Source organism: Drosophila gunungcola, unplaced genomic scaffold, assembly GCF_025200985.1.
Source record: "Drosophila gunungcola strain Sukarami unplaced genomic scaffold, Dgunungcola_SK_2 000019F, whole genome shotgun sequence".
Lineage (NCBI taxonomy): Eukaryota > Metazoa > Arthropoda > Insecta > Diptera > Drosophilidae > Drosophila > Drosophila gunungcola.
In genome coordinates this window covers 259,301-831,578 of record NW_026453201.1, presented here as the reverse complement: position 1 = coordinate 831,578, position 572,278 = coordinate 259,301, and the positions used below count along the sequence as shown (strand labels likewise).

At 38.8% G+C, this 572,278-nt stretch overlaps 3 protein-coding genes and 4 long non-coding RNA genes across 31 annotated transcripts; 4 read left to right on the top strand and 3 right to left on the bottom strand.

The window, feature by feature from the left end:
- Window positions 1-63,378: 63,378 nt before the first annotated feature.
- Window positions 63,379-65,049, bottom strand: LOC128263820 (uncharacterized). Its single transcript, XM_052999076.1, has 2 exons — window positions 64,981-65,049; window positions 63,379-64,588 (listed from the first exon to the last, which is right to left on the bottom strand). Exon 2 carries the CDS (start codon window positions 64,573-64,575, stop codon window positions 63,379-63,381), a length of 1,197 nt encoding a protein of 398 aa, XP_052855036.1. The 5' UTR covers window positions 64,576-64,588; window positions 64,981-65,049.
- Window positions 65,050-100,045: 34,996 nt separating this feature from the next.
- LOC128263826 (uncharacterized) lies at window positions 100,046-557,617 on the bottom strand. Of its 24 annotated transcripts, none has more exons than XM_052999086.1 (11): window positions 557,405-557,617; window positions 557,088-557,295; window positions 556,970-557,032; window positions 556,524-556,900; window positions 414,740-414,910; window positions 410,462-413,973; window positions 375,944-376,554; window positions 299,470-299,664; window positions 247,351-247,574; window positions 242,800-242,934; window positions 144,928-146,527 (listed from the first exon to the last, which is right to left on the bottom strand). In XM_052999086.1, exons 4-11 carry the CDS (start codon window positions 556,573-556,575, stop codon window positions 145,212-145,214), a joined length of 6,216 nt encoding a protein of 2,071 aa, XP_052855046.1. In that variant the 5' UTR covers window positions 556,576-556,900; window positions 556,970-557,032; window positions 557,088-557,295; window positions 557,405-557,617; the 3' UTR covers window positions 144,928-145,211. The 24 variants fall into 24 exon arrangements, with proteins under 24 accessions (XP_052855053.1, XP_052855055.1, XP_052855050.1 ...); XM_052999084.1 differs by having other exon boundaries at window positions 556,537-556,900; XM_052999082.1 differs by lacking the exons at window positions 556,524-556,900; window positions 556,970-557,032; window positions 557,088-557,295; window positions 557,405-557,617 and adding exons at window positions 490,807-491,097; window positions 547,892-548,094; window positions 548,171-548,397 and having other exon boundaries at window positions 144,929-146,527.
- Window positions 222,654-223,985, bottom strand: LOC128263830 (uncharacterized). The gene is made up of 2 exons (XR_008268530.1): window positions 223,222-223,985; window positions 222,654-223,165 (listed from the first exon to the last, which is right to left on the bottom strand). It is a non-coding gene; the product is annotated as an uncharacterized LOC128263830 (long non-coding RNA).
- Window positions 316,375-317,685, top strand: LOC128263831 (uncharacterized). Its single transcript, XR_008268531.1, has 5 exons — window positions 316,375-316,618; window positions 316,938-316,959; window positions 317,062-317,134; window positions 317,342-317,450; window positions 317,550-317,685. It is a non-coding gene; the product is annotated as an uncharacterized LOC128263831 (long non-coding RNA).
- Window positions 421,140-423,284, top strand: LOC128263829 (uncharacterized). 2 transcript variants are annotated; one of them, XM_052999108.1, is made up of 7 exons: window positions 421,140-421,411; window positions 421,931-422,055; window positions 422,128-422,292; window positions 422,373-422,521; window positions 422,591-422,657; window positions 422,882-423,005; window positions 423,073-423,284. In XM_052999108.1, exons 2-7 carry the CDS (start codon window positions 421,972-421,974, stop codon window positions 423,087-423,089), a joined length of 606 nt encoding a protein of 201 aa, XP_052855068.1. In that variant the 5' UTR covers window positions 421,140-421,411; window positions 421,931-421,971; the 3' UTR covers window positions 423,090-423,284. The 2 variants fall into 2 exon arrangements, with proteins under 2 accessions (XP_052855068.1, XP_052855067.1); XM_052999107.1 differs by lacking the exon at window positions 421,140-421,411 and having other exon boundaries at window positions 421,570-422,055.
- On the top strand, window positions 427,505-447,712 carry LOC128263833 (uncharacterized). The gene is made up of 2 exons (XR_008268533.1): window positions 427,505-427,563; window positions 447,596-447,712. It is a non-coding gene; the product is annotated as an uncharacterized LOC128263833 (long non-coding RNA).
- LOC128263832 (uncharacterized) lies at window positions 476,786-477,632 on the top strand. Its single transcript, XR_008268532.1, has 3 exons — window positions 476,786-476,815; window positions 476,873-476,936; window positions 476,993-477,632. It is a non-coding gene; the product is annotated as an uncharacterized LOC128263832 (long non-coding RNA).
- Window positions 557,618-572,278: the final 14,661 nt, after the last annotated feature.

Here is a 572,278-nt window from a genome sequence, read left to right as displayed (position 1 = left end):
ACTTCCAAGGGAGCAACTTTAAGAGAACGTAGCGATAAAAGCGGGCGTTGTTGTTGTTCATCCATCAGCTGAACATAAAGTTTAGCAGAGAGCTCAACTAACAAACGCACTTTCAGAGTCTCATCAATTCCAGAACAGCTATACAAAGCGTAAGGTAAAAATTCCAGATAGTGTTGTAGTTGTAGCATCATTGCAGAGAGCTCGAATCCGGAGAGCGGACAAAGAGCATTGACATTAAGACTATGACTTAGGAGAGCCTCGCTCAAAGCGGACGTTGGAAGCTGAAGCCGAGAATTTTGTGGGGCTGTCGTGAGCGTATGGAAATAATAGAGCACGTCTCGGAAGAGCACGCAATCCGTAGTAGGAATGGAACCCGATGTTTGGCGAGGGTCGAAGAAAACGAACAACGAGAGCTCCAGCTGGTGTTGTTGGATATTTGTCGGTGGATAGAGCGCAAAGAATTTAAAATTTGGGAGAATAAAGGCAATAGGCAAGCCCAGCCTTTGTTGTTGGGAGCACAAACCCAGTAGGTGAAATAGGAGTATGATCAGTGTGCGACTCAAAAATTGTTTCCTCAACAATTGGTCTGTTCCTGTTGATGAATCTGTTGACTTTTACTGCTTCTGGCCAAAATTCATCGCAAAACACAGATTGATAGTATTTTTCAGGCACTCCCAGCTTAAAATTGATGAACTTCAATGCTGATATATCTGCATCTTTTTTAATTAAAGTTTTGCAAATAATACGGTCAGTTATTATCAGCAACAAGTTCGCACAACGTCTCTGGTTTGGTGCTTACTGCAAATTTGCCAATATGCAGAAATTTGTTGCTTGGTAGAACTTCGAATTGGTCACATCTAGGGGCTAAACCAACAATGCGTCCCTTGTTCCTATGATTATTTTTGTGATTCCTTTTGGGGGCAGCTGCTGGAGCGGTGGATACCAGAACAGCTTGCTTAGCATGATGGGATGAAGCCTGGTTCGCTTGATGGGAAGTAGAAGGAGTTGGTGCTGCAGGTTTCACCAATTTTTTGCGCTGACTGACATTATTGTTGCCAATAGCAGGAACGGGAAAAGCATTATTAAACTTTGAATTTAAGTCCATGTATAGATTTCTTAGCTCCCGAATCTCTTCCATAAGTTCTCCGATTTTTGGGTGAGAATCGTTACTCACAACACAATCGTCACATTGCCAGAGAAGGTTCGGCATATTAATTAGTTATTTAATTGCCTCTTCGGGCAAATCAACACAGTCTATGTGAAATGTGCGGCGACAGACCGACGAACAACGGACCGCCTCGAAGCTACGTAGCTGCGTAGCAGTAACCTCGGAATTGCATTCGGTGCAAAGAGACATAGTAAAAAACCACCGATCACAATGAAAGCTGGCTGATGACTGAATTGCCTCATCGACATAAGTGATCAGATGTAAATCGCTTGGTTGGGTCTCGCAGTGCGCAACTGCACCTGCGTGGAGCTCTCAAGCGCATGTGGTCTCCGCAGATAGTCGGCAGAAAGTGACTCCTGGTGTTCTGGAGCAATTCTGGAACGCATACATTTCCACATTGCATTCTGCTATTATATTATCCACTTACCTGAGCATCACATTATTATGTGCCAAAGGGAACATTGTAATCTTCTTACATGCTAATTTAATTTTTGGGAATTTAATAACGAAGTGCAATATGTTAACAGACTGGACTCTACGGACATAATATCTTTTATGGGAGTGTCGGTGGGCTCCTCCATCCAAATACTTTATATTTACTTTATATTTACTTTAGCAAGCGAGACTGCCATCATTAAATTTTGAAGTTCCATTGTTAACATTCGATTTTTGGAGAGCAATGTTTCATATAAATGGCCAGTGTCCACTTGTGAACCCTTTGCCACTTTCAGGATTTGATTTACGGTTGACGTTAATTCATTATTTTAATTTATATTATGGTATTTATTTCTATTTGTCTATTGTTTGAATTAATTAATTGTGTTTCTGTAAATGTAATTCTTTCTAAGTCCCCGGCGTCCGGAGTTCCTGCTACGACTTTTAACATTGATTCTAAAAAGTCTAAAATCCTTGCTACTCTGTGGTGCACGCCTAACGAGTCGAGCAGGTCGCGGAGGTGAGCTGTGTCCACATTCAAAAGTTTTCTCATTTGTGACTGGGGGAACATATCGCTCATATTTTCTGTTTCTTCTACTACGCGCCTGTACTCTGAAAGGTTCGCTGAATGCCTAAGCCTTTAGGAACTATTACATCTGCAAGCTCATCAAGTAATGACTCTTTGCAGGTGAAGCTGATCGCATGCCGTCTCTTGTTTCCAAAGAGGACAAAGCTGCGTTTTAGCGGAAAGCGTGCTTCCTCCAGAGTTATCTGGTTCTGAAAGCAATTCAAGGGCTTATCCGTTGCCTCAATTGTGTGGGTCGGGAGAGTTCGCTGTGTATAGTAGCTAAGCACGATTCATCTTTGATTTTTGCGTTCGGATTGGATTCCGAAACTGCAAAAGTTAATGGTTGGTGGTCGGTAAGATATTTATATCATTGACCGCGTATAAGTATTGCCGTAGTTTGGCCAATGCCCAAATTATGGCCAACAATTCTCTTTCATTGGTGGCATAATTTACCTCCCTGTCTTTCAATGTTCTTGAGATCATTGTAATAGGGCGTCCTTCTTGGGACAGCACTGCACCAATGCCATAGGCCGAGGCATCTGTCGTTAGATCAAGTGCCTTTTTGTAATCAGGGTATCTCAGCATCACATCTTCAGATGCCAAGATATTTCGCAGCTCCTGAAACGCCTTTTGCTGCGCTTCAGAGAACTGAACTGGAATGTTCCGTGACCTGTGTCTGCTAACAGTTCCATTTTCCCCTTTTAGGATATCAGAAATAGGTTTTGCTATAGCTGCAAAATCGTTTATAAAACATCTATAAAAGCTCGCCAGGCCGAGGAACGACCTGACTTGGGATACTTGGATTCTGGCCGCATTTTTCAGACCAAAAAGGAGCCTTCGAAATTCGTTTACCGAAAAGAAGTTTTCTGCGAGCATGATCTGGTGATAGCCCGACTTAAGATCCAAATTGTGAAATATTTGGCCTTGTCTAAGTTCCCCAAGGTTCGCTTTTTGTCTACTACCCATATTGGATGTGTAAGGAGACGTTGATTTTTGTATTATGACGTTACTCAACAGATTTTGTATTTCTTGTTGATAATGTCGGCAGCCCCCATAGGGTAAGGATACAATTTTGCATAAATGGGGTCTTCTTTTTCTGTCCTAATTGTAGCTACCACTGATGTGTTATAGGGTAGTGCTTCATCTGGACTTCTGAATGTATTCCAGGTTACGTTCACTCAAGCGGTGAAGGTAGGGGAGGCTCAGAGTATTTTGATTGATGGTGATGTTCAGTGAGGGTGAGCTTGCCACCCCTGGAGTCCTCTTCTGGGCGGAGTTTTGGTTCAAAACCAGGGTTTCGTTTACTGTGACGCGTTGATTAAACGTGACGAGATGCGTCTTGTATATCCACACGCTTGTTCCGTTGTCTACTCGTACTTGCGCTGATTATTGATTATGATAATTCCCTCATCGACATAAGTGATCGGATGTAAATCGCTTGGTTGGGTCTCGCAGTGCGCAACTGCACCTGCGTGGAGCTCTCGGGCACATGTGGTCTCCGCTGATAGTCGGAAAAAAGTAACTCCTGGTGTTGTGGAGCAATTCTGGATCGCATACATTTCCACATTGCATTCTGCTATTATATTATCCACTAACCTTAGCATCACATTAATATGTGCTTCTGGGAACATTGTAATCTTCTTACATGCTAATTTAATTTTTGGGAATTTAATAATGAAGTGCAATATGTTAACAGACTGGACGCTACGGACATAATATCTTTTATAGGAGTGTCGGTGGGCTCCTCCATCCAAATACTTTTTATTTCTGCGTGATCCTTAATTCATTAATTTGACTTTGTATTCTGGTATTAATTTCATTTGTCTATTGTTTGAATTGATTAATTGTGTTTCTGTAAATTTAATTCTTTCTAAATCCCCAGCGTCCGGAGTTCCTGCTACGACTTCTAACATTGATCCTAAAAAGTCTAAACTCCTGGCTACTCTGTGGTGCACGCCTAACGAGTCGAGCAGGTCGCGGAGGTGACTGTGTCCACATTCAAAGTTTTCTCATTTGTGACTGGGGGAACATATCGCTCATATTTTCTGTTTCTTCTACTACGCGCCTGTACTCTGAAAGGTTCGCTGAATGCCTAACGGATGCGAAATCCTCCCACACTAGTATTCGACCGTCAAGAATGGGGATGTACTTGGCTTGTAAATAGTCGGTGATGTGCGCCGACGCCATGGTTAAGGAGAAAATGATTGGGATGATTTTGAACCTGTGGAATGAATTCGGAGCTATATTTTTGTTCATGACAAGGTTGCCCACTACCAACGGAAATTAACCTAACCTTAAAAGTATTCTATCAGCTATGCTTACAGCTAGTAAAAATTTGTGCCAAGTGGAAAAAAAGGAAAAAAAAAGGTAAAAACTTTATTTTATTTGATGTTGTCTTTGTGGACCACCCTCCCCTTGATGAGGACCGCGGTCCCCAGGCTTTCTCCGCACACAGTGGATTGAGTTTATTGCCAAGTCTTCGGTTTGACTTAACCAAGACTTTCTCGCCGACCTCGAATACATTGTTTTTCGGGAGACATTTTCCCTGGCCCTAAGTGTGTCCTGGGCCCTTATGATCCTATTTTTTACTACGACTGGTCGTTTGTTGATGACCGAATGAATCGACTTGTTATATTTGGTGGCGGCCAACAAAATTACTTTCACAGTTCCGACAGGGTGCTGTGGAAGCGTTTGAGACGCTATGGAGGGGTGGTGCGTTTGCAGTGCTAACACCAAAATGGCTCTCGAGCATAGTTGAGATTGTGTGAGAATTTAATTATGGTTCATTATCGCAATATACTACCTTAGCAATAGGGAAAAAATTCATTAGTTGTAATATGGCCGGTTTAAGGCCCTCAATTGTTCTAGATTGGACATGCTGCATGACGGCGAACTTTGAAAATTTGTCAATGCAGGTGAGGAATTATTTTTATCCGTAAAAAATGTCAATATAAAGCATTTCTCCTACGTGAGAGGAGGTCGGCGTCTCGCCGAGCTCATGTTTTGGGTGCCTTTTGCTGCGCTTCAGAGAACTGAACTGGAATGTTCCGTGACCTGTGTTTGCTAACAGTTCCATTTTCCCCTTTTAAGATATCAGAAATAGGTTTTGCTATAGCTGCAAAATCGTTTATAAAACATCTAAAAGCTCGCTCGACCTGACTTGGAATACAGATTTTAGTTCCGGAAAGTCTTTAATGGCCCTGACCTTTTCTGGATCAGTCGTTGCGCCATCACTGGTCACTATGAACTCTAAAAAACTCACACTTTTTTTTAAGAAGAGCGACGTTTCTACTGACACCCTCATGTTTGCTTCGTAAAGGTTCTTTAGAACCCAATCTACATGTGTGACGTGGGATTGTAATTTCAGTAAGATGATCACATCATCCACATATACGTAGCAAAATTTGCCGATTTGTCTCGCAATCGGACATTGTTTTTTCGATAAGTTGCGAAAGTCAATTACTAGTCGCATGTTCTTATTGCCCGCTTCATCAGTTCCCTTTTTGACTACTACCCATATTGGGTTGTTGTAAGATGACGTTGATTTTTGTATTATGCCGTTACTCAACAGATTTTGTATTTCTTGTTGACAATGTCGGGAGCCCCCATAGGGTAAGGATACAATTTTCGTTTTTCTGTCCTAATTGTAGCTACCACTGATGTGTTATAGGGTAGGGCTTCGTCTGGACTTCTGAATGTATTCCAGGTTACGTTCACTCAAGCGGTGAAGGTAGGGGAGGCTCAGGGTATTTTGATTGATGGTGATGTTCAGTGAGGCTGAGCTTACCACCCCCCGGAGTCCTCTTCTGGGCGGAGTTTTTATTTTCAAAACCAGGGTTTCGTTAACTTTGACAGCGCTGATTAAACGTGACGAGGTGCGTCCCGTGTATCCAGACGCTTGTTCCGTTGTCTACTCGTACTTGCGCTGATTGATAATTGATTATGATAATTTATTTATTTATTTATTCGCCAACGGTATTCATTCCTTAAGTGGCTACTTATATATTTAACATTATTCTTACGAACTAACATGAAAAAAGTAATCAATCAATTTATGTTTAAGATCAGACTGGCTAGAAAAATAATTAAGTCGCATGTTAGTTAGAAGTTTATTGCAAGAATATAGCGCTTTGAAATAATCGATATATCGATATAATTGATATTGTCCCAGCCGTCTGATATTCTGAATTGATGAAAATTTAGCAGCAATATACTGAATTTCGGTCAGCTGTTCTATACTGAAAATTTTCAGCAGGCACTGCTGAATCTAGTCAAAAAATCATTAGTAGCCAATATAACAAATTCTACTTATTTCAGAGGCAGTGATGGAAACTGACCTACAATACTGTCGAACTACTCTGGTGAATCAACTGCTTGGCACTAGAGGTGCAAACTTTTCACAAGTAGTGTTCGGGACCAAAGTTGCCAAAGTCGATGAAAAAGGTCCCAACACAACATGTTTTGCACAATAAGTACATTAAATTAAGGGGTAATAAGAACAAAAATACTTTTAAACTTAACTTAGATAATTTACACTTCTTACAATATAAAAGCAAACCGAAAAGCGCTTGCTAAAAATAAGTCCCAAAATAATAGCCTGATTCCATTGGCGCATTAAAACGCATTTAGCCTAATGCGCATTTATTTACACAGGGAATCCCATAAGGCTAAATGCCGCATTTAAAATAAATGCGATTTTTAAATGCGATTAAAACCATTCGCCCCGAACATTTTTAGAAAAAATACCGGGTAAATACCGATGTTGAACGATATTTTGTTCGTGCCACCACTACAACAGCTGTGTTCTATATGCAAGGTTGGCGCAATTTCTGATGTCTTTTGAATATAAAATCTATTTTGTATAAAAATGACTGAAACCTAGAGCGCACGCTGCAAATTCTGCTCGCAGTACCACAATGCATTACTGCTGGATCTCTGGCATGAAATAAGTCCCACATATACGAGGATCCTTGCCCTTTATAGAAACTGTGGTGGTCTACATTGCAAACCCGTCATAACAAACGCAATCAGCTTCTCTCCCTTGTCGTTCAAGTTGGCAAATGCCTCGGTCGCATTATGGTCCTGCTGAGCATTTCAGAGTTTAGTAAACTCACTCATGTTCATTAATTTTGATTAATTTCTTTTGGATTTGCCAAAATGCTAAAGTAAACAAACCCAGATCAGCTGCTCGTGCCACTCACATGTCGGAGTAGCATTAACTAAATGCTAATGCGCCAATGGAATCAGGCACATTTAAAAAGTCCACTAATGCGGCAATGGAATCAGGCTATAAGTCATACAATGATATAAAATTCGTACCAAAACTAGAACAGGAGCGGAGGATTTGCAAATTGAGGTGCCATCACAAAATAATTTTTAAAAAGTCAAATATGTTACTATTAACCCCATCTGTTATGCAACAATGTTAACATTTTTAAGTGGTTATAATTTTTTATGATTTGTTGAATCCAGTACTTAAATGTGTGTTAAAATGAACTAAATCCGGTTTCTAATTTTTTTCCAGGAATAAAATATGCAAAAATAAGAAATATTTTCCGACTTTGTTTTGGAATAACTATATATTTTAAAAACCCTTAAAATTGTATTTTAGTTGGTTAAAAAGATCAATCTCTTAAAAGATATTCAGCTTTATTTCGGCTTCCTAGCTGTACAGGAAAAGAAATGACAGATTTTTGGCCAAAAAATTAGATTGCTGGCCCACTGTGAAATGGATGTAGTGGTTAAACTTGGTTTATTAAAAATAAACAACAAATATAAGTTATATAAAATGGTTGGCGAATAAATAAATAAATAAATTCCACCGAGGGGTCATTGGCAAAATAGTCTGTTTTTTTCCAGCTAGCAATTTCCTTCCTTCGGTCCTTAAGACGAGTTTAGTGAACCAGGCGCCATCTATTGGAGTGTGATGGCGGCGGGTAAGCAAAATTAACGGATATAAGGCCAAATTAAAAAAATTTTTTTTGAAGACGCTCAATCCTGTTAACATGATATGCTGCCGTGGGACTCCATAGAAAGACAGCATATTTACTTTTGACGGACGTATGCCGAACATAGTGCTTACTTTGTGTACGGTTCAAATTGAGTGATATTCGCCTCACAAACCCAAGCTTGGCATAAGAGTTGGGAATAATATTATTTATATATTTGGCAAAGTTAAATTTGCTATCGAATAATATTCCAAGGGCCAATGATTCCTCTTGTTGTGACAAACCCTGCATATATAATATATACGATATTGGGACAGTAAGCAGGCTTTTGCTGTACCTGACATTTGTTTAAGCACCAACCATACAACAACCATTTCATACAACGCATTTGGACACAAAAAAACGGACCGCGGAAGGTCCCCCGTGCTCACAGCAGCAGGTCCATGCACTTCGTGTGCGTTCGGGTTTTTTGCTCTCTCATTCTTATTCTCATTTTTATGCTCGCGCACTCATTGCACGAGTTCAGTCGATCAGTCGCAGAGAGGCGCTTTTGAAGAAGGCTGCCCTGAGCTTGAATTCGTCTTTGTATGTATGCGTGATCATGCATTCTCATACATGGGAGCATGTGTGCGTTTATTTCATTTCGGCGCATCAAGAATATTTTGTCTTTTGCCACTTTTCAACCTTGGTACCCTAAGAATATGGGCGTATTTACTATTGGGTTATGATATAAATATGAATATTTTATGTTGTAATATATTTTTTAATATTTCAGCATACATTTTATTTTTGTTTACAAATTCAAATAAGTGGTAGCAGTTAATGTTTTACATATATGTATGTATTCGAATTTATAGAATTCAGTCCACTGAGATGGGAACAAGGCATATCGCAGTCGTGTCTGTTGAAACCACCGACTGCTCTTCGGTGGTTGAGAAAACTTCAAACTAAATCAGCTCTTGTGGATGTTTGCGAGCGGTTGGTGCCTGCATACCCTACCGACGATTGCTTTTAAGGGGAGTGGGCTTTTAGGACACTTGTTTTAAGTGTTATGTTTAGTGATCTTTGGTTGATTTATTTTTTAATGATTCGCAGTGTAACTTTAATTGTCTTTAAACAAGTAATAAATAATAAAATACTTTTTACATTTTTGTAAACGTAAATGGAACAAATATAAAAATCCGCATTTTTAAATGATAATAATTTTAGATTTTAATTGTACCAATATCTTGGATTATAACAAATTGTTTAAAGACAGTTAATATATATTTGTTCCATTTACACTGTTCCAACACTGTTTAAATTTAAGTCGGATTGTATTAACTTTGCGTCAGCTGGTGATCGAACGGATCTAAAAAGTTTAATATTGTCAGCATTGAGGAGGTATTCTGATTTTTTTTAAGGAATAGCAAATATCGTGGATGTAAATAAAGAAAAGAGACAAGAAAAGGGACAAGGCCGGCTAGCCAGTCCATCTCATGGTGGGGTTCTTCCCAGCCCTCAGTCCGCACAACAGCCCAGCTGATCGGCCATCTCAGTCCGTCGAAATCATAACAAGACAAAATGAAAACAAAAACAAGAAAGGAAGCGAACTTCGGCTGGCCCTTGCAGCTTTTGCGAAAATTAAATATTCTTGAAAACATTAAAATTATGATTTTTTGCGTATATGTTTAAAAACATTGAAGCTATGATGATTTGCAGCTTAAGTATTCGATAGTTCCTGTGGTAGCTATATGATATCGTTTTCCCATTTTAAAAAAGTTACATCAAAAATAAAAATTTTTTATATATTTTTATTATTTCCATGGAAGCTATATGATATAGTCGTCCGATTTTAATGAAATTTAAACCGTAATTATGAATATTTAATATTACTTTATGTCGAAGAACTAAAAAAAAAATTAAAAAACAGCAAAGTTATCATTTTCTTGTATTTATTTTTCCGATTGTTCCTATGGGAGCTATATGATATAGTCGTCCGATTTTATATTTAACCATTACTATATGTCGAAGAACCTAAAAAAAAATTAAAAAACAGCAAAGTTATAATTTTTTTTAATTTATTTTTTCGATTGTTCTAATGGGAGCTATATGATATAGTCGTCCGATTTTGTTGAAATGTAAACCGTAATTCCGAAATATTTAACCATTGCTATATGTTGAAGAACTAAAAAGAATTAAACAAGAAAGGAAGCAAACTTCGGCGTGCCGAAGTTCATATACCCTTGCAGCTATTTTAAAAACTTAATACTCTTGAAAACGTTAAAACTATGATTTACTTGCGTGTATGTTTAAAAACATTGAAGCTATGATGATTTTCTGCTTAATTTTTAGATAGTTCCTATGCAAGCTATACGATTGTTCCTATGGGAGCTAAATGCTATAGTCGTCCGATTTTGATGAAATTTAAAACGTAATTCTGAAATATTTAACCAATACTATGTTTTGAAGCACTAAAAAAAAAATTAAAAAAAAAACAAAGTTATAATTTTTTTGTATTTATTTTTATGGGAGCTATATGCTATAGTCGTCCGATTAATTTAAATTTTAAACGTAATTCTGAAATATTTAACCCTTACTATATCTGGAAGCACTAAAAAAAATTTAAAAAACACCAAAGTTATAATTTTTTTTATTTATTTTAATGATTGTTCCTATGGGAGCTATATGCTATAGTCGTCCGATTTTGATAAAATTTAAATCGTAATTCTGAAATAATTAACCATTACAATGTGTCGAAGAACTAAAAAATAAATTAAAAAATAGAAAAGTTATAATTTTTTTAAATTTATTTTTCCGATTGTTCCTATGGGAGCTATATGCTATAGTCGTCCGATCCGGCTCGTTCCGACTTATATACTACCTGCAATAGAAAGACAACTTTTGGGAAAGTTTCATGCAGATAGCTTTAAAACTGAGAGACTAGTTTGCGTAGAAACGGACGGACATGGCTAGATCGACTCACCTAGTGATGCTGATCAAAAATATATATGCTTTATAGGGTCGGAGATGTCTCCTTCACTGCGTTGCAAACTTCTGACTAAAATTATAATACCCTCTGCAAGGGTATAAAAACAGCAAAGTTATAATTTTTTTAAATTTATTTTTCCGATTGTTCCTATGGGAGCTATATGATATAGTCGTCCGATCCGTCTCGTTCCGACTTATATACTACCTGCAATAGAAAGACAACTTTTGGGAAAGTTTCATGGAGATAGCTTTAAAACTCAGAGACTAGTTTGCGTAGAAACGGACGGACAGACTGACAGACGGACATGTCTAGAACGACTCTCCTAGTGATTCTAATCAAGAATATAAATTAGTTATTATAGGTTTATTGCAGTTAGTCCCTCGCTGCAGTCCCGTTGTTGATCGCCGGTTTGGTCGATTTACGTTGGTATGAGGATGGTCGTTCTGCGTAGCTCTTGTGGTAGGTGGACGGTCGTCCGGTACACGTTGATACGGGGATGGTGATTCCTTGTATCTCCTGTAGATAGGTGGCCGGGTGGCCGACTTTCAGCTTTCGTCCACTGAAGAGTTATGACGATTACGCTGGAAGGGTAACTGCCCTCCGTTCACTACCGGCCTAGAGACTCAGTCAGTGTTCAAATAATAAATTGTTTAACGGCGGTTGCCGGAGTTTGTTTTACGAGCGATGTGCTCTTTATTGGATTCAAATCAGAACTGAACTTAAGGGATTGACTTAAAGCTAACAGAGGCTCGCATCGGCTACGAAAAATATGCAGTGTTTGCCGTCTGCGCACGAGCATCCGGCTCATTGCATGGTCAGCAATTTGGCCTGAGCGAAGTTTTTTACGTAAACTGTGGTCAACGACTTTGGTTCGGCTGGCCACAGTTAACTACTCCCCCTTCTAAGTTAAGGCCGCCCTCGGCCGATCCTAATTCTGCAATTACTTCTCTTATTTGAATTGCGGATCTTTTTGCTCTACTAAGTCGCTGGTAAGTGAGGCCAATGCAGATGAGCGCGCAGCATATTGCTCCTGCAATAGTTGCTGCGATATGCATTTGGTTGTTGTCGATCTCATTTCTGAACTCCTTGATAAACTCCAAGTTTCGTTCACTCAAGCGGTGAAGGTACGGGAGGCTGAGAACATCTTGGTTGGCAGTAATGTTTAGTAGGGGGGAGCTTGCTGCCCCCGGAGTTCTCTTCTAGGCGTTAGCGTGGTTGATGAAGAGGGTTTCGTTTATCACGGCCTTTTCGTCGAAGGTGATGAGGTGTGTGCCATGTATCCAGACTTCTGTCCCATTGTCCACCCGAACCTTGGCTGACCTGTCGTTGATGATTATGATCCCTTCCTCCACGTATGTGATTGGGTGTAGGTCGCTCTGTTGTGTTCGGCAATGCGCCACCCCACCTGCATGCAGTTGTTTGGCGCATGAACTCTCTGACGCCAAACGGCAGAATGTGGCTCCCGGTGTCATGGAGCAGTTTTTAATGGCGTGAATTTCTCCGCCGCATTCCGCTATGATGTTGTCTAGGCAGCATTGTCTCACTATGGGCGACTGAAAAAATGGTTAACTTTTTACATGTTAATTTTATTTTTAGGAAATTTTATGATGAAGTGTAAAACGTTAACGGACTGTAGAATCTTCATGGACGAAACGGAAAAAAAGATCCCCTATGGGAGTGTTGGTGGGTTCCTCCAGCCAAACTGATTTTAAGTCTTCGTGGTCTAAAATTCGGACTGACAATATTAATTTTTGCAAGGGTTATTGCAAGCAATAAATTCTGTTATTCTATCATCAGCATTCTGTTTCTAGCAAGTAGCGTCTCATATAAGTGTCCAGTATCTACTTGTGATTTTTTGGCAGATCTCAGAATTTGATTAACGGTAGAGGTTAGCTGATTAATTTGATTTTGAATTTTAGTGTTTATTTGAATTTGCCTATTACTTGACTCAACTAACTTCATTTCGGTAAATCTGATTTTTTCTAAATCGCCGGCGTCCGGTGTCCCTGCTACGACCTTTAGCACTGATCCTAAGAAATCTAAACTCCAATAGTTCATTAGCTGCAACAGTGCTGGTTTCAGGTCCTCAATTGTTCTAGAGGGAATGGGTTGCACGACTGCGAACTTTGAGAACTTTTCGATGCACGTCAGGAAGTATTTCTTGTCCGTTGAAAAGATATAAATGTGTAACATCTCCCCTGCATGGGACGGGATTGGTGACTCGCCGATTTCCTGTTTTTTGGGGTGCCTATCATATTTGGCCCTCGCGCAGGTCTTGCAGTTTTGGACAACTTCGTTGGCTAATTTAGTCATTTTAGGAAAATAATATTCGGAGAGCACCTGCTTGACATTCTCCTGTGCCGATCTGTGTGCCCTATTGTGCTCGGCAGTAATGATTTCCCGTCTCTCCGCAATTGCAAAAACGTCTGTCACTCGGTTTTTGCAATGCCAGAATTTGGTGGCTGGGAATTGCCGGACCAATTTATCCTGTATCATTGCTAGCGTATGCAGATCGCAATGTATGGCATTTACGCCTGTTACCGCCCCAGTACAGCAATTTGAAATTTAATTCTTAATAATTCTTTTCTACAAAATTATCAATGAAAAGAACGATACATTTTAACATCAATCGATGTGCATCCAGGAAGAGAGGCAACTATCGAAAACCAATTGCAGCACGAGCCTCGAAAAGAGAAGAAGATTTTTTAAAGCTTTTTTATAATCCAGAATATATTTTAAATATAAATAAATTAACCATCGTTTCAACTAAAATGCTGTTAGAAGCTTAATGGCCGGCTGTAACATTCTTTAAAAAATCTTACTATACGTGTATTGAACGACTAAGTTCCGCGTGTGCAAGAGAAATTACTCTATAGTGAAAAGAAGATAAACTAAAATACTATATGCGTATCGAACAATTAAGTTCCGCGTATACAAATAAAATCATTAACTTGCTACTGATATAGTGACTCCTAGTTGGTTGCGTATATATATATATATATACATACATATATAAGAAAGGTACAGTTCCGCACCAGCAAAGGGAAAAGACACAGCGCAGTTGTACTCGTATACATACAAAATTCCCATATACCGATGCGAATCTTAACTGCGTAGATAAGAGCAAGACAGTTCAGCAGAAAAGAATTTTGAACACATCACGCCGTCTAGATGTGTATCGTTTTCGTGATAAAACTAACTGAAACAAACTGACCACTAAAGCTGTGAGTAGGGGCATAGCGCTCGAAAGTGAATTTCGCTCAACAAGTCAAAGAAAAGATTAAAATTGAATTGACTTTTGAATCAACTACAAGAATACGAAAATGTTCAATCGCGATTACGATAATACCATATGTGGCTTTTGCAAAAAAGATCGAACCGGTAACGACATTATTTGGGTGCAATGTGAAACTAGCAAGACTTGGTACCATTTTGCTTGCGTGCGCGATGAAAGTGACGATAACCTTAAAGGCTGGGCCTGCCCTATTTTCAAGCAAATTACATCCAACAACGCTTTTAAAGATGTAGACACCACCAATAAGGAACCGCAAGGTGCAGCCGCACAGGGCCTAGAAGTTAGCTCATTGGCTCCTAAAAAACAATTAAAAGGTTATCCGGATCCGATGCAGATCGTGGAAAACAACTTGCAGCAAATCAACGTAGCTGAAGTTGAGATCGACAAAACTAGTTTGAATTATTCAAAGGCCCCAATCATCAACACATCCACTAATGTTCTTATGTTACAGATGCTAGAGGAAAAGCGGGAAGCTGATCAAAAATATATCCAGCAAAAGTATGAAATACTTGCACAGCAGTGTGGCGCGAACATGACGTGACACATACCAATATGGGTCCAACCAGCGCTCAGCTATCAGCACGCCAAATACTTCAAGCAGACTTACCACCCTTTAACGGAAATCCAGACGAGTGGCCAACCTTTATAAGCGATTTTGAGAACAGCACCTCTGTGGCTGGCTTCTCGAATGTGGAAAACATGTTACGCCTCCAAAGATGTCTGAAAGGAAAGGCGTACGACCTAGTGACGGACAAGCTTTTGTTGCCAACAATGGTCCCCGAGGTCATAAGCACATTAAAGACGTTTTTCGGCCGCCCTGATCAAATTTTGGATCGCCTAATCGACAAAGCAAGGAGAATATCCGTAACGCCCTGGCAGTTCGCAACATCTGCGCTACGATGGAAGCATGCAAACTCGACGCTCACATCAACAACCCAGTGCTTGTAAAGGAGTTAGTTGACAAGCTCCCAAATCAATATAAATTGACTTGGGCAATGCACCCAAAAGACGGATCTATTGGAAACGTAAAGGCTTTTAGTGATTGGTTATACAAGATCGCCGAAGCAGCCTCCACCGTGGTTTCAACGCCGTACTCAAAACCAAATAACGTACACACTCACACCAGCTACAACACCGGACGGCCCCAACACATCGAATCGGATGAACACAGCTCTGAGAACACGCCTTGCTTCAAATGCTAAAGTACACAGCATAAAGTCGCACAGTGTGAAGGGTTTTGTAATCTCCCCTATGAGGAAAAGCAGCTAATTGTTCGTGACAATCGACTTTGCTTTAAGTGCCTTAAAGTCCACGGAAGAAGATGCTTCTCAACTAGGCCGTGTGGGATTGGAGGATGTGAATCAAGACATCACCCTCTGCTCCATAAAGGTAGCCAGACTAACAATGTCGTTGCATCTCACCAAGCCAAGTCCCCTGACGGACAGCAATATTTTCGAATTGTGCCCATAAAAGTTTATTGCAGCAATGTTATCATTGACACTTTCGCCTTTTTAGACGAGGGATCTTCGGTGACACTCATAGACGAATCATTCTTCAAGCGCTTTAACTTACGCGGCACTCTTGACCCAATATGTATGCAGTGGACTAATAAAACCACCAGAATGGAAAGGATCTCTGTGCGCTTTAATATTCGAATCTCAGGAACAGACGACAAAAAGTCATACTGGCTAAAAACCGTTCACACAGTCAAAAATTTGGGCCTACCAAGACAAACTGTCAACGTAAGTGAGTTAACCGCCAAATACCCGCACCTAAATGGAATACCCTTAAAGTTATATTCAAGTGCTGAACCAATGCTTCTGACTGGAACAAATAATTGGAGGCTTGCTGTTCCTCGAAAATTACGAGAAGGAAAGTGGAACGATCCCATTGCGTCGAAGTGTATACTCGGTTGGGGACTACAAGGCAACGCCAAGACCGCATTCTCTATGCACCACTGTCAATGTAATTGGGAAGAAATCGATAAAACCGTTAAAGAGAGCTTTAATGTTGACTCTGTTACTCCAAGGACTCTTCGTTCCATCGATGACGAAAAGGCCCTACAAATATTAGATAGTACTTGCACAAAAGTTGGTGGCCACTATCAAGTTGGTCTCCTATGGCGTCACACCAACCCCATTTTACCAGAAAGCTATAATAGCGCAATGAAGAGATTGGACTGTCTGAAATCAAAAATATCCCGGGAACCTGATTTGTATGACAAGATTGAGCTACAGATCAACAATTTACTTGAGAAGGGTTACGCAGTCGAGATGTCTAGCGCCGAAATGACTATAAAGCATGTGCGCGTTTGGTACCTTCCGATATTTATCACTCACAACCCAAATAAACCAGAAAAGGTTAGGCTTGTATGGGATGCAGCAGCTAAATCTCACGGAAAGTCACTGAACGATTTCATGGTCACAGGTCCTGACCTTTTGCATCCCCTCACTGAAGTTTTAATGGCGTTCCATGCATTGCTCATTACGTACGAGATAAGAACGCGAAGGAGTATAAACTGAAGAGTCCTCGAGCCTTTGAAGCTATTACTGAAGCACACTATGTCGACGACTACATAGACAGTCTGGCCGACGAAACAGAAGCAATCAAGGTTTCTTTAGAGGTTCGGGACATACACGCCGCAGAAGGCTTCAATATAAGGAATTGGGCATCTAACTCCCCCGGCAAAGGAGCTCGGAGATGCAGAGAAAGTCCTTGGTATGTTTTGGGAACCGAAAACTGACATGTTTAAATATTTTTTCAAATTTACACGAATGAAAAGAAACATCCTTTCCGAAGAAGCGATGCCAACCAAACGAGAGGCCCTACAAGTGTTGATGTCTATATTTGACCCATTGGGATTCTTATCCTGTTTCACCATAGGCCTAAAAATTCTGCTACAAGAAATTTGGCGCACGACGTCTTACCGGCACCTCAGCTTTTATTTTGGGAAAAATGGAAGGGCTTGCTTTCCCAAGCCGCAACAGTTCAGGTCCACGACATTACTCGCCATTACTCCATATCGCAGACTTCACCGAACAACACACCTTTGTGGATGCCAGCGAGTTCGGATATGCAGCCGTCTGCTATTTTCGTATAAGAAAAGGAGATGACATCACTATATCATTGGTCGCAGCAAAAAGCAAAGTGGCACCTCTTAAGCCGCTTTCCATACCCCGAATGGAACTACTTGCCGCTTTGACTGGCGCGCGCTTATCTCAGAAAGTCCGTAACACACGTAACATAAAGGCCGATGAACACATATATTGGACGGACTCAAGGACTGTTATTTCATGGCTGACAATGGATCCGCGAAATTTTTACGCCTTTGTCATGCACCGTGTTGGAGAAATCATGGAGACTACGAATGCCAGTCAATGGCATTGGGTTTCAACGAAGCTAAATGTAGCAGATATGGCCACGAAATTCACATCCAAGCCCAATCCTGAAGAATGGGTAAATGGGCCACACTTTCTCCGACAGTCAAGGGACCAATGGCCCAAACAACCCGATGTATGCAACTTTCCAAATGTTAAATGTGACGAGATCCGAAGAACTGTATTGGTAATGAGAAGGACCAGCGTAAAAGCGATACCGTTAAACGTTGAGTGTTTTTCAGATTGGAAGCGCTTGTACAGGGCAACCGCTACTTTCTTATTAGACGTAGGAATTCTTCAAGCTAGATGCAAAGCTGAAAAAATAACAAGACACCTTTCGATTGAGCAACTAACGTCGGCAAAAAACATTCTTTTCAGGAAAGCGCAGCCGGATGGCTTCAAAACAGAACTTGACACCCTTCAATCAAGCCAAAACATAACAAAACCAAGCGCGTTAATCGGCTTCAACGTATACATTGATGATGCGGGCATAATGCGTACTCAAGGGCGGGCGGATTCTATAAATCAAAACAGGGACCAGATCGTACTGCCAAAGCATAACCACATCACACATCTTGTAGTAAAGGACTTTCACGAGAAAAACCACCATATGCTTCACGAGGGCACCATTAATCTGATACGAAGTATGTACTTTATCCCTCAGTTGCGAATCGTATACAAATTGGTTCGAAAATCGTTTCAAATATGCAAGAATAATTCTGCAATCCCGGAACCACCACAGATGGCGTTACTCCTTCCAGCCAGAATTGCTAGTTTCGAAAGGCCATTACTGGTAACTGTAGGCCGACATAAGGAGAAGCGCTGGGGCGTTATTTTTACATGCCTCACTCTACGTGCCGTCCATATAGAAATAGCCTATAGCCTTGACACTAGCTCATGTGAAATGTGCCTAACTAACTTTATGTCCCGCCGCGGGACACCAAGGGAAATATTTTCGGACAATGGCACAAATTTTAGAGCAACAGAGAAGATCGTCAAGGAGGAGCTAAAGAACATTGACTTCGAGAAACTTGTACGACCAGATCAGATGGCGCTTCAATCCACCAGCCGCTCCGCACATGGGCGGAGCCTGGGAGCGCCTAATTCGTTCCATTCAACTGGTTATAAAGTCAATTTCTCCGAACTCCAACTACAACGACGAAAGCCTAAGGAATGCATTATTAAGTGCAGAATACGTAATTAACTCCCGCCCTTTGACCTTTGTATCATTAGAGGCAGAAGACGATGACTCATTGACGCCTAACCATTTACTGTTGGGATCGGCAAATGGCTACAAACCAACAGTCACAACTGAGTTGAACCCAAGACAACGCTGGTGCCAGGCTCAAGAATTAGCTGATCTATTCTGGAAAAGGTGGGTGAAGGAGTATATGCCAATTGTCACTAGGCGGTCCAAATGGTTCCCAAAACGATCCCCGTTGGCCGTTGGAGGAACCTAGGAACCTTTGGCTCAAGGGACGTATTACAGAAGTAACCACAGCTAAAGATGGTCAGGTCTGATCTGCTACAATAAAAACTCAACATGGAATTATGGTCCGGCCAGCAACAAAAATAGCTGTACTAGACGTTTTACCGAAATCAAAGTAAACCCTTGTAGCTGTTTACGTAGGGGGAATGTTACCGCCCCAGTACAGCAATTTGAAATTTAATTCTTATTAATTATTTTCTACAAAATGATCGATGGAAAGAACGATACATTTTAACATCAATCGATGTGCATCCAGGAAGAGAGGCAACTATCGAAAACCAATTGCAGCACGAGCCTCGAGAAGAGAAGAAGATTTTTTAAAGCTTTTTTATAATCCAGAATATATTTTAAATATAAATAAATTAACCATCGTTTCAACTAAAATGCTGTTAGAAGCTTCGTTTTAATGGCCGGCTGTAACAACGCCCTTGGGGACTATGGTGTCCGCGAGTTCCTCAAGCAGAGACTCCATGCACGTGAAGTCAATGTTGTGCCGTCTCTTATTTCCAAAGAGCACGAAGCTGCTCTTCCTCCAGAGTTATCTGGTTCTGAAAGCAATTCAACAGCGAGACTTCACTGTGGATAGTGGCCGCACACGAATAAGCTTCTTCCGCCTCCACAACGTTAAGTTTCTGTCTGGAGAGGGCATCCGCGACGAGATTCTCCTTGCCGGGCTTATAAAACATTTTAGCGCCGGACTCGTCGATGCGAGCTTTCCATCGTTTGATTTTCGCATTCGGATTGGATTCCGATACTGCGAATGTTAATGTTTATATCTTTTACTGCATATAGGTAAATAGTTTCGCAGCTTGGCCAGTGCGCAAATTATGGCTAAGAGTTCCCTCTCGTTTGTGGCGTAGTTGATCTCCCTGTCTTTTAATGTCCTTGAGATCATTGTTATTGGACGACCCTCTTGGGACAATACTGCGCCAATGCCATAGCCGGAGGCATCTGTCGTTAGATCAAACGCCTTTTTGTAGTCGGGGTATCTTAGCATCACGTCGTCAGACGCCAAGATATTTCGTAGTTTCTGGAACGCTTGTTGTTGCGCCTCAGAAAACTGAACCGGAATGTTTCGTGACCTTTGTCTACTAACTGTTCCGTTTTCCCCCTTCAAGATGTCCGATATAGGCTTCGCTATTGCTGCAAAGTCCTTAATGAAACATCGATAATAGCTGGCTAGGCCTAGAAATGATCGTACCTCAAAAACACTTTTGGGTTCCGGAAATTCTTTTATAGCCTTTACCTTTTCTGGGTCTGTTGTGGCACCTTTACAAGTGACTATAAACCCAAGGAAGCTTACACTTTTCTTAAAAAAGCTAGATTTTTCTCCCGATACTCTCATGTTCGCATCGTACAGGCTCTAAGAACCCAATCTACGTGCTTGATATGAGAGTTTTCATCTTTTGAAAAAATGATTACGTCGTCAACGTAAACATAGCAGAACTTGCCGATCTGTTCCCGTAGGATGTCGTCGATGGCCCTCTGAAAAACGCTGCCTGCATTTTTGAGGCCAAACGGTAATCTGCGGAATTCATATTTTCCCCCCATTTACTGAGAAAGAAGTTTTTTTTTGTCGCGTTCCGCGAGTATGATTTGGTGATAGCCAGACTTGAGGTCCAGCGTTAGGAAATATTTAGCATTAGCTAGGTTGCCTAATATCATGCTTATATTTCGCATGGGATATTTGTCGGACACGGTTCTTTCGTTTAATTTGCGAAAGTCAATAACTAGTCGCATTTTTCGGTTTCCAAGCTCATCGGTCCCTTTTTTATCCACAACCCATATCGGATTGTTGTAAGGGGATACCGACTTCTGAATTATCCCATTTTTAAGCAGATCCTCAATCTCTTTGTTGACGAAATCCGCTGCTCCCATGAGGTACGGGTATAACTTCGCGTATATGGGCTCCTCACTAACCGTTCTGATGGTAGCTACCACCGGTGTGTTGTAAGGTAAAGCCTCATTAGGGTCTGCAAAAGCCCTTTTCCTGGTCTTTAGCATTTCTAAGAACGCGTTTTTTTGCGAATGGCGGTGCATCTGAGCAATCCACGTTGGTAAAGTTTACGTCAGAGCACGTATGGAAATCAATCTGCTCTACTTCAGTGCCCCATTTTAGGTGGCCGGAAGCTAGGCAGAGTGACGCCCCTGCCTGTTTTAATAGGTCGAGGCCGATTATTCCATCAAAGGTAGTCAAGTCTGGTAGTATGAAAAAGGTGGCCTTAAGATTGAATATTGAGACGAAGCATTTATTCGTGATAGTTGTACCCCCATGAATTGAATGAATGGTAAATGGGGAGTCTACTGGGCGAACGCCTTTTAATCCTTTGTGAGGTCGGATGAAATTTTTTCGATGCGCCCGTGTCGATAAGGAATCTCATGTTAGTCCCCGCTACTCTTCGTCTGATGACGGGCAGCAGTGGATCTTGCCCTAAAAAATTTATTATATCAGAGTCATACTCTGAGATGGCGTCATCATCGATTTTGGCCGCTGCGCTGGAAGCTGCGGCGGTGTATTTTTCTTCAGTTTCGCCCGCGCTCTGCGCGACTTGGTTAACTCTCTGCTTTTTAATGGGGCCTGAACGATCGGACACGGCCGGCTCTTGCGCCTTTGGATATTGTTTTTTATCCCTATCCTCCTGGCTTCTTGCAAATGAGGCCGCGATGAATACTCGAAGAGCATCATCCCGGAATTTTTCACACAGGAATTCGGCCGCCGAAGCGTCGTGCGACATGGTGGCCTTGTTTGTGAGGAGGGTCAGTTTTTTCTCCACCTCGTCATAATATTGCAGCAGTGAAAGATTTCCCTGCCTGAGGGTGCCCATCTCCTGCTCTATGACATGCATTGAGTATTGGGGTTGAGGCGTGGAGCTGCCCCTCACTCTCGGACTCTGAGTCGCTTGAGAATTGTTTATTGTTTCTATATTCGAAAAACGGATTACTCATGGGCAGTTGGATCTGGTCGCAGAGAGATTCGCGCGCATAAGCCAAAGCGCTGCACAACAAAGACAAAGTCGAAAGACTTTGAGGTCGAATTTCCTTTTGATACGCGGGACAATAAAAACACCAACAATGTCTGCAGGGTGACAGAATGTGCGGCCGCTGCACAAAATTATATTAAGTATACAGTGAGAAGAAACGAAAAAAACCTCTGAGATGGCCGGCGAAATAGCGATGAGCCGTTACACAGGAAGAAAAATTATGGGGCATAATTTTAACTAATAAATTTATTATGTTGTTAAAAAATTTCGCATTGAAAATTTTAGCTTTTGTATTTTGTTTGTTTAAGATAACTAACCTAATAACTGTTAAATTATAAATTAGAAAATTATGAATACTGAGATTTTCCAAAAAAACTCACTTCACACTCGTTATTTATATATTTTAAATTCTTTCGCTTTGTTGCTGTAGGGGACAGAATTCAATGCTTGTCCTCCCTGACACTTTGCAGTTACATACATTTTTTTTGAAGACATAAAAGTTTTGGCCGAAGGGCCCACTGACATGCTTGGTGAATTGAGTGTTCGTTTTTTCCAAAAAATTGTTTTATTTATCCAGTGGGAATCTAGTAACCACTTAGTTGAGCGCTAATTAGTTATTATAGGTTTATTGCAGTTAGTCCCTCGCTGCAGTCCCGTTGTTGATCGCCGGTTTGGTCGATTTACGTTGGTATGAGGATGGTGGTTCTGCGTAGCTCTTGTAGGTAGGTGGACGGTCGTCCGGTTTACGTTGATACGGGGGTGGTGATTCTTTGTATCTCTTGTAGGTAGGTGGCCGGTTGGCCGACGGTCAGCTTTCGTCCACTGTAGAGTTATGACGATTACGCTGGAAGGGTAACTGCCCTCCGTTCACTACCGGCCTAGAGACTCAGTCAGTGTTCAAATAATAAATTGTTTAACGGCGGTTGCCGGAGTTTGTTTTACGAGCGATGTGCTCTTTATTGGATTCAAATCAGAACTGAACTTAAGTGATTGACTTAAAGCTAACAGAGGCTCGCAGCGGCCACGCAAATATGCAGTGTTTGCCGTCTGCGCACGAGCATCCGGCTCATTGCATGGTCAGCAATTTGGCCGGAGCGCAGTTGTTTACGTAAACTGTGGTCAACGACTTTGGTTCGGCTGGCCACAGTTAACTTATATATACTTTATAGGGTCGGAGATGTCTCCTTCACTGCGTTGCAAACTTCTGACTGAAATTATATTACCCTCTGCACGGGTATAATAAAATGTAAACAAAAATAAAATAAATAATGTTACAAATTGGACGTTACTAGAACAAATTGGAGTATAGGTGATGTACTCCGACACCCCCACCCTACCTGAGATCTGGCATACATCCTTCGCCAAATCTTCCTTCCGCTGGCTTCCGTCAGCCTACTCCAGGGTCAGTCTCATTTCCCCTCCCCATAGACGAACACTTAGCACATCATCTTCACGTTACAATTTATTAATCTTCATTTCTTGCATTAAATATCTTCAGTTAATTTATTGTCATTTATTTGTTTCCCCTTGCTACAGTTGCGATGCCAAATTCATTTGAATTTTGGTCACACGATTACGAACATATAAATATTGATTAATTCATAACTATACAATTAAATTACTCTACCTATTTGGAGCTAGGGGTTAAATATTGAGATTATTTTATCTCGAGATTTGTAAAGTTATTTATATGAGATTTTTTTTCTCTACATTCGCATATAGTTGTGTATGTGATTTACTTTACTCGTTATTTTACATATCAACTGTTGCGAGACCTCCGAAAATTTACATAAGGTTTTGTTTTGTTTATGTAAATGTATATTCTTTTCTTTCTTTAATTCTAATTATATCAAATTTTATCTTTTACTTATAGGTACTGCATATAATATTTAGAAATGGTATATATGGATAATGGATATGAATCGGTAAAACAGAAGCTTGCCTAATTTTTGTCTGAAGCCTGTAGACACCACAGAATGCCTTTAATATCGTTGTGAGTTTTAGAGGTAGCAAATCCTTCTTCTGAATCGTCGAAAAATAAAAAAAAAAAATGGGCAGCAAAGGGTTACGCTGTTCTAATGCGGCCAGTTTCAGAGAATTCGCAGACGGTGACTAAGTGTGGACTAACTCACGCACGTATGAGTTAAAATCCATAGAGTTAGAAAACAGCTTTGCAAATACTTGCTTATGCAGAACCTGGTTTGGGAACAGTTTAAGCAACAGATATGAAGATCCCACGAGCTCCCAAACGCTAGCTATCCTAAAAGCATTGTCAAGGGCCGGCAGCAATGATACTGACAAGTACATCCGTTGTAAGAGTTCGATGTCATCAAATCCAAAGAGTGCGCAGAACTCACGAAACGCAGGTGCTTAAAAGTCCTAGTTCGGAATATTTACGTTCCTAACTGCACGTTTTTAGCCGATATTTGGCCAATGTTTTTTCGGTGCTAAGTCTTGGCGATCTTTTTTCTGTGAACCAGTGGCGTAGTCGAAAGAGACGGGAGGCTTAGGAGATTAACGCTCCCCCAGACAGCAAATTGAATACAGAGTAGATATAAGCCATTATTTAAAAGTTCAGAAAACATTTAACCACTGTGGATATCGATATGTCGATTTTTTTTTTTACTATATTTTCTCAAATACCAAACTGATTTCATTTTAAACAGAATCTGTTATCGATACGATATTAAATAATAATGTTCTAATGTTGTGCAACTAATAATTTTGCCAACCAGTCGGATCCCCACCGCTGGGCCCCATTTTACTTTTTTCCTGCCTGCGAAGAATAACACCATGGAGTTTATGGCAAACTTATTATTGCACGCATTATAAAGCTACCTGTATTTCTTCGTGAAAACAACATACCTCAGCTGGGGTTTCTCCATGTAGACATGGAAATTCTTTCGGGATCCCCTCAACTGTTCAATATTCTCCTGTCAAATATCGATGAGCATTTTAAACGTCCACCTTAGCTTGCTACTGGACGTTGATGTATAATCGACTATAATATTAAATTCAACTAATTATTATAAATTTATGCAACCTGTTGCATAAATTGTTCTTTGTCAGTATTGTTTACGTTTTCATAGTAAGTGCTGAATTTTTTACTCCCAAAGGAAGAATTAAGAGTCGAGCCGAAAAAAAACATGGATTAACTACCGCATGAATAAAGTCCGTAAATTTCGTATTAGAATTTTCCTAAAATATTCCACCTCTGCTGTTCCTTTCTTTTGCTGTTTTATCCAGTAGATTTAGTATATATTGATCCAATCACTAAATAACTGTCATTTTAAATTAATATTTAGAGTATTTATTAAGGGAACCATGAGAAGACGGTGAAAAAGTGAATCTACAATTCACACTGCCACCGCCTACCGTCTACCGTCAATGTCGTCTTGCTCCGAGTGCTCAAAACAAAGTGAAATTCAAAAGACGGTGGCAGCGTGATTTTGAGTTTCACTTTTACATCGTCTTCCCTTCGTTCCCCCGAAAAATACTGAATTTCGAATTGGCAGTTAAAGAGGTTGCGCTCATATGAAAGGTAAACCAGGCGATGGTCCAGTCCCACAGAGCCCATCCTAGCGAAACGGTTGGGATTTTTAATGGATGGTAGACTTTTAACGCCGTGGATTAGTTGTTAAATGGTTATCTGAACTTTTAAATAATGGCATATATAAACTATGTATTCAAATTGCTGTCTGGGCGAGTGTTAACCCCCAAATCCCCACTTTTCGACCACACCTCTGGTTAACAGGAACAAAGATGGCCGCCATGTCAATTCACATTCTTTCGCACCGAGAATTAAGAGTTGCACCAAAAAAACATCGGCTAATAGGGTATTTCCACAGAGATCCATCCACCTTCCACCATTTGTTGAAGGGTGCATCCCACCATCCGGATGGTGAAAGGTGGATGAATCTCTGTGGAAATACCCTATTATTGACAGAAAGTTTCATTAAAATGATAACCACAGTTTCTGAGAAAATCGTCTAATAGCGTCTGCACACCGACGGTTAAAAGAATTGTAGCGAAAAAGTTGATGCCAGGCATACGCTAAACCTAAAAAGAAGTAGAAAAGAACACAAAATTAAATTTCCCGCCAACAAAATGGGTGTTAACGCAAAACTAAATACAGATTTGATATTCTCAAGTGGAAAGTTTTTTTTTCTGCTAACGATTTATCCATGATGATGTTGTCCTATGATGTATGATATGGTGACCACCCATTCCAATCATTTCTGCTAGATTTCCCCATAAATATGAGTGTTTTTCCGCACTTATTGTACAGGGTGGCCCACGAAAGATTTGCGTTTTAAAATCGCTATAACACCACTTCGTTTATATGGCTGTTTCAGCTGGCTTTACATTAGCCCATTCGGACGACCCAATTTTTAAACACAGTTTCGATGGTATGGCCCTCAATGGCCCTGATGGCAATTTCAATCTCGTGCTTTTGGTGGTTGGCGTAACACTTATCCTTGACGGCACCCCACAAAAAATAGTCCAATGGGGTCCAATCGCAGCTGCGAGGCGGCCGTTTCGGCTGATTATGCGATTTTCGAACGTACCGCGCAAAAGATCGATTGCGACGTTGGCTGTGTAGCGCCGTCCTTCTTCTTCCATTCGGGGAAAGAAAAAGTCTTCCAACATGCCGCGATAGCGGACACCATTAACTGTTACGGCGGCTCCTTCCTCGAGTTCAAAGAAAAACGGCCCAAGGATGCCACAGTCACTTGTTATGGATGCATTGGCTTCTCCAAGACGACGTGTGGATTTTCAGAACCCCAAATGCGACAGTTTTGCTTATTAACATAACCACCGAGGTGGAAATGGGCCTCATCAGAAAAAACGATTTTTCGGTTAAAATGGTGATTTTCGACTAAGCGCTGCTGAGCCCATTCCGCCCATTAATTTTACACATTCACTTTGTGATATGCCTTTATTCCTGTGTGTGACATTTAACTATTTTGCACCCTCAGTGCACCGCAATCTTTTTTCAATTTTTAATGAAACTTATCTTAAACTTAAACTGCACATGGTTCATATAGGCTGCCCTGGTTTAACGCTCGTGAGCTGCAATCAATTCCAGTATTGGTAAACGTGGGTGTAGGGGTGAGATTGGTTGCTTCTTTAATTTTGAATAGGAGGAAACCGATTCCTACGTAGGAATGCGAAAATAAATAAATCCGATATAATATTGGGTTTTGGCGCGACGTTTATTAGAACTTGTATATAGGAACTAACATAAGCTTTACTTGTTTAGAGCGGCGAATAAAGAAGAAAGCACTGGCAGAAAACACAAACGCCTACTTGGCGTGAACAGTTGGCATGCTTGATATCACTTGTGAGGATATCCAATCAGCTATCCTTGACTTTAATGATTCTAATAACCCAGATATTGATGGAATTTCATAATTTTTTCTTAAACATTGCATATCTATGTGGGATTTGGTTTTGATTTTATTTATTTGATAATAGTAGATGATAGTAGAAATGATAACAGTTGCGTTGTATACAAGATTGTCCCTTGACGCGGGCTCTTGTCGTCACTCATCGTCGTTCTCGTATTCTTCTTATGACTTCTTGATCTCTCTTTGAACTTGCAATTCCTTTAAATCTTATATTCTTTGCAGCTGCTGATATAAACTCGTTGCAAATGGAATGCGCTTACACACACATTCCCACATCTGTTCTATCCGCGACGCTGAAAATATTTGTTTCCAAATCTCTATCAAAATGTCTTCAACAACATTATCTTTGACTTTCAAAACGCACGGTCTGTGCACCCCGAATTTTTATTTGTTTCCGTAATATCATTTACCATAATTGTTGTTGAGCGGTTTTTTAATCTATAAACTTTAATATTCCGTTCGCTTCGCGAATGTTTAGTTAAAAATACTAACAAAACTTTTTAAACATTTGTTTTTTTCTGTTTTGTGATTTTGCAATGTTTTCTTTGTGCTTTGTCCGCCCACGCTGTAGTGTTGTTTTTGTTGTTGGGCTGTGCATGCAAGCCCATGCGCTACGCTCCCGCTCTCTTGCTCTTACGTTCTTTCTCTCTCAAAAGTTCTAAGCGTTCAGTTTCTGCGCTCTTGCGGTACTTTTACTGCTCGCTTACAAATTTTTATTTTTTTTTTCTGGTACAGTGGTCTGATTATAAAAAAAAATGGAAAAAAATTAATAATAATAATAAGGGAAGATCAGTTAAGTATGACTTGCTGGCTGTGTGAAAATATGGTGCGCTGTATTCACAGGTCAGACAAGTGATGAACTTTACAAGGGGCCCAACCTGCATTACTGTTGTGACGCCTGTATTGAGGTTGTAAACGAGATGAAAGCTGCCAAAGGGGAATACCTCGCAGCCCATATCAGACGGACAGCAGAACGGATCAGCAGCCGATCGCAGCGACACCTCGTAACCCAAACAAGTACGTTACCTATACCGCCACAAGGGAATGTTGTGTCTGGACTACCGGGCCAAGTTGGTTCTGCAGAAACTCAGTCTGCACTTCCAAAACCTCTTTCTGTGGTTCCCCTACTCAAATATCTTCTGATGTGCTGTCGCACGGGCGCGGCCTGAGATGGTCCTCGTCGGCCGCACTGGCAAGGGTGGTCTTCCTTAATGAGCCCACACGTAGGTGCGAGGGAAACAATATATGGTATGTGTGTGTGGCTTAGGGTGGTCCTCTTCAGCCTCAATGGTGAAACGCTGGTCTTCTCAGAGATGCCCACTCGTAGGCGCGGGGGAAGCGGTCGCTTTTGGGAGCGCCCGCTATAGTTGAATGACGGCTAGCAGCTTGTGATTGCCTCTCGAAGATGCGGGGGGAATGCGTTAGCACCCGCATGTGAGGGTAGGCGGCTGGAAACTGCTACTTAGAATTTACTTCCGTAAACGCGGTAGGAAAGAGATTGTTGCTGGTCACACCTGCTGAAGCCCGCTCGGAAGTGCGGGGGCAGGAGGTGGCCTTAACTTCGTTGTCGTATGTGGAGATCGGGGATCCCTCGCCGCAGTCAGAGCCGGATGGCTATCCCTTCACAGTTGCTGATTAGGATGCTGATTAGGAGGTGACTGCCCCCTTCGCCAGCTGGCCTAGAGACTCAGTCAGTGCAAAATAATAAAGAGATGTTTAACGGCTGTTGCCGGAGTTTGTTTTATGAGCGATGTGCTCTTTATTGAATCTAAATCAGAACTGAACTTAAAGCTAACAAAAAATGAAATTCATAGCGCCCACGCAAATGTGCAGTGCTTGCCGGCTATGCACGAGCATCCGGTCAAATGCCGCGTCAGCTGTTTTGGCCGCTGCTGGGCTTCGGACATTCGGTCATTGCCTTCGTCCGGTTAGCTACTTAGTTAACTACTCAAGATTGAGGTCGCCCTCGGCTGACCCTATTTCAGCAATCACCCTTCTTAGTTGGACCGCAGATCTTCTGGCACCGGTGATTGTAGGTTTGTAGGTTTGCCCGACACAAATCAACGCGCAACATATTACTCCTGTAATTAGCGCTACCATGTGTGTCTAATTGGTGTTGATTTTATCTCCGAACTTCTGTATTCCAGGTTACGTTCACTCAAGCGGTGAAGGTAGGGGAGGCTCAGAGTATTTTGATTGATGGTGAGGCTGAGCTTGCCACCCCGGAGTTGGGCGGAGTTTTGGTTCAAAGCCAGGGTTTCGTTTACTGTGACGCGCTGATTAAACGTGACGAGATGCGTCCCGTTTATCCAGACGCTTGTTTCGTTGTCTACTCGTACTTGCGCTGATTGATCATTGATTATGATATTTCCCTCATCGACATAAGTGATCGGATGTAAATCGCTTGATTGGGTCTCTCAGTGCGCAACTGCACCTGCGTGGACCTCTCGGGCGCATGTGGTCTCCGCTGATAGTCGGCAGAAAGTGACTCCTGGTGTTCTGGAGCAATTCTGGATCGCATACATTTCCCAATTGCATTCTGCTATTATACTATCCACTAACCTTAGCATCACATTATTATGTGCTACCGGGAACATTGTAATATTCTTACATGCTAATTTAATTTTTGGGAATTTAGTAATGAAGTGCAATATGTTAACACACTGGAGAATTTTCACGGACGCTACGGACATCATATCTTTTATAGAAGTGTCGGTGGGCTCCTTCATCCAAATAATTTCTAGGACTGCGTGATCTAATATGTTTGGGCTGACTATATTTACTTTAGCAAGCGAGACTGACATCATTAAGTTTTGAAGTTTCATTGTTAACATTCGATTTCTGGAGAGCAATGTTTCATATAAATGGCCAGTGTCCACTTGTAAACCCTTTGCCACTTTCAGGATTTGATTTACGGTTGACGTTAATTCATTAATTTGACTTTGTATTCTGGTATTTATTTCTATTTGTCTATTGTTTGACTTGATTAATTGTGTTTCTGTAAATTTAATTCTTTCTAAATCCCCAGCGTCCGGAGTTCCTGCTACGACTTTTAACATTGATCCTAAAAAGTCTTAACTCCTGGCTACTCTGTGGTGCACGCCTAACGAGTCGAGCAGGTCGCGGAGGTGAGCTGTGTCTCCGCACACAGTGGTGTGAGTTTATTGCCAAGTCTTTGGTTTGACTTAACCAAGACTTTCTCGCCGACCTCGAATAGCCTGTTTTGTCGGGAGACATCTTCCCTGGCCCTAAGTATGTCCTGGGTCCTTATGATCCTATTTCTTACTTCCGTTTGCGGATCGTCCGAATGCACCTCCACCACGTCGACTGGTCGTTTGTTGATGATCGAATGAATCGACTTGTTATATTTGGTGGCGGCCAACAAAATTACTTCCACAGTATCAGTTAAACTTTTGTCGATTTTCAAACAATGTGCGAGTTCCGAAAGGGTGTTGTGGAAGCGCTCCACTCTTCCTTTTGAGACGCTATGGAGGGGTGGTGCGTTTGCAGTGCTAACACCAGAATGGTTCGCGAGCATAGTTGAGATTGTGTGCGAATTTAATTATGGTTCATTATCGCAATAGACTACCTTAGCCCTAGGGAAAAAAGTCATTAGTTGTAATATGGCCGGTTTAAGGCCCTCAATTGTCCTTGAGTGGACGCGCTGCATGAAGGCGAATTTTGAAAATTTGTCAATGCAGGTGAGGAATTATTTTTTATCCGTAAAAAAAATGTTAATATAAAGCATTTCTCCTACGTGAGAGGAGGTCGGCGTCTCGCCGAGCTCATGTTTTGGGTGCCTTTTGCTGCGCTTCAGAGAACTGAACTATTGCTATAGCTGCAAAATCGTTTATAAAACATCTATAAAAGCTCGCTCGATCTGACTTGGAATACAGATTTTAGTTCCGGAAAGTCTTTAATGGCCCTGACTTTTTCTGGATCAGTCGTTGCGCCATCACTGGTCACTATGAACTCTGAAAAACTCACACTTTTTTTAAGAAGCGCGACGTTTATACTGACACCCTCATGTTTGCTTCGTAAAGGTTCTTTAGAACCCAATCTACATGTGTGACGTGGGATTGTCAATTTTCTGAAAAGATGATCACATCATCCACATATACGTAGCAAAATTTGCCGATTTGTTCTCGCAAAATCGTTGATTGTCCTCTATAATATGCTGGCCGCCATTTTCAGACCAAAAGGGAGCCTTCGAAATTCATATTTTCCCCCGTTTACCGAAAATAAGTTTTCTGCGAGCATGATCTGGTGATAACCCGACTTAAGATCCAAAGTTGTGAAATATTTGGCCTTGCCTAAGTTCCCCAATATCGTAGAGATATTTGGCATGGGGTACTAGTCGGACATTGTTTTTTCGATAAGTTTGCGAAAGTCAATTACTAGTCGCATGTTCTTATTGCCCTCTTCATCAGTTCCCTTTTTGTCTACTACCCATATTGGGTTGTTGTAAGATGACGTTGATTTTTGTATTATGCCGTTACTCAACAGATTTTGTATTTCTTGTTGACAATGTCGGCAGCCCCCATAGGGTAAGGATACAATTTTGCATAAATGGGGTCTTCTTTTTCTGTCCTTATTGTAGCTACCACTGATGTGTTATAGGGTAGTGCTTCATCTGGACTTCTGAATGTATTCCAGGTTACGTTCACTCAAGCGGTGAAGGTAGGGGAGGCTCAGAGTATTTTGATTGATGGTGATGTTCAGTGAGGGTGAGCTTGCCACCCCTGGAGTCCTCTTCTGGGCGGAGTTTTTTTTTTCAAAACCAGGGTTTCGTTAACTTTGACGCGCTGATTAAACGTGACGAGGTGCGTCCCGTGTTTCCAGACGCTTGTTCCGTTGTCTACTCGTACTTGCGCTGATTGATAATTGATTATGATAATTTATTTATTTATTTATTCGCCAACGGTATTCATTCCTTAACTGGCTACTTATATATTTAACATTATTCTTACGAACTAACATTGAAAAAAGTAATCAATCAATTTATGTTTAAGATCAGACTGGCTAGAAAAATAATTAAGTCGCATGTTAGTTGGAAGTTTATTGCACTCACACAAGGCTCTATAAAGTGGCTTGTTTTGGGAGTAATTAGTCCTGCGTAACTCAACAATAAAGGGAGCAAAATCTCGGAGGTGCCTGGCAGGAGCATTAAAGCCAACTTTTGAAAGAAGTTTTGGACAGTCAATGATTCCGGCCACCAGGTCGGCGATGAAACAGATGGATATGATTGTTCTGCGATTGGCAAGTGTGGGAAGGTGAAAGAGGAGACACTGCTGCTGATAAGGGGGGAAGGGTTCAGAAATTCTTAAGGGTAAGAGAGCGAATTTTAGAAAGTTTTTCTGTAGCCTTGATATTCTATTTATGTGGATATTGGCTGAGGGATTCCAGATAAAAGCCGCGTACTCTATTTTAGAGCGCACAAATGTTGAATAGAGCGCAAGCCTCGTATAGGGATCCATGAAAAGCACTGAGTTCCGCTTTACAAACCCAAACATAGCGAACGCTTTAGGCATGATATAATCAAAGTGTGCTGAGAAATTAAATTTGGAATCAAACATTACAACCATTCTTATTGAACATTTAAGGGCTGCCCTGCAATGCTATATGTGGTTATAAGGTTGTATACGCATTTACTGTAGCTAACATAAAAGCATTTATTAATGGCGGGACCATGAACTCAAGAAATCTAAGTCTAACTGCAGTGATAGTGAGTCTGCTGGAGTTTCGACTCTCTAAAAATTTTTAAATCGTTTGCATAGAGGAGACATTCTGAAGAGATATTGATTTGTACATCATTTATAAAAATAATGAAAAGCAGGGGTCCCAAAGCGCTCCCCTGCGGAAGGCCAAATAAGGTTCCCAAACCAAAACCATGTTGACAGTTGCTTTTGTATCTTTTTAGAAGAAACGAAAGTTTGTAGGCAACAATACGCTCAAAAAGCTTAGAAATATTACTTATTTTAGCAATAGGGCGATAATTGGCAATGTTTTTCTTGGGCCCGGATTTTAGAATTGGAGTCACATATGCAACCTTCCATCTATCAGCAAAGTGTCCACTCAAAAGTGATAGATTAAAAATAATTTTCAAGGGTACACATAGCTCTTCAATAATAGCAGAGGGAACTGAAGAAACTTTTTTTTTGGATCTGACAAACCTCCAAAAAGATTTGGGGTTAAGTTTCAGCCCGCTCTCGACGTCTGCTATGTACTGATGGTAAAGAAATTTATTTAAAAACTCAAAATCACGTTTGTGTTGCAGGTGCCTATTCCAATCACTCGGATCACGCGATACTAAAAATTTTTTATAAAACTTAATGCGAAGATTTTTCAGCTTTTTTAGGTCTTTTGTATACCAAGGCAGCTTGAATGAATTTTGCACTTTTTCTTGTGCATTATTTTTAATTATGTTTAAAAGAACATCTAAAAAGTGACCATAACACAACTTCAAACTAACATGCGAAAGAATTGATTGCCAGTCAACTGAGGAAATACCGCTTCTGATTGAACGAAGGCAGCTTTCAGTGAAAATGAACTGGAAAAATTATCCGCTGAAAGTCTAATTTTAGTAGCAACGGCCTATGATGAACATTGCAATTGCTGACAGGTAAATTACATTCAACTAAGGAAAAATTTATATCGGGACTAAGAAATACTAAATCTAAGAGCTTATATAAATCATTGAATACATTATGAACTTGTATTAAGCCCATACTGAATAGATCGTCGATGAAAACAACCTCATGTGGCTGATGCAAATTACTTGGCAGTAAGGAATGAGCGTCAGGGTTCTTCGTCCAGGTAAGAGATGACAGGTTAAAATCACCAATAACGCATAGATGCTGTTGGTCCAGTACATTATCATAGATATTGGTCACGTTCTCCAGATGAGCCTTGGAAAGAGAATAGGTACTCTTCGGCGGTATATAAGATGCCACAATAAGTAGCGTATTCACTGGTCCAATAACAGAAACCGCCACTTGATCCAGAAGGGTGTCTTCATTGAGAAGACCAATAGTTAAACATCTCATGCTAGGACGAGCAGCCACAATAACGCCTCCTCCTCTAGCGCATTGTGTTTTTGTACCATCTGTCCTTGCGATAGCCTTGATACAAGTTGAAATCGAAGTACTCGTTAGTGTAAAAGTTCATGTTGAGCCAGGTTTCTATTAGGACTATGACATCAAAGTTGCCTTGGGATGTAGCAAGATATACTTGTTCCGCTTTTGTCCGCATTCCAGAGATATTTTGGAAATAGATTTTAAGTGGGTATGTGCGTAAAATGGAATGATTGTAAATCCTTGGGGTCGCCACCAGCTGATTTGCGTTGTTCATGCTAATGCATTCCAGTGGATGCGGAGTAACAGCACCTACCGATCCTAATGTTTTTATTCCGCTGATCGCCCTTAGTAACGACGTAACTTTGATCCATTGCTTATCTTCAGAATTAAATGCGTTACATTCGCAAAATATATTAGAGTTTTTGAAAAAAGAGAAGCCAGAATTTAAGAGCGATGGCTCTAAACTGAAAGCGGCCACTTCCAAGGGAGCAACTTTAAGAGAACGTAGCGATAAAAGCGGGCGATGTTGTTGTTCATCCATCAGCTGAACATAAAGTTTAGCAGAGAGCTGAACTAACTAACGCACTTTCAGAGTCTCATCAATTCCAGAACAGCTATACAAAGCGTGTGGTAAAAATTCCAGATAGTGTTGTAGTTGTAGCATCATTGCAGAGAGCTCGAATCCGGAGAGCGGACAAAGAGCATTGACATTAAGACTATGACTTAGGAGAGCCTCGCTCAAAGCGGACGTTGGAAGCTGAAGCCGAGAATTTTGTGGGGCTGTCGTGAGCGTATGGAAATAATAGAGCACGTCTCGGAAGAGCACGCAATCCGTAGTAGGAATGGAACCCGATGTTTGGCGAGGGTCGAAGAAAACGAACAACGAGAGCTCCAGCTGGTGTTGTTGGATATTTGTCGGTGGATAGAGCGCAAAGAATTTAAAATTTGGGAGAATAAAGGCAATAGGCAAGCCCAGCCTTTGTTGTTGGGAGCACAAACCCAGTAGGTGAAATAGGAGTATGATCAGTGTGCGACTCAAAAATTGTTTCCTCAACAATTGGTCTGTTCCTGTTGATGAATCTGTTGACTTTTACTGCTTCTGGCCAAAATTCATCGCAAAACACAGATTGATAGTATTTTTCAGGCACTCCCAGCTTAAAATTGATGAACTTCAATGCTGATATATCTGCATCTTTTTTAATTAAAGTTTTGCAAATAATACGGTCAGTTATTATCAGCAACAAGTTCGCACAACGTCTCTGGTTTGGTGCTTACTGCAAATTTGCCAATATGCAGAAATTTGTTGCTTGGTAGAACTTCGAATTGGTCACATCTAGGGGCTAAACCAACAATGCGTCCCTTGTTCCTATGATTATTTTTGTGATTCCTTTTGGGGGCAGCTGCTGGAGCGGTGGATACCAGGAACAGCTTGCTTAGCATGATGGGATGAAGCCTGGTTCGCTTGATGGGAAGTAGAAGGAGTTGGTGCTGCAGGTTTCACCAATTTTTTGCGCTGACTGACATTATTGTTGCCAATAGCAGGAACGGGAAAAGCATTATTAAACTTTGAATTTAAGTCCATGTATAGATTTCTTAGCTCCCGAATCTCTTCCATAAGTTCTCCGATTTTAGAGTGAGAATCGTTACTCACAACACAATCGTCACATTGCCAGAGAAGGTTCGGCATATTAATTAGTTATTTAATTGCCTCTTCGGGCAAATCAACACAGTCTATGTGAAATGTGCGGCGACAGACCGACGAACAACGGACCGCCTCGAAGCTACGTAGCTGCGTAGCAGTAACCTCGGAATTGCATTCGGTGCAAAGAGACATAGTAAAAAACCACCGATCACAATGAAAGCTGGCTGATGACTGAATTGCCTCATCGACATAAGTGATCAGATGTAAATCGCTTGGTTGGGTCTCGCAGTGCGCAACTGCACCTGCGTGGAGCTCTCAAGCGCATGTGGTCTCCGCAGATAGTCGGCAGAAAGTGACTCCTGGTGTTCTGGAGCAATTCTGGAACGCATACATTTCCACATTGCATTCTGCTATTATATTATCCACTTACCTGAGCATCACATTATTATGTGCCAAAGGGAACATTGTAATCTTCTTACATGCTAATTTAATTTTTGGGAATTTAATAACGAAGTGCAATATGTTAACAGACTGGACTCTACGGACATAATATCTTTTATGGGAGTGTCGGTGGGCTCCTCCATCCAAATACTTTATATTTACTTTATATTTACTTTAGCAAGCGAAACTGCCATCATTAAATTTTGAAGTTCCATTGTTAACATTCGATTTTTGGAGAGCAATGTTTCATATAAATGGCCAGTGTCCACTTGTGAACCCTTTGCCACTTTCAGGATTTGATTTACGGTTGACGTTAATTCATTATTTTAATTTATATTATGGTATTTATTTCTATTTGTCTATTGTTTGAATTAATTAATTGTGTTTCTGTAAATTTAATTCTTTCTAAGTCCCCGGCGTCCGGAGTTCCTGCTACGACTTTTAACATTGATTCTAAAAAGTCTAAAATCCTTGCTACTCTGTGGTGCACGCCTAACGAGTCGAGCAGGTCGCGGAGGTGAGCTGTGTCCACATTCAAAAGTTTTCTCATTTGTGACTGGGGGAACATATCGCTCATATTTTCTGTTTCTTCTACTACGCGCCTGTACTCTGAAAGGTTCGCTGAATGCCTAAGCCTTTAGGAACTATTACATCTGCAAGCTCATCAAGTAATGACTCTTTGCAGGTGAAGCTGATCGCATGCCGTCTCTTGTTTCCAAAGAGGACAAAGCTGCGTTTTAGCGGAAAGCGTGCTTCCTCCAGAGTTATCTGGTTCTTAAAGCCATTCAAGGGCTTATCCGTTGCCTCAATTGTGTGGGTCAGGGAGAGTTCGCTGTGTATAGTAGCTAAGCACGATTCATCTTTTGATTTTTGCGTTCGGATTGGATTCCGAAACTGCAAAAGTTAATGGTTGGTGGTCGGTAAAGATATTTATATCATTGACCGCGTATAAGTATTGCCGTAGTTTGGCCAATGCCCAAATTATGGCCAACAATTCTCTTTCATTGGTGGCATAATTTACCTCCCTGTCTTTCAATGTTCTTGAGATCATTGTAATAGGGCGTCCTTCTTGGGACAGCACTGCACCAATGCCATAGGCCGAGGCATCTGTCGTTAGATCAAGTGCCTTTTTGTAATCAGGGTATCTCAGCATCACATCTTCAGATGCCAAGATATTTCGCAGCTCCTGAAACACCTTTTGCTGCGCTTCAGAGAACTGAACTGGAATGTTCCGTGACCTGTGTCTGCTAACAGTTCCATTTTCCCCTTTTAGGATATCAGAAATAGGTTTTGCTATAGCTGCAAAATCGTTTATAAAACATCTATAAAAGCTCGCCAGGCCGAGGAACGACCTGACTTGGGATACTTGGATTCTGGCCGCATTTTTCAGACCAAAAAGGAGCCTTCGAAATTCGTTTACCGAAAAGAAGTTTTCTGCGAGCATGATCTGGTGATAGCCCGACTTAAGATCCAAAATTGTGAAATATTTGGCCTTGTCTAAGTTCCCCAATATCATAGAGATATTTGGCATGGGGTACTTGTCGGACATTGTTTTTCCGTTAAGTTTGCGAAAGTCGCATGTTCTTAGTGCCCTCTTCATCAGTTCGCTTTTTGTCTACTACCCATATTGGATTGTTGTAAGGAGACGTTGATTTTTGTATTATGACGTTACTCAACAGATTTTGTATTTCTTGTTGATAATGTCGGCAGCCCCCATAGGGTAAGGATACAATTTTGCATAAATGGGGTCTTCTTTTTCTGTCCTAATTGTAGCTACCACTGATGTGTTATAGGGTAGTGCTTCATCTGGACTTCTGAATGTATTCCAGGTTACGTTCACTCAAGCGGTGAAGGTAGGGGAGGCTCAGAGTATTTTGATTGATGGTGATGTTCAGTGAGGGTGAGCTTGCCACCCCTGGAGTCCTCTTCTGGGCGGAGTTTTGGTTCAAAACCAGGGTTTCGTTTACTGTGACGCGTTGATTAAACGTGACGAGATGCGTCTTGTATATCCACACGCTTGTTCCGTTGTCTACTCGTACTTGCGCTGATTATTGATTATGATAATTCCCTCATCGACATAAGTGATCGGATGTAAATCGCTTGGTTGGGTCTCGCAGTGCGCAACTGCACCTGCGTGGAGCTCTCGGGCACATGTGGTCTCCGCTGATAGTCGGAAAAAAGTAACTCCTGGTGTTGTGGAGCAATTCTGGATCGCATACATTTCCACATTGCATTCTGCTATTATATTATCCACTAACCTTAGCATCACATTAATATGTGCTTCTGGGAACATTGTAATCTTCTTACATGCTAATTTAATTTTTGGGAATTTAATAATGAAGTGCAATATGTTAACAGACTGGACGCTACGGACATAATATCTTTTATAGGAGTGTCGGTGGGCTCCTCCATCCAAATACTTTTTATTTCTGCGTGATCCTTAATTCATTAATTTGACTTTGTATTCTGGTATTAATTTCATTTGTCTATTGTTTGAATTGATTAATTGTGTTTCTGTAAATTTAATTCTTTCTAAATCCCCAGCGTCCGGAGTTCCTGCTACGACTTCTAAAATTGATCCTAAAAAGTCTAAACTCCTGGCTACTCTGTGGTGCACGCCTAACGAGTCGAGCAGGTCGCGGAGGTGACTGTGTCCACATTCAAAAGTTTTCTCATTTGTGACTGGGGGAACATATCGCTCATATTTTCTGTTTCTTCTACTACGCGCCTGTACTCTGAAAGGTTCGCTGAATGCCTAACGGATGCGAAATCCTCCCACACTAGTATTCGACCGTCAAGAATGGGGATGTACTTGGCTTGTAAATAGTCGGTGATGTGCGCCGACGCCATGGTTAAGGAGAAAATGATTGGGATGATTTTGAACCTGTGGAATGAATTCGGAGCTATATTTTTGTTCATGACAAGGTTGCCCACTACCAACGGAAATTAACCTAACCTTAAAAGTATTCTATCAGCTATGCTTACAGCTAGTAAAAATTTGTGCCAAGTGGAAAAAAAGGAAAAAAAAAGGTAAAAACTTTATTTTATTTGATGTTGTCTTTGTGGACCACCCTCCCCTTGATGAGGACCGCGGTCCCCAGGCTTTCTCCGCACACAGTGGATTGAGTTTATTGCCAAGTCTTCGGTTTGACTTAACCAAGACTTTCTCGCCGACCTCGAATACATTGTTTTGTCGGGAGACATTTTCCCTGGCCCTAAGTGTGTCCAGGGCCCTTATGATCCTATTTTTTACTACGACTGGTCGTTTGTTGATGACCGAATGAATCGACTTGTTATATTTGGTGGCGGCCAACAAAATTACTTTCACAGTTCCGACAGGGTGCTGTGGAAGCGTTTGAGACGCTATGGAGGGGTGGTGCGTTTGCAGTGCTAACACCAAAATGGCTCTCGAGCATAGTTGAGATTGTGTGAGAATTTAATTATGGTTCATTATCGCAATATACTACCTTAGCAATAGGGAAAAAATTCATTAGTTGTAATATGGCCGGTTTAAGGCCCTCAATTGTTCTTGATTGGACATGCTGCATGACGGCGAACTTTGAAAATTTGTCAATGCAGGTGAGGAATTATTTTTTATCCGTAAAAAAAATGTCAATATAAAGCATTTCTCCTACGTGAGAGGAGGTCGGCGTCTCGCCGAGCTCATGTTTTGGGTGCCTTTTGCTGCGCTTCAGAGAACTGAACTGGAATGTTCCGTGACCTGTGTTTGCTAACAGTTCCATTTTCCCCTTTTAAGATATCAGAAATAGGTTTTGCTATAGCTGCAAAATCGTTTATAAAACATCTATAAAAGCTCGCTCGACCTGACTTGGAATACAGATTTTAGTTCCGGAAAGTCTTTAATGGCCCTGACCTTTTCTGGATCAGTCGTTGCGCCATCACTGGTCACTATGAACTCTAAAAAACTCACACTTTTTTTAAGAAGCGCGACGTTTCTACTGACACCCTCATGTTTGCTTCGTAAAGGTTCTTTAGAACCCAATCTACATGTGTGACGTGGGATTGTTAATTTTCAGTAAAGATGATCACATCATCCACATATACGTAGCAAAATTTGCCGATTTGTTCTCGCAATCGGACATTGTTTTTTCGATAAGTTTGCGAAAGTCAATTACTAGTCGCATGTTCTTATTGCCCTCTTCATCAGTTCCCTTTTTGACTACTACCCATATTGGGTTGTTGTAAGATGACGTTGATTTTTGTATTATGCCGTTACTCAACAGATTTTGTATTTCTTGTTGACAATGTCGGGAGCCCCCATAGGGTAAGGATACAATTTTGCATAAATGGGGTCTTCGTTTTCTGTCCTAATTGTAGCTACCACTGATGTGTTATAGGGTAGTGCTTCGTCTGGACTTCTGAATGTATTCCAGGTTACGTTCACTCAAGCGGTGAAGGTAGGGGAGGCTTAGGGTATTTTGATTGATGGTGATGTTCAGTGAGGCTGAGCTTACCACCCCCGGAGTCCTCTTCTGGGCGGAGTTTTTTTTTTCAAAACCAGGGTTTCGTTAACTTTGACGCGCTGATTAAACGTGACGAGGTGCGTCCCGTGTATCCAGACGCTTGTTCCGTTGTCTACTCGTACTTGCGCTGATTGATAATTGATTATGATAATTTATTTATTTATTTATTCGCCAACGGTATTCATTCCTTAACTGGCTACTTATATATTTAACATTATTCTTACGAACTAACATTGAAAAAAGTAATCAATCAATTTATGTTTAAGATCAAAGAGGAGACACTGCTGCTGATAAGGGGGGAAGGGTTCAGAAATTCTTAAGGGTAAGAGAGCGAATTTTAGAAAGTTTTTCTGTAGCCTTGATATTCTATTTATGTGGATATTGGCTAAGGGATTCCAGATAAAAGCCGCGTACTCTATTTTAGAGCGCACAAATGTTGAATAGAGCGCAAGCCTCGTATAGGGATCCATGAAAAGCACTGAGTTCCGCTTTACAAACCCAAACATAGCGAACGCTTTAGGCATGATATAATCAAAGTGTGCTGAGAAATTAAATTTGGAATCAAACATTACAACCATTCTTATTGAACATTTAAGGGCTGCCCTGCAATGCTATATGTGGTTATAAGGTTGTATACGCATTTACTGTAGCTAACATAAAAGCATTTATTAATGGCGGGACCATGAACTCAAGAAATCTAAGTCTAACTGCAGTGATAGTGAGTCTGCTGGAGTTTCGACTCTCTAAAAATTTTTAAATCGTTTGCATAGAGGAGACATTCTGAAGAGATATTGATTTGTACATCATTTATAAAAATAATGAAAAGCAGGGGTCCCAAAGCGCTCCCCTGCGGAAGGCCAAATAAGGTTCCCAAACCAAAACCATGTTGACAGTTGCTTTTGTATCTTTTTAGAAGAAACGAAAGTTTGTAGGCAACAATACGCTCAAAAAGCTTAGAAATATTACTTATTTTAGCAATAGGGCGATAATTGGCAATGTTTTTCTTGGGCCCGGATTTTAGAATTGGAGTCACGTATGCAACCTTCCATCTATCAGCAAAGTGTCCACTCAAAAGTGATAGATTAAAAATAATTTTCAAGGGTACACATAGCTCTTCAATAATAGCAGAGGGAACTGAAGAAACTTTTTTTTTGGATCTGACAAACCTCCAAAAAGATTTGGGGTTAAGTTTCAGCCCGCTCTCGACGTCTGCTATGTACTGATGGTAAAGAAATTTATTTAAAAACTCAAAATCACGTTTGTGTTGCAGGTGCCTATTCCAATCACTCGGATCACGCGATACTAAAAATTTTTTATAAAACTTAATGCGAAGATTTTTCAGCTTTTTTAGGTCTTTTGTATACCAAGGCAGCTTGAATGAATTTTGCACTTTTTCTTGTGCATTATTTTTAATTATGTTTAAAAGAACATCTAAAAAGTGACCATAACACAACTTCAAACTAACATGCGAAAGAATTGATTGCCAGTCAACTGAGGAAATACCGCTTCTGATTGAACGAAGGCAGCTTTCAGTGAAAATGAACTGGAAAAATTATCCGCTGAAGGCGCAAGACTATAAAAGTCTAATTTTAGTAGCAACGGCCTATGATGAACATTGCAATTGCTGACAGGTAAATTACATTCAAGTAAGGAAAAATTTATATCGGGACTAAGAAATACTAAATCTAAGAGCTTATATAAATCATTGAATACATTATGAACTTGTATTAAGCCCATACTGAATAGATCGTCGATGAAAACAACCTCATGTGGCTGATGCAAATTACTTGGCAGTAAGGAATGAGCGTCAGGGTTCTTCGTCCAGGTAAGGGATGACAGGTTAAAATCACCAATAACGCATAGATGCTGTTGGTCCAGTACATTATCATAGATATTGGTCACGTTCTCCAGATGAGCCTTGGAAAGAGAATAGGTACTCTTCGGCGGTATATAAGATGCCACAATAAGTAGCGTATTCACTGGTCCAATAACAGAAACCGCCACTTGATCCAGAAGGGTGTCTTCATTGAGAAGACCAATAGTTAAACATCTCATGCTAGGACGAGCAGCCACAATAACGCCTCCTCCTCTAGCGCATTGTGTTTTTGTACCATCTGTCCTTGCGATAGCCTTGATACAAGTTGAAATCGAAGTACTCGTTAGTGTAAAAGTTCATGTTGAGCCAGGTTTCTATTAGGACTATGACATCAAAGTTGCCTTGGGATGTAGCAAGATATACTTGTTCCGCTTTTGTCCGCATTCCAGAGATATTTTGGAAATAGATTTTAAGTGGGTATGTGCGTAAAATGGAATGATTGTAAATCCTTGGGGTCGCCACCAGCTGATTTGCGTTGTTCATGCTAATGCATTCCAGTGGATGCGGAGTAACAGCACCTACCGATCCTAATGTTTTTATTCCGCTGATCGCCCTTAGTAACGACGTAACTTTGATCCATTGCTTATCTTCAGAATTAAATGCGTTACATTCGCAAAATATATTAGAGTTTTTGAAAAAAGAGAAGCCAGAATTTAAGAGCGATGGCTCTAAACTGAAAGCGGCCACTTCCAAGGGAGCAACTTTAAGAGAACGTAGCGATAAAAGCGGGCGATGTTGTTGTTCATCCATCAGCTGAACATAAAGTTTAGCAGAGAGCTGAACTAACAAACGCACTTTCAGAGTCTCATCAATTCCAGAACAGCTATACAAAGCGTGTGGTAAAAATTCCAGATAGTGTTGTAGTTGTAGCATCATTGCAGAGAGCTCGAATCCGGAGAGCGGACAAAGAGCATTGACATTAAGACTATGACTTAGGAGAGCCTCGCTCAAAGCGGACGTTGGAAGCTGAAGCCGAGAATTTTGTGGGGCTGTCGTGAGCGTATGGAAATAATAGAGCACGTCTCGGAAGAGCACGCAATCCGTAGTAGGAATGGAACCCGATGTTTGGCGAGGGTCGAAGAAAACGAACAACGAGAGCTCCAGCTGGTGTTGTTGGATATTTGTCGGTGGATAGAGCGCAAAGAATTTAAAATTTGGGAGAATAAAGGCAATAGGCAAGCCCAGCCTTTGTTGTTGCGAGCACAAACCCAGTAGGTGAAATAGGAGTATGATCAGTGTGCGACTCAAAAATTGTTTCCTCAACAATTGGTCTGTTCCTGTTGATGAATCTGTTGACTTTTACTGCTTCTGGCCAAAATTCATCGCAAAACACAGATTGATAGTATTTTTCAGGCACTCCCAGCTTAAAATTGATGAACTTCAATGCTGATATATCTGCATCTTTTTTAATTAAAGTTTTGCAAATAATACGGTCAGTTATTATCAGCAACAAGTTCGCACAACGTCTCTGGTTTGGTGCTTACTGCAAATTTGCCAATATGCAGAAATTTGTTGCTTGGTAGAACTTCGAATTGGTCACATCTAGGGGCTAAACCAACAATGCGTCCCTTGTTCCTATGATTATTTTTGTGATTCCTTTTGGGGGCAGCTGCTGGAGCGGTGGATACCAGAACAGCTTGCTTAGCATGATGGGATGAAGCCTGGTTCGCTTGATGGGAAGTAGAAGGAGTTGGTGCTGCAGGTTTCACCAATTTTTTGCGCTGACTGACATTATTGTTGCCAATAGCAGGAACGGGAAAAGCATTATTAAACTTTGAATTTAAGTCCATGTATAGATTTCTTAGCTCCCGAATCTCTTCCATAAGTTCTCCGATTTTAGAGTGAGAATCGTTACTCACAACACAATCGTCACATTGCCAGAGAAGGTTCGGCATATTAATTAGTTATTTAATTGCCTCTTCGGGCAAATCAACACAGTCTATGTGAAATGTGCGGCGACAGACCGACGAACAACGGACCGCCTCGAAGCTACGTAGCTGCGTAGCAGTAACCTCGGAATTGCATTCGGTGCAAAGAGACATAGTAAAAAACCACCGATCACAATGAAAGCTGGCTGATGACTGAATTGCCTCATCGACATAAGTGATCAGATGTAAATCGCTTGGTTGGGTCTCGCAGTGCGCAACTGCACCTGCGTGGAGCTCTCAAGCGCATGTGGTCTCCGCAGATAGTCGGCAGAAAGTGACTCCTGGTGTTCTGGAGCAATTCTGGAACGCATACATTTCCACATTGCATTCTGCTATTATATTATCCACTTACCTGAGCATCACATTATTATGTGCCAAAGGGAACATTGTAATCTTCTTACATGCTAATTTAATTTTTGGGAATTTAATAACGAAGTGCAATATGTTAACAGACTGGACTCTACGGACATAATATCTTTTATGGGAGTGTCGGTGGGCTCCTCCATCCAAATACTTTATATTTACTTTATATTTACTTTAGCAAGCGAAACTGCCATCATTAAATTTTGAAGTTCCATTGTTAACATTCGATTTTTGGAGAGCAATGTTTCATATAAATGGCCAGTGTCCACTTGTGAACCCTTTGCCACTTTCAGGATTTGATTTACGGTTGACGTTAATTCATTATTTTAATTTATATTATGGTATTTATTTCTATTTGTCTATTGTTTGAATTAATTAATTGTGTTTCTGTAAATTTAATTCTTTCTAAGTCCCCGGCGTCCGGAGTTCCTGCTACGACTTTTAACATTGATTCTAAAAAGTCTAAAATCCTTGCTACTCTGTGGTGCACGCCTAACGAGTCGAGCAGGTCGCGGAGGTGAGCTGTGTCCACATTCAAAAGTTTTCTCATTTGTGACTGGGGGAACATATCGCTCATATTTTCTGTTTCTTCTACTACGCGCCTGTACTCTGAAAGGTTCGCTGAATGCCTAAGCCTTTAGGAACTATTACATCTGCAAGCTCATCAAGTAATGACTCTTTGCAGGTGAAGCTGATCGCATGCCGTCTCTTGTTTCCAAAGAGGACAAAGCTGCGTTTTAGCGGAAAGCGTGCTTCCTCCAGAGTTATCTGGTTCTTAAAGCCATTCAAGGGCTTATCCGTTGCCTCAATTGTGTGGGTCAGGGAGAGTTCGCTGTGTATAGTAGCTAAGCACGATTCAGGGTCTTGTTCCCCCATGACACTGAGTTGTTGCCGAGAAAGTGGGTCGGCAACAAGATTTTCTTTACTTAGCTTGTAAAAAATGCGCGCCCCGGACTCGTCAATGCGCGCCTTCCACCTTTTGATTTTTGCGTTCGGATTGGATTCCGAAACTGCAAAAGTTAATGGTTGGTGGTCGGTAAATATATTTATATCCTTGACCGCGTATAAGTATTGCCGTAGTTTGGCCAATGCCCAAATTATGGCCAATATTTCTCTTTCATTGGTGGCATAATTTACCTCCCTGTCTTTCAATGTTCTTGAGATCATTGTAATAGGGCGTCCTTCTTGGGACAGCACTGCACCAATGCCATAGGCCGAGGCATCTGTCGTTAGATCAAATGCCTTCTTGTAATCAGGGTATCTCAGCATCATATCTTCAGATGCCAAGATATTTCGCAGCTCCTGAAACGCCTTTTGCTGCGCTTCAGAGAACTGAACTGGAATGTTCCGTGACCTGTGTCTGCTAACACAAAATAAATATTTAAGTGAGGGGTGCACTTACATTTTATTTATTGTGGTTTCTTCTTCAAAGATAACATTTTTCATCCAAGAATGTAAGCAAAAATTTTTATTGTTGAGCGCCAATTAATCTTAGTTGATGGGCGCGGCCTGAGATGGTCCTCGTCGGACGCACTGGCAAGGATGGTCTTCCTTAATGAGCCCACACGTAGGTGCGAGGGAAACAATATATGGTATGTGTGTGTGGCTTAGGGTGGTCCTCTTCAGCCACATTGGTGAAATGCTGGTCTTCTTAGAGATACCCACTCGTAGGCGCGGGGAAGCGGTCGCTGCTGGGAGCGCCCGCTATAGTTGAATGACGTCTTGTAGCTTCTGATTGCTTCTCGTTGATGCGGGGGGAATGCGTTAGCACCCGCACGTGGGGGTAGGCGGCTGGAAACTGCTACTTGGAATTGCCTCCCGTAAACGCGGGAGGAACGTGATTGTTGCTGGTCACACCTGTTGAAGCCCGCTCGGAAGTGCGGGGGGAGGAGGTGGGCTGTACTTCGTTGTCGTATGTGGAGTTCGGGGATCCCTCCCCGCAGTCAGAGCCGGATGGCTATCCCTTCACAGTTGCTGATTAGGATGACTTACGTTGGGAGGTGACTGCCCTCTTCGCCTGCTGGCCTAGAGACTCAGTCAGTGCAAAATAATAAAGAGATGTTTAACGGCTGTTGCCGGAGTTTGTTTTATGAGCGATGTGCTCTTTATTGAATCTAAATCAGAACTGAACTTAAAGCTAACAAAAAATGAAATTCATAGCGCCCACGCAAATGTGCAGTGCTTGCCGGCTATGCACGAGCATCCGGTCAAATGCCGCGTCAGCGGTTTTGGCCGCTGCTGGGCTTCGGACATTCGGTCATTGCCTCCGTCTGGTTAGCTACTTAGGTAACTTATACAAGGTAAAATCAAGCAGATCCCTCAAGAAACTAGTCTCTAACCTCATTTTTTCCTATCAGAATACAAGAGGCTTGCGTAGCAAACATACTAATTGTATTCTGATAGCTTTTCCTTTGCTTCCCATATTATTGTGCTTACAAAAACCTTGTTAATGTCGGAGATTCTTAGCTCCGAAGTTTTTCCAGGTAAGTTCATAAGTTATAGGCTTGACCGTCCTTTTAGACGGGGAGGCGGAGTACTAATTGCCGTGGACTTCAACCTCACGTCAGAAGAAATAAAGTTATCCTTTCCTTTTTTTATTTATATAACATGCTCTTGTGATCCGCCATCGTCTGAACTTTCGGAATACTTTAATCACCTTTCCGCTATCAAATCAGACTCTTTGCAAAATAGATCAGCTGGTAGTTCTGTGTGTTTTGAATTTGCCTGGAGTTCGTGGTCCACAGAGGAAAAATCGATTGTCTTATTAACTAAAGAATGCTTTATTGATGGGTTGCTTGACTTATCTTTATCCCAGGTAATCCTTGTTCGACATTCACTTAGTCGCTTACTAGGTCTGTGCCTTGTAACAAATCCCGAAGGCATGTTTATGAGCAGAGTAGCACCACTTACGCATCCTAAAGATCCATTTCGTTCTTCTTTCGATGTGACAATCGACGTGGGTTCATTACATAGCGATGTTGCGACAGAAAATCTGAGCCAAAATCATTTTATATCTGTCTTTGATTGGTCCCATCTTTACTCATGCAATACAATGGCTGATGCCCTTAATATTTTATATTCTTCAATAATATCTATTTTTATTTCTTGTGTTTTGTTGTACTATCCGTCTATCCCTAATAAATTACATTGGTCGGCTGTTCCAAAACTTTTTGAAAATATTATGACTCCACATATGCAGCCCTTTTGTAAACCAATTATTCTTCCGTGTAAGACTTCATTTGTGATAAAGGGCTTCAAAAGTAATCTTCAAAAAGACGTCATTCACATTGACTTTAGTAAAGCATTTGACTCTGTAAATCTCTTACTTTAGTTTCGTAAACTCGACCTGTTATTATTTTCAGAGGATCTACTGAAATGAATCATAAGTTATCTGCTACAATGTGCGTACTGCCAAGAATATGGCCATACAAGGTCATAATGTAAGCTGCGCCCGGTGTGTGTAGTTTGTGGAGAGCTTCATGACTCAGCACACTGCCCAGCGAGCAAAGATGACTGCAACTCGAAAAAGAGCGGCAACTGGGGTGGCAATTACACTTTTATTTACAGAGGTTGTCCAGTTTATAAGGAGCTTAAAAGTCGCATCCATCAGAGAGGAAATACTGCCCGCACTCAAAAAAAAAAAAAACTTACAGCTTCCAGATCAAACCCTGAAGTCTTCTTCTCGACTGCAGCCAGATCCTCTCTAGGACCTATAAGCTCTGACAAAAAGGTGAGATTCGCAAGCGTATTAAACTCAGGACTGGCTATCCCTGTCTCAAAAAGTTCATTTCTTCAAAAGCATTTCAAGAACCGAACACGGCAGCATCAACCGCCCAAGCAGCCAAAAAGTAATTTTGATATGCAGCCTGCAACAAAGCCTTACGGAGTTTATGTCGATTATGCGCATAACTAAACAAGATTTAGTGCGATACCAAAATCTATTGATTCAAATGCTGGATTCACAACAATCCAAATAATGACTTCTCTACGGATATCTTCGTGAAACGCTAACGGCGTTTCACAGCATAAAGTTAAATTAGCTCAATTCCTACTGGACAACCATATCGACGGAATTGTGTTTTAGAAACACACCTTAATAACAAATAAAATTTGCTAAAAACTACGTACAGGCCACAACTAAATAGTGGCAACCAACTTATCCTAGCTGCCGCATACTACCCCCCTCGCTTCACTATAGCTGAAGATGAGTTTATGCAGTTTTTCAACTCACTAGGAGTCTATTTCATAGCAGCAGGAGATTTCAATGCCAAACACTCACACTGGGGATTTCGTCTAGTGACTCCAAAAGGAAAGCAGCTATATAATACAATTATGAAAGCCAAGAACAAGCTCGACTATGTTTCTTCTGGCAGACCAACATACTAGGCGGCAGACCCAAAGAAACTACCCGATTTAATAGACTTTCGCCTGTCCTGTTTATTCTACTCCGACAACCAGGACCATTGGAACAATCGTTTAAATTGACTTCTCAGAAAACCAATTGGGTTGAGTACAGGAAATATGTTAGCTCATACATTGAGCTAAGTTCTCATCTCAACGATGAAGCCTACGTAGACATCTTTGTTAATACACAGCTGTCTGTTCTCGTTTCTGCTGCTCGAGTTTCAACACTTCAAACTACAAACACACAATACAACCAAAAGAAGAGAAATCTACGAGCTTGTCCTCGTAAAGCGACGCTTACGTCAAAAGTGGCAATTTCACAGATCGCCATCTGCTAGGCAAAGCTTAAGACATGCCTCACGTCAACTCACTAAAGCTTTAGAACAAGAAGAAGCATATGTCCAGCGCACACTCACTATGGAAAGCTCACCCAACTCTAAGCTCACCGAAATAAACTGTAATACCTATAAGAAATACCACAGGCTGGGCGCGAATCGATGCAGATCTCTATCCAGCACGTTTGCCAACCACCTTAAAAATGTCCAACCAAATCCTACCACTTGTGCGTTCTCTTTGCTGACTTTACCATATGAGCCTCGATTACATCATCAAAAATCATTTGTTGTGTCCAAATTCGTTGTATCAAATGACCAGTCTATATTTTGTATGGTTAGTGCTAATAATTATATTGTCAGAACTAACCGCGATTGGTTGGTCCCTTTGTTTATTCAATTTGTTTATTCTAGAGGTCATCTTTTTCTCTAAAATAGAGTGTTTTGGTGTTCGTAAAGTTTTTGTAAATAGTCATGTTCTGTATTGTATTCGATTTCTTTATTGAACACATGTGTTCTTCCCGAAAATAACTCAAAATGTGTGTATTTGATCGCTTAGTGTATAGCGTTGTTGTAAGTAGTTTGGGTTTCAAACAGTATTTCCTCGTGATCACATTCCAGCTTTTTAAACTTCCTGTTTGCTAGAATGATTCTGTAAATTTCTGTGAGGGATGAGTGCAATCTTTCTACGGGTGAATTACTTGTTGATTGCTGGAATGATGTTATATGAGTAATTACGTCATATTGTTTGCAGAAGTCCACAAAAAGTTTTCATAAAAATTCGGCGACCTGATCGAATACTAGTTTTGCTGGTATGCCCACAACGCAGAAATAATTTCTCAGAGATTTCACCATTTAGTGGTCTATCGGACGTACTTATGGGGTCTGAATTGGATAGTTGATTTTCTACACAACTGGAAATGCAAATCGTCTATATTGTTACACGACTTAAGGCATCGGCCACTACGTTTTGGAATCCTTTTTTGTAAACTACTTTAAATTCTACAAATTCTAAGAGTTGGAGTTTCCATCTAACCTATTTTGAATTTGGTTCCTTAAAGTTCATCAACAAGGTTAAAGGGGTGTGGTCAGTAACTATCTTGAATTTTTGACCAAACAGATAAAAACGAAAATATTTCTTTCTCAACAGTATAGTAATTTTCTTCTCGTTCATTAAGTGTTCTGCTGGCAAATGATACCGGTCTGTCGGACCCCAATGTTCCTTGCGACAGAACCGCTCCTAGCGCCACATTACTGACATACGTGGTTAATATAAAAGGTTTTTTGAAATCCGGGTATCTTAGTAAAGGGTCATTACAAAGCAATGTTTTACATGTCTCAAATGATTTTTTGAATTCTTCGGTTAACCATACCGGGGCCTTCCCTTTTAGGTGTTGCGTCATGGGTCTGGTTATTTTTGCAAAATCCTGAATAAACTCTCTATAGTAGCCAAAAAGGCCCTGAAAAGATTTTTTCTCCTTTGTTGTCCATCACTCATTGGAAAGTTGCCGGAGCGTTTGTACGACCGCATACGAATAAACTCGTAATGTCCTCCTTGTGCCGTGAAGGCTGTCTTTGACGTGTCTTTAGGTTCCATTTCAATTTGATGGTAGCCACTAGCTAGATCTTGAGCTGTGAAATATTTAGCTCTACCAATTCTGTCAAGGACATCCATCATTAATATTTGGCATGGGGTATCTGTACTTTACGGTTTTTTCATTAAATTTTCTAAAATTCACGACCATTCTACATTTCTTTATTTTGAAAGCGTCTGGTTTTTTTGGAACTAAAAACCCTGGAGCGCTCGAAGGCGAATGACAATGCTTTATGATGTTTTGATCCAGTAACTTGTTTATTTGTTTTTGAATCTCAGTTGATTCTGTGGGGCTGAATCTAAACGGTCTTCAGAATACGGGCTTGTCATCCGTATTCTTTATTTCATGGTTTGCTTGATTTTAAAGTTTGTCACCTTCTCGAAATACTAAATTTGGGAACTTATTGCAGAGTTGAGACAGTTGTTGTTTTTCTTCCTTATTTAAATGTTCTTTTCGAATGGTATCAAAGCCAAAAGTACGCTGGTCGTAATTGTAATTGACGTTATTGGGCATAACATCCATAAGGGTAAAATCGTCCTTAATAAATTTGTTTACCTCCAACCTCGAATCTAAATAGAACTTTTTGGGTGTACTAGAAAAAGTATTGATTTCGATCAAGCTGAAATTATTATGTGAGTATAGATTCCTGCCGTTATGAGTAAATCCTGATCTATTTGAATGCGGTCACACAAAAATGGCCCAACCTTAATGCTTACTGGAACTTTGATTAACGACTTCGACTCTTCTTAGATTTCATATATCTCTGAAGAAGGATTTTGTTTAAGAAGTAAAGGTATTTTATTGGTTGGGGTAGTGAAAGTAAGATGTGGGATATTGATTACTGCCGGGAGTCGCGTTAGGATGAATAATTGTTTAAGTCGATTAGCAGAAAAGGAAATTTTCTCTGATCATTAAATTTATCAAAGATGGGTAATATTATCATGTGTAGGATCGGGTGTTCTTGTAAAACGGACGTGATTGAGATTAAACTTTCCAATGTGATCTTTTTCTAGTCCGAAAATAATTTAGGGTGGATGAAAGAGCCCTCTGCGCAAGTGTGTACCAGAAATTTTAGGTTATGGTTCTTTTGAAATGATAGTTCGATATATGGTAAATTGGCGTTCAATTGAAATTTACTTAGGAATCCTGTTTGCGTTTTGAGGCTCTTTATTGAAAATTTTCCTCTTCATTAAAATTATGTAGCGTCTCTGTCTCGCCTGTCTAACTCTTTGCCTCGATGTTGAGCACGTAAAGCCGTGCGGAGTCATCAAGAAAACAAGATCGCTTCGTCGAGACGTTCGGGACTTAGATTTAAAGTCTCCGAATTGAGACACAGGTAGCTGAGGTCCTTACGGCATCACACGGCTAAGTCCAGGCGCTTTGTCACAACTTCTGTCGCGATTTGAGCCTGGCATTCCACCCGGCGTGTCCGGCAGAGTTGAACAAATAGAGTCCTTCGACAAAAAACCGTGGGCTCAGAAGGAAAGTTGTCTAGAACTATCTGCCTGCCTACAAGGACTGCATTGGCGAACTCCGGTGTATGCCTGATCGTCCTGCAGGAACTGTACAAGGTCCTGGTGCGACTAGCCCGGAAGGACGCGCGTTTGTTCAGCTGGTGTCTCGAAAGGCGTATGCGTTGAGAGCACAGCGGTCCACCGCTAGAGTCCCAGAACGGCAGCTTACCGAGCCGCCAACAAGGAGCGGAGCCTGTCTACAAGGACTGGATTGGCGAACTCCGGCGTACGCCTGATCGTCCTGCAGGAACTGTACAAGGTCCTGGTGCGACTAGCCCGGAAGGTCGCGCGGTTGTTCAGCTGGTGTCTCGAAAGGCGTATGCGTTGAGAGCACAGCGGTCCACCTCTAGAGTCCCAGAACGGCAGCTTAACGAGTCGCCAATAAGGAGCAGAACCGGTCGAGATACCTGGAGGCAGAACAAGGACGACGAGGACCCCAGGACGACGAACAACGAGCGTCGGGCGAGCAGCGTATACTTTGAATTTCTAAGCCTGCGGCAGAGAGGGTAGGCTGGAAGCGTTCGTCTAGAACTTGGCGTTTGACCCAGGGACTGCGTTGGCGGCTTCCGGCGTACGCCTGAACCGTCAGGTAGAAACTGAGCCGACGTCCGGTGCGACTGCGGCTGCGGCTGCGAGAGGCGTACGCCTTGAGAGAACAGTGCCTGTTCACCCTAGTCTGGGAACGGTGACGCATCCCTAATCCTGTAACCCCGCCGAGCCAAGGGCAGCAGAAGACATCGCAAGCCAAACCGGCGAGGGAGACACCATTTCCGGCGAGGGAGACACCACTTCGCAGCCAGCACGATCCAGCGAGACGTTCAACGTGGGAAGGAGACGACGGCAGAACATAGTTCTACATAATCAATACACCATCCGGCCGAGGGTCAAGTCGGCGAATAAAAGATCACTGCGTACTCCCAATCTTTCTGTGCGTTTTCACTGGTCAACAGGGCGGTCACGTATATATAAATTTGGTGGGACGAACACTTACATCTTCTGAGCTAGCCGCACGACATTCGTAGCGAGCAGATAACAAAGAAAATCAGTTCGTTACATCTAGCGCCCAACGTGATTGTCCTGACAGTGAAGCAGTAAACAGAAATGGGGAAAAATTGGATCTATCTCCTCTAGAAAGAGGATTTCCCAAAGTTGGCAGCCAAGCTTGGCATCATCCTTGTGGGCAAGTCGGGCGACATGCGAAAAGCCCTTTCAGAGTATGTTACGAAGACACAAAACGACCCAGGAATGACGGAAATTTGGGCTGAGCTGGAGGAATTGTACGACAAACCAGGCTCAAGCGACAAGTTGCAAGTCCCAGACGCCGAACAACTCATAGCTGACCGGGGCGTGGAGAGCATGAAGGAGGCAGAAAGATCCAGGGGCCCAAGCCAAGAAAGACGAACAGAACAGCAAAGGCCTAGCGCACCAGACTATGCAAAAGTCGCAAAGCAAGTCAGGGAATGGTCGTTCAAGTTTGACGGCACGGAGAAACCACTGGAGTTTCTGGAACAAGTGGAATGGTCAGCAAACACATACGGTTCGAACCTGAACCTCATTCCCCTAGCCATGCCTGAATTGCTGCAAGGCAAAGCCCTAAAATGGTTTATATCAAACAACATACACTGAAGGACATGGGGAGAGTTCAGCGACAGTGTTCAAACGTATTTCCTGCCAAGGGGTTTCTTCTCAAAGCTCGCAGATCACGTCAAACAAAGAAAACAGGGCTTTAGAGAGTCGTTCAAGGACTATATGGTTGACATGCAGACCATGATGAGACCACTCGGCTACTCCCCAAAGGAAACACTAGAGCAGATAAAGGAAAACTGCTCGCCGGACCTGAGGATTTCCCTGAGATAGACGATCTAGAGTCTCTAATGGTGCTGGCTGACGAGTATGACGAACTCGAGAAAGAGCGAGAAGCATTTATTCAAGAAAACAAAAGCAACAGCAACAGAAGCAGGCGGACACCAAGCACCCATTGACGGTCCAAGCCAATGGACTCCAAACACCTACAACCACCAGAGCACGTTATTGAGGCCACCCAATACCAATCAGAGACCACCCAGCGCAGCACCAAGAGCCCACAGGTCACAGACACACATTGTGAACCCACACGAAGCTTGTAGACGGTGTGGCGGTCACGGACATTGGGCAAGAGGATGCCAAAACCAGCGGCTGCTTTTCTGCTGGACTTGCGGCAAGGTGGGGGCTAGGACTCTCTGCTGCCAGAGATCGGGAAATGGCCCGCGATCCCAGCCGCAGAGAGGCGAGCAGGGGTCGCAAGGTGTTGTCTCTACAAACTAACTGGCAAATTAATCGAAGAAGAGCAGCATTTATCCGCAGCGGTACAGATTGGCAGAACCTCACACAAAGCAACAATCGACACCGGAGCAACAGCGAGCTTTATAAGCGGATATACTGGTTGCTTATGGAAAGATTACAAGAACGAGAAGGCAAGTTAGGTTGGCAGATGGCAGGTGCAGCGGAATAAACACGCAGCTCGATGTGGAGATCGAATTCGGCATTAAGCGATTGCCCATGAGCCTGCTGATCCTACCAGGAGTGGTAGACTCGCTGGTGCTGGGATGGAATTTCCTCACAGGAGTCGGCGCCAAAATAAGGTGTGCCGGACATACAGTGGTGATCCCAGAAAGAAGAAGGCACAACGGGTGGTTGGAGGAAAAATTGTCCGTGGCAGTGGTGCAAACCACCTCTGAGGAATGCGATGTTGAAAAATTCCCAGAGCATGAGCTCGCGGAATTTCGAACAATGAGTGGAACATCCAACATAGCCGAGCACCGAATCGCCATGAAGGACGACAAACCAATCAAACAGAGATACTACCCGAAAAATCCAATGGTTCAAGGGGAAATCAATGCGAAAGTCGACGAGTTACTGACGAAGGGATGCATAGAACACTCGAGAAGTCCGTACAGCTCCCCGATTGTCATGGTGAAGAAAAAGACAGGGCAGTGGAGGCTTTGTGTCGACTTTAGACAGATCAATGCCAAATCCATCAATCCATATTGGACCAGTTGAGGGAGGCGAGATTCATAAGCAGTCTGGATTTAAAAGATGGATACTGGCAAATTCCTCTGGAAGAAAGAAGCAGGCCATTCACGGCATTCACAGTGCCAGGAAAGGGGCTGTTCCAGTGGAAAGTAATGCCATTTGGCTTACAAATGGCCTCGCCGCCTCGGCGACTTTCCAGAGAGCACTGAACCAGGTTATTGGACCGGAGATGTCACCACACGCGTTTGCATACCAAGACGACATCATCGTGATCGGACACATACTGGAAGAACACAGAAGGAACCTGATAGAAGTTTTCCGACGCCTTAAACAGGCAAACCTGAGGATAAATCCCGAAAAATGTCATTTCTTCAGAAGCGAACTGCTTTACCTGGGACACCGCGTTACGAACCAAGGAATCGGCACTGATCCCGAAAAAGTAGCAGCCATAGCCGAGCTGGAACCACCCACAACCATCCGGGAACTGCGCCAATACAGGCGATTCGTACCCGATCTATTGCGGAAAGGCACGAAATGGACATGGACTGCAGAGCACCAGCAAGCATTCGAGGAGGTGAAATCAAGGCTAGTGGCCGATCCTGTGCTGGCATGCCCAGATTTAGATTAACCATTCGTTCTACAGACAGACGCAAGCGATTATGGTATAGGGGCAGTCCTGACGCAGGAAACTGAAAGCGGCGAAAAGATCATTACATATTCAAGCCAGACCCTGAATGGCGCGGAAAAGAACTATTCAACCAGCGAAAAGGAATGCCTGGCAATCGTGTGGGCCATCCGGAAGCTCCAACCATACTTGGAAGGATACCACTTCAAAGTGGTGACGGACCATATGGCGCTTAAATGGTTGAACAGCATCGAAAGTCCCTCAGGAAGAATAGCGAGGTGGGCCCTGGAGCTGCAGCAGTATGATTTTGAAATATTATACAGGAAGGGGCAGCTTAACGTGGTCGCTGATGCACTGTCAAGACAGCCTCTGCCAGAAGCCGTTAGGCTAGCCAAGGAAACTCCGTGGGACTCGGATATGTGTGAGAAGATTAACACACAGCCACAAAAGTTTCCGGACTACCTCATGGAGGAAGGCGCATTATACAGGCATATCCCGCACAGAGCAGGCAGCGAAGACGTGGCAGCATGGAAGCTCTGTGTCCCACGTGGGCTGAGGGATACCTGAAGGAAAATCACAACTCACCAGCCGCTGGACACGTGGGAAGTCGAAAAACGACGGACCATTGCCAAGATCAAAGCAAGGTAACCAGATGCTGCTAGTGCTGATAGATAGATTTTCAAAGTGGACAGAATTGGTGCCACTACGAGCAGCAACGGCAGAAAGAGTCATCGCTAGGTTCGGAGTCCCGAAGGTGGTAATAACGGACAATGGAGTTCAGTTTGCCAGCCGCGCATTCAAAAAATTCCTCAGCGAAATGGGCATTAAGCAACAATTCACAGCACCATATACACCGTAGGAGAACCCGACGGAAAGAGCAAACCGAACAGTTAAAACCATGATAGCGCAGTTTGCGGGACAGAACCAGAGGGATTGGGACGAGAAGTGGCCGGAGATTATGTTAGCGGCAAACTCAAGTACGTCGGAATCAACAGGGTACTCCCCGTGTTTCCTCACGCAGGCTCGGGAGCCTCGACTGCCCAGCGCCCTGTACGACAGGGAAACCATCGGCACAGGAAAGCAGACGGAAACGCCTGAAGATAAGGCCAATAAGATGAAGGAAATCTTCCAAATTGTGCGCCGGAACATGGAGAAAGCTGCTCAGGACCAAGCCAGGCATTACAATCTTCAAAGAAGGCAATGGAATCCAACAATAGGGGACACGGTCTGGGCGAAGGAGCACCATTTGTCAAAGGCAGCCGAAGGTTTCGCGGCAAAGTTAGTAATAGACTTCGTCTCACCAGTCATTTGTAGGGTCCGCCACAAGGATACGCAAAGAGAGCGAACCGTCCACGTCAGTGAGCTTAAGCGACAAACACAAGAACTCGGTACAGACAAGCAAGGACAACACGAGCATGCAACGACAAAAAGTGCGGACTATAGCGTCGGGCATATGCCAGAGTCTTTATAGAACGCAGGATAACACGAGCATGAAAGGACAAAAGGGTGCGGACTATAGCGTCGGGCATAGGCCAGAGTCTATATAGAACGCAGGATGATACGAGCATGCAACGAAAAAAAAAAGGCGGACCATAGCGTCGGGCAAATACCAGAGTCTATATAGAACGCAGGACAACACAAGCAGGCAACAACAACAAGCAGTGCGGACTATAGCGTCGGGCATATGCCCGAGTCTATATAGAACGCAGGATAACACGAGCATGCAAGGACAAAAGGGTGCGGTCTATAGCGTCGGGCATAGGCCAGAGTCTATATAGAACGCAGGATGATACGAGCAGTGCAACAAAAAAAAAAGGCGGACTATAGCGTCGGGCTAATATCAGAGTCTATATAGAACGCAGGACAACACAAGCAGACAACAACAACAAGTAGTGCGGACTATAGCGTAGGGCATATGCCAGAGTCTGTATAGAACGCAGGAAACAAGGAGGTACAGTGACCCAGACCACGAGGCAAACTGATTCTGCGTCGGGCATAAAGCCAGAGTCATCAGTAAGGCGCCGCATGGAATAAGGTGATGCACATGTTGGGTACCGTAGCGTCGGTAGAGTCTATACGGCACACAAACTATGTGTGAACAGGAGCTCGTACGGTAGCGTCGTTAGACTCTATACGGCAGAAACAAGACTGAAGCCAACGTCGACCGAAGTAGAGGGAGAGACGGCACAGCAAAGCTGAACCGTAAAACCCAAGCGGCGACGAACTCGCACGGGGAAGGGCGACATGAGAGAAGCAACGGTATCGCAAGGGAACACCCGAAGAAGGAATGCCCGAGAGAAATAACGGGAGGGTCATAAGGAATGACCAAGAACCGAGTCATCGTCAGGAGAGCCGCCAGCATGAGAAGCCAATTCGAAAAAGAAAGTCAAGATGAGTACACGCGTTACTAGAGCCGAGGCCCGCAGGAGGATGGCTGCCGAGGACTTGGCAGGATCCGGATCGGGGCAAGGACGGTCGGAGGACAGGCCTGTCGTCCGGCCCCTCCGAACCCCGCTACGGACCCCACGGAACCGACGACGGTCGGAGGCATCATCGCCGGAGCCCACCGTCAGCTCCGACAGTGACGTGGAGATGGTGGACGATCCGACGGTGGAGGCCAGGACGTGGCGGCTGCGTCATGCCGCGGGGCCCAAAGGGAATATTCCCCATAGCTCGGAAAGCAGGGTCCACCAGGACTCTGCGGCCGGCGACCATGCGGCCGAGGCCCGCAGAACAGCGGCCGTAATAGCGGAGTACCGCCGCCGGCATGAGCGGAGGCAGCAAGAGGCGCTCAAGGAGGCCCGCCAGCGCGAAGAGCAGGACGCTCGGGCAAAATGGGAGGCGGCGCTGAAGACTGCCGAAGAGGAGGAGCGCCTGATATGGGGCGACCCAATCCTCCTCGAGGAAGTGCCGCCCCAGGCGGAGGGGACCCCCGAGGTTCCCCCGACCCCGAGGTACATCGCGGAGCCGAGGGAAAGTGCAGCGGACCCAGCGGAGGAGGAGTACAACCCCCATCCCCACCCACATGGACGCCGGCACGCCCACCCACCCCGAGATATTGCCCCGAGTGGGCGGAGGCGGAACAAGAGGAGGAGCAGCGGCAGCAGGAGGGGTCTCCGGGTTACGTCCGGATGGACATCCCGGTGGCCCACGTCAGCCACACGTTAAGCTCCTTGGAGGCGAAAGGACGCGTGTGGAGGCAGCACGCCGTCACATGGACGTGGCCCGACGAAGCCACTGCAGCAATAGAGGAGGAAGGCACCCGAGTGTGGGAAGAACCCCGGGGAAACAGTCGCGATCCACGGTTGTGGAGGACCGCAGTCCCACGGGCCCCCACCGGAGTCGTGATGCCGACGCCGACCCCAACCCCATCCCAACTGGCCTCTCCAGAGGTAGTCGCCGCTCAGCAGGAAAGGGTTGAGCAGGTAGGCCTTCCCGCCGAGGACGTGGTGGAGAAGGGGCCGTGGGTATGGCCGGACCCAATGGCACCCCCGAGGCCGAGCCTAAAGCGGCAGTATTCCGCGCCGGAGAAAACGCATCACACTCTTCGTCGGGTCCAGAGCGCTGAAAAGGAGAAAAGAACAGAGAGAAAGGAGAAAAGGAGAAATTAGAAAACTTACCCGGAGAAAATGTCCTCATCTGTCCAAAGGGATGGGGGCGTTTCGATTCATGGCCGATTGGCGCTACACAATAGCGTCGATCGGTAGGCACAAAATACTGGAAATATCGGCACAAGGAGTCACACTGTGGAACATCGATACATCGGGTGGCAACGCCACGTTGGGTCACGGAACCGATAACAACTGGAGACCGATCGATTTGGCGGATAGTGACCATACAACAGAGAGTCACACGAGAGAATATCGATAACACCGATAACGACTGGAGCCCGATCGGCACGACGTAGAGTGACCATCCGACGGAAAAGACAAATCATGGAGATCGAGAAAGTCATCGGGGGAAACGTCTGGGGCGGGAATTCAAATGTCTACTGGGGAAACGTCTGGTGCGGGAATTCAAGAGTATATTGGGGAAACGTTTGGGCGGGAATTTAAAGTCTACGGGGGAAACGTCTGGGGCGGGAGATTCAAAATCTGGAAGGAGGATCGGCGCTGTGGAACTCAAGAAGGAGCTGTGAGCGTCGTGGGAGCCGTCTGGGGGAGCGAGTCGACTAGAAAACTACAAGCAAACGAGGACAAGTGCGAGGAGAAGACACGTCGAGGGAAGGATGTCAGAATGGGGAGTATACCAAGGCAGAGAGAACAGCGAGTCTCTTTTTCATTCCCGAAGTAAGGGGAGAATGTGAGGAGTTGAATAACTCCCCACAAGTTAAAAAGCAAGCAGAGTAAGCGCATGTAAGCAGTGGCCTATCAGTTACCAGTTACGCGGCGAATTCGCCTGTAGTAACGGTAGTGCGGCGAGAGAGAGTCGTGCATAGAGCACCAGACAAGGACAAGGAGAGTCCGAGAGGGACAGCAATAGAAGAGAGCGGCAAAGGGCCGTGGGCAGAGGGAAGTAACGGGACGGCACCGAACTTTGGACCCTGATATTGGTGCCGTGCGCAGAGGGCGAAAGGTCGAAGGGTAAAATCATGGACTTTGGACCAGGAGGCAAGAAGACGCCGATAACTAGCGGTAAACGGAGGCCTATATAAACCGGCCGAGCGCAGGAAGCTGGATCAGTCGATTTCTACCAAGTCAACAAGAAACAGTCATCAAGTGAACCAGTAACCAGTGAAACAACGTGAAGGAGCAAGTAAAGCCGTGCGGAGTCATCAAGGAAACAAGATCGCTACGTCGAGACGTTCGGGACTTAAATCTAAAGTCTCCGAATTGAGACACTGGTAGCTGAGGTCCTTACGGCATCACACGGCTAAGTCCAGGCGCTTTGTCACAACTTCTGTCGCGATTTGAGCTTGGCATCCCACCCGGCGTGTCTGGCAGAGTTGAACAAATAGAGTCCTTCGACAAAGAAGGCGTATGCGTTGAGAGTACAGCGGTCCACCGCTAGAGTCCCAGAACGGCAGCTTACCGAGTCGCCAACAAAGAGCGGAGCCTGCCTACAAGGACTGCATTGGCGAACTCCGGCGTATGCCTGTGCGTTTTCACTGGTCAACAGGGCGGTCACGTATATATAAATTTGGTGGGACGAACACTTACATCTTCTGAGCTAGCCGCACGACATTCGTAGCGAGCAGATAACAAAGAAAATCAGTTCGTTACAGTTTCCCCTAAGTCCCGCAAGGAATGTCGTCATGCAAGTCTGGGATACCACTCTTTGTCTAACTCTTACTGCTAGTGGTTCTGTCTCTTCTGTGTAAATTAGTCTGAACAGTGCTAGTTTGATCTTTGTGATCTGGTCATATGAATTTTGTATCGACAGTTGTTTCTGTCTTAAGTTATTTAATTCCATCATTAATCTCTCTTCATCCCTTCTATCTCTACAATGCACAGTGGATCCGCTTGTATGGAAGAGCGGCCAAAAATACTAATAATGGTCATAACGTGCTGAAATTTATAACAATAATTTAGCAAATTTGTCTAAACATATAGCAACAAAAATCGGACTTATCGATCGGCTATATCCTATAGCTCCCATAGGAACAATCGATACCGAATTATAAAAACATATTTGTTTAATCTAATTTATTACGATTTTGGTATGGAAGATATTTTTCGTAGTTATACATATTCTTAAAAAACTAAAATAAAAATCAACAAACAAAATATAAATGAAACAAAAATTATAAAGCATCGTCAAGTAATTCGTAGACAGATGTAAGCAAACTCGACCTATCTTTTTAGGAAGTTGTCTCTGTCCTGTTAAAAATGGATCTGAACGCAATAATAAATAGTTCATGACATCTGTGTTTGTTAAAGTACGAGATACTTTCCGACTGTGTTGAAGTCTACATTTTTTTAGTTCCTTGTTATTGGACTCTGCTGCTTCCTCTGAAAGCTCTCCTATCGACACTAATGCATACTCTATTACAGCTGAACCATGAATTAAGACCTTATGGACGGTAGCCGGTAAATAGTACCATGGATATGCAGCTATAAGATATTTGGCTGTATCCAGCGCGTAATTTTCAAATTTCTCCACATTAATTTTGAATCCCGATGCCATGGCTTGCAATAATGTTGCACATCTGTGAATCAAAGATGCATCGATTCCTGTTATTTCGGAGCTCAAATCTGCATTACAAAAGAATTTCCTTGCGATATTTCCGTCGTTTGAAGATCCTCTACCTCCGTCTCTAGGTTTGTCCACTAGTATTCCCATTTTTTCGCGAAATTCCTCCTGAATGTGTTTCTTCCTGTTCAATACTTGCATCTTCTTTTCTTCATCGCGTACTTGCCACATTTGACCTCTAGCTTATATGAAATATGTAAAAAATATTCAAAGAAGCGTATATAAGAATGTAGTGGAGATAAGCCAAATTCCTAAAATCTTGGGCGAACTTCTTTACTCAAACATTTTTGTATATTGTTCATTTCTGTTGGCTTTGCTCCACATATATAACACGTTGCCGAGGATGATTCGCTGATTGCGTTGCACACCTTTCCATCAACCATTGTAAGATGCAAGCTATGGGTAATAACAACTTTTTTATTAAAGACGCTTAATTCTTTTGGCTTTAATTGTTTAATTTTTGCGTCAAAATATTCTGCTTCGTCTTTCGACACTTTCGCGGTCTCTTTCTTAAATTGAAATCTTATTGGTCGACAGTAACGAGTCGATGATGGCCGGGGGTTTTTCCAAATTATTGTGTTATCTATTTGAGTAACCAGTTGGAGAGGTACATAGGATGTTACAAATAAGCTTCTGTCGTCCAAATCACCGTTTGAAAACTTTTGCTTATACTCGCTATGGCCTGTACTTCCATCGAAGCCCCATTTTCCAATTAAAGTTAAATTCGTAACTATATTTTCAGGCATAGTTTCAATGATGTTGTTTTGAAGCTCTATTATACTAGATGCCGTATTGTCTAGTAAGCTTTGTAGTTCGACTTCCGCACGAGATTCGTCTATATAAATACCATCAGGGTATCTTATTTTTTTGAGACTTAGTAATCTTTGGTAACTGGGAAAAAATTCAAAGGATATTTTGGTATTTACAAAGTTTCTTATCAGCAAATATTGGTGCTTCGTCATGGAGGTCTCCATTAAAAGCGAAATAACTTCCATGGGATCTGCCGGCAGGAAATTTTGATTTCGATCATCATTACGTAGAGAAGAAACAGCGGATTCATCTATTTTAATGAGCTGACCTACACGTCGTCGCTTTGTTCTCTCTGAAGCCTCCTCAAATTCAAGTTTAGGACGGCCCCGATGAGCACTTTCCTCTATTTGATTTGATTTGCAATAGGGGCGTTTTATTGAAATTGATTCTTTTGTATTAAGCCATCCAGATTGATATTTAATAACTGCAGATTTTGTCCGTTTGTAATTTTTCCAAAAAGTTACAATTGTTTTGCAGAGGTTCTCAATTTTATTGGATATTTCGCTCAACTCTGGAATAATGTAGCCGTTGTTTTCAATATCCGCTTGCACATCGGAAATCAATTTCCTCATTTTTTCGGCGTTGGTTCCATTACCTGTGCACCACATATTAAAATATGCAGACGTGGAAAAACACATTTTTGCGATGCACCTATCAAAATCCAAAATCAAAATTTAAATAATAATTTACAAATTAATATTTTTGCAAAAACACAAACCACTAAAGACGAAGACAAAGCAACAGCGCAAAAGCGCAACAGCACAATAAGCAAAGACTCACCTTTAACTGCTTTAGTAATATTAGTAGAAAACACACATCGGCAAATTTCGGCAGCTAATTTTAAAATATTTAGTAACCTAAAATAAGACGATCACAAAAACATACAAACCAAGTTCTGGGTTTTCTTGGAACATAACTAAAAGTCTAACTAAACATAAAATATACTTTAAAAAAATACACAAAGGGTTATTCGATGAAATTAGTTTTACGAAAAAAATTTTTCAGGAAAGTTAATTATTAATATCTCAATTTAAAGTAAATACCTTCAATTTCATAATTCATGTTAAATTATTCAAATCGGAGCACTGCAGCGTACGTCTGATCACTTTAAAGGGCGAATTGAAAGAGAGAAATAACTTCCAAAGCGCAGCTGCGTTGCCAAAATGAACACGTGTTCACGATTGCAAATCTATTTTTAGAAAGTACCGTTAGATTTCTAGTAAAATCCGGTATGCCAAAGAGAAGTTTGGACTTTTAAGAGACAATTTTGATACATTTTGCTTAAAAAATATGTCATAAAATTTTTTGATTTTTGGCCTCTGACGGAACCACTGTGCAATGTCTCAATAAAGCGTCCTTGATTTCGTCCCAGTTGAGGTTAGCCCCTGACGCAATAACTGCTTGGTTCGCCTTTCCTACGTCAGCAAAAGTAGCGGGAGAACGACTTGAGTGGGTGTGTGGACATATGTGGACGTATGTGACCGCCCAGTCAGCGTACCATTTCTAGGGTAGCTCTGGGTGGTTTGGCCGGGGGCCCGTGTCCTACCGACTGGTCGTTAACACTTGCACAATGAAGCCAAAGGAACACACCCAAAGCTAAAAGCCAGCAGCCTTCATTGGCTTATAAACGCTCGGTATTCGCTTAGCCTTAAATATAAAGTCACCCTAACCACCTGGCGAGAGGTTGAATTTCACTTTCTTTTGAGCACTCGGAAGAAGATGACATTAACGGTAGACGGTGGCAGGCAAATTTCAGCAAGTGTAATTTGTATGGATCACCTGACGAGAAACTGCCCGAATTTCTGTATATTTATGCTGAATTTTCAGCAATTCAGAGATTCAGACGATTCGGGAAAACAAAATTTGTAATTTTTAATTTAAAATGAAATGACCACTTTCGTATTTTTAGGGTAATAGTGGCGCAAATGCACAGTAACAGGATACATTTTTTTTATTAAAAATTATCTTATCATTAAATAATATCAAAAAATGTCTATATGTCGATATTTTTTGATTATATAATCTCATATATCAAACTGATATTTTTTTATAGCCTGATTCCATTGCCGTATTAGTGACCTTTGGAAATGCTCCTGATTCCATTGGCGCATTACTACTTAGTTAGTGCTACTCCGACTTGTGAGTGGCACACACAGGTGATCAGGGCTTGTTTACTTTTGAATTGTCGCAAATAAAATTAAATTAATTAAAAATCTTGAATATAAGCGAGCTTACGAAAATCTTTAATGCTCAGCAGGTCATCAACCTGAACGACAAGGAAGAGGAGCTGATCCTGTGACCAGGAAAAGCTACGCTTGTTCTTGCTTTAAGTAATTTGTAAAAGAAATCTTAAAATTGCGCTATCTTGTAACGAACTGATTTTCTTGGCTTATCTGCTCGCTACGAATATCTCAAGGCGTACGCCTTTCGCAGCCGCAGCCTCCTGTCCCGGCCGGTCGCACCAGACGTCGGCTCAGTTTCTACCTGACGGTTCAGGCGTACGCCGGGAGCCGCCAACGCAGTCCCTGGCTCAAACGCCAGGTTCTAGACGAACGCTTCCACCCTACCCTCTCTGCCGCAGACTTCAGAATTCGACGTATTTATATTCTTCGTCCTGGGTGTCCTCGTTGTCCATGCTCTGCCTCCGGATGTCTCGATTGGCTCTGCTCCTTGTTGGCTTAGCGCTTACGACTCGGTAAGCTGCCGTTCTGGGACTCTAGCGGTGAACTGCTGTGCTCTTAACGCATACGCCTTTTGAGACACTAGCTGAACAAACGCGCGTCCTTCCGGGCGAGTCGCACCAGGACCTTGTACAGTTCCTGCAGGACGATCAGGCGTATGCCGGAGTTCGTCAATGCAGTCCTTGTAGGCAGGCAGCTAGTTCAAGAACACTTTCCTTCTGAGCCCACGGTTCTTCGTCGAAGGACTCTCTTTGTTCAACTCTGTCAGACACGCCGGGTGGGAGCCAAGCTCAAATCGCGACAGAAGTTGTGACAAAGCGCCTGGACTTAGCCGTGTGATGCCGTAAGGACCTCAGCTACCTGTGTCTCAATTCGGAGACTTTAGATCTAAGTCCCGAATGTCTCGACGAAGCGATCTTGTTTCCTTGATGACTCCGCACGGCTTAACTTGGTTCTTCATGTTGTTTCACTGGTTACTGGTTCACTTGATGACTGTTACTTATTGACTTGGTAGAAATCGACAGATCCAGCTTCCTGCGCTCGGCCGGCTTATATAGGCCTTTATTTACCGCTAGTTATCGGCGTCTCCTTGTCTCCTGGTCCAAAGTCCACGGTTTTACCGTTCGACCTTTCGCCCTCTGCGCACGGCACCAAAACAGGGTCCGAAGTCCTGTGCCGCCCCGTTACTTCCCTCTGCACACGGCCCTTCGCTGCTCTCTTTTATTGCTGCCCCTTTTGGACTCTCCCTGTTCTTGTCTGGTGCTCAGAGCGCCAATCTCTCTCGCCGCACTACCGTTACTACGGGCGAATTCGCCGCGTAACTGGTAACTAGTAGGCCACTGCTTGCATGCGCTTTCTCTGCTTGCTTTTTAACTTGTGGGGAGGTATTCAACTCCTCACATTCTCCCCTTACTTCGGGAACGCAAAAGAGACTTGTTGTTCTCTCCTTTGGTATATTCCATATTCTGACATCCTTCCCTCGACGTGTCTTCTCCTCGTACTTGTCCTCGTTTACTTGTAGCCTTCTAGACGACTCGTTCTTCCAGATGTTTTCCACGACGCTCACTGTTCCTTCTTGAGTTCCACAGTGCCGATCCTCCTTCCAGATTTTGAATCTCCCGCCCCAGATGTTTCCCCCGTTGACTTTATCGATCTCCGTGCTTTGTCCTCTCCGTTGGATGGATGCCGATCGGTCACCAGCTATTACCGGTGTTATCGATATTCTCCAGTGTGAATCTCCGTTGTATGGATACTCTCCGCCAAGCCGATCGGTCTTCAGCTGCTATCGGTTCCGTGACCTAGCGTGGCCACCCGATGTTAACGATGTCCCACAGTGTGACTCCATGTGCCGATATATCCAGTAATTTCTGCCCACCGATCGACACTATCGTACAGTGCCATTCGGCCGCTTTAAATCGAAGTGCCCCCATCCCTTGTTTATAGTGACTTCGCACAATGATATGGTAAGCGCAATTTCCTATCGATTGGTTGTTTACCTATTGTCTCTTTCCTTCAAAGCTTGGCCCAGGATGGCAGAGTTGACCTTTCCTGCCCTTGGGGCCGGGGTTAATGACCCTGCTAGGTTCATCACTCTCTTGCCTCTCTTCCCTGCGAGCCCGGTTTTCATTTATATCTCTCATTTCAGATTGCCGGATCAGCTGTAGTGCATTTTGTGTGTGTGTGTTTTTTTTTGTTTTCTTTTTTAATTGTGGCCGTTTATGTGTGTGCGCGTCATTTTCGTGTTTTTCCGGCTTGGCATGCTACGGTAAAGCTCTCGAGCTGTACCGTATCCCCTCTTTCCTCGGGAAAACAAAGATCTGGTAGTGGCCTTCCGCGATTCGTACAGAGTCTGCCGACGCTACGGATTGTTGTTGGCATGCGGTCTTTTCGGTTTCTTGTCACCTTATTCTACACGGCGTATCAACGGATGACTCTGGCTTCATGCCCGACGAAGAATCTGTTTGCCTCGTTGTCTGGGTCACTGTGCATCCTTGAGTCCTGCGTACTATAAAAACTCTGGTAACTGCCCGACGCTATAGTCCTCTCTTCTTGTCGTTGCATGCTCGTGTTATCCTGCGTTCTATATAGACTCTGGCACATAGAACGACGCTATAGTCCGCACCGCTTGTTGCTGCCAGCCCGTGTTGTCCTTGCTTGTCTGTACTGAGTTCTTTTGTTTGTTGTTCAAGCTCACTGACGTGGACGGTTCGTTCCTTTTGTGTTTTCTTGTGTCGGATTCTACAAATGACTGGTGAGACGAAGTCTATTACTAACTTTGCCGCGAAACCTTCGGCTGCCTTTGACAAATGGTGCTCCTTCGCCCAGACCGTGTCCCCTATTGTTGGATTCCATTGCCTTCTTTGTAGATCTTATTGGCCTTATCTTCAGGCGTTTCCGTCTGCTTTCCTGTGCCGATGGTTTCCCTGTCGTACAGGGCGCTGGGCAGTCGAGGCTCCCGAGCCTGCGTGAGGAAACACGGGGGGTACCCTGTTGATTCCGACGTATTTGAGTTTACCGCTAGCATTATCTTCGGCCACTTCTCGTCCCAGTTCCTCTGGTTTTGTCCTGCGAACTGAGCTTTCATGGTTTTAACGGTACGGTTTGCTCTTTCTGTCGGATTTTCCTGTGGTGTATTTGGCGCTGTGAGTTGTTGCTTAATGCTCATATCGCTGAGGAATTTCTTGAGTGCTCGGCTGGAAAACTGTACTCCATTGTCCGTTATTACCACCTTTGGGGCACCGAACCTAGCGATTATTCTTTCTCGGAATGCCTTTTGAAGTGTTTCTGCCGTTGCTGTTTGCAGTGGCACCAATTCTGTCCACTTTGAAAATCTATCTATCAGCACTAGCAGCATCTGGTTACCTTGCTTTGATCTTGGCAATGGTCCGACAAAGTCTGCGCATACTGTTGCCCATGGTTCCAGGGGTATCTGCGTCAACATCTTCCCAGCTGCCTGCATCTGGTTAGGTTTGTTTTTAAGGCATGTCTTGCATTTTCGGACGTGTGCTCGTGCGTTCCTATGCATTCCTGGCCAGTAATATCGAGCCGCCAGCCTTGCAATCGTTTTTCGACTTCCCACGTGTCCAGCGTCTGGTGAGTCGTGATTTTCCTTCGGGTATCCCTCAGCCCCAGTGGGACACAGAGCTTCCATGCTGCCACGTCTTCGCTGCCTGCTCTGTGCGGGATATGCCTGTATAATGCGCCTTCCTCCATGAGGTAGTCCGGAAACTTTTGTGGCTGTGTGTTAATCTTCTCACACATATCCTTGATCCAGTTGCATGTTTCCTAAGTGTCCCCCGGAGTTTCCTTGGCTAGCCTAACGGCTTCTGGCAGAGGCTGTTTTGGCAGTGCATCAGCGACCACGTTAAGCTGCCCCTTCCTGTATGATATTTTAAAATCATACTGCTGCAGCTCCAGGGCCCACCTCGCTATTCTTCCTGAGGGACTTTCGATGCTGTTCAACCATTTAAGCGCCATATGGTCCGTCACCACTTTGAAGTATTATCCTTCCAAGTATGGTTTGAGCTTCCGGAGCTTCCACACGATTGTCAAGCATTCCTTTTCGCTGGTTGAATAGTTCTTTTCCGCGCCATTCAGGGTCCGGCTTGAATATGAAATGAACTTTTCGCCGCTTTCAGTTTCCTGCGTCAGGACTGCCCCTATACCATAATCGCTTGCGTCCGTCTGCAGTACGAATGATTTATCGAAATCTGGGCATGCCAGCACAGGATCGGTCACTAACCTTGACTTCACCTCCTCGGATGCTTGCTGGTGCTCTGCAGTCCATGTCCATTTCGTGCCTTACCGCAATAGATCATTTAGTGGTTTCACTATTCGCGCAAAGTCGGGCACGAATCGCCTGTACCACGATGCTACGCCCAAGTATTGGCGCAGTTCCCGGATGGTTGTGGGTGGTTCCAGCTCGGCTATGGCTGCTACTTTTTCGGGATCAGTGCCGATTCCTTGGTTCGTAACGCGGTGTCCCAGGTAAAGCAGTTCGCTTCTGAAGAAATGACATTTTTCGGGATTTATCCTCAGGTTTGCCTGTTTAAGGCGTCGGAAAACTTCTATCAGGTTCCTTCTGTGTTCTTCCAGTGTGCGTCCGATCACGATGATGTCGTCTTGGTATGCAAACGCGTGTGGTGACATCTCCGGTCCAATAACCAGTTCCAGTGCTCTCTGGAAAGTCGCCGAGGCGGAGTGTAAGCCAAATGGCATTACTTTCCACTGGAACAGCCCCTTTCCTGGCTTCTTTCTTCCAGAGAAATTTGCCAGTATCCATCTTTTAAATCCAGACTGCTTATGTATCTCGCCTCCCTCAACTGGTCCAATATGTAATTTATCCTTGGCGTCGGATAAGCATCTTTGATGGATTTGGCAGTGATCTGTCTAAAGTCGACACAAATCCTCCACTGACCTGTCTTTTTCTTCACCATGACAATCGGGGAGCTGTACGGACTTCTCGAGTGTTCTATGCATCCCTTCGCCAGTAACTCGTCGACTTTCGCATTGATTTCCCCTTGAACCATTGGATTTTTCGGGTAGTATCTCTGTTTGATTGGTTTGTCGTCCTTCATGGTGATTCGGTGCTCGGCTATGTTGGATGTTCCACTCATTGTTCGAAATTCCGCGAGCTCATGCTCTGGGAATTTTTCAACATCGCATTCCTCAGAGGTGGTTTGCACCACTGCCACGGACAATTTTTCCTCCAACCACCCGTTGTGCCTTCTTCTTTCTGGGATCACCACTGTATGTCCGGCACACCTTATTTTGGCGCCGACTCCTGTGAGGAAATTCCATCCTAGCACCAGCGAGTCTACCACTCCTGGTAGGATCAGCAGGCTCATGGGCAATCGCTTAATGTCGAATTCGATCTCCACATCGAGCTGCGTGTTTATTCCGCTGCACCTGTAATGTAATCTTTCCATAAGCAGCCAGCTCTTCGCTTATAAAGCTCGCTGTTGCTCCGGTGTCGATTGTGGCCTTGTGTGAGGTTCTGCCAATCTGTACGCTGCGGATAACTGCTGCTCTTCTTCGATTAATTTGCCAGTTAGTTTGGAGAGACAACACCTTGCGACCCCTGCTCGCCTCTCTGCGGCTGGGATCGCGGGCCATTTCCCGATCTCTGGCAGTACTCTACACTCCTAAACCCCACCCCATCTCAACGCATACGCCTTTCGAGACACCAGCTGAACAAACGCGCGTCCTTCCGGGCTAGCCGCACCAGGACCTTGTACAGTTCCTGCAGGACGATCAGGCATACGCCGGAGTTCGCCAATGCAGTCCTTGTAGGCAGGCAGCTAGTTTTAGACAACTTTCCTTCTGAGCCCACGGTTCTTTGTCGAGGGACTCTATTTGTTCAACTCTGCCAGACACGCCGGGTGGGATGCCAAGCTCAAATCGCGACAGAAGTTGTGACAAAGCGCCTGGACTTAGCCGTGTGATGCCGTAAGGACCTCAGCTACCAGTGTCTCAATTCGGAGACTTTAGATTTAAGTCTCGAAGTCCCGACGAAGAGTGTGATGCGTTTTCTCCTGCATCCCCCCCCCCCCCCCCCCCCGGCTCGGTTGGCCCTTTCTCGACTTCTTGTAAGTGAGCCGTTTGTTTCCATAATCCGATCTAATTTTTTTTTCTTCTTTCAGCATTTCCGTTGCCTGAAGACGGAAAAACTGCACAACATTTGAAGGACGCGTGCTTCGCCTCACAACCCCCCCTTTCGGTTGGACCCCACGTCCCTTCTGTATATTTTTACTGTGTAAGTAAACCGCATATTGCCTTAACTCCTACTGACTTCCCTTTTTTTTCAGACTCATCACACATTTTTTTCTTTTTTGATATGGACAATTACATCCCCCTTTTTTTTTTGTGTTTTCATTTTTTTTTTGTTTCTGTGGCTGCGTGTGTGTTTTTTCTTTTTTTTTTTTCCCTGTACCAGTGCAAATGTGAGTTTTTGTGTGTTTTTTTTCTTTTATTATTGGGTAAACACCCTGACCCCCACTGGTTCGACCCGCACCCGGAACGTGCGGCCGCCCTGCTGCACCAGGACGCACCGTTTTCCTCCCCGCCTCCGTGCTGCTATGACCGCTGGGGCTTCGGCGATGCCTTCCGGCCAGTCCACCTCAACGACTTCCCTCCAGCGCCTCGAGTCCGGCGCTGAGCCCTGCCGTACGAATGCGGGCCTCGTCTCCGCTACCGGCGCGGAATACTGCCGCTTTAGGCTCGGCCTCGGGGGTGCCACCGGGTCCGGCCATACCAACGGCCCCTTCTCCACCACTTCCTCGGCGGGAAGGCCTACCTGCTCAACCCTTTCCTGCTGAGCGGCGACTACCTCTGGAGAGGCCAGTGGGGATGGGGTTGGGGTCGGCGTCGGCATCACGACTCCGGTGGGGGCCCGTGGGACTGCGGTCCTCCACAACCGTGGATCGCGACAGTTTCCCCGGGGTTCTTCCCACACTCGGGTGCCTTCCTCATCTGTTGCTTCAATAGCTTCGTCGGGCCACGTCCATGTGACGGTGTGCTGCCTCCACACGCGTCCTTCCGCCTCCAAGGAGCTTAACGTGTGGCTGACGTGGGCCACCGGGATGTCCATCCGGACGTAACCCGGAGACCCCTCCTGCTGCCGCTGCTCCTCCTCTTGTTCCGCCTCTTCCCACTCGGGCCAATAACTCGGGGTGGGTGGGCGTGCCGGCGTCCATGTGGGTGGGGATGGGGGGTTGTACTCCTCCTCCGTTGGGTCCGCTGCACTTTCCCTCGGCTCCGCGATGTACCTCGGGGTCGGGGGAACCTCGGGCGTCCCCTCCGCCTGGGGCGGCACTTCCTCGAGGAGGATTGGGTCGCCCCATATCCGGCGCTCCTCCTCTTCGGCAGTCTTCAGCGTCGCCTCCCATTTTGCCCGAGCGTCCTGCTCTTCGCGCTGGCGGGCCTCCTTGAGCGCCTCTTGCTGCCTCCGCTCATGCCGGCGGCGGTACTCCGCTATTACGGCCGCTGTTCTGCGGGCCTCGGCCGCATGGTCGCCGGCCGCAGAGTCCTGGTGGACCCTTCTTTCCGAGCCATGGGGAATATTCCCCTTGGGCCCCGCGGCGTTACGCAGCCGCCACGTCCTGGCCTCCACCGTCGGATCGTCCACCATATCCACGTCACTGTCGGAGCTGACGGTGGGCTCCGGCGATGATGCCTCCGACCGTCGTCGGTTCCGTGGGGTCCGTCGCGGGGTTCGGGGGGGCCGGACGACAGGCCTGTCCTCCGACCGTCCTTGCCCCGATCCGGATCCTGCCAAGTCCTCGGCAGCCATCCTCCTGCGGGCCTCGGCTCTAGTAACGCGTGTACTCATCTTGACTTTCTTTTTCGAATTGGCTTCTCATGCTGGCGGCTCTCCTGACGATGACTCGGTTCTTGGTCATTCCGTTATTTCTCTCGGGCATTCCTTCTTCGGGTGTTCCCTTGCGATACCGTTGCTTCTCTCATGTCGCCCTTCCCCGTGCGAGTTCGTCGCCGCTTGGGTTTTACGGTTCAGCTTTGCTGTGCCGTCTCTCCCTCTACTTCGGTCGACGTTGGCTTCAGTCTTGTTTCTGCCGTATAGAGTCTAACGACGCTACCGTACGAGCTCCTGTTCACACATAGTTTGTGTGCCGTATAGACTCTACCGACCTTATTCCATGAGGCGCCTTACTGATGACTCTGGCTTTATGCCCGACGCAGAATCAGTTTGCCTCGTGGTCTGGGTCACTGTACCTCCTTGTTTCCTGCGTTCTATACAGACTCTGGCATATGCCCGACGCTATAGTCCGCACTACTTGTTGTTGTTGTCTGCTTGTGTTGTCCTGCGTTCTATATAGACTCTGATATTAGCCCGACGCTATAGTCCGCCTTTTTTTTTGTTGCATGCTCGTATCATCCTGCGTTCTATATAGACTCTGGCCTATGCCCGACGCTATAGACCGCACCCTTTTGTCCTTGCATGCTCGTTTTATCCTGCGTTCTATATAGACTCGGGCATATGCCCGACGCTATAGTCCGCACTACTTGTTGTTGTTGCCTGCTTGTGTTGTCCTGCGTTCTATATAGACTCTGGTATTTGCCCGACGCTATGGTCCGCCTTTTTTTTTTCGTTGCATGCTCGTATCATCCTGCGTTCTATATAGACTCTGGCCTATGCCCGACGCTATAGTCCGCACCCTTTTGTCCTTGCATGCTCGTGTTATCCTGCGTTCTATAAAGACTCTGGCATATGCCCAACGCTATAGTCCGCACTTTTTGTCGTTGCATGCTCGTGTTGTCCTTGCTTGTCTGTACCGAGTTCTTGTGTTTGTTGCTTAAGCTCACTGACGTGGACGGTTCGCTCTCTTTGTGTATCCTTGTGGCGGACCCTACAAATGACTGGTGAGACGAAGTCTATTACTAACTTTGCCGCGAAACCTTCGGCTGCCTTTGACAAATGGTGCTCCTTCGCCCAGACCGTGTCCCCTATTGTTGGATTCCATTGCCTTCTTTGTAGATCTTATTGGCCTTATCTTCAGGCGTTTCCGTCTGCTTTCCTGTGCCGATGGTTTCCCTGTCGTACAGGGCGCTGGGCAGTCGAGGCTCCCGAGCCTGCGTGAGGAAACACGGGGAGTACCCTGTTGATTCCGACGTACTTGAGTTTACCGCTAACATAATCTCCGGCCACTTCTCGTCCCAATCCCTCTGGTTCTGTCCCGCAAACTGCGCTATCATGGTTTTAACTGTTCGGTTTGCTCTTTCCGTCGGATTCTCCTGCGGTGTAAATGGTGCTGTGAATTGTTGCTTAATGCCCATTTCGCTGAGGAATTTTTTGAATGCGCGGCTGGCAAACTGAACTCCATTGTCCGTTATTACCACCTTCGGGACTCCGAACCTAGCGATGACTCTTTCTGCTGCCTGCTCTGTGCGGGATATGCCTGTATAATGCGCCTTCCTCCATGAGGTAGTCCGGAAACTTTTGTGGCTGTGTGTTAATCTTCTCACACATATCCGAGTCCCACGGAGTTTCCTTGGCTAGCCTAACGGCTTCTGGCAGAGGCTGTCTTGACAGTGCATCAGCGACCACGTTAAGCTGCCCCTTCCTGTATGATATTTCAAAATCATACTGCTGCAGCTCCAGGGCCCACCTCGCTATTCTTCCTGAGGGACTTTCGATGCTGTTCAACCATTTAAGCGCCATATGGTCCGTCACCACTTTGAAGTGGTATCCTTCCAAGTATGGTTGGAGCTTCCGGATGGCCCACACGATTGCCAGGCATTCCTTTTCGCTGGTTGAATAGTTCTTTTCCGCGCCATTCAGGGTCTGGCTTGAATATGTAATGATCTTTTCGCCGCTTTCAGTTTCCTGCGTCAGGACTGCCCCTATACCATAATCGCTTGCGTCTGTCTGTAGAACGAATGGTTAATCTAAATCTGGGCATGCCAGCACAGGATCGGCCACTAGCCTTGACTTCACCTCCTCGAATGCTTGCTGGTGCTCTGCAGTCCATGTCCATTTCGTGCCTTTCCGCAATAGATCGGGTACGAATCGCCTGTATTGGCGCAGTTCCCGGATGGCTTTATGTGGTTCCAACTCGGCTATGGCTGCTACCTTTTCGGGATCGGTTCCGATTCCTTGATTTGTCACGCGGTGTCCAGGTAAAACAGTTCGCTTCTGAAAGTTTGAATTTTGCGGGATTTATCCTGAGGTTTGCCTGCTTTAGGCGTCGGAAAACTTCTCTCAAGTTCCTCCAGTGTGCGTCCGATCACGATGATGTCGTCTTGGTACGCAAACGCGTGTGGTACCATCTCCGGTTCTATAACCTGATCCAGTGCTCTCTGGAAAGTCGCCGAAGCGGAGTGTAAGCCAAATGGCATTACTTTCCACTGGAACAGCCCCTTTCCTGGTACTGTGAATGCCGTGAATGACCTGCTACTTTCTTCCAGAGGAATTTGCCAGTATCCATCTTTTAAATCCAGACTGCTTATGTATCTCGCCTCCCTCAACTGGTCCAATATGTAATTTATCCTTGGCGTCGGATAAGCATCTTTGATGGATCTGGCAGTGATCTGTCTAAAGTCGACACAAAGCCTCCACTGACCTGTCTTTTTCTTCACCATGGCAATCGGGGAGCTGTACGGACTTCTCGAGTGTTCTATGCTTCCCTTCGCCAGTAACTCGTCGACTTTCGCATTCATTTCCCCTTGAACCTTTGGATTTTTCGGGTAGTATCTCTGTTTGATTGCTTTGTCGTCCTTCATGGTGATTTGGTGCTTGGCTATGTTGGATGTTCCACCCATTGTTCGAAATTCCGCGAGCTCCTGCTCTAGGAATTTTTCAAACTCGCATTCCTCACAGGTGGTTTGAACCACTGCCACGGACAATTTTTTGTGCCTTCTTTTTTCTGAGATCATCACGGTATGTCCAGCACACCTTATTTCGGCGCCGACTCCTGTGAGGAAATTCCGTCCTAGCACCAGCGAGTCTACCACTCCTGGTAGGATCAGGAGGCTTAGGGGCAATCGCTTAGTGCCGAATTCGATCTCCACATCGAGCTGCGTGTTTATCCCGCTGCACCTGCCATCTGCCAACCTAACTTGCCTTCTCGTTCTTGTAATCTTTCCATAAGCAGCCAGTATATCCGCCAGCTCCTCGCTTATAAAGCTCGCTGTTGCTCCGGTGTCGATTGTGGCTTTGTGTGAGGTTCTGCCAATCTGTACGCTGCGGATAACTGCTGGTCTTCTTCGATTAATTTGCCAGTTAGTTTGGAGAGACAACACCTTGCGACCACTGCTCGCCTCTCTGCGGCTGGGATCGCGGGCCATTTCCCGATCTCTGGCAGCACTCTACACTCCTAACCCCCACCCCATCTCAACGCAAACGCCTTTCGAGACACCAGCTGAACAAACGCGCGTCCTTCCGGGCTAGTCGCACCAGGACCTCGTACAGTTCCTGCAGGACGATCAGGCATACGCCGGAGTTCGCCAATGCAGTCCTTGTAGGCAGGCAGCTAGTTCTAGACAACTTTCCTTCTGAGCCCACGGTTCTTTGTCGAAGGACTCTATTTGTTCAACTCTGCCGGACACGCCGGGTGGGATGCCAAGCTCAAATCGCGACAGAAGTTGTGACAAAGCGCCTGGACTTAGCCGTGTGATGCCATAAGGACCTCAGCTACCTGTGTCTCAATTCGGAGACTTTAGCTCTATGTCCCGAACGTCTCGACGTAGCGATCTTGTTTCCTTGATGACTCCGCACGGCTTAACTTGCTCCTTCACATTGATTCACTAGTTACTGGTTCACTTGATGACTGTTACTTGTTGACTTGGTAGAAATCGACTGATCCAGCTTCCTGCGCTTGGCCGGCTTATATAGGCCTCTATTTACCGCTAGTTATCGGCGTCTCCTTGCCTCCTGGTCCAAAGTCCACGGTTTTACCGTTCGACCTTTCGCCCTCTGCGCATGGCACCAATATCAGGGTCCGAAGTCCGGTGCCGTCCCGTTACTTTCTTCTGCACACGGCCCTTCGCTGCTCTCTTTTATTGCTGCCCCTTTCGGACTCTCCCTGTCCTTGTCTAGTGCTCAGGGCACCAATCTCTCTCGCCGCACTACCGTTACTTCGGGCGTATTCGCCACGTAACTGGTGACTGGTAATTTGTAGGCCACTGCTTGCATGCGCTTACTCTGCTTGCTTTTTAACTTGTGGGGAGTTATTCAACTCCACACAATCTTTACATATAAAAACCAACTGCGCTAACTAAATATCATTTAAGATCAGTATTTTTCGGTATTTTTTCTAGCAACGTTCGTGGCAAATGATTTTTAATCACATTTGCTTATCGCATTTATTTTAAATGCGGCATTTAGCCTTATGAAAGCCCTGTGTGAATAAATTCAAATAAGGCTTAATGCGTTTTAATACGCCAATGATATCTAGCTATTAAACAGCATCTATTATCGATACTATATTTTAAAAAATTTCTTCTGCTCCATGTTGTGGATACGGAAGGAGTCCAGGAATAAGTTTAGCAACTAATAATGTTGCCAACCAGATGGAGCCCCACCGCTTGGCCCCATATTACTTTTTTCTTGAATGCAAAGAGTAATACCATGGAATTTATGGTAAATATATTATTGCACGCGTACCTGTATTTCTTCGTGAGGTTTTTTCATTTTCATCCGTACATCCTTATACGAAACATCATACCCAGTCTCCGCTATGGACTGGGGTTTCTCCATGTAAGCATGGACATTTATTCGGGATTAATATTCTCCGGCCAAATATCGATGAGCATTTCAAAAGTCCACCTCAGCTTGCCAATAGCTGTCCATTTATAATCGACTATAAAATTAAAAACATTGAATTATCATTCAAATAGAATAACGTGAGAGAATAATAGACGCACTTTTGTGAAGCTCCGCTTTTAACACCGAAAAACACCTTAAACTCGGCTTAAAAAAAAATTAAAAACTGCTTACGGCAGCAGCATAAATAAGAGTTAAACACACTAAAGTTCTTATTGCCCGGAATAAATCGGTTTAAAGCAGTAAAATCGCTTCTTTATAAATCCACAATTTTAAGTGCAAGAACAAACCATTAAAGAAACAGTGCAAAACACAAGAACACAAAACAAAACACTCAACACATCAAAACACTCAACCCTCTCGTCACCAACACAAATATGTCTTCAGCAGCAAAGCGACTTAGGAAGGAAACTCACTCCGATCTGAAGGGAGCCCGTGACTCCGATGTTCATCTGCTTCACACGATCGACCTCAGATTTTCCGAGCTAAAGGAAAGTCTTGCAGGGGAGATCCGTGATGGCGAGGCACGTATAACCGGCACTCTGGAAGAAAAATTTAAGTTAATAGCAGCTGACTTCAGCAAACTTTCACTGAAAGTCACTCAATTAAAGAGCGAGGTGAGAGAGATGGGGATGTTGAGGCAGCGGGTCCAGGAGCCGGAGGCGAAACTGTCCAAAAACTGCCAGGATCAGCGCGTTGACGAGTTGGAAGCAAAGTGGGTGGCCTCCTGCAACGCACAGGCGGCGTCTGAAGTCGCCTTTCGTCCAGGGGGAAAATGTGCACTTTTTCACGCAATGTGCTTCTCTCTCAAACTGAGCCCGCCGCCTAAAGTACGTTCGATTTTTCGAATGCGACCGCGAAAATCGACCCGTACAGTAGTGGATCCAATTATAATTATTAAAATGGAACACGTGCACGATAAGGCGACACTGCTGCGTGCGATCGGGGCATACCGAAAAGAAAACAAAACGCAACTGAGCTTAAAGCTCATCGACCTAGACTCGCCAGCGTTTATATATATAAACGAACAGCTGACCAAAACAAAATATGAAATTTTCAAGCGCGAGTTACCGCTGATGTCTTCCCGATGACATCACCTCCACCCAAACCCCCTCGGGCATTGTCCCACTAACGGCGACGCCGTTCAACCCGGACATAGGATCGCCAACGCAGCGGTTTCTGGATGCCGGATCGTGTAAACAACTGGGTCTCGGGCATCCGGCCGAAACCGCTGACCTAGGAGATTTCGCAAACTCAACATATGTACCCCACCCGCAAACGAAGCTCTCGATTGTACTTGAAACCAAAATAAAAGTCAGTCTTAGAGCGGCACTTGAAAGCATAAGTCTTTTATTCAGAAGCCTTCTCAAAACTCCACCAGGATCTTCCCGAAGCCTCCTAAACTCCACCAGCACAGTCTACACCAGCCAAATCCGGCCACAGACGATAATTGGCGCAGCCGGTTTTTAAAAAGAACCAAAGATGAAATTCACCGAAATCATCATAGTAGTTACTATGTAATAATTCGGGTAAGCCAAGGGGCAAAGTAAAATAAAATAAACCAGTGGAAATGAAAGTGCAAGCATTTTTGTGTGCCCACAAAGAAATGTGGATAATAAAGAAAATATATATATTTAAACAAAAAATTTTTTTAAATAAATCCAATCAACGATCTGAGTCAACAAGTTAGTGACGGTTAACAAAAAAAAATATTTATAACAAATACCCATTTGGTGTTTATCAATTGTTGACCAGCACAGTATGCACTGTACACTAAATGTGGTTATCTCAATCTATCTAAATGTGGTTATCTAAATCAAATTATGTATCTATCCGAATTGTGACCATCAATCGCTGATCGGCACAAAATGCATCGCGCATTATTATAGATATATAAAACGACATGTTTAAAAAAAATATAAATAAAAAAAATTTACACACTACAAATTTTTATTATATATCTATATCAATTGTGACCATCAATCGATGATCGGCACAATATGCATCGCGCATTATTATAGATATATAAAAACGACATGTTTAAAAAAAATATAAATAATAAAAATTTACACACTACAAATTTTTATTATATATCTATATCAATTGTGACTATCAATTGCTGATCGGCACAAAATGCACGGCGCATTTTTATAGATATGTACAACCTAAAATACTCCAAATAAAACGTACACTGAAAATTTGATTTTCGCACCCACATCAATTTCGACCATCTATGTCTGAATCACATCGACAATTGTTACACACTTTAAATTGTCTTCGAACCTCCACATACGCACAATTACAACATACAACCATACAAATATATTATTCATGGCTGAACACTCTAAATAGAGGAAGGGAGGGGGGCACCACTCGCGTCGTCTGTGTTCCAGGCCTTTTGTTCTTTTATATATTTATATAAATGAGAGCGTAAGACTGGGAACCAACGACGACTCGCTCTTTCTTCCTCCCCTATTCCCTTGTTCTTGCCATGAAACCGGATACAATTGAGCCCCACACAAAAAAAAAACAAAAAAATAAATAAATAAACAGCTACAATGCTGCAGAAAAAAATACAAACTCGTCGATAAAATCGTTGAAAAAAAAAAAATCTCTAAACTATTTACATTGTTGCCATTTAACTATAATTTAAGAGTAAAATCAAATAACAATTTGCGAAAGAAGCACACAGAAATTTTAGTAATCATTACCTCACCAACGGATTGAATGATTGCTTTGCCCCATGGTCACCACACTAAAAGAACACACAGACACACTAATTACGTCGGTTTTACAGATTCTCAGCGTAATACAACGACACAAATTTTAGTAAATATTAGCATAGACTAAGCCATATACCCATATATATATTTACACGTTAAATTACCTATATAAAAAAAAAATTTTTTTAATTTAAAAAAAAAAAAATATATATATATATATATATATATATATATATATGGGACGTTTCAAGTCAACCGGCCCAGAGCTCTGCCCTAAATTCTACTGAACGAAAATGAACTTATTATAGCTTAAAATTTTCGTCAATTCATACTCTTTCGAATGAAAAGTGGCGTTTTGAAAAATTCAAAATGGCGTTCTTACTGTGACTCTAAATGCACAAGTATTTGTGGACTTAGCAAACAAATATATTAAATACTTTATGAAAAACAGTATATCTCGATGGATAATGACTGATTCTTATAGTTTTGAGGTTGCTGATTACGAATCTGAAGTCAGATTTTTAAAATTCAAAATGGCGGATCCAATATGGCGGATCAATTTTTGGTTTATTTTTTTTTTTGTTTGCATAGGATGTGAAAACCTGCTCTCAGGTACCCTGTAGCCATGCTTCAGGATTAAATTTCATGGATAGTGCAAACACACAACTGCGCATTTATTTTTGCATAAGAACAGGCATGGGCACGCCTGGGCTAACTGAGCTCCGGCGGCTCTTTCCGTTATGTTTTGCAATAGGCGACAGCCTGTCGGCAGAGGCCTCAGCGCACACTTACAAAAACAAATGCCATGCAAAAAAGCGCCGTTAGGTCTGCTCGCTCGAGAACACAAAAACAAAATGCTGCGGCGACGCTGGTTGTTGTTGTAACAATTTTATTGTGCTTCCATTTTTTTGTGCTTGAAGACTACTGCGCATTTATTTTTATGCTTGAAGACTGCTGCGGAGAGTTTGAACCTCCATATTATAATAGGAATATTTTTCATATTCTTTCGTTTTTATATTGGTTTTGTCTTAAATTTTATTTTTCATTTCAACCATGGCAGATCGCACTAAACAATTACCAAATTGTCTGTTTCACACAGATAGATGCATTAACCCTTTCAATCGTGATAAACATAAAGGTTCAGGACTAAGAAAAGTATCAAAATCGTTCTTATTAAAATTTCCCCAGATACGAGAAAATGCTCGTATTTGCAATGAATGTCGGAAATTGTGTACCACAGATGATTCAACTGAAGAACGGGACACATCTTTCACAGATGAATATGAACTGAAAAGAAAATGTTTATCAAGAGAAGAACAATTAGAGGAAATGCTTAGTGGGCTTAAGATAAATTTTTATACCCTTGCAGAGGGTATTATAATTTCAGTCAGAAGTTTGAAACGCAGTGAAGGAGACGTTTCCGACCCTATAAAGTATATATATTCTTGATCAGCATCACTAGTAGAGTCGATCTAGCCATGTCCGTCTGTCCGTCCGTCTGTCCGTCTGTCCGTCCGTTTATATGCAAACTAGTCTCTTAGTTTTTAAGCTATCTGCATGAAACTTTCCCAAAAGTTGTCTTTCTATTGCAGGTAGTATATAAGTCGGAGCGAGCCGGATCGGACGACTATAGCATATAGCTCCCATAGGAACAATCGGAAAAATAAATGAAAAAAAATTATAACTTTGCTGTTTTTTAATTTTTTTTTTTAGTTCTTCGACATTTAGTAATGGTTTAATATTTCAGAATTATGATTTAAATTTTATCAAAATCGGACGACTATAGCATATAGCTCCCATAGGAACAATCGGAAAAATAAATAAAAAAAAATTATAACTTTTCTGTTTTTTAATTTTTTTTTAGTTCTTCGAGATATAGTAATGGATAAATATTTCAGAATTACATTTTAAATTTCATCAAAATCGGACGACTATAGCATATAGCTCCCATAGGAACAATCATAAAAGTAAATAAAAAAAAATTATAACTTTGGTGTTTTTAAATTTTTCTATAAGTTCTTCGACATATAGTAATGGATAAATATTTCAGAATTACGGTTAAAATTTCATCAAAATAGGACGACTTTATCATATAGCTCCACTAGAAATAATAAAATTATATAAAATAACTACCTAATAATGAGCTGCAAATCATCATTGCTTCAATGTTTTTAGACATATACGCAAGTAAATCATAATTTTAATGTTTTCAAAAATATTTAATTCTTGCAATAGCTGCAAGGGTATATAAACTTCGGCTTGCCGAAGTTTGCTTCCTTTCTTGTTTTCTTTAGAAACAAATGACCCGTTACGATTATCTATACTCACAATTGCTCCTGAATATTGGACTATTCGACAAATTGCTTCAGAATTTGTTACCTCGGAAAGACAGGCTAAAAAAGCAAAAAACTTAAGAAAAACAGAAGGTGTTTTGTCAACTTCCAATTCAAAAAGAGGCAAATGTTTAGCTGATGATACGATTCAAAAAATTCGAGAGTTATAAGAAAGCGACCTAAACAGTCGCATAATGCCTAACAAAAAGGACACTGTTTCCATTAAAGTTAATGGGCAAACTGAAAAATTTCAAAAAAGGCTATTGCTTTCTGATATTAAAGTTTTACACACACAATTTAAGGAACAGTATCCTACTTTTAAAATTGGTTTGACAAAGTTTGCAGAGCTTTGGCCAAAGTATCACTGCTGGATCATCAGGTACACATAGTGTGTGTGTCTGCGTTATTCACCAAAATTTAAAAATGATGATAGATGCTTTAAATTTAGAAAAATCTTTTGTAACAAGCTATCAAAAATTCTAGAGGAAAATGATATTTCCGAAATTATTTGTTGTTGGCAATTTACTGATAGGTGTACTTTAAAGAAACTTTGCTTTTCTTCAGAAGATTTTATTTCTGAAATTTCGGAAGACTTACAAAAGGTTTTGCCTCATCATTTTATTTCTTAAAATCAGTCGAAGTATTTCAAAGAATTGAAAGATAATCTGAAAGAGAATGAGGTGATACTGCAATGTGATTTTTCTGAAAATTTCTTTTATTGCACAGGACGCTGCTCAAAGTTTTCACTATAATAACGACCAGTGCACAGTACACCCTGCAATATTTTATTACAAGCTTCATGGTAAATTAAACCATTCCAGTATTGTATTGCTTTCAGAAAGTACCACGCACGATACTGCCGCAGCGTACATTCTGCAGCAAACAGTTATTCCTGAGATTAAAAAGGCTTGCCCAAAAGTAAATAAAATAGTTTACATTACTGATGGTGCGAAACAGCACTATAAGAATAGGTACCAAATGATGAACCTAATCCATCACAAACAAGATTTTAATCTGGAAGCAGAGTGGCATTACCATGCAACAGCTCATGGCAAAGGAGCTTGGGATGGCGTAGGAGCTGTTTTAAAAAGGGAGGCTACACGTGCTAGTCTGCAAGTTAAGCCAGAAAAAGCAATTTTATCGGCAGAAGGTCTTTTTCAGTGGGCAAAAAAGCACTAAAAAAGTACCCAATATTTTTATTACAATAAAAAGCTGCATGAAAGAGTTCAGCGATCTCTGTCAAAAAGATTTTCACTAGCACCTGCTGTGACTAAAATTCAAAATTCTCATTGTTTTAAAGTTCCTTCGGAAAAAAATTACAAATATACAGGTATTCAAATGCACCAAAACCAACTGCAGTTATCCAATACAAGTGAATTCGGTAAGATGGGCGCTTAAAGGGTGTGTTTTTAGAGGGTCGGCAGAACATCGCCATCCCCGCATAACCCTGAATCATGGCTACAGGGTACCTGAGAGCAAATTTTCACATCATATGCAAAAAAAAAAAAAAAATTTTGAATTTTTCAAAACGCCACTTTTTATTCGAAAGGATATGAATTGACGAAAATTTTAAGCTATAATAAGTCCATTTTCGTTCAGTAAAATTTTGGGCAGAGCTCTGGGCCGGTTGACGTGAAACGTCCCATATATATATTTTTAAAATTACACATAAGACATTTACACAAACATTTTCTTATTAAGTTAACTACACGAGAAAATATAGATAATACGATTTTTTCACACAATTTATAATTTTACACCTCCTCTTATAAAGCACATAATATCTACCAAAACATATAATTCCAAAATTCACATATTTATCTCCTAAATCTTTATTTACGCAAGTACGTATTTCCCCACCTAATGTCAAGGAAAACAATATTAGAGAAAACTAGAACTAGACTAGGTCTCAGGAGTAGTACTAGCCTACCAAATATTAGGGAAGAAGAAATTATAATCATGGATTCGGAAAACGCATCGGGTTCTAGGACCACTAGCCCCACTGATAGTGCCACTAACAATATAGGAAATGCTAGCACCATTCTAAACTCTTCGTTAACCTCAACCCTAAATACCACTCTTAACCCAACCGATATATTAGCCTTTGTCAAGCAATTGCCTACTTTCGAAGGGACCCCAGGTACCCTCCAGAAATTTATTGTAAGCGTTGAGGAAATTATTATGTTAATAAGGGGAACGGACCAGACCCCGTACGGACAATTACTACTAAGAACCTTGAGAAACAAAATTATAGGAAAAGCGGACGAGACTCTGAATATCTTGGACACCAAGCTAGAATGGGACAGTGTCAGGGAAAATCTGAAACGTATGTATGCCTGCAAAAAGACAGAACCAATACTCATCGCCGAAATTCAGACCCTTCCCGCTAGTTTGTCCCTGGGTAGATTATTTTTCGAAATCACAAGACTCCGTAGCGAACTTTTGTCACTCCCCGCAGACCCAGACCACGGTGTAAGTGCAGCATCAAAAAGAGCTCTTTATGATGGAATTTGCCTTAACGCCTTCCTCGTCGGGCTACGGGACCCACCCAGAACAGTCATCCGAGCCCGGAATCCGACAACGATCGAGGCGGCTTACGAGTGGTGCCAAGCTGAGCAGAACTTCATTTATCAAAAACAAAACAAACTACAAAACAATAGATTCAACTCAGACCGCAATAGACTCTATCAGAGGGGTTCGTACCTGAACAACTCTGTTGGTGGAAATAACTACTCTTCCAATAATTACGGGCAAGATTATCGTGGAAATTCCTATTCCTCGGGAAATCCGTTCCGCCAAGGCCCCAACCAAAGCCAGTATCGGTTCAATAACAACAGGCAGAATAACGGCAATTTTAACAACATTGACGACAGCTCAAATTTTCAACAAGAAGCCTCGACCGACAAGTCGGTTACATAAACAAGAAAACGCATGGTCTTTCTCTTCCCTATATAGTTGTCACTCTATCCTATTCCCCAAAACCACAAAAATTCCTCATCGACACCGGTTCCACTTATTCTTTTGTAGACCCAAGCCTTATTCCGCAAGGTGCCATACAAAAATTAGAAAATGATGTCCGAATCACAGCAGTCCTGGAAAGTTATTCGCTGACCTTAAGGGCTGTACTACCCATACCAATAGAATTTAAAGAAAATGGAGAAATTCAGTTACTACTTTTCAAATTCCACCACAATTCCGGGACTGGACAGATCCTATGCCTCGACCAACCATTGAAAGGAACAACCATATAACAAAGAATGTTACGACCAAATAAACGGGGTAACACTCAATCCAAGCTACCAACAAATAATGGGCAATCTTAGCGAACAAATTTTAATGGACCATCTAACGGACGAGGAAAAACAAGGGCTGGTTAAAATTTGCAAAAAATTTCAAGATCTTTTCTATGACGACGTGACACATTTTCCAACACAGTCAAGCACCCTATCCCTATCCCGACTACCGACAACATACCAATACATGTCAAAACGTACAGATATACATATATACATAAGGAGGAGGTCCGAAAACAAATATCCAAAATGCTTGAACAAAATATTATAAAAACAGCCACTCCCCTTGGGGCGCCCCCCGTGTGGGTAGTTCCAAAAAAAATCCGAGACATGGTCAAAACAGCCTTCTCGGTGGAAAACGGACATTACGAATTCACGAGAATGCCCTTCGGACTGAAAAACGTCCAAAGGGTAATGGATAATGTACTAGGCGAATTAATAGGCGAATAATTTATCTTGACGACATCATTATATTCTCTGCCTCCCTCCAAAAACACTTAATGGACGTAAACTCTGTATTTCAGAAATTACGCCAAGCAAATCTAAAAATTCAAATCACCAAGTCAAATTTCTTGAGAAAAGAAATCGACTTCTTGGGACACGTAATAACACAGGATGGTATCAAACCAAACCCAGACAAAATAGCAGCGGTGAAAAATTTCCCTTGCCCAAAAACTGCTAAACAAATAAAATCCTTTTTAGGATTATTGGGTTATTATAGGAAGTTTATAAAGGACTTTGCTAGAATAACGAAACCCATTTCTCGCCAGCTTAAGGGTGGCAAATCCGTCATTATAGATGCAGAATTTATAGAGGCGTTTGAAATTTGCAAAACTTTTCTAACAAACAACCCGATCTTGCAACACCCAAACTTCCAAAAACCATTTTCTCTCACTACGGACGCAAGTAACTTCGCCATTGGTGCCGTTCTCTCCCAGGGCCCTGACGGGTCCGACAGACCAATTTGTTTCGCGAGTAGAACCTTGAATGAAGCGGAAACCCGGTATTAAACTATAAAGAAAGAAATGTTAGCAATAATCTGGGCAGTTAAGTACTTTCGCCCATATTTGTATGGCAACAAATTCAAAATCATTACAGATCACAAGCTCTTAGTATGGCTACAAAACTTTAAGGGCCAAAACCCGAAGCTCCTTCGTTGGAAACTAACCCTCTCTGAGTACGATTACGATATTGTCTACAAAAAAGGCTCACAAAACGTCATTGCCGATGCTTTGAGTAGAATTGAGCCAAACATACTTGCCAACGACGGCGACTGCACCATTTCACCTAGTATCCCAGTAGCCCAAAAGGCACTTAACACATTCAACACACAAGTTATATTCGAAATCGGCCAGACCCCCTCATCTGTAACAAGCAATCCATCTAAAAATAAAACACGGACACGTATAACGGAACCATCTTATACCTTAGAAGGAATCACAGATATTTCAAAACAAATTTTAACACCAAGCAAGACCTTGGCAGTTCACTCACCCGACGAAATTTTCGATATAATTCAAAATGCTTACACCAAATATTTCGCAGACTCCGGTTTGTATAAGATTTACAGATGTCTCATTCTCTTAGACGAGCCTATCGACCCGTACGAAATTAACTGCCTAATAAAAACTCATCATTCTAACAACAATCATAGAGGTGTGGAAGAGATGTACCAGCATCTGAAATGGGAAATTTACGTACCCCAACTAAAATCTCTAATCTCACAAGCAATCCGGGATTGCGAAACCTGCCTTACACTTAAGTACGATAGGTGTCCACAAAAACCACCATTTGTTTTACCAGAAATACCGAACAGGCCCCTAGAAATAATACACACGGACATATATACTATCAATAACAATTATAACTTAACAATTATTGATAAATTCTCCAAATTCGCTCAAGCCTACCAGTTAACCAACAGAAACTCAATTCTTGTTATCAAAGCCTTTAAAACCTTCTTTTGCCAGTTTGGAATACCCAAAAAAATAATACTTGATCAGGGGGCCGAGTTCTCTGGTGCTATTTTCAAAGACTTCTTGGCACAATACGAAATAGAACTTCATATTACTTCCTTCCAACAGTCCAGTAGTAACTCTGTAGTAGAACGTTTACATTCCACTCTAACAGAGATTTATAGAATCATTTTGAGTAAGAGAAAGGAATTAAAATTAACCATTGAACACGATGAGATACTTTCCGAAACCATAATAACCTACAACAATGCGATCCACTCTAGTACAAATTTAACTCCATTCGAACTTTTTAGTGGCCGCACTCACATTTTTGAAAAAACAGTCAAATTCGACAATGAACACGATTACTTACAAAATCTTAACGAATTCCAAACTGAACTATACCCGACCTTAAAGAAACACAAGGCGGACGCAACGAAAAGACGAATAGATCGCTTAAACGAGAACAGGACAACCCCCCCCGACTTACCGGTTGGAACTTCTATTTTTCGCAAGGAAAATAGGAGAAATAAAATCACGCCTCGTTTTAGTAAGCACAAGGTTTTACTGGATAGCGGAGTAACATTACGAACAATAAGAAAACAAAAACTACACAAGCAATAAGTTAGGAGAGCTGTAATACAGACAAATGTCACATAAGCATACTTGCGAAACTTGGTTAATTATACTCCCAATGTAATTTTACAGATTGACCTTGGGAACAACTCAACGGCTCGTTAGCGAAATATTGGATAAAGATCAACCCCTTTTAAAAATCAACCTGGGTACAGCGAGAGTGGTAAAATCATTTAAAATATTTAAACATGTAATTCATCTGAACAATTATGAGGAATCGGCAGCTAAAATACAGGAGGTGATAGGAAACTTAACTGACGAACAGGGTTTTGAAGATTTGAAACTCACCTTACATCAAAAATTATCTCAAGTTCAACAAAGACTTAATTTCTTGCTTCCCAACAATGGGGGTAATAGGCCCAGGAGAGGATTAATTAATGGATTAGGCCACATAGTTAAAATTGTTTCAGGGAATATGGACGCCTATGACGAGGCAAAAATAAACAAAGACTTAGAGGCCGTACGCATTAATTCCGAAACAAACCTTATTTTCCAAAATGAAACATTTATAAGATTTGAGGAAATAACTAACCACATTAACAGGGAGCAAGAGCTTATACGCAATTTTGTAAATTCATACCAGAATAAAATCTTTAAACAAATAGATGAGGAACAGAAAAACATTCAACTTATCCAATATATAGACAGGATTAATTTCAACATAGATTTACTTTACAATCACTTAAATAATATAGCGGAAAGCCTACTATTTGCCAAATTAAAAATAGTCCCGAAATACTTATTAAATTCTATGGAAATGGAAAAATTAAAAACTTTACTAGCAGATCAGAAAGTAGAAGTTTAGTTGGAACACGAATCATATAATGTGCTTTCATTTGAATCCACTACTATTAATAAAACACTCATATTTAACATTAAAGTTCCAATTCTGTCCCAACAATCTTACAATTTATACCGACTCATAGCACTACCACTTAACAAAACAATGTATGTAAACGTACCGAATGTTATTATTAAGAATGATGTAGAAATTAAGATTATTGATACACCTTGTATAAAAGTGGGTCCTTCGACGACGAATAACACAGAATGCCTCTACAACCTTCTGGACGACAGGGAAGCTTCCTGCAGCACAATAAAAAGGGATCATCAACCACAGATCTTCATTCCCATAAAGGGATTGATGGTGATCCTCAATGTGGAGAACTTGAACATCACCTCCAACTGCATCTCCAGTAAGATCTTCAGCGGCTCTATGCTCATAAAATACGATAACTGTTCTATCTCCGCCAACGGGACCAAAAACGTCAAGGCCGCCACTACAATAATTGACGACATCGAAATTAACCTCCCTCACATCCAACACTTAACAACAATTCCCGAGATCAAACCCTTAAACTTTCAAGTACTACATCTGCACAACCTGGAAAATGGATTGGCAGTTTCCAACATAGAAGAACGTGCCACTACTCACCTGTCAATCATATACATACTCGTGGCATCGTCAATCCTGATTACAACTGTGGCTTGGACCTTTAAAAAGAAGGAAATAATTTTTTTTCCGACCCCATTGTCACTCCCGCCATACCTTCATTATGGCCATGGTTCCAAGCTAAGCGGGGAGGAGTTACCGCTGATGTCTTCCCGATGACATCACCTCCACCCAAACCCCCTCGGGCATTGTCCCACTAACGGCGATGCCGTTCAACCGGGACATAGGATCGCCAACGCAGCGGTTTCTGGATGCCGGATCGTGTAAACAACTGGGTCTCGGGCATCCGGCCGAAACCGTTGACCTAGGAGATTTCGCAAACTCAACATATGTACCCCACCCGCAAACGAAGCTCTCGATTGTACTTGAAACCAAAATAAAAGTCAGTCTTAGAGCGACACTTGAAAGCATAAGTCTTTTATTCAGAAGCCTTCTCAAAACTCCACCAGGATCTTCCCGAAGCCTCCTAAACTCCACCAGCACAGTCTACACCAGCCAGATCCGGCCACAGACGATAATTCGCGCGATGCATCGTAAGAGGCTGAAGCGCCTAACAGCTGTTTTCTCTCGCCGTGGAGATATCTTCGTAAAGGAGAGAGAGGGAGGGGAGGCCATTTGCTTGCAAGGCCTGGGCAAACTGGCTCAAATGGAGATTTGCACCCCCGATGAATTAGCTGCGCTGGAAGCTGCTAGTTCTGGGACTTGACTTATTTTTTGACTTATTTGTATTTATTATAAAATTTCATCCTAACGCTACAAGTTTGGAACTTATAAGTTAATGCGCTAGTCACTACGAGTTTGCAAATATCTAATTGTTACATTATACTTAAAACTAATTTTCATAAAAACTAACCTAAGTCGCCTTCTATTTTTACTTTAATTTACGTAATACTGTTTTTAAGGTGTGTGAATAATTTTATCTTGAATTGCGTGGCACTGCTAATATTTTTAAGATGGTTTGGGAGCTGATTCCAAGATCGAATAGCATTAATTAAAAATTGTCTTTCGGATGTCAATGATCTAGGTCTTATGCAAGTAAGGTTGTTTGCTCTTCTAGAGGATGTAAATTGAAGTTTTTCGAAAAGATACAAAGGTTCTTTTTGGAAAATAATTTTTTGCAGAAAAATTAAGTTCCGCATCTTTATCCATTCATTTAGCGAGATATCGAATATTTTCAGCGAAAATTCGGATACGTGATCTGTACGTGGTTGGTTGAATATATACCTGGCTATGCAATTAAATAGAACTTTAATTCTGTTCTTACTGGTAGTGTCACAGTTTGAAAAAACTTCTACTCCATAAAATAGCGCTGGAACAATGCAGGTTTTAGCTATTAGTAAACGTATATGGGTGGGCAGGCAATTTTTAGTTACGGATAATGTCCTTATTATGCCATATGTTTTCCCTACAGACTTTTAATATGATCATTCCAGGTAAGAGTTCTGTTGAATGTAAAACCTAAGTTTACAGCTGTATCAACGTACTCAAGTGGCGTGCTATTCATACTCAGTGGCTGCAAATTGTTAAAAATCATCTTTCTTTTACTTATGACAAGACATTTTGATTTTGATGGGTTGATCCCAAGTCCATTGTTGCCGGCCCACTCATTTACACGTTCAAGTTCTCTGTTACAAACATCTATACATTCATTTATTCTGTTTAAAGGACGACTCACATACATTTGGACATCATCAGCATACAAGTGTACATTACATTCAGATAACGCATTCGGAAGGTCATTAACATATAAGGTAAACAATAAGGGACCAAGCACAGACCCTTGGGGTACACCACGATTAACATTTTCGTATGAGGACGAAACGCTAGACAGTACAACAGATTGACGACGATTTTGTAGGTACGAGGACACAAGTTTGACAGAACTTTTAGAAAACATAAACATATTACGTAGTTTGGCACAAAGGACATTATGGTTTACTGTATCGAAGGCCTTTCTATAGTCCAGTAAAACTAAGAGTGTAACATTGTTTTCGTCTATTTTTTCCCTTATGTCGTCTGCAATTTTTATAATAGCTGAGGTACAGCTTCTGTTTTTCCTAAAACCAGACTGATTATTAGTAAGCATTGCATTGTCGGACATAAATTTATTAATTTGATCAGCCATGAGATTCTCAAATACCTTTGATAGGTATGGTAAAATGGAGATGGGTCTGTACTCATTATTTGATTTAGGAATCGGAATTATTTTTGCCGCTTTCCAACAGTCCGGATAAGTAGATTTTGTCAGTACAGTATTAAAGGTATAGGTTATGTATGGCAGGATTTTTGGCAGCAGAATTTTTATGAATTTAGGGTTTATGTTGTCAGACCCAGTGGCGTCACTCTTAATTCTTAGTATACTTTGTAGGACATCACACTGATTAACACACAAAAACCTAAATCTAATATCACAGACAGTTTCTGATACAAATCGTGGGTTTAGATATTTATTTTCAGTGATTTCAGGTACTTTGTCTTGTTCAAGTCTTGGTTTAACTTTGCATATTCCCAGCTTTTTAATTATTTTCCATGTCTGAGCAGTGGAAGATGCGTTGTTGAATTTATGGGAATAGAAATTTGCCTTGGCAGTGTCAGTAAGTTTGGTCACTTTTTTTCTCAATGACTTGAACACTGCGTAAGCTTGAGGTGTCCTGTACCTTCTCCACTTATTGTACGCCCCGTCACGCTGTAATATTGCGTCTTTGATGTTTCTTTGGAACCATGGTTTTTCAGAAAAACGAATAACTTTGCTACGAACAGGTACGACACAGTTATATAAATAACAAATATTGTTTTGTAAAAGGTTAACTTGTTCGTCTACTTCGGAAAGGGAATATATGTCATTAAAATTGCACAAATTAAAGGTGGAGTCCAAAAGGTCATAGTTGATATTTCTAAAGTCCCTAAAAACTATTGAATGGTCAAGGTATTGTAGGTCAAGTGCGTAAGTCAAGTATATGAGGTCATGTTTTGAGAACGATGGGACAATAAGTTGGTCATATGTGGCTACTTTGTCTGTATTAGACACAAAAAATAAGTCTAAAAGCGAGTTGCGGGTTTTGGTAAAATGCGTAGGGGACACAAAGTTAACCAACTTCATCCCCAGCGATTTCATGTTCTCTGCAAGGTGGGAATCCCTTAAAATATCGCTATTAAAATCGCCTGTTATAATGACGTCTGAATAATTAATTGACACGTCAGGAATAATGTTTAAAAATTGTTCATAGTCAATACGGCAGTTAGGTCGGTATACACACCCAATTAGTAGCTTATCAGCATATTTTTGGCATCTAATTTCTATAAATAAGTATTCAATTGCACTACTGGTTGAGTGTTTACATATAAACGTGGAACATAACTTTTTACTAACATATATTGCAACCCCACCCCCATGACTATCACGGTCAGAGCGATGCAAATTATAACCATAACATTCAACTAAAACATCACATAAATTAGGAACAAACCAAGTTTCAGAAACACATATAACATCTACACTCGAATTGATAAAGAGGTATCTAAATTCTTCAATTTTTCGTGTGAGGCTTTGAGCATTTATATGACACACATTAAGACCAGCTCTCTTCTCTCCAAGAACCCTTAACATCACATGGCTATTTGATCGATTTGGATTTATGTTTATGTTATTGTTGTTGCTGTCACCCATTTTAAATTATTTAATTGTAATATTAGCTGCGCTCGCAGTCTATAAATATTTATGACATAAATAATCGATAACCGGGACATTAAATGATAATTCATTTCGCACCTAAGAGGCGCTTATATTTATATTCCATTGTTGTGAAATTATCAGTAGTTTTATTATATTTATTTAGGATTAGAATCAGTCGCATTTATTTTATTTTGTTTCTTGGTGTGGTGTTTCTTTATGTCATAAATATTTATAGACTGCGAGCGCAGCTTACATTACAATTAAATAATTTTAAATGGGTGACAGCAACAACAATAACATAAACATAAATCCAAATCGATAAAATAGCCATGCGATGGTTGAGTTGGTTAACTTTGTGTCCCCTACGCATTTTACCAAAACCCGCAACTCGCTTTTAGACTTTTTTTTTGTGTCTGATACAGACAAAGTAGCTAAATATGACCATCTTATTGTCCCATCGTTTTCAAAACATTTCCTCATATACTTGACTTACGCACTTGCCCTACAATACCTTGACCATCCAATAGTTTTTAGGGACTTAAGAAATATCAACAATGACCTTTTGGACTCCAACTTTTATTTTATGCAATTGGAATGACATATATTCCCTTTCCGAAGTAGACGAACAAGTTAACCTTTTAAAAAACAATATTTGGTATTTATATAACTGTCTCGTACCTGTTCGTAGAAAAGTTATTCTTTTTTCTGAAAAACCATGGTTCCAAAGAAACATCAAAGAAGCAATATTACAGCGTGACGGGGCGTACAATAAGTGAAGAAGGTACAGGACACAATAAGTGGAGAAGGTACAGGACACCTCAAGCTTAAGAAGTGTTCAAGTCATTGAGAAAAAAATTTCTATTCCCATAAATTCAACAACGCATCTTCCACTGCTCAGACATGGAAAATAATTAAAAGCTTTGGAATATGCAAAGTTAAACCAAGACTTGAACCAGACATGAATGTAAATGAACTTCATAAAAAGTTCTTAAGCTGCACAGTATCTGAAATCATTGAAAATAAATATCTGAACCCACGAATTGTACCAGAAACTGACTGTGATATTAGATTTAGGTTTATGTGTGTCAACCAGTGTGATGTCCTCCAGAGTATACTAAGAATTAAGACTGACGCCACTGGGTCTGACAAAATAAACCCCAAATTTATAAAAATACTGCTGCCAAAGATCCATACATACATAACGTATTCCTTTAATACTGCACTGACAAAATCTACACATCCGGACTGTTGGAAAACGGCAAAAATAACACCGATTCCCAAATCAAATAAGGAGTAAGGACCCATCTTCATTTTACCTCACCTATCAAAGGTATTTGAAAATCTCATGGCTGATCAAATTAATAAATGTATGTCCGACAATCCAATGCTTAACAATAATCTGTCTAGTTTTAGGAAAAACAGAAGCTGTACCTCAGCTATTTTAAAAATTGCAGACGACCTAAGGGAACAAATAGACGAAAACAATGTTACACTCTTAAATTTACTGGACTATAGTAAGGCCTGCGATAGCGTTTCGTCTTCATATGAAAATTTTAATCGTGATGTACCCCAAGGATCTGTGCTTGGTCCCTTATTGTTTACCTTATATGTTAATGACCTTCCGAATGCGTTATCTGAATGTAATGTACACTTGTATGCGGATGATGTCCAAATGTATTTGAGTCGTCCTTTAAACATAATAACTGAGTGTATAGATTTTTGTAACAGAGAACTTCACGTGTTAATGAGTGGGCCGGCAACAATGGTCTTGGGATCAACCCATCAAAATCAAAATGTCTTGTCATAAGTAAAAGAAAGATGATTTTTAACAATTTGCAGCCACTGAGTATGAATAGCACGCCACTTGAGTACGTTGATACAGCTGTATACTTAGGTTTTACATTCAACAGAACTCTTACCTGGAATGATCATATTAAGTCTGTAGGGAAAACATATGGCATAATAAGGACATTATCCGTAACTAAAAACTGCCTGCCCACCCATATACGTTTACTAATAGCTAAAACCTGCATTGTTCCAGCGCTATTTTATGGAGTAGAAGTTTTTTCAAACTGTTACGCTACCAGTATGAACAAAATTAAAGTTCTATTTAATTGCATAGCCAGGTATATATTCAACCAACCACATAGAGATCACGTATCCGAATTTTCGCTGAAAATAGTCGATATCTCGCGAAATGAATGGATAAAGAAGCAAATCTTAATTTTTCTGCAAAAAATTATTTTCCAAAAAGAATCTTCGTATCTTTTCGAAAAACTTCAATTTACATCCTATAGAAGAGCAAACAATCTTACTTGCATAAGACCTAGATCATTGACATCCGAAAGACAATTTTTAATTTATGCTATTCGATCATGGAATCAGCTCCCCAATCATCTAAAAAATATTAGTCGTGCCACGCAAGTCAAGATACCATTATTCACACACCTGAAAAATACCTCACGTAAATACAAGTAAAAATAGAAGGCGACTTAGGTTAGTTTTTATGAAAATTAGTTTTAAATATAATGTAACAATTAAATATTTGCAACTCTTAGTGACTACCGCATTAACTTATAAGTTCCAAACTTGTTGCGTTAGGATGAAATTTTATAATAAATACACATACAAAATACAAATTTAAGCCACTTGCTGCATACCAGTTGCTTCAGCGCCTTTCATTTTCAATTGTTCCTTGTTTACGTTTTCGTTCTGAATGCTTAAATTTTCACTGTCATAAGAAGAATTTAGAGTTGTGCTAAAAAAAACATCGATTAGTTAAAAAAGTTTTCCTGCCAGAGATCCAGCAGTAATGCATTGTGGTACTGCAACAAGGATTTGATGCGCTTGCCCTTGTTTTCAGTCAATTTGTCGCAAAATAGTGTTAATATTCAAAAGAAATCAAAAATTGCGACATCCTTGCATATTAAAGCCAGCTGTTGTAGTGGTGGCACTAACTAAATATCATTAAAAAACAATATTTTACGGTATTTTTTCTAAAAATGTTTGGGGCAAATTATTTTAATCGCATTTATTTTAAATGGCATTAGGCATTTAGCCTTATGGGAAACCTGTGTAAATATGTGCGCATTACGCTAAAGGCCAGATCCATCCGCCTTCCACCATCTCTTCTAAAAACTTCCCATTTAATGCGCCATTAAAATTTGACGGACTTTAACGGACTTTGCCACATAGTTACGTCCAAATGTGTGGACGTATGTGACCGCTCAGTCAGCGTACCATTTCTAGGGTAGCTCTGGGTGGTTTGGCCGGGGGCCCGTTGCCCCCGGTAACTTCGGCACATTGAAGCCAAAGGAACACACCTAAAGCTAAAAGCCAGCAGCCTTCATTGGCTTATCAACGCTCGGTATCCGCTTAGCCTTGAATATAAAGTCTTGCTATATAGCTCGGTATTTAAACCTATTTGGATGTACGGCTCCCAGTAATGGGGGAATCCCAGCATAAGCAATATTGATATAGTCCAGCGAGCTCAGTCGAAGATCTTGAGAACAATCACTGGGGCACTGTGGTACCTTCGCAACGAAAACATACATCGTGACTTAAACATTCTACCAGTCAAAGAAGTGATCGCAGAACAGAAGGAAAAGTACTTTACCAAGCTATTTTTGCACCCTAACCATTTGGCGAGTGGTTGAATTTCACTTTCTTTTGAGCACTTGGAAGAAGATGACATTAACGGTGGACGGTGGCAGGCAAATTTCAGCAAGTGTAATATGTATGGATCACCTGACGAGAACCTGACCGAATTTCAGTACATTTATGCTGAATTTTCAGCAATTCAGAGATTCAGACGATTCGGGAATACAAAATTTGTAATTATTAATTGAAAATGACAGTTATTTTGTGATGGGAACAAAATGTACTAAATATACTGAATGAAACAGCGCAAGATAGGAACAGCAGACGGTAAAATATTTTGGAATAGAATAGCAGAATAGCATATTACCATCAAAAACACATTGTTATATCTATATATCGATGAGAGCACGCTTAATCATACAACATTTAATTATGCTATCTGGCAGAAGTTCATAGCAAATAATTCTTATTTGCGGTTCATGTTTTAAATACCTTATACCTTATTGGATGAAATAAAATAATTAAGCGTTCTAAAATTTAAAACGCAAGTTTTTTCCAACGAATTCCATTATAAAATGACCACTTTCGTATTTTTAAGGTAATAGTGGCGCAAATGCACAGTAACAGGATACATTTTTTTATTAAAAATTATCTTATCATTAAATAATATCAAAAAATGTCGATATGTCGAATATGCCTGATTCCATTGCCGTATTAGTGACCTTTGGAAATGCTCCTGATTCCATTGGCGCATTACTACTTAGTTAGTGCTACTCCGACTTGTGAGTGGCACACACAGGTGATCAGGGCTTGTTTACTTTTGAATTGTCGCAAATAAAATTAAATTAATTAAAAATCTTGAATATAAGCGAGCTTACGAAATTCTTTAATGCTCAGCAGGTCATCCATAAAGCGACCGAGGCATTTGTCAACCTGAACGACAAGGAAGAGGAGCTGATCCTGTGACCAGGAAAAGCTACGCTTGTTCTTGCTTTAAGTAATTTGTAAAAGAAATCTTATAATTGCGCTATCTTTACATATAAAAACCAGCTGCACTAACTAAATATCATCTAAGATCAGTATTTTTCTGTATTTTTTCTAGAAACGTTCTTGGCAAATGATTTTTAATCACATTTGCTTATCGCATTTATTTTAAATGCTGCATTTAGCCTTATGGCAAGCCCTGTGTGAATAAATCTGAATTAGGCTTAATGCGTTTTAATACGCCAATGATATCCGGCTATTAAACATCATCTATTATCGATACTATATTTAAAAAAATTTTTTCTGCTCCATGTTGTGGATACGGAAGGAGCCCAGGAATAATTCCATGGAATTTATGGTAAATATATTATTGCACGCGTAATATACCTACCTGCATTTCTTAGTGAGGTTTTTCATTTTCATCCGTACATCCTTATACAAAACATCATACCCAGCCTCCATTATGGACTGGGGTTTCTCCGTGTAGGCATGGACATTTATTCGGGATCCCATCAACTGTTCAATATTCTCCGGCCAAATATCGATGAGCTTTCAGAAGCCCAACTCAGCTTGCCAATAGCTGTCCATGTATAATCGACTATAAAATTAAAAAAATTGAATTAAAAATTTAAGCCACTTGCTGCATACCTGTTGCTTCAGCGACTTTCATTTTCAATTGTTCCTTGTTTACGTTTTTGTTCTGAATGCTCAAATTTTCACTGTCAAAAGAAGAATTTAAAATTGTGCCAAAAAAAACATCAATTAGTTTAAAAGTTTTCCTGCCAGAGATCCAGCAGTAATGCATTGTGGTACTGCAACAAGGATTTGATGCGCTTGCCCTTGTTTTCAGTCAATTTGCCGCAAAATAGATTTAATATTCAAAAGAAATCAAAAATTGCGACATCCTTGCATATTAAAGCCAGCTGTTGTAGTGGTGGCACTAACTAAATATCATTAAAAAACAATATTTTACGGTATTTTTTCTAAAAATGTTTGGGGCAAATTATTTTAATCGCGTTTATTTTAAATGCGGCATTAGGCCTATAGGAAACCTGTGTAAATATATGCGCATTACGCTAAAGGCCAGATCCATCCACCTTCCACCATCCCTTGAAGGGATGGTCCAAAAGGTTTTGCCGTTCCAAAAACTTCCTGGTTAGTCCGCCGTTAAAATTTGACGGACTTAACGGACTATTTTATGCGATAGTTAGCCGATTATACTGCGGCGCAACCCTCTTTCCACGCAGTCCATCCCTAAAAAACCGTTGGGATATTTGAAAAAAGTGAAACTCCGGTTTCCATAGATCACATCCACTTTCCGATTTCAGCTGATCTTAACAGCTGTAGCTCATCAATGCATAAACAAAGATGGTTGACCTTTTGACTTTGTTTGGATGTGCTCTGTGGAAATCGGAGCTTCTCATTTTTTTGAATTTCCAACTGAAAATTTAATACTATTTTGTATTAACAACGCGAAAACTTGTGAACGCAGTAGTTCGAGACGATTTTAATTGCGAAACTTGTGAAAACTATGTCGAAAGCGCGACGAAAAGGAGTGGCTACGATGACGTTCGATGGATCACTAACAATTATATTTCAATAATTTCTCTTAGAACCTAACTTATGCTACGGTGGCGAAAGTCGGGGCGAATTCGCAAGAGCGAACAGACGAAAGCTTTATTGGCTCCCGCTCTCGCCCTACAACTAGTGATTTAAATACAAGCGCTGAGTGCGCAAACACCAACCGTTTCCAACGGATGGACTGTGTGGAAAGAGGGCAAAAATGAGCCAATGGAATCCGGCTATTAAGGATTATAAAGCCAAAACATTCACCATCCAAAACACATTATTATACCGATATATCGATGAAAGCACGCATCATCATACAATACTTAATAATGCTATCTGGCAACGATTTGGCGCTAGATATCGAAAAAAGGCAGTAGCTTATAGCTATTAAGGATAATTAAGCCAAAACATTTACCATCCAAAACACATAATTATACCGATATATCGATGAAAGCACGCAATCATCATACAATACTTAATGATGCTATCTGGCAACGATTTGGCGCTAGATATCGAAAAAAGGCAGTAGCTTATAGCGTCTGCACACAGCCGATCGGCCTACGAGAAGTAAGCTAAGTTATAAAGCAAAAGGAAAAGAACACAAAATTGAATTCAATTAATTTAGTACTCTAGACCGACAAACAGTTTCGCCAGCGAAAAAACTTTATTCTTTCTATTAAGAGCGAAGTTTTCAGATTCACCCGAGTTCGTGTGCTTCGGTCATACTGTCAATCAGCTGGGCTTGTTGAAAAACAAAATAACTTGAGAAAGCCAAATCAAAGATGCTGAATATAAACGACGTCAGAGTTAAATTTAGTATTAGAATGGTGGCAGATGAGCGGCTTTTTGTGCTTTTGTTGTTTTTCCCTCCATTTCGCTTGTAAGTTCAAATCCAACAACACCAAAGATGAAATTTTTATTTTTTTCGCCAGGGCCTGACGAACATTCATGGAGAGTTCATCTCAGGCGTCTGGCAAGGTTCTGCACAATTCTTGTATTTTCCGTCGATCTCAGTACCGTCGTGCAAAAATGCACTGTCGAAAAGTTATTCGCCTTTCGCTCTCTCATAAGCGGCGAACAGTTTTCGTCGATCTGAGTATTGACGTAATTTTAGCTCTTTCAGAACATCTGGCAACTTCAGGAGTTTTGTATACTACTTGGTGCTATTTTCTCCATTCGAATCGCAAAAAAATATCGACAAGCCAAAAGAGCACAATAAAGCCTAGTACTCAGATCGACGAACGTCAGCATCAAAAGTTTATTCTTTCTAGTGCGACCGAAGTTTTGGTCTTATAGCCTGATTCCATTGCCGCATTAGTGGACTTTTTAAATGTGCCTGATTCCATTGGCGCATTAGCATTTAGCTAATGCTACTCCGACATGTGAGTGGCACGGACAGCTGATCTGGGTTTGTTTACTTTTGAATTCTGGCAAATCCAAAAGAAATTAATTAAAATTAAAGAGCATGAGAGAGTTTACTAAACTCTGTAATGCTCAGCAGGACATCCATAATGCGACCGAGGCATTTGCCAACTTGGACGACAAGAAAGAGAAACTGATTGCGTTGTTATGACGGGTTTGCAATGGAGTCCACCACAGTTTCTAAAAAGGGCAAGGATCCCCGTATATGTGGGAGTTATTTTATGCCAGAGATCCAGCAGTACTGCGAGCAGAATGTGCAGCGTGCGCTCTAGGGTTCAGTCATGTTTATACAAAATAGATTTTATATTCAAAAGACATCAAAAATTGCGCCAACCTTGCATAAAGAAAACAGCTGTTGAAGTAGTACGAACAAAATATCGTTAAACATCGGTATTTTCCGGTATTTTTTCTAAAAATGTTCGGGGCGAATGGTTTTTAATCGCATTTAAAAATCGCATTTATTTTAAATGCGGCATTTAGCCTTATGGGATTCTCTGTGTAAATAAATGCGCATTAGGCTAAATGAGTTTTAATGCGCCAATGGAATCAGGCTATTACAATCTTACTGTCAGTCAAGTGGGCTTGTTGACAAACGGAACCCAACTCAAATTTTACCCGCCAGCTTGCAACTATATTAATCAAACAAACAAAAGTGGCATAAAAATGGATTGGGAATATTTAGTCGTCAACATTGTGTTACTGTAGTAAATTTTGCTGAGGTTTTTGGATTTTTACGTCCATGCTCTCCAACTCCTACCTCCAAAAAAGATTAAACTTTTTATTCTTTACGTCGGGGCCTGGCGTACGTACACCCAAAAAAATCTGTCAACGCTTTGCAATTTTCTGGTATTTTTTTTCCGTCGATCTGAGTACCGACGGATTATTTGCCACTCGCTCTCTCTCAGATGCGGCGAACGGTTTTTGTCGATCTGAATACTAGGCTTGAAGCAAAACTAATACAATTTTGACATTCCTCTGCTTATCATTCCTCTGCTTATCATTTGTCCACTGATGTTGGCCTATGATGTTTGATAACCAGTCGATCCATTAATTCCTGCTGGAATTCCCCATAAATATGATTGTTTTTCCACACTAATTTAGGTCGTCCAGCCCCGCATGTCAAATGGAATACAATAGATCCCTATTTTGTCATATTATCGAATTGGCATTTGTTAATTTAATTACATTCAAAGGCATTGTCCTTAAAACCGCCCACTTGGCCAAAATGCATCTCCACGTCCAAAAAAATCCCAAAATAGCCAAGTGAAAATCATATAAATACTTGCAAAATACTAAATAGCCACCATATTTTTATCAAGCTTAAAATTTTTTTCTACTTGCAAAAACTAGTTGACGCGACTTTTCTCCGTCTTTTTCTATGGAAGAAAAAGACGCTGTAGCGCAACTTGGTTGCTGAAGCAGAAAAACTGCCTGTCTTTGGATTCTAAATTACCGAAACTATGTGCTTATGTGTTGTGGCTTAATTCTCTATAGCCTGTACACGGAAAGCTTTAAAAATTAATTTCCAAGAAAGCGACTGTTTTTATTTGCTTTTAAAAAATGTATGAATTGTTTAAATTACGCCCGTTCACATGTGAAAGTCGTAGTAAATAAATAAATAAAGCGTTCCTTTTTCATAAGGTTAATGTCATGGATGGAGCGTGGACAAAGGACAGCTCTAAAAACAATTAATTACCGAGAAATCTTTCGGGTTATTCACCCTGTGATAAATGTGTAAGTTAACTAAGTAAGCCGGGCGACGGCAATGACCGATCGTCCGAAGGCTCGCTCCGGCCAAATTGCTGACACAGCGTCTGGCCGGAAGCTCGTGCATAGCCGGCAAGCACTGCCCATTGGAGTGGCCGCTATGAGTCTCTTTTGTGTAGCTTTAAGTTTTAGTTTAGATTTGACTTCAGGCAAATAAAGAGCCGCTGCTCATACAATATAACTCCGACAACCGTCGTTAAATCTTTATCATTTGAAAACTGTCTGAGTCTCTAGGCCAGCAGTTAAAGAAGGGCAGTCACCCTTCCTCCATAATCATCGTAACTCATCCTGAGGATTATTCGGCCAGCCGGCCTACAAAGATAGCGGCAAGTCTTACTCCCCGCCCTCCGTGGATCATCTGCAACTGCGAGGGACCACCTAAGGGAACTTCAATTGCCGACGGCAATTCACCGTTGGAAAGCCATCTATATTAATTGTACTACGTGGATCATCTGCAACTGCGAGGGACCACCTGAAGGAGCATCTATTGACGACGACAGCACACCGTTGCGATACGAAAAGATTAATTGGCGCCCACCGTAAATTACCCATTATTATAAAATTGGGGAACCATGTAAGTGAGCACCTCCATACATATATTTTCCCAATCTGCATTTGTAAAACATTCAAACACACTGCCAGAATACTTTCTGCAGCTCCACATTAATGGTTTCGTGTTAACATTTTAATAAATTAGCATACTAACTAGTTGATTGACAGTTTAATTTGTGTAATTACACGCGTATCATAAATGTTTATTATTGTGTATTGTTTGCATAATTATTTTAAATAAATATCCCAAGGCCAAAATATTACCGATATTACGGCCATACATAAAATTATAAACATCATACACCTTAGGCGCAAAGGCGCTGCTGGAAAATAAATAAATTGTGCATTTATTGAATTAATTTTCTTGGCGACGGAAACTGTCTCATATAAATTATAGGATTTAATTCAGCCCTTTTGTGTCATTGTTTTTTTGCTTATACCTAAAAATTCTGTGTATTAGCTTTGCAACAATCTTGGGGTCTTTTTACTGCTTCCTCGACCCGCTCCGGTCCGCGAACCCGACACCGCTCATTCGCGTTTTGACTCTGTTAGCTTCGCCTCTTTGTTTATCATAGCGACAGCTCAGCCGCCACGGTCCCGTTTGAATTTTGTTTATAGCTGCTTAGGCATGCAATTCTTGGGTAATGGAATTTAGCATTGCTATCCATGTCGTTCCTAAGTTATAGGGATCCAAGACAACATAGCGACTCAGAGTCAGACTCGGAGAGGCTCCCTATTACTTCTACACCGAGGCAGGCGGCTACCGGTGCCGATCCCAATACAAACATGGCCATAAACGCAGATCAACTCCAAGCTGTCATCCAGGCGGCCATCGCCAATGCCCTCATAGAAAAGGCTGGTGAGGACCAGCGCAGGGAAAATGAAATGCGCAAAACCATAGAAAACTTAGCTAAGCAGGTGGCAGAGACGCGGGTATCACCCGCTCAAATCGGAACCCCCCAAATAAAAATTTACGAACCCATTGACATTAAAAACAATGTGCAATGCAACGAGCCCCTTGACGCCGTCAAATGCCTTCCCGAATTTACGGGGGCACAAGAAACATATGTCTCTTGGCGGCAAGCGGCAGTAGCCGCATATTATATATTTAAAAATTACATAGATAGCTCACGCCACTATCAGGCGGTTGTAATTATTAGGAGTAAAATAAGAGGCCCTGCCGATGCAGTGCTATCCTCGTTTGGCACTGTATTGAATTTCGATGCAATCATAGACCGCCTCGATTTCACATACAGTGACAAACGTCAGATTCACGTCATCGAGCAGGAGATGGGCACCCTTAGACAGGGAAGCCTCACTCTCCTACAATACTATGACGAGGTTGAGAAAAAGCTCACCTTGCTCACAAATAAAGCCACCATGTCGTACGAAGCATCGGCGGCCAGAATTCTATGCGAAAAATTCCGAGGTGACGCGCTCCGTATATTTATTTCGGGCCTCAAGCGCAGTCTCTCCGATGTCCTTTTCTCGGCAAAGCCGAAAGATATGCCAACTGCATTGGCATTGGCTCAAGAGGTGGAATCAAACCACGAAAGATACACTTTCGCAACATCGTTTGCAAAGAGCCTAGAAGATAGGGATAGAAAGCAATTTCCAAAGGCGCAAGATCGCCAACAAAATTCCTATCAAGCGCACCCTCAAGTAAGCGCGGGCAAAAACCCACACTTCACTAAGCAGCACAAGGCTCAAGTGCACTCCGCTCCGCACAACGACAGGCGTCATGAAAACACGCCAGAGCCCATGGAGGTTGACCCTTCAATGTCTAGGATGCTCAAGCCATCTCAAGCTCCGGCTTATCAAAACAGAAAGCCGGCCGAGTCCGGTCGATCCGGCCCACATAAGAGGCAGAGGGTCAACCACATCGCGCAAGGCGCAGGCGAAATTAATGAACAATACACTGCAGCAGCTTCAAGCGCGGCCCAGGAAATCAATGACGACGCCATTCATGAATATGATTCGGACGCCATTAATTTTTTAGGGGAAAGTCCCTGCTACCTGTCATCAGACGAAGAGTAGCGGGGATAGATATGAAGCTTTTGGTAGACACGGGCGCGGCAAAAAATTTCATCCGTCCATACGAAGGGTTGAAAGGCGTCCGCCCAGTAGAATCGCCATTTACGATACATTCTATCCATGGCGTCACCACCATCACTAAAAAGTGCTTTGTCTCTCTATTTAACTTGAAGGCCACGTTCTTCATATTACCAGATTTGTCTTCCTTCGATGCCATAATTGGCCTTGACCTGTTAAAACAGGCAGGGGCATCGCTGTGTCTAGCTTCCGGCTACCTCAAATGGGGCTCCGAAGCAGAAAAATTGGAATTCCAATCGTGCCCCGACGTCAATTTTACCAACATTGATTTTTCGGACGCACCGCCTCTAGCTAGAGAGGCCTTTATCAAAATGCTTGGCGAACAAAAAAAAGCCTTTGCAAACCCCAACGAGGCCCTACCCTACAACACGTCGGTGGTAGCTACCATCAGGACGGTTAGTGACGAGCCCATTTATGCCAAACTTTACCCATACCCAATGGGGGCAGCGGATTTCATCAATGGCGAAATCCAAGAGTTGCTAAAAAATGGCATAATACAAAAGTCAAAGTCCCCCTACAATAACCCAATATGGGTAGTAGACAAAAAGGGCACTGACGAAGCGGGCAACCGCAAGATGCGGCTCGTATTAGACTTTCGCAAATTAAACGAGAGGACAATACCTGATCGCTATCCCATGCCGAATATCTCTGTGATACTAGGGAATTTAGGCAAAGCCAAATACTTCACAACGCTTGATTTGAAGTCGGGCTACCATCAGATCAATCTGGCAGAGCGTGACCGTGAAAAAACTTCCTTTTCCGTTAACGGAGGAAAATACGAGTTTCGCCGGCTACCGTTCGGTTTGAAGAATGCGGCCAGCATCTTCCAAAGAACCATCGACGACATACTGCGAGAGCACGTTGGCAAATTTTGCTATGTCTATGTTGATGATGTCATCGTTTTCTCAGAAGACGCAAACGCCCACATTCGGCACGTAAATTGGGTTCTTAAGAGCCTGCACGACGCCAACATGAGGGTGTCAACGCAAAAATCGCGTTTTTTTAAAAAAAGCGTTAGCTTTTTGGGCTTTATCGTCACCAACAATGGTGCCACAACTGACCCAGAAAAAATCAAGGCCATTCAGGAATTCCCCGAACCCAAAAATGTATTCGAGGTGAGATCATTCCTTGGCCTGGCCAGTTATTACCGATGCTTCATCAAAGATTTTGCATCAATAGCTAGGCCCGTCTCTGATATCCTTAAAGGAGAGAATGGAAGTGTCAGCAGGCACAGATCCAGAAATATGCAGGTGCAATTTAGCGAGCAGCAACGACTTGCTTTCCGAAAATTGCGTAACATTCTGGCTTCGGAGGATGTCATCCTCAGATATCCTGATTACAAGAAGGCATTCGATCTAACGACGGATGCCTCGGCAACTGGCATAGGCGCAGTACTATCCCAGGAGGGAAGACCCATAACTATGATATCTAGGACCCTAAAGGACCGAGAGGTTAACTACGCTACTAACGAGCGTGAGCTGTTAGCCATAGTTTGGGCGCTAGCCAAATTACGCCATTACTTATATGCAGTAAAAGATATAAATATCTATACTGATCACCAACCATTGACATTCGCAGTGTCGGAGTCCAATCCGAATGCGAAAATCAAACGATGGAAAGCTCGCATCGACGAGTCCGGCGCTAAAATGTTTTATAAGCCCGGCAAAGAGAATCTCGTCGCGGATGCCCTCTCCAGACAGCAACTTAACGTTGTGGAGGCGGAGGAAGCTTACTCGTGTGCGGCCACTATCCACAGCGAAGTGTCGCTAACACACACCATCGAAACCACGGATAAGCCTTTGAATTGCTTTCAGAACCAGATAACTCTGGGAGAAGCTCGCTTTCCGTCTAAACGCAGCTTCGTGCTCTTCGGAAACAAGAGACGGCATGATATTGACTTCACATGCAAGGAATCACTGCTTGAGGAGCTTGCGGACATTATAGTCCCCAAAGGCGTTAACGCCATTCATTGCGATCTGCACACGCTGGCAATGATACAGGACGAATTGATCCGGCAATTCCCAGCCACCAAGTTCTGGCACTGCAAGAACCGTGTCACAGATATTTTCGCAGTCGCTGAGAGACGAGAAGTCCTCACCACTGAGCATAATAGGGCTCACAGATCCGCACAGGAGAATGTCAAGCAGGTACTTTCGGAATACTATTTCCCAAAAATGGCCAAGTTAGCGAATGAAATTGTCACTAACTGCAAAACCTGCGCTAAAGCAAAATATGACAGGCATCCTAGAAAACACGAACTCGGCGAAACGCCAGTCCCGTCTCATGTGGGAGAAATGCTACACATAGACATTTTCTCCACTGATAAGAAATACTTCCTCACATGCATTGACAAATTTTCCAAATTTGCAATGGTCCAACCAATTCCCTCTAGAACCATAGAGGACCTCAAACCGGCTTTACTACAACTCCTTAACGTTTTTCCTAAAGCCAGAGTCATTTACTGCGACAATGAACCCTCATTGAACTCGCACACCATTCGGACCATGCTAGAGAATCACTTCGGAGTTAGCATCTCAAATGCACCGCCACTCCACAGCGTCTCGAACGGACAAGTGGAGCGATTCCACAGCACTCTAGTGGAGCTTGCCAGATGCCTCAAAATCGACAAAGGCATCAGCGACACTGTAGAGTTGATCTTACTGGCCACGTCTAAGTATAACAAATCTATCCATTCGGTTATCGATAAGAGACCGGCCGACGTGGTAGTCACACAATGTGACCCGCAATGCGATATACAGGATAGGATTAGGCGTGCCCAGGATAAGTTGAGAAGCAGGGAAAATGCATCCCGACAGAACAGAGTGTTCAATGTCGGCGACAAAGTCCTAGTGAAATCCAACAGGAGACTAGGCAACAAGCTTTCACCGTTATGCGAAGAGAAAACTGTGGAAGCGGACATGGGGACCACAGTCCTCATTAAGGGGAGGGTGGTCCACAAGGACAACCTTAAGTAGGCGAAACACAAGCACGTTGTCATTCGCCTAATAATTTTTACAATTTTTTTACATTTTTTATCTCTAGCCACTTGGCATAGGTTTTTATTTGATAATTTTTTATTATGCTTAAATTCGTCATGCTTTGGTGGAGGGCTACCCCGCTAGTTTATAAAACACTACAACAAATCCAAAATTACAGGTTCAAGCTCATACCTCTGCTATTCCTTTTTGCCCTGACATCGGCGCACGTCATGGACTACTCGCAAGCCAAATACATTCCCGTCATTGACGGACGGATTTTGGTATGGGAAGAATTCGCATCCTTGAGGCACTCAGCGAATCTCTCGGAGTATAGGCGCGTGGTGGAGGAAACTGGCGGCATGATTAACATGTTTCCCCAGTCGCACATGCAGAAGCTTTTGAGCGTAGATGTCGCTCACCTGCGTGACCTGCTCGAGTCACTGAGCATCCACCACAGAGTAGCCAGGAGTTTAGACTTCTTGGGAGCGGCGTTAAAAGTAGTGGCGGGAACGCCAGACGCGGAGGACTTCGAAAAAATTAAATTCAACGAATTTCAATTAAATAATGCAAACAATAGGCAAATTAGTATCAATAACAAAGTACAGGAACAAATCAATAAAATTTCCGCCATTGTCAATCAACTCTTGAGGTCAGCTAAAGAGTCCCAAGTCGACACGGGACATCTTTTTGAGATGTTATTAACTCGAAATAGAATGATCACAATGGAGTTGCAGAACCTCATACTTGCAATAGCTCTTGCAAAAGTTAGCATAGTTAGCCCTAGCATATTAGATCATGCAGACCTGGAAAGTGTATGGATGGAAGAGCCCACCGGGACTGCCATCAAAGATGTTTTGTCCGTTGCGTCCGTAAAAATTTTGCAATCCACTAACATTTTGCATTTTATAATTAAGTTTCCTAAAATTAAATTAGAATGTATTAAAATCACCGTTTTCCCCGTGTCACATCACGACACAATGCTCAGGCTGGAGGACAAGGTAATAGCGGATTGTAATGGAGAAATCCTCACGGTAAAAAATTGCTCCATAACACCGGGAGCCACATTTTGCCAACTGGCGCTAAGAAGGTCATGCGCCCAGGAGCTCCACGCTGGAGGCACAGCACATTGCGGCATCCAACACAGTGATTTACATCCCGTCACCTACGTAGATGAAGGCATCCTAATTGTGAACGATCGTCCGGCTCGCGTAAGGGTGGACAATGGCACTTACGTCCATATACGAGGCACACACCTCATCACTTTCACTGAAAGCGCCACGGTTAACGAAACCCGATATGTCAATCATGACGTAGCCCAGAAAAGGGTACCAGGAGTGGCTAGCTCGCCTATCCTGAACATCACCCTGGAGCACAACACACTTAGCCTTCCGTACCTTCACCGCTTGAGTGAGCGTAACCTGGAACACATTAAGAAGTTCGGGGAAAATATCAACGGCTATCGTTCACACCAGATATTGCTGATCGTGGGAGCGATCTGCTGCGCGTTGATCTGCATCGGCCTCACTTATCAGCGAGTCACCCAGGCCAGGAGATCCACGGCCCAACTAAAGGAGGTGATCGCCAAAATAGGGTCGGCCGAGGGCGGCCTTAATTCTGAGGGGGGAGTAGTTAACTAAGTAAGCCGGGCGACGGCGATGACCGATCGTCCGAAGGCTCGCTCCGGCCAAATTGCTGACACAGCGTCTGGCCGGAAGCTCGTGCATAGCCGGCAAGCACTGCCCATTGGAGTGGCCGCTATGAGTCTCTTTTGTGTAGCTTTAAGTTTTAGTTTAGATTTGACTTCAGGCAAATAAAGAGCCGCTGCTCATACAATATAACTCCGACAACCGTCGTTAAATCTTTATCATTTGAAAACTGTCTGAGTCTCTAGGCCAGCAGTTAAAGAAGGGCAGTCACCCTTCCTCCATAATCATCGTAACTCATCCTGAGGATTATTCGGCCAGCCGGCCTACAAAGATAGCGGCAAGTCTTACTCCCCGCCCTCCGTGGATCATCTGCAACTGCGAGGGACCACCTAAGGGAACTTCAATTGCCGACGGCAATTCACCGTTGGAAAGCCATCTATATTAATTGTACTACGTGGATCATCTGCAACTGCGAGGGACCACCTGAAGGAGCATCTATTGACGACGACAGCACACCGTTGCGATACGAAAAGATTAATTTGTATATCATGTAGTGGAGTATAGAACCACATATCGTATGTTTAGTTGCGCCACCTAGCGGGCGGTATAGGCTGTAAATGGCAACCTTAAGAGTGGAAGATTAACCGTCAATGGGTAGGACTGCATTAGCGTTAACGTTTTTAGCGAAAACCCAGCTCTAATCCCGGTTGTAACCCATCTTGTAATATCCGCCCTCGAAAACCTCATGATTTCTTTATAATCTGAGTCTCGACCTGAGCGGTTGTATAGCTGGCAAAAGAACAGCGATAATACAAATAAAAGTAAAGAGGTTATGGCCGATTCGCAGCTCACCACTGCACAAGTTTTTTGCACGGCATAAGGTGCTACAGTGGCAGTGAACCAATTCTTGGCCAGATTCTGGCCAAAACGGTTAATTACCACACCCTCAAGGGGTAAGTCATAACCTATAACCGGTGCAAGTGAATATGTCCTCATTTAGGGGTTTTATTTGTCATAGGGGACGGCATTCTTACATGCCCTTTCATCGCCGAGAACCTCATCAGTCATTTCTGCCCCAAAAAGGCCGTCAGTTCGCCAACGTCTTCGACTAAACCCCGGTGCAACGAGGATAAGGAAACCCCATCAGGAGCTCAATAGTGCCGCAATAGTGTACAGTGCATTTTTTTTTGGTATCATACGTCTGTGCTCTGCTAATCAACAGCTATGGCCTACAGTAGATAAATCCCAGTAATTCCCATAGTGAAGTGTCTAAAACTAGGTCAGAATAGTGCCCAAAAGTAGAAGTAAGGTAAACGCAAAGCAAAATGCGTATATAAAAGTAAGCGCAAAGCTATATGCATATATGTATAAGAGTAAACGAAAAATACACGGGTAAAAGTGAGCGCAAATCTAAATATAAACACAAAAGTAAAAGCAATCCCAGTTGTTTACGCAAATAAAAATTTAGTAAATTTGAAATCGCCAAGTAAACACATAAAACCTAATGAAGACATAGAGATCGTATAAGATAATGCTAAGTTCTACTAATTAAAATCAATAAAAATATAAATCAGTTAAAAATGTTAAACGAAATGTGAATATAAAAATGAAAATTAGTTGTAAATAAGGAGAAAACAAGAAGTTCGAAAGTTTTTATCATTAGTTATAAATTTACTCTATTTGCGAATATAGGCAAAGTAGGGACATGTAAAATTCAAGAGATGTGTATGCAAATTTCGGTCACGTTAAATATGTGCAGACGTATGAGCCGATAATGTTATAATTTCCGAACTTCTTTGGCTTGCATTTGTTTACAAATTTTCAGCAACACCACCAACATATGGAAGCGCTTTCATCAGTGGGATATCCAAGTTTGACAATTTTATACCCTGCGGCAAATTTAAAGGTATTGAGAGTTATCCGAAATTTTATTTCTCAATTAAGTGATCGAGTGTAAATTAACACTAAATAAAATGAAAAGTAAATAAATACTAAATAAAATGTCTGAATGCTTACGACAATATTTCTTATGAAACAAACAGTGAAGAAAAAAAGAGTAAATCTGTAATATTAAATTTAAATATATTTTATTAGCCTTTTGTTACTGTAATTGAGATCGCACGACACATGAAGTTATGAAAATTTACAGTTTTATTAAGGATTATGCATGCTAGTTTTAAACAATACCTGCATACAAAAATATCTAAATGTAAATTAAGTTCATATCTTTCCCTCTTATATGTAGAGAATTAACAATTATTATAATGTTTGAGTAAACAATCCTGTTTATAACTCCATGCTAACCCGAGAGCCTTCGTAGAACCAGTTGTTAAAAGGGGCCTGATGCAGTATTTTATTGGAAGAGCATTGGCCAAGGTAGGGTGGGTTGATGACACCCCCATTTACATCTAGGGGCGTGTAATGTGAGAAGTGCTATCTCTATCTGTCTGTCTGTCTATTTGTTATGCTATCTCTTTTCCGGCCGATATTGGCTCGTTGCCTGTTTGCACGCGATTCATTTTAATTGTTAAAGATATTCAAGAGCACCCGTAAGCTGCAGCCTGTCAAGAAGACCACGACATTCGCTGACGAGTTAGAGCCGGATTTAAACGCGTGCAGGGCTAACAGTTTGCAATACCATCAGCTCAACGTTGTTCGTTACAGGAATAATAATAAGTAATGTCTGAATAATTTGGCGCCCAAAATGGTGGCTTTACTGTACAGTAAAACCCACTAAATAGAATACAAATACTATACCTTTCCTTTCAGTTATATTTCTATAATTTTCCTAGCCAGCCGTGTCAACTTTCTATCGCATTGGAATGCAGTGTTTATATTTTCAGAAATAGTAAAAACTCACCACGATTAAAGTTTTGACACATCTGTCTCTTTTATTTGTGTTAAACCACATGGGTCAAGTGCTTTGGATTTTGGTCAATTACAATTAACTAATTATTTTGGCTAACCACACTTGACGCAGCGATGCATATGGAATTTAGCTAAAGTCTAGTAATTCGGCACTGCAGGATAACAGAGCTAATGCAAATAAGAAAAAGCCTGACCGCGGGTTTAGGAATTAGGTCTTTGAGTAATTGTTACCAGGGAATTTTATTTCTACAATCCTAAAAAGAACTATTCGTAGTTTAGGTTGGCCACGTTTGATACGAAGGTCAAATGATCAAAATAGCCAGTATTCTCTTTTTGTGCATTCATTCTCAGCTTTACCTTTTCTCCTTTTTTTCTTAGGAACTTCTCACATCATTTTAAATTAGAACTTCGTCGATGAGCTCTTGGTTATGCATGGCGTTAATTGTTTTACCGTCATAAATTTTCTGATTAACATAAGCTAGTTGCTTATGATTTTACATTTTCGATTATTCCGAATTTTTCTTCAGCTTTCCATTTCGAAATTCAAATTTGATTTACAAACCAGCCAACTGTTGTGTCAGCGGGAAATTGATAAACTATGGGAGTAGACCATTCAGATAGCGAAGAAGCCGGAAGATCGTCCGATTTTTGTGTCTTATGCAATTCACGCATTGATGAAAAAGATTTATACAAGACAAAATGCGGGCACGGGTTTCATAGAAAGTGTATAAGCACACATTTGAAGAGCAAGAAAACCTGCCCAGAGTTTTACAGGTTAACTCTGGAGAACTAACTGCAAGATCAGATAGTTTTATCGCACAAAAAACAAGAAGTCAATAACTTTTAAGTTCACAAGCAGAGGGCGAAAGTCAGGGATCAGAAATTATGGAGAAAGAATGTCAGAGTCGAGAACGTGGGGGCGAGGACTTACAAAGTATGGTGTTAGATGCAGTAAAAGCTATGCAACACGAGTTGCTTACGCAGTTATAAGAAAAATGTCCAACATGATTCAATCCAATCTAGCGGCTAGAACTCCCCAACCGCCACTTCATAGCGCTACCGATATAGGGTCCTCACTTGATCAGCTTCTTGGCAAAGATGCAAGGCAATAGAATACAGGACAAAATCTATCGCAGGCTAACATTTCACCGAGATCAACAGCCACAGAACTTTTTCACAGGCCAGATAAGGTGGCACATATAATGAATGGATGGAAACTCCGTTTTAGCGAAGACACAGGCGGCATAAGCGTAGATAATTTCATATACAGAGTACAAGCTCTAACCGGTCAAACAGTTGATTCAAAATTCGATGTAATGTGTAGCAACGCAAGTGCTTTGTTTGAGGGTACGGCAAGTGTCTTTTACTGGCGGTATCATAAATCAGTGCAATCCGTAAAGTGGAGCGAACTGTGTGCCGCACTTCGTCGTCAATTCAGGGATACTAGGACAGATGTTGATATTCGAGAGTTGATTAGAGATCGAAAAGAAAAAGAGAATTTCGATTCATTTTATGATGCCATAGTCCAGTTGACTGATAGCCTAGACTGCCCTTTGAATGAAAAAGCCTTGATAGAGATTCTAAGGCGCAATCTGAGAGCAGAAATAAGACACGAAATCCTAAATATTCCCACGGAAACCATCTCAAAACATCGCGAAATATGTAGAAGACGAGAATGTTTCCTTGATGAAATAAAGCGGAATCAAATATATAAAAAGAATTCTCTTTTTAAAAGCCATGTCTCAGAACTGCTAGAGGACCAGCATAAAGTTTGTGAATCAGAGTTATTTGAAGAAGATGATGGTGTAGTTGAAGCAATATCTCTAATTTGCTGGAACTGTAGAAAGGAAGGTCACAGGTACCAGGACTGCACTGCTCCTCGAAAAGTGTTTTGCTATGGATGTGGCGCACGCAACACGTACAAGCCGTCGTGCCAAAGATGTCAAAAAAACCTTCAGCAGAACACCAAAGTCACTCGTTCTCGGTGTGTTCAGAAGACGTAGTCAACAAACACCGAAAACGAGCACTTATAAGTCCCATTAGGAACCGTCCTGTAAAGGACTCTCTTACTCCTGATGATGCTCTTTTGGATGGATGGCATCAGAGAGTTAGTAATTTTAAAATTATTAGTAACAAATCTTCTTTTCTTAATAACTCTAAAATTAAAAATAGTTCACGAAATACAAATAGACTAAAAAATGTTCTGGAAAGTTACTAAAGACTTAAGTGCGCTTCGCAATACTTGTGTCGACCAGCGTCCTTACACAGTGGTCAAAATCCTTGATCGCAAAACTAAAGGGCTAATAGATACCGGAGCCGCTATGAGTTGTATCGGCGGTCAGTTCGCACAGGAAATTCTTGGTAGTGAAGTCCCCATTCGCAGAATCTTTAATAATATTTGTACTGCAGATGGGAGCAAGCAATATATTGTGGGTCGATTAAGCACAGGTATGGAATATAATGGTCAGATAAAGGCGATTGATATTCACATAGTTCCTTCTCTGAAGCAGAACCTTTATCTAGGCGTTCACTTTTGGAGTTGTTGTAGTGGAGTATAGAACCACACATCGTATGTTTAGTTGCGCCACCTAACGGGCGGTATAGGCTGTAAATGGCAATCTTAAGAGTGGAAGATTAATCGTCAATAGGTAGGACTGCATTAGCGTTAACGTTTTTAGCGAAAACCCAGCTCTAATTCCGGTTGTAACCCATCTTGTAATATCCGCCCTCGAAAACTTCATGATTATACCCTTGCAGAGGGTATTATAATTTCAGTCAGAAGTTTGCAACGCGGTAAAGGAGACGTCTCCGACCCTATAAAGTATATATATTCTTGATCAGCATCACTAGGAGAGTCGATCTAGACATGTCCGTCTGTCCGTCTGTCCTTCGGTCCGTCTGTCCATCAGTTTCTACCCAAACCAGTCTCTCAGTTTTAAAGCCATCTGCATGAAACTTTCCCAAAAGTTGTCTTTCTATTGCAGGTGGTATATAAGTCGGAACGGGCTGGATCGGACGACTTTAGCATATAGCTCCCATTGGAACAATCGGAAAAGTAAATACAAAAAAATTATAACTTTGCTGTTTCTTAATTTATTTTATTTCTTTGACATATAGTAATGGTTAAGTAATTCAGAATTACGGTTTAAATTTCATCAAAATCGGACGACTATAGCATATAGCTCCCATAGGAACAATCGAAAAAATAAATAAAAAAAATTATAATTTTTCGGTTTTTCAATTTTATTTTAGTTCTTCGACATATAGTAATGGTTAATTATTTCAGATTACGGTTTAAATTTCATTAAAATCGGACGACTATAGCATATAGCTTCCATAGGAACAATCGGAAAAATAAATGAAAAAAATTATAACTTTGCTGTTTTAAAAATTTTTTTTAGTTCTTCGACATATAGTAAAATTTAAAAATCTAAGAATTACGGTTTAAACTTCATAAAAATCGGACGACCATAACATAAAGCTCCCATAGGAACAATAAAAATATTAAAAATTTTTGTTAAAAAATTTACCTTTTTATACCCTTGCAGAGGGTACTATAATTTCAGTCAGAAGCTTGCAAAGCAGTGATGGAGACATTTCCGACCCTATAAAGTATATATATTCTTGATCAGCATTACTAGGCGAGTCGATCTAGCCATGTCCGTCTGTCCGTCCGTTTCTAAGAAAACTAATCTCTCAGTTTTAAAGCTATCTGCATGAAACTTTTCCAAAGTTGTCTTTCTATTGCAGGTAGTATATAAGTCGGAACGAGCCTGATCGGACGACTCACATAGGAACAATCGAAAAATAAATAAAAAAAAATTATAACTTTGCTGTTTCTTAATTTTTTTTAGTTCTTTGACATATAGTAATGGTTAAGTATTTCAGAATTACGTTTTAAATTTCATCAAAATCGGACGACTATATCATATAGCTTCCATAGCAATAACCGAAAAAAAAATCCAAAAAAAAATCGACATATAGTAATGGTTAAATATTTTAGAATTACAGTTTAAATTTCATCAAAATCGGACGACTATATCATATAGCTCCCATAGAAATAATAAAAATATATAAAATAACTATCTAATAATTGAGCTGCAAATCATCATAGCTTCAATGTTTTTCCACATATACGCAAGTAAATAATAATTTTAATGTTTTCAAAAGTATTTAATTCTTGCAATAGCTGCAAGGGTATATGAACTTCGGCTTGCCGAAGTTTGCTTTCCTTTTTGTTTCTTCTTAATCTGAGTCTCGACCTGAGCGGTTGTATAGCTGGCATAAGAACAGCGATAATACAACTAAAAGTAAAGAGGTTGTGGCCGATTCGCAGCTCACCACTGCACACATTTTTGCACGGCATAAGGTGCTACAGTGGCAGTGAACCAATTCTTGGTGAGATTCTGGCCAAAACGTTTAATTACCACACCCTCAAGGGGTAAGTCATAACCTATAACCGGTGCAAGTGAATATGTGCCTCATTCAGGGGTTTTATTTGTCATAGGGGACGGCATTCTTACATGCCCTTGCGTCGCCGAGAACCTCCGGCGATCGTATGACTGACGATCCACCGTCACAAATATATAACAATTTAACTTTCACATTAAAGCTTAAAAAGAACACTCCAAATACTGGCCCTTTATTATTCAAACGCGCGCCCAAAGCCTACAGCACCCGGTCACATTTATTTGACGAAGTTATCGATTGCCGATAATCATCGCCCATTAAACCCGATTACCCAAAGCGGGATTATCATCATCGTCCGATCTGGTCACACTAAGCAGCGCCTATATAAGCGGAGACAAAGCCCCAGACCAGTCACTTGCGTTCCGACGACTCTTGAGGAAACAACCAACAGGAGGAATACCCGGGTAAGTGTTCTGGTAGTTAGTCTTGGTAGTGGTGGTGGGTCCGTAAGAGTTCGGTTTGAAATTCGGCTCTACGACCTGGTGAGAATCACCGACGCCCGGTGTGGTTTAGGAATACGCACCCAGGCCCGATCGAGATCGCTGAGCCCGGCACGGTTTTCGTAACTCCGGCCCATCTCAGTGAGTTCCTCCCAGAAGTCACGTTTCCGGCTTCCGACCCGGAAACGATACGGAATATAACGGCAGCTCGAAACTAACGATGCCCTACATTCCCACATCCCACTAGAAAATCCAAGTAGTTCGTTCCTCTAAAAACGACCCAGAACACTTCGAACCCGACGTACTCGACCGACGAAACGCCGACGCCAAGCAGTACACCTGGCCACAGCGCATCATCGACACCAAGCAGTGTACCCAGCGACCGCACGACGTCAACAACACACGGTACACTCAGCCACCACACATCGGCAACGCCAAGCAGTTCCTCGAACCATTGCGTGGTGCCAGCAGCAAGCAGTGCAACATACGGCCCTTCCGTAGCGCCGATCCCGCACATAAAGCAGTGCGATACTCAACAAGCTGCGATATACTCGGCCCTTCCGCAGCGCCGATATCACCAAGCAGAACCACAATCGGCCCTTCCGCAGCGTCGATATCAACAAGCAGTACCACATTCGGCCCTTCAGCAGCGCCGACACCACGTAGCAAGCAGTATCACGCTCGAAAACGTAGTCTTAATCAATCGTACGATTAAAATATAACCACACTCTGTAGCGTTCGATTTGTGTTATTATTTGGGGAAAGGGAGGTAAACCGATCAAAAGAGGAAATAAATTTCTGTCTCGAACCCTGGCCACGGCGAGCTATACCGCCTCCCAAAACAGGGTCGTTACAGTGGCGCCCGAGCAAATTGAACACAAAAAGACAGTATCCTCAAATAGAAACACCAAAGATCCTTTACCCTCTTCCTCAACACAACACAATATAATACAATGGCAGAGAAGTTAACTCGAGGCTGGATAAACAATGCCAATAGAGCCCAACTGGAAGCCTAAATAATAGAATTCTAGGTCAAACCAAAAACACTGTGCGAGGACATGCGAAGACAAATGTCAGATTTTATAAAGAACGGCAACCACGACGAAGAAACTATCAAACGCCTCTTGGAAATTCCTCAGAAACACGCAAGAAGCCCATCACAAGCACCTAACGGAACAGGAAACCAACTGAAAGGCATTAGCGGGACAACCGACACAGAGGAACACATCGCAGGAATGAAACGACGGGAAACGGAAGACGCTCACGGGGTCAGAGCGGGTACCCAGGGCACACACCACACCCGCAACATCAATAAAGTTCAACGGCCGACGTCTACTAGCACAAGTCATCATAGGCAGCACAAGAATTCGCGGTGCAATTGATACAGGAGCCACACGGAGTTTTATCGGCCAAGAACTAGCCAGTAGAATAGCCAGACATGGGAAAAGAAAACAAGTAATTGAAGCCATAAGACTTGCATACGGAACAAGCAGAACGGTCACAGAGGCACTAGAGGTACCAATACAACTCGGGACACAAACAAACACAACAACACTATTAGTCCTCGACGAAGTCATCGGAGACCTACTGTTGGGAATAGACTTCTTGGAACAATGCAACGCTACACTAGAATGCGGAGGCATCACAGCAAAAATTAAGAAAAAGAAGAGGAACCAACGCAGGAGCAAGAAACACAAAAGACACGGCATCGGATCACTAGAAACAGGGGATTTAACAGACGCACAGATCCAAGAGACCCTCAAAAGGGAGTTAGAGATGATGAGCCAAATTAAAGGAGTAAGTCACATTGCAAGCCACAAAATCTTCATGAAGCACGACCGCCCAATTAAGTAGAGGTACTACCCTCGAAACCCAGCAATGCAGTCTATAATAAACAAACAAGTCGACGAACTCATAGCACAGAACCTCATAGAACCCTCGCCTTCCGCCTACAGTTCGCCAGTGGTAATCGTGGAAAAGAAAAACAAGGAATGGAGGCTTTGCATAGACTATAGGCAACTGAACGAGCACTCTGAGCGAGATGCATACCCAGTACCACGAATGGATCACATTCTCAACCAACTCCGCGAGGCAAAATACATAAGCACACTGGATCTGAAAAGTGGCTACTGGCAGATACCGATGGACGAAGACAGTAAACAGTACACTGCCTTTACGGTACCAGGACGCGGACTGTTTCAGTGGAAAATAATGCCCTTCGGACTACACACAGCACCAGCGACGTTCCAAAGAGCGCTAGACTCAGTCATCGGACCAGAGATGGAACCATTCGCGTTCGCATACCTGGATGACATAGTGGTAATCGGACGCACGAAACGGGAACACCTGGAGAAGCTACAGGAGGTAATGAGGAGACTCCGCAAGGCAAATCTAAAAATCAACACAGAGAAATGCCACTTCTTTAAGGAGGAACTGAAATACCTAGGTCACGTAATTAGCGCAAGAGGTATACACACCGACCCGGAAAAGATAGCCGCGATCCTCAACATGCCAAGCCCAAAGACAACGAAGCAAGTACACAGCTTCCTAGGGGTGGCCTCCTGGTACAGAAGATTCGTCCCGAACTTCACTGAACTAGCGCAACCACTGTACAACCTGTCAAGAAGGGGACAAAGTTCAAATGGACCGAGGAGACAGAAGAGGCGACCAAAAACCTAAAGAAAGCCCTAACCGAAGCACCGGTCCTGGCTTGTCCGGACTTTGAAAAAACCTTTGTACTTCAGACTGACGCCAGTAATAACGGACTAGGAGCAGTACTGACCCAAGAGTACGAAAACGAAGAACACGTTATTCCATATGCCAGTCGGAAGCTGACAAAAACAGAACAAAACTACTCTGCTACCGAAAAAGAGTGCCTGGCAATACACTGGGGCATCCAGAAAATGAGGATGTACCTGGAAGGGTACCACTTCGTCGTTATCACGGACCACCAAGCACTTAAATGGCTTAACTCGATCGAGAGCCCTTCAGGACGGATTGCCAGATGGGCATTGGCAATGCAGCCATACTCATTCGAGTTACGCTATCGCAAAGGCAAGCTTAACGTCGTGGCAGACGCATTATCCCGAATGCTCGAGGAAGAAATACACGGAGTCGAAGTAGAGGAGGACGAGTGGATAAAACAGAAACTCCTTGCAATAGAAAAAGAACCAGAAACATGGCCAGATTACGCACTAATAGAAGGAAAACTATACAGACATCTACCGTCATGGGCCGCAGACGAGGATACACAACCATGGAAGCTATGCGTGGCAAAGAACCAAAGAGAACGGGTGCTACGAGAAAACAACAGCGAAGCTACAGCAGGTCACCTAGGAGTTAGGAAAACGAAGCATCGGGTAATGGCATCGTACTATTGGCAAGGGATGCACAGAGACATGCCAACGGTACAAGACCTCACAGCAACAGGCAATGCTAATAAAAATAGCAAAAGCACCCTGGGAAACACTCTGCATAGACTTCGTTGGTCCACTACCAAGGTCTAGTCACGGCAATAACATGCTTCTAGTGATGTTCGACAAGTTCTCCAAGTGGGTGGAGCTAGCAGCCGTCAGAAAAGCAACAACAGAAACTGTATTAAAAGTCTTACGGGAACAGATCCTCACACGATATGGTACACCGAAAAAACTCATCTCGGACAACGGGGTACAGTTTACCAGTAATAAGTTTAAGGCACAGCTACAGAAATGGGGAATCGTCCACAGCGCCATACACCCCGCAAGAGAACCCAGCCGATTGTGACGGCCCACCGTCACAAATATATAAAAATTCAACTTTCACATTAAAGCTTAAAAAGAACACTCCAAATACTGGCCCTTTATTATTAAAACGCGCGCCCAAAGCCTACAGCACCCGGTCACATTTATTTGACGAAGTTATCGATTGCCGATAATCATCGCCCAATAAACCCGATTACCCAAAGCGGGATTATCATCATCGTCCGATCTGGTCACACTAAGCAGCGCCTATATAAGCGGAGACACAGCCCCAGACCAGTCACTTGCGTTCCGACGACTCTCGAGGAAACAACCAACAGGAGGAATACCCGGGTAAGTGTTCTGGTAGTTAGTCTTGGTAGTGGTGGTGGGTCCGTAAGAGTTCGGTTTGAAATTCGGCTCTACGACCTGGTGAGAATCACCGACGCCCGGTGTGGTTTAGGAATACGCACCCAGGCCCGATCGAGATCGCTGAGCCCGGCACGGTTTTCGTAACTCCGGCCCATCTCAGTGAGTTCCTCCCAGAAGTCACGTTTCCGGCTTCCGACCCGGAAACGATACGGAATATAACGGCAGCTCGAAACTAACGATGCCCTACATTCCCACATCCCACTAGAAAATCCAAGTAGTTCGTTCCTCTAAAAACGACCCAGAACACTTCGAACCCGACGTACTCGACCGACGAAACGCCGACGCCAAGCAGTACACCTGGCCACAGCGCATCATCGACACCAAGCAGTGTACCCAGCGACCGCACGACGTCAACAACACACGGTACACTCAGCCACCACACATCGGCAACGCCAAGCAGTTCCTCGAACCATTGCGTGGTGCCAGCAGCAAGCAGTGCAACATACGGCCCTTCCGTAGCGCCGATCCCGCACATAAAGCAGTGCGATACTCAACAAGCTGCGATATACTCGGCCCTTCCGCAGCGCCGATATCACCAAGCAGAACCACAATCGGCCCTTCCGCAGCGTCGATATCAACAAGCAGTACCACATTCGGCCCTTCAGCAGCGCCGACACCACGTAGCAAGCAGTATCACGCTCGATATAATTATAGTTAGAAAACGTAGTCTTAATCAATCGTACGATTAAAATATAACCACACTCTGTAGCGTTCGATTTGTGTTATTATTTGGGGAAAGGGAGGTAAACCGATCAAAAGAGGAAATAAATTTCTGTCTCGAACCCTGGCCACGGCGAGCTATACCGCCTCCCAAAACAGGGTCGTTACAGTGGCGCCCGAGCAAATTGAACACAAAAAGACAGTATCCTCAAATAGAAACACCAAAGATCCTTTACCCTCTTCCTCAACACAACATAATATAATACAATGGCAGAGAAGTTAACTCGAGGCTGGATAAACAATGCCAATAAAGCCCAACTGGAAGCCTATCTAATAGAATTCGAGGTCAAACCAAAAACACTGTGCGAGGACATGCGAAGACAAATGTCAGATTTTATAAAGAACGGCAACCACGACGAGGAAACTATCAAACGCCTCTTGGAAATTCCTCAGAAACACGCAAGAAGCCCATCACAAGCACCTAACGGAACAGGAAACCAACTGAAAGGCATTAGCGGGACAACCGACACAGAGGAACACATCGAGGAAAAACATAAATATCTGCAAGTGCCGAACCCGACGGAGTTTGTCGAAGGAAAACCTGGACCTAAGCCCACAAGGACAGAAGGAAATAAAGTGGCCACAATGGGAGTAATACGAAGCTGGGGAGAAGAATACGACGGAACTGGAAACCCGGAATAGTTCATTAGTAGAACAGAGGAATTAGCAGAGGCATACGGCATAGATCTAGATCATGCAGCAGGAGCAATGGTAATACTTCTCAGAGGCTGTGCCTTGGATTGGTGGTACACCCACCCAAACCCGATGCCGTCATGGAGCACCTTCCGGAAAGAATTCCTAGAGTATTACAGGCCAGCGGATCGTGAGGAGAAAGCTATGGAAAGCATCACACATAGACACCAGGGCGAGAACGAGCCAGCGAAGGAATATGCACGAGAACTCAGGAAAATCATGAGATTCACTACACTCACAGAAGAAAAAAACTGGAGTGGGTGTACAGAAACAGTCGAGTGGAGTTCAAGCGATATGCCAAACGTGGAGAATGCCAAACCCTAGCAGAATACCTCCGACTAGCCGAGGAATTCGAAGCACTACAACCACATGGGCACACAGCACAGCAGACAACGCAACAAACACCGGAAACTCGCTTGGGACACCAACCACCAGGAAGTTACTGGAGACCACCAAGAAACCAATGGAGACCCCAAGAAACACAACCAATACTTAACAGAGGCGTCACAAGATCTTGGGACATGAGCAATAGATGCTCGCGGTGCAAAGCAGTGGGACACCTAGCACGCGGATGCAATAACCAACCAAGACTGTTTTGCTGGGTATGCGGACAGGATGGAATACGAACAATTCATTGCTGCCGCAGGAATGAAACGACGGGAAACGGAAGACGCTCACGGGGTCAGAGCGGGTACCCAGGGCACACACCACACCCGCAACATCAATAAAGTTCAACGGCCGACGTCTACTAGCACAAGTCATCATAGGCAGCACAAGAATTCGCGGTGCAATTGATACAGGAGCCACACGGAGTTTTATCGGCCAAGAACTAGCCAGTAGAATAGCCAGACATGGGAAAAGAAAACAAGTAATTGAAGCCATAAGACTTGCATACGGAACAAACAGAACGGTCACAGAGGCACTAGAGGTACCAATACAACTCGGGACACAAACAAACACAACAACACTATTAGTCCTCGACGAAGTCATCGGAGACCTACTGTTGGGAATAGACTTCTTGGAACAATGCAACGCTACACTAGAATGCGGAGGCATCACAGCAAAAATTAAGAAAAAGAAGAGGAACCAACGCAGGAGCAAGAAACACAAAAGACACGGCATCGGATCACTAGAAACAGGGGATTTAACAGACGCACAGATCCAAGAGACCCTCAAAAGGGAGTTAGAGATGATGAGCCAAATTAAAGGGGTAAGTCACATTGCAAGCCACAAAATCTTCATGAAGCACGACCGCCCAATTAAGTAGAGGTACTACCCTCGAAACCCAGCAATGCAGTCTATAATAAACAAACAAGTCGACGAACTCATAGCACAGAACCTCATAGAACCCTCGCCTTCCGCCTACAGTTCGCCAGTGGTAATCGTGGAAAAGAAAAACAAGGAATGGAGGCTTTGCATAGACTATAGGCAACTGAACGAGCACTCTGAGCGAGATGCATACCCAGACCACGAATGGATCACATTCTCAACCAACTCCGCGAGGCAAAATACATAAGCACACTGGATCTGAAAAGTGGCTACTGGCAGATACCGATGGACGAAGACAGTAAACAGTACACTGCCTTTACGGTACCAGGACGCGGACTGTTTCAGTGGAAAATAATGCCCTTCGGACTACACACAGCACCAGCGACGTTCCAAAGAGCGCTAGACTCAGTCATCGGACCAGAGATGGAACCATTCGCGTTCGCATACCTGGATGACATAGTGGTAATCGGACGCACGAAACGGGAACACCTGGAGAAGCTACAGGAGGTAATGAGGAGACTCCGAAAGGCAAATCTAAAAATCAACACAGAGAAATGCCACTTCTTTAAGGAGGAACTGAAATACCTAGGTCACGTAATTAGCGCAAGAGGAATACACACCGACCCGGAAAAGATAGCCGCGATCCTCAACATGCCAAGCCCAAAGACAACGAAGCAAGTACACAGCTTCCTAGGGGTGGCCTCCTGGTACAGAAGATTCGTCCCGAACTTCACTGAACTAGCGCAACCACTGTACAACCTGTCAAGAAGGGGACAAAGTTCAAATGGACCGAGGAGACAGAAGAGGCGACCAAAAACCTAAAGAAAGCCCTAACCGAAGCACCGGTCCTGGCTTGTCCGGACTTTGAAAAAACCTTTGTACTTCAGACTGACGCCAGTAATAACGGACTAGGAGCAGTACTGACCCAAGAGTACGAAAACGAAGAACACGTTATTCCATATGCCAGTCGGAAGCTGACAAAAACAGAACAAAACTACTCGGCTACCGAAAAAGAGTGCCTGGCAATACACTGGGGCATCCAGAAAATGAGGATGTACCTGGAAGGGTACCACTTCGTCGTTATCACGGACCACCAAGCACTTAAATGGCTTAACTCGATCGAGAGCCCTTCAGGACGGATTGCCAGATGGGCATTGGCAATGCAGCCATACTCATTCGAGTTACGCTATCGCAAAGGCAAGCTTAACGTCGTGGCAGACGCATTATCCCGAATGCTCGAGGAAGAAATACACGGAGTCGAAGTAGAGGAGGACGAGTGGATAAAACAGAAACTCCTTGCAATAGAAAAAGAACCAGAAACATGGCCAGATTACGCACTAATAGAAGGAAAACTATACAGACATCTACCGTCATGGGCCGCAGACGAGGATACACAACCATGGAAGCTATGCGTGGCAAAGAACCAAAGAGAACGGGTGCTACGAGAAAACAACAGCGAAGCTACAGCAGGTCACCTAGGAGTTAGGAAAACGAAGCATCGGGTAATGGCATCGTACTATTGGCAAGGGATGCACAGAGACATGCCAACGGTACAAGACCTCACAGCAACAGGCAATGCTAATAAAAATAGCAAAAGCACCCTGGGAAACACTCTGCATAGACTTCGTTGGTCCACTACCAAGGTCTAGTCACGGCAATAACATGCTTCTAGTGATGTTCGACAAGTTCTCCAAGTGGGTGGAGCTAGCAGCCGTCAGAAAAGCAACAACAGAAACTGTATTAAAAGTCTTACGGGAACAGATCCTCACACGATATGGTACACCGAAAAAACTCATCTCGGACAACGGGGTACAGTTTACCAGTAATAAGTTTAAGGCACAGCTACAGAAATGGGGAATCGTCCACCAATTAACAGCGCCATACACCCCGCAAGAGAACCCAGCCGATTGTGACGGCCCACCGTCACAAATATATAAAAATTCAACTTTCACATTAAAGCTTAAAAAGAACACTCCAAATACTGGCCCTTTATTATTAAAACGCGCGCCCAAAGCCTACAGCACCCGGTCACATTTATTTGACGAAGTTATCGATTGCCGATAATCATCGCCCAATAAACCCGATTACCCAAAGCGGGATTATCATCATCGTCCGATCTGGTCACACTAAGCAGCGCCTATATAAGCGGAGACACAGCCCCAGACCAGTCACTTGCGTTCCGACGACTCTCGAGGAAACAACCAACAGGAGGAATACCCGGTTAAGTGTTCTGGTAGTTAGTCTTGGTAGTGGTGGTGGGTCCGTAAGAGTTCGGTTTGAAATTCGGCTCTACGACCTGGTGAGAATCACCGACGCCCGGTGTGGTTTAGGAATACGCACCCAGGCCCGATCGAGATCGCTGAGCCCGGCACGGTTTTCGTAACTCCGGCCCATCTCAGTGAGTTCCTCCCAGAAGTCACGTTTCCGGGTTCCGACCCGGAAACGATACGGAATATAACGGCAGCTCGAAACTAACGATGCCCTACATTCCCACATCCCACTAGAAAATCCAAGTAGTTCGTTCCTCTAAAAACGACCCAGAACACTACGAACCCGACGTACTCGACCGACGAAACGCCGACGCCAAGCAGTACACCTGGCCACAGCGCATCATCGACACCAAGCAGTGTACCCAGCGACCGCACGACGTCAACAACACACGGTACACTCAGCCACCACACATCGGCAACGCCAAGCAGTTCCTCGAACCATTGCGTGGTGCACCATACGGCCCTTCCGTAGCGCCGATCCATCACATAAAGCAGTGCGATACTCAACAAGCTGCGATATACTCGGCCCTTCCGCAGCGCCGATATCACCAAGCAGAACCACACTCGGCCCTTCCGCAGCGTCGATATCAACAGGCAGTACCACGTTCGGCCTTTCAGCAGCGCCGACACCATGTAGCAAGCAGTATCACGCTCGATATAATTATAGTTAGAAAACGTAGTCTTAATCAATCGTACGATTAAAATATAACCACACTCTGTAGCGTTTGATTTGTGTTATTATCGGGGGAAAGGGAGGTAAACCGATCAAAAGAGGAAATAAATATCTGTCTCGAACCCTGGCCACGGCGAGCTATACCGCCTCCCAAAACAGGGTCGTTACAGTATCATCAGTCATTTCTGCCCCAAAAAGACCGTCAGTTCGCCAACGTCTTCGACTAAACCCCGGTGTAACGAGGATAAGGAAACCCCATCAGGAGCTCAACATAACCAGCGCCAGCAGCATGCCGCAATAGTGTACAGTGCATTTTTTTTTGGTATCATACGTCTGTTGAAGTAATTAAAATGCATACCAAAAAGTGTTTATAAATTCGTCTGTGCTCTGCTTATCAACAGCTATGGCCTACAGTAGGTAAATCCCAGTATTTGCCATAGTGAAGTGTCTAAAACTAGGTCAGAATAGTGCCCAAAAGTAGAAGTAAGGTAAACGCAAAGCAAAATGCGTATATAAAAGTAAACGCAAGCTATATGCATATATGTATAAGAGTAAACGAAAAATATACGGGTAAAAGTGAGCGCAAAGCTTAATGCGTATATAAAAGTAAAACGCAAAACTAAATTTAAACACAAAAGTAAATGCAATCCCAGTTGTTTACGCAAATCAAAATTTAGTAAATTTGAAATCGCCAAGTAAACACATAAAATCTAATGAAGACATAGAGATCGTATAAGATAAGGCAAAGTTCTACTAATTAAAATCAATAAAAATATAAATCAGTTAAAAATGTTAAACGAAATGTGAATTTAAAAATGAAAATTGGTTGTAAATAAGGAGAGAACAAGAAGTTCGAAAGTTTTTATCGTTAGTTATAAATAGAGTAAAAAGATGCGAATATATTCAAAGAGTAGGGACATGTAAAATTCAAGAGATGTGTATGCAAATTTCGGTCACGTTAACTTCTTTGGCTTGCATTTGTTTACAAATTTTCAGCAACACCACCAACATATGGAAGCGCTTTCATCAGTGGGATATCTCAGGTGAGCCAAGTTTAACAATTTTATACCCTGCGGCAAATTTAAAGGTCTTGAGAGTTATCCGAAATTTTATTACGCAATTAAATAAATAAAATGTAAAGTAAATAAATACTAAATAAAATGTCTGAATGCTAACGATAATATTTCTTATGAAACAAACTATGAAGAAAAAAAGAGTAAATCTGTAATATTAAATTTAAATATATTTTATTAGCCTTTTGTTACTGTAATTGAGATCGCACGACACATGAAGTTATGAAAATTTACAGTTTTATTAAGGATTATGCATGCTAATTTTAAACAATACCTGTATACAAAAATATCTAAATGTAAATTAAGTTCATATCTTTCCCTCTTATATGTAGAGAATTAACAATTATTATAATGTTTGAGTAAACAATCCTGTTTATAACTCCATGCTAACCCGAGAGCCGTCGTAGAACCAGTTTTTAAAAGCTGCCTGATGCAGTATTTTATTCAAAGAGCATTGGCCAAGGTAGGGTGGGTTGATGACACCCCCATTTACATCTAGGGGCGTGTAATGTGAGAAGTGCTATCTGTATCTGTCTGTCTGTCTATTTGTTATGCTATCTCTTTCCCGGCCGATATTGGCCCGTTGCCTGTTTGCACGCGATACATTTTAATTGTTAAAGATATTCAAGAGCACCCGTAAGCTGCAGCCTCTCAAGAACACCACGACATTCGCTAACGAGTTAGATCCGGATTTAAACGCGTACAGGGCTAACAGTTTGCAATACCATCAGCTCAACGTTTTTCGTTACAAATTTTCAAAAAAAATAATAAATATGCGGGCATGATGGCACAAAAATGTTGTGGCACAACATTGGGTTAATGTAATCAAGCAATGTTAAGCAATTTTCTCATAAACGGTCGGTTTTGTTTTAAATAACTTTTTCTCAAAACGTCATTTAGACAATCCCCAATCTGCCTATGTACAAGTGTAGCTCTTTGTTGTTTAATTTTTTTATGGTAAAATCTATAGGTAAATTTATTGTAAATTTTCTCAAAAACTGTTGGTTTCATTTAAATAAAACATTCTGACAAGAAGCTTGAATTAACGCTTAAACGTCTAGTTTATCATGCATATTAGCATAACCTTTGTGAGGGCAGTAATTGGCAAAATAGTGAAGACTCTATTTTTCAATTGCATATTTGAAATACTTGCAGGCTTAACATATATTGTAAGATCTTTCTTTTCTTAATATTTTGCATTTACATTTTTACATACATCCACCATCCGTTGAACGGATGTTCCGTAAGGTTTTGCCTTCAGTTATGCTAAGCCGATTTCGGTCACCGATAGCTCGTTTTTCTAGAAATAGGTTATTATTCAACATTTCCGTATATGTTAATAGGAAAGGTTTCCTTATATACATAGATGAAAGAGCTTGACAAAGTTTAAACAAAAAGTTCCGATAACATAAATTAATTCTTAAAAAATAATTTTATCTTTATCGTGAAGATTTCTAACAAGCTATTAACTTCAACAATCCGCAAGTAAACCGATTTTATACGGATTTTACTGTCTGCGAAAAAGGTTATTTTTCGACTGTTAGACCCCTGTTGCCTTCGTTAAAATCTACAAATAGCCGCTAACAGCCCTGATTGATAGACCCACATGAGACTCGAGGGAGTCCGGGGGATACATAAGTTAATGAAGCAAATAACAACCGTCTTCTCGCGGTACCAAAAGTGAAGTTCTTTATTCTTACATATTCAACAGCCTTCGTGGTGAAAATTCTTCTTTATGGGTATTAAAGTTTTACCACCAACGCACAGTGGATCCGCTTGTATGGAGCCGCGGCCATAAATACTTATGTGCTATCGCCATGAAACTTTCAGTAAAAACCTATAAAAATGTTATAACTATATGAATGGGAACATTTAAAAAGTGTATTTACTTAGCCGAATGCTTATTCATTGGTCGTCACAAAATTTGATGTCAGATATTTTTTATGCTGAAGGAGCAATCGTCACGAATTATTTACCTCGTTAAGAGGTGTTTTTGTTTGATATCATAAGTTTTTTTTGAAATATAGTCAAAGTACCCCAATATTGTGACCATAGTTTTTAAAAAAAAAAAATTTAACTATACTTCAGTACTAATTTTGTTTTAACAAACTACGTTTGACAAGACTTTAAAGCTTAACTAACAAGAAAGGAAGCAAACTTCGGCAAGTCTAAGTTTATATAGTCTTGCAATTATTTATTATATTTTTCCCGATTGTTCCCATGGGAGCTGTATGATATAGTCGTCCGATCCGGCACGTTTGAACTTCTACTAATAGCTTTAAAACTGATGGGCTAGTTTGCGTATAAACGAGCGGACAAACAATCGGTCATGACAATTAATTTAATTTTATTTATTTACTATCCTAGTGCGACAAGGTTAAGCTTATTTTAATTGAACTAGTCAAAATGGGTTGAAAACATTAAAATTTTGTTTGATGACTTACGGTATATCTTATTTTAACAATATATATATTATTTTATATATATTTATTATTTATTTTTATATCTTTCCGATATAACTAATTTTAATTCTTTTTATTTGTTTATAGCTGTGTCATCAGCAAAGGTGGATAGAGTTGTCTGGCTGCTTGTCGGAATGTCAGCCGTGTATAGGACACACAAGATCGGTCCGAGCACACTTCCTTGGGGTACTCCAGCTTCGATTTTATGGTTGGCGGAGAAGAAATTTTTGCATCTGACAGTAAATACTCTGTCTTTAAGGTAAGATTCAAGTAATTTGTGAGTGTTTTGTGGTAGGACAGTCTTGATTTTATGAACCAGACCGTCAATCCAAACGCGGTTGAAGGCTTGAGATTCATCTGTTCTGCAATGGCTTTTATGATTGTGCTTGTTTTAAGAATTATTGTGGAGGAAGGCTCCGCCGGTGAGATATTTCTAAAGTGAATTGGTTTGTCGGCGGGTGAGGTTGAAAGACATTTTTTAAGTAAGAGGCGAATATGTTGGCCTTTTCCTCGTCACTACGGGCCCACCCACCTGTTGGTGATCGAATTGGAAAATCGGGTTCTGTTGGTGGTTGAATGTTTGGGTGCGCTCTCCAATGTGGAAATTTGTTGCTGGTGGGCGAAAGTTGCGCTATATAGGCACGTTGAGTCTGATTCTTTTCAGTTAGTAAAGTTTTAGACAACTTCCGACAAGCTTCTTTAAACCTTTGTTTAGCGGCTGGGGAGCGGTGTGTCTGCCAGTCTCGGCGAAGTCGCCGCTTTCTTGAAGGAGCGACTGGGTCTGTGTAGTTGTACGCATAGTTTTTTGGGGGGATTAGGCTGAAAGTTCGGGTGTAGAGTGTTTGGCAGCAGAGGACATTACATGGGTTATATGTTTAAGCGAGTCTTCAATATCAGCTTCACAGGAGATTTTAGGTTCGTTTTCAAAGTGTGAGCTTATATATTTTTTATACTTAGCCAGTTTGTTGTATTGGATGTCAGAAATTGTGGTCGTTTTACAAACTGTGGATGCTCAGATACACAGAGTAAAACAGGCGAGTGATCAGATGGGTGACTGGACCGCTGGTTATGTTGATTCGTAGGAATGTGGCCTATATGTGGTTGTAAGCAAACGCTTCCAGAGGGTGATGCCTAATATGCTGTTTGATAAGGATTCCGGTCCCTCCGTGAGCTTTGCCATCTGGGTGGTTGCTCGCACAGACGATATAGCCAGTGAGATGGAAATGGTTTTTATTGGTTAGGTGTGTTTCTGAGAGGAGCATGATATCGATGTCCTGGGTGTTTAAGAACTGTAGAAGTTCAAGTTTGTTTGATTAAAATTTCCATAAGGTTGTTCTGGTTTGGCACTTGTTCCTGGAGGATACCTAGCATTGAGAGCATGATGTTCGTGAGTGTAGCTAAAGTAGCTTCGATGTTGTTTTAAATTTGTGTAGTGTAAGTCTGGTTTTGTTGGTTATAAGGTTCAGTTGGTCTTTGAGCGTTTTGCTCTGGAAGAGGAGTATATTTTGGTTTTGGTAAAGGCGGGTGGGGCTGTAATGCTTCGGGCTGAGCGGTTCTTGTAGGCGACAATCCAGGGTATCGAAGTGCAGCCGCAAAAGTAACGGAGTGGCTTGCGAGGGAATGTAAAGATTTGGCTGAGCAACCTGTTAGGCGGAGGTTAGTTGTTGGCGCCTCTGGTTGAGCCGACTCTTGATCTTTATAGACGGCGCATCCCCTGTAATTAGCAGTGTGGTTTCCACCACAGTTGCTGCATTTTCTCAGTGCTGGGTCTTCTTTGTTACCAGTGCAGGTTGCCACAGGCAATACAGACTGGTCGCAAAGTGCAATAACTTTTTGTGTGACCAAACTCCTGGCAGTTTGTACACTGTACCGGGCCGTTTCGTTTATGCGGCTCCTCTACGGTTATTCTTGGATTAAATGGGTATTGCAGATCACTGCACTGCGTTTTTCTTGAGGGTAGTCGCGTCTGGTTTGAGTTCAATCCTCCTTTAAGTCCTTCAGCTATATCAGCTGCCGGGACGGTTGACTCGATACCCTTTATACAACTTGAAGTCCTTTTCTACTTTTGAGTTGGTAGGTATAATAATTAACACGCTCACTGTCCAGGAAGTTTGTTACAGAGCGGTAGTTGGCATCATTGGTGATCTGGAGCTTGGTTTCAGTTATATTATTTCTTTTTAAAATAGTAATATAAAAGTTGTTTTGCCCAATTTTTTTCTTGAGTTTATTGATTAGATCTGAACAATTTTGATCTCTAATGCAGATAGGTGCTGGCTTTACAATTTTATTGGCTTGGGGTGGTTGACCGTCATTTTTTTCTAGCTCGCCAAGTATGGAAAATTTGTTTGCAGAAGTTGCCTTAGTGGTGTTTTTTGAAGTTTTCGTAAGTTTAGGCAAATTTGCTTCTTTAGCTTTTTGCGGACTAAGTTTTCTTTTTATTTGTACATACCGATCGATTCCAGTCTGTACAAGCGTGGATTGTGAGAGCTCTTTCAATAACGTACCCGCAGGCATTGTTATTTAGTTTAATTTATTTAAATCTTTGTTTTTTTTATTATATATGTTAGGAAAGAAAGCCCTTGTTGTTTGGCATTGCTGCCAGCGTCAAGGGTTTTAGCACATATTAAGAGATAAGTGCTGCCTATAGCACGTAGAATGATCCCGGGTCTCGGGTCTCAACATTTCCCCCGCAACGCGTCGGTCTATAGGTCAATTTAAAATTATAACTCAACAAATATGGTCGTCTTTTATTAGACAGCTCTTAAATTTTGGTCCTTCGAGGCACTCTGTAGTTTTCCCCCACCAAAGGTAAAAGACTCAAAGTTCTTTAACCCAGCACCTTAGAGTCTGATTTGTTGCGGGCGCACGATCAGCTAAAGGTTGCAAAAATAAAAGCACTCTGTAGTTTTCCCCCACCAGTGGTAAGAAACTCAGAGTTTTAAACCAGCAATTTAGAGTCTGATTTGTTGCGGGCGCACGATCAGCTTAAAAGGGCACAATTCTGCAAAATTAACCGGTGTGTTGCGCGACGTTGGCGTTACCAAGCCCAAATACATTGGTATATTATAAAAAAATTAAATTAAATTAAATATACATTCACATCGGAGCAAAAACCAAATATGCAGTAACATCAAAATAAACAACCACGTCGAAGCAACGACCAAATCTCGCAAAAAAGCAGAAACATCAAAATAACTACAACATCACAGACGACATCGAAACTACAATCTCACATCAAAGCAGCAGATAAGTTACCTTAAATTTTTTTTTTTAAAACATTTAAAATTTATTGTATAAGTATATGTATACCTAAAATACCATAAGCCAAATATAGGAAAAAATAATGTCCGAAACAATTATAAAGCTCCTTGAAGCACAGGCGAGTCTAACAATAGAAATTAGAATAATTGAAGCAGGTCAATTAACAAGCGAAACAATTACAAAATGTGTTGCCAATCATGCAACATTACTAAAATGTGGAGTTGTCGAAAGTGACCCAAACAAATTGGCAGAGCTGTTCGACAAAAACGTGGAACAATTAAAAAATTATTTAATGGAATCTATTCAGGAGTTCAATAAGGCTAGCCGGGAAGACTGCTTACTTAGAGCTAATAAAATAGAATTTTTATGGACAGAGCAAATGCTAAAATAAAAGAATTCTACCAAAGATATGAAAATAACATATCTTTCGACGAAACCGTCGAAAAACTAGCATTTAACGTCAAAAACATTTCAAACATCCTAGACGAAAGGATGAATTCCTTAGATGTGATCAAAGGAAGTAATAATGGGGTATTGGTAAGGGATAGAGTTGATGACCTTTCCCTATTGCCAAAAATACAAGTTCCCACCTTTAATGGAGAAGGAAAAGAGTGGGACTTATTTTCTGAATTATTTAAAGAAATAATTTATAATAGAGATGATCTGAGCACATCTCTAAAATTTAATTATTTAAAAACCGCTCTTAAAGCAACGTGTTAGTTCTCTTAGCTCAACACTAAATGATGAAAAGAAAGTTTTTAAAAAAGTGGTATATACCACTGTTAAGGAAAGTTGTCTTCTTTGTTAAATGGTTGGACACTTTGTTACAAATTGTAATTAGTTTAGAGGATGAGTCCGAAAGAACGAGGGGAGAAAAAAGGGAAAAAGCAAATTGATTAAAGTAGAACCATATAAAGGTGGCTATGAGAATCTAAGGGCATTAATTGATAGTGGATCACAATGCACCATTATTTCAGAAGAAGCTGCACAAATATTAAATTTATCTCGTAAACAGATTATCACCGAGGTTAGTGAAGTGTCCTTTTCAGAGACTTGTACTTCAAAGCACAAAGTTAATTTAAGTATAAAAGTGCGAGACAATACAAAAAATCTCCTTAATATTGAAGCTATCATTCTTCCAAACCTAATGAAGGCTTTATTAATCAAAAATTTAGACGTTGACAAGTCAAAGTGGATGAAATGTACGTTGGCGGTCTCTCACTTTAATAAACCAAGTAGGGTAGATATTATTATAGGAGTATATCCCTATATTGTAAAAGATGGAGTAGTTATCCGGTTGTACGAAATCAAAAGGTACAAAATTAATTGTGGCTACTACTATGGAAGTAGTAGATTTAGAGAGGTTTTGGGAAATGGAAAATGCTAATAATGACATTGAGGAAGAAGTTTGCGAAAGGCATTTCTTAGAGACCACTGAAATAGTTAAAAATGGGAGATATGTGGTCAAAATTCTCCCAATTCTAGCGCAATTTTGTAAATTAAAGAGAAAATTAAATAAAAATATGAAACTTAAAGAAAATTATATAAAATTCATGCATGTATAATTCATGAATATATAAACTTGAAAGAGACCAAGAAAGAAGGAAAATATTATTTACCCCATCAAGGTGTTGTAGCCTTACAACGAATTTTAGGGTAGTTTTCGATGCCTCAGCGAAAACTACAAACATCAAAGGTCTAAATGACAAAAAGATATCTTTGATATCATCGTCAAATGGTGTAAATTGTATTATCGGCGGACATTGAAAAAATGTACCGACAAATAAATGTGGATGAAGAAGATCAACAATATTTGCACATTATTTGGACAAACAAAAAACTAAAAAATTATAAACTAACAGGGGTTACTTACGGTACAGCATCGGCACCCTATTTAGCCACAAGAGTGCTTGCCGAAATTTCAAATCAATGCGAAAATTTGTCAATAAAAGGAATAATTAAAAATGTTTTTTATATGGCTGACCTTATGACAGGTTCTAAATCCATACAGGAAGCCAAATAACAGGTTGAAAATATAACCATTGAATTAGAAAAGAAAGTTTTAAATCTAAGAAAATGGATTTCTAATATCTCAGAAACATTGGAAAGCAAAGAAGAATATTAAAGATTAAAGAAAATGAATCCATTAAAACACTGGGTCTTCAATGGGAACCGATTAAAAATGTCAGTTTAATTACACGGATTTTCAGATGCGTCCGATAAAGCATACGCAGCTGTTGTATATGCTAAGATGAGAACCTCTTCGATGTTCAGCTAGCTAAGTTAGTCCTCGAAGTTAATAGAAAGTGTGAGGACAGCAATTTGGGAGTCAAACGAAGGCATATGCCTGGAGTGATTCAACAATCACACTTGCATGGATTAAAAATGGCAATAATAATGACAAATTTATTCGACGGCGAATCGACGAAATAAGAAAAATTAAGGAGAACGAGACATGTTCGATCAGAAGATAACCCAGCAGACGTAGCATCAAGGGGAGTAACACCGGAAAAATTACTAGAATGTGAAATTTGGTGGAAAGGACCACAATGGTTGACCAAGTCGGAACAATATTGGCCAATAGAAGATGAATCAGATAATATTATAATATAATATACTACCTTAAGTGAGAGACCGAGCCACTTAATACTATCAATAATAGAAAATTACTCTTGTATGCGAAAAGGAAAGGGTCATTGCATATATCCTAAGATTTGTTGAAATTAAATTAAAAAATAAATTTTTCCCGCATATCTAACAGTAAATGAAATAAAGTTAGCAATCGAATTAATAATTAAGAAACAACAAGAAACAACAATATTTAAGAGTAGGAGGTAGATTACAGAACTCCAGCGCCGAATTTCATACAACGACCTATAATTTTAGATAAGTGTAATTTAACTTGACTAATTTTCCAAAATTGTTAAAAAGAATTGAATAAAAATTTACAGAAAGTACTTAATGAAAATACTAAAATCATTCCCTATTAGAAAACGAAAAAATTGAATGGCATTTTATACCCCCGGCAGGACCTCATTTTGGAAGTATATGGGAGGCTGGAGTTAAATCTGTAAAATATCACCTTAAAAGAATAATTGGGGATAATAATAACTTATGAAGAGATAGAAACTCTGCCAAATTGAAGCTCTATCAAATTCTAGACTGTTGTATACACCCAATACTGACATAGACGATTTAGAAATCTTAACACCAGGTCTGATAGGAAGGCCTACTATAAATTCTATTGAAACAATTTCCGATAGATGCAAATTGATTCAAAAAATAAAACGGTAATTTTGGAATAAATAGAAAAATGACTTATTAATCTCTCTTCAACAAAGAATTTAATGGAAAATAGATTTGTAAAATATTAACAAAGGTCAAATACTGTTATTAAAAGAAAATTGTCACCCCGTTAGATGGCCCTTGGAAACGTAGAAGAGGTACATAAAGGAAAAGACGACCTAGTTAGAGTAGTGAAAACAAAACTTTAAGATGATTTAATTTTAAGACCGATTACGATTACAGACAAGGGGGTTCGAAAAATCCCCAGAATCCATAAACTTGGAGTAATGGCAATAATGTTATTCCTAGTGTTAGTTTGCCAAGTGTCTATTGCAAATTTACCTACACAAAAGCAACAAAAGTGGTCGATCGAAAAATTAAAAAACCATGTGTCAATTTAAAGGAAGGCCTACGAAAGATTTGCGTTTTAAAATCGCTATAAAAAACAAAGAGTATATATTAAAGAAAAATTGGGTCGACCGAATGGTCTACTGTAAAGCCAGCCGAGGCAGCCATATGAAAAAAGTGGTGTTTTATACATAAACCGCAATGTTAAAGCTATCCGGATCCGTTGGGAAACGTCGAAGTCATAGCATCGTCTTGGGATCTAATTGTGTATTATAACATGAATCCGTATTTCGATATGATAAAAAGGGGAAAAAATGAGAGAGGTTTGTGGTAAGCTGAATGGATTTGAAGATCCATGTAATACTGTCCTTGATAGAGGACAATAATAAACTTTTTATGACCCACGATAAGAAGAGATTCTAAGCGAGCTCAATTTGAGTTTATGGACTCTCTTTACCACATATTTTTTTGCATAATGGACCCTGAAGATAGAGAAAACTTAGAGGCCAACGTGAAAAACCTCTTAGAGAATCAAGAAAATACTTCAGATTTAGGAAAATGGCAAACTTCTGTTGTAGAGTCGACATTGAAAATCCTTAAAAGAACAACGGATGAAGTCAACTCAAACTTTAGGAGCATATATACGAGAATAGTAAATATAACTCAGGTTTTGAAAGAAAGCTACAATGCTTATAAAGAGTCAATTAATTTATGTATGGTAACTAAAGAGTTAGGTTCTTTAATTAAGGAATACGAAAAGATTCAAGCAGCAGTAATTAACCTTCTTATAGATATTAACCATGGTATATTAAATAAAATTTATACATTATTAACGGCTAAGGGAATTTTTGTAGATAATAAACTAATTAATGAAGAAATAAATAAATTAAGGAATGAGTTAAAAGAAAAATTAATTTTCATCATATTTCAGGTCACGCATGTCAGTTTCAATTGTATATATGATAATCTTGCTGATAATCTGCTCTTTGCAGAATGTTGAATGTAAAAATCCCCATATTTGGTCGACACCTTTTCCATTTGTTTAGAGTAGTTCCAATGCCAGTGAAAACCGAGAACGATGTAATTATTGCAGATTTAAATTAAAAAAATGAGTGAGATCTCTCCTATTAAACCAAATGGTAATTATTGTATATAACTGTGTTTATAAACAAATCCCTCAAAAGTTCTTACTGGGTTGAGTTACAAAAGAAAGGTATGTTTCAGAACTAACAAAGGCTAGGATACAATTTAATCATTTTCCACAAGAATTACTAGTTGTTCCGGAACAAGGAATTCTTACTGTCGCATCTGGTTGCACTATAAGAACATATGACAAAATATTAATAGCCCATCACATATTTAAATCAGAAAGTTATGAGCCAATAGCAGTTTCTTATTTAAATATCATTAGTAAGATTCCAAGTGTTGTTTGGAATCCATTAAAATTACCTGTCGATAACTATAATGAAGAAATAAACAAATTAAGGAATGAGTTAAAAGAAAAATAAAAGAAAATCATTATGAAATATAAGGAGTTAATTTTCATCATATTTCAGGTCACGCATGTCAGTTTCAATTGTATATATGATAATCTTGCTGATAATCTGCTCTTTGCAGAATGTTCACAAATGAACATGACATTGCGTTTAAGATCACTTTGTTTACCTACTGGGTTGGCAAGAAAGTCATGTCGTTTTTTTTAGTAATCGTTTTTAATCTAATTTATTTACGACTAATCGAGAACCAGTAGTATCGTTTTAAAGCTTATTGTCTTAGTTACTATCGACGAAAATTTGGTAACTATTCGATAACATTTGTGGAAGCTATAGCTAATTTAACGTGGAGGACCAGAGTGAGCATTTTCGGCATATTTTGCTTTTTACTTCCGAAAAGGAAAAAAAGCGGTCGAAGCTCGCGAAAAAGTGTATGGTAAAGATGCCATGAGTGATCGCTAATGTCAGCGCTGGCTTGCCAAATTCAGGCTTGGAGATTTTGGAGTTAAAGACGCCCCACGTTCTGGTCGACCATCGGCCGTTTTTGACGAACAAATTCAGGTTTTGCTGGATGAAAACCGGCGTTATGCAACGCGGGAGATGTCAGAGAAGCTCAGTGTGTCGCATACAACGGTTGAAAAGCATTTGTAGAAACTTGGCTACGTAAGCAAGCTCGATGTTTGGGTTCCGCATAACTTAAAGGAAATTCACCTATCTAAGCGTATCAACATCTGCTATTCTCTGCTGCAACGGATTAAAAACGCTCCTTTTTTGAAGCGGATCATTACTGGCGGCGAAAAGTGGGTTGTTTACAATAATGTCCAACGAAAAAGATCATGGAGCAAGAAAGATGAGCCAGCCCAAGCCACATCAAAGGCCGATATCCATCAGAGGAAAGTTATGCTGTCTGTTTGGTGGAATTGGAAGGGTGTAGTGCACTTTGAGCTGCTAGGACGGAATGAAACCATCAATTCAGATGTGTACTGTCGCCAGCTATCCAATTTGGCGGAAAAAATTAAAGAAAAGGAGCCGGCACTAGCTAATCGCAAGGGTATAGTCTTTCATCATGACAACGCTAGGCCCCACACATCTTTGCTCACTCGGCAAAAATTAACGGAGCTGAATTGGGAAGTGCTACCACATCCACCTTATAGTCCGGACTTAGCACCTTCAGATTACCATTTGTTTCGCTCTCTTCAAAACTCTTTGAATGGTAAAAACTTTGATTCAGATGAGGCTGTCGAAAACCACTTGTCTCGATTCTTTGCTGGAAAAGACCAAAAGTTCTTCGAGCGCGGAATTATGCAGCTGCCCGAGAGGTGTTCATTAGTGGTCGAACAAAACGGCTTTGTGCGACAAGTTTTGCAAGTGAAAATTTTATTGGTATGCTCCTGCGGGCCTTCCCGTTGTGACGTGGACATCAAATCGGAGTGTTACTGAAGGCTACGGTGAGTAAGGCCATAAGCTGCGCTCACTGGCATTCCCAGCGTTGTTGCGGTGTCGCTTGTTGGCCTTCGAAGAAGAAGACATTATAAGGTTTTGTTTTTGTTTTGCAGTTCAATTCTCAACTAGGCCAAGTCTTTATCTATCGAATGGTACAAAAATCGACTTGTAATAACGTTTTTCGCTGTTTGCTTATATTAATCACGGAGCGACTGACTTAAGTTAGTTGTTGTTTGTTGTTTTTTGGCTAGAGCGACTCTCCTAATGATGCTGTTAGGGTCGGGAATGTGTCCTTCTGACTGAAATTAAATTACCATTTGTAAGGATATTAAAATTAGCGAGAAAGATATCTGGCCCTATAGAACATTACAGTTTGAATAACTTCGTCGTTTTTGAGATATTTGCTTACATCTTGCTTTTTTTTTTTGCAAAGTATCTGATTTCCAATAAGTTTGCTTAAATTACGATTAGTCTTAAATTTAATACTTAACAACTATTTAGTAAAAATGTTTCTTTAACCTGAAAACATTTTGTTGTGGCATTTTCCTCAACAAATTGGTGGTGGATACTTTTCGGAGGAAATTCTTGCTTAAGCAGCGTTAACTTCTCCAAACTGAGAAAAGTAGCCGTTTACGTTGCTTAATAATTTTCGAAAAGATTCATGCAGAAAAATTTGTTATATATTAGGACCTTCTTGCACTATGATCAGTAAAAACAAGTGGCCCTTACGACACTAAGCAAAGCTTGTTACGCGCGGAGCCCTCTTCCCCTCGGGGCGTAAAAACGAGATTGCTGTCAACTGTTGCCGAGTGCTGCCGTGCGCTCCGTCATCTTACTTGCAAAACTTTTGTATAAAATTTAATTTATTTAATTAAATTTTTGTATACCAAGAAAATATATTTAAGCAGTAATTGCTAACGAAATAATTAAGCTACCTCCTACCAATCAGAAGTTATTAAATAAAGAGTAAGTGCTACTTTTTCAAAAAGTGACCAAAATATACTTTTTTAACCCCTTTGCCATCCGTAAAACTTCGAATTTCTCAAAGCAATAATTTCTTTAATGCTGGGGACCGTGAGAAGCTTTGAAATTATCTCGAACTCAAAAATACTTTAGAAACTTCGCAGAAGGATCGGTAAGCAAAATCACTGATTTTAAGGCAAAGCTTAACGGCAAAAACACCCATCTTGATAATATTCTTATATTTTATAGTTTCGTATTGGGGGGATGAGTATGATAAGTAGAACAAGGAAACAGAAAATTTATAGATTAATTGGGACCTCATATTTCATTACCGCACTGCTACCCAAAAAAAAAAAGGTTGTTGTCAAACCCACTACTGGGAGTGCAAAGCACTTACAAAAATGAGGTGCACACATATTATTTAATGTGTGGGGACTATGCTCCATTGTTCAGTTTTTGAGAGGACAGTTTTATGGCAATCGGATCCTGAGCATAGATATGTCTACTTTATTTTAAAAAGAGTTGACATATAGAAAAAAAAAGTCCAAGTGCATCTTAAATATTTTTTATAGGTATCAACACTGGTTTTTTATGAACAATTGTAAACATTAATAAAGCGCGATACATTACTAGTGCTCCAATCCATACATAAATTCCTTTAAATCGCGGTAAAGCGAAGAGTAGGCGTTCTCTGGACGTTCTTAAAAATCGTGAGGGTCCTAGCAAATATTAAAACAAGAGAGAACGCTATAGTCGAGTACCTCCACTATTAGATACCCCTTACTCAGCTAACAAATTTTAAACAAATATACTTCCAGAAAACAATCGGGCTTCAGGTGGCGCCTTTGGCCGAACTACACACATTGAAAACTCTACAAGCTAAGAGCGGGCAGCACTACTTTCTTTCTAATGCAGAGCAGGGCAGAGTACACACGAACATTATAAAACCACACATACATTGACAAGTTTCTCGGTGCAAATTTCTCACACACATTGTTCTTCGGGCACTAGCTCCGTTTTTCGAACATGCAGTTACGTCACCAAACATATTTGCCAATAACTTCTAAAAAAAATTAAAGCTCGATTTTCAAAAAACACATACACAAAGTCAAATACCTGTGGTCTAACATGTCTTAGAGTGACATGACAAACTTTTGAAATTAATTTTCGCTACGTGAGAAACACTTGAATTGACATGCCAAACCCAAATCTCTAGATCTTAAGATTTCGACGTTTATACGGAAGGACAGACAGACGGTCATGGCTAGATCGATTCGGCTAGAGATCATGATCAAGAATACGAGAATTTATACTTTAAAGGGTCGGAAACGCTTACATTTACCTGTTACATACAAATTCATATTCAATATTTTGTACTAAGAGTATCGGGTGAAATAAGTATTTTGATTTAGTTACTTGCCATATTTCACCAAAATGATACGTCATCGTACACTTTTTTCAAGGAAAGCATTTTTTTGTCATTCTTTGACAATTTAATTAATTTTTATTAAACTATAGTACTATGTTTACATCTCAATTGTAACTCTTTTAATAATTGAATATAAAATAAAAATCGACCAAATGTGAAAGATGCGTTAAAGAGCTGGGGTTATAAAATGGCTCACATACGGGTACTTTCCATGCCACATCCCAAGACGTCGCTGTAAAGTAAGGCACTGCCACTTCTTCCACAGTGACGTCCTTTGATGCTGCTGCAGTTATTCTCGTCGACCCTTAATCAGCTTTCCTTGGATGTGCATTGGAGCAGCTCATCTTCATCCAGGTGGGCGAGAGCCACGGGAGATCCGACGTCTATTGCAGTCACTCGATTGACACCGTCCGCCGCTGAAGGAAGCTTGATAAAATCGCCCTCAGAGTGCACTGGCATGATGATGCATACAAAGCCTTGCCCCGTTTGAGTGTCACGCGGATGCAGAGTCACTGGGTTGAACTTGTCGCTCTGGCCTTCGCTGTAGGCCTGCAAGCGCTGAAATATTTCCGGATAATGTTTGCGCAACGCGACACCGCGCCTTGACAGGATGTCCAGAATGTTGGAGAGGATCAGCTCTCGATTGTAGTGCAACGAGCGCTGGTCAAAGTTGAAGGTGAGGATGAGGATCTCGGTACGCTCCGGCACATCCACTCCCGACGGCGGATGCTGGAGCTCCGTCTGCTTTTCCTCCAGCTCGACCAGCATCGTCTTACAGAGCTTCAGTTTGGCGCAACGGCTGACTAGTTGACGCTCCCAGCGCACCGGCGCCTGTCCCATGCCCGGTGCCTCGGACACCACGCAAATGGCCACGTAAATGAGCATCTTGGTCTCCGGTTTGTACTCTGTGCTGAGTTTAAGGAGCTCAGAGTACAGTTCCAGTCCCATTTCGGCGGGCATAAGGTCCGGCCAGCGCACGTAATTGGCCTCCCCCATGCACTGGAACCCTTTTTTAATGAAGCCTTCAGCGGCCTCGGCACTGCGAAAGAGCACCCGCACCACGCCCCGCCCTTGTGAAAGGCTTCCTTTGCGCGCCAGCATACTAAGGTGGCGCTGCGAGTCTAGGTCGTCTTTGCAGGTAGCTAGCACCTGGCGACACAGGTTGGAAGCGCGCGAGTGCAGGCACGCCTTGCGATGTTTCTCCCAGTGGGCTCGTCGACATTCACGCGAACAGTATAGATGGGAACAATTATGGCATGACTTGAAGAGCTTCTTTGCATCGTTTGGCGAGGAACTGTGTTCGCACTTCGTGTTCCGGCAGCGGATTTGTTGTCCCAGACCCGCTTTCGGCTCCCCGTTAAGCTGTCCCCCGCGTAATAAGACCGGATTTGTATTTGTGGACGCGGTGTCGTGCAACGAGATCCATCGGCTTTCCCTGCAGATATTTTGCTGGCCACTTATTCCTGCTACAAAGGACTTCGAATCGGACTGTGAATGCGATTCAGGCTGGCCCTTCCTAGGTTGATTTTTCTGTTTAGGGGCGTCGCCTTCGCTGTGACGACGAAGCCGCAGCTGCTCGACCGCCGATAGCACTTCCAATTGCTGCCGATTAGCTGTGTCTGATTCTGTGGAAAACAAAATACATCGGGATTAGTTGGTACAAATTCCTGTTAGAGTTTTGTACACATGAACAACAGAAAATAGGCTTCCAGTAAAGTTTATAATATACAAGTGCATATTGGGGTGGACTTCTTCTGAACATTTTTAAGGTCATACTCTTATCCCCTTTTATAGCTTTGGCGTGACCTTAATGCATAAAAGAAACTATAAGTTTTAAAAAATAATTGTTGGCGGTGCGAAATGTATTTTTGAAGTTAATTTTTCATACGCACACTTTTCCGAATGTCTTTTTCAGCTTAATGATTGTTAATTTAATTTTTTTTACATAAAACTAAATTTATAAATTAAATGCACATTAATTTCCAAGAGTCTTAACGCAATTATTGAAAGCTTATTCAACCTTAATGAAACAAAACAAGATTTCTTTACCAAATATGTGAGCGCCACAGAAACTAGACTTCCGCTGTTTTCAAAAGAATATGCATTGTAACGAACACACCTAGACGGTATACGATACAATTATTGGTAGTATGTAAAGTTATATGTGTAAGCGACGTATTATTGATAATAAATATTAAGTTGAAACCGAATATTAAGCCATAGTTAAGTTCTAAACCCGAGTGGCAACGCTAGCCGATATTTAGTAAGTTAATAAAAAATACTAGAAAGTAAGGAATATACCAGAAATCCCGAACGCAAGAAAAAGGGAGCGTGGGGAAGGTGGTCATACAACGATGGAGTTGGGGATCTCTGTTGTCGGAATGGTAAGACGGGACGGACGTGTCTCCCGCAGTAATTTTTCGTGTAATCCGAAGTAACGCCTCGACCGCGCGACGGCACGCGGAAAGTGAATAAGTGGGCTGATCAGTGTTTTGAGGTTAGTGTACATAATATTCCTCTCCGTTAAGTAAAGACGGTAGGCGGGTATTAGATAAATAAAACAATCTAGCAGAAATATAGTTGGTTTTGGCGACCTTTCCAAAGTATATTAATTGTTAGCCGGCTCGAGGTCAGGATGTTGAAAAAAAAAACACAAAATTATTTCAATTTTGGTAATTTTGTCAATATATTTCGGTTGCACTTAGAAAAAAAGAAGTGGAAGTGAAATCCCTCGTTTGTGATTTGTTATTCGTAGTCGATCAGTAGCTTCTCTCCTCGTAGTGCATATGACCTGTACGCGGACACCCGTCCCGTCTGGTCTAGTATCCTAGTGGACATCATTCCCGACTGGTTAATTATACCGCCATCGTTTTCTTTTCAATCCCCCCACGTCCGAAAAATACAACCCGGCTTGGCCTCGCCCTAAGGTCCAGCCCGGTGGATTTTTGGCCTCCGATACGTGGAAAACGACTTGCGCGCCTGGATTACCGAAGCGATCAGTGACGTCACCCACCGGTCTCACTATCGCGAATAGTGTCCCGGCTTGGCCTCGCCCGAAGGTCCAGCTCGGTGGATTTTTGGCCTCCGACTCGCGGAAAGCGACTTACGCGCCCCAATCGCGGAAGTGACCAGTGAGATCACCCGGCATTCCCACCCTCGTGAAATCGTTCGCCTGGCTTGGCATCGCCCCAAGGTCCAGCCCGTTGGATTTTTAACTTCGGAGCAAGATACGACGCGATCAAATCCGACATCACTCTCTCTCCCGGCGTCCATGAGAACCTTCGGCGTGACCCCCCAAACGACTTATTCACTTGTTGAATGAAACTCTCTAGGCCGGTGTTTCGGTGATTTACAAATTTCTTGTAAAGGACTCCTGGATCTGACTGAGATCTGTACCCCGGCCAGAGAGCATCCTTACAGCATATGCACCAAAAATAAATGTCAGATCTCGTAAAAATTATTCTCGTTTGCGATTGTTATCAGAAAAAACCAGGGAAAGACGGCCTAGTCAAGTTATAAAGTTTTATTTGCTCAGCTAAAAAAACTTCAAACTAAATATTTTCCCAAAAAACAATCGGGGCATAGGTGACTCCATCTATCGAACTGCATTGCCAACACTAAGATAAGAGCGTGCAGCACTCCTGCCTCTTGCTAACAGTTCTATGAATCTGTCATTCTTCATCAGCGATCACCACGGTCCTATCTAATCCAGCAGCAGCAGAGAGGCGGCAGTAGACCTAAAATCGTTATATACCCTTGCAGCTATTGCGAAGATTTAATATTGTTTAAAACATCTAAATTTCGATTATATGCGTGTATGTTTAAAAACATTGAAGCTATGACGATTTTAAGCTCAATTATTTGATCGTTTCTATGGCAGAAATTTGAAATCGTTTTCCATTTTTAATAAAATTAAAAGAGCAATTCTAAGATTTTAAACCATTACTATGATCAAAACAAATTAAATTGAAATAAATTTTTTTTTCATTTATTACTTTAATGGAATGAAATTTCAATCGTAATTCTGACATATTAAATCAGTATTATATCTTGAAGAACAAAAATAATTAAGAAACAATAAAGTTATGCTATTATCTTCCGATTATATAACTCCTTCCTTTTTATAATTTTCGAGATCTCGACGTTTATACGGGACTGACAGGCAGACGGATATGGCTAGATCGGCTCGGCTAAATTTGTACAACTGGTAATAAAACATCAACGTACTTTGTCAGAAGTCTTGGTTTCTGTCCTAATTGTTTATAAGTTCTATCTTAAAGCTCTTTCATGACCTTGTAATTGCGATAATTGGTGAAGCAGGGGATTCCATCGGCATTTCTTTTTGTTGTGTTTATATAATATATCGTTTTTAAATTTTCTTTCTTTTAGTTGTGTTTATATAATATATCGTTTTTAAATTTAAAATATTTGTTGTCCTGTATGCAAAATTTGTCAATGTGTGTTTTTATCCATTTGTATCCATTTCCCCCTTAATGTGTCTATTGCAGGATAGGTATGCTGTGGAATAGTAAGACTGCAACGAACGAAGTTAACTTTTTATCATAACAAATTTTTACTATGTTCATATGAATATATGGGTCTTAAGGGAGTCCCTTTTTGTGGGTTTTTGGTAGTCCGTATATCCATGGTGGTAGTGCTGTTGTTGTGACTAACTTATTTCTTTCAGTCCTTAAAGTCCTGTATTGAAAAAATTTTTCACTAACTCATTTATTTATAGTTAAACAACAAAAGACATGCTATTTTTCATAAATTTTTTCTATGAGAGCTATATAATCGAATCGGCTAGATCCGACTTATTAACAACCTGAAACAGAAGACAACTTTTGGTAAAGTTTTTATGTAGATAGCTTTAAAACTGATAGACTCGTTTGCGTAGAAACGGAAGAACGGATACTCTGTTGAGTATAATTTTCCAACTGACTTTACTGGCTTTATAAAACTTCTCTTCTGTATACAGTCTTATTAATTTTGTGATTTACTTTAATGTTTGACTAATACCGCGAAATGACTTAACACCGCCTACATTGAAAGTTTCCAGACTAGCGGAGCTAGTCGATGAGTGGCCCGTTTGACATGGCCGTTAACCTCTGCCACTCGAACCTTTCCACCCAAACCTGGAAATTCTTTAGTAACGACGTCTAGTAGCCACGCTTACAACGGAATGTTGTTCTTGTGAATAAATATGATCAGTACAACCTCGCTGATTCTTGGTCTTCAACCAGCTTGTCCAAAAACGCTCCTTAATGGCGGACACTGGCCGCCATCTGGTCAAGTAAAAGAGCTTGTCATCATAAACGCGTTGCACGGACACGGGTGGCAGCGCACCTAGTGTTCGACCAGTTAGTAAATGTGCTGGGGTTATGGCTTGAATGTCGTTCGGATTGGAGGTAACGGCTACTATTGGCCTAGTGTTCAATGCAGTTGCCCTTCCACGACGATTGTGCCGCGCTCGTCCTTGCCAACAAACCTCTGCCGATTGCCCGAATGAGAAGATGCATTGTTGCCTTCACTGCTGATTTCCACAAGCCATCGAAGTAGGAGGCTCGAGGGGGAAAAAAGTCAAATTCTGTCCCGTGCGTTGCAGCATATTCTAGCATTGAGCAGCTTTGAGCAGTGAAAGCCTTGATAAGATCTTGAAGTTTGAGGGCTGCGCTGACAAAAATCGTTGCACTGTCGCTGTATAGCCGAGCAACAGGCCCTCGTTGTCCTATGAATCTGGTGAGACACATAATGAAAGAGTTAAAAGTCAAATCTGTGACTACGTCCAAGTGCACAGCCTTGGTGATAAAACACACATAAAAAATTCGAATTGCTGTATGTTGTGTATTATTGTCTGAAATGCATGTCTCAATTCTTGGGTCATGACAACAACTGAGGCATACTGCTCAGTTCTTTGTCCTCGATCGAACCGTAGAATGTACCCGACAATTCTCAAGGTTTTTAGATCGTGATATCTTGATATCTTGACTGAGTTTCAAGTAGAGCAAGAATCTCGTCGGGTTGATGATTGAGTGCTATTAAGACCGCAGCCGAGGAACGTTCTTCTATTTTTTTTCAACCTCTGAAAGCGTAAAATGTGGATTTAGAGGCCAAAGTTCCATTTTTTTTACTTAGAAATGATGGGCCACTGAACCACAAGGAATCATTCAGCTCTGTAATTGGAAATCCGCGAGACACAAGATCGGCTGAATTTTTCTTTAGTTGGCACTTGGCGCCAGTGCGCTTCCGCCGGCACTTTTTGTATATCAGCAATTCTGATTGCAAAAAAAAACAATAGTGCTGGACGAATATTGTTCTAACCAGTGTGACCTACATCGGAGTCAGACCAAAAGGAAATACGCTCCACTTCGAAGACCAAATCTTATCTAACGGTTTGCCATTGTTTTAGTTTTCAACGGCGCCGGACTGAAATGCCATCGGACGTAACTACTCGCGGATACAAACAGCAGCCAAATGCCCTTGCCGAAGCGTCTGAGAATCCATGAATCTGGATAGACCTCTTTTTAGTAACTCCAATATGTCGGGGTATAGACACTTTATCTAATTCAAGGAAACACGAATTGATTCCCAACATCGACGCAATTTTTCCGAAAGTAGATTTTCCCACCCGAGCTACACAACCAAAGTTGTAGTATAAATATTTTAACTTTCGTTGTAATTGGGCTTAGTAAACCAAGAGGCTCGTAAAGGCGCGCTGAGAAAGACAAATTAGATCGCTTTGTGAGAAAATCGCTTACAGCTGACAAAGAATATTTAAAAATATCTGTATTGGGGCTCCATATTAGACCTAATGTTTTAGTATCTTCTTGGTCGAAGAGTATGATATGTTTGGTACAGCTACCTGTTTTTTTGGGAGTAAACCAAGTCACATATGTGGCACGAAAGACCGAATTTCGGTTAAACGAAGTGTAAATCGTCTGTTTCTATTTAATAGATTTAACACTTTTATGTGATTTAAACCGTTTATTTTATGCCTTTATCACAATTTTTAAGACTTTTTTTGCGCTTGTCGTCTGGCTTTACCTATAGCTTGACAAAAAGTGAAGTCAGTTTTAAAGAAGTGGCAACCTTCACACTTTCAAAACAATTCCTTGATTTTTAAATAAAAACAATGTCAACATCCTCCTCATAAATTCGAGTTTACACTTGTGTTAATTAATTTAACAGTAGGTCTCTTATAAATATTATTTTTAATCTTAACATCTACAATTCGTACACGCCCATCTTTTGATGGAAATGTTTTAACAACTATACCTCTTCGCCATACATTTCTAGGCAAGTTAGATTTCATCAACAGAACTACATCACCTTCTTGAAAAACAATATTGTCTTTTGTATTTGTATTTGTATTTGTATTTATTATTTCATCCTAACGCTACAAGTTTGGAACTTATAAATTAATGCGGTAGTCACTAAGAGTTGGCAAATATTGAATTGTTACATATACATATAAAAATATGAAATTGTCTGTATTCCTTTTTCCATTTAAACCACGATTTCCACATATTTAAAAGTCTTAAGTCAATATTTGTAGTGTTAGTGGATCCTCGATAGTTAGGACCAAATAAGGAATTGTTTGGTGTTAATGGTTCAGACAGAGAGTCAGAAGGAAAAAATAAAGGTTGTCTACCGTTCATCATAAACTCGATTTCACAAAACAGCGTTTTTAAAGTGAACTCTTTAGGATGCTTTTCTTTTAGAAAAACTAATAAATATTTTTAACATATTGTATGAGCCTTTTTCAAGCTTCTATCATATGAGGGGACAAAGGCGGGTTAAAATACCACGTGCAACCTATTGTTGTTAGAAGCTGTGTAATTTTGTCATCTAACCATTCTTGTCATTCTGACCATAATACGATACGCATTGGAATTTGTTAATTCTTGTATTTCTCCCAGGCGCTGAGCTACAAACGTTTTGAACCTTTTTTTGCTGGTTTTCAGCCAATGCAAAACAATTTCTGAGTCTGTCCAAAAAAAAGTGGAGTGAGATTCAGTGTTTCCTTAAAAGCTGTGCTAAGCCTGGCTCCTATCAAGGATCCTTGTTGTTCCAGTCATGGGATTGTCATTGACTTGAGTGGTGCTACACGCGACTTAGCTGCTATCAGAATGCTCTCAAGTTGGTTTTTACACTCGAAGCGCAAATATGCGCACGTTGCGTATGCGTACATTCAGGCGTCGCAAAATACTTGCAATTGAATATTACATTGGTTTATGGGAAAAGTAGTAATCTGTCGGGGTGTTCAGTCAACTCGGTGGCGATTTATTTTTGTAAAACAATGAAACAATTAGTACCTAAGATCTCTTAAAGTCGAACTTGCGCTCTTGTATTAGAAAGAGCTTTCGATCACTCCCACTCGCGAGAACCACTATTCTAACTTTAAATCTCATTTAATGGCTCTACAAGAGCTTGAATAAATTTGAGTGGATCACTCTCAATTTGCAAACGAAGGTGTCATCAAGTTTGGTTCTCGTCTGTCCGAATTATTAAGAGGAATTAAATTGCCGTATCGGCCATCGTGATTTGCACGAAAGTTTTGTCGCCCCGGTTGGACATTTGTGCCATTAAATTGGACACTTCGAGGAGTTAATATCTTTTGACATTTTCGTCGGACCCATTTCGTTGGAGCCGTTGGATATTTCGTTGGAGCCATTGGACATTTTGGTTGTAGCCGATTTCTGGACGCCGGTAAATTTAAGCTTTTGGGTAATATCGGATCTGGTCCATGATCGTCACTTTTATATACTTTTTTGTAAAATCACACACGCACGAATTTTTGAAAACCCTACGACATAATAAAAAACTGGAGAATTATTCTATAGTTCCCTCAACACAGTCTTTCTTTTTATTACACATTTTCAACATACATTTGAACATATACATATACACACATACAGATCCATCCCTATCTATATGTACAAGTTAATTGTGGCCAGCCGAACCAAAGTCGTTGACCACAGTTTACGTAAACAACTTCGCTCCGGCCAAATTGCTGACCATGCGCAGACGGCAAACACTGCATATTTGCGTTGCCGCTGCGAGCCTCTGTTAGCTTAAAGTCAATCTCTTAGGTTCAGTTCTGATTTGAATCCAATAAAGAGCACATCGCTCGTAAAACAAACTCCGGCAACCGCCGTTAAACAATTTATTATTTGAACACTGACTGAGTCTCTAGGCCAGTAGTGAACGGAGGGCAGTTACCCTTCCAGGGTAATCGTCATAACTCTACAGTGAACGAAAGCTGACCGTCGGCCAACCGGCCACCTACCTACAGGAGATACAAGGAATCACCATCCCCGTATCAACGTGAACCGGACGACCGTCCACCTACCTACAAGAGCTACGCAAAACCACCATCCTCATACCAACGTAAATCGACCAAACCGGCGATCAACAACGGGACCCTTCTCACAAGCAAGGCCACCATGTCGCACGACGCTTCGGCGACCGAGGTCCTGTGCGAAAAATTCCGGGATGATGCCCTTCGAGTATTCATCTCGGGATTAAAACGCAGCCTCACAGATGTCCTCTTCTCGGCGAAGCCAAAGGACATGCCAACAGCACTTGCTTTGGCTCAGGAGGTGGAGGCAAATCACGAGAGGTATTCCTTCGCGGCCTCATTTGCAAGAAGCCAGGAGGATAGGGATAAAAAACAATATCCAAAGGCGCAAGAGCCGGCCGTGTCCGATCGTTCAGGCCCCATTAAAAGGCGCAGAGCGCGGGCGAAACTGAAGAAAAATACTCCAGCGCAGCGGCCAAAATCAATGATGACGCCATCTCAGAGTATGACTATGATATAATACATTTTTTAGGGGAAAATCCACTGCTGCCCGTCATCAGATGAAAAGTAGCGGGGACTAACATGAGATTCCTTATCGACACGGGCGCATTGAAAAATTTCATCCGACCTCACAAAGGATTGAAGGGCGTTCGCCCAGTAGACTCCCCATTTACCATTCATTCAATTCATGGGGGTAAAACTACCACGAATAAATGCTTCGTCTCAATATTCAATCTTAAGGCCACCTTTTTCATACTACCAGACTTGACTACCTTTGATGGAATATTCGGCCTCGACCTATTAAAACAGGCAGTCACTCTGCCTTGCTTCCGGCCACCTAAAATGGGGCACTGAAGTAGAGCAGATTGATTTCCATACGTGCGCTGAAGTAAACTTCACCAACGTGGATTGCTCAAATGCACCGCCATTGGCAAAAAACGCGTTCTTAGAAATGCTAAAGACCAGGAAAAAGGCTTTTGCAGACCCTAATGAGGCTTTACCTTACAACACATCGGTGGTAGCTACCATCAGAACGGTTAGTGAGGAGCCCATATACGCGAAGTTATACCCGTACCCCATGGGAGCAGCGGATTTCGTCAACAAAGAGATTGAGGATCTGCTTAAAAATGGGATAATTCAGAAGTCGGTATCCTCTTACAACAATCCGATATGGGTTGTGGATAAAAAAGGGACCGATGAGCTTGGAAACCGAAAAATGCGAGTAGTTATTGACTTTCGCAAATTAAACGAAAGAACCGTGTCCGACAAATATCCCATGCCAATATAAGCATGATATTAGGCAACCTAGCTAATGCTAAATATTTCTCAACGCTGGACCTCAAGTCTGGCTATCACCAAATCATACTCGCGGAACGCGACAGAGAAAAAACTTCTTTCTCAGTAAATGAGGGCAAATATGAATTCCGCAGATTACCGTTTGGCCTCAAAAATGCAGGCAGCATTTTTCAGAGGGCCATCGACGACATCCTACGGAAACAGATCGGCAAGTTCTGCTATGTTTACGTTGACGACGTAATCATTTTTTTAAAAGATGAAAACTCTCATATCAAGCACGTAGATTGGGTTCTTAGAGCCTGTACGATGCGAACATGAGAGTATCGGGAGAAAAATCTAGCTGTTTTAAGAAAAGTGTAAGCTTCCTTGGGTTTATAGTCACTTGTAACGGTGCCACAACAGACCCAGAAAAGGTAAAGGCTATAAAAGAATTTCCGGAACCCAAAAGTGTTTTTGAGGTACGATCATTTCTAGGCCTAGCCAGCTATTATCGATGTTTCATTAAGGACATTGCAGCAATAGCGAAGCCTATATCGGACATCTTGAAGGGGGAAAACGGAACAGTTACGAAATATCTTGGCGTCCGACGACGTGATGCTAAGATACCCCGACTACAAAAAGGCGTTTGATCTAACGACAGATGCCTCGGCCTATGGCATTGGCGCAGTATTGTCCCAAGAGGGTCGACCAATAACAATGATCTCAAGGAAATTGAAAGACAGGGAGGTCAACTACGCCACAAACGAGAGGGAACTCTTAGCCATAATTTGGGCACTGGCCAAGCTGCGAAACTATTTATATGCAGTAAAAGATATAAGCATCTATACTGACCACCAGCCATTAACATTCGCAGTATCGGAATCCAATCCGAATGCGAAAATCAAACGATGGAAAGCTCGCATCGACAAGTCCTCACATAACTGATTATTCGCAGGCCACGTATATTCCCGTTATTGACGGCCAAATACTAGTGTGGGAGGAGTTCGCGGTTTCTTCACTCATTCAGCGAACCTCTCGGAATATGCGCGCGTAGTGGAGGAAACAGAAAATTTGATCAGCATGTTTCCTCTGTCCCATATGAAGAAGCTTCTAAGCGTAGATACCGCCCACCTTCACGACTTGTTGGAGTCGCTGGGCATTCATCATCGAGTAGCTAGGAGTTTAGATTTCTTAGGATCAGTGCTAAAGGTCGTATCAGGGACACCGGACGCCGGCGATTTAGAAAAAATCAGATTTACCGAAATGAAGTTAGTTGAGTCAAGTAATAGGCAAATTCAAATAAACACTAAAATTCAAAATCAAATTAATCAGCTAACCTCTACCGTTAAACAAATTCTGAGATCTGCCAAAAAATCACAAGTAGATACTGGACACGTATATGAGACGCTACTTGCTAGAAACAGAATGCTGATGATGGAATTACAGAATTTAATGCTTGCAATAACCCTTGCCAAAATTAATATTGTCAGTCCAAATATTTTAGACCACGAAGACTTGAAATCAGTTTGGCTTGAGGAACCCACCAACACTCCCATAGTGGATCTTTTGTCCGTTTCGTCCGTGAAGATTCTACAGTCCATTAACGTTTTACACTTCATCATAAAATTTCCAAAAAATAAAATTAGCATGTAACAAGAAAGGAAGCAAACTTCGGCAAGCCGAAGTTTATATACCCTTGCAGCTATTGCAAGAATTAAATATTTTTGAAAACATTAAAATTATGATTTACTTGCGTATAAGTCTAAAAACATTGAAGCAATGATGATTTGCAGCTCAATTATTAGATAGTTATTTTATATAATTTTATTATTTCTATGGGAGCTATATAATATAGTCGTCTGATTTTGATGAAATTTGAACCGTAGTTCTGACATATTTAACCATTACTATATCTTGAAGAACTAAAAAAAAATTAAAAAAAAGAAAAGTTATAATTTTTTTTTATTTATTTTTCCGATTGTTCCTATGGGAGCTATATGCTATAGTCGTCCGATCCGGCTCGTTCCGACTTATATACTACCTGCAATAGAAAGACAACTTTTGGGAAAGTTTCATCCAGATAGCTTTAAAACTGAGAGACTAGTTTGCGTAGAAACGGACGGACAGACGGACGGACAGACGGACATGGCTAGATCGACTCGCCTAGTGATGCTGATCAAGAATATATATACTTTATAGGGTCGGAGATGTATACTTCACTGCGTTGCAAATTTCTGACTGAAATTATAATAACCTCAGCAAGGGTATAAAAAGATAACCATTTTTCCAGTCGCCCATAGTGAGACAATGCTGCAGAAACTAGACAACATCATAGCGGAATGCGGCGGAGAAATTCACGCCATTAAAAACTGCTCCATGTCACCGGGAGCCACATTCTGCCATTTGGCGTCAGAGAGTTCATGCGCCAAAGAACTGCATGCAGGTTGGGTGGCGCATTGCCGAACACAACAGAGCGAGTTATACCCAATCACATACGTGGATGAAGGGAATATAACCATCAACGACAGGTCAGCCTTCATCAACCACGTTAACGCCCAGAAGAGAACTCCGGGGGCAGCAAGCTCCCCCCTACTAAACATTACCAAGATGTTCTCAGCCTCCCGTACCTTCACCGCTTGAGTAAACGAAACTTGGAGTTTATCAAGGAGTTCAGAAATGAGATCGACAACAACCAAATGCATCTCGCAGCAACTATTGCAGGAGCAATATGCTGCGCGCTCATCTGCATTGGCCTCACTTACCAGCGACTTAGTAGAGCAAAAAGATCCGCAATTCAAATAAGAGAAGTAATTGCAGAATTAGGATCGGCCGAGGGCGGCCTTAACTTAGAAGGGGGAGTAGTTAACTGTGGCCAGCCGAACCAAAGTCGTTGACCACAGTTTACGTAAAAAACTTCGCTCAGGCCAAATTGCTGACCATGCAATGAGCCGGATGCTCGTGCGCAGACGGCAAACACTGCATATTTTCGTAGCCGATGCGAGCCTCTGTTAGCTTTAAGTCAATCCCTAAAGTTCAGTTCTGATTTGAATCCAATAAAGAGCACATCGCTCGTAAAACAAACTCCGGCAACCGCCGTTAAACAATTTATTATTTGAACACTGACTGAGGCCGGTAGTGAACGGAGGGCAGTTACCCTTCCAGCGTAATCGTCATAACTCTTCAGTGGACGAAAGCTGACCGTCGGCCAACCGGCCACCTACCTACAGGAGATACAAGGAATCACCATCCCCGTATCAACGTGTACCGGACGACCGTCCACCTACCTACAAGAGCTACGCAGAACCACCATCCTCATACCAACGTAAATCGACCAAACCGGCGATCAACAACGGGACTGCAGCGAGGGACTAACTGCAATAAACCTATAAAAACTTATTTATATATAATTGTACTTATTTTCCTGAAGTATTATAAACATTGCACTACATATACATGTACCCCGTGTGCGTGCATGATTCCATTTTTTTACTACACATTTCAACATATGTACATTTGTTTATATATATACATTTCAATTCCATTCGTTCCTTAGTTCCACAGGGAATCCGTTAAGGTAGCGCCGAACTGGAAATACCATATTCACATTTTTTCAACTAATTAATTAATAATTAAAAAGAAAACAAGAGCTAGGAGGAACTAAAATATGCTATCCTGTTATATGGATTGACCATATCCAACCATACTACTTTACATATATATTGTAATATTTGTGAGAACAACGCCTTTTTGGCCGTGTACGCATTTACAGTGAAATTAATTGTTTTCACTTTTAAAATGTTTTTAAAATAGTGCGTTCCAACTTCCACTTATTTGTTTTTTAGTTCCATAAATTCCAGCATCTACTTATATTTATCTTGATTAACATCAAAACTCAATTTTCCTTTACGTAGATAAAAAGCAAACACCAGACGTGCCAGGCGGTGCCGGAAATCAACTACCCAAAGAAGGAAAGAAAGAATATAGTGCAGGGCCTTCTGGCAATCTAAGATCCAACGTAAAGGGTACTCGAGACATAGCAATGATGGAATTTATTGCCACAATAAGCAGATATGAGGCACAAATTTTTACTCCTCAACTCTGAATCAAACCTCGTTCACTGTAAAGGTCCGTCTCGACCAAAGGGAAAGGGTAGAGAAGGAATTTGATTTATGTTACAGGTTGGTCATTTAAGAAGGCGTCAAATACGACAATCGCTACTCCGTTTACGAGAGATGTGCATTGAAATTGAGTGAGCAAATCGTTTAAATTTCTGCTTCCACAGCACTGTCACGGCCCAATCCGGGGCCTGATTTTAGTTCCAAAGGCTGTAATCTTCCACCATGCAATACAGAGGTGTTTGATGATGATTATTTGCGTTGCCCAACTTTCCGTGACCTGTTCACAGCTATTTACGTCGACAATTCCAGGTTGACTAAAGTTGAAAAATTATTTCATTGAATGCTAAAACCAGTGGTGAAGCCAAAGCAATTGTTGCCACATCTCCTTACTAATGATGGTTTTGAATCCGGGAGTGCTTATAAAACGTTTTGAGAATAAACGACTTCTCGTCAACAGCCAGTTAAATATCCTTTTTATTCTGCCAACAATAGGTATTGAATCAGCCACAGCTTGAAAGGAAATTCAAAGCACCATTCAAGGGTGTTTGTTCGCGCTTGAGCACTCTGCAGTTTCCACTTCTAATTGGGACTGTCTTTTCGTCTTTCTTTGCTCATCCAAGCTTCCAAAACTCAGTCTTTCACTATGGGAGCAGTCATTAACCAAAAAATCCGAGATTCCCACTTGGAAAGAAATGAACACTTTTCTGGAGAAAAGGTATCGCACATTAGAGGCGATTGAGGACGTCAGAGTGAATTCGTGTGCTCCTTCTCATTCCAAGGACCACAAAACCGGTGCCGCACCCGAAAGAGTGAACTCTTTCGAGTCCCATGTTACTCCAAAGGTGCGCAGCTGTGATCTCTGCTCCAAAGAGGCACATCCAGTTCGACATTGTCCTCGCTTCCTCCAGATGTCTCAACCAGAGCAAGAAACTTATATTAAACCAAGGCGATTGATTGCAGTTTAAATTGCTTCGCTAGAGGACATCTTCTGCCCTCGCACAGTGTCTACGGAACAAAAACCGTTTGAATACTACAATCTGATCTGACCCTTCAAATCCTTAAGTGGCGTATATCAATTCGTATTCAACGCCGATGTTACAAAAATGTACCGCCAAATCGGAATAGCCCCCTCACACATTCCGTTTCAAGAATCCTCTTTCAAAAAGATCAAGGGGATATCGCTGTTTACGAACTTCAGACTGTCACTTTTGGAGTAAATTGTGCTCCTTTTTTGGCCTGACGCACCCTACGCAGTCATTCTATGACTTCGAAGCACAGTATCCCCATGCTTCTGACATTATTTCTAATTAGATGTATGTCGATGATGTGCTTGCAGGAGTTCAACTCAGCGCTCAGTTCAGCTGGTTTCCCATTTCGTAAATGGACATCCAATAAGAGAGACCTTCTTGAATCTCTCCCCAAAGAGCATCTGCTCTCGGTCGACTTTCTCGAAACGCTGGGAGTGCAATAATATGCAACGGCAGAAGAGTTTTATTTCTTTGCGGATCAAGTAGAGTTAAAATTGAAGTTTTCAAAACGAGAAATCCTGTCCCAGATTGATAGACTTTTAAAATTGGTTGGCACGATTTTCTTCCCGCAGAGTTACGTCAAAGGTTGCGTCTCAAGTAAAGTTAAAATCGAAGTTTTCGAAACGAGAAATCCTGACCCAGATTGCTAGACTTTGAAAATTTGTTGGAATGATTTCCTTCACAGCCACAACTTCCTGCAGAAATTGCGCGTTCCGCGCTGGATATAATTTCAACCCGGCGCAAAGGCTCAAGTTCATGGGTTTTGCGATGCTTCGGGGCATTCGGGGCGGCTATATATGTTCGAGTTCAGCGCGGCGGTATCGTTTCCTTTGAGCTTCTGACAGCTAAAACTAAGGTTGCGCCAGTGGAAACAGTGTCTCTGCCTAGGCTCGTGCTTTGTGGAGCTGTTCTTCTGGCAGAACTTTTAGCCGCAGTCCTTTCTCAAATCCCACTTGGCGTTACGGACACTTACTTTTGGACTGATTCCACGATTTTTTGGTCTGTCTGAATAAATGGACAACATTTGTGGCTAATCGAGTGACCAAGATCACATTAGCTACGCAAGAAAGCAAATGGTCTCATGTGCGTTCAGAATACAATCAAGCAGACCTAGCTAGTCGAAGATTATCATCTGAAAAACTGGCTGACAGTGACCTGAGGGGGCATGGACCCTCATGGTTAGTTCGCCCACAGCAGGAATGGCCTAAGCCATTCCAATGTCCAATATGGGACATTCTTGAAAGATTCTCCGATTTCAACCGTATGTTAAGGGTTATGGCGTTCGTGCAGCGTTTTATAAATCGATGCCGACGTTTTCGCAGCACCTATCACCAGATTTGAGAGCAGATGAAAAATCCAATGTCCAACGAATCCTAATCATTCAGTCCCAACGAAATGAGAATACAAACTTCTTCAATCCAAGAAAAAGCTTCCTACCTCCAGTTGAATCCTCAACCTTAATCCGTTTCTTGATTCCGATGGCGTCATCCGATCATGTGGTCGTTTGACGATTTCTGACTCGCTGTCATACGACGAGAGTCATCCGATTCTTTTGCCATATTACTGCCGAGTTGCTGAGCTCTTGGTTCGTTTGACACACCGTATTTCTCTTCACGGTGGTAACCAACTCATTTTGCGTCTCATTCGAACGAAGTTCTGGATTCCAAAGCTAAGAAACCTTATTGAGAAGGTGACGACCACATGCATAGCTTGCCTTATTCATCGAAAGAAGGTGCAGTCACAATTGATGGGAAGGCTGCCAAAATCCAGAAGCACATTCTCACGGCCCTTAACGCACACTGGCCTTGATTTCGCTGGGCCATTCGAAGTAAAGAGTTACACTGGATTAGATTACTTCAGATTTGACAACTGAGAAATTTCTTGGTGCGTTCTCCAGATTCTCGTCAAGGCGAGGCTGCCCTCTTCACCTTTACTCCGATAATGGAAAGACCTTTGTCGGAGCTGAAAAGATATTGAACAAACCCTTTTTTAAAACAATGAAGGCAAAGGTCACTTCGATCTTTAACCATCAAGTCTGTTCTGGCATTTTAATACCTCCAGGACTCCTCATATGGGAGGTTTGAAAGAAGCGGGAGTTAAGAGTTTCAAACCCCATTTCTACAAGACGACGGGAAATTTTAAATACACGTTTGAAGCGTTATCCACTCTCTTGTGTCGCATCGAAGCGTGTCTCAATTCGAGACCTATATCAGCAATGTCTGATGATCCGACTGATCTCCTTGCGCTAATTCCTGGGAATTTCGTAACAGGTGGACCATTACTAGCGGTCACCGAACCACTTGTGACCGGCGAAGCCAGTTCTATTCTGAACAGATGGTAGCGAGATAAGGCTCTGAGCCAACTGTTTTCTCGAGATGGAAAACAGAATATCTCCAAGAGTTCCTCAAAAGAAGCAAATGGCGGATTCCAACCAAAAACTTGACAGAAGGTGACTTGGTCGTTGTTAAGGAGAACGACACGCCATTATGTGACTGGAGACTTGGTCGCATTCAGAAGGTCTATTCTGGCTCTGATAACAACGTTCGCGTGGTGGATATTCGCACTACTCGCGGACCTATTACCTATTAGTAAAATGGTGTTCCTCCCCGTAGATAACAACGTGCATAGTCTATGTGTTCAATGTCAATAACTTTATTTTCGCATCCACTAATCCAATCCGTTTATTTTATTTCCTTCAGTCTTCAGTACTTTTATTCAGTACCCTTTTTTTGCGTCATCCGACAATGCCGTCCCACCGAAGCGCCCAATCAACGGAAAGTTCTCGAGGAACTAAATCGTTCCGATGCTGAGTCTGTACAGGAATACATCCTCTACCGACTTGCCCTCGTTTCCTAAGGTTGAATGCGGAGCGTCGTATGCGGGCAGTCTTGATCAATAAATACTGTCCCAATTGCCTGGAACATAAACATTCAGAGGGGCGTGTCGAAGCAAGTGCCAGTGCCAAGTGTGTGGCAGTGATCACTACACTCTGCTCCACCTTTATCGCAGGAAGAACCGACGTCAACGTTCTCCAACTCCGCATCAAGCTGCCTCGGCTTTCAACCGTTCTCGCGCCCACCTCGACAGCTATCCTGCCCACGACGAATTCACGTTTCGACGTAGGCGCGAAGAAATTTGATGTCAAAGTCATGGTGGACGCTTGTTCAGGCTTCAGCCGAATTGACAATTCGTTGGCAGAAGCCATGAATCTCCCAATCCTGGGAGTTGGAAGCGAGCGCGTCTGCAAAGCTTCCCTTATCCCTATCATTGCAGAGACGCCTAGGATGAAAGTGGTTTTCAGCGTGGAAGACCAGCTGCGGATGCGTACTCCTGCGAGGGAATTGTCCGACACAGTTCGGACAACATCGTCCTGGCCGACAGGAATCTCCGTGGTTCTGGTTGCAGACGTCTACCCTAATCTGATCCAGCCTGGGTTATTACCGAGTCCGAGTGGGCGTCTGGTGGCGCAGAACACTGTGCTAGGATGAATGCTATCCGGTACCTGTGCACAATAATGCATATGGTGCTACTAGTCATTGAAGACTTCTTTTTGGAATTCAAAGTATATTGCAAGGCGGGCGGGATGTCTACGCCTGATCTAGTATTTTCTCTTTCTACCGATAAATTTAAGCTTTTGGGTTGTATCGGAATCTGTGAATCATGAACCATGATCGTCACTTTTATATACTTTTTTTGCTAAATCATACACGCACAAATTTTTGAAAACCCTACGACAAAATAAAAAACTGGAGAATTATCCTATAGTACTTTCAACACATCATCCAAGGAAACCACCACATCTATACACCGCTAATTCGCAAGTACCAGCAAAAAGTGTCACAGAAAAAGAATTACCGTATCTTTGGTAATCGTCTTCTCTTTGTGCCATTTTCTTTTAGCTGTGGCTGCATACATAATTGCATACATGTAGGAATCAGAAACAAACCAGAAGAGCAAAACGACAGAAACACACGGAGTCGACGTCGGTTTTGACAACACAGACAGAGATCGCTACTGTATGTGTGAGCATAACATATCAGGAGAGAAAAACTTTAATAAAGGCAGTTGATGCCGAAATCTCACGCTAAGCAGTCCCCAGGGACACATTCCATTTTTTTTTAAATTCATTAAAGTTTAAAACACCACATGACACGCAGTTTGCTAATTAAGTCATATATATAATAATAAATAAAGCATCAAAATAATAAAAATACGTCGTGCTGGAAGTAATTCGCACTAACGGAACTCTCGGGGCCACAAATTTGGGGGCTCAACCGGGATATTTGGAAGTTTTACAAGCCTAAGTCACTAAACTTAGTTAAGTGTTAAAAAACCTAAGTCACTAAACTTATTCGTGTGGTAAAAAAGTGGAAAAAACTCCGTGAATTGTCGTTGCAGACAGTTATGAACTAAAACAAGTGTACTGCGCAAAAATGAAAGACAACAAATTGCAACGCATGGCAGGATCGTTGGCGGTGGTCATCTGGACAAAGTGGAAGGCGTGGAGCAGATACCGTAGCAAGCAGATCGGAGAAGGCGAAGATACGGGCTTCAGGAGGCTGGTCAAAGCGAAAGAAGGAAGCGACATTATGCTCGAAAAGGCATCGGCAGTCAGAGGCCGGGTAAATCTGGAAAAGTGTTTGGAAGCGACGGGAAGAACATTCTGGAGGAGAAGTGGTGACGGGAAAACCATTCTGGAGGAGTATTGGTGACGCCGAGAATATTTTTGAAGCAGTCTTATTGATCCCGCCAATATTCTGAATTTGAATTAGTGATGCAGCCAATATTCTGATGATGGCGACGACAAGAACATTTGGATCAGTATTGGTGACACCGCGAAATTACATTTCTGGTGAGGCAGCGAGACAAATCCAAAGCTGTATTGGTGACACGGCGAGAAGACATTTCTGGTGAGGCAGCGGTACAAATTCAAAGTTGTATTGCTGGGCTGGCGAAAGAAAACGGATGAAGAAATATTGATGAGTGACAGAGAAAACATCGAGAGGCGAGACAAGTTTTTTTGCAACTTGGCTGGCAGAATGCGCTGTGCCAGAAAAGAGAAGTGCAGAGCAGCACTGTTTGGATACCTCTTGTTGGTCTTATCGGAGAGTAGGAAACAATTTGAAATTTAACAGATTGAGTGTCTGCAGTCGGACTGTTGTGTCAAAAGCATAGTGTTAAAGTTAACATAGTGTTAAGGTTTGACATTTATTTCACATTAACGTAGAGTAAAGTAGAGTAAAGTTCACAGTTTGAAAGTCCAGTATATATAAAAAACTTAATTTTGCCGTGCAAGCCAAATCCAAATATACATTTTTGTATTTTATAAGCACTATATTTTATATCCTTATATTCTATAATTATATTTAAGTAAAAATGAACAGGAAAGAGATGTTGGCACTGCTCGTGGCAGAATTGCGCGAGTTACCGCTTCAGCACATTCCCTCGGCGGTCCCCCACCTAAACCCCTACGGTTGACAAGCAGCTAGAAACCAAACACTTTAGTTTGCCCACAGCAGGAATGGTCTAAGCCATTCCAATGTCCAATATGGGACATTCTTGAAAGATTCTCCGATTTCAACCGTATGTTAAGGGTTATGGTGTTCGTGCAGCGTTTTAATAATCGATGCCGACGTTTTCGCAGCACCTATCACCAGATTTGAGAGCAGATGAAAAATCCAATGTCCAACGAATCCTAATCATTAAGTCCCAACGAGAGAGACCTTCTTGAATCTCTCCCCAAAGAGCATCTGCTCTCGGTCGACCTTCTCGAGATTGAGGATGTCAGCACTACAAAAACGCTGGGAGTGCAATAATATGCAACGGCAGAAGAGTTTTATTTCTTTGCGGATCAAGTAGAGTTAAAATTGAAGTTTTTAAAACGAGAAATCCTGTCCCAGATTGATAGACTTTGAAAATTGGTTGGGACGATTTTCTTCCCGCAGATTTACGTCAAAGGTTGCGTCTCAAGTAAAGTAAAGTAAAGTAAAGTAAATCCTGACCCAGATTGCTAGACTTTGAAAATTGGTTGGAATGATTTCCTTCACAGCCACAACTTCCTACAGAAATTGCGCGTTCCGCGCTGGATACAATTTCAACCCGGCGCAAAGGTCCAAGTTCATGGGTTTTTCGATGCTTCGGGGCATTCGGGGCGGCTATATATGTTCGAGTTCAGCGCGGCGGTATCGTTTTCTTTGAGCTTCTGACAGCTAAAACTAAGGTTGCGCCAGTGAAACAGTGTCTCTGCCTAGGCTCGTGCTTTGTGGAGCTGTTCTTCTGGCAGAACTTTTAGCCGCAGTCCTTTCTCAAATCCCACTTGGCGTTACGGACACTTACTTTTGGACTGATTCCACGATTTTTTTGGTCTGTCTGAATAAATGGACAACATTTGTGGCTAATCGAGTGACCAAGATCACATTAGCTACGCAAGAAAGCAAATGGTCTCATGTGCGTTCAGAATACAATCAAGCAGACCTAGCTAGTCGAAGATTATCATCTGAAAAACTGGCTGACAGTGACCTGAGGGGGCATGGACCCTCATGGTTAGTTCGCCCACAGCAGGAATGGCCTAAGCCATTCCAATGTCCAATATGGGACATTCTTGAAAGATTCTCCGATTTCAACCGTATGTTAAGGGTTATGGCGTTCGTGCAGCGTTTTATAAATCGATGCCGACGTTTTCGCAGCACCTATCACCAGATTTGAGAGCAGATGAAAAATCCAATGTCCAACGAATCCTAATCATTCAGTCCCAACGAAATGAGAATACAAACTTCTTCAATCCAAGAAAAAGCTTCCTACCTCCAGTTGAATCCTCAACCTTAATCCGTTTCTTGATTCCGATGGCGTCATCCGATCATGTGGTCGTTTGACGACATCTGACTCGCTGTCATACGACGAGAGTCATCCGATTCTTTTGCCATATTACTGCCGAGTTGTTGAGCTCTTGGTCCGTTTGACACACCGTATTTCTCTTCACGGTGGTAACCACCAACTCATTTTGCGTCTCATTCGAACGAAGTTCTGGATTCCAAAACTAAGAAACCTTATTGAGAAGGTGACGACCACATGCAAAGCTTGCCTTATTCATCGAAAGAAGGTGCAGTCACAATTGATGGGAAGGCTGCCAAAATCCAGAAGCACATTCTCACGGCCCTTAACGCACACTGGCCTTGATTTCGCTGGGCCATTCGAAGTAAAGAATTACACTGGATTAGATTACTTTAGATTTGACAACTGAGAAATTTCTTGGTGCGTTCTCTAGATTCTCGTCAAGGCGAGGCTGCTCTCTTCACCTTTACTCCGATAATGGAAAGACCTTTGTCGGAGCTGAAAAGATATTGAACAAACCCTTTTTTAAAACAATGAAGGCAAAGGTCACTTCGATCTTTAACCATCAAGTCTGTTCTGGCATTTTAATACCTCCAGGACTCCTCATATGGGAGGTTTGAAAGAAGCGGGAGTTAAGAGTTTCAAACCCCATTTCTACAAGACGACGGGAAATTTTAAATACACGTTTGAAGCGTTATCCACTCTCTTGTGTCGCATCGAAGCGTGTCTCAATTCGAGACCTATATCAGCAATGTCTGATGATCCGACTGATCTCCTTGCGCTAATTCCTGGGAATTTCGTAACAGGTGGACCATTACTAGCGGTCACCGAACCACTTGTGACCGGCGAAGCCAGTTCTATTCTAAACAGATGGTAGCGAGATAAGGCTCTGAGCCAACTGTTTTCTCGAGATGGAAAACAGAATATCTCCAAGAGTTCCTCAAAAGAAGCAAATGGCGGACTCCAACCAAAAACTTGACAGAAGGTGACTTGGTCGTTGTTAAGGAGAACGACACGTCATTATGTGACTGGAGACTTGGTCGCATTCAGAAGGTCTATTCTGGCTCTGATAACAACGTTCGCGTGGTGGATATTCGCACAACTCGCGGACCTATTACCTATTAGTAAAATGGTGTTCCTCCCCGTAGATAACAACGTGCATAGTCTATGTGTTCAATCTCAATAACTTTATTTTCGCATCCACTAATCCAATCCGTTTATTTTATTTCCTTCAGTCTTCAGTACTTTTATTCAGTACCCTTTTTTTGCGTCATCCGACAATGCCGTCCCACCGAAGCGCCCAATCAACGGAAAGTTCTCGAGGAACTAAATCGTTCCGATGCTGAGTCTGTACAGGAATACATCCTCTACCGACTTGCCCTCGTTTCCTAAGGTTGAATGCGGAGCGTCGTATGCGGGCAGTCTTGATCAATAAATACTGTCCCAATTGCCTGGAACATAAACATTCAGAGGGGCGTGTCGAAGCAAGTGCCAGTGCCAAGTGTGTGGCAGTGATCACTACACTCTGCTCCACCTTTATCGCAGGAAGAACCGACGTCAACGTTCTCCAACTCCGCATCAAGCTGCCTCGGCTTTCAACCGTTCTCGCGCCCACCTCGACAGCTATCCTGCCCACGACGAATTCACGTTTCGACGTAGGCGCGAAGAAATTTGATGTCAAAGTCATGGTGGACGCTTGTTCAGGCTTCAGCCGAATTGACAATTCGTTGGCAGAAGCCATGAATCTCCCAATCCTGGGAGTTGGAAGCGAGCGCGTCTGCAAAGCTTCCCTTATCCCTATCATTGCAGAGACGCCTAGGATGGAAGTGGTTTTCAGCGTGGAAGACCAGCTGCGGATGCGTACTCCTGCGAGGGAATTGTCCGACACAGTTCGGACAACATCGTCCTGGCCGACAGGAATCTCCGTGGTTCTGGTTGCAGACGTCTACCCTAATCTGATCCAGCCTGGGTTATTACCGAGTCCGAGTGGGCGTCTGGTGGCGCAGAACACTGTGCTAGGATGAATGCTATCCGGTACCTGTGCACAATAATGCATATGGTGCTACTAGTCATTGAAGACTTCTTTTTGGAATTCAAAGTATATTGCAAGGCGGGCGGGATGTCTACGCCTGATCTAGTATTTTCTCTTTCTACCGATAAATTTAAGCTTTTGGGTTGTATCGGAATCTGTGAATCATGAACCATGATCGTCACTTTTATATACTTTTTTTGCTAAATCATACACGCACAAATTTTTGAAAACCCTACGACAAAATAAAAAACTGGAGAATTATCCTATAGTACTTTCAACACATCATCCAAGGAAACCACCACATCTATACACCGCTAATTCGCAAGTACCAGCAAAAAGTGTCACAGAAAAAGAATTACCGTATCTTTGGTAATCGTCTTCTCTTTGTGCCATTTTCTTTTAGCTGTGGCTGCATACATAATTGCATACATGTAGGAATCAGAAACAAACCAGAAGAGCAAAACGACAGAAACACACGGAGTCGACGTCGGTTTTGACAACACAGACAGAGATCGCTACTGTATGTGTGAGCATAACATATCAGGAGAGAAAAACTTTAATAAAGGCAGTTGATGCCGAAATCTCACGCTAAGCAGTCCCCAGGGACACATTCCATTTTTTTTTAAATTCATTAAAGTTTAAAACACCACATGACACGCAGTTTGCTAATTAAGTCATATATATAATAATAAATAAAGCATCAAAATAATAAAAATACGTCGTTCTGGAAGTAATTCGCACTAACGGAACTCTCGGGGCCACAAATTTGGGGGCTCAACCGGGATATTTGGAAGTTTTACAAGCCTAAGTCACTAAACTTAGTTAAGTGTTAAAAAACCTAAGTCACTAAACTTATTCGTGTGGTAAAAAAGTGGAAAAAACTCTGTGAATTGTCGTTGCAGACAGTTATGAACTAAAACAAGTGTACTGCGCAAAAATGAAAGACAACAAATTTGCAACGCATGGCAGGATCGTTGGCGGTGGTCATCTGGACAAAGTGGAAGGCGTGGAGCAGTTACCGTAGCAAGCAGATCGGGGCTGGTCAAAGCGAAAGAAGGAAGCGACATTATGCTCGAAAAGGCATCGGCAGTCAGAGGCCGGGTAAATCTGGAAAAGTGTTTGGAAGCGACGGGAAGAACATTCTGGAGGAGAAGTGGTGACGGGAAAACCATTCTGGAGGAGTATTGGTGACGCCGAGAATGTTTTTGAAGCAGTCTTATTGATCCCGCCAATATTCTGAATTTGAATTAGTGTTGCAGGCAATATTCTGATGCAGTATTGGTGACGACGAGAAAAATTTCGAAACTGTATTGGCGACGACAAGAACATTTGGATCAGTATTGGTGACACCGCGAAATGACATTTCTGGTGAGGCAGCGAGACAAATCCAAAGCTGTATTAGTGACACGGCGAGAAGACATTTCTGGTGAGGCAGCGGTACAGAAATATTGGTGAGTGACAGAGAAAACATCGAGAGGCGAGACAAGTTTTTTTGCAACTTGGCTGGCAGAATGCGCTGTGCCAGAAAAGAGAAGTGCAGAGCAGCACTGTTTGGAGACCTCTTGTTGGTCTTATCGGAGAGTATGAAACAATTTGAAATTTAACAGATTGAGTGTCTGCAGTCGGACTGTTGTGTCAAAAGCATAGTGTTAAAGTTAACATAGTGTTAAGGTTTGACATTTATTTCACATTAACGTAGAGTAAAGTAGAGTAAAGTTCACAGTTTGAAAGTCCAGTATATATAAAAAACTTAATTTTGCCGTGCAAGCCAAATCTAAATATACATTTTTGTATTTTATAAGCACTATATTTTATATCCTTATATTCTATAATTATATTTAAGTAAAAATGAACAGGAAAGAGATGTTGGCACTGCTCGAGGCAGAATTGCGCGAGTTACCGCTTCAGCACATTCCCTCGGCGGTCCCCCACCTAAACCCCTACGGTTGACAAGCAGCTAGAAACCAAACACTTTATTGGCAACTTAGTTGCCAACCAAACAAACATCGCGGCCACTGCTGAATCCAAGCCCATATATGCATCCGGTCCAATTACGAATCCATTCCGCTAGGTCAGCATATTAATGTAAGCACTAAGCTTTGAACAAAGAATTATAAAATAAAGAATTCATTCTGATTTTCAACTCGAAACCATCAACTACAAGCATTTATTTGGTCGGGCTCTACCGCGGGACAGTTATTGAAGAACCTACATTAGTTAACTGGCGCAGTCGGCAGGCCTTCGACTAAAGGACCGATTCTCCCACGAAGCTCAAGGACGGCGGAGGATGACAGGATCAAGGATCGGATCAAAGACAGTATAAAAATACGATAAAATATTGGCATGAGCCGCTCACATGTATTAGGCGACGAACTGTAATGCACAGGGCGAAGCTTAGCATGGGACGGTTGCGACAATTTGTGAAGAAATAAGAAATATTGTTAAGAGCCGCTCACATGTATTAGGCGACAAACTGTAATGCACAGGGCGACGTTTAGCATGGCATGGTTGCAACAAGTTGCTTAGTGACGAGTAAGATTGTAGGAGAGGCGGATAAGGTCCACGACTTAGATGAATCAGAGCTCAATTGGGATCAAATTAAGAAGGTATTAATTACACATTTTAAGGATAAGAGATCCTAGCAAGACCTTATTATGGAGTTAACCCATATTAAGGAAAAGAAGCTAGAATTGAAAGCACTATATACAAAAGTCATGACCCTAAAAAAAAGCCCTGGTGAGTTTGGCCAAGTCCAGCGAACAGGGCATATTATTGAGAAGCGAAAAGATCAAATGGTACGAGGATGTGGGCCTAAACGCCTTTGTTTCGGCCTTAAAGGGTCCGAACATAGCAAAGGCTTACGAAATAGCCTGCAGGGAGAAGAATTTAGGTACCCTAGAGGAAAAAGGGGTAGAAGTGAAAGGCCAAGAACCGACAGGTTCGAAGGCCAAAGAGGTTAAGGAGGCTCCGAAAGCGCCTTCGTTTTTTTAATAGCAAAGTGTCCTCGGTCATGTGCTCTACCAATGAACTGCTTCTGCATGTCCTTCGGAACTACAATTAGTTATAAGTCCTTGAAAAGTTTGTACAGGACACCGGCCTTCAGAAAATTGTCTTCATATGGTGAGTTGGAGTCTTCTAGGATTTTAATAATCGCTTTCAGGTGTTCTTCTTTTTCTTGCGCTTCCTCGAAACCAAGGGCATTGGAGTCGTCAACGATCGTCATTATCGCCCTAGAAAGGGCATCAACGTGCTTTATAAGTGAACCTGAACGGTGTTCAACTTTGTAGTCGTACTCTTGGAGCAAAAGTACCCAGCGTGCAACCCTAGTGCACAGGCTTTGCTTGTTTAGCGTCTTCGCGAATGCATTACAATCTTTGATTATCTTAAATGGAATGCCAAGGAGATACACTCTGAACTTTGCTATGGCCTCGATAATCGCTAACACCTCTAATTCGTTGCTTGAATATTTTCGCTGAGCATTCGTTGTTTTCCTACTCATGAAGTAGACAGGGTGAAATTGGCCGTCATCTGGTGATTTTTGCAAAAGCACGACGCCAAAACCATCGATTGATGCATCAGTATGTACCTCGGTGTCATACTTCGGGTTGTAAATTGCCAAAACAGGGGTGGAAGTCAAGTACTTTTTTAAGGATTCAATCGCATTCTTTTCTTCTGGACCAATTACGAAATTTGCTTAATTTTTAATCAGATCAGTCAGGGGTTTTGAAATAAGAGCATAGTTGTAAATAAACTTTCTAAAGTACCCGGTAAGATCCAGAAAACTCTCTAGCTGTTTGAGATTCTGTGGAGTCTTGAATTTCGAAACGGCATCGATCTTCTGAGGCGTCGGGGAAATTGTTTTATTCTCGATGATGTGACCTAAAAACTGAATACGGGTCTGCAGGAATTGACATTTCTTTAGGTTGGTTTCTAGCCCATAGTTGCTGCCAGTTCCTATAACTTCTTTGAGGTTCGATACAGCCTCCTTTTCGTCCTTTGCTGGTATAATGATATCGTCAACGTAAGGGAGAGCGATTCCTTTGCGAGTCAGCGTTAGGAAAATCGTATTAATGTGTCTCTGAAACACTCCAGGTGACTTTGACAAACCAAAAGGCACCTTAAGGAACTGGTACTGCCCGCTTTGGGTCACGAATGAGGTGTACTTCTTGCTGGAATCGGAAACTGGCAGATGAAAAAAGCCATTCCTCAAGTCAATCGTGCTGAACATCATAGCTTCTTGTAAGCGATCAAGTTGGTCGTCAATCAGGGGCAACGGAAAATGGTCTTTTATTATTACCTTGTTGATTCGCCTGAAATCCAAGCACTACCGGGCTTGTAAATTCAGAGTCGGACTCTTCGATTACGCCGTTTGAGAGCCACTGCTCGATCTGATCGTCAATTACTTTCGTTTCAGCGAATGCAAATATACGCGGACGCGAAAAAATTGGGGTTTTGTCGTTTAAAATGATTTTCATTTCAATGTTTGTTGACTTCGATGGTTTAGGAATGTACTTCGTTATTAGTTCACGCACCTCTTTCTTTGCATACTCACTGGCTGATTGATTAATATCGAGTTCTTCGTTGTTGCTTCGATTTGCATTAAATTGGATTCCAATTCATCTTTGTCAAGATTTTTCAACTTTCGCACACGTAAACTACTTGGACTGAACGAAACTTCTGCTTGCAGGCACAGTTCTTGCCCTATTATCAAACGAGTGTATATACAATCACACGGAACTATAAAGAAGTTCAAGTCATAAACACTGTTGTCAATCGATACTGCTTGCTTACACTGTCCAATCGGCTTGATCTTATTGGCATTGCGATCTGCACTCTATCAACCTTGGCAAAGCTAACTGCTTGTACAAGTCTTCACGCAAAATGTTGAACTTGCTGCCCGTATCAAACAGCGCCACGCAATTCTGATTTTGAATCTAAACTGCTTTGCTCGTCATGACACTGTGCTCACTTAAAATTCGCGCGTTGGGCTTGCTTTCTGCGACTGCCTTTTCACTTTGTGGACAATTCTTGGAAATGTGCCCATATTTGTGGCACTTGAAACACTTTCTTCCTTTTTCTTTGTTGCTGCATCCACCAGAAATATGTCCCTTTTCACCACAGTTTTAGCAAACGACTTATTTTTTGCCACCTTTTGAACCACTTTTTGCTGCAAAATCGTTTTTGTCTTTCACACTTCCTTCCAGAACTTTCGATTTTGCACTTATTGTATGGTAGTCCTTTAATTTGTACTTGAATTCGTTTATGTTTTTACCACCGTACAGAATTGATTTATTTGAAGAAAGTTCGTCGATACCGTCGATCACATATTGAATAAGTGCTTATTCCTCAACATTTCCTCGGGATGCAATGTCTTTCATGCGATAAAAGTATTCTTGCACATTTTCGTTTGCACGTCTTTTGCTGTCTCCTAGTTGCTTATGTATTTGTTTGCTGCTTACTCTCGACCTGATCTCATTTAGCAAAGACTCCTTTAATGCATTCCACGAATTTAATCCATTTTCGCTCAATACAAACATCTTAGCGACACCTTTAAGTGACTTTTTGGCGCTTTTGTAGCGCATTCCAACCCATAAGTAAGGCTTGATCTTCAAAGTCGCTTATCCATACCTCAACTGGAATTTCATCACTCCCATCAAAATGTTTAATTAACTCTTCTATGTCTCGAAAACTTAGAGCAAAACGCGGCATTTCAACTTCCTTGATTCGTTGCGAATTCGACTTTCTCTTCCTTTTGCCTGTAGAAGGTATTTCTACTTCTGTTGAAATTACACTTCTAATTTCATCATCATTTTGGCTGTCTTCGTCATTTTCCTTCTCTCTTCATCGGTTTCCTCGCTCTCTGAATCGTCCACTTCGTAGAAAATTCGTCATTTTCGTCATACTGAAAGCAAGCAAATTCACGTAAACGTTTGCGATTGTTTCTGTCCCCTTCTCCTTCGAATATGAATTTGTGAAGTGCACAAATGCTTTCTTTCGATGCACTTTTGAGCGTATTGGAAATCAGATTGTTTAAACAAGAAAAAAATGTTATTTTCACAGTCGTCTTGAGTCACTTTTCACTTTCACCTTTAGCTTTCCTCGGATCATTCCGGCGAGCTCCCAAATGTGGAGTTTTTACTTATTAAGTAGGTTATTATTTAAAAGTTTGATTATTAATATTAAACATAGTAAGAAATCTGAATCTTTGAGTTTGATTTAACCGTCTTCTCGTCGTTCGCTTGAGCACGTCTTTACTCAACTCGTTCCCGTCAGCCACTATCGCTCGTCTTCTCGATATGTTGATCTGCTCGTCTCCTCGTCGTCACATCTCGTTGTAGTGATCGTCGTCTTCTTTTCCATCGGCTCGTCTTCCTCTGGAATGCGTCATTTGACCATCTACTCGTCTTCTTAGTTTTAGCTGCTTTTGTCGTTGTCTAGGGCGTCATGTCATAATAATGCAATCTCACTCCCACATGAATGGATGGCCAGGATTTGGAATGCCATATACAATGATGGGTTATCCATTCAGGACAGATAACCTTAATCAGACAGAAGCCTCTAAATATGTTAGACCGAACCGTAATTACCACAACAGAAACACGAAGTGGAATTATGGCCGAAATAATCGTGACAGGCAGTGGTATGGCAACAGCTATAACAACAGCAAGCCAAGAGAAGGCCAGTAAGCGATCCAGGCAGCTGGAGATGGAGGTAGTGGCCAATTAAGAATGTCTAAGAATTCAAATTATTCGGGACAATCATATAACTCAAATAATTTGAGGCAGTCGAATAATTCGACGAGTCGATGAGCGGTCAACTGCATAATATCCAAGAGGACGAGGCAAATTTTTTGCAATCAGCCTCGAACAACCAACAGGATATTTAGGAACAAGGAGGGGACACTCCACCCTACCATATGTAACGATCAGAATTACCCCACACAAAACAATAAAATTACTAATTGATACAGGATCCTCTTAATCTCTCATTCGTCCCGAATTAGCTCAACCACAGTATGTGAAGGAGCTCCATGACCCAAAAGCCATTAAGACAGTTACCCAATCGCACACGATTTTGCAGGAAGCACATGTACCAATGTTTAAAGAATTCGGAGGAGTAGAAAAAATGAGATTATTGCTCTTCAGATTTCATCAGTTTTTCGAGGGATTATTTGGTTTAGACTTGCTACAACAAATGAAAGCCGTGATTGATATTGAGTGGGGTTGGCCCCGCACGGCGGACACACTAAGTATAGACCCAGCGAGGTCCACTCAATAGAAGCAGGGACAAAAGCAGTTATTCCTATTCCGGTACGGGTACCCGATGGGGATTTCTTATTAAATAAAATAATAGTAAAAGAGGATTTGATCATTTCAGAGGGCAGTGGCTGGAAAGAGCCTGGTCGAAATAACAAACTATGCAGTCAAAGATCAGGAATTATTTTTGGAGGAACCATTGAAAGTTGTTGAATTCGAAACTGACAAACATTTCGAGCTCAATAATATAGAGACACAGATAATGGAAATAAGAAGATACCATTTGATAAGATCAGAACGGAAAATTTAAATAGCGAATAGCTTAAAGACCTTCAACGAATTTGTAAGAAATATCAGAAAGTATTCCATAAAGCGTGCCGGTGTACGCTAGGACGTACAGGTATGCATTCGAAGAAAGACAGGAGGTGAGAAGACAGCTAGAAAAGCTGTTAGATCAGAAGATTGTTAGATATATCCATTCTTCTTGGAGTGCGCCGGTTTGGCTAGTGCCCAAGAAGAAGGATGCCTCTGGAGAGAGGAAATGGAGAATGGTGGTGGACTATAGGAAACTTAACGAGAATCAATGACGTATTGGATAGCTTGGGTAGGGCTAATTACTTCTCAACCTTAGATTTGGCGAGTGGATATCACCAGATCGAGGTGAAGGAAGAAGACATCCCGAAAACTGTCTTCTCGGTGGAAGGGGGACACTTTGAGTATGTCCGAATGCCGTTCGGGCTAAATAACGCCCCAGCAACCTTTCAAAGGTTAATGAACAATATTTTCGGAGTGTTGCTAGGAAAGTGCTGTCTCATATATATGGATGTCATTATGGTGTACTAGACAACCCTGCAAGAACACGTAACGGATTTGGAAAAAGTCTTTAAGAAACTTGCGGAGACAAACTTCAAGTATCAACTAGACAAGACAGAGTTTTTAAGAAAAGAGGTGGAATACTTAGGAAATGTGGTAACCCAACAAGGGATCAGACCGAACCCAGGAAAGATCGAAGCGATAAAAAAAAGATTCGAGATTCCCAAGACTAGGAAGCAGATAAAATCGTTCCTAGGTCTGTTGGGATACTATAGGAAGTTCCTAAGGGCTTCGCGGCTATACACAAGCCATTGACAAGACAGTTGAAAGGAAAAAAGGCTGTGCAGATAGACCAAGAATACAAAGATGCATTTGAGGTATGCAAGACCTTACTGTGCAATGATCCAATCTTGCAGTTTCCTGACTTCGATAAGCCTTTCATACTTACCACAGATGCAAGTAACTATGCTATTGGGGCCGTCCTATCCCAAGGAAATTTGGGAACGGACAGACCAATAGCATACGCTAGCAGAACTCTGTCAGAATCAGAAGTAAACTATGCCACAAAAGAAAAGGAAATGTTCGCCATTATTTGGGCGATTAAGCATTTTAGACATTACGTATTCGGCACAATGTCATTCATTCAGCGACGAAACTAACACCGCAGGAGTTGTTCACAGGGAGAACGCATAACTTCCTAAATAACGTGTCCTTAAACAACGAACACGATTATTTACAGAAGATTTCAAGCGGAGCTTTATCCAAGAATTAAGGAAAAAGTTCAGCAAGAAAAGAACAAAAGAATAGAGGAGGCGAATGTCGACAGACAAAGCCCGGACACAGTACAACCAGGAGACACAATATTAAGGAAGGAAAACAGGAGGGATAAATTAACTCCTCGTTTTTCAAAACACAAGGTGATAAGAGACAACGGTCTCACACTAACCTCTACTAAACCACAAAAAATCCATAAAGAAAAATCAGAAGATTAATCAAACCAAACGAACAATAATTACTGGTGGTCAAGGATCATGGCCGCAGAAAGAAAACTCGAGATCCGGCCATTGCTAGGGGAAGAACCGCTAGCGCAAATAAATCTAGGCGCTGCAAAGATATTACAAACTCATAAATCATTGGTACACATAGTAAAATTACAAGAATATCAAAAGGCAATAGAACACTTGGAACGAACACTCACAGAGGTAGTTGAAGACTCGGAAACAAGGAACCTTGTTCAGGTTTTGCAAACAAATTACAGATGATCAAGAACAGATTAGAGGCAATATGCCCCAGGAAGAGAAAAGCAAGGGGACTAATCAATGAATTAGGATCTGTAGTTAAATCCATAACAGGGAACTTAGACGCGGAAGACGCAGAAAGGTTAGAAGAGGAGATAAGGAAAATGCACGAAGAGGAAAGGAGATTGAAAGAGAATTTGAGTTCTTTAGGAAGGACAGGAGCTAAAATCACGATAATGTTTAAGAACTTGACGAAATATATAAACGATGAGCAAAGCCGAGTAACGAAATTTATTAATAATTACAAGAATGGAATCAGCACGACGTTTTTAGAGGAAGACAAGAGGATTTATATGATAGAATATATCGATAGAATTGCGATAACCATTGGTTTGCTAGGGCTAAACTTGAATGAGTTAGCCAAAAGTTTATTATTAGCAAAGATTGAGCTTATCTCGAAATATGTAGTAAACAGTAAAGAAGAAATGTACTGTTATAAAGATAAATGTCAGAAGATAAGAAATTTGTAAATTTGTAAGGATGATAAGATTGTAAATCAAATTAATGAAGAATGTCATAAAAGTCTGATTAGCGGAAAGGAAGCGGATTGTGAGACGAGGGATGCCGGTCTAGTAACCAGGATCATCGAACCAGAGGAGGGCTACGGAGAAAATTTAAAACTGCAAACAGACTGTGGACAGAACAGAACCATGAATGTGTAAGCAATGATCACATTTAGCGAGTGCAGAGTCATGGTGAACAACGTCCAATATGAGGCGGTAGAGAAACTTGGTACGGCAAAACTAAGGCTGGAGATACCACAAATTTCAACCATGAAAAAGAACAGAACAACCCAAGAATTGGGAATCCATGAACGACCACCTTCACACCAGTCGCCCCACCTGCTAGTTTTGCACCAACCATTGTCACTTTCACCCCAACCATCGCTCCACTATGGTCGGTGGTTCAGTCTAAGGGGGGAGGAGTTACCGCCTCAGCACATTCCCTCGGCGGTCCCCCACCTAAACCCCAACGGTTGACAAGCAGCTAGAAACCAAACATCGCGGCCACTGCTGAATCCAAGTCCCATATATATATCCGGTCCAATTACGAATCCATTCCGCTAGGTCAGCATATTGATGTAAACACTAAGCTTTGAACAAAGAATTATAAAATTAAGAATTCATTCTGATTTTATTTGCATTTATTTGGTCGGGCTCTACCCCGGGACAATTATTGAAGAACCTACATTAGTTAAATCGCGCTAAGCTGAAAACCGGAAAAACAGGCGAATTGCAAAGCAAACTACTCGCTCACTATGGTTTGAAATCTGATTAAAACGATTAGGATGCGATTGAAGTGGATGATGATGAGGATGGATCTTTTGCATCGGTGAATTCAGACAATTACCAGGCAGGTGCAGGAAATGGTGCGCCCAGGGAAAAGCGAATGTAAGCGGACAGAATAGTCAAATTGGAAATGCGAACACAGGTAGATCGTGGTTTAATTAAAGGATGTAGGGGGGAGTGTGTCACAGCTTTCGGGAACTGGTTCCCCTGGATCAGTGGATCGAGGAACTTGAAGAGTGTGAACTTACGGTTGAATGGAGTCAGTTGCAGGTGTTTATATATGCAAAACAATTGCTCAGCGGTGCGGCTAAGCTTAACGTTCGTAGTCAGCGTAGTACTGGCGATTTGAGCTTATTGAAAGCTGCATTGCCAGAAAAATTTGGGGTTAAAGTTAAATCGGCAGAGGTTTATCGTAGACTTGGCAAGCGCTTACAAAAAAAAACCAAAACGTTACAAGAGTACCTGTACGCGTTAATGGAGTTGGCGAAGCCAATTGATTTAGACGATGAAAGCTTGATCGAATACTTTGTCGACGGTATTCCAGACTCGAAGGGAAACAAGGCTTTACTTTATCAAGCCAAGAATCTAAAGGAGCCGAAAGTTCAAATTGAGGCACACCAGAAAATCCGAGGATCAGTGAAGCACGTTAAGTATGACTCTCACTTTTATAAAGGTGAAAAGGAGACAGTGAAAGCAGTTGAGAAAGTTAGGAAATGTTTTAACTGTGGTGATGAGTCTCACATCAAGAAAGATTGTCCCAAGAGAGACAACAAGTGCTTTAGGTGCAACCAGCCAGGACATAGAGCAGCCCAGTGCAAGGTCAAGCTAGTAGCTTAACAGGAAAAGGCAACTAATCTAGTGCAGCTGAAAGGCAGGGTGAAGCATGTTTCATTTGGGAAAGTAACTTTCAAAGGGTTGGTAGATACGGGAGCAGACTTGTGATTATTGCTACGCAACGTTTTTATATGGCTCGGAGTAGAAAACTTAACAGGAGGTGAAAAATGTTTGACAGTAATTGGGGAAAGTTAAATTGTGACTTCTGGAAGCCTGACAATACCAGTACAGATTGATGGCAGCAATCTCAACGTAGAATTCCACATTATATCGGACGAAGACATGGCATTTAATGCAATTTTAGGTGGAACTCTTCTAGATAGTGTCGATATGAAAGTGACAATGGACGGAACCGAGTTGGTTCGAAGAACAAACTGTCGGGTCGGTAAAGAACCAAAGTTTGAAGTTCGTGAGAAAGAGAAAAACGGAACTTCATGCTCAGAGCTGCAGAATGAATTTCAGAGTTTGTGTATGATGACCATGAATCAGGTAGGAAGCAAGCTAGAGGTAGACGTTTCACATTTGCCACATTCGCAGATAGGTGTTGTGAAACGCATGATAGACGAATACAAACCAATTAGGAATGTTCGTTGTCCGGTCGAGATGAAGATTTTGTTAAGCGATGATTTGCCAGTTTTTCAGCATCCTCGTCGTAGTTGACGAGCAGGTTCAGGAGTGGCTTGAACTAAGGATTATCAACCAAGTACTTCAGAGTACGATTCTCAGATCGTACTCGTGGCAAAAAAGAATGGCCAGAAGCGATTGTGAATGAAAAAAAATTGAGGGAAATTTTCCTTTGATACAGATGGACAACTTGATTGAGAAGTTACAGGGAGCGACAATTTTTACGACACTGGATTTGACGAATGGTTATTTTCATGTTCCGGTAGAAGTAGACTCCCGAAAGTATACCTCATTTTTTACACAAAACGGAAAGTACGAGAGCCGTTTGGCAATTCGATCTCGCCGGCAGTTTTTACGCGTTTTATAATAGCAATGTTCGAACACCATTGCGCCCTTTTTAAGTGATTTGGTTTGGAATGACATTGGAACATTGTGGATGTGTAATAGCAGCTCTGCGCAATAATTATAAATTATTTTGGATAACACTGTGCGAAGGATCTTGCTGCTCTAAAGCAAGTCTATGACAGCGAGTGCCTTATATTTTTTGATGGCATATCTCGACTTTTTGAGATACAGGCCATCTAAAGTCCATCTGCAAGCGCAAAGCGGTCGCTTATTGATACAGTATCGGCAATATATGAGTCCTTGTTGTCCGTTGGCGACAAAAAGGTTATTGCAAACGCACTATTAATTCACATTGTCATGTCATTAAAATTATGATTTACTTGCGTATATGTCTAAAAACATTGAAGCAATGATGATTTGCAGCTCATTATTAGGTAGTTATTTTATATAAATTTATTATTTCTATTGGAGCTTTATGATATAGTCGTCCTATTTTGATGAAATTTTAAACGTAATTCTGAAATATTTATCCATTACTATATGTCGAAGAACTTATAGAAAAATTTATAAACACCAAAGTTATAATTTTTTTTTATTTACTTTTATGATTGTTCCTATGGGAGCTATATGCTATAGTTGTCCGATTTTGATGAAATTAAAACCGTAATTCTGAAATATTAAACCATTACTATATCTCGAAGAACTAAACAAAAAATTAAAAAACAGCAAAGTTATAATTTTTTTTCATTTATTTTTCCGATTGTTCCTATGGGAGCTATATGCTATAGTCGTCCGATTTTGATGAAATGAAACCGTAAATCGGAAATATTTTACCATTACTATATGTCGAAGAACTAAACAAAAAATTAAAAAACAGCAAAGTTATAATTTTTTTTATTTATTTTTTCGATTGTTCCTATGGGAGCTATAGCAATAGAAAGACAAGTTTTGGGAAAGTTTCATTCAGATAGGACAGACGGACATGGCTAGATCGACTCGCCTAGTGATACTGATCAAGAATATATATACCTTATAGGGTCGGAAATGTCTCCTTCACTGCGTTGCTAACTTCTGACTGAAATTATAATACCCTCTGCAAGGGTATAAAAATACTCTGACTTTGCAAAACACTGTTTTTGGTTGGGTGGTGTCAGGGCGGTGTAAATCAAAACAACCCCAAGGGACTGAAGCGTGTTCTATGGTGAGCAGTCTGGTCCGTTTGAAAAACTAGTTAAACGATGATGGGAGTTGGAACAAGTTCCAAATGTTTCGGGTGTCAAACTATATACCCCATAAGAAATGCTTTGTGAGAATTTGTTTCGAGAAGCGATTGTTCGTTTACTCTCTGGTCGATTACAAGTATCCTTACCGTTTAAATCTAGCCCAACGTATTTCGGATCATCGCTTGAGATGGCAAGAAGGCGTTTTTTTTATCGTTAGAGAGACGATTAACTAAAAATCCGAACACTCAGTTTATGTTTAATCAAATTATGGAAGAGTATTTGCTCTCGAAGACTACCTCGCAAGTATCTCTTAATGACCTTCTTATGGGTAGGACCAACAATACGGCCATGCTTATATTCCACTCTCTTTAGGTTTCGTTGTCTCAAATACGTAGTTGTTGCAGACATAGGTAAAGTGTACCGTCAAGTGGAGGTTGACGAGGTGCAACGAATTTTTCAATTAATTGTATGAAGAAGGCTTGCAGCATGCCCTTTAAAAACATATCGCCTAAATACTGTTACGTATGGAACAGCAAGTGCTCCATGCTTAAAGTATCTTAGTGAAAACCTTTTGCACTCTCATCTCAAGGTGCAATATGTCTGTGCACAGACTTCAACGTCGATGATCTGCTCACCGGAGCAGACACAGAGCAGGAAATGGCTGTTCTTCGGAGCGAGCTAATTGAGATCCTGGAACCAGCGGGCTTTGCTTTGACAAAATGGGCTTCCAATTGCAAAACAGGTACAAACGACAAATCGAATGCGAAAATTTTACACGGAGATCTTAGAGATCTCAAGACTTTTGGATTGACATGGAATCCACAGATTGCCGTTTTCAAGTAAGGCGTTAAGAAAGTATCCGTAGATCAGGTGGTTACAAAAAGATCAATCTTATCCTTTATCGCCATACTTTTTGATCCTTTGGGTTTGTTATGCCCAATAATAACCAGATCAAAAATATTTCTGCAAGAGGCTTGGCTTTTTGAGTCTGAACTGGGATGACCCTGTCCCCAAGACTTTGAAAAGAAGTGGAACCTAGTAAAAAACGACTATGCATTCTTGGAAAAATTGGTTATTCCAAAATTCGTTGGAACACGCAAAAAAACATTGTGTCAAATTCACGAGTTTGCTGATGCTTCTATACGGACTTATGGGTGTTGCCTTTACGTTGGTTGAGCCAAGTGGGGTGTTTGTGCAGTTGCTAACATCAAAATCTAGGGTGGCCCCTTTAAAAACAAAGACGGTGCCCAGACTAGAGCTATGTGCAGCGCATTTGTTGGCAAAGCTTTGGGAAGAAGTTCGCAACATTACCTTTTTAGTCGATAGTGTTGACCTTTGGTCCGATTCTGAAGTATTTCCTCACTGGATACAAACTCATCCATCTCAGCTTGCTAAATTTGTCTCTAATCGAATTGCTGATATACAAGACGTTGTGTCATCAGCTGTTTGGCGGCATGTGCCAACCAAGGAAAATCCTGCGGATTTAGTCTCGCGAGGATGCTCTGTTGGTACAATGGTCCTACTTTTTTACAGAAGGAAGCCGAGTGCTGGCCAATAAATTCTTATTTTCAGCTATCAGAAACAGACGCAGCACTAGAAACCAAAAAGGCACGCATTGCTCTCATCGCGGCCGATGTTGAACCATACCCGATTTTAAATATTGTAGAAAGGTAGTCGTCGTTTCTGAAAGTAGTTCGCATTGTGGCTTTGTCGGTCAGCGGTCAAGGTTGAAACAGCGTTTCTTAAAGTAGTTGAAGCTATTGAAAAGACAGCATTTGCTGAAGAAATTGTAAAATCTGCTTATATCCGTGCTGGAATTCAAAAATTAAATCCGTTACTATCTGTTGAACAGTTTGGAACGTTTTCTTACTCTTTGTTGCGAATAGGTAGTCGTCTTCTACATGCCCCCATTGCTCACAACGCTAATTAATGTTAATGCCTAAAAATTTCAAATTTGTGACCCTATACTTAAGACACTTACATAGAACCAACTGTAACGAGGGGTCCACGGTCGTTGGTTGGGCTTGTCAGAGAAGTGATTTGGCTTATAAACGAAAGACCCTTTGAAGTAAGCGGAGTGGATCTTTTTGGGCCTGTAAAAGTCTCACTTGGAATTCGGGGAAAGCAGCCAATCATGATGTACATAGCAGTGTTTGTCTGCTTTGCTTCCAAGGCTTTACACTTGGAAATTGTGAAAGATTTGACGTCAAATACATTTATTTTATGCTTATCCAGGTTTGTGGATCGTCGTGGTCCTGTTGTCAAACTTTATTGCGACAACACCGCGAATTTTGTGGGAGCTGCTCGAATCCTGAAAGAGCTTTTGGAACCTTTCGACACCAACGATCAGAGCATCATATCGTATGCTGCGGCTCACCGATTCACCATCGAATTCATCCCTCCCAAAGCGCCACATATAGGCGGCCTTTGGGAGGCGGCCGTAAAATCGACCAAGCATCTTCTTCTTAAGGCTATGGCAGCGCTATTCTGAAGGAGGACGAGCTCCATACCGTCATAGTGGAGTCCTAAATTCGACGCCGCTCATTGTATCCGTATTTTAAATCCACCTGCCTTGTGTACATACGTCACGTCTTTGATCAATTTTACAGCTTCGCTTCTGTCGTTGGCACCACCTAAGTAATGTTTTGATATATATCTTTAGAGTCTTCTTCATAGTCATTTTGAAAATCTAAGGCGTTTCTGTTTCTGACCTGTCGGGCAATATTTGGGCTACATTTAGCGCCAAAGAATAGAACAAAATTCTTTGTGCACAACGATCTGACTCCTGTACTTTAATTTGGAGAAACATCTGTTTGATGAACTACTTACAGTTGGCTGTATACGTCTAGACCCGGCAAAAGAAGAATATTTAGGCAATAAGCATGGCTCTTGGCGGCTGCATCGAAAACTATTCATAATTTGTCTGGTTTGTTACTATTACAAAAAAAGTGTGGCATATAGTTCGTCAAGGGAGTTAGAGCAGAGCAAAATTCGTTATACCTCTTCCCTTATTCAGGTTTTTTGTCAATTTTTCTTTCACACAATAATAACCTAGAATATGCATTTTTGTAACTTTCAGGTAACTTGAAGTCGTTGCTTTTTCAAAACAAACCACATTGATATTTGTTATCAACGAGTTTGAGGATTCTATTAACAATTTTCAGACATCTTTTGTTGTCAAGTGATGTTAGAAGTCATGCGGACCAATATGATTTTACCAGATTATGTAATATATCCAGACCATCATCTGGCTTGTCGTACCCTGAGTAATGGTCCACGTGGAGAGAAAAATTTGTGTCTGGAATTTCTTTGATCATCCCTACTGATCCATGAAGAACCTAACCTAGCGACGTTTTGCTAGCGACAGGCCCTTAAAATGATTAATACTTCAATTTCGCGAAAAAATAAAAAACAACTTTTTGGGTGCGCATTTTCGTAAGAACAAAATGGAAAGTCCTTTATGAACTCGTAGGTCTCGGATATGTCGCTGACTAAAACAGTCTGCAAAGGTAGATTTAGACACGCAACTGTTTTACCCTCCGTAGAGTAAATATTTTGGTTGACTGATTCTAGCCTCTGATACCCACACTAACTACCTTTGAGTCTGCATGCTCAATAGTTATAAGTCCATTGCATTTGTAAAGGACTAGTGGGTCCGTATAGTTGTAGGCCAGTTACTAGTTGCTCATCTATTAATGAAATAGTCGACGCTTCGTCAAGTAAAGCATATGTGTCGATTAATTTCTGAGGACCTATTAGTGTGACTGGGACTTTTTTAAGTAGTACCTCATTACAACCTAAGTTAATGTTACATTTAGTGTCTGAAAACGTTTTGTCATGGTCAATATTAATAGGCATTTTAAGTGAAGTGCTTGCTGCACAGTTTTTGTCATTGTGCAAAAAAAAATTTGTGATTGAACTTACAGTTTGCTGCTTTGCAAGTGTTTTTGCTCTTGCAGTTTTTCAACATGTGATTTCTACCTAGAAACGATATACACAGCTTATTTTGAGTTGTAAATTCCCAACACTTGCCGACACTCCAGGTTTTAAACTTGGGACAATGTGTTGCATAATGATCAGTAGACTTACATAAGTTGCAATAATATTTGGTTTTTTCAACCGGCTTAAATGAACTTGAGACTATTCGTGTGTTTGTGACTGGCTGATTTTGTTTACTGAAACGTGTCTTCAGCATCTTTTTACAGTTGTACAATTGTAGTCTCCACGTCCTGACTGTGCCAATTGTACGTATGTCTGTGTCTTTTACCAGTTTGCAATTAGTTGCGTCGTCATCAGTATACAGGGTTGCCCATATTCGACGGACCCATCTGACGACGCCATAACTTTTGACAGAGATGCCAGATCGCTTAATGACATACCGCGTTTGAAGCGTCAGTCCAAGCAGATTTTTACCATGGAACAATACACGCCACGCGAGAGTCATCGAAATGGCCGAAGATGACGATCAATTTTGGAACAAAATTATCATGTCCGATGAAGCCCATTTTACATTGAATGGGACCGTAAATAAGAAAAAAAAAAGCCACCGCGTTCGCCCGATTTGACGCCGCCTGACTTCTTCTTGTGGGGATATTTGAAGTCAAAGGTTTACGTTAACAAGCCAAGGACCCTAGAAGAGCTCAAGGACAACATTCGTGAAGAAATAACCGCTATTCCGGCCGAAATGTTGGCGAAAACGATGGAAAATGCTGCAAAAAGGGCACAATACGCCATCAACGCCAGAGGCGGCCATTTGAAAGATATCATATTCAAAAATTGATGTAAACAAATCTACTTGGAACAAATTAAATGATTAAGATTGCCAACCGCCAAATTTTTATTTTTTTCTTTGATTTTTAAAAAAAAAACATGGGTCCGTCGAATATGGGCAACCCTGAATATATGTATGAAATTGCGAATTACTTTTTGGTAACCCATGTGCCGTTCAGGAGGCTAAGAAGAACCATTTGTTGGGGCAGTTACCTGTTTAAGGAGTAAACCAAGTCACATATGGGGCTCGAAAGACCGAAATTCGTTCGAACGATGGGTAAATAACTCCAGGAACCGCTCGTCTGTTTGTAATTAATAGATTTAACTCTTTTAAATGATTTAAGCCGTTTATTGGATGCCTTTGTCACAGTTTTAAGACTTTTTTTTGCGCTTGTCGTCTGGCTTGTCCAATAGCCTGACAAAAAAGTGAAGTCAGTTTTAAAGAAGTTGCAACCTTCTTATGTAAAAAATAAAGGTCAAACTTTCAAAACAATTCGTTGATTTTTAAATAAAAACAATGTCAACATGATAGCTGTTGAAGAGTTAATATTTTCCGAAGCAAAATTGGAAGACCATTTAGCCGAAGACAGACCAGCTGAACTCATAATGTTTTCTAGCTCTTGGCGCGCAACCTAAAGCTCCTCCACCGACTCAGCTCCAGCTAGTAAACCGTCTACATAAAAGTTTCTGGACGCAGACTTTCATCGATCTCAAACTGCCGATACATTTTAGTTATGTCTGCAGATATTGCATATGCACGGAGACTAAAGCGTAACGGTATAGAAAATAGAGATGGTTGAATTGTTGGCCCAACCATAAGCAACTCTTTTAAAGATAGCTGAGTTTACGACTTACACGATGCGTCAAAAACAACGCGTAATTTCGTTGTCGAACTTTGTGGGCTCAGTACACACTGGTGTGGGATAAAAAATTGTGGTTCCCTGCGAATACCACTGTCGGCTAGTGAAATGTGTCCTAAGGCTAGATACTCCTTCATGAATGCAACTTATAAAGCTTGGACTTCTTTGTTTGGCAGTTTCGACTTAGCCGACCCGAAGGTAATCCCGTAACGCTTTGATTAAATAATTTTTCGCAAGACTCTGGGGTATATCTTTTTGTTGTTAGGAATTTCCTCGTGCTCCCAGAACTTCTGCATGCTGACATCGAGGGTCGGTTCTTGTAGCGTGGTTAAATGACAGCTAGAGTCCTTTGGCTGACTAGTTAGGGATTTAGGAAGGTGGAATTAATTAAAAAAATTAAAAAATATTTTTAGATAAAATGAAAAAAAAAACAAGCATACCCTAAAACAGTGGTATAAATGTATACGAATATGTCCAATAAAGAAAAGGGACAAGATGTTATAATAAAGAGAAAGTTCGTGTAGTAAAAGTCAAGATGCAAGATGCATGCATTTCTGGACCGATCAGCAAAATTTGCCCTCTTGGCATGCAAGTTAGGCAGACTCAAACCAGGTAAACCAGCTAATTGTGTATATAAGCGCACATCAGATTATAACTCGTATTGGGTATAATAAGAAGCAACAAGAAAGAGAGCAAACTTTGGCAGGCCGAAGTTTATATACCCTTGCAATTATTGCAAATTTGAAATGTTCCTTATAACATCTCAACTTTAATTTATATGCGCATATGTTTAGAAACATTGAAGCTATGAGTATTTTAAACTAAATTATTCAACTGTTCCTATGGCAGCTATATAATATCGTTTCCCGATTTCAATCAAATTAAAAGCATTATTCCGAACTATTAAACCATTACTATATCTAAAAAAATGTATATATAATTTAGAGAAGTTACAATTTTTTTTTAAATTTATTTTCTTAATATTCCGATTTTTCCCATGGGAGATATATGTTATAGTCGTCCGATTTTAAACAAATTTTAGAAGTAATTCTGACAAAAAAAATTGTATATCTCGAAGAACTAAGAATAAATTAATAACGAACTGGTAATGTAATTTGATTCTTTCTGGATGTTAAGTCTAAGGCTTGGGTACATTTGCAATTAGATATTGGCTGATTCGTTCTGGAGGTTTAGTCTAAGGCTTGGGTACATTTGCAATTATATATTGGCTGATTGGGGTACTAAGGGTGTATGTGTGTGGTATAATATTGGGTATAATAAGAAGCAACAAGAAAGAGAGCAAACTTTGGCAGGCCGAAGTTTATATACCCTTGCAATTATTGCAAATTTGAAATGTTCCTTATAACATCTCAACTTTAATTTATATGCGCATATGTTTAGAAACATTGAAGCTATGAGTATTTTAAACTAAATTATTCAACTGTTCCTATGGCAGCTATATAATATCGTTTCCCGATTTCAATCAAATTAAAAGCATTATTCCGAACTATTAAACCATTACTATATCTAAAAAAATGTATATATAATTTAGAGAAGTTACAATTTTTTTTTAAATTTATTTTCTTAATATTCCGATTTTTCCCATGGGAGATATATGTTATAGTCGTCCGATTTTAAACAAATTTTAGAAGTAATTCTGACAAAAAAAAATTGTATATCTCGAAGAACTAAGAAAAAATTAATAACGAACTGGTAATGTAATTTGATTCTTTCTGGATGTTAAGTCTAAGGATTGGGTACATTTGCAATTAGATATTGGCTGATTCGTTCTGGAGGTTTAGTCTAAGGCTTGGGTACATTTGCAATTATATATTGGCTGATTGGGGTACTAAGGGTGTATGTGTGTGTGGGTGTGTGAACATGTGCATAAGAGTTATGTGGGATTATGAATATGTCACTCCCCCATTCTTCGGATTTGACCTGTTCTCAGGTGGATAGGGTTGGATATAACATTACATTTTTTCTATGTTAATTTGGTTTGGTAGATCGTTTACAATTTCTGTACTTTTTTGTGTTTCTTCCTTTGATTTTACATATTTTACAATAAGATTACTTGGTATGCTCTTAAATTTATACAATAAGTACAATAAAATGCTTATAATAATGATTGCAAAAGTTGTTAAAGTGATTATTTGGAATACATTATAATATTTTGTGTGTAATTGTATTATTTCTTTTGTATGACTATAAGAAAATGGTTACATTATTATTTACGTAAGCGCTCTGTGTGTAATCTAACATAGTATTTGAAATAGTGAATTCCTCTAATTGTACTTAACAATTAAGGATTTTAACAAGGTTTTTTCACACTATAGAAACTTATTTATTAATACAATTTCGATATATTAATGTTTTAGGGATATTTCAGGTCAATAAAATATTTATTTCAACATTATTAATTTGAAAACTTTTATATGTTTTGGTATATTTGCATTCAGTATTTTCTTGCTTAAATTTTTCATTTATACATTCGTCAAATACAATTTTTTCTCTTTCTTTGTTAAATATTTTATTGTCATATAAAAAATATTTGTCGAACATATTTTCTATTAAAATATTATTATTTTCATTTTCACATTATTCCTTAAAATTCAAAAACGGGAGATTTAACTATCTCTAAAGGAATATGGGAAAGAATCAAAATTTCATTTGTGTCTGTTTTAAGCCAAGTGGAGGTTTTGATTTTCAACAATTTCTCAGGGTTGACGTTCTTCAAATAATCATGTTTTAATAATTTTGGATTGAACAAACCTAATCTTGTCAGCTGCATCCCTTATTCAATATCTTCTACATATTCTGTAAAGTGTTGTAAATTAAATATTAAACACTGACTTGTTGTTCCCTTTCTCCGTCTGCCTTTAATATATTGATTATCTCAATTCCATTATTTATTACATCGGTAACCATGTTTAAATCGGTGTTCTGAACACTAGTGTCTACTAAATTATTAATTTTTTCTTCCATCTCATCTTTATCATCTTGGTCTAATGTTCCGAATAGGTATTTATAAACTGATCCATAATATTGAATAAACCTCTCTTACTGCGTTTTGCTAATAATTCCACTGATTTCTCTTTTAAGTTTTTCTACTAGATATCGGGTTTGAATTACGTCACTAAATTCATTAGCTTCTTTCAAAAGACTTTCGAAGGTTTGTTCAGTTTTTGTTATGCTTACACTCAGATAATGATATTTATAGTTAATCGGGGTATCTATTGATCCTGTTTTAAATAAAAGATACCCGTTTTGGGCCCTAATGAAATTTATTTCGATGCTCTGACCGATTGTTAGTGGAATTATAGTTGTTACTATTATGGAGAAAATCATTGTTTTCATTGAGTTGTGGTTGAGTCCGTTTATTTTCTTCTGCTTGCCTGGAATTATCATCATATTTACTTTTATTAATTTTCTTCTTTCTTAAGGTTCCTGTCTTCTTTAATGGATTAGTAGTTTTGAACTTTACTAAAGGTGCTTGTCTATATTTTGTATCTATTTCATAATCATGACGTTTTTCATTTAATTTTTCAATTCTATTTATTTTCTTTTCTTGTGTGTCATAATCATGAGTTCCTGTGTAAATTAATATGTTGGCTGGTATTTGATTTGTAGTATTATGTTTTGCTTTATGATTATAAATGTACAAAATTAATTCAAAAATTAATTTGGTATACCTATTTTCAATGTCTGGTTCACTTTCTATAATTCTCAATTTCTACTTGAACTAATTTTTGATTTGAATTTGAATTAATTTTTGATAGCCGGGAAATAATATTTTTCTCTAAACCATTTAGTAGTTTTTTCGATTCTTGGATGTAATAGTTCTTTATGTCGTTTCAATATTTTTTCTTTAAAGTCTGCATGTGTCAGTATGTCTTCAAGTTTTGCCGTACATCTTACTAATTTCGTCGAGTGATTTGCATTTATAATCTCCACGTAAGCGTTTTTAAATATAAGGAAGTCTGAATCGTTATGGAAATATATTGCACTCTTTTTAGTACATTGATATTCTTTACTTATTTCTTTTGCTAAAGTTTCAGTCATTTCTTTAAAAATAACTTGAACTTTTAATTTGTGAAAATAATGTGCGTAGAAACGGACCGACAGACGGACATGGCTAGATCGACTCGCCTAGTGATGCTGATCAAGAATATATATACTTTATAGGGTCGGAAATGTCTCCTTCACTGCGTTGCTAACTTCTGACTGAAATTATAATACCCTCTGCAAGGTATAAAAAGTTACATTTTTTTTAAATTTTTATTTTATATTTTTATTGTTCCAATGGAAGCTTTATGTTATAGTCGTCCGAGTTTTACGAAATTTAAACCGTAATTCTAAAATATTTAACTTTTACTATATGTCGAAGAACTAAAAAAAAAAAATTAAAAACAGTAAAGTTATAATTTTTTTAATTTATTTTTCCGATTGTTCCAATGGGAGCTATATGCTTTAGTCGTCCGATCCGGCTCGTTGCGACTTATATACTAACTGCAATAGAAAGACAACTTTTGGGAAAGTTTCGTGCAGATAGCTTTAAAACGGAGGGACTAGTTTGCGTAGAAACGGACGGACAGACGGCTAATCTGAGATATCCCACTGTTGACAGTGCTATAATATGTTGGTGGTGTTGCTGAAAATTTGTAAACAAATGCAAGCCAAAGAAGTTCGGCAAATATAACCTTATCGGCTCATACGTCTGCAAATCTTTAACGTGACCGAAATTTGCATACACATCTCTTGAATTTTACATGTCCTTACTCTTTGCCTATACTCGCATCTTTTTACTCTATTTATAACTAACGATAAAAGCTTTCGAACTTCTTGTTCTCTCCTTATGTACAACTTATTCTCGTTTATGTTCACATTTCTTTTAACATTTTAACATTTAAACTTATTTATATTTTTTTGATTTTACTTAGTAGCCTTATCTGATAAGATTTTCATGTCTTCACAAGGTTTTATATTTTTATTTGGCGATTTCAAATTTACTTCATTTTATTTGCGTAAGCATCTGGGTTTGCTTTTACTTTTGTGTTTACATTTAGGTTTGCCTTTACTTTTATATGCTTTCAGCTTTGCGTTCACTTTTATACGTGCATTTTTATACCCTTGCAGAGGGTATTATAATTTCAGTCAGAAGTTTGCAACGCAGTGAAAGGGACATCTCCGACCCTATAAAGTGTACATAAAGCATCACTAGGAGAGTCGATCTAGCCATGTCCGTCTGTCCGCCCGCCTGTCCGTCCGTTTCTAAGCAAACTAGTCCGACGACTATAACATAAAACTCCCATGGAAACAAAAACAAATTAAAAAAAAATTTAAAAAAAATTAACGTTTTTATTTTGTAATTTTTTTTTTATTTAATTTGACTAATTAATAATTTGATAGTTCAGAATTACGTTTTTAAATTATATAAATCGGAAATTATGAATCGGAACTATGAAATTTAATTTTTGCAATAGCTGCAAGGGTATATGAACTTCAGCTTGCCGAAGTTTGTTTCCTTTCTTGTTTCGTTTACTTTTATATATGCATATAGCTTGTGTTTATTTTTATATACGCATTTTGCTTTGCGTTTAATCTTGGGCACTATTCTGACTTAGTTTTAGACAATTCACTATGGGAATACTGGGATTTATTTGCTGTAGGCCATAGCTGTTGATTAGCAGAGCGCAGACGGATTTACGCACACTTTTAGGCTATGCATTTAATTATTTCGACAGCCGTATGATACCAAAAAAAAAAAAAAAAACACTTTAAACTATTGCGGCATGCTGCTGGCGATGGTTATGTTGAGTTTCTGATTGGGTTTCCTTCTCCTCGGTGCACCGGGGTTTAGACGAAGACGTTGACGAACTGAACTGCCTTTTTGGGGCAGAAATGACGTATGATATGATCGCCGCTTCTGGCTCCGCGGCGGAGGTACTCGGCCACCATCAACTGATGGTGGACTAAGGCATTTTACTTCGGTCTTGTGCTTTTCCATATAATTTTCACCATATTTTATGTAAATTAATGTGTCTCCTAACGTCACTGGTTCTTCTTCATAGTTTATTTTCGCTTTACTTTCTTTCAAATAATTTCTACCTATTAAAATGTCATAATTTTCAGAAAATTTATGTAAATAAAACTTTTGTTTAACAGGGCAGATTTTGCATGGGTCCAAAGTTATACTTTTTTTATTTCTATTGAACCATTTATTGTGAATACTTCTAATTTCTCATCTTGTTCTTCATTATTTCCAAAATTTGTTGTCATTAAATTGATAGAACATAGCTCTAAGAAATTTTCCTTTAATCATTACTCTGGGCAACAATTTGTTAAAAATTTACGTCCATTCTATTCTGTGCACTGTCATTCTCTCGTTGTCTTTTAACAGGTGTATTCGAAGAATTATTGGAAGTTGATGCCTGGAAATTTAAGGGGTTTTGGGCCCTACCTTGACCTAGGTTCCTAGATTCCTAGGGGAATTTGATTTCTGTTTGGTGAGCTTTGAGGATTTGTTGAATTTGAATATTGAATATTTCTTGGATAATTATTATTGTTGTTTCTTGGATAGCTATAAGAATGGGAATTATTCTTCTGATAATAATAATTTTGCTGTTTATTTCCCGAATTCCTTCAACTATCATTGCGCCTGGGTTTATAATTATCAAAAGAATGTGCATCCCAATGACCTAGGACCATTGCTGCTTCTTCTAAATTTGCAAGTGTTGTTATATCTTTTTTGAATACAGTCTATCGGGAAGTTTCCTTTCAATATAATCCCTAATTGTTTTTTTTAAAGAGCTTGTGTAAATTAACTTATCTGTTGTATCTGATTCTAATTCTTAGTTATTATGTACAATCGATGATCTGGTTTTTAGTTCATTTACGAACTTACTGATGCTTCTTTGATAAGGGGTGTCGCGAACGTGCTGTATGATGTCCTCGTAAGGCCTGTGTTCCTAGAAAGCTTTAATTAGGGCCATTTTTGCTGTTCCACATGTTTGCGGGGAATCGATGATGGTCCTCTCAATAGCTCCATAGAAGATGTGGATTTGACGAGCATCTTGAGTAGGGTAAAAATGCAGTAAATACTCTACTCTGGCAATGTAGCGACTTAATTCCGATGCATTTCCGCCGAAATAAGGTAGCTCTTTGATTTGTCCGATTAGTTAATTCAGATGAATATCAGACAACTGCGGTAGCACTGATGATATAGTAAAATCCTTTAGTTGATCTGTACCGACGACTTTTAAAACGACTTCAAGATCCTATCGGCTGCGCCAATTAAATTTCCGAACCATAAGTTTAACATAAAAAAAATTTATTTAATTTATTTTAAACTGGTTACAATAATTTTTTATTTGGAAGAACACTGACTGTCTTAAGACAAGTTTCAAACTGAACTCGCTTCTTAACTTAAACTTCTTTGACGATCATACCTCGGTTTTGAGCTTTAGAGCTTTCTATGAGTGGAGTTGGCGTTAATTGAGTGAGTTTTCTAATTGCCCTTTGGATTGTTGATTGATAATGCACCAGCCACTCAATCCGATTGTTTAGTCTAGAATCTTGGAGATTCGCTCGCATGGTAATTTTCCATTGAGAGTCCGAAAGTGTGGGAACGAACTGATAACGTAATTTGATTCGTTCTGGATGTTTAGTCTAAGGCTTGGGTACATTTGCAATTAGATATCGGCTTTTTCGATCTGGATGTTTAGTCTAAGGCTTGGGTACATTTGCAATTAGATATCGGCTGATTGGGGTAGTAAGGGTGTATGTGTTTGGTGGCGTGTGGACATGTGCATAAGAGTTATGTGGGATTATGGATATGTCACTTCCCCATTCTTTGAATTTTGCCTGTGTTTCTTCCTTTGATTTTACATATTTTACAATAAGTTTTCTTGGTATGTTCTTAAATTTATACAATAAGTACAATAAAATGCTTATAATAATGATTACAAAAGTTGTTAAAGTGATTATTTGGAATACATTATAATATTTTGTGTGTGATTATATTATTTCTTTTGTTTGAATATAAGATAATGGTTCTTAATTTGTTACATTATTATTTACGTAAACGCTCTGTGTGTAAACTAACATTGTGTTTGAAATAGTGAATTCTTCTAGTTGTACTGAACAATTAAGGATTTTAACAAGGTTACTTCCAACTATATTTCTTTATTAATACAATTTTGATTTAATAATGTTTTAGGGATATTCCAAGTCAATAAAATATTTTGTTCAACATAATTTATTTGGAAATTTTTATATGTTTTGGTATATTTGCGTTCTGTATTCCATTTATACATTCGTCAAATACAATTTTTTCTGTTTCTTTATTAAATACTTTATTGTCATATAAGAAATATTTGTCGAAGATATTTTCTATTAAAATATTATTATTTTCATCGGGATAAGGAATAATTTCAAAAACGGTAGCTTTAACTATCTCTGAAGGAATATGGGAAAAAATCAAAATTTCATTTGTGTCTGGTTTAAGTCAAGTGGAGGTTTTGATTTTCAACAATTTCTCAGTGTTCACGTTTTTTAAATAATCATGTTTTAATAATTCTGGATTGAATAAACCTAATCTTGTCAGCTGAATTCCTAATTCATTATCTTCTACATATTCTGTAAAGTGTTGTAAATTAAATATTAAAACGCTGACTAGTTGTTCCCTTTATCCGTCTGCCTTTAATTTATTGATTACATCAATTCCATTATTTATTACATCGGTAACCATGTTTTAATCGGTGTTCTGAACACTAGTGTCAACTAAAGTATTAATTTATCTTCCATTTCATCTTTATCATCTTGGTCTAATGTTCCGAATAGGTATTTATAAACTGATCCTATAATATTGAATAAACCTCTCTTACTGCGTTTTACTAAAGTAATTCCACTGATTTCTCTTTTAAGTTTTTCTACTAGATATCGGATTTGTATTATGTCACTAAATTCATTAGCTTCTTTCAAAAGACTTTCGAAGGTTTGTTCAGTTTTTGTTATGTTTACACTTAGATAATGATGTTCATAATTATTCGGGATATCTATTGATCCTGTTTTAAATACAAGACATCCGTTTTGGGCCTTAATGGGATTTATTTCGATGTTCTGACCGATTATTAGTGGAATTATAGTTGTTAATATTCTTTGAGTTGTTGTTGAGTCCGTTCATTTTCTTCTGTTTGCCTGGAATTATCATCATATTTACTTTTATTAATTTTCTTCTTCTTGAATTTTGATTTATAATGAATAATCTTTCTTCCCCTATTTGTTTCTTTAAAATGTTTTTCGTCTATTTTTCTTCTTAAATGGATTAGTAGTTTTGGACTTTACTAAAGGTGCTTGTTTGTTATGTTTACACTTAGATAATGATGTTCATAATTATTCGGGATATCTATTGATCCTGTTTTAAATACAAGACATCCGTTTTGGGCCTTAATGGGATTTATTTCGATGTTCTGACCGATTATTAGTGGAATTATAGTTGTTAATATTCTTTGAGTTGTTGTTGAGTCCGTTCATTTTCTTCTGTTTGCCTGGAATTATCATCATATTTACTTTTATTAATTTTCTTCTTCTTGAATTTTGATTTATAATGAATAATCTTTCTTCCCCTATTTGTTTCTTTAAAATGTTTTTCGTCTATTTTTCTTCTTAAATGGATTAGTAGTTTTGGACTTTACTAAAGGTGCTTGTTTTTTTTTTAATATTTCATAATCATGACGTTTTTCATTTAATTTTTCAATTCTATTTATTTTTTTTCTTGTGTGTCATAATAAGGAGTTCCTGCATACATAAATATGTTGGCTGGTATTTGGTTTGTAGTATTATGTTTTGTTTTATGATTATAAATGTACAAAATTAATTCAAATTTGGTATACCTATTTTCAATGTCTGGTTCGCTTCCTATAATTCTCAATTTCTCATTAACCATTTTATAAAATCTTTCCACGTCTTATATGCCGTTTTTACTTGTTGTTATTTAAATCTTTTAGCTTCTAACCAATCCCTTCTTGTGACTTCTACTAAGGTAGCGAATTTTGAATATACGTCGATGCATGATAAAAGTTGTTGTTTACCCACCATATAAAAATCCATGTATTTCTATGTTCTGTTTTAGCAATGTTGCAAGTTTCACAATCGTTTATTATGTTCAGAATTAATTTTTGATAATCGGGGAAATAATATTTTTCTCTAAACCATTTAGTAGTTTTTTCGATACCTGGATGTAATAGTTTTTTATGTCTTTTCAATATTTTTTTTTTTAAATCTGCATATGTCAGTATGTCTATTTAAGTTTGGCCGTACATCTTACTAATTTCGTCAAATGATTTGCATTTATAATTTCCACATAAGCTTTTGTAATGTAAGGAAGTCTAAATCGTTATGGAAATAAATTGCACTCTTTTTAGTACATAAGTATTCTTTAATTATTTCTTTTGCTAATGTTTCAGTCATTTCTTTATAAATTATTTGTATTTTTAATTTGTGAAAATATATGTTACTTCTGTTTTGTCCTCATCTCATTTAATTAACTCGATTTGTCGGGAAAAATAATTAAATGGTCTCTCATTTATGGAAATATAGTTCTGGTTATCTTCTTGAGCATTGTGGGCTGTTGCATTTGTGTTGCTGGCTGTTTCTTCTAGAATATTTTCCTCAATATCATCTGTAAACATATTTTCTGCTATTTTGGTCCCAGATAATGCGTCCGCTACACAATTTTCTTTTCCTGACAAATATTTAATCTGGTAATCAAATTCGTTTAATTTTATTTTCCATCGTTGAATTTTATGTTTGGATCTTTTATTTTATTCAGCCAAACTAAAGGTTTATGATCGCTTAATATTTCAAAAGACCTACCGAATAAATATGATCTAAAATATTTGGTGGCCCATACGATTGCTAAAAGTTCTTTTTCAATAGTCGCTAATTTATTTCATGTTTGTTGAGGGTTCTGCTAGCATAACAGATTGGCTTATGATTTTGTGGCAATACTGCTCCTATAGCCATGTTGCTTGCGTCCGTTGTTAGAGTAAATGGTTTATTAAAGTCGGGATAAATTAAAATTGGGTCTAAAGTGATTAAAATTTACATTTTTTCGAATGCTTCTATGTAATATTTTTCTTTAGTATTAATTATGACACCTTTCATTAATTTCATTGTCATTGGTTTGACGATATGTGCAAAGTCCGGTATGAATTTTCGATAAAATCTACACAAACCTAGAAATGATTTAATTTCTTTTGGTGTTTTTGGTATTGGGAAATTTATTATGGCAATAATGATCAGCATCACTAGTAGAGTCGATCTAGCCATGTCCGTCTGTCCGTCCGTCTGTCTGTCTGTCCGTCCGTTTATATGCAAACTAGTCTCTCAGTTTTAAAGCTATCTGCATGAAACTTTCCCAAAAGTTGTCTTTCTATTGCAGGTAGTATATAAGTAGGAACGAGCCGGATCGGACGACTATAGCATATAGCTCCCATAGGAACAATCGGAAAAATAAATGAAAAAAAATTATAACTTTGCTGTTTTTTTATTTTTTGTTTAGTTCTTCGACATATAGCAATGTTTAATTATTTCAGAATTATGGTATAAATTTGATCAAAATCGGACGTCTATAGCATATAGCTCCCATAGAAATAATAAAAATATATAAAATAACTATCTAATAATTGAGCTGCAAATCATCATAGTTTCAATGTTTTTCAGCACATACTGAATTAAATAATAATTTAAATGTTTTCAAAAGTATTTAATAAATGCAATAGCTGCAAGGGTATATGAACTTCGGCTTGCGGAATTTTGCTTTCCTTCTTGTTTTGTGAAGTTTCCTTTCGATACAATCCCTAATTGTTTTCTTTAAAGAACTTGTGTAAATTAACTTATCTGTTGGATCTGATTCTAATTCTAACTTATTGTATACATTTGATGATCTGGTTATACCCTTGCAGGGGGTATTATAATTTCAGTCAGAAGTTTGCAACGCAGTGAAGGAGACATCTCCGACCCTATAAAGTATATATATTCTTGATCAGCATCACTAGGAGAGTCGATCTAGCCATGTCCGTCTGTCCGTCTGTCCGTCCGTCTGTCCGTCAGTTTCTACGCAAACTAGTCCCTCAGTTTTAAAGCTATCTGCATGAAACTTTTCCAAAAGTTGTCTTTCTATTGCAGGTAGTATATAAGTCGGAACGAGCCGGATCGGACGACTATAGCTTATAGCTCCCATAGGAACAATCGGAAAAATAAATAAAAAAGAATTATAAATTTCATCAAAATCGGACGACTATAGCATATAGCTCCCATAGGAACAATCATAAAAATAAATGAAAAAAAATAATAACTTTTCTGTTTTTTAATTTTTCTTTAGTTCTTCGATATATAGTAATGGTTAAATATTCTAGAATTACGGTTTAAATTTCATCAATAAATGAAAAAAATTATAACTTTTTTGTTTAGTTCTTCAACACATAGTAAAAGTTAAATATTTCAAAATTACGGTTTAAATTTCATCAAAATCGGAGGACTATAACATAAAGCTCCCATGAGAACAATAAAAATATTAAAATTTTTTTTTTTTAATTTAATTTTTGTATTAATTGTCAATGGTCAAGATGTTGAAAAAAAACACAAAATTATTTCAATTTTGGTAATTTGTCAATATATTTCGGTTGCACTTCGGCAACCGTCTTCAGGACAACTATAAAATAATAACAACGATTTTAATATTTTTAACAAACAGAAAACAATTTCATTTGACATACATTTAATTGACACGTCTGCTTCCGGTGACGTGGAGTTGTTAACTAATTTTTTCTTTCCCTAGTAAGTGTCTATATAAATGAGCGCAATTGTCAGTGTCCGTTTTGTAGTTCATCCGTATGTCTGTAGGTGTTTTTATGATATGTAGCATTTCTATGGTGCATCGTTTGTCATAGTGTTGTTCTTGTGATAAAATACTCGCCTCTTCGAAGTTCGGTAAGTGATTACTCTTGGCACAGTGGGACATGAGTGCTGTTTTTTGCGCGCTCGTATGATGTCTAGCTTTGAAGTCCGATTTATGTTGTGCTAGTCTAGTTTTTAATTTAGATTTTGTTGTTCCTATATATATCATGTTGCATATTTCGTTGTTGTTGCCGTTGCACGGTATTTTATATATTACGTCTTTTTTGTCAATTTCATTTATCTTTGATTTTTTTCTGTTTTATATAGATTTTAATGTGTGGTCCGGTTTATGTGCGATACTTATGTTTTCTTTGTCGTAGCATTCCGATCTCGCTACACGTTCGGATAATGCCGGGACGTATGTAATTGACATATATTTTTTGTTTTTATTGTTTTTAACGCTATTTTGTTTTGTTGTTTTGTGTTCCGATAATAATGTTTTTATTATGTGTTTTGGGAAATCATTGTCTGTCAACATTGATTTTATCTCCTGGGTCGTCTCTTCGTGGTAATCCGTGTCTGAAATTTTGAGCATTCTATGTATACAGCTTCTAGCTGTATTTATTATCATTTGTTTTGGGTGTTTGGAGTTGAAATTGATGATTTGTCCGGACGCAATTGGTTTCTTGTAGCATTTTAATTTTAATCGATTTCCACGTCTAATTATCACTGAGTCCAAATAAGGTAATTGGTCGTTTTCTTCTAGTTCCATTGTAAATTTTATATTATTGGTGAAAGAGTTGAGCATGGTCAGTGTAGTTTTAATGTCATCCTCTTGAATGATTGCGAACAGGTCATCTACGTATTTTGTCAGTAATCTTGGAGGTCGTCTTAATTTTTCTAACGTGTTGTCCAGGAGAGTTTCCATTACAATATCTGCAATGACCGGCGAGGCTGGCGATCCCATAGGCATTCCTTTTAATTGTGTGTACAAATTGTTTTCAAATTTGAAATATCTGTTTTCTTGAATACAAAATTTTATTATGTCCATAAATATTGTTTACGGTATTTTACTGTGTTTTTGTATTATTGTCCATTTGTTTTTTATTATATCCAGGGCTAGATCTGTCGGTATACTCGGAAATAATGAAATTACGTCAAATGAAATTAATCTTTCATCGTCGCCAATATATGTGTTGTTGATTTTTTCTTTGAATTCTTCTGAATTTTTTATGTTGTATTTGGAAACTATTGTTATGTTTTTTAATATGTCAATTATGTATTTGCATAGTGCATAGGATGGTGATCCGATGGAGGAGCAGATTGGTCGTAGAGGGGTTCCTTCTTTATGAATTTTGGGTAGTCCATATATTCGTGGTGGTAAAGCTGTGGTGGTTGTCAACTTATTTCTTTCGATCCTTGAGATAAGTTCCATTTTTAATAGTTTGTCCACAATTTCGTTATTTTTTGTTTGTAGTCTAGATGTGGGGTCTTTCCTTAATGTCTTTTATGTGTTCATATCCTTTAATATGTCCTTCATTTTTTGGTTGTAGTCATCTTTGTTCATAGCTACCGTCTTGTTACCTTTGTCTGAGGTCAATATTAAAATGTCGTCATTTTCTTTAAGAAATCTCCTTGTTTGTCCCACTGTGTCTAGTATTGCACGATCAAATGCACTTTCTTTGTTTGATGTTTTGTGGTTTTTGATAAGCAAAGAGAATTGGGTTCGCGCCTCTTCTTGTTTCTCTTTGTCAAAAATAGTTTTGAGGATTTCCTCTCCGTCCGCAATGTATTTTAAGAGAGGGAATTTCTTCTTCTCTATTGGGAGCGCAAACTTTGGACCCTTCGCCAAAAGTGATTTTATTGCTGGCGGGAATTCGGTGTCCGTTTTGTTTACAAACCAATCAGCTGTTTTTTTGTTGTCTGTTAGAACTTTGCTCCGTTCCATCTGCAGTCTTTCTAGTTTCCTTATTTGTCTCATCTTGGTTGTTTTTGTTAGTTTTTTGGTAATGTTCTGCTCGCTCTCCATAAATGATGTGAAGTCGTTCGGGTCTAATTGTTTTTGTAATATCGTTCTCTTATCCTCTCTCTTTTTGATTAGTCTTTTTTGTATATGATGTTTTTGTTTGATTAGCAAGCTTAATATTTTCATATGGTAGTAATGTGTGTGTTTGTCCAGTAATTTGTTTATGTCAAAATGTATATCCTTATCGTCTGTAAACAATTTGTGGCTCCTGGTGCTGTCTTTTATGAATTTGGGTATTATTTTTGTCTTCCTACATTTTAAAAGAAATTTAATGTTTGTATTTAACTTGGTTAATTTAGTTGACAGTTGAAAATTGTTAATCGTTGGTCTTGCTTTGTAGTAGTTACGTTTAATTTCCGCATATCCCATTTTGGAGTGTTATGCTATCGGCGTGCCTTCCGTTATTTTATATAGTTGGTTTTGGCGACCTTTCCAAAGTATATTAATTGTTAGCCGGCTCGAGGTCAGGATGTTGAAAAAAAACTCAAAATTATTTCAATTTTGGTAATTTTGTTAATATATTTCGGTTGCACTTCGGCAACCGTCTTCAGGACAACTATAACTATCATAGCTTCAATGCTTTTAAACATACACGCAAGTAAATCATAATTTTAATGTCTTCAAGAATATTTAATTTTTGCAATAGCTGCAAGGGTATATGAACACCGGCACGCCGAAGTTTGCTTCCTTTCTTGTTACTTGTTGTTTTTTGAATCTGTACTCCTTCTGATTTTAACCAATTGTGTAAAGCTACACACATAAATGCTGAATCTTTAGCTGCTTTGATTTCCTGTGGTTTTCTTATTTTGGTAAATACTTTCATGATACCTCGTTTAGCTTATAACCAATCCCTGCTTGTGACTTCTACTAGGGTAGCAAATTTTGAATATACGTCGATACATGATAAAAATCCAGGACAAATTTCTCTATTATATTTTGTATTTCTGGAACAAGTTCAAATGTCAATTTAGTATTTCTATGTTCCGTTTTAGCAATGTTGCAAGTTTTATATTCGTTTAGTATATTCTGAATTAATTTTTGATAGTCGGGGCAATAATATTTTTTTCTAAACCATTTAGTAGTTTTTTCGAATCCTGGATGTAATAGTTCTTTATGTCGTTTCAATATTTTTTCTTTAAAGTCTGCATATGTCAGTATGTCTTCAAGTTTTGCCGTACATCTTACTAATTTCGTCAAGTTATTTGCATTTATAATTTCCACATAAGCTTTTTGGAATGTAAGCAAGTCTGAATCGTTATGGATATATATTGCACTCTTTTTAGTACATAAGTATTCTTTACTTATTTCTTTTGCTAAAGTTTCAGTCATGTCTTTAATATAATTTGAATTTTTAATTTGTAAAAATAATGTGTTACTTCTGTTTTGTCCTCATCTCTTTTAATTAACTCTTAAATGTTCTCTCAGTAATGGATATCTTCTTCTGGTTATCTTCTTGAGCACTGTGGGCTGTTGCATTTGTACTACTGGCTGTTTCTTCTGGTATATTTTCCTCAATATCATCTGTAAACATATTTTCTTCTATTTTGGTCCTGGATAATGCGTCCGCTACATAACTTTCTTTTTCTGGCAAAATTTTAATTTTGATAATCAAATTCGTTTAATTTTATTTTCTATCGTTGTAGTTTCATATTTGGTTCTTCTATGTTATTCAACCAAACTAAAGGTTTATAATCGCTTAATATTTCAAAAGACCTTCCGAATAAATATGATCTAAAATATTTGGTGACCTATACGATTGCTAAAAGTTCTTTTTCAATAGTCGCGTAATTTATTTCATGTTTGTTAAGAGTTCTGCTAGCATAACATATTGGTTTAGAATTTTGTGACAATACTTCTTCTATAGCCATGTTGGTTGCGTCCGTTGTTAGAGAAAATGGTTTATTAAAGTCGGGATAAATTAAAATCGAGTCTGAAGTAATTTTTTCGAATGCTTTTATTTTTGATAAAATTCAAACAATCCTAGAAATGATTTAATTTCTTTTTGTGTTTTTGGTATTGGGAAATTTATTATGGCACTTATCTTTTTTGGATTCGGTTTAATACTTGTAGTAGTTACTACGTGGCCTTAAAATTCTGTATCTTTTCTCATAATTTCACATTTGTCTAGTAGTCATTTTAAATTTGCATCACGTAATTTTTTAAATACATTTTTCAATGATAAAATATGTTCTTCTAATGAAGTGGAGAATATTATAATATCATCTAGATATACCAAACAATCTTTATAGTTTAATCTTCTAATAAGTTGTTCATAAATCTTTGAAAGGTGGCGGGGGTCGTTTTTAAGACCAAATGGCATTCGTGTATATTCGTAATGACCGTGTTTTGTTGAAAATGCTGTTTTAGCTATTGACTCTTGTTTTATTTCGATTTGATGAAATTTTTTTGGCTAAATCGATGGTAGTGAAATATTGGCAGCTTCCCAATTTGTCCAATATCTTATCCATTCTGGGTATCAGAATTTTGTCATTGATAGTGATCTCATTTAAATTTCTGTAATCTACTACTAATCTTTACTTCATCTTGCCTGATGCATCGCTCTTTTTTGGAACTATTCAAATGGGTGAGCAGTAGGGAAAATTTGATTTACGAATTATTCCCTTTGTTTGCGCACTTGACGCTTGTATTTTAAATCACTAGTTGTAGGGCGAGAGCGAGAGCCAATAAAGCTTTCGTCCGTTCGCTCTTGCGAATTCGCCCCGCCTCTCGCCACCGTAGCACAAGTTAGGTTCTAAGAGAAATTATTGAAATATTAAAGTAAGTGATCAATCGAACGTCATTGTAGCCACTCCTTTTCGTCATCGTGATTTCGAAATAGTTTCTTCACAAATATCGCAAAATAAATCGGCTCGAACTACTGCAGTCACAAGTTTTTCGCGTTGTTAATACAAAACAGTATTAAATTTTCATGGTGACCCGACGTGATAGCAGTAGAGTTCGCGAGTTGTTTTAATTTTGTTACGGGAGCGGGGTAAGAAATAAAACAAGAAAGAAATAGATACAATAACCAGAGACAGAAGACACCGTTAAGTGCAGGTGGCGAAACACCGAAATTGGCCAATACAGTACCCAGCAACGAATTGGTCAGAGTAAGCAATTCATGAGAACATACAGCAGGCAATAGGTGTACGCAGCAATTAATATGAAACCTAGCAGAATCCAGAAGTGGGCCATTAAGCCAGAAAAAGGGAATATGCTGTACCTAAGTGGGAACACTTAGATGACCCGGAAGCAATACCACCGGTAAAAAAGAGCCCCACCTTAGGTTCGAAGAGACAGTCCAAGATAATTGCGCATCGGGCATAGTCCAAGATAATTGAGAATCGGGAGTCGAGACAGAAACGACCACGAAACCGCGTTAAGTCCTCTACTGGCAAAAACAGTAATCGCGGAGGACCTATCCGAGTGATCGAATTTAGAACCCAATAGAAATATAACTAATATATCATGGGATCTACAACCTCGAAGGCATCCGACAACACGGAAAACGTGGTGAACAACGTCGAAAGTCTACAATGTTTTGTGCCTCATTACTGGACTTTTGATCCTTAAGTTGATTCTGAACTTCCTCCACGGACACGAGCTGGAGAAAATCATAGCTGCCACCGCCAATTGGCCAGAGAGGAGCCACCACTAACATATCAACCCGTGCAAAAATAACAATTACTTCATTATTATTATTTCAATTTCGGCAAAATAATCAACAACACCCATCAATAATAAACAAACAATTAAATGCAAGCCAAAGACCAAATTTTTTATTTGTAATTAGAACCACCAGAAGAAACCTCAGCTAGAAGTGCTACCGTCAAACGTCGCGAGTGCTGTTTTCACTCTTCTCTTTCTCGCAATTCGTATCGCAATAAAGCGAATAACTTTTTCTTCTGTTTGTGAAATAAGACCAAAATCGCGCAATTGCCCAATTAACATAATTTTTTTATATAAATTAATCCAACACTTTAGTAATAATGTTAAGTGAATTCTCACTAATATAAATATATTTATGCATATGTGTATAATTAATTTCCCAAACCCAGAATACCACAATGAGAGCTCTCGTCGATGGAAATAAAAAGGGGTAAGTGAGTTGCGTTCGACTCCTATCTAGCAAAAGTTTATATATATATATTTACACATATGCGTATATATCTAGATCTATGTGCAACTTAAACATTTAGATATATATCGAATCCTCATACATTAAATTTAAAGTCCTGTAAGATCCCTATTATTATTTTTATAAATTAACTCAAAACATTATTTTTTAAAAATGTATTCATTCTCAACAGTTATATTATACGTTATTACAAATATTATATACACCGCGTAGAATATTTCTCAATTTAATTAATTTGGCACCCCAATTTTCTCTTTTATTTGTCAATTAAATGCGCACCTTTTTAAATGAAAAATCATTTCAATAAATTATAATAAGAAGCAGAACTCAATAATGTCTTGGTAAACGTTTATAAAACTCGGGTCAAGAACAATGACGTAACTTTCGACTGACGACATTGACAATAGGGGATCGCATTGCAGTGGCCGGCGGCGATCCATCGGCATACGGGAGGTATGAAGGGGCAGGGTAAAACAGCCACACGCTGCCGATCGTAATTCGGCCAACTAGCTACTTGAGAACTAGCTACTTGAGAAGCTTGTGGGCAGCGACGACAAATGACAAAACGAACTTAACGATCTCTAATTTTTTCCTAAGACACGATAAATTTATTCTCGTTATGTAGGGGAGGGAGTGGTTTCCAAAGAACCCACCCCATCCGGCGAGCTGAGCCGGCAACCAGCGTGCCTACCCAGGACGCAACTCTTTCGGCCCAAGTCCTTTGGACTGGGCACTAATACACCGACGCAACAATTTTTTTCGGTGCATATACTAACAACCAAAATTCTGCAATAAACATAATATTTCGAATTATATGTGAATCGCTTTGGCCCATAAACAAGCAAATAAAATACTCGCCGTCAACCCAATTAGTGCGAACTTAATCCCCCAAATTTTCGGCGTAGTGAGCACCAATTTAGGGTATAAATAAAACAGCTGGAAAAAAGTGCATTTCGTAAAAAGTGTAGTTCTCAAAAATTAGCGGCAAACTTTCGCTGCAGTTTGTCTGAACATTTTCCCGCGCTTTTCAGAATTTTCCAGCGCTTTTCCAATTTTTCCGCGCTTTTCATAATTTTTGCGCGCCTTTCAGCATCAGGCTTATATATTCGTTGCCCTTAGTTATCGGTCAGTGTATCTCCGTCAGCATTTGCCTAGGAAGAGCCGCTAGCCGCGTACACATATGTACACACGCACACCGACACCGCTGCCGCTATTTCGAGTTATCTTTAGTAGTTTTCGTTCTCAATCGCTGCAGCAGTGCCATTTTCGGTCTGCCTAAACGTTTGTTCGTTTCGGTACGCTTGAGCTTGAGCGTTAGCTCCCCTACAGTGCGTGCGTGCGGCATATACTGTCGCAGGGTTTATATAAAAAATATAAAAACCCTATTTAAATATTTTTCGCTGTACTTCTCTCGGCACTTAGCTCCCCTACACTGTGTGCGATCGGTATATTACTCGTTGATTTTTTTTTATTATTTAACAAATAAATAATTTAATAAAAATAAATATTTTTAATATATATTTAATATTCGATACCAACAAAATAAATACAAATAAACGCAATGGCAACTAAGGATATCGAAGAGCTTAAACACCAACGAGATTTATGCATGAAAAGTATTAAACGAGCTTATCGCCATTTAAAAGAAGCTAAATTATCAGTACATCTGGTCGAGCTAGACTGTTGATTAGAGATTCTAAATACGCACATTGAAAATGCTTTACTTTTGCAAAACCAAATAGAAGTGAAAGATACAAAAGATGTATACCGCGAAGAGAGGGTCGTAATGACAAAGTCATTTGCTGATTTCGATTTTAAATAAGTGCAAACAAAATAATATCGAGAAATCCGCTCCGCCAGCAAATCGCCCGCCTCATTGCCGTCTACCGAGCGTTGCTCTCCCAACTTTTAGCGGAAAACACTCCGAATTTAAGAATTTAAAAGCCTTTTCGAAACTTTCGTTGACAAAGATGACACTTTACATGATATTGACGCTTTAGGAATTATCCCAAAGCCCTTGCTAGCCTGAAGCGGGTGTACGATAATGACAACATATCGACACTTTTTAATTTGCAAAAAATTTATCAGCCTTCAGCTACAGCCTTGAGAACCCTCATCGACACGGTCACAGCCTTGAATGACTCCTTGCTGTCTATTGGGAATGATAGACGCATTACTAATGCTATTTTAATACATCTGGTAATGAGTAAGGTCGATGCAGGAACTAAAAGAAAATGGGAAGAACAGTTAAATTATACTTCGCTTCCGCTTTGGAGCAAATGTGAGGCGGCCCTCAACAGGCGATACCAAGAGGAAGAGGTTTCCAAGCCCAAAACTGTTCAGCAGATCCAATCTAACCCTAAGAAGGATGGCACTAGGAGTTTTTCATTTGTCGCTGCCAGGAACGACTCTGTTAACTGCTTAAGAAAGGGTCACTCTGTCAAAAAATGCAAATCGAACAGATGTAGAGTGTGCAATTCCTCACATCACACTTTGCTACACATATATTCCCCAAGCACAAATCTCGCGTTGCCATACCCTTCTCAGCGCACGCTCACTTCGCATGTTTTGCATGCGAATGCATTGGATCGAGTGATTCTTGCAACTGCTGTTGTGAGCGTTCATACCAAAAGTGTCGAGTTTGTATTAGCTCGAGCGTTGCTCGACTCTGGTTCACAAATAAACTTTGTAACCGACGAGCTCGCTCAGAGGCTCAAAATTACAAGAGGGGACGTGTGCATGAGTAAAAACGCTGAAAAAATGGTACATCTCAGCTGCCAGGAGGAAGCGTTGGAGTCAATTGACACAACCCTGCAGAAATTTTGGTCTGTGGAGGACTTGCCGCTCAAGGCTAAAGTCCATACTCCTGAGCAACAACTCTGTCAACAACACTTTGAGAAAAATACTCAAAGATTGTCGTCCGGTAGATTTTCGGTTCTTTTGCCGTTCAAATTTGACCCAAATAATTTTGGTTCGTCATACGAAGTTTCGAAACGTAGATTTTGGTCGCTGCAAAGGACCCTTCGCTGAAGAAGATGTATCTTGAATTCATGGAGGAATATGTTTCAATGGGCCACATGTCCCCCACCAATGACAAAATTCCAAATGCTCCGCACTTTTTCATTCGGCACCAATGCGTTCTACGGTCACAAAGTACTTCAACTAAGTTGAGAGTAGTTTTCGATGTATCGAGCCGTACTTCCACGCAGGTAGCGTTGAATGACATCTTGATGGTAGGCCCAACTATCCAAGAGGAGCTGTACTCGACTCTGCTTCAGTTTAGAATGCATAAGTTTGCCCGTGCGGCGGACGTCAAAGAGATGTATCGCCAAGTGATGGTGGACGAAGCTGACCGAAACTTCCAGCTCATAGTATGGAGACGAGATCCTTCCGAGTCCCTAAAAATCTTTAATTAAACACCGTTACATATGGAACTTCGTCAGCACCCTTTTTGGCGAGATGGCGCAAGCAACTCATCCAAAAGCCGCAAAGGTCATTCAGAATGATTTTTATGTTGATGATTTGTTGACTGGCGCCGGATGCGTTGAGGACCTGCAAAGTCTTCGAGACGAAGTTTCTCAGGTCTTGCAAGCGGCAGGCTTTGAATTGGCAAAGTGGTTTTCAAACTGCCCAGAGTTAATGCCACTTATGGCAGAATCAGACGTAACTAAGACCCTTGGCGTGGTTTGGTTATCGGTTTGCTCTGGATCTTTGCGCGACAAAGCGAAATATTTTGTCGGTGACTGCTCGACTTTTCGACCCACTTGGCCTCTTGTGTCCTTTGGTCACAAAGGCAAAGATGTTGTTGCAGGAACTGTTGCTTCGAAAATTAGATTGGGACGAGTCGCTACCGATCCAGTTGCTTACATAGTGGGAGACGTTTAAAGCGACGCTTCTGAAGCTGCCGAAAATTAAGGTATCGCGATTCGTCAGCACAGATCCACAAATCCCGATTCAAATATGTGGTTTCGCTTACGCTTCCATGCGAGCGTTTGGAGCGTACATCTACGTTCGTACTGCTGAAGGTTTGAAAATGTCTTTATTGACCGCCAAATCGAAAGTAGCTCCCCACAAGACAAAAACTTTGCCTCACCTTGAGCTGTGTGCAGCTTTAAGCAGATCTCTATAATCGTGTCAGGCCATTGCTAAATTGTCCCATTGAGTCGAAAGTTCGAAAGTCAACCCAGCAGACATAGTGTCAAGGATGTGACGTAGAGGAGCTTACAACGTTCATTTGGTTCGGTGGATGTTTGTTCTTGCTAGACTTAGAAAATTATTGGCCTGTAAATAAACATTTCGAACTGCCGGCTGATGTTATGTCGATGGAGCTACGCAAATGGCCAATAGCTTTCGTAGTCAGCCCATAGCCAAATTATTTGCTTCGTCTCACCTGAAGCGTCTGAGAGTGTTCGAGTGGGTTTCTCGTTTTATTCAAAGGTGCAGAAAGGTGTCAAAGCCCTTTGTAAAATGTATTTCGCCAAGAGAACTGGATTTCGCTTTTGAGAAAATTGTTGAAGTTATCAAATCTCACGGATTCAGGGACGACATATGTAAAATTCGGAAAAATAAACCGGTAGCAACGAATATTCAAAAGTTAAACCCTTTTCTTCAGGAAAATAAATCGGATTGGTGCTCCTCGACATTGCTACGAGTTGGGGGTCGGTTATTGAATGCTCCTATCCCGTACGAAGCCAAATTCCCGTTGTTGCTGTCTAAAAGCTCACAGTTCGCCAGATCCTATGTGTCATACCTGCACGTTACGAACTGTCACGCTGGCCCACGAGCTCTCGTAAGTCGTCTGCGCGAGAAAATCTGGGTAGTTAATGCTCAAGAAGTCTGCCGACGAACAGTTCGGTCGTGCACGCGCTGCTTTCGCTGTAAGCCGCAACTTTTGACGCAAATTATGGGAAACTTGCCAGCAGATAGACTTCGAGCTCTCCGCCCGTTCAATATTTGTGGCGTTGATTTTTGTGGTCCCTTCAGCACAACGTATCGTATCCGTGGTAAGCCACCGTACAAGTCGTACGTGGCCTTGTTCGTCTGTTTTGCGTCCAAAGCGGTCCACTTAGAATTAGTGTCTGACCTAACCACTGATGCGTTCTTGTTGGCATTTCAAAGGTTCGTGAGTCGTCGCGGGATTCCGGAGAAGGTGTGGTGCGACAACGCCACCAACTTCGTCGGCGCAGGTCGCCACATGAGAGAGTTCCGAGCCCGTCTGGAGAAGCAGGGGGCGGTATCGAAACATTCACATCAAAAAAAGGATGCGAGTTTGCGTTCATACCGCCCAGAGCACCGCACTTTGGCGGACTATGGGAGGCAGGTGTGAAGCCTGCAAAGCACCTGTTCCTTCGGACGGTAGGCCAAGACCTCTTGACCGCGGAGGAGCTCGGAACTCTGCTCACCAGCGTGGAGGCCGTGCTCAACTCCAGGCACCTCGGAGCTCTAAGCAGCGACCCGAACGACGGTGAGGCCCTGACCCCCGGGCATCCGCTCATCGGCGGCCCCACCATCAGCGGCGCTCCAGGACCAGATCAGCCTGACCTGCTTGCGACGATGGCGAGGTGTCTCGTCTCTCAGGCACAGGTTTTGGCAGCGATGGTCCCGGGAGTACATCTCCAGCCTCCAGCAGCGGTCCAAGTGGCACCAGGGGGAGCCCAACATCGTCGTGGTAGCGCTCGTCGTCGTCGCAGAAGACAACCTTCCGCCCCAGCAGTGGAGGATAGGCCGTGTGGTAGCGGTGCACGCCGGCCGATAGCAAGGTTCGCGTGGCAGACGTCAGGGTGTAGGAGGGGAAGTATCGGCGAGCAGTCCACCGACTGGCCTTGTTGCCCATGCTGGGCTGAAGGACGTCGTCCCTTCAGATGGCGCGGTGTTTGCGCACTTGGCGCTTGTATTTGAAATCTCTAGTTGTAGGGCGGGAGCGGGAGCCAATAAAGCTTTCGTCCGTTCGCTCTTGCGAATTCGCCCCGTCTCTCGCCACCGTAGCACAAGTTAGGTTCTAAGAGAAATTATTGAAATACTAAAGTTAGTTATCAATCGAACGTCATCGTAGTCACTCCTTTTCGTCGTCGTGATTTCGAAATAGTTTCTTCACAAATAACGCAAAATAAATCGCCTCGAACTACTGCAGTCACAAGTTTTTCGCGCTGTTAATACAAAACAGTATTAAATGTTCACCCTTTTTAATCATTTTAGTTATTTGCTTATTTATTTCTTCGTCAAAGGTTTGAGGATTTTTGTAGGGATTCCTATATACTGGGTCTTCATGTTTTGTTTGTATTGAATGTTTAATAGTACTTGTAAAAGTCAAATTTTCACTTTCTTTGTACTGTATGTCATTATATTCAAACATATTCTCTTTCTTTTTCGTTCAAATGTTCTAATCTGTTTTCATTGCATTCTTTTAATTCAATTTTAATGGCAAAATTAAATGATTGATCCGTTGATAAGGGCGGATTAAGGCATTCTAATGCGGTCCTATCCTCTTCAATCTCTTTGTTAACTGACGGTGGACTAAGGCATTTTACTGCGGTCTTGTCCTTTTCCATATCATTTTCACCATATTTTATGTAAAGTAATGTGACTCCTAACGTCACTGTTTCTTCTTCATAGTTTGTTTTCGCTTTACTTTCTTTCAAATAATCTCTACCTATTAAAATGTCATAATTCTCAGAAAATTTATTTAAATAAAACTTTTGTTTAACTGGGCATTGCATGGATCCAATGTTATACTTTTATTTAATTCCATTGAACCATTTATTGTGAATACTTCTAATTTCTCATCTTGTTCTTCATTATTTCCAAAATTTGTTGTCATTAAATTGATAGATGACCCTGTATCTATCATAGCTCTAAGAAGTTTTCCTTTAATCATTACTCTGGGGAACAATTTATTCTGTGCACTGTCTTCTCTCGTTGTCTCTTAACACCTGTTAAGCGAACGTTCGGAGAATTATTGGAAGTTGATGCCTGGAAATTTAAGGGGTTTTGGGCCCTACTTAGGTTCCTCCTATACTAATGATAATTTCCCTGATTTTGAGGGGGAATTTGATTTCTGTTTGGTGAACATTGAGGATTTGTTGAATTTGAATTATTATTATTTCTTGGATAATTATTATTGTTGTTTCTTGGATAGCTATAAGAATGCGAATTATTCCTCTGATAATAATAATTTTAATGTGTATTGCCCGAATTCTTTCGACTATCATTGCGCCTGGGTTTATAATTATCAAAATGGCCTAGGACCATTGCTGCTTCTTTTAAATTGGCAAGTGTTGTTATATCTTTATACCCTTGCAGAGGGTATTATAATTTCAGTCAGAAGTTTGCAACGCAGTGAAGGAGACGTTTCCGACCCTATAAAGTATATATATTCTTGATCAGCATCACTAGTAGAGTCGATCTAGCCATGTTGGTCTGTCCGTCCGTCTGTCTGTCTGTCCGTCCGTTTATATGCAAACTAGTCTCTCAGTTTTAAGCTATCTGCATGAAACTTTCCCAAAAGTTGTCTTTCTATTGCAGGTAGTATATAAGTCGGAACGAGCCGGATCGGACGACTATAGCATATAGCTCCCATAGGAACAATCGGAAAAATAAATGAAAAAAAAATATAACTTTGCTGTTTTTTAATTTTTTGTTTAGTTCTTCGACATATAGTTATGGTAAAATATTTTCGATTTACGTTTTAAATTTCATCAAAATCGGACGACTATAGCATATAGCTCCCATAGAAACAATCGGAAAAATAAATGAAAAAAAATTATAACTTTGCTGTTTTTTTTATTTTTTGTTTAGTTCTTCAACATATAGCAATGTTTAATTATTTCAGAATTATGGTATAAATTTGATCAAAATCGGACGTCTATAGCATATAGCTCCCATAGAAATAATAAAAATATATAAAATAACTATCTAATAATTGAGCTGCAAATCATCATAGTTTCAATGTTTTTCAGCACATACTCAAGTAAATCATAATTTAAACGTTTCAAAAGTATTTAATAAATGCAATAGCTGCAAGGGTATATGAACTTCGGCTTGCCGAAGTTTGCTTTCCTTCTTGTTTTGTGAAGTTTCCTTTCGATACAATCCCTAATTGTTTTCTTTAAAGAACTTGTGTAAATAAACTTATCTGTTGGATCTGATTCTAATTCTAACTTATTGTATACATTTGATGATCTGGTTATACCCTTGCAGGGGGTATTATAATTTCAGTCAGAAGTTTGCAACGCAGTGAAGGAGACATCTCCGACCCTATAAAGTATATATATTCTTGATCAGCATCACTAGACGAGTCGATCTAGCCATGTCCGTTTGTCCGTCCGTATGTCCGTCCGTTTATATGCAAACTAGTCTCTCAGTTTTAAAGCTATCTGCATGAAACTTTCCCAAAAGTTGTCTTTCTATTGCAGGTAGTATATAAGTCGGAACGAGCCGGAACGGACGACTATAACATATAGCTTCCATAGGAACAATCGGAAAAATAAGTTTAAAAAAATTATAACTTTGCTGTTTCTTAATTATTTTTTTAGTTCTTCGACATATAGTAGTGGTTAAATATTTGAGAGTTACGGTTTAAATTTCATCAAAATCGGACGACTATAGCATATAGCTCCCATAGGAACAATCGAAAAAATAAATAAAAAACAAGAAAGAAAGCAAACTTCGGCAAGCCGAAGTTCATATACCCTTGCAGCTATTGCATGAATTAAAGACTTTTGAAAACATTTAAATTATGATTTACTTGAGTATATGCTGAAATACATTGAAACTATGATGATTTGCAGCTCAATTATTAGATAGTTATTTTATATATTTTTATTATTTCTATGGGAGCTATATGCTATAGACGTCCGATTTTGATAAAATTTATACCATAATTCTGAAATAACATTGCTATATGTCGAAGAACTAAACAAAAAATTAAAAAACAGAAAAGTTATAATTTTTTTTCATTTATTTTTCCGATTGTTACTATGGGAGCTATATGCTATAGTCGTCCGATTTTGATGAAATTTAAACCGTAATTCTGAAATATTTAACCATTACTATATCTCGAAGAACTAAACAAAAAAGTAAAAAACAGCAAAGTTATAATTTTTTTTCATTTATTTTTCCGATTGTTCCTATGGGTGCTATATGCTATAGTCGTCCGATCCGGCTGGATCCGACATATATACTACCTGCAATAAAAAGACAACTTTTGGGAATGATTCATGCAGATAGCTTTAAAACTGAGAGACTAGTTTGCATATAAACGGACGGACAGACGGACGGGCAGACGGACATGGCTAGATCGACTCTACTAGTGATGCTGATCAAGAATATATATACTTTATAGGGTCGGAAACGTCTCCTTCACTGCGTTGCAAACTTCTGGCTTAAATTATAATACCCTCTGCAAGGGTATAAAAAAAAGCTACACAAAGACCCATCAACCGTGATTTAAGACCATTAGTTTCTCTGGTAATATTGATAGTAATTGTCTAATGATTTTCAATCACTAAAAAATACCGCATGATATTTATTATTTTTTTTTTAATTATATCATTTAATTAACAAGTATTAAAGTCATATTATTGTTAATGCCAGTTTTACTTTCGTTCTTTTAATATCAGAATTTTATTTATTACAGACAAAATTCCTGCACGACTAGTGTTATATTTCCTTTCTTGGTCTGGTTTTCTGGTATCTTTTATGATGCGCAACGACATGAATTTCGCTTTGGTGGCTATGTTTACAAATGGGAGCTATATGCTACAGTCGTCCGATCCGGCTCGTTCCGACTCATATACTACCTGCAAAAGAAATACAACTTTTGGGAAAGTTTCATGCAGATAGCTTTAAAACTGAGAGACTAGTTTGCGTAGAAACGGACAGACGGACATGGCTAGATCGACTCTCCTAGTGATGCTGAACAAGAATATATATATATGGGGTCGGTAATGTCTCCTTCACTGCGTTGCAAACTTCTGATTGAAATTATAATACTTTCTGCAAGGGTATACAAAAATTTAAAAAAAAATGTATTTTTTATACCTACCTTCTGCAAGGGAATAAAAAAATAAATTTATTTTTAAATTTTTTATACCCTTGCAGAGGGCATTTTATATATTCTTGATCAGCATCACTAGGCGAGTCGATCTAGCCATGTCCGTCTGTCCGTTCGTCTATCTAATAATTGAATTGCAAATCATCATAGCTTCAATGTTTTTCAACATATACGCAAGTAAATAATAATTTTAATGTTTTCAAAAAAATTTAATTCTTGCAATAGCTGCAAGGGTATGTGAACTTCGTCCGATCCGGCTCGTTCCGACTTATGTAATACCTGCAACAGAAAGACAACTTTTGTGAAAGTTTCATGCAGACAGCTTTAAAACTGAGAGACTAGTTTGCGTAGAAACGGACGGACAGACGGACATGTTTAGATCGACTTTCCTAGTGATGCTGGTCAAGAATATATACTTTATGGGGTCGGAGATGTCTCCTTCACAGCGTTGCAAGCTTCTGACTGAAATTATAATACCCTCTGCAAGGGTATCAAAAAGGCAAACAGTTTGTACCCAATCAAATTGTCACCGATACCAAAAAGCAAACGCGAGAGCTCCAACGTCGAGATAAAGAGTCCACTATCAACTGATGCACCGACTGATGCACCGACTGATGCACCGACTGATGCACCGACAATTAACATTGAGCGCTTTGCCGAGCAGAGTAAATTGATCTGGACCAATTTGCAAGAATTCTTGCAAGCAATCGGAAATCCAAGAATTACTTAAAATTCTGCTTGAGTGACTGGATGGGAAGAACAAGATTTGAACCGTCTAAACGAAAGGGTACAGCAGCTGGAAGCAAAAGTGACATCTTTTTGATCGATCCATGAACAGGTGCATGTAATGGAGGCAAGGTTCGAAGCTAGGCGGAATGCAGAAAATGCGTGTGATTTGCGTGTACAAGCAATTCCCTTAGTCGCTGGTAAAATGCTGAGGTCTATTTTCAGCACAATGTGTCTCTCACCTTATTTAAGAGCAGCTCCAAGGGTTAGAAACATTTTCCGGGTGTGAAAGACACAGAGGAAAAATACGGCCGATGTTGTAATTGTAAAGATGGAATCGATACATGAGAAAATGCATTTGGTTTGGGCAGCTGGCGCTTACCGAAAGCAGGCAAAACAACTACTAAGTCTGCAATCGCTTGGGATATATTCAAATGCTGCAGTTTATGTAAATGAACAGTTTTTCAACATGGGTTGCTGCTGTATTTACACGCCGGGATCGCTGCGTCGAAAGCTTTGAAGATCTTTCAACTCTATTGGCACCCACTGGTTCTCTTAATTTATCAACAACTTATGATGGTGAATTGATATGAGGAGAATAATTAATGTTTATGTAGAATCTTATAAATAAGACTTATATACGCATGAGTGTATGTGATAAATATGTGGCAATACCGCCAAAGTCTGTTGTAATAATGTTGTTAGGTGTTTTGTATAGTAGTACAAGATTTAAATTTGTCAAGTCAGAAATGATACGAATTCTTCGAAACTACAAGCGTGGCCCCACGATTTTCCATTTCGATAAAATTTCTGTACCGACATTTTCTATGCATGGCCTCATATTCCTGACATATAGAATTGAACTTGACCGCACTGAGCAAACCTACACATGTAGAGAATACAAAAGGATTGACTAGATTAAATGTTGATTGCAATTTCTGTGCTTGGGATGATATATTTCACCTGACAACAGTAGATACAAAACTAGGACTACTTAACTCCAATATTGGCTATTTATATTTATAAAGACCGTGAAAAATTCATTAAAACCATGGCTTAACAATTATATTAAAAAAGACATTTTAAGTAGAGGCAAAGAATTTTTTAAGGACTGCAAACTTTTACAGAATTTTTAAAAACGAAAGAACAGCGGTGAATAGGCTAATCAACAGCGCTAAGCGTGAATACCTATAGGCAAGTCTGGAAAGAATTTAAAATCTTGGGAATTTAAAAATCGGCGATAAAAGATGTTGTAGATGTTGACGACCTTAATAGGAAATACTTGAATATAAATGCACCTGATCCTAACTATAGCATGTGTGTGCCAACAAAGACCATAGATAGTAAAATATTTGCTTTAATTTTGTTCATGCAACTCAGTGTTCTAGAGGCTATTTAACAAATTAAATCTAAAGCTTGGACTTGACTTGATATAAGTCAAAACTTTGTAAAAATACTACTACCAAAAATCATAAGACATCTGCCCCATTTGTTTAATACTGCAAAAACAATGACGGACTTTGCGGCATAGTGGAAAATTGAAAATATTATGCCGATACCAATGTCCAAAAACGAATTTAGACCACTTTTAATTCTGTCATATTTGTCCAAAATTTTTGAAAGTTTTTAATGACAAATAATTTGCTAAATAATTTTCAAACAGGTTTCCGTAAGCAGAGAAACTGTACTACCGCCATTATTAAGAGGATATAGTAGGAAAATGGATAATAGTAAAATAACTTTTTTAACACTAATAGATAATAATAGATTTTGGCAAGCGTTTGATTCAGTTGACCACAGAATACTTATAAAGAAACTGCAAGGAATATTAAACTATTCAAACACAAACGTAAAACTAATTTCCTCGTAGGAAGCTGAATTAATAAAGGAAAAGAAAATCTTTGAGATGAATGTTGACACCTTATTGATTTTAAATTTTAGTTTTTTAAGGAAAAAAAAACTTAAAAACACAAGGCAAGAGTATTTATACAGCATGTTCCGTTTAAGAAATTCACATAACAAAGTAAGCGTTGGGCGAAAACTTGCAAGTTCGGAGGAGCAATTTCTTGTCCATTGTATTCGTATGTGGAGCTCATTCCTCATTCCCTGACAAGCATTAGTAGCCACCACAATGTTATATTAAAATTTAACACACTCAAAACAAACTAAATAAATAAGTAAATAAAAAAAAAAACAAGAAAGGAAGCAAACTTCGACAAGTCGAAGTTTATATACCCTTGCAGCTATTACAAAAATTATATATTCTTGAAAACACTTAAATTTTGATTTATATGCATATTTGTTTAAAAATATTGAATATGCGAGCTATTTGAAATAGTCGTAAAATTTTTAATCAATTTTAAACCGTAAGCCTGAAATAATTTAACATTACTACACCTCGAAAAACTAAAAGAAAATTAAACACGAACGGAAGAAAACTTCGGCAAGCCGAAGCTTTTATGCCCTTGCAGCTATTTCAAAAATGTCATATTCTTGAAAACATTTAAATATTGATTTGTTTGCGTATATGTTTAAAAAAAATTGAGGCTATTATTATTTTCAGCTCAATTATTCGATCGTTTCTATGGCAGCTATTTGATATCGTTTTCCGATTGGAACAAAATTAAATTTGTACTGTATGCAGACTCACCAAGTCAATTGAAGAATATATCACCTAATCACTTCCACGCTCTTATGGGGGTACTTTGCTCACAATAAAGGTAATACTGTTTTTATACTCACAAAATAAATAAATTGAAACAAATTTTAGTTTGGTATATATTTATTCGTTTAACATACGGTACCTTTCAAACTTCCTACGGTAAAAAAATGTCACATTTTTGTTGAGATAAAATTAATATTTTTAATATTCCGGTTTTTTTCATGGGAGCTATATGACATAGTCGTGCGATTTGAATCAAATTTAAACCGTAATTCTAAAAAAAGAAATCATCACTTAACATCGAAAAACTAACTAAAGAAATTTTAAAACAGCTAAGATATAATTTTTTTTTTTCGATTTTACACCCAGCAAAAGAAAGACAACTTTTGGGAAAGTTTCATGCAAATAGCTTTAAAACTGAGAGACTAGTTTGCGTAGAAACGAACGGACAGACGGACGGACAGACGGACATGGCTAGATCGACTCTTCTAGTGTTGCTGATAACACCCTCTGCCAGTGTATAAAATGGGAGAACAAACCCCAAACATGTAGCATGTTGATCAAACGCATACAAATTCGTACATTTTTAAATCAGAAATTGATTAAGTTTTTACACTCACCACTATTCTGCATGATATAGCGGAACATGCACTAAGCTTTCACATAAAAGCTTTAACGACAAAGCTTTGATCTACGTCTTAAGAATCAGAAGTATGACAACGGCTTATTGCAAGCATCTGGGTCAAGCAAATAGATAAGTTTTAACGTTCAGCTCCTATCGCCAGAGATAGCTGAGAAGTCTGATGTGTCGTTCCGTCGAAACTAGCTTGTACCAAGTATTATAGTCGTTTTCACTTTGAAGCTGGTACAAGAGTGTTAAAAGTTATTAAAAGCGTTGAATTATATAAATATTAAAAACGGCCAAAACCCCGAGCTCAAATAAACATTTATTAATTAATTTTTATATGTGTATGCAAAACAAGCTCAAAAGCGCCGCTGATCGGACATCTATGTTCTATAGCTGCTGTAGGATCTATCGGATAAAACATTAAAAATTTATTTTTTTCCGACTAACATGATGTGTTATAATTTGGGTATTCTAAGTTGCTAAAATTCGGTCTGCTGTCTGCCAGCTTTTTTAAAGAGACTAAACTGGCTGAAATTTTAGAAGTTCAGCAACCCAGAGGCTGCTGAAAATTTTTTTTAAGTCGCTGAAAAGCCGGAGTAGTCGCTGTTACCTACTACAATTGAAAAAGCAGCAGGGGTCTCGATATGAAATTAATCTCCAAGTGAGGAGGCCAAAATAATATGCAGGAAAATAATTTTACTGTTTAATAAGGAAACGATATCATTTTTTTCCAAAAAAACAAATTTTTATTTGTTCTTTATTAAATTTGTAACGATATTCAAGAGATATAACAAAAAAATACTTAACAAAACATTATAAAACAAAGGTTTCAAACGAAATAAACAAGTAGGACACACTCGTAATGTCAAGGATAACGCAAAAAAAGATAAAACTTACAATGAAAAAGTATATAACTAGTTTTAAGTCCGGGCTGCGCGCTGGCCATTCAAAAATTAGGTTTTTGCAAAGTGGATAGGTGCATTTTTCTGTTGAATGGTCCATTCTTCAACGAAATAACTCACTCCATCGTATCGAGCGGTAATGGTAACTGGTAGATTCAAATCGAATTTGGAGAGCACTGATGTTTTCATTTACTGCTAAGAATTTAATTCTGTGCTGGTTCCGTTCGTCATATATTAATATATTGTCCGCTTATTTCTGCCACATTTGTCTGCAAGTTCCGTATTGACATCCCTATTTCTCGGAGTGCTAGTATCCTTGCACGCTCGACGTATCTAAACTAAAAATGGTAAATAAATCTAAACAATTTTAATTTTTCGATAAAGCTCACCTAATTTAATTTATGTTTTCGTTAGCAATGGATGCAAAACAAAATAGTTTAATTTGACGTTAGCAACTTTATCCAAAACAATGCAAAGTTAGTTATTTAGTTATTTATATAGCAAAAGCCAACTTCATCTACTAGAAATTATTTGAACTTGTCGGGCATTCTGAGTTGGATATAGCTGTAGTAGGTATTCGACACGCCCAATGTAACCACCTAGGTCGGTTGGATTGCCATCAAAGTAGGGCAACTCTTTAATTTGACGAATTAGTTGGTTCAAATGGATCTCCGATAATTGGATTGGGTTTGCCATTCTGGTTTTGTTAAAGTTTCAATATTTCACTTTAAATTATTTATTTAAGCGAGATTGACCGATTTGGATTTTATGTATTTATGAAGTTTTTCAATATTTCACTTTAAATTTTAGTGGTATTGACCGAATTGGATTTTTCACTGGTTTACGCGACGATTTGCACGTAGAGTCTTTTGCGGATTTCACTTGTGTTTTTAAAAGATTTCTGATTTATTCGTACTGGTCAGGATATACTAGTTGTATAGTATAATCCCTAAGACTAGTTTAAGCCGACGTTTTAACTTTTTCACTTGAAATCCTACCGACTGCGCCAATTAAATATTCGTACTATAAGTTTTACATAAAAAAAAAAACTTTATTTAATTTTATTTATCAACTAGTACAATTATTATTATTTGGAAGAACACGTCCTAATTGTTTTAGGTCTCAAACTGAACTCGCTTCTTAACTTAAACTTCTTTGACGATCATACCTCGGTTTTGAGCTTTAGAGCTTTCTAAGAGTGGAGTTGGCGTTAATTGAGTGAGTTTTCTAATTGCCCTTTGGATTGTCGATTGATAATGCCCCAGCCACTCAATCCAATTGTTTAGTCTAGAATCTTGGGGTTTTGCTCGCATGGTAATTTTCCATTGGGATCCGAAAGTGTGGGAACGAACTGATAACGTAATTTGATTCGTTCTGGATGATTAGTCTAAGGCTTGGGTACATTTGCAATTAGATATCGGCTGATTCGTTTTGGATGTTTAGTCTAAGGCTTGGGTACATTTGCAATTAGATATCGGCTGATTTGGGTACTAAGGGTGTATGTGTGTGTAGGTGTGTGGACATGTGCATAAGAGTTATATGGGATTATGGATATGTCACTATATATACATAGATAGATAGATACAGTATACTAGACTGAAAATTTATTACAATTTTGTGTTAACGAAAACGCGATGCTTGGTGATTGCAGTAGAACGGCGGATTTTTTTGCGTAAAAAACTTTGAGAAAAATTAGCGGCGACGGAAAGGAGTGGCCTTGATGATGTTCAATTGATTACTAACATATAATCTTCAAAAAATTTCTCTTAGAACCTATGTTAAGCTAAGTGGCGAGAGACGGGACGAATAAAAACTTTATTGGCTCCACTCTTGCCTTACAACTATACATTTCAAATTAAAGCGCCAACACCGCAACCTCTGAAGGGACGTCGTCCTTCAGGACAGAGCGGGCAAGGGCGACAGCCGATGGACAGCTCGCCGGTATTCTCCATCTTGCGCCCGCACGTCCGCCACCCGAACCTTTTTATCGGCGTGCACCGCTACCACTCGCCCGATCCTCCACTGCTGGGGAGGAAGGTTGTCCTCGGCGACGACGACCATTTCTTCCTCGCCAATGTTTGGCTGCTTCTGGTGCCACTTAGATCTCTTGTGCAGGATAGAGATGTACACCCAAGACCATCGCCGCCGATGTGATGATGCCCGGGGGTCGACTATCCTAGTGATGCTGATCAAGAATAAATATACTTTATAGGGTCACTGCGTTGCAAACTTCTGACTGAAATTATAATACCCTCTGCAAGTGTATAAAAAGGAAGAACAAACCCCACACATGTCGCATGTTGATCAAACGCATACAAATTCGTACATTTTTAAATCAGAAATTGATTAAGTTTTTACACTCACCACTATTCTGCATGATATAGCGGAACATGCACTAAGCTTTCACATAAAAGCTTTAAAGACAAAGCTTTGATCTCCGTCTTAAGAGTCAGAAGTATGACAACGGCTTATTGCAAGCATCTGGGTCAAGCAAATAGATAAGTTTTAACGTTCAGCTCCTATCGCCAGAGATAGCTGAGAAGTCTGATGTGTCGTTCAGTCGAAACTAGCTTGTACCAAGTATCATAGTCGTTTTCACTTTGAAGCTGGTACAAGAGTGTTAAAAGTTATTATAAACGTTGAATTATTAAAGACGGCCAAAACCCCGAGCTCAAATAAACTTTGAATAACTAATTTTTATATGTGTATGCAAAACAAGTTCAAAAGCGCCGCTGATCGGACATCTATGTTCTATAGCTGCTGTAGGATCTATCGGATAAAACATTAAAAATTTATTTTTTTCCGACTAACATGATGTGTTACAATTTGGGTATTCTTAGTTGCTAAAATTCGGTCTGCTGTCTGCCAGCTTTTTCAAAGAGACTAAGCTGGCTGAAATTTTAGAAGTTCAGCAACCCAGAGGCAAAAAAAAACTTAACAAAACATTATAAAACAAAGGTTTCAAACGAAATAAACAAGTTGGACCCACTCGTAATGTCAAGGATAACGCAAAAAAGGATAAAACTTACAATGAAAAAGTATATAACTAGTTTTAAGTCCGGGCTGCGCGCAGGCCATTCAAAAATTAGGCTTTTGCAAAGTGGATAGGTGCATTTTTCTGTTGAATGGTCCATTCTTCAACGAAATAACTCACTCCATCGGTTCGAGCGGTATTGGTAAATGGTAGATTCAAATCATATTTGGAGAGCACTGATGTTTTCATTTACTGCTAACAATTTAATTCTGTGCTGGTTCCGTTCGTCATATATTTATATATTGTTCGCTTATTTTTGCCACATTTGTCTGCAAGTTCCGTATTGACACCCCCATTTCTCGGAGTGCTAGTATCCTTGCACGCTCGACGTATCTAAACTAAAAATGGTAATTAAATCTAAACAATTTTAATTTTTCTATAAAGCTCACCTAATTTAATTTATGTTTTCGTTAGCAATGGATGCAAAATAAAATAGTTTAATTTGACGTCAGCAAATTTATCCAAACCAATGCAAAGTTATTTAGTTATTTATTTAGCAAAAGCCAACTTCATCTACTAGAAATAATTGGAGAAAAAAACTTATCTTTGCCTAGGCCTCACTCAGAGTCCAAACGACAAGTATATATATATATATATATATAAATTTTTAATTTTGTATTGAACCAGTGTGCCAATTTTATTTTTTTCTTTGTACTTGTCGTTTGGACTCTGAGTGAGGCCTAGGCCTATAAATATATATTTATATATATTCCTATATATCCATATACGTCGTACGTCGACCTATGTGTGATTTTGGACGTGCGAGCATTTTCTTTAAAAAAATTTCTTTTATTGTATTTTTAGAAATACTTTCACTTTATAAAGGAATGAAAATTTGCTCACATTTGTTTATTCTTCGATTTTTCACATTTAACAGAAAAAACTTGAAATCTGTCACACGATTATTGCGTGGGTGGGTACGAGGGTTTGACAACAGTCAATACAAACCATGGTCTGAACATTTTTGGACCTTCATAGTGTTTACTGTGAAAGATTTGGGTAAGATTGGTTAAACGGTTTGATAGTTAGAGTTAATGCGTAGGTGTGTGCGATGGTGGAGTGGGACAGGACAATTTATGGCTATAAACCATCCATCTATAAACCAACTAAGACAAATATATTATGAAAGGTTTCATCAAATTCGGTTCGGCGGGTTATGAGTGATGGAATTACAAAGAAATGTGCATTGATATATATATAAGTTAAAAGATTGATTATGATTTTTATATAAAAAAATATAACTTTTCTTTATTGAGTTGGATTAAGAACTAACTTACTTAGATTAAACAATTGTTTTTATAGCTACGCGTCGCTCCATCGCTGCCGCCGTCTCTGCCGCTGTTGATGTTTCTGCTGACGTTCTTTCATATTATTGGTTGCTGCTCTTGGTCGCCGTCGCCGTTGGCCAAACTTAATTGTAATTGGCCAGTGCATTTTAATTATAGTTTTTGTTGTATGCACTAAGTTGAGTTCGATCAACTTTGGAAATTGGCTATTCTGCATTCCCACGATCGCTGACCAAAAGGTGCAAGCTAAGTTCGTTAGAACTTTATTGAGAGCATTGCTCTGCTGTTAGTTGTGCAATTAATGCTCTCTTCTTCGGTTTGGGAAATTCTATTATTGAGGGCATTGCTTTGCTGTTTGTTGTGCAATCAATGCTTACTCATTTCCTCTGTCTGAGAAATTGTATTATTTTGGGTGTTAACTCTTCCTTCCTTAAACGCGACTGTCCTCGGTCGCAACGTAGTAGAGTACAGGTCCGGAGTGCGTGGGCTTTTCTTGCGTTTCTGGCACGGAAACTGGTGTCCTTTCCGTTGACCTACGTCTTTGTAGGAGTTCCGTGATTGATCCTATTATAAGTAGTAGTAGGATGATGGCGGATCCGTAGCTAACGGGAGATTCTATGGTTGCCTTGCTTCTTAATTTTTCCAGCGCTTTTGTGTTGTTAATGTTGAGTTCCTTGACCATTTGTAGTGAGAGAACTTCCTCTAACTTAGTCTTTTCGCCCAATAGTTGGAATAACGGAGGTTCTGGTTCGACTACGTTGATTTCCTTTGACTTGAAGATGGTTTCACCAATTGTTACCGTCGAATTACGATATTGTATTATGAAAGAGCCTTGCAGTTGTAGAAGTTTTTCATCTAGTGAGACTGGTCCATTGAAGTTGTTTAGCAGGATGGTGCCTGGTAGTATTTCTTCGAAATCCGGTATATGTTGATTGTTGATCATCTTACATTCTGGTTCTCGAAGGTTTAATAGAGCGTTTACGCAAGTATCATTGCTTAAATCTAACAAATTTTCTGAATTACAAATTGTCTTATCATTATAGGATTCACAAGGTTTAATTATTGCCAATAATTGTCTCTTACATTCTAAAAAATTTTCATATTTTATATCATTGATTATTTGGGCTTTTTTTATTGCTTTAATTTTTAAAGTTCTACAATTATCTGATTCAATGGTTGGTAAGCTAATAATGTAAATAAGGTCGTTGCCATTTGTGGCTAACTTGATTCGAGCAAATTCCAATAATTCTTCTATGTTAAAAAATAAGTTATTTTCTTTTTTAAAAATTTCTTCCACTATTTTGGTTTCTGTGTTTGTAAGTACAAATGAATTTATTGTATTTGATTTGGCCCATGTAATTGCGTATATTATGTTAATTATTTCTTCTTTTATTAATTGAATTTTATACTTTAAAATATTTGCTTTCTGATTTATGATTTCTTCCGAGCTCTGGGTAATTTTCAACATTGCATTAGTAGCGTTAGTAAGTTGGTTTATTTTTTGCTTAATTAATCTGTTAATTACTACTTGTCTATTGTTGTTTTCTAGCTGCTCATTTATCTTGTCTTCTAAGATCTGATAGTCGTGGTGATCTGGCGATCCCGCCAGCCATTTCCATGCAGTACCTATTGCTTCTATTGCCCTTTATTGAGTTTGGAGTATGCGTAAATCCGTTTGGATTTGTTTTAGTTCATAGGAAAGATATGGGTGTAATGGATGAGATGGGGTGAGTGAATGAAATGATTCTTCTAACTTCGCCAGAGTTTCTTCATAGCTTTGTAGGTTAAAGATGTGGATGATTTTAAATGTTCCGTCTTGTTTAGCCGCTAATCCGGTTTCGAGTGAGATGATTTGTGAATTGGAATAGTCGAGGACTGTAGTTATTCCCAAGCATGTTGGTAAAAATAATCTGAAAAATTATGTTCTTATATTATTTTTATGTATGATTTTTCCGGTTTGTGTTTTAATGGTGGTCGTTCTATTTTCCGCTACTTTCTCGGTTTTGTATCTCGGTGTAAGTTTAGTTCCTAATCTTTTATCTATTTTTACATGTACAGTTTCGCCTGGCTTAAAAAGTTTTGGTAATATTTTTCCTTGATTATGGTATTCGAGGTCGGCTGTTTGTTTATTTTTAATTTTCTTTTTTATTTCTTCTCGTTTCTTTTCTATGTCTTCTGTTGAACTAGAGATTGTGCTTCTGAAAAATATGTCTATGGGTCTTTCTTTTGTTACAGAATGTATCGATTTATTATATTCTTGAACTGCTTTAAAGATTAAATCTTCAAATGATATGCTCCCGTTGTCTTTTTTGAGACACCGCATGATTTCAGATAGGGTTGAATGAAACCTTTCTATTTGTCCGTTACTTGTCGATGCGTACGGTGCGGTGGTGTGTAATGATATTTTGAGTTCATCTTCTAACATAAAATTTATTGCTGCTGAGCCAAATGATCGTTCGTTGTCCATTATTATCCATTTCGGCATACCGAAAGCAATTAACATTTCCCTCAACGGATTTTTAATATCTTCAGATGCTCTTGACTCTAAAATTTTTACTTGAACAAATTTTGAAAACTTGTCAATTCCCGTTAAAACTCTATGTTTTTCGGTAATATAAATATCTATGTGAACTATTTCTCCTGGGTAATTAGGAATAGGGGTCGGTTGGATTTCTCCTTTTGGGGGGTGTCTATCGTATTTTGATTCTTTACAAGTTTGACAGGCTTGAACTATTGCTTGGATTTTCTTGGTAAGTTGTGGAAAGAAATAATTCTTCAAAATTTGTAATTTGTTCTCTTTTGCATCTCTATGGGCTCGTTTATGTTCGAGGGTAATTATTTCGTTTTGTTGGGACTCCGAAGTTACGTCGTCTATTTCGTTTTGAGTAAACCTTACCTTGTATGATTTAAAATAGGTAGGGTAAATGTTTTGAATTTTTCCCATTACCTCTTCGAATGTAATGATTCCGTTTATAAGCTTAGGATCAAGTTTACTAGTTAAAATTGCAATAAGTTTTTCTTCCGTGTAAGATTTTTGTTTAATTATGTGTCTGTGGTATGTTGGGAATGGCATTTCGAAGCTATAGGAATCTGTATCGGCAGTCAGTAATAATAATTGGTTTTTAAATACGTTAATTGGAGCTTCTACTGAAAATATGAGGTTGTGTGACGAGCTTTCGTCGCTATTGGCTGATGCTGAGGAGCTGATTGAATTAATTTCTGCGGGGGCCCGGGACAACGCGTCCGCTACCACATTAGCTATTCCGGGCTTGTACCTGATCTCGTGGTTATACTCGCCAATGAGGTCTCTCCAGCGTTTAAGCTTAGCGTTATGGTTATTTACGCTATTCGAAAAACTCAAGGGTTGGTGAACCGTGTATATTACCACTTTTGAATACCCGTAAAGATAATGTCTTAAACTTTGGAGCGCCCAAACGATCGCGAGCATCTCTCTTTCGTTAGTTGCGTAGTTCTCTTCAGTCTTTGACAGGGTGCGTGAAATGAACGTTATTGGCCTATGATTTTGTTCCAATACTGCGCCTATTGCGTAACTTGAAGCGTCAGTAGTCAATTGAAATTCTTTTCCGAAATCTGGATAGGCAAGGGTAACCTCCCTGGAGATGAGAGTATTTTTAAGTTTCTCGAATGCTGTAATCGCATCTTTGCTCAAGTTGATAGCAGTTCTGCTTGACTTGGTCTTAGATATCCGGCCTTCTTCGCCTCTTAGAAGAATGGTTAGGGGTTTTGCTATTTTGGCGTAATCTTTTATGAACCGCCTATAATAACCTGTCATGCCCAAAAAGGAACGGAGATCTTTTAATGTTTTTGGGACTGGAAATTTTGTAATCGCTTTTATTTTATCTATGTTGGTTTTTACTCAATTTTCTGATATTGTGTACCCCAAGAAGTCTACTCCGTATTTAAAAAAAGGGCATTTCTCTATTTGAACCCTCATATTTGCGTTTTGTTGCGTTGAAAATACTCTTTCCAAATTTTTGCCGTGCTCCACTTCGTTTTTGCTAAAGACTATAATATCATCAACGTATACATAGCAAATTTTCCCTATGTATTCTCTCAATATGTCGTCTAACGCTCTTTGAAAAATGGAAGGGGAATTTTTCAAACCGAATGGGAGTCTCGTAAATTCATATTTTCCGCCATTTACCGCGAATGCTGTTTTTTCTATGTCTGTATCTTTCAGTGGTATTTGATGAAAACCGCTCTTGAGATCTAATACCGAAAAATATTTGTTGTCCCCGAGCTGCGCAATAATTTCTCCAATTTCGGGTATGGGATACCGATCTGAGATAGTAACTTCATTAAGTTTCCTATAATCAATTACTAATCTGTACTTTTTTTCTTCGGACTGGCCGGACTTTTTCGGAACTACCCAGACAGGTGCATTATATGGTGATCTTGAAGGTCTTATAATACCATCTCTTAGCATCTCAGTTATTTGTTTTTCTACCTCTTGTTTGAGTGATATTGGGTATGGGTAATGTTTTCCGTAAACTGGAGAATCTGATGAAGTTCTGATCTCACCTACTACTTTAGTTGTGTATGCTAACTTTGAATCGGGATCTGCGAAGAGGATTTTGTGGCTTTGTACGAGGAGTTTTATTATTGATTTTTGTGACTCGGTCATATGGCTGACTTGCGGTCCAATTGTATTTACTGCTTGTGTCACTAGTTGATGAATTTTAATTTTGCGTTTATTTCCGAGAATTAATATATCATTTTTTACATCTATTATTGCTCCTAGTCTTTTCATTGTGTCATTGCCCAAGATACCATGAAAGGTTTTCAGGGTGTCTAGTAAAAAGAATTTCATGGGTGTATCCGAAATATTAGCGAGCTTAAGTATTGCGTGTTGTGTTATTTTATTGTTACCACCGACTGAACTAACTGAAAAAGTGTTCTCATTTGGCTTTGGATTTGGTACTTATTGATTTTGAATATAATTTTGATTAGAGCCCGTGTCGATTAAGAATTTTAGAATTTTTCCGTTCCCCGTGGTTACTTTAAAGTAAGGTAGTGAGGAACGATTTATTCTAAAAAATAAAGTTCTGACATATCTATGTATTCTTGTTGTTCGTTATCGCTTTGCCATACATATTCCTCCTGAAGTTTGTTAACGTTATTTTCTTCTGCCAACTGATAATACTCTTGTTCTGAACTTGATGAAGCTTCATCTGAATTTTGCTGCGCGTTACTTCCTGTCTCTGGTTGAATATGGAACTGTCTTGGCATCTTGTTATTATTTCGGGCATTAGCGGTGCTGAGAGGTCTTTTCCCTGCATAATCATTATTTGCTGGTTTGTTCATATAATTTATATGACGTGATCGAACTGACTGATCTACGTCCATAGGTACCGGTTTCGGTTGTGGTCGTGGCGGAGGTTTTGGTATGTTATAGGACGCTACTACACCGGATTGGTTTGTATAAGGTTGACTATAAGATTTGAATTGGTTAGTTTGAGTAATTAGGGGTTTTCCGGATTGGTTTGGGTTATGGTAGAGATGCGGATGGAAATTTTGTTTGACGGCTACCATCCGATATGGTTGTTGAGGTTTAGGTGGTAGCATGGGTGCCCTCCCTAAATACGGAGTTTTTGGTGTCTGGTTATTCCTAGCATTTTGATTCTCTAGCAGACTGCATAAATGTAGAGCGTGTCCTAAGTCATGTGGTTCTTTAATGGCCAGCAATTGTGCCAGGTTTCCATTAAGTCCTCTGACAAAAGTGTCTAAGGCTTTTTCCCTATACATGGCTGTCAGAGATTGTATAGTTTCTTGTGAGGCATCTAAGCTGCCAATTTGGTTCAGAATTAGTGATAATTGTTGATAGACTGCCTGATAATATTTATCTATAGTATTGTTACCTTGGTTAAGAGCATATAGTTGATATTCTAAGGTCTTTAAGTCGCGCTTGTCGGCGAAGTGCGCTGTTAGGCATTTTGAAATAGCTGTCCAATCTAAGGGGGTATTATATGATTCTAATACTGCGTCCGCTTGACCAGTAATTTTGTTACGGATTGCTAAAAGAATTCCATAATATTTTGGTGAACCAATTCTGTTTTCATAGATTTTTAACACCCTCTCGACACTTTTCCTCCATGATGAATATTCACTTTTGTTTCCTGAAAAGTCTCTAAGTGTCCGAACAATGTCTGGTAATGTATCTAACTCACTAAGATTGTGCGTTAATTCTCATTTAATTGTTTGGTCTGTATATTTGGAAAAATCTTTATTTGGATTAAGTATTTCCTTTACTAGTTTACTGAGATTTGTCTCTAAGATTGTTTTTATTTTTTCCTCAATGTCCCTCTCGGTCATGATTCGTGTGTTTATTTGTGTGGAACTGGCTGATGAGGGTCCGGTAAGATTCGCGAGTCTGTCTGCCAAATCTTGTTCGGTCATTTTGGGTATGGATATATGAGCAGCGAAAAGTTTAATTTAATTTTTTAATTTTAGTTATTCAGAATTCGGAAGTTGTCTTCCAAGAATTAGGGTGTGCGATTTTTTATTACCTTTGTAATTATTGTGTGGGAATTTTTATTTTCCCTATATTTTGGATTTTTTTCTTTTTAACTCACTAAAATATGTCTTCTACACTTTATATTTGGGTAAAACTTTTTCTTCTTTGAATATTTTTCGATTAAATATTTTTTATGTTTTTGTTAATAAATTGCTTAAAACTATTCTTACAGTAGTAACATATCTCGGCGTGCTCTCGTGATGACAGGCTCGGCAGATTCCGTTTTATCCCACTCTGCAACGATCTCTCCTGAGTGTGAGTTTACTAAGGGGCCTTCTCTGTACCTTAATTCACGTTCCCTTCGAACGGATACTAAAGGGATCACGGCGATAAAATTTGGCCTGATTATTCCACCGGGTACAAGTCCTGTTTTTTTTTTCAGGAGTGACAATTTGCGGCGTTTTTTAAACGGCACTTTTGCACTTCCGAATCTCGGTATTTTTGGTTTTTTACTTCTCACTGATTAGGCGGAGGTTTGAAACGAAACGTCAGAATTTTTTACTTTCTGAACTTCGCGAGACGCGGAACTTGTTATCCTTTCGCGGTTTTAATCAGGTCCCTGCTCGGGCGCCAGTTAAAAGATTGATTATGATTTTTATATAAAAAAATCTAACTTTTCTTTATTGAGTTAGATTAAGAACTAACTTACTTAGATTAAACAATTGTTTTTATAGCTACGCGTCGCTCCATCGCTGCCGCCGTCTCTGCCGCTGTTGATGTTTCTGCTGACGTTCTTTCATATTATTGGTTGCTGCTCTTGGTCGCCGTCGCCGTTGGCCAAACTTAATTGTAATTGGCCAGTGCATTTTAATTATAGTTTTTGTTGTATGCACTAAGTTGAGTTCGATCAACTTTGGAAATTGGCTATTCTGCATTCCCACGATCGCTGACCAAAAGGTGCAAGCTAAGTTCGTTAGAACTTTATTGAGAGCATTGCTTTGCTGTTTGTTGTGCAATTAATGCTCTCTTCTTCGGTTTGGGAAATTCTATTATTGAGGGCATTGCTTTGCTGTTTGTTGTGCAATCAATGCTTACTCATTTCCTCTGTCTGAGAAATTGTATTATTTTGGGTGTTAACTTATATATACATAGATAGATAGATAAAGTATACTAGACTGAACATTTATAACATTTTGTGTTATCGAAAACGCGATGCTTGTGATTGCAGTAGAACGGTGGATTTTTTTGCGTAAAAAACTTTGAGAAAAATTAGCGGCGACGGAAAGGAGTGGCTTTGATGATGTTCAATTGATTACTAACATTTAATCTTCAAAAAATTTCTCCTAGAACCTATGTTAAGATAAGTGGCGGGAGACGGGAATTCGCAGGAGCGATTAAAACTTTATTGGCTCCACTTTTGCCTTACAACTATACATTTCAAATTTAAGCGCCAACACCGAACCCTCTGAAGGGACGTCGTCCTTCAGGACAGAGCGGGCAAGGGCGACAGCCGATGGACAGCTCGCCGGTATTCTCCATCTTGCGCCCGCACGTCCGCCACCCGAACCTTTTTATCGGCGTGCACCGCTACCACTCGCCCGATCCTCCACTGCTGGGGTGAAAGGTTGTCCTCGGCGACGATGACCATTTCTTCCTCGCCAATGTTTGGCTGCTCCTGGTGCCACCTAGATCTCTTGTGCAGGATAGAGATGTACACCCAAGACCATCGCTTTCAAAACCTGAGCTTAAGCGTCAAGACACCTCGCCATCGGTGCAAGCAGGTCAGGTTCACTTCGTCAGGGAGTGCTTTCGATGGTGGAGCCAACAGCGAGCCGCCGATGTGATGATGCCCGGGCGTCAGGGCTTCACCGTCGTTCGAGTCGCTGCTGAATGCTCTTAGGGGCCTGGAGTTGAGCATGATCTCGACGCTGGTGGAGCCCCTGCTCCTCCAGGCGGGCTCGGAACTCCCTCATGTGGAGATCGGCGACGACGAAGTTGGTTGTGTTGTCGCACTACTTCTTCTCCGGAATCCCACGACGTCTAACGAACCTTTGAAATGCCAAAAAATAAACATCAGTGGTTAGGTCAGACACTAACTCCAAGTGAAACGTTTTGGATGCAAAACATACGAACAGGGCCACGTACGACTGTTACGGAGGCTTAGCACGGTAACGATCCGTTGTGCTTCAGGGCCCTCAAAAATGAACGCCACAGAAGTTAAACGGGCGGAGATCTCGAAGTCTTTCTGCTGGCAAAGTTCCTTATGAGCGAGCTCCTCGGTCACTTAGTTTATTTGTGAACCTGAGTCGAGCAACGCTCGAGCCGAAACCAACTCGCCATTTTTGTTTTAAATGCTCACAACAGCAGTTGCAAGAACGACTCTACCCGATGCAGTTGCATGCAAATCATGCAACGTGGATGGAGTCTCTTGCATGGAATTGCACTCTCTGCACCTGTTCGATTTGCATTTTTGTTTTTAAGCAGCAAATGCATAATGGTGCTCTTTTAGCGGAATCGAATCTTCGATAAACTGTTAGGGCTGCGAGGGAAGCGCAGTTTCCAATCTGATGTTCAGCCGAGTTGCAATAAATGCTTTGAACAGGGTCGTTCCTGGCATGGAGAAACAAAAAACTCCTATTTCCATTCTTCTTAGGTTTGGGCCTGCTTAAAACTTTTAAGCTTTTTCCCATTTTCTTTTAGTTCCTGCATCGACCTTGCTCAATACCAGATGTATTAAAATAGCATTAGTAGTGCGTCTATCATCCCTAATAGACAGCAAGGAGTCATAAAAGGCTTTGACAGTGTCGTTCTCAAGTGTTCTCCAGGCTATAGCTGAAGGCTGGTAAATTGTGGGCAAATTAAAAAGTGTCGATATGTTGTCAAAAAAAAAGGCAATCATTATGTTGGATCTCCCGTGCGTCTCGTCTCCTTCTCAGCATCATGAGGAGGCTGATGAGAAGACTGGCTCCCAAGCCGACCACGAACCAGTTCTCGATAGTTTCAGCCGATTTTACTTCCTCCTTAAGCCCTTGGATAACCTCCAAGTTTTGGTTGTTAATTCTTTGGAGAAGTGGCATGCTTAGTGTGGGATCGTGGCCGATGATGTTGAGGAACGGGGATGCCGCCATGCCCGGAGTTTTTCGGTGATTGCTAAGACGTCGCTATTGCATTCGGCTACTGTGTTCTCCTTCAATTGCAGGATGGTATGTTGGTATGATGCAGGGAAGATCATGACTTTTTTATAAAAAGTTTTAATCTTAGGGTATGCGATTAGCACATGGATTATACTATCGGACTTAAGGACTCTAATGTTAGACGCCTCTAGTAGGCTAATGTGGGGTGATCAACAAATAAAGACTTCAAATCATTTTGATTAAAAAATTGCTGGGCTTATGATGTTGGCTTTTGCAAGTGTGACTGTAAGCATTACGTTTTGAATCTCAGTTATTAGTATTCTGTTTCTGGCCAAAAGTACCTCGTACAGGTGGAAAGTGTCAACTATTTATTAACGGCCTCTGTTAATTCATTAATTTTATTCTGCGTCTGCGTATTTATTATAGCCTGCCGGTTATTTGAGTCTATTAAACTTTTAGCATATCGAAGTCGGCCGCATCAGGTGTGCCCGCAATTACTTTGAGTGCGGTGCCTAGGAAGTCTAGGCTCCTGGCCATCCTATGGAGTATTTTTTAAACAGACAATAAACTTCTAACATGTTCGGTATCGACGTCTAACAATTTTTTTATATGAGACTGTGGGAATAAATCGGACAACCTAGTAGTTTCTTCTACTATAATTGAAAATTCGAACAAATTACTTGAGCGTCAAAGCAAGTTTCTCTGTTAAAATACCAACGCAATTCCGTCCGTAATTGGGATATACTGAGCATGCGAATAACTAGAGTAAACGTTATCAATAAAATTCCCGCGTTCCTGTAAGCAGGCGAAATGTTAAATCTACTGTGTATAATATGGAGTAAGTATGCTAAGGTGTAGTGTATATGAAAATAAAGAAAAAAAGGTAAAAAGAGTTGAGGGGTATTTTTATCTAAGGTTCACCTTGTGGACCACCCTCCCTCTAATGAGGACAGACGTTCCCATGTCTGCTTGTACACGCTCTTCTGTGTACAGTGCGGTAAGTTTATTTCTAACCTCTTGTTATTTTTGAGGTATACTTTTTCTCCTACCTCAAAAATTCTGTTTTGCCTAGTAGGGTTGATCCTATCTAGATTGGCCTTTTGTGCCTTTTCACTATTACTTATTATTGCCAATTTCTGTTCGGCATTAGCTGAGTGCAAGGCCTGCTTAGGTGGCACTCTTGTCACTGAATGTATTGTCTTGTTATATTCTACTGTGGCTCTCATAATAAGCTCAACGGTATCGTCAACCTTTTGGTCGATTTTCATGCACCTAGCTATCTCAGTTAGGGTACTGTGGAATCGCTCCACTTGCTCGTTTGAGCAGCTGTGTAGCTGTATGTAGATAACAATGTCAATGTTATATTGATTTTTTAATAATGAGGTTATAGTCTCCGAGTTGAAAGATGCCTCATTATCACAACATATTGTTTTAATGTTTGGGAAAAAATGTATAAGTTGTAATATGGGGCTGCGCACATCGACTGTTGCCCTAGAAAGTAATGGCTGTACCACAGCGAACTTTGAAAATTTATCTACGCAGGTTAAAAAAAAATCTCTTATCCGTAGAGTATATGTCTATATGCAGCATTTCGCCAGCATATGAGGGGGTTGGTGTGATACCCAACTCTTGCTTCTTGGTTGTACTTCCCCTTGGTGCATGTCTTGCAGTTTACAACCACTTTGTTGGCGAGTTTGGACATATTTGGAAAGTAGCCATCCTGAGGGACTTGTTTAACATTTTCCTGGGCTGCCCTGTGAGCGCGGTTGTGTTCGCAGATAATTAGTTCTTTTTGTTCATTTGCATCCGTGTCATTCATGAATTTTTTGCAATGCCAGAACTTGGTTGCTGGGAATTCGGTCACCAAGGAATGTTGGATGCATGCTAGTTCGGAGAGGAGTTAAGAACGTCTACGTTTACTACCTCTTTGACCAATCCGAACAGCGAGTCCCTGTTATTGAATTGGATTATGTGTCGGTTTTTGGTCTCGAAAACTATGAAGTGTCGCCGTAAAGGCTGAACTGCTTCCTCCAGGATTTTTTTTATTTCGGTAGCAGTTCAGGGGCTTATCGGTGGATTCGACCGTGTGAATAGTGGCTACGTCAGATTGGGGTTCGTTTGTATAGCGCTTATGTTATGTCGTGACAAAGCGTCGGCCACAAAATTTTCTTTTCCTGGTTTGTAGAATACCTTGGCTTTATGTTCTTCGATGAATGCCTTCCACCGTTTAATTTTGGCATTTGTATTTTGCTCGGATACAGCAAAAGTAAGAGGTTGATGGTCCGTAAAAATCCTGATCTCTTTTGTGCCGTATAGGTAGTTTTGTAGTTTTCCTATAGCCCAAACAATTGCCAATAATTATCTTTCGTTGGTTGCGTAATTGAGCTCACAGTCTTTCAACGTACGATTTTTTCATTGTGATTGGCCTGCCTTTTTGGGACAGTACCGCACCGATACCGCTTGCTGAGGCATCAGTGGTCAAATCGAAAGGAAGTTTGAAATCTGGATACATTAATATCACATCTTCTGATGACAAAATGTCTCGCAGGCGCTCGAACGCTCTGCGTTCGGACTCATTGAATTCGATAGCCACCTTTTTTGACATGTGTCTGTTAACCGTGCCATTCTCTCCCTTAAGTATGGAGGTAAGTGGTCTGGCTATGGTAGCGAAGTCCTTGACAAAACTTCTGTAGTAGCTGGCCAACACTAGAAAAGACCTGAGGCTGAAAAAAAATTTTTTGGTTCGGTGTACTCCGGAATGGTTTTTACCTTATCCGGGTCCGTTTTGGCTCCGTTTGATGTAACAATGAAACCTAAAAATTCCACACTTTCTTTGAAGAATTTTGTTTTTTCCGGTGCCACTCTCATGTTGGCTTCGCACAGGCTGTGTCAATATGTATAACGTGGTCGGCAGCGTTTTCGGAGAAAATTATCACGTCGTCTACATAGACGTAACAAATTTTCCCGATCTGTTCACGTAGTACGTCATCGATCGCCCTTTGAAAGATGCTTCCCGCTTTTTTAGTCCAAATGGTAGACGGCAAAATTCATACTTTCCTCCGTTTATGAAGAAAGCAGTTTTTTCACGGTCTTTTTCAGCCAGATAAATCTGGTGGTACCCCGATTTTAAGTCTAGGGTAGTAAAATATTTTGCCTTTCCTAGGTTCGCTAGAATCATAGGAATACTTGGCATAGGGTAACGGTCGGCGATGGCTCGTTCATTCAGTTTCCTGAAATCGATCACCAACCGTTTTTTCTTGTTGCCATCTGCATCAAGTCCCTTTTTGTCTACAACCCATGTTGGGCTGTTAAATGGCGACCTAGAAGGCCGGATAATGCCATCCTCTAACAGCTGTTTGATTTCTGTGTTAACGAAATCTGCTACTCCCATGTGGTAAGAATACAGTTTGAAATATACGGGTTCGCTAGTTTCTGTACGAATTGTGGCAATGATCGTGGTGTTAAAAGGAAGCGCCTCGTTAGAGTGCAAAAACACTTGTTTCCTCTTAAGGATCATTTTTTTAGAGGCAGCTTTCACGGAATTTGGGACTGCTAAGTCATTGATATTTATGAAGTTCACGTTATCGCATTCGTAATATTTGAGTTTCTCAGATATGTTTCCATACCTGATTACACTGTTATGTAAATCTAATGCCGCTCCCGCCTGCGTTAGCAAGTCGAAACCTATTATGGCATCAAAAGAGTTGATAGTATCAAGTAAAAAAAATTGAGCCTTTAGGCCGAATATGCGCATAAAGCATTTTTCTTTAATATTACTGGAGCCATGAATGGAACTCACAGTGAATGGGGAATCGACAGGCATTATGTTCTTCAGCTCTTTTTAAGGCTTTACATAACTCTTTGCCGCTCCAGTGTCTATTAGGATTCTTATAGTTTTCCCCGCCAGCTCTCGCTCAATGAAGGGCAAGCGGGACCTTCCTCTAAAAAATTGACGAGGTCGTTACCGTCAAATGAGTCACTGTCATCTTCAATTGCATTTAGTGCGGCTGTGGCCGCGTTTTCATAATCTTCATTTTCTTCCGCGTTTGCAGTTTGCGTTTGCTCAACGTTGTTAACCCGCTGGCCCCTTTGGCCAGTCATTCTCTCCGAAGAGTTTGGTCTTTTTGGGTTCTGCAAATTCTGGTATTGAGTGTTGTTTCCCTGTTTAAAACCCGTAGGATGTCGGACTTTAGAAGATGATGGATCAATGTCCATAGGTTCCAGAGATTGATTTTGTTTACCCTGATCTACCTAGTTATCCTGTTTACGCCATGTATTGTTGTTCTGAACTTGTTTGGCTTTTTAAAAAAATGTGGATTTTTTTCTGGTCTGCGGTCGGCACCAGAATTTTTCTCTTATTTCTCGGGCGCTCGGTGCTGGCCCTTGTGAAAATCAGTATTCTGATTTCTTTGCTCAGCTACTTTGGCATATGTGGCCGCGAACATACTTCGTTCGATACTGGCCTCTGCCTCTCTAGCTAATGCCAGTGCTGCTGGCAGGTCTTTTGGCTGTGCTGGAAATACAACAGCCCTTAGTGATTTTTTAGACCGGAAATGAATTCGTGTAGGGCGTCAGCCCTAACTTCTGTATTGAGTAATGAAGCCCTTTCGTCGTCAATTTTTGACGGACCGACTCAAGTCCCTGCCGTAATAGGCGCAAAGATGTTTATAATCTAGCTAGTATGGCTTTAAAATTAAGCACTGTATTATAAGAAACTAGCAGCGCGCGCGCTAGTCCCTTAGTTTTGTTTCTAATAATAGTAATGTAATGCGCGGAACTGCCCTCATAAGACTCGAATAATTCGTAGGCAACGGTGGCGGATTGCCTCCATACCTAGTATTAATCTTGTATGCCAGCAAATTCTGGAATTGACTTCACTATATGTAATGGTATATCGCACTGTGGTGCTCCCGGTACTACCTTTACCCTCTGGTAAGATTCTACCTCTGCCGCTTCTATACGCAAGCTCTGAAGTTGTTGATTAACGGCATTGACCTGACCCGCGAATTCGGCTCTGAGCCTCTGTTCTTGGCTAGTTAATGCGGCCTGAATTAACGCCTCTATTTGTGTCGCGTTCATGGTTTCCGCGTTACTTTCTTGTTGTGCCCGTGCTGGTTGATATCTACGGGTATCTCGGATTAATTCTTCTTCACAGACACTGTCAAGTTCGCGTTTAGTTTCCCTATATGGGCCTGGAAACTAAATAATTTGTAGGGATTTTTATTTATTTTTCCCTGTATGGGTATTTAATGTTTGACTGTATTAATTTTGATCAGCCCACTTACATATTTTTGTGTCGTGGATTCGGTATTAAAGTTGGGTGCCAATTATTTTTTAGTTGTGCAGCCACGCGCTGTCCCTTGCCGCTGTCCGTGAGGGTGAGAAGTTGCGATCCAATTGCTACCGTGGCTAGTCCGGGGAAAGGGGTGATGACGTAATTGCCACCGTGGCTGGCTGCTCTTATGGATGAGCCGGGCGGTTGCCACTGGCTCTGTTCTCTCTTCTTATGAAGACTACGTTGGGAGTAACTAACTCCGTTGCTAACGGCCCTTAAGGCTCGATAACCAATTTCAATTAATAGAGTAAATGTTGACGGCCACTGCCGGAGTTTTATATTCAAGCCAATGTTCTTTATTGAATGTCAAAATTAAAACTGAAAACATATATGACTTTACGTAAGCTATGCGCGGCCGGCAAGCCGACCACTCGTGCAGCAAAGTGCTGACACTAGCAAAATCAACATAACTCACCATACGGTGCACCGCCAAGAAACAGGCACGGCCCCTAAAGATGTTTATGCTGATTTTGCAACTAAACACTAGGGTGATCCAATAGTCACCCAAGATCAGTATCGACTTATGATTACTCCTTAACTGTGTTAACATAAATTTACACTATCCGTATTGGTCTAATGGAGTTTATTTGAAAGCAACTTACAATATAAAATAAGTTGTACCTATTTTGATCATAACCTAAATCTTTTGTTGTTGTTTATTTACATAGTTTGTATACTATTACTTAAACTTACAGGTTCGTACCTGTTGTCGGCGGGTTCGCATTGGGTCTGTTGTTGCTGTTGTGATTGCTGTTCTGACTGGATAAGACAGTAGGCAGCCCTAAAAGCGAGGCTAGGACATCTTCTAGCGAGGCGCTGCTTAACGACCGTTCGGGCGCTATGAATGGTTAATGTAGTATGAATTTTTGCAATAGTTGTTGATTTCAGGTATGTACATGTAAGACAGGGTGTGGAGTATCAAATGCACGGAGGCCTAACAAATTAAAAGATATCATTGCTAATGACAAAGTACACAAAATTGCCACAAGATTTAAAATTGAAAACAAGAAAGGAAGCGCACTTCAGCAAGCCAAAGTTAATATACCCTTGCAACTTTTGGAAATTTTACAAATTCTTCATCACAACTATATTCGGATTATTATGCCAATAAAGCAGTGAAGCAATGTTGATTTTCCGGAAAATTATTCGATCGTTCCTTATTTAAAATAATAAACAGTAATAAAACAGCGAAGCTATATGAAATATTCAACCATTACTATATTATCTAAAGAAATGTAGAAGCGGTAAGCCGAAGCAGCAGCTATTGCAAAAAGTAAACATATAAATTTCGGATTATATAAATACCCATTAAAAACCAATGAAGCTATGATGATTATACCCTTTAATCGAGTAAAAGGGTATTGGATTCGTTGAAAAGTATGTAACATGTAGAAGGAAGCGTTTCCGACCATATAAAATATATTAATTCTTGATCATGATCAATAGCCGAGGCGATCTAGCCATGTCTGTCCGTCTGTGTGAACGTTGAGATCTCGGAAACTATAAAAGCTAGAGATTTGGGAGTTGGCATGCAGATTCTAGTAGTTCCTAACCATTGCAAGTTTATTTCAAACGGAGCCACGCCCACTCTGACGCCCACAAATCATGCTGCACGCCCTTAGCTTCTAGTGTTGGCTCTGCAGATGGCGCCACCTAAACTTCGATTGTTTTGTAGAGGAAATACTTAGGTTGAATTATGTTGGCTGAGTAACGGGTACCTAATAGTCGGAGAACTCGACTAAAGCGTTCTTTCTTGTTTTCACTTTATTTATTTAATCGTTGCCATGGCAGATATATGATGTGTTCCGATTTTAATAAAATTAAAAGCGTAACTCTGAATTATAAAATTACAACAATAAATTGAAAACTAGAGAAGTTACATTTTTAAGCTTTAAACCTTGTAACGAACTGATTTTCTTTGTTTCTCCGTTCGCTACGAATGTCGTGCGGCTAGCTGAGAAGATGAAGTGAAAACGCACAGAAAGATTGGAAATATACAATGATCTTTTATTCGTCGATTGACCCTCGACCGGGGTTTTGTATTGACAACGTGGAAATATTCTCCGCCGTCGGCTCCTTCCCACGTTGAACGTCTCGCTGGGTTGTGATGGCTGCGAAGTGGTGACTAACTCGCCGATTTCGCTCGCTATGCCTACCGTTGCCTTTGGCTCGGCGGGATTACAGGGCTTAGGGATGCGTCACCGTTCCCAGACTAGGGTGAACAGGCACTGTGCTCTCAAGGCGTACGCCTTTCGCAGCCGCAGCCTCATGTCCCTTGCTCTGTCCCGGCCGGTCGCATTGGACGTCGGCTCAGTTTCTACCTGACGGTTCAGGCGTACGCCGGAAGGCGCCAACGCAGTCCCAGGGTCAATCTCCAGGTTCTAGACGAAAGCTTCCATCCTACCTTCTCTGCCGCAGATTTCAGAATTCGACGTATTTATATTCGTCGTCCTGGGTGTCCTCGTTGTCCTTGCTCTGCCTGAGCATGTTTCGATTGGCTCCGCTCCTTGTTGGCGTAGCGTTCACGATTCGGTAAGCTGCCGTTCTGGGACTTTAGCGGTGAACTGCTGTGCTCTTAACGCATACGCCTTTCAAAACACTAGCTGAACAAACACGCGTCCTTCCGGGCTAGTCGCACCAGGACCTTGTACAATTCCTTCAGGACGATCAGGCGTACGCCGGAGATCAGCATTGCAGTCCTTGTTGGCAGGCAGCTAGTTCAAGACCAGATTCCTTCTGAGCCCACGGTTCTTCGTCGAAGGACTCTATTTGTTCAACTCTGTCGGACACGCCGGGTGGGATGCCAAGCTCAAATCGCGACAGAAGTTGTGACAGAAGTTGTGACAGAAGTTGTGACCTCAGCTACCTGTGTCTCAATTCGGAGACTTTAGCTCTAAGTCCCGAACGTCTCGACGTAGCGATCTTGTTTCCTTGATGACTCCGCACGGCTTTACTTGGTTCTTCACGTTGTTTCACTGGTTACTGGTTCACTTGATATATGTTACTTGTTGACTTGGTAGAAATCGACTGATTCCGCTTCCTGCGCTCGGCTTATATAGGCCTCTATTTACCGCTAGTTATCGGCGTCTGCTTGCCTCTTGGTCCAAAGTCCACGGTTTTACCGTTCGACCTTTCGCCCTCTGCGCACGGCACCAATGTCAGGGTCCGAAGTTTGGTGCCGTTACTTCCTTCTGCACACGGCCCTTCGCTGCTCTCTTTTATTGCTGCCCCTTTCGGACTCTCCCTTTCCTCGTCGGGTGCTCAAGGCACCAATCTCTCTCGCCGCACTACCGTTACTAAGGGCGAATTCGTCGCGTAACTGGTAACTGGTAGGCCACTGCTTGCAATCGCTTACTCTGCTTGCTTTCTAACTTGTGGGGAGTTATTCAACTCCTCACAACCTGAGAGAATAGCTTGAGTAGAAACGGACGGACGGACGGACGGACGTTCGGACGTTCGGACGGACAAACGGACATGGCTAGATCGACTTTCCTAGTGAAATGTCTTCTTCACTGCGTTTCAAACTTCTGACTGAAATTATAATACCCGCTGCAAGGGTATAAAAATGTTATTAATTATTTCTTTGTAATTTTCAGATTGCTCCAATGCATTGTAATGGGAGCTTTATATCGTCCGATATTAACAGAAATAAAACCGTAATTCTGAAATAGCTAACCATAACTATCTTGACGAATATTATAAAATAAGAACATCGGAGTTATAACAAAAAATTTTTTTTTGTTCCAGACGGACGGACGGACGAACATGGCTAGATCGACTCTCCTAGTGATACCTTCTGCAAGGGTATACTCACACTGACAAAATGTTTTGTAATATGCAAGTGCCCTTCTAATAGAGGAATATTCGGAAAAATATGTGAGAAACAATTTAACGAACGGTGGACTAGTAAAATAAAATTAAAAATATTTTTAAATGAATAAAACCAAACAAGTTTAAATATCGTTTATTTATATTGTAACCAAAACATCAAGGGCTAAGCTGTTTATATAGTTATATTATTGCGTGTAAAGCACTTATTAATAGTCCATACTAAATAAATAGTTTCATTTTAGTGTAAGCTTTTAATTTATAATTTATTTGATTTGAATTTTGTTTTGTGAATTTTTCTTGTTTAAAACACAAGCTTAAAAGAGAAAATTCCACATGTTTTTTTTTTAAATCGTTAAGTTTTTTATTTTCTTTAAATTTGAAGAACATTTTTGTGAGAGAATGAGTAAAAATCTTCCAAGTGGGCCACCTCAAATTCGATGTATGCAGCGGCCGAGGGGCGCTCGATTTTTGGGTCAACCAATAGATACGACCGAAACGCAGACTCAACAATCAACCCCATTTTTCTAACATGTCTCAGAGTGACAGTCCATACTTTCACGATTTGTGGGCCCACCCTGGCGAGTCTCAGTTTTGAAATAAACTTGCACTGCTTAGGAACTACTAGAATCTGCATGCCAAGTCCCAAATCTCTAGCTTTAATAGTTTCCGAGATCTCGACGTTCATACAGACTTTTACGGTCAGAAAGACAGACGGACATGGCTAGATCGACTCGGCTAGTGTTCCTGATCAAGAATATATATACTTTATATGGTCGAAAACGTTTCCTTCTATCTGTTATATGCTTTTCAACGAACACAATATACCCATTTACTCTACGAGTAACGGGTATAACGGGTTTTGAGAAAGTCGAAGTTTTACGAAAGTTACAAACAAACCAATTGTGTTTTATTTTAAAGAAAAAATTTTTAAAACTTTTTTTAATGTTTTTACAAAAAGGAAATTTTTAAACATTAAACTGAAAAAATACTTTTTCAATAAAAAGCAAGAAAGTTTCATAAAAACCAAATTTTCGAATTTGAGGTTGCCCACTCAAAAGCTTTTAACTCTATATGATTAATACACTTATTAATTGTAGAACATTGTTGATATAATAAAAAAATAACAACAAAGAATTTTGTGATAAAATGATTAAAAATTATATTTGCTTAAACCACAATTTGATGTCTTCAAAACAAATTAAATCATAAATAAATCATCATTTAATTGGTACCCTTTTTGTACCCAACTTATGAGTTAATAAATGTAGAAAAAATATAGACTAAGAACTGAGATATAAAAAGGTTTTAGATTGTGCACGCAAAGCATAACAAAAAATGTTGTGAGCAAATTAAACAAGAACTAAGCACATGTCAGCGTTTGTGTCTACCCCGGCGAGATGTCAGATATGGATGGTGGACTCACCACCACCGCCGCCGATACGGCTGAGTCCATTTATGCGAAGTGACGGTTGAACAGCGGCGACTATCGGCGACAGACTGACATTCAAATGCAGTTGATGCGGGCTTAACTGGTTGAGCTGCTGCTGTTGTTCGCGTTCTAGTTTGGACGGGCTGTTATCAATAACGGGTGTCTGCGGCGAGTCCAGGGGCCGTGTGCCCACAAAGCTGCTCTCCAGCCAGCATTTCCTGCAGTAAAGAGATGGTAAGAGATATTTAGGTTGATTACATTTTCCTTAGTGATATTTCAAGAACAAGTTAGTTTATATACCCAATATATACCCATTCGCAACAATGGAAACAGCACAATATTAACTTTGAACAAAATTGTTTTCTAGCTAACGGTTACAACTTCCAGTTAATTGGAACGCAACTTAAACAATTTTTTGCACGGAATTATCCCTCTGACTTATTTACTTTTACTGGATTTCGATAAAGCTTATCTAAGTACTGCAGAATCAAAATGCGCACCCCAATAACTATTTATATATATATATATACAGTAATATATAAAGTTTCATATGAATTGTTTTTTGTTTTCGGCAAACCGCCTGTGAACTCCAGTTAGAGTTATATTTTGATTAGACAGGGCCGCATCATTGATTAGCATGTAGAAAAAAAGTAGAAAGTTCAAAATATTTCTTATATAAAACCAGTGGTTAGAGGAAGAATCGAGTCATCTGAATATTCGACAATCAACAAAAATCAATTAAAAACAAGAAAGCTTCGGCAAGCCGAAGTTCATATATCCTTGCAGCTATTGCTATGTTTAGAAATATTGAAGCTAAGATGCTTTGCAGCTCAATTATTTGATAGTTCCTATGGCAGCTATATGATACCGTTTTCCGATTTTAATAAAATTAAAAGCGTAATTCTGAACTGTAAAAATATTAATAAGTCAAAAGGAATTAAAAAAATGACAATAATAATAACACAATTTTTTCAATATTTTTATTATTTCTATGGGGCGTCCGATTTTGATGAAATTCCAACCGTAATTCTGAAATATTTAATCATTACTGTATGTCAAAGAACTTATAAAAAATTAGAAAACATCACAGCTATAATTTTGTTTTATCTATTTTTCCGATTGTTCCAATGGGAGCTATGTGCTGTAGTCGTCCGATCCGGCTCGTTCCGACTTATGTACTATCTGTAATAGAAAAACAACTTTTGGGAAAGTTTCATGCAAATAGCTAACAAAAACTGAAAGTCTACTTTGCGTAGAAACGGAGAAACAGACGGACGGACAGGCCGACATGGCTAGATCGACTCTCCTAGTGATGCTGCTCAATAATATATATAATTTATAGGGTCGGAAATGTCTCCTTCACTGCGTTGCAAACTCCTGACTGAAATAATAATACAAAAAAAGTAGAACGTTTAAAATATTTCTCTTATAAAACCTGAGAATAGAAAAAGAATCGAAACATCTGAATATTCGACAAAGGCTCTGATTATATTTGATAACATATGTATAAGAAATTTTACGAAACTTTTAAACAACTAAAAAAGCCAGCATTAAAAGAACAATGGAAACATTCTTCTCGAGAGAAATGCATTGCCTTAAATATAAATTATTCTTGGTCAGAGATGTTATTATTAATACTATTTCTATAAAACCTTTTTAGCACATCAAAAGTTACTTTTTAAACAGAGTTTAATGGCGAAAGCGAAAGGATGGTTGATGGAGACAATTGAAGATTTTTTTACTCTACACTGCCAGAAAATAATCGTTTCCTTGGCGTGAACATTCTGCCATTCGAAGCGTGGTATGAAACTTAATAATCGGAATAATTATTAATTGAGGTACTATCTATATTGGATATATTAAAGAAACACTTCCATCAGTTTCCGTTTTTTTACTGTTTCATTAAGATATACGACTCTGAAAGAGAAACAACACTTCAATTCGAAAAACGATTCTGCTCCTATCAACATATCTATTCTTTGTGGCTGATATAAATATGGGTCTGCTAAAGGTAGGCTATTTAGAATTCCCCAGTCGTACACGTTCATAGACTGAATTAGTTCTTAAACATGTTACCGTTTTGAGATGAATGGAAAAGTACTGCTTAAGACAATGCAGTTGGTCAAAGCTCTTACATATACATATAAATTAAGCTGCGTTTCATGCGCTTATAAGATAAGATAAACAAAGTAAACGTACAGGGTGTCTGGTTCCCAAACATACCGACCCCCCTGAACAGTTGTTCAGCAAAGGGGTAAGACTGCCATTTTGGTTATTGAACTTTTGAAGATTCCTTTAGCGGTTTTTACTTATACAACCCGGACCTTGTCATATTGGCCGGTGTGCACTTCCGTTATACATCCCAGAATCCATTTTGATGGAGGTAAATTTGGTTCCTTAAGTACGACCAGGGTGTCGACTTTCAATTTTTCGTTCTCCAGTTGCCATTTTATACGCTCATGCAACGAGGTGAGGTATTTCGTATGCCAACGTTTCCAAAAACCTTGGACCATTGCTTGCAGTTGATTCCATTGTTCTAAGCGGTCGGTAGGAACATCTAAACGAGATGGTTCCGGTAGAGCAGTGTAGGGAGCCCCAGTCAAAAAATGGGCAGGATTAAGCGGATCCGCTGAGCAGAGAGGAGTAGGGCGTAGGGCTTCAATCTGGATCAACACTGTTGACAGTTGCTCGAAGGTTAAGGCTGTCGATCCCAATACCCGCTTCATGTGTAACTTGATAGATCAAACTCCGGCTTCCCATATTTCTCCGAAGTGTGGCGCAGAAAATGGTATGAAGTGCCACATTATTCCTTCGGTGGCAAAGAAACTAGATAATGTTTCGCCCTTGCTTTGGTCCATAGCCATTATCCTCATTTCATCGAGATCAGTTGGCTTAGATCGGTGGTCTATAAATCGAAACGCTGCGATAAACGCCTTGATGGTTAGATCGCTCACAGCTTCGATATGAAGCGCCTTAGTTGTTAGGCATACGAATATTGCAAACCATGCCTTTCCGATCCGTGGTTTTCGACCACTTGATTCTTTGATCGATATTGGGCCAGCGTAATCCAAGCCGGTATGTTGAAAGCAGCGGCTTGCTTGAACTCGAGGTGTTGGTAAATCTTCCATGATCTGGTTACTTGTGCTTTTCGTTGAAGGAAACAGCGTTTGCATTGGGATACCACCTTTCGGACAATGTTGCGTGAACCCAGAATTGGGTTGAGATTCGTGAACGTATCATCCACTCCAGTGGGCAGGTACATTACATGAAAATACCGGACGAGTAACTGAGTGATTAATTTCGTCTTGAGAACCAAAGAGTCGTTAACTGTATCGCATCCAGTTGGCTTATCATCAGCATAGGCATTGTGGGACAACGCACGTGATGCTGCTGGGTACTCATGGCGATGATCGTCGGCTAACTGCTTTAACACTCTAACAGCGAGAAACGGAGAGGGCGCTAGGCCATAAGTGACGGTCAAAAGCCGAAAATGACTAATGGGCTAACTTTCATTTCTTCGTCAAACAATGCGTTGAACCTTGGTGTGTGGCTTGGAAACTTGAATCCCTTTGAACATATTTTCGATATCCGCACATATGACATATCGGTGCTGCCGGAAACGTAAGCAAACTCCGAGCAGGTCACGCTGGATCGGCGGTCCAACATGAAGTCTGTCGTTTAGTGAAATTCCACAACTATTTTTTACGGATCCATCGAAAACTACCCGACACTTGGTAGTCAGGCTATTTATCTTGATGACGGCATGATGCGGTAGGTAAACACAGGTGTTAGGGTTTTCTTCGATATGAGCTAATGTCAGGTGCTCCATGTGACCACGTTGCAGGTAGTCATCCAAAAACTACTCGTATTGCTGTTTGAGTTGCGGATTGTGGCGGAATTTTCGCTCCAATGAAAATAGACGATTTGTGACCTGTGGTAGAGTAGGTGGTGATCTATCCTTGAAAGGATATTCGACAATATACGCTCCGTCTTCAGAGCGTGTGCGTGTATTCGCAAAATTAATTTCTGTGGGGTCGCTGGAGTCCAAAAGTGTCTGGCTAGGTTGAAGGCTGTCCATTTACATATATGATCGGACCATCATGTCAAGATCCGCGTGATGTGTCACAGCCGGAATCTCGTGGTCGTTGGATGCATTGTAAGATCCTGCAATAATCCAATTATAGGATAGCCCTTACCAAACTTTTTCCTTTTTCCGGTGTATAGACACCAAAGTTGATCTGATCCAACGATGACATCTATAGCGCCGAAATTTGTTTCCACGCTACAGATATAGTGTCGATCGCTTGCGCTAAAAGCGATGACGTCAATGATGTCAATATAAAAAAGGCCAGTTCGATGACCTGCTCCAAATGTCGAGACCGCAGCCCAAAGTGCGCGCGTCCGCGAGTATGACCTGCGTTGTTGGCTGCGAGGCCAAAAGCTGAAATCCGTGCGTGCGTTCGACGCGCGCCTATCCGCTGGACAAATGATTCCGATGCCAAAGTAATGGTGGATCCCGTGTCTAAGAGCATTCTGCATGTTGTGGTGTTTCCCCAGCCGTCGATTACGTCTGCGAGGATGGTTGGCAAAAGGGCTTCCGAACCGGCAACCTGAATATTCTCCAGGGTATTATGAGTGTAGTTGTTGTCTAAAGGCGGAACGGTCCCCGATCGTGAGTCTTCTTGAAGGCGATGTTGATTGGTTACGAGTGAAGACGCAGCTTGGGAGGTTGTGGGAAGTTCGGTACGGTTAACGATTGTTGCTCTAACGTAGATTCTTTTTCGAACTTGCTGCTGCGAGCCGGGGACCAATGTGTAATGTTTGCGGTGGCAAACCAAACACGTGTTTTTTGAGGTACAACTGCCGACTATATGTTAGGCGCTAGAGCAATTTAAACAAACCTTTTTGGGTTAAAAGAATTCTCGGCGATTTGCGATGTCCAATGCGAGGAATTGGTTGCACCTAAAAAGTGGATGGTTCTGCTGGCACGATGAGCAATTGTGTTCTTCTGTTCGCGGATGAGCGTCAGCGTGATATGTGGCAGCTGATCGTCGAGTTTGTACCGTCAAAAATTCCAGGAATTGGTTAATGGTCACACTGGCTAGATCAGATTGTCGAGTTTCGGCATCGAATTTGGGTAATGGTATAAAAATTAACCAAGGGTCTAATTGTTTACATTGAATGGCTCGCAACCCACAAATTACTTCGTCTGCGCCGTCAGCCAATTTCCGCACGGTACTAATGCTACTGGTAGTGACACTAGGTAGTGTTATAAAACTGTTCAGAAACGATCGTATAATTAATGATTGTTTGTTTTATCGTTTTTCCAATTTGTCCCAGGCTTCACTGTGTTTTTCATTCGTAACGGGAACGTGTTTGACTAATGCGAGCGCATCGCCAGATAGATAGGATTTTATATAATGAAATTTTTGGCAATCAGTGAAACTTGAATTTGTTCCGATCGATCCCAAAAGCATATCAGAAAATGTTTTAAGTACTCAGAATTTCCAGAAAAGGTTTGGAGTTTGATTCTTTCGAATTGAAAATCCACTCGGCTCCTATGCGAATCATTCAGGGTTTGATCGGGAAGCAGTACAGTATTATCAACGGCTTCCGCCTTTAATTCCTCATGAGAGTAACTCAGTATTGCATAAGTTGAGTAATGTTTCTCTTCGTATACATCAATGTCATCCTCGGGGTTTTCCCAACCCTCTTCAGACTCGAATCCGTACAGCTCCTCCGTGAGCCGCACGAACCGCAAGTAATTGTCTTGTAGTTGGGCCAATCGCGCCACAAGGGTCGGAATTGATTGAATATCTTCCACGGGCATGCTTATGCGCCCGAGTAATTTGGCTTTTGAAAAAACCCCCCTGTTGAATAACACTCCGCATGGCGATCGAGGCTAGGAGACGGTTCTATACGATGTAGGAATCTATAGATCACCGTTGACCGTTCACCGTTCAAATTTAATTAAAATGTCACGAATATAAACACGTTACTGGCTATACGGCTACTCGAAGGACCAATAATTTTATGTTGCTAAATGATACGCCAATGGTGTAACTGTTTGGTTTGATTTTTATTTGCATTCATAGAACATTCTAAATTAAATGGGTCGATACGCGCGCTGCGCTGCGGTTGCGTTGGTAGCAAAAATGTGACTGAGTGTAGGTTCGCAGAGTAATGCAAGAATATCATAGAAGAATAGAAGAATAGTCTGAATTAGTTCGAAAACATGTTACCGTTTTGAGATGAATGGATAAGTACTGCCTAAGACAATGCAGTTGGTCAAAGCTCATGAATTAAGCTGCGCTTCATGCGCTACAATGATAGCTAACGCATCGAACTGCGCTTATAAAATAAGATAAACAAAGTAAACGTATAGGGTGCCTGGTGCCCAAACAATCACTAAATTATTAATATTTTATTTCATTTAATATACCCGTTACTCGTAGAGTAATATTTTAGGAGTTATGGGGCTTATGAAGTTCTCTGCCGCCCCTGCTTAGCCACTGATCGGCCGCTGTTCTGCCGCTGCTAGCAGAGGGGAGAGACAGAGAGATAATTACTGTTAGCGGGGGGATGGGAGTGCTGCACGCTTTTAGCTTCTACTGTTGGTAATGCAGTTCGACAGATGGCGCCACCTAATCTTCGATACTTTGGTTTAAATTTGTTGGCTGAGTAACGGGTATCTAATATTCGGGGAACTCAACTATAGCGTTCTTTCTTGTTTTTTTTTCTCTTTTTTATTATAAATTTAAAATCTAAATATAACTGCAAATTACCTTAAGCATAATTTTCTGGTAGGGTTGAAAATGCTTGTGGCTCATTCGTCTTTGTTGCTTTCTTTGAGGCATTTAAATTTTTCACACAGCTCATAGCATTGCTGCGCTTTCTCCTGGCTCTACCTGGCCGATTGTACTTAAAATGATCAAATAATACTAAATTGCAAACACAACGAATTCTGAACGAGATCTGATTATTTTTTTGTTCTGTCCGCCGTCCATATTGTAATTTAAAATAATACCCTCTCCCAACACATATTTTATTGAACGGCTAAGGTTCTGTTTCCCCGCAGTTACACCAGTGCATACTGGTTGAGCTTGTATGGAGCCGCGGCCATAAATATTTCCCGTTGAGATACCGTTATGAAATTTTCCTCAAAAATCAAAAAAAATATTGAGAATATAGAGTCAAAAAATTGTCTACATCGGAAGACTTTATCCTATAGCTCATATAGCACCTTAGTATGGCTTATATGGCGATGGTGCGCAAAGATACTTCCAGTGAAGTTACAGTGCTAAAATTTCATTATTAGCATCCAAGATATGTATATTTAAATTGTCTTCAGTAAAAAATTGTGAAAGTGTAACTCCTCTCCCCGCTCCACAAGCTTTTCGAAATATAAATAAATGAGGTTCTCTAGTTCTTTCAATGTATTTAAATCATAAAAAACAAAAACAAACTCATTTAGATTTTAATTTCATTACAAAAAACAACAAAAAAACAAAATTTAACGAATATCTTCTAATAAATCAAATGTAGAGAAAAACAATCTTGATTTGTCTTTCTTTGGTAGTTTTCTTTGACTTGTTATAAAAGGATCTGTATTTGTGTGATTAGAGTGATATTGAACAAATAAACTCTTAATACTCTTGTATTTAGTCCAAAAGGAAATAATTTTTTTGCAAATGTAACTAATGCAGTTCTTAAGTGTTATCATGTCAACTACGTATCCCTTGTTCTTATTGCTCTCTTCTACCAAAGTAGTCACTTTTCGAGTTTTATCGGCATTTTTGCCCTCTTCTGTGCACCAAAGATCAAAGATGTACATGCGTGAAAATTCACAGTTACAAGAAGCGCTTATAGAAACTGATAAAATACAAATGAGCGAAAAAAAGAGTATCCAAAATTGTCTACAAACACAAATGACGAACACAAAAGAAACATCACAAAAGCAAAGCAAGAGCAGCAGACTGCGTCGCAAATTTGACCATAAAAACAGTAAGACAGCATAAGTTTATTAATGAATACACACAAATTAGCAAGTATTAGCAGCTACACATAACGTTTTTGTTACCTTCAAACATTGACAAATACACTGATAACACTCCTAAAGGGGGGTTCGGGGGGTAACATATCTAAAAGTCTAACAGTCAAACAGATTAATTTCACAAAAATAACTTATTAAAGTAAATACCTGAAACTTTAAATTTCATTTTAAATAAACTAATTCGGACCTCTCTTGCGAACGTTTGACCACTTTAAAGTGCAACTTTGTTTTGACGAAATGCTAACAAGTGCTCACGCTTTGCGTTCTATTTTAAGAAAGTCCCGTTTGATTTCAAGAAAAATCCGGTTTGCCATTAAGAAGCTTGGTCATTTATGAGACAATTTGTATTCTTATCGATAATTTTTGGTACTGTCGATTTTTTGAATTTTGGCCTATTTTGCTCTGAAAATATTTATATATTTACTCACTTGACTTATAACTGATGTTTTTTTGCACTTTTTAAAAAAATTTGTAACAGCTTTGACACCTTCTCTTAATTGCAGCCATTTAAACTTGGACTTGCATTGAGAAACAAAAGCGTTTATTGTTTCTCAAATGCAAGCCCAAGTTAAAACCGCGAAAAATGGAGCGCGTCTTTCCAAAAACAAAAACAACATAAACATAAGAGCAAGGGCTCAGTTTATCCTACTCTCTCATTGTTCTTTCCTTTGACACTGATCCGTTTGCCTTAGTTGTGTTTTCAAACAGGGTATATTAGAGCAAATAAGACTTTCTAAGATGTTTACATTATTTTAATTGCCTTGTTAAATGCTTAATGCTTTTTTCTTTTTTTCTTTATGCAATAAAAAACACATCGAATTTCAAAAATTAAAGTATACTGTAAAACACTTTACCACTTTACTTTATTTATGCAAATAAATATATAAATAGTTTTTAGTTTCGTGTAAATCCTTCTTCAAGAAATGCTTCCTTTTTAATAAAAAAAATGTACGACCTCCAAAAGTTTTCGGTTTTGTGACTCATAGCAATACATGTGAATTTATTTGCAAACAAATTTGAAAAATTTTTTAATATTTTTAATATTAAATTATATATGGACATTTTCAGAAAGAAAATAAACGTCGAAAAAATGTTTTTTTGTTAAATACAATATTAAAGAAACACTCAAATTTTGATAAACGATAACATAAGAGTTACTGTTCCACTAAGATATACCACTTTGAAACAGAAGCAACACTAACTATTGTCTCAGCAACATTTTGTTAAATTTTCGTTCAATTCAATTCAATCAAACAAAATATCACGTTTCTAAATTTTAGCCATAGGTTTTGAGATAAAAATGTAAACTACTTAATAATAATTAATTTAATGCACACTTTTAGCTCTACTTTTGTTATTTAAACGTCGCCTCCGAAATCAAAATAATCTCAAGCAGTATCCAAATAGTTGTCTCTGTCTCTGAGCTGTCTCATTGACTCCGTAAATGAATAAGGCGAACAATGTTATGTCATACCCGTACAAGCGATCGCTAACCGTTATATATTGGAAGTGTAGACATTTACGAACTGGATGGCTCACAATGGAACACAAGTCGCAGACTTTGGTTGTTGGAACTACACTTGTGGTGAATGAATTTATTATTGGCGATTATATTATATGTTACTTGGGAATATTAGTGCCCCAGTCTTGAAAAGACTTGGGCCGAGGTAAAAGCGTCCCATGGTCAGGCACCTGGTTGCTCGGCATGAGCTGCGCAATACGTTATGTAATCTTCTTGACCTACTCAACCGTTGCGTTAGCACCCCCTTGAATTAGTTTCCACCAAGTCATGTTCAAATTTGGATTACATTATGAATTTATTGAATAATATGGATATGTAGGCTTGCGCCATTAGTGTAGGTAGGTATACAAAAGATTACTTATAATATATAAAATTAGTAAATATATTTTGCGCAAAATGGTTAACAGGGAATTAGGGCCAAGTTTTGTAGGTATTGTGAGGAGTCTTAAAACTCCCCACAAATCCCGGTGCAGGAGAGCTGCCTAGCAACAGCGAAGAAGGCGAAAATGCCGGAGGAGTAAAGGGCAACAAGGTCAAACGGTAAACAACGGACCTTGGACCCGGGCAAAGCGGAGACACCATGAATTAACGGTACCACGCTGGACATTGGACCCTCACACGGCAAGAGCAACAAGGTTGAACGGTAAATTGGCGGACTTCGGACCTGCACAAAGAGGACGCACCGTGAACTAACGGTGCGGCAGTATACCTTGGACCCGATCACGCGAGGTGGAGAAGAGGAATAACGGGACCATCGCAAGCTATAAAGGGGCGGCGCAAGCGCAGCTCAGCCGGAAGTAATTGTGCGAGAATCAAAGCGAATGCGTGTACGCGAGACCAGTAGCAAGTTAATCAAGTGCCGAGTACCGGGATCAAGATCGCAAAGTCGAGACGCCGAACATCTGTGAGTCTACAAGGCTGAGACTTCAACGCTGAGATCCAACGGGTGCTAGGTCGTGGTTAAATCGAGCTCAGGTATTCCTTGCGTGGAGTCTGCGATAAAGGTGACGATGAGGTCGAACCTGCTAGGCGATACACCTTGCCGACACAATCCGAACCAAGCCTAGGCAACCTGCGATAAAGGTGGCTAAGCGAAGAGACAGAACCTAGTTCTACCTGCTAGGCGAAACACCTTTCCGGTCTTGACAGTGAGGTTCACATAACATCCAGAGTCTCGAAAGAGCCGGCACAAGTCAGATACCAGCAAGCTGTCGACGACGAGAAGCGACGCCGCAGAAGACAACGACGAGGAGGGACGCCGCAGAGGACAACGACGAGGAGCAGCAGTAGCGGAAGAGCCGCGAGGCTATTTACAAGGAGACAAATAAAAACCTTTACGATCCCAACAGAACTCTTGCGTTATTCTTTGGTCAAGGGCAATCACCCATAACAAATCTGGTGGAACGATCCCACAATCTCTCTGAGCCCGTTTACGTAGCGAGCGAATATATCTAAGAAATCAGGTCGTTATAGTATAAACTGATCGGCTGATACATGCTTGAAAAATATGAATATATATTTTCCTTAAGGGGTTTAATTATATTGTAGCGGAAAGTATCGAAATAATTAACTGAACTGCGTGCACATCAGCAAAAAAAGCTATTCTGACTTTTTCACGACAGTAAAAAGTCGCTCGGAGGCATCTCATATGTGAGCATATGAAAAGAATAACTGATACTGACCGCTGTTAGGAAGTTGAAAAATATTATGGTGTTAACTATAATTCTAAGGATATATACAACCCTCTTCCAGTTTTCACTTCGAAAAGATTCACACGGATACGAATTTCCCAGACCTGTTCCAATTTTTACTTCCGAAAGATTTGCAAGGAATTTTAGAACAGATCTGCAATAACAGAAATTAATTCTTTTAAAATACTTTACAATAACTTAAAGTGAAAATGAAATTTTTACCTTATTCTTTGATGTTTTAAGAACATTGTTGCATAAAAAATTTTGTAACATATTTGACTTTTTAAAAATTATTTCGAAATGGCACCTCAGAATCGCTTCGATTCTAACCTAATAGAGTTTTGTAAGTCCCTGTTCTAGTTTCCAAACGAATTTGATAGAAACAAGGTAAGGGTTGTCTTGGTACGAAAAAAAATTATTTTCTAAGTTTAGTTTATATGTTTTTTGTTCTTATTGCCCCTTAAATTAATGTACTTATTGTGCAAAGCGTGTTGTGTTGGCACCTTTTTCATCGTCTTCGGCAACTTTGGTCCCGAACACTATTTGTGAAAAGTGTGGCAAGCAGCTGATTCACTCACAAAATTTAAAATACAAAATGTACGACCAGGTTTCCAGGAATCAAAGGACTGCTGCAAGCTGGGTAACATGGGCAATCCAGGGATGTCCTAAGTCGGGTCCAATTTTCTCAACAAGGAAAAGAAATAGATCTTTGTCAATACGGTAGAATTTCAAAAATCTGCAAAACTTGTTCAACACTTTTGTTGGTTAGTTTCCATCACTGCCTCTAAAACAAGTAGAATTTGTTATTTTTAGCTACCAATGGTTTTTTGACTGATTTTAGACATTTAATGTGAGCGCCAATAATGCACAAAGATTACGAATAGCACCGGGCCAAATGTTGATCAGAGATTTGCCTGGAAAACTCAGACAATTCATAGGCTTTTGTTAAGAGCAGAAGCAGCAGTCAGCTGTTTTATTTCCCCTCAAATAGTAATTTCCCTAAGAAATTTGCAAGCAAGCAAGGGAACTTTTATTATTTTAAAGGGAAATCCGCCATTTTTAACGAATTCACTTCCGATTGAAAACTGGAACAGGCCTGAAAAAAAAGTTTATTAATTTAAATTATTGTTGAATGTTGATGCACTGTAAACAGTACAAACAAGTGGCCCAACGAAACCACACGAGTTTGTTACGCGCGGGCTCTATTAGCATTATGGGCACTTATCGAGTTCGTGAGGAAAACACAAGTAACATAATGTAGACCCATTTATAAAAAAAATAAAACTAAGTACGGTGCAAATATGTTAAAACTGTAGTTCTTAAGACATGTATAGGGGTTGAAATGCAAATTCGATTATATAGATTACAAAGAACACGAAAGGGTTAAAATTTTGGCAAGTTAAGAAGATAATAGTTGCGGGTTTGTCAAAAAAGCACATTAAAAGTTAAGCGACTTACCAATTCAATGGAGGCAATATCGACCTTAAAAAGATTGCGCATAAAAAGCTTACGGCAGCCCAAAAGCTTTATCACTTGCGCCATAAAACGCATTGGGAAGAAGGCATCATTGTTAAGTGGTTTCCTTTATGCAACGAAAATTTCGATTCAGCTTGGGAGGCACTAAACACCAGATTCGAAAATAAAAGATATAGATAAAGACCCAGGCTTTCAAAGGTCATTTATCACTGAGAAGACTCAAAAACGCATCAATTTACCGACCAGAAAATGCCACACTAACATCTCGGGGATGGGAGGACAATTCGTTAGTCCATCATCAAAAATATGCAACTTTAGGCTTACCAACGCGGAAAATCAGTTTCTCATCCCAGGTGAGGCAATCGTACTCAAACGATTAACCAATCTGGTTCCGTCCGTTTCCGTAACCAAACCCAAATCCACATGTGTAGACCAATTAAATCTTGCAGACCCAAACTTCTCAACGGCTGCAGAGTACTAGGTAGCGACATTACCCCCCGGATATTTCGAGAAGGTATTAAAACCGCTCAAGATAACAACCTATTAGCTAATTAGTGATCCGCTTTCCAGCACTTCCACAGCTTATGCGTTCTCTACACTTGTTCAAGAAGACACGGTAGACATGGGAACACAACTTCAGAAATTTTGGGAACTCAGATGTATCAGATGCTGACGAATTTTACGAGTCCCACTACATACATAAATACCACTCAAAAATTACCGAATGGTAGATACATGGTACGTCTCCCCTTCAAAAGCGAATTCCCAAACATTATGGCCCTAGGTACATCTAGAAATACGCTCGGTTACAAAAACACTGCCCAAAGACAAATACCTAAAACGTCAATACAACCGAATCTTGGAAGAATATGTTGAACTAGGCCATATGAAAGTGGTTCAACCTAAGGAAATTATTCAGAACAATCAATATTTATCTTTCTACCTTCCCCACTATGCTGACATCAGTCCAGAAAGTAAATCCACCAAACTACGAGTGGTTGTTAATGCCTCCCGACGCACGTATTCTCAATTATCGTTAATCGATGTCCCCCACAAAGGCCCCTCCAAGGGGACCTTTTAGGCTCCCTACTCAATGGAAAAGATGTACAGGCCAATTTTAGTGCATCCGGACGATCGCCAATTTCAGCGTTTAATTTTCCGCCCAGACCAATCAGCAATCATGAAGCGGAGGATACTTATGTCGATGACATACTTGCCGGCGCTCACACTCTCAAGTCCGCAGGATTTCTTCTCAAAAATGACTCTGCAAATCATAAAAAATTTGCTAGATAAGATAGCTATAACATACAGACTATGTAGATATTGACTTTTTAGAGGTCTCCGAAGCAAGCACGACTAACACCATCGGAATAAAATGGCACGCAAAAAATGATGTCTTCCAGTGCAACATCAAAGCGCCCACTCCTTGCAAAACCATAACCAAAGGAAAAATGCTATCCCACGCATCCACTTTGTTTGACCCGCAGGATGACTTACGCCTATCGTAATCCAAGCATAATTACTACTCCAATCACTTTAGAAAGAAGGTCAAGACTGGGACGAGTGCGTCAAGCCAAATACATTGACCACTTGGAACAAATTTCTCGAAGAACTCCCAAGCATAAAGACCGCCAGCATACCAAGATGGGTAGGGTACAGCCCGGAAGAACACATCCAATTGCATGGATTTTCTGACGCACTGGAAAAGGCGTATTGCGCAGCACTCTACATCCGATCCAGTTACGATAAGCTGAAAACGTTAATGTGTGTGAACAATTTTCGACTTGTTCACGGGCACTGCGAGCAACAGCAAAAAGTATTCCTTGGTACCATTCAAACTCTGCAAATTCAAGACGCCAAAACAAGGCTCATCATAGCAGCACAGCGCCTATTCTACCCCAAGGAATATAAACAACTCCCCAGTAAACAACAAATTTCTAAGAAAAGCACGTTAAGCGGATTATGTCCCATTATGGATTCAGCAGGGCAAATAAGGATCAATAGTCGGTTAGCCAACCTAAACATACCCTATAAGGAGCGATTCCCCATATTGCTGCCCCCCAAATCTAGACTTGCTAGCCTCTATATTGATTTTATTCACAGCACTCTACTTCACGCTCAAAATGTACTGATGATAAGAGCTATTCGCTAAGAATTCGTTGCACCCAAATTAACCAATCTAGTCAAAGCATGCATTCGCCAATGTGTAACATGCACTCGCTTCAAAAACACAACGCAAAACCAGATTATGTCCGCACTTCCCCCCGAAAGAACGCAATTTTCTCCCGCATTTACTGTAACGGGAATTGACTTTGCGGGTCCGTTTAATTTTAAAGCATCCAATATAAGAACCAAGTCCGTTCTCAAAGGCAACTTTTTCATGTTTGTATGTTTCTCTCCGAGCTTAGTTCAAAGGCTTTCCTGCAACCATTTGACCGCTTTGTCAGCCGTAGAGGCATTCCCAAGAATGTTGTGTTTATAGTGGACAAAATTTCTTTGGCGCCAGCAGAGAACTCTCAAAGAACTTCACAAAATCCACAACGGAACAAGTTCGCAACACATACAGTACCCGTCATTTCGAATGACAATTCAAACCCCCACGCGCGCCACATATGGGCGGACTGTGGTTGGCTGCCGTTAAAAGTTTTAAAACACATTTCACCAGAACAGCCGGGACCAGAGTTTTCACATTCAAAGAGTTTTCCACCCCACTTGCAAAATAGAAGCCGTTCTCAACTCCAGACCTCTATGCATACCCAACTCCAATGTCCACGACTTACTCCCTTTAACCCCTGGGGCATTTTCTACGAGAAGCCCCTCTAACCAACCGCTGGCAAAAGCTGAAATTACTTCATCAAGAATTAAGCACCCGATGACGACATGAGTACCTTCATAAACTCCATCGAAGATATAAATGGCCAAAGGCCAACGTATGCATTGATGACGTCGTCATCATCAAGGACGACGCTTGTCCACCTACATATTGGCGGCTTGGAAGAGTCATACGCTTGCACCCAGACAAAGACCAAAACACTCTGATTTACAAACCAGCACAGGTCAATTGACCAGACCCATTGTAAAACTGGTCCCACTTTCCATAAAAGAAAACTCATCCACTCATCTGCAATAGCAGAATATTCCGCCACCATCTCTCGTTCTCTCTTTGTAAAAGATCTCCCAATGATTTCTCAGTACTAATTCACTATTTCTTTTCCTATATTTTAAGCACCCGATGACGACATGAGTACCTTCATAAACTCCATCGAAGATATAAATGGCATAAGGCCAACGTATGCATTGATGACGTCGTCATCATCAAGGACGACGCTTTTCCACCTACATATTGGCGGCTTGGAAGAGTCATACGCTTGCACCCAGACAAAGACCAAAACACTCTGATTTACAAACCAGCACAGGTCAATTGACCAGACCCATTGTAAAACAGGTCTCACTTCCCATAAAAGAAAACTCATCCACTCATCTGCAATAGTAGAATATTCCGCCACCATCTCTCGTTCTCTCTTTGTAAAAGATCTCCCAATGATTTCTCAGTACTAATTCACTACTTCTTTTCCTATATCTTCAAGTGCCGTATGTGCCAGAAAGGGCACTCGTTACGCCTGCGCACTAAATTCCTTAAATTATGCCGTCGTCGAGCCGCGCGGCGAATGGGGTACTGCTCCAACTGCCTGGCTACTATCCATCGCTTGCACGACTGCAAATCAAAGGAGGTGTGCCGCGAGTGTGGGGACCTGCATACCGACGCGGCCAAAAAGGAAGGAAGGAAGCGCAGCAGACCGTCCACGCCAGCAACGAGCCGCCAACCCTGAAGGTCGCAAGAGTCCAAGACCAAGACGCCGTCCGACCGACGAGCTGCGATACGCACTGCCTCGCCATCCCGCACGCTGCAGCAACTTCAGAAGTCCATTAAAAGCCCCACCAAACTGAAATCCATGCTGGCCTAAGACCGCCGTTCGGAAAGAGGGGGAGGCATGTTAGCGTATTCTAACCCACAGATTGAAGAAAAGGCAGTAGAGTTTGGGCTTGCTAGACCGAACAACAGGAGCTCAACCGACTCTGGGAGAACGCTGCACCGGAGTACCATATGTACATATTCCGCCACGAATTTAAATCTATTGGAGAACTGACCCAGCTTGCCACAGAATTTAAACCGCTAAACAACGTAGGCTTAGCCGGGAGAAATCCCGCAGAACTCCAATCGCAAGCTCTCGCGCTTCACCTCTGAAATCCCAGAAACACTCTTGGAACACTCAGGTCCCTCCCAATCGCTCGGGAAAATCAAATGTAGAGCTAAGCCCCGACAACCGGCAGAGCTCAACCGGATTGCTCCCACAATATGAGCGTGAGCTTTGAAAGTTTTTTGGAGCACATGTAAACCAGGATATGGTCCCAATTCTCAATATTAATGCCGGAAACTTTAAGGAATGTCAAAAAACCTTGAAAGGAGCTTTGTACGCCTGTAATCGCCTTTAAAACATCCGTATCGATAGGATACAGCCAGACCAAATAGAATTTTGGAAATAAAATACTTGAGATTTGTTCGATTTATTCTCTGAGCTGAGTGCCAAAACTTTTCATATACGGAGTATGTTTAGTCTATTTTGAATTGAGGATGGACAATGTGTCTACGTTATACCATATTTATTTGACGTGGTCGCGAGCTACTTTACAGATAGATAAGGTTGGAGTAGCAGCAACAGAAAGGTCAAAAGGTAAAACCGTGGACTTTGGACCAGGAGGCAAGGAGACGCCGGTAAACAGAGGCTTATATAAGCAGGCCGAGCGCAGGAAGCTGAAACAGTCGTTTTGTACCAAGTCAACAAATAACAGTCATCAAGAGAACCATTAACCAGTGAAACAACGTGAAGAACCAAGTAGAGCCGTGCGGAGTCATCAAGGAAACAAGATCGCTACGTTGAGACGTTCGGGACTTAGAGCTTAAGTCTCCGAATTGAGACACAGGTAGCTGAGGTCCTTACGGCATAACACGGCTTAGTCCAGACGCTTTGTCACAATTTCTGTCGCGATTTGAGCCTGGCATCCCACCCGGCGGGTCCGACAGAGTTGAACAAATAGAGTCCTTCGACGAGGAACCGTGGGCTCTTGAACTAGCTGCCTGCCTACAAAAACTGCATTGACGAACTCCGGCGTACGCCTGATCGTCCTGCAGAAATTGTACAAGGTCCTGGTGCGACTACCCCGGAAGGACGCGCGTTTGTTCAGCTAGTGTCTCGAGAGGCGTATGCGTTGAGAGCACAGCAGTTCACCGCTAGAGTCCCAGAGACATTCGGAGGCAGAGCAAGGACAACGAGGACACCCAAGACGAGGAATATAAATACGTCGATTTCTGAAGTCTGCGGCAGGGAGGGTAGTGTGGAAGCGTTCGTCTAGAGCCTGGCGTTTGACCCAGGGACTGCGTTGGCGGCTTCAGGCGTACGCCTAAACCTTCAGCCGACGTCCGGTGCGAACGGCCGGGACAGAGCAAGGGACAGGAGGCTGCGGCTGCGAAAGGCGTACGCCTTGAGAGCACAGTGCCTGTTCACCCTAGTCTGGGAACGGTGACGCATCCCTAAGCCCTGTAATCCCGCCGAGCCAAGGGCAACAGAAGGCATCGCGAGCGAAACCGGCGAGGGAGACACCACTTCGCAGCAATCACAACCCAGTGAGACGTTCAACGTGGGAAGGAGCCGACGGCGGAACATATTTCCACATTGTCAATACAAAACCCCGGCTGAGGGTGAAGTTGGCGAATAAAAGATCCTTGTATACTCCCAATCTTTCTGTGCGTTTTCATTGATCAATAGGGCGGTCACGTTTATATAAATTTGGTGGGACGAACACTCACATCTTCTGAGCTAGCCGCACGACATTTGTAGCGAGTGGATAAACCAAGAAAATCAGTTCGTTACATCTGGCGTCCAACGTGGGGCATATACCAGAGTTTTTATAGTACGCAGGACACAACGAGGCAAACAGATTCTGCGTCGGGCATGAAGCCAAAGTCATCCGTTGATACGCCGCGTAGAATAAAGTGATGCACAGGACAAGAAACCGAAAAGACCGCAGGCCAACAACAATCCGTAGCGTCGGCAGACTCTGTACGAATCGCGGAAGACCACGACCAGATCTTTGTTTTCCCGAGGAAATAGGGGAGACAGTACAGCTCGAGAGCTTTACCGTAGCATGCCAAGCCGAAAAAATACGGAAATGACGCGCACACACATAAACGGCCACAATTAAAAAAAAAACACACACATATAAAATGCACTACAGCTGTGCCGGCAATCTGAAATGAGAGATATACATGAACACCGGGTTCGCAGAGAAACAAACCACTAAATGCAGAACGCCGCAAGAGGGTCATTGACAACGGCCCCAAGGGCAGGAAAGGTCGACTCTGCAATCCTGGGCCAAGCTTTGAAGGAAAGAGACAATAAGTAAACAACAAATCGTTAGAAATTACTCTTACCATATCATTGTGCGAAGTCACAATAAACAAGGGATGGGGGCACTTCGATTTAAAGCTGCCGATTGGCACTGTACGATAGTGTCGATCGGTGGGCAAAAAATACTGGAAATATCGGCACACGGAGAGTCACCCTGGGGAATATCAATAGCATCGGGTGGCAACGCCACGCTAGCTCACTGGACCGATAGCAGCTGAAAACCGATGGGCTTGGCGGAGAGTGACATTACAACGGAGAGTCACACTGGAGAATATCGATAACACCGATAGCATCTGGAGACCGATCGGCACAGCGTAGAGTGACCATCCAACGGAAGGACAAAGCACGGAAATCGAGGAAATCAACGGGGGGAAACGTCTGGGGAGGGAATTCAAAAGTTTATGGGGCAACGTCGGGGGCGGGAGATTCAAAATCTGGAAGGAGGATCGGTGCTGTGAAACTCAAGAAGGAGCTGTGAGCGTCGTGGGAACCATCTGGAAGAACGAGTCGACTAGAAGGATACAAGTTAACGAGAAAAAGTACGAGGAGAAGACACGTCGAGGGAAGGATGTCAGAATGTGGAGTATACCCAGGCAGAGAGAACAGCGAGTCTCTTTTTCGTTCCCGAAGTAAGGGGAGAATGTGAGGAGTTGAATAACTCCCCACAAGTTAGAAAGTAAGCAGAGTAAGCGCATGCAAGCAGTGGCCTACCAGTTACCAGTTACGCGGCGAATTCGCCCGTAGAGAGAGAGTGGTGCCCGGAGCACCAGACAAGGATAGGGAGAGTCCGAAAGGAACAGCATTACAAGATCGTCCTGCAGGAATTGTACAAGGTCCTGGTGCGACCAGCCCGGAAGGACGCGCGTTTGTTCAGCTAGTGTCTCGACAGGCGTACGCGTTGAGAGCATAGCTGTTCACCGCTAGATTCCCAGAACGGCAGCTTACCGAATCGTGAGCGCTACGCCAACAAGGAGCGGAGCCAGTCGAGACATTCGGAGGCAGAGCAAAGACAACGAGGATACCCAGGACGAAGAATATAAATACGTCGAATTCTGAAGTATGCGGCAGAGAGGGTAGGGTGGAAGCTTTCGTCTAGAACCTGGCGATTGACCCTGGGACTGCGTTGGCGGCTTCCGGCGTACGCCTGAACCGTCAGGTAGAAACTAAGCCGACGTCCGGTGCGACCGGCCGGAACAGAGCAAGGGACATGAGGCTGCGGCTGCGAAAGGCGTACGCCTTGAGAGCGCAGTGCCTGTTCACCCTAGTCTGGGAACGGTGACGCATCCCTAAGCCCTGTAATCCCGCCGAGCCAATGGCAACAGAAGGCATCGCGAGCGAAACCGGCGAGGGAGACACCACTTCGCAGCAATCACAACCCAGCGATACGTTCAACGTGGGAAGGAGCCGACGGCGGAGCATATTTCCACATTGTCAATACAAAACCCCGGCTGAGGGTGAAGTTGGCGAATAAAAGATCCTTGAATGTTCCCAATCTTTCTGTGCGTTTTCACTGATCAATAGGGCGGTCACGTTTATATAAATTTGGTGGGACGAACACTTAGCGAGCGGATAAACCAAAAAAATCAGTTCGTTACAATAATAAAACTTAAATACAATTTTTTCTTACAAAATCACCCTAGTCTGGGAACGGTGACGCATCCCTAAGCCCTGTAATCCCGCCGAGCCAAGGGCAACAGAAGGCATCGCGAGCGAAACCGGCGAGGGAGACACCACTTCGCAGCAATCACAACCCAGTGAGACGTTCAACGTGGGAAGGAGCCGACGGCGGAACATATTTCCACATTGTCAATACAAAACCCCGGCTGAGGGTGAAGTTGGCGAATAAAAGATCCTTGTATACTCCCAATCTTTCTGTGCGTTTTCATTGATCAATAGGTCGGTCACGTTTATATAAATTTGGTGGGACGAACACTCACATCTTCTGAGCTAGCCGCACGACATTTGTAGCGAGTGGATAAACCAAGAAAATCAGTTCGTTACATCTGGCGTCCAACGTGGGGCATATACCAGAGTTTTTATAGTACGCAGGACACAACGAGGCAAACAGATTCTGCGTCGGGCATGAAGCCAAAGTCATCCGTTGATACGCCGCGTAGAATAAAGTGATGCACAGGACAAGAAACCGAAAAGACCGCAGGCCAACAACAATCCGTAGCGTCGGCAGACTCTGTACGAATCGCGGAAGACCACGACCAGATCTTTGTTTTCCCGAGGAAATAGGGGAGACAGTACAGCTCGAGAGCTTTACCGTAGCATGCCAAGCCGAAAAAATACGGAAATGACGCGCACACACATAAACGGCCACAATTAAAAAAAAAACACACACATATAAAATGCACTACAGCTGTGCCGGCAATCTGAAATGAGAGATATACATGAACACCGGGTTCGCAGAGAAACAAACCACTAAATGCAGAACGCCGCAAGAGGGTCATTGACAACGGCCCCAAGGGCAGGAAAGGTCGACTCTGCAATCCTGGGCCAAGCTTTGAAGGAAAGAGACAATAAGTAAACAACAAATCGTTAGAAATTAATCTTACCATATCATTGTGCGAAGTCACAATAAACAAGGGATGGGGGCACTTCGATTTAAAGCTGCCGATTGGCACTGTACGATAGTGTCGATCGGTGGGCAAAAAATACTGGAAATATCGGCACACGGAGAGTCACCCTGGGGAATATCAATAGCATCGGGTGGCAACGCCACGCTAGCTCACTGGACCGATAGCAGCTGAAAACCGATGGGCTTGGCGGAGAGTGACATTACAACGGAGAGTCACACTGGAGAATATCGATAACACCGATAGCATCTGGAGACCGATCGGCACAGCGTAGAGTGACCATCCAACGGAAAGACAAAGCACGGAAATCGAGGAAATCAACGGGGGGAAACGTCTGGGGAGGGAATTCAAAAGTTTATGGGGCAACGTCGGGGGCGGGAGATTCAAAATCTGGAAGGAGGATCGGTGCTGTGAAACTCAAGAAGGAGCTGTGAGCGTCGTGGGAACCATCTGGAAGAACGAGTCGACTAGAAGGATACAAGTTAACGAGAAAAAGTACGAGGAGAAGACACGTCGAGGGAAGGATGTCAGAATGTGGAGTATACCCAGGCAGAGAGAACAGCGAGTCTCTTTTTCGTTCCCGAAGTAAGGGGAGAATGTGAGGAGTTGAATAACTCCCCACAAGTTAGAAAGTAAGCAGAGTAAGCGCATGCAAGCAGTGGCCTACCAGTTACCAGTTACGCGGCGAATTCGCCCGTAGAGAGAGAGTGGTGCCCGGAGCACCAGACAAGGATAGGGAGAGTCCGAAAGGAACAGCAATACAAGATCGTCCTGCAGGAATTGTACAAGGTCCTGGTGCGACCAGCCCGGAAGGACGCGCGTTTGTTCAGCTAGTGTCTCGACAGGCGTACGCGTTGAGAGCATAGCAGTTCACCGCTAGATTCCCAGAACGGCAGCTTACCGAATCGTGAGCGCTACGCCAACAAGGAGCGGAGCCAGTCGAGACATTCGGAGGCAGAGCAAAGACAACGAGGATACCCAGGACGAAGAATATAAATACGTCGAATTCTGAAGTATGCGGCAGAGAGGGTAGGGTGGAAGCTTTCGTCTAGAACCTGGCGATTGACCCTGGGACTGCGTTGGCGGCTTCCGGCGTACGCCTGAACCGTCAGGTAGAAACTAAGCCGACGACCGGTGCGACCGGCCGGAACAGAGCAAGGGACATGAGGCTGCGGCTGCGAAAGGCGTACGCCTTGAGAGCGCAGTGCCTGTTCACCCTAGTCTGGGAACGGTGACGCATCCCTAAGCCCTGTAATCCCGCCGAGCCAATGGCAACAGAAGGCATCGCGAGCGAAACCGGCGAGGGAGACACCACTTCGCAGCAATCACAACCCAGCGATACGTTCAACGTGGGAAGGAGCCGACGGCGGAGCATATTTCCACATTGTCAATACAAAACCCCGGCTGAGGGTGAAGTTGGCGAATAAAAGATCCTTGAATGTTCCCAATCTTTCTGTGCGTTTTCACTGATCAATAGGGCGGTCACGTTTATATAAATTTGGTGGGACGAACACTTAGCGAGCGGATAAACCAAAAAAATCAGTTCGTTACAATAATAAAACTTAAATACAATTTTTTCTTACAAAATGTTTTATTTGACATACAATCTTTTTACGTAAAAATGTTTGTGAAACAATTTGGATTATAGTAAGCAAAATAAATTCGTAGGGATAAACGGCCGCACTTAAATGTGTTGATGAGATTTTCGGAAGCGTTACACAGAAATATTGTAGTATATTAATAATAATATTAATTAAATAATGAGAAACTGAACAGCATATATGGTCACACTTTCAGGCAGATTGAATTTTAACACTATTTTTTATTTATACTAGTTAGTTGGAATTTTTCTGTAAATACTGAGAAATATGTTTTGAAAGTTGGAAATCTCAATCTATTGCGATATGGTCAACAATTTATAAGCGCACGTATGTAAGTCGGTTCGCGAATATGGGTATTATAATATGTATGTATAATATGTATGTAACTTGCGGATAATTAAAATAAATAATTATTCCTGGACTTTTGTTATCGAAATGGACAATTTAGATTTGTTTAGATTCATAAATAAGAACGCTATGGACGGCAGTTCGTGTATGACTACGCGCACCAAGAGCGATCACTTTATATAGTCGCAGAATTGAAAATCTGCTGTGATGGTCCGATCATACCGAGTACTGAACCTATCAAAAGTGGTTAGCATTCCAATACTTTACGAGAATATCAATAAATGAAATGAAACTACTAAACTACTACATAACATTTTTTAAGCTGGAACTTTCTGGAACGGATTGGTAAAATGTGTTTAGCTTAGTTGCAATTTTGTTGTGAAGACTTCTTCCATCCGATGCTCCGGATAAAAGGTATTTTGAGACACTGTAGGTAATGTAAAGGCTTATTTTAGCATCCTCGAATAACTTTTGTTTTGAAAAACTTGCTAGTTTGACGGGAAAACAGCTAGAAATTTAGGGGCACTTACCCAATTTAGAAATAACTTTGAGCCAAGAGCTTATTTCCAAATCAAACAAAAACACTTCCTTACGAGGTAAAATAGTAGTGACGATCGGGCCTTCAACATATAAAATATCTGATATCAAATTTTGTGACGAAAATTGAATAAGTATTCGACTAATACACTTTTATATTCAAAAAGTCGTAGAACAAACTTTTTTGTAACGACCTGCCCAACACAAAAAAAATTATTCTAGAATTCTAAAACAAGTCCTTAATATCTGTTGAAATTGAGAAACGATGTAGGAAACTTATGTATTTTTTTATATATACCAAAAAAAAAGTATTTTTGAATAACTTTTAAACGGATTATTGGATCTAAGCAGGTTTGGTGTCATTAACGCGTATTTTGTAAAAGTCTAATTTTTTACTAACTCAAGCTCAGGAAATCCACATAAAAAAACGATTAGTATGTCACTTTCACCGCCTTTTCTCCTCAACCGATCAATTTTTCGAACCTCCTTATTTATTTAGCGATACCTTTTGATTGTATCACTATCGGACCATCACAGCAAATTTTCAATTCTGCGGCCATATAATAGTTGTGACCTATGCACATGCTTTTAGTGCGCATCGTCACTACATGTACTTTCGTCCATAGTGATAACTCTGACAGACTCCGAGATAAATCCGTGGTCACCTTCAAACAATTCCCACCCAGATCAGTTTCACACCCAGATCAGTTTCTCATACGGATACTGTGCACATACATGCCCATATTGTAAGCATCAGAGCCCCAAAGCTATCACACGAGGTTTGATTACGTTTTTCAGAATCGAATCCAGCAGTTCGACTAAGTGAAAACTAAGGAGCAATGAATAAATAATATGTTCTACCTAAATGTAATAGTGCAATAATGCAATGTAATAGTGAATAAGTAAAATAAAAAATTCAATTTTTTTTTAGTAAATTCAATAAGGAGAAAGTTAATTGGCGCTTTAAAATAAAATTGCAAATAGTTTTAAAGTGAAAAAAGAATTAGTGCGGCCAAAAACCTGATACAACCGACCAAATCGAAATGGTTTGTGTTGATAAAAAATAAGGTGGAAAATAATTAATGTAATGATCCCCTTAAATCTCTTTATTACAAAATTGTGATCTTAACAAAAAATTAAATCCATTAAATGACGAAATTGTGAACTTAATATCACAGTTATCTCACAAAATAAAAACGATTGAACATTTTCAGGTAATAATTATCGATCCTAATGTAAAATGCGACACATATTATGAGATCATCAAATCGGTCAGAGAATATAAAGGCGAGGAAGAAAAATATGCCAGTTGGAGAGAATCAGCTGAAATAGCAATATGCCAGAGGCAGTGAAATGATTTTTTCTGCCTTATCAATGTTACGAAATAAAATAACTGGTATGGCAAATGATGCCTTTACCCATAATGGAACGGTTTTAAATTTTGATGCCTTTATGACCAGACTTGACTTGACAAACGTCCCATCCATATTATTGAGCAAGAATTGAATAATACTATTATGTCCTATGGAAGGAAAAAACCAATAACAGCAGAAATGAACAAAAGGCATAGGAAGACAGCTCTCAGAGTTTTCGTTATATTTTCTATGAATCCACCTTACTTACCTAACGCAATGGTAATAGTTCAAGAATTATAAAGTAACAACATTAGGGCTCATTTGGCAAATAGTTTCTCAACTTCTCAACTAACGAGCCAAATTCGGTTGGAAATGGTCAAATATATTTAAGCCAACAATTATTATAACACCAGAGAAACAATAACAAATCAAGGTTTAACCAAGCCAATGGAGATAGACGAGTCTATTCAGATTCAGAACAGGGCCAATAACGGTAATAATCAAGGCTATAATAAATATAACAAGAAAGGAAGCAAACTTCGGCAAGCTAATGCAAAAAACTTTTTAGTGTCGAAAATGTCTCCTTCACTGCGTTGCAAACTTCTGACTGAAATTATAATACCCTCTGCAAGGGTATAAAAATAACAATTATAGTCAGAATAAGTGGGACCAAACTAAAAAAAAAAATGAAAACCAGGACACTCGGCAAGGTCAAAATAAAAAGGTACCAACTGGAACTGTTAACCAGAAGATGATATTGGACTATTTTTAAACAACAGTCGGAAGTAGGCTTACCCTACTTAGTAAGAAATGATAAAAAACAATTTATATTAAGAAAATACTTCGATGAAAAGTCTCAAATCAGATGATAAAAACAATTTATATTAAGAAAATACTTCGATGAAAAGTCTCAAATCAGATCCGAAACTGAAGTGAGAAATCAAAGCGAATATAATCAGGACAGATATGCGTGGTGAAATATATACCGAAAATGACAGAGCTATTTACAGCAAACAATATCCTATACTCTATCAGCTTCAGATTTTGAAAACTCTGAAATTTGTCGAATGCTAAAAGAAGAAATCATAGGGCCAAGTAGAAGTCCTTATAAACATCCTGTACTAGTGGTACCAAAAAAAGTTTTCAACGAGGATTGAACTCCAAAACTCAGACTCGTAATAGATTAAAAAAAAACTTAATGAAAATCCTATACCTAATAGATACCCAATGCAGGACCTTTCGGTGATTTTGTCAAATCTTGGAAAGCATAAATACTTTTCCACAAATGACTTGCATCACATTTTAAGAGAACAAGTCGGTAAAATTTGTCATGTTTATATGGATGACATTATTATATTTTTAAGAACAACTGAACGACATTACAAAGATTTAATTATCATAATTTTTGCTGAACGCAAACATGAACATTTCGATAGAAGAAACGGAACACGAAAAATGTTTTCAGAATTACGCTTTTAATTTTATTAAAATCGAAAAACGATATCATAATTAAGCTGAAAATCATCATATATTCAATGTTTTTAAACATATACGCAAGTAAATCATAATTTTAATGTTCTCAAGAATGTTTAATATTTATATCCAAATATCAAGTGCGACACATCACAAAGGTGAAGAAGATAAATATATAAGTTGGAGAAAATCTGCCTTATCAATATTAAGAAACAAAATAACGGGAATGGCAAATGATGCCTTAACCCATAATGGTACGGTATTAAATTATTGAGTCAGGGAAAATGATCCATAATGGATTATTATGAAACGGTTAATTAACTCTATTAATAAATAAAACTTTTAAAACTTTGACCTATGGTAGAAACAAACCAATAACAGCGGAAATGAATGAGAAACACAGAAATACAGCTCTAAGAGTTTTTATTACCGGCCTCAACGGCCAAATTTCAGATACCATTTTCTCAATAAATCCACCTGACCTACCAAATGCCGTGGTCATAATTCAGGAATTGGAAAGCAACAACATGAGGGGCCATTTTGCAAGTAGTTTCTCAACTACTCAGAGAAAACAAGTGAGTCAAACTTTTGTGGAAATGGACATGCACAGTTCAATCACAAGCCAAGACAACAAAACAACAATTACAGTAATCAGCGAAACAGTATTAATTTAAGGTTTAATCATGAAGACAAACAGAACAAAAATACTTATGGTTATTATAATTATAGTAAGAATAATTCCTGGAACCAGAGTAGATGTAATAATAACCAACAAAATCAGTGGAACACTTAAAGGCAGCCACAAAATAAGCCAGAGCCAATGGACGTAGACGATTCTATCCAGGTTCAGAACAGGGCTAACACGGGCTATAATCAAAGCTATAATAAATATCAAAATAATAATTACAGCCAGAACAAGTGGAATCAAATAAAAAAATTTGAGACCCAAAATACTCAGCAAGGTCATGCCCAAAATAAAAGGGTACCAACTGGAACTGTTACCGCTTACAAGACGATGAGACTAAATAATATTGAGTATAACCTTTTTTTAGACAAAAGTCAGGAGTAGGCTTATTCTAAATAATTAGAAATGACCCAAAAATAAATAAAAAATTAAAAATACTAATTGACACTGGGGCAACTTCGTGTTATATTAGAACAGGAATTTATAAAAATAAGAATAAGCTTCTAATATACAAAGGAGTATCCACCGTGAATGGATATTCAATAATTAAGTATTGTATAATATTATCATATGATAACTATTTTTGTTACGCGATATACTTTTTATGAAATATAAGGGAGATATTAAATATAATGGAAAAGAAGAAAAATTAATATATGATAACGACAGCTGTTGCAACCAACTTTTATTATCTTGAGAAAAAACCATTTTACCCTTAAAAGAGTTTATTATAAAAAATACTTTGATGAAAGGCCAAAATCAGAACGGATTCTGAAGAAGCAAATCCAAGCAAAATAAGTTTGGGATCCAAAAATCCTGAAAACGCCGACGTTCAATTAACCGTCTTTAATAATAGTTTGCGATATAAATATCCTGAACAAGCCGACGTTGAAGTATCGGTCACTGACAATTTAAACAATATCAATTGTGAAATTAGTAAAAGCATTTCAGATATGAGATACCAAAAAATAAAGAAAATCGAAACTGAGCATTGAAAATCAATATGCAAATCCCATTTCGAACAGATTTAAAAGGGGAAATCACTTTAGTTCACGACAGACCCATTTACGGAAAACAATATCCGTATTCGTTGTCGATCGCCGATTTCGTTAATAACAAAATCAGTAAAACGCTTAGAGAAGGAATAATAAGACCAAGTCGCAGTCCCTACAATTCTCCAGTATTGGTGGTACCAAAGAAAGGACAAAACTACGGAAGTCCTAAATTAAGACTAATTATTGACAATAAAAAGTTGAACGAAAGTACGATACCCGACAGGTATTCCCAGCAAGATCCGTCTGTAATTCTAGCTAATTTGGGAATGGCTAGATATTTTTCAACCATAGACTTAGAATCAGGGTTTCATCAGATTCTAATGAAAGAATCAGATGTGGGAAAGACTTCTTTCTCAATAAATAACGGGAAGTATGAATTTTAAGGATGCCATTTGGATTGACCAATGCACCAATAATTTTCCAAAGATCAATGGACGACATTTTAAGGGAAGAACTAGGAAAAACATGTCATGTTTATATGTACGACATAACAATTTTCTCTAATACACCAAAACAACATTATTTCGATTTAACTAAAATAATTGATATATTATTTAAAGCCAATATGAAGATTCCTTGGAGAAATCAAAGTTTTTTAAACGCTAAGTCAGTTTTCTAGGATACTATGTATCCTATACCGTCATCAAGACGGACCTGGAAAAAAAAGGCACCATTATTAAATATCCGCCTCCAAAAAATATTCGAGAACTAAGAAGTTTACCCGGCCTTACCGGCTATTATAGAAAGTTTGTTCAGAATTATACCTTCAAAGCTAAGCCCCCAACGAAATATTTAGGAGGACATCATGGCAAAATCTCAAAAAGAATGTCAACTAAAATGTTAATTCAGCTGGATGACCTAGCTATAAAAGCTTTTAATGAGTTAAAAGAAAATCTTGTTGCTCAAACCGAACTGGTTCAACGAGACTATAATAAAGAATTTACATTAACCACAGATGCTTCAGACGTCGCTATTGGTGCGGTATTATCTCAAGAAGGTAAGCTAATAACATTTATTTCAAAAACCCTGTCTTAAACTGATCAAGTCTATGCAACTAATAAAAACGAACTTTGGGCAATAGTGTGGGCTCTGAAAAACTTGAGAAATTACCTATACGGAGTGATTGGAATTGAAATTCAAACCGATCATCAACCACTGTCTTTTGCAATCTCGGATAAAAAACCAAATATAGAAATGAAACGCTGGTATTCATTTATAGAAAGTTTCACTCCAAAATCTGTCTATAAACCAGGTGCAGTTAACGTAGTTGCCGACGCATTATCGCGAATACAGACTAACAATTTGAACGATAGAGATCAGTCGGAACCATCCGATTCCGATCATAATACTTTGCGATCAGCAGAAAGTAGTTTCGAAAATGTAATTGAAGAAACAAAAAAACCTTTAAACCATTTTATGACCCAATTATTAATAGCTATGGCTAGGTTCACAGTTCTTGAATCCGTCAACGTTTTTAATAACATCGAGTATGACATTCCAAAAAATTTGGTTTCAATTCTAAGAAAATATTTACAGCCAAATGTCACAGTCGGTATCCATTGTACACTTGAAGATTTTTATACAATTCAAAACCCTTTAAAAGAAAACTTCCCAAATTCCTTTACAAAAGGACATTCGTTCAAGATGTTTAAAATAATGAAGACCAGGCTGCCATAATAGAAAAAACACATAGTAAAGCTCACCGAGGATTAGATGAAAATTATAAACAAATATGTAGATTATATTATTGGCCCAAGCTATTTTCAAAATTAAAAGAATATATTAAAGAATGCACAATTTTTAATCAAAATAAATATAATATACACCCTGTGCAAATTCCTATCCGAGAGGCACCTATCCCGGAAAGAGAAGGTGAAAATTTGCATATCGATATTTTCTATGCCCAAAATCTTATATTCATTATAGATTCTTACTCATGTATAGATTCTTACTCAAAGTATTTGGTAGTAAAAGAAATTCAAAATAAATTAAACATGGAAGTTTCAGAAATTCTACAACAATTTCCATTAGCCAAAACTTTGATGATAGCCAAGTTTCTCTTCATCACAATTTAAATCTTTCGCGCAAAGAAATGATATATCTTTATTCTATGCGGATCCTAGACATTGTACTTCTAATGGACAAATATTACAAAAATCGCCCGCTGCATTAAAGATGACCTTAATATAATTGATTATTCCGAAATTATAATTAGAGCAGCACAAAAATATAGTTTAACAATTCACTCAATAACCAACCAACGAGCTTTCGACGTATACTATTCAATAAAATCAAACACGAAGATACTCCTAAATTATTGCACCAAGCTCAAGAGAAAATGTTGCGTTCCTACAATAAAGAAAGACAAATAAGAATTATCACGTAGGAGAGGTAATTTACGAAAAGAAACACGGGGAAAGAAACAAGCTTAATTCAAGATATAAAAACAAGTAGTTAAGGAAAATCTCCCTAATAAAGAAATTATAATTAACAGAAATCGTACTATTCATAAAGATAATATTAAAAAAATTGTTTCAAATTACAGGTAATGATTTCGATATTGCACTTATTATTGCTGGTAGCAACAACCAAATCCAAAATCATAAATTACACAAACCAAGATTTCTTTCTATGCACGGATTTATGAATCTTACGCCGACCTTTTCCTTATAACTAATCTAAGTCTATATAAAAACTTAATTCAACTCGAGTCAACTCACTTAAATATAAGCTATCAGAATTCACAATGGGAAATTTCCTATGACTTAGACATTGTTAAAATTCTCATCTCGCAAATTATACCCAGTAGAGCTAAAAGGGGAATCAACGAATTAGCTACCCTTGGGAAATGGATAGCCGGAACGCCTCACAATGATGATTTCATAATAGAACGTAATAAGATTAATGATTTAATCCGTAATAATAACATTCAATTTGTTATTTATTCAAAACTATTCAAAAAAATAAAAACCCTAACTGAAAATCTTCAATCAATATTTTCAAAACAAGAATTCCCGCTTAGAAAACACCGCCTTCGGTTACTAACTTACGATCTTATAAAATTAATGGACACAATTACATTAGCAAAAATAGATGTATTCAACACGAAAATTCTAAACACTGAAGACATCCAGCAAATTTTTAAACACTAACAAAAACCTGTAGTAATTCCAAATTTAAAATCGGCACACACCAGGAGTTAATTATAATATACAATATATAAAATACCCCATTATTACAAACCGGTGCGAAGTGTATAACGCACGATCCATCTCACACCATGATGGAAAACTCATAATTGATTATCATGTCGCTAAATGTAAAAATAAGTATTATGTAAACTCTAATTTTAAGAATTATTTAATAACTATGGCACTTTAAGCCCAGACAGCACTTGTTTAACCAGATTACTAAATGGAGAAAAATCTCTATGTAATAAAATCAGAGAATATAATAAAAAAGTTGATTTAATCCAAGAAGGAGCCATTTTTTATAAATGGTCATAATATGGTCTTACACTGCACTTACACCGTAAGATGTTGGAATACATCACTGCTAAACAATACAAAAATTTCTTAATATCCGAATATCTTATGTCAAATGATATCATTATAACATTATCAATTGATAGCATTAACATATTAAACCCTTTCATTCAAATTAAACAAACTCAAATCCCAATAACGCTAATATTGACCATATTTAATTTAATATATTAGATTATCACGACTATTAAAATTAAAAAAATATCTAATATGCAACCACGACAAGCTCATATCGAAGCAGAACCCGAAAATAATATATCCAACAATGCAAATACCATTGAAGATGAAGTTGTAGTCGAGTTTACCGCTCAGTTAAATTCGTTTTATCCATCAGTTCCAATGAATCGGGTCGATTCAATTTAGGATGGGAGGAGTTATCCAACCCAAGATCCCAGGCTTCTTACCCAATTTGTAAACAACTTCTAGCTGGGAACTTCTTACTCAGCTTTCCCACCAAACCCAGAGTTATTAATTATCTTCTCCACTCAAATGAATTCATTATTAGGTTCGAATTGCGCCGCGATCAATCTATTGTAAACAATTGCCGCGCCGCGGTCCTTCTACTGTAAACTAAGCCGGGCCTTTCGAATGTAAACAATAGCATCCGGTCAGCATCCAGCGCGGCCCAAAATTGCAGAGACATCAGTTTAATTGATTTTCACAATCAAACCAAAAATTTCATCATCCAATTTATTCCGACTCTTTGAGTCAATCTCTTATCCAATATTCAAGACCCTAGATTCTCTTAAACCGAGGTTTGCTTATCAGTCAGTCCGTTTTGGAGAACAGAATCGAGAAGCAGAACAAATGGAGATAAAGAGCAGTGAATAATAAGTTCGACCTATTGTAATAGTGAAAAAGGAATTAAATAAAATATAATATTATTTAAAAGAGCGTACCGATCAGACAATTAGGGTGAAATTGGTGAAAGGGAGTGAGATGGTTCTGATGGCGCCTAGCTGAAGGCGACCGAGCGGGTAGCAGGTTGCGGATAGCGATCGGCCCTACAAGGTCAGCTGTGAATAGCAGTAGACGCAATCAAACGGATTCCGTCAGACAGAAACCACTGCAAGAAACAGCCCCGGTCAGCCAGCGGGTATCTGTCGGTGTACCGACGATGAGTGTTGTTCAGCCGCATCTAAATAGTTGCTCTACACAAAAAAAAAACGAAACGAAGACAAAGAAGGGTGCTGGAACAGCTGCACCACCTGCGCTGGCAACAGCTTCCGAAAGGCCCCCATCCCAAACTAGGGTTGACAAACGGCAAACATCTGAAAAGTGCGAGTCGGTGCCCGGCACCACTTTCCGATCAAGGCAAATTTCCTTTATGCGGAGAAGCGGACTGCCGCGGAGACACTCTGATCCCACAAAAGGAGCAAGATTGCCAACCCGTCAGCCAAATGGGTGAGGGGGGTAGAATGGGCAAAGACTGTACTCCAAACTATGGCCAAGAACGGCCAAAAGCAGAGTACGCACAGCCAAAGAGACAGCGACCTTTGAATTTGCCTGAACCTGCGGCAAAAATATCTTAAGTTCAACCAGTTCTGTCATTTGCGGACATTACGCGGGACCAGGGAAATCCCGGAGGCCGGATCCCCTGGCAACAAATGGAAGGAAATGGAGGGGCAGCTGGCTGTAATATGCAGCCACTGTTTTTAGATTTCCCAAAAACTTCGCTATTCTGCAGGGTTGCGATATGGGGTCAGGGCAGCGTCAAGGTGTCCTGCGAAAGTCAGCGATCGGCTGACCTCTACCAGTAGGCGACGGCGTAACTTGGTGAAGTTTATAAAGGGGTGAAAATGGTCGCAAAGAGGACATCCTCTTCATGCGGGCATGAGGGGCGAGTCAGCTAGGCCAGTCAGCTTCCCCAATAAGGGCTGCTCATAAAGAACTGAACTTCGGGTTGCTATACGCATAAAATTTACAGGAGACACTCGAGCTCAAAAGGAGCAGAGCAGGTCTTCTCCGACGAGATTGAGGCTCCTGGAGATGATGAGCCGGAGAACGGCTACTCTACCGAAGCGTCGCTAAGCAGGGGGATGCAAGCCATGAAGCCGGCAGACGAAGGTCGAGGATCTCGGCGGAAGCGAGGAAGCCGACGTCACGGAGGATGAGGGAAGCTGCGCAGATGGACCTGCAAGTGAACCTCCACCATTGCTGAGCTATTGCTTTGCTTGGCTGGCAGTGGATCAGTTGTAGTCCTTGTGACACAAACGTTCACCACACTCAGTGGGAAAACCCTTTAAGCAACAACAGGGGAAAGTTTTTTTTTTAATTTCTCTTTTAAATTTTTATTTATGTAACAGGGGTAGAACTTCCACTCATTGTCCTTACCTTGGTATCATTGAACATACCTTACTCGACGCAGTCAGAAAATGGAAAGTCTCAAACGAACACTCCTTCTCTGACCACAGGCTTTTAGAAACCACGCTATCAATAGTTTGTTGATTTTAAAAGAGCAAATTGGCGTATCAACAAAGAAACTCTACTAGGTATTCTTCCGATGGACCCCCCAATTGAAGAAAACAAACTACTTTACCTTGATAACCTAGTAGAAAAATGTACTGAAGCTTGTAATAGAATAGTCTGCCTAAAATATAAGCCAAAGGGAAAATAAAAACTCCTTGGTGGACCCAAAACCTCTCGAAACTCAGATCCAGCTGCAGAGCCTACTTCAAAAGGGAAAGGATGGATATGAAGATGCGAAATGGCCACAATAGAAACTCGAATCAAAAAGAACTGATTGGCAGACCTTCGGCTCGAATATAGAGGAACAATCTGAGGCCGCCAGACTTTGGAAAAATACTCTCTAAAACATCGCCATCTCTAAAATACCTACAAAAGGCAGACTGCTAACCCTTACTCCTAGACACCCATTTCCCAGGAAGTCTACCGGCTGAACGTCTTCCAGAAAACCATGCCGGCTAAGGCTTCAATCTGGACACGCTACTATCCGAGCGCAACATAAAATAGCTTCAAACCTTTTAAAAACTTATCATCTTTCACCTGCACATATACAACAAATATTTTCCGAAAAATGTTGGCTGTAGAATCTCGTCAACATGGAGGGAAAAAAGTGGTCTTCATACCCAAAGCGGGCAAAGCTTGACACACATCGACCAGAATTTGAGACCGACAAGTCTGACATCCTTTCCTCTTTTGAGCGGTTGATTGGACTGCACATAAGAACAATCAGCGACCCACTAGAAATATCGGCAGCACAGCATGCACACTCAAAAGAAAAATCCTCAGAATTAGCTCATTACGCAGTAGTCAGCCAAATCGAAAAGGCGCCTTCAACAATGTATCTTTCACAACCATAACCGAATCCTCGCTGACTTAGGTGTTGAGGGATTCGGATTGTTGTAGCTGATAAGCAGAAAGGGAAGGAGGAGGAGGCAAGGTTGTGGCATATGCAGACGATGTAGCCATCATCTTCTCAGGCAAATTCCCACAAAAAAAATACTCTCCCACTAGGCTGCGGAGAAAGGACTGGACAAATTGATATATGGTTAGACAACTTTATCCCCCAATATTAAACAATTGCATTCCCTTTTTTAGTGCCAACGCTAGATACTTGAACAACCAAGAGAAAACAAGGGATACAACAATTGCCTCTACACCAGCAAAAAAGCCATTTGAAAAAAATGGGACATGTCCCCAAAAATCGTCCACTTATTACTCATAGCAATAGTCAAGCCTATTCTGCTTAACGATGTATTAATCTGGTGGCCTGCGCTAAACTAGCAGACCACCACAGCAAACCTAAACAAGGTTCAACGGATGGTATCCCTATGTATATGTCGGAACATGGAGTTCCTCAATGAATTCTGCGGCGTTGCGAGCCGTGCGCTTTTTCGGCTGTTACATTTCGTAACCGCACCTCGATCGAGAAACCCTAAAAAAGGAAGCTTGAAGATGTTACACAAAAAATACCAGAGAAAACGACTTTGAAGGATTTAACTTCGAAAAAGTCGAAACTGCTCGATATAAAGTTCAAAGATCTGCCAGCCAAAACGGACGTAGAAAAGGTGAAACAAGGACCTAAAAACCGATATTGGAGGCATTTTGATGCTTGTTACAGGTTTGAACCTCCGGGCGGATAGAGATGCCAATAAGGAAACAGTAAACTTACTACTGGAGCCTACTTAGAAAAATAATGTTGTCAAAAGGCAAAAAAAAACTGCAAATTCATTGTCGTCGTAATTAAATAAAAATTAAAATTGAAACCCAAGAAGAAGACGAAAACATTCTAAGAAATGCCCACAAATTGCGTGGCAACCAAGTATTTCTTGATAAGGACTTGACAGCCGAGATATAACAAAACAATTCAGCTCTTTTGGAGCTCAAAAAGATTATTTTGAATTTAAATAGAGAAAAGAAAACCATAGAATCTGCATAGATGGAAACTGGATGCCGTGAAATTGTACAAAAAAAACGTTTGTGTTAGGGAAAGCCAGCGGACTCTAAATAAAAGCAAATCTACTGCCACGTCCGTAAATATATTTAGAACTCCCTATGCTTATCTGATCTAAATTTCTAAAATATAAAAAGAATAAAAAAAGGAAAATAAATATAAGGTCAAGTAAAAAGTAATTCATTATTTGAACTATAGATATCAATATATATCAAAAAAACCTTGTGGACTGAATCGCAACAAAACCGACCCGTTTTTGAAGCGGATGGTGACTGGTGATGAAAATTTGGTCACTTATGACAACGTGAGGCAAAAACGGTCGTGCTCGAAGAAGGTTGAGCGGCCCATGCGGTGGTTAAGCTAGGATTGACGGCCAGAAAGGTTTTGCTATGTATATATGTATACTATGAGCTGATATGAGCCCCTATGGTTAATTCGGTTTTGTACTGTCAAAAATTGGACCGTCTGAAGGAAGAAATTGCCCAGAAGAGTCCCGCTTTGGTTAATAGGAAAGGAATTGTTTTCCATCAGGTTAACGCTAGACCACACACATCAATAGCGACTCGCCAGAAGCTCCGAGAGCTTGGATGGGAGGTTCTTTTGCATCCACCCAAGTAACTACTACAAGAGAGGATTGTGAAAACCGACTGGCTCAGTTTTTTGCAAATAAAGACGAAGATTTTTATGAGAGGGGTATCATGAAATGACCATCAAAATGGCAATCGATTGTAGAAAACAAAGGTGTTTATTTGAAATAAATCGGTTTATTCTAACCATAAAAAAGCTTTGAATTTCATGTACAAATATTGGATTACTTTTTACTCGACCTTACTTGGCATTCAACATAATAAATAAATAAATTTACAAAATGGTCAGAAAACGTATAAAATATAAATAATGTAGGATGATATGCAAGTTCAAATAAGAAGTCCAGTCAAAAACAGTGGCTGGAGTTAAAAATCTCATCTAAAAAATAATCGTCCTTTGAAATATATTTGTTCTTTCTGAAACATTCCTCGAGTCAAATAAAATTCAAGGAATTTATTGTCATATTGGAGCCAGCGGTCGGGACAAGGGTTGGTGCAAGCGGAGGATTGATTTCCGGAAGAAAAAAAAAACTTTACGATCAAAAAATTATTAGTTTAGTTATGAAGGTGAACTCAGTAGGAATTGAAATCCTGGACTTGCTGCCAGTGTAACCATTGGGTAACAGATTTGGGAAACCAATTCGAGAAATAAAGCAACATAGAATTGACGGATAATGTAATGATCTTGGGAGACTGCAACGCAAGGTTTGGGTAAGCCCAACTTCACGGCCTAACATACACCTAGTGACGAGTACTCTAAATGAAGTTCGGAGCACGAAAGACAAAGTGGCTGACGCGAATGCTCGGCAAGTCGAACCCTTAATGAACTATTTGGCTATACGTTAGAAAATGGAAGGTCGCATAGCGATCCCTTGAGAGACCAAACTTTTATGAGGGGAGAACCACGACCCACCATTGACCTTTGTTTGGCACGCGGGACATGGATCAAAGCTATCAAGGATTTCAAATTGGAAAATCAAATGTAAACTGATGATCTTCCGATAAAGGCAACGATCCTACTTTTCACAACAGCTTCCACATACACTTTATTACAAAAGCTGCAAATAATCGAAAACGTACTGAAAGCGATAATAGGAAGCAAGTCGCATTGGAGTACCATCAAAAGACAGCATGGAAAGTCGTTCGTAAAATCGGTGATGCAAAGAGTCTAGGAGCATACAAAATCTTGCGTTAGATGGATTTGTAACCGGTCATTAATTTACAATATTCTCGTTGTGCTAACAAATTAGTTTTATCTGAGACCGTTCAACAAAGTTTTCAAAAGGGCATAATTTTTACCATCTTAAAGAAAAGTGACCCGAAAATTATTTCCAACTACACAGGCATCTCGTTTCAGATGCTGAATTCATCTTTGCACTTCTGCTCGAGCGATCAAAAAATTTAAATAAAGAATGTAATTTTCTAACTGAATACCAAGGCGGTTTTAGGAAAGGATATTTAACTGTCGACAACATTTTTCGTCTCTCTATAGCTGTATATATAGCTAGGACATTTATTGAACATGGAAAAAAGTTATACGCCTTTTCCGTAGACTTCAGAGTTGGCTTTGCCACGAATACTTTAATTTTTGGGGACTGCAAGTTAAGACTGGGAAGTCGAAAGTTCTCATACTTAAGAAGCACTGTAGAAGGCTTGCACTGGTTGAAAGATGGAACTTAGGGTATTTGGGAGTCTGGATATTCCACAAGCAACTAGAAAATAGACTGACGTAACCAGCGACTGTAAACGAACTACTTGACAGATCGCGCACAAACTTCATTTCATGATGCAGAACAGAGTAAGAAACATAAAAAAATCAAAATCGGTTCATCACAGGCTTTTTAATTGATTCAGTCCCGGTACTTTTTTGAATAATGGTACGTCTTCTTCATATCGGGGAATACCATCTGAGACCGCATTAAGTTCACAACGCGCTGAATTGACACAATATTGGACGACACTTTGCACCATAAGGCCAACGACCGCTTTTGTTGGGCAAAATTAATAATTTGCTTAATTTTAAAGAAGTTGAAACTTTACCAATGGTTTTTTTATCCTTAGGCAACATACCAAAAAAAATTGAAATCGGACGAATGTATTTCATTGTTGTTTTTAGAAAAAAACGTTTTTTTTTTAATTTAATTTAATTGTATAGTTGTTTTAAATTTAATAATTGTTATTTTTGCTTCCTTATCTTAACGCCCTCCATCGAAACTTCTAAAAAGTAACAGTGCAGATTGATCTTATCGACTTTAAAAAATGTGTTTTGGCCAACGAATGTGGTCGTTGGCCCCATAGAGCTTTGTAAATATATAAGCCGGTCTTTGATTTATCGAGAAAAAAAATATTAAAAAAGTGGCTTTTAAATGTATTGATTTTTTTTATAAACAAAAATTGTACTACTACCACCACTTGCTTAGAAAACATAACAAAATCATGTTTTTTATTTTTTTTTTAATTTGTTTGTACATTTTTTCAAAAGCGGCCTCAAAGATTTATTTTTTCTTCAATTTTATTTCACAGCCTAAAGAGTCTTACTCGAAAGTTGTAAAATATCAAAAACGACTACTTTTCAGTTCATAGCAGCCAGATTTTATTGGGGTTTTAGTAGTCCCCTTTCCATTTCGCCAATATATCGAAAGTTTTCAATGTTTAATTTTTGCAAGTATGGTAAGCTCAATGCTCCTTGATGGCCCCTTATGTTAAGGACCGTTGATGCTGTGAAGTTGTTGTGCGCCTGTCGCATGCTACATATAATTTTGGCCACTCCCAATATGTATATAATTGAAATGTTATTATTACCTAAAATCGCGGTGTTCCAATTTTCGCAAGTGCAACCGACAACCTCAAGGCTTGGAGTTCGGAACATAATATTGTATTTCTTGATAGCAACTTTAATGTTTGCTGCGTTTGTTAAATTGTTTATTTGTGTTTGGGTCTTTTTGTTAATATATACCTGCCTTTTTTCTGATTCTATAAATTCTTTTTGCGTGAATTAAATGTTTTTAAGTCGTCAAAATCTGCAGTACCGGCTACTACTTTTAAAGCGGTGCTTAATAAATGAAGGCTTTTAGAATTTCTATTATGAATATTTACTGTAGCTATGAGAGTTCTAATGTGTCGTAAATCTGAGTCTTATATGTGACCGAGAGAAATGGTTTCTCAGTTCCTCTGTTTCTTGTACCATTGGTGAACTCCAGGAAATGGGCCCCTTTACTGGTTGAATGATTCCTTGTCTTCCAGGGCAACCGAAATTATTCGCATTGGGTGTCGTACTTCCAGTCCGAGCCCTAGCACATTCATCTGAATGGCAGTTTATCGACAAAGCAAGGTTTTTACCTTTTTCAATTACGAAAAAGAAGACAATCCTTTTGTGTTTCCACTTACAGAAATTGATCTGAAGCGTAACCTTTAAACTGATGCTGTGAGTTAGGCCAAACATAAAAAACTGTAGTTTTGTTTACTAGCAAAATAGTCCATAAGCCGATGTCAAACGCCAGAATCAATAATCAGAGTCAAATCTGTCCCACCGATTCTACATTTGGTCCATTTTTTCTTTATCTTCACTATAAATTCAAAAAAGTTTTATAATTTCAATTTCTTTATAATGCCGCCCTCATCTTCAACCTTTCGTGTTGTTGTTTCCCCTGATTTCTCGTACTTGGTTGTTACTGTCTTTTAAATTCGTTTTGCATTCACGCCCAACCTGAACAAAACGAAAGATGCAATTACATTTGGATTGTCAATCTGGGAGTGTAACGCTATTCGTCATTTGGCTTAAAGGCTTCCCGGTTGCTAGTTTCCTGACGAGATTCTATTGAGCGGCTCGATTATGAGTTTCGCCATTGTTGCAGATTCCTTTTGAATCTCTCCGTCTACTTGGCAAGCTTAAATGATCCCGTACAGATAGAGTTCCATTTCTAACAGCTTCATTTTTAGATCCAACATTGCCCATAAGTCGATAATCTTCTCTTTCAAAAAGATACATATCTTCGATCTCTTCCCTCGTTGATCCAAGCTCACATTTCGCTTATATTTAGTTGAGACAAGACTTCACATGAGGTGTCTCTCAACATATCGACCAATATATGAAACATATCCTGCGGGAATTCCTCGTTAAACTCCACGTGGACCTCCGGCCATAAAAATACCACGGATTGTAGTTGAGTCCCGCCAAGTTGCAAAAAATTTTCATCTTTTGTGCGGAGGTTGTGATCACCTCTGAATCGGCATAGGAAAGGTTCAATAAGCATATCAGCCATTGTCTTTTACAAGCTAATAGTTTTATACCTTTTACTCCTAGAGTAAAAGAGTATATGGTATTCGTTGAAAAGTATGTAACAAGTTGAAGAAAGCGTTACCGACCATATAAAGTATACATATTCTTGATCGGGATCAATAGCCGAGTCGATCTAGCCATGTCCGTCTGTCTGTCCGTCGAGATCTCGGAAACTATAAAAGCCAGAAATTTGGGACATGTCGTAGATTCTAGTTGTTTCTACGCAGCGTTTATTTCAAAACGGAGCCACGCCCACTCTAACGCCCACAGATCGTGAAAGTATGTACAGTCACTCTGAGGCATGCTAGAAGATGTTTTAGATGTAATTAGATGTTTTTTCATAAAAACATCTAAATTAAATTTCTAAATATTTTCATCTTATTAGTCTTTGTTTATTTGTTGTTTGTTATTTTATTGTAAAGGTTTCATTTTAACGCTACATATTTTAAAACGTATGAATTAACGCGATAGTTACAAAGTTTTACAAAATTCTTACTACTATTAAATAGGACTTTTATTAAGATAAACTATAGCCTGGGTCGTTGCTTGGTTAATACTTGATGTAAGTATAGTTAGTTTTAAGGTGTGCGGATAGTTTTAATTTAATTTGCGTGGCGGTGCTAATATTCTTAAGGTACTTAGCAGTCAGAAATCTGGGTCTTATGCAAATTTGGTTGTTAGCTCTTCTAGAAGCTGTGAATTTGAGTTTATCAAACAAATACAAAATTATACTTGGTAGGTTGATTATGAACCTGGCGGTACAATTAAAAAGTGTTTTTATTTTGTTTTGACTGATTGAGTCACAATGCTCATAGATTTCTAGACCATAGAAGAGGGTTGGAGCTATGAATATCCTACCAATTAGCATTCGAATATGAGTGGGTAGGCAAGTGTTATAAACAGTGATCTTATTACTCCACCGCCTTTTTTATGTGATCATTCCAGGTATGAGTTCTGTTAAAAATTATTTCTAGATTCGAGGCTGTGTCTACATACTCAGTGTCGTTTTGTTTGACTTGTAAATTCTGCAAGTCTTTAAGATTTATCGACTTTTTGCTTATAAAAAGCCATATGGATTTTAATGGGTTGATTCCAAGGCCATTGTTACTGGCCCACTCATTTACACTTGCACGATTACAGACATCTACACATTCAAGTATGCTGTTTAAAGGACAGCTAGCATTTATCTGGACATCGTCAGCATATAAGTGAATATTACAGTCAAATAACACACAAGGGAGGTCATTAATAAACAATACAAAGGACCGAGGACCGGACCTTGGGGAACACCACGGCTAACATTTTCAAATTTGGACGATACGAATGACAATACAACAGACCGTCGACGATTTTTTTAAAAAAAGAACAGAAGTTTAGCTTAGCACAAAGTACATCATGGTTATCAAATGCTTTACTAATTCGTACAATTTCTAATTTATCTTCGATTTTTTTTTTTAATCTACTCTGATTGTTGTTAAGCAGTGCATTTTTAGTTATGTATTGGTTAATATGATTCGCCATGAATTTTTCAAAGATGTTTTTCAGATTGGGGATAATTGAAATGGGGGTATATTTATTGGTCGATTTTAGATTTGGAATTATGTTTGCCGATCCGGAAATACAGACGTTGTCAAAGCCAAATAAAAAATATTCGTGATGTGTGGTAAAATCCAGTGGCGTCACTCCTAATTCTAGGTGCACTCTAAAGTACATCACATTCACTAACACACATAAGCCTAAACCTATTATCACATACGATTTCAGGTACAAGTTCTGGGTTCAAATATTTATTTTCAGTGACCTCAGGTAATGGGCAATTTATAAATTTCTTATTTACCTATGAGGTGTTAATGTTCTGCTCAAGTCTTTCTTTGCATTTATCTATCCCCATACTCTTAATAACTTTTCATTTTTTACCAATGAAGGCATTATTTTACTTACGGGAATAAAAATTTGCCTCATCTGTATCAATAAGTTTAGTTACTGATTGTATTAATGACTTAAATAAAGAGTTAGCTTGCGGTGATCTGTACCTTTTCCACTTTCTATATGCCTTGTCCGGTTGTATTATTGCTTTTTGAATGTTTATCCGATGCTGCTACGGACAGGAACGCAAGCGTTATATAAAAAGCAAACATTATCTTTGAGTTGGTTTATTTGTTCATCAACTGCTGAAAGAAAGTATATGTTCTCCCAATTGCATTTATTAAGCGTTATGTTTAAAACGTCATACCTTTTGTGTTTATTATCTCTAAAAACCAATGTCTGGTGATCGTATTGTAGGTCAAGCGCGTATGTCAGGAAAATAAGTTCATGTTTTGAAATGGAAGGTACTATTAGATGGTCATATAAAGCTATTTTGTCAGTGTTAGTTACAAACAAGAAAGAAAGCAAACTTCGGCATGCCGAAGTTCATATACCCTTGCAGCTATTGCAAGAATTAAATATTTTTGAAAACATGATTTACTTGCGTATATGCTTTAAAACATTGAAGCTATGAAGATTTGCAGCTCAATTATTAGAGTTATTTTATATATTTTCATTATTTATATGGGAGCTTTATGCTACAGTCGTCCGATTTTGATGAAATTTAAACCGTAATTCTGAAATATTTAATCATTACTATGTGTCGATTAAGAAACAGCAAAGTTATAATTTTTTGTAATTATTTTTTCGATTGTTCCTATTGGAGCTATATGATATAGTCGTCCGATTTTGATATTACTTAAACCGTAATTCTGAAATATTTATCCATTACTATATCTCGAAGCACTAAAAAAAAAATTTAAAAACGGCAAAGTTATAATTTTTTTAAATTTATTTTTTCGATTGTTATCCGTCTGTCCGTCCGTCCCTGTCCGTCCGTTTCTACGCGAACTAGTCTCTCAGTTTTAAAGCTATCTGCATGAAACTTTTCCAAAAGTTGTCTTTCTATTGCAGGTAGCATATAGCTCCCATAGGAACAATCGAAAAAATTAATTTAAAACAAGAAAGGAAGTAAGCTTCGGCAAGCCGAAGTTTATATACCCTTGCTGCTATTGCAAATATTAAATATTCTTGAAAACATTAAAATTATGATTTACTTGAAACTGTGATGATTTGCAGCTCAATTATTTGATAGTTCAAATTATTAATTAATCAAAAAGAATTTCTATGGGAGCTATATGCTATAGTCGTCCGATTTTGATGAAATTTAAACCGTAATTCTGAAATATTTATCCATTACTATATCTCGAAGAACTAAAAAAAAAAATTAAAAAACAGAAAAGCTATAATTTTTTTTCATTTATTTTTATGATTGTTCCTATGGGAGCTATGCGCTATAGTCGTCCGATTTTGATGAAATTTAAACCGTAATTCTGAAATATTTAACCATTACTATATCTCGAAGAACTAAAGAAAAAATTAAAAAACAGAAGTTATTATTTTTTTTTCATTTATTTTTCCGATTTTTCCTATGGGAGCTATATGCTATAGTCGTCCGATCCGGCTCGTTCCGACTTATATACTACCTGCAATAGAAAGACAACTTTTGGGAAAGTTTCATGCAGATAGCTTTAAAACTGAGAGACTAGTTTGCGTAGAAACGGACGGACAGACGGACAGACTAACAGACGGACAGACTGACAGACGGACAGACGGACATGGCTAGATCGACTCTCCTAGAGATGCTGATCAAGAATATATATACTTTATAGGGTCGGAGATGTCTCCTTCACTGCGTTGCAAACTTCTGACTGAAATTATAATACCCTCTGCAAGGGTATAAAAATTATAACTTTGGTGTTTTTAAATTTTTCTATAAGTTCTTTGACATATAGTAATGGTTAAATATTTCAGAACTACGGTTTAAATTTCATCAAAATCAGACGACTATATTATATAGCTCCTATCTAGCTAACTATCTAATAATTAAGCTTCAAATCATCATTGCTTCAATGTTTTTAGACATATACGCAAGTAAATCATAATTTTAATGTTTTCAAAAATATTTAATTCTTGCAATAGCTGCAAGGGTATATAAACTTCGGCTTGCCGAAGTTTGCTTCCTTTCTTGTTTTTTTTTAATTAGCTCTTATACATACAGCTCACACATGTACATATCGCTCTTTGGAGTCTCAAACAAAATCAGTGCATATTAGAGATCGAAACAACTTGGACGTTATACTCTGATAACTCTGCATTTGGGCAGAGTCCGCACAGATTGAATACCCATGAACTGTAGTTACCTTCTTGTATAATGATAACTCATTTTTATTTCAAAAATTCCTTTTTTTATATAACAAGCAGTGGCTCCTGTATCTATTAAAATCTTTAACTTCTTCTTGGTTTTTCTGTCTATCCTATTTAAATAAGGCCTTCCCTGTAGGGGTCTGGTCTAAAAAATGATCTTCATAGATATTATTTATTTACTACTCGATTACTATTTGCCAGCCAATTATTATTCGGCTGCCGATTTTTATTAGGTTTATTCTGGAGTTGAATCGATGGATCAACATCCATTGGCTTGACGACTTTTTGCTTTTAATTGTTATTTTGATTATTGTTGTGCCTTAAATATCGCTTTTGTGGTCAGTTATAATTATTATTTCTCATTTTATTAGAATTATTATTCTGTCGTATTTGATCAAATCGTAAGTTGTTTCCCTGATATTTATTTTCATTTTTTAATCCGTTAAACCTGGTTGCAAATTGAACACGGAAATTGTTTGATTCTAGTTCTTAGACCTTTGCCAAAGCATTGGGCAAATCTGGTGGATTTAATGAGAAAAGAGTTTTGGAAATATATCCATTCAGGCCGATTATAAATATTCGTAGAGCAATGCTCCTTACTGTTTTGTATGTTTCCTTGGTAATTAAATTACGCTGTCATTTCCGGATGTCATTATGGTTTTGTTTATTAGTAAAATCATTTTTTTATTGACTTCGCTATAGTATTCAGTAACTGTCATTCGTTCCTGCCTGACGATACTTAGTACTGACTCGAGATTATGTATTGGTCGTTTATCGCTATATATAAAGATAAGATTGCTTGAAAGTTTAAAACGGTGCCATGATCGGTAAGTACATCATGGCCAGCTCCCATAATTTTATTACGTAAATGGTTAAGGCGATAAAATATTGTTCACTTTGAATTTTATAAAGACTCATCACAGTTTCTGCAGCTTCCCTCCAACCTACATAATGTGTTGGTTCCCCGGTGAATTTTTGTAAAGATTTTACCATTTCAAGTGTTGCATCGCATTTTATAATTGGGTCGATTGCTTGTATTTTATAATCCTCTACAGTGTTTGCATCCTTCTAAACCTTCTATTTTCCTGCTCACTTCATTCAATTGAACATTTATTAATCTATTTATAATTCCACTGTTAAGCCGCCGGCTGTCGCTATACTACCTGCAGAAAAAATTCGTGCTGAACCTCCGGTTACCATTGTTAAATTTAACTTACCAAAGCTAATTATTAAGTTTTCCAGATTGTTTCTTGATATTATCTATTAGATCGTGAATCTATCTTACTGTTTTTATCAATGTTTAAATATTATAATTTTTTTCTCAATTCCCTGATCTTAAAGTATAATCTTTGATTTTTTAATATTGTAAATTAATTCCTCACTACACTGTCCCGATGGGGATTAAACAAAAAAAAAAAACAAGAAGGAATGCGAGTCGAGTTCTCCGACTATTTGATCCCAATTACTCAGCTAACAAATTTCAAAATAAATATTCCCTCAGGAAAAAACGGGCTTTATGTAGAGAACCCTCGCTAACAGTTCATTCGCTCTGTCTCAATGCATCAGCGATCACCACGGCCCTGTCTAATAAGCACCGGAGAGTGTTAGCCGGCAGAGTAGGCTCAGGGCGTACCATGCAAGTATTTTCAATCGCAGAAGACGCTTTACTTTTGGCAAATGCAGAGTTTGAAAATATTGTTCATAATAGCCATAAACGGGTTGGACAACTTGATTATGCCAAATAGTAGGTTACCGAAAAAAATCGTTAAGTCTCTTGTGAAAGGAACGGTTTTCCGTTCTCTAGATTGATATTGCAACCGAATGCAACTGCCCGATGATGAAAGTCCGTAGAGCAGGACTCATGCCGAAATCATTACCACAACATAGAAAGAGAAACGTTTATAACTAAGGCCAAAAACAGAGCGTCGATTAGGGTTTATAAAAATCTTCAGCACAATTTATTAAAAAACAAGAAAGGAAGCAAACTTCGGCAAGCCGAAGTTTATATACCCTTGCAGCTATTGCAAGAATTAAATATTTTTGAAAACATTAAAATTATGATTTACTTGCGTATATGTCTAAAAACATTGAAGCAATGATGATTTGCAGCTCATTATTAGGTAGTTATTTTATATAATTTTATTATTTCTATTGGAGCTATATGATATAGTCGTCCTATTTTGATGAAATTTTAAACGTAATTCTGAAATATTTATCCATTACTATATGTCGAAGAACTTATAGAAAAATTTAAAAACACCAAAGTTATAATTTTTTTTTATTTACTTTTATGATTGTTCCTATGGGAGCTATATGCTATAGTCGTCCGATTTTGATGAAATTTAAGCCGTAATTCAGAAATATTTAACCATTACTATATCTCGAAGAACTAAAAAAAAAAATTAAAAAACAGAAAAGTTATAATTTTTTTTCATTTATTTTTCCGATTGTTCCTATGGGAGCTATATACTATAGTCGTCCGATTTTGATAAAATTTAAATTATAATTCTGAAATATTAAACCATTACTAAATGTCAAAGAACTAAAAAAAAATTTAAAAACAGCAAAGTTATAATTTTTTTTCATTTATTTTTCCGATTGTTCCTATGAGAGCTATATGCTATAGTCGTCCGATCCGGCTCGCTCCGACTTATATACTACCTGCAATAGAAAGACAACTTTTGGGAAAGTTTCATGCAGATAGCTTAAAAACTGAGAGACTAGTTTGCATATAAACGGACGGACAGACGGACAGACGGACGGACAGACGGACATGGCTAGATCGACTCTACTAGTGATGCTGATCAAGAATATATATACTTTATAGGGTCGGAAACGTCTCCTTCACTGCGTTGCAAACTTCTGACTGAAATTATAATACCCTCTGCAAGGGTATAAAAATTATTTTGACGATCAACATAGAGGAGAATTTATAAAACTTATCTTTCAAGCAAGAACCGAGACTGCCTCTTAATGGCAGACCATACAGCAGCACACCATCACAGGAGTGCAGCCTCTGCAACGTGAAATCAAGGAAGTTCAACATTTCATCTCAGTCTAACCAATTCTGAAAGAGATTCGTTTTACATGTTTAATGAAAACCGATCTGCACAGTCTTTAAAATAGAAATAACTGGGAGATTCTAGCATGATTTATTTCAAAAGCCAGTATCTAGAGGCAAAAAATTGTTTTAGAACATTTTTAGAATTAAACATTACTAAATAATCCGTCTGACGGCATAAAAGCCGTTGTCGTTGTAGCCAACAATTGTCTTTGTTTGTTTTTAAGTAACTCTCAAATTTGAAAACCCTGCTGTAAATAAGAAACATAAAGAAAAACGAAATAAATAAATGAAAAACATACGACTACAAAATAGTTATAACACGAAAGGAAGCAAACTTCGGCAAGCCGAAGTTTATATACCCTTGCAGCTATTGCAAGAATTAAATATTTTTGAAAACATTAAAATTATGATTTACTTGCGTATATGTCTAAAAACATTGAAGCAATGATGATTTGCAGCTCAATTATTAGATAGTTATTTTATATAATTTTATTATTTCTATGGGAGCTATATAATATAGTCGTCTGATTTAGATGAAATTTAAACCGTAGTTCTGAAATATTTAACCTATAGTAATAGTCCGTCTGTCCGTCCGTCTGTCCGTCCGTTTCTACGCAAACTAGTCACTCAGTTTTAAAGCGATCTGCATGAAACTTTCCCAAAAGTTGTCTTTCTATTGCAGGTAGTATATAAGTCGGAACGAGCCGGATCGGACGACTATAGCATATAGCTCCCATAGGAACAATCGAAAAAATAAATAAAAAAAAATTATAACTTTGCTGTTTTTTAATTTTTTTTTAGTTCTTCGACATATAGTAATGGTTAAATATTTCAGAATTTCGATTTAAATTTCATCGAAATCGAACGACTATATCATATAGCTCCCATAGGAACAATCGCAAAACAAATACAAAAAAAAATTATAACTTTGCTGTTTTTAAATAATTCTCTTAGTTCTTCGACATATAGTAATGGCTAACTATTTCAGAATTACGGTTTAAATTTCATCAAAATCGGACGACTATATCATATAGCTCCCACAGGAACAATCGAAAAAAAAAAACAAAAAAAAATTATAACTTTGCTGTTTTTAAATTTCTATACCCTTGCAGAGGGTATTATAATTTCAGTCAGAAGTTTGCAACGCAGTGAAGGAGACGTTTCCGACCCTATAAAGTATATATATTCTTGATCAGCATCACTAGTAGAGTCGATCTAGCCATGTCCGTCTGTCCGTCCGTCTGTCCGTCCGTCTGTCCGTCTGTCCGTCCGTTTATATGCAAACTAGTCTCTCAGTTTTAAAGCTATCTGCATGAAACTTTCCCAAAAGTTGTCTTTCTATTGCAGGTAGTATATAAGTCGGAACGAGCCGGATCGGACGACTATAGCATATAGCTCCCATAGGAACAATCGGAAAAATAAATGAAAAAAAATTATAACTTTGCTGTTTTTTAATTTTTTGTTTAGTTCTTCGACATATAGTAATGGTAAAATATTTCCGATTTACGGTTTCATTTCATCAAAATCGGACGACTATAGCATATAGCTCCCATAGGAACAATCGGAAAAATAAATGAAAAAAAATTATAACTTTGCTGTTTTTTAATTTTTTGTTTAGTTCTTCGAGATATAGTAATGGTTTAATATTTCAGAATTACGGTTTTAATTTCATCAAAATCGGACGACTATAGCATATAGCTCCCATAGTAACAATCGGAAAAATAAATGAAAAAAAATTATAACTTTTCTGTTTTTTAATTTTTTGTTTAGTTCTTCGACATATAGCAATGTTATTTCAGAATTATGGTATAAATTTTATCAAAATCGGACGTCTATAGCATATAGCTCCCATAGAAATAATAAAAATATATAAAATAACTATCTAATAATTGAGCTGCAAATCATCATAGTTTCAATGTTTTTTTTTAGCACATACTCAAGTAAATCATAATTTAAATGTTTTCAAAAGTATTTAGTTAATGCAATAGCTGCAAGGGTATATGAACTTCGGCTTGCCGAAGTTTGCTTTCCTTCTTGTTTTTTTTAGTTCTTCGACATATAGTAATGGATAAATATTTCAGAATTACGTCAAAATCGGACGACTATATCATATAGCTGCCATAGGAACAATAAAAATATATAAAATACCTATCTAATAATTGAGCTGCAAATCATCACAGCTTCAAGTTTTTAAACACATACGCAAGTAAATCATAATTTTAATTTTTTTAAAAATATTTAATTCTTGCAATAGCTGCAAGGGTATATGAACTTCGGCTTGCCGAAGTTTGCTTTCTTTCTTGTTTATCTATTTTTCCGATTGTTCCTATGGGAGCTATAAGCTATAGTTGTCCGATTTTGATGAAATTTAAACCGTAATTCTGAAATATTTATCCATTACTATATCTCGAAGAACTAAAAAAAAAATAAAAAAACAGCAAAGCTATAATTTTTTTTCATTTATTTTTATGATTGTTCCTATTGGAGCTATATGATATAGTCGTCCGATTTTGATATTACTTAAACCGTAATTCTGAAATATTTAACCATTACTATATCTCGAAGAACTAAAAAAAAAATTAAAAAACACCAAAGTTATAAAATTTTTTATTTGTTTTTCCGATGGTTCCTATGGGAGCTATATGCTATAGTCGTCCGATCCGGCTCGATCCGACTTATATACTACCTGCAATAGAAAGACAACTTTTGGGAAAGTTTCATGCAGATAGCTTTAAAACTGAGAGACTAGTTTGCGTAGCAACGGACGGACAGACGGACAGACTGACAGACGGACAGACGGACAGACGGACAGACGGAAATGGCTAGATCGACTCTCCTAGTGATGATCAAGAATATATATACTTTAAAGGGTCGGAGATGTCTCCTTCACTGCGTTGCAAACTTCTGACTGAAATTATAATACCCTCTGCAAGGGTATAAAAATTTATGGATAAAAGAAATCACACCTGTCAATTTTGGGGAGAAATACATAGTGAATGAGGGAGATGGAGTTTTTTCTATCTTTGCTACGAATGTCGATTGAAAGCTTCTGCTCTGCTGGCATCGCTGTTGGTAGACGAATGATTCAGTGATGAGTAATAAGGGTGATACATTCTTTTTTATTGGCAGGTAGTCGTGCCTACCTTGAGTTTGGACTTGCTGAGCGGCTACGTTGATGTTGGGACTGTTCCCGATCGTTTACGTAATGAACGATAGCAGATGTAACTTCTTTGATCGAGCTCTGAATCTCTGGCGTAACAGATTGTAGGGGTCGCGATCCGTTCGGCGTAAGCGGTAGGTATGGGGTTGTACGATGTGCCAGCAACGAATTAGCCAGACTGCAAGTTAATAATTAGATTAGTCGATTCTTAAAAATAAAATAGGTCTTGAAAACATTTGTGTATAGTTTGAAATCAAATTTTGCTGTTTCATGTGAAAGTATTACCACTGTGAAAGCTCAAAAATAAGTTGGCATAATGTGGACAGTGTGCCAGATATAAATTAGGAAAGGTATTCCGATTTTGATAAATCCAGTGACTGTAACGAAAATGATTATACAAAAAAAAAAAACAAGAAGGAATGCGATTCGAGTTCCCCGACTATTTGATCCCAATTACTCAGCTAACAAATTTCAAAATAAATATTCCCTCAGGAAAAAACGGGCTTTAGGTAGAAAAATAAACCGTACCAACAAAGGCCCTGAAAATCTCGGGCCATTAAATGAAAATAGATTTTCCATTCTGGCGGAGCCTGAAACAGAGTACGAAGAATTAGCCCCAAAGAAACTTAAGCCCCCACCTATCTTTATTCGGAAGAAGATCTCCAACGTCCTAGTCAATAAAATAGTTGAGCTTGTCGGGAAGGATAACTTTCATGTTATTCCGCTTATGAAAGGCAATATAAGCGAAACCAAACTTCAAACCAAAACCGAAGATGATTTCCGAGCAGTGTCGAAGTACCTAAACAATGCCAAAAAGAATTACTACACGTACCAGCTGAAAAGTTGCAAGGGCTTACAAGTTGTCCTCAAGGTAATAGAACCCGATGTGACCCCCTCTGAAATTATAGAGGCTTTAAAAGAAAACGGTTTTTGCGCCAAAAATGTTATAAACATTATGAACAAAAACAAGAAGCCTCAACCACTTTTCAAGGTCGAGCTGGAGCCAGACAGCAGAACTTTGAAAAAACGCAGTGCACCCGATTTACAAGTTGCAGTACCTTCTGCACCGTAGGATCACAGTAGAAGAGCCGCTTGTGGAAACTGCCACGGCTCCGAACCCTGCCCTGCCAACAAGGGAGACTCTCTCACTAAAAAGTGTGTAAACTGCCAAGGAAACCACACAGCAAACTACAGAGGCTGTCCAGTCTACAAGGAGATGAAAAGTCGGATGCAAAGAGCGACAACGGCACGCCAGAACATTTACATGAAATCACAAACGACACCCGAAGTTTTCTTCGCAAAAGCAGCCAGGTCATCATTTGGCCCTTCAATTACCACCAACAGCATTTCCTACGCCAGTGCTCTAAGATCAGGCACAGCTCACATAGAGCCGAAAACTGATAACATACAGCAGGCCATGGGACAGCCACAAAGTAACATGGAAACTATGATGATAACTTTGCAACAAAATATGATGGAATTTATGTCCTTCATGAAAACCACCATGCAAACTCTAATGCAAAACCAAAATATCTTGTTACAAATTCTTGCAGCTCAGCAGTCCAAATAAATTATGCCTAGCCTCCGAATAACTCTGTGGAAATAACTCAATTTCTGAACGAAAATCACATCGACGTTATGTTGCTGGCAGAAACGCATCTCACCAGCAAATATAACTTTCAAGTACGAGGATACACGTTCTACGGCACCATTCATCCAGATGGTAAAGCACATGGAGGAGCCGGCATCTTAATAAGAGACCGTATCAAACACCACTTTCACCAACGGTTTGCAAAAAATTATCTGCAAGCTACATCGATAAAATTACAGTTGGGCACCAGCAACCTTGCCATTGCCGCTGTCTACTGCCCACCCCGCTTTACAGTCTCAGAAGACCAATTCATGGACTTCTACAATTCACTTGGAGAGCGATTCATAGCAGCAGGTGATTACAACGCCAAGCACACACACTGGGGATCCCGCCTTGTTACCCCCAAAGGAAGGCAACTATATAATGCACTCATCAAAACATGCAACAAACTGGACTACGTTTCACCAGGCAGTCCTACATACTGGCCAACAGATCCTAGAAAACTACCTGATTTAATTGATTTTGCTGTGACAAAAAATATTTCTCGCAATCTAATATCTGCAAAATCGCTTTTGGATCTATCAGCGGACCACTCTCCAGTGCTAATAACTCTTCTTCAAAGCCCGGAATTAATCGAGCACCCTTGCAGGCTGACGTCGCATCGAACCAACTGGCTGAAGTTCAAAAAGTACGTAAGTTCCCACATCGAACTAACTCCACAGCTCAACTTCAAGGAGGACATCGACTGCTATGCCAATGCACTGGAGTCTGTACTCGTCGCAGCACCCAAAGTCTCTACACCGCAAGGGAGGGATGGGCACACACACCAACACAAAACTAACCTTGAAATCGAACAGCTTGTTTTGGAGAAAAGACGTTTGAGGCGTGCTTGGCAAACCAGCAGATCGCCATCCTCAAAACATAGTCTTAAGGAAGCTGGTCGCAGACTTACCAGGGCTCTAAGGCACGAAGAAGAAAAAGCACAACGCCAGTACATTGAGAAACTTTCACCCACCAGCACCAAGCATCCCCTGTGGAGGGCCCACCAAAATCTAAGTGCGCCGGCCGAAACAGTAATTCCCGTAAGAGACTCTTCAGGCAGCTGGGCCAGAAGCGACAAAGACAGAGCCTGCACATTTGCTTTACACCTTCGAAATGTTTTTGAGCCAAACCCTGCAAATAATTCATTCACACTACCGTCGCCGTCAACTCGAGGTGGAACTGAGATGGCGCCAATTCTGTTCCAAACAAACGAAGTTGCAAAAGTCATCAGCGAGCAATTAAAAACAAAAAAGGCCCCAGGCGGTGATCTAATAACTCCTAAGATGCTAATTGAACTCCCAAACTGTTATTATTCCGGCGCATCAATTTGGCTTTCGAGAAAGCCATGGAACAATAGAGCAAGTTAACAGATTAACAACAGAAATACGAACTGCATTCGAGTCTCGGGAATACTGCAGTGCGGTATTCCTTGACGTTGCGCAGGCTTTCGACCGAGTCTGGCTCGATGGCCTTATGCATAAAATCAGAACGTTACTACCGGAAAACACTCACAGGATACTTGAATCGTACCTTTACAACAGAGCCTTCGCCGTGAGATGCAACACTACAATATCCGACGATTACACGATAGAGGCCTGAGTTCCTCAAGGTAGCGCCCTTGGCCCAACTCTATTTCTCCTTTACACCGCAGATATTCCCACGAACGAGCGGCTAACTACTTCTACATTCGCAGACGACACCGCGATCTTAAGTCGGTCCAAATGCCCAATTCAGGCAACAGCACAACTAGCTGATCATCTCGTGGTAGTGGAGAGGTGGTTATCAGACTGGCGTATAAAAATAAATGCCCAAAAGTGTAAACACATAACGTTTACTATTAACAGACAAACGTGTCCCCCGCTAACTCTGAATAACACGCCACTCCCACAAGCTGACGATGTAACGTACCTTGGCGTCCACCTTGACAGAAGACTTACATGGCGGAGACATATCGAAGCTAAGAAAATTCATCTAAAACTAAAATCCAATAACCTCCATTGGCTCATAAACGCTCGCTCCCCCCTCTGCCTGGACTTCAAGGTTCTGCTCTACAATTCAACGCTTAAGCCAGTCTGGACTTACGGCTCCCAATTGTGGGGAAACGCGAGCAGCAGTAACATCGACATTATCCAGCGAGCCCAATCAAAAATCCTGAGAACTATCACCGGGGCACCTTGGTATGTTCGGAACGACAACATCCACAGAGATCTTGGCATTCTACCCGTAAAAGATGAAATTTCAAAACAAAAGGCGTCCTACCACACCAAGCTAACATCTCATCCAAACCAGGCCTAGCCAGGGTTTCCAACCGGACCCGATTGCAACGAAATGACCTTCCAGCTCAGCAATAGTTATTAGAGCCCTTACATCCCGCGTCAGTCAACTTGACTGTCAGATATAGCTTTTTAATTTAAGATTTTATATACTTATTGTTAGTCTCAATTCAGAGAAGATTCAATAAATAAAATGCATATGTAAAAAAAAAAAAAAAGGTAGAGAACCCCCACTAACAGTTCATTCGCTCTGTCTCAATGCATCAGCGATCACCACGGCCCTGTCTAATAAGCACAGGAGAGTGTTAGCCGGCAGAGTAGGCTCAGGGCGTACCATGCAAGTATTTTCAATCGCAGAAGACGCTTTACTTTTGGAAGTAAAAATTTGGTCTTTTGCGATATTGCTTTCGGATCGCGAAGGATACTTCAACCGCATTTCCAAAATCACAAAATGTATCCCAAAAGTTTCCCAGAATACTCTTTTTCAGTTGAAAAATATAAGACATGAAAATATTAAATGTAATTCAATACTATTGCTCATTTTCATTTCATTTACTGCCAGCTAAGTTTGATTAGAAAATTAGCTTTCAGAAATTCCAAAAATAACATGAATTAATTAACTGGTTTTTACTTGTCATTATACAAATAATTGCGTTTATTACCTTTTAGAATCAAGCATGTTGAAATAGTCTCAATGCTTGGCTTTTCTTTCGATCCATGTCAAGTTATATAATCCGGGCTAGATCGACTGTCTTAATGATGCTGGTTAAGTATATATATTTACTTTATGGGTTCGAAAATTTTTCTTCCCTGCAAACTTGTCGCAAACGTTTGACTGAAATTATAATACACTCTGTTTTTTTTATTTTCCAAATGATGCAAATATTAAAAAAATTATAAATGATTACCCCGGAGCTTAATTTCCTTTTAAACGGTGCGTGATATGTGTTTTTCAAAACAATGCGATAACCTTTGATGTTCAACGATAACCATACCCTTGTAGAGGGTATTTTAATTTCAGTCAAATGTATGCAACGGAGTAAAGGAGACATTTCCGACACCATCATTAGGAGAGTCGATCTAGTCATGTTCATCTATTCATTCGCCTGTTCGATTGTTCGTCCGCCCATTTCTATACAAACTATTCAATCAGTTTTAATTCTATCTGCATAAAACTTTCCCTAATCTTGGCTTTTTTTTGCAGGTAGTATAAAAGTCTGAACGAGTCGGATCGGACGACTATAGCATATAGCTCACATAGGAACAACCGGAAAATGAAATGAAGAAAATTAAGGCTTCGCTGTTTTTCAATTTCTTTAATAATATTTGAGAATAATGGTTTTAATTTTGTGAAAATCGGACGACTAAATTATAGAGCACCTTGAAGAATAAGAATATTTTTTCTAAATTGAAAACCAACGAAAATAAATTAGTGGCGTGAACTTTATTTGGGCAAAACGACAATGCACAGTGGTCGGCTCAAAGGCCATAAATAAAAATTCAATGTCAAAATTTTAATTTTAAATGTACCAATTCTTATTTATAATTGGTCTAGCTACATATTTAAATTTTTTTCATCTTAATACCCTTGCAGAGGGTATTATAATTTCAGTCAGAAGTTTGCAACGCAGTGAAGGAGACGTTTCCGACCCTATAAAGTATATATATTCTTGATCAGCATCACTAGTAGAGTCGATCTAGCCATGTCCGTCTGTCCGTCCGTTTATATGCAAACTAGTCTCTCAGTTTTTAAGCTATCTGCATGAAACTTTCCCAAAAGTTGTCTTTCTATTGCAGGTAGTATATAAGTCGGAGCGAGCCGGATCGGACGACTATAGCATATAGCTCCCATAGGAACAATCGGAAAAATAAATGAAAAAAAATTATAACTTTGCTGTTTTTAAATTTTTTTTTTAGTTCTTTGACATTTAGTAATGGTTTAATATTTCAGAATTATAATTTAAATTTTATCAAAATCGGACGACTATAGTATATAGCTCCCATAGGAACAATCGGAAAAATAAATGAAAAAAAATTATAACTTTTCTGTTTTTTAATTTTTTTTTTAGTTCTTCGAGATATAGTAATGGTTAAATATTTCAGAATTACGGTTTAAATTTCATCAAAATCGGACGACTATAGCATATAGCTCCCATTGGAACAATCATAAAAGTAAATAAAAAAAAATTATAACTTTGGTGTTTTTAAATTTTTCTATAAGTTCTTCGACATATAGTAATGGATAAATATTTCAGAATTACGTTTAAAATTTCATCAAAATAGGACGACTATATCATATAGCTCCAATAGAAATAATAAAATTATATAAAATAACTACCTAATAATGAGCTGCAAATCATCATTGCTTCAATGTTTTTAGACATATACGCAAGTATATCATAATTTTAATGTTTTCAAAAATATTTAATTCTTGCAATAGCTGCAAGGGTATATAAACTTCGGCTTGCCGAAGTTTGCTTCCTTTCTTGTTTTTTAATAAATTGTGCTGAAGATTTTTATAAACTAAGGCCAAAAACAGAGCGTCGATTAGCGCTCTGTTTTTGGCCTTAGTTATAAACGTTTCTCTTTCTATGTTGTGGTAATGATTTCGGCATGAGTCCTGCTCTACGGACTTTCATCATCGGGCAGTTGCATTCGGTTGCAATATCAATCTAGAGAACGGAAAACCGTTCCTTTCACAAGAGACTTAACGATTTTTTTCGGTAACCTACTATTTGGCATAATCAAGTTGTCCAACCCGTTTATGGCTATTATGAACAATATTTTCAAACTCTGCATTTGCCTTGTCTTTGCCTTTGGCTTTGAGGTCCGATCTTGGTTCCCCAACTAAGTTAAACAAATCAAGAACCCACCAAATTGCACCGGTCTGCATAATTTAATTTTGCGTTACAAGAACCCACCAAATTGCATCGGTCTGCATAATTGAATTTCACAATGAGATGCATCAGTTTCATCTTAAGCTTTTAATCTAAACATAAATTGAAGTTCTAAAGTTCAAAAAGAAAAGTAAATTGGCCGAGGCTCATTAGACCAGATTAGGAAATAAAGAGGCAGTTTTATTTTGATCGAGTCCTCGATCGGTTTTCTAGTATTAAAAGTGTCTTGTATTAAAGGAGTATTAAGAATAAAGGCTCATTACCCGAGTATTAAGAAAAAAAAATTTATAAATAAACGCATTAAACTAAAAAAACTTCAACAAACAAGAACTAACAACAACGAAAAAAATTTCAGTCAAAAGTTTGCAACAAGTTTGCAAAGAAGAAAAATTTTCGACCCCATAATGTAAATATATATGCTTAACCAGCATCATTAAGACAGTCGATCTAGCCCGGATTATATAACTTGACATGGATCGAAAGAAAAGCCAAGCATTGAGACTGTTTCAACATGCCCGATTATAAAAGGTAATAAACGCAATTTTTTGTATAATGACAAGTAAAAAACAGTTAATTAATTCATGTTATTTTTGGAATTGCTGAAAGCTAATTTTCTAATCAAACTGAGCTGGCAGTAAATGAAATGAAAATGAGCAATAGTATTGAATTACATTTAATATTTTCATGTCTTATATTTTTCAACTGAAAAAGAGTATTCTGGGAAACTTTTGGGATACATTACTTTGTGATTTTGGAAATGCGGTTGAAGTATCCTTCGCGATCCGAAAGCTATATCGCAAAAGACCAAATTTTTACTTCCAAAAGTAAAGCGTCTTCTGCGATTGAAAATACTTGCATGGTACGCCCTGAGCCTACTCTGCCGGCTAACACTCTCCGGTGCTTATTAGACAGGGCCGTGGTGATCGCTGATGCATTGAGACAGAGCGAATGAACTGTTAGCGAGGGTTCTCTACATAAAGCCCGTTTTTTTCCTGAGGGAATATTTATTTTGAAATTTGTTAGCTGAGTAATTGGGATCAAATAGTCGGAGAACTCGACTCGCATTCCTTCTTGTTTTTTTTTTTGTTTAATCCCCATCGGGACAGTGTAGTGAGGAATTAATTTACAATATTAAAAAATCAAAGATTATACTTTAAGATCAGGGTATTGAGAAAAAATTATAATATTTAAACATTGATAAAAACAGTAAGATAGATTCACGATCTAATAGATAATATCAAGAAACAATCTGGAAAACTTAATAATTAGCTTTGGTAAGTTAAATTTAACAATGGTAACCGGAGGTTCAGCACGAATTTTTTCTGCAGGTAGTATAGCGACAGCCGGCGGCTTAACAGTGGAATTATAAATAGATTAATAAATGTTCAATTGAATGAAGTGAGCAGGAAAATAGAAGGTTTAGAAGGATGCAAACACTGTAGAGGATTATAAAATACAAGCAATCGACCCAATTATAAAATGCGATGCAACACTTGAAATGGTAAAATCTTTACAAAAATTCACCGGGGAACCAAATTAGGTGAGGAAGCTGCAGAAACTGTGATGAGTCTTTATAAAATTCAAAGTGAACAATATTTTATCGCCTTAACCATTTTACGTAATAAAATTATGGGAGCTGGCCATGATGTACTTACCGATCATGGCACCGTTTTAAACTTTCAAGCAATCTTATCTTTATATATAGCGATAAACGACCAATACATAATCTCGAGTCAGTACTAAGTATCGTCAGGCAGGAACGAATGACAGTTACTGAATACTATAGCGAAGTCAATAAAAAAATGATTTTACTAATAAACAAAACCATAATGACATCCGGAAATGACAGCGTAATTTAATTACCAAGGAAACATACAAAACAGTAAGGAGCATTGCTCTACGAATATTTATAATCGGCCTGAATGGATATATTTCCAAAACTCTTTTCTCATTAAATCCACCAGATTTGCCCAATGCTTTGGCAAAGGTCTAAGAACTAGAATCAAACAATTTCCGTGTTCAATTTGCAACCAGGTTTAACGGATTAAAAAATGAAAATAAATATCAGGGAAACAACTTACGATTTGATCAAATACGACAGAATAATAATTCTAATAAAATGAGAAATAATAATTATAACTGACCACAAAAGCGATATTTAAGGCACAACAATAATCAAAATAACAATTAAAAGCAAAAAGTCGTCAAGCCAATGGATGTTGATCCATCGATTCAACTCCAGAATAAACCTAATAAAATCGGCAGCCGAATAATAATTGGCTGGCAAATAGTAATCGAGTAGTAAATAAATAATATCTATGAAGATCATTTTTAGACCAGACCCCTACAGGGGAAGGCCTTATTTAAATAGGATAGACAGAAAAACCAAGAAGAAGTTAAAGATTTTAATAGATACAGGAGCCACTGCTTGTTATATAAAAAAAGGAATTTTTGAAATAAAAATGAGTTATCATTATACAAGAAGGTAACTACAGTTCATGGGTATTCAATCTGTGCGGACTCTGCCCAAATGCAGAGTTATCAGAGTATAACGTCCAAGTTGTTTCGATCTCTAATATGCACTGATTTTGTTTGAGACTCCAAAGAGCGATATGTACATGTGTGAGCTGTATGTATAAGAGCTAATTAAAAAAAAACAAGAAAGGAAGCAAACTTCGGCAAGCCGAAGTTTATATACCCTTGCAGCTATTGCAAGAATTAAATATTTTTGAAAACATTAAAATTATGATTTACTTGCGTATATGTCTAAAAACATTGAAGCAATGATGATTTGAAGCTTAATTATTAGATAGTTAGCTAGATAGGAGCTATATAATATAGTCGTCTGATTTTGATGAAATTTAAACCGTAGTTCTGAAATATTTAACCATTACTATATGTCAAAGAACTTATAGAAAAATTTAAAAACACCAAAGTTATAATTTTTATACCCTTGCAGAGGGTATTATAATTTCAGTCAGAAGTTTGCAACGCAGTGAAGGAGACATCTCCGACCCTATAAAGTATATATATTCTTGATCAGCATCTCTAGGAGAGTCGATCTAGCCATGTCCGTCTGTCCGTCTGTCAGTCTGTCCGTATGTTAGTCTGTCCGTCTGTCCGTCCGTTTCTACGCAAACTAGTCTCTCAGTTTTAAAGCTATCTGCATGAAACTTTCCCAAAAGTTGTCTTTCTATTGCAGGTAGTATATAAGTCGGAACGAGCCGGATCGGACGACTATAGCATATAGCTCCCATAGGAAAAATCGGAAAAATAAATGAAAAAAAAATAATAACTTCTGTTTTTTATTTTTTTCTTTAGTTCTTCGAGATATAGTAATGGTTAAATATTTCAGAATTACGGTTTAAATTTCATCAAAATCGGACGACTATAGCGTATAGCTCCCATAGGAACAATCGGAAAAATAGATAAACAAGAAAGAAAGCAAACTTCGGCAAGCCGAAGTTTATATACCCTTGCAGCTATTACAAGAATTAAATATTTTTGAAAACATTAAAATTATACCCAAGTAATCGTATATGTCTAAAAACATTGAAGCAATGATGATTTGCAGCTCAATTATTAGGTAGTTATTTTATATAATTTTATTATTTCTATGGGAGCTATATGCTATAGTCGTCTGATTTTGATGAAATTTAAACCGTCATTCTGAAATATTAAACCATTACTATATCTCGAAGAACTAAACAAAAAATTAAAAAACAGAAAAGTTATAATTTTTTTTCATTTATTTTTCCGATTGTTCCTATGGGAGCTATATGCTATAGTCGTCCGATCCGGCTCGTTCCGACTTATATACTACCTGCAATAGAAAGACAACTTTTGGGAAAGTTCAATGCAGATAGCTTTAAAACTGAGAGACTAGTTTGCATATAAACGGACGGACAGACGGACAGACGGACGGACAGACGGACATGGCTAGATCGACTCTACTAGTGATGCTGATCAAGAATATATATACTTTATAGGGTCGGAAACGTCTCCTTCACTGCGTTGCAAACTTCTGACTGAAATTATAATACCCTCTGCAAGGGTATAAAAACGTGCTTCTGCTGTTTTTTGTGTAGTTTGTTGCCGTTTGTTGGTTTGTATTGTCGTTTGTTGTTATATATGTGTTATGTTTGTGTTTATATTCTTTTCTTTAAAATAATAGCTTATAGGAGTACCAAGTTTTACGTTTTCGTTCTGTTCCGTATCGTATCAATGAAAGCTATATGATGTAGTTGTCCGATTTCAATAATGTTCAACCGAAACTCGGGAAAATTAAACTTTTACTAAATCTTAATAAATTAAACAAAAAATGTAAAAATCAAAAAAGTTATAATATTTTTTCATCTTTTCCCGATAGTTCCTATGAAAGCTATAGGATATAGTGGTACGCTCTGGCCAATTCTTGTCCAATATATTTATAACATTTTTCAGGATTTTTGGTACAAGTTTCAAAGCGATAGCCCCTCTAGAAGTATTTATGGCCGCGGCTCCCATACAAGGCCGACCACAGTGCAATGGAAAGAAAACTGCGTGCGATCGAAACAAATCAAATTTTTTTAATATATAACGTCAAGTAAAAAATAATCCATTATTTGTACATGAAAATAAAAGTTTTTTTTGTATGTTTAGAATTATCCGATTTATTTTAAATAAGCACTATTTTTTTTACAATCGATTGCCATTTTGATGGTAATTTCAACATACCCCTCTCATAAAATCCTTCGTCCTTATTTGCAAAAAACTGAGCCAGTCGGTTTTCACACTCCTCTCTTGTAGCTAATTTTACACTATCCAAATCGTTCGACATTGATAGGAACAAGAAAGGAAGCAAACCGAAGTTCATATACCCCATCAGCTATTTCAAAAACTAACTACTCTTGAAAACGTTAAAATTTTGCGTGTAGGCTTAAAAACATTGAAGCTATTATGATTTGCAGCTTAATTTTGATAGTTCCTATGGCAGCTATACGATTGTTCCTATGGGAGCTACATGCTATAGTCGTCCGATTTTGTTGAAATTCAAACCGTAATTCTAAAATATTTAACCATTACTATATCTCGAAGAACTAAAAAAAAAGTTAAACAAGAAAGTAAGCAAACTTCGGCAAGCCGAAGTTTATATACCCTTGCAGCTATTGCAAGAATTAAATATTTTGAAAACATTAAAATTATGATTTACTTGCGTATATGTCTAAAAACATTGAAGCAATGATGACTTGCAGTTCAATTATTAGATAGTTTTTTTATATAATTTTATTATTTCAATGGGAGCTATATAATATAGTCGTCTGATTTTGATGAAATTTAAACCGTAGTTCTGAAATATTAAACCATTACTATATGTCGAAGAACTTATAGAAAAATTTAAAAACACCAAAGTTATAATTTGTTTTTTATTTATATTTATGATTGTTCCTATGGGAGCTATATGCTATAGTCGTCCGATTTTGATGAAATTTAAACCGTAATTCTGATATATTTAACCATTACTATATCTCGAAGAACTAAAAAAAAAAATAAAAAAAAGAAAAGTTATTATTTTTTTTCATTTATTTTTCCGATTGTTCCTATGGGAGCTATATGCTATAGTTGTCCGATCCGGCTCGATCCGACTTATATACTACCTGCAATAGAAAGACAACTTTTGGGAAAGTTTCATGCAGATAGCTTTAAAACTGAGAGACTAGTTTGCGTAGAACGGACGGACAGACGGACGGACAGACGGACGGACAGACGGACATGGCTAGATCGACTCGCCTAGTGATGCTGATCAAGAATATATATACTTTATAGGGTCGGAGATGTCTCCTTCACTGCGTTGCAAACTTCTGACTGAAATTATAATACCCTCTGCAAGGGTATAATGAGCAATGAATGAAGTCAACAATCTAGAGCTATAAGCCTAAGCATTACATATTTTCCCATATACTATAGTCAATTGCCAGCTGTGCTTAACTTCGATACTTTTATTGCCAATAAAACACACAGTCTGCTTTAACTGATTGATTTGTTTCTTATAATGTCTTTCTTCGTTTAAAGCCAATTTGGCAATTTTTTTTTCGAAATTGAAAAATCATGGGTCTGCAGAACCGTATATATATAGGTCGGGAATTTTTCCAAATTATTTTATAGCCTTTGGGATCACTTGAATCGGTAATCAGCTGCAATGGTACGTATGACGTAACAAAAAGAGTAGAGTCGTCTATATTGTTGTTAAGCGCTTTCTGTTTGTATTCAGAATGTCCGGTACTACCATCGGATCTCCATTTTCCTATTAAAATTAAGTTTTACACCGAATCGCCCGGAATTTTCTTCATGATGAAGTTTTAAAAGCCGGGAAGCTGTATGATTTAGCATTCTTTGCAGTTGAACTTCAGCTTTTTTGATTTTAGCACCAGATCGTAACTTAGCAATACATTAAACGATACTATTGAATTAATAAATTTACGAATGAGCAAGTAATGGTGTATCGATAAATTTGTCTCTACAAAAAGTGATAAAACTTCATAAATATTTGCTTGGCAATGCTTCGGCCCTGAAGACAAGCTGTTCGATCGAAGCAAGGAAGCTGCAGATTCATCCGTTTTCGTTATTTCAGCAATCCTTCGACGTTTTGCTCTTTTCTAACAATCCAATAATTCAGTTTTTGGCCGTCCAAGATTGGCAAATTCCACTGTTGGTTAAGACACCTCGAGATTACAGGCTAATAAAATTGTTTCCTCTTCATTCAGCCAACTTGTTTGATATTGTATAAATGAAGCTTTTTTCCGTTTGTAAATATCCCAAAAAGTATCAATTCTTTTACATATGTACTTGTCTGAACATCGAGTTTCTCAATGAATTCTGCGGCGTTGCGAGCCGTGCGCTTTCTCGGCTGTGACATTTCGTAACCTTTCGTAACCACACCTCGATCGAGACTGTCAGATCTATCCTTTAGAACTCCCTTTTATACAGCCCAAACTGGTCAACATCCTCTTGTTCACATACTTTGCCAAATACCGTCTCTTTAACTCGTACCATCCCAGTCGGAAAAAACACGCTTCCAGGATGCGTTCTTTTACGCTTCCTTTGCATGCGAAAAACGCATTCCAGATCCCTGAAAGCTCCCTTTCCTTTTTGTTCGAGACGGGACAAAAAGTAAGCCTTCTTTTAAAACCGATCTAAGAACGAGTCTTAATGCGTTCCATTGGAAGGTAGTTTCAACTTCGGAAACGCTCGGGTTTCCCTTCCATGTGTACTTTACGAAGGAAGCATTCTACAGCGCACTGTTAGAATGAACTTAGAAACGTTCCTCGGGAACCTTCCTGGATAGCTTCCAAAGCAAGCATTGTGTAACACATCTACAGAATTAATATTGATTCCTTCCACAAGAACACATTTAGAATGATTCCAAAACATGCCTTTTAATAGTCTTACCCAAGAATGCAAATATTATCGTTCCCAAAAAAGCTATTGGGAACCGTTTCTTTTGTCAATTCCAATTTTTATTTATTTAATTTTTTTTAATATTAACATGCTTTAAAACTTATTGTATTACTCCTGGCCGTTTTCGTCCTCTCTCATCTTTTTGGCCATACTTTTACCCTTATAAGTTTTATTTTTGGCCCTAGTGAAGGCCAGTCGAAGGTCTTTAAAATGGTCTGTAAAGCGGTAACCGTCTCTTCTTTGTGACTCTGAAAATATAATAATGGAAAATGTAATATAAAATATAATAATGAGAAGGAAATATGTAATTTTATTAAAATACGATTGTAAGTTTGTAAAACACTTACCGAATAATGTTTCATTTAAATGAATGTAGGACGCAAAACCTTCCCTGTCCCTAGTACCGTCATAATTAAGCTCCATTATCAAACTTGGACTTAATATCCTACTGAAGATCTAGATTTTCCGAATTCAAAAATTTTTAAAAACACATCAAGTTGATCTCTAGTAACATTATTATTATGGTACCATTCTAATAATTTTTCAAGGAGATTCATAGGTATCATATGTGTTTATTTTGTAAAATATCTTTTTTCAATTAAATTATTAAATTTTTTAATTATGTAATGTCTAATTATTTAAATTTATGTTTATTTTTCTTACATTTTTGTTCACATAATTTGTGTTCTTAGGTCCACCCTAAAAAACACTACTTGTATGTAGATGTAAGTCCACACTAGGTAGAAGTAAAAGGAAGAGAGAAAAAAGTGAGCACACAAATAAACGAAACGAGTTCACAAAACAACAAATTTAAATTTATGAAATATATATAAATTACCTTTTGTTTTGAAATAGTTTTTCTGGAATTAAACGAAAATAATATTTAAAACGCATTAATTAAATTAAAACTCAAGTCTTATTGCAGTGTACGCTCAAAAAAATATTTCTTTTTATTTGTTTGATTAACAGAAGCACACAGTTTTAGGAACAATTTGTTTACATTTGTTTTGACCGTACACTGTTTTTAAGACTGTTAATAAGTGTTTATAAATTTAATATTTTTTTTGGCACAGGTACACATCACTTATTGTTTTAATTAATCCATTGTTTGGTTCATGTTATTTTATTAACAGTATTGGAACTCCTATTTAGTTTGTTTATATCAACATATGTACTTACTTGAAAATTAAAACCGCATAGAATATATTAATTTCACAAATCACAGGGGCACCAGCTATTTCAAATGAAAATCAAAATGCAAGTGGCGAGAAATGCAAAAGAAACGAAAAAGACCGCGCGCATTCTTGCATTTTCCCTTTTTTTCTTGTCGTTTGCTTTTTAGAGTACCGTTTTGTTCGGTTACTCCTTGTGAATACAGTGGCGGAGGAAACTATAGCGCCGGCAATGTAAAATAATAATTTAAAACAAAATCACGCTTTAAAAAAAATCATGTAATCGTGTATATATTATTACCTAAAATTAAAATATATAAAAAACTGATTCAAATTAATAATTTTCTAATACAATATAAAATATATTAAATATTATTATTAATAAAATTAAATATTAATATTTTTTACAGAATTAATTTTAGGAAAACTTTAACAAGTCATATACCCCAAACATAACAAAGCATTCAGATATTGTTTTTAAAGATAAAAAGTGAATACATTTAGGCCGCTGCTGTTCATTAAGAAAAATAGATTAAATTGGTTTCCCATTTGTTTGTCCATTCCGAAACAAGACTTCTTTTTGCGTTCTTTCGTAAGCGAGGTTTTCGGTGAAAAACACGATCTCAAAAATATTGGACGATCGGCATCGTTCGGGTTTCAGTTTTTTTTTTACATTGCAAAAGAAGGCTTTTTTATGCATTGTAGTGGAAGGGACGATTTCACAAAAACTCTTTAGAATGCATAAAAAATGCTTCTTTATAGCTTCTTACATTCTTTTTCGCTTGCAAAGCATGCATGAAAGAAGCTTTTTTTATTGGAATGCGTTCTCTAACTTCCGAATAGGGCCTAACGGATTTATGTTATGTGCAGTCTCGGTGTGACATCCCAGTCGGAAGTTAGAGAACGCATTCCAATAAAAAAAGCTTCTTTCATGCATGCTTTGCAAGCGAAAAAGAATGTAAGAAGCTATAAAGAAGCATTTTTTATGCATTCTAAAGAGTTTTTGTGAAATCGTCCCTTCCACTACAATGCATAAAAAGCCTTCTTTTGCAATGTAAAAAAAAAACTGAAACCCGAACGATGCCGATCGTCCAATATTTTTGAGATCGTGTTTTTCACCGAAAACCTCGCTTACGAAAGAACGCAAAAAGAAGTCTTGTTTCGGAATGGACAAACAAATGGGAAACCAATTTAATCTATTTTTCTTAATGAACAGCAGCGGCCTAAATGTATTCACTTTTTATCTTTAAAAACAATATCTGAATGCTTTGTTATGTTTGGGGTATATGACTTGTTAAAGTTTTCCTAAAATTAATTCTGTAAAAAATATTAATATTTAATTTTATTAATAATAATATTTAATATATTTTATATTGTATTAGAAAATTATTAATTTGAATCAGTTTTTTATATATTTTAATTTTAGGTAATAATATATACACGATTACATGATTTTTTTTAAAGCGTGATTTTGTTTTAAATTATTATTTTACATTGCCGGCGCTATAGTTTCCTCCGCCACTGTATTCACAAGGAGTAACCGAACAAAACGGTACTCTAAAAAGCAAACGACAAGAAAAAAAGGGAAAATGCAAGAATGCGCGCGGTCTTTTTCGTTTCTTTTGCATTTCTCGCCACTTGCATTTTGATTTTCATTTGAAATAGCTGGTGCCCCTGTGATTTGTGAAATTAATATATTCTATGCGGTTTTAATTTTCAAGTAAGTACATATGTTGATATAAACAAACTAAATAGGAGTTCCAATACTGTTAATAAAATAACATGAACCAAACAATGGATTAATTAAAACAATAAGTGATGTGTACCTGTGCCAAAAAAAATATTAAATTTATAAACACTTATTAACAGTCTTAAAAACAGTGTACGGTCAAAACAAATGTAAACAAATTGTTCCTAAAACTGTGTGCTTCTGTTAATCAAACAAATAAAAAGAAATATTTTTTTGAGCGTACACTGCAATAAGACTTGAGTTTTAATTTAATTAATGCGTTTTAAATATTATTTTCGTTTAATTCCAGAAAAACTATTTCAAAACAAAAGGTAATTTATATATATTTCATAAATTTAAATTTGTTGTTTTGTGAACTCGTTTCGTTTATTTGTGTGCTCACTTTTTTCTCTCTTCCTTTTACTTCTACCTAGTGTGGACTTACATCTACATACAAGTAGTGTTTTTTAGGGTGGACCTAAGAACACAAATTATGTGAACAAAAATGTAAGAAAAATAAACATAAATTTAAATAATTAGACATTACATAATTAAAAAATTTAATAATTTAATTGAAAAAAGATATTTTACAAAATAAACACATATGATACCTATGAATCTCCTTGAAAAATTATTAGAATGGTACCATAATAATAATGTTACTAGAGATCAACTTGATGTGTTTTTAAAAATTTTTGAATTCGGAAAATCTAGATCTTCAGTAGGATATTAAGTCCAAGTTTGATAATGGAGCTTAATTATGACGGTACTAGGGACAGGGAAGGTTTTGCGTCCTACATTCATTTAAATGAAACATTATTCGGTAAGTGTTTTACAAACTTACAATCGTATTTTAATAAAATTACATATTTCCTTCTCATTATTATATTTTATATTACATTTTCCATTATTATATTTTCAGAGTCACAAAGAAGAGACGGTTACCGCTTTACAGACCATTTTAAAGACCTTCGACTGGCCTTCACTAGGGCCAAAAATAAAACTTATAAGGGTAAAAGTATGGCCAAAAAGATGAGAGAGGACGAAAACGGCCAGGAGTAATACAATAAGTTTTAAAGCATGTTAATATTAAAAAAAAATTAAATAAATAAAAATTGGAATTGACAAAAGAAACGGTTCCCAATAGCTTTTTTGGGAACGATAATATTTGCATTCTTGGGTAAGACTATTAAAAGGCATGTTTTGGAATCATTCTAAATGTGTTCTTGTGGAAGGAATCAATATTAATTCTGTAGATGTGTTACACAATGCTTGCTTTGGAAGCTATCCAGGAAGGTTCCCGAGGAACGTTTCTAAGTTCATTCTAACAGTGCGCTGTAGAATGCTTCCTTCGTAAAGTACACATGGAAGGGAAACCCGAGCGTTTCCGAAGTTGAAACTACCTTCCAATGGAACGCATTAAGACTCGTTCTTAGATCGGTTTTAAAAGAAGGCTTACTTTTTGTCCCGTCTCGAACAAAAAGGAAAGGGAGCTTTCAGGGATCTGGAATGCGTTTTTCGCATGCAAAGGAAGCGTAAAAGAACGCATCCTGGAAGCGTGTTTTTTCCTACTGGTGCTCAACGCAACACTTACACACAGAAACTCATATTAAGAAAGGAATGCGAAGGGAGGAGTAAAAAGCAACAAGCAACATTCATAACAAATTCTAAGTAAAAGTGTTATTCCAAGTAAGTCAGCATTTCATGTTAATTCTCATTTTAATAGCGTAATACCACGAAAACAAAACTAATGATCCGACATACTCAAAATGTTTTTTTAGTTGGCGTAACTCGGGAGTCTAACCGTGGTATTTAAACTGGTCTTGCATTTAATATCGATAATTTTCTTCAATTTTACAGAGTTAGTTCTATTTTCTGCGCACCATAAATTAAAAATATATAGGCGTGCAAACGTACACAAATGTAACAAAAACCATTCATTAATGTAAATATCTTGAACTTTGTGAATTTTTGCGACCGTCTGACGACTTTAAAATTCACTTTTATTGTCACATAACGCAGCTGCGCTGCAAAATTGAACACGTGATCAAGCTTTGCGTTCTGTTTTTAGAATGTCTGGTTAGATTTCCTGCAAAAACTGGTTTGCCATACAAAAAAATTGAAATTTATTATTTATGGTCTATGGGAGCGACCACTGTGCACTGTTGAGGTGCCACGCCGACTAGATGCCCTTCCTTGATGTTGGGCTGCTCCTGGTGCCACTTGCCCCGATTCTTGAAGACACATCACATACTCCCGGGACCATCGCCGCCAAAACATATGCCCGGCTGACGAGAGAGGTCGCCATCGCCGCAAGCAACTGAGACCCGCCTGGTCCAGGGTCCTGAGTGTTGGGGCTGCCAGTAACGGCCCACCTATCAGAAGGTGCCCGGCACCTTGGCACCTTGCCCGGCTTGGGTCGATGCCCATTGCTCCGAGGGGCCTGGACTCTATCCCGACCAGGACTGTCCCCAGCTCTTCAGCGTTTAAGAGCGCGCTGCCCACCGATCGTAGGAGAAGGTGCTTGGCAGTTTTGACACCTGCCTCCCAGAGTCCTCCCATGTGCGGTGCCCGAGTCGGTGTGAACGCAAATTTACATCCGCATCTTGACGCGAAGGGCATGGAAGTGGCGACACACTCCGACAAAGTTCGTCGCGTTGTCGCAATGAACGACTTGGGGACATCCTCGGCGCCCAACAAACCTATGAAAAGCCAATAAAAACGAGTCTGTGGCTAAATCTGAAACAGTTTCTAGATGATCCGCTTTGGACAAACAGGGCAATGTAAGACTTATACGAAGGCCTTCCACGAATTTTCAATGACGTACAAACTGGACCACAAAAATTGCAAATGGGCGAAGTGAACCAGATTGACTGTACGATTTCGTCAACGTCACAACCTCTTGATATAAAATCTGCCGGGTTCTGTTTGGTTGGGACATGCCGCCAAGTAGCTTCACCTGACCACTCTTGAATCTCTGCTACCCTGTTCAAGACGAATGACGACAACGACGATAGATGAGATCGGATCCAATAAAGCGTAACTTCAAAATCAATAAACAATTCGTTCGGTAGGGACCTTCAATAGGGGCTTGATTCTGTGACAGAGATCTGCGAGAAGGGAGCGTTTTAGTCTTGAGCGGCGCTACGTTAGACTTTGAAGTCAAGAACGATAATTTAAAAACTCTCCGCGAGCTCCATCAGCCCTCATGGATGCGTCGGCAAAGACATTTAGAGCTTAAACAATTTCAAGAATTCAGAGGGTTCTCTTCTCCACACTATTGATCACTTGGCGATACATTTTCTATACATCGGCAGTCAGGTCAAACCTGAGATAACGCTTTACACGGCGCGTTAAAAACGACCCTCAGTTTGGTCGACGTACTCTGGGGCCTAAGAACACATTGATAAGGTATGGCATAGTGCGGAGTAAAAGGAGTTTTGTTATCTGTGGGAGACATAAGACCTAAGGATTGGTACTCTTCCATAAATTCTAAGTACATTTTTTTGAACTCAGGGTCTTGAGACAAGCCACCGTTTTGCAACTTCAAATTAATTGCCCAACCCATTTGGATCAGATTTAAACGGCAGCCTTACTTTAACCCGACCTGATGGCAACACCTAAGATGTTTTTCGGTAATGCTCAGGTGAAAATATTTTCTTAGGAGATGGTATCGTTCGATACTAAAGGCTCTTCACTGAAACTGAAACAATTCACAACACTTTGGGAAGCACATGCCTTGTGTCTTCCAGAAACAACCAACCTAGAAGGGTCCTCTGCAGATTGGGATAATCAGGACCTTGTTTAATTTGGCCAACAGCTAACAATTCGAAAAACGATTCTGCTCCAATCAACATATCTTTTCTTGGTGGCTGCTAATGGTAGGTTATTTGGAATTCTCCAGTCATCCACGTTCACAGATTGATCAGTATGGTACCCTAAGATCGATTTTAATATCCATCGATCGAATGCATTGATTCCATTTTCTTTTTTTTTAATTTAAATTAAATTTAAAATAAAAAAAAATAAATTTAAATTTAAATTAAAAAAAAAATCGAATAAAAAAAATAATTGTAACCCTAACGATGACGACAAAAAATAATAAATAAGTTTTCGAATCAAAAACAACGACGAAAAAAATAATTAATTATTATAAAAAAAATTTAAAAAACACTCGCCGCGGGCAACTTATTATATATGCAATGTATGTGTCACTGTCACTAACCTTTTTGCCTTTTAGTAGTAGTAGTGTAGTCTTTATTTATAAAAAAAAATACATTGAGGAAACGGCATTACAAATTTACAATTAAAGTGATTTACATATATTTTTACAAAAAAGAAAAGGAGTAGGAGAATAAAGCTTAATGGGAGAATTTCTCCTCTGGTCATGAAAATTGTGCGAATCTTCTTCACAGAGAGCGTCGATAAAATAATTACAAGCGCCCAGATATTATTCAAGATACCTATAATCATACGAGGCGCACTTCTCCTTGATTCCGTTTTAAATTAAGTCCTGTAGGTTTCGACCATTTTTAAGAGTATTCTTTCCGACCATTGCGGCCACTGTGAAGGGTCACCCAACTGAAGTCTCTCACCGTGGGTCTCTGCCAGCGTATACCATTCAACGACCCATTGCTTTCATTCCTGCAGCAAATAGTTGGCTGGAATATATGGCAGTCTATGTTCGGGCATGCTTACGACCTTTTGAATATACCTAAAGTGCATATCAGCTGTAAAAATATGGAGCGGCGAGTGGCCAGATTCGAGGTATAGCATCCTATTCGGGGTAAATCTGGGCAGGCGAAAAATCTTTTTTAATCTTAACAGGCTTTCGACTTCTTCATAGGGGAGATGCCCCAGACCTGCGCCACGTAACAAAGGTCTAACCGCATTACTGCACTCAAGATTGGAACGTCTTTTTTACCCAATAGTAATTACCATGTGCAATTTATGGCCAGTTTTGCGTCACTGAGTTTCTCCTGTAAATGGTGGTTATAGGACTTCACAATTTCAAGCTCAGTGGGTCCTAATCTACATTTTTCGAATTGTGCTAGCCTTTTTAAAAATTAGAACTTTCGACTTCTCAGTATTTACTTGCAGTACCCACAACAGGCAGTACTTGTGTAGAGCATTTATAATTGTTTGCAGTTCGGCGGGTGAATCGGCAAGGATAACTATATCATCTGCGTACAAAAGCGCCTTAATTGCGCACCCTCTTATTCTAGAAATAGATACACCAATATTGCTTAGCTTGTATATTAGGGTTCATCTGTCTATGGAGTTAAATGCAAATGAAATGAAATGAAACCGGCTTGGAACTCTGTTAAAATATCGTAGTCTCTTAACCAGTTTTTCAGCCGATCAAGCAGTAGAGCAGAGAAGACTTTAACTAACACATTCTGAAAGGATTTGCCTTTGTAGTAAGATGTCACTTTCGGATCGCCTTTCTTAAAAATGGGACATATTATACTTTTTCAGACATCAAGAACTGGTTAAATGCAGTGACAAGGCAGCGTACTTCATAAATTCTGATGGTATCCTGTCAGGACCAGACTGATGCCGCCCTTTATCTACACGCCTATACACGCCTAGTCGTATGCTCTAATTTTGTATGACAAAGAAAACTGGCGCCCTTTAGCTGTGGCTGCTATCTAGTTTGTTACAAGCTCTGGGTTGAGTAATTGACACTCACTCCGGCTTCGATCAGCTGTTGGTTACCACCTCTAGTGTTGTATTCTGTTTCCCACGCCGGTTTTCACCCGTCTGCGCTTTTCTGGCTTTTCTCGGCTTTCCACTTTCGCCGAAAAAATGAGTGCAAAAAGTGGTTACCTTTCCAGAAAACCAAGTCGTGATTCCAGCGTTGTCCAAAGGTCCACTGCGGATTGTCCGTGTTTCCTGCAATCAGTGAGCACCGCGTCGATGTTTGGCCGTAGATTGCAGTTTTTTAAAGTGCTGGTGTCTTAATAAAAAAACACTTTCCACGTAGCCGACGAAAGCTCAACCACACTCTTCAACACAACATGACAATGTCACACGCTTTATATTTATTATATAATCTGGACTAAACATTTTTTAGACGTGAATACTTTTTATTAAGCTATGAAGGTTCATTGAAGTTAGACGAATAGCGTAACGGTACACACTTATGGAAGAAGGAGTTCAGACAGCGTAATGTCAAGTAAGCCGTCAATAAGTCATGCGATTCCAAAACTAAATCTGTGTGCAGCTCATCTTCAGAGTAAATCAATACAATCAAGAAAAGATACAAGCTTCGGCAAGCCGAAGTTTTAATACCTTGCCGATATTAAAAAAATTAAATTTTCTTTGAAATATGTACATTTTGAGATTAGCGGCCGGGACTTTGTGTTTACGTAGGTACGGCATATGCATACTACATCTCCCTCCTTTTAAAAAATAAAGTTATACAAGAAAGGAAGCAAGCTTCAGCAAACCGAAGTATATATACCCTTGCAGCTCTTTCAAAAATGAAATATTCTTGAAAACATTTAAACTCTGATTTACGATATTTTAAAGCTCAAATATTCGATCGTTCTTATGGCAGCTATATGGTATCGTTTTGAATAAACTTAAAATCAAAATTCTAAATTTTTAAGTTAATTCTAAATCCAAGAGAAAAAAAAATAAATTGAAAAATAGAGAAACTAACATTTTTTTCATTAATGTTTTTATATATCGATTTCTTGCATGGAGCTTTTTAATCGTCCGATTTTAATAAACTAATAATGATACTGATAAACCATTGTTATGTCTCGAAAAACTAAAAAAAAAAACAGAAAAATTATTTTTTTTTTCCGATTGTTCCTATGGGAGCTTTAAGATATTGCCCGGCTTGTTCCGACTTATATACTCCTGCAACAGTTAGACAACTTTTTAGAACTTTTCGTGCAGACTACTTTGCGTAAATACGGACGGACGGACAGACGAACAGATGGGCAGACGGACGGTCGGACACACGGGTGGACCGACGGACAGACGGACTGTCAGATGGATGGACGGATGGAGGGACCGATGGACAGACGGACATAACTAGATCGACTCTTCGGATATGTCTCCTTCAGTGCGTTGCAAACTTAAGAATAATAATTATAATTAAGAATATTAATAAAATGGAAAGAAGACTTGATGGTTTCTATCCATTTACCGCGTGCCAAACACAGGTCGATGGCGAACCGTGCTTCTCCTCTCATAAAAGTATCATCGCCCAAAGGATCGCTTGGCTACCTTCTATTGATTACCGTGAAGCCAAACACCTCAAATCCATAAGGTGCCGGCCATTGGCGTCTGTCACTTTGCCTCAACTGTAACGTACATCATTAAGGGAGCTTAGCACTAAATGTGGCTCAAAGCCGTAAAGATAAGCTTCTCCCAGCCTTGCGTAACAATCTCCTTTGACCAATGCATTTCAAATATTGTTTAATACCTCGTATAAATTTCCAGCATCACTTTCCCATTGGTTACAGTTAATATACACTGGCAGCAAGTGAAGGCTTTTGTTTCCTTAAGTCCTCAGTTGGATAATAATGCTTTGATTAATATCTATGAAACTGATTTTGATCTGCCAGTGAAGCTCTTTTCTTATTCCGTAAATCATTCTGCGGATGGCGGGTACCCATCTAAGCACAAAGTCCTTGAATTTAGCGTCGACTGCATCCAATTTGGACTCAAGAAATGTTTCGGAGAGAATAATATAATTTTTCTGTTTTTTTTTTAGTTTTTCGAGACGTAACAATGGTTTATTATTTCAGTATCATTATTAGTTTATTAAAATCGGACGATTAAAATATACTGAAGAATGGCAACAAATTGTGTGGAAGTCAAGTATTTCTTGATAAGGTCTTGACAGCGGAAAAACAAGCCAACAAAGCTGCTCTTTTAGAGTTAAAAAAGATTCCTTTATCCACAAGCAGGGAAAAAAATTAAAAGTACAGAACGACAGCATAAACATAAAAGAAAACTGGATGTCTTTAAACAGCAATAAAGTTCTTATGTGAAAGGGAAAGCCGGCTGAATCAAAACTAAAATAACTATACGGGCACAGTTTATAAATGTCGAACTTTAACCTCGCTGATCGTTCTTATGGCAGCTATATGGTATCGTTTTAAATTAAATTAACATCGAAATTCTAAATTTTTAAGTTATTTCTTAATCCAAGAGAAAAAAAAATAAATTGAAAAATAGAGAAACTAACATTTTTTTTCATTAATGTTTTTATATATCGATTTCTTGCATGGAGCTTTTTAATCGTCCGATATTAATAAATTAATAATGATACTGAAATAATAAACCATTGTTATGTCTCGAAAAATTAAAAAAAAAACAGAAAAATTATATTTTTTCCGATTGTTCCTATGGGAGCACATGATATTGCCCGGCTTGTTCCGACTTATATACTCCTGCAACAGTTAGACAACTCTTTGGAACTTTTCGTGCAGATCAGAGACTAGTTTGCGTAAATACGGACGGACGGACAGACGAACAGATGGGCAGACGGACGGTCGGACAGACGGGTGGACCGACGGACAGACGGACTGTCAGATGGATGGACGGATGGAGGGACCGATGGACAGACGGACATAACTAGATCGACTCTTCGGATATGTCTCCTTCAGTGCGTTACAAACTTAAGAATAATAATTATTATTAAGAATAATAATAAAATGAAAAAAGACTTCTTTCATACCCCACAATAGAGGTATAAATAGAAAAGGAATATGCCCAATAAAGAAAAGGGAAAAGTATTTATAATAAAGGATGAAAATTGTCATCCATCAAGATGGCCGTTAGGAAAGATCCAATCGAACTCCAAAAACTTTTGATAACAAGTTGTTTGACGATTATTATTTACTTTAACAAAAAATTAACGTCTGTTTATTTAATAAGTTCCTAATTCGGCACCCAGCTTTGAAATTTTTAAATTAAATTAAGGTCAATGGAGCTCGATATGGACCAAAAATTAATATTAATGAAATTATACCGAACCCGCCGACATAGTCGCGAAATATCACCCAGATATATGAAAAGAAATGCCTTGATAAATAGAAAAAGAATATGCCCAATAAAGAAAAGGGAAAAGTAGTTATAATAAAGGATGAAAATTGTCATCCATCAAGATGGCCGTTAGGAAAGATCCAATCGAACTCCAAAAACTTTTGATAACAAGTTGTTTGACGATTATTATTTACTTTAACAAAAAATTAACGTCTGTTTATTTAATAAGTTCCTTATTCGGCACCCAGCTTTGAAATTTTTAAATTAAATTAAGGTCAATGGAGCTCGATATGGACCAAAAATTAATATTAATGAAATTATACCGAACCCGACGACATAGTCCCGAATTATCACCCAGATATATGAAAAGAAATGCCTTGATGTGACTTGATATGGAATAACCTCTGACTTGTGGACCCATAATTTTTTAAAAATATCATACATATCAATTACGATCCATTATTTTTTAAGACGAAAACTGACATTAATTGCTGTAATGTCAGTCGATGGACATATCAGCGACTGGAATTTATGCTTCTTGGTTAAACATCAAATAAAAATTAAAGCTTTTTTTTATATTATAGTCGCAAACATAAAGTAACGAGTTTTGGACGAACTACGTACACTTAACTGCAACACAGACCATGACGGTGCAGTAGTCGTAAAAGACCAAGGAGCTAATATGATCAGCGCATTTAAAAATAACCGGAATATCACTGCGAAAACCATTTGCTGAAAAATTTTGAATTTGTTTTTCAAACTGCTCAGAAATTAACAAAAACCAGAAAAAAAAACTCTGAATTAGATCAATCCTTAAAAGTTGATTGCTAAACCAGGTGAAATATGGTATACCACACGTTATCTCGATATCCAAGAACTGGAAAAAAATAACTCGAACTCTTAAGGAAATAAACTAAGAACCATAGTCTAAACGGATTATGTCTTACAAGTTTTTAATGAATTTCGGAAGTGTTACAAAAAATTAAAACTGCTTCAAATGAGTTAAAAGGGGAAAAATATCCCTTGATCCATTCACACCTAGATCACTTGAAATCGAACTTTAATATTGACTCTAATGACACTGCTCTAACCACGGAACTAAAATTTAAGCTCCTTGAAAGAATATTCGAAAGACACTGACAAAATTTTATAAGCTTGCACTCTTTTAATTTTCTTCAACAAATATACTACTTACATTTAACACGGATCAAAAAAATATTATTTTATATTTCTGCCGAAAACTAATTTTGTTTTTGGCAATTATTTTATTTTACACGCCACACAAGGATGGTCCTTGTTTTCGTGTATGCGTAGGAGTGTTCAAAGATCCCAAATATTTGGGTATTAAGTGCAGGGCAGTAAAAAGCTTGTCAGTATCCTTGTGTTTTTATAAGAGGCGCCCGTGTCTATCACGGCCAATAATCCACATGTCCGCTGGGTGCCGTCTGCGGAGACGTCGTCGACCCAATGGTGTAGCAAGACGTCTAGCCAGACTGTTCGCGTGATCCAGCATCCGATCTCTGTATCGATTTGAAAAGCTACAAATTGTCTTTGTAACTTTGGCGTAACGTGGCGTGCTGCGTTTTGTCGACGTTCAGTCCAATGTTCTGGACACGCCAGGAGGCAGACGATGGGGTACTTCCAAATGCAGTGTCTTCTGCATAAGTGGCCAGGAGTGCACCGCGTGCAACTTGGTTTAGAAGATCCGACGTATAAACTGTATACAGGACCGGCCTAAGGACGCTTTCTTGCGGGACGCCAGCACGAATTGGGCGTAGTTTAGAACAATGTCCACAGATGTCGACACCAAATTCCCTTTTATCCAAGAATGACACGATTAACTTCTATAGTCCCTCAGGCAAAAGAGGTTTGTAAAAGAGACCTTCGTGCCAAACCCTGTTAAGGGCCTGTCGAACATTAAGAAAGACAGCTGAGCAGAATATGCATATAAGTCTCGTTATGAGGTGTAAACGTGAATTTTATTATTAACCCTAATAGAATACCTAATAGAATACTTGGTGATTTTATGAAACAACTTCTGAATAGTCCAACTTTTTTAACGATTATAAAATACGTTAAACGCAGTAATAGTTAAATATTTCAGAATTACGGCTTAAATTTCAAAAGCAAGCCTATCCCATATATACATTCAAGTCAACTTCGGTCGCGTGTAGACGTGTTTTCTTAACGCTCCGGAAAAACAATAAGCCACAAAGTCGAAAACGTTCGGAAAAAATTATAAACGCGAGGTTTTGCGATTCGCGATGCTAATTCGCATATCGTAAACTAAAGTTTTAGTTAATTAATTAATAAATATTACGCTCTATCAATAATTGAGTAAGAACGTGGATCAGCGCACTCAACGCCAAAAACAACAAGACGAAGCCCGTGAAAAAATTCAGAGAGAGCAAGACAAACGTCGTCTCTCTTTGGCCGGAAACAATGCTTATTTCTTGTTCACGAGTAATACTCTAGAGCCGAAAGTGCAAGAAAGTGCAAGTTTACTGACCGCCGAAAACCAGAGAGCTAGTTCTTGCTCTCCCGCCCTGCTTTTCACCGCACAAACACCATGGAGTGAGCAATGCAAAACTCCAACCGAGCTTCTGCCACCTAGTGCAACAACAACAGCAACTACTACGTCAACTACAACGGTCTCTGTCGCCAACAATGCAATAACGACTCCACTCTCTTCTTCTGCAGCGGGTAAAGCAACAACACAACCAAGTGCAAAAATCGGGTCAAACGGCAAAAACAAAGTTACGGTAGAAAAAATTACAATTCCGCAAGCGGGTTCGGCCATGCAGACAGGCATGGATCGCTATATTAATATTTCCAAGCGCAAGCTAACTCCCCCAAAAAAATCTGACGGCAATATGCCCAAAATAAACCGTACCAACAAAGGCCCTGAAAATCTCGGGCCATTAAATGAAAATAGATTTTCCATTCTGGCGGAGCCTGAAACAGAGTACGAAGAATTAGCCCCAAAGAAACTTAAGCCCCCACCTATCTTTATCCGGGAGAAGATCTCCAAAGTCCTAGTCAATAAAATAGTTGAGCTTGTCGGGAAGGATAACTTTCATGTTATTCCGTTTACGAAAGGGAATATGAGCGAAACCAAACTTCAAACCAAAACCGAAGATGATTTCCGAGCAGTGTCGAAGTACCTAAACAATGCCAAAAAGAATTACTACACCGTAAATCATTCTGCGGATGGCGGGTACCCATCTAAGCACAAAGTCCTTGAATTTAGCGTCGACTGCATCCAATTTGGACTCAAGAAATGTTTCGGAGAGAATAATATAATTTTTCTGTTTTTTTTTTAGTTTTTCGAGACGTAACAATTGTTTATTATTTCAGTATCATTATTAGTTTATTAAAATCGGACGATTAAAATATACTGAAGAATGGCAACAAATTGTGTGGAAGTCAAGTATTTCTTGATAAGGTCTTGACAGCGGAAAAACAAGCCAACAAAGCTGCTCTTTTAGAGTTAAAAAAGATTCCTTTATCCACAAGCAGGGAAAAAAATTAAAAGTACAGAACGACAGCATAAACATAAAAGAAAACTGGATGTCTTTAAACAGCAATAAAGTTCTTATGTGAAAGGGAAAGCCGGCTGAATCAAAACTAAAATAACTATACGGGCACAGTTTATAAATGTCGAACTTTAACCTCGCTGATCGTTCTTATGGCAGCTATATGGTATCGTTTTGAATTAAATTAACATCGAAATTCTAAATTTTTAAGTTATTTCTAAATCCAAAAATAAAAAAAATAAATTGAAAAATAGAGAAACTAACATTTTTTTCATTAATGTTTTTATATATCGATTTCTTGCATGGAGCTTTTTAATCGTCCGATTTTAATAAACTAATAATGATACTGATAAACCATTGTTATATCTCGAAAAACTAAAAAAAAAAACAGAAAAATTATATTTTTTTCCGATTGTTCCTATGGGAGCTTTATGATATTGCCCGGCTTGTTCCGACTTATATACTCCTGCAACAGTTAGACAACTTTTTAGAACTTTTCGTGCAGATAAGAGACTAGTTTGCGTAAATACGGACGGACGGACAGACGAACAGATGGGCAGACGGACGGTCGGACAGACGGGTGGACCGACGGACAGACGGACTGTCAGATGGATGGACGGATGGAGGGACCGATGGACAGACGGACATAACTAGATCGACTCTTCGGATATGTCTCCTTCAGTGCGTTACAAACTTAAGAATAATAATTATTATTAAGAATAATAATAAAATGAAAAAAGACTTCTTTCATACCCCACAATAGAGGTATAAATAGAAAAGGAATATGCCCAATAAAGAAAAGGGAAAAGTATTTATAATAAAGGATGAAAATTGTCATCCATCAAGATGGCCGTTAGGAAAGATCCAATCGAACTCCAAAAACTTTTGATAACAAGTTGTTTGACGATTATTATTTACTTTAACAAAAAATTAACGTCTGTTTATTTAATAAGTTCCTAATTCGGCACCCAGCTTTGAAATTTTTAAATTAAATTAAGGTCAATGGAGCTCGATATGGACCAAAAATTAATATTAATGAAATTATACCGAACCCGCCGACATAGTCGCGAAATATCACCCAGATATATGAAAAGAAATGCCTTGATAAATAGAAAAAGAATATGCCCAATAAAGAAAAGGGAAAAGTAGTTATAATAAAGGATGAAAATTGTCATCCATCAAGATGGCCGTTAGGAAAGATCCAATCGAACTCCAAAAACTTTTGATAACAAGTTGTTTGACGATTATTATTTACTTTAACAAAAAATTAACGTCTGTTTATTTAATAAGTTCCTTATTCGGCACCCAGCTTTGAAATTTTTAAATTAAATTAAGGTCAATGGAGCTCGATATGGACCAAAAATTAATATTAATGAAATTATACCGAACCCGACGACATAGTCGCGAAATATCACCCAGATATATGAAAAGAAATGCCTTGATGTGACTTGATATGGAGTAACCTCTGACTTGTGGACCCATAATTTTTTAAAAATATCATACATATCAATTACGATCCATTATTTTTTAAGACGAAAACTGACATTAATTGCTGTAATGTCAGTCGATGGACATATCAGCGACTGGAATTTATGCTTCTTGGTTAAACATCAAATAAAAATTAAAGCTTTTTTTTATATTATAGTCGCAAACATAAAGTAACGAGTTTTGGACGAACTAAGTACACTTAACTGCAACACAGACCATGACGGTGCAGTAGTCGTAAAAGACCAAGGAGCTAATATGATCAGCGCATTTAAAAATAACCGGAATATCACTGCGAAAACCATTTGCTGAAAAATTTTGAATTTGTTTTCAAACTGCTCAGAAATTAACAAAAACCAGAAAAAAAAACTCTGAATTAGATCAATCCTTAAAAGTTGATTGCTAAACCAGGTGAAATATGGTATACCACACGTTATCTCGATATCCAAGAACTGGAAAAAAATAACTCGAACTCTTAAGGAAATAAACTAAGAACCATAGTCTAAACGGATTATGTCTTACAAGTTTTTAATGAATTTCGGAAGTGTTACAAAAAATTAAAACTGCTTCAAATGAGTTAAAAGGGGAAAAATATCCCTTGATCCATTCACACCTAGATCACTTGAAATCGAACTTTAATATTGACTCTAATGACACTGCTCTAACCACGGAACTAAAATTTAAGCTCCTTGAAAGAATATTCGAAAGACACTGACAAAATTTTATAAGCTTGCACTCTTTTAATTTTCTTCAACAAATATACTACTTACATTTAACACGGATCAAAAAAATATTATTTTATATTTCCGCCGAAAACTAATTTTGTTTTTGGCAATTATTTTATTTTACACGCCACACAAGGATGGTCCTTGTTTTCGTGTATGCGTAGGAGTGTTCAAAGATCCCAAATATTTGGGTATTAAGTGCAGGGCAGTTAAAAGCTTGTCAGTATCCTTGTGTTTTTATAAGAGGCGCCCGTGTCTATCACGGCCAATAATCCACATGTCCGCTGGGTGCCGTCTGCGGAGACGTCGTCGACCCAATGGTGTAGCAAGACGTCTAGCCAGACTGTTCGCGTGATCCAGCATCCGATCTCTGTATCGATTTGAAAAGCTACAAATTGTCTTTGTAACTTTGGCGTAACGTGGCGTGCTGCGTTTTGTCGACGTTCAGTCCAATGTTCTGGACACGCCAGGAGGCAGACGATGGGGTACTTCCAAATGCAGTGTCTTCTGCATAAGTGGCCAGGAGTGCACCGCGTGCAACTTGGTTTAGAAGATCCGACGTATAAACTGTATACAGGACCGGCCTAAGGACGCTTTCTTGCGGGACGCCAGCACGAATTGGGCGTAGTTTAGAACAATGTCCACAGATGTCGACACCAAATTCCCTTTTATCCAAGAATGACACGATTAACTTCCATAATCCCTCAGGCAAAAGAGGTTTGTAAAAGAGACCTTCGTGCCAAACCCTGTTAAGGGCCTGTCGAACATTAAGAAAGACAGCTGAGCAGAATATGCATATAAGTCTCGTTATGAGGTGTAAACGTGAATTTTATTATTAACCCTAATAGAATACCTAATAGAATACTTGGTGATTTTATGAAACAACTTCTGAATAGTCCAACTTTTTTAACGATTATAAAATACGTTAAACGCAGTAATAGTTAAATATTTCAGAATTACGGCTTAAATTTCAAAAGCAAGCCTATCCCATATATACATTCAAGTCAACTTCGGTCGCGTGTAGACGTGTTTTCTTAACGCTCCGGAAAAACAATAAGCCACAAAGTCGAAAACGTTCGGAAAAAATTATAAACGCGAGGTTTTGCGATTCGCGATGCTAATTCGCATATCGTAAACTAAAGTTTTAGTTAATTAATTAATAAATATTACGCTCTATCAATAATTGAGTAAGAACGTGGATCAGCGCACTCAACGCCAAAAACAACAAGACGAAGCCCGTGAAAAAATTCAGAGAGAGCAAGACAAACGTCGTCTCTCTTTGGCCGGAAACAATGCTTATTTCTTGTTCACGAGTAATACTCTAGAACCGAAAGTGCAAGAAAGTGCAAGTTTACTGACCGCCGAAAACCAGAGAGCTAGTTCTTGCTCTCCCGCCCTGCTTTTCACCGCACAAACACCATGGAGTGAGCAATGCAAAACTCCAACCGAGCTTCTGCCACCTAGTGCAACAACAACAGCAACTACTACGTCAACTACAACGGTCTCTGTCGCCAACAATGCAATAACGACTCCACTCTCTTCTTCTGCAGCGGGTAAAGCAACAACACAACCAAGTGCAAAAATCGGGTCAAACGGCAAAAACAAAGTTACGGTAGAAAAAATTACAATTCCGCAAGCGGGTTCGGCCATGCAGACAGGCATGGATCGCTTTATTAATATTTCCAAGCGCAAGCTAACTCCCCCAAAAAAATCTGACGGCAATATGCCCAAAATAAACCGTACCAACAAAGGCCCTGAAAATCTCGGGCCATTAAATGAAAATAGATTTTCCATTCTGGCGGAGCCTGAAACAGAGTACGAAGAATTAGCCCCAAAGAAACTTAAGCCCCCACCTATCTTTATCCGGGAGAAGATCTCCAAAGTCCTAGTCAATAAAATAGTTGAGCTTGTCGGGAAGGATAACTTTCATGTTATTCCGTTTACGAAAGGGAATATGAGCGAAACCAAACTTCAAACCAAAACCGAAGATGATTTCCGAGCAGTGTCGAAGTACCTAAACAATGCCAAAAAGAATTACTACACGTACCAGCTGAAAAGTTGCAAGGGCTTACAAGTTGTCCTCAAGGGAATAGAACCCGATGTGACCCCCTCTGAATTATAGAGATAAAACGGTTTTTGCGCCAAAAATGTTATAAACATTATGAACAAAAACAAGAAGCCGCAACCACTTTTCAAGGTCGAGCTGGAGCCAGACAGCAGAACTTTGAAAAAAAACGCAGTGCACCCGATCTACAAGTTGCAGTACCTTCTGCACCGTAGGATCACAGTAGAAGAGCCGCTTGTGGAAACTGCCACGGCTCCGAACCCTGCCCTGCCAACAAGGGAGACTCTCTCACTAAAAAGTGTGTAAACTGCCAAGGAAACCACACAGCAAACTACAGAGGCTGTCCAGTCTACAAGGAGATGAAAAGTCGGATGCAAAGAGCGACAACGGCACGCCAGAACATTTACATGAAATCACAAACGACACCCGAAGTTTTCTTCGCAAAAGCAGCCAGGTCATCATTTGGCCCTTCAATTACCACCAACAGCATTTCCTACGCCAGTGCTCTAAGATCAGGCACAGCTCACATAGAGCCGAAAACTGATAACATACAGCAGGCCATGGGACAGCCACAAAGTAACATGGAAACTATGATGATAACTTTGCAACAAAATATGATGGAATTTATGTCCTTCATGAAAACCACCATGCAAACTCTAATGCAAAACCAAAATATCTTGTTACAAATTCTTGCAGCTCAGCAGTCCAAATAAATTATGCCTAGCCTCCGAATAACTCTGTGGAACGCCAACGGTGTGTCACGGCATATACCTGAAATAACTCAATTTCTGAACGAAAATCACATCGACGTTATGTTGCTGGCAGAAACGCATCTCACCAGCAAATATAACTTTCAAATACGAGGATACACGTTCTACGGCACCGATCATCCAGATGGTAAAGCAAATGGCGGAGCCGGCATCTTAATAAGAGACCGTATCAAACACCACTTTCACCAACGGTTTGCAAAAAATTATCTGCAAGCTACATCGATAAAATTACAGTTGGGCACCAGCAACCTTGCCATTGCCGCTGTCTACTGCCCACCCCGCTTTACAGTCTCAAAAGACCAATTCATGGACTTCTACAATTCACTTGGAGAGCGATTCATAGCAGCAGGTGATTACAACGCCAAGCACACACACTGGGGATCCCGCCTTGTTACCCCCAAAGGAAGGCAACTATAAAATATTTCTCGCAATCTAATATCTGCAAAATCGCTTTTGGATTTATCATCGGACCACTCACCAGTGCTAATAACTCTTCTTCAAAGCCCGGAATTAATCGAGCACCCTTGCAGGCTGACGTCGCATCGAACCAACTGGCTGAAGTTCAAAAAGTACGTAAGTTCCCACATCGAACTAACTCCACAGCTCAACTTCAAGGAGGACATCGACTGCTATGCCAATGCACTGGAGTCTGTACTCATCGCAGCAGCCAAAGTCTCTACACCGCAAGGGAGGGTTGGGCACACACACCAACACAAAACTAACCTTGAAATTGAACAGCTTGTTTTGGAGAAAAGACGTTTGAGGCGTGCTTGGCAAACCAGCAGATCGCCATCCTCAAAACATAGTCTTAAGGAAGCTGGTCGCAGACTTACCAGGGCTCTAAGGCACGAAGAAGAAAAAGCACAACGCCAGTACATTGAGAAACTTTCACCCACCAGCACCAAGCATCCCCTGTGGAGGGCCCACCAAAATCTAAGTGCGCCGGCCGAAACAGTAATTCCCGTAAGAGACTCTTCAGGCAGCTGGGCCAGAAGCGACAAAGACAGAGCCTGCACATTTGCTTTACACCTTCGAAATGTTTTTGAGCCAAACCCTGCAAATAATTCATTCACACTACCGTCGCCGTCAACTCGAGGTGGAACTGAGACGGCGCCAATTCTGTTCCAAACAAACGAAGTTGCAAAAGTCATCAGCGAGCAATTAAAAACAAAAAAGGCCCCAGGCGGTGATCTAATAACTCCTAAGATGCTAATTGAACTCCCAAACTGTTATTATTCCGGCGCATCAATTTGGCTTTCGAGAAAGCCATGGAACAATAGAGCAAGTTAACAGATTAACAACAGAAATACGAACTGCATTCGAGTCTCGGGAATACTGCAGTGCGGTATTCCTTGACGTTGCGCAGGCTTTCGACCGAGTCTGGCTCGATGGCCTTATGCATAAAATCAGAGCGTTACTACCGGAAAACACTCACAGGATACTTGAATCGTACCTTTACAACAGAGCCTTCGCCGTGAGATGCAACACTACAATATCCGACGATTACACGATACAGGCTGGAGTTCCTCAAGGTAGCGCCCTTGGTCCAACTCTATTTCTCCTTTACACCGCAGATATTCCCACGAACGAGCGGCTAACTACTTCTACATTCGCAGACGACACCGCGATCTTAAGTCGGTCCAAATGCCCAATTCAGGCAACAGCACAACTAGCTGATCATCTCGTGGTAGTGGAGAGGTGGTTATCAGACTGGCGTATAAAAATAAATGCCCAAAAGTGTAAACACATAACGTTTACTATTAACAGACAAACGTGTCCCCCGGTAACTCTGAATAACACGCCACTCCCACAAGCTGACGATGTAACGTACCTTGGCGTCCACCTTGACAGAAGACTTACATGGCGGAGACATATCGAAGCTAAGAAAATTCATCTAAAACTAAAATCCAATAACCTCCATTGGCTCATAAACGCTCGCTCCCCCCTCTGCCTGGACTTCAAGGTTCTGCTCTACAATTCAACGCTTAAGCCAGTCTGGACTTACGGCTCCCAATTGTGGGGAAACGCGAGCAGCAGTAACATCGACATTATCCAGCGAGCCCAATCAAAAATCCTGAGAACTATCACCGGGGCACCTTGGTATGTTCGGAACGACAACATCCACAGAGATCTTGGCATTCTACCCGTAAAAGATGAAATTTCAAAACAAAAGGCGTCCTACCACACCAAGCTAACATATCATCCAAACCAGCTCGCCAGGGGCCTAGCCAGGGTTTCCAACCGGACCCGATTGCAACGAAATGACCTTCCAGCTCAGCAATAGTTATTAGAGCCCTTACATCCCGCGTCAGTCAACTTGACTGTCAGATATAGCTTTTTAATTTAAGATTTTATATACTTCTTGTTAGTCTCAATTCAGAGAAGATTCAATAAATAAAATGCATATGTAAAAAAAAAAAAAAAAGCAGAATTTGCGATCTTTCAAAGCAGCCAGTACATTCATTTTCTCAATAGCACAATGGCGACTACGAAAGCCAAACTGGTGGTCTGGAAGTGCTTTATCAAACGCAGCTATAGCTAAGAACCTAGCAAGCATGATCCGCTCGCCGAGAACTAACAAGAAAACATAAGGCACTTAAAACGTAAGCAGATTACCAACCCGAGAAGACTTCAATTCTTTCAAGTTTAATACCAAACAATACACATGACAGGGAAGAGGACGTCATTGAAACAGAAATTCAAGCATACCAATCTTTTAAAATCTCCCTAGGAAAGACTTCAAAGTGGTAAAATAGTGGGAGACAAAAAATAATCATTACCCAATATTAGACAGAGTAAGCTGCGCGATAGTTTGCATTCCTACCAGTAGTGTATGATCGGAGAGAGAGCATTCTCTCAAGCACGTTTGCTGATATCGGAAAAAATAAGCCAAATTTTAAGTACCCTTGATCTTAGGTAAACGCCACCTCACATCGCTCACGCACTGTAGCGTCATTTCCAGTCAGCATTTTCAGGGAGGGTTCAGTATGAGAATTATTGCCAACCAAGTATTTTTCTCTTCCTTTAAGAACAATTTTTTAAACTTTTTTTTTCTAAATACTAGAAATAGTTTATAAATTTCGTTGCTGTTACGAGGCCAAGAAGGTTTAGTTATTGGCATTATCGGCTTTAAAAAAGATTCCCACTTTTCGTAAGATGGATGTTTTATGTCCACCATTATTTCCCTGACCATGCTGAAATACTGCACTTGATAAACTGTATATTTTGTTTCCAATTCGAACCTCACTTTGTGAAGTGTTTTTTAAATGAATGTTGGTTATTTTCATATAGGAATGATCGACTAGTTTTCAATTAGTGTCTGACTATGTAAATAAGCGCTGCAATTTGCTATTTTCAAGTTTTTTCCAAACAACGAAACTAAAGTTAACTAGTTCATTTGCTGTATAATTAGGCAATAACATTCTCTGTTGTCTGACTAGGGGGTATGTTGCAGTTAGAGCATTTAAAATTAACCATGGTCTCATTTTTGTTATTATTCCATTAAAAATTATCGACCGTAAATCTGATATTTTAGCATTCGTTCCCATTATTAAAGAATTTGTATAATTTAAAAACGGAACTTTTTAAAGGTAAATAATAATACTTTGACCATTCAAACCTGATTTATAAGAAATTAAAAAAGCAGAGTGCGCATGACATGCATTAGTAATAGGGTTTTCTACACCACGATTTCACTATGTTTAACCGTTGCAATAAGCAACTATAAGCAATTATAATTTAAGTCGGAAGTTTGCAACGCAGAGATGGAAACATCTCCGACCCTATAGAGTATATATATTCTTGATCAGCACTAGAAGAGTGGATCTTGCCATGTCCGTCTGTACGTCCGTTTCTACGCAAACTTGTCTCTCAGTTTTAAAGCTATCTGCATGAAACTTACTCAAAAACTGTAGTTCTATTGCAGGTAGTATATAAGTCGGAACGAGCCGGATCGGACGACTATAGCATGTAGCTCCCATAGGAACTATCGGAAAAATAAATTATAACTGTGCTGATTCTAAAGTTTTTTCTTAGTTCTTCGACATATATTAATGGTTAAAAATTTCAGAATTACGGTTTAAATTTCATCGAAATCGGACGACTATATCATATAGCTCCCATGGACACAATAAAACTATATACATTTTTTTCTTTTTATATATATCTTTTCTATTTTGTAATTGTTTGCGCACTTGGCGCTTGTATTTGAAATCACTAGTTGTAGGGCGAGAGCGGGAGCCAATAAAGCTTTCGTCCGTTCGCTCTTGCGAATTCGTCCCGTCTCTCGCCACCTTAGCATAAGTTAGGTTCTAAGAGAAATTATTGAAATATTAAGGCCAGTGATCAATCGAACGTCATCGTAACCACTTCTTTTCGTCGTCGTGCTTTCGCAATAGTTTTTTCACAAGTAACGTAAATAAATCGTCTCGAACCTACTGCAGTCACAAGTTTCGCGGTATTAATACAAAACAGTATTAAATTTTTCATGGTGACCCCGACGTGATCGCAGTAGAGTTCGCGAGTTGTTTTATTTTTTTTCGGTGAAAAACTATAAAAATTACCAACAAAAACACAAAAGCAAATTAATTCGTGTAGGTTAGGCCAAAAAAAATTAAATTCACCAATATTTCGTCCCTGGAAATTTTCTGCCGTTCCTTGTGTTGCCCAAGACGTGTCTGCAAATTTAATTGCTTAATTTGCTGCTGCCGCCAAATGGGTGCAAATAAGGAAGTTGCAATTATCAAGTCGGCCAACCAGGTATAGATAAAAGTTGAAAGGTAATCTGTGGCGTTTTGTAAAGTGTGTTTTGGCCCATCTTTCAACTTTTTGCATTCGTGTAAAAATCGGTAGATAGTGTACACGCATGTACTAACAACCAAAATTCTGCAATAAACATAATATACTTCGAATTGTGAATCGCTTTGGCCCATAAACAAGCAAATTAAATACTCGTCGTCGACCCAATTAGTGCGAACTTAATTCCCCCAATTTTCGTCGTAGTGAGCACCAATTTAGGGTATAAATAAAACAGCTGGAAAAAAGTGCAAATTGTGAAAAGTGTAGTTCTCAAAAATTAGCGGCAAACTTTCGCCGCATTTTGTCTGAACATTTTCCCGCGCTTTTCCAATTTTCCCGCGCTTTTCATAATTTTTGCGCGCCTTTGGGCATCAGGCTTATATATTCGTTGCCCTTAGTTATCGGCCAGTGTATCCTTTGCCTAGGAAGAGCCGCTAGCCGCGTACACATACACACGCACATCGACACCGCTGCCGCTATTTCGAGTTATCTTTGGTCGTTTTCGTTCTCGATCGCTGCAGCAGTGCAATTTTCGGTCTGCTTAAAAGTTTGCTCGTTTTTTCGGTACACTTGAGCTTGAGCTAACGCTCCCCTACAGTGCGTGCGTGCGGCATATTACTGTCGCAGGGTTAATATAAAAAACATAAAAACCCTATTTAGATATTTTTCGCTGACTGTGTGCGATCGGTATATTACTCGTTGGTTTTTTTTAAAGATTATTTAACAAATAAATAATTTAATAAAAATAAATATTTAACACCTCTTCGATACCAACAAAATAAATACAAATAAACGCAATGTCAACTAAGATATCGAAGAGCTTAAACAAGAACGAGATGTTTGCATGAAAAATATTAACCGATCTTATCGCCATTTAAAAGAAGCTAAATTATCAGTAAATCCGGTCGAGCTTGAGTGTCGATTAGAGATTCTAAGTATGCACATTGAACATGCTTCACTTTTGCAAAACCAAATAGAAATGAAAGATACAAAAGATGTGTACCACGAAGAGTTGAAAGAGAGGGCCGTAATGACAAAGTCATTGCTGATTACGATTTTAAATAAGTGTAAACAAAGTAATGCTTACGTTGCACTCCCAACTTTTAGCGGAAAACACTCCGAATTTAAAAATTTTGTAAGCCTTTTCGAAACTTTCGTTGACAAAGACGACACTTTACACGATATTGAAAAATTCAATCATTTAATTTCGTGTTTAGATGAAGACGCTTTTGGAACAAATAGGGCCTTTCAAGTCACTGCGGCCTTGCTAGCCTGAAGCGGGTGTACAATAATGATTGTCTTATTTTTTTTGGCAACATATCGACACTTTTTAATTTGCTAAAAAATTTCCCAGCCCTCAGCTACAGCCTTGAGAACCCTAATGAACCCTCACGAAAGACGCATTACCAATGCTATTTATTTCATTACCAGAATGAGCAAGGTCGATGCAGGAACTAAAAGAAAATGGGAAGAACAGTTAGATTATACTTCGCTTCCATATTGGAGCGAATGTGAGGCGGCCCCCCCATGGGAAGGAAAGTTAGATTACACTTCGCTTCCACTTTGGAGCGAATGGGAGGCGGTCCCCAACAGGCGATACCAACACATGGTAGCGGAAGAGGCTTTCAAGCCCAAACTGTTCAGCACACCCAATCTAACCCTAAGAAGAATGGAAATAGGAGTTTTTCGTTTGTCGCTGCCAGGAACGACTCTGTTCAATGCGTGTAGTGCAACTCATCTAAACATCAGATTGGAAACTGCGCTTCCTTCGCCCGATTTTACGATTATGAAAAATATTTCTTTTTATCATCCGGATCAAGCGGGGAACACCAGCGGGTGTAGGGTGCCTGAAAATATTCAGTTGGCAGATCCATTCTTCTTCAAGCCCCAAAAAATAGATATGCTTATCAGCGCTGATACGTTCTTTGAACTTTTATCTATTGGCCAGATAAAGCAGGGGCCTGAACTTCCCATCTTACAAATGACAGTTCTCGGCTGGATAGTGTCAGGGAGATGTGCCTCTGAAAATAATGTAAAGGCTGAAAAAATGGTCCATCTCGGCTGCCATGAGGAAGCGTTAGAGTCAATTGACACAACCCTAGAGAAATTTTGGTCTGTGGAGGACTTGCCGCCCAAGGCTAAAGTCCATACTCCTGAACAACAACTCTGTCAACAACACTTTGAGAAAAATTCTCAAAGATTGTCGTCCGGTAGATTTTCGGTTCGTTTGCCGTTCAACTCTGACCCAAATAATCTTGGTTCGTCATATGAAGTTGCGAAACGTAGATTTTTGTCGCTAGAAAGAAAATTGTCAAATGACCATTTGCTGAAGAAGATGTATCTTGGATTCATGGAGGAATATGTTTCAATGGGCATGGACATGTCCTCCACCATATGGAACTTCGTTAGCACCCTTTTTGATGATTCGGTGTTTAATGAGGCAAGGAGAGATGTTTCCTCGAGAGTCGTCGGAACGCTAGTGACTGGTCTGGGGCTGTGTCTCCGCTTATATAGGCTTCGGTTAGTGTGACCAGATCGGACGCTAATAATCCTGCTTTGGGTAATCGGGTTATTGGGCGATGATTATCGGCGATCGATAACTTCGTCGAATATGTGTGACCGGGTGTTGTTGGCTTTGGGCGCGCGTTTCGAATTATTATTCCAAATTAAAGACAAGTGTGTGGAATGTTCTTATGTTTAGTTTTTTAATGAAAATGTCGAATAGGCTTTTGTACATATTTGTGACGGTGGGTCGTCACAACAGTAAACTTTTAATTTTTTTCATTAAATTTTCCGATTGTTCCTATTTGAGCTATATGCTATAATCGTCCGACCCGGCTCGTTCCGACTTATGCAGTACCTGCAATAGAACGACAACTTTTGGAAAAGTTTCATGCAGATAGCTTTAAAGCAGAGAGACTAGTTTGCGTAGAAACGGGCGGACAGACTAATCAAGAATATACTCAATTTCTCCTTCATTTCTTTGGAAACTTCTGACTGAAATTATAATACCCTCTGCAAGGATATAAAAAGCGGAAAAAACAATAAACGAGAAAGTCGCGCATAAAAGCAAAACAGTTAATTTTTGAGTGAGTCTTTTTACAACGCGTATTTTTGTGCTTTGTCTGTGCCCTACTCACAAGCATTGCGTAGATACGGACAGAAACATTAAAATTCATTCATTATTCTGGCAAAATCGATAGCACAAGTGGAGGACATGGCCCACACAGCTGTAAGGAAGGTTGAGTCAAGGCTGTCACTAGCTTTGCTCCAGCTGGGCAGCTAGGACGGAAGCTGTCCTTGTAAGCAGCCGGCAACTCGTCGAGACAGTCAAGATGATGGTCGGCGCGGTCAGTATAGTATCCCAGAGAGCTGTGAAATACCTGGCCGTGATGGTTGACCCCAGGCTGTTATTCAGAGAGCACCCAGAGTACGCCAACAACAAGGCGGCACCGACTGCCAGATCGCTCACTCGGATCCTACTAAACACGTGGGGGCCGAAGCAGGTCCGGAGGAAACTATAAGTGAGCATTGTTTCATCGCAAGTGCTCCGGTTTTGAATTGGCAAAGTGGTTTTCAAACTGCCCAGAGTTATCCGCATCTGAAAGCGCTGTAATGCCACTTATGGCAGACTCAGACGTAACTAGGACCCTTTGCGTGGTTTGGTTACCGGTAAAAGATTGCTTTCAATTGGTTGGATGACTCATTCCTGGATCTTCGCGCGACAAAGCGAAATATTATGTCGGTGACTGCTCGACTTTTCGACCCACTTGGCCTCTTGTGTCCTTTGGTCACAAAGGCAAAGATGTTGTTGCAGGAACTGTGGCTTCGAAAATTAGATTGGGACGAGTCGCTACCGATGCAGCTGCTTACATCGTGGTAAACGTTTAAAGCGACGCTTTTGCAGCTGCCGAAAATTATGGTTTCGCTGACGCTTTCATGCGAGCATATGGAGCGTGCATCTACGTTCGTACTCAAACTGCTGAAGGTTGTCTTTACTGACCGCCAAATCGAAAGTAGCTCCCCTCAAGACGAAAACTTTGCCTCGCCTTGAGCTGTGTGCAGCTCACCTTTTAGCAGATCTCTATAATCGTGTCAGGCCATTGCTAAATTGTCCCATTGAGAATGTTTTCCTGTGGACAGACTCCGAAATCACTTTACACTGGATCAAAACCCATTCCTCGTCGTTGTCGGTTTTTGTTTCGAACCGGGTTGCAGAAATGCAGGAGTGGTCGGAGAAAGCAATTTGGAGACACGTTCCCAAGAAAGTCAACCCAGCGGACATAGTGTCCCGAGTATGTTACGTAGAGGAGCTTACAACGTCCATTTGGTTCGGTGGGCCTTCGTTCTTGCTAGACTCAGAAAATAATTGGCCTGTAAATAAACATTTCGAACTTCCGGCTGATGTAATGTCGAAGGAGCTACGCAAATCGGCAACAGCTTTCGTAGTCAGCCCAAAGCCACATAATGTGCTTCAGAAAATAGAGTCCTTTTCGTCGCACCTGAAGCTTCTGAGAGTGTTCGTGTGGGTTTTTGTATTATTCAAAGGTGCAGAAAGGTGGCGAAGCCCTTTGAAAAAAGTATTTCTCCAAGAGAACTGGGTTTCGCTTTTGAGAAAATTGTTGAAGTTATCCAATTTCACGAATTCAGGGACGACATAAGTAAAATTCGATTTGCTACGATTTGAGGATCGGTAATTGAATGCTTCTATCCCGTACGAAGCTAAATTCCCGCTGTTGATGTCTAAAAGCTCACAGTTCGTCAGATCCTATGTGTCATACCTCCACGTTACGAATTGTCACGTTGGCCCACGAGCTCTCGAGAGTCGTCTGCGCGAGAAAATATGGCAAGTTAATGCTCAAGAAGTCCATCGACGAACAGTTTGGTCGTTCATGCGCTGCTTTCGGTGCAAGCCGCAACTCTTGACGCAAATTATGGGAAACTTGCCAGCAGATAGACTTCGAACTCTCCGCCCGTTCAATATTTGTGGCGTTGATTTTTGTGGTCCCTTCAGTACAACGTATCGTATCCGTGGTAAGCCACCGTACAAGTCGTACGTGGCCTTGTTCGTCTGTTTTGCGTCCAAAGCGGTCCACTTAGAATTAGTGTCTGACCTAACCACTGATGCGTTCTTGTTGGCATTTCAAAGGTTCGTGAGTCGTCGCGGGATTCCGGAGAAGGTGTGGTGCGACAACGCCACCAACTTCTTCGGCGCAGATCGCCACATGAGATTGTTCCAGGCCCCTCGGAGCTCTAAGCAGCGACCCGAACGACGGCGAGGCCCTGACCCCCGGGCATCTGCTCATCGGCGGCCCTCTTCTGGCCCCACCATCAGCGGCGCCCCCGGACCAGATCAGCCTGACCTGCTTGCGACGATGGCGAGGTGTCTCGTCTCTCAGGCACAGGTTTTGGCAGCGATGGTCCCGGGAGTACATCTCCAGCCTCCAGCAGCGGTCCAAGTGGCACCAGAGGGAGCCCAACATCGTCGTGGTAGCGCTCGTCGTCGTCGCAGAAGACAACCTTCCGCCCCAGCAGTGGAGGATAGGCCGTGTGGTAGCGGTGCACGCCGGCCGATAGCAAGGTTCGCGTGGCAGACGTCAGGGTGCAGGAGGGGAAGTATCGGCGAGCAGTCCACCGACTGGCCTTGTTGCCCATGCAGGAGCGGGGTAAGAAATAAAACAAGAAAGAAATAGATACAATAACCAGAGACAGAAGACACCGTTAAGTGCAGGTGGCGAAACACCTAAATTGGCCAATACAGTAACCAGCAACGAATTGGTCAGAGTAAGCAATTCATGAGAACATACAGAAGGCAATAGGTGTACGCAGCAATTAATATGAAACCTAGCAGAATCCAGAAGTGGGCCATTAAGCCAGAAGAAGGGGAAATGCTGTACCTAAGTGGGAACACTTAGATGACCCGGAAGCAATACCACCGGTATAAAAGAGCCCCACCTTAGGTTCGAAGAGACAGTCCAAGATAATTGCGAATCGGGTAGTCATAGTCCAAGATAATTGAGAATCGGGAGTCGAGACAGAAACGACCACGGCAAAAACAGTAATCGCGGAGGACGTAACCGAGTGATCGAATATAGATCCCGATAGAAATATAACTAATATATCATGGGATCTACAACCTCGAAGGCATCCGACAACACGGAAAACGTGGTGAACAACGTCGAAATTGTAGACCACAAGGAAGACATAAGCAAAGTCTGCAATGTTTTGTGCCTCATTACTGGACTCTTGATCCTTATGTTGATTCTGAACTTCCTCCGGATGTGCAAGCGATCTGTGCAGAGTCGTCGGGACCACGGACACGAGCTGGAGAAAATCATAGCTGCCACCGCCAATTGGCCAGAAAGGAGCCACCACTAACATATCAACCCGTGCAAAAATAACAATTAATTCAATATTATTATTTCGATTTCGGCAAAATAATCAACAACACCCATCAATAATAAACAAACAAACAAATGGCTTGCATTTGCCAAAGACCAAATTTTTTGTTGTAATTGGAACCACCAGAAGAAACCTCAGCTAGAAGTGCTACCGTCAAACGTCGCGAGTGCCGTTTTCACTCTTCTCTTCCTCGCAATTCGTATCGCAATAAAGCGAATAACTTTTTCTTCTGTTTGTGAAATAAGACCAACATCGCGCAATTGCCCAAGAAATGACAATTAACATAATTTTTTTATATAAATTAATCCAACACTTTAGTAATAATGTTAAGTGAATTTGCTCTAATATAAATATATTTATGCATATGTGTATAATTAATTTCCCAAACCCAGAATACCACAATGAGAGCTCTCGTCGATGGAAATAAAAAGGGGTAAGTGAGTTGCGTTCGACTTCCTATCTAGCAAAAGTATATATATATATATATATTTACACATATGCGTATATATCTAGATCTATGTGCAACTTAAACATTTAGATATATATCGAATCCTCATACATTAAATTCAAAGTCCTGTAAGATCCCTATTATTATGTTTATAAATTAACTCAAAACATTATTTTTTAAAAATTTATTCATTCTCAACAGTTTTATTATACGTTATTACAAATATTATATACACCGCGTAGAATATTTCTCAATTTAATTAATTTGGCACCCCAATTTACTCTTTTATTTGTCAATTGAATGCGCACCTTTTTAAATGAAAAATCATTTCAATAAATTATAATATGAAGCAGAACTCAATAATGTCTTGGTAAACGTTTATAAAAGGGGGAGCTGGCGCAAATGGAAAAACTCGGGTCAAGAACAATGACGTAACTTTCGACTGACGACATTGACAATAGGGGATCGCATTGCAGTGGCCGGCGGCGATCCATCGGCATACGGGAGGTATGAAGGGGCATACAGCCACACGCTGCCGATCGTAAATCGGCCAAGCGCTCGAACTAGCTACTTGAGAAGCTTGTGGGCAGCGACGACAAATGACAAAACGAACTTAACGATCTCTATCTTTTTCCTAAGGCACGATAAATTTATTCTCGTTATGTAGGGGAGGGAGTGGTTTCCAAAGAACCCACCCCATCCGGCGAGCTGAGCCGGCAACCAGCGTGCCTACCCAGGACGCTACTCTTTTGGCCCAAGTCCTTTGGACTGGGCACTAATACACCGACGTAACAATTTTTTTCGGTGAAAAACTACAAAAAATTGCCCCAGACGTTTCTGCTCAATTTGCTGCTGCCGCCAAATGGAGGTAAAAAAGGAAGTTGCAATTATCAAGTCGGCCATCTAGGTATAGAGTGCTAAAAGTTGAAAGTTAATCTGTAGCGTTTTGTCTATTGTGTTTTGTCCCATCTTTCAACTTTTCGCATTCGTGTAGAAATCGGTAGATAGTGAGCATTCTAACCAAGAAATAAAAATGTACATATACTAACAACCAAAATTCTGCAATAAACATAATATTTCGAATTATATGTGAATCGCCTTGGCCCATAAACAAGCAAATAAAATACTCGTCGTCGACCCAATTAGTGCGAACTTAGTCCCCCAATTTTCGTCGTAGTGAGCACCAATTTAGGGTATAAATAAAACAGCTGGAAAAAAGTGCATTTTGTAAAAAGTGTAGTTCTCAAAAATTAGCGGCAAACTTTCGCTGCAGTTTGTCTGAACATTTTCCCGCGCTTTTCAGAATTTTCCCGCGCTTTTCCAATTTTCCCGCGCTTTTCATAATTTTTGCGCGCCTTTCAGCATCAGGCTTATATATTCGTTGCCCTTAGTTATCGGTCAGTGTATCATTCTCCTTTAGCATTTGCCTAGGAAGAGCCGCTAGCCGCGTACACATACACACGCACACCGACACCGCTGCCGCTATTTCGAGTTATCTTTGGTCGTTTTCGTTCTCGATCGCTGCAGCAGTGCAATTTTCAGTCTGCCTAAACGTTTGTTCGTTATTTCGGTACGCTTGAGCTTGAGCGTTAGCTCCCCTACAGTGCGTGCGTGCGGCATATACTGTCGCAGGGTTTATATAAAAAATATAAAAACCCTATTTAAATATTTTTCGCTGTACTTCTCTCGGCACTTAGCTCCCCTACACTGTGTGCGATCGGTATATTACTCGTTGATTTTTGTTATTATTTAACAAATAAATAATTTAATAAAAATAAATATTTAACACCTCTTCGATACCAACAAAATAAATACAAATAAACGCAATGGCAACTAAGGATTTCGAAGGGCTTAAATACCAACGAGATGTTTGCATGAAAAGTATTAACCGAACTTATCGCCATTTAAGAGAAGCTAAATTATCAGTAAATCTGGTCGAGCTAGAGTGTCGATAAGAGATTCTAAATACGCACATTGAAAATGCTTCACTTTTGCAAAACCAAATAGAAGTGAAAGATACAAAAGATGTATACCGCGAAGAGTTGGAAGAGAGGGCCGTAATGACAAAGTCATTGCTGATTTCGATTTTAAATAAGTGCAAACAAAATAATATCGAGAAATCCGCTCCGCCAGCAAATCGCCCGCCTCAATGCCGTCTACCGAGCGTTGCTCTCCCAACTTTTAGCGAAAAACACTCCGAATTTAAGAATTTTATATGCATTTTCGAAACTTTCGTTGACAAAGATGACACTTTACACGATATTGACGCTTTAGGAACATTTAGGGCCTTTCAAGTCCCAAAGCCCTTGCTAGCCTGAAGCGGGAGTACGATAATGACAACATATCGACACTTTTTAATTTGCAAAAAATTTCTCAGCCTTCAGTTCAGCCTTGAGAACCCTCATCGACACGGTCATAGCCTTGAATGACTCCTTGCTGTCTATTGGAGATGATAGACGAATTACTAATGCTATTTTAATACATCTGGTAATGAGTAAGGTCGATGCAGGAACTAAAAGAAAATGGGAAGAACAGTTAGATTATACTTCGCTTCCACTTTGGAGCAAATGTGAGGCGGCCCTCAACAGGCGATACCAACACATGGAAGCGGAAGAGCCTTCCAAGCCCAAAACTGTTCAGCAGATCCAATCTAACCCTTAGAAGGATGGAACTGGGAGTTTTTCATTTGTCGCTGCCAGGAACGACTCTGTTCAATGCGTGTAGTGCAACTCAGCTGAACATCACATTGGAAACTGCGCTTCCTTCGCAGCCCTAACGGTTAAGCAAAGATTCGATTTCGCTAAAAGATCACACTTAGGCTTTAACTGCTTAAGAAAGGGTCACACGGTCAAAAAATGCAAATCGAACTGATGTAGAGTGTGCAATTTCTCACATCACACGTTGCTACACATATATTCCCCAAACACAAATCTCGCGTTGCCACCCCCTTCTCAGCCCACGCTCATGCAGTTGACTCCATCCACTTCGCATGTTTTGCATGCGACTGTATCGGATCAAGTGGCGAGTTTGTATTAGCTCGACTCTGGTACACATATAAATTTTGCTCAGAGGCTCAAAATTACAAGAGAGGACGTCCGAGGCATTGGTGGAGCTAATGCCCAAGCCACAAAAACAATACACACGATTGTGAAGTCGCGAATAGGGAACAGCCAGTTGTCGTCCGATTTTTAGATCATGAAATATATTTCTGGTTATCATCCGGATCAAGCGGTGAACACCAGCGGCAGATCCATTCTTCATCAAGCCCCAAAAAATAGATATGCTTATCGGCGCTGATACGTTCTTTGAACTTTTATCTATTGGCCAGATAAAGCAGGGGCGTGAACTCCCCATCTTACAAATGACAGTTCTCGGCTGGATAGTGTCAGGGAGATGTGCCTCTCAAGATAATGTAAAGGCTGAAAAATTGCTACATCTCAACTGCCAGGAGGAAGCGTTGGAGTCAATTGACACAACCCTGCAGACATTTTGGTCTGTGGAGGACTTGCCGCTCAAGGCAAAAGACCAAACTCCTGAGCAACAACTCTGTCAACAACACTTTAAAAAAAATATTCAAAGCTTGTCGTCCGGTAGATTTTCGGTTCGTTGCTGTTCAAATCTGACCCAAATACTATTGGTTCGTTATACGAAGTTGCGAAACGTAAATTTTTGTCGCTAGAAAGGAAAATGTCGAGGGACCCTTTGATGAAGAAGATGTATCTTGAATTCATGGAGTAATGGATTTCAATGGGCCACATGTCCTCCACCAATGACAAAATTCCGAATACTCCGCACTATTTCATTCCGCACCAATGCGTTCTACGGCCACAAAGTACTTCAACTAAGTTGAGAGTAGTTTTCGATGCATCGAGTCGTACTTCCACGCAGGTAGCGTTGAATGAAATCTTGATGGTAGGCCCAACTATCCAAGAGGAGCTGTACTCTACTCTGCTTTGGTTTAGAATGCATAAGAAAGCCCTTGCGGCCTACGTCAAAAAGATTTATCGCCAAGTGATGGTGGACGAAGCTGACCGAAACTTCCAGCTCATAGTATGGAGACGAGATCCTTCTGAGTCCCTTAAAAGTTAAACACCGGTACATATGGAACTTCGCCAGCACCCTTTTTGTCGATTCGGTGTTAAATGCGGCTAGGAGAGATGGCGCAAGCAACTCATCCAAAAGCCGCAAAGGTTATTCAGAATGATTTTTATGTTGACGATTTGTTGACTGGCGCCGGATGCCTTGAGGACCTGCAAAGCTTTCGGGACGAAGATTCTCAGGTCTTGCAAAAGGCAGGTTTTGAATTGGCGAAGTGGTTTTCAAACTGCCCAGAGCTATCCGCATCTGAAAGCGCAGTAATGCCACTTATGGCAGACTCAGACGTAACCAAGACCCTTGGCGTGGTTTGGTTACCGGTTAAAAATTACTTTCAATTTCGGTTGGATGACTCTTTCCTGGATCTTCGCGCGACAAAGCGAAATATTTTGTCGGTGACTGCCTCTTATGTCCTTTGGTCACAAAGTCAAAGATGTTGTTGCAGGAACTGTGGCTTCGAAAAATAGATTGGTACGAGTCGCTACCGATGCAGTTGCTTACATCGTGGGAGACGTTTAAAGCGACGCTTCTGCAGCTGCCTAAAATTAAGGTATCGCGATTCGTCAACACAGATCCACAAGTCCCGATTCAAATACATGGTTTCGCTGACGCTTCCATGCGAGCGTATGGAGCGTGCATCTATGAAGGTTCGGACTCAAACTGCTGAAGTTGAAAGTGTCTTTATTGACCACCAAATCGAAAGTAGCTTCCCTCAAGACGAAAACTTTGCCTCGCCTTGAGCTGTGTGCAGCTCACCTTTTAGCAGATCTCTATAATCGTGTCAGGCCATTGCTAAATTGTCCCATTGAGAATGTTTTCCTGTGGACAGACTCCGAAATCACTTTACACTGGATCAAAACCCATCCCTCGTCGTTGTCGGTTTTTGTTTCGAACCGGGTTGCAGAAATACAGGAGTGGTCGGAGAAAGCAATTTGGAGACACGTTCCCAAGAAAGTCAACCCAGCGGACATAGTGTCCCGAGGATTTTACGTAGAGGAGCTTACAACGTCCATTTGGTTCGGTGGGCCTTCGTTCTTGCTAGACTCAGAAAATAATTGGACTGTAAATAAACATTTCGAACTTCCGGCTGATGTAATGTCGAAGGAGCTACGCAAATCGGCAACAGCTTTCGTAGTCAGCCCACAGCCACATAATGTGCTTTAGAAAATAGAGTCCTTTTCGTCGCACCTGAAGCTTCTGAGAGTGTTCGTGTGGGTTTTTCGTATTATTCAAAGGTGCAGAAAGGTGACGAAGCCCTTTGAAAAAAGTATTTCTCCAAGAGAACTGGGTTTCGCTTTTGAGAAAATTGTCGAAGCTATCCAATTTCACGAATTCAGGGACGACATAAGTAAAATTCGGAAAAATAAACAGGTAGCAACGAATATTCAACGACATTGCTACGAGTTGAGGGTCGGTTATTGAATGCTTCTATCCCGTACGAAGCTAAATTCCCGCTGTTGATGTCTAAAAGCTCACAGTTCGTCAGATCCTATGTGTCATACCTCCATGTTACGAATTGTCACGTTGGCCCACGAGCTCTCGAGAGTCGTCTGCGCGAGAAAATATGGCTAGTTAATGCTCAAGAAGTCTGTCGACGAACAGTTTGGTCGTGCATGCGCTGCTTTCGGTACAAGCCGCAACTCTTGACGAAAATTATGGGAAACTTGCCAGCAGATAGACTTCGAACTCTCCGCCCGTTCAATATTTGTGGCGTTGATTTTTGTGGTCCCTTCCGCACAACGTATCGTATCCGTGGTAAGTCACCGTAAAAGTCGTACGTGGCCTTGTTCGTCTGTTTTGCGTCCAAAGCGGTCCACTTAGAATTAGTGTCTGACCTAACCACTGATGCGTTCTTGTTGGCATTTCAAAGGTTCGTGAGTAGTCGCGGGATTCCGGAGAAGGTGTGGTGCGACAACGCCACCAATTTCGTCGGCGCAGATCGCCACATGAGAGAGTTCCGAGCCCGTCTGGACGAGCAGAAGGGCGGTATCGAAACATTCGCATCAAAAAAAGTATGCGAGTTTGCGTTCATACCGCCCAGAGCACCGCATTTCGACCTCTTGACCGCAGAGGAGCTCGGAACTCTACTCACCAGAGTGGAGGCCGTGCTCAACTCCAGGCCCATCGGAGCTCTAAGCAGCGACCCGAACGACGGCGAAGCCCTGACCCCCGGTCATCTACTCATCGGCGGCCCTCTTCTGGCCCCACCATCAGCGGCGCTCCCGGACCAGATCAGCCTAACCTGCTAGCGACGATGGCGAGGTGTCTCGTCTCGGCACAAATTTTGGCAGCGATGGTCCCGGGAGTACATCTCCACCCTCCAGCAGCGGTCCAAGTGGCCCAACATCGTCGTGGTAGCGCCGATAGCAAGGTTCGCGTGGCGGACGTCAGAACGCAGGAGGGGGAGTATCGGCGAGCAGTCCACAGACTGGCCCTGATGCCCGTTCTGGGCTGAAGGACGTCGTCCCCTCAGAGGGGGCGGTGTTTGCGCACTTGGCGCTTGCATTTGAAATCACTAGTTGTAGTTTCGCGTTATTAATACAATACAGTATTACATTTTTTAGTAATTTTGTTTTAAGTTCTTTTTAACTTATTGAAAATTTGTCAGTTCAGAATTACGATATTAATATTATTAAAATCAGAAAACGATATCATATATCTGCCATAGGAACTAGCGAATAATTGAGCTGGAAATCAGCACAGCTTCAATGTTTTAAACATATACGCAAGTAAATCATGATTTTAATGTTTTCAGGAACATTTAATTTTTGCAATAGCTGCAAGGGTATATGAACTTCGGCCGAAGTTTTCTTCCTTTCTTGCTTTTTAAGTTTTTATGGCAGCTAAATGATATCGTTTTCCTATTTGAATAGCGTTATTCTGAACTTATAAACCAAACCAAATGAAAATACGAAAAATGTATTTATTCCCGTTACTCGTAGAGTTCTTTCTCGTTTTTTTTTGTCACTTATGATTAATTGTATGTAAAAAATTAACAAAAGGTAATTATTGCTCGTAGAGTAAAAATTGTGTTCGTTGAAAACTATGTAATATGTTGAAGGAAGCGTTTCCGACCATATATTTTTTATCAGGATCAATAGCTGAGTCGATCTAGCCATGTCCGTCTGCCTGTCCGTCTGTACGAACGTCGATATCCCGGAAACTATAAATTCTGTAAAAATATTAATATTTAATTTTATTAATAATAATATTTAATATATTTTATATTGTATTAAAAAATTATTAATTTGAAGCAGTTTTTTATATATTTTAATTTATGGTAATAATATATACACGATTACATGATTTCTTTTCAAACCGTGATTTTTTTTTAAATTATTATTTTACATTTGCCGGCGCTATACTTTCCTCCGCCACTGTAATCACAAGGAATAACCGAACAAAACGGTACGCTAAAAAGCAAACGACAAGAACAGAAGAAAAAATGCAAGAAAGCGCGCGGTCTTTTTCGTTTCTTTTGCAATTCTCGCCACTTGAATTTTGGTTTTTTAATTGAAATAGCTGGTGCCTCTGTGACTTTTGAAATTAATATATTCCTTGCGGTTTAAATTTTCAAGTAAGTATTGGGTAGATATAAATAAAATACAAAGAAAAAGGTGTTCCAATACTGTTAATAATATATCATGAACCAAACACTGGATTAATTAAAACAATAAGTGATGTGTACCTGTTCCAAAAAATTTTTCAATTTAAAAACACTTATTAACAATCTTATATACAGTGTACAAACAAATAAAAAGAATTATTGTTTTTGAGCGTACACTGCAATAAGACTTGCGTTCTATTTTATAATATATACATATCCATAAATTAATGCGTTTTAAATAATATTCTTATTTATTTCGTTTAATTCCAGAAAAACTATTTCAAACAAAAGGTAATTTATATATGTATATTTCATAAATTTAAATTTTGTGTTTTGTGAACTTGTTTCGTTTATTTGTGTGCTCTCTTTTTTCTCTCTTCCTTTTACTTCTACCTAGGGTGGACTTACATCTACATAGAAGTTGTGTTTTATTAGGGTGGACCTGAGAACACAAATTAATGAACAAAAATTTAAGAAAAATAAACATAAATTTAAATTAAAATTTAAACATAAATAAAATAATTTAATAATTTAATTGAAAAAAAAATAAACAAAACTAGACTATAGCGTTCTCTCTTGTTGAAAATGGAAGCAATTCATTTAAGTAGGGAAAAATTTCAAATAAAAACTACCCAAAAGTAACCATTATTTATTTAAAGTGTAACTTATCTACCTAAGTGCCCACTAAGGCACTCCGTTCTGCCCGAAGAGAGTTATTTGAACTTAAAGTTGCGCAGTGAATCACACCACATCAGCTGTTTTGATCAGCAGTATGTTGTCAACTGCAATTAACTAAAAGAAATAAAAGATCAACTTTAAGCTTAGCTTTAATTCTTAAATAAAGTTTTACAACAAGAAAATGATAGAGAAATGACTAAGATCGGACACCTAACAATGTCAAAGCAATGTTTAGGAGATGAGCACCTAGAGGTCAAACATAAATTAATTCCTTCAATGATAAATGGAATGACATGCAATGGGTTAATAAAAACTACTTCGAACCAAAAATTTTATTTGTGTGGTTTCACCAGCAACGATTTCAACGATATTGATTGGCTGATAAGAACAAAAATTGTTACTGGGAACCTGCAGTTTGGTATTTCAGACTTGCATGGCTGGATTCGATTTGTCCAGTGCCTGTTGCATATAAATAGCCAATAAGAAATGACAAGCAAAATCTGAAGTAAATAAAAATATTGTTCAGCAGGCCAAAAAGAATGTTCAAAATTTCTTTTGATCTGAGACAGAGTTTTGGGAGTTCCAATAATGGCACCAAAGCGCGACGATTTTTTCAAACTACAGAAGTTATGGTGAAAATTACTGGGGTTGATCTTCAGCTAATAAATCATATTTCTATGATTATTTATATTTTTTAAAATTTTTTTTTATATTATTGTATAACTTTTAAAGAATTTAAGAACAATTTTTTAAAGAAAAATAATGAAAAACAAGCCGGTGACCGTTAATCCCTTGTGGCGCCTGGAAAAAATTTGGTTTTGCGGTGAACATTATAACCCAGAAAAAAAAATGTATATGCATTTTAAAGCTGATGATATTTTACGAGGTAATACCGAAGAGTTTTTGTTGTTTTTTTTCTATTTTTTTGAGCGCTTTGATGTGAACAACACGAATTTAGCTTAAACGAGGACAGAAGCTAACTTTGGCAAGCCGAAATTTAAATACCCTTGCAGACTTGGCCAAAATTGCTAAAATATCAAAGGTAGCCAGAAGAATAACAAAATTGTAACAATTATAGAAGCTATAAGATATAAAAGTCCGATCGGCAAAAGCTTTTACCCTGATCAAGGTATGCGTAAATAAAAAAAACTTGGAAAAATTGATGTCAATAGCTTGTATACTGCGCGAAATATTTCACCCTTTCTTATTTCACCCTTTTATTCCTACTGGAGCTGTAGGATGTAGACGTCTGATCGGTTCGCCCTTTTACTCTGATCAAGGTATGTATACAAAAATAATGTTCGGAAAAATTCAAATCCATAGCTTGTATATTGCGTAAAATATCCTGAAAAGTATAAAATCCTAAGCGTTTTCACCATATTGTTTCTTTGGGAGCTATAGGATATAGACGTCCGATCGGTTGCGCTTTTACCCTGATCAGGGTATGCATAGAAAAGTACGATTTGGAAAGATGCATGTCAATAGCTTTTTACGAAATATCTTCAATTCTTGCAAGTTATATCCGATTGTTTCTTTGTGATCTATAGGATATAGACGTTCTATCGATCAAACTTGATCTGCGTACACATATTTTAGAACGACTGTGAAAGTCGTTTGCCCGACAAACTACAGGTGAATACTCGGTTAATCTCGGTAAATCCATTAAGATAGGCGAGTCACACGCGCAAGCGAATGGTAGATATTTAAATCTGGAGCACAAACTACATTGTCAGCTTTACCTTATTCACGAGAAATTGGATCTTTATCCAATGTCTCTAGCTGACCCTGTAGATATACACTTGTGTGGGTTCTTTCTCCGACATCACTGCCTTGTCAAGAAGGACAATTCAACAACTAAACTACGTGTGGTTTTTGACGAATCGGAAGTAGCTTCAGCTGGTTAATTCCTTAATGATGTGCTGTTGGCAGGACCAGTTAATCAACCAAAACTCTTTGACATTTTGATAAGATCTCTTCATACAAAGTTACTCTTTCTGGAGACATCTGCAAGATGCGCTTGATAACTACTACCAATGTATTTTATGAAGAGAACCTCCCCATGAGGATTTGCGAGTTGAAAAGCTAGATAAAGTAACTTATGGAACGAAACCAGTGTAATTTTTGTCGATAAGGACTATGCACCAGCTAGCTCGGGGTGAAGGCCATAACTTTCCAACTGGATCTACTGCCTTGCTTTAAGTAGATGACCTTATTTCTGGGGGCAATTCAGTTTCGGGGGTTTTTTTGTGATGCCAGCATTGAGGCCTATAGAGCTTGCGTGTTGGCCGAGTGGTCGGCCTTATTCCATGCATGCTCATAATTCTACAATAAGACTCGTATTGTAACAGGGACAAAACTTATATTTTTCATTTTCGTGTGCTTATATTTTCTTGCACGGTGACGGTCATCCCCTCCAACAGGTTATGGGCCCAGGTTACCCATCGTGCACATGAAATAAATTATAGTTTGAGTGGTGGGTCGTTTTTGTTTTTACTGCGGGAAACGAAACGGAAAAATGACTGCGATGTACCAAACTGAGAAGCTGGACGAGAAGAATTACGACTTGTGGTGCATCCAGATGCGTAGTGTATTGGGTCACTCTGAGCTGTAGGAAGTGGCATCAGGGTAGTTAAAACATGAAGATGCTCCAGAAGGCCTGAACTGGCTAGGCATGGAACAAAAGGCCTTGGCGATGCTTATTTTAAGTGTAAAGCCTTCACAGTTGAGGTATGTTAGGCATTGTTCACATGCCACTGAGGCCTGGTCAAGACTAAGAGAAGTGCATCAGCCAAGCGGTCCCGTCCGCAAGGTATCGCTTTAGAAATATTTATTAATTTGTTAAAGTTAGCAAATATCTGCCAACATAAACATAGTACCCGACTGACATCAAGTGGAAGGGGGCAGGGACAGGTGAGTTAGAATGTTTGTTACAATTAAATTAACAGAGCATCCAGAAAATATCAAAAAATACATTTCATTATATTGCGAACATAAAACGCGAAATGGATCATGTACCTCGAAATTCGTCTTACAAATATCGAGGGCAATAGGTCGAAAGTGACGAGTAGACCTTACAGGGATGGAGAACCGTATTTGTCCCAGTAGGTAGCTTGAATGTACAAGTCCAGTTATCAATTTGTGAAGGAACATGACACCATGGCATGTCCGACGATCCTTGAGGGAGGGCAGGTATATCCACGTAAGATGGTAGGTGACGATGTGTATCCCAGTTTAAACCACGTAAAGCAAACAAAAGGAACTGTTTCCGTACCGATTCTATAAGGTCCGAATAATTGGTATATTGATAAGACCAAACATACGAGCAGTATTGAAGAATTGGGCGAAGCAAGGGAATTTATTGTGAGGAGTCTTAAAACTCCCCACAAATTCCGATGCAGGAGAGCTGCATAGCAACAGCGAAGGAGGCGAGAATGCCGGAGGAGTCAAGGGCAACAAGGTCAAACGGTAAAAAAACGGACCTTGGACCCGGGCAAAGCGGAGACACCGTGAATTAACGGTACCACGCTGGACATTGAGCCCTCACACGGCAAGGGCAACAGGGTCGAACGGTAAATTGGCGGACTTCGGACCCGCACAAAGAGGACACACCGTGAACTAACAGTGCGGCAGTGGACCTTGGACCCGATCACGCGAGCTGGAGAAGGGAAATAACGGGACCATCACAGGCTATAAAAAGGCGGCGCAAGCGCAGCGCACCACGAATTAATATTGCGAGAATCAGAGCGAGTGCGTGTACGCGAGACCAGTAGTAAGTTAATCAAGTGCAGAGTACCAGAATCAAGATCGCAAAGTCGAGACGCCGAACGACTGAGAGTCTACAAGGCTGAGGATTCAACGCTGAGATCCAACGGGTGCTATGTCGTGGTTAAATCGAGCTCAGGGAGTCCTTGCGTGGAGTCTGCGATAAAGGTGGCTAGGCGAAAAGCCAGAACCTAGTTTTACCTGCTAGGCGAAACAGCTTGCCGGTCCCGACAGTGAGGTTCGCATAATATCCAGAGTCTCGAAGGAGCCGTCACGAGTCAGATACCAGCAAGCAGTCGACGACGAGGAGCCCCGCCGCGATGGACAGCGACGAGGAGCGTCGCCGTAGAGGACGACGACGAGGAACAGCAGCAGCAGAGGCCGCGAGGCTTGTATAAGGAGACGAATAAAAACCGTTACGATCCCAACAGAACTCTTGCGTTTTCTTTGGTCAAAGGCAATCACCCAATATAAATTTGGTGGAACAAACCCATAACCTCTCTGAGCTAGCCGCCCGTTAACGTAGCGAGCGAGAATACATAAGAAATCAGGTCGTTACATCTGGCGCCCAACGTGGGGCACGAACTTACAACCCGGAGATTAAGAGTCTCATGCTCTACCGACTGGCGTTTCAATCTGGGGCCCATGAGTGATTGCCCTGACCAAGAAAACAAAAGATCAAAGATGGTAAAGTCCTGGATTTATAATCTCAGGAAGGAGGACTTCGCCGAGGTGAGCAATGTTCTGTGAATAGAACTCGAGGGCTCAGTAGAGACGATGAGGAAGACCCTGGCAGAGACGGTTGACCGCATAACAGAAGACCCGGTCGTGACAGAGTTAGTGGCAGGTCTGGAGGTCAAGTTCCGGAAGCTGCCGGTCCCAAAATTCAAACTAATAGCCGCAGATGCCGAAGGCCTTATGGCAAGCCTGGATATTCAGAGCATGGCAAGCGACGGCAGGCAGCGAGAAGGCAAGCGACGGCAGGCAGCGAGAAGGCAGCCGCGAGAGGAAAGAAAGCGTACGGCCACATCCGCAGGACTACGCCAAGGTGGCCAAGCAAGTCCGAGAGTGGAACTTTCGGTATGACGGCAACGACAAGCCACTGGAGTTCCTGGAGCAGGTGGAGTGGTCAGCCGTGACATATGGTCTGGATATAAACCAGATCCCACGAGCAATACCGGAGCTGCTGCAGGGCAGAGCCCTAAAGTGGTTCATAGCCAACAACCGACAGTGGGACAAGTGGGGAGACTTCATATTCAGCTTCCAAGGATATTTCCTTCCTCGAGGCTACATGGAGAAGCTAGTGGACCAGGTCAGGCAGCGGAGGCAGACATACGGGGAAAAATTTAAAGAATACATGGTGGACATGCAGACGATGATGCGGCCCCTGGGTATGTCTGCCAAAGAAGTCCTGAACAGGATAAAGGAGAACAGCACGCCGGCGCTGGCAGACGAGTTCGAGGAGCTGGAGGAGCAACGGGAGAAGTTTGAAATGGAAAACCACTCCCAGAGGACACAGAACCGCCCAGTGCCAAGGCCAAGGGCAGAGCAGGGTGCGGAGTGTAGGCGGTGCCAGGAGGACACGGAGGCGCCACGGAGGCATACGCCGCAGGAACACGGACCACCAGCCGATCGCAGTGGATTTATACAGATTCCGGCCAACGCGTGTCGCAGATGCGGGGGCGCGGACCATTGGACGAAGGAGTGCCGGAACCGGAGACTCACATTCTGCTGGCGATGCGGAAAGATGGGCGTCCGAACGGTGGAGTGTTGTTCGGGAAACGCGCAACGATCCCAGCCTCCGAGGGGCGGCCAGGGATCGTAAGGTGCTGCATCTCAAAAATAATGGGCGACCTGAAGGCGGAAGAAATGCAACTGTCCGCCACAGTGCTCATAGGTGACGCGAATGTTAAGGCCACGGTGGACAACGGCGCCACAGCGAGTTTCATCAGTAAAGAGCTGGCGGACATGCTGGAGGCGGCAGGAAAGGTTGGACCCACAAAGAGCCAAGTACGGATGGCGAACGGTAGATGCGGAGACATAAAATCGCAGCTAGAAATTCAAATCGGACTTGGCACAAGAAAAGTGTCAATGGAGCTGCTGATCCTCCCAGGATTGATCGACGCACTGGTGCTAGGGTGGAAGTTCCTCACCAAAATCGGAGGCGAGGTGAAATGCGCAGGTCACAGCGTGATGATAGCGGCGAAGGACAGACACCGAGGCTGGCTGGAGGAAAAACTGTCGGTAGCAATCGTGGAAGCCGCGAAAGGATTTTCGGAAAAGGATGTGGACCAGTTTTTAAAGACCGAGTTGGGGAGCCAGTACACAGGATCACCATGAAGGACAATCAACAGGTCAAACAGCGGTACTATCCGAAGAATCCAAAAATGCAAGGCGAGATCAACGCCAAAGTAAACGAGCTACTTGAAAAGGGCTGCATCGAACCGTCAAGGAGTCCGTACAGCTCACCATTAGTTATGGTGAGGAAGAAGACCGGGGAATGGAGGCTGTGTGTGGATTTCAGGCAGATCAATGCAAAATCCGTGAAGGATGCATATCCAATGCCAATGTTCAACAACATCCTGGACCAACTCCGAGAAGCTAAGTATATTAGCAGCCTCGACTTAAAGGACGGGTACTGGCAGATACCGTTGGAGGCAGCCAGCAGGTAGTACACCGCATTCACAGTGTCAGGGAAAGGCCTGTTTCAATGGAAAGTTATGCCTTTTTGTTTACACTCGGCATCAGCAACATTCCAGCGGGCGTTACCAGGTAATAGGACCAGAAATGATGCCGCACGCCTTTGCGTATCAGGATGATATAATCGTCATCGGACGGAAGTAAACGCTGATAAGTGCAAATTCTTCAAGAAAGAACTTTAATACTTAGGGCATCTTATTACAGACCAAGGCATCGGGACGGACTCGGAAAAGGTATCAGCAATAGCATTGCTAAAACCACCGGTAACTGCCAAAGAGCAGCGGCAGTATTTGGGAGTGGCGTCGTGGTACAGGCGTTTTGTGCCAGATTTTGCCACGCTAGTGCATCCGCTGAACGCCCTTCTCCGAAAGGGTGTCAAATGGGAATGGACCGACGACCACCAGCAGGCCTTTGAAGCTGTCAAGGCAAGGTTGGTCGCCGACCCAATTTTGGCATGCCCGGATTTTACAAAGCCGTTTGTGCTGCAGACCGTTATGGCGTAAACTTTAGCGAGATATTTTCGGCAGCTTGCAGATTGGAAAGCATGCGGTTGATGTTGGCCAACGCAGCTGAATTGAAACAGCGACCTTTATGCTACAGTGTACATGCAAACACCCGAAGGTTATGAAAGCGGCAGCAGAACGGGAAAGGTCTTGTATAAGCCAGATGGCGATGGTAATATTACGTTAGTCCTGGTTTAAAGTTGTTGATCTCATTATAGCGTGTAAAAGCAAATCAGACTTGGTTGACATCAAGACATCGATTTCGACGGCTTTCGAATGTGTTGACTAAGGCGCAATACGACTCTTTCTCGGCATGGAGGTGGAACGCGAGGGTGAACTGGGAAAGATCACTCTTGTGCAAACGCTTAATGATCTACAGTTCTGCAGACCTGGATCTACTCCTTTAGACGCAGGATACCAGGTTGCGTGTGATAAAAATTGTGCTAAAGTAGACGAAACGGCGTATCAATCAGCAGTTGATGAGCTGATGTTTGCACTCCGTTGCAAAGCTAGCACAGCGAAAGAACACTTTGCGGGTGTCAAGCATGTCATGCGGTACCTAGCGGCTACGATTAACTACAAGTTGCAATATAAAAAGACAGAACAAACGTTCGTTGACTATGTCGTCGCCAATTGGGGCGGTGACAGGATTGATCAAAAATCGTTCTCAGGATACGTTTTCTTTCTAGCCGGCGGTCCGATCTCATGGAAATCGGAGAAGGAGTATATGGCTTTGTCGACGGCGTGTAAAGAGGCAGTTACTATTGTCGAACTTGGTTGCTGCGACCCGAATATTCCAACGGTCGTGTATGTAGATAACTTAAGCGCTCAGCAGCTAGCAAAGAATCCGGTCCATAACGCACGGACGAAGCACGTAGATATATGATACCACTTTGTACGTCAGATATTAAGTGAAGGTCAGTTTGTTTTGAAATATGCTTATACTGAAACAGAAGAAAGAAGAAATTGTTGAATTTGTACTAGCAATACTATAACGTGCTTGCATTGAGGAGGACTGTTGAAAATGTCAGTCATCTCTAATAAGACTCGTATTGTAACACGGACAAAACTTCAGATGCGAGTCAGTCGCTAATAAACTCTCAAGCTAATCACATAATTATCGTGTTCTTATATTTTCCTGGACGGTGATGGTAATCCCCAGAATACTATGAAAAAACTAGATATAAACATTACTGACTTAAAACTAAACTATGTTATTTTATAGAATTATATAATATTTTAATGTATATCTATATTTTTCGAAAAATATTTTTTATTTGTCAATTTCTTTTACTTTATTTTCAAATAGAGTTGCGCTCCTAATTATTTTAAGTTCGTGTGGTAGACAGTTCCATAATCGAATTGCATTGACGTAGAACTGCCTCTCCGAGCAGAGACATCGACTGCAAGGGCATATATAGTTATTAGTTCGTTGAGATATTGCAGGAATGAGCTTGCTGCTTAGATACATTGGTTCGTGGCTGGTCACAATTTTATAGAAGTAATTTATTGTTTTATATAAAATAAGTTTAAATTAAGGTCAAGAATTTTATTAGTCAGGTGTGATACATGGTCAAATCTATTTAAATAAAACACTTAACGGAAAATAAAGTTGAATGTTAATGTTATTTTGCTCATATCTCGCGAGTCACAAAGACCAAATATTGCAAAACCGTTAAATAGTGTTGGAACGAGGATGGCCTTGGCGATTAGCAGCTTTGTTCGCCCAGTTTGCTGTTCCTATGTGCTTGCTCCAAAACAAAATGTTACTGAATGTAATTCACAAATTTTCTGCGTGTTCTACGTATTCAATAGGTGTATTGTTTTATAAATAAATTCTGTAAAGTTGAAGTAGCAACGGGTCTTTTGCCGATGACAACACATTTAGATTTTTTTGTGTTTATCCCAAAGCCATTTTTTTTTTGTTTTTATAATGAGCGTATTTTCTTGGTTTCTCTAGCCATCTTAAATTGTTTATGAAAATCGTCAGTACGGTATTGCTTCAATTTAAAATTAAGCGGTTTCGCGCTGATAAATAAGGTTTTTAATTACATGATTGAACCAAGGGTTATTTCTTGGCCTTGTCACTTTAGTTTTTAATGGCACAAACTTCGCAATAGTTAATAGTTATGTAACTATTCAAAACATTTAATTGACAATCAAAATTGTTATTATGATAAATAGCAGACCCGTCATATACATTTAATTATAGTTCCAGAGCTCGATAGTTAATATTTTTATAGTCCCTATATTTCAAAAAAGGACTGGTATAGTCTAAATTAAGGAATATAAGGTCATGTTTTAAGAAAGCTGGTACTGAGACCTGGTCAAAAAGTTAAATCTTGTTTGGGTCATTTATGAGGGATAGGTCAAGAAGGGTATCACAGGTGTTGCTAAAATCTATGGGTATCGCTACGTCAACAGGAAAAAGGCCTATAGAGTCAAATCATTTTCACCTGCTAGGATAATGTCAACATAAAAAAGATGATAAATCCGCAATGGAATTAAGGACGAATTCGTATGGTAGTGTACTGTTCGGTCGATAGATACAGCCAATCCAATTCTATTGGACTATCATTGAAAGTTTTCACAACCAGTATAATTAGCAGGATCAGCACGATAAACATTATAGCCATCACACATAATTGACGTGTAAACCAGGTTTCTTTTTACCAGTGCAACGAACATGCACAAGACCGCGACGTGTAAAAACAGCAAAGAGCAGTCGACGATTCTTCATTTGCATTTCCTCTTTAAAAAATGTCTTGTACACATGGCGGCGGAGTCACCTGGAGATTAAAGCGCAGCTTGTGGTACAGAGCTCGTAAGTTTCCCCGTCCACATATGGCACACCATGCATACGCACTTCGCAAGAGCTGGTTGCAATGGTTTGGGCCGACAGCTTCGCTTCTAGTCCACACAATTTTTCACTCAATGCATGGAAGTCAGCCATCTCCTGATTCAGCTGGTCGATCCGCTCACCCAATTTATCCCGTTCAGAGCGAAGATCAAGTACTTCTAGGCCTATGACACCTTGAAATCTCCGGCGATCATGTCAATGCGTTTTTTCGCTTCATGGACATGTGTCGCGATTTGGTTGGTTTGCTCTTGAAGATGATCCTAAGGAGCTCCAACAGTTGTGGCGAGGGGGCGTCCTAAAGCCGTTCACTGGCAAGCCCAGCATTATTACGGGTGCGCTTAACCGGTTGCGCCGCAGCAAGAGGAGGCTTTGTTTATTTATTATATTTTGTTTTGTCTTGTAACGTGTTTATACTTTTGTTTTGCAACGTGTTTATAAGATTGTTTTGTAATGTGTTTATAATATTGTTTTGTAACGCGTTTATATTTTTGTTTTGCAGTGAAAATTTAGTTTACAGATAGTTAAGTCTGAATTTTAAGAGTGGAAACTAAACTGTGTTAGTGTGTGGGTAACTGTGCACTGTATGGGTTCGATGTTTGATTGAAGTTGCACCCGCAAACAAAAACAAAACACACAGCGGCGGAAAAATATCTTTAAACAGTTCTTTTGTTTAATATATTGACTAAAATTTATTTATCTATTTATTTCGCCAAAGGTATTCATTCCCTAACTGGCTACTTATATATTTAACATTATTCTTACGCACAAACATTGAAAAAGTAATCGATCAATTTATGTTTAAGACTTGCTAGAAAAATAATTAAGTCGCATGTTAGTTGGAAGTTTATTGCAATCAAACAAGGCTCTATAAAGTGGCTCGTTTTGGGAGTAAATAGTCCTGCGTAACTCAACAATAAAGGGAACAAAATCTCAGAGGTGCCTAGCAGGAGCATTAAAGCCTAGTTTTGAAAGAAGTTCTTGACAGTCAATGATTCCGGCCACCAGGTCAGCGATGAAACAGATGGAGATGATTGTTCTGCGATTGGCAAGTGTGGGAAGGGGAACGAGGAGACACTGCTGCTGATAAGGGGGGAAGGGTTCAGAAATTCTTAAGGGTAAGAGAGCGAATTTTAGAAAGTTTTTCTGTAGCCTTTCTATTCTATTTATGTGGATATTGGCTAAGGGATTCCAGATAAAAGCCGCGTACTCTATTTTAGAGCGCAGAAATGTTGAATAGAGCGCAAGCTTCGTATAGGGATCCATGAAAAGCGCTGAGTTCCGCTTTACAAACCCAAACATAGCGTACGCTTTAGGCATGATATAATCAAAGTGTGCTGAGAAATTAAATTTGGAATCAAACATTACACCCAGATCTAAGTATTCTTGTTGAACATTTATGGGCTGCCCTGCAATACTGTATGTGGTTATAAGGTTGTATACGCATTTACTGTAGCTAACATAAAAACATTTATTAATGTTTAGCGGAAGTAAATTTCGGCTGCACCGTGAACTCAAGAAATCTAAGTCTAACTGCAGTGATAGTGAGTCTGCTGTAGTTTCGAGTTCTCTAAAAATTTTTAAATCGTCTGCATAGAGGAGACATTCTGAAGAGATATTGATTTGTACATCATTTATAAAAATAATAAAAAGCAGGGGTCCCAAAACACTCCCCTGCGGAAGGCCAGATGTTGCTAAATAAGGTTCTGAAAATGTTCCATTTATGTTCACTTTGTAGCTACGATGGTTTAGATAAGATCTTATCCAGTTTAACAAAGCTGAGTGTATGCCCAAATCTGCAAGTTTTGCCAACAAGGCACAGTGACAAACTTTATCAAAAGCTTTAGCGAAATCCGTGTATACGGTATCAACTTGGCAGTGCTTCTTAAAGGCTTGAATGCAATAGTTGCTGAAAACTGCTAGGTTTTTCGTGGTTGACCGACCTGATACAAAACCATGTTGACAGTTGCTTATGTATCTTTTTAGAAGAAACGAAAGTTTGTAGGCAACAATACGCTCAAAAAGCTTAAAAATATTAATTATATTAGCAATAGGGCGATAATTGGCAATGTTATTCTTGGGCCCAGATTTTAGAATTGGAGTCACGTTTGCACCTTCCATCTATCAGCAAAGTGTCCACTCAAAAGTGATAGATTAAAAATAATTTTCAAGGGTACACATAGCTCTTTAATGCGACATTTGAGGACATAAGCAGGAATCCCATCGCAATCAGGGTTGTAAGAATCGTCAAAGTCTTGAATACCCGAGTGAATATTCTCGTCTTCAACAGTCAAAGAACCTATGTTTACCAATCTTGTAATTGAATCAAGGGTTTGAGAATCATGCCAATCTTCTGCTCGTTTAAAACTAGCTTTAAAAAGAAAAGCAAACAGATTTGAAGTTTCTATATCAGAATGAGAAGTTAAATTTCCAAGGAAGAAGAAACGTTTTTTTTGGATCTAACAAACCTCCAAAAAGATTTGGGGTTAAGTTTCAGCCCGCTCTCGACGTCTGCTATGTACTGATGGTAAAGAAATTTATTTAAAAACTCAAATTCACGTTTGTGTTGCAGGTGCCTATTCCAATCACTCGGATCACGCGATACTAAGAATTTTTTATAAAACTTATTGCGAAGATCTTTTAGCTTTTTTAGGCATTTTGTATACCAAGGCTGCTTGAATGAATTTTGCACTTTTTCTTGTTCAATATTTCTAATTATGTTTAAAAGAACTTCTAAAAATTGATCATAACACAACTTAAAACTAACATGCGAAAGAATTGATAGCCAGTCAACTGAGGAAATATCGCTTCTGATAGAACAAAGGCAGCTTTCAGTGAAAATTAACTTCGAAAAATTATCCGCTGAAGACACAATACTATAAAAGTCTAATTTTAGTAGCAATGGCCTATGATGAACATCGCAATTGCTGATAGGTAAATTACATTCAACTAAGGAAAAATTTATATCGGGACTAAGAAATACTAAATCTAAGAGCTTATATAAATCATTGAATACATTATTAACTTGTATTAAGCCCATACTGAATATATCGTCGATGAAAAGAACCTCATGTGGCTGATGCAAGTTACTTGGCAGTAAGGAATGAGCGTCAGGGTTATTCGCCCAGGTAAGGGATGACAGGTTAAAATCACCAATAACGCAGAGATGCTGTTGGTCCAGTAGATTATCATAGATATTGGTCACGTTCTCCAGATGGGCCTTGTAAAGTGAATAGGTACTCTTTGGCGGTATATAAGTAGCGTATTCACTGGTCCAATAACAGAAACAGCCACTTGATCAAGAAGGGTGTCTTCATTGAGAAGACCAATAGATAAACATCTCAAGCTGCGACAAACAGCCACAATAACGCCTCCTCCTCTAGCGCATTGTGTTTTTGTACCATCTCTGTCCTTGCGATAGACTTGATAGAAGTTGTAATCGAAGTACTCGTTAGTGTAAAAGTTCATGTTGAGCCAGGTTTCAACTAGGACTATGACATCAAAGTTGCCTTGGGATGTAGCAAGATATACTTGTTCCGCTTTTGTCCGCATTCCAGAGATATTTTGGAAATAGATTTAAAGTGGGGATGTGCTTAAAATGGAATGATTGTAAATCCTCAGGGTCGCCACCAGCTGATTCGTGTTGTTCATGCTAATACATTCCACTGCATGCGGAGTAACAGCACCTACCGATCCTAATGTTTAATTGGGGACTTCGCTGTTTTACAGATAGTTGCAGAGTTTATGCAAAGTTTTGAACATAAAGGTGTTTTATCCGAATAAAATATCGATTTTATGGACAACTATATCGAGAATGCAATTAAATATACGTCTGCTCACAGTGAACATTAACTCCAGCATTCCTTAACTTTTCTACACATGTTATCAGAGTAGGTTTCCTAATATACATGCTAGAGCTCGACAAAGTTTGAACAAATTGCAAAAAACTGAAGTTTCGAGAACATAAAAGGCCTTTCAAAAAAGTAATACCCTTAAAACAAGCTTTTAATGAAGGATTTGGAACCATTGAACAAAAGTAGTGCATGAAATTCGTATGAAAAACACGTTTTAGACGCCCTAATTAAATAAATTTTGAGAGTATCAAAATCTCGTTTTCTGCAAATTTATTTTTAAGGCGGATAGGTCGCTGGGATCCAATGAGTAAAAAAACAGCGCTCGTGAATTGATAATGGCCTCAGTTTCTGAAGCAACTGTTGAGAGTTCCTCGAAGGTCATCCGGGCATCCTTCAGCGTGCAAAAGATAAGATTCTTTGCGCTTTTAACAGCAGCCTCCCAGAGGCCGCTAAAGTTTGGGGCCCTGAGAGGAATAAAGTGAAAGGTTACGAATTCGTTGGTACAATATGATTTTATATTGTTCTGGTTCTTGTCGTTATAGAGAAAAGCCTTTAAGTACTGCATCTTATTGCTTGCACCAACGAAATTTATTGCGTTGTCGCAAAAGATGTCGAAGGGCAGGTCCCGCCTAGCGATCATTCGCTTTAGAGCACCCAAGAATGAGTGGTGGCGAAGCACACAAAAATTGCGATGTAGCTTTTTACTGGCACCTTTCCTCGAACTCGTAGATACGTGCATACGGGTCCGCAGAAGTCTATGACGCAACGTGCAAATGGTCTTTAGAGGGTGAGCCTGCAGCATTTACTTGGGTCTGTAACGCTGTTGCGAACAACACGGCGAGCCTTCCCACCGGCGTGATAGTGAGGAAGGTGTAGATGTCTGACCTTGTTGACGACGGTAATATCCTTTGCAGGCAGTGAGATATGGTGCTTTCGGGGAGTCTGGACCTGGTGCAAGTTCCAGCCGACCTTCGACCAGAAGCAGGTTGTATCCATCTATGACCTGTAGGAAGGGACATAAAAACTTCAGATGGCTACGAACCGGTGCGCTCTTTTGCAGAAAAGTTATATTCACGAAAAAGTAACGCTGCTGTAGGTTCCATGCGATGCAAAGCATGGCTCTTCGCAGTTCTAACGGGGAAGGCGAAATCGCGGTAAATGCTTTTAGCTTTCGAGAGGCGTCGCAAAATCGAAGCATCCACGCCACTAGCATGAGACCCGACTGGTGTGATTCCCTTTTGTAAAGGGCTTCCAAAACAAGATTCTTTGAAGTCCATGTTGATGCAAGGAATGCTGATCTGCGTAGATGCAGCATCCATATCCCCGTATGGAGGCATCGCTAAAGCCAAGAAGTTGCAGCTCTTTGATGTGGGGCTGTAAGCAAACTCGTGGAATGGCCAGGAAGTCCAAATGCTGTAATGACTGAACACGCTTGTTGAAGGGGCATTGGGACCGACTTGTCCCACTGAAATTTCAGGAGCCAAATTTCTTGTAGAAGGATTTTCGCTACCATGATGATTGGTGAGAGAGTGATTAAAAGAGAATTTGAAGGTGTCCTCTCGTTGATCCCATTTCGGGCCTAGTGTATTTGAGAGGTCGCAGTCAAGATTCAGTTCCTTGACAGTCAGGTCGTTGACGAAGTCCTGATGGTCGGAGTGCCACTTTGCGAGTTCCATCCTGCATTTTTTGAGGATGGCGATGACTTCAGCCTGAATCTTGCTTAAGAGATCGTGTCGTGTCTGTTCCACCGATGAAATCATACACGTATAGAGACGATTTAATAGCCTCTGCACCGATTTTATATGTCTCTGCGTGATGGTCGACGCTGAAGCAGTGTTGAGCTGGTAAGTGCGCAGCTCCTTATTGGCGGTGACTCTCCACAAAGTGTACTGAAACTTGTAATGCGCGGGATCAATCAGTACTTGCCGATACATTTTAACTATGCCGGTCGACGGGGAATCTCCAATACTTCGAATGTCTATTTGTGCCTTGCACCGAGGTAAACGAAGTTGTTTGGCGAAGTCTTCGGATATAAAGTTGACTTGTGTGCAGGAGTCCAACAAGGTACGTCCTTGGCCGCCTATTGTTTCTTGAGTCCTGACCAGGCGCGTCTGAGTGAAGCATGGTGAGATGCAGCCGTGAGCAGATTCTGCATCAGTTTGATGCCTGATGAGCCTTCCAAGGCAGTTGGTGCTCAGTGATTTCTCTAGAACGACCTCGAGGCACTGGGACGAAACCATGTTCTGGAGTCGAGAGCATCTGAAGATCCTGTGATCCTTTCTGAAGCAAATTGGGCAAGCTAGCGTAGAACAAGCAAAGCTGCGTCCTGTGCGAGGGACTTCTTGTGTCGCACCCTTCCAGAATTATTGTGTCTGCTATGATGCGTGGCGGACTCCAAGTTTTGGCAGTGCCGTTTAAGTAAAGTTCCCAAGAGGGAAGGGTTGCAAATTTTAGGGATTCGTTCCAGAATGGCCGTCTCCTTTTGTCCACCTTCTCCATAACAATGGCAATTAGCATAGCCTGTGCTAGAGATCGCAGGAAATTAAATAATGCCGACGCTTTGTCGACTAGGCTGCGCAGCTGTGCATAGTGGACACAGTTGGCAAGTGACGTAATGTTGTCCAAAACTACGATTCTAGGATTATCGTATCTAATAACTTTCAGGAGTGACCTGAAACGCCTTGACGGTTTCTAGAGCAGCACCTCGCAGACAGTTTATGAGATGGTTAAACTTCTCCATTGGCGAAAGAGAATCCTTCAGGCCCACCGCTTGCTTGAAAGTCGTGATGAAGTTTTTGTATTCCGAGTACTCGCCGGAGCAAATCGGGAGAGCGAGATTGGGTAGCTTGATGGATGAATTTGGGACATGTCAGGCGTGAGAAGCGTTGAGCTAAGCTGTTCGTCTCCTGCGTCAATGGCCTTGATGTCGGTTTGGGTAATTTAATTTACTATAATTTGTATAAAATGGGCCTCCAAAATAGTAAGCCGGCATGTAAGTTCTGCCAGCGTCAGCGCAATTTGCGGCTTCTCCGCCTGTTCGGCCTTGGCAGCCGCTGTTTCGATCCGCGACATACTCCTGCGTATATCAGCGCTTCCAGGGTGGGGGCTCAATTTTTAGAGTAAAATTTCAAATATCTTGGTTTAATTTGCGAATGGTTTTAAAAACTGGAAATTTCGATGCCAACTTTTAGAGAACAAGGTGTGGTAGCACTGTTTAAAGCTGCGGCTCACTGATGAACCAGTTTCCAAATATGAAGTGAAGTGAAAAAACGTATTATTATTGGCAACTTTGTTGCGTGTATGCGTGTAAAATGCTTTGTGAATGTGATTTCAAGGGCACTCCAGTGGCGGCGAGATCCGCCCGATCGACTCTCACCTTTTGATCCGCAACTCGTCAACATTGACCAGGAATCTATGTTGTGTGCTGCTGCAGTTAGCTCTGGCATAATTTTGACGGGCGTTTGTCTCCCGCCTTAATCCTAGGGTTTCTGAGAATGACGTCTCGAGCCGAACTAACCGTCTTGAAGTTCAAGTTTAAGCAGAGACGTGAAATATCTTCGTTTAAAATTGGACTTCCTGAGAAAATATTTTAATAAGGCTCTCAATGTTTCTATAAAGCCGGAACATGTTATTGTTCACGAGTACGTAAACGTGCTTAATCCTCGGGTCCATGGGCCTCAGATTCCTTCAACCAACGTTCCAATAAACTAAATAATTCTTTTTCCCTACACTACCAGAATGTTCGCAGCTTATTGGGCAAACTTAATAAACGTCAACATTGTCTCCTTCGATGCCAATGTGATTGCTTGTACCGAAACGTGGCTTAATTCCTCTCTGTCTGACTGCGAAATATTAGCTGGAAATTATATTACATATAGATGTGACCGCACAATGCGTCTTGGCGGTGGTGTTCTTATTGCCGTCAAGTCCGATCTTATCTCTGAACGCATTCCGATAATTGGTACGGACAGCATATTAGTGTTTTTTGCAGTTCGGATTAAGCTTCATGATTATTTTGTTTTTATATCATACTTGTTCTGATCTTAGCCTCTACCATCAGCATTTGGCTCAAATACAGAGTATTAATGGGCCATCAACTGATTCATTTGCTCTCGTTTCCACCACGGCTCATGCGTTTGTTCACGGTCTTATTGATCTTTAATTAGTACAACTTAACTCAGTCTTTAACTGCTCCAGAAAAGTTTTAGACCTTATTTTTGTCTCAGAGTTCGCCAATTCATACGTAACTCGAATTAGCCCTCTCTCCAATCCTGAAGACGCCTACCATCCTACACTTGAAGTTACCTTAGAAACATCAGCTTCATTTCTGTCATGTCCCGAAATCAAACCAGCATCTTTCCTCTGTTTTCGAAGAGCTAAATTCGCAAAAATTAATAGGCATTTATCGGAACTCGTTTGGTCGTTTATGGATTCAAAAGATCATCACTTACACATTGTAGAACAGTTTTATGGTATACTCTATTCAGCTTTCGATACATTCCTTCCCCCATTTACCTCTGCAAACGCGTCTCATAAGCCCCCGTGGTTCTCTCGTAGACTCGCTTTCCTGAAAAACTCCATGTCCAGACTGTTTAAGAAATTTAAGAGATCCGGGCTGCAATTTGAGCATTCGAGTTAACTAACTGCTAGTTAAAATTTCTTAGTCCACAATTCCGAATTTTACAATAGTTATCTAAACCGTTGCATAAAAGAATTTCAAGACAACCCCAAGCAGTTCTACGCATTTGTTAATTCGAAACGAAAATCCCAACAATTTCCATCTTGCCTTCACCTTGATATGACTTCCGCCTCTTATGTCTTCGACATTGCGAACTTATTTGCAAAACTTTTCCAGTCCACAAACTCGTCTTTTAGTTACGATAACACTTTATCCTACTTATACCCTCTTCCTCCCTCCAACTGTATTTTCACGCCACTTTAGTGAGGATGATGTTTTACCAAATCTGCTAGCAATCAAGTCGTATTTTTCTTCGGGCCCTGATCTTGCCGATGCTTTGTGTTATCCATTATATAAACTTTTTCAGATATCCGTCCTACATTCAACGACGGTCAACGACTACAAATCTTCTTGAATTTACCTGTCATCAGAAGCGCTTTTAAAAATAACTATCAAACTTATGTTATTTTTACGGACTTCAGTAAGGCTTTCGATTCCGTGAACCATCAGTTATTTTTGAAAAAACTAATACTCTTAGGAGTCCTGATCCCGTTGACAAAATTGATTTCAACATACCTGTTGAACCGCACTCAGAAAGTAACTTTTAAAAGCACATTCTCTAACTTTTTGTTCAGGTGTTCCGCAAGGGAGCCACCTTGGACGACTACTATTTGGAATTTTCATAAATGACTTGGTTAAGTAGTTCTCTCTTCTCGTGTTGTGATGTATACTGACGACGTAAAACTTTGTTTGCCGTTATCGAGCCCTAATTCTCATGAACATTTGCAAGCCGATTTGAACAATCTGAATGATCTTGAAAGTATAAATTTCGTAACAGACCTTGGAGTGTTATTCAACAACAATTTAAACTTCTCTGATAGGTATTGGCATGGTCGATGGTCTAAGGATACACTTATACATTTTCTTGGTTCGCCCAATTCTTGAATACTGCTCGTGCGTTTGGTCTCATCAATATACCAATTATCAGGACCTTAAAGAATCGGTACAGAAACAGTTCCTTTTGTTTGCTTTACGTGGTTTAAACTGGGATACTTATCGTCACCTACCATCTTACGTGGATAGACTGCGTCTACTGACGCAAGGATCAAGGATCTTCGGACCTGCCATGGTGTCATGTTCCTTCACAAATTAATAACTGGGCTTGTACATTCAAGCTACCTACTGGGTCAAATACGGTTCTCCATCCCTGTAAGGTCTACTCGTCCCTTTCGACCTATTGCCCTCGATATTTTGAAGACGAATTTCGAGGTACATGATCCATTTCGCGTTTTATGTTCGCAATATAACAAAATGTATTTTTTGATATTTTCTGAATGCTCTGTTAATTTAATTGAATTAGCCCTCTCTCCAGCCTACCATCCTACACTTGGTGTTACTTTAGAAGCATCAGCTCCAATACTGTTATGTCCCGAAATCGAACCATCATTTCGCTGTTTTCGAAGAGCTAAATTCGCAGAAATGAATAGGCATTAATCGGAACTCGATTGGTCTGTTATGGATTCAAACGATGATCCCTTATACATTGTAGAACAGTTTTATGGTATAGTCTACTCAGCTTTCGATACGTTTGTTCCCTCTGCAAACGAGTCTCATAAACCCCTTGTGGTTCTCTCGTAGACTCGCTTTCCTGAAAAACTCCATGTCCAGACTCTTTAAGAAATTTAAGAGAACCGGGCTGCAAGTTGACCATTCGAGGTATCTAATTGCTCGTTCAAATTTCTTAGTCCACAATTCCGAATGTTACAATAGTTATCTTAACTGTTGCAGAAAAGAATTTCAAGACAACCCAAGCAGTTCTACGCATTTGTTAATTCGAAACGAAAATCCATTTCCATCATACCTTCAATATGATACGACATCTGTGTCTAGTGACTTCGACATTGCGAACTTATTTGCAAAACTTTTCCAGTCCACAAACTCGTCTTTTAGTTACGATAACACTTCATCCTACTTATACCCTCTTCCTCACTCCAACTGTATTTTCACGCCACTTAAGTAAGGATGATGTTTTACCAAATCCGCTTACAATCAAGATGTCTTTTTTTTCGGGCCTGATCTTGCCGATGCTTTGCGTTAACCATTATCTTAACTTTTTAATTAATTCTAACAAACATCCTTACTCACCTGTCCTTGCCCCTCCCACTTAATGTGAGTCGGGTTCTATGTTTATGTTGGCAGATATTTGCTAACTTTAATTTAATAAATACCTAAATAAAAGATGAAAAGAGACTCTGCGATTAGAGTGATCGCTCTAGGCGTAGTCTGCAAACTGCAATGACTTAGCCTTACCGTTGAGGTGTTCCGTAGTCCAGCAAAACGGTTACAAGATTTGAATTTTTCTGCCGATTTTGGGATAATGGTGTGGTCGGCTCGCTGTCCAGAAAGGGAGGGTAAAGGTGGTGTAGCTGACTGGGAACAGCGTAACGTGATCCAGTGCTTCCGAGCGATCCGCGCTGAAATCTTAGGCTTTCGGGATACGCTGCTACGCCTACGAAAGTGTGTCCACGTGTCGCGTAAGATGACAGCGAGCAGCGTAACACTTTTGACGTAATGCGATGTGGACCGCATGATTATAACAGGTGGGCACTTCACGAACTTACGGAACTGAATTTTGAGCGATCGGGTTGATTCGAAGGCTAAGAATTTTTAATTGTTAAAATTAACTATCCAACTCCAAAATAATTGTTGAACCAGAAGCGTTTCCCTAACCCACATGAGACTCGAGGGAGTCGGGGGGATAGTTAAGTTAATGAAGCGAATAACAACCATTTTCTCGCGTTACCAAAAGTGAAGTTCTTTATTCTAACGTATTCAACAGCCTTCGTGTTACCTACAAATTTTACAGTGCTCCCCTCTGCTGCCAATACTTTACTCCTTATGCTTTTATAAAAGAAATTAACAAAGCTAAGCCCGTCAACATAGTGAAGCTTTATTTTACTTGCACGAGATTTTCACTCTGTAGAGGTCCCTCAGACATAAAGCTACCGAAAGAGTCTTTGTTGTCAACAAGACTTCAAAAATGTGCTTGGGCTCGCAGCGACGAATACAATTCTTACTATTTACTTCTTATTTACAGAGATTATTATTTTTAAAGCATTTTTTTAGAAGATAATAATTGAAACAATTTTACATATCTTGCCAGATAATAAATGGATCAAAGCCAACAAACTAGATATATCAATGTGCTCAGAAACCATTCCCATTTAACTTTCATCCCTGCCAGCTAAGAGCCATCGGATAAATTGTAATTGTAAATTGTAAAAATTTAAAAGTTAATTTCTTAAGCTGTTGGAGGTAACTGATCTTAGCTTTATTCGTACATACCGTTCATGGGGAGTCCGCTGGGACAGCTTTTCGGTGCTGCGCCATCCCAGGTACGGCTGCCGATACGATTTTCGCAATACCCCGCTGCTGCTGGACACGGACATGAAGCTGCTGTTGATGGGTGCGCCGCGGGCAAAACTTTCGCGCTGAGAGACACTGGGTGACGTCTGGGTGGAGTTCAGGTGCGAGGTTGACCAGCGCAAGGCACACACTCCAGTCTGGCCGGGCGCCTGGCCGTGACCTGTCGTGGAGCTGCATGTATATGTGCTTTGACCGCCGTGGTGACTGTGCGCTGAGGGACTCATCAGTAAAGGACATCGGTCGAAGCGCTGCGATCCCAAGGAGTTAAGAGAGGTGGTCTTTGCGTTTAGTCCCTGCCAGCGCCCCGAGTCCTGTGTGCGCTTGCGCGAGAAGTTGCCAGGACGGTAGGCGCCGGGAGACTCCCCAGTCGCGGCATTTGTGCCATCTGGAGCCTGCCCGGATCCTTTGTTGTATTGACGGAACCAATCGGGGATATTGAGTCGTTGAAGCGATGCCAGGACACGAAGTTGGTGCTCGCTCAGGGCGCCCGGGTTTTGGTCGTGCGACTTTTGCAGTTCGTTTTCGGGGGCCTGTAAGTATAAGAAAACCATGAACGAAAATAAGTTTCTTCAATAGTTTGATTGAAGAAAAATTGTTTGAATAAATACTATAAGATACCCGTTACACAACAACAGAATTCAAACATTATATTTCCCCTAAAACACAATCGAAGTTTAGGTTGCGCCATCTGTCGAACTGCATAGACAACACTTAGCTAAGTACGTGCAACATCACCACCCCCCACCACAGTTCTTTTTTTTGCCTCTGTACTGCATCGATTAGCGGCAGAGGCGTGGCAAAGCGGCGGCAGAGCGGAGGCAAAGGACTTCAATACCAAATAGCTTCTAAAATATTAGCTCGTGTGTACCGAAAAATATGACCGAAACACACACACCAACACCTACGGTCTAACATGTTTCAGAGCGACGTGACAGACATGTTTTGGGTTTCGTGGGCGTTAGAGTGGTCGTGGCTCCGTTTTGAAATAAACTTGCGCTGCTTAGAAAACACTAGAATCTGCATTCCACGACCCAAATCTCTAGCTTTTATAGTTTCCGAGATCTCTTTGTTAGCTTGTTTTAGTCTTGATTTAGGTATAAAAAAATTGTTTATAATTAACCGCAATTATGCCAGTAAAAAGGAAACAAAGTTTCCTTTCATACAGAAATTTTCTATTGTTTTAATGTTAATATTAAATTAACATTTTTCGAAACCTGAAAATACGAAGTGCTGGTCGCTCTTACAGGGTGGCCCACGAAAGATTTGCGTTTTAAAACCGCTATAAAAAACAACGAGTATATATTTTTCAATATATATTTCTCCTTCACTGCTTTGCAAACTTCTGACTGAAATTATTTTAGACGAATTTCAATGCAGTTGAGGCGCCATAAAGCAAAAGGTAAAAAGCTGTTATTTTATGTATTCCAGATTTCGGACTCCAGTCGGAAGAACCGTACTCGGACGAGCTAGCGAAATAATTAGTCTTGGTGAGATAGGGATTCTCGAATTCCATTGACCACCTTTTAATAAAACCAAGCACACCCCTAGCGTTATTAGAGATGGACGAAACATGATCGGAAAATATTAGTTTTGGGTCGAGAAGGGCGTCAAGAGCAATTCTTCCCAAAAAGCATTCACTTAGTGTGTAAGTGACACGAATAAAGTCATTACATTAGACTTAGAGCCGACTAAATTTTTAATTTATCCCGGCACCAGTTTTGCAAGTGATTTAAATCGGACTGCTAGTCACTGTTGCAGGAAAAATCTTTATACTGCTGAAATAATTTAATTTCATCTGCATACATAAACTGTGCAAAAATGATTTATAGCTAAGGGGAGGGACCGAGATGGCTCCCTTTTGGGACGCCGGAGGTAACACGGAGAAGATTATAAGTTGAATTTTTGAAGACGAACCTTTGAGTCCTGCCCTTAGATAACTTAAGATCCACCTAAGAAAGACTAACAGGTCGAGTTTAAAAAACTAAAATTACAGAGTCAAATGCTTTACTTAATTGGTCCGTTACTCAGTATTTAATAATCATACTACAACATTAATTACTTTTCCATAAGCTTGGCCGCCTTTTCTGCTGATATAACTTTAAAATCGCATTCAATCGATTGAAAAAGTGGGATATAATGCACATGCTTTACTGTCTGGCTTATCGTTCATATAGGGGTGTAATGCAAATGCTTTAAATTCTGGTATACCACGAAATTGTTTTTTCGTCAAGACGAAAAAAAATTAATATCTTTCAACTAAAAATTACAATTTTATTTCACATCAAAATAAAAAATACATAAACTCAAAGTTATCCCAGAATTATCTTATCATATATCCTATATCTCACTTAATGATATTAAATATTCTTATTTACATTTGTTTCAGAATTAAGGCCTTTAAGTCTTATTTGTTGATTAAGTAAGTACATAAGTTCTATTATTTATCGTTAAGTCCCACTAAGAAATAGGGAACACCCTTCACGTGTCGTATCGATGTATCGATAGGGACAAAGTATATATCGTTAAGCTTAGCATACCGAAATGGAAATTTTAGCAGACCGACAGCAGATTATCTTTGGAAGATTTTGCTACCAAATAAAAGATTAATTACAGTTCACTTCCTTTTCTTATTCGGAAACATTTTGGTCCTTCTAATCGGATGTCCTCGGTCTCGGTGTTTACAAAAACATTTTGGTAAAATCCTCGTGTTCTTAATTCACAACTTAGTGAAAATCGGACATAACCTCTTTGTGTTGCAATGTCTTTGCAATTAGTGAACCAACAGCGTGGATTCACACGTGCACATGTTCGTGCTTCGGAATTTGTATCAGCGCAAACGCTTTAGCAGAGAAGAAAAGAGTAGCAACGTCCACTCCTATCGCCAACTCAGAGGACCTGCTTGAGCGGTTGGGTACCACGCAAGCACAGCGTTTTAGAGCAGGTTCAAGAAAGCAGGTTCGAGAGTCAGACTCCCACACGGACTTAAGAATTGATAAGATCAGGATTCCTACTTTCCGAGGCAATTACGAGGACTGTCCTCAATTTTGTGACATGTCCATGGGTTCCGTAGACCGACGCGAAAACCTCACTAGTTACCAGAAATTCCATTACTTGAAATCACATTTGGATGGCGATGCTCTCAATTTAGTTAAACCTATTGCCGTCATCGAAGAAAATTACGTTGGGTACGACAAAAAGCCACTTATAACGCGATCATTTATTGCTGGGTTTTTGGCCTTGCCCAATATCGCAGCGTCTGGAGTGTCCGTCCCACGCAAGGTAGTGGACGGAGCGGACGAATCCATTCGAGGATTACACGCGCTTGGTTGTGATCAGTGAGATCCATGGCTAATACACATATTGCTCCATAAACACGGCAATCTTGGGCCGAACGCCCAGAAGTTTGCTCTAGCGAAGTGAAGATAGAAGTATTTATAGATGTCTTGTTTTCCATATGCGATGCTCTGGAATCTTGTCAAATTACAACCAAAACATATGGGAAACGCATCGCCAGCGTACACGTCGCCAGCATTGCCTCGAACTCGTCAGGAAGTGCTTGTGTTCTCTGCACATAGCCGCAATCAGTTATAACCTGCACTCAATTTTTAATCATTGGGCTTACTCGATCGCCGATCATTTGTAAAGCAAAACAAGTTGTGCTTTAATTGTCTAAGTCCTAAAAATCACATCACACTTTGGTACATCAAAACTCGCAAGGGGAACGTGACCCCAACCAACTTATACGCCGGAGAGCAGCTCTACAAGGACCAAAGCGTTAACAACTGGGATTTCAAATTTTTCGGTAGAGACTGCAATTGTTGCTCGTTCGCAGACAATTATTCCTGCAATACTAGCTCAGGTGGTGTACAATTGTGGACGCCAGACGTTTTTGCCGAATTCTGCTGGATCCGGGATCAACTATTACTTTGTACACAGAGGCTTTCACCTTTTTCGGCGCACCTTTTATTCACGCACGTATTTCGGTGTTTGGGCTTTCTATACAAGCCGCTGGCGTAACTCGAGGGTGTGCAAAAATTGAATTGCAATCCCGAGTCTCGACGGATGTCCAGGAGATAAAGGCGCTGACTATGAGTTCCTTAACCACGTAAGTTCCAGCCGAAGAGTTACGCACAAGGAATTGGGAAGCTCTACAAGGAGTTACATTGGCCTATTCCACCTTCGCCGATCCGGGAGATATAGATGTCATAGTCGGATCGGATAAACTTTGGAGTTTGTTTACAGCCCAACAAAAATTGATAAGTAAACCTAATACATTTGTACTTAACACAATTTTTGGTTCGGTAATTGTAGACTCGGGCCCTTTATGTAATGAATCACCAAAGCCAGCTAATCATGCTCAAATCGATTTGGATGAGATGGTGAGGAGGTTCATGGAGATGGATCCAATCAAACTTTTTGTCAACATTTACAAACGTTCAAGAAGGAAGTGCCGCCCCTGAGCGACCCTTTTCCGCAGCAGAAGAAGATTATATACAGCGCGGGCATATGGGAGCACTCGAAGAATCTTGCAAAAAAATCAATGTTGTTTCCTAGCCCACCATGCAGTCATCAAAGCTGAAAGTAAAACCACCAAATGTCGTGTTGTATTTGATAAATGGCATCTCAACGATCGCTTATACATCGGATTATTTGGCGAGATGATGAAAAAAAATAATTCAACACTATCGGTTATTAACCGTCACCTATGAGTTATCACTTTTTTGGCAGTAAGGGTCCTTAAACAATTGACAGAGGGCCATCTGCATCAATATCCACGAGCAGCTTCATTTTTATTAACGGATGCATATGTCGACGACATATCAACAGGAGCGGACACAGATGAAGGCCTCATCGAAGGCTGCTAGCGGATGCTAAGTATAACCTACGCAAAAGGAATTACAATTGTAAAACTTTAATGAATTCTATTCCCCCGGTGGAATGCGCTTACCAGCCAGCAACAAAGCAGTCAAAACATGTCAAAATATTGGGGCTGCTCTGAAAATATTATGGGATGAGCCTTTGAATGATCACATTGCCAGAAGGTGGATAATCTTAGCGAGCGAGCTGCCAGCATTGTCTCCGTGTCGAATCCCTCGATACATTGCCATTACCTTCGGCAACAATTTATCTGCACGGACTCGCGGACGCCTCTTCACAAGCAGTTGGAGCCGTTGTATACAGAAGGGGTAACAACGGTCGCCGGAACATGGATCACACTAATCGCTGGCAAGATTCGGGAAGCTCAAATAAAAACAATTTCTATACCGAGATTGGAACTCACCGCTGCCTAAGTAAGTAACTAAGTAAATTGTTAACTCTTATAAAATCGTCTTTGGCGATTCCAGTTGCAGCTACTTTTTGTTGGTCAGACTCTGAAATCGTTCTTCACTGGCTGTCAGCTCCACCTCGACGATGGAACACGTTCGTATGAAATAGAACCGCCGAAATCTAAACAGAGTGTCCCATAAGCTGCTGGAATCATGTACGCGCGGAAGACAACCCGGCCGATTGCACCTCCCGAGGGTTGCTTCCATCAACACTGATTGACCACGACCTTTTTTGAAAGGGTCCAAGCTGAGTCGGGGTCATATTGCCCGACCGCCACAAAAAAAAAAAATGTGCAACTGCACCCACCTGTACTTTGCGATGAAAAATCTTATAAGGAACTTGCTGCCTTCAAACGTTTTTGTTTCCCTCGCAAAACACTATCCGATTTGTATTCCGACAATGGAATCACTTTTCATGGAGCCCGACGGAAATTGAACGAAATGCGCAAAATTGCATAAATGCAAGCTAAGGATTAAAAACTGGCCTGTTTCCTGTCATGAGAAGGCGTAAACTGGCACTTCATACCTCCGTCCGCACCATTTGTGGGAGTCGCGAGTTCGAGCAAGCTGCATCTGCGCCGAGTCGGTGGAGGAGCCGCAATCACTTTTAAGGAACTGTCAACCACTCTTACCCAAATCGAAGATTTCCTTAATTCACGGCCACTTACTCCGGTCAGCGATCACAGCCTCGATCCACTGACTCCAGCCCATTTTTGGGTTGGACAGCCGTACACATCGGTGTCTGAATCTTCGTTTCAGACTCTCATATGAATCGACTGTAGCAATGGAATGAGCTGCAGGCCATCGTGCAAGGATTCTGCAAGCGATGGCACACCGAATACCTCACTTCTCTACAGGCACGTGGCAAGTGAAACGAAAAGACGGCGAACCTCGAAATCGGCACCCTTGTTGTACTCAAAGAGCCCACCCTTCCGCCCTCGAAATGGATGTTTGGACGCATCCAAGAAGTACACCCAGGAGAGCATTCTAAGGTCCGAGTGGTGAATGTCTAGACGGCCCATGGGGTCTTCAAGCGGCCTATTATTAAGATCGCCATTCTCCCCTTTTAACTGAGCGTGTCGTTCAGGGGGGCCGGTATGTTTCAGAATAAAGGCCTTTATATTATTTCTTAATTATTCTTCGTTAACTCCCGCTAAGAAATAGGGAACACCCATCACATGCCTTATTGATGTATCAATAGTGACAATGTATATATCGTTTATTTATTTGTCAGGCAAGCACTAACACACTGAAACGAAAATTTGAGCAGACCGGCAGCTGCTTAACTTTAAAGGATTTTGCTACTAAATAAAAAGATTAATTACAGTCCACTTCTCTGTCTTATTGGGAAACAACATTATAGTTCATTATTTTCACGTCCGATTCGGTCATGTGCCAAAACTCAAGTAAAGCCTGCCAAGACAAAAACGTGTAAAAAAGAGTAGACAAAAATTTACACAACCAATAAACCGCGGAAACCCAAAAATTTAGAAAAAAAACATACGCGCTCGCACCTTCATAGGACACTCCATCCCACATTAAAAAAATGCAATTCGACCATCCTGACCAAATCCTGGCTTGTTTGATTGTTTAGTTTAAGCTCATCTGCGATCTTTTTAATGGTCACATAATATTTCGACGACGAATTTAATAAATGATTTCCAAAAGAAAACTTGAATAGAGTCAAAAAATCACTGTGAAATTGTCACAGATCTTTAATTAAAAGATTTATTCTAAAATTGAAACAATCTCGAAGAATATTAAAATTTTAAAAACAGCAAAATAGCTATATAATATTGTCGTCTGATTTAAAAAAAATTAAAATCGTATTTCTTTGTCAATCGATACAAAAGAATAAAAATATCCATCTTCCCCCCTTTAAATCTCTCTCTCTCTCTCTCTCTCACAAGAGATGAGAGATGATGATTTGCTAATGAAAAGGTTTTTTACAATACAATATTTTTCAAATATATATTTCTGGTAAAGCGCATAAAATTAGGTAAGAAATATTGTTTTAATTAAAATGTTGTATACATTAATTATTATATGGAGCTCTCTTTGAAGATTATTTCTACATGGTATGGGAAAAATCGTCAACGATTCGAAAAGTCATGTATTCCGCGATACCAATCACATCGTATTCTCAAATCCTTATTAATTTATTCGCATTAACGATATCAAAAATAAAAAAAAGAGGAACAGAGTACCCAACGGCCAAAACAACAAAAAGAAATCCGCGCATAAAATCAAAGAGCAAGATGAACAATGGATTTCCTCCATTCGCAATACATACGATATATTAAAAATAACTTGTGTATGTACCAGCTCAAAAGTAGCAATGGCTTGCAAGTTGTGCAAAAAGGAACGGAACTCGATGTGACCCTCTGCGAAATCAAAAAAAGCTTTCAAGGACAAAACATAATGAACAAAAACAAAAAGCCGCAACCACTCTTCAAGATCGTGCTTAAGCCAGACAGCAGAACTTTAACTTTCTACAAGGTGCAGTATCTGTTGTGTCTTATTACCACCGTAGAAGAGCCGCAACGGAACCTAGCATCCAGATGGCAAAGCTCACGGCCGATCAAACACGACTTTCCCCAAAGGCTTGCACAAAATTATTTGAAAGCTACATCGACAAAGTTACAACTGGGGGTTTTCGCCTTGTGACCCGCAAAGAAAAGCAACTATATAACGTCATCGTCAAAATATGCAATAAACTGGACTACGTTTTACCATTCACTCCTACATACTGGCCAGCAAGTCCCAGAAAGCTTCTCGATTTAATTGATTTTGCTCTGATACAAAATATTTCTCGCAATCTGATAAGTGTGAAATCGCTCCCAGACCTTTTATCGGATCACTCTCTAGTCCTATGGCTGTTCTCTGAAGCCCGAAAATAATCGAGCACCCCCACAGGCTGTCATCGCACAGAACCAATTTAAAGTATGTAAGTTCCCATTTTGAACTAACCCCGCAGCTCAATATTAAGGAGGACATAGATTGCTGCGCCAACACTGGAATCTGTACGCGTCACAGAAGCCAATATCTCTACACCACAAGAGAAATTGTGCAAACCAACCGATACCAAACTGATCTTCGAATTGAACAGCTTGTTTTGGAAAAAAGACGTTTGAGACGTGCTGGGCAATGTCTTAAAGAGGCTCCTCGCAGACTTACCAGGGCTCTTAAGCATGAAGAAGAAAAAGCACATAGCCGGTACATTAAAAAACTATCGCCAACCAGTACAAAGCATCCCTTGAAAAAAGCTCACCCACAAACAGTGACTCCTATAAGAAACTCTGAAGCAGCTGGGCCCGAAGCGAAAAAGGCAGAACCTGCCTTACATCTTCGATAATTCGTTTAAACTACCCTCGCCTCCAATTGGTACTGAAACAGAAATTCAACTATGTTTCTGCCAAAGTTGCTCCAAAAATGGTAATAGAACTTCCAAACTGTGCAGTTTAAGCCCCTTGTAATATTGTTACCGTTTACAAGAATGGCGCCACCTTGGATTACTCTTTACAGCCTCGGCACAATTTAAGCAAGATTCTGATTTACCGATTAAGGCCGCAACTCTTGCGTACAAACTTCCATTAAAGGCGACGCTCACGCGAGCACCCATAGCTGCCCTAACAATATTCTTCCAAACTACGCATGCGCACCAATGCTGAGTTGGTATTTTTAAAGGCTTCTACCTGCGACTTCGAAGCTTTAGTATTGGTTGAGTCTTGGCTTAACTCCAGCTTTTTAAATGATGAGTTATTATATTCTGACCTGTTCCTGATTTATGCTAGACAAGATATGTGTTTCAGCTATTGGGCTATCCAAAAATTGTATTTTTTCAATCTTACGTACCACATAACAGCGATTTCAACCTTTTTGAGGCGCAATTATTTCATGAGTTCGTTAAGGACTGCTGGATGCCGATCATTTCTGCGTATTGCGGAATGTTAATATTGAATCCCTGGTGTCGGCGGAGGATCCCCACTCTTTCAGCTTAATACCCAGCAACGTTCATTTATCACCTGAGATCCTATTAGTTAATGATTTGTTTAGTATGGGCCTATCCAAGATAAATATTACCTTTAACAGTTATTTAATAGATTATTAGATCTTGTTTTCGTGAGTTCAGAAATTAATTATTCGTTAAGCCTCTGCGAATGTGTCAATTTAAAATGTGATGATGACTTTTGAACCTCTGTTGCCTCAGGTTCCATTTTATACCTTGTCGCAAGCTAGTGTTGGTGTTTGCTATTTTAACTTTCTTAATATAATTTGCGATACTATTAAAAGGAATGGTCCTTTGATAGTTAGAAGTTCATATAGACTGCCATTGTACACAAGTGGTCTGAAATATATAAACCTGCGTAATAAGTTTTACAAACGGTTAAATGCAACTAATAACTCTCTTGTCTGACGAGTGGCAGTGTCACAAGTGGGAGTTTCAATACATAAATAAGCAAGTACATTTCTAGTTAAGCCATACATTTCATCCAGTCGGCATCGGTTTATTTCTGGTAGATTTACAACCCCAAATTTAGCCGTTTTTAGCAGCTATTGTATCGGCAGTTTCAACGTCATTATCAGGTAGATGCTTTCTACTTGGACTCTGCAAAGGCATTCGACATAACTTGTCATGCTGCAATTTTCGCCAAGTTGCGACAAATGATTTCACTCCCAGTTATTTAAATGAATTTACCTATATCTGTATCGGCTCACTTTTGATAAGTGGGCTAGAAAGATAACCATTTACTTTAACTTGTTGTTAACATTGATGGTAATCTTTCTTGCAAATTCGTAGCAAATTCAGGCCTTCCTTGAGGCAATTCCCTCGGCCCTCTTCTTTTAATAATATATATTAATGTTTATTGAAGCCTTAAGAATGATGATGACATCAACATCTTTAGGTATATTTTCTTGTTGCTGACAACAGTCTGTGAGGCGAAATAGTTTAAATTATGACCCTTGACTTACACTTTTCTCTGCATTTGTACTATTCAATTGTGACCAATAAACCTTTTATTCAGAAACATATATTCCTAAAAGCTACAAGCTAGAGTGAGCAGAGATAGGAGTATGAATGCATTGGAAAAGTTTTTGGAAAAGTTTTATGCAGATAGCTTTAAAACTGAGAGACTAGTTCGCGTAGAAACGGACGGACAGACGGACGGACGGACAGACGGACGGACAGACGGACGGACAGACGGACAGACGGACAGACGGACGGACAGACGGATATGGCTAGATCAACTCGCCTAGTGATGCTGATCAAGAATATATACTTTATAGGGTCGGAAATGTCTCCTTCACTGCGTTGCAAACTTCTGACTGAAATTATAATACCCTCTGCAAGGCTATAAAAAGTTCCATTTTTTTTTAAATTTTTATTTTATATTTTTATTGTTCCAATCGGAGCATTATGTTATAGTCGTCCGATTCTTATGAAATTTAAACCGTAATTCTAAAATATTTAACTTTTACTTATATATTTATATGTCGGATTATATTATACATTATATGACGAAGAACTAAAAAAAAAAATTAAAAACAGTAAAGTTATAATTTTTTTCATTTATTTTTCCGATTGTTCCAATGGGAGCTTTATGCTAGAGTCGTCCGATCCGGCTCGTTCCGACTTATATACTACCTGCAATAGAAAGACAACTTTTGGGAAAGTTTCATGCATATAGCTTTAAAACTGAGAGCCTAGCTTGCGTAGAAACGGACGGACATGGCTAGATCGACTCTCCTAGTGATGCTGAACAAGAATATATATATATATGGGGTCGGTAATGTCTCCTTCACTGCGTTGCAAACTTCTGATTGAAATTATAATACTTTCTGCAAGGGTATACAAAAATTTAAAAAAAAATGTATTTTTTATACCTACCTTCTGCAAGGGAATAAAAAAATAAATTTATTTTTAAATTTTTTTATACCCTTGCAGAGGGCATTTTATATATTCTTGATCAGCATCACTAGGCGAGTCGATCTAGCCATGTCCGTTCGTCTATCTAATAATTGAATTGCAAATCATCATAGCTTCAATGTTTTTCAACATATACGCAAGTAAATAATAATTTTAATGTTTTCAAAAAAATTTAATTCTTGCAATAGCTGCAAGGGTATGTGAACTTCGTCCGATCCGGCTCGTTCCGACTTATGTAATACCTGCAACAGAAAGACAACTTTTGTGAAAGTTTCATGCAGACAGCTTTAAAACTGAGAGACTAGTTCGCGTAGATACGGACGGACAGACGGACATGGCTAGATCGACTCTCCTTGTGATGCTGATCAAGAATATATATGCTTTATTGGGTCGGAAATGTCTCCTTCACTACGTTGCAAACTTCTGACTGAAGTTATATTACCATCTGCAAGGGTATAAAAACTGCAAAGTTATTATTTTGTTTTTACTTTTTTCCTCTTGTTTCTATAGGAGCTAAATGCTACAGCCGTCCGATCCGGCTCGTTCCGACGTATATACTACCTGCAACAGAAACACAAATTTTAAGAAAGTTTTATACAGATAGCTTTGAAAGTGAGAGACTTGTTTGCGTAGAAATGGACGGACAGACTGACAGACGGACGGACTAACAGTCGGACAGGGCTAGATCGACTCTCCTACTGATGCTGCTGATCAATAATATATATACTTTATAGGGTCGGAAATGTCTCCTTCACTGTGTTGCAAACTTATGACTGAAATTATAATACCCTCTGCAAGGGTATAAACATAGAAAGCATTGGGCCAAGACTTGCAAGTTCGGAGAAACAATTTCTTGTCCATGATGTTCGCTTATTGAACTCTTGGCCTCATTCCCTAAAAAACATTACTAGCAACAACAATTTTATATTAAGCATTAGGCAGCACTTTAAGACACTTTTAATAAACTAAATTAAACTACAAAACAGAACCAAATTATCTAAATAATAAATAGAAAATAAATAATAAAATAAAATTACTTATCGAATGAATAAGACGTTTCCACGTGAAAAATCATAATGTAACTAATTAAAATAATATTGTATGTACTTGTAGCGCTAGGAAAGTAACAATCCAATTAAATAAAAACAGGCCCTTGTATCTGTACAATCCTTTCGGTCTCTGCAATGCTGCGCAGACGCAGTGCCGGTTAATGGATGGAGTCGTTTCCACCACTTTTGCGTAATAGAGTTTTCGTATACTTGGACGACTTTCTCGTTTTATTCGATTCTCATTTGTCTCTTTTGTCTGAGTTAGCTGTGAGCTTTAAAAATATATTATTAATATTGCAAAGTCAAAATTCTACATGAGCAAAATAAGATATTTGGTTTTATAATCGCCGACGGAAACATCGAATGGATCCTAAAGTCTGTGCTATTGAACACTTTCCCATTCCTTCTTCGCCAGCATTAGCGTACCGCTCACCAATTTGCTTAGGACGAACCAACCTCTCGTTTGGAGTGAGTAAGCTCTGAAAGCATTGAATCTCTTGAAGAACAAGTAGTTTTGACTCCCAGTTTTAAACACACCCGATTTCTCGAAAAGGTTTCTACTGCTATGCGAGGCTAGTCTACATGGACTTGGCTGGGTGTTGACACAGAAAAATAATGATGGCGTGAAAATGCCTTTTAGCATACATGTCAGTAAAATAATCTGGACCTCAGCGGAATTATTTCGTGAGTGAATTATAATGCCTCGCAGTAATCAAAGGGATTCAGGAATTCCGATCACGCTTCGTTATTGTGGTTAATAAAAAAAAAATATCTATCCGGCAGGTATGCTAGATTGGCTATTCGTTTGTAGATATTTTTTTTACAAAATACCGTACTGATACTTTGTCCAGAAGAGATGAGGATTGTATTAAGGAACTGGTTAGTGATTCAGAACTATTAATGGATTTAAAATCCAAAGAATTTAGTTCTACGGAATACTGTGACTTAATAAGTAGCGCAGAACAAAATGCATCCCGACTGCCAGATATAAATCTTTCTGAAAAGTTTGTATAAAAACGTACCGAGCACGCAAGCGGTAATGGAGTTAAAGAGCCCATCGCGTGGAAATTTTGGATCCCAACCGGATTAATTAACAGATTTTTGCAGAGAGCCTAAGATCCACCGGATTCGGCTCATCGCGGTACTGGTAATATGATTGAGAGTTTGAGGTACTCAGAAATGGTAAAAACAAAATCTGAAATATCGGATTTAACTGTTCAGTGTGCACATGAAAGCAGCTGGTTTTTGGTTCTATAGCCATATCATTCTCTCGCTCTCGCATCCCATTCAAGTTTTGCACATAAAAACGCGATTTGGAGCTAGAGATCAAGCAGAATTTAACCGTTGCATTAGGGTGGTGAATTTCAGTCGGTGACACGGTCATATATGTATGTGTGACAGTCTGCAGTAAGTGTGGCTGCTGTCATAATATCGCTCATTCCAATTCAACACCAAGCAGAGTAATCATACCAAGCAGAGTAATCATTCAGTAAAAATGCAGTAAATCACAGTCAATTAGACAATTTTCCTTTGCAGCTAGGTTTTTTTGTAATCAAATTCACTTAAATTGCAACGTTTTCCACAAGGTCACGAAGTGACCTACCTGTTTGAACGGATGCGCTACAGCTGCGTGGCAGGTATATTCTCGGTAACCCGATTCAGATTCAGATTCGTCGAGCAGCGCTTCAAGTTCCTGGCGCCCCTAACCTTATTTCACGCACATGTTGCCGTTCCCCAGGCTAGTTCCAAGTAGCGGTACACCAGCGTGTGAACCTTTACCGTACCAATTCAACTTTGTTGCCGAATCCACGTGTGCCCAAACGAGTGCCTGGCGAGAGACATTGACCAGAAAAAGACACCACATCAACAAGTTAAGGCAAGCGAAAAAGGAGTCCACGCCCACCATTTAAACACAAAATCAGCCCGCTGAACACATTTTCTCTTGGTTGCATTCAGATTGTTTTGTTTGATTGATTTGAATACATATTTATAACAAAATTTAACTGGTACGACAAAATATGTAACGGGAAATGCAGCAGTATGGATAGTAAGCCGTTTTCAAAGAGAATACCCAGCTCTCGCTTTTGTTAAAACGATTACGGCGGCGTAAAAATAGATACACAGAAAATTCAAGTATTTTTAGACAAAAATCCCTTGTAAGCGGCCACGGTGAAAACAGCGTACTTGTGGATGAAAGGATTTCACGTGAGTTTTTCAATACGCCTCACTTGATTCCTATCTATATAAATATTTTTGAGCCTTATTATTATATGCCGTATAGACTATTACAGTTTTACTGACCTTCCAGCCGTAAGTTTTAGTTTAAGCAGTTAGTATGACGAGAGCCAGAAATCATTAAATTCTTGTAATACCAAATAAAGTTTTTTACAATCGGTACACTCTAGAAGTTGCTAGCTCTCATAAACATTGTAATGCGTATTCTAGGATCGCGGAATATATGTCTATACTATGTTGTCTTTGGAAACAATTTCCGTGGAGGAAAACAAATAAAATGTTCAACGAACATTATTATGTATAACTAATTCACTATTAAGGGTCGTCGCGCAGAAGTGTTCAAAGCTAGAATATGCGATAAGTAAACTAATTTGACGTCTGATTAAAGGGTGACCGCCAATATTTGTAACCGAGTCTTCAAGGTAAGGAGGGTAAAGACAAAAAGGGCTTGCAACATCTCGAACACCTCCTGCTCGCTCCAGAGATACGCAGTCCACCTAGTAGTAGTTGTTTCCGATTCCTCTGAATCACATTTGCTACAGTCAGTAGATTTCCGAATAGTGCATTAAAATGTATGTTGCAGTGTAAGTTAAAAGGATGAAGAAAGAACCCATACCGCACCCGGCGCGCTTAAGTCAGAAGAAAGGGCACGAATCCCTTATGCACGAGTAGGTAAAATTAATTCCAAATCTCAATAATACACACTCTACACAATGGCGCCCAGCGTGGGCACAGTGGTCGGTTCCATAGGCCATAAATAAAAAAATCAATGCCAAAATTTTGATTTTTAATGTACTAATTCTTATTTAAAATTGGTCAAGCTATTTGAATTTATTCATCTTTCTGTTTTGTTCTACCTGTCCTCTTCAAGAATACCATCGAAAGAGAGAGCATGATATTTATTGGGTATTTCAGCGTAAGCAACGTGCAGGGTAAGCTTTCCTTAAAAAATGTTTTAAGCTTAATAAAAACAAGTTTTAGTGCATTGAAAGTGCTTAATATTATAAATAAAGGTATTAACTTCCATTTTACAATAAAAAGTGGAATTGTATTTAGTACATAATTGTGAGCTTTCTTGGTTTGTCTTTTCTGTGTTTGGTTAGAGTTTTAGTTGTGATGGCATTCTTTGGCACAAACAAATCTTTATACCCTTGCAGAGGGTATTATAATTTCAGTCAGAAGTTTGCAACGCAGTGAAGGAGACGTTTCCGACCCTATAAAGTATATATATTCTTGATCAGCATCACTAGTAGAGTCGATCTAGCCATGTCCGTCTGTCCGTCCGTCTGTCCGTCTGTCCGTCCGTTTATATGCAAACTAGTCTCTCAGTTTTAAAGCTATCTGCATGAAACGTTCCCAAAAGTTGTCTTTCTATTGCAGGTAGTATATAAGTCGGAACGAGCCGGATCGGACGACTATAGCATATAGCTCCCATAGGAACAATCGGAAAAATAAATGAAAAAAAATTATAACTTTGCTGTTTTTTAATTTTTTGTTTAGTTCTTCGACATATAGTAATGGTAAAATATTTCCGATTTACGGTTTAAATTTCATGAAAATCGGACGACTATAGCATATAGCTCCCATAGGAACAATCGGAAAAATAAATGAAAAAAAATTATAACTTTGCTGTTTTTTACTTTTTTGTTTAGTTCTTCGAGATATAGTAATGGTTTAATATTTCAGAATTACGGTTTTAATTTCATCAAAATCGGACGACTATAGTATATAGCTCCCATAGGAACAATCGGAAAAATAAATGAAAAAAAATTATAACTTTTCTGTTTTTTAATTTTTTGTTTAGTTTTTAATTAATTATTGTTTAATTATTTCAGAATTATGGTATAAATTTTATCAAAATCGGACGTCTATAGCATATAGCTCCCATAGAAATAATAAAAATATATAAAATAACTATCTAATAATTGAGCTGCAAATCATCATAGTTTCAATGTTTTTTTTTAGCACATACTCAAGTAAATCATAATTTAAATGTTTTCAAAAGTATTTAATTAATGCAATAGCTGCAAGGGTATATGAACTTCGGCTTGCGAAGTTTGCTTTCCTTCTTGTTTTTTATAATATTCTTAAGTATTTTAAGAATATAAGAATGTTTAATTCAAGTGCAATTAAAGGTAACCTACCCTCAATTTAAAAAAAAAAAAAACGTGCTTCTGCTGTTTTTGGTGTAGTTTGTTGCCGTTTGTTGGTTTGTATTGTCGTTTGTTGTTAATTTTGTGTTATGTTTTGTGTTTATATTCTTTTTTTTTAAATAATAGCTTATTATTTCCTTAGGAGTGCCAATTTTCACGTTTGCATTCTGTTCCGTGTCGTATCGATGAAAGCTATATGATAAAGTTTTCCGATTTCAATAATATTTAACCGAAACTCGGGAATATTAAACTTTTACTATATCTTAATGAACTAAACAAAAAATTTAAAAATCAAAAAAGTTATAATTTTTTTTCATTTTTTTCCCAATAGTTCCTATGAAAGCTATAGGATATAGTGGTACGATCTGGCCAATTCTTGTCCTATATATTTATAACATTTTTCTAGATTTTTGGTACAAGTTTCAAAGCGATAGCCCCTCTAGAAGTATTTATGACCGCGGCTCCCATACAAGACCGACCACTGCCCCATTGGAAGATAGGCTACATAATGGTCTAGAACGTGGGGCGCCTTAACGAAGCTATATGCTTCACAGGGATCCAGACCATACGTCCCAGAGTGGAGTTTACTTTCGCAATAAGATTGCGATTTCCAATCTGGCTCACAACCAACATTCTTCTGTTTAATTCTTCTTTAAAATCTTTTTTCCAATAGATGCTTTTGCAACTCTGTTAATTTTAAGCGGATCAATCGACCACGATTTGAACCGGTAAATCAACAGGGAAGTCATCCTCGAAAGAGTAAACTCATTTTAGGCGTTATTTATTATTTTATTTTGAAATTGATCAGTACTATAGTCGCTATTCTAAAGACATTTTTATTATTTTTGGAATGAGTTGTCTACGCATACCCGTGATTTGATTTTTAAAGCGTGACGAACCAAATGAATTGTACAATTAATACAAACAACAACTTATACATTCAGTTAAAAGAAATATTATAGGTACATAAATATCTCAGCCAATTATGTTAGGTCAACACAGCCCGTTGGCGGTACCCAACAACCTGCTAAAGAAGGAAAACATTTGTTATCCAAGTTGTTATTCATAGGGGTCTCTTCGCTACATTAACTTGTCGACACGTCTAGCAGAGCTAGGAGAAGCAAATAGTAGTAGAGTAATTCCTGAGCGACAGATACCTGTTACGAAGAATCTAAAAAACATGCAAGAGACATATAATGTAGAACGAGGTAAATGGAACGAGGTAAGTGGAGAGGAATTTCAACTAGAAACACCAATCGCACGTAAACAGCACATCGGTCGATATTAGTCACTTTAACTAATTTAAGGGATACTCACGTTTTAGGCGAGAAAAATTCAATGTAGATACAAAGAAAAGTCATATATCATTCAGAGTTGGCTGAAAATTTGAAAACTCGAATTTTCATACAGAGTTCGTGTGCAAACGATGCAGAATCTGCAGAGTAACTACATTCTTACTGGAAATTTCATCCGATTTCTTCGCTTTTTTCACTTGGGATCAGTTTTGTTTATGTTTCAGACGCAAGTATAAGGATATCGATACCGACATGAATATTTGGGAACCGATCAATTCAAGACAACAGGGAGACAGAGAACCGTTCGAAGAATTTAAATTCGCGATCGAAAAGTTTTGTTTATGTTTCAGACGCAAGTATAAGGATATCGATACCGACATGAATATTTGGGAACCGATCAATTCAAGACAACAGGGAGACAGAGAACCGTTCGAAGAATTTAAATTCGCGATCGAAAAGTTTATAGGGCGGTTGCGGAACTCGATATCTGAAGATTCTTAAAGTGGTTTTTTATCCGAAACTCGAAAACTTCGCTGCGATATTAACTTATTCACTTGGGTAAAAAAAATCTGTCCATGCTGAGGGAACACACTCGAACAGTTCTGTAGGCAACGGAAGTCAATAATACCAAAAAGTCACTAAACGTAGTACATTACGGCTAAAATCATTTTGGAAAAAGGTTTGTCTTGTGTACTGAAATCTATGTCGAAGGACTAAAGTCCATAATCTTGTTAGATACCGGAGCAACTGTGAGTTCTCTGGTGCGAAAGTTGTCAATCCAAGGCTAAAATATGTTTTGAACACATTAGAACAGCTAACAACTCGGAATGTTTAATAAAAGGATGATTGTTAGCAGAGATAAAAGACCAAGGCATTACAGAGCAGATATTTTTATTGATTATTTCTGATCTAAAACAGAATGTTTACGTTGGTGTAGATTTTTGGAAAATTTCTGGATTGTTAGGTAAAATATTCGCTTCCTAACATAGGATTTCCAGCTGTGAGCTCTAGTCCGGTGCATAGAAAGAAAAACTTTCATAAAAACAACAAGTTGGACTGACCCCTAGTTGTGTTTCATTTTTATTTCATTTCATTGCAAAATTCATTTTACCGCAAAGCCAGAGGATTTGTGCAAATGTGTGTCCGATTATAGTATTGGTTTAGTCTTGGCTCAATTCCAGCTTTTTAAATGATGAGTTCTTATATTCTGACCTGTTCCTGATCTATCGTAAGGATTGGGATGATAAGAAAACAAAATGTCCTAGAGGTGGAGGAGTCATTATGGCAGTCCGGCGCACTCTTCATTCAGAAAGTATTCTTCTCTCAAACGATGATTTACTGCTAGAACAGATATGCATTTCAGTTCATGTGTCATCCGAAAAAGTATTTTTTGCATCTTACGTACCACCTAACAGCGATTGCAACCTTTTTGAGGAGCATTTATTTCTTGAGTTCATTAAGAACTGCTGGATGCCGATCATTTCTGCGTATTGCGGGACGTTAATGTTGGATCCCTAGTGTGGGCGCAGTATCCCCACTCTTTCAGTGTAGTTTCCAGCAACGGATACTATTAATTATTATTTATATATTTATTTTAATTTATTTTGCATCCTAGCACTACGAGTAATTAAACTCTTAGTTTAATGTTCTAGTCACGTTGTGTTGTGATACGGAGTTACAATATTCTTATTCTAGATTACAATTTCTTTTAATATAAAATTAACATAGATTTAAGTTTGCGTTACATTCATTTTTCTAATGCTAGTAGTATCACAGCTATTATAAACTTCTATGTATGCCATGCAGTCGAGATGGAGTCAGATGGGCATTTGCAACTTATAGTCTTATTTCAGGAGAAAGATACTGTTGGCTAACATTAAGTTGTCTTAAAAGTCCGTACGTTTTCCCTACTGCTCTGTTTATGTGGTCGTTCCAGGTTAGGGTATTGTTGGATGTGAAGACCAGGTTAGTTGTGTTGTCGACATAGGGAAGTGTCGTGTGGTCAATTCGAACAGGTTGTAAATTCGCTGTTTTAATTTTCTTCTTATAAATCATCATGCATTAAGACTTTTTGGGGCTTAAGACTAGCCCATTAGCACTTGACCACTGACATTACTATATGTCAAAAAATTAAAAAACAACAAAGTTATAATTATTTTTGTTTATTTTTTCGGTTGTTACTATTGGAGCTATAAACTAGTCCCTCAGTTTTAAAGCTATCTGAATAAAACTTTCCCAAAAATTGTCTATCCATTGCAGGTAGTATATAAGTCGGAACGAGCCGGTTCGGACACTATAGCATATAGCTCCCATGGGAACAATCGGAAAAATAAATGGAAAAAAAATTATTACTTTGCTGTTTTTTAATTTTTTGACATTTAGACATTTAGTAAGTAAAGCATATAGCTCCCATAGGAACAGTCGGAAAAATAAATGAAAAAAAATTATAACTTTGCTGTTTTTAAATTTTTTTTTTAAGTTCTTCGACATAAAGAAATGGTTGAATATTTCAGAATTATGGTTTAAATTTCTCAAAAATCGGACGACTATATCATATAGCTCCCTTCAAAACAATTAAAATATTAAAAAAAATTTTTTTTTAATTTAACTTTTTTATTTTGTAATTTTTTTTTTTAAATTTCTTTTTGATTTATTAGTAATTTGAACTATCAAATAATTGAGCTGCAAATCATCACAGCTTGAAGTAAATCATAATTTTAATGTTTTCAAGAATATTTAATATTTGCAATAGCAGCAAGGGTATATAAACTTCGGCTTGCCGATGCTGATCAAGAATATATATATTTTATAAGGTCGGAAATGTCTCCTTCACTGCGTTGCAAACTTTTGACTGAAATTATAACACCCTCTGTAAGGGTAAGCTAACAATCGAAAAAATAAATTTTAAAAAATTATAACTTTGCTGTTTTTAATTTTTTTTTAGTGCTTCGAGATATAGTAATGAATAAATATTTCAGAATTACGGTTTAAGTAATATCAAAATCGGACGACTATATCATATAGCTCCAATAGGAACAATCGGAAAAATAAATACAAAAAATTATAACTTTGCTGTTTCTTAATTTTTTTTCAGTTCTTCGACACATAGTAATGATTAAATATTTCAGAATTACGGTTTAAATTTCATCAAAATCGGACGACTGTTGCATAAAGCTCCCATATAAATAATGAAAATATATAAAATAACTCTAATAATTGAGCTGCAAAGCATAGCTTCAATGTTTTTAAGCATATACGCAAGTAAATCATAATTTTAATGTTTTCAAAAATATTTAATTCTTGCCATAGCTGCAAGGGTATATGAACTTCGGCTTGCCGAAGTTTGCTTTCTTTCTTGTTTTCATTTATTTTCCCGATTGTTCCTATGGGAGCTATATGCTATAGTCATCCGGTTTTAATGAAATTTAAACCGTAATTCTGAAATATTTAACCATTACTTTATCACGAAGAACTAAAAAAAAATTAAAAAACATATATATATATATATATATCACTGCGTTGCAAACATTTGACTGAAATTATAATACCCTCTGCAAGGGTATAATTATAACTTTGCTGTTTTTAAATTTTTTTTTTCAGTTTTTTGACATATAGTAATGATTAAATATTTTAGATTTACGTTTCAAATTTCATCAAAATCGGACGACTATATATATAGATCCCATAGAAATAATAAACATATATAAATAACTATCTAATAATTGAGCTGCAAATCATCATAGGTTCAATGTTTTTAAACACATACGCAAGTAAATCATAATTAAAAAGTTTTTTTTAAAAATAGTTAATTCTTGCAATAGCTACTTCGGCTTGCCGAAGTTTGCTTTCTTTCTTTGATTTTTTTGATATTTAAACCGTAATTCTGAAATATTTAACCATTTCTATATGTCGAATAACTAAAAAAAAATTAAAGAACAGCAAAGCTATAATTTTTTTATTTATTTTTTCGATTGTTCCAATGGGAGCTATATGCTATACTTACTAAATGTCTAAGAACTAATCAAAAAACTAAAAAACAGCAGAGTAATAATTTTTTTTCCATTTATTTTTTCGATTGTTCTTATGGGAGCTATATGCTACAGCGTCCGATCCGGCTCGTTCCGACTTATATACCACCTGCAATAGAAACACAACTTTTGGGAAAGTTTCATGCAGATAGCTTTAAAACTGAGAGACTAGTTTGCGTAGAAACGGACGGACAGACGGACATGGCTAGATCGACTCCCCTAGTGATGCTGATCAAGAATATATATACTTTATATGGTCGCAGATGTCTCCTTCACTGCGTTGCAAACTTCTGACTGAAATTATAATACCCTCTGCAAGGGTATAAATATATATATATAACTAAATATATATATATATATAACTATATATATAATAGTAAAAAACTTAATTATATTTGAATAATTTATTTGCCAAACGTTTTGATTTATTTAATTCAATTTTTGTCGATTATTGTAAGCTATGACTTCAGATCGTTATTCTATATGACCAAGAATCCTCTGAACCTCATAAGAGAGCACATATGGAACAATTGGTGCCATAAATATTTGAGTTGTGGCTGCTTTTTAGTTAATTATAAGTTGAATAACAAAGTACTGTAGGTTTCTCATCAGACTCAAGTACTTCGAATGAATATAAGTTTATTTTTCAAGAGTTTTGAAAAATAAATTTTATGGACCTCTTACATATTTACATAATAACTTTTCTATAATATGAAAAAAATTAAGAAAAGTTATAATATAAATGGTACAACACTAGAATGTATAGGTACAAAAAAATCACGTGTACGAACACTGAGCCAATACCACAAAAAGGGGTTAACTAGACATAGAAATGGCTTTAGCCTGGAAATGGTTTGAAAATATCTATAACAGTATATTTTTGATTACTAGAGACCATTACACAAAATAGCATAGCCTTGAGTATCATTGCCTTTACCCTAGTTCTGTTTCTATAGGTGTTCTGGCTCTCCAAAAAAAAACAGTATGCTGTATTGTCTGAAAACTTTTTTTTCGTATTTGTAAAAGGATTTTTGGCTTCAACTATATTAAGGCATTTATTATCTAACTATTCTTGCAACAATTAAGCCGCACTGAAAATTTTTGATGTGATGATATCTCAAATGCTAAGACGCCACTCCCAACGACTGCCGCAGCTTCTTGACAGTTGCCGCGGGTTTTAGCAATGCTATCGCTGATACATTTTCTGGAACCGTTCCGATGTACTTCAGTTTCGCCGCTCGCCCTCATGGTTTCGCATCTGCTCTTCTAACTGATAAAACAAGTATTTCGTCTTGCATTTCTTTATTTAAAAAATGGATTAAAAGTAAAGCCACATAGAACTTTTTTTTGAGCCCGCTACTGACACACAAAAACAAGACAGAGAGTAAGAGAGTAAAAAGTTGGAGAGGGTGGAAACTGCAAGCAAGGTTACACCCAAAACATCGGTCCCCACCTGGAGTACACATATTTGATAAAAATAGCTCGCGGCCTAATCATTTTTACATGGTTCAGTCTTCTAATAACCATACATTGGTAATCCAACAGACAAAAATTAGCTAGGACCTTAGAAACCTAAAACCATCGAAAAAGTGTAAAATGCAAGCACTAACACCGTTACCCATTAAAATACAATTTATCAAAATAGTGTCAGCACAAATTAATGGTAAAGAAAATGCTCTTCTGCGGTTTCTCGCTACGCTTTAACCCTCTTAAATAAAATTGATTAATCAAATTGGGCATTTACTTCGGCAAACATGACGCGTATTACACACAGACACACACACACCCTCACGGTCAGTGTAGTACAGACTAAGCGCCGTTCGCCATTTCCGTCGACAGAAAGAATGCTTCGCGTTTGGACGTATGGTACATACTGGTTCCTTTTAAGGTCAAATGGCGAGAGGCAGCCGAGCAGTGTGTTGCAACAACCTATGCCAGTTTTTGCGCATGACAGTAATGAAGACTTTTTCCGATTTTTTCTGTAGGGCAATGCATAAGAAATGGCCGGACGTAGGTCGGCGCATAAAACACTCTGTGGCAACGCTGTTGCCCGATGATGTAAATAAATCTAGGGCAGCAACAGGCGCCCTTCAGAAGGTTTTACAGTCAGAGGACCAAAACGCTGTTGGTATGGACTTTTCACGAAGAAAAGTATTCCTAAGCATGGGCCCATATGATTGGTTCTTCTTCACCTTGAAGATGAAGAACGGTCTGGGCAAGCCTTCTTTAATTGCTTGTAAGCTAAAATGACAGAGATTTATATAATAATTTATATAATAATGGCAACGAGATATAGAGCCAAGAAAAAACAAAAAAAAAAACCTATAAAAATAGGTTTGGAATCTTTTCTTTACCACCTTTTTTTTAAACACGTCATCCGCTTCAGGAAATTAAATGTTTTAATGAACCTAAAGAATAGACACAAACCACACATTTAATAACCAAAACTTCTATATATGAAAAAAGGGACAAAAACCATTTTTTAAAAAACCAGAGGCCCGACAAGGAATTTTATTGTTCAACATTGAAGTCAATCGTTCAAAACATGGCTTAAGCTAAATTATAGCTCTGGGCCACGTAAGGATTCATTCTTATTCTCAAAACTGGAACGTGATAGTCACACCCTTGCAGAGGGTATTATAATTTCAATCAGAAGTTTGCAACGTAGTGAAGGAGACATTACCGACCCTATAAAGTATATATATTCTTGATCAGCATCACTAGGCGAGTCGATCTATCCATGTCCGTCTGTCAGTCCGTTTCTACGAAAACTAGTCTCTCAGTTTTAAAGCTATCTGCATGAAACTTTCCCAAAAGTTGTCTTTCTATTGCAGGTAGTATATAAGTCGGAACGAGCCGGATCGGACGACTATAGCATATAGCTCACATAGGAACAGTCGAAAAATAAATAAAAAAAATTATAACTTTGTTTCTTAATTTTTTTTTTAGTTCTTTGACATATTGTGATGGTTAAGTATTTCAGAATTACGTTTTAAATTTCATCAAAATCGGACGACTATATCATATAGCTCCAATTGGAACAATCGAAAAAAAAAATCTAAGAAAATTATAACTTTGCTGTTTTTTTAATTTTTTTTTAGTTCTTCGACATATAGTAATGGTTAAATATTTTAGAATTACGGTTTAAATTTCATCGAAATCGGACGACTATATCATATAGCTCCCATAAAAATAATAAAAATATATAAAATATCTATCTTATAATTGAGCTGCAAATCATCATAGCTTCAAGGTTTTTCAACATATACGCAAGTAAATAATTATTTTAATGTTTTCAAAAGTATTTAATTCTTGCAATAGCTGCAAGGGTATACGAACTTGGGCTTGCCGAAGTTTGCTTTCTTTCTTGTTTATTGGGTATTTTATATAAATTATTAAAAGTTCTTTATGCAGTGCGATTTGGAAACTACTTGTTTTTTTTCGTATTTTTATATTTCCATGATTTCGTCATTGTTTAAAATGTTGGAAGCAAAGGAAAGTTCGGCAAGCCGAAGTTTATATACTCTTGTAGCTATTTCAAAAATTAAAGATTCTTGTAAACTTTAAAATTATCATTTACTTGCCTATATGTTTAAAAACATTGAAGATATGATGATTTGCAGCTTAACTATTCAATAGTTCCTATGGCAGCTATATGATATCGATTTCCGATTTTAATAAAATTAGATCTGTACTGTCAAATTATTAATAAAACAAAAAGGATTTAAAAAAAAAAAAATTACAAAATAGAAAAGTTACAATTTAAAAAAAAAATTTGTTATATATTTGTTGTTTCCATGGGAGCTATATGATATAGTCGTCAGATTTTGATGTTGTTTAAAAACAGCAAAGTTATAATTTATTTTTCCGATTGTTTCCATTGGAGCTATATGATATAGTCGTCTGATTCTGATGAAATTTAAACCGTTACTTTGAAATATTTACCCTTTACTATATGTCGAAGAACTAAAAAAAAATTAAAAAACAGCAAAGTTATAATTTTTTTTATTTTTTTTCCGATCGTTCCTGTGGGAGCTATATGCTATAGTCGTCCGATCCGGCTCGTTCCGACTTTCGTACTACCTCCAGTAGAAAGGCAACTTTTGGGAAAGTTTTATGCAGATAGCGTTAAAACTGAGAGACCATTTTGTGTAGAAACCGACGGACAGACGGACGGACAGATGAACAGACGGACATGGCTAGATCGACTCTCCTAGTGATTAATATTTTAGAATTACGATTTAAATTTCAACAAAATCGGACGACTATAACATAAACCTCCTACGGAAACAAAAAAAATACAAATAAAAATATTTTTTATGTAACTTTTCTATTTTGTAATTTTTTGTTTAAATTCTTTTTGCCTTATTAATAATTTGACAGTTCAGAATTATGCTTTTAATTTTATTAAAATAGGAAAACGATATCATATAGCTGCCATAGGAACTATCGAATAATTAGGCTTCAAATCATCATAGCTTCAATTTTTAAACATATACGAAAGTAAATCCTAAATTTAATGTTTTCAAGATTATTTAATTTTTGCAAAGCTAGCGTATATGAACTTCGGCTTGCCGATCAATACCCTGATCTTTAATTATAATCTTCAATTTATTAATATTGTAAATCTTGTATTCCTCACAAGACTCACACTTTCAACGTAGACTTTTTCTACGTAGATTCATGCCTTATTTGTTTTTTTTTTATTTCAGCGTGCTGTGGTTTTTTCTTTGTTGTTGTTGGTCTAAATTTTTTTTAATTTAGTGAGTTATTTATTTGTATTTATTATGTGCATTGTTTAAATATTTTGTGTTTTTGTATATTTTAGTTTAAGATTTTGGTATTGTTTTTCATTTGAATTTTTTCTAACGAACATTCTGTTGTGTTTTTTGGTGTATAATTTTATTTTTCCACTAAAAATGTTGAGTTGTTTATTTATAATTTATTTTTCATTAAACAATTTTGGTTATAAGCCTTTATTCTTTATTATCCATAGTAATGAACTGTACATTTTAATACGCATACAGAGATGAAGCTAATTTCAGTCAAACGTTTAACATTTTGTAGTGAAGGAGACATTTCTGGCCGTACAAAGTATATAATAAAAAAACAACATTTTTTCGATATATTAGGAAAACACAACAACCCGTATCCATCTTTTTTTTAAATTTTGTTCCAATTATTTTTTACAGCGGCTTAAAGTTTAAGGCACCTTTATATTATAAATTCATAACTTTATAAATTTTAGGAAATAGCGGTGTAATAGGTGATCCACGGTAATCAACTGTGCATTTCAATAATCATACAGAGATCAAGATAATTTCAGTCAAAAGTTTGCAATGCAGTGAAGGAGACATTTCCAATCCTACAAAGAAGATTTGTTAAAATTGAATGAAATTTTTACAAAAATATATAAAAGCGCCAATCCTATCGGAAAAAATGTATTTTGTATTTTTAAATTTAAAATTAATATATTTTTAAGCTCGTAAATATACAACATTTTCTTATAAAAATTTACTTTCCGCTTATTAGCTTATTAAATTATGGGGGTACAAAAATTTGTCTCTATGGTAAACCGAAAACAAAACAAACTTCAAACGTTCATATATGCGATTTACACATATTCGTGCCACTCAGTTCTATATTTAGAATTCCATGTAGTTGGCCTTAAATTTTTGGTCAAACGTAAATGCCTTCTGGATTTCAATTTTTTTCAACTTGAAAGTCTTTATTCGATTTATTTGTCTTTATTTGTTGTTCTTATATTATATATATTTGTATACCCTTGCAGGGGGTATTATAATTCAGTCAGAAGTTTGCAACGCAGTGAAGGAGACGTTAAAAATTTCAGAAATACTGTTTAAATTTCATCAAAATCGCACGTCTATATCTTATAGCTTCCATAAAAACAATAAAAATATAAAAAAAAATGAAAAAATGTTACTTTTTTATTTTTTAATTTTTTTTTTTAAATTATTTTTTAATTATTAATATTAGACAGTTCAGAACATATACGAATAAATATCGATTTGTTTTTGCAAATACTGCAACTTTGGATTGTTGAAGCTTGCTTTCTTTCTTGTTTTTTATTTGTACATCTTTTATTATTGTACGTCAGCACCATGACCAGGAGCTGTTCCCAAATGACTTGTATATTAAAAAACCGATCAACGCAGTTTTGTCCTCTAATCACAAAATAATTATGACAATAATAACCTTCCAATAGGAATTTTTATAATCGAATTGGACTAGCATAGGTTTCTGTTCATTCAAGTAAGAATAAAATGCTAACTAAAGAGATATGGTATGTATTGCATTTTTAAATGCTAAATAACTCTCAAAAGCTATAAGGGCTCGAAAATAAAAAGAAATCTATACTGGCGTTTAAAAAAAACGCTAATATGTGAGCAGAAAACCTAGTTTTGGCTATAACTCCGTATTTATTTTACTTGAAATAAGAAAGGAAGCACACTTCGGCAAGGCGAAGTTCATATACCCTGTAACTTTCAATTTAAATTTAAACAAGAAAGGAAGCAAACTTCGGCAAGCCGAAGTTTATATACCCTAGCAACTGTTGCAAAATTTAAATAATCATGAAAACATTAAAATAATGATTAGCTCGCGTATATGTTTAAAAACATCGAAGCTAAAATGATTTGCAGCTCAATTATTAGATAGTTATTTTATATAATTTTTTTAGTTCTATAGGAGCTATATGATATAGTCGTCCGATTTCGATGAAATTTAAACCGTAATTCTGAAATATTTAACCATTACTAAATCTCGAAGAACTAAAAAAAAAATTAAAAAACAGCAAAGTTATAATTTTTTTTAATTTATTTTTTCGATTGTTCCTATGGGAGATATATGATATAGTCGTCCGATTTTAATGAAATTTAAACCGTAATTCTGAAATACTTAACCATAACTATATGTCAAAAAACTAAAAAAAAAAATTAAGAAACAGCAAAGTTATAATTTTTTTTATTTACTTTTCCGATTGTTCCAATGGGAGCTATATGCTATAGTCGTCCGATCCGGCTCGTTCCGACTTAGATACTACCTGCAATAAAAAGACAACTTTTGGAAATTTCCATGCAGTTAGCTTTAAAACTGAGAGACTAGTTTGCGTAGAAACGGACGGACAGACGGACATGGCTAGATCAACTCGCCTAGTGATGCTGATCAAGAATATATATACTTTATAGGGTCGGAGACGCCTCCTTCACTGCGTTGCAAACTTCTGACTAAAATTATAATACCCTCTGCAAGGGTTTAAAAATTTAACTCTTTTATTTTGTAATTTTTTTTAGAAACTCTTAGTGACTAATTAATATTTTGACAGTTCAGAGTTAGGCTTTTAATTTTATTAATTTCGGAAAACGATATCATATAGCTGCCAAAGGAACTATGAAATAATTGAGCTTCAAATCATCATAACTTTATAGTTTTTACACATATACGCAAGTCAATCATAATTTTAATTTTTTTCAAAAATATTTAATTTTTGCAATAGCTGCAAGGGTATATGAACTTTGGCTTGCCGAATTTTGCTTCCTTTCTTGTTTATAATTAATTTTACCGATTGTTTCTATGGGAGCTATATGCTATAGTCGTCCGATCCGGCTCGTTCCGACTTATGTACTACCTGCAATAGAAAGACAACTTTTTTGGAATGTTTCATGCAGGTAGCTTTAAAACTGAGAGACTTTTTTGCGTAGAAACGGACGGACAGACGGACAGCATCTCCTAGTGATGCTGATCAAGAATATGTATACTTTTTAGGGTCGGCAACGTCTCTGCAAGGGTATACAAATATATATAATGTATAGAACAACAAATAAAGACATATAAATCGAATAAAGACATTCAAGTTGAAAAAAATTGAAATCCAGAAGGCATTTACGTTTGACCAACCATTTAAGGGCAACTAACAGAAATTCTAAATATAGAACTGAGAGGCAAGAATACAAGAACGTGTGAAGATCGTTTAGTTTTCGGTTTCCCGAAAAAAACCACTCCTTAGAGACAAATTTTTGTACCCCCATAATTTAATAAGCTAATAAGAGGAAAGTAAAGTTTTATTAAAACAAGAAAGAGAGCAAACTTCGGCAAGCCGAAGTTCATATACTTTTGAAAACATTTAAATTATTATTTACTTGCGTATATGTTGAAAAACATTGAAGCAAATCATCAATTTGCAGTTCAATTATTAGATAGTTATTTTATATATTTTTATTATTTCTATGGGAGCTATATGATATAGTCGTCAGATTTTGATGAAATTTAAACCGTAATTCTAAAATATTTAACTATTACTATATGTCGAAGAACTAAAAAAAAATTAAAAAACATCAAAGTTATAATTTTATTTGGATTTTTTTTCCGATTGTTCCAATGGGTGCTATATGCTATAGTCGTCCGATTTTGATGAAATTTAAAATGTAATTCTATAATATTTATCCATTACTATATGTCGATGAACTAAAAAAAAATTGAAAAACAGCAAAGTTATAATTTTTTTTATACCCTTGCAGAGGGTATTATAATTTCAGTCAGAAGTTTGCAACGCAGTGAAGGAGACATCTCCGACCCTATAAAGTATATATATTCTTGATCAGCATCACTAGGCAAGTCGATCTAGCAATTTCCGTCTGTCCGTCCGTTTCTTCGCAAACTAGTCTCTCAGTTTTAAAGCTATCTGCATGAAACTTTCCCAAAAGTTGTCTTTCTATTGCAGGTAATATATAAGTCGGAATGAGCCGGATCGGACGACTATAGCATATAGCTCACATAGGAACAGTCGAAAAAAAAAATAAAAAAAAATTATAACTTTGTTTCTTAATTTTTGTTTAGTTCTTTGACATATAGTGATGGTTAAGTATTTCAGAATTACGTTTTAAATTTCATCAAAATCGGACAACTATATCATATAGCTCCAAAAATTATAACTCTGCTGTTTTCAAAAAATTTTCTATTAGTTCTTCGACTTATAGCAATGGTTAAATATTTCAGAATTACGGTTTAAATTTCATCAAAATCGGACGACTATATCATATAGCTCCTATAGAAATAATAAAATTATATAAAATAACTATCTAATAATTGAGCTGCAAATCATCATTGCTTCAATGTTTTTAGACATATACGCAAGTAAATCATAATTTTAATGTTTTCAAAATTATTTAATTCTTGCAATAGCTGCAAGGGTATATAAACTTCGGCTTGCCGAAGTTTGCTTCCTTGTTATTTATTTTTTCGATTGTTCCTATGGGAGCTATATGCTATAGTCGTCCGATTTTGATGAAATTTAAACCGTTATGATTGTTCATATGGGAGCTATCTGATATAGTCGTCCGATTTTGATGAAATTTAAACGTCTCGAAGAAAAAAAAAAAAATTATAAAACACCAAAAGTTATAATTTTTTTTAAATTTATTTTTCCGATTGTTCCTATGGGAGCTATAGGTTATAGTCGTCCGATCCGGCTCGATCCGACTTATATACTACCTGCAATAAATAGACAACTTTTGGAAATTTCCATGCAGTTAGCTTTAAAACTGAGAGACTAGTTTGCGTAGAAACGGACGGACAGACGGACATGGCTAGATCAACTCGCCTAGTGATGCTGATAAAGAATATATATACTTTATAGAGTCGGAGACGTCTCCTTTACTGATTTGCAAACTTCTGACTGAAATTATAATACCATCTGCAAGGGTATAAAAACGTTGTATACTTAAAAGAGCTGAAAAATATCTTAATTTTAAATTTAACAAGAAAGGAAGCAAACTTCGGCAAGCCGAAGTTTATGTACCCTTGCAGCTATTACAAGAATTAAATATTTTTGAAAACATTAAAATTATACGCAAGTAAATCGTATATGTCTAAAAACATTGAAGCAATGATGATTTGCAGCTCAATTATTAGGTAGTTATTTTATATAATTTTATTATTTCTATGGGAGCTATATGATATAGTCGTCCGATTTTGATGAAATTTAAACCGTAATTCTGAAATATTTATCCATTACTATATGTCGAAGAACTTATAGAAAAATTTAAAAAACACCAAAGTTATAATTTTTTTTTATTTACTTTTATGATTGTTCCTATGGGAGCTATATGCTATAGTCGTCCGATTTTGATGAAATTTAAAACGTAATTCTGAAATATTTAACCATTATCTCGAAGAACTAAAAAAAAAAAATAAAAAAACAGCAAAGTTATAATTTTTTTTATTTATTTTTCCGATTGTTCCTATGGGAGCTATATGCTATAGTCGTCCGATTTTAATGAAATTTAAACCGTAATTCTGAAATATTTCACCTTTACTATATATCGAAGACCTAAAAAAAAAATTAAAAAACACCAAAGTTATAATTTTTTTGTTTATTTTTCCGATTGTTCCTATGGGAGCTATATGCTATAGTCGTCCGATCCGGCTCGTTCCCACTTATATACTACCTGCAATAGAAAGACAACTTTTGGGAAAGTTTTATGCAGATAGCTTTAAAACTGAGAGACTAGTTTGCGTAGCTCCCATAGCATATAGCTCCTATAGGAACAATCGGAAAAATAAATGAAAAAAAATTATAACTTTTCTGTTTTTTAATTTTTTGTTTAGTTCTTCGAGATATAGTAATGGTTTAATATTTCAGAATTACGGTTTAAATTTCATCAAAATCGGACGACTATAACATATAGCTCCCATAGGAACAATCGGAAAAATAAATGAAAAAAAATTATAACTTTTCTGTTTTTTAATTTTTTGTTTAGTTCTTCGACATATGGCAATGTTTAATTATTTCAGAATTATGTTATAAATTTTATCAAAATCGGACGTCTATAGCATATAGCTCCCATAGAAATAATAAAAATATATAAAATAACTATCTAATAATTGAGCTGCAAATCATCATAGCTTCAATGTTTTTAAACACACACGCAAGTACATAAATCATAATTTTAACGTTTTCAAGAGTATTTAGTTTTTGAAATAGCTGCACGCCAAGGTTTGCTTCCTTTCTTGTTTTGTACAAATTTCATTCAATTTAAACAAACCTTCATTGTATGAATGGAAATGACTCCTTCACTGCATTGCAAACTTTTGACTGAAATTATCTTGATCTATGTATGAATATTAAAATGAACAGTTGATTACCATAGATAACCTAAAAAAAATTGATAAAGTTATGAATTTATAATATAAAAGTGTCTTAAACTTTAAGCCGCTGTAAAAAAAATTTGGAACAAAATTAAAAAAAAAAGATGGATACGGGTTGTTGTGTTTTCCTAATATATCAAAAAAATTTTGTGTTTTTCCATTATATACTTTGTACGGCCGGAAATGTCTCCTTCACTACAAAACGTTAAACGTTTGACTGAAATTAGCTTCATCTCTGTATGGGTATTAAAATGTACAGTTCATTACCATGGATAACCTATTAAGCCGCTTTAAACGAAAATTGATATTTTTACATGTGCAAATTTATTTCAAAACGGAGAAATAATAAATAACACTGGCTTACAAATTTAAATCGATTAAATCTTCCAGAGATCAAACCTTGCTTTTCCGATGCAGACGAACTCTGATTCAAGCAATGACTCAACATTTTTTGTATGGTGCAATTTTTTTTAAGTGTAAATAGCTTTGATCACCTGTTTTAATGATAATTTTTTTAACTCCAGTTCTGCTTAACCGATTTCGGTCATCGATAGCTTATTGCACTAGAAATAGATCATTCTACCTGCTATAAGTATAGGTTTCCGAATATATATTATAGAGCTCAACAAAGTTTAAATATATTGCTAAAACTGAAGTCCTGACAACATAGGTTTATTCTTAAAAACTGATAACCGAATATAATTTAATCTTGAAGATGGAACATTCACGAATCTAACAAGTTATTAACCTCAACACTAAGAGCTAGTAAAATAAGCTGTCTATGACCGAAATCGGGTAAGCAACACTGGAGATGCAAAATAAAATTGGTATGACCACTGGAGGTCATCTGCACCGAAAAATCAAGGTTTTATCACTTAAATCTCTGGAGGATTTTTCGATTTAAATTTGTAGGTCAGTGCAATCAATAAATTCCAAAATTAGTAATTATAATACGAAAGATTTATTAAGCAATAAAAACCTCGCTGGTACAAAGAAACCATTTGCAGAGGAAAGTTTATCGCAAGCCTTAAATTTAAATGAAAAGTTTTTGTTTTTTTTCATAGCCGACTCGAAAAAAATTAATTTTTTCTCCAATAGACTTCACTTGTACCCGATTTTATGATAATAATTAAATTATACTCTGAATTTAATTATACTCTGAATTTAATTATTTAAAATAAGAAAATACTACATTCCTAGGTAAATCCTAAAAGTAAAGAAAAAGTGGTATCTTTCGCAAAACTTATGCACTCACCAAAACAAACTTCTGATTCTCCTTGTCCATCAGAAACTCCATACTCTTGTGCGGCCTTCGAACGGACGCGATTGGGACGCAACCTTCGCCTGAAGAGGATATAACAGCTTCTCCGTCTATATTGTCCATGTCGTAGTTAGCCCTGGTCCCATTTAGACGCTTTACAATGTAAGCCTTGTTCGAAAAGCTAAGAGGGTTGAATTTTATATCCATAAGTGAACGCGTGTTCCCCGAAATGACAGTTTCATGAGTGTCCAGATTGGTTTCGATCAAACCCATCTTACCTCCCTCTCGCACGGAAGAAACAGACACGGGAACGGCGGTAACCACAGTGGACCTGGCCGTGATCATATTCGTCGTTAGTGCGACTCTCGCCCGCGATGGTAACTCAGTGCCCCGCATATTTGCCGCATTAAAGTCCGCCGTCAACTGATTACCGAATAGCTTGTACTGTTCCTGTTCGGCACTTAGAAGCAGCTCGGTGGCATTGGCAGCTGTGGTGCCGCTAGCAGAAACTCCCAACGGCGAAGGTGACTGGTTGCCACTACAGGTTGGCAGCTTGGGCAGCGGCGGCTTACAGATCACCACTTTTTGCAGGGTTGGGGTCTTGCCTAGGTGCCCCAGCTGACGGCTGCTGTTTACACTGGCAGTGCATGCCTTGCTGTCTTCCAATTGTGGGCTTCTCGGTTGCTTCAGCGGGATATGCAAACAGTCGCCTGACTTGGCGCTTCCGGTGCTATTCCTAATGGGCGCCTTGAACACCAAAATCTGATTAGGCGCCCCCTTCTCTTCATGATGCTCCAGATTCTGTAGCTTCTTTTTTCGGCGCAGAGAGAAGCGGAGACCGTTGGTAATTCTGGAAAGTAAGCCCTTAGAGCCGGGCTGTTTTTCGTCCGCCCTGCCCACAGTTGTGGTTGGCAGCATCTCGCATATCTGGGGACTCTCGTTAAGCTCAAGCAGTTGCTGTGAGGCGTACAGAATGTGGAGGGCGCGGTTGGTGGGCGGCTCGCTTAGAATAGGCAGGGTTAGACTCAGGGGTCGTGCGTTCCCTTCTTGTGCTGCATTGAACAAGTTGGCGACAACGCGAGGTTCAAGACTGACTGCGCTGCTTGTTGCAAGCTCGCTTTCCAAAGTGGTTTCAGCTTCGGTTCTTTGACCGAAGCAATCGGGTGTGGCGATGTTGACTTTATATTCGGTGGTTTCGTTCTCTTCGATCGACGACTCTCTTAAGTGCAGCGCCTGGTTCTGCTCGTAAAGCGAGGCAATGTTTTCATTCTCTTTAGTGTTGTGCACTACAGTAGCGTCCTTCAGATCTTCGTCGCTCGAGGGACCCTGCTCGCTGGACCGACACTGATCGTCGTTTAGCTGCCAGCAGTACTTGCTCACCACCGGACAGAAGCTAACTTCCTTGCCAAACGAGTGTCGCGACCCGGCGTGCAGAAGGATACCTAAAGGTTTAGGCAAGTGGTGCATTGAGGTGTGAGCACTATTCACGTAGATTTCGTCCTCCGGCTCCTGCCGGTCGTTGTCACAAGCCGATAGATTTGGCGTGCTGCTTACCAGGCTGCGTTGCTTTAAGGACTGAAACTGCCGCTTCGGCAGTGGTCTTTGCGAGATGACTTGCTGGTGGCACGGAACCGCAATATCCTGCAAGACAAATTGGCAGTGCTCAAGGCTCTGAGCGTAATTGGTGCTCAGATTGGTTGGGTCTTGGTCAAAGGTCTTGCCGAAGGACTGTTTGGGGCTACTAGCCGAACCCTTGTGGCGCGGTGGCTGCTTAATAAACAGCTGCACGTGCTGCATTTGGGGCTCCTCGGGTGCATTAGAAATACAGCCCCCTGGCGGTGGCAACGTCTCCTCCTGAATCGGCTTATCCGTCAGTATGGAAATATTTTTGTCATATATCTTGCTGATTTCGTCCAGCAAGAAGTTGTTCTTGCAGATAATCTGTTGGTAGATACCTCCCGACATGTCTTCCGACTTGCTCCTCTTGTGATTTCTCTCTAAATGAGCTTTTGGCGGAGAAGCGTCCGTGTAGTCCAGAAGTGTGAGGTTTTGATAGCTAGCGTTAAGATACCCTGCACTGGCCACACACAGTGTTCGCCTGGCGCTCTCGCTCACGCTGCAGCTCCTCGGAATACTCTGACACTCAAGGAAAAAGTCGTCGCGGGATTGGTCTCGCGCAAAGACAAACGCCTCGCTGCAGCTGTTACTCACGCTGCTGTTTGTATGATGGTTGTGACTCATGCGGCGGCGCAGTCCAAGCTGTTGCAGTTCGTTGGGAAAAGAGGTCGTTGTAGGCAAGCTGCTGTCGTTGGAACTGCTGCTCTGGCTACGGCAGATGTGGCTGCTTGGGCCCAGAACGGAGCTGTAAGGGGAATCCAGGTTGCCAATTCCAAATGAGAGTGGACCTCGCGGCTCGCGGATGTCGGGCAAACTGTTACGTAGCCAAGTGAACGAGGCGAGAGACGACGTTGATGTGGTCGATCCGGTCGGCGACGGAAGAGGCGAAGACATTTCGGTCCGAGAGCCGGCCCTCTCAGGGGAACTATTAATAGACAACGAAGGAGAGCAGGGAGAGAATGGCGATGCGGCGGTGTCCGTAGTCTGCTCTATTTTGGGCAGACACAAATCAGGAGAGTTTCGGCAATGCGGCGAACCATCCTCCAGTAGCAGCAGTTCCTCCTCCTCCCCGCTGAGTATTTTGAAATTCATTGGTGTGCATTTAGACTTTTCTAGCTGCAGAGTTCTGAGCTCACAGTAGCCAGAGAATTCCGATCGATTTTCGGCCGAGTTGGGCGGCACTCGCCGGGTGGCCGTTATAGGCTGAATTTTTGTTCTCCTTGCAATTCCGCTGCCGAGATACGATCTTTGACTACAGCTATCGCTGGACGAGCTGGAACTGGAGCCGGTCTCCGAGTCGGATTTCAGTTCAGTCTGGTGCGCGCACTTGGAGAAGAGTCGCTGCTGGTCCTCAAATTTAAGCTTGTTCAGCTCGTAGTACGTCTGATGCAGACGACCGTCGCTAGACTCGTATCGCTTTATTAGCGACAGGAACGACGAAGATTCTCTTCTGCTCTCTGGATTGCTGTCACTGGGTCGAGTTGAGGCACCTAGCTCGCTGGTAAAAAGCGAGGGCGAGCTGTTGCCCAAACTGCTCATACTTTGGTGTTGCTCCTGGAGTGTAAGCTGCCGCTCGAGGGACTCAAACTGCACCAAAGAAGAGCTGCGTGATAGCGAGTGGTAGGAGTCATTGTCCGAATTATAGTCCTCAAAGGAGCCGCCGCGCCGATTGCCTGAGTTGCTTCGCTGGCCCTGGCTTCCACAGCTATCCCGAGCACATGTATCTGAGACCAGAAAGCGCTCTAAACTATTGTGGTACTCGGAATGCTGACGCTGAGGGCGGCGCATCAGGACGTTATCCTCAAAACCCTGGCAAGGATCGGTGTCCAAACTACGCCTTGGTCTCTTGGGCGGGCAGGCAAAGTCACGCTCAGACATGGAATCGACATCTTCATGGAAAAGTTTAATTAAACAAGAAAGGAAGCAAACTTCGGCAAGCCAAAGTTCATATACCCTTGCAGCTATTGCAAAAACTAAATATTCTAGAAAACATTAAAATTATGATTTACTTGCGTATATGTTTAAAACCATTGAAGCTATGATTTTAATAAAATTAAAAGCGTAATTCCGAACTGTCAAAGAATTTTTAAAAAAAGTACAAAATAGAAAAGTAACATTTAAAAAGAAACCTTTTTTGTATATAGTTTTATTGTTTCCTATATGGTATAGTCGTCCGATTTTGATGAAATTTAAACCGTAATTCTGAAATATTTGACTATTACTATTTGTCGATGATTAAAAAAAAACAGCAAAGTTATAATTTTTTCCGATTGTTCCTATGGGATCTTTATGATAAAGTCGTCCGATTTTGATGAATTCTAAAGTAATTCATCATAACTGTATGTCGAAGAACTAAAAAAAATAAAAAACAGCAAAGTTATAATATTTTTTATTTATTTTTCCGATTGTTCCTATGGGAGCTATATGCTATAGTCGTTCGATCCGGCTCCTTCCGACTTATATACTACCTGCAATAGAAATACAAGTTTTGAGAGACTAGTTTTCGTAGAAACGGACGGACAGACGGACATGGCAAGATCGACTCTCCTAGTGATGCTGATCAAGAACATATAAACTTTATAGGGTCTTCTGACTGAAATTAAAATACCCTCTGCAAGGCTATAAAAAGGGCATTGTATATTTGGAGCAGCTTACCCTTAATCACCATGCGTACCATTGTGCCCGATTCAGACTTAATGGAGCTCCAAAAGCTGGAGCGCTGCTCTGGGCAGCCACTCCAGGTGCACTGGCCATGTTCCTCGTCTTCGCTAGTCTCCTCCATGATGGGCTCCAAGATTTGCCGAGAACTGGACAAGTAAACAGCATCTAAAATAAATCGACGGAATACTGTTATTATGTCCCGATTCTTTTCGATTTTTGGGCGTGTTTTTTTATTCTTTTTAAGAATTAACTTTAATCTTTTTAAACTTTGGAGGGCTCTGAAAAATTCTGACTCAGCTTTAAAATATGTTAAACAAAAAAAAACCTCTTGACGAGGCAAGAACGCAGTGACGATCGCACCTTCAACTCGAAAAATTTCTGATATTAATTTTACCAAGAAAATTAACTTTATTTTGATTTAATTAGTTTCGTAATCGGCATGCTGATTATTTTATTGTGCAGCTTTGTGTCAGTGGTTTTTAACTTTTTAAAGCAATTTATCTGTTTTTTTATAGGCGTTTATAAATTTAAAAAAGCTTTAATTTTTTTGTATTTTGTTTTTTTGATATTGTTATTTTTACAGGAGACCTAAAATCAAATTTTTATAAAAGTACACCAATAAAATGACCAGGAGGCGTTTTCATATTACTGGGAAATTGAAATAACCGAAGTACTCAGTTCTGACCCCTAATCATAAAAAAAATTATTTTGGTACATAATACCCTTGCTTATGTTTCCATTTCACTTAAAAAAGCTCTTATAAGAATTTTTCATCATCATCATTACATAATGCTAATCATAAAGATCTGAAATGGGTTGAACTTTTAAACGTTGAACAACTCCCAAACGTAGATTTGTACAGAAAAGTGTGTTATCACTATAGACGACCGAATATGTAGTGACGATGCTCACCAAGAGCATAGGAGACTATTGAATGACAAAGGATTGCATACCAAGATTTTAGGAAAGTTAATTGGTTAGGGAGAAACCGCGGGCTTGCAAAATATCCAACTTTTTTTGGTACAGTTTAAATTTTGTTTAAAATAGGCGTTGAATGACACCCAATTCGCTTCGATCCGATGCTTCGTTCAAAAGTTAAGCTTTTTTTTGGTACATCTGAAAATTAAAATTTTTTTCAGTCTTTTTGTCAGTTTCAAAAAATGTCAAGAATATTAGGTCGTTACCTGGGCAGGTCGTTACAAAATAGTTTGTTTTACGACTTTTTAAAAAACTAGCTCATTTAGCAGGTAATCGCTAAAATACTTTTTAACTAGTAAAGCTACAGACAAGTGATATATGTAATTTCCACCTAAAAATAAGCACCATCAATTTTGTGAGAAAAATTATATAAAATAATGGTTTCAGGTTAAAAAAAGAAACATTCCCCTAAATATTATTTTTTTTAATTAAACATATAACTAATCCTCACATAAGCAAACTAAGATGAAATCAGATACTTTGCAAAAAAGTGAGCAAGATGTAAGCAAATATCTTAAAAAAAACGAAGTTATGAAAAATTAAATGTTCTTTTGGGAGCCAGACAACTTTCTTGTTATTTTTATATCCTTTTTATATCCTTACAAATGGTATTAAAAAACAACAAAGTTATGATTTTTTTTTTATTTATTTTTCCGGTTGTTCCTACACGCAGAAAAATGGTTAGAAAGAGCATCCAATTTTTATTGGGTGAGAAAAAATTGGATGTTATATCTATTTAAAATGAAAGATCAAATAACGGCGATGGTTTTTATATCCTTTGAATTGGATAAGACTGCCAACTTTGTTGGAAATGATGACATCCAGATGTAGAGAAAAATGGCCACCATATCGGTGTTGATTTTACTTGGTTCTCCTTGTAGGTTATGAGGGATTGGAAATGAAAATAAGAATTCGAATTTCGATTAATGAGTCAACTTTTTTGAAAGGCAGAAAAGAACTCGATTAATCTTAGTTGAAAATCGTATTCGACTAACTTTATTCAATCCTCGAAAATTCTGCTGAATTTATAGGTTAAGAGTTACATTTTTTATGAAAATAAATTTTTTCAATTCGAGAAAATTCATCATCAATACTTAAATATACCAAAATAATATCACAAAAGTACATACAAACGATTATTTAACAATTAATCATTCAAATAAAGTGTTTTTTGTCAATTTTTAAGCCTACAAAAATCGATAACATTATCGATTGATTATCGATTATTTTACAATAATCGATAAATAACTCTCGACTATCATTGGCTTTGCATTTTTCATCCCTACTCTTTTCTGTTCTTTTCGGCTGCTCGCCACGCTCGCTACCACACGCTCGTTCCGGTATTGCACGTTTTTTTTGTGGTTAGTTTCTAGAAAATTCTACAAGAAGAGATGGATTCGAAGAAAAATTACACGCGTATGAAGTCACATCGACTGGGAAAGCCAAATGTATACTTATTACTCTCGCCGCGTCAAAGAATGCCAAATAAAAAGGTGTATATTGCTTTTAGGTACGCTTTATGATGTAATTAATTTCTTCCTAAAACATTTTCTCTGTATATATTTTTACTTTCTAAATTAATTATGATACCTATTATTATAAGATTAATATACTTCTAAGAATACTCCATTTTTAATATTTGTTAACAACACGCAGAAAAATGGTTAGAAAGAGCATCCAATTTTTATTGGATGAGAAAAAATTGGATGTTGTATCTATTTAAAATGAAAGATCAAATAACGGTGATGGTTATTTTAGCAATTTAAAAATGATACCTCCGATTGGTTTTTATATGCTTTGAATTGGATAAGACTGCCAACTTTGTTGGAAATGAATTGGAATTCGAATTTCGATTAACGAGTCAACTTTTTTGAAAGGCAGAAAAGAACTCGATTAATCTTAGTTGAAAATCGTATTCGACTGACTTTATTCAATCCTCGAAAATTCTGTTGAGTTTATAGGTTAAGAGTTACATTTTTTATGAAAATAAATTTTTTCAATTCGAGAATAATATCACAAAAGTACATACAAACGATTATTTAACACGTATACGTAAAAATAAAAACAATCGGCAATTAATCATTCAAATAAAGTGTTCAATTTTTGTCAATTTTTAAGCCTACAAAAATCGATAGCATCGATTATTTTACAATAATCGACAATCAACTCTCGACTATCATTGGCTTTGCCAATCATCCCTACTCTTTTCTGTTCTTTTCGGCTGCTCGCCACGCTCGCTTCGCTCGTTCCGGTATTGCGCGTTCCGTCATTGCGCTTTTTTTGTGTTTAGTTCCTAGAAAGTTCTACAAGAAGAGATGGATGAAAAAAGTTTGGAGTTTTTGGAAAATGTGGATCCCGAGAACGCGGAATTTTTGATTGCTCTTTTTAAAGGTAAGTTCTCTCATGCTCATTAATTGATGCCTAAATTTTAAGAATCCTTATGTCTGGAATAGAGATTAATTTTTTCCGTACAAGTTTTCATTTTACCTATACACACATGGTGCAATATATATTTCATTCACGATGTGGCTGCGATTCATCCCAGTCGGAAGTTAGAGAACGCATTCCAATAAAAAAAGCTTCTTTCATGCATGCTTTGCAAGCGAAAAAGAATGTAAGAAGCTATAAAGAAGCATTTTTTATGCATTTTAAAGAGTTTTTGTGAAATCGTCCCTTCCACTACAATGCATAAAAAAGCCTTCTTTTGCAATGTAAAAAAAAAACTGAAACCCGAACGATGCCGATCGTCCGATATTTTTGAGATCGTGTTTTTCACCGAAAACCTCGCTTACGAAAGAACGCAAAAAGAAGTCTTGTTTCGGAATGGACAAAAAAATGAGAAACCAATTTAATCTATTTTTCTTAATGAACAGCAGCGGCGTAAATATATTCACTTTTTATCTTTAAAAACAATATCTGAACGCTTTGTTATGTTTGGGGTATATGACTTGTTAAACTTTTCCTAAAATTAATTCTGTAAAAAATATTAATATTTAGAGTATTAGAAAATTATTAATTTGAATTAGTTTTTTGTGTATTTTAATTTTAGGTAATAATATATACACGATTACATGATTTTTTTTCAAAGCGTGATTTTGTTTTAAATTATTATTTTAAATTGCCGGCGCTATAGTTTCCTCCGCCACTGTATTCACAAGGAGTAACCGAACAAAACGGTACTCTAAAAAGCAAACGACAAGAAAAAAAGGGAAAATGCAAGAATGCGCGCGGTCTTTTTCGTTTCTTTTGCATTTCTCGCCACTTGCATTTTGATTTTCATTTGAAATAGCTGGTGCCTCTGTGATTTGTGAAATTAATATATTCTTTGCGGTTTTAATTTTCAAGTAAGTATGTTGATATAAACAAACTAAATAGGAGTTCCAATACTGTTAATAAAATAATATGAACCAAACAATGGATTAATTAAAACAATAAGTGATGTGTACCTGTGCTAAAAAAATATTAAATTTATAAACACTTATTAACAGTCTTAAAAACAGTGTACGGTCAAAACAAATGTAAACAAATTGTTCCTAAAACTGTGTGTGGCTGTTAATCAAACAAATAAAAAGAATTATTTTTTGAGCGTACACTGCAATAAGACTTGAGTTTTAATTTAATTAATGCGTTTTAAATATTATTTTCGTTTACTTCCAGAAAAACTATTTCAAAACAAAAGGTAATTTATATATATTTCATAAATTTTAATTTTTTGTTTTGTGAACTCGTTTTGTTTATTTGTGTGCTCTCTTTTTTCTCTCTTCCTTTTACTTCTACCTAGGGTGGACTTACATCTACATACGAGTAGTGTATTTTAGAGGTGGACCTAAGAACACAAATTAAGTGAACAAAAATGTAAGAAAAATAAACATAAATTTAAATAATTAGACATTACATAATTAAAATATTTAATAATTTAATTGAAAAAAGATATTTTACAAAATAAACACATATGATACCTATGAATCTCCTTGAAAAATTATTAGAATGGTACCATAATAATAATGTTACTAGAGATCAACTTGATGCACTTTTAAAAATGTTTGAATTCGGAAAATCTAGATCTTCAGTAGGATATTAAGTCCAAGTTTGATAATGGAGCTTAATTATGACGGTACTAGCGACAGGGAAGGTTTTGCGTCCTACATTCATTTAAATGAAACATTATTTGGTAAGTGTTTACAAACTTACAATCGTATTTTAATTAAATTACATATTTCCTTCTCATTATTATATTTTATATTATATTTTCTCATTATTATATTTTCAGAGTCACAAAGAAGAGACGGTTACCGCTTCACAGACCATTTTAAAGACCTTCGACTGGCCTTCACTAGGGCCAAAAATAAAACTTATAAGGGTAAAAGTATGGCCAAAAAGATGAGAGAGGACGAAAACGGCCAGGAGTAATACAATAAGTTTTAAAGCATGTTAATATTAAAAAAAAATTAAATAAATAAAAATTGGAATTGACAAAAGACGCGGTTCCCAATAGCTTTTTTGGGAACGATAATATTTGCATTCTTGGGTAAGACTATTAAAAGGCATGTTTTGGAATCATTCTAAATGTGTTCTTGTGGAAGGAATCAATATTAATTCTGTAGATGTGTTACACAATGCTTGCTTTGGAAGCTATCCAGGAAGGTTCCCGAGGAACGTTTCCAAGTTCATTCTAACAGTGCGCTGTAGAATGCTTCCTTCGTAAAGTACAAATGGAAGGGAAACCCGAGCGTTTCCGAAGTTGAAACTACCTTCCAATGGAACGCATTAAGACTCGTTCTTAGATCGGTTCTAAAAGAAGGCTTGCTTTTTGTCCCGTCTCGAACAAAAAGGAAAGGGAGCTTTCAGGGATCTGGAATGCGTTTTTCGCATGCAAAGTAAGCGTAAAAGAACGCATCCTGGAAGCGTGTTTTTTCCGACTGGGATGAAACGTTTAGCCAACACATGACAAACTATTTTTCATAATGTTAGTGCGTTTTATCACTAACCATACAACATATAGACTGGTCATTTCATACGACGCATTTGGACACAAAAAAACGGACCGCGGAAGGTCCACCGTTCTCACAGCAGCAGGTCCATGCACTTCTTGTGCGTTCGGGTTTTTTACTCTCTCATTCTTATTCTCATTTTTATGCTCGCGCACTCATTGCACGAGTTCAGTCGTTCAGTCGCAGAGAGGCGATATTTGAAGAAGGCTGCCCTGCGCTTGAATTCGTCTCTGTATGTATGCGTGATCATGCATTCTCATACACGGGAGCATGTGTGCGTTTATTTCATTTCGGCGCATCAAGAATATTTTGTCTTTTGCCACTTTTCAAACTTGGTACCCTAAGAATATGGGCGTATTTACTATAGGGTTTTGAAAAAAATGTGAATATTATATGTTTTAATATATTTATTTCATATTTCAGCATACATTTTATTTTTGTTTACAAATTCAAATCAGTGGTAGCGGTAAAATGTTTTACATATATGTATGTATTCGAATTTATAGAAATCAGTCCACTGAGATGGGAACAGGGCATATCGCAGTCGTGTCACTTGAAACACCGACTGCTCTTCAGTGGTTGAGAAAACTTCAAACTAAATCAGTTCTTGTCGATGTCTTGCGAGCGGTTGGTGCCTGCATACCCTACCGACGATTGCTTTTAAGGGGAGCGGGCTTTTAGGACACTTGTTTTAAAAGTTATGTTTAGTGATCTTTGGTTGATTTATTTTTTAATGATTCGTTATTTAATTGTCTTGTTATTTTAATTGTCTTTAAACAATTCGTTATAATTCAAGATATTGGTACAATTAAAATCTAAAATTATTATCAATAAAATAAATTATTATCATTAAAAAAATGTGGATTTTTATATTTGTTCCATTTACCTTTTCAAAAATATTAAAAGTATTTTATTATTTATTACTTGTTTAAAGACAATTAAAATAACACTGCGAATCATATGTTGTATGGTTAGTGGTTTTATGAAACTTCTAGTCGTTTCATGAAATGCTTCTTTTACATATCGACCACGACATAAGATATTTGTGGGTATTACTCCGTGTTTAGAAATCAACCTTTATTGAAGATAATAACCAAAATTCTTAGAATTTTTCTCTCAATTTCGTAGTCATTGGTGCACTCGTAGTAATACCCACAAATGCCTTATTGTTATTCCATTGAGCTCAATTCAAAATTGGTGTTTTTCTCATTTACAGAAAATTTTATTGATTTTGAATCTCTCCTTTCTCTTACTGAGATGGAAATAGAAAAATTGGTCCCGCAGTTGGGTCTTCGCAAAAAGATTTTGAGTGGTTTGAAAACTCTCCATAGGAGTGTGAAGGTGACTTGTTTTTATGCTGTTAAAACTGATTATTTTATGTTATAGAGCTTTTTAATCATTGATTTGCTGTAGGAAATTGAATCTGGAGAACTCTCGGACTTTTCAGTGGAGAATATTGAAGAAGAAGTGCCACTGAAAAAATTGAACACAAAAGAACGAAGTGCTGAAAAAGATCTACCAAAACGTAAAAAATTTAGAAAAGCAGAAACCGCATTGAATTACAGTGAAATTCAAAACGTAAATATCTTAGTAATTTGAATAAATACGATTTGGTGATCACTTACTCTAATACCGAAATGAAAATTATTTTTTTTCAGACCGCTCGCAAATACTTGGATGGCAATATTATTGGGCGGAAAATCTTGGCTTTCTATAAAAAAGGATTATTTGATAGTTCTATTCGTTCTCAATTAGCTGAATGTATAATTGTTTCAGAACTGAACGTTGATTTAGACCCAAAAAAAGTGTAAGTGATTTTTCTCGAAATTCTGTAATGCTCCTTATTTATTTTGATGTATTTTACCCCTTAATTTAGAATATCGCCCCAAAGGTTCCTTGAGCTGAGGAACGAAATAGTTGAGGTTTTCCCGACGGAAACGGCAGTAAGTTTTCGCTCTTTGTATAAATTATTTGTAAGTAGAAGTTTCTTTTATAGGAAAAAAAAATTAAATGTAAGAGGTAGATGATAACCATCTTCCTTGAAATTCATTTAAATTACAATTTTAATGTTCTTCTGGATTGCTTATTACTTTTAGGTTGCAACGTCCCATTTTTAATTCTGCAGCTTTATAAAACAACAATTTCTAATAACTATTTTGTTTTCTAGGCAACGTACTACGTACCAACTCAGCCGAAAACTAATTTGGAAGGCGCGAAGCAGCCCAGGGGTAAATTATATGATAAATATACCTGCATAATAAAAGATTTGCGTGCTTCAGGATTCCGAACAGGTATGTCATGAGAAATATGCCTTTCCATTTCTATAAAGTTTCTTTTTTAACTTTTTTCTCTTAACAGCCAACAACTGTTCATGACGATGGAGTAAAGAGAGATGAACAGGGTAAAGTGAAGGAAGACCTGGAGTGGTTAAGACGATGCCTCGAACCCGAGGTTGAGGCTACTGAGCGGTGGAGTAGGACTTCCGATTATCGCCTCCATTCCTTAAGAGTTACTCCTACTAGAAAAAAGGGGATTCGTCGTCAAATTAATTCAATTACAATTTATTTCAACGAATTTAAGGTTCTGAGACAGCCTTGGGGCTATATACTTGTAAGTTATTACTACCTTAATCTTATAACTTTTATTTTTTATCTTTGCCAAGGAAAAAAGAATTCTTAAATTGAAATTTGTTCATTGAATTTTGCTTGGAAGCTTTAAAGTAGTTTCAGATCATGAGTAACTCTCAACTTGAAGTTTCAAGTATAATTTTGAAAATTAGTATAAAACTCAAAACACGCCAAAGAAAGGGATCCAAGTTATATTTAGGCCCAACTTTTGACATCCTTCTTATCATTCCAATGGTTTAAAATTGATTGGGAATTGGCCTGATATCGCAATTAAAGTAAAACTCATTGCTAATGAGGAGTTAACCTTCAGTGACAACACAGGTAATGTTGACTGTTACATTTTAAAGATTGTTTGAGAAAAATGGTCGATTGGCAGATGTGAGAAATTCAGTTTTACATAAAATTGTCACTCGTAGAAATTGGAATGAGAAAAAAAGAATGATTCCTATTTTAATCGAAACCTGATTCTCAGTTTTTAATTTGCAAAAGTTATTTAAAATTTATTTTAATAATGAATAAACGTTTATATGAAGGGATTTGATAATCTTCGATTTTAATTTTTTTAGAGGACACTGTTAAAACCTTGAAGCTTATTCCAAGGCTGTTCAAGACCGTCAACGTGGGGAAATGGAAAACAACAACTGTCGATACAGAAAATGGTTTTCTTCTACATGTGCGGGTATGAAGACAATTTATTAAATATGAATAATTATTTTAGTACTTTCGAAGGTTACATATATTCATATTTTTCAGGATCAAAATGAATTGGAGACAGAAGTACAACGTTTGTCGTTAAAATTGAGAGCTGCGGGAAGCACACTTCAGCCTTTTCCAATCATAGTTGGAACTGACTGGTCCAATATCACTGACTCCTATGTATATAGATAATTTTTATTACCGAGTTGACAGTCCGCTAAGAGCGATTGACGTTTGCTTCAAGGTATACCACGCGTTGCATGCCTTCTACCCGCACCAGAGTCTATCCGTGGCTGTTCATTCAGAAGGCTATTTATGAAATAGAAACGCAGTGGGATCCACAAGTTCCTTGTGTTGAGACCAAAATCAAGGAATTTCGAAATCTTGATTTAGAATCTTTAATTCAAGATGACTAAGTGTCCAGTTTGCAGCACCGACCTTCCTTCGGTTCATGCACTCCATCTTCATTTAAAAATTAACCATCTAAATCAAGTCTTCAATGCTTACAAGTGTCAGGAATTGAATTGTCTTAGAGACTTCAATGATTGGAGGTCTTTCAAAAGACATTTAGTAAATTATCTGTAATTTCCAATAAATGTACAGTTTTCTCCAATAATAACAACAATAATAGTCAATTCATAGTTCCTGAAAATAACGTTTCGAACAACCCTGTAGAAATTATTATCTTACACTTCGTAAGATAGTCGATATTGAGATGGCTCCTGCCATTCACAAAGAACGTGCAAGCCTATTAGATACTCTAGTATCAGAACATCACGAAATGTATGTGCGTTTGTTCAATGACACGCTAAAACCAAAACATCATCATATGGTGCACCATGGACAAACAATAAAAAGGTCTGGTCCTCTCTATCCGATAAGTTCATTCAAATTTGAATCTAAGAATAGAATTCTCAAAGCATATGCTGACTCCACTTATTCTCGTTTAAATATTTCTTTGACAATAGCAACAAAGGAGCAATTGCAAGTAGCTTATAGATCTGCCAGTAGAAAAGGCTTTTTGTCGCAAATAGAACTTGGTCCAGTTTCGGTTGTAGAAGATGTTATGACAATCAAAGATTCTTGTGAAATGTCACAAATTCAGTTACCTCTCGAATTCTTTTCTGCTTGCTTAGAAGTCCCATGGGTTGATTACAAAGGTACGCGGTATCGAGTTGGAATGAACATAACCACAGAATTCGATGATTTTTGTAGTCTACCATTCTTTGGTGAAATAGATAAAATATTTGCCAATGAAAAAGAAAAAATTTGCTTTCTATACCATGAATGGCATACTGTAGGATTCGAAGAAAAATTACACGCGTATGAAGTCACATCGACTGGGAAAGCCAAATGTATACTTATTGAAAATCTACTCTCGCCGCGTCCTGTTATATGTCAAAGAATGCCAAATAAAAAGGTGTATATTGCTTTTAGGTACGCTGTATGATGTAATTAATTTCTTCCTAAAACATTTTCTCTGTATATATTTTTACTTTCTAGATTAATTATGATACCGATTATTATAAGATTAATATACTTCTAAGAATACTCCATTTTTAATATTTGTTAACAAGAAATAAAAATAAATTACGTTCAGAATTTATATTTGTGTACAAACTAATTACATCCCTCAAACCTTTTGTATATATGAGCTCAAAAATTTATGAACTTATTGATTATCTTTTTCATAAACGTAAATCAAAAATATTAAAAATATAAAAAACTTATTGAAAATTTTTTTAAGCAATTAAAATAGATATAATATCACTGGTAGATGGTTTTATGAACCAACTAAATAGCAACCATATACAAAAAAGTTGGATCAATCAAACAAGCGCTTGTTTTGTCGAACTCTCTAAGTTGGTGATACATCCAATTCCTGTGGATCCAAGAAAACTAGATAAACCAACCAACAAATTTGATCGCTCCCCAGCACCTATTTAAAATAGTTGTATTATCCAATACACAGGTGTATATTTCCAACTACTTTCCTGCTTGTATGGGAGCTATATGCTATAGTCGTCCGATCCGGCTCGTTCCGACTTATATACTACCTGCAATAGAAAGACAACTTTTGGGAAAGTTTCATGCAGATAGCTTTAAAACTGAGAGACTAATTTGCGTTGAAACGGAAGGACAGACGGACGGACGGACAGACGGACGGACGGACAGACGGACGGACGGACAGACGGACATGGCTAGATCGACTCTCCTAGTGATGCTGATCAAAAATAGATATACTTTATAGGTTGGGAGATGTCTCCTTCACTACGTTGCAAACTTCTGACTGAATCTATTATACCCTCTGCAAGGGTATAAATATAACTTCGCTGTTTTTATACACTTGGAAAATTCCTGGATACAGCGGTCCGAATGGGAACATTCAAAGAGTGTATTTATATAGTCAAATGCCGATTCATTTTTCTTCACCTCGTTAGGAGGTGTTTTTGTGTGATATGTCGAAAGTTTCGTAATCTAAAAAGCTATAAGAACTCGAAAACAAAAGGAAATCTTTACTGGCGTTTTCATAACAATTGCTAAGCTGTGAACACAAAAACTTTATTTTGGCTATAATTCCGTAAATATTATACTTGAAGAAATTATGTCAAGACGTAAATAGCCCCTAAAAATACCTTTTTAACGATATACTTCAACAATAGCTTCTTATGGAGTGCGTGTGAAACCAAATGCTAGGTTTACCGATATTCCGCTAAACTAAAGGTTTTCAGCTCGAGCTCCTTAATACAGTAAAATTGGTTTCAGGACCCTCAAACATCGCTTTGATTCGCACATACAAACCAAAAACGGAAAATAGTTCTTATTTCAAAAATGCTGTATTTGTCTTGCTTATTGAATATCTTTCAAACAGAGTACCGGATTAAGAGATAATTGTCGTGTCGTTGGCCGCATTTTTAATGCGAGAATACATCCATGCTATAAATGTTAGACTTTTTGCTCCACCGGCCCCAAAAGCTCTAGTAAAAGACAACATTTCGAAAATTGCGGCTATATATAGTAGTCTCCATGCGCACGCTTATCGGTGCTCATACTGTTTCCATCACCGGATATTTCCATTCGAACAGCTTTGTCCAGGTATTTTGCCTACACATACATTTTTTATTTCAGCGTTACGAATGGGAACATTTAAAAAGTGTATTTATTTAGTCGAATGCTTATTCATTTTTCGTCACAAAAATTGATATCAGATATTTTATATGATGCTGTTAGGGTCGGGAAAGTGACCTTCTGACTGAATTTAAAATACCATTCGAAAGGATATAAAAACAAGAAAGAGAGCAAACTTCGGCAAGCCGAAGTTCATATACCATTGCAGCTATTGCAATTATTAAATACTCTCGAAAACATTAAAAACTATCATTTACTTGCGTATATGTTTAAAAACTGTGAAGCTATGATGATTTGCAGCTCAATTATTCGATAGTTCCTATGGCAGCTATATGATGTCGTTTTCCGATTTCAATAAAATTAAAAGCCTAATTCTGAACTGTCAAATTATTAATAAGTCAAAAAGAATTTACAAAAAAAATATCAAAGTTACATTTATAAACAATTTTATTTTTTAAATAATTTTATTGTTTTAAAATCGGACGACTATAACATTAATCTTCCAAATGGTATAATCGTCCGATTTTGATGAAATTTAAACCAATTTTAACCATTACTAAATGTCGAAGAAATATAAAAAAAAATTTAAATCAAGAAAGAAAGCAAACTTCGGCAAGCCGAAGTTCATATACCGTTGCAGCTATTGCAAGAATTAAATACTTTTCAAAACATTAAAATTATTATTTACTTGCGTATATGTTGAAAAACATTGAAGCTATGATGATTTGCAGCTCAATTATTAGATAGTTATTTATGATATAGTCGTCCGATTTTGATGAAATTTAAACCGTAATTCTAAAATATTTAACCATTCCTATGTCGAAGAACTAAAAAAAAATTAAAAAACAGAAAAGTTATAATTTTTTTGTTTTTTTTTTTTTCGATTGTTCCTATGGGAGCTATATGATATAGACGTCCGATTTTGATGAAATGTAAAAGGTTGTTCTGAAATACTTAACCATTACTATATGTCAAAGAACTAAAAAAAAAATTAAGAAACAGCTAAGTTATTATTATTTTTTATTTTTTTTCGATTGTTTCTATGTGAACTATATGCTATAGTCGTCCGATCCGGCTCGTTCCGACTTACATACTACCTACAATAAAAAGACAACTTTTGGAAAAGTTCCATGCAGATAGCTTTAAAACTGAGAGACTAGTTTGCGTAGAAACGGACGGACAGACGGACATGGCTGGATCGACTCGCCTAGTGATGCTGATCAAGAATATATATACTTTATATGGTCGGAAATGTCTCCTTCACTGCGTTGCAAACTTCTGACTGAAATTATAATACCCTCTGCAAGGGTATAAAAAGTTAAATTACAAAAAAAAATAGTTTTTATATTTTTATTGTTCCGATGGGAGCTTTATGTTATAGTCGTCCGATTTTTATGAAATTTAAACCGTAATTCTAAAATATTTAAATTTTACTATATTTTAAAACAGCAAAGTTATAATTTTTTTCATTTATTATTCCGATTGTTCCCATGGGAGTTATATGCTATAGTCGTCCGATTTTGATGAAATTTAAACCGTAATTCTAAAATTTTTAGCCATTACTATTTGTCGAAGAACTAAAAAAAAATTAAAAAACAGCAAAGTTATAATTTTTTTTATTTATTTATTTTATAGTCGTCCGATTTTGATGAAATTTAAACCGTAATTCTGAAATATTTTACCATTACTATATGTCAAAGAACTTAAAAAAATTAAGAGGGTATTATAATTTCAGTCAGAAGTTTGCAACGCAGTGAAGGAGACATCTCCGACCCTATAAAGTATATATATTCTTGGTCAGCATCACTAGGAGAGTCGATCTAGCCATGTCCGTCTGTCCGTCCGTTTCAACGCAAACTAGTCTCTCAGTTTTAAAGCTATCTGCATGAAACTTTCCCAAAAGTTGTCTTTCTATTGTAGGTAGTATGTAAGTCGGAACGAGCCGGATCGGATGACTATAGCATATAGCTCCCATAGGAACAATCGGAAAAATAAACAAAAAAAAATTAAAACTTTGCTGTTTTTTAATTAGTTCTTCGAGATATAGTAATGGTTAAATATTTCAGAATTATGGTTTAAATTTGATCAAAATCGGACGACTATAGCATATAGCTCCCATAGGAACAATCGGAAAAATAAATAAAAAAAATTATAACTTTGGTGTTTTTTAATTTTTTTTTTAGTGCTTCGAGATATAGTAATGGTTAAAAATTTCAGAATTACGTTTTAAATTTCATCAAAATCGGACGACTATAGCATATAGCTCCCATAGAAATAATAAAATTATATAAAATAACTACCTAATAATTGAGCTGCAAATCATCATTGCTTCAATGTTTTTAGACATATACGATTTACTTGGGTATAATTTTAATGTTTTCAAAAATATTTAATTCTTGTAATAGCTGCAAGGGTATATAAACTTCGGCTTGCCGAAGTTTGCTTCCTTTCTTGTTTTTATTTATTTTTTCGATTGTTCCTATGGGAGCTATATGCTATAGTCGTTCGATTCGGCTCGTTCCGACTTATATACTACCTACAATAGAAAGAAAACTTTTGGAAAAGTTGCATGCAGTTCTTCGACATATAGTAATGGTTAAATATTTTAGAATTACGATTTAAATTTCATCAAAATCGGACGACTATATCATAGAAATAAAAAAATAAAAAATTAAGCGTCAAATCATTTTAGCTTCAATGTTTTTAAACATATACGCAAGCCAATCATTATTTTAATGTTTTCATGAACATTTTGCAATAGTTGCAAGGGTAAATAAACTTCGGGTTGCCGAAGTTTGCTTGTAGCGCTGGTAGCATAAACTGAACCCAGTTTCTGGCGCCATCTACGAGCAGGTGGCGGAATCAGTTCGTGGCAAATGTGGCGGGTCAACAGGGCTAAGTGTCAAGCACTGATCTGGAGAGAGCATTTCTATTCTTTCGCTGTTAAGGGGCTTGCCGCCATAATTGGGCGGCATCAGCGTTATTTTCCTTTTGAGCCTTCCACCAGAGAGGTTGATACCACAGTGAAAAGTTTATTTTATGGTGCAAGAAATATTCGATCGGAAGGAAGAGAGACGCTATACACAGCCAATAATTCAAAGTGCTGATAAAGCCAACGAACCTAGGTGAGTTATTGGGATAAAGGGCGGATAAAGAGATTTTTTTTTTAGACGCTTGCATGGGGGAAAAAAAAAAAGAGAAAAAAAATGTGATGGCAAAAATATAAGAAATTTATTTGTTCGCATTAGGCCTGCAGCTTTGCTGTATTTTTGTTCGCAACACCCGAACGAAGTGGGAACACTCAAGCCGATCATCGAAATCCGCCTACGCCTGGAGTTCTTCGAGGGAGGGGTGACAGTGGCAACGCGACCGCCTCGCAAAGCGAGCGGAGGAGTTCGGCGAAAAGTGCTAACTGAATTTTAAATTATGTAATTTCCCATGTCCCGACCCGATCTAAGGTGTTAAAAGTAATTGTGGCCCGTTGTGGCAGAGAAAAAAAAAAGAAATATCGGTAGTGCAAATTTGGCGGTGTAAAAAAAAAAAAAAGGAAAAGAAAAGAAAAGAAAAGCAAAAAAATGAGGGAAGAAATTAACCCGAAAATGTAGAAAATTTAATTTTAAGAGGAAAGAAAAAAGAAAAGGAAGATAAAAGAAAATCGAAAAAAAAGAAGAACTAAAAGCATGTGTTAAAAATAGTTATACAATTTAGTTATTAAGAATCAGATTTAATATTTCTTTTACATTTGTATATGTGAGAGTGATTTGAGTTTGTTTGTCATTTTACGCCGATGGAAAAAATGTAAATTCTCCTCTAGTTCCTTTTTGAAAGTGGAAGAAAAAAAGAAAAGAAATAATCCCCAGACTTGCCTGCCCCACGATTTTTTTTAACGTGAAAAAAAAGTGAATTCTTTTGCAGCATTTCAGCGACCTTCAAGAAAGCGCTTTCTTCGTTGGATCCGCAGCGACAATCATGGTGAGCGAAAACATATACATTTTTATTTAATTGTTAAAAAAAAAAAATGAAAAGCATAATGATTGCGTGGTGCAGTGCAAAATCGCGAGGAAAACTATTAAATGAGTAAAAGAAAAGCAAAAAAATATAGATTTTGAGTAAAAAAAAAAAAGAAAAAAAAAGATTTTTTTTTGTTAACTTTCAAAGGGAAAATAGAAAGAAATGGAAGAAAAAGTATAACTAAAACTATTGAGTGGAATTCGGGTGGGAAGAAACAGAGTTAACTCGAATCGCCCTGCATTCTTGTAGGTGAATATCGTAAATGGTCAGGTTCTTAGCTAACCAAATTAAATTTTTTGCCTCCTCCGTAAAGATTTATTTATTTTTTGTTAAATCAAATATCTTAGGTAATTACGAGCTTAACTAAGTTAGAATACCACATTATTATTAAGATCTGCACCCAAATCGTAGTTTATATTGTCTGTTATACATTATCTTACATTTTATAATTTTGCTATTTGTCTCATATTAATATATGTGTGTATCTGTTAAGAAATCATGGAGTGCTTCCAAGCTTTAGCTTACTGTCTTTCTTAGTCGATAAATAAATTTTTATAATGTTTTAAATTTTAATGTTTGTCCTCGGCGGACAATGCCTTGATTAACCAATGCCGCAAGGGGCTGTTCCGGGAGTGAAGGGAAGGGAGAACGGCCGATGGAAGGGTGGGCAAAGCCAGCCTCATTAACAGCAGAGGTGGAGATGCGGTAGTAGATCGAGTTAAGTGCCTGGCCTCTCTTGGCCAACTGCAATAGCCCAAAATGTAGGAGTGTGTTCGAAGTAGTTTTTTTGCTTGTCGCAGCACGCAAATTGAATTTGTTAATAATTATTTAGGCCGCCTTGATTTCTGAGCAAGAACAACACCCCCAATTGCTGACGAGCCAGAGCCGAGGTAAACATTGCGTGCGCTCAGTGGTCAAGCCCAACATCAGGCCGCAAAAACAAAATTTATCAATGTTCGTTACATTTATAAATTATTAGTCATTATATCACAATTATTAATATTATTCTGGCGCCCAACGTTAGGGCTGATTTTTTTTTCAGTGCAGTACCCAGACACACCTACACAAATATTCACTTTTATCCACAAAGGGTATAAATGTTGTCTTGACAAATTCTTACCTTCATGTTTTCACTTATTCTTGTTTTTGCTTAACACTGACTCAGGCGCATCGGAAAGCGGTAACCCAAAATTAAACAAAACAGTTTTGGTACCGACCACGGCTGAAGAAGAAGAGTAGCAAAATCATTGTCTTATTTTTACACACAGTTTATTTGAGTTTTTAGAGTTTAACTTTCAGCCGCATAGGATTTATAGGCCCACAGTTTTTTTCAACAGTTTGCCTAGCCACGTCTGTAATATAACACCAAATACTCATTCCGTAAAATAGAGTAGAATCAGTCACTTGTCAAACGCATCCGTTGTCAAATTTTTATTAAAAAAAAAAAAAAAAAAAAAATAAAATCAAGTGGCCACGTTCATAAACAACCTGGTATACTTTAATTACGTGGACGAAATTGTATGGATAACAGTTAGAGCGACCGCTCGCTGACCACAATCGCTATCGTAGTTGTTGTCGTTTGACTACAGATAAGCGCAGTCCGTACGCATGCCCAAGACAAAACCGTTGTTGTTTTTTTCTCGTTTTTTTTTATATTCTTTATGCACTTGACTTGGTCTATGTTTCAATTTGGTTTTTTGAGGGATTAGTCACGCTAGAGGCAAATTAATATTGTTTTCGAATTTGTTTAAATTGAATTATATTATATTTCGTTCCGTTTTTTTTGAGCAGAATTCTTTGAATTTTCACTTGCTTCTCACTTGTATTCAATGTTCTCGCCGCGGAGTCTGCATACAAACTAAATAAGCTTTAAGCAGAGAATTTGAGAGCAAAGCGAAAAGAGTTCGATCAGCTGTTCGACCACTGAGGGCATTGAACTTTAGGTAGATAAAACGAAAGGAGAGAATTAAAAGCAATTGGCAAAGACTGTTTTTTTAGGGTAGGTTAGTTATTAAAATATTTTTTGGGTATAATTATATATAGTCAATTATTATTTATCTTTAAAACTATATTTAAATATTTAATGAAAATGGGTGATGAGGAAGATGTTCCCGAGACCCCAGTAGCGATTTGAGCGCTCTGCGGAAAAACTTTAACCGTAATTACCACGTTTAGAACCAAATGCATGCACGAATTTCATAAAGCCTGTATTTTAGCGCATTCCAAAAAGAAAACCACATGCCCATCTTGCAATGTTGTTTGTTTCGAAAAACCTTCGCCTCCAAATACAAGGGGGCAAACTCGATCAAACCAAGAGAGCTCACCAGCTCCGTCTGCGTCTGGTCAAATACAAGAAAGTAACGCAGTGCAGTCAGAAGTAATAGCGAATGCCGTATCTCGAGCAGTTCGAGCAATGCAGAATGATTTATTAGCTCAACTGTCGGCGCAAATGGCTCAATTAATTCAAACAAATATTTCTGAACATTTGCGGCCGCTTAATGAAAACCTGTCTCAAAGAGGGGGGCTTGTGGGTGCTGGTAATGCGTATCCTTTTGGTCTAGGGAATGTCGATTTGGATGCTGGTCCTGGTCCCGGGTCTGCACACGGATCCCATAGAAGCGGAGTTTCCGAGCCATCGCAAAGGCCTGATAAGGTTGCTCATATTATGAATGGGTGGAAAATTCGCTTCAGTGGAAACGAAGACGGACTTAATATTGATTATTTTATCTATAGAGTCGAAGCTCTTACACGACAGACCCTGACATCGGATTTCAACACACTTTGTGGTAATGCAAGCATTCTGTTCGAGGGTAAAGCCCGAGACTTTTATTGGCGGTTCCACAAGACGGCTCCAATGCCATGGGGTTGGGATTTTCTTTGCCAAGCTTTGAGGAAGCAGTTTAGGGATACTCGAAGCGATGTTGACATTCGGGAGGCAATTCGCGATCGAAAGCAAAAGGAGAGAGAGAATTTCGACAGTTTTTATGACGCCATTATGCAGATGATGGATGGCTTAGAGGTGCCTATAGACGAGTAACTGTGGTTGAGATTCTCAAGAGGAATTTGAGACACGAAATAAGGCACGAGATTTTAAATTTATCCATTCATTCTGTAGATCGGTTAAGGGAAATTTGTCGCCGTCGTGAAAGCTTTCTGGATGAGGTCAGGAAAAATCAGGGCTATCAAAAGACAGTTCCTTTTCGCAAGCAAGTGGCGGAGTTAGTCGAGGAAATGCAGTTGGATGAGCCTGTAGAATTTTCAGATGTCGATGATGAAGAAGAAATCGGCGCTCTGGCATTAATATGTTGGAATTGCCATAAAGAGGGCCATCGATACCAAGACTGCGAGGATAAGAGAAGGATTTTTTGCTATGGCTGTGGGGCGAAAAATATTTTTAAGCCTTCCTGTGTTCGTTGCCAAAAAAACGTGAAAAAGGGCACGCAGTACCGCCAGCAACTGGGTGCTCCGAAAAACAAAAGCACGAATACAGAGCTGAGCCAATAGAACCGTCATGTAACACAAACATTTTTCCGAAGGATTCGAGCGGGCCGAAAACTTAGCATTTGGTTTGGCCTCAACTAATCGAAGCTCAGCTTATTGATAGTAATGTTGCAGCTCCAGCCAAACCCATATCTAGGCAGGCAAAACGCATGCGATCATATTGGCGATCCGTAATAACTATAAATACAATCCGGTTCAAAGGGAATGATAAACGACCTTATGCTGAGGTTCGGTTGTTGGACAGGATAGTTACAGGGCTGTTGGATACAGGAGCAGCAATCAGCGTGATCGGCGGAAATTTGGCAAAGCAAATTATTCGAAGTAGAGAACCTTTTAAGCCAGTTATGTCAGCAGCTTGCGCGGCAGATGGGAAAAAGCAGGAAGTGGTTGGGCGATTGCGCACATTAGTTACTTATAAGAATGTTAGTAAAGATTTAGATTTAAAAATAATACCTTCTTTAAGCCAAGATTTATATTTAGGAATCGATTTTTGGGAAAATTTTAATCTTCTTCCTCCGGATATGCAAATAAATGAAATTTCGTACGATTCTCATGAGCTATCTGCGGAGCAGAAGGCTCGTTTGGAAAAGGTAGTCGCTGAGTTTCCCTCATTTGCTGTGTAAGGGCTTGGAAAGACCACACTTATTTCGCATTCTATAGATATAGGCGATGCAAAACCAGTTAAACAGCGCCATTTCCCGGTATCTCCAGCAATCGAAAAGTTATTGTACGCTGAAGTAGACCGAATGATTAAGCTTGGAGTTATTGAGGAATCGAGCAGTCCTTGGTCTTCTCCAGTTGTCCTTGTTCAGAAGCCTGGCAAGGTGAGATTATGTCTCGACAGCAGGAAAGTCAATGCTGTGACGAAAAAGGACGCGTATCCTCTTCCACAAATCGATGGTATATTAGGCAGACTACCCAAAGCAGTATACATTTCCAGCTTGGACTTAAATGATGCTTATTGGCAAATACCGCTAGAGCCCAGTTCCAGAGAGAAGACAGCTTTTACCATTCCCGGAAAGCCGCTGTATCAGTATAAGGTCATGCCATTTGGGTTGACAAACGCATCACAAACAATGACCCGGCTCATGGATAAGGTAATTCCTCCATCGCTGAGAAATGAAGTCTTTGTGTATCTGGATGATCTGCTGGTTGTGTCAGATACATTTGAAGCTCATATGAGGGTTTTGAGTACAGTTGCTGATCATGTTTGCTCCGCTGGATTAACTCTAAATGTTGAAAAAAGCAAATTTTGTATGCGATCGGTCAAGTATTTGGGGCATTAGTTGGAGAAGGCGTGATTCGCACAGATCCTGAAAAGGTATCCGCCATGAAGGATTTCCCATTGCCCAAATCCTTAAAAGCACTTGAAAGTTTTCTCGGCATGGTGGGGTGGTATAGGAAATTTATTAATAATTTCGCTTCGGTGGCAGCTCCGCTAACTGATCTGCTAAAGCCAAAGAAAAAGTTTGAAATGACTATTGAGGGCCAGGAAGCATTTGAGAAACTGAAAGAGATGCTGTGTTCCGCACCAGTGCTTCGGAGCCCAGACTTTACAAAACCGTTTTTTGTGCAGTGTGATGCCAGCAAGTCCGGTGTGGGTGGAGTCCTGGTTCAGAAAACGGATGAAGGGGATGAATATCCAATTGCCTTCATGTCAAAGAAATTAAATAGATGTCAGAGGGCGTACTCGATTTCTGAACAGGAATGCTTGGCCTCAATTATCTGCATCAAAAGATTCCGCGCGTATATAGAAGGACATGAGTTTACGGTGATCACCGATCACGCATCCCTTAAGTGGCTTATGTCTCAGACGGATCTAAATAGTCGTCTGGCTCAGTGGGCATTAAAGCTTCTAGGCTTTAATTTTAAGATTGAGCATCGTAGTGGCAAACTAAATGTTGTTCCCGACGCGTTGCCCAGAGTGAACGAGCAGGAAGTGGCGGTTTTAGATGCCAGCAACGGATTGTTAGTCGATTTGCAATCTCCGGCGTTTAAGGGAAGTGATTACTTGGAAATGCAGGAAAAAGTCAGTGCCAACAGCGATAAATTTCCAGATTTAAGGGTTGTGGATGGTTTGTTGTACCGCAGGACTCAGCATGAGACAGGAGAGCTTATGCATGACACCTTCGCGTGGAAGCTTTGGATTCCAAACGATTTGATTCCAGAGGTTTTAAAGAAAGCCCACGACGACCCACTTGCATCGCACGGAGGCGTACACAAGACTTTAGAGCGAATTCGTAGGTACTACTTTTGGCCAGGACTAGTGGCAGATGTCAAAGAATACATTGGTAATTGCGATGTCTGTAAGAGTACAAAAGCACCAAATAGAGTACAGCGACCGCCGATGGGTACCGCTCCCGAGACGCAGAGATTTTTCCAGCGGCTTTATATTGATTTCCTCGGGCCATACCCTAGGTCTCGATCTGGTAATGTGGCCATATTTATAGTGCTGGACCACTACTCCAAGTTTGTTTTCCTGAAGGCAGTGAAGAAAATGACGGCCGACGTCGTAATAAAGTATCTGCAACAAGACTTTTTTCATACTTTTGGAATTCCCGAAACAATTGTGTCAGATAATGGTTCTCAATTCAAATCAGAACCGTTTCAAAAGTTGTTGAGGCAATATAGAGTTACCCATAGTTTGACAGCAGTCTATGCGCCACAAGCTAATGCGTCTGAGCGAGTCAATCGTTCAGTCATAGCGGCCATAAGGTCTTATATTCGGGACGACCAGAAAGATTGGGATGAGCATTTGAGTAGTATCTGCTGTGCGCTGCGTTCATCAGTGCATTCTGGAATAGGAACTACGCCGTATTTAGAAAGAATTTTAAGCAAAGCAGTTTCATGGGAGGATACAGTTCTAAGTTAGGGCCCGCTTATCTTAAGGCCAGAGTCCGGAAAAAACTTGGAAATGCCTGCTATGAGTTAGAGGATTTGCAAGGGCGATCAGTAGGACGTTTCCATGCCAAAGATCTAAAACAGTAACGAAGTGTTGCTACCAGCTTTGGTTGGATCTGTTTTGGGGTTGTCGGACCCCAGTCCAGATCTTAAGGGGGGCTTTTGTAGCGCTGGTAGCATAAACTGAACCCAGTTTCTGGCACCATCTACGAGCAGGTGGCGGAATCAGTTCGTGGCAAATGTGGCGGGTCAACAGGGCTAAGTGTCAAGCACTGATCTGGAGAGAGCATTTCTATTCTTTCGCTGTTAAGGGGCTTGCCGCCATAATTGGGCGGCATCAGCGTTCTTTCCTTTTGAGCCTTCCACCAGAGAGGTTGATACCACAGTGAAAAGTTTATTTTATGGTGCAAGAAATATTCGATCGGAAGGAAGAGAGACGCTATACACAGCCAATAATTCAAAGTGCTGATAAAGCCAACGAACCTAGGTGAGTTATTGGGATAAAGGGCGGATAAAGAGATTTTTTTTTAGACGCTTGCATGGGATAAGAAATTTATTTGTTCGCATTAGGCCTGCAGCTTTGCTGTATTTTTGTTCGCAACACCCGAACGAAGTGGGAACACTTAAGCCGATCATCGAAATCCGCCTACGCCTGGAGTTCTTCGAGGGAGGGGTGACAGTGGCAACGCGACCGCCTCGCAAAGCGAGCGGAGGAGTTCGGCGAAAAGTGCTAAATGAATAAATTTTAAATTATGTAATTTCCCATGTCCCGACCCGAACTAAGGTGTTAAAAGTAATTGTGGCCCGTTGTGGCAGAGAGAAAAAAAAGAAATATCGGTAGTGCAAATTTGGCGGTGTTAAAAAAAAAAAAAAAGGAAAAAGAAAAGAAAAGCAAAAAAATGAGGGAAGAAATTAACCCGAAAATGTAGAAAATTTAATTTTTAGAGGAAAGAAAAAAGAAAAGAAAAGAAAGATAAAGAAAATCCAAAAAAAAAGAAGAACTAAAAGCATGTGTTAAAAATAGTTATACAATTTAGTTATTAAGAATCAGATTTAATATTTCTTTTACATTTGTATATGTGAGAGTGATTTGAGTTTGTTTGTCATTTTACGCCGATGGAAAAAATGTAAATTCGCCTCTAGTTCCTTTTTGAAAGTGAAAGAAAAAGAGAAGAAATAATCCCCAGACTTGCCTGCCCCACGATTTTTTTTAACGTGAAAAAAAGTGAATTCTTTTGCAGCATTTCAGCGACCTTCAAGAAAGCGCTTTCTTCGTTGGATCCGCAGCGACAATCATGGTGAGCGAAAACATATACATTTTTATTTAATTGTTAAAAAAAAAAAAATGAAAAGCATAATGATTGCGTGGTGCAGTGCAAAATCGCGAGGAAAACTATTAAATGAGTAAAAGAAAAGCAAAAAGGAATATAGATTTTGAGTAAAAAAAAAAAAAAAAAAAAAAGATTTTTTTTTTGTTAACTTTTTAAAAGAAAAATAGAAAGAAATGGAAGAAAAAGTAAAACTAAAACTATTGAGTGGAATTCGGGTGGGAAGAAACAGAGTTAACTCGAATCACCCTGCATTCTTGTAGGCGAATATCGTAAATGGTCAGGTTCTTAGCTAACCAAATTAAATTTTTTGCCTCCTCCGTAAAGATTTATTTATTTTTTGTTAAATCAAATATCTTAGGTAATTACGAGCTAAACTAAGTTAGAATACCACATTATTATTAAGATCTGCACCCAAATCGTGGTTTATATTGTCTGTTATACATTATCTTACATTTCATAATTTTGCTATTTGTCTCATATTAATATATGTGTGTATCTGTTAAGAAATCGATGGAGTGCTCCCAAGCTTTAGCTCACTGTCTTTCTTAGTCGATAAATAAATTTTTATAATGTTTTAAATTTTAATGTTTGTCCTCGGCGGACAATGCCTTGATTAACCAATGCCGCAAAGGGCTGTTCCGGGAGTGAAGAAAAGGGAGAACGGCCGATGGAAGGGTGGGCAAAGCCAGCCTCATTAACAGCAGAGGTGGAGATGCGGTAGTAGATCGAGTTAAGTGCCTGGCCTCTCTTGGCCAACTGCAATAGCCCAAAATGTAGGAGTGTGTTCGAAGTAGTTTTTTTGCTTGTCGCAGCACGCAAATTGAATTTGTTAATAATTATTTAGGCCGCCTTGATTTCTGAGCAAGAACAACACCCCCAATTGCTGACGAGCCAGAGCCGAGGTAAACATTGCGTGCGCTCAGTGGTCAAGCCCAACATCAGGCCGCAATAACAAAATGTATCAATGTTCGTTACATGCTTCCTTTCTTGTTTATAGATAGTATAGATTTCATTTTATTTTCGAGCCATTATAGCTTTGGAGAGTTATTTAGCATTTAAAAATGCAATCCATTCCATATCTCTTTAGTTAGCATTTTATTTTTACTTGAATGAACAGAAACCTATGCTAGTCCAATTCGATTATAAAAATTCCTATTGGAAGGTTATTATTGTCATAATTATTTTGTGATCAGAGGACAGAACTGCGTTCATCGGTTTTTTAATATACAAGTCAATTGGGAACAGCTCCTGGTCATGGTGCTGACGTTCAGTAATAAAAGATGTACAAATTAAAAACAAGAAAGGAAACAAACTTCAACAATCCAAAGTTGCAGTATTTGCAAAAAAATCGATATTTATTCGTATATGTTCTAAACTGTCTAATATTAATTATAAAAGAATTATTTTTAAAAAAATTAAAAAATAAAAAGTAAAATTTTTTAATTTTTTTTTTTATATTTTATTGTTTTTATGGAAGCTATAAGATATAGACGTGCGATTTTGATGAAATTTAAACAGTATTTCTGAAATTTTAAACGTCTCCTTCACTGCGTTGCAAACTTCTGACTGAATTACAGTACCCTCTGCAAGGGTATACAAATATATATAATCTAAGAACAACAAATAAAGACAAATAAAGCGAATAAAGACTTTCAAGTTGAAAAAAATTGAAATCCAGAAGGCATTTACGTTTGACCAAAAATTTTATTACCATAGATAACCTATTACACCGATTTTAACAAAATTGACAAAGATATGAATTTATAATATAAAGGTGCCTAAACTTTAAGCCGCTTTAAAAAATAATTGGAACAAAATTAAAAAAAGCAAGAAAGACAGCAAACTTTGACAAGCCGAAGTTTATATACCCTTGCAGCTATTGCAAGAATTAAATGTTTTAGAAAACATTAAAATTATGATTTACTTGCGTATATGTTTAACAACATTGAAGCTATGATTTGCAGCTCAATTGTTAGATATTTGTATTATTTTATTTGTATTATTTCTATGGGAGCTATATGATTAAGTCGTCCGATTTAGATGAAATTTAAACCGCAATTCTAAAATATTTAACCATTACTATATGTCGAAGAACTAAAAAAAATTAAAAAACAGCAAAGTTATGATTTTATTTTTGTATTTTGTTTCCGATTGTTCCTATGGGAGCTATATGATATAGAGGTCCGATTTTGATGAAATTTAAACCGTAATTCTGAAATACTTTACCATTACTATATGTCAAACAACTAAAAAAAATTAAGAAACAACAAAGCTATAATTTTTTTTTACTTATTTTTTCGATTGTTCCAATGTGAGCTATATGCTATAGTCGTCCGATCCGGCTCGTTCCGACTTATATACTACCTGCAATAGAAAGACAACTTTTGGTAATTTAAACCGTAATTCTAAAATATTTAAATTTTACTATATGTCGAAGAACTAAAAAAAAATTTTAAAACAGTAACTTTATAATTTTTTCCATTTATTTTTCCGATTATTCCTATGGGAAATTTGATGAAATTTAAACAGTAATTCTTAAATATTTAACCATTACAATAAGTCGAAGAACTAAAAAAAAAATTAAAAAACAGCAAAGTTATAATTATTTTTTATTTATTTTTTCGATTGTTCCTATGGGAGCTATATGCTATTGTCGTCCGATCCGTCGATCGGAAATAGAAAGACAACTTTTGGGAAAGTTTCATGCAGATAGCTTTAATACTGAGGGACTAGTTTGCGTAGAAACGGACGGTCATACGGAGGGACAGACGGACATGGCTAGATCGACTCGCCTAGTGATGCTAATCAAGTATATATATACTTTATAGGGTCGGAGACGTCTTCTTCACTGCGTTGCAAATTTCTGACTGAAATTATAATACCCCCTACAAGGGTATAAAAAGGCATCAGCTACATTTTAACAGTTTCACACACACCTTAGCAAAATGGTGTATCCGAAAGGATGATAAGGGATATAACTGAAAAAGCTCGTGTTTTAGTTATAGGAGCCGACCTACAGAAACTCCAAGTAACGCACTTAAAGATTTTTTAAAAACACCATATATAATGGGGCATATCAAGAAGTCAAGTTTAAAATATTTAAAAGTTTTTTGTTCCACAGTATATGTTCATATTTAACTACGAAAAAGAAAGTTTGAGGAAAAGTCATAAAAAGGTATACTTGTGGGGTATGAACCAAATGGGTACGAAGTGTGGATTGTTGGAAAAGAAATATTTGTAACAGCAAGAGTTGTTTTTGAAACAAATATGATAAAATTTAGAGCTGTGGTTGGGAGGATATGCATCTTAATAATGAAGATGGTGAAAGTATTCAGTCAAATGTTGATAATGAAAACGTTCTCAGTAATAATGAGAAATCTGGTCAAGCAGATAAACAGCATAGTGATATGGTAGAATTCGAGATTGCCGATCCAGAAATGTCTGGTGAAAAGTCTTATGAAAAAGAAGACTTGGAATAGCAGATAAATATTAGAATATATCTTATCAAGATTTAATAAAAAATTGTGTTTTGAATACTCAATCTTTAATCTATTCTATTCCAAATAATTTGTCGAGGCTAAGTATAGAAAAGATAGAACATATTGGAAGGAGGCTATAAAAGAAGAACTAGGCTCACATTTGTTAAACAAACCCTGGTCAATTGTACAGAAGCCTAAAAAAAAAAAGAAATAGATTGTAAATGGGTTTTTCCAATCAAAAAAAATGAATTCGGTGAACCAACAAAATAGAAAGTCTGACTCGTTGCTTGCGCTTTTACGCAAGAATACTATAATGATACATTTGCACCTGTTGCAAGAATCTCGAGTTTTAAATTGATTATGTCCATAGCAAATCAACATGACCTTTTAGTTCATCATACGGATGTTAAAACAGCATTTAAATGGTATATTAAAAGAAGAAATATATATGCAAATACCCAAAGGTATTTGAAGTTTGTAGACTAAATAAAGCAATTTATGGTCTCAAGCAAGCTGCAAAGGTTGGTTTGAAACATTCGAGAAAGCATTGATAGAAATAGGTTTCGTAAATTCGCCAGTAAATCGTTGTATATATCTTTTTGATACGGGAGATATATTCTCTAATATATATATGTTCTTTTATATGTAGATGATTTAGTAATATCTACCAAAATAATAAAGTAATGATTGATTTTAAATTATATCTAATGAACAAATTTAGAATGACTGATTTAGATATGATTTAATTTTTATTAGGTATAAAATTTAACAGAAGTGATGTTAAAATAAGTCTTAGTCAGTACGCTTATATAAAATCTGTAATTTTAAAATATAATATGGATAATTGCAAAAATCACAAAATCTCAAATTTTAATGAGTTTTTGGTCGGCTATATGGATTCAGATTGGGGTGGAAGTGAATCGGATAGAAAAAATACTACAGGGTACTTATTCAAATGTTTGATTCTAATGTAATTTGTTGGAACACAAGGAAGCAAAGTTCGGTAGCAGCCTCATCAACAGAAGCTGAAAATATGGCCTTGTTTGAGGCAGTTAGAGATGCTATGTGGCTGAAATCCTTACTAGAAAGCTTAAAGATTAAAGTTATTAAACCAATTAAATTATATGAAGATAGCCAAGGATGTATAAGTATTGCCAATAACCCCTCATGTCATAAAAGTTTAAAGCATATAAATATAAAATATCATTTTACAAGAGAACAGGTTGAAAAGAACCTAATTTTGTATATTAAAAGCGTTATTCTAAACTATCAAATAATTAAAAAGTCTAAAAAAATTAAAAAAAAATTACAAAATTACAAAATAGAAAAGTTTTATTTTTAAACAAAATGTTTTTATATATGATATAGTCGTCCGATTTTGATTAAATTTAAAATGTAATTCTGAAATATTTAATCATTACTATATGTCGAAGAATAAAAAAAAAAATTATAAAACAGCAAATTTATAGTTTTTTTTCCTTTATTTTTCCGTTTATTCCTATGGCAGCTATATGCTATAGTTGTCCGATCCGGCTCGTTCCGACTTATATACTACCTGTAATAGACAGACAACTGCTGGGAAAGTTTTTGCAGATAGCTTTAAAACTGAGAGACTAGTTTGCGTAGAAACGGACGGACAGACTGACAGACTGACAGACGGACGGACGGACGGACGGACGGACGGACGGAGACGGATATGGCTAGATCGACTCTCCTAGTGATACTGATCAAGAATTTATATACTTTATAGGGTCGGAAATGTCTCCTTCAATGCGTTGCAAACTTCTGACTAAAATTATAATACCCTCTGCAAGGGTATAAATATTAAAACCCGAGCGGCAAATTTTATTCATTCACGAATAATTTACGGATAATTATCGGCAAATTCCTGCAAAAGAAATTTTTTAAAATGTTAAAGTTAAGTTTTTTGTACTGCCAACTTGATGTCAAGTTAGCAGAACAGAGTTTAAAAAAAAAAACCATTAAAACACGAGCGGCAAATTTTATTCTTTCACGAATAATTTACGGATATGTATCGACAAATTGCTGCAAAATAATTTTTCGAAAAGTTAAAGTTTAGTTTTGTGTAATGCTTACTTGATATCAGGGTTTGTTTTAAAAAAAAACAAGAAAGAAAGCAAACTTTGGCATGCCGAAGTTCATATACCCTTGCAGCTATTGCAAGAATTAAATACTTTTGAAAACATTAAAATTATGATTTACTTGCGTGTATGTTGAAAAACATTGAAGCTCTGATCAGCTTTCGTTGCGAGCAGACGCTTTTTTTATTTCGTTATGACCCCATTTACGTGCTCTGAGTGCAATGTTGCCGTTACGCATGCGCAACTTCGCGGTTTTGAGGCGGTTCGATGTTCATCATCTGTCCACAATCAGTTAAGGTGAGCCGATTCATCCACAGGGAGAGAGAGCACTTGGAATCGACCGTGGTGGACACATTGGGTGGTGAACCATTGCGTACATCTACCCCTGCCAAGCTTCCATCAAAAAAACCCCCAGTAATCGACGTCACTGGCTCTGACGTCATTATTAGTTCTCTTTCGTGCATCATTTATAACTGCAGTTCTCAACTTCATCACCAACAACAAATGCATAAGCTGGTGCTTAGGCCGCTCGCCCTCTACATCGTTCTTTCGAATCAAGGCGCGCAGCCGCAGCTGTTTTCGCAACAACAACAATACGGCGCTCTCTTCGGTGTTTCGCTCTCTCATCATCATGCAGCTTCATACACTCAGTCGCTCTTGACGGCTGTTTTTTACGAACGCATGCTCTCTCCACAAGATTCTCTTCTGTTGCCTCTCTTTGATGATGAGCTTTTTGCATTGCGCTCCCAAGGGCACTCTGGAAGTATCTGCAAGTTGGTCTTCTACGATTGTGCGAATGGATTGCAACTATAACCTTCGTAATGATAATCTTCCACTACCAATACGTATCCGGACTGGAATATTGCGTACGGCTCTGAATGGCTTTTTCGGACTTGCGAGGAAAAGGCCGCATGTGGATTTTACGATTGGAACTAATTGCCTTAAAATTTATTTTCAAAACATGTCTGGAATAAGAACTAAAACTCAGTCCGTCATCATGAGCACTTCCAACAGTGGTTATGACATAATAATATTGGTTGAAACCTGGCTCAACCCCAACTTCAACTTCAATGAGTTCTTCGATACTATCGCAAGGATAGAGACTTCAGCAGAATGAAGTGCGAGAGAGGTGGAGGCGTCATTGTGGCAGTCCGCCGTACCTTCTCCTGCTGCGCAGCTGTACTTTCAAACGAGGACTCTCTTCTGGACCAGTTGGCTGTTGAGGTATCTGGATTGTCTGGGAAGACTGTAATAGTTGCTTCTTGTATTTCCCCTGGAAGTGACTTTACGCTTTATCAGGCGCATATGAATAACATTGCCAGCCTACATGCCGGCATAGATGACACTGTTGGTCTTGTTGTGACAGGAGATTTAAATTTGGGATCTGTTGTATGGTCATGTGATCCGCAATCCCATGCTATGGTGCCTGGCAATGTACACCAGCCACATGAAATTATTGTTATCGATGATTGTTATAGTATGGGCCTCACCCAGATAAATTACATCTTTAATGATTTGCATAGGCTACTAGATTTAATATTCATCAATTCTATTGTTCATTCCTCGGTAAGCCTTGCTGAATTTAGTATTTCTAGTTGTGATGTTCATCATAAGCCCTTATGCTTTAATATTGAATTTTATAATTTCTTACCAGTTGTTAACTTTATTCCTATGTCTATGGATTGGGTTTCCTTGCTATCAAATGCTTGCATTGAGACCAATTACAATAACTTTCTTGTCGCTTTAAAAAATATTCTTGACAGCACTTGTTCAACCAAGGTACGGGGTTCCTTGGTATAAAAAAGGTCTCCAAAAATATAAAAATCTAAGAAATAAGTTTTACAAACGGTTCATTGGATCGTGATAGATATAGACATTATAAGCGGGAATTTGAGTTCCTTAATAAATTTCTATATTATCAATACATTTCCGACATTGAAAATAGCTTAAAGTCAAATCCAAATGTGTTCTGGAGTTTTATTAATTCAAAGAATATTACTCTTCCATACCGTCAACTGTATCATATAACAATACTACCGCTTATTCTGGGACAAATAATGCAAACTTATTTGCTTCCTTTTTTTCGGCCAATTTTGAGCCTGCTTGTGACTGGAATGACCAGCAAATTCTAAATATCATTCCAGAAATTTGTAATATTGGTTCCCTTGAAATTAATGATGAAGACATTTCTGAAGCTATTTCGCAATTTAAAGACTCCATTAAGCCTGACATTGATGGAGTTTCTTCATTTTTTCTTAAAACATTTTATCACAGTCTTCTTCAACCCCTTAAGATGATCTTCTCGTTTTCGCTACTTCAGGGTAAATTTATTTCTAGATGGAAAATTTCCAAAATTCTACCGGTTCATAAAGGCGGAAGCAAGTCTGAGGTTTCTAATTACAGGCCGATTGCTAAAATAAGCAATATTGCAAAGCTCTTCGAGCGAATTGTAGTTAAACAAGAAAGGAAGCAAACTTCGGCAAGCCGATATTTATATACCCTTGCAGCTATTGCAAGAATTAAATATTTTTGAAAACATTAAAATTATGATTTACTTGCGTATATGTCTAAAAACATTGAAGCAATGATGATTTGCAGCTCAGTTATTAGATAGTTATTTTTGTAAAATTTTATTATTTCTATAGGAGCTATATGATATAGTCGTCCGATTTTGATGAAATTCAAACCGTAATTCTGTAATATTTAACCTTTACTATAAGAACTATTAGAAAAATTTAAAAACAGCAAAGTTATAATTTTTTTTGTATTTTTTTTCTAGTTGTTCCTATGGGAGCTGATATAGTCGTCCGATTTTGATGAAATTTAAACTGTAATTCTGAAATATTTAACCATTACTATATGTCTTAGTACTAATAGAAAAATTTAAAAACACCAAAATTATAATTTTTTTTTATTTATTTTTATGATTGTTCCTATGGGAGCTATATGCTATAGTCGTCCGATCCGGCTCGTTCCGACTTATATACTACCTGCAATAGAAAGACAACTTTTGGGAAAGTTTCATGCAGATAGCTTTATAAGTGAGAGACTAGTTTGCGTAGAAACGGACGGACAGACGGACTTGGCTAGATCGACTCGCCTAGTGATGCTGATCAAGAATATATATACTTTATAGGGTCGGAGATGTCTCCTTCACTGCGTTGCAAACTTCTGACTGAAATTATAATACCCTCTGCAAGGGTATAAAAATTATCCCTCCTGATACGTACTTATGATCCTAATCAGCACGGGTTCATGCCTGGTCGTTCTACTACCTCAAATTTAGCTATTTTCGCGAAACATTGCATACAAGCCTTTGAGTTACATTCCCAAGTGGACACAGTTTATACTGATTTCGCCAAGGCTTTTGATAAGGTTTCTCACTCTGCCTTGCAAGCAAAACTCTTTTCTAAATTTGATCTCTTCTTAGTGGTAAACCGATCCTATCATGTTGAAGTCAGTTTGTTTGTTTCTAACCTCTTTGAAACAACCTCTGGTCTTCCTCAAGGCAGTTCTCTTGGTCCTTTGCTTTTCATTATTTTCATTAATGATATTTGTTTCTGCATTCAATTTGCCAAGTATTTTCTTTATGCGGAAGACCTTAAAATATACATGCCAGTGAATTCCTTAAATGACAGTTATTTGGTACAATCGGACTTGAACACAATCAGTTTATGGTGTATTCAGAACAATTTACCTCTCAACCTAAATAAATGTTATGTTGTTCGCTATAGTAAATGTATCTTAAATATTCTTTCTACATATGTTTTCAATAACCATTCACTCTCTGCACTTACTCAGATTATGGATCTTGGGGTCCTCTTCGACAGTAAATTATTGTTTATTAACCATATGAACCATGTTCTGCCGAAGGCATAAGCAATGTTCGGATTTGTCAAAAGAAACACCATACTTTTTAAGCACCCATACTCACGACTGACAGTGTTCTTAGCTTTTGTGCGTTCAAGAGTGGAACATGCTTCCTTTATTTGGAACCCGTCAAGTGTTGTCCATATCAATAGAATTGAGAGGCTGCAGAAAAAGTACCTAAAATTTGCACTTCAGCCGTTAATCTTTTCGGAACCTTTGCCACCTTACTCTAGCCGATGTTGCCTACTGCATACCTGCAGTCTATAAGATCGCCGTTCGATAGCGAGCTTGCTCTTTATCAATGATGTTATAATTGGTAATATAGATAGTCCATTCATATTAAGCTCAATTAAATTTAATATCCCCGCCAGGAGTCTCCGTACCATCATCCCATTTTTTGAAAGTTCTGCAAGGACTAACTATGCGCTTAATGAGCCAATCTTAAGAACTTTAAGACTTTTTAACTCTTTGCCACTAAGTACTCGATTGGTTTGGGGATCCAAGGAGGATGTGCTTAGGCAATTACTTAGGGAATATTTTTTATTTAATACTTAGTTTTAAGTTATGTTAGCTGATAGCCAGATAAGGATTTATCCATTGGCGAATAAATAAATATATAAATTATTAGATAGTTATTTTATATATTTTTATTTTTTCTATGGGAGCTATATGATATAGTCTTCCGATTTTGATGAAATTTAAACCGTAATTCTGAAATATTTAACCAATACCATAGTTTGAAGAACTAAGAAAAAAATTAAAAAACAGCTAAGTTATAATTTTTTTCATTTTGATGAAATTTAAACCGTAATTCTAAAATATTTAACAAATACCATATTTTGAAGAACTAAGAAAAAAATTAAAAAACAGCTAAGTTATAATTTTTTTTTATTCTTTTTCCGATTGTTCCTATGCTAACTTGATATCAAGTAAGAGCATTGGATAACTTTTAAAAAAATTGAGCGCCAAATTTTTTTCTTTCACGAATAATTTACGGATAATTAACGGCAAATTATGGTAAAACAAGAAAAAAAAGCAAACTTCGCCAAGCCGAAGTTCATATACCCCTGCAGCTATTGCAAGAATTAAATACTTTTGAAGACATTAAAATTACCATTTACTTGCGTATATGTTGAAAAACATTGAAGCTATGATGATTTGCAGCTCAATTATTAGGTAGTTATTTTATATATTTTTATTATTTCTATGGAAGCTATATGATATAGTCGTCCGATTTTAATGAAATTTAAATCGTAATTCTAAAATATTTAACCGTTGCTATATGTCGAAGAACTAAACAAAAAATTAAAAAAACAGCAAAGATATAATTTTTTTTTTTTATTTTTTTTCCGATTGTTCCTCCGATTTTGATGAAATTTAAAATTTAATTCTAAAATATTTAACCATTACTATAGTAAAAATAATAATTATTAATAATAATAAATGTAATAAAAAAAAAAAAATATATATATATATATATATATATTATACATATACAGCTGCGGCAAAAAAAATAGCACTGCGTCATATAAAATTTGTTGATGCAATACATCTTTTGTTTTATGTGTAATTAGTTTAAAAATTTTGTTGTACAGTATAGGCTTACATGTGATCTCTCTGAGAGTAATGAGTTTATGCTCAATTGGCGTACGGTTTTTTCTGTATAAGGCATCTCAGCAAACGAAGTGTAAAAAAGAGCGGCAAAAAAAATAGCACTGATAACGGTTTTTTTGAGATTCCGAAGAGCAGTCTGCAGGTGATCGGCGACATGATGATGTAAAAAGCGAGGGCCCTCCCCTACAGATATTCTCCAGAAGCTTTTTGTTTAATAAATTTTGTTTTGAGGTGTTAACTGCAATTCTTTAATTATAGTTTTCTTTATAGTTGAGATTTCTGATTGAGTTGTTTTTTTCTTGCAGTAGTTTCCAGAATTTTTTGTTGTTTAGTAGGTTTTGTTTAAGCCTTTTATTCACACAAAAAAAAATAGATTTTTTGTTTAAATTTATTTTTCACACAAAAAAAGATGAGCTTTCATTAATTGCAATTTTCGAGTTATTCTCGCACAGGTTTCTGATTGAGTTTTTTCACAGATTTATTTTTTCTTAGAGGTCTGCGGCTTGCAGTTAGTCTCCAGAATTTGATGTTGCTTAATCTTTTTTTCCACACAAAAAAAAGAGCTTTTATTAATTGTTATTTTTTTTGTTATTCCCGCACAGGTTTCTGATTGAGTTTTTTACAAAAAATTATTTTTATAATTTTTTTATTTTTACGGGTTACAGAATTTGTTGTTGTTTAACTTTTTTTTGTTTAAATTTTTTTTCCTCACAAAAAAAAGAGTTTTTATTAATTGCAATTTTTGAGTTATTCCCGCACAGGATTCTGATTGAGTTTTTTACAAAAATTTATTTTTATAATTTTTTTTATTTTTACGGGTTTGCGTTTTACTCTTTTGGGCGCCAGTAAGTACAAGACTATATTTCGTTAGAATTTATAATCTTTATTAATTGGAATTCTCCCGTTCGTTGATTGACATTAATTAGGAATCCGTTTGGATAACTATAATTTATTTATGGAATTAATCCCGTTTATTGTTATTAAATTTATCCGGGAATCCGTTTGCATTTCTCTCGAGTCTGTTAAGAATTAATTAATGCTAACTTAAATGTTCTCCAAGAAAGCCGGGCAGAAGGCCCGACGTCGGCAGCGACGAGCAGAATTGACGGCAGCGCTATGGGCAGAGTGCTAGCCTTGTACTTCGCATCCGCTGCCTAGCCCGCTGCATTACTCTTCCGCCTTGGTCAGCTGGACTAGCATGGCACCGCTGACTTAGCGCCTCGTGCCCGGTGCTTTCCCCTACCACTCAGGGACTCGGGTTTTGTATTTCATTCTTATAGACCGCTGATTTGGAGAATTGCATCCGGTCTTGCATGCTAACTTATATAACTGTGCTAATGAATTCACTTAACACTATTGTTATGTGGCTTTATTAACTTGTATACATTTTGGTTTATGGTTAAGTTCCTGCAGCCTGACCTGAACCACTGCAGAGCATATATATACCATATATATATATATATATATATATATATATGTATATGATATAACAAAAAATGGTAAGTGTGCGCCTTCGACTCATTGTCAAGCGCTTGTAACTATAAACATATAATACTATCTACGTGCAATGTTGACCTATGTTTTCCTTTCAATTATTTACATTGTCAATTTTCGAACATCATCTTATTTTAACCTTTATAGTCTAACCTAGAAATCCTAATGAATACACCTTATACATAATAGTTTAATTTCGTATTAATACAAGTATTTTTATATAGTCAAAATCAGTTTTGGCTTAATCAACAAAACACTTATTATATATATAATACATATTTAATTTTTCAATTTAAATCACACCTTTTTTAAATTAAATATTTTGTAATATATTGTAATGTGAAACATAATTCAACGATGTCTTGGTATTACCTTAGTTGTAAAAAATAATTTTGTCTATGTTATTAACATAACATCCATTAATTTTAAATATCTAAAAAAAATTGTAATTTCCTATCATGCAGCCTTCAAAGTCATCAACTTCTGCAACAGGCAGAATTGTGTGGCCCCTCAATCAGCACTTTTAAGTTTCAGAATTGGCTGTGACTTGAGTACCCTCTTAGTACACCTCTTTATCTTCACGTTAAGGAAAAGAAAAATAACAAAAAATGATTTAGAGAAAGATAACTTAGTGAAAATCTGCCAAGTGGGCCACCTAAAACTAAAAGGTCCGATTTTCATGGTCCGATTTTTTGCTTTTTGGGTTCACAACACAAAATAAAAAATTTCATTTTGTCCGGTTTTGAGAATTTTGAAGTTTTACGGAAGTTACAGGGGCTTTAAAATTCAAACTTAGTCACATTTTTGAAAAAAAAACACTTAATCTTTATTTAATAACTTTTGAATGGTAAGAGCTATATTGATGATTTCTTTAGCAATTACTGCATAAATATATTTCCTTGGTATAAAAAAAATGTAATTAAGAAAAAAAAAATTTTTATATATGTAGGAGATAGGGGGTTTGGCTCGTCTGCCATTATGGAATTATATTTTTCAGCGCAGCGAGTCGCAATGGTTTCTCTGCACGAGCGTCTGTTTTGTTTCGCAGGCTTTCTTGAACTGCCTTCCTCTCGCTCATTATTCTCTACCTCTCATTGCGCCACGCTCAGTAGGGATTTCGCTCTCCTTCCCCACCGCGCACTCATTCAAAAGCTTCTCTCTTCCTTATTTCTTTTTAACTTCGTTTATTCAATACACTCAGAGACTTACAAATAATATTTCTTCATTATATTTCAAATTAATCTTCGACATATACAAAAGCTGTGGAAGTAAGATGACGGAGCGCACAGCACTCGGCAACAGCAGTCGACAGTCTTTTTTTTCCTACACCCGTCGCGATATGTGCATAAAGTTAGAAGTACAAATTTCAAAATCTAAACTTTTTTTTACCATAATTTGCCGTTAATTATCTATAAATTATTCGTGAAAAAAAAAAATTTGGCGCTCAATTTTTTTAAAAGTTATCCAATGTTCTAACTTGATATCATGTTAGCAGTACACAAAATTAAACTTTAACTTTTCGAAAAATTTATTTTGCAGAAATTTTCCAAAACTGGCCGCTCGTGTGAAGTAGAACCCTCCTGATCACACTTTTAAAACATCAAGTTATTTTGTATTTTTAAGTTTGATTCTTTATTCGGCGAAGCAGCAATGGTGCCGCTCCAACGTTTTAGTTGTTTCTTATTCTTACATTATTATTGTAATTCTAAGTAAGGCTAAGTCTCGTCGCTGCGCTGCCCACAGACGGCGGCAGAGAGACGGCTATGTATATGCTTAAGTATATGGGCTATGCTCTCTTAAGCGGGTGCGCGAGGTATATGCACATGAGGTCCGTTTGTGTTGCAATTATGCTATATATTAAACAATTAAACATAATTACTAGAAAATAACTTCATTTTATTACGTTATTTTTCAAAAGGAGGGAGATGAAGTATGCACACATATTGAATACCCACTGTACCAAGAGTACTTAAAGGGTACACACTGTAACACTTTGTTGCAGTATTTACATAATCAAACATGACCCGGTCATAAACCCAAGTGTCCGAAATATGAACCGATCGCTATGTTTTGCACTACACACCGAAAGTGCTAAAATGGAATCTAAAAGTATTAGTATATATTATTAGAACTTTTTTGGTTGATCAGACCATTGCTAATTATTTAGTTAAAAATTATGAATGAAAATTCTTTAACAAATCCTTATGAACTGTTTGTTTTTTATTTTTATTATATGAAATTACTATGTTATCATTTTCTTCTATGCTTTCTCCTATTTTTAAATCAAAATTTAAAGTGTTTTTGTCATAGCTAATTTTTTGTTCATGAGCTTCTAACATTAATCTAGCTCTCTTAAATGCTTGTTCTAGTCTAAACATAGATTCTTTAGCATCGTCTTCTATATTATATAGGAGTTTTATCTTATCTATACTATTAAAATGTGTAGGTTAATTTGAAGTTTTACCAAAAACATACTCATATGGGCAATAGTCATGTGCCATAGAGGGGGTTGTATTAAAACAATACACGAAGTATTTGAGCCACATGTACCAATCTGTTTTGTCAACTGAGATGTATGATCGGATGAACTTATTAAATGTTCTGTGGCTTCGCTCCACTTTACCTACAGTCTGATGATGATATGCAGTAGAAGTTATGTTTTTGATATTCAAATTTTTGCATTATTCTTCTATTATTGAATTTCTATATTCTGTTCCTATGGTTGTAATGAACGTCTTCATTGGATAGTACTTCAAAATAAAATCTTCAAATATAGCTTTTGCTACTGTATTTGCACTTTTATTCGGTATTGGTATTGCTACGAGATATTTTGTTAAATCGCAGATTAGAGTTACTGCATATTCATTTCCTAGTTCAGATTTGTGTAGTGGACCGATAGTATCCACAATTACCCTGTCAAAATCAATATGTGGAGTTTCAGTGATACTCAATGGGGTCTTTGTGTGTTTCGTTGTTTTTGATTTTTGGCATTTGAGACATTTTCTTATATACTTTGATATATCTCTGGTCATGTTTTTCCAATAATACCTTTTTATTTTTGCTAATGTTCTAGCTATGCCTGTATGACCTCCTTGTATTAGATCGTCATGGAATGTAAACAGTATTGCTTCTTTCTCTTTATCATTATTTGATAATAGGGTCACCGGCTTGAGTAGCGCTACTCTTAGAGATTGTAATATTTTATTGCCCATTGTTTTGCAAGATTCCATTTAGATGGTGTCAAAGATCTTTTCGCTCGGTGCCACTTTGAGTTGGCTGATATTTAGTATACCGGCTTGCTTTTCAAGACTTTGAACGAACTGACCTAAGTCGAGAATTCCATTGGTGTACATATCGCTAACGTCAATTCTTGCTATAACTTTCTTCCTAGGCTTTAGTAAGCAAAGTGAATTCGTTAATCGCAAGGTCACTACTCATTATTTACAATGACTTCGTATACGTTGGGCAGAGAAGCTTCATTTAGAGTTTGCCTAGGCAAATATATTATTTCTTGTTCTGTTCCTGCGCAGGAATTTTTCTGTTTACTTTGGTTTCTGGAAGTGACTTTCAGAATTTTATTATTCGTTTGAATATTTTTTAAGTCCGTTATGGTTATTCGAGATAATGCGTCTGCAATGTGATTGTCCTTTCCCTTAAGATATTCAACAGTAGCATGTCGTATTCCTCTAAGTCAAGTCTCATTCTGGTTAATTTTAGACTTGGGTTAGTCATTGAAAATAGGTATGTTAGTGGTCTGAGGTCTGTTTTTACTGTGAAGTGTTTTCCGTATAGATAAGGTCTAAAATGTTTAATTGCCCAATGTATAGCTGCTAATTCTTGTTCTGTCGTGTTTTTATTACTTTCTCCTTTTGTTAATGAACGTGATGCGTATGCTACTGGTAGATGCGTTCCATTATGTTCTTGTGTTAGAACGGCTCCGCATGCTTCTTTACTTGCATCCGTTGTTATGCAAAATTCTTTAATAAAGTCGGGATACTGTAATAACGTTGGTTTCATCAGTTGTAGTTTTAGGTACTCGAAGGCTTTTTGACATTGATCTGTCCCCTCGAATTTTACATTCTTTTTCCATAATCGCGTTATGTGTCGTGAAAAATCGGAACAATTTTTAATGAATCTTTCGTAATAATTGCAGAATGCAACAAATCTTCTAGCGCTATCTGCGTCCGTTGGGACTGTGAATTTATGACCTCATATTTCTTGTTGTCTGGTAGAGTACCTTTGTCAGTACACTTATGTCCAAGGAAGGTCACTTCGTGTCTGAAAAATGTGCACTTTTCTAGGTGCAATTTAAGGTTGTGTTTCCTGCATACATCAAAAACGTTTGTGAGGGTTTTAATCATATGCTTTTCTGAACAACCGATGACAATTAGGTAATCCATACAAAGAAATGCATGCGAAGTTTCGATACCTGAAAATGCAAAGAACGATGACAAGTTCTTTGAAAAGAATTTAGGAGCCATTGCTCGTGGAAAATGACGTTATATTCCGAGAGTTTTCTTCGAGTTCTATTTGATGAAATCTTGACATTAAATCTAAACATGAGAAGTATTTTGCTCTGCCTAGTTGATCGAGAAAGTCGTCTATTCTTGGTAATGGGAATTTATCGGATACGATTTTCCTATTGATTTGGCGGTAGACAATTACTAAACGCCATCTTTTATCTCTTGAATTGGGTAGTGACTTTTTGGGTACAATTAATAATGGACTGTTATATTCTGATACTGAAGGCTCTATGATTTTATCTTTGATTAATTTATCGACTTGTTTATCAACTTCTTCTTTTTGACTGTGACGAATTCTGTAGTTTTTAATATAAACTGGCTTATATCTAATTTTTTGTTTGTGAAAATTATTTGTTGATATAGATTCGGTTTCTTTTCCAAATATGTCCATGTATTTTGTGCATAATTCGTTAAGTATTGTTTTAAATTGGGAAGGGAAATTTTTATTCAATTTATTTAAAGTATCTGTATTGTTGTCATTATACCCTTGCAGAGGGTATTATAATTTCAGTCAGAAGTTTGCAACGCAGTGAAGGAGACATCTCCGACCCTATAAAGTAAATATATTCTTGATCAGCATCACTAGGAGAGTAGTCCCTCTCTCAGATGTCCCTCTGCCCGTCCGTCTGTCCGTCCGTCTGTCCGTCCGTCTGTTCGTCCGTCTGTCCGTCTGTCCGTCTGTCCGTCCGTTTCTACGCAAACTAGTCTCTCAGTTTTAAAGCTATCTGCATGAAACTTTCCCAAAAGTTGTCTTTTTATTGCAGGTAGTATATAAGTCGGATCGAGCCGGATCGGACGACTATAGCATATAGCTCCCATAGGAACAATCGGAAAAATAAATTAAAAAAAATTATAACTTTGGTGTTTTTTAATTTTTTTTTTAGTTCTTCGAGATATAGTAATGGTTAAATATTTCAGAATTACGGTTTAAATTTCATCAAAATCGGACGACTATAGTATATAGCTCCCATAGGAACAATCGTATAGCTGCCATTGGAACTATCAAAATTAAGCTGCAAATCATAATGGATTCAATGTTTTTAAACATACACGCAAAATATTAACGTTTTCAAGAGTATTTAGTTTTTGAAATAGCTGCAAGGGTATATGAACTTCGGCTTGCCGAAGTTTGCTTCCTTTCTTGTTTTCGTTTGTTTTTACTATTTCGGAGTCATCTAATGGTTCAATTTGTAGTTCCTTTCAGTGGATAATTTCGATTTTATACCCTTGCAGAGGGTATTATAATTTCAGTCAGAAGTTTGCAACGCAGTGAAGGATACATCTCCGACCCTATAAAGTATATATATTCTTGATCAGCATCACTAGGAGAGTCGATCTAGCCATGTCCGTCTGTCCGTCCGTTTCTACGCAAACTAGTCTCTTAGTTTTAAAGCTATCTGCATGAAACTTTCCCAAAAGTTTTCTTTCTATTGCAGGTAGTATATAAGTCGGATCGAGCCGGATCGGACGACTATAGCATATAGCTCCCAGAGGAACAATCGTATAGCTGCCATAGGAACTATCAAATAATTAAGCTGCAAATCATCATATTTTTAATGTTTTTAAACATACACGCAAGTAAATCATACTTTTAACGTTTTCAAGAGTATTTAGTTTTTGAAATAGCTGCAAGGGTATATGAACTTCGGCTTGCCGAAGTTTGCTTCCTTTCTTGTTATTTGTAGTATAAATACATACTTGGTTGCTGCGCTTATAGCAATTTTTCGGACAACTTCGGACCTTGCTGGTAGAATTGTCAAGTTGTTTTGAAGTGTATGATTTATTGGAATGTTTGGGTGATCGATATTGGTGGGCCTTAGTATAAGCTAATCGTTTTCTTGTTTTAAGTCTATTTGACAATTATATTTTTTCATGAAGTCGATGCCAATTATTCCATTACATGGGATGGCATAGTTAGGAGTTCTATCAAAGTTGGTCACTTAGAGTTGGTTGTTTCTTCACCAACACCTGGTATTTGAATAATATTTGTGTGATCTACGTTAAATGAATCTGAATCTTCTTTTATTAATGAAATAACTGCACCAGTATCAACTAATTTCTTAGTTTGTTCATTCCGAAGTGAAACGAAAAGATTGAAATTAAGGTTGATTGTATGAACCGTTTTTTTTACGTTTGTTTTTATCTTAAAGGAGTTTAAATAGTCTGGTGCGCTGTTCTGGTCTTCTTTCTTGACTTGTGCCCCTGGATCTTCCTGCCTCCTTCATGCTCCCCACGCCCAGACTAGCTATGTGCTGTTCGGCATCTGAGACTTGCAATTTGCCGCTTGAGCTTGGTTTGTCGTAGATTTCCTAAAGCTCAGCCCAAATTTACGCCATTTCTGGGTCGGTTTGTGTTTTTGTGACATATTCTGAAAGGGCTTTCCGCATGTCCTCCGACCTGCCCTCCAGGATGATGCCAAGCTTGGCTGCCATTTCTTAAGAAGATATATCTATCTTTTCCCCATCAGGACAATAGCGGTTTGGGCGCCAGATATAACGATCTGATTTTTTTGATTATCTGCTCGCTACGAATACAGTGCGGCTAGCTCAGAAGATGTAAGTGTTCGTCCCACCAGATTTATAAAATCATGACCACCCTATTGATCAGTGAAAACGCACAGAAAGATTGGGAGTATACAAGGATCATTTATTCGCCGACTTGACCGTCGGCCTTTGTTTGGTATTGACAGTGTAGATATATGCTCCGCCGTCGGCTCCTTCCCACGTTGAACGGCTCGCTGGGTTGTGATTGCTGCGAAGTGATGTCTCCCTCGCCGGTTTCGCTTGCGGTGTCTTTTGCTGCCTTTGGCTCGGCGGGTTTACAGGGATTAGGGATGCGTCACCGTTCCCAGACTAGGGTGAACAGGCACTGTGCTCTCAAGGCGTACGCCTTTCGTAGCCGCAGCCTCCTGTCCCGGGCGGTCGCACCGGACGTCGGCTCAGTTTCTACCTGACGGTTCAGGCGTACGCCGGAAGCCGCCAACGCAGTCCCTTGCAGCTATTGCAACAATTAAATATTCTTGAAAACATTAAAATTATGATTTACATTCATTTATCTTTAAAAACAATGAAGCTATGATGATTTGCAGCACAATTATTCGATGGTTCCTATGACAGCTTTATGGTATCGTTATCCCATTTTAATAAAATTAAAACCTTAATTCTGAACTGTCAAATTATTAATAAGTTAGAAAGAATTTAAAAAAAAAATACAAAGTAAAAAATTTAATTTTTTTTTATTTTTCTTTTTAAATATTTAGTTGTTCCCGTGGGAGCTTTATAGTAATGGTTAAATAATTCAAATTTACGGTTTAAATTTTATCAAAATCGGACGACTAGAACATAAATCTCCCATGGGAACAATAAAAATATTAAAAAAGAAAAATTTTTAAAAAATTAAATTTTTTACTTTGTAATATTTTTTTTTAATTCTTTTTGACTTATTAATGATTTGACAGTTCAGAATTACGGTTTTATTAATGTTTTATTAAAATGTGTTTTAATATATTTTTTTTAAACAAACCCTGTGCTCTGCTAACAGTTTTAAAGCTTGCTCTATTTTTAGTCAGATCAGTCAGGGGTTTCGAAATAAGAGCATAGTTGTAGATAAACTTTCTAAAGTATCCGGTAAGACCCAGAAAACTCTCTAGCTGCTTGAGATTCTGTGGAGTCTTGAATTTCGAAACGGCATCGATCTTCTGAGGCGTCGGGGAAATTGTTTTATTCTCGATGATGTGACCTAAAAACTGAATACGGGTCTGCAGGAAATGAAATTTCTTAAGGTTGAGTTCTAGCCCATAGTTGCTGCAAGTTCCTATAACTTCTTTGAGGTTCAATACAGCCTCCTTTTCGTCCTTTGCTGGTATAATGATATCGTCAACGTAAGGGTGAGCGATTCCTCTGCGAGTCAGCGTTCAGAAAATCGCATTAATGTGTCTCTGAAACACTCCAGCCATTCCTCAAGTCATTCGTGCTGAACATCATAGCTTCTTGTAAGCGATCAAGCTGGTTGTCAATCAGGGGCAACGAAAAATGCTCTTTTATTATTACCTTGTTAATACGCCTGAAATCCACACAAAGTCGCTGGGTCGTTTTTCTTAGCAAGCACTATCGGGCTTGTAAGTTCAGAGTCGGACTCTTTGATTACGCCGTTTGAGAGACACTGCTCGATCTGATCGTCAATTACTTTCGTTTCAGCGAATGCAAATCTACGCGGACGCGAAAAGATTGGGGTTTCGTCGTTTAAAATGATTTTCATTTCAATGTTTGTTGACTTCGATGGTTTAGGAATGTACTTCGTTATTAGTTCACGCACCTCTTTCTTTGCATACTCACTGGCTGATTGATTAATATCGAGTTCTTCGTTGTCATGCACTGCTTCGATTTGCATTAAATTGGATTCCAATTCATCTTCGTCAAGATTGTTCAACTTTCGCACACGCAAACCACTTGGACTGAACGAAACTTCTGCTTGCAAGCACAGTTCTTCCCCTATTATCAAACGAGTGTCCATACAATCACACGGAACCATAAAGAAGTTCAAGTCATAAACACTGCTGTCAATCGATACTGCTTGCTTACACTGTCCAATCGGCTTGATCTTATTGGCATTGCTTTGCTCGTCATGTCACTGTGCTCACTTAAAACTCGCGCGTTGGGCTTGCTTTCTTCGACTGCCTTTTCACTTTGTGGAAAATTCTTGAATATGAGTCCAAATTTGTTGCACTTTTCACCACAGTTGTAGCAAACGACTTCCTTTTTGCCACGCAAAAGCGTTTTTGTCTTTCACACTTTCTTCCAGAACTTTCGATTTTGCACTTATTGTTTGGTAGTCCTTCAGTTTGTACTTGAATTCGTTCATGTTTTAAGCACCGTACAGAACTGATTTATTTAAAGAAAGTTCGTCGATACCGTCGATCACATATTGAATAAGAGCTTCTTCCTCAACATTTCCTCGGGATGCAATATCTTTCATGCGATAAAAGTATTCTTGCACATTTTCGTTTGCACGTCGTTTGCTCTGTCCTAGTTGCATATGTATTTGTTTGCTGTTTACTCTCGACCTGAACTCATTTAGCAAAGACTCCTTTAATGCATTCCACGAATTTAATCCCTTTTCGCTCATTATAAACATCTTAGCGACACCTTTAAGTGACTTATTGGCGAAGATAAGCGTTTGTAGCGCATTCCAACCCATAAGTAAGGCTTGATCTTTAAAGTCGCTTATCCATACCTTAACCTTCATCACTCCCATCTTCTATGTCTCGAAAACTTAGAGCAAAACGCGGCATATCAACTTCCTTAATTCGTTGCGAATTCGACTTTCTCTTTCTTTCGTCTGTAGAAGGTATTTCTACTCCTGTTAAAATTACACTTCCAATTTCATCATCATTTTGGCTGTCTTCGTCATTTTCCTTTTCTTCGTCGGTTTCCTCTGAATCGTCCACTTCGTTGAAAAAGAGAAGTTTGCCAAACTGCAGATTGCGAAAAATGTGCAGCTGCAAATTTTCTACGTCGTAGTTATTTCACAAAACTGCGCATATTGATATCAAATCTTTGTCTTTCAATTTCGCGTGTATGTATACACATTTGGATTTATAAATTGCGTCATTTTCGTCATACTGAAAGCCAGCAAATTCACGTAAACGTTTGCGATTGTTTCTGTCCCATTATCCTTCGAATATGAAATGTGAAGTGCACAAATGCTTTCTTTCGATGCACTTTTCAGCGTATTGGAAATCAGATCGTTTAGGCAAGCCATAGTTTAGAAAAAAAAATATGTTATTATTATTATGTGTGAAAGTGAAAAGTGACTAAAGACGACTGTGAACGTCTTTAGTCACTTTTCACTTTCACCATCAGCTTTCATCGGATACATCCCGGCGAGCTTTCAAATGTGGGGTTTTAATTTATTAAGTAGGTTATTATTTAAAAGTTTGATTATTAATATTAATTAACATAGTAAGAAATCTGAATCTTTGTGTTTGATTTAACCGTCGTCTCGTCGTCACACGTCGTTCGCTTGGGCACGTCTTTACTCAACTCGATCCCGTCAGCAACTATCGCTCGTCCTCTCGATATGTTGCTCTGCTCGTCTCCTCGTCGTCACATCTCGTTGTAGTGATCGTCGTCTTCTTTTCCATCGGCTCGTCTTCCTTTGGAATGCGTCTTTTGACCATCTACTCCTCTTCTTAGTTTTAGCTGCTTCTGTCGTTGTCTAGGGCGTCATGTCATGCGAATGCTGTTGTTTTATGGGAGGGATTCGGGGAATAATGCAATCTCACTCCCACATATATTGTATATATATAATAATTCGTTTTTCTCAAACTCAAATATATATATATATTAATAACTATGCTTATGAATTCACTTAACACTATGGTTATGAGGCTTAGTTAACTTATATACATTTTGTAGCGAGCAGTCATACACACATGTACATACGCACCTACACTTAAAGGCCATGAACATACTGCAGAATGGTTAAGTTCCAGTTTAACGTGAACCACTGCAGAGCAGCACACGACCTCACAGAGGGTGATCGACCATCGCATAGATATTGGATTATCAGCGAGCCGTATAAGGCAAAACAAGAAGGTGTCTGGCAACAAAGCACTGATGCTGGCACAGCCATATGAAGTTGTAGGCAGCACCCGGGACCCATGACGAAAGTGGCGTCCAGGACGGGCTACGCCAGGGCAAAGATCCAGGGTGCCACCATATACAGCTGCTACATAGCCCCGAGCGTACATATAGACGTCTTCAGGGACATAGTGCACGAAGTCGACCAGGAGGCGCGTGGAAGATCCTCTGTCCTGATCGCAGGGGACTTATACGCATGGTCTACTGCATGGGCAGCGGCGAAGTGTGCGATTTAGCGATGGAAACGGCATCGAGAGGTGGGAATGCAAGGCGGCCAGGATATAGGCACGGCCAGGAGAGAGTCTGCCAGGCGCAGAAGCCAGAGATGCAGAGGTCGCCTTACCCGGAGCTAAGTGATACTCACTTCAGGGCAAAGGAAAAGGCACTGAAGGATGCCATAAAAGCAAGCAAGGCCAGGTGCTTCCAGGAACTGTGCGATGCGGCGGACTCCGAACCATTTGGGTCAGCTTACAGGATGGTCATTGGAAATCTAAACAGGCGGCCGACCCCAACTTGCCCGGTACAGCTAGGCACAATAATGTCCACCCTGCTCCCCGCGCAGCCCCCACTAGTACCACCCCGCGTGGACACCAGCGACGCGGATGGTCCAAATGGAACTCCCAGAGCTGCACTGCATGTCATATTGCATCCGACACGAGCCTCTTCGTGTAGATGTAGAACAAGTGCCTCTGCGAACGCGTTTTTTCCCACGGGCTGGAACCGGCAAAGACTCGTGCCTATACCGCCAGGGAAGCAAAATGAAGACCCATCATCCTACAGATGTATGTATGTTTGTTCAATACAATGGGGAAAATATTCGAGCGCATCATCTGCAACCGCCTGGAGAAGGAGTTCGAAGACGCACTATCTATCCACCAATACGGCTTCCGGAAAAACCGAAGCTTTAACACGGCCAACTGAAGACTTGTGCTTCGCGCACTCCAGCGCATGGGGTTTACGGACTACCTGGTTCAAGTGGTAGCCGACTATTTCAGCTCATCTACAGCTGTTACGCTGGATCACCAGGTGACCGAGGGAGTACCCCAAGGCTCGGTAGTCGGTCCTATCCTATGGAACGTCATGTATGACGGGATCCTTAGGCTGAATCTACCCGATGGCTGCACGGTAGTGGGCTTTGCGGACAATTGTTAACGGTGACAAAAAAGCTAGACGTCTTAGCGGAGGAATGCAGCAGGTTAATCAACATGCTGATGAGCTGGGCTTACACTGGCGGAGCAAAAAACGGAGGCGGTGCTCATAAGCAGAAGGAAAGTCGTCGAGAAGGTACGGTTCCAAACCGGCACAGAAATGACCGAGTCCAGTCTAGCGATCAAGTACCTTGGGGTTCTGATTGACCACAGTCTGGCCTACAAGCACCTCTTGGACTATGCAGCAGCCAAAGCGTCAGCACAGCTGCACTAGTACTTGCGGGAACAATTCCGGTCGGCTTTCTATCGAAGCGAAGGACTGGAATAACGGGAGACAGGATTCAGCGGACCAGGACCATCGTACAACGCGAGAACCGGACAATGGACACACAGGCTGATCCCCAGCATAGCTCCTTGACTAAAAAGAAGGCACGGATAGGTGGATGTCTACACTGCGCAGATGATCAACAGGCACGGTTGCTTGAAGGCGTACCTGTTCAGGTTTAAACACAAAAAGTTACTGGTCAAAATAAATGCCGAACCCCAAACCCCAGAACCGTCAGTTGCAATTACTCAAATTGGAAAATGAGTTGCTGAAAATAGAAGTTTGTCGGCGTCAGCCGCTAACACTAACGGCTGACCGCATCTTTAACAAACGATTTTCCACAAGGTCAGAACAACGTGGCCACAATAAAAAAACATCAGTGCTGTCCCATTGGATTTTGAAAATGTCGTCGCCGAGGATGCCAGATCTGGTACATCATCTTCTTCTTCGGTGCTGCCAACAACAAAACGCCAGTTAATACCGCCCCAATGTGGGTGCCGGGAATGGACCTAGTTTGAGCAATCCATTAAAGTGAGTGAAAATAATCTTAACAAGAAAGGAAGCAAACTTCGGCAAGCCGAAGTTTATATACCCTTGCAGCTATTGCAAAAATTAAATGTTCTTGAAAAAATTAAAATTATCAATTAATTGCGTATATATATATATTAAAGATATGATGATTTGCAGCTTAATTATTCGAAAGTTCCTATGGCAATTATATGATATCGTTTTCCGATTTTAATAAAATTAAAAGCGTAATTCTGAACTATCAAATTATTAATAAGTCAAAAAGAAAAATAATACATTTAAAAACAATTTTATTATTTTTATTGTTTCCATGGGAGCTATATGATATAGTCGTCTGATTTTGATGAAATTTAAACCGTAACTCTGAAATATTTAACCATTATTATACGTCGAAGAACTAAAAAAAAAATAAAAAACATCAAAGTTATAATTTTTTTTATTTATTTTTCCGATTGTTCCTATGGGAGCTATATGATGTAGTCGTCCGATTTTGATGAAATTTAAACCGTAATTCTAAAATATTTAACCATTACTATTTGTCGAAGCAATAAAAAAAAATTAAAAAACAGCAAAGTTATAATTTTTTAAAATTTTTTTTTTCCGATTGTTCCTATGGGAGCTATATGCTATAGTCGTCCGATCCGGCTCGTTCCGACTTATATACTACCTGCAATAGAAAGACAACTTGTGGGAAAGTTTCATGCAGATAGCTTTAAAACTGAGAGTCTAGTTTGCGTATAAACGGACGGACAGACGGACGGACAGACGGACATGGCTAGATCGACCTGCCTAGTGATGCTGATCAAGAATATATATACTTTATATGGTCGGGGATGCCTCCTTCACTGCGGTGCAAACTTCTGACTGAATTTATAATACCCTATACATATATGGAAATTTGTCATGCGCTGTTTTGATGAATAAGAAAAGTTTAATTTTAAATTACTGGTTTTGGCGAACAAATCAACGGCACATTGCGCTGTTCTAGAAAGAGATTTTATGAACACATGTAACTTTAAGATCGGATTGAATAACGATTGCTCAAATGATAGAAATATTGAAAATGATTGCTCAAATAATAGAAATATTGAAAATGATTGCTTAAATGATAGAAATTTTGATAATGATTCCTCAAAGACAGAAATATTGAAAATGATTGCTCAAATGATAGGATTACTGAAAATGATTAATCGAATGATGCGAAGATGGAATATTATAAATCTAATCATAGGATTAATAAATTTAAATTTGAGAGTTGTATTAAAAACGTTCACACGGTTGATAAAAATGTTAAAAATGAGCAGGATAGATAAAACTAAAAAATTTAAGAGTAAAATTAAAATTGAATTGGAGAGCAATGAGCAATGTAATGAAATTTGACGCACCTTAAGTGGTTTAAATGATACGGCAGAGTCAAGTATAATTGAAGCAAGCAATTCATGTATGAAATATTGTCAATTAAATACACCATTCAACTGGGTGCAACCAGTTAAATAAAAGTGGAAAGTGCGAGTTTAGTTTAAAGAAGAGTCTTTTAAACATTTTTGATAAATATTATATAAAAGCGAAACGGCCTCTAATTAAATGGGAAATGAAACTAAATTTTGACAAGACAAAATCGTTTAATTACCCTCCAAGGCGATTGCCATACGTAGAAAAAGGTCAAGTTCAGGATTTGTTAGATGATTATGTTAAAAACGGTATCATACGGTTAAGCGAGTCAGAATATGCTTCACCAATAGTAATAGTTAGTTGGATAGTTAAGAATGTGCGTAGACTATCGAACACTTAACAAAAATATGTCAAAATATCCCTTAATAGTCAACCTAATTGATAAACTTTCATAAGAAATCCTTTTTACCAAGTTAAATCTCAAAAACAGGTTTTTCCACGTGCATATGCATGAAGATTTAGTTAAATTTACCGCCATCACAACGCGAATGGGCCAACAGGATTACGAAACGCTCCTGCGGTGTTCCAAAGATTTTTAAATAAAATTTCTGACGATTTGGTAAGAGACGACAATGTTCTTATTTACATGGACGACATTTTGATAGCAACGAAAGATATTACGAGTCGTTTAGAAATATTAACTGAAGAGTTTAAGCGATTGGTAGACAACAAACTTGAACTAAGATTACACAAGTGTGAATTTCTTCAAAGTGATATTAAGTATTTAGCATACATACATAAGGAATGGGTATTAAACCTGTTTCGAAAGGGTTGCAAGCGGTAAGAGATTTTCCTGTACCCACAAAAACGCATGAAGTTCAGAGCTTTCTAGGACTGTGTTCCTATTTTCCTGCTTTTTCAACAAAAGCAAAGCCATTATTCGATCTGCTAGGCAAGGATAGGAAATTTGATTTTGGTGGGACAGAGCTAGATTGCTCCGACATGTTAAAAATAAATCTTTAAGAAGCTCCTATTTTGGCATTGTATAATCCGACAGCTCCGACATATTTACATTGTGATGCTAGCGCCTTAGGTTTCGGATCAATTCAAAGATAATAAATTTCGGCCGGTGTTGATGTGAATGCGAAATACCATAGTTTCGAACTAGAAACTCTCGCAGTAGTTTACTTCTTACAACGGTTTAGGATTTATCTTCAGGGAAGATAGTGCATTTATCATAGCGTTGAACAAAAAAGAACTATGCCTGAGGATATCAAGGTGGGCGCTATTTCTTCAGGATTACGACTATAGCCAAGAATATAGAGCTGGAAAGCACATGCAACACGTTGATGCACTGAGTAGAAACACACACATACTTACGATAGATTCTAACTCATTTGAAGAAAACTTAGTTTTTGTCAGAGTAGAGATAAGGAAATCAAAAGCATTGTTTAATAGTTGCAACGAGAAGAACTCAAAGATGATGAAATGAGTTCTTCAAAGATGATGAAATGCGTAATGGAATAGTTTACACGAAAAAGGATAAGGAAGCTCATTTATTTTATGTACCAAGCGAAATGGAAAGACATGTTTTGTTTAATAACAGACTGTAAAAACAGTCTCACAGATAAGAGCAAGAGAATTTAGTAATGATTAAAAATTTCGACTCTCACATAGGAGCGCCGAAAAAACTAATACCAAGGTCCTTATAGAGTAACTAAAGTACTACGTAATGATAGATATGTCTTGGACGACGTTGAAGGTTTTGAACAGTCCACACTTATTTACAAGGCAGTTTGGGCAGTATCGAATATAAGTTCTAACTATTAGACTTCAGGAACTTTCCGTTCAGGATGGCCGAATTTTAGCAAGCAGTCATACACACATGTACATACACACCTACACTTAAGTACCAAGGATCATTTTATACATACATACTCTAAGTTAAGTTATATATATGTCTCTTTTACTCTCACGATCGGCTTAAGTTCGACTCTTGTGAGATAATGCAAGAATGCATAACTTGAAAAAGAATAAACTCACTTTTGCTGAGACCACTGAATCAACAACACGTAATTGTGCCACCTACAAATTTATCAATTGTCATTGGATTAAATTGAAGTTATTGAATATATTTTTACGGGGTTTTGTATTCGTTATTGTTCACAAAAAATGTATACGCATTTCTGCAAGACGAATGAGCGGGGAAGCTAGGAACGGCACACGCAGCGTTCGACGGTGACTGTGGCGGTGTCAGTAATTGTTTCTCGGCGCATTTCAAATTACATACGAACGTTTATTTTATTGTTTGTATCTTATCAAACAAAAACACCTCTTAACCTCTTAATGTAAAAAAGTCATGACGATCGCACTTACAATATAAAATATATAATCGACTAAATAAATACACTTTTTTAATGTTTCCATTGCAACAAAGAAAGCAAACTGCGGCCAGTCCAAGTTTATATACCCTTGGCACTATTCAAAAATTAAAAAGTTTTTAAAACAACAATGTTTTGATTATGATACTTTTATGTCTTACAAGCAGCTATTTGATATCGTGTTTAGATTTTAATAAACCATTACTTTTTATCGAAGAACATTCAAATCACTTGAAAAACTGTCAAATTATTATTTTTATACCCTTGCAGAGGGAATTATAATTTCAGTCAGAAGTTTGCAACGCAGTGAAGGAGATGTTTCCGACCCTATAAATAATATATATTCTTGATCAGCATCACTAGGCGAGTCGATCTAGCCATGTCCGTCTGTCCGTTTCTACGCAAACTAGTCTCTCAGTTTTAAAGCTATCTGCATGAAACTTTCCCAAAAGTTGTATTTCTTTTGCAGGTAGTATATGAGTCGGAACGAGCCGGATCGGACGACTAAAGCATAACTCCCATAGGAACAAAAAAAATAAAAAATTATTATAACTATGCTGTTTTTCAATTTTTCTTTTAGTTCTTCGACATAAAGTAATGGTTAAATATTTCAGAATTACTGTTTAAATTTCATCAAAATCGGACGACTTTAGCGTACAGCTCCCATAGAAACAATCGGAAAAATAAATGAAAAAATTTATAACTTTGCTGTTTTCTAATTTATTTTTTTAGTTCTTCGACATATTGCAGATTTTTCATCAAAATCGGAAGACTATAATATTAAGCTCCCATAGAAACAATAAATTCATTAAAAAAACCTTTTTTTTTAAATTTTACTATTTTAATTTGTAATTTTTTTAAGAAATTCTTTTTAATTATTTAATTATTTGACAGTTCAGAATTGTGCTTTTAATAATTTTTGAAATCGGAAAACGATTTCATATAGCTTCCATAGAAACTCAAGTAATTGAGCTGCAAATTATCATAGCTTCAATGCTTTTAAATATACACGCAAGTAAATCATAATTTGAATGTCTTCATGAATATTTAATAGCTGCAAGGGTATATGAACTTCGGCTTGTTGAAGTCTGCTTCCTTTCTTGTTTAATTTATTTTATTAGTTCTTCCACATTTAGTAATGGTTAAATATTTCAGAATTACGGTTTAATTTTCATCAAAATCGGACGACCATATCATATAGCTCCCATAGGAACAATCGGTAAAAAAAATAATTTTAGCTTTGCTGTTTTTTAATTTTTTTTTTTAGTTTTTCGACATATAGTAGTTGTTAAATATTTCAGAATTATGGTTTAAATTTCATCAAAATCGGAGGACTATAACATAAAGCTCCCATAGGGACAATAAAAATATTTAAAAAACAAAAATTAAACAAAAATTACCTTTTTTATTTTGTAATTTTTTTTTAATTCTTTTTGATTAATTAATAATTTGAAAGTCCAGAATTACGCTTTTAATTTTATTAAAATTCCTTCGACTAATTTTTTTGTTTAATTTTTAACTCTAGTCCTAATACCTATTCCCATTTATTTTGTGAAACTAAAACGAAATGCTTCCGTAAATGCGACTTTAATAAGCTCCACTACTTGATTTCCGAATACAACTGGACAATTGTACAATTGCATCTGATGGAAAGTGCCACTGAATTATTCTATAGAGTTTTAAATACGTTTTTTAATGAATGCGTTCCTGAAGTCTTCCTCCAAAACATAACAAAACTCCGTGGTTTACACAAAAGCTTCAAAGACTTAAAAATTTAAAAACAAACACTTACAAAAAGTACAAAAGGTCGAGCAAGCCATCTGATTTTTTGAAACATTTGATAGTGTTCTTAACAGTCAACGCTATTATATGTTTTTGAACCTATGTAATACCTGAAGCCTGACGGGCTTTCTGGGTGCGTGCTTAAGTTTTGTGCCTCAACAATTTGCAAACCGATTCTTAAACTGTTTCAATTGTCTACCTCAACATCAGTTATTCCAACTATTTGAAAAGATTCTTTTATTATTCCACTCCATAAAAAGGCAGCAAAGTCGGATGTTCACAATAATAGAGGTATTCCTAAATTGTCTGCAATACCTAAAGCATTTGAGCGCATTATTACTTTTCATTTGCAACATTTGTGTTCCTCACTAATATCACTAATCACTAATATCACCTTATCAACATGATTTTGTTAAGCGAACTTACTACTACTTGAATTGATATCAATTATAGTTAAAGGATTCAATACTAATATGCAGACTGATGTTATATATACAGATTTTAGTAAGGTTTTTGATTCTGTTAACCATTCTCTTCTTTTTCCGTCCGTCTGTCTGTCCGTCCGTCCGTTCGTCAGTCCGTTCGTCTGTCCGTCCGTCTGTCCGTCCGTTTCTACGCAAACTAGTCTCCCAGCTTTTAAGCTATCTGTATGAAACTTTCCCAAAAGTTGTCTTTCTATTGCAGGTAAAACATAAGTCGGAACGAGCCGGATCGGACGACTTTAGCATATAGCTCCCATAGGAACAATCGGAAAAAAAAAAAAAAAAAAATTATAACTTTGTTGTTTTAAAATTTTTTTTTAGTTCTTCGACATATAGTAATGGTTTAATACTTCAGAATAACAGTTTAAATTTCATCAAAATCGGACGAATATCATATAGCTCCCATAGGAACAATCGGGGAAAAAAATATAAAAAAAATTATAGCTTTGTTGTTTTTTAATTTTTTTTTTTTTAGTTTTTCCACATATAGTTTTTGCTAAATATTTCAGAATTATGGTTTAAATTTCATTAAAATTGGACGACTATATATAGCTCCCATGGAAACAATAAAAATATATAAACAATTTTTTTTTTAAATGTAACTTTTCTATTTTTTTATTTTTATATTTTAATTCTTTTTGACTTATTTATAATTTGACATTTCAGAATACACGCAAGTAAATCATAATTTTAATGTCTTCAAGAATATTTAATAGCTCCAAGGGTATATTAACTTTGGCTTGCCGAAGTTTGCTTCCTTTCTTGTTTTTTCAAATATTTTCCCGATTGTTCCCATAGGAGCTGTATGATATAGTCGTCCGATTTGGCTCGTTTCAACTTCTACTAATAGTGTTAAAACTGGTAAGCTAGTACACAAACAATCGGACATGGCTAGATTAACTCTCCGATGATGCTGTTAGTGTCGGGAATGTGTCATTCTGACTGAAATTAAAATACCATTTGTAAGGATATACAATTTGAATAGCTTCGTTGTTTTTAAGATATTTGCTTACATCTTGCTTATTTTTTTGCAAAGTATCTAATTTCAAATAAGTTTGCTTAAATTAGGGTTAAGAACTATTTAATGAAAATGTTTCTTCCAAATTTTTAAAACATTTTCCTCAACAAATCGGTGGTGGATACTTTTCGGAGGAAACTCTTGCCTAAGCAGTGTTAACTCCTCCAAACTGAGAAAAGTAACCGCCGTTTTCGTTGCTTAATAACTTTCAAAAAAATACTTGCAGAAAAAATTTGTTTTATATTCAGACGTTGTTGCATTATGATCAGTACAAACAAGAGGCCCTTACGACACCAAGCAATGCTTGTTACGCGCGGAGACCTCTTTCCTTTGGGGCGTAAAAACGAGATCGCAGGAGGTGAAAGAAAAGGTGCAGTAAAAGAACATTATGCTTAAAAAATTGCTAAAGACTCAATACATAGTACTCTAAAAGGGTTCATGCATATAATAGTTCATAGTGATACGAATTGGCACTGAGAAATGTAGGCGGTCCAGTAGTTCGGTACTCTCTACATCCCCCTGAATAAGTTGACAATGTAAAACCAAGCATCTTTCTACGGTTGGATAAAGATGGTAAATTAATTAGGAAAAGTCTATTAGAGTAAGATGGTAAAACTAGGTTTGCATCCCAGTTAAGGCCCCGTAGAGAAAATATTTAAAAGCTTTTTTGCACAGTCTATATGCACACCACTTTGGGGACTCCAAACTGATAAGTAATAATCCAGGATTGCACGAACTAATGAAATAAATAAGGTCTTTGTGACATTTAATAAATCCAAGCACTCCCCCGGCTTTATTCACCATGGATGAAATGTGTTCAGAAAAATATGTAATTTTTTGCATTTAGCGCTATTTAGGTTCAATAGATTTTCACAATACCATATTTGAAAGGCGTAAAGATCCGATGGTAAGTCTGAACTGCGTAAAATATCTCAATATTGCAGCCGTAACTTAATGTCATCCGCTTACAAAATAGTGGGCCAAGGTGGCTTCCCATGTATTTAAGGGAGTATTGTGGTCTAAAAATTTGAAAAAATCTATTTTTTTTATTTGCTTATCTTGAATGTTAAGACTTAAAAATATGATCATAAAATGACGTGGCGTACGAATCATTACAAATGTTACCTAAACTTTCAAAGCGTTTTTCTCGAAACTAATTTGTTTAGGTGATTGATATGATATTTTAAGTTCTTTCGAACGATTTTGGGACATAGCTTGGTTATACAACCCTCTATCGCGTCTGCCTCGGACTTGAAGCAGTTTTAATATATTAGAAGAAATCAAAAAAATTGGTTAAAAACATTTTTGTTTTCAAGTCGACGCCGTTTTAGTTATTTAAATTATTTTTTTTTAATATGGTTAACCCGATAACAGCATCTTTACAAATGAAGAATTTGTTTGATTTTTTTTCCGATCTCTACAATCATGTCAATCAGGATCCACAGACCTGAATCTCGTGTGTTTTTTTTTATTTTTATTTTTTTTGGATTTTTAAGATGTCAATAAAACCATATAAAAAACTAAATTGAAAATGTTTTTAATTTCTTTTTTATCTAACTTGTAAAAATTCCTTAAATTCAGTCTTCTAGACCAGATTACCCCCTTAAGCGGTCAAAGTCAGTCTTGCAAAAGCAGTGGATTCGTTTAACAGACTTTTCAGATTTTTCTTTGAGCTCTGATCTGGGACATTCTTAATTTAAAACAAATTTTATGTTGTTTATTTCATTCATCGACTGGCTGCAGATCCGCGGGAGCGTTTTGCTGATCGCTTGCTGATGGCTGCGGGTTGTACCCCTTGGCTGCCCACCACCAGCTGCACTAAGTGTGCACCCTATTTGACTGGTTAGTCCTGACCATCAGACTGCATTTCTTGCAAAAACACGGAACATTTTTAGTCATATTTTGTATATTTATATCAAATTGGACGACCACTATACCAGGGAATGGTATTGCAGAAACTGCACGCTTAGAACTTTCGAGAGAGAAGAGAAAAAGAGAGCGGGAGTTCAGGAGAGCGGTAGATCAAGAGAGCGGAAGTGTAAAAACAACATTACGGCCTGGACGGACAAAGCACAAAATAGAAACTGTAAAAACCACAATAACACAGAAAAGAGAACACACATTTAAAGAAATTGTTAATATAATTCACTACACTCGCGGGGCTAACAAAGATATTAAAGCTTATAAATTAACTGGCCGGTTAGTATAAATTTTGATATTTCCCAATGATGAGTTAATACAAAAACAATAAAAGTTCGGAGCGCACAAAAAAAAACACGACCGTTCGCTTTGGAAGTCAAAAAAGATGGCACGAACAATCAAACGGAAAATATCTCAATCCCTTGAAAAATCTCAAAAGCTGTAAACGTAAAAAGTTAAACAAAAATCGGCTCTAAAAATTTTTATAAATTTTCAAAAAAGTACCAAAAAATTATAAAAATTTAATATTTTGTAAACTATTTTATTTAGACCAATTATGTTAAGACATGATTAGCATTTGACAATGCCCTTTTAATGACATATATCTTTTAACGATTTCCCGCTAAATAATCAAGTTTTTCAAAAAGTCGAAGAACAAACTTTTTGTACTGACCTGATCAGCATAAAAAAAATATTCCATTCATTTCACCCCCCTTACTCCTGAACCAATTAATAGCCTGATTCCATTGCCGCATTAGTGCTCATTTTAAATGTGCCTGCTTACTTTTGAATTTTTGCAAAAAAAAAACGAAATGAATTAAAAATCATGAATATGTGTGAGTTAGCGACCAGTCATTTTCCCACTTGGAAGGTGAGCTGATGGTGTTGTGTGACGGGTTTGCAAATGAGACCACCACAGTTTCTAAAAAGGGCAAGGATCCCCGTATATGTGGGAGTATTTTCCTGCAAGAGATCCAGCAGTAATGCATTGTGGTACTACGACCAGAATTTACTGCGTGCGCTCTCGTTTTAATGCGCCAATGGAATCCGGCTATAAGACTGTGGCTGGGACTGCCTTTTGTCAAGAAATTTTGGCCTTTTATACCGGTGGCTTTGCTTCCGGGTCATCAGAAATGTGGACCTAGGTGTTCCTACTTAGGCAAATAATTTCTTCTTTTTCTGACTAATGGCCACTTCTAGATTCTGTTAGGTGTCTTTCTGGAGTTTATTATTACCTGCTTGTGCCATATTCTCCGGTATTTATCATTCCGAAACAAAGGCACAGCTGAAACCTTATATAGTACACAACGCGATTGTTCTTATGGGAGCTACATGCTATAGTCGTCCGATCCGGCTCGTTCCGACTTATATGCTACGTGCAATAGAAAGGCAACTTTTGGGAAAGTTTCATGCAGATAGCTTTAAGACTGAGAGACAAGTTTACGTAGAAACGGACGGACAGACGGACATGGCTAGATCGACTCTCCTAGTGATTCTGATCAAGAATATATATACTTTATATGGTCGGAGATGTCTCCTTCAATGCGTTGCAAACTTCTGACTGAAATTATAATACCCTCTGCAAGGGTATAAAAATTATAACTTTGCTGTTTTTTAATTTTTTTTGTAGTTTTTCGACATATAGTAATGGTTAAAAAGTTTAGAATTACGGTTTAAATTTTATCAAAATCGGCCGACTATATCATATAGCTTCCATAGAAACAATAAAAATATATCAAAAAAAATTTTTTTTTAAATGTAACTTTTTTATTTTGTAATTTTTGTTTTAGATTCTTTTTGATTTATTAATAATTTGACAGTTTGGAATTACGCATTTTTATTTTATTCAAATCGGAAAACGATATCATATTGCTGCCATAGGAACTATCGAGTAATTAAGCTCCAAATCATCATATCTTCAAAGTTTTTAAATATATACGCAAGTAAAAGATAATTTTAATGTTTTCAAGAATATTTAATTTTTGCAATAGCTGGAAGGGTATATAAACTTCGGCTTGCCTTTCTTGTTAAATCTGTTGTTTAGGGGTACGCCTTCATTTATAAGCTATTTTCTTACATATATATTCGGTTAGCGATTAGTTCTTCTTGACCCAAAATTAAAATTTGACTGTCACATAAAGTCTACTGTTAACAATGCTGTGAGTTGTATTCGGTTTATTAAGCGATGGTCAAAAGAATTTCACGATCCTTATGCAACTAAATTATTATTTACTTCCCTTGTCCGTCCTAATTTAGAATATTGCGCTCCCGTTTGGAGTCTCCAATATTAAGTTCACGTTGATCGTATTGTGTCAGTACTAACCAACCCGCATCCTCTTACCATCCTCTTAACTTGCCAAGATTTACCTCAAATTTTGGCCTGCATGAACCCTTTCGTGTTCTTTGAAGTAATTGTAATAATTTATCTAATCAAATTAGCATTTCAACTTCTATCCCTTAAAAACTATAATTTTAACATATTTGCACCGTACTTAGTTTTAGTTTTTTGTCTCTATATTAGGTCATTTGTGTTTTCGCGAACTCGATAACTGCCCACTAGGCCAATAGGGCCCGCGCGTGTTTGGTTTCGTTGGACCACTTGTTTGTAGTGTTTGCATCAACGTTCAACAACAATAAGACTGATTAAAAATTTTAAAAATGTATTGGAAAAATGGTATACAAGTTTATTAGAAACAAGCTCTATATAGCCTTGCAGCTATTGCAAATTCGAAATATTCTATAAAACATCTACATTTCGATTTATATGCCTATTTGCTTAATAAAATTGAAGCTATGATAATTTTCAGCTAAATTACACTGGTTTACAAATTTAAATCGATGAAATCCTCCAGAGATCAAACCCTGATTTTCCTGTGCAGATAACCTTTTTTTTATCTCCAGTTCTGCTTAACCGATTTTGGTCATCGATAGGTTACTTCACTAGAATGTAATGCTTGTGGCAGGTAAATCGATGGGCAGTGCCATCTATGAGGCAAAAACCGAAAGTGTCGCCATCTATTGGTCAGTTGGGTGCCGCGATTGGGGTAAGAATTTTCGGAGACGAAGAAGCAACAGAGTCAATTGTCATGATCCCGGAAAACGGAGAGTTATTCTATGGGGGGGCTAATTTAGCTTCCCGCCCAGAGTCACGAGCTGCTGGCTTTCTTTCCCTTTTCGGCAGCCATCGAGTGCGGTTTAATTTAATTGTAAGTCTAGTACTTATTTAGTTGGTGAGAGTTTGCTTGAAAATTATTTCTCTATAGTGGCCTTGTGTAAAGTGACGGGTAGAATTTCCGGATTAGATATAGCGCTAAATCCTGTTTACGGGTAAGAAAAAGTAATGGTTGCGAAGATTGCAGACCCAAAAGTGATTTTTGATTTAGGTTTGGCGCTTAGTATCCGATATTGGATCCGGCCGTTGCTGTAGAGGGAACAATTCCTCAAGTCACCCAAAAGAAGAGCGAAGTCAGCCGACGGGGGAGGAATATTATCGCCGCATAAGGGGTCTCAAAGGCCTAAGAGTCCCCCGAGATAATTATTTAATCAGCCTAAGTCGCTGGGAGCGGAGTTAGGATAAAGAGAGGGCAAAAGAGTCAAAAAGAACTCGAGATGTAACACCTGCCCAAATTACACATAATATTTATATTCCCTCTTCATCATCTTCGTTATCTCCCGCCTGCGAGCGTAACTTAGCGAAGCTCAGTTTGACAGGCAGTTTTTCGGCGCGCTGATCTAGGTTAGACGCTTCGGTCCACGGTCGGACGAAAATTCAATTTAACTCGGCGTATAACAATATGGAATAATTGTTAAGTCGCCGCACGGGATGTAAGGCAGTTCAGAAAGGCAAAGATCGGTCGGAGTTTGCTGAAAGTGGATAGTTTATAAGCTATTTTATAAGTTTTTTTTTCTTTCCTTTTTTTTGTGGTCTAGGTTATGGGAAATAAGCCAGTGAGAGTGAAAGAGTAAGAAAAAGAAGGAAAAGAAGAGGAAAGTGCAGTGATAGTTAGAAGGCCAGAAAGGCTTTAATAATAAATAGCTAGAAGCACGAATTGCTTTAGGCATAGTTTATTTTAATTTTTTTTCCGGTGGACAAACAAGCCAATGTGTTAAAAAAGAAGGAAAGAACTGCAACGGAAAAGAAGAAAAAAAATTTTACTGTTGTTTTGCACAGTGGGCTTGCAGTGTATATATAAAGAAATTTGAATTTTCAGCCTTAGGTGCACCTACGGAAGCGCTTTCGTCGGTGGATCTCCGGAATGTTGGTGAGTCTGATATCACGTTTTATAAATATGTCTTTGTAAAATATATATATCAAGTGAATTATTTTGCGTCCCACCGTACAAAACCTAGCAGTTCGAATAATCCATAAAGGAGAAGAAAAAAAAAAAAAAAGGGAGCGGATTTACCATCTCTCTTGTCTCTCAAATTTTTGAGTGAGATGAATTGCGAAATAAGTTAAACAAACCACTCAATTTGATTTCGCCGTGAGCTTATCACTGCAATTTTCTGCCATTTCCGCATTCTCGCTCTCGAACAATATTTTTTTAATTTTAAATTCGTAATGCTATCTTACTGCGAAGGTTAATTTAATAATGCAATTGTATTGCCTGTATTTATGTTCTCATTTAATATACTTTATAATGATTGGCTAAGTTATTTTTTTGTTTGCCTTCGACTAGGATGAGTCCCCGGTAGAACCCGAGTTAGTAGAAGGGGCTGTTCGAAAATATGGGGAGTCTTCGGTAAAGAACGGCCAAGGCAGGGAGGGCAAATTTGGTTCCTATAGAACACCCGAGGAACTTTAGGAATTCTATGAATAAAAACAACTATCCCTCTTCGTGCTGGCGCGGATTCACATGATTCTTCCTACCTCATACCACTTGTCGCTGCACGCGAAAATTCGATAAAATTTTAGAATTTACTGGCTCGTGACGAAGGACTAGATCACCACCCCAAATAGCCGACAAGGAGCAGCTGGACCGTCGCGCGTGCGTCCGAACCGTCATGCAACAACACCCTAGCCACGTACTCGTTACAGTAATAATAATATAATTCTATTTATCTGGCGCCCAACAGTGTAGACCAAAAATCAGGGTTTTAGTTGTGAAAAAAAAATGAAAAACAAAATTTTACTCTAAGAATCCCGCTCACACAAGAAAAAAAAACTTAAATTTTCATCTAGTTGGTAATGCAGTATCACAGTGGGTTGAAAGATGTGCTTACATCCCAGCCACGGTTGCTGCGGTACTCATGCCAAATATCTCGTCTCTAGTCTTACCTTAATTTCGATATTAGGCGCATAGGACATATAGTTGAATATGTTGTACGCAAGCGTTCAACTAGCCACGGCTGATGTTGAAAGTAAGAGTGGGGCAAATCTATTCTATTTACCTTTTTTCGGGACCTAAAGCAAGGGTTATTTAGACGCTTGGACATGCAGGTGGTAAACTTATCAATAAGTTTTCACCTGACCACGGATAATGGGCCGGCGCTGAGGACCCATCTATCAAATTTCATGCAATCGCCATCGCGTCTGTCAGGTGCATTGGATAGACAGCCGAAATCTTTTAAAAAGAGGTCGACTGGCCACGGTTGACAGCGGAAAACGTAGGCCAGATTGCAAAACAAGAGAGAATTGGAAGAGAACCGATCAGCTCTCTTATAGTTGTTGTTTTAGTGAATCTGAGGTTGGCAATAGTCGAAGGGCTAGCCACGTAGCCCTGCATAGGCAGCAATTATATTATTTTTTCAGCTTCTTTTACTCACGGATTCCGAGTTAAACTGCTGATAAGGGTTTGGCAGGGAGAACTCCTATGTTTGAAGGCAAACTGTTTATATATTTCTATCGTGTTTTTGATTTTTCTTATAATTTTTAAGCTTACTTAATACTTGAACTCTCTCGTTTATTTGTTCCTTTCCTCTCATTTCTGACTTAGACCCGAGTTTCTCTTGAGTGATTTTAGAAATTGAGTGTCTTTAAGAATTGAGCGTAAAAAAATAAAACAAATCAGCTGGTCCGCTTGTTAAGGTCATTGACCGCAGGTGTTGAGAAAAAAATAAAAGCAATGAAGGAATGATTAAATTTTAGGGATTTTAGCCGAATATAATTAGTAACTTTAACTTACTCGTTCATTTAGCTGTAAATTAAAAACATATATTTTTAGGATTTTAGGTCTCTAATTTTTCTCATGATTGAAGATCAGAAAAAAAAAAAAAAGGCCAAACAATGAGTGATGCCGATAAGGTAGAGACTCCAACGGGGTCTAAATGCAAATTGTGCGAGAAAGACTTGGCGATCTCCACAACTTACAAAACGAAATGCGGTCATGACTTCCATAAGACTTGCATAACTAGTCATTCGAAGACTCATAGAGAATGTCCGATTTGCGGAATCATTTGTTTTCAACTCCCACCGAGTGGTAAAACGATTGTCAATTCGCCAGCCCCCTCTGGGAAAACCGGCGAAAATCGCGCTGAGGTAGACATAGGGAATTTAGTGACTCAAGCGGTCCAGGGGATGAAAAATGATTTACTCACTCAACTTTCTCAGCAAATGGCTCAGATTATACAAGCTAATATTGCCGCACTGGTTCCCGGGAATCCCTTAGCACCCCCAAATCCAAGCACAAACACCAACTGGACGGAACAAGAGAGACAGCCAGTCGAAAATTTTGATCAGTTCCGGAGTGAGTCCAGATTTACTCCTGTCAGCATAGAATCCGATGCCATTTATAGACCAGATAGGGTGGGCCAAATATTAAATAGTTGGAAAATTCGTTTTAATGGCAGTCTTGATAACATAAGCGTGGACAATTTTATATATCGAGTGGAGGCGTTAACAGAGCAAACACTAAATTCAAAGTTTGAAATTTTAGCTGGCAATGCTAGCCTATTGTTTGATGGTAAAGCTCGCGATTTCTATTGGCGATATCATAAATCCTGCAATGGAGAGGGGCTCGATTGGAAAGCTCTCTGCCAAGCTCTTCGAAAACAATTTAGGGATACCCGCTCCGATGTCGATATCCGTGAAGCAATTCTGGATAGAAAACAAAAAGAGAAGGAAAATTTTGATACTTTTCATGATGCCATTGTCTCATTAACGGATGGGTTAGAAGTGCCGCTCTCGGAAAAGTCCGTGGCAGAAATACTAGCTAGGAATTTGCGCCCTGAGATACGACATGAACTCCTTCATATCCAAATTAATTCGGTGGGGAAATTGAGAGAAATTTGTAGGCGAAGGGAAAGTTTTCTGAAGGATGTGAGGCGGAATTATGCATATACAAAGGCAGCTCCTTACCGGAAGCAAGTTGCTGAACTGCTTGAAGATCCGTTGCCAGATGAAGCCGCCGAATTTTCCGACATCGAAAGCGAAGTGGAAGTGGGAGCTTTGGCTTTGATTTGTTGGAATTGCCACAAAGAAGGGCATCGTTACCAAGACTGTGAAGGGAAGCGTAGGATTTTCTGCTATGGTTGTGGAAAGCCGAACACTTACAAACCTTCGTGTAGTAAGTGCCAAAAAAACGCGAAGGGGAACACACAGCCTCGTCAGCAGCCGTGTGTTCAACGCCACCGCCCGACGAATTCCGAGGCAGAACAATAGACATTGAAAATACTTCTGTAGAAATAGAAAATCCCAAATCTTCAGCACCAACTTCTGTTCAAAAATCTTTTTGGTCGAAGAAATTAAATTTACAAATAAATTCATCTAAAATACATAGTTGTTTAAAACATCAAAAGTCTCAATCCAGAAACGCACAGCGAATGAGAGGGTATTGGGCAGCTTTGAAAACAATAAATACGATTAGGTATAAGGAGAAGGATAAGCGTCCCTATGCCGAAGTGGGTCTTTTGGATCGTATTGTTATGGGGTTATTGGATACGGGGGCAGCTATTAGTGTTATAGGCGGAAACCTGGCTCAACAAATAATAAGAAGTAAAATTACTTTTAAGCGTGGAATAACTTCAGCATGCACCGCCGACGGAACGAAGCAAGAAGTCGTTGGACGAATAAAAACTGTAGTAAAGTACAACAATCAGGAAAACGAGTTGGATCTCCATCTAATTCCAACTCTCAGTCAAGACTTATATTTAGGGATTGATTTTTGGACTAAATTTGGTTTATTGCCAACAGAAATGCAGATCTCTGAAATTGTGTCTGACACTCATAGTCTTACGGAAAAACAAAGTGAAGATTTGCAAAAAGTTGTTAGTTTCTTTCCCTCGTTTTCCGTTTCTGGGTTGGGAAAGACAAGTATTCTCTCGCATTCGATTGATGTTGGAGATGCTAGGCCAGTAAAACAGCGGCATTTTCCAGTATCGCCGGCTGTGGAAAAACTTTTGTATGCCGAGGTAGATCGTATGCTGAAGCTGGGTGTAATTGAAGAGTCGGATAGTGCTTGGTCGTCACCGGTTGTGTTGGTCCAAAAACCAGGGAAGATTCGCCTTTGCTTAGACAGCAGAAAAGTAAATGCAGTAACAAGAAAAGATGCGTACCCGCTTCCCCAAATAGATGGCATCTTAGGGCGTCTCCCAAAAGCAATGTATATTTCAAGCCTTGACCTCAAAGATGCTTACTGGCAAGTGCCTCTCGATCCTCAATCTCGCGATAAGACGGCGTTTACTATACCTGGAAAGCCTCTTTATCAATATAAAGTCATGCCGTTCGGACTGACCAACGCTTCACAAACTATGACTCGCTTGATGGACAAAGTCATTCCTGCCGAACTCCGTAACGAAGTATTTGTTTATCTGGACGACTTATTGGTTGTCTCAGATAGTTTTGAGTCGCATTTAATGGTATTGGAGATAGTTGCGGGGCATATAAAGGCGGCTGGGTTGACTCTTAACGTCGAAAAGAGCAAGTTCTGCATGCGATCCGTCAGATATTTGGGTCATATTGTGGGAGAGGGTGTAATAAGAACGGATCCCGATAAGATCTCAGCCATGACAAACTTTCCGCTACCAAATTCATTGAAAAGTCTGCGAAGATTTTTGGGAATGGTAGGCTGGTATCGGAAATTTATTAAGAATTTTGCATCTGTGGCTTCCCCATTAACAGATTTGTTAAAGCCGAAGCAGAAATTTGCCATAACGGCGGAAGGAAGAAGAGTTAAAAAACATGTTATGCTCGGCGCCAGTTCTTCGTAGTCCAGACTTCAATAAACCATTTTTTGTGCAGTGCGACGCTAGTAAAACTGGTGTCGGAGGAGTTTTAGTGCAGAAAACAGCTGAGGGTGATGAGTAACCGATAGAGTTTGTGTCAAAAAAATTAAATAAAACACAAAAATGTTACTCAGTTAGTGAACAGGAGTGCCTGGCCGCACTAGTCTGCATTAAACGATTCCGGGCATATATCGAGGGTCATGAGTTAACAGTTATTACTGACCATGCGTCCCTTAAATGGCTTATGACTCAAACGGATTTACATTCTCGTTTAGCTAGATGGGCTCTGAAACTGCAGGGATTCAATTTTAAAATTGAGCATCGCAGCGGAAAGTTAAATGTTGTCCCGGATGCGCTGTCTCGAGTAAATGAGGAAAATATGGCTGCGTTAGATGCTGGACATGGATTGTTAGTGGATTTGGAATCGGCAGAATTTAAATCTCCCGAATATGTGGAATTTGTGGACCGACTAAAAGCGAACATCGAAAAGTTGCCAGATATAAAGGTTACCGATGGTTTGGCGTACAAGAAAATGGATTATGCCACAGGAGATTCACTTCACGACGAGTTTATTTGGAAGTTATGGATCCCGAAGGGGTTAGTTCAGGAAGTTTTAAAGAATGCTCATGATCATCCCATGGCTTCGCACGGAGGGATACATAAAACTTTAGAGCGTGTTAGAAGATATTATTATTGGCCTGGTCTGGTAAAAGATGTAAAGGCCCATGTTCTGTCTTGCGATACGTGTAAGATGACTAAGGCTCCTAATACAGTTCAGAGACCTCTGCTAGGGGTACCATCAGAGTCGGGAAGATTCTTTCAGAGGTTATATGTTGATTTCCTGGGTCCATATCCACGTTCAAAAAGCGGGAACATAGGCATTTTTATCGTATTAGACCACTATTCGAAGTTTGTGTTCTTAAAAGCAGTCAAGAAACTAAATGCGGACGTAGTGATTAAATATCTGCAAACTGACCTGTTCCATACGTTTGGAGTGCCAGAAACGGTTATTTCGGATAATGGGTCACAGTTTAAATCAGATGCGTTTCAAAAATTTCTTCGGAACCACCGGGTAACGCATTCATTCACGGCAGTGTATTCGCCACAAGCGAACGCATCGGAGCGAGTAAATAGGTCGGTGATAGCCGCAATACGATCATATGTTAGGCCCGATCAGAAAATTTGGGACGAAGAGCTGAGCAGCATTTGCTGTGCATTAAGATCTGCGGTACACTCTTCTCTGGGAACGACACCCTATTATATGGTATTTGGCCAGCATTTTATAAATTCCGGATCGACATACAAGCTGCTAAGAGCTTTGGGGTTGCTGGATGATCGTTCTGCGCTATTTTCTAGAGAAGATTCTTTAGAGTTAGTGCGGAATAGAGCTGTCGAAGTCATGAAGAAGCAAAATGAGAAAAACGAGCGACTTTATAATCTGCGGGCTAAGGACGTTTCCTATGACCTTGGGCAAGAAGTATTTCTAAAGAATTTCAGGCAAAGCAACTTCCAAGCAGGCTATAATGCTAAATTGGGTCCGAGGTATCTTAAGGCCAGGGTACGCCAAAAGGTGGGAAATGCTTACTATGATCTGGAAGACTTGCAGGGACGATTAATGGGTAGATATCATGCTAAGGATATGAAACAGTAATGTAGCTGCCTCAAGCTCAGTTTTGGTCAGCCTTGTGTGTTTCACCCCCAAGTCTGATCTTGTGAGGGGGGAATTTGTAACGCTTGTGGCAGGTAAATCGATGGGCAGTGCCATCTATGAGGCAAAAACCGAAAGTGTCGCCATCTAGTGGTCAGTTGGGTGCCGCGATTGGGGTAAGAATTTTCGGAGACGAAGAGGCAACAGAGTCAATTGTCATGATCCCGGAAAACGGAGAGTTATTCTATGGGGGGGCTAATTTAGCTTCCCGCCCAGAGCCACGAGCTGCTGGCTTTCTTTCCCTTTTCGGCAGCCATCGAGTGCGGTTTAATTTAATTGTAAGTCTAGTACTTATTTAGTTGGTGAGAGTTTGCTTGAAAATTATTTCTCTATAGTGGCCTTGTGTAAAGTGACGGATAGAATTTCCGGATTAGATATAGCGCTAAATCCTGTTTACGGGTAAGAAAAAGTAATGGTTGCGAAGATTGCAGACCCAAAAGTGATTTTTGATTTAGGTTTGGCGCTTAGTATCCGATATTGGATCCGGCCGTTGCTGTAGAGGGAAGAATTCCTCAAGTCACCCAAAAGAAGAGCGAAGTCAGCCGACGGGGGAGGGAAATTATCGCCGCATAAGGGGTCTCAAAGGCCTAAGAGTCCCCCGAGATAATTATTTAATCAGCCTAAGTCGCTGGGAGCGGAGTTAGGATAAAGAGAGGGCAAAAGAGTCAAAAAGAACTCGAGATGTAACACCTGCCCAAATTACACATAATATTTATATTCCCTTTTCATCATCTTCGTTATCTCCCGCCTGCGAGCGTAACTTAGCGAAGCTCAGTTTGACAGGCAGTTTTTCGGCGCGCTGATCTAGGTTAGACGCTTCGGTCCACGGTCGGACGAAAATTCAATTTAACTCGGCGTATAACAATATGGAATAATTGTTAAGTCGCCGCACGGGATGTAAGGCAGTTCAGAAAGCCAAAGATCGGTCGGAGTTTGCTGAAAGTGGATAGTTTATAAGCTATTTTATAAGTTTTTTTTTCTTTCCTTTTTTTGTGGTCTAGGTTATGGGAAATAAGCCAGTGAGAGTGAAAGAGTAAGAAAAAGAAGGAAAAGAAGAGGAAAGTGCAGTGATAGTTAGAAGGCCAGAAAGGCTTTAATAATGAATAGCTAGAAGCACGAATTGCTTTAGGCATAATTTATTTTAATTTTTTTTCCGGTGGACAAACAAGCCAATGTGTTAAAAAAGAAGGAAAGAACTGCAACGGAAAAGAAGAAAAAAAATTTTACTGTTGTTTTGCACAGTGGGCTTGCAGTGTATATATAAAGAAATTTGAATTTTCAGCCTTAGGTTCACCTACGGAAGCGCTTTCGTCGGTGGATCTCCGGAATGTTGGTGAGTCTGATATCACGTTTTATTAATATGTCTTTGTAAAATATATATATCAAGTGAATTACTTTGCGTCCCACCGTACAAAACCTAGCAGTTCGAATAATCAATAAAGGAGAAGAAAAAGAAAAAAAAAAGGGAGCGGATTTACCATCTCTCTTGTCTCTCAAATTTTTGAGTGAGATGAATTTCGAAATAAGTTAAACAAACCACTCAATTTGATTTCGCCGTGAGCTTATCACTGCAATTTTCTGCCATTTCCGCATTCTCGCTCTCGAACAATATTTTTTTGATTTTAAATTCGTAATGCTATCTTACTGCGAAGGTTAATTTAATAATGCAATTGTATTGCCTGTATTTATGTTCTCATTTAATATCTTTTCAATATGTTCTCTAATTTTAAGAATTTTAATTAGGTTTTAAATATATTTTATAATGATTGGCTAAGTTATTTTTTTGTTTGCCTTCGACTAGGATGAGTCCCCGGTAGAACCCGAGTTAGTAGAAGGGGCCGTTCGAAAATATGATGGGGAGTCTTCGGTAGAGAACGGCCAAGGCAGGGAGGGCAAATTTGGTTCCTATAGAACACCCGAGGAACTTTAGGAATTCTATGAATAAAAACAACTATCCCTCTTCGTGCTGGCGCGGATTCACATGATTCTTCCTACCTCATACCACTTGTCGCTGCACGCGAAAATTCGATAAAATTTTAGAATTTACTGGCTCGTGACGAAGGACAAGATCACCACCCCATATAGCCGACAAGGAGCAGCTGGACCGTCGCGCGTGCGTCCTTACCGTCATGCAACAACACCCTAGCCACGTACTCGTTACAAGAAATAGATTATGCTTCAACTTTCCTATACATGTTATAAGGACAGGTTTTCTTATATAGAATTTGATCACTTTATCACCTTATGATGGAACATTTATATATATATGTTACTTTTTTATGCAAAACGTATTTCACACTTTAAAAAAAATTGTACCATACAATCCGGGGGTCCATCTGCACCTGAAAATCCAGATTTGATCTCTGGAGGATTTCATCGATTTAAATTTGTAAGCCAGTATTATTTGATCGTTTCTATGGCAGCTTTTTGATATAGTTTTCCCATTTCAATAAAGTTAAAAGCGTAATTCTGAACTAATAATCCATTTCTATATCTAAACGAAAAAAAAAGTTAAGAATAGAGAGGGCAACATTTTTTTTAAACTTATTTTTTTGTGAGATTTTGATTGTTCCCATGGGAGCTATATGATATAGTCGTCCGACTTGATTCAAATTTAAACCGCAATTCTGAAATGAACTAAACAAAATATTAAAAACACAGCAAAGTTATTATTGTTTTTTAAAATTTGTTTTCCAGATTGTTCCTATGTACTACCTACAACAGGCAGGCAACTTTTGGGAAAGTTTCATGCAGATAGCTTAAAAACTGAGTGACTAACGGACGGACAGATGGACGGACAGACGGACATCGCTATATTGACTCTCCTAGTGATGCTGATCAAGAATATATATACTTTACAGGGTCGAAAATGTCTTCTTCACTGCGTTGAAAACTTCTGACTAAAACTATAATAGCCTCTACAAAGGAATAATAGTTATTAAAAATATTGTCTGGAATCACGTTTTTACCAGCGCCGTTTTTATAGACGTGTACCTTGCCCACTACATCACGATATGATCATTACGCATCTTAGTATATTATAGAGTATTTGGTACGACCAATCTTTAACAGGTAGCGTCACTATCCTTCAAGAGAACAGAACAGCAAACGAATGAGGACGTTTCTAGTTGAAAGTGCTGAAATTCATGTGTGACTCACCGCAAGTACATTAAGTTCGGTTTGCTGATTGACATCTAATAAATTCTAACGCATTTTTAGCGAAGATTACGTACATATGTACTATTAAAGAGACAAGAAAGTGGCCGATCTACACTGCACCTCAAGCATGGAGGAAAAATCATTACGAGGTATAGAACAAGACGAGCATTAAGCATTAAGGCCGGAAAATCTAAGAGTGCATGTCCACTTAGACCCATTCGTCTAAATCAGTTGAACAACGAGAAGTGAGGTTAGCAATTTATAAATTTATAGTGACTAGTGCATTTAATTTTAAAAACTTGTAGCGCTAGGATACAATCATAATAAATTAAATTAAATTAATCATGACAGTCGAAAAAATAAAAATTGAATGCAAATCTACGCAATATATCACCTTGGTAGAGAATTTTATAGAAATCATAGACAAACTGGTGGAAAAACTACCCCAAAACATTGCACAGACCTACAAAAATTATCGACAATAAAAAAGGAAGCAAACTTCGGCAACCCGAAATTCATATACCCTTGCAGCTACTGCAAAAATTAAATATTATTGAAAACATTAAAATTATGATTGACTTGCGTGTATGTTTACATTGAATTTATTTGAAGTTTTTTTTAATAGTTCTTATGGCAGCTATATGATATCGTTTATCGATTTTAATAAAATTAAAAGCGTAATTATAAACTGTCAAATCATTAATTAATAAAAATAATTTCTAAAAAAAAAAAAAAATTTTCGTATTTTTATTGTTTCTATGGGAGCTTTAAGTTAAGTCGTCCGAATTTGATGAAATTTAAACCGTTATTCTGAAATATTTAACCATTACTATATCTCGAAGAACTAAAAAAAAAAAATAAACAAGAAAAAAGGCAAATTTTGGCAAGCCGAATTTCATATACCCTTGCTGCTATTGCAATAATTAAATATTTTTTAAATCATTAAAAATATGATTTACTTGCGTATATGTTTAAAAACATTAAAGCTATGATGATTTGCAGCTCAATTATTAGATAGTTATTTTATATATATATTTTTATTATTTCTTTTGGAGCTATATGATATTGTCATCCGATTTTGATGAAATTTAAACCGTTATTCTAAAATATTTAACCGTTACTATATGTCGAAGAACTAAACAATAAAATTAAAAAGCAGCAAAGATATAATATAACCAAAGTTATATTTTTTTTTTTATAAGAACTAAAAAAAAATTATAAAACACCAAAGTTATAATTTTTTTATTTATTTTTCCGATTGTTCCTATGGGAGCTATATGCTATAGTCGTCCGATTCGGTTCGATCCGACTTATATAAAGGGTTTTTCAATAGGAGCGCTTCAACTTTTTTTTAATAAAACACAAACGGTTTGACTTTTCAACTAACTTTTTTTATAATCGAATTTGAACATATACATTTAATTATGAAACTCGATTTCTTTCGCATGACCACCGCGTGCACGTTTTACGAAGTCCAAACGTTGAACCCAATTTTCAACCACTTTTTCGCATAAATCGGTCGAATTTCCAGGAATTTCGCGTTCAATATTGGCTCTGAGCTCTTGAAACGTCGCCGGCTTATTGGCATAGACCAATGACTTCACGTAACCCCAAAGAAAATAGTCTAGATGTGTCAAATCACACGAGCGCGGCGGCCACTCGACCGGTTCATTTCGCGAAATAACACGCTCATTAATATTGCGATTGTGGCGTGTGCTATGTGGCATGTGGCCCCGTCCTATTGAGCATTACTTCGAGCACTTCTTGCTCTCACGGGAACCGGAACATTATGTAGCGAAAACGTAGACTCAAATTGCAACTAGACGGTCGATTGTCGAACGGACTGGCTTGGCAAATTGACCGTAAAATGGCCGTAATGCTCTTAAAGTAGCAGCAACAGAACGATTATTTTGATAAAAAATTTGCACAATTTGCAATCGCTCTTCAAGTGTGTAGCGTTCCATGATGAAATGTATACTAATGAAGTTTCATATGTCAAGAGAACAAGGAAAAAAATGGCGTCGTTCGCCGTCCGTATCGGAAAAAAGTTGAAGCGCACCTATTGAAAAGCCCTTTACTACCTGCAATAGAAAGACCACTTTTGGAAAAGCTTCATGCAGAAAGCTTTAAAACTGAGAGACTAGTTTGCGTAAAAACGGATGGACAGACGGACGGACGGACAGACAGACGGACATGGCTAGATCAACTCTCCTAGTGATGCTGATCAAGAATATATATACTTTATAGGGTCGGAGATGTCTCCTTCACTGCGTTGCAAACTTCTGACTGAAATTATAATACCCTCTGCAAGGGTATAAAAACGTGGATGCCAATATCATCAACTTCACCATTTATAATGGAATAAGAAAACATATCGATACTGTGGTGAATTTATACAAAGTCGTCGGTTATCGAACCTTATTCATGAATTTACTTGATTTGCTGGGCATGCCACCGCACGTTCTTACATTGAAAATTTTTACATTTCTTCTTCGACAGCACCAGGCTCGGTCTCGTAATACCTGTCAACAAAGAGAGTCCATGCTTCTTACATGGGCAGCTCTATATGGCATGCTCTTGGTTCGGAAAACCTTTTGATTTATTTGTTTATGCACAAGATTGAAAAAAAATATATTGTTTATCCCACATCACTTTAATTAATATACTGCCTTACAAAATTAAATTGTATTTTGTAAGACACAATTTTTTTTAAGTGTAAATAACCTGTTCTCATGCCTCACCTATATTTTTATATCCAGTTCTGCTTGTTTTACTACAAAAAGAACGTTCTTCAACTTTCTAATACAAGTTATATGCTAGAGCTGGACATAGTTTGTAAAAGTCGTTAAAACTAAAGTTTTTACACCAAAGAATAACATATGTATAATCTATTTATGTATGTATGCAAGCAAGTGATAAAGAATTGAACAGAAACACTCCAATGTACGCATTTTTTCGATATGGACAAAATTATTTTAATGACTCAAAACAACAGCTTGTATAGGTATACAAATCGAATCGTTGTATAGAATATTTAGTTTTTGTTATAGCTGCAAGGACATATTAAAAACTTAAAGTTGCCGTACTTAGCTTCCTTTCTTTCTTTCTTGCTTTAGCCATCGTGATCTTCTTTTCTTTGAGTCCTATTTTTCGAAACGTAGCACATACCTTGCTGATCAAATGCGCCCAGACAATTCCAACTTTGGGTTTTGCTGCCAAGATAGCCCGCAAGATCCAGATGCTCCATTTCCAAAGCGTGTTATAGTCGAGCTTGTATGCGAAAGTCTTTCACAACCCTACACATAAAATTCAATCCGCCAAGTTAAAAACGTTAGTTTAATTTTACGGTACTGGTCCACATCGGAAAGGGTCGATTTTCTTATCTAGACTCTTTCCATTTCCTTATAAAATAAAACTTTTTATTTATTTCAAAGCTTTAGTTTATATTCAACACAATATCTATAAAGAAACAAAATTAAAAAAATATGATTGACAGGTATTGTAGCACTAATGTGTATCTATTATGAAAGATTATACAATATAAAGATAAGACATCTCATACAAAAAGATTTGGTGTATAGCGGATTCCAATTAAAGAATACATGAGAATATTGCTGCAAACTTAAGTATGTTTGTTACACATGTTTGGGTCTATGTCTAGGCATTCGTACGACACAAAATGCGTGCATGAAATTTATTTATTTATTTATTTATTCGCCAATGGATGGATAAATCCTTATCTGGCTATCAGCTAAGTAAACTTTAAAACTAAATATTAATTAAAAAATATTCGCTCAGCAATTTCCTAAGCACTTCCTTTTTGGATCTCCAAACCAATCGAATAATAAGAGTTAAAAAGTCTTAAAGTTCTTAAGATTGGCTCATTCCGCGCATAGTTAGTCCTCGCAGCACTTTCAAAAAATGGGATGACGGTACGGAGACTCCTGGCTGGGATATTGAATTTAATTAAGCTTAATATGAATGGACTATCAATTTTATCAATTATAACATCGTTGATAAAGAGCAAGCTCGCTATCGAACGCAGATCTACTTGACTACCTCTAATACCTCTACCTCTAATATCTAACGGCAGTGCGCTGGCGAACAGTATAAATATGCAATGGTCGTCACATACACATATTGACAAGTTGTTTTTCGCCGTGCAAAATGTCAAGCGTTACAGGTAAATCGCTGGGCAAAACTGAAAGTGTCGCCATCTAGGGGTCAGTTGGGTGCTGCGATTGTGGTACGAAATTTCGGAGATAAAGAGGCAACAGAGTCAGTTTTCATGTCCCCGGAAAACGGAGAGTTAGCGCGGATGGCGCGAGCGTGCTGTTAAGCGCGATAAGTTATCGCAATCACCTGTGAACATGCGAGCGTGCTGTTAAGCAAAGCGTGCTGTTAAAGGCAAGCTTAGCGCGGATGGCGCGAACGTGCTGTTAAAGGCAAGCTTAGTGCTGATAACGCGAGCGTGCTGTAAAGCGCAAAAACAAGAGTGCCGATGTGGCACAGCGATCCGCTGAGATCGCTCTCTTTCTTTTGCGGCAGCCGAACAGGACGGACCACCAGGAAAACTCAGCGGAAGGAACCAGCGGACGGCGACATCAGATCAAGCTCAGGAGTAAGATAAGCAACAGAGATCAGAGGCAGGCAGTACTGAGTGCGAAGGTTAGGGAGAATAAAAGAATAAATAAAAGGAAGATAAACTTGTGAAATTAAAAACCCGAAGTGCCGGTAATAAAATTTAGTGAACTTCGCGGAGTGTTCTTTCGGGTTGGCCAGGTTGCCGTATTGTGTTTCCGAGGTCTGTTTTCTCTACGCAACGCAGACACCAAAGCTACCCACGTGCTACTCCAGGTCGGGCAAGTTCTCGTGTTGCGTCTCCGAGGTCTGCTTTCTCTACGCAATACGAACGCTTACCATACCGGAGAAAAGCGCGGGAAACTACCGCCGGTCTTTTCTACTCACGTCCAGGTTAGGGACAGGCTAGTAAAATTTAGTGAATTTCACCGAGGGGCTTTTTCAGGCCAGTGAGGCTTCTGAGTTGCGACTCCGAGGTTTGTTTTCTCTACGCAACACGGACGCCAAAGCTGCCCGCGTGCCCATTCACGTCGGACAAGCTCCCGTATTTCATTTCCGAGGTTTACTCTGCGCAATCCGAACACTTGCCGGACGGGCAAATCTCCGCCGATTTCCCCGCGCCCTCCCCTTCGCTCCGCGCAGGGCCCAAACGAAATCCCCGCAAGTTAAAACTACGCCGGTTCCGTTTTCGTGTGGCGTTTTCGAGGTCTGTTTTCTCTACGCAACACGGACGACAAGGCCGGCCACGTGATCCCGATAACAAAAGCGCGGCGGCAACTCCCAGTTCCGTTTTCGTCTCCTGTGTTTCTACAAATTTAACTGTAGAGGACTCTGGCCGGTCTGAAGCCTATTCCAGCCTATGAAAAAGTCCTTACAAAATATAATTTTTCAAAAACATTGTAAGATTCTTAAACAACAGCTAGAAACTAGATTTAATATAATCAAATTTGTATCATTTAAATTTTCTTACATACATAAAAAGACTCTCATCAAAATATCGCGCGCTCTAATGCTGATCAAGAATATATATATATACTCTTTAGGGTCAAAAATGTCTCCGGCACTGCGTTGCAAACTTTTGACTGCAATTATAATACTCGCTGCAACGGTATAATAACAATCATAATTTACGGTCCCTGACTTGAATGCCTTTCGGGCTACAAAACCCAATTTATACGCACCAATTTTAGATTATGACTTATCTTAAACCTTTAGTATGGTTGGAAACCCTTTCCGAAGACGACTACGACATAGTCTACAAAAAAAGTTCGCAAGACGTAATTCCAGTTACATTAAGTAAACTCGAACCAAACGAACATCTCAACGAAGCTGTTTGCGCACTTGGTTTTTATACCCTTGCAGAGGGTATTATAATTTCAGTCAGAAGTTTGCAACGCAGTGAAGGACATCTCCGACCCTATAAATAATATATATTCTTGATCAGCATCACTAGGCGAGTCGATCTAGCCATGTCCGTCTGTCCGTCCGTCTGTCCGTGTGTCCGTCCGTTTCTACGCAAACTAGTCTCTCAGTTTTAAAGCTATCTGCATGAAACTTTCCCAAAAGTTGTAGTATAAAAGTCGGAACGAGCCGGATCGGACGACTATAGCATATAGCTCCCATAGGAACAATCGAAAAAATAAATGAAACAAAATTATAACTTTGCTGTTTTTTAATTTCAGAATTACGGTTTAAATTTCATAAAAATCGGACGACTATATCATATAGCTCCCATAGAAACAATCGGAAAAAAAATAAAAAAAAATATAACTTTGCTGTTTTAAATTTTTTTTTTTAGTTCTTCGACAAAAAGTAATGGTTAAATATTTCAGAACTACGGTTTAAATTTCATCAAAATCGGACGACTTTATCATATGGCTCCCATTGAAATAATAAAATTATATAAAATAACTATCTAATAATTGAGCTGCAAATCATCATTGCTTCAATGTTTTTAGACACATACGCAAGTAAATCATAATTTTAATGTTTTCAAAAATATTTAATTCTTGCAATAGCTGCAAGGGTATATAAACTTCGGCTTGCCGAAATTTGCTTCCTTTCTTGTTTAATTTTTTTTAGTTCTTCGAGATATAGTAATGGTTAAATATTTCAGAATTACGGTTTAAATTTCATCAAAATCGGAGGACTATATCATATAGCTCCCATAGGAACAACCGGAAAAAAATATCCAAAAAAATTATATCTTTGCTGTTTTTTTAATTTTTTTGTTTAGTTCTTCGACATATTGCAACGGTTAAATATTTTAGAATTACGGTTTAAATTTCATTAAAATCGGACGACTATATCATATAGCTCTCATAGAAACATTAAAGTAATATAAAATAACTATCTAATAATTGAGCTGCAAATCATCATTGCTTCAATGTTTTTAGACACATACGCAAGTAAATCATAATTTTAATGTTTTCAAAAATATTTGCTGTTTTTTATTTTTTTTTTTTTAGTTCTTCGACATATAGTAATGGTTAATTATTTCAGAATTACGGCTTAAATTTCATAAAAATCGGACGACTATATCATATAGCTCCCATAGGATCAATCGGTAAAAAAATACAAAAAAAATATATATCTTTGCTGTTTTTTAATTTTTTTTTTAGTTCTTCGACATGGTTAATGTTTTAATATTTTAGAATTACGGTTTAAATTACAACAAAATCGGACGACTATATCATACAGCTCCCATAGAAATAATTAAAATATATAACATAACTATCTAATAATTGAGCTGCAAATCATCATAGCTTCAATGTTTTTAAACATATATGCAAGTAAATCATAATTTTAATTTTTTCAAAAATATTTAATTCTTGCAATATCTGCAAGGGTATATGCTTCCTTTCTTGTTTTTTAAATTATTCCATCAATAAGTTCATAACAGCTAACGGTATCTCTATCTATTTTATCTTTGACAATAGTAAATCTACGTCATTAGGGGTATCGTTCTTTTCATCGGACGGGATAAACGGTTTATACACTTTATACGGATTTACACGGGTTTACGAAATCACACGGAATAAATGGTTTTTTAACTATATGATCGAGCGGCTTAGCCGAAAGCACACAAGGATCGCAAGCTTTCATCTATCGCGGGGTGTAATAATTCGGTTTGTCGACTCAAAGCATCGACGTGGGTCATGCTAGAACCAGTTCTGTGCACAGGAGAATCAAGTTTTAAGCAATGGTAACGGAATTCAGCTATACTATACGGGAACAAAAGAAAATTGGTAGTCACTTTCCATCATCTTGGCGTTCATCAATACGGCTCCAAACCCGTGAGAGCTTTTATCGGTATGCAGTTCAGTTACGCTATAACGGTTGAATGAGGTCAGAACATGCGGGCTTGACAAGGCTTTCTTTAAACTATTAAAAACTTATTTTTCGAATTTTTTCTTCCGAAACGGGCCTCTATTTTTAAGCAAATCAGATAAAGACCAATACGAGAAAGTGACCGAACAAACTTACGGAAGTATGAAAACAGACTTAAACAAGAATGGAGGGACTTGCAGTTAAGAGGTTAAGGGTACTCACGAATGGCTTTTATGTGTGCCTCGTTTGGAAGTAGTACAGACATTGTATCCCAAATAGTCAATGCGGTTTTTTAGATATATACTTTTCTTGTAGTTTATTTCAAGGTTGTTTTTAATATGACAGTCTAGTAATTTGGAAAGTAAAACAGGTGTTCTTCTAACGTGCAAGTCACTAGGATAATGTCATACATATAAACATAAGCCTCACGTTTACGTATCATTTCATGGAGTACGTTGGAAACAAATCGTTGAAACACAGCAGGGCCAATTTTCAGTTCGAATTGTATTCGTAGTTCCCGTCAGTCGTTAAAAATTCGGTGTATTTTACTGACTCGGGATCCATACCGATTTGATGAAATTCTCCTATCAAGTCAACAACTGAAAAAACTTTTTTAGGCATAAGGAGATTGACTTGGTATAATAATGTTTCAGGCTTCATACTCGGCAACTGTTTCTTTAACAATGTCTCTCTCTGAATATGTTCTTGGCCTATTATGAAAGGGTGCTGTATTGGTTAACTGTATGCTTATTAATCATTTAGCCAACCCGCACGCATTAGGTATCTTATCTAAGAAATGAAGCTTTATGATATCACTGCATGTCTCAGCTGAAGAAGCACAAAATTGTAATAGTCAAGGGCAGTATAGCTAGGGATTCATCGGGATTCATACCAATTAGCAAGGATGTACAGAATGATTCATTAACTAAAGCAATACGATTATTTACTGAAATAATATTTGATTCACGTTTTTCATAATTTCTTTTTAAAAAAGATTAGTATTGAGTAATTCAAGTGCGTCTCTAGTAGGAGCGCTGTAGGCAGGGTAAGATCGGGAATAACATAAAATTCTAAATCATAGTACATTTTCTCAAAAATTTTTCCATACGTGGGTATTGATTTAACTCCAATTCCGCGAAAAGGACTTCATCTTAACTAATGGTCTTTATTTAGGTACGGGAAGTAGGACTTTCCACGAAAAAATATCTTTAATATCGGTGCATCCTGCTGAATTATTTATTCTTAAACTTACTAACTGAATAAACTGCTTGTCATCCATGGTCTCTTCAGCTTCTGGCAAAGTAAATCCCACTGTGCGTTTGGGACACTGGCGATGTGTGTTGCCCACTTCAAAACAAATGAAGTCACTGGCGGTATGCCCCCTTTATCGGCAGTTGAAGCATTTAATGTCCATCAAAGTTGTTACTCCAGGGCAAGGGATCGTGGTAACGACCCTACGATTACACTCCAGACGAACAGACTGGAATCGCATAAGATTTTGACGTAACTCATCCAAGCAGAGCGGAGCAGCGCATCCTCTGTGATCCTCCATTCCATCGACGATATACTTAAGGACGTCTACTTCGTCAAAGTTGCCTTGCAGGGCAATATTGCGCATCGTGACAAAATTCTGCATCAACGTCTCGGTTTTCCTAATTGTTCGTTTCAGCAGTTGTTTAGCAATCTCCTGATTAGACTTTCGGCTTCCAAAAACCTCTGTTACCATTGCGCTTATCTCTGGCCAGGAAGATACCTTTTCGTACCGCTTATATTGTTAAGCTGATATTTTAAGAAGACGGGTGACAATAGATAGACATTGCGTGATGTTCGGGTTATGAACTACGGTGGCTTTTTCCAATTCACGGATTCTATTCTGGACCGACAAGTTGTCGTCTCCAGAAAACTCAGGGATCGTAGCCTCCACATACTCTTGAGAAATTGAGTGTCTGTGTAGCTTGTATCGGGTTGCTGCGAACTTCCAGTCTCAATGTCGGCCATTTGCAATTTCTGTCTTTGCTCAGCGTCAATATGCGGTTTGCGTCTACGCAAAACCACCAAACGACACATAAGCATACTCACGATTCATAGAAATTTTGACTTTAGGAAAAGTCAACGGCTCAACATTTAGGACACAGATCAAACCCTTATAATTGTAATAATAATATAATATATAATAAATAACATGGGAACAGTGAGTGTGCTAAACAGTTGTTCAAAACCATTAAACAAATTATACGATTATGAGCGATCATGAGGAAACAGCTACCACCACCGTAAATATAACACAATAAAAGGCTAACTGGTTATTCTCAACGTAGAGAACTTAACTTTGAAATCCAATTGCATTTCCAACCAATTCTTTTGCGGTTCAATGCATATAATATAGGACAACTGATCTATCTCCGCAAATATGTAGAGGCCGCCGCTATGATAATTGACAAAATCGAGATAAGCCTTCCACACGTACCAAACCTGACTACAATTTCCACAATTGAAACCCTTTCGGCAGTCACCAGCATAATTGAGCAAACCACTGCACATCTACACCCCCACAATCAGTGCTTCAATAAACTGACGGTGTAAGCCGGGACTGTGCCCGGTCAGCACTTTCCGCCTTAGCGGGAAACCAGAAAAAAACTTAACATTCTTCAGCACCAGGCTTATACCCAGCAGTGTTGGGAAAGGTACCATTTTGTTTGGATCTAGGTAAAATACAAGGTATTTGTGAAAATAAGTACTTAGGTAACGTAAAAGGTACACATGTATCTAGGTAAGGTAAAAGGTACAAAAAAGGTAAAAACATTTTTAATACCATTTTTTTAACTTGCTTGTGCGGTGAAACTAACTTTTCTTTAATTTGCAGTGAAATTATTTATTTTTACACCCTTGCAGAGGGTATTATAATTTCAGTCAGAGGTTTTCAACGCAGTGAAGGAGACGTTTCCATTGTGGTTTGGCCATTGCCGTTGACTGTTTTCCATTTAAGGCGAGTTGCGCGCCTGTATTTGTATTTTATTATAAAATTTCATCCAAACGCTATAAGTTTGGAACTTAAAAGTTAATGCGCTAGTCACAAAGAGTTGCAAATATTTGATTGATACATTATACTTAAAATTAATTTTCATAAAAACTAACCTTCTATTTTTACTTTAATTTACGTAATAGTATTTTTAAGGTGTGTGGATAAATTTATCTTGAATTGGGCTACTAATATTTTTAAATAGGTTGGCGAGCTGATTCCATGATCGAAGAGCATTAATTAAAAACTGTCTTTCGGATGTCAGTGACCTAGGTCTTATGCAAGTAAGTATGTTTGCTCTTCTAGAGGATGTAAATTGCAATTTTTCGAAGAGATACGAAGGTTCTTTTTGGAAAATTTTGTGAAAATTTGGAAACGTTATTTCTATATGATTTTTCAAGTGGCGTGTTATTTATACTCAGCGGCTGCAAATTTTTAAAAACTATCTTTCTTTCACTTATGGCAAGACATTTTGATTTTAATGGGATGATCCCAAGATTATTGTTGCCGGCCCACTCATTAACACGTGAAGTTCTCTGTTACAAACATCTATACACTCAGTTATTCTTTTTAAAGGACGACTCACATACACTTGGAAGGTCATTAACATATAAGGTAAACAATAAGGCACCAAGCACAGACCCTTGGGGTACACTACGATTAAAATTTTCATATGAAGACGAAACGCTATCGAAGGCCTTATCATAGTCGAGTAAAACTAAGAGTGTAACATTTTTTCGTCTATTTGTTCCCTTAGTTCGTCTGCAATTTTTAAATTAGCTGAGGTACAGGTGCTGTTTTTCCTAAAATCAGACTGATTATTATTAATTAAAATTAATAACTAATTAAAATGGAGTCGGGTGTACTTATTATTTGATTTGGGAATCAGAATTATTTTTGCCGTTTGCCAACAGTCCGGATATGTAGATTTTGTCAGTGCTGTATTAAAGGTATACGTTATGTATGAAAGGATCTTTGGCAGCAGTATTTTTATAAATTTGGGGTGTATGTTGTCAGACCCAGACCCAGACACTGGTTAAGTCACATAAACCTAAATATAATATCACAGACAGTTTCAGGTACAACTCGTGGGTTTAGATATTTATTTTCGGTGATTTCAGGTACTGTGCAGTTAAAGAATTTTTTATTAAGTTCAATCACATTTATGTCTTGCTCAAGTCTTGGGTTATCTTAGCATATTCACAGGTTTTTAATTATTTTGCATGTCTGAGTAGTGGAAGATGCGTTGTTAAATTTACGGGAATAGAAATTTGTCTTGGCTCATTGTCTTTTTCTCAATGACTTGAACACCGCGTTAGCCTGAGGATTCCTGTACCTTCTCCACTTATTGTACGCCCCGTCACGCTATAATATTGCGTCTTTGATGTTTCTTTGAAACCATGGTTTTTCAGAAAAACGAATAACTTTTTTACGGACAGGTACTAGACAGTTATATAAATTACAAATGTTGTGTTGTAAAAGGTTAACTTGTTCCTCTACTTCGGAAAGGGAATAAATGTTATTCCAATTGCACGAATTAAAGGTGGAGTCCAAAAGGTCATAGTTGATATTTCTTAAGTACCTAAAAATTATTGGATGGTCAAGATATAATAGGTCAAGTGCATAAGTCAAGAATATGAGGTCATGTTTTGAAAAGAATGGGACAATAAGTTGGTCATATGTAGCTACTCTGTCTGTATCAGACACAAAAATAAATTCAAAATCGAGTTGCGGGTTTTTGTAAAATGCGTAGGGGACACGGAGTTGACCAACTGCGTCACCAGCGTTTTCATTTCCTCTGCGAGGTGGGAATTTCTTAAAATATCGCTATTAAAATCGCCTGTTATAATGACGTCAGAATCTGATCACAGTCAATCCGGCAGTAAGGTCGGTATATACACCCAATTAGCAGTTTATCAGCATTTCTTTGGCTTCTCATTTTTATAAATAAGTATTCTATTGCATATTGAATGTTTACATACAAACGTGGAACTTAACTTTTTACTCACATATGTATATTGCAACCGCTATCACGATCAGAGCGACGCAAATTAAAACATTCAACTAAATTATCATATAAATTACGAACAAACCAAGTTTCAGACACATTTATAACATCGACGCTCGAATTGATAAATAGGTATCTAAATTCTTCAATTTTTCGTGTGAGGCTTTGCGCATTTATATGACACACGTTAGGACCAGCTCTCTTCTTACCGAGAACCTTTAACATCGCATGGCTATTTGATCGATTTATATTTATGTTTTTGTTATTGCTGTCACCCATTTTAAATTATTTAATTCTACATTCTGCAAATATTTATGCAACAAAAACACACCATACTAAGAAACAAACTTAAATTAAAGCGACTGATTCAATGCCTAAATAAACGTAATAAAATTAATGATAATTTCTCATTAGTGGAATATTATCAATTAAAGTCCCAGCACAAGCAGCTTCCAGAGCAGCTAATTCAGCGGAAAACAGCTGTTAGGCGCTTTTGCCACTTGAGATGCATCGCCCGCTTAAGGATTTCGTATTTTCGTTTGGTCAGCTGTTCGTTTATATTTATAAACTCTGGCGAGTCTAGGTCGATGAATTTAAGCTCAGTTGCGTTTTATTTCCTCTTCGGTATGCCCCGATCGCACGCAGCAGTGTCGCTTTATCGTGCACGTGTTCCATTTTAAAATTTATTTCACATTTTCCACCTGGACTTGTGGGACCCCATGCCAACGCAAATCACAGCCGACTTCCGACTCCGCCTGTGCGTTGCAGGAGGCCACCCACTTTGCCTCCAACTCTTCAACGCGCTGATCATGGCAGTTTTTGGATAGTTTTGCCTCCAGCTCCTGGAACCGCTGCCTCAACATCCCCAACTCTCTCACCACGCTCTCCAATTCAGTGACTCGCAGAGAAAGCTTGTTGCAGTCAGCTGTTTTAAACTTAATATTCCTCCAGACTGCCGGTTATACGTGCACCACCCTCCTTCAGCTCGGAAAATCTGAGGTCGATCGTGTAAATTAGTTGAACATCGGAGTCATGGGCTTCCTTCAAATCGGAGTGAGTTTCCTTCTTAAGTCGCTTTGCTGTTGAAGACATACTTGTTTTGGTGACGAGAGTTTTTCGGTTGAGTGTTTAATGTGTTGAGTGTTTTGTCTCTGTGTTCTTTATGCTGTGCACTGTTTCCGACCCTGTAAAGTATATATATTCTTGATCAGCATCACTAGGAGAGTCGATCTAGCCATGTCCGTCTGTCCGTCCGTCCGTCTGTCAGTCTGTCCGTCCGTTTCTACGCAAACTAGTCTCTCAGTTTTAAAGCTATCTGAATGAAACTTTCCCAAAAGTTGTCTTTCTATTGCAGGTAGTATATAAGTCGGAACGAGCCAGATTGGACGACTATAGCATATAGCTCCCATAGGAACAATCGAAAAAAAAATTAACATATATTATAATTTTACTGGTTTTTAATATTTTTTTTTAATTTTTCGACATATAGTAATGGTTAAATATTTCAGAGCTACGGTTTAAATTTCACCAAAATCGGACGACTATAACATAAAAAAGTACCTAAATACAGATTATAGCAAATTTTTAAGATAAATAAAAATCTTTACCTAGGTAAGGTAAAAAGTAGTCCCATATTTGTTTACCTAGGTACCAAAAATTGTACCTAGGTACATACCTAGGTAAAAGTATCTAGGTACACCCCAACACTGATAACCAGAAAAGGCAATGTCTAGACATTTGACGGGTTTTCCAAATAGTTTTAACCGGTTTTGGAATATATGACCGAGCGTTGTCAAGATGAAATGCACGCTTGCACCCTTTTTAGGGTTGCCAAAGCAAGTAACTGTAGGGCTTAAAGTCGGGAGAAAAATGGCCTTAAAGAGCCGCACTTTTGGCTTAAGGGATAGGCCGCTCCCTTAACAAATGGATGAACAACGAACAAGACGGAGAGCTCATCCTTCCAAGTGATGACAAGGGGTGTCACACAGGGTTCAGTGATAGCACCTTTGTTGTTCATAGAATTCTTTATGTAATATCTCCGTTCTGTATGCATGCAGACGATGTTCAGATGTATGTATATTGTTTATTGTGTAAAGTTGATGAATGAGTTTCTGAAGTCAATAATGAGCTGTGTTAAATAATTAGTCAAGGAAAAATTAAGCTAAGCTCTAGTAAAACTAAACGCGTCGTAATACATAAAACTGAGGTAGACAATAGCGTATTAGCGCCACTTAAGATTAGAGATTCAACTATTGGGTTTTTAGACAAAGTGAGCAACCTAGGATTAAGTTTTAATAAAAGTTTGAAATGGAGTGACACAATTTCACAGAAGGTAGGGAAAGAATATGGGTGCCTTAGGGTTCTTAGCTATACCCAGTTCTTCATACCAGAGCATAATCTAATATGTTCTAGATATACACTATAAGTTTTTGAAAATCAATTCTTTGTCTACGCTGTACGTTATTGGAGCGAGCTACTACATCGCCACAAAACAATCAGCACATCTCCTCGAAACAATTAAGAGTGTACCAAAATTCAAAACTGCGTTTTTGACACACTTCAAAAACTAAAATCAAATATGCTAATAACAGCTAAGAAACATGTGCCATGTTATAAGCTTAAATATAGTTTCCCATCAGCTGTGCTATTTCTGCTATCTTTATTTTAACAGGGTATTCTAGTCTAGAAGCCTTAATTTTAGGCCTTTTTTCAAGTTGTATAAAAAGGAAGTGGAAAACATTTTTACTGTACAGTTTTTTATATGATTTTTTTTGACATTTTATATTGACAAATAAATAAATTAAAAATAAAAAAAAAACTCAATATTCGCCGAGATACAGGCCTGTGCAAAGGAGTCTTCGAAAAAATCGTCCTGGTTGACATAATTTCAACTTTTGTAGAGATCGGAAAAAAAATCAAACAAATTCTTTATTAGTAGAGATGTCATTATCGGGTTGATCACTTAAAACAAAATAATTTAAATAACAAAACAGAGTCGACTTGAAAACAACAAATGTTTTTTAAAAATTTTTGACGCCCTTTTCGAATATTTAAATACTTAATAATCATTAAAATACTTATAATCAACATTTTTTTTAAGTCCGGGGCAGACGCAGAAGGGAGTAGTATAAGCAAGATATATACCAAATTTTGAAGAAAACGGTTCAGTAGAACTTGAAATATCACGTCAACCACCTCAAAAAAAGTCGATTCGAGAAAAACGCGTTTAAAGTTTAGAAAACATTTTCAAAGGCTCGGACGCCACGTCAGAAAATCGGCTTCATCTCCTAAAATTATTCGAATTTTGAAAACTCTATTAAGGATCATATTTTTAAAGTCTAAACATTCAAAATATGGAAAAAAAAAGTTCGATTTTTTCAAATTTCTAGATTTGAGTTATATTTATAATTTTAAGTTATATTTTTAAGAATGGTCAACAAATTATGGTAAGCATTTTGCAAATAAAAGGTCTTTTTAGATTTTTATCCTTCCTTCCTAACTTAAGCAGAAGCGAATATATTCGCATTTTAATTTTCACAGCTAAATTGAAAAATTAAAATTTGTGCACATCGTTTAAAAATCAAATAAAAATTTTTTCTTCCAAGAATTTGTTTTGGACATAGGAAGACGTTCCTTCTGTCATTTGAGACATATCAAATGTTGTTTTGGATTTCTAAAACTTATTTTTCATAAGTTTTTCCCAGTAAAGATTCACAAACTGTGCGCATAACTTCGCTTCTGTGCAATTTAGGAAAGCACATCAATGACGATCATATAGAAGACTAATACGACTTCTTTTTGGTACTTCTTGTTTGTACCAGAGCCTTGTTTATCATAATTTGACGGGATTGGGCCTTGCACAAAACTTCTGTTGGCCTGCGTTAACCTCTGCTTAAGACATCAGAAAATATTTATTATAATATAAACGTTACTTTGTATATCGATACATAAAAATATCGATTTATTTTTCGTGTTACTTAAGATTTTTAGGGAAATGTATTCATTTGTATTTCGGGACACTATCATAAATCTTTAGTATTTGACTGTAAACAAGTTTCTGATACACACAATATCGACCTTAATCCATTTTCTTGCCGTATATGGAAATGGACCTTGAATATTCAAATTACAAATCGTTAGTTTCGAAGAATATTTGCAATACCATATAAAATATTTAAAAACAACAAAGAACGCCATAGTCGAGTTCCCCGACTATTAGATACCCGTTAGACAGCCTACAACTTCAACCTAAGTATTTTCCCTAGAAAACAATCGATGTTTAGGTGGCGCAACCTGTGGAACTGCATAGCCAACAGCTAAGAGCGTGAGTTACCGACCAGTCGGTAGGCAACGAGCCCCCGGCCAAACCTCCCAGAGCTACCATAGAAATGGTAAATTTATGTACACATTCGGCAGCGGCGGCTAGTTGGCCACCGCTGAACAATATACACATTCAGTCTAGAATTGGAACTCAACTAAAAAAATTAAACTTTTCTTTACCACTTGGTCACTTAAAATTATTACAAAACAACCACTACTCTACAAAGAAGGAAGTCATCGCTTATCGGGACCCCCCTCTCTGGCGGAGAACACTAACCATAACTTGTGTAGCACGAGCCAGATCGGACGACTATAGCATATAGCTCCCATAGGAACAAAATTAACAAATATTATAATTTTACTGTTTTTTAATCTTTTTTTTTAATTTTTCGACATATAGTAATGGTTAAATATTTCAGAGCTACGGTTTAAATTTCACCAAAATCGGACGACTATAACATAAAAAAGTACCTAATTACAGATTATAGCAAATTTTTAAGATAAATAAAAATCTTTACCTAGGTAAGGTAAAAAGTAGTCCCATATTTGTTTACCTAGGTACCAAAAAAGTGTACCTAGGTACATACCTAAGTACAAGTATCTAGGTACACCCCAACACTGATAACCAGAAAAGGCAATGTCTAGACATTTGACGGGTTTTCCAAATAGTTTTAACCGGTTTTGGAATATGAGACCGAGCGTTGTCAAGATGAAATGCACGCATGCACCCTTTTTAGGGTTGCCAAAGCAAGTAACTCTAGGGCTTAAAGTCGGGAGAAAAATGGCCTTAAAGAGCCGCACTTTTGGCTTAAGGGATAGGCCGCTCCCTTAACAAATGGATGAACAATGAACAAGTTCAATACGCAGACGGAGAGCTCATCTTTCCAAGTGATGACAAGGGGTGTCACACAGGGTTCAGTGATAGCACCTTTGTAGTTCATAGAATTCTTTATGTAATATCTCCGTTCTGTATGCATGCAGACGATGTTCAGATGTATGTATCTTGTTTATTGTGTAAAGTTGATGAATGAGTTTCTGTAGTCAATAATGAGCTGTGTTAAATAATTAGTCAAGGAAAAATAAGGCTAAGCTCTAGTAAAACTAAACGCGTCGTAATACATAAAACTGAGGTAGACAATAGCGTATTAGCGCCACTAAAGATTAGAGATTCAACTATTGGGTTTTTAGACAAAGTGAGCAACCTAGGATTAAGTTTTAATAAAAGTTTGAAATGGAGTGACACAATTTCACAGAAGGTAGGGAAAGAATATGGGTGCCTTAGGGTTCTTAGCTATACCCAGTTCTTCATACCAGGGCATAATCTAATATGTTCTAGATATACACTATAAGTTTTTGAAAATCAATTCTTTGTCTACGCTGTACGTTATTGGAGCGAGCTACTACATCGCCACAAAACAATCAGCACATCTCCTCGAAACAATTAAGAGTGTACCAAAATTCAAAACTGCGTTTTTGACACACTTCAAAAACTAAAATCAAATATGCTAATAACAGCTAAGAAACATGTACCATGTTATAAGCTTAAATATAGTTTCCCATCAGCTGTGCTATTTCTGCTATCTTTATTTTAACAGGGTATTCTAGTCTAGAAGCCTTAATTTTAGGCCTTTTTTCAAGTTGTATAAAAAGGAAGTGGAAAACATTTTTACTGTACAGTTTTTTATATGATTTTTTTTTGACATTTTATATTGACAAATAAATAAATTAAAAATAAAAAAAAACTCAATATTCGCCGAGATACAGGCCTGTGCAAAGGAGTCTTCGAAAAAATCGTCCTGGTTGACATAATTTCAACTTTTGTAGAGATCGGAAAAAAAATCAAACAAATTCTTTATTAGTAGAGATGTCATTATCGGGTTGATCACTTAAAACAAAATAATTTAAATAACAAAACAGAGTCGACTTGAAAACAACAAATGTTTTTTAAAAATTTTTGACGCCCTTTTCGAATATTTAAATACTTAATAATCATTAAAATACTTATAATCAACATTTTTTTAAAGTCCGGGGCAGACGCAGAAGGGAGTAGTATAAGCAAGATATATACCAAATTTTGAAGAAAACGGTTCAGTAGAACTTGAAATATCACGTCAACCACCTCAAAAAAAGTCGATTCGAGAAAAACGCGTTTAAAGTTTAGAAAACATTTTCAAAGGCTCGGACGCCACGTCAGAAAATCGGCTTCATCTCCTAAAATAATTCGAATTTTGAAAACTCTATTAAGGATCATATTTTTAAAGTCTAAACATTCAAAATATGGAAAAAAAAAGTTCGATTTTTTCAAATTTCTAGATTTAAGTTATATTTATAATTTTTAAGTTATATTTTTAAGAATGGTCAACAAATTATGGTACGCATTTTGCAAATAAAAGGTCTTTTTAGATTTTTATAGGGTCATTAATGTCCTTCCTAACTTAAGCAGAAGCGAATATATTCGCATTTTAATTTTCACAGCTAAATTGAAAAATTAAAATTTGTGCACATCGTTTAAAAATCAAATAAAAATTTTTTCTTCCAAGAATTTGTTTTGGACATAGGAAGACGTTGCTTCTGTCATTTGAGACATATCAAATGTTGTTTTGGATTTCTAAAACTTATTTTTCATAAGTTTTTCCCAGTAAAGATTCACAAACTGTGCGCATAACTTCGCTTCTGTGCAATTTAGGAAAGCACATCAATGACGATCATATAGAAGACTAATACGACTTCTTTTTGGTACTTCTTGTTTGTACCAGAGCCTTGTTTATCATAATTTGACGGGATTGGGCCTTGCACAAAACTTCTGTTGGCCTGCGTTAACCTCTGCTTAAGACATCAGAAAATATTTATTATAATATAAACGTAACTTGGTCCTCAAGAACTAGTGGGATGGTTCGAAGGGAGGCTTAGCTGAGGCCACCAGGCGGGTCGCAGGTTGCGGATAGCGAACGACCTTCTGGGAAGGTTAGTTGCGAATAAGCGTAAGCAAATAAGCAACCCCTGACAAACAGCGGGTATACCGATTGAGGTATACCGACAAGACGCTTGTTTGGCCGTCTTAACACCGTAGCCTTACACACACCCTCCCTCACAACTACCTACCTCCATCCTATCCCCCCACATCTCACCTCGGTGCCGGACTAAGGTGTCATTCGACCCGTGCCGATAGTCAGCCTGGCTGGGGGCCCGAGTTAACAAATAGCCCAGTCGCAAACGGAGGGTTCAGGCAAGTGGCGACCGTCTGTCCTAAGTACGCCTTACCCGGGTACAGCGGATCTCTGCCCGGGCGGACCACATACTTCTCCGCAGCTCGTGGGACCCCATGAAAAGAAACAAAGCAATAAAAATCCCGCAGGATATCCCTGCAACCGGTGTCGCAAGACACTTTGAGGAAAGATCCCTCGAAGGCGACAGACCCCAGGCGGCAGCGCACCCGCCTAGGACTACACCAGCAGCCCAGACATTCCCAGCCAGGGAGCGTGGGGTGCCAGCAGGAGCTAGCCTGCCAGCACGCCCACCTCTCGCATCTGATAGGCCAACCTCTATCAGGCAGCTGAAGAAGCAGGACGCTCTTCCAGCCCTGGGACAGCCCGGAGGACTGGACGACCCCAACAGGCGTGGCCTGCCAGGGTCAAAGGTAAAGTGGTACCTGAGGTACCTCATGCAGGGCATGACACCGGAGGAGGCCTTGAAGGAGGCAAAGGAGCCGAGAGAGCAGCCGGCATTGGGGACAGCACCGGTTGGTAAACGGCTGAACACCAGCCGCACACCACCAACGGACACCCCCAAAAGGTCTAGGCACGGCCCAGGGGCTAGTGAGACGTCCTCACGGGTCCCTGAGCAAGAGGGGCCTAGCACATCAGCAGCAGCGGCAGAAAAGGCAAAAGTGCGGGCCAGGAAGATACCTTCCCAGCCCCATCAAAACCAGAAGCCGACAACCGCTGGAGGAAGACCCTCTAGCTCGGCACCGCCGGTCATCGGACCCCGTCCGACTTACGCGGAGGCTGCCAAGAAAGCCACCCTCATCAGGGTGGCTATACTCCCGGAGGGTTTCCCGGCGGCCAGCCTGACCGCAGAGGAACTATCCGGGCTCCAGGAGTCGGTCATGGACGAGATGCTCACGTCAGCGTGGAGCGGTCCCGTCGTGTTCAGGGGAATCCACTTCAGGGTGGGTTACCTGATTATCGACTGCCTGGATGAAGGCTCAGCTGAGTGGCTCAAGACTGCCGTACCTCAGCTGCGGACGTGGAAGGGAGTACCCCTAGAAACCCGCACGGGAGCAGACATCCCGGCAGCATACAACGCCACGTTGTTCTGCCCGAGGAGCTCCGACCGGACCAATGAGGAAATATTGGCCTTCATTGGTTTCCAAAACCGGGTCGAGACGGACGCCTGGAAGGTCATCTCCAGGAAGAACGACGGAGCTGGTGCACTCCTGGTCGTAGGGATGGACCAGACCGGAAGGGATGAGATAGTGGAGCGTGACTACAAACTCAACTTCCGGTTTGGCCACGTCACCGTGAGCGGTCTGAAAAAGACCAAGAGAGCTCCGGAAGAGACGCCCAATGACGGCACATGCAAGGCTGTCGAAGATACCCTCGAACAACCGAATGTGGAGCCGAAGTCACAGAGTGGTGAACAGGATGAACAATCCATCACCAGCATGGACATTGGGGACGACCAAGGGGATGGACACCCTATGTCATCCCAGGAGCTGGCCCAGGAGCTCCTCCTGGACGAAAGCTGCGAAGAAGCCGAGGTTACCGTGATAGCCGGTGGTGGAGAGACTTGCTCTCTCTCTTCACCAGACCTCACGGAGCATCAAACCTCGGAGTGATGGCTGCAACATGCAGCACTCGGCTAGCCCAGGTAAACATCCATCCTTGGTGAGGATGTTCACCTCCCAACACCTCGGGCTAGCCCTTGTACAGGAGCCATGGTGGCACCATGGCATAAAAGGCCTGTACACGAAGGACACTAAGGTAATATGCGATCCAGGAGGATCACCTCCCAGATCATGCATCGTTATAAGGAAAGATATCAATTATAGTATCTTTTCAGAGTTCATGAGCAGAGACTGCGTCGCCGTAACCATCAACGGCACAGAAGCTGCACCGAAACTAGCAGTGTCCTCCGCCTACTTTGCCGGGGAGGAGGCCTGTCCACCGCCAGGAATACCCGGGCTAGTAGACCACTGCCGGACGAACAAGATCCCCCTCATCATAGGATGTGATGCCAACGCACATCACGTGATCTGGGGTAGCACGGATGTCAACAACAGAGGTGAGCAATTACTAGAATTTATTTTAAACAATAACCTAGAGATCTGTAATGTCGGCGCCAGGCCGACATTTGTTACTAGGGTACGAGAAGAGGTGCTAGACATAACTCTAGTAACCAATTCTTTTAAAAACCACATTAAGAACTGGCATGTGTCACCAGAAGAATCAATGTCAGACCACAGGACAATTTTGTTTGAAGTAGCCTTCAAAACAAAAAGATGTAACCCTAAAAGAAACCCCAGAAAAACAAACTGGGACAAATTCAGGTCAACTCTAGAGCTCAATCTTTCCAACGAACCGTCAGGATACCCTAGACATCCCTTGGAATTAGACAGAGCGGTAGACAACCTGGGCCACAAAATAGTAAATGCCTTTGAAGACAGTTGTCCTCTAGGTAGACAGAGGCGGGAAACAGACGCACCATGGTGGAATGCTAGTCTTGAACGACTACGAGTAACCACTCGGAAGCTTTTCAACAAACCAAAAACTGATAGAAACTGGGAACTATACAGGCAAAGCCTGACGCTCTACAACAAAGAGATCAGGAAGGCCAAACGGAAAAACTATAGGAACTTCTGTGAGGCAATAAGTAACGTCAACGAGGGCGCGAGACTGCAAAAAGCAATGGCTAAAAGTGCAGCGGATAGTAATTTAGCCCTGAGGAAAGGGAATAACACCTTCACCTCCACGGATCGGGAGAAATTAGAATTGCTATTTGACACGCATTTCCCGGGGAATACTCCCACTATGGGAAACGCAAGGCGTGATCAACATAGAACCCCTAGGACAGTAGCCAGTGACTGGGCAACAGCCAAATCTATAGTTACGCCCGAGAAACTCAAATGGGCTGTTGGAACCTTCCAACCATTTAAATCACCGGGATTAGACATGATCTCTCCAGCTTTCTTACAGCAGGGGCAGGAACTACTCCTAACCCGCCTAAGAAGACTAATGGTGAGCAGCCTAGCCCTTGGGTATATCCCAAGTGCATGGTGCAGCGCTAGGGTGGTCTTCATCCCCAAGATCGGGAAGAAAGACATCACCAGCCCAAAGTCCTTCAGACCTATCAGCTTAACTTCGTTTTGTCTCAAAACGCTGGAAAAACTGGTAGACTACAACATCAGAAGTACAGCTCTCAGAGACTGTCCGCTGCAAAACACACACCATGCATATAGAACAGGCCGTTCAACAGACACTGCACTTTATCAACTATGTCGCACCCTAGAAGAGGCAATTGACAGCAAAGAAATAGCTATCTGTGCCTTTCTAGACATAGAGGGAGCCTTCGACAACACATCACATGATGCAGTTCGAGCTGCCCTGTCCAGAAGGAACATAGACACTACTACGAGCAAATGGATTGGCAACCTACTTGAATCCAGGCAAGCAACATGTACACTGGGTTCGGAAAGAGTGACAATTGCTACCAGCAAAGGCTGCCCGCAAGGAGGAGTACTGTCCCCTCTGCTATGGAGTCTGCTAGTAGATGACCTTCTCAGCAAACTTGCTGGAAAAGGAATTCAATGTCAGGGATACGCCGATGACATCGTGATAATCGCCAGAGGCAAATTTGAAGCGACACTCTGCGACATCGTCCAACTCGGACTAAGGACAACGCTAGACTGGTGCAGGGAGGTTGGACTCAACTTAAATCCTGCTAAAACAGTCATCGTTCCTTTCACAAGGAAGTACAAACTACAGAGAATGAGACAAATCTCACTGCTAGGAACTCCTATAGAAACTAGCCGAGAGGTTAAATATCTAGGAATCACGTTAGATAGTAAACTGACTTTCGCTTCCCATGTCCAAAAGACATTGGAAAAGTGTTACAGAGCACTCTATACCTGTCGGAAAATTGCTGGGAAATCCTGGGGAACCAGGCCTCAGATAATACGATGGCTATACTTAATGATCGTGAGACCAATCCTCACGTACGGAGCACTTGCATGGGGCAAACGAGCTAAGCTCATCAGCATGCAAAACCAGCTAGGAAAACTACAAAGACTTGCCTGCGTATGCATGACAGGGGCAATGAGAACCTGTCCTACAGCTGCCTTAGAAGTTTTGATGGAGCTAACACCACTCCACTATGTGATTGATATCCAACGCAAAGCTACACTCCTGAGAATAAGCACTGAGGGCACAGGTAGTGGTTGCATTCTAAATAACAGGGATGCGACTAATTTGTTAGGTGAGGTGCCCCTAATACTCCACTCTAGGGATGAAATGACAGCCGAACTAATCTTCGAGCAGAACTTCACAGCACACCTAGGCAATAAGAAAGATTGGACCACACTGTCTGAAGTGCATCCGATGGCTAAACACACCATTGCATGGTACACAGATGGATCCCTGACACAACAAGGCACGGGCCTTGGAGTGGTAGGGCCTCGCATAAAATACCACGAATTCCTTGGCCAATACACCAGCATATTCCAGGCTGAGGTATGTGCCATTGGACGTTGTGCAGAGCTCAACATACAGCGTGGATACAAGGAAAAGGACATATCGATCCTTTCGGACAGCCGAGCAGCAATTACTGCTTTACATAGCAACAAAATCACCTCGAAGCTAGTCCTAGAGGTGAAGAGTAAGCTAAATATACTGGGCAGCCGAAACAGGCTGGCCCTCAGATGGATTCCGGGACATAAGGATATATCCGGAAATGAACTTGCCGACAAAATGGCAAAACTAGGAGCCGAACAGCCCCTGGTAGGCCCAGAGCCCTACTGTGGCATAGGGAGGCACACTATAAAAGAATACCTTAGGAAAGCGGAAGGCGCCATGAGACAAGAACACTGGAGAAATACCCCAGGTCTAAGGCAAGCCAAAACTCAAATAAATAACTATAACAAGAAGAGGTTCAAGGAACTTATTCAACTGGGGAAAAACTCACTTAGGATCGTTACCGGATTACTAACCGGGCACTGTAGACTGAAAAGTCACCTAGGTAAGATGGGAATAACCAGCAGTGGAACTTGCAGATTCTGCGACATAGAGGACGAAACCTCTAGACACATCATTGCAGACTGTCCGGCGTTAGCAAGCATAAGATGTAAAATCTTAGGAACCAGAACTCTTACACCTGAGCTCCTAGTAAGAATCAACCCACTTAAACTCCTCGACTTTATTCGAGGAAGTGGGTTGATATCTGAGCTGTAGGCTCTGAAGGGGGGTACAAAAGATCTTATAGGTCGCGGTACACTGGACACCCCGATATTAATAATAATAATAAAACGTAACTTTGTATATCGATACATAAAAATATCGATTTATTTTTCGTGTTACTTAAGATTTTTAGGGAAATGTATTCATTTGTATTTCGGGACACTATCATAAATCTTTAGTATTTGACTGTAAACAAGTTTCTGATACACACAATATCGACCTTAATCCATTTTCTTGCCGTATATGGAAATGGACCTTGAATATTCAAATTACAAATCGTTAGTTTCGAAGAATATTTGCAATACTATATAAAATATTTAAAAACAAGAAAGAACGCCATAGTCGAGTTCCCCGACTATTAGATACCCGTTAGACAGCCTACAACTTCAACCTAAGTATTTTCCCTAGAAAACAATCGATGTTTAGGTGGCGCAACCTGTGGAACTGCATAGCCAACAGCTAAGAGCGTGAGTTACCGACCAGTCGGTAGGCAACGAGCCCCCGGCCAAACCTCCCAGAGCTACCATAGAAATGGTAAATTTATGTACACATTCGGCAGCGGCGGCTAGTTGGCCACCGCTGAACAATATACACATTCAGTCTAGAATTGGAACTCAACTAAAAAGTTAAACTTTTCTTTACCACTTGGTCACTTAAAATTATTAAAAAACAACCACTACTCTACAAAGAAGGAAGTCATCGCTTATCGGGACCCCCCTCTCTGGCGGAGAACACTAACCATAACTTGTGTAGCACGAGCCAGATCGGACGACTATAGCATATAGCTCCCATAGGAACAATCGAAAAAAAATTAACAAATATTAAAATTTTACTGTTTTTTAATCTTTTTTTAATTTTTCGACATATAGTAATGGTTAAATATTTCAGAGCTACGGTTTAAATTTCACCAAAATCGGACGACTATAACATAAAAAAGTACCTAATTACAGATTATAGCAAATTTTTAAGATAAATAAAAATCTTTACCTAGGTAAGGTAAAGAGTAGTCCCATATTTGTTTACCTAGGTACCAAAAAAAGTGTACCTAGGTACATACCTAAGTACAAGTATCTAGGTACACCCCAACACTGATAACCAGAAAAGGCAATGTCTAGACATTTGACGGGTTTTCCAAATAGTTTTAACCGGTTTTGGAATATGAGACCGAGCGTTGTCAAGATGAAATGCACGCTTGCACCCTTTTTAGGGTTGCCAAAGCAAGTAACTCTAGGGCTTAAAGTCGGGAGAAAAATGACCTTAAAGAGCCGCACTTTTGGCTTAAGGGATAGGCCGCTCCCTTAACAAATGGATGAACAATGAACAAGTTCAATACGCAGACGGAGAGCTCATCCTTCCAAGTGATGTCACACCAAGGGGTGTCACACAGGGTTCAGTGATAGCACCTTTGTTGTTCATAGAATTCTTTATGTAATATCTCCGTTCTGTATGCATGCAGACGATGTTCAGATGTATGTATCTTGTTTATTGTGTAAAGTTGATGAATGAGTTTCTGTAGTCAATAATGAGCTGTGTTAAATAATTAGTCAAGGAACAATTAAGCTAAGCTCTAGTAAAACTAAACGCGTCGTAATACATAAAACTGAGGTAGACAATAGCGTATTAGCGCCACTTAAGATTAGAGATTCAACTATTGGGTTTTTAGACAAAGTGAGCAACCTAGGATTAAGTTTTAATAAAAGTTTGAAATGGAGTGACACAATTTCACAGAAGGTAGGGAAAGAATATGGGTGCCTTAGGGTTCTTAGCTATACCCAGTTCTTCATACCAGAGCATAATCTAATATGTTCTAGATATACACTATAAGTTTTTGAAAATCAATTCTTTGTCTACGCTGTACGTTATTGGAGCGAGCTACTACATCGCCACAAAACAATCAGCACATCTCCTCGAAACAATTAAGAGTGTACCAAAATTCAAAACTGCGTTTTTGACACACTTCAAAAACTAAAATCAAATATGCTAATAACAGCTAAGAAACATGTACCATGTTATAAGCTTAAATATAGTTTCCCATCAGCTGTGCTATTTCTGCTATCTTTATTTTAACAGGGTATTCTAGTCTAGAAGCCTTAATTTTAGGCCTTTTTTCAAGTTGTATAAAAAGGAAGTGGAAAACATTTTTATTGTACAGTTTTTTATATGATTTTTTTTTGACATTTTATATTGACAAATAAATAAATTAAAAATAAAAAAAAACTAAATATTCGCCGAGATACAGGCCTGTGCAAAGGAGTCTTCGAAAAAATCGTCCTGGTTGACATAATATCAACTTTTGTAGAGATCGGAAAAAAAATTAAACAAATTCTTTATTAGTAGAGATGTCATTATCGGGTTGATCACTTAAAACAAAATAATTTAAATAGCAAAACAGAGTCGACTTGAAAACAACAAATGTTTTTTTAAAAATTTTTGACGCCCTTTTCGAATATTTAAATACTTAGTAATCATTAAAATACTTATAATCAACATTTTTTTAAAGTCCGGGGCAGACGCAGAAGGGATTAGTATAAGCAAGATATATACCAAATTTTGAAGAAAACGGTTCAGTAGAACTTGAAATATCACGTCAACCACCTCAAAAAAAGTCGATTCGAGAAAAACGCGTTTAAAGTTTAGAAAACATTTTCAAAGGCTCGGACGCCACGTCAGAAAATCGGCTTTATCTCCTAAAATAATTCGAATTTTGAAAACTCTATTAAGGATCATATTTTTAAAGTCTAAACATTCAAAATATGGAAAAAAAAAAAGTTCGATTTTTTCAAATTTCTAGATTTAAGTTATATTTATAATTTTTAAGTTATATTTTTAAGAATGGTCAACAAATTATGGTACGCATTTTGCAAATAAAAGGTCTTTTTAGATTTTTATAACGTCATTAATGTCCTTCCTAACTTAAGCAGAAGCGAATATATTCGCATTTTAATTTTCACAGCTAAATTGAAAAATTAAAATTTGTGCACATCGTTTAAAAATCAAATAAAAATTTTTTCTTCCAAGAATTTGTTTTGGACATAGGAAGACGTTGCTTCTGTCATTTGAGACATATCAAATGTTGTTTTGGATTTCTAAAACTTATTTTTCATAAGTTTTTCCCAGTAAAGATTCACAAACTGTGCGCATAACTTCGCTTCTGTGCAATTTAGGAAAGCACATCAATGACGATCATATAGAAGACTAATACGACTTCTTTTTGGTACTTCTTGTTTGTACCAGAGCCTTGTTTATCATAATTTGACGGGATTAGGCCTTGCACAAAACTTCTGTTGGCCTGCGTTAACCTCTGCTTAAGACATCAGAAAATATTTATTATAATATAAACGTAACTTTGTATATCGATACATAAAAATATCGATTTATTTTTCGTGTTACTTAAGATTTTTAGGGAAATGTATTCATTTGTATTTCGGGACACTATCATAAATCTTTAGTATTTGACTGTAAACAAGTTTCTGATACACACAATATCGACCTTAATCCATTTTCTTGCCGTATATGGAAATGGACCTTGAATATTCAAATTACAAATCGTTAGTTTCGAAGAATATTTGCAATACTATGTAAAATATTTAAAAACAAGAAAGAACGCCATAGTCGAGTTCCCCGACTATTAGATACCCGTTAGACAGCCTACAACTTCAACCTAAGTATTTTCCCTAGAAAACAATCGATGTTTAGGTGGCGCAACCTGTGGAACTGCATAGCCAACAGCTAAGAGCGTGAGTTACCGACCAGTCGGTAGGCAACGAGCCCCCGGCCAAACCTCCCAGAGCTACCATAGAAATAGTAAATTTATGTACACATTCGGCAGCGGCGGCTAGTTGGCCACCGCTGAACAATATACACATTCAGTCTAGAATTTGAACTCAACTAAAAAAGTTAAACTTTTCTTTACCACTTGGTCACTTAAAATTATTACAAAACAACCACTACTCTACAAAGAAGGAAGTCATCGCTAATCGGGACCCCCCTCTCTGGCGGAGAACACTAACCATAACTTGTGTAGCACGAGCCAGATCGGACGACTATAGCATATAGCTCCCATAGGAACAATCGAAAAAAAATTAACAAATATTATAATTTTACTGTTTTTTAATCTTTTTTTTTAATTTTTCGACATATAGTAATGGTTAAATATTTCAGAGCTACGGTTTAAATTTCACCAAAATTATATATTATAGCAAATTTTTAAGATAAATAAAAATCTTTACCTAGGTAAGGTAAAAAGTAGTCCCATATTTGTTTACCTAGGTACCAAAAAAGTGTACCTAGGTACATACCTAAGTACAAGTATCTAGGTACACCCCAACACTGATAACCAAAAAAGGCAATGTCTAGACATTTGACGGGTTTTCCAAATAGTTTTAACCGGTTTTGGAATATGAGACCGAGCGTTGTCAAGATGAAATGCACGCTTGCAACCTTTTTAGGGTTGCCAAAGCAAGTAACTCTAGGGCTTAAAGTCGGGAGAAAAATGGCCTTAAAGAGCCGCACTTTTGGCTTAAGGGATAGGCCGCTCCCTTAACAAATGGATGAACAATGAACAAGTTCAATACGCAGACGGAGAGCTCATCCTTCCAAGTGATGACAAGGGGTGTCACACAGGGTTCAGTGATAGCACCTTTGTTGTTCATAGAATTCTTTATGTAATATCTCCGTTCTGTATGCATGCAGACGATGTTCAGATGTATGTATCTTGTTTATTGTGTAAAGTTGATGAATGAGTTTCTGTAGTCAATAATGAGCTGTGTTAAATAATTAGTCAAGGAACAATTAAGCTAAGCTCTAGTAAAACTAAACGCGTCGTAATACATAAAACTGAGGTAGACAATAGCGTATTAGCGCCACTTAAGATTAGAGATTCAACTATTGGGTTTTTAGACAAAGTGAGCAACCTAGGATTAAGTTTTAATAAAAGTTTGAAATGGAGTGACACAATTTCACAGAAGGTAGGGAAAGAATATGGGTGCCTTAGGGTTCTTAGCTATACCCAGTTCTTCATACCAGAGCATAATCTAATATGTTCTAGATATACACTATAAGTTTTTGAAAATCAATTCTTTGTCTACGCTGTACGTTATTGGAGCGAGCTACTACATCGCCACAAAACAATCAGCACATCTCCTCGAAACAATTAAGAGTGTACCAAAATTCAAAACTGCGTTTTTGACACACTTCAAAAACTAAAATCAAATATGCTAATAACAGCTAAGAAACATGTACCATGTTATAAGCTTAAATATAGTTTCCCATCAGCTGTGCTATTTCTGCTATCTTTATTTTAACAGGGTATTCTAGTCTAGAAGCCTTAATTTTAGGCCTTTTTTCAAGTTGTATAAAAAGGAAGTGGAAAACATTTTTATTGTACAGTTTTTTATATGATTTTTTTTTGACATTTTATATTGACAAATAAATAAATTAAAAATAAAAAAAAACTCAATATTCGCCGAGATACAGGCCTGTGCAAAGGAGTCTTCGAAAAAATCGTCCTGGTTGACATAATTTCAACTTTTGTAGAGATCGGAAAAAAAATTAAACAAATTCTTTATTAGTAGAGATGTCATTATCGGGTTGATCACTTAAAACAAAATAATTTAAATAACAAAACAGAGTCAACTTGAAAACAACAAATGTTTTTTTAAAAATTTTTGACGCCCTTTTCGAATATTTAAATACTTAATAATCATTAAAATACTTATAATCAACATTTTTTTAAAGTCCGGGGCAGACGCAGAAGGGATTAGTATAAGCAAGATATATACCAAATTTTGAAGAAAACGGTTCAGTAGAACTTGAAATATCACGTCAACCACCTCAAAAAAAAGTCGATTCGAGAAAAACGCGTTTAAAGTTTAGAAAACATTTTCAAAGGCTCGGACGCCACGTCAGAAAATCGGCTTTATCTCCTAAAATAATTCGAATTTTGAAAACTCTATTAAGGATCATATTTTTAAAGTCTAAACATTCAAAATATGGGAAAAAAAAAGTTCGATTTTTTCAAATTTCTAGATTTAAGTTATATTTATAATTTTTAAGTTATATTTTTAAGAATGGTCAACAAATTATGGTACGCATTTTGCAAATAAAAGGTCTTTTTAGATTTTTATAACGTCATTAATGTCCTTCCTAACTTAAGCAGAAGCGAATATATTCGCATTTTAATTTTCACAGCTAAATTGAAAAATTAAAATTTGTGCACATCGTTTAAAAATCAAATAAAAATTTTTTCTTCCAAGAATTTGTTTTGGACATAGGAAGACGTTGCTTCTGTCATTTGAGACATATCAAATGTTGTTTTGGATTTCTAAAACTTATTTTTCATAAGTTTTTCCCAGTAAAGATTCACAAACTGTGCGCATAACTTCGCTTCTGTGCAATTTAGGAAAGCACATCAAAAACGATCATATAGAAGACTAATACGACTTCTTTTTGGTACTTCTTGTTTGTACCAGAGCCTTGTTTATCATAATTTGACGGGATTGGGCCTTACACAAAACTTCTGTTGGCCTGCGTTAACCTCTGCTTAAGACATCAGAAATTATTTATTATAATATAAACGTAACTTTGTATATCGATACATAAAAATATCGATTTATTTTTCGTGTTACTTAAGATTTTTAGGGAAATGTATTCATTTGTATTTCGGGACACTATCATAAATCTTTAGTATTTGACTGTAAACAAGTTTCTGATACACACAATATCGACCTTAATCCATTTTATTGCCGTATATGGAAATGGACCTTGAATATTCAAAGTACAAATCTATAGTTTCGAAGAATATTTGCAATACTATATAAAATATTTAAAAACAAGAAAGAACGCCATAATCGAGTTCCCCGACTATTAGATACCCGTTAGACAGCCTACAACTTCAACCTAAGTATTTCCCCTAGAAAACAATCGATGTTTAGGTGGCGCAACCTGTGGAACTGCATAGCCAACAGCTAAGAGCGTGAGTTACCGACCAGTCGGTAGGCAACGAGCCCCCGGCCAAACCTCCCAGAGCTACCATAGAAATGGTAAATTTATGTACACATTCGGCAGCGGCGGCTAGTTGGCCACCGCTGAACAATATACACATTCAGTCTAGAATTGGAACTCAACTAAAAAAGTTAAACTTTTCTTTACCACTTGGTCACTTAAAATTATTACAAAACAACCACTACTCTACAAAGAAGGAAGTCATCGCTAATCGGGACCCCCCTCTCTGGCGGAGAACACTAACCATAACTTGTGTAGCACGAGCCAGATCGGACGACTATAGCATATAGCTCCCATAGGAACAATCGAAAAAAAATTAACAAATATTATAATTTTACTGTTTTTTAATCTTTTTTTTTAATTTTTCGACATATAGTAATGGTTAAATATTTCAGAGCTACGGTTCAAATTTCACCAAAATCGGACGACTATAACATAAAAACAGTACCTAAATACAGATTATAGCAAATTTTTAAGATAAATAAAAATCTTTACCTAGGTAAGGTAAAAAGTAGTCCCATATTCGTTTACCTAGGTACCAAAAAAGTGTACCTAGGTACATACCTAAGTACAAGTGTCTAGGTACACCCCAACACTGATAACCAGAAAAGGCAATGTCTAGACATTTGACGGGTTTTCCAAATAGTTTTAACCGGTTTTGGAATATGAGACCGAGCGTTGTCAAGATGAAATGCACGCTTGCACCCTTTTTAGGGTTGCCAAAGCAAGTAACTCTAGGGCTTAAAGTCGGGAGAAAAATGGCCTTAAAGAGCCGCACTTTTGGCTTAAGGGATAGGCCGCTCCCTTAACAAATGGATGAGCAATGAACAAGTTCAATACGCAGACGTAGAGCTCATCCTTCCAAGTGATGACAAGGGGTGTCACACAGGGTTCAGTGATAGCACCTTTGTTGTTCATAGAATTCTTTACGTAATATCTCCGTTCTGTATGCATGCAGACGATGTTCAGATGTATGTATCTTGTTTATTGTGTAAAGTTGATGAATGAGTTTCTGTAGTCAATAATGAGCTGTGTTAAATAATTAGTCAAGGAAAAATTAAGCTAAGCTCTAGTAAAACTAAACGCGTCGTAATACATAAAACTGAGGTAGACAATAGCGTATTAGCGCCACTTAAGATTAGAGATTCAACTATTGGGTTTTTAGACAAAGTGAGCAACCTAGGATTAAGTTTTAATAAAAGTTTGAAATGGAGTGACACAATTTCACAGAAGGTAGGGAAAGAATATGGGTGCCTTAGGGTTCTTAGCTATACCCAGTTCTTCATACCAGAGCATAATCTAATATGTTCTAGATATACACTATAAGTTTTTGAAAATCAATTCTTTGTCTACGCTGTACGTTATTGGAGCGAGCTACTACATCGCCACAAAACAATCAGCACATCTCCTCGAAACAATTAAGAGTGTACCAAAATTCAAAACTGCGTTTTTGACACACTTCAAAAACTAAAATCAAATATGCTAATAACAGCTAAGAAACATGTACCATGTTATCAGCTTAAATATAGTTTCCCATCAGCTGTGCTATTTCTGCTATCTTTATTTTAACAGGGTATTCTAGTCTAGAAGCCTTAATTTTAGGCCTTTTTTCAATTTGTATAAAAAGGAAGTGGAAAACATTTTTATTGTAAAGTTTTTTATATGATTTTTTTTTGACATTTTATATTGACAAATAAATAAATTAAAAATAAAAAAAAACTCAATATTCGCCGAGATACAGGCCTGTGCAAAGGAGTCTTCGAAAAAATCGTCCTGGTTGACATAATTTCAACTTTTGTAGAGATCGGAAAAAAATTAAACAAATTCTTTATTAGTAGAGATGTCATTATCGGGTTGATCACTTAAAACAAAATAATTTAAATAGCAAAACAGAGTCGACTTGAAAACAACAAATGTTTTTTTAAAAATTTTTGACGCCCTTTTCGAATATTTAAATACTTAGTAATCATTAAAATACTTATAATCAACATTTTTTTAAAGTCCGGGGCAGACGCAGAAGGGATTAGTATAAGCAAGATATATACCAAATTTTGAAGAAAACGGTTCAGTAGAACTTGAAATATCACGTCAACCACCTCAAAAAAAGTCGATTCGAGAAAAACGCGTTTAAAGTTTAGAAAACATTTTCAAAGGCTCGGACGCCACGTCAGAAAATCGGCTTTATCTCCTAAAATAATTCGAATTTTGAAAACTCTATTAAGGATCATATTTTTAAAGTCTAAACATTCAAAATATGGAAAAAAAAAGTTCGATTTTTTCAAATTTCTAGATTTAAGTTATATTTATAATTTTTAAGTTATATTTTTAAGAATGGTCAACAAATTATGGTACGCATTTTGCAAATAAAAGGTCTTTTTAGATTTTTATAACGTCATTAATGTCCTTCCTAACTTAAGCAGAAGCGAATATATTCGCATTTTAATTTTCACAGCTAAATTGAAAAATTAAAATTTGTGCACATCGTTTAAAAATCAAATAAAAATTTTTTCTTCCAAGAATTTGTTTTGGACATAGGAAGACGTTGCTTCTGTCATTTGAGACATATCAAATGTTGTTTTGGATTTCTAAAACTTATTTTTCATAAGTTTTTCCCAGTAAAAATTCACAAACTGTGCGCATAACTTCGCTTCTGTGCAATTTAGGAAAGCACATCAATGACGATCATATAGAAGACTAATACGACTTCTTTTTGGTACTTCTTGTTTGTACCAGAGCCTTGTTTAATTTGACGGGATTAGGCCTTGCACAAAACTTCTGTTGGCCTGCGTTAACCTCTGCTTAAGACATCAGAAAATATTTATTATAATATAAACGTAACTTTGTATATCGATACATAAAAATATCGATTTATTTTTCGTGTTACTTAAGATTTTTAGGGAAATGTATTCATTTGTATTTCGGGACACTATCATAAATCTTTAGTATTTGACTGTAAACAAGTTTCTGATACACACAATATCGACCTTAATCCATTTTCTTGCCGTATATGGAAATGGACCTTGAATATTCAAATTACAAATCGTTAGTTTCGAAGAATATTTGCAATACTATGTAAAATATTTAAAAACAAGAAAGAACGCCATAGTCGAGTTCCCCGACTATTAGATACCCGTTAGACAGCCTACAACTTCAACCTAAGTATTTTCCCTAGAAAACAATCGATGTTTAGGTGGCGCAACCTGTGGAACTGCATAGCCAACAGCTAAGAGCGTGAGTTACCGACCAGTCGGTAGGCAACGAGCCCCCGGCCAAACCTCCCAGAGCTACCCTAGAAATGGTAAATTTATGTACACATTCGGCAGCGGCGGCTAGTTGGCCACCGCTGAACAATTGGAACTCAACTAAAAAAGTTAAACTTTTCTTTACCACTTGGTCACTTAAAATTATTACAAAACAACCACTACTCTACAAAGAAGGAAGTCATCGCTAATCGGGACCCCCCTCTCTGGCGGAGAACACTAACCATAACTTGTGCAGTGTTCCCACCCACCCGCTAACAGTTCTGTAATTCTCTCTCTCTCTCTCTCTCTCTCTCTATCTCTCTCTCTAATATGCTTGCAGCGACAGAACAGCGACCGACCAGTGCACAGTGGTCGGGCTTGTATGGGAGCCGCGTCCATAAATGGTTCTAGAGGGGCTATCGCTTCGAAACTTGTACCAAAAAATGTTATAAATATATAGGAAAAGAATTGTCCAGATCGTACCCTTTTATCCTTAAGCTTTCATAGGATCAATCGGGAAAAATTGAAAATAAATTATACCGTTTTTGGTTTTTTCTTATATTCGTAAAATGCTTAAGAATATTATACAAAAAGATTTGTTTGTGCCGAAGAATGCCATCACAACTAAAACTCTAACTAACCACAGAAAAGACAAACCAAGAAAGCATACAATTATATACTAAATACAATATTGATTTACACAAAACACAAAACATACCACATATACTTTTTGTTGTAAAATGGAAGTTAATACCTTTATTAAAAATATTAAGCATTTTCATTGCACTAAATCTTGTTTTTAATAAGCTTAAAAAATGTTTTAAGGAAAGCTTTCCCGTTGCTTACGCTGAAATACGCAATGAATATCATGCTATCTCTTTCGATGCTATTCTTGAAGAGGACAGATAGAGCAAAACAAAAAGATGAATAAATTTAATTATAAATAAGAATTGGTATTGTACATTTAAATTCAATATTTTGACTTTGATTTTATATTTATAATGGTGCTTATAAATACTCCTAAGATATTAGCTCGATTTTGAAAATTGGGTTTACCGATAGATATGACCGAAAAGCAAACACAACAACAACCCCAACCTTCTAACATGTTTCAGAGCCACAATACATACTTTCACGATTTGTGAGCGTGGATTCGTTTTGAAATAAACTTGCACTGCATAGGAACAACTAGAGTCTGCATGCCAAGTCCCAAATCACTAGCTCTTATAGTTTCCGAGATCTCGACGTTTGTACAAACGGCCAGACGGACGCACAGACGGACACGGCTAGATCGACTCGGCTATTGATCCTGATCAAGGAACGCTTCCTTCTACCTGTTACATACTCTTCAATGAATACAATATTCCCTTCCACTCTTCGAGTAACGGGTGTAAAAATAGAAAAAAAGGGATATTTAACCAGCTTTTAACAATTGCTTCTATAGAAGCTTTAAGATATAGAAGTCCTATCGGCAAGCGCTTTTACATGATAAAGGTATGCGTTAATATATAAGACTTGTAAAAATTGATAGCTTATACACTGCACGAAATACAAATTAAATTTTATGTAATAACATAAAAAAAAAGATTACCTATATGTTACCAATTTAATTTTAATATAGTATATAGTTCTCTCATTGACAAGAACTTTTACTCTGAGCAAGATATACATAAACAAATCAGATTTGCATACTTTCCTGTCAATAGCTTTTAAACTGTAAAAATGTTATTAAAAAAATATAAAAAGGGATATTTTCAGAGCTTTTAACACTTATTCCTATGTTATAAGATATAGACGTCCGATCGGCAACCGCTTTTGCACTGATCAAGGTATGCGTACATAAATAATATTTGAAAAAATTGATGTCAATAGCTTATACACTGCGCCAAATATCCTGAAAACATCTAATTTGAACCGATTCCACCGTATTATTCTTTGGCACTTCATTAAAATAAATTAGGTTTTTCTTATTTATTTACGCATACCTTGATCAGGGTCAGTGTTGGGAAAGGTACTAGTTTTTGGGATCTAGGTAAGGTGCAAGGTATTTGTGAAAATAAGTACTTAGGTAAGGTAAAAGGTACACAATTTGTTATGTATTTAGGTAAGGTAAGTTGAAAAAATATTTTTTAACACCATTTTTATTTTTAATTTAATCGATTTGTTCTTCACGAATTTGCAGAGGAGTTGTGATGTTGTGTATATGTTGTAGCAGAAACATGTAACAAGAAACATCTTAAAGAAGTTAGCTTCCGTCTTCGTTTTTTTTTAATTATTTTGGACATAGTAATAATTTGACAGTTCGGATTAACGCTTTTAATTTTATTTAATCGAAAAACGTTATCATATAGCTGCCATAGGAACGATCGAACAATTGAAAATCATAATAGCTTCAATGTTTTTAAACATATACGCATATAAATCGAAATTTAAATGTTTTTAAGAATATTTAATTTTTGTAATAGCTGAAAGGGTATTTAATCTTTGGCTTGTCGAAGTTTGCTTTCTTTCTTGTTTAATATACCGATTGTTCCCATGGGAGCTATATGAGATAGTCGTCCGATTTAAATCAAATTTAAACCGTAACTCTGAAATAATAAACGGATGGACGGACAGTCGGACATGGCTAAATTGACTTTCCCCTAGTTATGCTGATCAAGAATATATATATTTATGGGGTCTCCTTCACTGCGTTGCAAACTTTTGACTAAAATTATAATATTTGATAATTTTTCCCAAGGTAAATCTTTTGTCCACTACTTTTTGTCAAAAAAATTACCATATTTGCCCAACTCTAAAAAAGTCAACAACAAATAAAAAATAATTATTGAAAATAAAATCGTTTGTCCAGTTCTTAAATATAACAAAAAATGTCCATGTCGGCCAACCTCTTAAAATTCAATAATTTAAAATTTGTTTGCCATAATAAATAAACTTAAGCTTTTCGAAAACAATTTGTTATGGAGAATTAGCAAATATTTTAAAGCATTTTTTCTGAAAAATTTCATTTTTTTGGGTTTTTTTTTTGGCGGCAAGCGTGTTGTTCTTTTTCACAAAAATAAAAATTGTTTTCAAATCGGGCAAAACTGAAAAGTTTTGTATTTCCAAAGATTTTATTTATTGTAAAATCTAAAAGGTGTGCATAATGTGGGCAAACATTATTCTTGTGATTCTCAAACAAAAAATTTAACAAAATTAACTTTGAGATTTTCGAATACTTTTGATGCGTCCTTATTTTTATAACTGGAGGTGAGCTTAGTATTCAGTATAGCTATTAAGGCAGTCAGAGTAAAGAATATTTGATATTTATGACTCTCGACTACAGATTTCCTTCTTTTTATTATTTTTTTATATTTACATACATATTTTTTTTTATTTTTTATTTTAATTAAAATATTATTTGCCCTGCGTAAATGTTGGGAAATGTTTCGATATTAAGACAATCACAAAAATCTGAGGCATTCGCACGCTACACAGACAGACATGGATTTTAGTTAATACATTGCTTTCGCCGAAACGAGATCGAAGATTTCGATGCAATTAATTTTTAAATGTTATGCATTGATTGTTCTTAATAATATTATTTGTTTGTCTTAAAAATGTAGGGTATTTTCTTCTTATTATTTTTTAGTATCTAATTATAAGATGTAAATCAAATTTCCTGTAGCCAATTGTTTTTTGATTTTCAAATTTACCGCCCTTTTGTATTAATTTTGGCTCCAACCACATCCTAAATAAGAAAGGAAGCAAACTTCGGCAAGCCGAAGTTCATAAACCCTTGCAGCTATTGCAAGAATTAAATATTTTTTAAAACATTAAAATTATAATTTACTTGCGAATATGTTTAAAAACATTGAAGCTATGATGATTTGCAGCTCAATTATTAGTTAGTTATTTTATATATTTTTATTATTTCAATGGGAGCTGTATGTTATAGTCGTCCGATTTTGTTGAAATTTAAACCGTTATTCTAAAATATTTAACCATTACTATATGTCGAAGAACTAAAAAAAAAATTTAAAAACAGCAAAGTTATAATTTCGACAGATGACTATATTACCTATTTTTGAAAAATTAACAATCAAATAAATTTGCCTTTTCTATTATTTAACTTCAACCAATTCTTTGACGGATTAATTTGCATGAACATACTGACTCAACTCCCGGCAGTAATTGATATTTTTCAACTAACTTTCACTACCCCAACGGTGGAAATGCCCTTACTTATTAGACCAAATCGTTCCTCTGAGATATATGAGATCGAAGAAGAATCGAAATTAATAGTCAAAGTACCAGTAAGCGTTAAAGAAGGACCATTTCTGTGTGATCACATCCAATTAGAACAGGATTTTTTTATAACTGCGGGTATATATACGGCACATAATAATTTCGGCTCAATCGAAATTAATAATTTCTCGAGCAAACCTAAAAAGTTTTATTTAGATTCAAGACTAGAGGTAAACAGATTCAAGGAAGACGATTTCGCCTTACTAGTGTTTTCCCTAGTAATGTCAAAAACAAAAATGAACATCGCATGCGAAGCTTTGGTACCATTAGGACAGATCATTTAAATGAGGAAGAAAAGCTACAACTGGCCCAATTTTGTAATAAGTTCCCGGATTTAATATTTCATGAAGGTGATAAACTTTCATTTACAAATCAAGTGAAACATGAAATTAAGACTTCAGACGACAAGCCGGTATTCTGTAGACCATTTAGATTCAGCCTCACAGAGTCGACAGAAATTCAAAACCAAATAAATAAACTCCTAGACCAAAGTATAATCATTCGTCTTGGAGCGCTCCAGTTTTCCTGATCTCCAAAAAACTGGATGCTTCAAAAATAAAAAATGGAAAATGGTTGTAGATTTTAGAAAACTTAATGAGAAGACCTACCAAACAAATTGTCCCAACCCATAATTACATCCGATAGACCAATTAACGAGTTTAATCACAATATATTTTTGAAATAGGAACCGAAGACAAAACTAGAAATTGTATTTTGTTTAAAAACAAATTCAGACGCATAATCTCAAAAGTTAGTTTTGATTTAAACAGAATACATGCCACTTTCGCCACAGAACCAATCTTTAAATTAATAGAGGAAGCCTAAGTTAAATATTTTCAAAATTACAAATTGATCAGTTGCAAAGACCTTCTTATAGATATAGCGACTAAAGAGGAACAAGAATCAGTAATTAGGGATAGTCCCAAAAACAACCATCGCGTTATAGAAGAAACATTAAACCACCTAAAAAGAACAATTTATTTCCCCTATATGAAACAGAAAATTACGCAGATAATTAATCTAATGATACATGCCAAACACTCAAGTACGACAGAAGACCACCTAAACCAATATATCAAAAGACCGAAATTCCCGAAGTACCATTACAAATAGTACACATGGACATTTATATAATAAATGGCCAGACAATTCTGACATTGATTGACAAATTCTCAAAATTTGCCAGCGCCAATACAATACCAGCAAGAGATTGTATAAACGTGGTCAAATCCTTGAGACATTATTTCTGTTTTGTGGGTATTCCAGCAAAACTAATATTCGATATGGGCGCTGAGTTCTCAGGAAAAATTTTTATCGATTTTTGCAAGCATTTTTACCCATGTCACATCATTCCAACAATCTTCGAGTAACTCACCCGGAGAAAGATTGCATTCTTCTCTTACGGAAATCTATAGGATTATTTTCGAAAACAGAAAGGTTAGCAAATTGGAACTCGACCATGAGGAAATATTATTCGAAACCCTAATAAAATACAACAACGCCATACACTCTGTAACCAAACATACACCATTTGAATTAGTCTCGGGAAAAACTCACGCTTTCACTAATGATATTGATTATAATTCAGAACACAATAACTTGCAAAGACTTAACGAATTTCAAAGCACCTTGTATCCTTAAATTAAAGCACAACTGCAAGAAAAGATGTCTACTAGAATTGAAAAATTAAATGAACACAGAGTCCAACCAATCTCAGTTAGTGTAGACGACATAGTACTCAGAAAAGAAAATAGAATACTATATTTAGAAAAGAAAATAGAAGAAACAAGCTCACTCCCCGTTTTTCCCAAGACAAAGTCCTAAAAGATTACAAAATCACACTTTTATCTACTAGAAAAAAAAAGACACACAAAGCAAAAATAAAGTACAGGATTAAAACAAACCAAACTCCTATTGATCTTACAGATTCGCGTTCATCGCAGCCCAGAACTTAAAGGTACAACATTTAGGAAACGACACCCCCTTACTAAAACTAAATCTGGGAGAAGCCAAAATTATACAATCTCATAAATATCTTACACATAAAATTAACCTACAGGATTTTATTGATGGAGTTGTTAACTTCGAGAGAGCAATTAGCCAACTAATAAGAAACTCAGATTCAAATGATGCAATCGATAGTCTATAGCGAAACTTCAGCAACTAAAAGTCAGAGTAGAAATGTTATTACCTAACAAGAAAGAAATCAAACTTCGGCAAGCCGAAGTTCATATACCCTTGCAGCTATTGCAAGAATTAAATATTTTTGAAAACATTAAAATTATAATTTACTTGCGAATATGTTTAAAAACATTGAAGCTATGATGATTTGCAGCTCAATTATTAGTTAGTTATTTTATATATTTTTATTATTTCAATGGGAGCTGTATGTTATAGTCGTCCGATTTTGTTGAAATTTAAACCGTTATTCTAAAATATTTAACCATTACTATATGTCGAAGAACTAAAAAAAAAATTTAAAAACAGCAAAGTTATAATTTCGACAGATGACTATATTACCTATTTTTGAAAAATTAACAATCAAATAAATTTGCCTTTTCTATTATTTAACTTCAACCAATTCTTTGACGGATTAATTTGCATGAACATACTGACTCAACTCCCGGCAGTAATTGATATTTTTCAACTAACTTTCACTACCCCAACGGTGGAAATGCCCTTACTTATTAGACCAAATCGTTCCTCTGAGATATATGAGATCGAAGAAGAATCGAAATTAATAGTCAAAGTACCAGTAAGCGTTAAAGAAGGACCATTTCTGTGTGATCACATCCAATTAGAGCAGGATTTTTTTATAACTGCGGGTATATATACGGCACATAATAATTTCGGCTCAATCGAAATTAATAATTTCTCGAGCAAACCTAAAAAGTTTTATTTAGATTCAAGACTAGAGGTAAACAGATTCAAGGAAGACGATTTCGCCTTACTAGTGTTTTCCCTAGTAATGTCAAAAACAAAAATGAACATCGCATGCGAAGCTTTGGTACCATTAGGACAGATCATTTAAATGAGGAAGAAAAGCTACAACTGGCCCAACTTTGTAATAAGTTCCCTGATTTAATATTTCATGAAGGTGATAAACTTTCATTTACAAATCAAGTGAAACATGAAATTAAGACTTCAGACGACAGGCGGTATTCTGTAGACCATTTAGATTCAGCCTCACAGAGTCGACAGAAATTCAAAACCAAATAAATAAACTCCTAGACCAAAGTATAATCATTCGTCTTGGAGCGCTCCAGTTTTCCTGATCTCCAAAAAACTGGATGCTTCAAAAATAAAAAATGGAAAATGATTGTAGATTTTAGAAAACTTAATGAGAAGACTGTAAAAGACAGATATCCTATGCCCAACATTAAAGATGTACTTGACAAGATCGGTAGAGCTAAATATTTCACAGCTTTAAACCTGGCTAGCGGTTACCATCAAATTGAAATGGAGCCAAGAGAAACACCTAAGACAGCCTTCACGGCACTAGGAGGGCATTACGAGTTTATTCGTATGCCTTTCGGTCTTACAAACGCCCCAGCTACTTTCCAAAGAGTAAAGGATAACGTTTTGGCAGATCTCAATGGAGATTGCTGCCTAGTGTACTTGGACAATATTATAATTTTTACACCCTCATTACAAGAACACATTACCGATCTAAATTCTGTATTTCGTAGACTAGAACAGGCCAACTTAAAAATTCAACCAGAAAAATCAGAGTATTTGCACAAAGAAATAGAATATTTAGGACACATTGTTACAGAAGATGACATTAAACCAAACCCAAAGAAAATTGCAACAGTAAAGGCATTCCCAATTCCGACTACCAAAAAAGAAATAAAATCTTTTCTCGGTCTCTTGGGATATTATAAAAAGTTCATCCGAGATATTGCAAAAATTACTAAACCTATGACGCAACAACTAAAAGGGAAAGCCCCGGTATTACTTACCGAAGATTACAAAAAAAATTTTTGTAACCTGCAAAACATTACTTTGCAACGACCCTGTACCCAGACTTTAAAAAACCTTTCATTTTGACCACAGATGCCAGTAATGTGGCAATAGGAGCGGCCTTGTCGCAAGGAACTTTGGGTTCCGACAGGCCAGTATCGTTCGCTAGCAGAACACTCAAAGATCGAGAAACAAACTACTCGACCGTTGAGAAAGAAATGCTAGCCATTATTTGGGCAACCAAATACTTCCGATCTTATCTCATTGGTCAAAAATTCCAAATAGTCACGGATCATAGGCCTTTAACGTGGCTAATGAACTTCAAAGAACCTAACTCAAAATTAGATAGATGGAAGTTGCAACTTTTGGAATATGACTATTAAGTTGTATACAAAAAGGAATCACAGAACGTAGTGGCCGATGCGTTAAGTCGTGTTACAATACAAACGAATTGCATATCCAATTCCCTACCAAACAAATTGTCCCAACCCATAATTACATCCGATAGACCAATTAACGAGTTTAATCACAATATATTTTTGAAATAGGAACCGAAGACAAAACTAGAAATTGTATTTTGTTTAAAAACAAATTCAGACGCATAATCTCAAAAATTAGTTTTGATTTAAACTTGATCATTAACATTTTACGAGAAATGTTAACCCCTAACAGAATACATGCCATTTTCGCCACAGAACCAATCTTTAAATTAATAGAGGAAGCCTAAGTTAAATATTTTCAAAATTACAAATTGATCAGCTGCAAAGACCTTCTTATAGATATCACGAAAAAGAGGAACGAGAATCAGTAATTAGGGACTATCATGGCAAAAACAACCATCGCGGTATAGAAAAAAACATTAAACCACCTAAAAAGAACAATTTATTTCCCCTATATGAAACAGAAAATTACGCAGATAATTAATCTATGTGATACATGCCAAACACTCAAGTACGACAGAAGACCACCCAAACCAATATATCAAAAGACCGAAATTCCCGAAGTACCATTACAAATAGTACACATGAATATTTATACAATAAATGGCCAGACAATTCTGACATTGATTGACAAATTCTCAAAATTTGCCAGCGCCTATACAATTCCAGCAAGAAATTGTAAAAACGTGGTCAAATCCTTGAGACATTATTTCTGTTTTGTGGGTATTCCAGCAAAACTAATATTCGATATGGGCGCTGAGTTCTCAGGAAAAATTTTTATCGATTTTTGCAAGCATTTTTACCCATGTCACATAATTCCAACAATCTTCGAGTAACTCACCCGGAGAAAGATTGCATTCTTCTCTTACGGAAATCTATAGGATTATTTTCGAAAACAGAAAGGTTAGAAAATTGGAACTCGACCATGAGGAAATATTATTCGAAACCCTAATAACACACAACAACGCCATACACTCTGTAACCAAACAAAAAACAAACCAACCAATCTCAGTTAGTGTAGACGACATAGTATTCAAAAGAAAAGAAAATAGAATACTATATTTAGAAAAGAAAATAGAAGAAACAAGCTCACTCCCCGTTTTTCCCAAGACAAAGTCCTAAAAGATTACAAAATCACACTTTTATCTACTAGAAAACAAAAGATACACAAAGCAAAAATAAGTAAAGTAAAGGATTAAAACAAACCAAACTCCTATTGATCTTACAGATTCGCGTTCATCGCAGCTCAGAACTTAAAGGTACAACATTTAGGAAACGACACCCCCTTACTAAAACTAAATCTGGGAGAAGCCAAAATTATACAATCTCATAAATATCTTACACATAAAATTAACCTACAGGATTTTATTGATGGAGTTGTTAACTTCGAGAGAGCAATTAGCCAACTAATAAGAAACTCAGATTCAAATGATGCAATTGATAGTCTATTAGCGAAACTTCAGCAACTAAAAGTCAGAGTAGAAATGTTATTACCTAAAAAGAAAGAAATCAAACTTCGGCAAGCCGAAGTTCATATACCCTTGCAGCTATTGCAAGAATTAAATATTTTTGAAAACATTAAAATTATGATTTACTTGCGTATATGTTTAAAAAAACAGCTATAATTTTTTTTGTATTATTTTCCGATTGTTCCTATGGGAGCTATATAATGAAATCGTCCGATTTTAATGAAATTTAAACCGTAATTCTGAAATGTTTAACCATTACTATATGTCGAAGAACTAAAAATAAAAATAAAAAACAGCAAAGTTATAATTTTTTTTATTTTTTTTTGATTGTTGCTATGGGAGCTATATGCTATAGTCGTCCGATCCGGCTCGTTCCGACTTATATACTACCTGCAATAGAAAGACAACTTTTGGGAAAGTTGCATGCAGATAGCTTTAAAACTGAGGGAATAGATTGCGTAGAAACGGAAAGTTTCATGCAGATAGCTTTAAAACTGAGGGACTAGTTTGCGTAGAAACGGACGGACAGACGGACGGACAGACGGACATGGCTAGATCGACTCGCCTAGTGATGCTGATCAAGAATATATATACTTTATAGGGTCGGTCCTTAAGGTAGTTACAGGAAATTTAGACGACGCGGACGGACGTAGAATCGTTGATAATTTTAGCATGATTTCAGAAAATCAAACGCAAACAAACAAGGAATAATTAATAACGATATTAAGGCGAGATTTGACAATATTACGGATCATATTAATAAGGAACAGCAAATAATTAACCACTTTTTGAACAACTATAAAAATACTATTTTCAAACCCGTAAACTCAGAACACCACCTCCTACACACGCTACAATACATATACCGAATTAATATGAATATAGATGTACTGTCGAATTACTTAAGAAATATAGAAGAGAGTCTGTTATGAGCCAAATTAAATATTCTAACAAATTGTACCAAACAAGAATTAACTGTAATCAGGCAAGAGACAAATGACCCACTATTGCGCAACATGTCAGATGAACACATCCTTGATATGCTAGATTAAGATAGTTTTATGATTGGAATTTAGATCAACTTTAGATAAATACCTACATTTAAACAAAATATTTACCAATTTGCACACATTATTCCTTTACCTATAAATGGATCCAAATTTTTAATCCTTCCTAATTATACGGCATCCCATAATGCAAAAGACGTTTACTATTTCACAAACAAATTTAATAAAATGTATAAGTATTTTATCTGCGAAAACTCCATTTCAACCAAGATCAACCTTCAAACCGAATGTCTGGATAACATATTCACGTTGAACACGACAAACTGTAAAGTCGAAGAAGTTGGAATCCAAGAAGTAATTACAGAAATAGAACCGACACACATCTTAATTTTAAATACAATTAATTCTACCATTGAATCTAATTGTACGACAAATATTTCCATAAACGGATCTGCTAATCTGGTAATCTCGTTCAAAAACTGCGAAGTTTATATTAACCAAATTCCTTACGACAAAGAATTGTTACAATTCGAGTAAAAGATAGAAGCCACAATTAAATACAAAACATCAACTTCACCGATCATATTGAAGATATTAATCTACACAACCTTAATCCACGATCCATCAATGCTTCCAGTTCAATCATTTATTGGAAAAATTTACGACTACTAATTTCGGAGCTATATACTTGTTATTATTAGTTGGAGTCCTGGCATCAATCCTTTTGGTCCATACAAAAAGAGGATTGTATTCGCTACCATACCAGAACCGAGTTTCGTGACGTCCACTCCTTCAGGAGTTACCGACCAGTCGGTAGGCAACGAGCCCCCGGCCAAACCTCCCAGAGCTACCCTAGAAATGGTAAATTTATGTACACATTCGGCAGCGGCGGCTAGTTGGCCACCGCTGAACAATTGGAACTCAACTAAAAAAGTTAAACTTTTCTTTACCACTTGGTCACTTAAAATTATTACAAAACAACCACTACTCTACAAAGAAGGAAGTCATCGCTAATCGGGACCCCCCTCTCTGGCGGAGAACACTAACCATAACTTGTGCAGTGTTCCCACCCACCCGCTAACAGTTCTGTAATTCTCTCTCTCTCTCTCTCTCTCTCTCTCTTATCTCTCTCTCTAATATGCTTGCAGCGACAGAACAGCGACCGACCAGTGCACAGTGGTCGGGCTTGTATGGGAGCCGCGTCCATAAATGGTTCTAGAGGGGCTATCGCTTCGAAACTTGTACCAAAAAATGTTATAAATATATAGGAAAAGAATTGTCCAGATCGTACCCTTTTATCCTTAAGCTTTCATAGGATCAATCGGGAAAAATTGAAAATAAATTATACCGTTTTTGGTTTTTTCTTATATTCGTAAAATGCTTAAGAATATTATACAAAAAGATTTGTTTGTGCCGAAGAATGCCATCACAACTAAAACTCTAACTAACCACAGAAAAGACAAACCAAGAAAGCATACAATTATATACTAAATACAATATTGATTTACACAAAACACAAAACATACCACATATACTTTTTGTTGTAAAATGGAAGTTAATACCTTTATTAAAAATATTAAGCATTTTCATTGCACTAAATCTTGTTTTTAATAAGCTTAAAAAATGTTTTAAGGAAAGCTTTCCCGTTGCTTACGCTGAAATACGCAATGAATATCATGCTATCTCTTTCGATGCTATTCTTGAAGAGGACAGATAGAGCAAAACAAAAAGATGAATAAATTCAATTATAAATAAGAATTGGTATTGTACATTTAAATTCAATATTTTGACTTTGATTTTATATTTATAATGGTGCTTATAAATACTCCTAAGATATTAGCTCGATTTTGAAAATTGGGTTTACCGATAGATATGACCGAAAAGCAAACACAACAACAACCCCAACCTTCTAACATGTTTCAGAGCCACAATACATACTTTCACGATTTGTGAGCGTGGATTCGTTTTGAAATAAACTTGCACTGCATAGGAACAACTAGAGTCTGCATGCCAAGTCCCAAATCACTAGCTCTTATAGTTTCCGAGATCTCGACGTTTGTACAAACGGCCAGACGGACGCACAGACGGACACGGCTAGATCGACTCGGCTATTGATCCTGATCAAGGAACGCTTCCTTCTACCTGTTACATACTCTTCAATGAATACAATATTCCCTTCCACTCTTCGAGTAACGGGTGTAAAAATAGAAAAAAAGGGATATTTAACCAGCTTTTAACAATTGCTCCTATAGAAGCTTTAAGATATAGACGTCCTATCGGCAAGCGCTTTTACATGATAAAGGTATGCGTTAATATATAAGACTTGTTAAAATTGATTTCAATAGCTTATACACTGCACTGTAATATCATAAAAAAAATATTACCTATATGTAACCAACTTAATTTTAATATAGTATATAGTTCTCTGATTGGCAAGAACTTTACCCTGAGCAAGGTATACATACACAAATCAGATTTGCATACTTTCCTGTCAATAGCTTTTAAACTGTAAAAATTTTATTAAAAAAATAGGAAAAGGGATATTTTCAGAGCTTTTAGTACTTATTCCTATGTATATAAAATATAGACGTCCGATCGGCAACCGCTTTTGCACTAATCAAGGAATGCGTACATAAATAAATTTTGGAAAAATTGATGTCAATAGCTTATACACTACGCCAAATATCCTGAAAAACATCTAATTTGAACCGATTCCACCGTATTATTTTTTGGCACTTCATTAAAATAAATTAGGTTTTTATTATTTATTTACGCATACCTGGATCAGGGTTAGTGTTGGGAAAGGTACTAGTTTTTGGGATCTAGGTAAGGTGCAAGGTATTTGTGAAAATAAGTATTTAGGTATGGTAAAAGTACACAATTTGTTATGTATCTAGGTAAGGTAAGTTGAAAAAATATTTTTTAACACCATTTTTATTTTAATTTAATCGTTTTGTTCTACACGAATTTTCAGAGGAGTTGTGATATTGTGTATATGTTGTAGTAGAAACATGTAACAAGAAACCTCTATTATCTTGCTTGAGCGGTGGAATTAACTTTTCTTGAATTTGCAGTAAATTTATTTATTTTCTATTTACATATTGGTGAATAGAATACGCAATTAAATTTAGTGGTATTTGGAATTTGAAAACAAAATTGAATAAAAATATTTCAGTAAATAAAAATCTTTACCTAGGTAAGGTAAAAGGTAGCCTCATATATGTTTACCTAGGTAAGGTATAAGGTATTAAAAAAGTGTACCAAGGTACATACCTAGGTACAAGTATCTAGAAACAAAGGTATTAAAACTTCGGCTAGCCGAAGTTAGCTTCCGTCCTCGTTTTTTTTAAAATTATTTTGGACATAGTAATAATTTGCAAAGGTATTAAAACTTCGGCTAGCCGAAGTTAGCTTCCGTCCTCGTTTTTTATACCCTTGCAGAGGGTATTATAATTTCAGTCAGAAGTTTGCAACGCAGTGAAGGAGAAGTTTCCGACCCTATAAAGTATATATATTCTTGATCAGCATCACTAGTAGAGTCGATCTAGCCATGTCCGTCTGTCCGTCGTCCGTCTGTCCGTCTGTCCGTCCGTCTGTCCGTCCGTCTGTCCGTCTGTCCGTCCGTTTATATGCAAACTAGTCTCTCAGTTTTAAAGCTATCTGCATGAAACTTTCCCAAAAGTTGTCTTTCTATTGCAGGTAGTATATAAGTCGGAACGAGCCGGATCGGACGACTATAGCATATAGCTCCCATAGGAACAATCGGAAAAATAAATGAAAAAAAATTATAACTTTGCTGTTTTTTAATTTTTTGTTTAGTTCTTCGACATATAGTAATGGTTTAATATTTCAGAATTACGGTTTTAATTTCATCAAAATCGGACGACTATAGCGTATAGCTCCCATAGGAACAATCGGAAAAATAAATGAAAAAAATTATAACTTTGCTGTTTTTTAGTTTTTTGTTTAGTTCTTCGAGATATAGTAATGGTTTAATATTTCAGAATTACGGTTTTAATTTCATCAAAATCGGACGACTATAGCATAGAGCTCCCATAGGAACAATCGGAAAAATAAATGAAAAAAAATTATAACTTTTCTGTTTTTTAATTTTTTGTTGAGTTCTTCGACATATAGCGATGTTTAATTATTTCAGAATTATGGTATAAATTTTATCAAAATCGGACGTCTATAGCATATAGCTCCCATAGAAATAATAAAAATATATAAAAATAACTATCTAATAATTGAGCTGCAAATCATCATAGTTTCAATGTTTTTTTTTAGCACATACTCAAGTAAATCATAATTTAAATGTTTTCAAAAGTATTTAATTAATGCAATAGCTGCAAGGGTATATGAACTTCGGCTTGCCGAAGTTTGCTTTCCTTCTTGTTTTTAATATTTTGAACATAGTAATAATTTGACAGTTCGGATTAACGCTTTTAATTTTATTTATATATAAATAAATCGAAATTTAAATGTTTTTAAGAATATTTAATTTTTGTAATAGCTGAAAGGGTATTTAAACTTTGGCTTGTCGAAGTTTGCTTTCTTTCTTGTTTAATATACCGATTATTCCCATGGGAGCTATATGAGATAGTCGTCCGATTTAAATCAAATTTTAACCGTAACTCTGAAATAATAAACGGATGGACGGACAATCGGACATGGCTATATTGACTTTCCCCTAGTTATGCTGATCAAGAATATATATCTTTATAGGGTCTCCTTCACTGCGTTGCAAACTTTTGACTAAAATTATAATAGCCTTGGCAAGGGAAACGATCCAAAACTTATTTGATAATTTTTCTCAAGGTAAATCTTTTGTCCACTATTTTTTGTCAAAAAAATTACCATATTTGCCCAACACTAAAAGTCAACAACTTAAAAAAATAGCCTTCACCTTTTTTTATACCAAAAAAAATAAAAATAATTATTTAAAATAAAATCGTTTGTCCAGTTCTTAAATATACAAAAAATGTCCATGTCGGCCAACCTCTTAAAATTCAATAATTTAAAATTTGTTTGCCATAATAAATAAACTTAAGATTTTCGGAAACAATTTGTTATGGAGAATTAGCAAATATTTTAAAGCATTTTTGCTGAAAGATTTCATTTTTATGGGTTTTTTTTTTGGCGGCAAGCATGTTGTTCTTTTTCACAAAATAAAATTTGTTTTCAAATCGGGCAAAACTGAAAAGTTTTGTATTTCCAAAGATTTTATTTATTGTAAAATCTAAAAGGTGTGCATTATGTGGGCAAACATTATTCCTGTGATTCTCAAACAAAAAATTTAACAAAATTAACTTTGAGATTTTCGAATACTTTTGATGCGTCCTTATTTTTATAACTGGAGGTGAGCGTAGTATTCAGTATAGCTATTAAGGCAGTCAGAGTAAAGAATATTTGATATTTGTGACTCTCGACTACAGATTTCCTTCTTGTTATTATTTTTTTATATTTACATACATATTTTTTTTATTTTTTATTTTAATTAAAATATTATTTGCCCTGCGTAACAGCTAAAAGAAGGCGATTTTTGTTTCGTCCGTATGAAAATCGGGGTCTCGGACACCAAATAATTTATAGTTAAGCCTACGGAGCGAAAGTTTTTTCTTAAATTTGACCCGCCCTCTAACGCATTCAAACTGAAAAAAGGCAAAACTTATAATTCGAGCTAAGACTCAAATTGGGAAATGTTTCGATATTAAGACAATCACAAAAATCTAAGGCATTCGCACGCTACACAGACAGACATGGATTTTAGTTCAAACATTGCTTTCGCCGAAACGAGATCGAAGATTTCGATGCAATTAATTTTTAAATGTTATGCATTGATTGTTCTTAATAATATTATTTGTTTGTCTTTAAAATGTAGGGTATTTTTTCTAAATGAGTCGCTGTCGCATGCGACGATTTTCATGTTCTTCTTATTATTTTTAGTATCTAATTAGAAGTGGATAAGATGTAAATAAAATTTCGTGTAGCCAATCGTTTTTTGATTTTCAAATTTGCCGCCTTTTTGTATTAATTCTGGCTCCAACCACATCCTAAACAAGAAAGGAAGCAAACTTTGGCAAGCCGAAGTTCTAAACCCTTGCAGCTATTGCAAGAATTAAATATTTTTGAAAACGTTAAAATTATAAGTTACTTGCGTATTCGGCAAGCCGAAGTTCATAAACCCTTGCGGCTATTGCAAGAATTAAATATTTTTGAAAACGTTAAAATTATAATTTACTTGCGTATATGTTTAAAAACATTGAAGCTATGATGATTTGCAGCTCAATTATTAGATAGTTATTTTATATATTTTTATTATTTCAATGTGAGCTGTATGATATAGTCGTCCGATTTTGTTGAAATTTAAACCGTAATTCTAAAATCTTTAACCATTACTATATGTCGAAGAACTAAAAAAAAAATTTAAAAACAGCAAAGTTATAATTTTGTTTGTATTTTTTTCCAAATATTCCTATGGGAACTATATGATATAGTCTTCCGATTTTTATGAAATTTAAACCGTAATTCGGAAATGATTTACTATAACTATATTTCGAAGAACTAAAAAAAAATAAAAAACAGCAAAGCTATAATTTATTTTATTTTTTTTCGATTGTTCCTATGGGAGCTGTATGCTATAGTCGTCCGATTCGGCTCGTTTCTGACCGCTACCCTAAAAAGCAATCGTCGGTATGGTATGCAGGCACCATCCGCTCGCAAAACAACAAAAGCTGATTTGGTTTGGAGTTTTCTCAAAGTGACACCGCCGGCGATATGCCCTGTTTTTATATCAGTAGACTGATTTCTATTAATTCGAATACATACATATATGCAAAACATTTAACTGCTACCACCGAATATTAATTTGTCAACAAAAATAAAATGTTTGCTAAAATATAAAAAAATATAATATAACATATATGTATATTCTTATTTTTATCATTAACCCAAAAGTAAATAAGCCCATATTGTTAAGGTACCAAGTATGAAAAGTAGCAAAAGAAAAAATATTCTTATTCTTATTCTTACCAAGTTTAAAAAGTAGCAAAACACAAAATATTCTTGATACGCCGAAATGAAATAAACGCACACATGCAAGCATTGCGTAACACATCTAGTATGATTACAAAACATGCCTTCTAATAGTCTTACCCAAGAATGCATATATTATCGTTCCCAAAAATGCTAATGGGAACCGTTTCTATTTTCAATTCCAATTTTTATTTATTAAATTTTTTTTTATAAACGTTTGTTTTAAAATTTATTGTAATTAAATATAATTACTATAATTACTCCGGGTCGTTTTTTTCTTCTCTCATCCTTTCTGCTATACTTTTAGCCTTATAAGTTTGGCTCTTAGCCCTAGTGAAGGCCAGTCAAAGGTCTTTTATGTAGTTGGTGTAGCGGTGGCCGTCCCTCCTTTGTGACTCTAAAAATATAATAATGAGAAAATATAATATAAAATATAATAATGAGAATTTTTTAAAAATATGATTGTAAGTTTGTAAAACACTTACCGAATAATGTTTCATTTAAATGAATGTTGTACGCAAAACCTTCTGTACTAGGGACAGGTACCGCCATAATTAAGCTCCATTAACAAACTTGGACCTAATATCCTACTGAAGATCTAGATTTTCCGAATTTAAAAATTTTAAAAACTGCATTAAGTTGATCTCTAGTAACATTATTATTATGGTACCATTTTAATAATTTTTCAAGGAGATTCATAGGTATCATATTCAAAATAATAGTTTGATGCACTTTTATCCGATTCGGGTTCACATAAATTTGGGCATTCAGAATTATTTTCTGTATCAAAAGTAAGAGCTCTAGCAGCCGATTGATGAAGCTCTTCCTTTATTTTTCGTTAAACAGTGAATATTCGACCGCGACATTCCCCTCATTTTAAATTATATTAGTTTTGTTTATTTTGTAAAATATCTTTTTTCAATTAAATTATTAAATTTTTTAATTATGTAATGTCTAATTATTTAAATTTATGTTTATTTTTCTTACATTTTTGTTCACTTAATTTGTGTTCTTAGGTCCAGCCTAAAAACACAACTTGTATGTAGATGTAAGTTCACCCTAGGTAGAAGTAAAAAGAAGAGAGAAAAAAAAAAGCACACAAATAAACGAAACGAGTTCACAAAACAAAATATTTAAATTTATGAAATATATATAAATTATCTTTTGTTTTGAAATAGTTTTTCTGGAATTAAACGAAAATAATATTTAAAACGCATTAATTAAGTTAAAACTCAAGTCTTATTGCAGTGTACGCTCAAAAAAATACTTTTTTTTATTTGTTTGATTAACAGCCACACACAGTTTTAGGAACAATTTGTTTAAATTTGTTTTGACCGTACACTGTTTTTAAGACTGTTAATAAGTGTTTATAAATTTAATATTTTTTTGGCACAGGTACACACCACTTATTGTTTTAATTAATCCATTGTTTGGTTCATGTTATTTTATTAACAGTATTGGAACTCCTATTTAGTTTGTTTATATCAACACTTTACTTACTTGAAAATTTAAACCGCAAAGAATATATTAATTTCACAAATCACAGAGGCACCAGCTATTTCAATTGAAAATCAAAATGCAAGTGGCGAGAAATGCAAAAGAAACGAAAAAGACCGCGCGCATTCTTGCATTTTCCCTTTTTTTTCTTGTCGTTTGCTTTTTAGAGTATTGTTTTGTTCGGTTACTCCTTGTGAATACTGTGGCGGAGGAAACTATAGCGCCGGCAATGTAAAATAATAATTCAAAACAAAATCACGCTTTGAAAAGAAATCATGTAATCGTGTATATATTATTACCTAAAATTAAACTATATAAAAAACTGATTCAAATTAATAATTTTCTAATACAATATAAAACATATTAAATATTATTATTAATAAAATTAAATGTTAATATTTTTACAGAATTAATTTTAGGAAAAGTTTAACAAGTCATATACCACCAACATTACAAAGCGTTTAGATATTGTTTTAAAGGTAAAAAGTGAATATATTTACGCCGCTGCTGTTCATTAAGAAAAATAGATTAAATTGGTTTCCCATTTTTTTGTCCATTCCGAAACAAGACTTCTTTTTGCGTTCTTTCGTAAGCGAGGTTTTCGGTGAAAAACACGATCTCAAAAATATCGGACGATCGGCAGCGTTCGGGTTTCAGCTTTTTGTTTACATTGCAAAAGAAGGCTTTTTTATGCATTATAGTAGAATGTAAGAAGCTATAAAGAAGCATTGTTTATGCATTCTAAAGAGTTTTTGTGAAATCGTCCCTTCTACTGTAATGCATAAAAAAGCCTTCTTTGCATACATACAAAGACCAATTCAAGCGCAGGGCAACCTTCATCAAAATGCGCCTCTTTACGTCTGAACGACCGAACTCATACAATGCACTATGGGGCCAACGAACACATTTTTTGGCCAAAACCCATTTTTTAAAAGTCGTTAAATACATTATTTTTTAATCGCGATGGATAGGAATAACCCTAATCTTCAATGTTGCAAACACAAAATTTTAACAGAGCGCATTACTGTTAAGCTATTAGCTGTCAAAGTCAGCTGTTTGTGCAACTTGAAGCGAGAGCTGTTAAGTCGTAAATTTATCTTTCAAATTTAACTTTAAAAAAGAAGCAAAAAAAACCAATTCAAGTGCAATTTTTGGGCATGCAGTCCAACAATAGTGGTTTGTAATATGTGTTTGTAAACGTGAATTGTAGTTATCGATTGTGGTGTCCCTCTAATCTTGTGTAAGTTATAACCCCAAAAAAAATATAAGCTTGTAGTGATTTGTTATTTTTAAATAGAGCTACAAAGTGATTCAAGCAATTTCAAACTCTAAACCTTGTTACATGTTGTAGATTATTCAATTACTTTTCTATTATGTTAGTATAAAAGTGCACTTTTGCGCACTTATTCTGAAATTAAGCTAATTAAGCTAACCTCAAAATTGCAAACTCCGAGTTTTTTAACATATGGAAAGCAGAGGCGACAAAGAGTGCAAAGGAGATTGCCATTTTCGAATTTATGAAACCGTCAATACGTGGACCTCGTTCAAAGCAAGTTAAGGCAATTTTGGTTAAAAAAAGTCAAAGCATTTGCTACAATATAACACAGAGGTGGGCAAAGTGCATAAACAACTTAAATCTATTCAACTAAAGGCATTCTTCTTGCCTTAGCTCGCATTAAAATGTTAGATTACTAATTCAAGCTGCAAGTGCAGCTGCTCGAAAGCGCGCTCAGCCCGACCTTGCCTATATTTTTAAAATTTTAATTATTTATTAAAACGAAATTATAGATTTCTTTATTACAGAGTTTTTTAAATTATTTTCAATAAAATTACTGCGTTTACTCTAAAAAGAACTTCTCTCAAAAGAAAAAAACCTGTTATATCCTAAAAAAAAGGAAAGACCACGCCCATTTTTTTCCAAACGTGTATTTTTTCAACATAATCTTCTGAATAAAAAAATTTTTTTTTTATTTATTATTTAGCAATAATAAAAAACCTTAAAAAAAAGGCGTAACCCCGCCCATTTTTTTTATAAAACCTTGCTTTTCGTATCATAGAAAATTTCTTCGTTTTTAAGTTATTAATAAATGTCACAAAATGAGTGCGCGAGCATATAAATGAGAATTAGAATGAGAGCGAAAAAAAACCCGAGTGCACACGAAGCGCCGGGGCATGGTGCAACTATACAAGGTGGTCATGACGCACGAGCTGCCCTCTTTTGAGGACGTTGTTTGTAAAAGTCGTTTGTCATACGTGCGAAAGAAAATGGTTACTATCTTTTTCTAGCGCTTGTCTGTGAAAAATGTATCGACCTCGGCAGACCTGATGGGACCACCTTGTATAGTTGCACCATGCGCCGGGGCCTGGTGCTAATATCCCCGGGGCCTGTCGGTAACAAATTTTTGTGTCCATTTTCGTTGAATGAAATGAGTAGTATATATGTTGTATGGTCACATAGCTTTTCTCCGCTAAAAATTTAGATACATAATTAAAACATATATGTTCATATATATTGATAAATTAAAAAAAATAACTATATTTCATTTTTGTATCACTTTTCTATTAATTATAAAAATGATAAAAACCACCTGATTCTTTTTGAACAAATTTTTTAAAATTCGTATATGTTTGGACCCAATAATTAAAGCTCATTGGATGCAACGATAACTCATGTTGTTTTTTACTGTCGCACGCTACGGTGATAGAAACAGATCAGCTGGTAAAAAATTCACCCTAATTAGAAATGGCATCGTGTCTTTTACATACATATTTATTATATTTTCTGAATATTTCAAAATGTATTATGAGTCATTGTAAAATAGGCTTATATTTGTTAAATGTATTAGATTTCAAATAAAAACAAGAAAGGAAGCAAACTTCGGCAAGCCGAAGTTCATATACCCTTGCAGCTATTGCAAGGATTAAATATTTTTTAAAACATTAAAATTATAATTTACTTGCGAATATGTTTAAAAACATTGAAGCTATGATGATTTGCAGCTCAATTATTAGATAGTTATTTTATAAATTTTTATTATTTATATGGAAGCTGTATGATATAGTCGTCCGATTTTGTTGTAATTTAAACCGTAATTCTAAAATATTTAACCATTACTATATGTCGAAGAACTAAAAAAAAAAATTAAAAAACAGCAAAGCTATAACTTTTTTTGTATTTTTTACCGATTGTTCCTAAGAGAGATATATGATATAGTCGTCCGATTTTTATGAAATTTAAACCGTAGTTCTGAATTATTTAACCATTACTATATGTCGAAGAACTAAAGAAAAATAAAAAACAGCAAAGTTATAATTTTTTTTGTATTTTTTTCCGATTGTTCCTATGGAAGATTTATGATATAGTCGTCAGATTTTGATGAAATTTAAACCGTAATTCTTAATTTTTTAACCATTACTATATGTCGAAAAACTAAAAAAAAAAAATTGAAAAACAGCAAAGTTATAATTTTTTTTTTTATTTTTTCGATTGTTCCTATGGGAGCTATATGCTATAGTCGTCCGATCTGGCTCGTTCCGACTTATATACTGCCTGCAATAGAAAGAAAACTTTTGGGAAAGTTTCATTCAGATAGCTTTAAAACTGAGAGTCTAGATTGCGTAGAAACGGACGGACAGACGGACAGACTGACAGACGGACATGGCTAGATCGACTCGCCTAGTGATACTGATCAAGAATATATACTTTATAGGGTCGGAAATGTCTCCTTCACTGCGTTGCAAACTTCTGACTGAAATTATAATACCCTCTGCAAGGGTATAAATATATGAGAAAAACATTTTTTATAGACTTTGAATTTTCTGACTGCGGTTGACCTTTTTGAAGAATTACCCATGCATTATTTTTGTAATACAAATTTATATTTGCATAGAAATATTTCAAAATGTATTATATATACATAAACATATACATATACATATACATATACATATACATATACATATACATATACATATACATATACATATACATATACATATACATATACATATACATATACATATACATATACATATACATATACATATACATATACATATACATATACATATACATATACATATACATATACATATACATATACATATACATATACATATACATATACACATACATATACATATACATATACATATACATATACATATACATATACATATACATATACATATACATATACATATACATATACATATACATATACATATACATATACATATACATATACATATACATATACATATACATATACATATACATATACATATACATATACATATACATATACATATACATATACATATACATATACATATACATATACATATACATATACATATACATATACATATACATATACATTACATATACATATACATATACATATACATATACATATACGTATACATATACATATACATATACATATACGTATACATATACATATACATATACATATAAATATACATATAAATATACATATAAATATACATATACATATACATATACATATAAATATACATATACATATACATACATACATATACCATATACATATACATAGCTACACAATCTTCTACTTACATTAGAACTGTTTGCATGGGGTTTTCTTCAGCACGTGCACATGTATTAATCTGCACTTTGTTATTTACAACAAACACTTTTGCGTTAATTTTTCAAATTTTCTATTCTTGCGTTTGACACCGTCGATATTTGATGTAGACCTTATACATACATATACACCTTTTTGGACGGCTCTTTGTTTTGCTTTAGGTAGCGAAAGACCGCTGTCATTAAGAGGAAGATCCAAGGGTTGATGGTAGTATACACATTTGTACATACAAACATGATATACATATAGACCCAATATGTACAAGAAAAGGCCACATACACAACGGTTAACTGGCCAAGAGTGAGCGATCTTCGCAAACTGTCAGTGGTAACGCTCAGAAAGAGACTACCTAGCGTAGCTGAGCTGTTAACGTGTCTTAGACATGAGCGAGAGAGCGGCGTGATAGATATGGAGAAGCAGGGAGAGCAACCAAAGCGGGATTAAGTAAAAGCACTAACCATACAACACATACAACATGTGTTTCATGGTTAGTGGTAAAAGTCACGAACAGTACTGTTTAATTTACTTACCGACCCGGCTAAATCTTTTAGAACTCAAGAGAAAAAACTATACAACAAGAAGCACCAAAGCTTATACAAAAATATCTTAACCATCTGGAGTAGTTGGACGAAAAATTTTATAAATGCCAACTCATTCTGTTTTTAACCGTGTTTTTTTTTTTCGGAGAATCATCTAGCGCTGTTGCCAGCTTCGCTAATCCTTTTTTGACTTTACTGGCTGCAAGAGGTTTTAGGGGGAGTTTTGGCAACGCACGAGCATTTAAAAATTATCCTAAGTAGAAAGAAATCTTATCAAAATTGGAAAAGTGCTCCTTTAGTTGTCTGGCTTGTCAACTCATTGTTTATAGCTCTGGAACGCTAAAACGAGTTTCCTATTTTGATACCGTTAAGGGGCTATTCCAGTGTAACTCACGAAAATGCAGGCAATTTTTAGATTTTTTTTAAATAAAGTACTTAATGGATTCTTTTAAAATTTTTTGCACATAATAAAGTTAGTTTTCAACTTTATTTTAGGATTTTCGTTTAACAAAAATTTTCAGAAGTAACGGGACAATGGGCTGTTTGCCGAGGCTCCAAAAAAAGTACTAAAACTGCTGACATGATTCCGGTCAAATGAGTGGCTCAAAGCGAAAAGTTCAAAAACATTATAAAAGCTAAATATCAAATATCTACAAAATGGCGTAGGTTTGAAAAAAAATTGTTTTTTTGTGTGAAAAAATTACTTTTTAAATTGGTCCAAATTGACCGTTTTCAACCAATCCAAAAGTTTGTATGTTATTGTAGGTAGGACCCACTCAAGAAGACTAAGGGTCAATTTGGATCCGATCAGTTAACTTGTAGTCGAGTTATGATTTCAGCAGTTTTCAAAAATGTAGTTTCGAGATACACGCGTTTAAAGATTCAGGTACATCGGTGTTTACAAAAGCTCTTTAAAATGCTGCTACTCAAAAACTATTTAAGATACGACCTTGCCGCCTACAAAAAATATTTTTGATATTGTAAACTATCAATAAGGCTAAAAAAATTGATTTTTTTAAAAACAGATACACTGGTAAAGCACCTTAAGGGGGGAAATTACCCACATCAAGAGCCGATCTTATAAATTATGGAACTTGACAGTTGTTGACGCCTAAGTTCCTTTTTCCTTGACCGCAAACTTTAAAAGGCGATTTCTCAAAACCATGTCATTCATATTGGCGTAGAGGACTGCAATATAATGTAGTGAGCCGATTTTCTTCATCTTAATTTTTTTTGAAGAGTAATCCATTTTTAGAGCAACAATAATGAAAAACTTATGCGAAAAAATTATTTTCCAAACCAAATTTGTATGGTAAATGTTGACATTTTTTTAAAATCGTAGAAAATCGACTATCAAAGCCCTCTTCAGTGGATTAATGTTTGACTTTATGATTTCATATGAAAATTGCGGTCAGGATCTTCTACGCCAATTTCGATGTCAACGGCGACACGGCTTGCGAGAACCGGTATAACTCAATCAAATTGTCATTTTAAATAGTGTAAAATATGTTTCTTATTTCCTCAAACATTGCCTAAATATTTATGTCGTCAATTTTATGTGCACTGTTTTCATTTGCAAAAAAAAAAATATCGAAAAGGCACTTTTTTTTGGCCTCTACGGGTACTTCCCCCTTTAACATCATAAATTGGGCTTACCCTTGACAATAATTTGAGTCTTAGATAAACTTCCTGTTCTTTGTTTTGATTTTTCTAGAGAAAATAAAAGTCTTACCAAAAATCAATTACATTTAACAAAACCCTTGCAGCTATTGTAAAAATTAACTATTCTTTAAAACATCTAAATTTCGATTTATATGCGTATATGTTTATAAATATTAAAGCTCTGATGATATAAAATCGTTTTCCAATTTGCATAAAATTTTTTTTTTATATTCCGACTGTTCTAATGGGAGCCAAATTTTAAACGTTATTCTGTTATATTCGTTCACTGCGTTGCAAATTTTTGACTAAAACTATAATACCCTCTCCAAGGATAAAAAAATACCAATACCAATACCTAGATCTATTGGTAAGGAATGTAAAAATGTACTACTAAAACGATTATATAGCTAAAAGGTCTTTTTTATGTACTTGGAAAAATAAAAACATAAGTTTTTTGTGTAACACCACAAATTTAAAACTGTGCAACTTTTTGCTGCATAATAAGATGTGATTTGTATGTTATTGTAGGTAGGACCCACTCAAGAAGACTAAGGGTCAATTTGGATCCGATCAGTTAACTTGTAGTCGAGTTATGATTTCAGCAGTTTTCAAAAATGTAGTTTCGAGATACACGCGTTTAAAGATTCAGGTACATCGGTGTTTACAAAAGCTCTTTAAAATGCTGCTACTCAAAAACTATTTAAGATACGACCTTGCCGCCTACAAAAAATATTTTTGATATTGTAAACTATCAATAAGGCTAAAAAAATTGATTTTTTTAAAAACAGATACACTGGTAAAGCACCTTAAGGGGGGAAATTACCCACATTAAGAGCCGATCTTATAAATTATGGAACTTGACAGTTGTTGACGCCTAAGTTCCTTTTTCCTTGACCGCAAACTTTAAAAGGCGATTTCTCAAAACCATGTCATTCATATTGGCGTAGAGGACTGCAATATAATGTAGTGAGCCGATTTTCTTCATCTTAATTTTTTTTGAAGAGTAATCCACGGACATGAAAAAATCATTTTTTGACCATTTTTAGAGCAACAATAATGAAAAACTTATGCGAAAAAATTATTTTCCAAACCAAATTTGTATGGTAAATGTTGACATTTTTTTAAAATCGTAGAAAATCGACTATCAAAACCCTCTTCAGTGGATTAATGTTTGACTTTATGATTTCATATGAAAATTGCGGTCAGGATCTTCTACGCCAATTTCGATGTCAACGGCGACACGGCTTGCGAGAACCGGTATAACTCAATCAAATTGTCATTTTAAATAGTGTAAAATATGTTTCTTATTTCCTCAAACATTGCCTAAATATTTATGTCGTCAATTTTATGTGCACTGTTTTCATTTGCAAAAAAAAAAATATCGAAAAGGCACTTTTTTTTGGCCTCTACGGGTACTTCCCCCTTTAACATCATAAATTGGGCTTACCCTTGACAATAATTTGAGTCTTAGATAAACTTCCTGTTCTTTGTTTTGATTTTTCTAGGGAAAATAAAAGTCTTACCAAAAATCAATTACATTTAACAAAACCCTTGCAGCTATTGTAAAAATTAACTATTCTTTAAAACATCTAAATTTCGATTTATATGCGTATATGTTTATAAATATTAAAGCTCTGATGAGATAAAATAGTTTTCCAATTTGCATAAAATTTTTTTTTTATATTCCGACTGTTCTAATGGGAGCCAAATTTTAAACGTTATTCTGTTATATTCGTTCACTGCGTTGCAAATTTTTGACTAAAACTATAATACCCTCTCCAAGGATAAAAAAATACCAATACCAATACCTAGATCTATTGGTAAGGAATGTAAAAATGTACTACTAAAACGATTATATAGCTAAAAGGTCTTTTTTATGTACTTGGAAAAAATAAAAACATAAGTTTTTTGTGTAACACCACAAATTTAAAACTGTGCAACTTTTTGCTGCATAATAAGATGTGATTTGTATGTTATTGTAGGTAGGACCCACTCAAGAAGACTAAGGGTCAATTTGGATCCGATCAGTTAACTTGTAGTCGAGTTATGATTTCAGCAGTTTTCAAAAATGTAGTTTCGAGATACACGCGTTTAAAGATTCAGGTACATCGGTGTTTACAAAAGCTCTTTAAAATGCTGCTACTCAAAAACTATTTAAGATACGACCTTGCCGCCTACAAAAAATATTTTTGATATTGTAAACTATCAATAAGGCTAAAAAATTGATTTTTTTAAAAACAGATACACTGGTAAAGCACCTTAAGGGGGGAAATTACCCACATTAAGAGCCGATCTTATAAATTATGGAACTTGACAGTTGTTGACGCCTAAGTTCCTTTTTCCTTGACCGCAAACTATAAAAGGCGATTTCTCAAAACCATGTCATTCATATTGGCGTAGAGGACTGCAATATAATGTAATGAGCCGATTTTCTTCATCTTAATTTTTTTTGAAGAGTAATCCACGGACATGAAAAAATCATTTTTTGACCATTTTTAGAGCAACAATAATGAAAAACTTATGCGAAAAAATTATTTTCCAAACCAAATTTGTATGGTAAATGTTGACATTTTTTTAAAATCGTAGAAAATCGACTATCAAAACCCTCTTCAGTGGATTAATGTTTGACTTTATGATTTCATATGAAAATTGCGGTCAGGATCTTCTACGCCAATTTCGATGTCAACGGCGACACGGCTTGCGAGAACCGGTATAACTCAATCAAATTGTCATTTTAAATAGTGTAAAATATGTTTCTTATTTCCTCAAACATTGCCTAAATATTTATGTCGTCAATTTTATGTGCACTGTTTTCATTTGCAAAAAAAAAAATATCGAAAAGGCACTTTTTTTTGGCCTCTACGGGTACTTCCCCCTTTAACATCATAAATTGGGCTTACCCTTGACAATAATTTGAGTCTTAGATAAACTTCCTGTTCTTTGTTTTGATTTTTCTAGGGAAAATAAAAGTCTTACCAAAAATCAATTACATTTAACAAAACCCTTGCAGCTATTGTAAAAATTAACTATTCTTTAAAACATCTAAATTTCGATTTATATGCGTATATGTTTATAAATATTAAAGCTCTGATGATATAAAATCGTTTTCCAATTTGCATAAAATTTTTTTTTTATATTCCGACTGTTCTAATGGGAGCCAAATTTTAAACGTTATTGTGTTATATTCGTCCGATCCGGCTCGTTTCCAGTTATTTACTACCTAAAACAGGAAAACTACTTTTCGAAAAGTTTCATGCAGAAAGCTTTAAAACTGAGAGACTAGTTTGCATAGAAACGTAAAGACGGACATGACTATATCGACTATTCTAGTGATGCTGATCAAGAATATATGTATTTTATAGGGTCGGAAATGGCTTATTCACTGCGTTGCAAATTTTTGACTAAAACTATAATACCCTCTCCAAGGATAAAAAAATACCAATACCAATACCTAGATCTATTGGTAAGGAATGTAAAAATGTACTACTAAAACGATTATATAGCTAAAAGGTCTTTTTTATGTACTTGGAAAAAATAAAAACATAAGTTTTTTGTATAACACCACAAATTTAAAACTGTGCAACTTTTTGCTGCATAATAAGATGTGATTTACTGGGTGAGGGAAAAGATAAGTTATGTATGTAGGAAAATAACCGAAAATAGCGCGAGCGATCTAAAATTTTAAATTAACCCTGGTTCGCTTTTGGGATTATAAGTAGATTGCCTTGTTAATGTAAAATTGACCACATATGCGATAGTTATGGGGAAAATGGTACGTAACTTTGTAAAGGGTTTTTAATTAGTAGCACCCACAACAAAATAAGGTTTCAACAAAATAAACGTTGGTAAATGTCTGTGGTTTATTAAATATAAAAGTAAGGGCTTATTCTTGGTAGAATTTGGTTTTCTTAGGGTCCGGAAATCCTTTTAAAAAGAGCACGGGGATTTTTTTATTCGCGTTAAAATATGCTACCCTATATAGCTGTAAGACAATTGACGATAGTATAGATATTAACGATGGCGCCTGTGCTACTGCTCACCATCGACTATTTTCGCCAACATCGATACATCGAGTGGAACGACCAAGTCTGGTGCATACTCGACTGAACCCGAGAGGATGTTTAGCAAAACCGTCCAAATAAAGTCAGACAGAAGGGCCTTCTTAAAGCTAGGGCATTTAAACATGCTATTAATGCTAAACAAAAATCGATGGTTGTTGGACTATACTAAATTTTTTTTACCATATGTAATGCTACTTTACTTATTAAATAATGGACCTAATTTTTTTTCATTGGCATAATGTCTACTGAACTAAATTTATATTTATTTTGTTACTAACATTCCATAAGTTTCCAAAGAACAGATTTTATTGTTTTTTTTTGTTTGAATTCATAATAATATTAATTTCAACAAATTGAATCTGTATTCATTAAAAATGTTAAGACAAATTTTTATTTTAGCAGAATACTGAAAGTGACCAGCCACTGCTTGCAAAACTGGCTAAAAGGGATATGTACGTACCTGCGACATCAACAGAGTTTTTTGAAACGCAGGCGAAATGATTTCGGATTAAGGAACTGCTCTAAACTCAAAAGTTGTCAAACAACTTATGTTTATAAACAAAAATTGGAGGATTACCAATAACTAGATTCGTATGATCTCCTTTTTAATGGAGCTTTTGAATCTAGCATAACCGTTAGGGAAGACCTCTACATTTTAAAATAATGGACACTATTATCTCTGTTTTATTTTTATGTTTTTAAGTTTGAAGCCAATAATGAATTCGAAAAATAAATTGTTATTTCTTAACATTTAAAACGTTTTAATACAAGTTTTAATTTAAGTGAAGCTTTCGAAGAATAATCTTAACTTGTAAGCCATTTAACAAATTAGTATAAACCGATGCTGTTGCGAATGCATCGATATATTGCGAAAAAAAAACTTCGAAAATATCGATGGTGGCACTAACGATTGTGCGACAGCGTTTTAAAAATTTATATATATATATATATCGTGTTATTTTGTTTAAATTTTACGATACTGAGAGCGACTTGCGTTCGCTATTTAATGCGTCATTTGTGACACCCGCAGCCGAATGACGAATATTCATATAACGAGTGTTGGGGTGTACCAAATAATTTTAGCTAGGCACGTACTTAAGAATTTATGATACCTTATAGCTTACATAGGTAAAAGAAAGTGCGACAACGCTTTACCTTTCCTAGGTAAAGATTTTAATTTCTCTTAATAATTTAGGTATTGTTAGGTATTTAGGAACTGATATATGTATTTTTCCAAATAAGCTTGATACCACTTGATTTAATTTTGCAATATGTTCGCCAATATGCTAATAAAATAACGTAATTGAACTGCATATTGAAAAATAAGTTAAATCCACCGCATATGCATGTTTTAAAATGTTTCTTTTTACTTGTTTCTACCAGACTTAATTGCCAGAGCGTATACACAATATCATAATTTATGTACAACTTCGTAAAAATTAAACAAAAAATATTTTTAAGATGCTTGTTTTTAACCTTTGTTGTACCTTGTTTATTACCTAGATACTTCTCAAATTGTGTACATTACATAGGTACTTATTTTAACTAGATCCAAACTAGTAACTTTCCCAACTCTGCATGTAACAATTGTAAAAGCGTACCTAGGTAACATTTTTTGATACCTTTTACCTTACCTAGGTGAAATGTCACGCTACCTTTTAACTTAACTTTAGATTTTTGTTTATCTTAAAAATGTGCTTTTCTCACTGCATATATCGTAACGCGTGTTTTTAAAATCTGTAAGAGCCAAAATTAACTCAAATCTCATATAAAATATGTATAATCCTTAAATGTGAATCTCATAATTATGTTGTTAAATCGTATGAATGAAATGTTATTTTGATTAAAATAGACTATTTCTTGTTATTGTCGGGCACGGTATTATTTTTCTGTTGGGAAAAGGTGTTGCATTTTCAGTTGAAGCCGTCTGGAAAATACCAAAACAAACCGATACGTCCACAGGCCCAGCTATCGATAAGATTCGGTGGTGACACCGACTGTTGATAGCGGGAGAGGATCTAGCTATTTAAATTTAGCCCGGCTCGCTCGTTATCTGGGTTAAATAGCCTTGAATACGTTCACTGACCAATTTTGGGAGAGCGGGAGGAAAATGGCGAACGACTTTGGTGTAGGTCAGGGTTTTGCCTTAGTTGCTGCAGGAAGTCGTAGGAGAACGGTCGTGAAAAATTAGTTCATAAATTCATAATTAGTGTTTAGATAATTTAATGTGACTAGACATTTATTCGTCTTAAACCTATAAATAACAGTGCTTTTTTAAAAATATTGAAGCCCTATCTAAAGGGCCCCGGAAATTTATAAGATTCGGGAAGGCGAATGCTTACCTGGCGGACTTACCCTGGTCGTGAAGACTACGTCGTCCATCAGCAGCAGCATCAGCCGCAGCAGCAGCAGCAGCGATTAGCAGCATCATCCGCAGCAGCGATTAGCAGCATCAGCCGCAGCAGCAGCAGCGATCAACAGCAGCAGCAGCCTTCACCGTCAGCAACTCCAGTAACTGCCTCCGAGACGGCCACATACGGAATACCCGCGCTGAACACGTGATCATCTCTGGGATCACCGACGCACTGCCTCCGGGCCCTCGGGCGCAGACGCGGAAATAATCCTCCGGACCATTGGGCTCCGTGCGGACTCACGCTGGGTTTCGCCGCTAGCGGTCTCTTCTTCTGGCTGCAGCTTCGACAATAAACAACGTTGAACTCTGCAATGAATTAGTTGTAGTTATTAATTTGTGAAATCAGGCAGTCAAAAATTGTTTCAAAATACTCACTGTGAAATCTAATCTGGAATTAGAGGCAATAATTCCGCACCCCAGCCACGCGTCCAACTACGTCTAAATTGGGTCGCGAAATTTAATGACGTATGGGATTTTTTTTTAGCGTACTTACCTTTTCAGCACGTCCCTTCTTTTCCTCTGGAGCTCCTCAGGATTAGGTGACCCGGTTGGCAAACGCCTCCAATTTGGTGCCGTGTAATTCACCCTCCGGGGCAATTTTGCCAAACACTTGTAATTTTAAGCGTACAAAGTTTTCCCTTCCATTGTCGCTTTGACCACTTCTCATCTGGGCGACGGCTGGAGTTCGACGTTAAGTGTTGCTAATGAAAAGAGTAGATTATGAGTAGGATTTAAATCTGAATGTGTTCTATAATTAATCTTGCCCAAAATTAAATGTAAACAAGCTCCCGAAATGGTTGTGTGAGTTACCTTGGGCGGGGAAATGAGCCGATCCTAATCCACCAGGAATAGACTCCGGTCTGCCGGAGATGGGGTGTGCCTCCAACATTACCTTTAAGGCACCCAAGGAAGGGTGGGTGCGTTGTGGCGAGGACACCGAAGCCACCAATTTCGTCCAATTTTTTTAATGAAAAAAAACCTTGTTTTGTTTTGATTTGTGATAGTGATGGTAATCGTCAAGTCAGTGACGTGAGACGTCCGATGAGTCGAAATCGATTGTTCGGACTGCAGGGCATAGGGTGTACTCCGCCCTGGGACTCCGTGGCTAGCCGGCGCTGCCATCCGGGAAAGATGTAGTTCCGCAACAAAGGTAAAATGTATCAATTACATCGTTATATTGACATATCCAAGCGATATGTTAAATATCATTTTGTTATATTTGTTAAACAGAGAGTATTGTTGGTCCGATACTTTAAAATTTTTCGACATCCCAAATCGGCATATTACTCACACAAAAAAGTAAGACCATGTTATAGCCTGATTCCATTGGCGCATTAAAACGCATTTAGCCTAATGCGCATTTACTTACACAGGGAATCCCATAAGGCTAAATGCCGCATTTAAAATAAATGCGATTAAAAACTATTCGCCCCGAACATATTTAGGAAAAATACCGGAAAATACCCATGTTGAACGATATTTTATTCGTGCCACCACTACAACAGCTGTTTTCTATATGCAAGGTTGGCGCAATTTTTGATGTCTTTTGAATATAAAATCTATTTTGTATAAAAATGACTGAAAACTAAAGCGCACGCTGCAAATTCTGCTCGCAGTACCACATTGCATTACTGCTGGATCTCTGGCATAAAATAACTTTCACATATACGGAGATCCTTGCCCTTTTTGGAAACTGTGGTGGTCTCCATTGTAATCCCGTCATAACAACGTAATCAGCTTCTCTTCCTTGTCGTCCAAGTTGGCAAATGCCTCGGTCGCATTATAGATGTCCTGCTGAGCATTACAGGGTTTAGTAGACTCACTGATGTTCATTTATTTTGATTAATTTCTTTAGGACTTGCCAAAATGCAAAAGTAAACAAACCCAGAGCAGCTGCTCGTGCCACTCACATGTCGGAGTAGCATTAGCTAAATGCTAATGCTCCAATGGAATCAGGCACATTTAAAAAGTCCAATAATAGCCTGATTCCATTGCCGCATTGAAACGCATTTAGCCTAATGCGCATTTATTTACACAGGGAATCCCATAAGGGTAATGCCGCATTTAAAATAAATGCGATTATTAAATGCGATTAAAAACCATTCGCCCCGAACGTTTTTAGACAAAAAAAACCGGAAAATACCGATGCTTGACGATATTTTGTTCGTGCCACCACTACAACAGATGTTTTCTATATGTAAGGTTGGCGCAATTCTTCATGTCTTTCGAATATAAAATCTATTTTGTATAAAAATGACTGAAACCGAGAGCGCAACACCATTGATCTATTGATTAAATGTGAACATTGCGCGAATTCAGCAGAACACTAATGCATCAGTTATCAGTGATTATTATTATACCATCGATATACGCTAGCATACATGTATCATGTATCAAGATAAGATGAAAGAATTGTTGCATCATGATCAATGATCATACGCGTTCAGCAGAACTATCGTAAGAAATCCATCAGAGACCAGTGATCTCTGCTGAATACGCCCATTGAGATACGAATCATGATTGGGAACTTATAGCCTCTTCCCACACTGTCCAACCATTGGAAATAGTTGGGATTTTTGACATACATATGTGAAGCTCCTATTCCGACAAAGCACATCCACCATAAATAAATATTAAAAAATAATATAATATATATAATATAGTATAATATATTTTGGTGTTGCACAACAGCAAACCCTAGGTTGCAGGAGATTTTATTTACAGTTAATACAGAGGAGTTCAATGATGACGAATTATAATTATAAATTTAAAGAACATATTTGGGCATACCTGTTGCTTCGGTGCCTTCCATTTTTTAAAAGATCAGATAATCATTTATACACTTATTCATAGAATATAAAAGTTTGTTAGAGTTTAAGACCCCCTTCAAAAATAGTGTTCACGCCAATGTATTTTGACGGATGGTGGCTCTGTAGGAACACCGGGATGGTGAACCATCCAAAATTCCAACTGTTTCGCTTAAATGGGCTCTGTCGGCCTGGGCTATTAAGCAGCTGACCGTAGTTTCCAATAAATCGCAAACATATTGCGATACCATTTGTATTCAACCAAAAGAATTGTCAAACAGTTGCAGAGCAAAATTTTTTTTTTGGCTCTTAGAGTCTCAAGTTTTGTTTAACAAAATCTACTATTTTTGTTTACATTATGAAAAAATTCTTCTCATAAAAAGTGTTTAACTAACATAAGGACATTTTAAATCTAGGAAGTTGTCTGAATCAGCTAATCTCAAAAGCTTGAAAAAATGCAAAACAAAAAAACAAATTTGCTCGGAGTTAATTCGCACTCTGAAACTTTGTCCGATGAGTAATTAAAAAACCTACGGTAATTTTGAAATTGTAACTTCATTAGGCCACAGACCAAGTTTTCTGCTGATTCGAAATTGGTGCCTATTGGGTTAGCTTTTTTACTAAATACTTTTTGAAAACTGCGTGATTAATGGAGAATCAAACCTTTAATATAAACTTTCTTAATTTCTAGTTAACCGTTACTAAAAAAAGTGAACATAAAAAATATAAGGATTGTAAGATATGTACGTGTTTCAGTACGCGAATCCGCGCGATCAATTCTTCGTTCACTTCAAAGTACCGATCAGCACTCCATTGGTTGCAACTACACACAAAAAAGACCGAAAGTAAAGTACAGATAGTATCACAATGGGCGACAGTACATGTGATGACGATGCGCACCAAGAGCGTTTGCATAATAGACTACTAAATATAGCCGCAAAAATGAAAATTTCACATTTTTAATTTATGGCTTTTGTGTTATCCCAGCTATAGCACATGGTCCAAAAAAGTCGTTTTCGAAGGTTATTTAAGCAACAAAAACCGCGACTTTTTTCAGTTCAGAGCAGCTAGCCCTGCCTGGTTATGCATTTTCTTCTAAAAGTATGCATAACCATATAAACATTTTTAATAACCATTTATGTATACAAAAATACAATGTCGCTAAAACCAACAAAAATATCAAAAGGGGAATTAAACGCCCAACACTTGTCGCATGTTGCAAATGCATACAAATTGCGTATATTTTCCGAATTTACATTTGAGCCTATATATCGGAAAGCAGATCGCTTTCAATTAGGAAATGCATTTTACTTTTACACACTACAGGCGCTTTAAGGACAAAAAGCTGCATCTAAGCTCAAGAACCAGAAGTGTATGGGAATCGCCAAAAATGGCAAAGCTTCTGATCTGAGCCTAAGAGTAGTTTTCTCCGTTCATCCGCTGTATCCAGAGATAGCTGATGAGACTGCGTTGTCGTGCAGACGAAACTAGCGCTAGTCCTATCTGAATCCGGGGCTCACTCCCTAGGGTGCTCGTGTGATTAGAGTTATCATAAAGTTGTGTTATAAATATTTGTAACCAACTATGACCTCGATTTTTTAACTTCGATTTATGTATACATTTGTTAAATATTAATTACTTTTTAATAATTAAATTTTAAAAATAATCTTAAAAAAATAAAAAAAATTTGTTTGAAACCAAAAAATTAAAAATTGCGCAAGATATTAACAATTATTTTAAAAGCAACGACGTTATACAGGCCTGTTCCAGTTCTCACTCGGAAGTAAATCCGTTAGCATTGGCGGATTTCCCTCTAATATAATCAAAGTTCCCTTGGGAAAATAAAACAGCTGACGGCCGCTACTGCTCCTTTCCAGGCAAATCTCTGATCAACATTTGGCACGCAGCTGTTCCTAATCTTTGTGCATTATTGGTGCACACATTTATTGTCTAAAATCAGTCAATAAATCATTGGTAAAGGCAGTGATGGAAACTGACCAACAAAAGTGTTCAACACCTCGTGTGAATCCGCTGGTTGGCACCAGTGTTGCGAGCTTTTCACAAGTTGTGTTCGGGGACAAAGTTGCCAAAGACGTGTAACGATCCTGCTTTGCTGAGGTGGCTCAACGGTGTCCAGGGGCTCGTTCCAACATTTATTTATGTCAGGAGTGGTTGCTGGAAGAGGTCGACCCGGTTCCCAGAGTATGACACGTAAGCGGGTTCAGTGAAATCGAATCGGTATGCGTTTATTAAGAATTATTTGTTACATAAGATATATAGAGTTCGTGCTGCAGGGGCTCGTCCGCCCGTAGGTTGCCGGGGTCTTCCGTGTCGTCGTTCGGCGTCGTCGTTGGGCGTCGTCGTCGCGGTGGTGGCGGCGGCGGCGGGTGCCCTGTGGATGAGAAAGAAAAAGCCACGTCCCTCTTGGCTATGCTATGGAGGCCGCTTGGGTCTACCAGTTTCGAGAAGAGGGAGGAGCCGCTTGGGTCTGCCAGTTCCGAAAAGAGGGTGGAGGCCGCTTGGGTCTACCAGGGAATGAGAAGTGTCGCGACCACAAGGGGTCGGCCTTGCCGATCTGATCGGTCTTAGTTCCGGGCGCGCAGGGCCGGCGGTGGGCCTCGGAGAACCGAGTGGTGGTCAGGGCGCGTTGCGGACCGACGCAACCCGGGTGAGAACCAGGTGGGATCGGTTCGGCAGACGGCCGAGGAGCGCCTCGGAGAACCGAGTGGTGGAGTCCCCAGAAGATCGGGTGTCACTAATGACGGTCGGTCTTGGGGTGTGGGATCCCAAAGGTCGGATATCACTGATGACGGCCGGTCCTTAGGGGGTGGGAAGAAGGGGAAGGGGGGGGGGGGGGAAAGCTAACTACAATGTATTGGGCGGACGGGGTACTAGACCCTATCCCGAAAAAGACTCCGCAGTTAACTCCCAGAGAAGTTTGCTCACTCCAAAGTGTAAGCCTTACCTTCTCCGATCGCCGTCGGCCGCAGAGTGATCTGTATGGGTCCCCGGCGCCCTTTTTATATCCTCCCGGCCCTCGCCAGTGTGACTGTAGTTTCATAATCCTATAGCCATGGCCATACCGCGTGTGGCTTGTGGTGGCTATTGGTCAGTGTGACCGTTTCCTTTGTTTGGCGCGCCCGCCCGGATATTTAAATTTGAATATTTCCGTTTAACTTAAATTTATTTCGGCTTCTTGCCTTTGTACGGTATTGAACTTATAATTATTTCGGCTTCTTGCCTACTTAACGACTATCTATAGCTACTGCTTATGTTATTATATTGTATTTACTTTGTGCGCTCCTGAGCGTCACAGACGATGAAAAAGATTCCAACACAACACGTTAGGCTTAACGCCTAACGTTAGGCTTAACGCAACAATTACACACAGAAACTCATACAAAGAAAGGAATGTGGAGGGAGGAATAAACAGCAACGAGTGGCAATCATAACATAAGCTTTAATTCTATGTAAAAATGTAATTCAAAGTAAATCAGCATTTAATGTTAATTCTTATTTTAATAGCGTAATATTACGAAAACAAAACTAAAGATCCGACACGGCCATCCTGATATTCACACGTTCTCGTGTGTTACAGATTTTTAAAGAAAATAAAAATCATAAAAATAATAAAACGTATTAATACGTCGCTCCACTTTACTTTTTATAATAGTTACTAGTTAATTAGATTATTCATTTGCAAAGAGCCTTTACTAGGAATCGATTCCCAAAGATTCTAATAACATCTACAACAAGCACACCACTCAAGTTCTCCACCACTAATTAGCCGCCTCACCATAGCCAGGTTAATACATGAACATGTACCTATGGCAACCTAGTGGCTAGAGTTGATCTAAGTGTATGATTGTATGAACTTTGCATTGAAGTCCATCAATGCCACATGATAGTTAGAATCCTCTAACTGATTCTTCTACGTCGCTTGCTTCATTGGAATCTACCAATAAGCTATCATCATTTTCTATTATCTGACTCTCTGGGAATCTCTTCAATAGCGAGTTTTCTTAAAGCTTTGTGCGCGTATTAATACGTTCGTTTATTATAGCCTGATTCCATTGCCGCATTAGTGGAATTTTTAAATGTGCCTGTTTCCATTGGCGCATTAGCATTTAGCTAATGCTACTCCGACATGTGAGTGGCACGAACAGCTGATCTGGGTTTGTTTACATTTTAATTTTTGCAAATCCAAAAGAAATAAATTAAAAATAATGAATATGAGTGAGTTTACTTAACTCTTTAAAGCTCAGCAGGACATCCATAATGCGACCGAGGCATTTGCCAACTTGGACGACAAGGAAGAGAAGCTGACTGCGTTGTTATGACGGGTTTGCAATGGAGACCACCACAGTTTCTAAAAAGGGCAAGGATCCCCGTATTTGTGGGAGTTATTATATGCAAGAGATCGAGCAGTAATGCATTGTGGTACTGCGAGCATAATTTGCAGCGTGCGCTCTAGATTTCAGTCATTTTTATAGAAAATAGATTTTATATGCAAAAGACATGAAGAATTGCGCTAACCTTGCATATAGAAAACAGTAGTGGTGGCACGAACTAAATATTGTTAAACATCGGTATTTTCCGGTATTTTTTCTAAAAACGTTCGGGGCGAATGGTTCTTAATCGCATTTAATAATAGCATTTATTTCAAATGCGGCATTTAGCCTTATGGGATTCCCTGTGTAAATAAATGCGCATTAGGCTAAATGCGTTTTAATGCGCCAATGGAATCAGGCTATTAGTCAGTGATTTTAAAACATAGCGGTCCCCTTCAGATAACTCTGACACTAAGAATGGGCCTTTAAACTTATTATCTAATTTGGTCTGATGCCTCTCTTCGTTTTTAAGCAAAACATAATCACCAATTTTAAAACATTTAACTTAACATTTGTTTCTATCAAATCTTTTCTTTTCGTATTTAGCATTATTTTCTATATTTACTTTGGCGTTTTTTTTTACAGTGCGTAAATCTACTTTATTATTTTCTACGCACATATTAAAAGGTCTGGCTTCTTTCCCAATTAATAGTTCTAGAGGGCTTGCGAAAGCGTCATGCCAAGTACGCTGACTACTTTCCTCGGCAGTCAGCATACCTTTCAGGGTGCTCATTACTCGTTGTATTTGGCCGTTTGCACGGATGGCTCCCGTTGCAATTAAATGTAATTGTATTTTTTGCATATTACAAAAGTCTCCGAAGACTGCTCCGGTAAAACTCATTCCCTGATCTGCTATGATTGCTTGTATGCCAAACATAGATATTGACGATTTCACAGCTTCGACACAATTTCCACTGGTAATATTTATGGTATGGTGCAAATAAACAAATTTAGTAAAGGCGTCAATCTTGACTGTAATATACTCCTTTTGATCCCTTTTGCCACTTAATTTTCCTGTTATATCTATGTGAATAGTATGCAATGGAATATCTACTTTTGGTATAGGGTGCAGTTCAATTGGTAATTTTCCTTTGGGTGGTTTTGTTAATTTACAGGTGATACAATTATTTACGAGTTTTTGGACATATTTAGACATATTGTCGAACCAGTAGAACTCATACATCTTGTTCAATGTCTTTTCCCACCCTAGATGAACTATTGCCTCATGGACGTGGTTTACTACCGACCACCTAAATGATCTGAAAGACTGCGCGTCCTACCATTTCTTTGGATTATGCGGAAAAGTATTTTAGAACGCAATTCATATGTTTTGGCCAATTTTTCTCCCAGTTCTTCATTTTGAATTCTTGAAATAATGGATAAAGTTTCTTCATCTCGTTGCTGCTCAGCAAGCAACCAATTGTCCGATATTTCGGCCAATTACCTTCGGTGGCAACGGATTGCGTGACAAAAAATCTACGTGGGCCATTTTTGCACCAGGTACATATTTCATATCAAAATCAAACATCTGCATATAGGCCCACCAACGTTGTACTCTTGGTGTAAGGCTTATTTATTTCAAGCTAGCAGAGAATTCGTAAATACAACAAAATGCCGGCCATGTAAATAGTGTCGAAAATGTTTCATAGCGTTAAACACGGCTAGTGTTTCTAACTCGTAAGAGTGGTAACGTGATTCAGTTGCGGATGCTTACTGAAATATTCATGACCCTAGGTTTATTGTCGATTTTATGGAGTAGTAATGCACCGCAGCCATCCATGCTCGCGTCAGTGTGCAGTTCCATGGGATATTGGGGGTCAAAAATTAAAAGCATCAGCTTATCAGTTAAAATTTCCATAATTTTTTTTCGCACTTCCTCTTGGTCGTCATTCCACTCGAATACTTTATTTTTACAGGTAAGGGCGTACAACGGCTTCATTATTTCAGAAAATTTTGGGACGAACTATCGAAAGTATGACGCCAAACCGATAAACTGCCTTACTTGTGTAACTAACTGCTTCTTCTTTTGTACTAGAGGTTATTAAGATATCGTCCATATAAACTATGACGGATGAATATGCCAGTTCACCTAACGCCTTAATAACCGCCCTTTGAAACACAGGTGTCGCATTCTTAAGTCCGAAAGGCATTGTTAAGAACTCAAATTGACCCTCTGGTGTAACGAATGCTGTACGTTTAACTGAGTTTGGATGAATCGGAATCTGGTGATAACCGCTTTCCATATCCAAACACGTATAACACTTTACCCCACCTAATCTAGCAATCTGATCATTAATAAGAGGCAACTTTTCTGCCACCGTGTTCGAACTTAACTCGCGGTAATCGACACAGAGTCGGACAGATCCGTCTTGCTTTTTTATCAGAAGCATTGGACTAGCAAATGGAGAAGAGCTAGGACGGATGATATTAGCTTGTAGTAATTCTTTTATTCTTTCTTTTTCTTCGACGCTGAGGATTAATTAATCGAATATGAAACTTTGTGGTTGTCACTCGGCTTTTAGGGAATCCATTTATAAATGCGTCCGAGAATTCATTCAAAATACACAACAAGCTTGACTTATTTACAACATCCAAACCAGTATTGATATTTAAAAAATTACAACTATTACTCAAAGCAGAACAGGTATTTATAGATTCAGTTTTAAACAGTTTAAATTTATCGATCGTTATTGATACGCCAAAACCCTGACTTAGAATTTTGCGGCCAATTATAATACTATAATTAATATAACTATCTTGAACAACATACAGAATAACTACCAGCGTGTACTCGCTTATCATGACATTGGATAATATTTGTAACGTACTAGTTACCATATTATTTCCTATACCTCTTAAGCTAACAACATTATTGGTTCGTGCGCCGGACAGTTGTTGGGATACCGATTCTGCTCCAGAATCAAAGCAAAATTTTTCTTCTGATTTGCCCTGGATTTTTGATGATATACGTCCTGGGCAAGCCGATGCAATATGTGCTGGATTCCCACACCGGTAGCACGTAATGGTTCCCCTCTTAGCGTCGATCGGTCGGCTGGAGTGGTTAATTGACGGCTTCCATAAAGGGATAAACATTCGCCGGCTTTTGGGCGACCGTTAAGTTTCCGCTGTAGTTTCGTTGCCTTCGAATTGTTCCAGAATGAGTTCTTTGAACTGGTTCCAGGTCATTCCAAAATAACTAATTTGGGATAACCAATTGGAAGCGCTACCCTCCAGGGATTTACTCAGTGCTATGATCAGTGCGCTTCCATTCATAGGTTTTTCTTACACTATCAGGTCCACTGTAGAGCACCAAGCAGCTGCACTTACCCCTGCGATATCGGGGTTGAACTTTGGTAATCTCACTGGATTGTTTTCACTTCCTTGTGGTTCTGCACTTTTCACTGCTCTTATCACTTCCATCATGCTTCGGTGTTGCATTTCCAGAAGTGCACAAACGCGATCATTGGACTCAATTTGGGGTGTAGGCGATCAAACTTCTGATGTCGGAGCATCGAGTTCCTCAACGAATTCTGCGGCATTGCGAGCAGTGCGCTTTCTCGGCTTTGACATTTCGTGACCGCACCTTGATCGATACTGTCTGATCTATCAATCAGAACTCCCTTTTATACAGCCCAAATTGGCCAACATCCTCTTGATTAGATACTTTGCCAAATACCATATGGCCGTCTCTTTTACTCGTACCATGTCACACCGAGACTACACATAACAGACCTCCGTTAGGCTTCACGCAACACTTACACACAGAAACTCATATAAAGAAAGGAATGTGGAGGGAGGAATAGAGAGCAACAAGTGGGATTCATAACATAAGCTTGTGAGGAGTCTTAAAACTCCCCACAAATTTCGAGGCAGGAGAGCGAGAATGCCGGAGGAGTCAAGGGCCACAAGGTCAAACGGTAAACAACGGACCTTGGACCCGGGCAAAGCGGAGACACAGTAAATTAACGGTACCACGCTGGACATTGGACCCTCACACGGCAAGGGCAACAGGGTCGAACGGTAAATTGGCGGACTTCGAACCCGCACAAAGAGGACGCACCGTGAACTAACGGTGCGGCAGTGGACCTTGGACCCGATCACGCGAGCTGGAAAAGGGAAATAACGGGACCATCACAGGCTATAAAAGGCGGCGCAAGCGCAGCACACAGGAGAAGTAATAATGCGAGAATCAAAGCGAGTGCGTGTACGCGAGACCAGTAGCAAGTTAATCAAGTGCCGAGTACCAGGATGAAGATCGCAAAGTCGAGACGCCTAACGACTGAGAGTCTACAAGGCTAAGGCTTCAACGCTGAGATCCAACGGGTGCTAGGTCGTGGTTAAATCGAGCTCAGGGAGTCCTCGCGTGGAGTCTGCGATAAAGGTGGCTGGGCGAAGAGGTCGAACCTAGTTCAACCTGCTAGGCGATACACCTTGTCGGTCCCGACAGTGAGGTTCGCATAACATCCAGAGTCTCGAAGGAGCCGTCACGAGTTAGATACCAGCAAGCAGTCGACGACGAGGAGCGACGCCGCGAAGGACAGCGACGAGGAGCGACGCCACAGAGGACGACGACGAGGAGCAGTAGCAGCTGAAGAGCCGCGAGGCTTGTATAAGGAGACGAATAAAAACCGTTACGATCCCAACAGAACTCTTGCGTTATTCATTGGTCAAAGGCAATCACCTCTCTGAGCTAGCCGCCCGTTGACGTAGCGAGCGAGAATACATAAGAAATCAGGTCGTTACATCTGGCGCCCATGAGGGATTGCCCTGACCAAGAGAACAAAAGATCAAAGATGGGAAAGTCCTGGATTTATAATCTCAGGAAGGAGGACTTCGCCGAGGTGAGCAATGTTCTGGGAATAGAACTGGAGGGCTCGGTAGAGGCGATGAGGAAGACCCTGGCAGAGACGGTTGACCGCATAACAGAAGACCCTGTCGTGACAGAGTTAGTGGCAGGTCTGGAGGTCGAATTCCGGAAGCTGCCGGTCCCAAAATTCAAACTAATAGCCGCAGATGCCGAAGGCCTTATAGGAAGCCTGGATATTCAGAGCATTGCAAGCGACGGCAGGCAGCGAGAAGGCAGCAGCGAGAGGAACAAAAGCGTACGGCCACATCCGCAGGACTACGCAAAGGTGGGCAAGCAAGTCCGAGAGTGGAACTTTCGGTATGACGGCAACGACAAGCCACTGGAGTTCCTGGAGCAGGTGGAGTGGTCAGCCGTGACATATGGTCTGGATATAAGCCAGATCCCTCGAGCAATGCCGGAGCTGCTGCAGGGCAGAGCCCTAAAGTGGTTCATAGCCAACAACCGGCAGTGGGACAACTGGGGAGACTGCATATTCAGCTTCCAAGGATATTTCCTTTCTCGAGGCTACATGGAGAAGCTAGTGGACCAGGTCAGGCAGCGGAGGCAGACATACGGGGAAAAATTTAAAGATTACATGGTGGACATGCAGACGATGATGCGGCCCCTGGGTATGTCTTCCAAAGAAGTCCTGAACAGGATAAAGGAGAACAGCACGCCGGCCCTCCGAATGTTTATCCGGCCGTACGAGTGTCGGCACCTGGACACCCTGATGGCGCTGGCAGACGAGTTCGAGGAGCTGGAGGAGCAACGGGAGAAGTTTGAAATGGAAAACCACTCCCAGAGGACACAGAACCGCCCAGTGCCAAGGCCAAGGGCAGAGCAGGGTGCGGTGTGTAGGCGGTGCCAGGAGGACACGGAGGCGCCACGGAGGCATACGCCGCAGGAACACGGACCACCAGCCGATCGCAGTGGATTTATACAGATTCCGGCCAACGCGTGTCGCAGATGCGGGGGCGCGGACCATTGGACGAAGGAGTGCCGGAACCGGAGACTCACATTCTGCTGGCGATGCGGAAAGATGGGCGTCCGAACGGTGGAGTGTTGTTCGGGAAACGCGCAACGATCCCAGCCTCCGAGGGGCGGCCAGGGATCGTAAGGTGCTGCATCATCTCAAAAATAATGGGCGACCTGTAGGCGGAAGAAATGCAACTGTCCGCCACAGTGCTCATAGGTGACGCGAATGTTAAGGCCACGGTGGACACCGGCGCCACAGCGAGTTTCATCAGTAAAGAGCTGGCGGACATGCTGCAGGCGGCAGGAAAGGTTGGACCCACAAAGAGGCAAGTACGGATGGCGAACGGTAGATGCGGAGACGTAAAATCGCAGCTAGAAATTCAAATCGGACTTGGCATCAACGCAAAGTCCGTGAAGGATGCATATCCAATGCCGATGATCAACTACATCCTGGACCAACTCCGAGAAGCTAAATATATTAGCAGCCTCGACTTAAAGGACGGGTACTGGCAGATACCGTTGGAGGTAGTGCCAGGAAAAGGCCTGTTTCAATGGAAAGTTATGCCTTTCGGTTTACACTCGGCATCAGCAACATTCCAGAGGGCGTTGGACCAGGTAATTGGACCCGAAATGATGCCGCACGCTTTCGCGTATCAGGATGATATAATCGTCATCGGACGGACACTAGAAGAGCACATGCGGAACCTAAAGGAAGTATTCAGAAGACTGCGAGCGGCGAACCTGAAAATAAACGCTGATAAGTGTAAATTCTTCAGGAAGGAACTTCACTACTTAGGGCATCGCATTACAGACCAAGGCATCGGGACGGATCCGGAAAGGTATCAGCGATAGAATTGCTAAAACCACCGGCAACTGCCAAAGAACTACGGCAGTACTTGGGAGTGGCGTCGTGGTACAGGCGTTTTGTGCCAGATTTTGCCACGCTAGTGCATCCGCTGAACGCCCTTCTCCGAAAGGGTGTCAAATGGGAATGGACCGACGACCACCAGCAGGCCTTTGAAGCTGTCAAGGCAAGATTGGTCGCCGACCCAATTTTGGCATGCCCGGATTTTACAAAGCCGTTTGTGCTGCAGACCGATGCCAGCGATTATGGGCTGGGCGCCATTCTCACTTAAAATTCCGACCAGGGTGAGCGGGTGATCTCCTATTCCAGCCGGACCCTAAACGGGTCGGAAAAGAATTACTCCGCCACTGAAAAGGAATGTTTACCAATCGTGTGGGCCATAAGGAAATTAAAGCCATACCTGGAGGGATCACTTCAAAGTGATAACAGATCACATGGCCTTGAAGTGGTTGAATAGCATCGAGAGCCCAACCGGAAGACTCGCGCGGAGGGCACTGGAGCTCCAGCAATACGACTTCGAAATCACATACAGGAAAAACCATCTGAATATTGTGGCGGATGCACTGTCGCGGCAGCCCTTACTGAAACCTGCCGAAGGTTGAAAACGAAGTCTTTGGTCAGCCAGCAAAACAAGCCGAATGTAGCTGGATAAGGGACATAAGGGCCAAGATAGCACAGAACCCCCAAAAATATCCGGTGGAGGCCGACCGGCTGTACCGGCACATTCCTCACAGAGCAGGCAACGAGGTTGTGGTCGCATGGAAGCTATGCGTACCAGTCGGGTCAAGGCAGCGAGTCATGGCCGAGAACCACGATATGCCGACGGCCGGACACATGGGCAGCCGGAAGACGATCGCGAGGGTGGTAGCGAGGTATTATTGGCCGGGCATGCACCGCGACATTAGGAAGCACGTGCGGAACTGTGAGAGCTGCCTCAGGTACAAGCCCAGTCAGCTCCAGGCAGCCGGAAAAATGCTCACACAGATCCCAGAGGAGCCCTGGGCCACAGTATGCGCCGATTTCGTTGGGCCGCTTCCTCGGTCGAAACACGGGAACTCGATGCTACTAGTGCTCGTAGATCGGTTCTCGAAGTGGACGGAAATAGTGCCAATGCGTAGGGCTACCACGGAGACGCTGGAAAAGGCAATCCGGGAAAGGATTGTCTCAAGGTACGGCGTGCCGAAGGTCTTGATCACCGATACCGGGGTGCAATTCACGAGCAGGGCGTTCAAGCGGTTCTTGACAGAGTTGGGAGTGCGGCACCAGTTCACAGCCCCGTACACACCACAAGAAAATCCCACGGAGAGGGCCAATAGAACTGTAAAAACAATGATCGCCCAGTTTGCCGGACAAGACCAGAGAACGTGGGATGAGAAATGGCCAGAATTGTAGCTTGCCGTGAACACTAGTGTAGCTGAGTCCACAGGGTATTTGCCGGCATTCGTCACGCAGGCTAGAGAGCCCAGGTTACCGAGCGCGTTGTTTGATGAAGAAACCCCCGGCACAGGAAGGGAAACCCAGACCCCGTCGGAAAATGCGAAAAAAATAAACGAAATCTTCGAGCTGGTTAGACGGAACATGGAGAAGGCGGCGCAGGATCAGGCGCGCCACTACAATCTCCGGAGGCGCCCTTGGAAACCACAGATCGGAGACACGGTATGGGCCAAGGAGCACCATCTATCCAAGGCGGCAGAAGGATTCGCGGCGAAACTGGCCCCCAGATCCGAGGGACCGTTTAAAATCATTTATTTCGACTCTCCGGTTATTTGCAACCTGCGGCACGAATACACGGGCAAAGAA

What these genes read in the sequence shown, in the direction of transcription:
- LOC128263829 (XM_052999107.1), top strand. Translation starts at nt 421,873, where the DNA reads ATGCCTTATTGTTATTCCATTGAGCTCAATTCAAAATTGGTGTTTTTC. An exon ending in GATTTAGACCCAAAAAAAGT is followed by an intron (nt 422,522 to 422,590) that starts GTAAGTGATTTT and finishes CCCTTAATTTAG; the next exon opens with AATATCGCCCCAAAGGTTCC. An exon ending in TTTTCCCGACGGAAACGGCA is followed by an intron (nt 422,658 to 422,881) that starts GTAAGTTTTCGC and finishes TTTGTTTTCTAG; the next exon opens with GCAACGTACTACGTACCAAC.
- LOC128263820 (XM_052999076.1), bottom strand. Translation starts at nt 64,575, where the DNA reads ATGTGTTTTTCCACGTCTGCATATTTTAATATGTGGTGCACAGGTAAT.
- LOC128263826 (XM_052999081.1), bottom strand. Translation starts at nt 490,885, where the DNA reads ATGGAGCATCTGGATCTTGCGGGCTATCTTGGCAGCAAAACCCAAAGT. An exon ending in TCAGCAAGTCCAAACTCAAG is followed by an intron (nt 247,575 to 299,469) that starts GTAGGCACGACT and finishes TCTTTACTGCAG; the next exon opens with GAAATGCTGGCTGGAGAGCA. An exon ending in TGCGAACCCGCCGACAACAG is followed by an intron (nt 146,528 to 242,799) that starts GTACGAACCTGT and finishes TGTTTTCCACAG; the next exon opens with AATCAGACACAGCTAATCGG.